The sequence below is a fragment of the Dermacentor andersoni genome, chromosome 9 (assembly GCF_023375885.2).
Source record: "Dermacentor andersoni chromosome 9, qqDerAnde1_hic_scaffold, whole genome shotgun sequence".
Classification (NCBI taxonomy): Eukaryota; Metazoa; Arthropoda; class Arachnida; order Ixodida; family Ixodidae; genus Dermacentor; species Dermacentor andersoni.
The window spans coordinates 87269173-87712500 of NC_092822.1; the positions used below are offsets into that span (position 1 = coordinate 87269173).

At 46.8% G+C, this 443328-nt stretch overlaps 3 protein-coding genes across 4 annotated transcripts; 2 read left to right on the forward strand and 1 right to left on the reverse strand.

Moving 5' to 3' along the window:
* Nucleotides 1-6701: 6701 nt before the first annotated feature.
* On the forward strand, nt 6702-37707 carry LOC129384131 (uncharacterized). Of its 2 annotated transcripts, XM_055069287.2 has the most exons (9): nt 6702-8056; nt 9697-9785; nt 15465-15533; nt 18280-18359; nt 20730-20750; nt 25513-25572; nt 30226-30288; nt 32479-32728; nt 37468-37707. In XM_055069287.2, the coding sequence occupies exons 1-9, from the start codon at nt 7865-7867 to the stop codon at nt 37565-37567; spliced, it is 924 nt and encodes a 307-aa protein (XP_054925262.1). In that variant the 5' UTR covers nt 6702-7864; the 3' UTR covers nt 37568-37707. The 2 variants fall into 2 exon arrangements, with proteins under 2 accessions (XP_054925262.1, XP_054925263.1); XM_055069288.2 differs by lacking the exon at nt 15465-15533.
* A 61854-nt stretch (nt 37708-99561) lies between these two features.
* Nucleotides 99562-436336, reverse strand: LOC126528372 (uncharacterized). The gene is made up of 9 exons (XM_050176266.2): nt 435118-436336; nt 142288-142433; nt 140937-141053; nt 138750-138896; nt 116006-116203; nt 114811-115194; nt 112522-112592; nt 109096-109169; nt 99562-106199 (listed from the first exon to the last, which is right to left on the reverse strand). The coding sequence occupies exons 1-9, from the start codon at nt 435230-435232 to the stop codon at nt 106084-106086; spliced, it is 1368 nt and encodes a 455-aa protein (XP_050032223.1). The 5' UTR covers nt 435233-436336; the 3' UTR covers nt 99562-106083.
* LOC129384132 (aminopeptidase Q-like) lies at nt 197696-234143 on the forward strand. Its single transcript, XM_055069289.1, has 12 exons — nt 197696-197976; nt 202523-202715; nt 208131-208291; nt 209435-209554; nt 210454-210737; nt 213311-213558; nt 214185-214291; nt 215372-215504; nt 220713-220856; nt 222502-222683; nt 231616-231885; nt 233689-234143. The coding sequence occupies exons 1-12, from the start codon at nt 197813-197815 to the stop codon at nt 233918-233920; spliced, it is 2238 nt and encodes a 745-aa protein (XP_054925264.1). The 5' UTR covers nt 197696-197812; the 3' UTR covers nt 233921-234143.
* Nucleotides 436337-443328: the final 6992 nt, after the last annotated feature.

Genomic DNA, 443328 nt, shown 5'->3' on the forward strand with positions numbered 1-443328 from the left:
CGCATGATTTTATTTAATTTCAATGTAAAGTTTAACTTATGTCTATGGTTAGCAGCAAAACGTGCATAAAGTGAGTATAGTATATAATAGGCATTTCAAATTATTCATTTCCAAATTAGAAGTGTGGTATAAAGGCGCGGCTCCATATTTAAAAGCGCATTTTTCGTGTGGTATTTGTCACATAAAAGAAAAAAAAAGACGTATAATGACGTCTTGCCGCGGCAATGATTTCACATCGGTAAAGCATGTGTTTCTATACTTCAGCTGTATCAATTCGTATGTTTCTGAATCTGCCCGAAGCAGCACAGCTACTATTCGAATACCTAAATGTAAATGTCAATTCTGACAGGTTTGCTTGTTCTGTTCCAGCACCCTGCGGGCTTGGAAGCAGGAGACCCTTGCAGATTTCGAAACAGACTGAGGTACTCCGCAAGGGGCATTCAAGATACAGTGTCGAATAAGGAAGACTATCTCAAAACTGAGGAGAAAGGAACGCAAAACGCAGGCAAATGTTCAACCTCACTATTATATCATGTACAATACCTGATGCGAAAAATCCGAACAAAAATAAATGTTATTGAATAAAACCACTGCCTCCAATTTTGTCGGTGGGAGGACAACAGCACAGTATACTTAGAAATGACAGCAGCAACACCTCTGATATATTTATTTTTTCTCCTAATGCATGAGCTGATTAAGCCTTGCGTAAGTAAGTGGCTTGAGCAGCTTTGCGCACGTCCAGTAAATTGGCTGCAATTTGTGATTTTAATGCAATTGTGAATGGCGCGTACAAACCTTAACGATAATATTAGGGAGCTTTCCATTAGGAGACACTCGAATTACCAGCCTACGCAGAAGAGTTCATTGTGAACCCAGAATACCAATTACGGCTGAAGAACAATTGCCAGTCCAAGCGTACTTGGCTACTGGACCTAATGTGCAGTGGTTAGTAGCGTACAATATAGACACGATCGATTTCCCAGCATGCATTTTGCAAATCCCTGACACACAGTGTGGTCTCAGTACGACGTTTCGGCCAAGGCAGGGTCCGCCTTATCGCGGTGCAAGTTCTCTCGTCTCTGCTCGATAGATATTACTCTCAAATGAGTACCGGTCAGTAGTTAGAAACTGCTAGCCCTGTTTTCGGCAAGGGCACTTACAAAAAAAAAAGATTTGCGGGGGATTTCCTTCTCACAGCGACTGTCGAAGGTAATGAGTTAGCACTGCACGATAAAGCGACACAACGTGTTGCCACCATTTAAACCAGCTATGTAGGAGGCATGTACTGCAGCGGGACACCTGTTTTGCACTTCCCTAAGAACACTCAGCGCCATCTAGGGCTGCCGCCGCGAAGCTTGCCTGTAGCCTTCAAATCGCGCGGTGCGCCCGTGCGTGCGAACGGTCCTTCCTGAACACGCTGCGCTATCTAGTGGAAGTGCCAGGAAGTCGACGCGTGGCCTTCGTGACTAAAAGTGTTGCGCTCCGGCGCCTGCGAACGCTGGGTATATTTCCGTCGCTTGCCGCACACTCAGTGGCCCATAACTCAGTGACATGAGTTGGAAAGAGGTTCATTGAAGATTGACAAATTCCTGGTGGCTTCATGGCGCAGCTCGCTGAAGCGTTGGCGTCAAATGCGTTCATTGAAAATCGGCACATATCCAGGGCATTTGTGGTGTAGCCTGCCAATGCGTCGAATTGCTGTCCTTGAGGAAACTTTGGAAGGCGGGTTTGACTCCACTCATTTGATGACCGTCGGAAGACCGACAAGACTTTGGTTGTGTCGTGCCTGCACAAGACTTCGCACAATCTCAAGGAGGTGGCCAACAGGCATGGGGTGTCCGTTGTTCTTTCGGCACCCAACAAGCTGGCACAGTTTTGCCCACGCATCTGCAACTGTAAAAAAGGAGGTTGTCAGGTAAAGCATGACAAGCCGTTCGTCAAGTGTTCCACATGAGTAGTCTACGCAATTCCCTCGAAGTGTGGAAGGGTTTATGTCGGCCAAATCGCCCGTTGCATTAATGAACGCTTGGGGGACCAGCCCGAAATGTAAGTGATTTAAAGGAGCAGCACGCACATTTGGTCGCGCGCGTAAATAAAGGCAGAGGTTGTGAGGCTGGATTGGGAGAGACAAAGACTCTTGGTAAGAGTGCTGAAACAACGGCGCGCATCAGTTTGGAGGCGTTCCACATAACGAAATATGGCAGCAAGTGCGTAAGCACCACCCTCTTTATCGCTATTTGCTGCAGAGCTTCAATCTTTAGAAGCGACCGCTTACTGATTTGATTGTCTGTTGGTATCCCTTGCCTTTTTCTAGTTTATTTTTATTTTCTAGGTCTGTTTCCGTTGATTACCGGCACGTACGTTCATCGATGCGCAATGTCAATTTTTTTTTTCGATTGCATCGCTCCCTTCCACTTCATTTCTGCCTATCGCCTTATGTAAGGTATCCGTCTTCCGTCAATAAAATTTAGTTGACAGTCAGCGCTTGCGTCTCTTCCTTGTTCCTTTGTTGGTGCATGTGTCAGCGCTGTTACAATTTTCAAATTAAGTATGCATCAACTCGCCCAGAAGGAAGTTTTAATGACTCCACTCAGCATCAGAGACATTAAGGGGATCTTTTTTTTTCATTGTAAAGTAGCAGAATATTCCCAGTGGCACAGACCTATTTATCTAAGCTTGTGTCAAACATGTCCTCTGAAGAGCGGCACATACCTATACTGGCACATACTGAGTGATCCAGGTTGGCATCAAAGAGGTTCGTTGGAGACCAGTACAGACCGAGTGGGCACATGCCTAATACTTAAGGTTGGCGTCAAAGCATTTGTTTGAACAGTGATACGTGTCCAGACCAGCGTCTACAGTGAACAATGGCGGCATGGAAAAGGTTCGTTGAAGAGCGGCGCGTACAGTCAATCGCAAAACTTTACGGGACGCAGGATCTACCAAAAGCTGAATTCTCGCGAAGCGTGGTCACACTGTCTCGAATTAAATGTTCCAGCATGTAGTAGCCTTCGCCACCTACACAGTGATTCTTTAAATACGAAGTGTCATGCTTTAACAGTGCAGGAATTCACATTTGAAGGGGAAACCGCATGCCGTAAACTTTTGCTGTTGACTGTACGTATAGAGAGAGACAGAGGAAAGAGGAAAGGCAGGGAGGTTAACTAGAGGGGAAGCTCCGGTTTTCTACCCTACGCTGGGGAGAGAGGGAGTATAGATTAGCACACAGGTAGTGACCCGAGTTCGTCCCGTGGTTTGTTTCGAACCTGGTGACCTCATCATACCAGCCCGATGCCCTACCATTTTTGGGACCAACTGGAAGGCCCGGACGTGGATCGTTCAGCTTGTGGAATATGGCTTGAATAAACCATGGTATGGTATAGTAAATTAATCTTTATTTTTAATAAAATATTTATTCACCGACACTAAACAACAAAGCAAGCTGAAGGACGCCTACCTTGTAATGGCTACACGGTGAGCGCTGACGTTGTCATAATTTTTTTTTGTTTTTTACAGCGAAGCGGTTAGGTTAGGCTAGGTCACCCACAACGCAGTACCGCAACCTAGTGGCCGCGGCCACCCAGGCAGACGTCAAAGGGGCGCTGGGAAAGGGGCTTTGTGTTTGAGTTTCCGCTAACAGAATTATGTTTTCTCGTGCATTGGAATTACAGTCCGGTGTTATCATGTGTGCAGGGTGTGTGTAAGTTGTACTTTGCCAATTTTCTATGCATTTTCTTTTTGAGAAATTCAATTGGTGCAATAACGCACTTGGGCTTGGCGGAGGGCCTATATGAATGAGGACTTATGCTGCACTTCCGCCCACGTGCGTGCGCGCGTGACGTATGTTGCTTGTGGTGCTGGTGGTGCTTGTGTAACGTTTTCTAACGCCTGAGGGTATGGTGGTACTTGTATAACGTCGGTTGTGCTTGCCTAACGTTAGCAACAGCTTCGATGTACCTCCACTTTCACAGGGTAGAAAGGGGGCAGATTATTTTTTTTATTACTTTAGCGATCATAGCTGCGGATTCAGACCTGCGGCGTGCTGTCTGAATGCTTACTTTTGAAGAATGCCACTTTTTATCTTTGAGGAATACTTCATTTTCTTTAACGTTAATATACAAACGCATGCTTTAAATTAGCGCGAAAGAAGCCCGGTAATGCACGCGGAGTAGCCGCGCGACTGGCCGCTCGGAGATATGCCCGAACAACAAAACTCACGAACCGTTGAATGGGTGAAGACAGTCCACAACACAAACGAGTCCTTCGAAAATTTATTTCGAAATAGATTTGCCCGACTTCCTGTCCCATTAGTCGATGTAATTCGGCAAGTATAGTTATACTCGACGTCAGCTGCCTGACCTTTAGACATGGATGACCACTACGGCGTATTGTAAAGAGATTCGATGAGATTTGTCGTCTTTGAGATGATCTTCTTTGATGCGTCCTTGGGTGCTCTTTGAGGTGATCGCCGCGTGCTGATTATATATTCTATATTTTGGCCCATACCCACAATGGGGAATGGTGATGGAGCGGCCGTTACTTAGAAAAACAAGATTAAAAGAAATATTACCCAACACAAGCGTTGTGTCTTTGTGTACCACGTGCGCGTGTGATAGTTACCCATGCGCCAAAGATCCAGGAACGAAGTGACAAACTCTTAGCATTTCATTAACCCCTTTGCGAAAGCTTTGCTTCACAGATTCCCAAAATGGGCATTTTAAATCTGCATAATTTTACAGCGGTGCTGTTATCCTCTCGTTGGTCGGCATTTTCCGTGTCGGTGTCCATGGGCAAAAAAATAAGGGCCGATCCCAGAAGTATTGCAATGCCGGGTTGATCCGTAACTTCACGCGGTATGTACCACGGGTGACCCCGGTACTACATGTACCACCGCAAAGTGCTACCATACCGCCATGCGTTTTTTACCAATGCGTTAGACAAAATCATTTTCGAGATCGGTTCACAAAAATGGTTATAACGTGAATTATGGTTAGTTATCAAAAAAAGCTAACGACTTTTTTATACTTCAGAAAAGGTTAATAGAACACTCGTTTGATGTTTCTCAGCTGAAATAGTTTGGAATGAATAGGGATATAAACAAAGTTGGAGTAATCATGGCAAAAACGTTGTAGCGTGAAGGAAACCTAAAAAAACACCAAACACATCCGTGTGGTTAAAGCCTAGAGCGGAACGGTATGTTTGGAAGACCATTTATTTGAACAATAAACCGTCAACATAAAAAAAACTTGTCTCGCCATCCCACCCCTGCGAAAGTGTGCCCAGCGTAGCTGTTGTAAACCACCCTTCGAACTGCTGAGGGGAGTGTCCAATGCTTCATTGCTTTAGAGTAGCGGCAATTTAGAGTAATGCTAACTTTGACAGCATGCCGGCGCTGGTCGTATTGTTATTTCTTTTTCGTTTGCCGCTCTTCATATTCACTCTGCGCCTCGGAAGTCCTAACTATACCTTGCTTACCCATAGCGGCGCTACAACAACAATGAAGGCAGTTGCTAGGCTAGTTCTTTTATATACGAAAGGCTACTGACGTAACTCCACATGTCGCAAGCTGTCGTCGCCGCAGAAGCTTGCGCAACATTGACCTTTACCGGATAACGTATGCGGGGAGCACTACGTGCTTAGCATTATTATCAGGAGCACCTCATTATAGTTATCACCAAATATGTGGTTCGGATGCTTGTTTTGTGCTCGTTCTTTATTGAAACGAAGGATGTTCCGTATGTTGCATGCCTGATTCCAAAAAAAAAAAAATGTATGCGCTGTTTGCTTCACTTTGCCGAGTGCTTGAACGCTGCTTCAACTCCGCCGCGGGTTGAACGCTACCACCGTGCCATGGTGCTGGCGGTATCGGTGGTACCGGTACACGGCGGGGTACCGCATGGTAGCACGGTGGTACGGGGAGCGCTCTCACATTCTTCTCTTGAGACCGCTAGCATTGTGAGACGCTGTCACTTGAAGCTGCGCCTCTGCTGGAAGAGAGAGACGCTGTCGTTTGAGACGCTGCGCCTCCAAAGGCGGTCGTAGGCGCTGTACGGGGCTTTGAACTGGTCCTTGAGAAAGTGGCGTTCGACGTACCGGTTGGTTCTCGCGTACGGGTACGTAATAAGACATGGAAGTAAGCGGAGCACCAACCATAACATATAGCGCAACATAGGGCCCCAAATAACCGCCTCCGCCTCCCTGAACATGATAAAGGAATTCTTGGACTGTTGCTGGAGTTGCCACTTTATAAAATTTACTCCCTTAATCTTGTCCGACTCCTAAATTACGCGTTATTGTGTTGTTTCCACTTTCGAATATTTCTAGTCCTCGATGAAGTGCTGTACTTGTAAATATCAAGGCGAAAGCCTTATATGCCTCATCACACGGTGGCTTCGAAAACGTGGCGTGCGGTACAGAAAGTCACGTGATCTCGCCTCGCGCATAGACGCGCTCGTGCCACTGCTCCCACGTTCGTCGTCGTTTTCTGCCACCGCTGGCTCCAATGGCGCTCGGCATGCCAAGAAAAGGCAAAGTTAACTAAGATAGACTTAATTGAGGCGCTAGAATCCACGACCTTCGATGGGAGTCAAACCCACAACCTTTTGTCCTAAAGCGCAGTTAACTAATACACAGTTAATTATTAGAGAGTTAGATAAGGCAGTGCAACCAACGACCTTTGGTAATAAGGCGAAGGTAATTAAGACAGTTATTAATACATAGCTAATTAAAATACTAGAATGCACGACCTTTTGTATTACGGTGAAGTTAATTAGGTCAAGTTAATATAGAGTTAATTAGGATGCTACAATGCATGACCTATGGTGTTAAGAGAAAGGTAATTAAGGTACAGTTAATTATTACAGTGTTATTTAGGCAGTAGGAATCATGACGTTATATGTTAATTAGGGTGAAGTTATGTAGGGCACAGCTAATTAAGTTAGTCTCAATTAAGGCACTCAAACTCGCGATCTTCTGTTGGAGAAAAAAAGAAGTAACATCGCATTCAAATGAGTAGATCAAGCAATTTAATGCATTTCTCTTGAGCGTGCTGGCTTTCGCATTCACCCTCTTTCGCCGTATGCTATAGGCACTTTCAATTTTTGTGCGTTCCCTATGTCCGCCCGATTCTCGGCCGATGCCCCTGTAGTTGAAACGTGCCACATTTGAGGCGAATCATTGTCATTTTAGAGGAAAATGAAGTTATGAGCTCCATCAGTGCAATTTACTTTACTTTATTCTTTTTTTTTCTTTTTAACAATCCTATCAACGCAAGGCTCACTATAGTATTTATCAATACTTTATCTCATGCATTCACACTTTATATTGCATCTTGGCTTATTTGTTTTCCTTTTTTTTCGTGTTTTATTTATTTATTAACCAATTTATTTTATTTTACTTATTGAATCATATTACTACCCGATTCGTGGCCTATCCCCCACAGTGGGTTTGTACCATTAACTGAGGCTTCATCATCATCATAATCATCACCGGCATAATGACGCTGCAATAAAAAACGTATTTGAAGTGATATTTCATTGTGTAAGTGAAACAAGGAGACTGTCACGTTAATTTCATTGTTTCACCTTCCGCGATATGAACACAAAAATATTAACTTAGAAATTAAAAATAATACAGCATGAAAATTGATAATAACGATTAGTGTTCATTTAATATCACTTTCTAAACTACAAAGTTCAATTTAAGTATTCTTCCCTTCTTACCTACTGCCGCACGATTCATTGCCGATCCCCTGTAGTGGGTTGAGCCATATCCGTAGGCACCACACCAAACCAAGCCGTCATCAGCTGCTACCGTTGTGAGGTCTAGTCATATAATCAGAACAGCAGTTCTTCAGACGTCCACAATGCAGTCGTCAACAGCGACTTCGTCTTTCGACGAATGCTCGACGTCATCGATGGAAATGATTACTGCTTCAGAAGGGGGTACAGCGACGGCATCAACAGCAATCTCGGCCCCAGAAGAAGGTGCCAGCGCCAGAGTGGGTTCTTCATATTGGCAGACGACGTCAACGTACGTCACGGCATCGACTGGCGAGGTAAACGCAATTATTTTTGTAGAACATGGGAGATATCTGCTGCAGTTTGTTAAGGGTTTCTATCTCGCGCTATCCGCGAGCAATTGCACACACACACACACACGCACACGCACACGCACACACACACGCACACACACACACGCACACGCACACGCACACGCACACACGCACACACACACACACACACACACGCACACACACGCACACACACGCACACACACACACACACACACACACACACCATAACAAAGAAAGCGACCAAGGACGACGTAGGGGAAATTAGTTGTACATAATAGTTAAAATAACGAAGTTATAAATTAATCGAAATGAAAATGGCTGATTAACTGGCCGTAGGTGGGCCACGAGCCCACGTGTTCGCATTACGCGAGCGATGCTCCTACCAATTCGCTCCGCGGTAACCCCGGCTCCATTTCGGAGCCGTAGAGAAACTGCTACGAGTGGGCTCGGCTGCGACGGAGAACAACGACGACACTACTGGCGCAGCCAATCGCGCACTTTCTATATTTTTTTTTCTTTCTCGCGCATGCGCATGGTGTTGCGCCGAAGGAGTTTATGGCGTGCGGGCGACAGACGGACGGACGGTCGAATCGGCTAGACATATACAGCTTCGCTGTAAAAAATCCTGCAGCCGGACATTTCTTGCGTTTTCATATACTTTGGACAAAAGAGGCGGAACTGATACTTGACGATAACTGGACATTTGTTTTTGGTTGCCTCCTTTGAAGATAGGACATACGCAAGCACTTTTCAACTTGTCTGGGAACAATGCCCGTAGTAAAAGATAGGCTGGTAATACGGGCGAGAGGGAGTTGATTATGCGTCGTATTCAGCAGTGTTGTCTGCAGTATTTGTGAATTTGCTGTGAACAGGCGTGATTTCTACAGGAAAGGGACGTTTCTCGCGATGCGCTAAGGAGTGACCATCATTAAATATATGCACGATGAGCCTGCTGTAAGGAAATCTATGGAAACTATCAAAAATAGGGCGCTCTTCTGCTGATGTCCATGCAAGTTCTGAAAAAAAAGAAAAAACTCGGTACCTATTGGAGTATTGTACAATGGTGGGAGACTCCGAATTTATTTTGACCACATGGGAATTTTGACAAGCACTTAATAGGAGCGTTTTTCACATTTTGCCACCATCGCAATGCAGAAGGAACGGTCGGCGTCGAACTCGCGAGCTCGGGCTAAGCAGCTCAACGCCGTATTCACTAAACTGCCGCGGTGAGTGTAAAAGGTATATATATATATGTGTATACAAATGACAGCCAACCAGAGGATAAGGAAGAGCGCAGAAAAACATTTAAATAAATATTCATGAGCTGCAAGATATACAAAATTCTAAGTACGTAATTCAGATTTCATCTCAATAAAGAAGTAATGAGAAGAACTATAGCAGAATGGGCTAGGTGGTCTTGCATATATTGGAATCAACTTATATTTACCACGGCAAAGCAACCGCGCAAGTTGCAGTGGGTGAAAGAAGAATCTACGATTCCCGTCCCTCGCGCCTCGTTGTGATCCCTACGCATACAATGCCCTATAGAACAAAGAAACGAGTTGTGCATGTACCTCGCTGCTTTCTAGCCACACGCAGTTGGTCGCAAAAACCGTTTGCAGGAAGACTCGAGAGTCCCGCCAAGCAGTTGTCCGAGTGGAGCGATCGGCAGGAAACTGAAGCCTGCGGTGCCGATAGACCCGTCCCAACCGTAAGTGCACTTGCTGTATTGTTAAATATGAAAGACAACAAAAGAGAAAAAAAAAATGTTGTACCTAACGTCTCTTGACCAGACCGCACCTTGTTTTATTCCTCAGAGACGAAATGAGATTAAAGTGAGGGAAGCCCGCATCATCAGGTGGATGGCAGGTTAAAACCAATAAAAAGTAGAACAATAGGGCTTGAGAAGCCATACCGCAAGTTTGTAGGATAAGCAAACTGAAAAAAAAGAAGAAAATACCCAGGACAATTGTGCGGCCGTGGTTATAAAATTAGGTGGATATTTTAAATGAGGAAATTAAAAAGGTATGGCGTAGCATGAGAACCCTCGTCTTCCGCTCCTCGGTGATTTTTAATAAATGTTGTAAAATCAAGAAAGAAAAATAATTATGAAAGGAAAGAAAAAAGAACTGGGGAATGTATAAAAAATTAAAATGGGAAACAGGAAAGAGAGAGAAAAAATGACAAAAGGTAAGAATTAGGCACAGTAAATAACACTAAAAGATAGGAAAAACACCAAGGAAATAAATAAATGCAAAATAATCACGGGAGTATTAGGCAGTTCAGGTCAAAAATGACAGTTTAGTGTCCACATAGAGCACCATCGGATGAAAGCGTGCCATGCATTTTCCGCGTGAATTGTTGGTTTGTTTCGACAAAACATAACGCCCAAGAAGAGCAAAAGTGCAAATGACCCTTGTCTGCCCACTTGCGGTGTACGAGGTGCGTCCGGTACTGAGGACAACGCCAAGCGAAGCCTAAAAGTGAGCTGGCTTGCTTGGTCACTTTTTCTTGCTCGTTTAAACACAATAGCGTGAACATGTCGCAGAAGATCTGGTGTCGTCTTCAACGTCGGCGGACTTGTCCGTGAGTGAAAATTTTCGTATATAATAAAGTGTACGTATACGCCACGCCTTGTTTAAAAATGCGGTCTATGCGCGCTATATTGCCACACCATTCTATCACCTAAGTTGGTCATTCCTTGTCTTAAATTCTTGACAATGTTGTTGCTCGGGATTTGAAGCATGACAGCCCAGAAACAAATGCCATGAGAGAAAACACCGACAGCGCATGCCCTTTATGTTAAATTTTCGGAGACTGAAATGTTAAAAGTGTGAAACAAAAATTGGAGGCCGCTTAAGCTTCGCCTTCAAGAGTGGAACGCGATAGTGTTATGGCACCCCGTTCGCACCGCCTACTCAAACGCGCTCCGCCAGCCAAACGTCGCGATCGGCACAGATAGCCGGGCCCCGACGCGCCATGAAGGCGGACGCGGTCATGGGGCGAGTGGCGCGCCACGTATCGGGGCAGCGCCGTACATTGCGAGGAGGGGGTCTTCTGTGTTGCCGCAAGATGGCTCTGCGTGTGCGCAGAGCGCAGAAGAAATGTAGCGGAAACGTACTTCGCTACTCATGAAACTGCGACTTCTGTAAGTTGCATGGTCATAATTACCGATATACACCGCAGCATAACTTTCTACGGCACGTTGCTAAGACAACACCGCATTCACTAGAGGCGATATTGTGCCGTTTTGAAGGAACGAACTCGTGGCTGAGTGGTAGCGTCTCCATCTCACACTCCGGAGACCCTGGTTGGATTCCCACCAGCCCATCTTGCAAGATGTTTTTTATTTATGAAGTGCTTTCTAGGATATATTGCTCACGGCCAACGTTGCTGGCGCCGACACCGACGCCGACGACACCGGCTTTTCTGCGACACGAGCTCCTTGACGCTGTCGCGTTAAGCGAAACCTGAAAATGATGCAAATCTTTTAGCGCGGCTGTACACTGCTTCCGGGTTCGGCCCACGCAAGAGGTCGCATTTCTACCAGAAAGCTCGCCTTCGTGCGTAGCGTTAGGCGCCAGCGCTTCTCGGTAAACATTAGTGCTACACAGGCTGCAGTTTTTGGGAGGTGCATGTGAGAAGCAGTCAGGGATCTTCAAATGCTATCGCGTTCCACTCTTAAAGGCGAAGCTTAAGCTTCTCCAACTTTTTAGTACTCCTGGATGATTTTTTGCAATACTCATTCGAAGAGAAAGGAAGACATTATTTCATGTCGACAAATCTCGATTCTTACTCCGTGATATCGACACAGAAGGCCACGTGCTGGGTTGGCACTGAGCAAAGGGACTGTCGTCACGGAACGTTAGCTTGCCAAGGCTGGCTGCGTGACGTAAGGCCCTCTGCTAACGTTTTCCGTGCTCCATGAAGAAGAGGCGCTATATTGTGCAACCCTTTAGGGAGCCCGGCTCAGCGCCACATGTGTGCGCGTGATTGCACCGGAGGCATAGACGCGAACGCACCGCACTGCGTCTGGGTGCGTTCAGCGTCGGGCACGGGGAATGCACCACGTGATGAAGCGCGTAGTGGCGTCGAGATAGCCCAACTACACGTTCGCGCGAGCGTCGAAGGGCGCTGGCCGGCGTTCACACAGGAGAGCTCGAGACACGACGCAACCTGTTTCCGCAGACGTCCGGCGAATGCTGCCGATGCCAAAGATGGCACGAATGCTCGAGGCACATACTAATGCTTATGTTTTTGTAGGCCGACGTGGCTTTTAACCACGAACCGTAGCAACGTAGCGGTACTTAGTGCCAACGCCTCCGAAAAGATGGCCCGCCGACCGTCTATTCACCAGTCAGTGGGATCAGCTAAGAGCCAAAATACTGCAGCAGTGTCGCTATTGCCACACCAGCTGTGCGCGTATATTTGCTCAGCCACGCTCAATATGGCACATTTTTCCGAAGTAGAAATTCACTGACTTCAGGCCACACCGGCCGTACAGTTTGAGCCGATGTCGTTCCCGTTCAGCCGAATTTAGGCCTAGCACAGCCGCCGAGTTTGTACGTCTACTTCCGGGGAACATAATCTGGAGCTTAAGTCATTAGGACGAAGAAAACTATTGTTATGATTCAGTTTTGACAATGGGGATTTGAGATCAACTATTGTTCGCTTCGTAAATCGCACCATCAAACGGGGCACTATCAACGTTTGTACGTTGCCGTTCTCGAAGGATGCCATTTGGACTCACGGGCTCTTCCTGGAATGAAATATAATTGTACACGCGTTCATCTAAATGCATTCTTACGCTGACACACTATAATTTTCGCAGTATGTTCTTTGCGTGCTTTCCCAACCGGGAATCATGTGGTGGTCCCTTCGATACAGCAGCGTAAACAATCTACTCGCTCAGTTGCCAATGGTACTAGTACATAGTATACTCGCATCGGCTTTTTTTGTCATGAAAGTACCTGTTCTCAATTGAAAAATCACATATGCGAATCCCCTAACCAATGTATACTTTACCGAACTCACGGATTTTGTGCATGAAAGCAGTACGAATTATAGATAGGCATTGACAGCGCATACACTACTGTTCCTGCTAGTCGTTTCGAGGGTGTCCCCGGCTGCTCATATACCAGTGCGATTCTGAGTTCCGTGACAGTGCCTACGCGCGCATATTCGTGTATTTAGATATGTTTTGACATATTTGATGTCACCGAGTTGCGGTTAGCATTATATTTCAAGCGCACGAGGAGCAGTTGCTGCACGTGTGATGTCTGACCTAATAGCTCTGCGGAAACCCGCAAGGTGGACAGAAGTAAATTATTAAGGGAAAATGAGACATCCACCTAATCGTAGGAATTGCTACAAAGGAAACCCATACGTGTTCCTCGAAAGAGAAGCCTCGAGGTTAAAGAAAAATTAGTCCTGGCCCGGGACTCGATCCCAGGACTCGATCCCGGGATCACCGCCTTTCCAGGTGAACAACTGCACCATGTGAGCTAACCAGGCGGATAGCAGAAGGCAAGATAGAAGATGGCAAACCAGCTGTACCGCGCACAGGCCGAAAAACCGGCAATTGTGGACGGCGGGGCGCTGCTGGAGGTTGTCATCACCTTGGTTTGCTGCCGTCCCGGATTCACCATGGCGCGCAGCGTTTGCGAAACGTTGCCGACGCGGACGAACAAAATTGGAGGACGCTTAAGCTTCGCCTTCAAGAGTGGAACGCGATAGCGTTATCGCACCCCATTCACATCACCCACTCATTCGCTCGGCATGCTCTTGAGTCACACAAAGATGAAACGTGCGCCAGAGCAAGCGGAACGAACCAAAGAACTCGGTGTCTCGGAGAGAGAAACGATCTACGCGAGCCAAACGTTGTGATCGGCACGGGTCCGCTTCATGGCCGCGATGCGCCATGAAGGCGGACGCGATCATGGGGCCGACGCCTCGATGGGATCGTCTTATATCTCGTTTGGGAGCACCACGAAGACGCATGACTCCTCGCCAGCAGCACGTCACACATCGCAGGGGACGCTTTCCCACCAGACGCCCTACGGCGCAGCGATCACGTCAGAGGCGTCCCGCATCGGACGCTGCCCCCAGGATCCGCGCTGTGAGCGGAAAGAGGAGCCGCGTCGCACGGGCGAGTGGCGCGCCACCTGTAGGGGCAGCGCCGTACATTGTGAGGAGGGGTCTTCTGCGTTTGCCGCAAGAGGGCACTGCGTGCGCGGCAAGCGCAGAAGAAATGTAGCGGAAACGTACTTCGCTACGCGTTTAACTGCGACTTCTGTAATTTACATGCTCATAATTACCGATATACGCCACAGTATATCTACGGCGCGTTTCTAAGGGAACACCGCATTCACTAGAGGCGCTTTTGTACCGCTTTGAAGCATCGAGCTCATAGCTGAGTTGTAGCGTCTCCCTCTCACACTCTGGAGACCCTGGTTTCCCATCTTGCAAGTTGTTTATGAATTGCCTTCCGGGATTTTTTCGCTCACGGCCAACGGCACCAACACCGACGCCGATGACACTGACTTTTCTGCGACACAAGCTCCTTAACGCTGTCACGTTAAAAGAAGCCTCGAGAGGCGATGTTCGCGAAGCGATGGTCGAGGCTTCTGGCGGCATGCAAGGTGCCGGTACCTTTGCGGCCTGGTAGCGCCTGGGGGGCTGTCAGAAGCTCATGCCTTGCCCGCCTGCTATCGCTGTCATTGCTTCGCCCTTCGAGGTAAATTGCAAATAAAATTGGCGAGAGACACTTGAAGGCCGATTTACACGTGCGAATGCGAAAGCGTTATAGTCCCTTTGGTGAAATGTTTATTTCCCTGCGTTCCTTGTACGCGCAAGTTCTCGCCTGCGTTCTAGCTGCGCCTCGGTAAGGTCGAATCAAATAGCGTCGAGCGTCTCAACGGGCTTGTTTGCCCGCGTGAGTCGTGGCGTGTGCAATGACGCACGCACTGGGCACACTTTAATCAACCGGAACCGCGGAGCCACCGTCGCGTCGGGGAAGCGTGCTAGTCCGTGGCGTTGGCTCGTCTCGCACCCGGAGGCACGGGTTCGATTCCCACCTAGAGCGAAATTTGCCAAATTTTCTTTTTCAAAGGTAACAATTTACTTTGCTCACAGGAACTTCCTTGGGAAATGGGACGTCAATCTGAACATGCTGTGACGTGTATGTGCTCTTTGCAACGTCAGCCGGGTTGGCACCATCTTTCGGACACGTCAACGAATTTTCGAGTAATGGGGCACAGAATGTTTTCGCATTAAAATGGAAGATAGTGCACAAGCTACTACTGCTTCTTAGAATAGAGGTTTCGTTTTCGTGTTATGACCAATTGCTCCGAAGGAAGGGTCAACCAAATTTTTTTCCCTATTGCTGCAGAACATTAGAGTTTCTTGGGCTCCGCCGCAGACCTGGCTTGCAGAACGATGGCTCTATAAGCCTGCCGAGGTACGCAACAATACCGTATTTACTCGAATGTAGGCCAGTACTTCATTTTAAAGAAATAATTTGTGAAAGTAGGGGGTTTGCTTAGGCTCAGGGATGTGGTTCGGCCGCAAGCGCCACACACTGCCGACTGCGGAAATATTAAGGCTACGATGCGCAAAAAGATTTCGCGGATTTTTGAGGACACAACTAGAAAGGGAAACTAGGTAACCATGGAGATAACGCGAGCGAAGGTTAAGGTCAAACTTCACCTATCTACAACGACACGCAATCAATCAATCAATCAATCAATCAATCAATCAATCAATCAATCAATCAATCAATCAATCAATCAATCAATCAATCAATCAATCAATCATTTCGCTAAGACAAATGTGGGGATGACGACATGCCTACTTTGTTTACGTAGTGAACTGTGCCGTGGCGGCATAGTATATCAAATTTCCGCCGGTTGAAAAGTGCGGGAATTCCGAAAGTGCAACAGCTCGATAACGCTGCTTCCTGTATTCACGGTCGAATGCCTTTCTGTTTTTCTGGTTCAGCTTGGGTTAGAGGAAACATTTACTTATTCATTTTAATGCGCTGGCACTCCAAGTGCCAGAGTAGAAAAAAGTGCATGTGTGTGAAGTGTGGTAAGCCGGCCACGCGCTGCATATGTATAGAAGAATGAGAGGCACGACTGCGTGATTTTTTTAGGGTAGTTTGCTAACAGTTTCGGTCGGAGGACCGATTGAAACTGTTTGACACACAAACCCCAGAAAACCAAGAATTTGTGCTTCTCATCCTTTTAAATACGTATGGCTCATTGAAGTATTCAGTCGCTATATATATATATATATATATATATATATATATATATATATATATATATATATATATATATATATATATATATATATATATATATATATATATATATATATAAACTAGTGTGTGTACGCAGTTGAAATCGCAGTTCCGGAACCTGAAAGAGATGTCACGTAAGGCTCTCACTCATTTCTCACGCATTTTCCGCTATATCACCACTGAATTTCTCACCTTCCGAATTTCGGGCGTTGGCCTAGAATCAAGACTTGCCTAGATTCGAATAAATACGGATACAATAAAAAACATATAGGGCAAGAGCAAAAGAAACAACTTTACGGCGGCACGCTACATTGCCACGTTGAACTCCTGAGCACCAACGCTTTTAGTAAAAATTGAGTTCGTACTATGGCGGCTCTATCGGAGTGCAAAGTTTCTGACAATTTCTTCTGGTTGCACCACAGTCTCTGCCGTGCAGACGACTGCCGGTGAGCTGGAATGCGCCGGCCTTCCTCTGCAACGTATGCTGTCATGTCGACGAGCACGCAGGTTTCAACCGACGCTAGCGTTACGCGTACTGGCTAATATATTGTACTCTGGGGTAGGATAGGGGAATGTGGGGAAGGGGGGGGGAAGACATTCCAGTGTTTGCCCCGATCGTGAACATGTTTTTATAGGTACAGCCGCCAGGTTACGACACAGTTTCTTCACGCGTTAAAAGCTTTGTCGGTACCATTCCAATGTGCACGCTCCGTAAAGCGGAATTGCGGCAGCGATTTTGCAGGCCGCCCATTAGAACGCAAAGCATAGCGTATGATACAAGTGCCTAATGATGCTTTCTTCTCGTTATGACGAACGGTAGAACGAATGGACGTTCAGGAGAGCCAAGTGTGTTGGTCTATGGACAGACCCGCGTTGCTCGTGTTAGTCTGCTTTCCTTTTTTTGTAAAAAAAAAAAATTGTTTGTTCCCTTCCATTGTTGTTTTATTTAATCCATATATTCCTCCGTTCCATGTTTCCCGCATATTTTTTTCTTATTTTCTTTGCTTACGTTTATGCGTACGCTTGCAGTGTTTAGAGCTTTTAGCTACAATAATGCTTCGATAGACAACGAAAGAAGCTTCACTTTCAATGGTTACATTGGCAACGGCGTCTCCAAAGCGACATAATTCCAAGTTTGCTATTGTTACGCACGCGGAACGTAATCTTGTGGCACTGGCGCCGTAAAATAAAACTTGGCTATTTGGCGGTTTTGCCAGAATAAATTGGCGTCATAAGATATTTTAATGTTCTCTTGGAACTTCCAACACATACATCCTTGCTTTCTAAGTGAGCCAACTTTCCGTTAAAGACATTTTGACGAACCTCTTAGGGACTCTAGAAGTAAACATGCAATTATGCTTGTCAGGTTGGTTGCACCTCAGGAATTGCTAATAGGTCAGTGTTACCTACGTCAACATCTACGTGCTTCGTAAAAAATGCATTAACGAAGGAAAGTGGCTGACGCTGTTTCAACCTTTCTTCACTAGCTTCCCGTCGTGCGATGTATGTCGCCAGTTGGCATTATCGGCAAAGTGCAAGTAGCAAGCTTTCGCAAGAAAGGAAACATTGCTTTGAAAAGTCAGCATATATCCAACCTGACATCTGCGGGCTTTTCTGTATAAAGGGGAACCCTGATCCATTTAATAGCTCGAAATTTGTGACATCACATTGACGTTACCGACACCCTCGTTTGGTCGCATCGTTTGAACATAGTCTTTCTTTCACTACGCCCAGTTATGATCGACTTCTCTTTGCCCAAAAGAGCAAGTATATAGTAGTTTGACAATGGTCGCGCAGTATGAGAGTGACTTCGTGCTTCACTAAAGCGTCCATTCTGATCCAGCGATGTTCCGCGTTTGTTATTTGTGTAACTATCTCTCTCTCTGCTTGTTTCAACTTGCAGCTCGTCGCCACGGTTGGTCGGTGTCCTGCTCACCATTATTGTGCTTCTCTGCGTGGTGCCCTACATATTCTCCCTGTTCCGTACGTTGAACTGTCCAAAAATCTGTATTTTTAGTTCCCGTCTGGCCATCACACGCACACACAAAATAAACAGGAGATCCACTGGTATTTAGTTTCTATAAACTACGTCAGACAGCTTTTTATTCTTGATAGCTAATTTCCTTTCCTGGTATCTAATTTTACAACTTTGCTATATCACCTTCGCTGCAGCTTGTGGATTTACATAGACAATGACAAAAGTTTAATGCTAATAAATAAGCACTAAGATCGCTTGTAGTGTAGCGTTCGCCATGCGTTGTATTTCTGTCAATATTCGAACCTTGTAGTTCTTTCCATTGAGGGCTGGCATATTTTACTTAAGTACGCTATTTGCTCAGAATGTGTGTTCAATCGAAAATTGTTCTTTATACGGCAAGGACTACAATATATGCTTATTGAGATACAGTTGCTGCAATGGACAAAAAATTATTCTTCGCAGAAACCTAGTCCAGACATTAGGTTATGGGAATAATTTCACTGCCTATAACCCGGAAATATACTCAATCCCTGCAATGGAAGCTTTAAACTTTTCTTTAGATCGAATAAATTTCATTAAAATCAGTTCGGCGCTTTTCTGCTTAAGAAGTTCTGCTGTACTCTGCGTTAAAGTATGGAAAGCTTCATCCTAACGTAATGACAAATGACTTACGCATAGCGTGTCAGTTTCTTCGCGTAGGTAGGACATGTTGAATGTGCTGCCTGTACTTGCGTAGGCCTGCCAGAGTTGGGTGACGGAATGGAGACGCCGGCCGCATCGCAATCCGCTTGTTTCATTGCACGGGATACGCCGGTAGTTGACTTGAATTCATTGAAAACATCTTCTCCGTGCCAATCGAGAAGCATCTGGCATATTACACAGCTCTGTTTCATGATTAGCAGGAAACTAAGGTAACGCGACCACGAAATTACGCATGTAATGCCCGGAGTCCACGGTACAGCTCTCCAAGAGGTTAATAACTTCACGGAAGCGTCGATCGACATAGATCGACACGGCTATCAGTGCCGTCTCGCGGAGCGCCACTACGAGATTAGCGATGGCAGGCGCATGCGCACAGAGCGCACTCTTGTCCGAGCATCATGTGTTAGGCAATCTCGGCAAGCTCCATATCGCCCCTACTGCTTATCCGCTTCTAACCCAAACATGAATGCGCACACGCGTTATTGCGCTCATATTGCTTTAACTAAATGGTAGTAAACAACAGATATGCTAATAGACAGCAGGGATTGCGCTGGATTCGTTGTAATAGTTCAGCAGACGATGCTCGGAGGCTAGGACGTTCCGCGAGCGTGCGCCTATATATCCTTGCTACTTCTGCAGGTGCACTCCGTAACGTGGAGGTTAACGACGTGCCGGTCGACGCAACCACAAGATTGAAAAAAAAAAATTTATTGGAAAGCTGTACATCGAATCATGATTATTACGCACGTCTTCATTTTAAAATGAGCAATGAAGCCCCTTCGTTAGGGGCTTGGGCAGCGCGCTGTTGGAAGGTGCGCAAATAATGTAGTCATTGCACTACGTTTGTGACTGGGGGCGCTTGTAGGGAAAACGTTAACACATGCAGGTCTTGTGTGTAGGCAACTTCTCTTTACAATGCGTCCCTACAGTGAGGTGTACGATTTTTGTACCGAACCTTTTCTTTTTAATTCTTCGCTCCGCGCTTCTAACACATGACGACAATGTTAAGTTTCGGAATGCGGGCTGTGTTTGATCTTACTTCTGCTCGCTCTCTGTTGCATGCCTTATGTATGAAATATGCCAAATACATTTAACGCAATTCATACATGCATAAAAGAGCGTGCAAGCCGGTGAGCCGTTGCGCGGTGATTCCCTGCGTAGTTCTCACGCGTGCGTGCGCCAACTGGCTTCTTCATTACGTACACGAGGCTTCCCTGCGCTGTATAATACGCATAATATATGCATCACGTACGTGACGCAGCCCTCCTATTCAATTCACATGAACGCAGTTTACATAGTCCTTGCCTGTCTATGTAAATTCGGCCACAAAATATAAGTAGTGTTTCATGTATATTGAGTTGACAATTTCTTTGTTCTTAACTTTTCTTGATGTCCTTGTCCGTACATTTAATTATGTCCTATGCTTGGTGCTTTCCAACTCTCACCAATAAACGTGTAGGTGGCGGGGCTCTTATAGGCACTCGAATCTGCCTTATGCCCCTTCACCCTAGACGATGCATACCTAAACAAAGAATAAATTACACGGCCCTATTCATGTGCATGAAACTGAAGGTATAGGGATGGATGGGGCTTCTCTTATGTATTTTTATTTGTGGGCTAAGCTTGCGAATGTCGTGAATTCACGTTTAACACAACCGAATTTTTTTTTGTAGCCTCCTCTTCTTCTCATCTGCGTAAGTATTTTTATTTTTAATTTCTTAAACTAAAGCTTTCTTTGAACACTTCCCTGAAGGTTGGCGTGCCATGGCTAGTTGTCTCGCTGAGTACATGTTGTCACTGAAAAAAAAAAGAGGAGTCACGTAATCGATGGCGTGTTCCGAAACCGGGCACCCAAGCACAGCAGCACGATATTCTTGTCATTAGGCTGCAGATGTATTTTGTTTTACAGCGAAGCGATACAGGACTATAGGATCTGAGGATTTTTTCGTCTCCGTCTCCAAAAACTCAGCCAATGACAGCGGAAGGTGGATGCCGCGTGCGCGGCTGGGTTCCTTGCAGCACCCAGAGATGGCGCTCGCCTCTGCGCATTCGCGGCAGCGGCGGCGCCGGCCGCGCGGGGGGACGGAAAACAAAAGAGCCAGAATGTTCGCCTCCGCGGATAGCGTTCGCCGCAAGCGTTTCCCGGTAGCGATTACGGTTTCACAACTGCAGTTGCCGGAAAGTGGCAGCTGTAGCATACGAAGCAGTGAGTGACGTCGCTACACTTTCATATGTAAAAGACCGCGCCTAGTATCTGATTTCATTTGTGTTGTCATAGCGGTATGGAAAGGCCGCGCACAGTTAGTACTCCCGAAGAGCAGCGGCAACACGATGAGCGGCGACAGGACGCAGCGGTACCTGCCCAAAGCAAGCCAAGAACAGTTAGGACGTCTGAGGAGTAGCGCGAATACGATGAGCAACGAGAGGAGCAGCAATGTCAATATGCACAAAGGCATCGTGCTCGGGCTCGGCAGGACCCAGTTAGAGGATACGTCACATTGGTCTATTGGATCAGGTGATACCGCAGCTTCCCTGAAAAACCACCTGTACCGCGTGGATTGGAGCGCGATTTTCCTTGTTTCCCGAAAACCACAGGTACACATGCGAGAGAGGAATCCGAGGACACCTAAGTACTTCTTATGAGTTGTGAATACGAAAGCATTAATGTCCAGTTAAACGCCGCTGAGCGGTCCTTCGAGTTATGAAATCCTTGTGAGCAAGCGAGCGCGTTGAGAGTTTGCGTGGTTAAGCAACGCGAGGATAATACAGGAATCCGAGAGAGAGAGAGCGAGGGTGACGTGGCGTCGCAATGATACCCTCTCTCCTCACGCAACACCTGGCGCGATAGCTCAGCAGCAGGTGTTCCCTCTCGCAAGCTCTGTTCCGTCGAGGCCGGAACCAGCAAGGGCGAGCCAACGTCACGAGCACGCGATTACAGAAGTGACAGCTCGCTCGCTGTTAGCTAACAATGAAAATAGTTTTACGTCTGAAGAAGAAGCCGAGGAACTCCCGCTGTCATTTATTCGCGATCATACTGGCGGAATTCCAATCATAAAGCTTAAGCGGGCACAGCTGATTGCGATGGGCACGCTATGTTTAGTGAACATTTCTAGTGGCGTTCCTGGTGTCGTAGTGATGGTGCTTTGTCGTGTATCGCTGCCAGGGCAGAGGATGGTCTTGCGAGAAGCGTTTGACTGGTTTAAATCTAGTCCGTTTCTTTTATTGTGATACACGTTGTCGTCTTGCCGGCTCACCAAAAAGTCGGATATGACGACTCCTACAGTGCGTGACATCTCCACATTGTTTGTTTTGTTTTAACGAATAATGGGGGAGATTGGAGAGTTACGTTAGTAAATTCACTTGCATGTGTTGCGCCATTACTTTCTTGGGACGAAACAAGCTTGTTTCTACACCTGACATTATTGAAATGGAATACACAAGAGGTTCATGTACTTAAGCCTACAGCCCAGGCGGAGAATTCATAAAGTTGTGTTTGGTTTATTACAATATACAGCGACAGCCGACGAAATTATTTCTTGTGAAGCCAACTAAGCCGAAGCTGTAGTATGAAGCGGTGTAGTATAATGGATTGCAGCAAGTAGAACCGTTGCGAAGTGGCTGTATCTCGCCAATGTGGTAAACTGTATCCCCTGAAGAAGAGTGGGTCGCAGTTGCTTCCAATTCAAGGTCACATTTTTTCCTACTTTGCACTACAATCATTAAAAAACAATGAATCGGTAGGCCACCCCACTTTGATGCTTTTTCCTTCGAGCTCATTCCACATGCTGCCTGAGATGTTACGGAAAGTTCGCTAACGACAGCGACAACCAAGACCTTTAGACGGCAATGCCCATGCGGTATTACACGCTAGGGCTCAAAAATGATCATGGAACTGCTCTAGAAATGTGTCTAATTACTATTGCCCTCTGCTGATACACATTTGTTCTTGCTATAGCGATAAACATTTTAGAAAGATTGCGCCAGTGATGCGTTCCGTATATATAAAGAGCAAGTCGAGATGTGTGACCTATTTCTACTACGTACCGACATAAAAAATGAAGAAGAAAAAAAAAAGAAAATATCTTCTGCGTAATTTGTTTCAATCGCAACCTGGAAAACTTGACCCCATCGCATTTTTTTCTCCTGGGAGCAAAATTGGGCGTGCGGCCACTTCATGTCGTCGCTGGCTCGATGCGTCTACTGCTAACTTGTGTGTCCTCTCTTTACAGCAATGCCTGTTTACAGCCATTTGCAAAATTGAAATAATTATAACGAAGCAACTTCAGGTTACTATCCACGAATGCGTTTAGCACGCTTTGAGAAGTGGGTATTTGTGACACAGTGTTGGGGATAATACGTGTTTTGGGCGGCGTGCCCGTTACCACCGTGCCTTACCTATACGCGGGGGCCAACCGGTACTTCGAGTGTCACTTCCTCAAGGGATCAGTTCATGGCTGCGCGTAGCGTATGCAACCAGAGACGCCGCGTCTCAAACGATACCGACTCAAAACTGTAGCTGTCACGAGGGAAGATTGCAAGAACACTCTCCTTAGCAAGGTGCCGCCGTGCGGTACCAGCAGTAAAATGGTACAATCGCACGGGGATAAAGTGGTACCATACCGCCATGTGGTTTTTTACCACTGTGCTAGACGGCTATGTCTTCAAGATCGGCGCTGCAAAACTGCTAGACAGTCACAAGAAACCACGGGGAGTTCTCAAAGCAAGCTAAACACAATAGACAGTTTTAGCAGAGCGTTTGCTTGCGCTCCGCTCCGCACACGTTTCACGCGCACCGGTGGCTTCACAGAATGCATTGATTTCGCTTATCTAACAAGAGCGTCTTCCAGAGATGCCACTGACGTGCTCTCAGCTTGGCGGTAAAACGATTACGAAAGCAACTACACGCTCCCTGACGCACCACTAAATCAGGTTCCTAGCGGAACGTGGTCAGCATCCCACGTTCCGCTGCCGCTATGTGTGCTGTGCGCACGCGCGTCAGTGTTCCCGGTAGCGTTTTGCTGAGCGGCTGCGTGCCAATTGTTGTGATAGGCCGGTCTGAGCGCAGCGGACCGTAAACGCTCTGCTAAAACTCTCTATTAAAAACAATATTTCAATTTGTCTGTAGGCCTCGTGCAGGGAATATAAATTACAAGCTAGAAAATGGCACCTATCACCTTCGTTAGTCACACGTTTCTTGAGGCAAGCCACGATCTAACCCACAAGAAAAAAGGTATCCGAGTCAGTGCACGAGGGATCGAGCAAAATATCAAGTTGTTTCATCACTTAAAACAAAGCAGTGTTTGGAAATCGACTGAATACTTGCGTTGTTAAATTGTCTTCGGAAAACTAAGAAAAATAATTGTGAAATTCCTTTTGTGGATACACGCGTACAGCTAAACATGTGCACAGTGATGAATCCTGCCCGGTTATAGCGAATTATATTGCATAGACCAGATATGTAAAATAAAATCAATTCAATTTTTATTCAACAGCTTATATTGATGTCCGTAGATTGTTTATGTGTCTTCTTCCGGTGACCGTTTTTCACCGACTTGCAAATGTTACAATGCTGTGGCTCGACGCATGACTCCGGAAATTTTCGCATGCTGTAGCCAATTCTATAGCGAAAGAATCATGTCTAACCAGACTACTTCCACAACACGAATAGTGGTGTATACATTTTGGAATGCACGCCAGCACCACCGATTCCGTTGTAATGTACGATCAGTCATATGTAAATAGCCGACGCACTCGATTCTAATACGGGGAATATTTGTAATATGGCGACTGTGACCTAGCACGGCGTAAGAGTTCGGCTTCAGTAACTTAATGTATGGAGAGGCTGGGACGTCATAAAATCAAATTTTGATTTTTTTTTTGCGAGCCATAACAATGATCAAATTATGATGCAGGACGTGTATCGTGCACCCACTGCAATACACACGAGTATTTTAGCATTTCGCCCGCATCGGAACGCGGCCACCTCTGCCGGGTTCGAACCCACGAACTCGAGCTGAGCACGCTCAGGTTGCTGGGAGCTCACAGCAGGCGTTCGCAGTTACGAGAGCCAAGGTCTCTCTGAAGTCAGGAGCTTGGCCAATGAGATCTTCAATGTCCCTGCGAGGAGCGAAAAATCGGTCAGACAGACTGTCCGGGTTTTCTGTTTCAAAAGTAACAGTAAGAGCGAAACAATGGGGCAACTACAGCGCTTTGAAAAGCAACTTCAAGGAAAGAAGTGTTCGAGCACTCATTATCAAATGTCGGCTAGAGCAGCATGTCGAAGCAAGGCACATTGTTTTCCTATAAATTTACCACGTCATTCTCTTTTTCATCGAACTCAATTACCTTTCATGATATATGATTCACCACATATTTTTCCAACTTTACAAATGAAGTGACTTCGCAAGTTCGGCTCGCAATTTAACAATTAATTCAATGTTCTCATAATTATCGCAGGAGCCAGATCCACAGGCGACACTGAAAAAGCGGATAAACTGCCGAGGAAGGAGACCACACGTAAGTTGCGTATTTCACGTTCAATAATTATGGAGAAATTTTGATGATAGTGGCGGTGCCTGGAAAACATATCTCTCTTTTGTTTTCTCCATAACTTAATAAGTCTGCATTTATTGACGCCTTACACTAAAACCTTTACCACTAATCCGCAACACATTGAACGGAAAGCGAAGTTTTGGAATTCTTATTGTCATGAATCGGAAGGCCGGTCCACCCCCTTAAGCATTAATTTAACATGCTGGCTGATCATATTAATTTTTGCGGAGTTCTTAAAAATCACCTGTGGCAGATGTCATAATACTTGTCATTGAGCTGGATTATTCGTAGAGAAGGACGTTACTAACGTAAGAAGTCTAGACACTCATTCACAATAATAAAAAAATGTCGCTAATTAACTGCATAAACAATTACTTTACGGCATATATTGTAATTTATTATTTGTAGTCGGTGAGCTTGCAAGACGCACCCACTTGAAATGAATTTCCCAGATGACACCAGTTTCGAGGTATTTCCCAAACTCTAAGACGAAATTCATGGGCGTTCTAGTTACTTTTGTCCTTCAATGCATAAAAGAGCGTTTTGTTAAAAGAGTAGCTAGAACAGGGCATTTTTGCGGTGAGTTTCATGGCGAATATCTCCAAGGTGGTGTCATTCTGGTAGTTTATTCTACAAATTCATTCCAAGTGTACACGCCTTGCAAACTCACCTGCTACAATTCGTAAATTGCCATATGTGCCATATAGTAATTAATTAAGAAGGTAATTAGTAATGTTTCGTTATTGAGCTGTATATGTGTTTCAATTTCTCGTGCAAGTAGTGTCAGCCTCTCTGAATAATCCATCTTAATGATTAGAATTATTTTATGTGCAATAGGAGATTTTCGAAAATAATTTAAACTTAAAAATGATCACCGCGAAATTGGTTTTGTTTTCCGCGAGCTTCGAGAAAGATTAAATAATCACACTTGGTGAATTTGAACGCGTTCTTTGTATATTACTTGATTGATGACAACGAATAGGTAGAGAAAAATCTACGAGTACATAAGAATTTTCGTCAGCAACCGAACGGCCACGACTAGGAATAAAAGTGCTGTGAATCGACACCTTTGACACACCCAACCAAGGAGTGCCATGAGCGTAATGTAACCAACCAAAGGAGTGTAATGTAACCAACTCGATTAAGCCTAGCAATACGCAAACTGCCAGAAAGGCTCACTGAGATCCCTGAGATCCCTGAGGTAAATCACTAAGTCTATGCCGACAACTTGGCCATATGAACCACGATAAGATCTGAAGGGGAAACACAAGATGCACTCCAACCGGGAACCTGACAGTATTGGCGACCAAGCCGGAGCTCTTGATACTCCAGAGAAACAGTCCTAGCAACAGGGAACCTAACTCAACCATACAAATCATACACATTGTAGACAATAACGTGCCCGTGACCGATAATGTACGCGTGCTAGGCCTAGCCATAAGGAAGGATGGCTGTGCCACGCATGCCATATATCACTTAACGATATCGATAGCGCATAATTCGGATTATTAACAGATTCACCAAGAGACACCACGGGCTGAGGCAGAAAGATGCGCAACGACTGGTTCAGGCAATAATCATCAGCCGGATCACGCACTTTATCCCGTATTGTACGATGAGACCATCGGAAATAGAGAAGAAACAACGTGCTGTCGCGAAGGGCGTAGAAAATAGCGCTGAATGCTGACGGACTCGTCCACAGGAAAACTGCATGCCGTTGGAGCCACCACCACATGCCAAATTCTCAAAGCTCACATATTTATCCAGCAACCGCTGCTGCTCAAGTCAGCCACAGGACTACGCCGGCTGCAAGAGCTAGGGTACTCATGGACATCGAACTGGAACAGCGCCGTGCAAGAATCACTACCGGTGACAATCGGTGAACAGAGTCGGTGAACAGAATCGGTACATTGCAGGTAGCACCGATATCGAAGAATAGAGACCCCGCACTTCATGAAGGAAGCTGGAAGGACAGGCCCAAAGCCCACGCCAGAATGTTCGCCAACCACTGGGCTGTCCGATACACGGACGCGGCAGAATACGAGTGACACGGGGCGTCGCCTGTCAGCGTCATATGTAAAGCGATGAATACCATCGTCACAGCATCGATAAGAACATCCAGTTCGGTAAAAGCAGAACAGAACAGTCTGCCATGGCCCTTGTTGCCATCCGCAGTGATCCAAACACTATCATAGTCACTGACTCCCAAGTGGCATGCCGTGCACAAAGGGCGAATGCGCACCACGGACGGCGCGCCGACTACTGACGACACATCGAGACAAACTGCATCAAGTCAGGGTAGTATGTACTCCGTGCAATGAGTCTGTGCCCGGTAATAAGCGAGCCCACGCTATAGCTGGAAGCACCGGTACATAGACGTCCGCACGCCAAGTTTCATCCTAGACGCCAGTGCTCGTTTCTCCCCTGGCGGAACGATTTCACCTCCGACGGGTGTAGGCTTCCGCCACCGTTTCCCTTCATGTCGCGACCGCGTTCAGTTCGCGCTGCACGCGAAACGTCTCTTGTTTGCGGCGGCGCCTCTTCGGATGACCAGAAATAATTATTGTGTTGTTAACAGTCGCGACAGCAATGTAAACACGACAGGTTTGATGCCACCAGTGAACTTCTGCCGATTCACAAGAAAATGGTACAAAAGAAAGCAGCCGAAAGACATGTATTACTGCGGTGCACCGAACGAAGTGAACAACTGGCAAACGAAGCCAGCTCGTTCATTGATCACTCGTGAGTGTATGACGTTTTTTATATGTAACCCACATGAATTTCATGATTACTCGGTATATAATCCTTTTATTCATATAAAAACTTTCAGTTGTTCGACCAGCGATTGTTCTGTCTTCTTTCTCGTGTTTCGTTTGTGTGTGCGCTGCCCAAGAATGGAAACCACTTCTGTTGTATGCGCTAGCAGTGGCCGAAGTTCACGCGTGCCGTGAAATTGAATATGTGCACGATGCATTGAACATGACCGGAGTTCATTCCTGCATCACCACTGCACCGATCGATCGAGAGTGGACGATACACGCCCGCGTCTTGGTCGCGCCGGTATTGCTGAAGCAGAAATGATTACTAATACTTTCAACTTCCGTCTCTTGAGCACTGTTAAAAAGCACTGCTATTTACATCGCTGCCTCTAATCTATACTGTAAGGGACGTACTAGTTAAAATTGTGTGCGCATGTCGTACTTGTGCTATGCGGCCATATATTTTATTTATTTCCGCACAGTGTCGATGGAAGTTCGTTGTCGTCATCAGAGACAACACGGATGTGCAGCAAACATATTGTGGGAAACTGCAAAAATGACTTGAGCTAACACGCATCGTATGTGCCGACGATTTTTTTGGCGGCACATGCGATGTCGTTTCCAATTACCCGCTAAGCGTCACTTACATGGCTAAGAAGACGCTGCCTTTTCGCCGCATTGCAGCCATAACAATAATCGTGAAGCGTACCGGTCTTCTTAAAGGCAAATAGAAGCGTGCACGTCGTCCTTCGAATAAAACGTCCACGCACACACACGTAGGCACACATCGCGCGCGGTACGAAACGTGCCCAAGTACGTGCAGTGCAACAGGCAATCAAGGCGGTGCGAATGAGATGGGAGAGGCGTACCACCCGCTAGTTGAATTTTGCCTCGCATGCGGCGCTCTCAACGCCGGCGCCGCAGCGCCGCTCGCGGTGCCGTTCTTGTCTATGGCACACAGGCTACGGAGATGAATACCTGCCACCTGCTTAAGCCATACGCAGAAATAACCCAATACTACCGATTAGGAGGAAAGGCTACCCCCTCACATAATAAGCTAACCATGAGAGGAGGCTCTCGTCTGGCGAGGACTACACACAGACACGTATACACACCTAAGCTTACTACACCAGTGGTAACTCACACAATGCCATAGTAAAACGTAAAAAAATAAAATAAATTGTGGGGTTTTATGTGCCAGAACAACGATACCATTATGAGGCATGTCGTTGGGAGGGACTCCGGAATAATTAGGATCCGCTGGGGTTCCTTAACTTGCACCCAAATCTAAATTCGCAGGTGTTTTCGCGATTTCACCCCCATCAAAATGCGGTGGCCGGGATTTGATCCCCTACCTCGTGCTTAGCAGCCCAGCACCATCTATAGCCGCTAGTCAACCACGGCGGGTAATAATACAATGTGCAAATACGTGGCGAATACGGTAAGTTATAGCTCCGTACACCTGGAGTTGTCGGGAAGATTCCGCGGTTCCCACCATCCCCGACCGCCGCCAGTCCCAATGGCTGGCCGTGCTGCTGACCTCTTGCCTGGACGACCAGTGACAGCTGGTGAATCAATGCCCACTCGGCAGCCAAAGCTACACGAACCCTGGACTAAGGGCCCCTCCTGCTGGTACAAGATGCACTTGAGTCTATGTTCATTACTTGGACTACGCTCATTACTACTACTACTACTACTACTACGACCGCCACCATCACCACAATGCTTATTCCACCTAACTCGGTTCGCTTTTGTAACATATCGTTCGCCACACTTTTTTTTCGAACCTTACAAGTGAAGTGACGATGTAATTGCGACTGCATGTTAAATTATTAATATATTCTTCTCCTTATTTTAGTGGACGTCAAAACCACAGCGGCTACTGAAAAGGTGGAGAAACTGCAAAAGGAGGAGACATCACGTAAGTTGCTTATATTCTGTCCGATTGTCATGGAGAAATATGGATGGCAATTGCAGTGCCTCTACACACTGTATTTTTCCTTAATAGCTGCATAAGCCTGCATTTAGTGGTGCCTTTCTCTAGAATACCTGAAATTAATCCGCAAAACGACGAATGGAAGATGAAGACTTGCATTTCTTAGTGTCATGGATTGCAAGGTCTGTCCGCTCCCTTCAGCATCAAGCAGTTGATTGTTGCTTCCTATGACATTTTAAAAAGGAATAAATAGTCATAGTTGTCATTCCATCGCGACGAGGACTTAAACACAGGGAAAGTAAAATACCAAACTGCCCCAATCTTCTATTGTGTACGTCTATTTAAGATTTCAATGATCTTATTCAATATGAATTAAGCTCGATCAATTCACCCGGTGCGCGTTTCGTGGGGTTTTGAATTTCTCTGTGGGATGTTTCATGACGGTAACACCCCATGATGTCAAATATGCAAGACAAAAATCTTGAAAATTACGCCGCCTACCGCCATTAAGTACTATATCTGTCCCAAATAGGATGGTAAAGTTCCCCAAAAATTAAATGCAGGGCACCACACGGTTGCTAGTGCACCGAGAAGCTGCACTGCTATCTGCGCTAAAGTATCTTTGAAATGAGATACGTTAATCTACAGGCAGCCAACGCGAGTTACAGCACCGGCGCAAACACGAAAATGCATACTGGGTTCCTAGCATCTTTTCATTGCCAAATTGTTAGGTTAATAGGTTTGTATACCTCCTAGTTCAAGCAGATTTTTTAATCATGCGTGACAGCACTCTTCCCATTTGTGGGTGCATTCCTGGAATAAGCTGAAATTGCCTGCATAAGAAATCAACGTGTTCAAGTAAAAATGGAAAAGATTCAGTAATTAAACTTTGAAAAGTTTACCCTAGGGCTCATGTTGCAATTGCAAAATTGAAACCGAACTGCAGTGGAGCAATGTTTGAATAGCGGAAATCGTAACACAAGCGCCACTTTGAAAATAAGTGGTCTTGAAGTTTGGTATGAAGTATTTTGGGGGTTTCAGTTAAATTTACAACATGCTGCGCATGAAAGAGCACGGGATGATTCTAAATGAAAGGTTCACGCATCTTTTGAAGGTTTTCGGAGCGGATGTTCCGAAAGGGGCACTATGGTTCTGCTATTTCTGCTAAGCATGAATTAGTTCCTAACCGCTGTACTTTAATTTCAAAATGCATGTGCCCTAAAGTGCTTAGAACTGCTTAGAACCACGATATGATTATGAGACACTGCATAGTGGGATATTCCAGAAATTTGTACCACCTCGGGTTGTTTAACGTGCACGCAAATCTAATTACACGGGTGTTTTCACATTTCGCCATCGAAATGCGGCCGCCGTGGCCGGGATTCGATGCCGCGACCTCGTGCCTAGCAGCCCAACACCATAGTCACTAAGGAACCGCGACGGGTTGCGCACCGTATGCTCTATGTGCGAGTGAAAGCGTGCGAGGGGAGTCGACGATCGTGGCTCAATCTCGCGCACGCAAGGAAGAAAAGCGGGGAGGCAGCGCGCCGTGTTCCATCGGGTGCGAGGCATTTGGAGGGAGGGAGCAGGGGGCAGCATTGTACACTGAGAGCAACTGTGTGTTGCGCGGCCGCGCGTGGTCACGTGATCAGTACCTCGAAAGCGATCTGCGTTGGGGACAGAGTCTAGGTGTGTCGAGGGCTCAGTCGAGTTCTCGCCGCTCAGTTTGCGCTGTAGCAGTGGACGGCACGAAGGTCACTTCGCTCGCTGCTGCTGCCACGCTCCCTCACGCCAGCTTAATTTTGACAGCGAGTGTCCGCTGTCATCGTGCGAGAAGCTTTCAGGTTTGCCTGTTAACGTTAACACTATGCTTGTTAATTAGTTTAGCGAAGCTTTACCAGGATTACACGGCCAATAAAACTACTATCGTTACTTTGTATGGCTGTCTACTAATTTGCTATCGCAATCGATGCTACGCCTTTCAGGCGAAACTGTGACTTATTTGGCAACGTTGTGATCTACGCTAAACTAGTAATTGTAGGAAGTTTCCTCAGTTGCGTATTACCCATTCCTCTACGTCAATAATCTTCCATCAGTGTTTTACTTGTCTCCACAGCCCCAGTTTCATTTATGTTTTCTGTACTGTGCCCAAAAACCTAAAGCCTCTATCTTCAGCCGCAGTGTCACCGGCTGCTGTTCCTCCGTCGCCTGGCTACGTGGGCGCGGAATGCAACGTGACCTCACCATGCTTGGGCAAAGCACAGTGCGAGGACGGCATTTGTCTCTGCGAGAAACCTAAGTACCGCGTTTCGTCCGGTGTGTGCGTCTCTCGTGGCCCCCGCAAGGTCTCTGGCAAGAAGAGGAAGCGTGTGAGACGCATGCGGTCGCGCTCGCACGGCTCGCACCGACGTGGCGTCCGCCATCGGTGAGCAGAGTCAGCCTGAAGAGAAACGCTTTCGGAATACGCTGGCCAGTGTCCTGACACATACCCGACAGTACTTAGTAGCTTTCTGTTCGAGGATATTCTCATACTGTCTTCTTCGGATTTTAGAAATTATCACGCGTAAGCGCAGAGTCTGCGATATCGGCGAGATTAAGTTTGAAGCCTCGAGGAACGCGAGGGCCGTAGAAGGAAAGTGCCTGCTTTCCGTTTGTGCTTCGATGCCGCGATTCTCTCTGTTTATACGGCAGAAAATAGCGCCTCTTCCTCTTCACAATCACACTCTCTCTCTGTGTATGTTCGCGGGATTCACACGCTTGCGCCTAACCTGCGTTTACGAAGTGAAACGTCACTGCAACCTTTCATAGGGTCGTTTCTTTTACACAAATTACAGTGAAAGCTTGATCCAGCGAAACCCGATTTTACGAAGTTCCCAATCTAATGAAGAAATTTCAATTTCCCGCCAACAGCCATAAGGGTCAATGTTGCCAACCCGAATTAGCGAAACTGCCCTGCATTACACCCAATTTAACGAAGCTTTTGCAGAAATATATCGGTAAAAGAAAGCTGTCATTTCTTTCTAATCTTGACGCAGGTGGGTTTTTCTTTGAGCGCACTCTCTAACGCCATCGCGTTAAAAGATAGAAGCACCCTAGTCACGGCCCTAGCTTCATTGTGACGAGGCTCCACGCCGCGCCTATGCACGGACAATGGACTCGGTAGGTGCTAGCGTTCTTCCGTACCGGATGGCGCTAGGGTCGGTGGTATTTGGCTCCCCTCGCGGACATTTTGCAGGCGCAGGCGTGGGTTAGCGGCGAATAAGATGCCGCGGTACTTTTCGGGTGACGCTACGTTACAATTTTAGATTTCGAAGGACCAAAACTCTTACTCGATTTTCCGAACTTGCCGATTTAACGAAATAATTCGAGCATAGTCATCACTTCGTTAAATCGAGTTCCAACTGTACCTCTTCTCAGACCCCATATTTAATATCTCACGTGAGAACACTAGGCGAGCCAGTTGCGGAAACTGAAATCGCGTATACGGTGAATGAATACTGGGACATCTTTGTCGCGATAAGTTGGGAACAATAATTGCTTTGTTTAGCGCAAGACAACGGACACAAGAAAGATGACAGGACAGGACAATTTAGGCACCTTGTCCTGTCGTCTTTCTAGTGTCCGTTGTTTTGCGCTAAACAAAGTAATTATGGATTCGCCCCAACTAGCCCGCCAACGCATTGAGCTGAACTTGGGAACACTACGCGTGCGAAAAGAAAGGCTCTAGAAGTTTTGATGTTGCATGTAAACGCTTCTACTAGTCCAATCAGATGCCACGACTCTTCCTCAGCAAGTCAATGCTTGTTAATTTAGGCGATTTGCTCGATCTTTAAGCAGATATAAGCGTCGTTGTGGTATATATGGCTTCCTGTATTCGACGAGATGCTAGCCACATAGTCTGTTGCTGAAAGCATATTTTACGTATTTCATCAATTTCATAAATGACGCTTACTCGATTGACTAGTTCATTGATTCATCGGTAAATGGACGGAATAAACGATTGATTGATGGTAGCCCTCTGTGTTCACAGAAAGGAAATCAAACCCCACGGTTTTTTACGGATGAAATGCTTTAAGCCCCGTTGTCGGCATCCTTCGTGTGTCCTTGAGACAGAAGCCCGAGCCGTTATTCGCGCACTTAAACAAGAACACAAGAGCAAGTTGCGTGAGCAAAACGAGAGCATCCGGGCAACCAGTTAAAATTTAAGAAAGAGCGGTCTCTGGCCCCCAACAGGACTACATTACATACGCTAGTTACTGCCCAGATAAGTTTAAAATATATTGCTCGTGAGTACTTCCAAATGCTTGTTCACAGTATCACTGAAGCTAAGCTGTAACTTCCAGTACGCTGAAATTTTATTTGTCATTTACAATAGCGGCGTTTAAAAGGCAGATGCAGGGCACCGTATACACTTCATTGTAATCTTTTGGCACTGAGACAGTTTTGCCTGCGCTCTTTTGAAGGCCAGCGGTCCGTGAGTTCCGGGGCAAGCGTATTGCGCCGCCTCGAGAGATGGTGGCACGCCTAGGGGCGAACTCCTTCCGGCGATTTTATTCTTTTAATTGGGCAATGCCCTCCTCTCCCTGACGTCTTTCTCTGCTTGTCGTGCCGCCTTCAGACGGTTTTCTTCTTCGAGCTGGGCAGCGTTAATAGGGATCAGTGCATAGCATGGCGTGGCGTGGTGCGGTATGGTGTGGTCGGGTGTGCCGCAGCGAACATGCACTAGTTCTACTAGCCACGACATACTAGCCACGATGGGTAGCTACACCCATCGTGGCTAGTATCATCTCCAACCAGTCTGCTTTGCCGGTTGCCATTTCATGCTTACATCTATACTCTCGCTTACGGTAGAGCCAGAAATTTTTTTCACTGAATTTGAGCTTCGCGTGCCCGAAGGACAACAATTCTCACTGCCTCCTACGGGCCTGAAGTTCCCGTTAGCAAGAGAAATAGGGGCGGTGATCAAGCCCATAATGGCCTGCGGCGTCCTCTGTCGAGTACTCGGTTCCTAAGATGTACGCAGGTGCCTCAGTAAGCGAACTGGCGGATGCTACGCTCGCACTCACTCCGACTTCGAAGGTGTTCGCTAATGTTGTGCGTAATGGCTCTCATGTGAAAAAACCCGAATAGGGCTTATTTTCTGCTTCTTTAGTGTAGGAGAGTGCACCCGTCAGCTATTTATGGCGAGAAAAAAGCGCGAGCAGCCAAATAATGTTTCGGGGAGAGGACACAGAGGTGACTACCAAATGGCGATTTATAATTGATGATGAAGTGCTTTTTTTGTTGCGCAAGCGGCAGATAAGGGTAGAAAAGGCGTCAAGCAAGGCTTCATTATTCGACATTGTATTTGGATATATTATTGCACTTTATATGAAGAAAAAAACAGCCAGGGAATTAAAGGAAAAAATTTCATTCCCATGAGCGTCCATGCCCCCGCTTTCAACCTTACAAATGTGAATTCCTTTTCGAGAATAAGAAGTACTGACACGCCTCCGCGTACACACTTAATGTGGCTAATTGCGAACGCCTCTCGAATCTCCCTTGATTGATGTTCTTGACGACTAGCAAAAGTACTCGAGAGGTTAAGAAAAGGGCAGTTATCCTTACGTGGTGCCATGCACTGCCACATTTATGTCTGTTCTAGATTTCTGCAAGACGGCGTACTCATGCAGGTGACCGTTTATGTAATGTCCTCATTGGTCAACGTATGACCGACGGCGGTATAAAGGCCCTTCATGCGTCCTACCGATTTTGCATTCTGAGAAGCATCGCCGCTGCTTTTCGTAGCAGGTGTCGCTTTGCACCGCCCCTCTACTGTGGCGCCGACGAAGGGGTAGTTAAACGCAGTAATTGTTGCATGTACGTACATGTCTAGGAAAAGCAATCTTCGCGAATTACTAGGCGCTTCCGGCGACTACCATCATAATTGCGCTTACTCCTTTCGATGTCTTCCGCACGGAAACTCAAGAACTTTTGTTGGCTTGTTTTTCTTTCTTAAACATGTGAGACAGTGCACTGTGACGGGAGAGTCCCCGAGTCTTTATTTCCCAAAGAATGCTGACAGTAATATAAATTACTTTCAGTTTGTTTTGCAGAGAAACTCGGCTACCGTTATGTTCCTATTTGCAGGATCTTTTTTTGGAACACGTGGTCTTTCCTCCGAAAGTAAATGTTTCCGTCACGCTATCAAGGAAGAAATGAAAGTTTCTTATCTCTGTGTCAAATTAATAATCGTAGCGCACTTCAAATGCAAATACACATTGATTTGCAGAGTTGACTTAATGTTTCCGGCCCGCTGCTACAGGAGAAAGGCTACTAACCTTTTTTTTTAGCTTGTAATGTATGATAAATGTAATTAATTATTTGAATTTGTTCTGAATTGTAACGGAATTAACGTACATTGTCGCAGTGCGAAAGTAATGACTAAATACCCAGGTTAGGCTGCAGGGCTTGCGGATTATGAGGGCTCCGATACAATTTATATTCTAAGAGCAATAGATGCTGCCTAAATAACTGTTAAAACTATCCATCCGGGAACCTATACACTACGTACGTTTCTCTCTTCAATATACTACGTATACGAGGAACTGCTCCAGAAATTAGACACGCAGTGCGTTGATATCGAACTGAGGACACGCATACTTACAGGCACATGTTGAACACGATGAAAAACTGAAAATACTACAAAAATTTGAACGCTTGCGCATGAAAAAGTAACGTCTTTTGTCTAGCGGGGAAATAGTGCAGACGTGGAAAGAAATTGCTTTTCTGGGCTAGCGTTAGCATCGTTCCTGGAATGCGATCACAAAAACATTTCCAATGCAATTACAAAGATAAACAAACGTCGGACGACAAACGATATGCCCTGGACCTGTGCGTGTTGCCCGTTAGGTGTTATCCTCGAGTAATTTGTATGGCTGACGACGGGCTGCCGTTTTATTAGCACATCGGGATCTTGGTTGGCTTGTTTCTCTGTAGCCGCTTGTAAGCCGCACCTTGTTACTGCCCAAAATTTGAAAACTCGTGGTTGTATAGATGCCCGGCCTCGTGTTTTTTGGCCGTACGGTAAAATACGAAATGTGTGAATTCTAACATAATATTGAATACATGAGAAAGCGAGTAAATATATAATTTGGAATGCGTTTTTTTTTATTTTACTTTCAGGCACGTCGTTAGACATGGCGGCCGCAATACGAAGAAACGACACGTTCGCGCAAGCACCCACCAGTCAACGCCATGGATCGTGTCAACGAAACCGACGTAGTTTGTTTTTTTCTTGATTTCAAGAAAGAACATTGCTCCATTGGAGGATGCACCCAAGATTTTTCTACAATCACGGTTTTTGATGACGCGCTGCTGAGCACACCATTAGTGACTCCTAATGAAATTTGAATATAATTATTCCGCTCATATGTGTTGAAATCTTTCAGAAGGAAGGGTGAAGCAGGCAATGTTTACCTTCCCGTCATTGCATGCTTTGGGCTAAGGGTCACGGAGAGCCCAAAAGACATCTGCATAGGCAACTTGGCGCTTAGGCTTGTTGTATACGTTCTTGTTTCGGCGCGTGGTTTAGAACTTTATAAAAAAGAACAGAGGAGAAGCAGTGAAGTGTCGCCCGCATCACTGTCGCTTCGTCGTCCTTGATGCCTCGCTATCATTTTTCACGTTCTAAACCACGCGCCGAAACAAGAATGTAGAGCAAGTCACGGAGAGTGCCGCGCCCTGTCGCGCACGTAAAACAACGAAAATCATGACCGTTAGGAACAAACCTCAGTATGAAACGCCCAACTTTGTAGTGCAAAGAAAAAAATATGCGCTGGTGCCAATGCGCATTCCTACGACAAGTCTGGTCACGAACGCTGTTTTAATCGGAACCTTTGACAAAGGCCGCGTTTGGCAGTTGCAAATTTTTTGTCCCTGTCTTCTTATTGACGATATACAATATTCATCCTAATTTTCTGTCCCACTGTATCACTATTGGAGGACTTAGAGCCGCCTGGTTTTTTCTCCTATCGGTAATGGCTCGATGCAGCAAGATGTGTACTGTGTGTGTCGCATACTGGATGGGGGCCTTTCAAATATGCTGCCAAGGATGCAAATGTTCTGACAGACAGTCGCCTGTGTTGAACATTTAGTTATACACGATTGTTAAACTGAGAAATCCAGCAGTTGAATTTGCAACATTGTTGATGTTAATCCAAAGGATGTGCGCGCAAGCGAAACGTGTGAGAACTACGTGGTACAAAGTTTACTTCATAGAACTGAAAGGATAATCTGATACATATATTATGCAGGCTAAGAGCTTGGAATGAATTTTTATTGCATTGGATTTCTCTCGCGCACCTTAGTTTTACACCAGTAAAATCCCTACTTTTTGTAAATAAATGCTTGTGAGACAATTTCGCCTTTGCATTGTGTTGCAACTCCTTTAATATATCTTTCCGTTTAGGGCACGGAGGCATTTTGATGAAAATTAACTCGGTCTTATAAGTACGAAAATGGCTATCCTGCAAGAATTTTACACTGGTGTGGCAGAAGATTCTAGCGAGGCTTTGGTACACGTTTCAGTGTACGAAGCTTCCAAGCAAACTGCTGACATAGAATTCACCAAAAGCGAAAACTTTAAACAAGGGTGTCCCAAAGCCTTTAGTCTCGTGGTTTTTCTTTTAATGCAAAGTATTTCATTTTACCTTGTAACAGGCACCTGCTCGTCCGAAGGTATGTAGGAAGGTTCTCTCTCGTCTCGTTTCGATAACTTTTCAAAAAAAAAAAAATTAACCGATGGTGAGATCGAATCCCGATGTCCAATGCAAAGGTCAGATGCTCAAACGATCAATCTTCTTGATAGCACCTATTTTTTATTTTTACGAAATGGAAAACACACGTGGACGTCAGTAAAACATTACAGGAACAGGCGCCTAATATTGGGGCAGACAAACATGCATCCCATGAAAACATCCACACTGGTGGCTACTCTGGAGCCGCTTGCACTCTACGTGAATACGCCTGATCAATTACGTAGTACACGTACTTATGGACAGCATTAAAGGGAAGCTGAAGAGTCTGTCGAATTCAATAAGACGCTCATATACGGATGCGGGAACCTTATAAACCATGTAGGTAAAATTTGGGGTTCTTTTTTTTCAATTAGGAGCGACGTAATCGTCGGTTGAAATTGCGCTGTAGCTCCGCCCCCCGTCGAATGCCGCGCGCTGCTGCTGACGCTGACGATGCGAGTGGAGACCGGAAACCGCGGTGTTGTGACGTCAACTCTAGTGTTTCGTTCCTTCGCAGCGTCCGCGACCGTGCCTGACCGCGCTTGTTTCTGCGTGCGTGCCATCGTAATCTGCTTCGATCGACCCTGCATTCCTTTGTTGGTGCGTCTGCGTGTATGTAGAGTGGTAGTCAACGTGCGTGGTAGTCAACGTGAGTGGTAATCAACGTGAGTGGTAGACAACGTGGTAGTCAGTCAACAGATGGTCACTACACGTACTGCATGAACCGGGAAGCTTTTCGCGCGTTTAAGCCGTCTTTGTAGATTGCCGGCAGCTTTGGACAGCGCACAAATGCCGACGATCGCATCCCCGCTTACGTTCCACGAGGAGGCATGCAGGAACACAACACTACAGTTGTTTGACCGGAAACGAGCTCACTAGATCGGCGAAAGATCGGCGAGATCACTAGATCGCTTTGCAAAAAATATACTCACCAAAGAGCATTTCCAACACGAGGAGATCCCAAGACTTTGCTTTCGTTCGCGTCGAAAGCATTGCTCGCACCAGCATCGTTTGCTTCTTCGAGAGGCCGGCTGTTCGCAATCGGCTCGTACGTGTAGGGAGTTACGCCGAACTCCTCAGAAAAACGCAGTCTCTCTAAATTTTCCATTACCGTCTCAGAAAAACAGCACCAAAATACCTGGCACCGCGCTTCATGTGTAGCGGCAGCGGTCGGTTACTAGTGTTGACGTCACGAGGCGCCCGACCAATCACAGGCGGAAACGAGACGCGCGAGCTGGGCGTGTCCGCTGCTGCACTTTTCGTCGAAATAAAATATATTTGCACTTTCTTTCGCTCAATTTCGATACGATATTCGAATTCGGAGGGTTGAATACCATTATGTACAGATGTTCACTCATTTTTTCTGGAAAACCTTTCAGCTTCCCTTTCAGGGAATGTCGCTGGAGCCACGGCTGACCCAACGACAGACCGACCCACTCACCCACCGACACTACTGACCTGACCGACCTGACCGACCCGACTGATTGCATCTGTTCTGTAACTATCTCCATATTTTACTCTTAATTTCGACTAGAATATTGGCTATCTGCTTTGCTCTCTGATCCACACCACTTTCTCCCTATCTCTCAACGTTATGCCTAACATTTCTCGTTTCATCACTCTTTCCGCAGTCTCTAATTTGTTCTCGGGCTTCTTTTTTAACCTCGAACTTTCCGTGACATATGTTAGCACCGGTAGGATGCAATGATTGTACATTTCTCTTCGAGGGCAGTGGTAAGCCCCCAGTCGAATTTGGTAACGCCTGCCGCGCGCACTCCAACCCCAATTTTATTGTTCTGTAAATTTCGTTTTCATGACGAGGGTGCTCTGTGAGTAATTGAGCTAGATAAACGTACTCCTGCACATACTCTAGAGGCTGACTGGCGCTCATAAATTCTTTTTCCCTTCCAAGCTTTTACACACCATCTTTGTCTCCTGCATATTGTTCTTCGACCGTACTCTGACTTTCTAGGTCAAGCTTCTAAACCATTTGTCACAATTTATCCCTAGTATAGCTGACCAGGACAACGTCATCTGGAAACTGAAGGTTATTGATATATTCGCCGTGATCCACACTCCTAAGGCTTCCCAGTCTAATAGCTTCAATCCTTCTAAGCATGCAGCGAATTGGAGAGATTGTGTATCCTTTACTGACTCCTTTCTTGATAGGTAAATTTCTACTTTTCCTGTGGAGAAGCAAGGTAGCATTGGAATATTTGTAAATACTTCACAAGATATTCACGTATGTCTTGTGTACTTCTTGCTTACGGAATGGCTCCATACTTGCTGGTATCTATACTGAATGAAATGCCTTTTCACAATTTATGAAAGTGATATAGCGAGGGTGAATGTATTCCGCCATTTCTCAAATACCTGATTTATGATATGAGCGGGATCTGCATTAGAATATACCCACCTCAAGCCAGCCTTGGGAAAGGGTATTTTGTAACTGTGTATCTGGTGGACATGTCTATTTCTTCTGCTGTTGAAGTGCTGATTTGTTGGTGGTGCTTGTGTCCTTCTGGAGCATACCTGCAAAATACTTTGCTTAACATCAGTTCGCACAGTGCGTGGGATATACGTAACGTTTTCTACTATTTCCACTTTGATATTAGCCAAGCAGGGAAGTAATCTCATTTCCTTCTTGTTCACCGGCTACCTAACAGAACGTATGTGCAGACAATAGTACGTCCATTTATTTTCTGCGCTTTCATTTTATCGGTTTTCTCCTGATAGTTACTAACAACATAAATTGAAGAACGCATTCCATATATGACTCAATATTCTAAGCCCAGATTTATGAAATATTCATATGAATAAGCGTTCGTTACTAAATGCTTCGCGAATATGTATAAGAAAGCCTGACTTTCGAGATGCCACGCATCAATGTAATCTCAAGACGTGCGACAAAATACAGCACCACGTTCCATCACGTAAAGAGGTGCCGTGCTTGTAGTGCAAACGGACATTTGTCATGCATAGCTACAATGCCGCCAATGATGTCGAAATTGTCAGCCCAACTTCTAGCCTATCGTCTGTGATTTCGGAGGCTGTGTGAAGCGAGCGTTCAAGTCCAGCGGTTACGGAAAGGTGGCGATACTCTGCAGAAACCGCGCTGTTCTCGCGCGAAATACAAATTGCCTATAGATGCGTTGGCAGGCATTTCTTTTCAAAGTGCCAGCTTGTGCACATGCGCAATGGAACCTTGTGCTTTTGTTACATAAATAGAAGAGCAAGAATAGATGCTAAAATGGTTAAGGTTGACAATATCCGTAACATTGCTATGAGGGTTCCTTTCGTATATGGCTAACTTGAATGAATGGAAATGGAAGGTCACTCTCCTATTCTGTTGAAACTAACTCGCCGAGCATGACAAGGTCGCCTTTGACAAAGATAGGTCCTCCTATCGAAACGTTCGGCAGGCTCTCTAAGGCAGTTTATCCCTCCTTAAAAAAGTTTACACCACGGTACTGCACACGCCAGCCCCCATCTCGACCATCTCGATTTTCTAAACCTACAAGTTTTTGTCCGGTATTCAATGATAGCGGTGAGCTGCTGGTCATCACTTGGTAACGCCTACCCTAGGCGCACCTGCCCAATATTATTTTTATGTGGATGTGTTTCTCATAGTACGGATTGCCAGTAAGTATTAACCTAGAAAACGCACTCTTGCGCAGATTCCAGAGGCTGACTGCCCATCACGAATTCTCGTTTCCTTGAGAGGCCATAACCTTAGTCTTCTGCAATCCTACAATCACCTTGTGAGATAAAGGCACTCAATCATTATTCAGTCATTATTTTTACGTAATCTCGCTCATTGCTCAACAGGCCAATGTCATCTGCAAAACGCAGGTTATTCAAACGTTCGCTGTTGATACTCATCCCAGTACACCTTAATCTAACAGATCAAATGCTTGCAAGCAGGCAGTGATTAGTAGTGAATAGATTGTGTTCCCATTCCTGAGCTCATTGTTAATCGGTATGTTCCCGCCTTTCCCATGAAGAAGTATGACCGCTATGTAATCTTTATAAATATTTCCCAAGGCATTTAAGTGCCCTTCCGGGTCACCTTGACTGTGCTATGGCTCCACTACTGCGGATATCTCTATTTATTGACGTACGGAGCACTTAAAGAAAATATGATGTTAAGCTATATCAGCATACTACAGTCCCAGAATGTCAATTAGATTGGCCTCACCGTGGTCAGATGCGCAGTAAACCAGACAAGAAGCGATGACAAAAGACTGGTGGGGACCATCTCTCCGAACTTCAGGCACGAGCGCCTCTTGGCGACATACCATTAGGCAATGTCTGCTCGACGCATGTCAATTTTTTTTAAGTATTACATTGCATCAGGAAGCAAGCATGTACTGAACTTGTGTTTTTAGGGAAGTTTTCGCATAAAATACGGCAGATGTTAGAAGTGCCATGAAATGTTGATCTGGCCATAACAGTACTCCTTTCTTCTTTCCCGTTCCCTTGCTCTGTTAACCATGAACTTTGAATTCATCAAGAAATATATGATGTTCAAATAATAATCTATCGACACAAACTATTTCATTGTTTCTCTTTTGTGTCCGTTGAACCATTTCACTGGCAGGCCAAAAATATCGTTGGCCTAACACAACATCTTCAAAAGCAGATAAAATTAAATATTAGGCTTATTATTAATATAAACATTAGTTTAAATATTGGCCTTATATGTTGACTTTTTGTCACGCATGCATTTATTCTGAGGAGGAGGAGGAATAAACTTTTATTGTAGAACCAGCACTTTATGATGGCCGGGCCCAAGCCTCCCACGAAGGGACGTCGAGGGCTTGCCTCGCCGCCGCCTCGCGGGCGTGCTGGGTCGTCCAGCTTTGGTCGTCGAGGGCGGAGCTCCGCAGAGCCTCATGCAACCTCGACGAGAGGGTCGTGAGGTTAGTCTGGGTGTACTGTGCTGGGCACTCCCATAGAATATGCGGAAGTGTAGCCGGGTGAATTCCACAGCGCCGGCAGTGGGGGGTAGTGTAGACGTCCGGAAATATAAGGTTGAGGCGGGCGGGAGAAGGGTACGTGTTTGTTTGTAGTAGACGCAGGGTGGTAGCCTGCGCCCGGCTGAACTTTGGGTGAGGCGGGGGGAAGATTCGGCGACTGAGGTAAAATGCCTTAACGAGATCGATATAAGTTGTCAGACTGTCCCTGGTGCCCAACTCATCTCCAGTGACTCCGGCGTGGTTGACTAGGCCTCGCGCAATGGAGTGGGTGACCTCGTTGAGATTGGGGAGGTGTGGGTGGACAGGGCCGGCATGGGCCGGGATCCATGTTAGGGAGATTATGCTGTCTTTAGAGTGTGGTGCCTGGCCGAGGATGCGAAGAGCTTGGGGAGAAATACGGCCTTTGCTGAAGTTAGTAACGGCTGAGCGAGAGTCACACACTATGGTGTGACAGGTGGGATCTAAAGTGGCCAGGGCGATGGCCACTTCTTCAGCCGTCTCCGCAGTGGGGGTAGTGACGCTGCAGGCGTGGTGTAGTACTCCATCGCGTGTGGTGACGGCCACAAATCGTGTGCCATGGGAGTATTGGGCTGCATCAACAAATGTGACGCCAGTTCAACCATCTTTTCCTGCTTTTTCCCCCATCCGAGTGTCACATAAAAACATTGTCGCTTCCCAAGTCACGCAAAACAGCACCTCAAACCACGTGAGGAGTTTCAGTGCTCTTGCTTTGCCGTGAATACTTTTGTTACACCTGCAGCTCAGTCGGCCGCGTACAGTGCCAAACAGAACAGAAAGCTAAACAGAGTTGTTTCGATCCTTTTGCAGGAGCAAGATGAGAACATGTAAAACGCCAGTAGTTTCCATCGGATATAGGGAACCTTTTCTTGCACAAAAGAAACAACATATAACGAATGTTACAACAGGGCTAATGCTATTTGAAGGTGCTTGAGTTCAACGTTTCTCTTTTGACGTGCCCAAGCACAGGGTCCACTGTGCCTCTTGAACCACTTGCGTACCTGGTTCGGAAAGGTATCGGCAATACGTTAGTGGTTCGTTTTCTGCTCCAAGATGGCGGTAAAATAATGTTTCGGTTCAAATACGATTCAGGTGAAAATAACGGTTGAGCTCCAGTTTTCGGTTTTGTTCCAGTTCAGTTCGACGCCCTGGTTCTGTGATTTGTTATCGAACATCGCAGTTCCCAACGAGTTGAAACACACTAATTTTCATGTAGCTACGCCTGCAAGCTGCATTACACCTACGTGTGCCTCGCTCGTGGAGGTTGAGTGACCAGTGAGGGTCTAACAGATTAAGACTCGGCAAAGACACAGGCCTACGTCACAGGCATTGCCCTTATAAAGGATCTTCTTTTGTGTACAGCCTGCAACCAAGCCTTCTACCGACGCGCCCATGGAAGTTCAGTTATTTCAAGGGACTTAAAATGAGACACTGTTACATGCTTTTTTGCCTAAGGGTCTGAACTAACACGCCTATCTAGAACACGCCTAGCTTTAGGACGCCTATTAGGTTGCCGGGTTTTGCGCGAGTTTGTAGTTTACTGTACAGTTGATGGAGTTTAATTCATTATGATCACGTGGCACAGCACCCAAAATTCAACTGCCGAGGTTGTGTTTCTTCTAGTTTGGTTGCAAAATCACATAAACCTACACCGATGGCCTATATAATATCCTTCTCCGCGCACCCATAGCGGGCAGAGCAAACTTACGCCACACAAAAAATAATTATTTCTTAGATTTTTAAATAAAAATGTTTCTTTGTTCATCACGTACGTAAATGGTCTAAGTTGAACGAGATCGTTTCCCTCTCCCTTTATTGCACTGTCAGGATCACAGCAAAAATTTTACGTCCCACGTCACGCCAAGCAGAATCGGAAAGAAGGTTAGCAGTTTCAAATCTACATATTTCTAGTGAATATAGTTAGATGACAGCGGTAGGTCAATCGAAAGCGTAGATCATTAAAACAGCAATGAAACTTGAATAGAATAGACTGACATAACGAACAGTTTTACACCACCTCTGCGGCATCCCTGCGCAATACATTCTTGTCCTAGTAGACTCCGTCGCCACCATTCCTTGCTTTGGGGCCTTCGTATGGATATTTCAGCTAGAAATCAAGCATTTTTTTTATCGAGTGAAACCACCTTCATTCATTCTCGACCATGTGTGGGTTTATTTGCTAAGGGCTAGCATACTTTAAATGGTTATGCTATATGCATGGTATGCTTGAGATTTTGTTGCAACTTTCTCAACTTTTTCTCATTGAACAATTATTTGCGCGTGCCCTAGTAATTCCATCTTTCATTATCCATCCTATAGTGTTTCCTTAATATATTGAGAATTCCTGTAGATATAGGCTTTTATATACGTCTGTCTTTGGGCTCAGGTCTAGGAACATCCAAGCCAATAAACTGAAAGCGCGATGACTGCCTACAGTATAACTGCCATATTGAACCAATAATGTTTTTTGTATATGCGATTACTTATACCTGTACCCACCCCTCCTGTAATGCCCCCCTATTGGTGGTCCTTAAGGTAATAAAGTGATGTGTGGTGATACAGTAATGCCTTAGCAGTGAATCAATATAACGACATAACGTATTACCACGATCGAATCAAGATATGTATGAGGCGTGAACTGCAGCGGCACTCCATTTTCGTGCTTCCTTAAGAACTCTCGGTGCCATCTAGGGGTGCCGCCACGAATCCTGCGCGTGGCCCCCGAAGTGCATGGCGCGCTGGTGTGCCCGAACGCTGAGGCTTGTTCCCTGGCTTGCCGCACATTCAGTGGCTCATATTCAGAGACCCAAGTTAGCGAGCTGTTCATTGAAGAGCGGCACATACCCACTGACTTCATGGTGCCACTCGCTGAAGCGCTGGCGCGAAAGACATCCTTTGAAAAGCGGCATATGGTGGCTCCATTTGTGGCGCAGTCTGCTAAAGCGTCATGTTGCTTTCCTTTGGGGAACCGTTGTGACGCGGCTTGGATTCCGCCCAGCATCGTAGAAATTGAATGTTTTTTGTCCTTGTGGAGCGGCACATTTCCAGTGGTACATACCTTGTCACCAAAGTTGCAGTCAAAGACGTTCATTGAAGAGCAGCACTCACCTGCTGGTGTATACACACTGATCGAAGTTCACATCAAAGAGGATCATTGACGACTCGCACAGACGCAGTGGCATATACTCAGTGCTCCAAGTCGGCGTCAAAGCGTTTCCGTGCCCAGTGGCACCTACGCAGTCCCGCATCTACGGTCACCGATGTCGGTGTGAAGAGTTTCGTTGAAGAGCGGCACATATGTACACATAGCCACATACTACGTGACGCAAATTTGCCCGACAGATGGCTTCCAACTCTATTCCCTCAGCACGGGAGCTTGATGTGCTCTCCATTCGACCATGCACTACCCAGTGACCCAGCTACACGAGAAATTGGTTGGAGACATGCGCACTTAGACAGTTAGCGTCTGGGAGTTGCATGAAGTGCCTCAAGAATGCGAACGCCTTAAATTACAGGCAGAACTCCTCTACGATGACTATTCAAGTATGAGAACAGCCGGAAAACCTCATGTGTGAAGCCTGTAGTGCAGCCTGGTTCCTCTCTTTCGCTCCCCTCTCGACAGGCTGCGTTTTCAGGCAGTGCCGCCGTGAAGTCCGCCCATACCTAGGGGCACGTACACAGGGACCCAAGTTGACGTGAAAGAGGAGTGGCACACTGAAGAGTGACACATACTAAGTGGCATATGCTTAATGGCCGCATGGACACATACGCAGTGAGACATACCCAAGTTAGAGTCAAAGAGATTCATTGAATAACGGCACATATCCAGTGATACATACCCATGCGAAAGGCCCGTATGTTTAGACTGCACTACATTCGTAATCGGCACACATTTTCCGACTTCTCTATCTTCGGGATAGGCACGCATATTTGTCGAGATAGTTAGATAGCCAAAAAGAAAAATTAGGCGGGTAGTAGACGAATAGCGAGATGAATAAAGTTGTCGAATTTCGCTACTTTCAAACCAAAAAACAACAGCGGAGGAATGAATTAAAAATATCAGCAGGGCCGCAATGAAGCACACAAGGTGCTTTGTTTTGGGCGTTTTCTTACTTGATTTGAAGTCGATACAACCAAACGTATTCATTAAAGCAATGTGTGGAGTGGTTATCACATCAGAGAAACAAAAAAAAAGGGCAAGGAGGCTTGTGGACGCCGCGTGCTGAAAGCTCGCAAGCACTAATCTTCATTTGGTGTGAGTGGGTCCCAGGTTGGCGAGCGTCTCCGTTTCTAGCGCGGCCGTTGTTGCCCAAGACTGTCAGCGTGGCCGAGCACATACGTAGCCCGCGCATCCATTTTTAGAAGTACAATCTGCCCCGTGTGCCAGAAGTGGGCGTCATCATGTGCGCTGTCTTGGCGCTACTTTAGTATTGCGCAATCTTGAGTTTTGGAGACACGTTGAAGCGAGAGGCAGACAAAGCATTCGCCCTCTTCTGCTGGCACTTTTCATGGTAGAGTCGTCCCACTGGGGGCGACATTATTAGCCGCGGGAGCGGACTGGACGCGAAAGCGTGGCTCGCTTGGCTGCGTACCGCCGATGTGGAGACATCGTCGAAAAGGCATGAAACAGTATTTCTTGTCGCCGACTGTCAAATTCAACGTAATTATTTTTTTACATCTTTCAAATTTCCTTTTGTTTCCGAATACCCCATAACTACGAAAGCTTGAGGACCCCTTCCGAGTAGGAAAATCAATCGGTGATTGTACTTATTGCATGAAAGGTCGAATTTCACCGTAACAAAATTTTGACATAGCCAAGGAAATTGCCGATTTGGCCGACTTCGTTATATCGCGGTATAACTGTGTCTATATAGATGACGTTGGTCCACTCCGGGCTACCGTCGGTTCGACTTCATCCCTCGAAGAGGCAGGAAACCATGTCGAGTCAGCTGTTGAACGACACTTTGCAAAGTGCTGTACGCGGTTTAAAGCTCGAATCCGGGAGCCCAAACAGCATCGACGTAATGTCTAATGCATCTCTGTCGCATCTACGGCTAAATCGCCGCGGAATCCTGGTTTCTGTACGTGCCGAACAAAAAAAGAATGTCGAGTACCTCGCTAAATAATTCAACTTTAAGCATGGGATTTTGATGCGGCATTGAGTAAGAACAGGGCAGCGCTGTGCAATAAGTGTTCCTTTAAAGTTACGAATAGAAATGGCTTGTCGCAATACATTTTATCGCGACGTTTTAATAAAGGCAAAGCTTTTGCAACAAAGCCGTGTTGTACTGACATGTAGAGTTCACGCTATAACATTTTTCTAATCTGACAGCGTGTGCATGTTTTAGAAGATTTTCTTGTCAAAAGAGCCAGACGTTTACGAAAGCGTGTCAGCCGACGTCGATACGACCAGAGGACTATTACCAAGATGGCGTCACATAACCTGGGGAAAACAGCCGCAAGGGCGTTATAGGGCAGGGGATATTAGCCTATTGTTCCTGCCCCTTCGCATCAGCAAGCTGCCTGAGAATTTGTTAAGCATCCGTATTTTTTATCGTATAAAGGTCAGCCTTGGCTGTGCAAAAATTCATGATACAATCAGTGTCAGAACTTAGTTGGGGATACTTGCTGGTGAGACTTTAGGCCTTTGTCCAACGTTTCCACTTTGATGTTGCCTAGCAAAGGTCAGAAGGGCCTTCTGTACCGTTTGTCGAACTGGTTCGAAAGTGTTCCTCGAATAATTTTCGGTTCGGGTTCTGTTCCAAGATGGTGGGGAAAGAATAGTTTGGTTCGGTTCTGGTTAAGCTGAAAATAATGGTTCACCTCCGTTTTCGGCTCAGTTTCGCCTCATATCGACACCTTGGTGCAGTGCATGTCCCTTTACAGCGCTGAGATCCCACTCGATGCTTGTGGCGGGTGTCCTAAAGGGCGCTAGACCTCAGCATACGAAGTGATATTACCTCTGCTTGTCAGTGTTCGCTTGGGTACGCAAAGGGTTCCTTGCATTTTTTCCCTAACTAATGTAGTGCCAGATTATTGCGCCCTAGTACTGTCAAATGATGCTGTAAACAGGAAAGGTCGGTTGGACGCGTCGGGACGAGAACTAGAAACATTCTTATGTTGCAATGTCATCTCCTCAAAACAAGGGGGAAAAAGATAAAGGTGCCTAGGGAACGTAGCTGCTGTCACGCTATGTAGCTGCTGTCACGTTTGTGCTGTCGAAAATAAACTGGGCAAAATCTGTCATCCTAATAAAAAATCCGCTTCTTTTTGATGACACGAATAAAAAAGATGTCGCGAAAGCGCGCCTGTTTCTATACGTATCTTGCAGCGCTCAGGCATACGTTGGTTCGTCTACGCTATCCATGTAAACCTCCGACGTAATGTGAGCATGGAGGCAGGCACAAATGAAATATAAAACCTGAGTCAGTGCTACTCGTGACAACGTTACCTATCCCCCGATGAAACTCGTTGTTTTAATTTAAATGGAAGACTACAACACCGACCAGCATTATCTGCAGCTTTATTTCTTGCTATCGTTCTGTGGCCACCATGTACATGCATCTCCGCAGGCGACAGCTTTTGTACTTTTTTTCAAAACTGAACCGAAAGTGATTTTCTTAAAGAGAAAAAAAATGAGGACAGGTCCAACTTCGCGCCTGTATATTGCATAATTCGCTGTGTTTTGAGCCATTCATCGGCGATTAAATCATTCCGTTGTTGCTACAAGTCTTTATGAAAACGGTAGTACTTTGTGTGACAGAATTGTGTGGTTGCCGATTACGATAAACGCATGTCGTGTACAGGGGTAATTGTGAATGCGCTTCTTTGCCAATTGAAGAATCAAGACAACGAAAAGTAACGCAGCCAACTTTACCCATGTGCTTGGGGTAACAAAATGAACTTCGTTTTATGCCTACAAAAATTGAGAGATGATCACTTTACGTACGTGCATGACGATGATTCCACGCGCATGTACACATGTCCCTCGAGTAAAGAATGGCTTTTTTTCATGTTTGTAAAAGGTCGCTTTGTAAGAATAAGCGAGTATGAAAGCTATTGAGCTCTCACGTGTTTCGTATTCTTCCAGGGGTTATGCTGCAATGCGGCTCGGAATTGTGTTCCAAGTCAAAATTGGCTCTTGAAATACTTTTTTTTTGCGCGTTATTGTCGATTAGCCTGCAGGAAAGGAAACAGTGCCCTGGATACAACTAAGCACGAAACAAATCAACGCAACGCATTCAGCCCGAGCTGTCGAACATTTCTTTGCAGCAGCCGACAGCCGCCGCGCCCTGCAGTGAAAGAAACGAAATACGTTCACGGCTGCAACAGCGCCAGAATCTCCCCAGTTTCGCGAGCGAAAACGTGCATGTACGCCGTCGATAACTGTATTCTCGCTACGCCCGAAGGAGCATATGTCAGGAACACAATAACCGGTCCATGAACAACAGTTCTATAGCCTTTTTTTTTCTTTTTTCACTGAAAACGTATGCCTGGCATTGACGAGGCATCGCGCTTGCCATGCGTCTCGTATTTCGCTTTCGGCGCTGGAAACAGTTTGCACCGCCGCTCCTGCGTCGTTACTAAAGTTAATTCTCGTTCTATCGTGCTCGCATTCCGCCGGCAAAGGATTGCTGAAGTGACACGCGTGCTCAGAAACAAGTCGCACCAATATGTTTCCATTCCTGCTTTCTGATTGTTGCCCTTCTGGTGCGTTATGCCTGCTTTGTATCTCCGAACTGTGTCCTCGGTTTGTCTGATGGCGTCACATTCGACACCGCGCCCTTTATTGCATGACACTTCACTGTGAAAAAATGAAAAAGGAAACTGAAAAAAGAGGCAGATCAGTGCGGAATGCGACATCGAATAGGACGGATTGTAAACGGCTTCGCCTGATCATACAAAGATAATAAACGACGTAAAAATGGTAGAAATACAAGGGAACAATGAAAGGAGAGTAAGCCTCTCGTTACTATTGGGGGGCACATCTAAATCTTTAGGACATATTGCTGCGAAAAGAGCGCACGCTCCAATTTCGCTAGAGTCTGCGTTGGTGAAGCATCATATTGAAAAATTTAGAATCGGCATATTGCACAGTGAGCGGCAGTGATTGTTCAGTTTAAGCTGGAGGAACTTCTCATTGCAAGAGTAGAGCTTCAGCTCATTATCACGTCAACAAAGCTCTCCTATAATTCTAAACCACGTGACTCGATTCTAGTTTTATAGTGTTCATACTCTATTTGTGTGTGCTCTTCTGTGATTACATGTTTTCCTTGCATTCTAATTCGCTTCTTTTCAAGCAGGCAGCTGCGGTGTTCTTTTCGGAAGACAAGCGCTATCTTGCCTTTCTTTCTCTCTGTGTTATAATTGTATGTTTTCATGTATCATCACGACAACAATAATGTTACGTGTAACTAAGGCACAAGGATCACTACAGAATATATTTAATCTTAGTCCGAACGTGACCAAGATGGGGAGTGACTAGCGATCCGCTCCACCTTTGTGGTTCTCGTCATCTTTACTGCAGTCACGCTGAGGGGATCATTATCTACAGCTGTTCGGTATCTTGATACCTGCGGCAGAAGCACCATCCCGGTGCATCATTTCCCCGTGAGTAGTCGAAAGAATGTGGTAGGGTTTGTGCTTGGTGACTTGAACGATGTCACAAGATGCTGACGACAACGCAGAGGAAGCAGTAAGGGCACTCTCATACAAGACATCAGACACTTGTGGCACCACGTGGTACGGACCGGTGTAACGACGTCACAGCAGCTTTTCGGAAAGCCCCAGGCGGCGTGTAGGTCACGAAAAGAGCACCACCGATCCGGAGAAAAGTGCGCGTCTTTATGCGGGCAATCATAGAAACGTCTCTGATTCTCCTGGCATGCATGCAGCCAAGTGCGTGCGAGTTGTCACCCATGGTCTGCGCGAGCAATGGCGTCATGCGCATACGCACTGACACGAGGCAGTCAGCGGAAGGAATGTGTCCAAAGGCAAGTGGAGTTCTCGGCCTCACAGGAAATAGAATGGTAAATAGCCGGCGGTGTGGTGGCGCGATGAATTTTACGCGAACGTCACGGCAATAATGACTTGTTGGCGGCACAATAAATCCTGATTAAATAAATAAAAATAATAATAAATAAATGGGGAATTGAAGATCCCAGTCGTGTGGTCGGCCGCAACGTAGTCCGAGAGCAGGACGGTGATAGTCCGTCTGAGGCGCTCCGTGAAGCCATTGGCCTGTGGAGTGGTAAGAAGTGGCGAACCTATGCTTTGTCCAGATATAGAGCGCACCATTATTCAAGATAATTTTTTTGGATGACACTATTTACGATATGTGCGCCGTCAAACTTGTAAAAATGCGCTGTATTTCCGCTTACTTTCTTCACGAAAGGTCATTGTAATGCATTGAAACACAAAAGTAACTGGAACGCCAATGCATTTCCTCGCAAAGCTCGAAAATTACTATGTCGAAACTGGCGTCGTCCTGAGAATTCGTTCCACGTGAATCCGCCTGGCGAATTTCCCGGCTAAAATCTGTAAATTGGGATATGTGCCTGAAGATAATTAGCAATAAACTTAATCACATATATTTTGGCACTTAGTACATTATGCATTTGAATTTTTTGCGGAAGTAATGTCCACCTCTTCCAGTAGAGCAGCTCACGGACTATAATTGTGTTATCTGCCACAGCCGATATAAAAAAAAATTTAAGCGTTCCCTGGAACTCCCGCTATAGAGCGCCTAGAGTCGCTTTTACTATTCCAGTCCGGCAACCTAACGATTCTACATCCTGCACTATGCTGTGGTCGACATACAGTATGAAATCTATTTCCTTTCTTGTTTCTTCAATAGGTGTTTTCCATGCCCAATTCCTGTTACTGCGCTTGCGGAAGAAGGTATTCCTTATTCGGAGTCAATTCCTTTCCGCGAATTCTACCAACATCTCTTCTCGGTTATGCCTGGAGTCGATGCCATAGTTGCTAACGGCCTGCGGCGAGATCGCGCGACCATCCCACTTTTCCAACCTTTGCTTGCGCTCTTGTGATTGGCCGAAGCCGCGTTTTTGACAGCGGTCGTTGGCACAGCCAAGCAAGAACAAAAATCGAACACCACTTAGTGACGTAGGAAGCAAAGTGAGCGTTAGAGAAGGGAGATGCTTACTGGATCTCGTCCCTGTTCCCAAGCTTGTTTTTGCCTCACATTCGCGATTAGTCACCCACGACTACTGGATACTGAGTTTGCACTTTTTCCATTGCTAATTCAACATCTCCATAAAACTGTCCTACTCTTCATCACCATGACTGGACATGGGAGCGCAGGCTTGTACTAATTTATTGTATATCTCGTAATCATAGGTTTTACCACGATTGCTACTTTTTCATTAATGCTGTAGAATTTGTGCGTGTGTCCCGCAATGTCCTTATGAATCAGAAATCCCATCCAATATTTTCTCTTATCTGGAAGACCTCTTTAACAAGGGGCGTGGCCGTTAGTCAGAAGATTGCAGGTTCAGTTTCCAGGTTAAGTCCTTAGTGGCAGCCTGTCGGGTTCCAGTGATACTCAGTACTCTCTGCCGCCTCGCAGTTATGACCACCGTCTTGGTCAGATGCTCTGCAGCCACTGGGAACTGAGGGCCAGAGGTTTATTTGGAGAGCCATGAGGGAAGTTGTGACGATACACTGCAGCAGGAATGGCAATTCTTGTTCGGGTGAGGGAGTGTCTTTGTTGTTATTGATCCTTAGTAAGCATGCCTGATTTGCTTGCACCCGGGCTAGTACAGCCCCACTGGCTCTCGGCAATCTTTTTCCAGTTCAGACGCCACTACAAGCCTAAAAAATGTAGTGGCATTGTTGAAGATTCGAACTTAAGACTTCGAGTATAGAAACCCGGTGTTTTACCTTTGTTGTGTGTCGCCAGAAGCATAAAATCAGTGAGAAGGAAACTTGGCATGGGCAAGCGCGATATGTATGCAGTGGAAAATGAGCAGGATAATGTCATCAGTGATTTTGATTATATCGTAAGGACAGCAGAGGGCTTCTACGCTAACCTGTACGATAGCCAGAACAGAAACGCAACCTTTATTGCAAGTAGTGACGAACGGGATACACAAGCCTGATATGTAACTAACAATGAGATTAGAAGTGCTTTCCAATACATGTCTCAGGGAAAAGCGGCAGTCGATTTAATGAAAGATGCACGGTACAATATACGTGAAAAGCTTGCGACTTTTTATACGCAATGACTGAAGCCTTCAATTGCTCCAAAGAGTTGGAAGACAGCCATCATTAGACGCATCCTTTTGAAGGGAGACGTTAAAGAACATAACTATTATAGGCCGTTTAGGGCAATGGTTTCAGCATTGTGCAATATATTCACCATGGTTCCTGAAAAATAAGGCCAACAGCTAAGTTCAATCAACCAAGAGAATAGGTTGACTTCAGGAAGGGGTTCTATACAACGTATCATATCCTTGTCATAAATCAGGTAATTGAGAAATCTGAGGAGTTCAGCCATCTCTTTGAAATTGAGTGTGTGACACAATTCAGGTTGGGTCAGAATGGAACACGTTGAAACGAAACACCGCCCACAAAAATTTAGTATGGTTTACGTTCCCGCTCCCAGACGGGAGCCTTGATGAAGGCTCCCATGGGAGAGCGGAAACGTTAGCCTTAATTAATCTTTCTTGCTAGGTGTTTCGTTTTATTTCGCCAATACCGCTATGCGGCTTTCCAAGATTAATTTCTCGACGCACTGCTGCTGGGCTACTCACGTTATTTTTTCAACTGGGTTTCTTTTGTTGCTCCTGCACAGACCGGCTGATCAGGTCTTCTAAAACCACAAACACACGCTGCCTACGACACTTACGATTTCTGTTCAATTCTCAGAAGGCATCCCATCATCTCCCCTACCTCCAACAACGTCCCCGTGCCGCCCTCTCCGTCCACTTCTTTTTTTGTTCCACCTCTCCACTCGCCCTCTCTTTTCCCCTCATCTTAGAAACAATGCCTAGGACCGTCAAATTACAGCGCTCATTTTCTTTGCAATCTCTTCCTTTACACGAAGCCACCGCCGATAACGACTGCACGTGACTTCACTATATTAACTGTGCAAGAGTAGCTTAGACTAGGTAAATTACTCACAGTGAACTCTGATCATAAGGAAATTCATAAAAGAATAACGACGGCTTGGAGCGCAAACGAAAGGCTTTACCAAGTCGTGAACGACAGCTTACCTATATCATTGAAAAGATTAGCACACAGGCATTGCAGTCTACTGATAATAACATATGGGGCAGAAACTTCGAGGTCAAGCAAAACGCTTCAAAACAAGGACCACGCAACGATCGGGCGATGGAACAAAAAAATGTTAAGCATAATGTTAGGAAACCGGAAGAGAGCGGTATGAATTATTGTGCAAAGTGGGTTAGCTGACATTCTAGTTTAAATTAAGAGGGGACAATGGAGTGGGGCAGGCCATATATGGCGTAGGGTACATAACCGGAGTTTTTTAGCGTTACATAAGGGAAAGGAAGAGCAGTTGAAGACGGCAGCAAATTATATGGTGTGATGAAGGTAGGAAATTTGCATGCACAGCCTAGAATCAGCTTGTAAGATAGGGGTAATTAGATATCGCTAGGAGAGGCCTTCGTCCTGCAGTGGACATAAGAGATGATGATGATGATTATGATTATGATAACGATGATGATGATGCTGAAACGGCTAATACGCTCACAAAAAGCATACGAGCTGGTCTTCAATCTGCATAAATTTTTTACCCCTCCTTGATCTGGATCCAACCACAGTGTATTTATATTTCTTACCACGTGTTCGCAATAGAAGCTAGTGATACGGGGGTGCCATATACGTACAGTAGAGGCCGGTGAGCATCGAAAGGTCAAAGGGCATTCCATCTTCATTATCTATTGCTAGATACCAGATATCCTGAGGGTCTAAAGAAAAATCTTTATTGTGCGCTGCCTAAACTTCTGACAAGTAAATTTCTTGTTAACAATGAATAAAAACCCGCCGTGGTTGCTTAGTGGCTATGATGTCGGGCTGCTAATCGCGAGGACGCGGGATTGAATCCCGGCCATGGCGGCAGCATCTCGACGGGAGCGAAATGCGAAAACCCCCGTGTACTTAGACTTAGGGACAGATTAAAGAACCCCTGGTGGTCCAGCGTATTCTGCAGTCCCCCACTAAGGCGTACCTCACAATCAAATTTTGCTTTTGGCACGTAAAACCCCATTACTTCATTTATTTAAAAATCATTGAAAACGTGACATATTGTTTCTGATTGTTCACGTACGATGCAGTGTGAACCCCACGTTATATAAAAACCCCGCCCCTCCAATTCGCGACTGAAAACATTCCTCTGTTAGGACACGATGGCACGCCTACTTATGCCCTGCCCACTCCAAGTAGCTAGCTTGTTTAGATGACTTGCACGTGCATCACGGCACATAGCACATGATATAAGACATGCACGCGCGCTGGTTTCGATTCCGTCACAGACCCATAACTCTGTCTCCCTTGCGTTACGACTGGCAGCATGTCAGTTACTTGCGTCATGGCAGCTAACACATTGAGACGGTGCGTTGCGCAGCACCCACCCTAGGGATTGGCTCACATTCCCCTGTTTCTTCCTCGCATCAAAACGCTGCAACCACACTGCGCGACATTGTGCCTCATTCCGATACGGGCCACGTCGTAACAGAACAGTCTGCAATCTTTCTTTCCGTAGTAAAAGTAATAATGAACAGAATTGGAGTAATTGTATCGTCGTCATGCTGTCGTCATCATGTTGCTTTTGTCGTCGCACACAGGCTCGCGCCAAACCTAATAACTGCTTGCTCTTAATAACCGCAGACTTCTCTGCAGTGGCACTAGATGGCGCGACGTGTCCAGAAAGAAGCGCGACAGAGGAGCCCGGTTACCGCATGATGCGTTTCTCAGCTTTCGACCACACGGGCGCGCCGTGGATTTCGGAGGCAACGCGCAGGCTTCGCGGCGGTGGCGCTAGACGGCGGCCAGTGTTCTTAAGGAAGCACGAAAGGGGAATCCCACTGCAGCAGGCGCATCATGCATAACTCCTTTCGATGGTGGCAGTACATTTCTTTGCTGTTTTGATTCAATTCTGAACGTATAACTCTCGACAGTCATCGTGAGATGGGTGCCGCCCAATTTTTTTTTACATTTTAACGGGCGAGGTTGCGGGATGTTTTATATGCATACACCTGCATTTAGTAGGAAACAGGCATTTATTATTTATTTTGTGTTGAACACATATACAAAATTATACACAATATACACAATTAACAGGAAAGGGAAAGCGAGGAGCAGGCTGGCAACTGCCACAGGAAGGGGCAGAACGCCTGCCTATTCTTCAGAAGGGAGGTGACAGTAACACAGAAATGGAAGATAGGAAGGAAGGGACAATAACGATAGGTTACACGCCCCGACTTCATGGACTCGTGAGCTGCTACGTGGAATAATTGCTGTTACTTCAGCGAGGTGCGCACTTACCACTGGTTTACAACCCGAATTACGCTTTTGTTCTTCCACCTAACGTTGCTTATTGGGACGGTAGAGATTACAGCTGGATTCATGATTTTTGCAGGCACCTACCTTCTTTCTGAACACGCGTAAATTACGCAGCGCAATATGAATTTCGTACGTATTTTAAAGCATAATTTCTTCGGGCAGTAGACACTGCATAGAGAGGGTAAATAAACGCTACTGTTCATGCTGGCAGAACATCCGTTACGCCATTAGGGAGGTTGGCAGGCCAGAGCAAACTTGCAAGCCAGCCTCAGGAGATCAATGAGTCACGCACACACACTCGTGATTTAGCCGCAGCCAATTAGAGGCTCTACAAAGGATTAGGGAATTGGTCCCCAGAAGTTTCTTCGAAGGCCAAGGAGAGCACGAAGAAAAAAAGAATGCAGCGTGCTAGGTCGACACTGGTCGCTCGGGGTGGCCAGTGGAATCCAGAACGAGCTCGCACTGTTCAAATATTTGCCCATTAGTGCGCCGAAGAGACGTAATCCCTCGGCTGTCGTAACTAGAAAGAGAATAGGATTATGGCTCGTTTCCAAACGGGGCTCGATGCACAATAGCCAATGACGCTTAGAGTTTAACTATGGGTTTAACGTTGCTAAGGTAGCACAATTTTTGTTTTTATTATTGCGGATTATTTTTGTCCTTCTGCTAATTCATTGAAACATGTGGTGAAACATGCAATGAAAAAAAGAAAGCACGCCTCAAGCTTAGGTAGAAAACCCAGCGCCCGGAGTTATAGAATATGCATGACTGAAAGAGAAACAAATGACACACTAGCTATAAATTACAGGACAAACAAGATAGAGCGAACCTTTTAATAAAAGGCGGAGATTTTAGCCGGCGTAGTGGCATCGCTGACAGAGAAGGAGAGAGGCGCCAGAAATTCGAATAAGTTAAAAGAAAGTTGGGCACTGAGTTTTCTGACTAGTGGACAGCGGTGTGCTATTGTAAAGTCCCTCAGTGTACGCACCGTCCTACAATGAGGTTATAGAATTCGCTGCGTGAAAGGTGCGTGACGATGGCAGAGTAGAACTAAAGCTTGTCGAGTTGACCAATGTTTTCTTAGCCCGTGAATAAAAAGTTCATCGCACGCCTCTGTTGTGTGAGGCAGGCTAACGGGCCTAAGACACAGTCAAACGACAAAGGTCTCTGTGTAAGCGTATGCATGCAATGTTCATAGAACACACGCTCGTCGGCATACGCTCGACACTCAAACAGAATATGGGGCCCAATAATGTAAAACTGTTCCAATTCGTTTTTATTCCAATCTCCTGACGTCAAATTTGCGTAACCGCCGACGTAAGCATCGGGCGGTCACCCACAGGGTTGTCTGAACAGACCAATTAAACGCTCTCCTCATATATAGCAGGTCATTTTTGTTTGCTTTAAAAACGAATAACATTGCCTACACTGAGCGGCTTGTCTTATCTAATTGGCTGATAAGAGGCGAGGAGCACGCTCAAGTGGAAAGAGGTTCGATGGGGCTGAGCCAGCGTAATGAAAATAGATAACCGAATGAGGAGGGTGGTGCCGGCGTCTGCGATTGGTCTGCTTTCCCTTATTATGCTTGAGGTGGCTGATTGAAAATTGCAGCGGCATGCAACTAAAGGTTAAAAATGCTACTAAAATATATCCTCAGCGAAATAAGCTGGCTGAGCGAGGTCGTTAACGTGCCGAAAGTGGTCGAAAACGTTACACGGCCACGCAAAAAGTTTTATTGTATGCGAATAAACCCATGCTTTCCCGCAGGTTCGAGTATCCAGGGCCCGAGCGATCGGCGGCAACCATCTTCTATTCCTTTCGGGAATGGGGCAGCCTGCTTTCGGGAATGGGGCAGCTAGCTTTCGTGGTTTTGTGACGTCGCGTGACAGGCAGGGAAGTGGGTGCAGCCCCAAAAACTTTTGACCAATAACCGACGGCTAACGGCGAAAAGGCATCGAATCAGAAATAAATATTTTTCTTATGTTCCGTTCAATCATGCAAATCAGTGTGTACGCGTCATATCAGACGGGGAGCTATCGCGGTTTACCTGACGTCGCGTGACAGACAGGCGAAGTGGGGGTGGTCCATAATCGCGGATGGTACCAATCGCGGATGGTTGATTGCAGAATTGGAATAGAAAAGTTTGGAATAGCTTTACGTTATAGGGCCCATGATCCACGGTTTCAATCGAGCCACATTTCTTGCAGTGCGGACTTGTCATTTGACCGAAGCTGTACCGTAAGCCGTTGTTCAGGTGAAGACGATGATATAGAGTTTCCAAATTGCGAGGAATGGTGGATGGGAGTCTGGATCTGAGATATTGGTCGATTGAGTAAAGGAAAGGGTAATATTGGGTAGGCAAGCTCCACAGCCGATCCTTTTCTTCAGAAGCAAATCTTTTAGCTAGTTCGGAAGCGCCAGACCTGGTGAAATAAATTCGTTTATAGATTTTGTTGAAGATCTTTTGGTGTCGCTTCATCTGCCTTTTGGTTGACCAGACCACCACAATGAGGCGGTATCCACTGAAATTTGATACCGTGGCCTGATGCAATGGCCAATTGATGTAATTACGCGATGTCGAAAGAAACAGGCTGATGACTGTTTTCTTAACAGACTGCACAATGTTTGTAGTGCTCCTTTAGAATCAATGAAAATCGCCCATTTTTCAGGCGCTCGGCGCAGTATATAGAGGACATCTTCTCTAATGCCCTGAAGCTCTGCTGTTGTTGAGGATATCCTCCGCTGCAGCCGATAAGAAAGCAATTGTCTTGTTGAGGGAACATAAAGACCACAGGAGCAAGTCTCCTGAGTGGTTGAGGCATCAGTTTAGATGCGTGTGTGTGTATGTGTGCTGAGTACATTTCTCGGCTAAGTAGAGAAGAGTGGTCTGCAACAGCGTGGTCTGTGGCATGCGACTCATTGTCCCATTTAGACCGTGTAAAAACGTTTATATCTAGAGGCGAAATTGTTCAGGGAGGAAAAGTCAGAGGCAGTAATTTCTGTGGCTGAATAATCGGAGGAAGGTGCAAGATTTGTACAGCTTGGCTAAAGCCAGACTTACGATGGGTTACGCGGACGCGTCACATGAAGTACTTCTTCCCTTGGAGCACATGGCGAAGATGGGTGCTCATTGTTTCTTGAGAAGCGATGACATCTAGCGGTAGACATCCTGCTTCTGCAGAGAGGACGTCCGCGCGGCTTCCATAGCCCTCTTGTTTGCCGGTGATAACCTCCGAAGCATCGGTTGTCAATAGTGCAACGTGCTTCTACTATAGGCTTCTATAGTAGTACCATTGAGCGGCAGTTGCAGACTCATCGTGTTACTGCCTTGAATTTGTAAAGATGCGATGCTGCAGGAATCCTCGCACATAGTTTTTTTTTTTTTTTTTTTACCGGAGGTGACCAAGAGATATTTCTGTTTATCACAATTCCAAGGAATCGCTGAGACCACACGCACGAGCGGACATATAAGGTCGTACACATTTCATGTTTCCTCTCCTTTGAATAAAAAGAAAGATGCATTATTAGTTTGTTTTGTCAATTCAACTTGATTTTTGTGGAATGGTGTGTGTAGAAAGAACGTAATGTTGTATTTGTTACATACCGTCACTGAATTCAACAGCGTTGAGACGAGCCGGCTTCAGTCGTTGAGCAAGTGGAGCCTGATCGCTACGCTTAATAAAAAATCGGGTCTAGGACGTTTTACAAATTTGTAAAGGTGTATCTACGCCACACGGCACTGGAGTATAAGCGCAAGATGATTGCCCTTGTGTGAAAAGCCCCATTTGTGTATAAACGTTCAATCACTGCTGTTCAAGGAGGAATGTACCTCCTTGAACAGACAATGTACCAGAAGTAAAAGACAATGTACCAGAAGGAATGTACCTTGCCAATCTATTCATCATTATATTTGCCTTCTACATATTCATCTTCAACCCCAACCTTGCACTCTCTTTCTGTTAAGGTCCTCAGTCATTTGTTGTGACTCGTCTCCTGTGTTGCTGAATAGGCCAATGCCATCTGGAAATCTCAGGTTGCTGACATATACACCGTTGATCTTTACTCCTAAGCCTTCCCAGTATGGAAGCTTGAATACTTCTTAGCGCGCAGTGAATAGCTTAAGTGCACTCTTGAAACCAAGTGTCATCATATCAAGTTCATACTTGAACGGTAGATTGGCTTATAACAACGACTTGGCAACCAGCAAGTGAAACCATAAGCAAATGTGCTCGAAGTTATGTCCTTAAAAAGCTTCTCATTCCTTCTTATAGTTCGCAACTAGTCTGATGGTGCGTAATGATGAGCGGCCATGCCTCCATCAATTTAATGGTCAACATTCCTTTGAAACAGTTATATCTTGCTGAAGACCGCTTGCCCAGGCGGCCATGAATCGGCGTTTTAAACGAACTGCAAGTTTTTCATTCTTCTGCAGTTCCTACAATGGTCTACCAAAACGCCCCTCAAGGCGACATTGTAATTATGTCAGTTGCTTCATTGCTCTAGTGACGTCAGAACTCTCGCAGTTCAATACATCTTGTTGTTCTAAGCTTATATGAATATTCGCGTATGTTCCTTTTCAACGCTCTTCGTCATTCGAACGCCACAATTCGTGAGAATAAAATTTTGAACAAACGAGGTATAATTCTTTTATTCTTGATCATAGAATCGAACTCTCAGTTAAGTGGCAATTGAGGTTTTCTTCTTTCCTTTGATAAAGATCTGTAAATCAGCAGAACCACCCAAAGAATTTGTTCACGGGGTAGTTGATACGCTGTTCTCGTCCTGTGTTACGCACGCATTCTGGGGTTTTACGTATCAAAACCACGATCTGATTATGAGGCACGCCGTAGCGTGGGATTCCGGATTTACTTTGGCCACCTGGGGGTTCTCTAACGTGTACCGAACGTAGACGGGGGTTTAGCATTTCGCCCCCACTAAAATGCGCCCGCCGCGGCCAATATTTCCTTACGCGACCTCGTGTTTAGGAGCGCGATGCCGTAGCCGCTAAGCAACCACGGTGGGTGTCCTGCGTTATTTTGTTAGCGCTTTCTGAACAATGGATCCACGCAAGCATGTCCTATTCGACATTTGTAAAACTGAGTTTGCATGGCGCGAGTAGATGCAACATTTGGGAACCCAACACAGGGGTACGTCGTTTTTTTTTTTGGACGCCCCGTCTATCCTGTAGGGGTCGAGAGCACAAAGCTGTGTTCATCTGGTCCAACGTGTAAATGACGGGCACCGTTTATTTCGAGAATACAACTCCGTGCAGTCTTTATCTTAATTATTGTTTTAAAGGAGAGATCCTGGCCTAACCGCTGCTGTTATCAATACCTTTGAAAGGTAACCATTTCGTGGCGTTCTGATAGTGTGTTATTTTGTAAGAGGCGATTGGAAGATTGGTGGAAGGAAAGTAAGGAAACAACAAACAACGGTGGCCTAGAAAAACAATGTTCCCAATAGGGGTTCCGAAAGCTTGGTGATGGGAATTCTTCATGGTTTTTTCTGCTTTTTTTTTGTAGATGGGGAGGTCATTAGGCAATACAATAACAAGGGCTTGGTGGCGCAACCCACCACCCTGTTCGAAAGGGGACGCTCATAGCATCCATCCATCCAGTACGGTATAAGGAAGATTAAGTAATGAATGCTGTGACACACCAGCAACGAGCAGAATTAGACCACGAAGAGTTAAGAAGAGGCGCGCGAAGGATCTATACAGAGACGGTACAAATTTGTTACATAAACATGGACAGTGGTCACAAGCAGGAACAGCGGCTGGAAATTGAAACGCAGCTGAATGACGAAGCTACTAGCGTGTACGCCTTGACCGAAACGCTTTTACGAGATTTGTAGCAGCCGCCTGTGTTATTGACAATTTTGTATGGGAGAGGTGCAACAGACTGACTTGGTCAAGGAAAAGCGGAGGCGAAGGCATGCTAAATAGACGAGGTATGAAGTGGCAAAATGTAAAAGAGACATGTAAAGAACAGTTATCCATTACCGGCACATGGGAAGGCGAAAAGGCACACTAAGCGTAGACAGCTGGGCTGGTTGCTTGTGAATAGCATTATGAAACATCGTCCCAGCGCACAGATAAACAGGGTCGAGGAGAGAAAGACAACAAGAATGCGGATTTCAACCGTATTTTATTCAACGGAAACAGGGTTTTATATACATAGGGAGGAGTTGCTGGTGTACTCGAACGGTCAAAGATATTTCTTGAGCCAGTCCACCATTATCAAAGGCGGCAAGATCCCAACGAAAGCAAAGGTTTCATGTCACTCACGTACAATTTTACACATCGTCCGGCCTACTTGGCTGACGCAACGAACAAAAGTTTACCCTCAGGTAATCAACTTCCTTTTTTCCAATTGGAACAGGAGGATCACTGACTCAGGAATCTTTTTCATTGGAGATATAAAAGGCTTCCAAATTTCCAGGTTTTTTCCAGGCTTACCTACGGACAGGTAGTGAAGGTAAAAATAAAAAAAATGATTGGTTGCAGTACAAGTCAGTAAAATGTCCAGATAGAAAATTTAGGCGGATATGCAGATTACAACGGTTATTTAGTGCTTAATCTGTGCAATAAACCCAGCCTTATAGTAGTTAACAGGGATAACAAGTGTCATGGACAGGTAACGTGGAAATGCGGAAACGGGCAGTTATATATCGACTATACCTTTGTCTAAAAAACGGTCTATGAATGACTAGACCAAATGATGATAGACGAACATGGAAAGAACAGCCTGGGGAGTGATCATAAATGTCATAAAAGTGATCATAAATTGGGAAAGAGACGCTAATGCAGAAAATGAATCGATAACACCGAAATTTCTAAAAAACTAATGAAAAACAAATAACAGAGATCGCAAGAAATGTAGAGTAGAGAAATGGTGGCGTTTCCAAGCATGGAAATACAAGGAACTGGTAGAAGTTGTGTAGCAGGAGAGAAGACAGACAAGGCAAGAAAATGGTTGGATTGGGAAGCGGAAGCCACGTTAGTGGCGGAACAAGGAAATAAAGCAAGGTGTAAAAGAGCGTAAGCATGCGTCAAGGGATCATCGAGAAGTTTAGAAGTTGGGCTTACACGAAGAAGAGATCGATACTCCTTAGATGCATCAAATACCGAGAAAAGGGAGGTGAGTGAGCTCGAGCAAGAGAAAGTTAAATGAAGTGAACGTTGGTTGTATATAACGTCCGCAAAAGAGACAACGGTGCACCAAAACAATTCCGAAACCATGTACGAGCACTCGGAGCTGCAACAAAAGCCTTTGCAAACGGCTATAAGGGATGAAGACGGTAACGTCATCGTAGGAGGCTATACGCTGCGGTATATCGGAGACGTTATTAGGGATATCTTCGGCACGAACGAAGGCGAAATAATGCCGAAGAATGCCAAAGAAGGCAGCAACAATAGAGAATCCTGAGATATAAAAATTTTCGCATAGGAAGCTTTCATAGGAAAAAATAAAGCAGAGGAAGATATCCCTAATAACACGACCGCTGAACCCGATAAAATCCCAATACAGTTAATCAAGAACCTCGATATAAAGAGCAAGGTACTCGTAACTATTGCTATAGAGCACGTGATCAGAAGGAATAAAATTATGGTTTGATAACATGAAAGCAAAACAAACCTAATTGTCAGCATGAAAGATGATAAGAATAAGACGAGCTCTTTCAGGCCAGTTTCAGTAACGTCGGCGATATACGAAATGACAATGCAAGTTATAAAATCAGAACTGTTGAAGTGGGTGAAAAAGAAAAATGATGTTCTGGCGGAACTACATAATATGTTCAGAGCAGCAGACGCTTAGACGATAGCATGTTTGCACTAACTAATAGTATAGAGATTTCAGTAGCTGAGAATAGACCTTTATGGATAGCATTACTAAGCATTAAAGGAGCCTACGACAACTCAGGCGGGTAATTATTATGGGATGTCTTCCAGCACGATGGCATATACCACGATTTAGTTGAGCTCCTGAGGAACGCATATACGGACAACCGGGTACAAATTTTGTGGGAAGATCGAAAATGTAATGAAGTGGGGAAAATTCACGAAGCACTGAAGCAAGGACGTCCTCTTTCACCACTGTTGTTCACGCCTCGTGTTAAGAGCATAGGAAGACGACTGAGCCACCATGGTTGCTTAGTGGCCATGGTGTTGGCCTTCGTTGGCCTGCTAAGTGCGTGGTCACGGGATCAAATTTCCGCCACGGCGGCCGCATTTCGATGGGGGGGTGAAATGTGAAAACACCTGCGTAATTAAACTTAGGTGCACGTTGATAAACGCAAGGTGTCCATATTATCCGGATTTCGCGACTGCGGTGTGCCTCATAGTGAGATCGTGGGTGTGGCGCATGAAAACTCATAATTTAATTAAACTAATTTAACGACTACTAGAAAACAGTGAATAAGAGTTTGCTTGATCCTGCTCCCGTTTCGGACCAATGGCCATGCGGATGTTCTCCGTACTGATGCATGCGGACGACATTTTCAAGAGATTTGTGAACTCTTCCGAATATCTGTGGCAACGCAGTTACAAATCTAGGCTTTAAGTATAGTATAAATAAATAGGGAATTATGATCTGTAATGAAGAGACCGGTAATTTCGTGGTATTAATTTCACACCAAGTCATATGCGCAGCTCAGGAATATCAGTACCTTGTCGCATACGTAAATGAAAGAGGTACTCACCGAAGTTCCGACCAAGATAATTTAAAAACCAAGTGGAAGCAGAATGCAGCAATAGTGAAACATAGATCAGTTTGGGGTGGTGCGTGGAATCTGGAAAGGAGTAATGGCACCAGCGCTAACGTTATCAGATGACATTCTGTGCCGCATTCTTCCCGATAACCAAATATCGGGAAGACGGTTGTCGTTGGGAGGCCACGATAAAACAGAAAGGAGCCAGTGTCACATAGGTACCGCGTACTTGAGGTCAGCGGAGCGCAGAGCAAAGTTAGATTGAAAGGAATACTCAGGAATATGGATGAAAATAAATGGGCGGCTAAAGTGCAGAAGTACCTGCACCCCAAAGCGTGGACACAGAATAGAGGAAGAGGTCAAGAAAGTTGGGAACCAAGTTCAAGGTAATTGAACTTTAAATAGACAACCGGGAGTCAACAGAAAGAAAGTGAGGGAAACAGAGACAGCGAATTGAGCGCAAAGAATGGAAAAAAAAATTTGCCGTTTCACCTGGAAGGCGAAGCATCAATTGCGATAGCAAACTTCTAGACCGGTATGCGAAGGGTGGTAGTTTTATCGGCCGTTTTAAACGTGAAAACACTTGCTTACTAACTAAATTAACATGCATGGCGTCACGCGCGCACAGTTAAAAATAAGCACGTCCCACTCGATCTGCGTGGACACTCGCTGTCAAAATGCTGGCGTCAGGAAGCGTGGCAGCGACAGCGAGCAAATTGACCTTCGTGCTGCCTCTCGCTTTAACGCGAACTAAGCGGCAAGGATACAGCGCGCACGAGGCTGACACCTCTCGTCACACCTAGACTCTGTCCCCATTGCAAATCGGTTTAAATCGAGATACCGCACGGCCACGCACGGCCGTGGCAGACGCAGCAGCCGCCGGAGTAGAACGCCTCCTCCTTGGCGCCTTGCACGTGACGCAAGACGGTGAGCCACCATCCTCGGCTCACACACGCATGCTTCCACTCGCACATGCCGCATATGGCACGCGACCACGATGTTATCGCCCTTGGACTTCAACGGAACATTACGGTGACGCCGACTAAACTGACGGCAGTCGTCATGAAATGACATCATTTTGTCTCGGGGCCAGCCAGGGCAGGACCGTGTGATTGAATACGGAAGTCGCTTGCTTTCTGCGGCCGAGCTGGACTATTCAATCGCCAAGTGGGATGGCTTTGCATATGTCTGCGCAGTCACAATATTTCGCCCTTACTTGTACGGTCGACCATGTACAGTCATTGCAGACCACCAGGCGGTGCGCTGGCTTTCTTATCTAAATGACCCGACAGGACGCCTCCGTCGCTGGGTGCTGTGACTTCAGGTATGGCCACACACTGTGACTTATGAGTCCGGCCGTTCAAATCGACTGCCTGTCGCCCTATCCTATCCACCCTCATGACATTTTTGCGACAGACGCTCCTGTTCTTGTTTTCTCCTTGTCTGCTTTCGCTGACCTCGCCACTGAGCAGCGCCACGACCCCTACATACGTTACGTCATAGACAAGATTGCGTCGGCGACATCTGCCCCCCTCGCTTCTAATGTTTCTCCTCCAGGACAGCACTTTGTATCGACGCAGCATGCACTATAGCGGTCCTGAGCTGATGTTTGTCGTTCCCTGCCCACCTGCGTGCCACCATTCTCTCTCACTTACACGATGTAGCCCTTTCTGGTCACTTTTGTACTTCTCGGAAGTAAACGAATGCCTCCGGCGGGACTTCTCTTGGCCCGGTCTATAGCGATCCGTCAGCCGCTACGTCGCTCCTTGCGAGTTATCTCAGCACCGCAAAAAGCCACCTCCGCTCTCTGCTGATCGCCTTCAATCTATCGACGTGCCTTCAGAACTTGAACCTTCTCTTACATCTGCTTCCGGTAACAAGTGAATTGCTGTCTCTAGCGACTACGCCATTCGGTATGCGATCACTGAAGCTCTTCCGATATCCTGCGCATCAAACATCGCCGAGTTCTTTTTGCACGACATCATCCATCATCACGGTCCTTCTCATCAACTTCTTACAGACTGCGGCCGGTATTACTGCTCCGGAGTTGTGGATGACGTACTCAATTCCTGCTCCACCAAACACAAGCTCACTATTGCCTACCATCAGCAGACGAATGGCCTTACTGAGAGCCTTAATCGCACCATCGCTGACATGATTTCAATGTTTGTTTCCCATGACCACCAAGGACAATGCTCTCCCCTCAGTCACATTTGCGTGTGGTTCGTCGCGCCACCATACAGCGGGTTGCTCACTATTTTAGCTATTGTACGACCACGATGTCATATTGCCTTTCGACACCATGCTGCCCATCGCTCATTATTCTGAGTCGAATTACGCACACGATTTCGTTGTCTGAGCCGAACAGTCACTTCAAGTTGCTCATCGTCACGTTACCACTTCTCAGAAAAAACAAAGTAGCGCCTGTAACACTCGCCACCATGACGACGTCCTTCCTGGGGACCCTGTCTTTCGATCGCCTCCGCCACGCCTCGCCGGCGTTTCGGAAAAGTTAATGTCATGCTAAGCCGTTCCTTACCGGGTCCCCCTCCAGTTGAGGGATGCAACCTACGAAAGCTCTCCGGTAACGACTCTTGCTGGCTATATACCCAACCTCCCCATTACGTTGTCCATGTTGACCGCCTTAAATGCTACCAGTCTTAGCCAATTTAAGACGCACCAGGACTGTGCTTCCACACCGGCGCGACATATCTCACAACGCGGAACGCAGGTTTCAAGAAGGAAAGTACGAGCTTAGGTCTTAGGATGACGACGTTAGGGACTTGCCTCCTCTGCCATTCTCTTGTACATAAGCAGTGAATATATCTTCCTGTTTCTTTAATCCTTCTGCCTCAAACTTTACACTGATGGCTCAGCAACTCCCGAGGTGTCGTCCAGAACTGTGGCTTCAGCTGTTCCAGACAGCACAGAAGAATCGCTACCGTTATCAAGGTCAGATGCTGCCAAAAACGTCTAGTGCTTTTTCGAAACATCGCACCCATATTATGGGACATTCCGAGTATTGAAAACCAAGAGAGAGAGAGAGAGAGAGGGGGAGAAGGAGAGAGAGAAAATAGGCCTCTTTATTACACAAATGAAGCAATTGCACCACCTGTACTCTGCGCAGGCTCTGATTAGGAGTGGACTTGACGAAGTCTATTGCTCTTTACACTTGAATGACTGATGACGCTTTGTGCGAAGAATACGGTCGCGAAGAGACCCTTCAACACGTTCTACGTGAATGTACTCGCTGCAGTAGACAAATACGATCGCTCGGAAGTTAGCTCGTCCGCTTTGATAATAAACCATGATCAGAGAAAGACATTTTACAATGCCAACTTTATAAACCATAACAGCAGAAGGCTACGAAGGCACTACTACACTTTTTAAGAACGAAGCGGCTGAACGGGTCTGGCCTGAATTTGTCTTCATTGTGCTCCATGTGATCCAGTGCTGCGATAGTGCGCGGTGATCCTGACCAGCGGTGGTCGCTTGTGTGTGCTTTCTCTCTCTCTCTCTCTCTTTGCTTTCGTATCTTTCACCTTGCCCTCACATCTTTCCTCTGCGTGTAGTGGCAAACCACATTTTCCATTCTAGTTAACTTCCCTGCCTTTGTCTTTTCGCTCGTTTTTCTTCCTCTCTCTCTCGACAATCACCTTTTATGATTTCAGACACATTTTTTTGTGTATGAAACCTTGAGGAACAGTCTTCAAATTATAAAAATAAATAACCGATGCAGCTCGCTTGCGCCTTTCGTATACGTTTCGAGGCTACCGGTACTGGACATTGCCTAGCCTTTTCAGCCAGTTTTGTCGGCACGCAAGCATGGCCATCTGTGCGTGGCACTAGAGCGCCACGTGCCTGCATTTGTCCAGTGCTCCGTAAAATTTCCCCCGATATTTTTTTTAAAGTGATGCTCGACTGGGTTTGGGAGAAGGGTACGTCCCTCAGAGAATACGGTATCACGCTCGCGCCATATAGTTTTCGTGGCGCTGCTCCAAACATACCGTTTCTCTTTGCTTCTCGATCGGCAGGAATTTACGGGCCTCTTTACAGTTGGCCAGCACGGCTGAAAATACGTCTCCGTGAAGAATATTGATTACACTTGCCATGCAGCTTTTTTTATCGGGAAACCTCGACGAAATTGTTGGAGGAAAGGCGGAAAGTCGCATCGATTCGCGTCGTCTTGCAATGGTAGGGTTCCGGTAATTCTTTTTTTTTAGCCTTTCCGCACACAATTTCAACAGTTCGGAAAGCAAGAAATGGCCAGCAAACAGGGTTCACATTGAAATGCGGCAGAAGTCATTTGCGTATGGCTGCCATGCATGGTATTGATCATGGTGCGTCGGCGTTCTTTGGCTGCTCTCCCAGAGAAACAGACTGGCCGCTTTGAAGTCGCAGCTCTGGCGACGGCTTTGCATCCGGCACAGTACGGGAGTTGAGTTATTTTCCTTTTCTTGTAGAACGAAATCTTTTCAATATCGCAGCGCCTACTTACTGAACCCAAAAGCAAAATTATTTCTTTACTATCCGTTAGAGAAATTGCTGCATTTGGATAGGCATTTCACTAGTAAATGAAAAATGAAAAGTAGCGTGCCACGTTACGGCTATCGACAAAGAATCCTCAAAACATTTCTTCATTTAAAGCACTGGAGCGTACGCTTGGTCTCAATTAATAGCACTAGACGGTTAAATATGCCGTCGAGACTGTAAGGTGTCCTGGATATGGTTGCGGATATGCTATAAAATCTCGCTAATGTCCGTTGTAAGACGTCAGGTGAGTTTTTTGTTTCTTTTGTGAAAAGCATAAACCATTTGGTTGCGAACCTGAGGTAGACGACCTGTTACGGTGGAAAAAGAACACAAAACTTAGCTGGTTCTGCCACCTGCTTGCAGAAAAAAAAAGAGCCCGTTCGCAGCGCCGTATTTCCCGTCAGGCGCAGATGAGTTTTAAAAAGCGCATGCTTAGGCAGGCTCGTGGCTACCGTGCAAACAACTAGATATTGTCATTTATAAGTACTTATGTCTGCTTACGCGATTAATAGTCCCGCGACAAGAACGCGTGGAAAAGACCTGATGAAATACTTCAGTTCGTTAAATATAAAATTGTAATGCCTCGTACAACATGGTCAACATGGTCAGTGCAGCAACGCGGTTCCCAGCTTTGGAACTATCACTGAGTGGGCGTGGCATGCCCCACATCTACGTGAAGAAAAATAAAACGAAATATTTTCAAGCTTTTTTTCTTGGCGTATAATCGTAACTTCAACATATAAAAACGCAACAAGAAGAGCCCCACAAGAAATGACCCCAAAGATATATTTAAAAAGAGTATGCAGATCCTACGCACTGTGGGAATCGGTGTAAGCAAAGCTTTCTGTGCTGTTTTCGTTCACTGACGGTATTTGGCTGTTATGTTGACGGTATACGACAGTCGTGATGCGATGTTAAATGTTACCTTGCCTGCGCCACTTGTCTTTGCCCACGTATTACACGGAACCCAGAGAGACGTGTCATTCATTCATTCATTCATTCATTTACTGAAGAGAGCCCAAATGAGCAATGCTTTCCGACGACGCATTTTGTTTTTCCAGTTTCATGTTAGTTTAACTGCCATGAGTGCGGAGGGTTCAGATTAATCACACATTTCTTGACTGCGTCGGTACGGCATCCTGCCTTCTCTCCCTCTATTCCTTCTCCAAAATTCTCCCTACCGCCTCCTTAGAGTGTCATTGCTTGTGAACTTGAGCAGGGAGGTTAGCGCAGTAGCTCCTGCAATACTTTTGGCTAATTATGGCGTCTAGAGGGCATTGTGCCATCCCCCAGGGCTCGGCACAATACCCTTATACCGAAACGTCGTTGACGTCACCTACCTCGTCTCTCGCAGCCCTGCCGCCCGCTCTCAAACACTCCCTGACGCGGCAGGCAATGCAGCAAGGGCAGCATCAAGGAACTGCAGCAAGGAACACCAGCAAGTAGCAAGCAGCAGCAACAGCAAGCAGCATCAACAATGAATAGGTGAAGCGCCAATAGTGATGGCACACAAGAAGGAATGCAGACAGGACAAGGCGCTACTTGCAATTGTTTATTGAAGTCACAGGTGGCTATCTATATAGCCATGAGGAGAGGGGAACGAAAAAAGAGGGACACTGAATATGTGAATGCGCATGTGCGAAAACACTGACGATATATATGAAGGCAATCACGCTTAATCTAAATCTAAAACTTATCTAAAAACATGCTTTCATTCGTGTATATATCCCGAGACGGGGTACTGCCACAATTGTCCCCTCTTTTGTTAATCTCGTTGGCCTCCAACAATTCACGCGCAGCAGAATCTTTACTTTTAAACATGATTGTCGTATGATGAAGCCTTGCTTGACATACTTGTTCGTTCTCATTCCCGCAGGCCTTGCAATGAAGCGGCAAGTTTGAACCATATCCATTTTTCAATGAAAGCTTATGTTCCCGCAGGCGTTCATTAATACATCGGCCAGTTTGGCCGATATACTCTTTTCCCCACTTCAGTGGTATGTGGTTTATGACCCCTTCTTCACACTTAACAAAAGGGTTCGTATGTTTAATAGAACACGCCACTTTCTTAGAGTCATCCGGACCAATCAGGCGGCACAAAGTAGCAAGTTTTCGCGGCGCAGAAAAAAGCCACAGGAATTTTGTATTTCACGGCGACGTGTTTAAGATTGTGCGCCACTTTATGAGAATATGGTATCACCACCGCTTTAGCTTTCTTTTCGACTTTTTCACCTTCTTCACTTCTTTTTCTTTCTTTCTTCAGCTTCTTAAATAACGCCTCCGAAAGTGCACTTAAAACCAAGCAAGGAAAGCCAGCCTTCCTCAAATTCAAAATCTGGTCGTCAAAGCTTGCTTTTGCCTTATGACAGCACAATTGTTTCAGCGCGGATTCGAGGCACATAGTGGCAATTGCTCGTTTAACAGTCTTGGAGTGTGTAGACTCCTCATGACTATATAATCAGCCACCTGTGACTTCAATAAACAGTTGCAAGTAGCGCCTTGCCCTGTCTGTATTCCTTCTTGTGTGCCGTCATTATTGGCGCTTCACTTATTGAAAGCTATGCACCAACTAGCCCCACAAGAGAGAGAGAGAATCAACTTTTGAACTGAGCGCTTAGTGGCGGTTGGTGCGCGCTGGCACCAGATGGGGTGGAACACAACGTGTTTTACAGCAACAGCAAGCAGCAGCCAGCAGCAGCAAGGTTAATCACACTTTTATTGACTGCTTCTTTACGGGGTCTGCTTGTATCCCTTCTGTTGCTCCACAGCAGCAGCACCCCCGCCAGCACTACCACAACCACCATGCAACAACATAAACTGCTCCTCAGGTGCACAGCTCAGGTGCTCAGCAACAGAAGAAGCAGCAGCAACACCACCACCATTCAGCAGCAGCAGCGGAATGTATAAGGAAGAGGGAATGAAAGCTTCGCTTTCAAACTTATCATAGTTTGAACTAGCAGATTCATTAACATTCGCTGAACATCCATATATGCGCGTGACAACTTTCCGGCAGGTATGCCTCTGTGGTACATAGTTTCACCATATCATGACGGACTCTTGAGCTCACTGCAGTGTACACCGCGTGTTTCTGCGACCCCTATACATGGCTTACCAGACACGCATGATCGCCCAGACCAGCATTAACACAGCGACAATTCTTTATAAGATGCAGACTTGCATTGTATAGGTTATTATTGCTTCGATAGAAAAAGCCCTCATGGTCATTATTTTCCCAATATATTTCTTTTTCATTTTTGAATTATTGCAGAGATCGCGCTGGCCCTGTTGGCAGCTCCTTCACACTGAAAACGCTACGACCCGGCAAAGACGGCGCTCCGATACTCTTTCACAGAATCAGTGACTAACCACACACGTTTTTCGCCACAAAATCAGTCGCTGATGCTGCAGATCGCCTCCAAACTGTTTGAGAGAACGAGCCTCAACTTGGAATGTGCACAAAATGAGAGAGAGAGAGAGAGAGAGAGAGAGACGCCGCCAGGCGAGGAGCGCCTTCAAGTTTTCATCGCTCCATTGCTCGCTATGGGAGCGTCAGATTTACCGCACAACTGCGGAATTCTCCGCCGAACAAGATGCCTATTAACTTATTCCCTTCCTTTCACACACGCACACCTGCTCCCGAGCTGCGTGGTATCGCCAATTGAACGTGCTACTCCACGCTTCTCTTGACCAGCCTCACTCTCTCTCGTTTACCTCCCCACGCTGAGCGGTACCGCTGTGCCTTGTTACTGTTGTAAAGGTAGAGGGCGACCACGCCCGCATGCCATGCTCAAGTCGGCATAACCAGCTGTCGCTAAGTCACTATACTTGAAGTAAACTTCACTATTATGTTCCCTATGCAAGCAGGCTTACCGTACAAAATAGCGACACGATTGAACCGACGTTAGGCTTCCAAACAGAGCGAGCATGTAGTAGCAAGGAAGAGATGGCGGCAAGAATGACGGCACCAGTTTGTGTGCTTCTACTGTATTGCCAAAATTATGGATACGTACGCCTTCATGGGGAGGTCAAACTAAGTGGCTGAAACGCGTTAGGAGGGTTTCGCATGCCTGCCATATACAATGCACAATGCTTGGTTACTTCATCCGCAAAGGCATGTAAAAGTGACGTGGCTATAATGTTGCCGAGGAGGCCGCTCCGATCCACAGCTACAGCTGCATACGAGCTAAGAAAAGAGGTGGATGTAAAATATGGGCGGAAACACCAATGACATGTAATGAATAAATTGGCAGGTGCCCTAGCGCAAGGCAGAAAATAAAACAAGCAAGTAGTTGACGAGGGAGCAAGCTGGCCTTGTCGTCTACCGCTGAGTCCCTCCCATTTTAATCATGCACGAACTGACCAGGCCCTTGACATTGTTGTTGGGTCTTTAATAAATGACTGAAGCGAAGGGATAAGCGTCCTTGGTATAGAACGTACGGCACATACTTCTGAAGACACCGATATAGCAGCCGAAATATTAAAATGCTCAGGAAAGAATAGAAAACGAGGACAATGATTTTCAAAAGAACCTTTCTTTGCCTCTTCCTCTTCCTGCTGCTGCTGCTGCGTCCCCGCGGCCGCTTTGGACCTTCGCATCGATGGTTCCCACAATGCCCTCTGGAGCTCGCTAGGTGTCGGCAGAATATCATCTCGACAGCTGTAGTAATAATCCTTGACCCCCGCAGAAGCATTGCAAATACAGCAGCGCTTGGCTTTCTACTGTCGTGCAACAATCCAGAGGAAAGGTAGGCAGAGGAGGCAGATAATTTGGAGAACCGACGCAGCCACGAAACGAGTTAATGACAGCTCTGCCACTCTTCGGTCGCAGTTCCCGGGGATATGGGCGAGGGCTGGAAAAAGAAAATGTTATCACTTGAGAAGGCGAGAAACCACTACTGCTAGAGACGACAGCGATTGCGGACAAACTGGATAGAAGTTCAAGTTACGCTGCCGCTCGTTTCTGCTATTCCTAAAGATAAACGCCATGCAACTATGTCAAGTGGACAACTGACCGCATGGCGTGCAGATACAAAGCCACAGCAACGTAGCGTCAAGTCGACACTACGGAAGCGGTCGCATGCCAAATCCACACTTCTGGGCCCACCGTGGAACCTTTGCGGCTATGGCATTGCTCGAGGTCGAACGCGGCAGACACATTTTGATGGGAGCGAAATACAAAAACCTTGGTGTACGAGGATTTAGGTGTTCGTTAATGTGCCCAGGGTGTCAAAATTAACCCGTATTCTGCCACTACGGCATTCCTCATAATCCGATTGTGATTTCGGCGCCTACAACCCAATAATTCAAATAATGTTTATCACTTCAGCCACGGTGCCATGTGCCGTGTGAGGCAATGACAATGCTAACCTTCTCGCTGGTTATGAAAAGTGGCAGACAACAACAACTCAAGTAAATAGGTCTCACTGTGTGTTCTATCTATTACGCAGACGAACAGCATAGGTGCATGTAAGGTAACCTTCGCCACCAACTCACCACTCTCGTAATGCACTAAACGCCTAAGAAATTAAACATTAACCGTCAACAGCACCGCTATTTGTCGCGAATCAAAGCAAACAGTACCCGCCGTGGTTGCTTAGTGGCTATGGTGTTCGGCTGCTGAGCACGAGATCGTGGGATCGAATCCCGGCCACTGCGGCCGCATTTCGATGGGGACGAAATACGAAAACACCCGTGTACTTAGATTTTAGGAGCACGTTAAAGAACCCCAGGTGGTCGAAATTTGCGGAGTCCTTCACTACGGCGTGCCTCATAATCAGAAAGTGGTTCTGGCACGTAAAACCCCATGATTCAATTTTTAAAGCGAACAGCACAGAAAGCTTCACTTACGTCGATTCCCGCAGTGCGTGGTACCAGCATATTTTTTCTTCTCAAAACCTACAGTAATTTTCGCGGAGTAAAATGTAAAACTGATACCTGTAGTGAGGTTTCTTGACGTACTATAGAAGGAGAGATGAAAAAGCCTCTTTAGACATAGTCTTCTCATACACATCAGCCGCGACTTGGGAGAAATCTACCACAACAGAACAAAAATTATTACAAATACAGTGTGATTGAAATAAGTAAACTTCCTACGTCATTTGAGATATCATACCTATTTACATCTGGAACATGTAATGCCCCAATAACGGAAAACCAGTACTGCACCATGGCTTGACCGTAACTTATTACCCTTCGCGGATGATAATCTTATTAGAGTTATAAACATCAGATGATAATGATAATGATGATTTATTGTCATCCCTTTTAAATGGAGCGGTGACAAATAGTTACATAGCCCGCATGAGCTACGCTTCATTTAATCAGGTATGCTATATGTTTTTCATTCTACCATTTTGCATCGACATAAACAGCTGTCGCTATACCGGAAGTAGGCTTCACCACACCATTATGTTCCTTACACAAGGTGGCTTACTGAACCCAATAACAACACAATTGAACCGAGGGTAGGCTTGCAAACAGAATGAGCATGTAGTAGTAACGATGAGATGGTGACAAAGAAGGCGGTACCAATTTTGGGCTTTTGCTCTAATGGAACATTTATGGCTTAATGTTAGAAGTGCATTTACTTAACTTCGCATACCTCCTATATTACAATGTATAATGCGTGGTTTTTTTCATCTACAAAGGCATGTAAAAGCTACATGGTTATAATGGAGCCAGTGAGGCCGCAGATCTTACAACTGCAGCTATACACGAGGGTAGAAAAAAGGGGAATAGGGTGATGATGATGATCATGTTTATTGGCATTGCCTTTGAAACAGGATGGGGACAAATAGTCACCTAGCCTGCTTGAGTTACTCAGGTTGCTATACATGCTTTTAATTCTAGCATTTTTGTAAACATTTCTTTAATTATTTATCTCTTCCTTAAAATTTCTCTGCCTTGTACCACTACCTATGCCTGTAATGTATCAGTTTGTACCAATATTTTCCCTGCTTTTTTTTGCACCAATACTCCAAACGTCTCTTGCTTATCTTGCAGTGATCGGTTGATACCTCCGTTCACTTTGATACCAAGCGCTTCTGAAAGATGTACACCTATAAGAAAAACTATAAGGACCACGGATTGCTCAATAAAACATCTTTTTTATCTGACTGTGAAAGCAAATTGAAATTAAAGAGTGCAGTCCAAAATTGGAATCACGAGGTTTCTAGTGCAGTCGTCATTTTCCGTTTATGTATGTTAATTACGAAGAAATTGCATTTTTTGGCAACCCTGTGGTCCGTACATTTTTGTTCACGGGTGTACAGTCACCCACACAAGTTTACGAGACGCGGGACTTGCGAAGGAGCCAGATTTCCGCGAAGCCTGTGCACGTATCCTCTAACTAAAAGCTGAAGGCCTTGCAAGACTCCATTCCATTCTCAAGAACAGACGCTGCAACGAAAATTCGTGTGCTTGCAAAGGGAGCCATCAAACTTTAATGGAACACACCAAGCTTGAAGCATACACGTCTACACCGACTGGACCATCCCTTCGACTTCGACCCCCATCTGGACTTACTCGACTCAAAACAGCAGTACTTTGCCGACTGTGGCTTGGTGTCGCCTACACAAGATCCTTCGCCTTCCGAGTCGGTATGGACGACAGCGCGGCTTGCAGACACTGCGGCGGCGAGGAGACTATCGAACGCGTGCTTTGCCACTGTCCTCAATACAGCGCGCACCGGCTGTCACTAGCGACTGCGTTGGCACGCCTTGACCACAGGCCACTTTCAGAACAGTCAGTTTTGGAATGCCGACGTGAACTGTCGTCGCAGCAAAAGTCGGTCAAGGCTTTGTTGACTTTTCTACATGACGGTGGACTATTAGAAAGGCTATAATGACCCCATTTCGTCCCTTTTCATATTTTTGTCACGCTCTTCTTTCCGTCTTTACTTCCCCTTTCCCTTCCCCTAGTGCAGGGTAGCAAACCGGATGTTTTAAGTCGGGTTAACCTCCCAGCCTTTCGCTCATTTGCATCTCTCTCTCTTGATCCTTAGCAATTCTTGCTAACTACAACGTGATCCATCAAATTATAAGCGCTATGCCTTAACAGAGCAGAAATCCGCATTTGTCGTGAAACCCGTGCCCCGTAATCTTTTCCTAGTGACTGTAAGTTGCATATGGTGCCCACTAGGTGAATTCCCCAGCAGCCACGTTGGTGGTGCCACCTGGTGACGAAGAGTTTAATCAAAGAGGGCGCCAAGCTATTATTGAGGTCACCAACCATATTCTACTTGCGGGCAAGTTTTTAAAGCTTGGCAGCAATGAAAAGTTAACTTCTGCCAACTATATATATATATATATATAAAGAACAGCTACGTAACGTGAAAGCGGGCTTTGAAAGCAGTGGTTGGACAAAGTGGTGTAAGAGCTCACTGCCAGCGCTTTCGCTGCGATGCACACGGCCCACATTTACGGCGACCAAGTGTGCTTTGACGTTTAATATATTTACAAGCAACCTAAATTTCTCTAACGAAATGCAACGTTTCACCGCGTCATGTACACACGACCGCATCCCGAGAAGTGAGGGGAAACGGTCGCGGCAGCCAAGAATGGCGCCGCGCAAAAGCTCCGACAGTCGAAGCGTCGGGAAAACGTTTCGAAACCAAAATTAAAGTCGACGGCTGAGCGTAAACAGCGGCGACAAGCTTTTCGATCGGGTCCCACAAGACCAAAGTCGTCGCACGGGTGCTCGCAGGTTTCTGGCGTGTCGTTTTGTGTCGTTGCTGCGTTCGCCGCGGCTTGGCTTGAAACTAGTCAGGCGTGCTTTTGTTGCGCGCGTCGCCTACACACTGACAGGGAGGACTTTTCCGGCAAGGTAAACACTGGGACCGGACACGAGCGTTGCGAGAACGTTGCCGGCCGTTTACCAATATTATTTTTTTTCTTTCCTTTCCTTTACGCGGGTTTCTTTCCCTTGCGTTTTGGTCCCAGCCGCATAAACATGCGAGTCGCCTGACTGTTGAAAAAAAAAAAAGATACACTGGGTCGCAGGAACTTTCTTCTGTCCCTGCGTTAACTGCTACGGCTTGCAAAACATTGAAGCCTTCAAAGCTCGCTTGCTGAAAAACTTTGGCGGTGGCATCGCCTAGTAACAATTCGCGAGGCCAGGGCAGCTTGCCCGGGAGGCATTTTACTAACAAAGCACTATGTGGAACTAAAATGAAGAAAAAAATAAACAGGGAGAACGCACCGTGGCCGGAGAAGTGCAAGACGCCCTTTAACGCTTACGTACTTGAAACTGTCTTCTTCGTGTTGTTTGCTTGCGGGTTTTACATGAAAGGAAACGCTTTCAGAGTGGTCCTTTTGTCTGCGCCCGAGGCGGAGAGGCTCTCCGTGCGCGCGGGATTACAGGGACCGCTGTTCCGAAGCGAAGATTGATGCCGCATATCGGGTTATCCCGACACTGAAGGAAGCGTTCGGAAAGCCTTCGCGTGTTAGGGCAAACTTTGTTATAATTCGTCGTTCGTCCTTGCCTGTTGTTCGCGCACGATATGCTCGCCGCTGGTGGAATAAAGTTCGACGTTACCGGAGAAAGTTCCCCAATGCATGCAAACAAGGGTTCCCCGAAGTTTGAACAGCTGCATTTCTTATTTTTTTTTTGTCTTCGCATTCCTTGTGGTTCGGGCATTTCCCAAGACGCTTTGAAAGGATTGAGATTGCAACAACATGTAAACGGTGCAACATGCCTACTGTTTTTTCGTACCTTATACGAAGTTCGTACTTCTTGCTCAGGCCATAAATAAAGAGTGTTTTATTCATTTGAAAAAACTAACGGTGAAACAAAGCATTGAAGCAATGAGCCCAGTTATCGCAGAACTGCTGCTTTTTTGGTAGACAAAACTTGCTTCTGCGCACTAAGGCCCCACTCGAAGATTTCTCATGTTGCCTGAAACGAGGTACAGAAGTGAGGTTTAAAGCACTTATGCCCGTCGTCTAGTCAGATCCTCACTATCAGTCCGCTCATCATCATCAGCGCCCGATGAAGTCGTTTCCTATATGTTTCCAATTACCACTCTCTAGCGGTAACCAATTCGATTGTGTGCTCTCAAATTTCCTCATGTCATCGTGTTGCTTAATCTGGTGCCATTACAGACTGTATTTTAAGTTAAACATGAACATTTATACACAGTTTAGTGAACTGCTGAGTGTCCATAAAGCAACCAGCACCTATATGCTGTGCAATATTTATTTATTTATTTATTTATTTATTTATTTATTTATTTTCAATATTGTGAGCCCTTTCGGGCTGTTACTTGGTGGGCAAATTCGCAACAACAACACTAAATATACAAAGAGCGTAGTACAAGCAGCACAATGCAAACTGAAAAAGAAAGTATAAGCAGCAGACAACAACCTTAAAAAACAGCAGCAAACGAACTGCGTAGTACATCTCTATACGGAAATAAAGGACATGAAAATTAAACATTGAAAGATTCTAGCTTTTTTTTCAAAACTCGCAAGCCAATTCGCCCCGTAAAATATTTCTGAGTTTAGTTCGTTCCACTCACCTATAGTTTTCACCAGAAACGAATGTTTGTAAACATCAACTCTGGGCACACAAGTTCTAACAACATGTGGGTGACCGGATGGAGGTAACCCTCTGCCTGCAGGCCGCAAGCAGAGTTCGGGATTTGTGTTTAACGTGCCATTGTACAGGTGAAAAAGAAATTTTAACCTGGCTATTTTCCTGCGTGAAGCTAGATTTAGAAGGTTTACCTTATCAATCAACGCAGTAACAGATTCAGTCGTTTCGTATTTAGAAAATATAATGTACCCAGCAAGGCGCTGTACTCGCTCGATCTGATTTGTTAGAGTTAGTCGGTACGGGTCCCATACGAAAGCTCGCGTACTCCAGGGTACGTCCAACAATCGTAGTGTAAGACTTCTGCCTTACGTCAGGAGACGCGTGTTTCAATTTCCTTCGAAGCGTTGCCACTTTTCAGTGTGCCGATCCCGAAATATTGGCAACGTGTTTGCTCGAGCTTAAGTTATGTGTGATGGTAACACCCAGATATTCGATCATCATTGTTCGTAGAATTTTCTTACGTCCAATGTTGTAAAAAAATTGCAATGGTGATTTTTGTTGTTGTAAGCATCATGCATGTATCATACTTGGCTACCACGGAAGCAGACGAGCTGATAGCAGCGCATCCTTCTTTCCTCTAACCACTTCTGCGCATGCGGCACCCTCTCACACGAAGATATAAAAGCAACCACAATAAAGAGACAGGCAGTTTGTTGATGCCCAAGCACTGCGTGTGTTGTCTTGCTCAGACGCGCATGATACATGGTGCCAGAAGTGGGGTACGAACCCACGCCCTCATTCGAGGCGTCCTCATTCGAGGCGATTAATCAAAGTAAATTTCCATGTATGCTGCACACCAATTGCAAATTATGTTTGGGAATCATTTAGCAAGGGTTGGTCATGGATGCTCCTCACTCTATAGATTAACAGATAGTTTTCCTCGAAAATGCTAACCTCAATCTTTGGGTTTACGTCTTTAGCAATATCGTTGATGGTCCCCATATCGTTGACGATCCGTTTAGGTCCTCTAATAGATCCTTGAGGAACGCCAGAGGTCACAGGCAAAGAAGTTGAGTACTCATCGGCTATTTCCACAAATTGCCGCCTTTTACTCAAGTACGCCTCAATCTATTTTACTACCATGAGACTTACGCCATAGGTTTTCAGTTCTTTAATAAATTTTACGTGGCAAACTTTATCAAAAGCTTTCACATATCCAGAGCAATTACGTCAACTTGCTCTTTCTAGTTTATAGTATATGCCAAATACTGAACTGCCTCAAAGAGTTGTGTAACGGTTGACAAGTGCCTGCGGAAACCGTGTTGCTTAGGGTAGAATTAATTGTTTTCCGCATACTGGACCAGATATTTGTCAATTGCACGTTCATGTAGTTTGCATACGGCGCATGTTATTGAGGTAGAACGGTAATTACTTACTTTTAACTTGTATCCAGCTTTGAGGATTGGAACCACGCGGCAACTAACCAGTGGTCCGATAAGGCACCCGTTTCGAGGGAAGCAGAGAATATTTCAGCTAAAAAATAAAAAAACCTAAGCGAAATGGTGGCTCGAATGGACATTCTTATTCAACGTCTCCAGCTGGGAGTTGCATTCTGCTAGTTATATGTACCGTATATTTCGTGTCTGAATTTTACATACTTCCGCCTGGAAAACTTCACCGTAAATACGATACTCCCTAACGCGAAATTTCAGCAGCTCTGTACGTGTTTTCGTTTCCCGATGTATTGGCTGGCGCGGACAATCTGTCTCGTGTGGCGCATCCTAAAGGAGCGAAGAGTGACGCGACTGCCTCGATAATCGGGTCATCACGAGAGGCGACGCGTGTGTGACGCATGGGTGCAATTCACAGCCGCCGCCGCGGACAGACTTGCGCTCATGCAGCGCTTTGTTTCCATATATGCTATCAGTCAAAGCACTCCCAGCCGCCATCGTTGAGAAGACAACGGCGCGTTACTCTCGCACCAACTCTCGCTACTCTCGCAGAAGCCGTGTTGCGTAGCACTACCCTTTTGTTCTCCCGTTTTCACCATACCATGCTCCTCCGCTTTCCGCTGCACCTTCCTCATCTGCTTTCCTCCTCACGCTCTCTTCGCTATCGGCGTCTTTCATCCCTCGCTGCGCTCCGCACTCGCTCTTTCATCATTCCCTGAGCTCGTTCGCTCGGTTATGCCGAGGGAGGACGCCGAGAGCCGACGCGAAACAAAGGAATGGGCGCGCAAGAGCTGCGCTCTAAAATGCAACACACGTTCTAACACGTTGTTGTCGATGCGTGTGACGGCGTCGTTTCATCAGGTCAGCAATGAATAAACTTGACCACAACCCTTTTTACAGGGTTACGTGACTTTGACTAAATGACTTTGCCGATCGCCGCTCATTGCTTGGCAAACTGCCGGTATTGATGTCTGCTTCCGCTGATCGCGATTGACGTATGTCGCTTAATGGCGACAGGTGGTTGCATGGTCATACAATTGCTAGAGTTCGTTCAAATAACTTTTGCGAGAACTGTTGTTTTCGGCGTCTATTCACACTGCAGCTTTCGGATTTTGCGAACTCGGAGTAATGCACGGAAAAAATAATTACGCGCTATGCAGTGTTATGACAGTGACTGTATGAATTTTTTTAGGATGCAATAGCATTTTCTTGCTCGAGGTGGTGTCTCTAATTCCATAATTAAAATATTGTTTAAAAAATAACTGACCATTGACCACCTAAATCAAGCACAAAAATTATCTACGCAGTGAAAGCAGAGTGGCCACCGAACACTTAATTTCATGATAGCAGGTTGGTTCACGAGAGAGAGAGGGATAATTTATTTGAAGGAAGGCAGAAATGTCGGCCTGAGCTAGCGTGCTCTAGCCTGCTACTCTGCACAGGGGGAGCGGGTGACTGGGATGTCAAGGCTGCATGAGTGGTGATGATGACATAGAAGAAGGATGCGCAGCGATGAAGGCTACTTCAGCATTGTCATAGATGTCAGCGAAGTCCAAAAAATCACTCAGAAATGTCATCAACCTTCCAGGCTTGAGTCACGAATCTAATTGAAACTTCACGAAAACGTACAACGAAGAAGCTTGTGCGTGGGATTCTCCTTCGTGAGTAGCAGCTGAGCCCAGAAAGGTCTTTAAATTGTGTAAAGAACAGCAACAAGCGGCTCCCGTACAGCGAGGACATGCTCGGCGCTTTTAGCGGCAGGAGCCTGGAGGTCACAGAGAATCACGTTCATTGATTGTCTTCAGCGATTGTTGTTCATTGATTCAACGTTTTCCTCGCCATAATTTTCGTCTTCTTGTTTGCCTGTAGGGTAGTTGGCTTTACTAGCCTTAGCACCCACTCCTTGACGTAGAGGAACACTACAGCATGGCACAGTGCCCAAGGTTCTACGGGACAGCAAAGGCCACTCCGTGTCTATGCCATCCAGGGGGGACGTATATTCACCCTGCGTTCTCAGCGACCCTGAATTTGCAGTAGGCGCGGTTAACGTCTTCAGAGTCGGCTCAGTTAGAGGTAGTCGTGGCCCCTGCAGCACCCCGCGATGCGGGTCTTCTGTAGTCAGTGGGTGGCTCTTCTTACGCGCGCACGGTATCTCTCGGCGAACCGATTGAGCGGCCTCTCTATGAGAAGATTCGTCTCTTGCCATTTTTTCGGGAAATACGAACTTCCTGTTGCATTTTAGGGCAATCTTTCGACGTTGCTTCGTGGGAGCCGGGGCATTTGGGACATGTCAGTGAACGTGCCTCAAAGTCGGTGGTATTATGCTGCCCATCGCAACGCTGGCAGGTCACGTGACTTCTGCCCACAGCGCTTACGTGGCCTGCCTTGAGACACTTCCGACACTGCAGAGGCCTCGGGAGAAATGGTCGGACGCGGTGTATCAAGTAACCTACTATGACAGAGGCTTGCAATGTCGACGAAGCAAATACGAGTTCCACGCACCGGGAGGCAGACATCAGGCAGACGATCAGGCAGGCGATCTATCTGGGAAATGCCCGCCCACGCTGCGTAAAAACAAACGTTTCCTTGCTTCCTTTTTTCTTTTCTTCATTTTTATTTTCTTGGTATGGCTCTTTTTCGCCTCTGCTGTTTTGTTTTCGAGTGAGCGTCGCTTTTTCTGCCGTGCGCCTTTGGCGTCCACGGGAGCTCAAGGTTTTAAGGCTGGTTACGCGGGGCGGGTGGCGCGGCTGGCGTCGCGTCCCCGCTACGCGTTTGCCCCGGTGGGTATTTGGCCTAAAGGCGGTAATTCAAAATTTTGCCATACGCTCTGATCGGGCCAGCCTAGGTTGGTGCGCTCGGGAGACGATACCTACAAGGCTTAATACTCAGTAGGGAGCCCGGAGTGACGGCGTCTCGGGCGTGTGGCAGTGTCGCGGATGTCCGCGGCGGCTTCGCCGGCCTCTCAGTAAATTGCGTCAAACGTACACAATACGATCAGCTCATTTGATCATCCCAAAGCCCACAGCAGGGACAATTTTTCACAGTCATATATCCTGGCTATATTAATAGTGTCTCACACATTTTTATTTCTTCGTACTATTCATTTGTTTTCTTTTTCTTTTCATACATTAAATATAACAGTCAACTAGCCGTAAGTCCTGCCTCTCCGCTTACAGGCGTGTGGAGGGGAGGTGACAACATGAAATATATAACCCAGTGGCCCATTCAGGACAAAAATTTTGTTAATGCTTATACATTGGAACAACAAAATTCTTGAGTTAAAGTCTCACGTGAATCAAAAACTATTGCTCAAATTCATTCCTGATACAACTTGTGTAAGTAATGACCACTAGTTTGGTTGCCTCGGCAGATTCTACTGGTCATTACCACTGAACTATTCTTCGTCAAAGTTTTCCAGTTTCTTTTCCCTGGACTTGCATTCAACCATTGCTGCTGTTGGAAATAACGCGACGATTCAGGCCATCAACTCATCGGGCACCTGTTTCATGATCCCTCTACAGCATCGTCAAACTTTTCATGTTATACCATTAAACGCTTTACGCGAGGCCTCTCTGTCCTCGCTGGAGGAGTCTTAGGACATGAGTAGTTACCGTGCCCACCATCTATTCTTCCAATTGGCTTTTATTTTAAATCACGCACTTTGGGATTCTCACCCCTCATTTTTGTATTTTTCATTGGCTTTAAACCCGTTATTGCTTTTAGTAGGTGCGGGTTTCTCCACTTTTCTTTAGTTTGTTTTTTATAATTTCGGGGAAAAGACGAAATCCGGGACACGCAGTCTAATCAAATTAGTTCAGTTTCATACAGGAGATTCCGTTTAAATATTTTCACTTGCGTCGAAAACAAACACATTGGCAGAAAGGAGCATATTAGTAATGTTTGAAAAACTTTAGTGAGAAGATCAATGTGTTAGACAACAATGCAGAGGCGGCGAGCTCATAAGAGCAGCTAACTGTACCGTCTTATACTCAGAATACGCTAACACCCAACAGTCAAGATCTGCGCGAAGTTACTTAACTATCCGGCCGGAAGCGAGCAGGAGAAGCCCTAATGAACACAGAACTTCCATTAGCGAACCCTAGGTGCTAAGTTATACTGCAGCTCAAAAAAAAAAAAAATGATTAGCTCCTCGCACCAAGCTTTAAAAGGAATGACCGTGACGCGTTCATCCCATTAAATTTCTTCGCTTTAATTACACCCAGAGTTAAGAGATTGGCAACAAACACTAAGCCATAATACGGAGTTCATCAATAAAGAATACATAATCAGAGTGAGCCGCCAAAGTTGGAAATAAATGATTTAGATATTCTACTTGAATTAATCTATGCACTATACGAAAGGAACTATTTTCAATATCTTTATTGCTTGAAGCTCACAAAACATTTCGATGCGCCATCTTTTGCTAGATATACCCTATGAAAGAGAGGCTAGTGCTCCTGCGTCTGCGCACGACATTTTCTTCCATTCTACTCGGTGAAATACACAGCTGATTCGAAGCTGATTCGAAATTGAGAGCACCTTTACCTTTGTGCACCAATGATGAAATTTAACCGCGTGAGGTAATTTGATCCCATCTTATCCGTGACTTTACGTGGCTTCACTGGTATAATAACTGAAAGGATGTGACAAGTTCCAATATAACAGACAATATTTAAGAACGTGCAAAACAGGAGTTGTCGCGCGTGCCTTTTACGTTTATTAGAAGTACTTGGAAATTGCAAGTTCCTTCGAAATAAAATATAGCGTAGTTCGGCATAGCCTGAGCGGAGCACTGCGTTTAATTCTTCCAGTTCGCGCTGCTTCTTACGAGATGTGTTCTGACAAAATGACTGGCCTACGCGTTCTTTAATTGGCACCACCTGAATAAATTAAGTAACGCAGCGTTATGGAGTGGCGTGAATGACCATGCTTTGGACTTCATCCACTTAAGACACTATACAGGGTGTCCCACGTAACTTGAGCCAAAGTTTAAAGATATGCTAATGCCAACTAGCTGGACAGAACCAAGGTGATGTTATTTGCCGTCGCTCGGAGATACTCAGACAATTTTTTTTGCATTTCGCCTAATTACATAATTAGTCATAATTAACTATCCAATTTCTAAATCGTTATAATTAGATAAAAAGTGTCAATTAGAAAATTGTAGATCAATAGGAAAAGCTCCCGATACAGCTTTCTGCTGCTCAATACGTGCTACATAAAAGTGTTTTTCCCGCGCATGAATGAAGCCCGCGAATACAGGCAAAGTGCCTTGTGCGGCCAGTCGCGTAAATATCTTGAGCTCTATGGTTCCCGGTGCATGTTGCAAAAAACTTTCCATAGCGGAAACGAAACACGGCAAGAAACGCGGACTCTAGATACATCGTCTGTAGCGAAGCTTTAACAAGTTGTCAACTGGTGACAGTGGCGGGAGCGCATTACGAGCCCAGCTGAAGGTATGAACAAATCACATTCACTCTGACGCAACAAATAATTTGGAAGTTTAGTCCTTAAATATTAGTGAACGAGCGAAATGTTTAAGGAGAACATTCCCGCGTGTTCAACAGCAAAATCGTAACACGAGAATGCCTAACCACGTGCTTCACGTGGTCCATGTAAGCGTTCCCAAGTACCGTGCAGCACTTTCGGTGTTTGCAATGCTCTGCAAAAACCACATCCGCTCACGCAAAATAAACGTCTTTACGAAATTTAGGCGCACGTCAGTATGTCTTATGAGAATACACAATCTATTACGTCAGCCCACCGCTGAAGTGCAAAACCCACGTACAGTGCTCAGCGATTGAAACGCGATATTCGGACCAAATTGAGGTCGGCGCCTTTTGCGTTATCGGTGAGCGCTGGGGGATTGCTGAGGAGTTGTATGGACCCCGCAGTGCATCGCAAACACTCTCGGTTTCGTTTGATTACAAAAGTGAAGCTGCTCGGGGTCACCAGTGCCCACCGGTGGCACGAAGAGTTCCAGGCAGCCACGAGCTCCGACTATCGTGTTTCAATAGCTGAGCACTGTACATGATGAGGTCCGTCTCTCTATGCGTGTAGTGCCGTATTTCGGCAATGTCACGCTTGAAGGCGCGACACCTACTGCAGGAAATTTCCCGCCCTTGCATGTTTTCAAGTGCGAAAAGAAAACGATTCGTAGCAGCGCACTTTCCAGTATAGTTGTTTCCTGTTACCTTTTACTCCCGCACAGTGTAGATAGCCGGTTTAAGACTGGCACACCTCCCCGTTTTTCTCTGTCGACTCCTCTTCCTTCCTATGTGTAACCCTGGGACTTAGATTGGGACCGCAAGTCCCTGTGGCATGGAAAATGTACTGCCTTTCTGCGCCCCTGCGGACCTGGATTAAACTCACCTAAATACCAATAAAGTATTTTTATTGGTACTGCTGGTGCATGTAAAAAAAAATGCAAGCTTAAAAGTGTATGTTGTTCAGGTGGGCAAAATAAGCTTTGTTTTGGCCGTAGCCAGTCAGTCTGTGTGAAAGATTAGAGTGGTAATTTTGATGTGGTTTTGAACAATGTGCCGAAGAGAGACTGTTAAGCGGAGAAGCGAAGTGGGTAACTTCTGGGCGCAGGCGGCGTGTCTTATTCGAGCTTCGCCCGAGAACTACAAGTATGATAAGAACACTTTCGCAAAGCCTTTGAACGCGTAACAGGCATGGTAAGATAGGTCTGCAGCAGAACGCCATAGCTGCTCTGTCACCTTGGCGGTATTATGAAAAAAAAAAATTCGGAAGGAGCAATTGGTAAGAATAGAGTGATCAGATAAATGAGATACAGCGGGTGAACCAGTAAAGTTCATGAGGATTGTCTCTGACAACAGGTTGAAATAGCAGAAGCTAGAACAAAATCCCATGAAAGAAGTGTTAAGAAGAGACGACAAGCTATACGTAAAGAAAGAGAACAGTAATGCATTCAGGTGAGCAAACAAAATTCACTAAGCGTCAGTCTTCAACATACTTGAAAAAGAATTTTGATCACATTAGAAAGACCACAATTACTTAGTTATTTAGTGTTCTAAATAATATATTTCTTATAAAACTCTGCTAAATGTGGTTGCAGCTTAGGCATATCAGGGGTAGCGAGGCTACGGAAACAGAAGATGGCGACAGGGCCAGAAATCGTGAAATCTTCCCTCAAACGTTTATACCAGACCAACGAGGCTTTTAATTTTTCGTGTTCTTTTAAGCACACTTGATGATCCCCAAAGTTTCCGCTCGACGCGATTGGCGATGTTTATAAAAAATGCGACTAAATGATAAACAAAATGGAGAGTCAGATAGCCCCCTGTTTAATCCGTATTCACAGCTCTTCAAATTTCACGCATGCGTTCCTGTTTTTCCACTTGTCCTTCTTTTGTATTATTGAATGAGGTAGACTTACACGGCGTCTCCTTTTTTTAACCACTGGAGCATGATTCCACATGCTTGTGAACTGTAGGGGAGCTACTTTCGTCGAGATCAGGTACAACTCGCCTTTGTGGGATGAAGTTCTGAATTGTGAACCTATCACTGACTATAGCAAACAGTATTATTTACACTACCGCGCCACGAATCAACCATAGCTGCATTTAGTCCATGTTTTAGGACGCCAGCATGTGTAAAAATACAACTTCAATTTCTCAAGAACGTGATTGTGTCAATGAAATAATGGCGATTTGCCGATATGGCGAAAGTGGCGATGTGATAACTCGGTTGTGAGTAGATTATTATACTGCTTAATATTACGATCATTAAAATATAATATACTCTAATTATTCATTTACATAGTTATAGTAGAAGGTATGAAGGAGCTTGTACGGCTGAATTTTATTCGACCTTTTTTCCTCTGCAATTGGTCTGCTTCTTCTAGTTTACCTATCGGTGACTGGCAGAAAATAGCGGTGGTGTGCAACGGAAGCGTAAAAATGCCGCTAAGAGGGATCCTCAGCGAACAAAAGTTTGCAGAGTGATGTCATGTACTTGCCCAAAGGGCTGGACAACGTTATACTGCAACGCAGAAATGTTTATTATGCGCAAATAAATCCATTCTCCCCGGAAGCTCCGAGCAGCCAGTGCCAGAGCGATCGGCAGGCAGCTGTCTTCTATTCATTCTGAAGGAAATCGGCTATTCAGAAAAAAAAAAGCTTTTTTCGCCGTATTAATGCGTCTTTAATGCGTACACGTTACTTTAACGCGGTGAGATTTTGTGACGTCGCGTGCCAGACAGTCGATGTGGGGGCCGCACGAAACCGTTTGACCAATTGCGTAGGGCTGATGGTGAGAACAGCGTAGAATCGAAAATAATAACCTTCTTTTCTTCGGGCTAATCACGCTACATCAGTGTGCACACGTCATATAAGATGAGGAGCTTTCGAAATTTTTCTTACTTCCTGTGACAGAAAAGCGCACTGGGGGTGTTCCCAAAAAGTTTTGACCCAATCATAGAAGCGCTATTGCATACTTGGAACGGAACAGTTTGGAAGAGCTTCACGTTATAGCACCCTTGATGATGACATGTAGTGTTTATTGGCGCAAGGGCCAAGTGTGGCCAAAGAGCGCCAATATAGCACCCTTGATGCAGTTACTTCTGACATTAGCGCTGGTACATGCGCTGGTACATGCGGCGCAGCCTGCTGGTGTCGCGCTACGCGACAGTCCAAACGAAGGAGCGGACGTCACAGGATTACTAAACCAAACACTAAATCAGTTTGGAGTGATAGAGTATAGTTTCAAACCGCGATTGGAGGTTGAGTGATTAGAAGTCGAATGTGGTCGTAGGAAATTTTCCCGTGACGCAACACTTTCATGGCGTTCGATGTTTAAAGTTATGCTGGCGTGCCTCGTTTTTCAATAAAGGCCCCAGCGCATCATCTTTCTGCACTGCGTATCTGCCTTCGGCCAGAATAAATGCAGCATACTTCTAAGTGCTAGTTTTTCTTAGAGCCCACGGCATCGCGTTTACGTGTTCTATTAAACTTTCCCGATTCTATGACGCCTGTATAAATCGGCACTCTGCATGGGCAGAGTGCCGCTTTCACTACCGACGTTGTGCGAAAACCAATGACATTTGAATAGAATCGTTGCATTGCTGTGGTCCTGAATGCCAGCAAGACCAATTGTAGTTAGCGCGGACTTCGTGGTGCAGATCATTGGTTTCATCTAAAACTTAACAACTGTTTACAAGTGGCAGCACACTAATTAGAAATAGGTGTAGCATCTTTGAAGACAGCCGCCAAGCTCAAGGCGCATGTGATTAGCGGCATGACAATACTTCATTGCCTATTAATCTATTTTCCATCGTACAGCGAGTGGCTACCTTTGGCTACCGGGCCATGTCTTTTCGGTAGCGGGCGACATTTCTGCGTGGATAGATTGAGAAAGGGACACAATTTCGCGGGAGAAGAATGAGCGCTCGCCGCACTCGGGCAACGCCTCCTTGATACCTCGAGGCCTGTGCGCTTCAATCTATGACGTCATCATACCTCGCCTGACTACTGCAGAATCTAATGGGGATGCTACTGAGTGAGCCGCTGTGATTTTGACGTCACCACTTTCGTCACACCGGGCGTGACAGTGGAAATTTCCATCCAAGTGTCATGACGTCATACAGCATGGCGCACAGGCCTGCTATATTTTAGTCGGATACAACTTTAGAAAAAAAGGGGGCGTTTACTCCTCCGAGGCGGAGGCAGACGAGCACCCACCAATGGGCGCGCACTCTGGACTTACGTCATCAGCCGGACGGCCGGTGAGCCCGCCAACGGAGAAGATGGCCACCCGCGCTTCGAACTGGGCGAGGTCACGTCAGCTGTGTGCTTCAGCCCCTCGTCAGAGTGAATTCCAGAACTGTTTGTGATGGTCTATCATGCCGAAAATATTACTACGAGCTTACGATGCGACATCTGTGCCGCGTGCGTTTATTCTGAGCCGCGATCCGGAGAAGGAAAATTGCATCGAGCACCGCTGGCGCTGCGCTACGCTTTGCCTGAAAACAGGATCCCGCGACGACGGCTACGAACACACATTCTGCGTGTTTGTTTCATGTTTTATTTCGCTCCCGAGTGACGTTACGACGAGAAAAGTTTTGCAAAGACTGGTGCCTACTGTTAGCGGCGGGTGTGTTCGTGTACTGTGCCGCTGCTTTTTTCGTCGGACGAGGTGAAGTGATTGAGCAACATCATCCTCAGGAGAAATCAAAAACGTGTGCGCGCATGAACCAAACCTACGAGTGTCTCAACAGAAAATATTTGCAGAAGAAGCCTTCAACGCAAAGATTTGCCGGCGTCAACTTAGCGTGAACAATCATTGTCAGCAGTGAGATAGCCGAGCGTCTAGCGACGGTGTTCGAGCGTTGTGTAGCACCGTCGATTGAGTGCTGCCCACCAGTGCTCACTGCACGCGCAAGCTGTAGAATGCGTGCTGTGAAATTGTGAAAACAGAAAACCAAAAAATATAAATTTTATGCAATTTAAAACCAAGAGTATTTATTTAAAACGATGAATGAAGCATTTTTGTACCTTCCTGCTTCGACCGTATTCTCGCCTTAGGTTTGTAATGGTTGCGATAAATGCATTGTTTTATATAAGTACTGTTTCAATAGCAACTGATTCATTTTAAGCTTGGAGAACGAGTAGTAGATACGCCGTGTACATGTAAACAAGCGCCAAAGCCATGCAGAGCTGCTCTTTCTACTTTTGTCACTTGCAATGAAGCTAAAGAGCAGACGACGGGCAGCGTTGTAGAAAGCACGGGGTTATTTTTCTGTCGCTATCCGGCATGTGCTGTAGCACATGAGAGCTCTACTAAACCAGTCATCAAAATACAGAAGTCCTTATTTATACCGAGAATTACGCGTTGCAGGAGCACGACTTTTCGAGCGGGACTATTTTGGTCGCGGAGGCAATCGGCTGTCGTGCTTCAGTCATCTGGGCGGGGCCTCCCCTTTTTTCTAAAGTTGTATCCGACTATAGGAGGCGTTGACTCGGGATAGGTCTCTCCGTCTACCCTCTTCGGCTCTAGCGGTGGCAGGAGAGGGCGTTGAAGGTGGGAAAGGAGGAGGGCAGTACATTTCTGGGCTCCCACTCGCACCGCTTAAGACAACGGGGATATAACTATAGGCTAATATAGCCACCTATGCTACTGCTCTATATGTCCTATTCAACGGCTCTGCTTTATAAAGGATTACGCAATGAAACAACTAACGCTACTGAAATATCCTCGTTGCAGCTACAATATTCTCCTATACTACTATGCAACTATACTATACACTGTTAAGCACATCATTTCTTTAAAGGGGCGCTGAAACAAGTTTGGGGATTTTCTACAAACGGAGTAAGTCGTTAGCGTAGGTCCTTGTCATCATTAAGAGACATATTTAAGCGCACTGTGTAAAGCAGAAATGAAATTTATTATAACTTTTTAAAAATGTGCATCGCTGCCAATCGCCGCGGCGCCAGTCCCCTGAGTTTTCAGTCGCCCCGTTACAGTGTACGTAGTTGGTGCGCCTGACGTCAGGTGGGCGAGCTTTCTGATTGGCTACCAAGGTAGCGTCATCGATAATTTTTCCAATATTATGGTGAACAAATGTTGGTAGTAATAGTTATATGTTGCTTAGTTTGTTACTATAAAAGAAGTTTAACAGATAGGGAACAGACAACGACAATTTATCACTACGTTCAAGCCGGATCTACGCGTTTGCGGCAGTCTCTTCACGCTGGAAGATCGCTACCACACTAAAGTTTTGACGTCTGCAGTATGGCGGTAAACGCAGGAAGACTGGGTGATTTACGGGATGGCCTGAGGCACGAACGTGAGTGGCCTGCAGCGTGCAGCCACCTGGTGGGACCGAGCTCAACTAGACAAACACAGAGCTGTGATTGACAAACAGCTCTGTCAAAAAGACAAACACAGAGGGTGGTAAATAATATTAATGTTAGAAACTGGTGCTCATTTTGAAATATGGGTGACAACAGCTTCGGTAAAGGCAGGTGGGCTTGTGATGGCTGCGATGGCGTGTGGAAGGCCGTCCCAGTCCCTTGCTGCTCGAACTTAAAAAAAAAATGATGCTTGTAAAGTGGTGGTCCGGGCATGTGCGCATGCAACTAGAAGCAGTTGACCGATGCGATGAGATATGTATGAAGGAGGCGTGCCGTACGGTGGGTGATTAAGGAAGCTGTAAAAAAATCATAAATGGAAGAGAGGGAGGGTTGCAACCTGTCCACGGAAAGAAGGCGTTGTCAAGCCAGATGCCGCTGTCAACAATGAAATGCGGATATCGTAGGAATATGGAGAGTGAATAAACCTAGTAGCACAATTTTGGTAGTGACTGGAGTGCACTTATGATCTAAGTTTGATGCGGGTTCCAGATGGGAGATGCACAGTCAAGTTTTGATCTTACAAGTGATTTATTAGCAGCTGAGATGATGTTAGTAGTGTACAAGCGCCAGGACAGATCACAAGGCAGAGTGACACTCATGTATCAGAATGATTGGACTGATTCTACTGGAACATTAGCAACGGTATAGGTAAATCTGAGTGTGTTACGGCAGCGAGTGAAAGATACAAGTTTATAGTTTGTTAGGATTTACCCTTATTATCCGGCCATTACATCATTCTTGTACAAGAGTATGGTCGTTCTGGATGAATGCGTGGACAAATGCGTTGGTAACTGTGCGGTAGACTATACAATTATCTGCAAACATACGAATGTTACATGATGCATGCGTTGGTAGATGGTTAATATAACTAAAAAATGCTCCTAAGAAGGATCCCTGCGAGACGCCTGCTAGAATAATGGTTATTGACGAAAATTGACTAAGAACGGTTAGTCAAAAATGCTTCTCTCTACATTACTGCACCGGGGTGTAAGTTTAATGGAGACAATTTCAGTAGGAAAAGTTTATGAGGAACTGTCTCAAATGCTTTTGCGAAATCCAGGAATATGGCATCAGTGACGAGGTTACTGTCAATTAACATGCAGGCCATGAAGGAAAATGGGTAACTGCGTTTCCCAAGAGAATCCTTTTCGAAATCCACGTTTACAAGAGTGAAAAAAGCAGATTGAATCCGGTTATAGACCACATTTTTATGACCTCGTAGCGTGAGTGCCGCACCGCTACCGATGATGATGATGATGATGGTGGTGGTGGTGGTGGTGGTGGCTTATTGGCGTCGCCTTTGAAAGGGGTGGTGAAAGATATTCACCTAGTCTGCTTCAGGTAATCAGGTATGCTATACATGCTTTTCATTCTAGCATTTTTATACATCTACTTTATGTCCTTTTGCTTTCTTCCTCAAGAGTTCTCTGTCAACCTTGCACCGCTTCCAATGCTTGTGAGGGATCCAGTCGTATCAATCTCTTCCCTTCTTTTTTTGCCAATACTCCAAACCTCTCTTGCTTATCTCGACTACCAACCGGTTGATGCTTTATTCCACTTTAAATCCAAGCTCTTCTGGAAGGTGTACATTATCTACGGGTCCAACTGGGTGTTCACCCACTAAGGCCCTCGAAACTGAGTGCTGCCTTCTGGTGAGGACGGCAGGTGGCTGCGGGGGACGGGAAAAAATGTCTGCACTTGTGCGTATTCAGCATATTTTGTTTTTAAACGTGTCCTTGCCGCATCGGCTGAGCAAGATGTACAATGTTTATTTGTCCGGGCGGTGCTGTGACGCCGTTTGCTGGACCAACAACCAACGAAAGAGGAAGGTGGTGATAGAAGACTCCTGCGATGGGCGTTCATGTAGTCACAAAAATAGTGTGTTTGTGTGGAATGTGCTCGCGGCACAGGTTTCATGCTGCACATGAGAAACGACACCATAGTATAGTGCCTTTAAATTGAAAATACTTTCTGCCTGGAAGGCTTTCTCGTGTGGGTATTCGTTTTGTTGTCGTGTTAGTGTGGGCGTCTTGCCTTCCCACGCTTATATTCTGGCCTGCGTAAACGACATAACGACGACGCATACGACCTTTTAGGGGCATTTATTTTGGTTCTGCTCGGCTCACTTTCCGGACGGTAAGAACACGGAGGTCAGCCCATGCCCAAACTTCGTGTTGGATATCAGAGACAGATGAACTGAAAATGGTACATTGCGCGTGTGAATTTCGTAATTGGCGCAGCAACTTTTCTGTTACGGCAAATAAACACGACTGCACTGACTTGACGGGTTTTATTGTCCCGTGTTTTTCATTCACACGAGGGAGCCACATTCAAGTGCTCTTGGCCGCGCAAAAAAAAAAAAAAAAAAACACAGCATACAACTAGCGTGCGCAGAAACAGGACTGCGCACGCGTCAATGCCTCACTGGACTTTCTTTCTCGCGATTTGTTGGTGTTTGAACTGCTATAATTGCGCGAAGCTCACACTCAGGCTAAACGAGTAGCACATTCTTTTTTTTTTCCTAACCGAGGTGGTGCCCACTCCTGCGGTGTTGTACATGGATACGCAAATTATTGCGTGTTCTTTATTAAGGATAAGGGGGAAAATAATAATGCCCCAGTAACTGGCTGCACACGCGATATGAAACGTCATGCTTGTATCTCGTGCACAATAGAATGACACAGTAATTGGTTATGTTGATTAATGTCTCCGTTGCCAGTGTTAAATGCTGCTCATAGTTGCTTCGCGTCAAATTCTTACACATACACGTAGGGGCTAGAGCTTTCCCTGCGGCTAGCGTGCCGCGTGCAGAAATATAGGAAATAGCTTTATTGTACTCTTATCGATAGTGGTACGCTTAGAACACACTAGATTACAAAACAGGGTAAAAACGCAACGCGATGCATGGTGGTAGCGTCTTTCGTTAAAAAAAGAAAAGCATAGCGTACTAGGTTTCTATTATCTTTCAGACAGAGCCTAGCCCCGATCTTTCGTCTGACGAGCTCAGGAAAAAAAAGCAAGGGTAGGGAGGAGGGCAACTTGCAGTCATCTGTAGTTTTTTGTTTAATATGAGACGCTTCACTTAAATTCTCGCGTGAATGTTTTACTGTAGCTGTATCATACGCGTCTATAAGATTTGTACAAATCGTTTCAGGGACCCTTTAATGAATTAAAAACGTTTGGGGGGTTTTAGGTGCCAAAACCACGATCTGATTATGAGGCGCGCCATACCGTTGAACTCCGGATTAATTTTGACCACCTGGTGTTGTTCAGTAATGTGCACCTAAATTTAAATACACGGATGCTTTCTCATTTCGTCTCCATTGAAATTCGGCCACCATGCCCGGGATTTGATCCCCCAACTTCGTCCTTAGCGGCGCAACACCAAAGTCACTAAGCAACAATGGCGTGTCCCTTTAATGAATCAAACAGGTTTCTAAAAGCTTCGCCTTTCGTCTTGCTGTTTGCATCGCCAGCTGTTTATCGTTTATATGAAAAAAGGTTCTGTGTGGTTCTAAAATTGATTTTATGACGTGTTCTAAACAGCGACCCAAGAGTTTCCTCACCAGAGAGATGGAAGAGCGAAGACGTGACACTGAGTGCGAACGTCGGCCTCCTCGTTCAGATATTTACTTTGATTGACAATCACCATCTATGTTTTCTTTTCAGACTGTCGCACCTCAGAGACAAATCTTGGACCAGGAAGTTCGAATGCAATGCATCGCAACATCAAAGAGCGCGCGGTGTTAGAAATGAGGTACTGGTTATAGAAGACACTGTCGACGGTGTTTTTTATGTAACGCTACCAAAATACAGAAAAGACAGTTTACCGCAGTAAGGGCTGTGCAATACATGTTTATTCGTAACTCCATACTGAATCCTATGAGAAAAAAAAAAAAAAACAGGGATTCATGCATTTCCATGAGTCATGTAGGCTGCGTGGCAAACAAGGTCGTTTATTTCGAAACAAGTTTCAACACGTGTGTTCACTAAAGTGAGGGCAAAGCATGAAGTGGGACTCGCCTTCCGGGTAAACACGCAGGCAGCCACAAGCGTCCGGGGGAGGAGGGGGGGGGGGGGCGTCTCATTCACGAAACAACAGAACGAGGTACCATTCACCAGAGCACAGACGGTCTGCACTACGCGGACAACTCGTGCTACAAAGGAACGTGTGGTGATATGTACAGGGCAGAAACAGGGTGCACAACAAGCACATTCGCAGTACGCGCACAAGACGTCAGCTAACTTTGGGCCCTGAATAACCAGCATCGTTCAAACAAACATTGAAATAAAATCAACGCGGCTCACGGAAGCATTTCATCATTTATTGATTGCACCGGGTTTATGTTCCCCAGGCAAGCGGGATACATCGGATACCACGATTCAGGAGTCCGAATCAAGTGTGATCGCCCTGCGGGTTATTTAGGACGCAACCGAAATTTAAGTGCAGGAGTCTTCGCATACCGCCGACATTAGAATTCGGCCTCGTCGGCGGGCCAATCAAACACGCGATATTTTACTTAACATAAATGCGCCATTGCCCCTGAGCCACATTGGTGGGTCACGAGAATGCCCTGCATTTCCTTTGTCCTGCGCGAAGACTAATTTGCTATCAATTTCCATAGTGACCTTCTTTATCAATTTGCATTGTATAAAAGCTGAAAACATAGATCATACAATGAAGCAGAACAGCTTAAAAAGATTAGACTCGAATACTTTCTTTTGAACTTAAAGCGCGGTGCAACTAACTGTTCGCATCGATTGGCCAGACCACTGGAATTTCCATACAATTTGTGTTCAAACGTGACACAAAAGAGAGCACAGTAGTTGCATAGCTCCAAGAAACACGCAGGGCATGGAACTTCAGAACGCATTCTGGTTTAAGGAGTGAAAGGCTACACAGCCTGTGCGTATATTCCCAACTCAGATGCAGCACAGTCGCTGTGCTACGAAAACACCTAAGTTGGAAAAATACGTAAGCAAAGAAAGAATGTTTGTATTTGAAGCGACTCTCTCAGAACAAGAATTCATACACAGCTCTCGACGAATCCTGCTCCAATTCTACGCTGCATGTAGTCTTTGGTGCACATAACTACAGAAATCTTGCTTGAGGCTGTTTCCTAATGCAAACTGTAGCACAGACTAAAAGAACAAAATGTAACAACAAGTTCTTGCCTGTTGTTCTGAGCTCGTATACAGGGAACATATTCTTATTCTATAAATGTTCGCAATAGCAACTGCCGACCATATGTGGTGATGGACATTCTAGTAGTAAAGCCAGCCGGCAAATGGCATGTAATACTTATGAACGAAAAGGCCAGTGAATTCAAATTTGTCACCTGTTTATTTCTACTGCTGCAAAAACAAACGGACTGAATGAATTAATTAAAAGCTTTCGCAGCACAGTGAAACGACAAATGTATTCACATTCTGAAGCAGTGTCACACCTATCAGGTCATATTTGTCGCGATTTGGGATTTACATCACATGTCCAATTGTATATTAGGCGAGGGTAATGCTAGCTTTGAGCACAAAGAGAAATGGAAATTTTGCAGTCGTCTTTTTTTTCAGTGGCATTTTTCATTACCTTCTTCTTAGAGATTTTCTTAGGTTGTGGAGCTCAAAAAGTGAGCATGCTTAAGAATGCCCTTGACATTTGTAATATAGAACACACAATAATGCCCAATGTGATGTGAATACAACGGCTCAAACATAATGTCCCCTTGTTCTGCACGAATCGCTTTGTGCAGCACTTCAGCACCCTATTCACATCGCTGGGTGCAAATCAGTTTCCCGAACATCCCAAGAAGAGGGAAGCAGTGCGTGAAATGACGCTTGGTGATAAGGTCCATATACACTCTTAAGCAAAATTACACCCTTTTGCCACACAACAATAATCGTCATCTGTCTTGTCTGCATTTCCTTCCTTTAACGTGGCGAGCTTGGTACTTTCCAGTAACGAAGGGCATGCACGTTATCAGCATGCATAGCATTTCCGACCGGAAAGTAGCGGGCGCAGCATTTTCAATAAAGGAAAGGCAAGCAAGGCAGATGAAGATTATTGTTGTGTGGCAGAGCTACACCCCAAAGGGTGTAACTTTGCCTAAGAGTGTAGTTATGAAAGCGGGCAAAATGTCTACATAATGATGCGAGTTATTTTTCAACACTCACAGCATTCAGGGTAAATGAATGGTAGGTTATATCTCAAAAAAGACCCCAGTCACTGTTTCTGCTTCCTCGCCTTTTGAGTTAACATCGTTGAAAAACTCAGACATTGAAACACGCCAATTTGATTGTAAAGGCAACAGCACCGTACAGAGCAACAACATCTATATACAGCCCAACTTCTTCTTCGAAGCCAAATGTTTCGAGAGATTGGCTGTTCTATAATCTGGCTTTCGAAGAGGCCCTTCTTGAGGTATTGAAAAAGTGCAACTCCCTACAGTGCACCTCCCTTAGTGAGCGCTCAACTCGAGTGTCTTCTCAACAACACAGTGTTGTTAAGCAAAGGGCACTGCTGCTAAGACAACGTTATGCGACCAGCATGGCTTCCTGTGAAAACATAGCAGGCAAAGAGAAAACTATCTATTGATCCTGTAAACTGTAGAGAATCCTAAAGGCCTTGAGGCTCACTACAAAGTGACATGTGGCAGTAAACAAAAATATCATACCTTCATAGCGAAAAGGAATACTTGTGTTGCAAAATACCAAAAAACATCAACAGTACATGGCACAAACAATTTACACATTCCATCTCTGTTCTTCCGGGAACATGCTCTTCACGCAATATCTAACAGTATATATTTAAGAAACTGTACGATCGCACAACGGCCAATTATGCCATTATAAATATTACAATGTCAGCTGCATTTCACAACATCTTCAAGGTAACAATAAAATTCAAATGCCACTTACTTGAAGCAATACAGAACAATATCTAAGCAAGAAGCTTTAGTGCCAATTTAGCAGTAAATGCGAGAGACATGTGTTAGCATTACTTATTTCAGGCCTCGGATCATCGATTTAAATCACGTTCACCACATTGAAAAGTGTTGTTCAGGAGCTCACTCTATACACGTCCTCCCTCTTCAAGGAGGGAACTACAAGTGATGGTGGTCTGGAGAAGACCACCATCATACTTTTCTACACTTTCATACTCCTAACGCTAATGCATTAATAAATTCATAATGAATGTAACGTACTGGAAAAACTTCCTCAGCGGACACTAGACGGATACAAAAAGCCTCACCGACCACAACGACACACAGCCTACATAGGTGTTCGATGATCTTGACACGAATGCTTTCACAATCCCAAATGTCATAATGCCGGTGCAAACGTGCAACAAATTAAACACACATAAAACTAATGTTTTAACACCCAAAGGGACTAGCATATTTGAAGACCACAAGAAAAACAAACAACTCAAGAAGCCAGCGTCACACTTTCACACTTCACACGGCGGCACGCTAGGCGTCCACAGTTTTTGCTCATAGGTTCAGCCAAAAAGATTTCTTTCTGCTCAGTTTGGCCGTTTAGCTTCTAAATGCATTTCACAAACCTAGGCAGTCTAGAGAGGAATGGCACAAATCGAACATTTTGTCAGATAATGCAACTGGTAAAGTTTTGACACCCACATTACATTATGTGTCCAAAAAAGTAAGGTAGTGATATGCTTCCTCGGTAAATGGGCTTATACAATGCACACATACTGGGCAAACAACCTTGTCTGCTAAACCAGGTGGCAGTCAATGGCCAAAGCAAATTATAGAAAAGAATACACTAAAAAGTCCTTAGAGGACTTCTTCCACAGAGGCCTGTGCTGTTACTTCTTGAATTTGAATTTTTTATGATGTGCACGGCTATACGTTGCAAGCTGGATGAGCAGTCGCTCGGATAAGCAAGTACTGCACAAGATACTATCTTATTGGACTGTATTCCTTGATTAGGATACCAGGTCGATGTCAACCAGCGAGATTGTCAGCATAAGCGACAACAAAGCTCATGTTGCTTATGAGTGTATCGTGTGAGCACAGTCAATAAGGAAAGGATCAACGAGAAGCTCCGTCAGCTTTTCCCGAGAGACTATATACTCACATAAAAAACTAAGACAAATTGATAACTGTAAATAAAAGGAAGAACCGAGAACTAGAGAAAAAGTACGAAATAACGCTGCAACTTCAGGCACAGAACTTCTAAATGAAAGAAAATGCTTGGGTTGCTGGCCAAGTCAAAATTCAGAGTGATGTTTTGTGGCCCTAATGTAAAAGTTTGAGGGAATGATCTAGGAACGCAACTGTGACTCCTCAGGGGGAAGAGTGCTTAAGGCTCTTGCCAGGCCATTTATTAAACAGTCACCATACAGAACATGGAGAGACAATCAAATCGAAGATACAAGTTGGACTAGCAGGTATCTGATTGATTAACTGTTCAAATTATCAAAATGTCTGCTATAATCTATAGGACAAACCAGAAAATGTGAGAACTGTGCATGCATGTGCACTGCATACCTTTGTTTTTCAAGAAACGATGACAGGTTCACGTTCGTCTCGTTGTGAACACTCACCGGTAAAGGCCACAAAATATCACTTTGAATTTTTACTTGGCCAGCAACCCCAACATTTTATGTTACTTAGAAGTTCATTGCCTGAAGTTGCAACGTTCATTCGTACTTTTTCTCTAGTTCTCGGTTTGCCTTAAGGGTAAGAATTCAGGTGGTGTATCTGTACTGCCAGTAATAATTCGTCATGCACCTGACTGTGCTATAAGTGCAAACAAATGTTATATTACTGCCTGCATTTGAAGTGCAGCTAAGCCTCAGGTTTTTCATAAGCAGCCTTACCAAAATGTTACGCTCGTGGTTGCCAGCTACACATTCAGCAAAGTAGGAACGTTGCGAACGCATTTTAGAAGTGGCAAATGCGGCAAGTAAGCAAGCATTTTCTCAGACTACTTTGTATATTTTTATTTTATATTTGCCTTACCTGGTACTTGAGACGTATAATGTGGTCATTGTCCTCAATTCCACACTAATAGCAGTTGTCAAACATATGTTGCACTAAGAACAATAGTTATCTGGAATCATGCTCCAACATCTAAGCTATAATTGTTAAAGCAGAGCATTTCATAACACACCTATCTCTCAACCTAAGTAATCCAGTGCAACCTTCTGCAAGAGTAACACAACACCGTGCATGTGGAAATCTTTTGATCATATTAATGCGCCGCCATGCCATGATTGTAGTTGTGTGGAATAAAAAGTACCATGATTTGGCATCACATCACGTACATACTACAATAAAAGACACACAATACAATTCGTATGAGGGAAAATAACATGAGAAGGGACGGAACCCTGTCAACTTTGGTATTGTATGTCTCATGTGTACAGACAAGAAATGCAGACTATCACACTAGGAATAGCAATTGTGAATCTAGCAGCCGAACAAATGACAACACATTGATGCTGCAGAAATGTTCAGCCATATTGCACCATCAATGAAATCAGACTGTAGATGACGTCAACACAAGAGACACGATTTTCACATTTGTGTATAGCTAGGTTCGTGTAAAAAAAGTGAGATTAAAAGGAGAAGTGATCAAAGGGGTGTTCCTAGAAGTGTACGAAACATCTTTTTTTCTGGCTGCAGTGTTTTTCACGGATACCAAGCACCAAGCATGGGGATATTTTGTCACAACATTGGAACATAGAGTTGCTCGGCAGTAGGTGTACAGCATGAGTTACTGATGTCTACTAGCTAAATGCCTGATGTAACGGTGGCATACCACTTTGGTTTAGTGGCAAAGCATGCAAACTGCCTGCAGTACTTAAAAAAGAAATGTGCTCGTTCTTCGGTATGCCTTCACGGCCACTTTGAGTTGACATAAACCCCAGCCTTAGATGAACGGCTGATACATATCTGCATGCAATACAACAGTCTGAAAACTGAGCGTTCTTCTGGTGCCAACACGACTGGCTTGCACGTCGATGCAGTATTTACAATAGCGAAGTGGTTGGTGGAAAAGGATCGTAGCACACGCTTGTGAACATGTGACACGCTGCTAGCAACACTGTTGTCAAGAGTTCAGAGTTCATCCAAAAGATTTTGTTCCGCCAGTAAAAGCAGTCAAGTAATGCTAACAATGCATGCGCTCTGAGGAACTCCAGTATGCACCACATTCTACCGCATTCTTGCAGAGTATTAAAATCTCTGCGGTAGACCTCTCATGAACAATGAAGAAAACACTCTGAATATGTACAATGTGTTAGCTTCGGCCTTGGCTGCACCACAAGGATGTCGCGCAGAGATCTACAGTATTGTGGTCACGCAGCCGCGGTTTTCCAAACCACGGCAGCTCAGAACCGTGATGGCAGTGGACCGTACGGCCGGTACAGTCTCCTCGTCATTGTCTGCGAAGGCTTCAGGCGTGCCGGCAGGTGACAGTGGGTCCGCAGTGGGGGTTCCGCCCACTCTGTGGAACGAAGCAAAGAGGAAACGGTTTGACAGTGCGTTAGAGACATCGAAAAGAAAGAAATGTGAAAGGGCGCCGGCAGCCACCGTGAAGTACACTCAAGCCTATGTTCATTCCTAAATGTATATTATTATTTGTCGCTGCTGCAATTCAGTGATCGTTGGTGATCTAGGATTATTTTTTCTTTTGAGACATGGATCTGCTTTCTAGTGAATCCACGTTATGACTGAGTACGTTCATATCATTAATGATTCAGGCTAAGTACAATCATGCCATTAATGAAATGTCACCACATACATAAGTGGTTAAATAATATTCAGCTGCCAGTTTTATGGTCGCTGGCTGCGAAACACTTTTTTGTTATCAGACATATATTTTTGCTATTATATCCACTTTCGTACTGTCATATGCCTAAGTAATGCTCACTCGGTCTGATAGTTATGCTGGTTGAAAAAACTGCACAGGAAAGAAGGCGTGTTATTTAGTTAAATGTTTACTTGTTCCTTGGGAGCGCTCTTTCTTTTGGGAATGAAAGGGAAGCTTAAATTAAGTGCTTACACAATTTCTGTTCAAAGTGATAGTGTACAGGATATAACTGCACTACTGCAAAGAAACATACTAATAAAAGCGGATTTCCACCTCAGCCACGCTGTTAACAGTAACTTCGCCAAAGCTTTAAAAAAAATGTAAAGGTCGCAATGTTGTGCCTCTTCTAGAAAATTCGCATGATCCCAAAGTTAGTTTCTCTGTTCACGTAACTACCAGGTGTCTTATTTTTTATGCAGAAGCGTAACTGGCCAGCTCGTGAAATTGGCGGTATTTGTCTGAAGCCGCAAAGCAAGCGAACGAGGAAGGCGCCTGGGCCTGCGTGCTGGCTTCCGTTAGTCTGCAAATTTCGTCTGCCCATTTACTAACACTATGGCCAACGACAACACAGAAATTTGAGGATACAAATAATTAAGTGTCCTTCATACTCTCCTAAACTAACACTTTGAACACAAAGTCTGACAGGCGTACGCCTGAAATTGTGCTGCTGAGATGTTTGGTATTAATGAATGACGAAAAATATTATGAAGAACCAACCCCGCTTGCTATTCATGTATACGTTGAGCATGCATTCGAAGATGGTTTTTTGGCCACTGCATTGCACTCTGTCATGGAGGGTGCTGCCCCTTACCACCATGCCATACCCGTAAGCGGAAGTCAACCGGTACTTCGAGCGCCACTTCCTCAAGCAACGCGTTCGCAACCCCATGCAGTGCCTGCCACCGCCTGTGATCGCAGACGCCGCGACAAGAGGCGCAGCGTCTCAACGAAAGCACTAGCTGTCACGAGGGAAGAATGCGAGAACGCCCCCCTCATCACCGTGACACCACGCGGGACTTAATGGTATTATCTTTAAGGGGTACCATCAGATTGTTCCAGGGCACGCTTGCGCGTGGTTGCGTGCGGTCGCGTGCTGTCACGCGGGATTTATTTTGAAAGCAATCTGCGTTAGCTACGCAATCTAGGTGGGCCGACGGCTCATAGCTGTGCTCTCACTGCTCAGCTTGCGCTCAAGCGACAGAGAGCACGAAGGTCACTTCACTCGCTTCAGCTGCCGTGATTCCTCACGCCGGCGTTTTGACAGCGAGTATCCGCGCTCATTGAATGTGAAGTGTTCCTATTTGCCTGCGAGCGCGGGCACCATGCTAGGTAATTTAGATAGCAAGCGAATGCTCACAACGGGGCCTCCTACTCCGGAGGCTGCTGCGTATGGCGTGGCCGCGCGAGCCTGTCTTGAACACGAGCTGCGATGCGGACAGTGCAGGAGTCTAGGCGCACCGAGGGCGGATAGCGTAATGTACGCTATCGCACCCATACGCTTGCGAATCACCCGCGTTCACGAAGTGAAACGTCACTGCAACTTTTTTTAGAATGGACAGAATGTTTAAGTCACCTGTGACATGTAGCACAGGTATTCTCCTTCAGCTACATTCCTCGCAGAGCCGGACATTACTTGCACAAGAAATCAAAATGCATAATTGACTATTTAACAAAATTTGTCTAATCAACAATTTTACCAAATACTTTAGACACATATTGCAACTTACGAATTGCGGCCACTGAGCTTAAAGCACATCCACTTGGAAGGTATTTTTAAATACTACCGTTTTTATGATGGACGCCGTAAAATATGCAATAAAAAACGACTTTGTATCACGTACTTTTTTTTTCTGAAGAAAACATCTTTCTCTGTATTGAATCAAAAGAGGAAAAGAGAAAGTAAGGGCAGGAAGGACGCCAAAAGGTCCCTCAGAAGAGCGTCCCGTTTGCTACCTTACACGGCATCAACGGAAACGGTCTCTATAAACAGGAGCATTTCTAGAGCACACTGGAGCATTTCGTCACGCATTTTGGGAACAAGTACGTCAAAATTGGTGTCATCCCCATAATTAATTCCAAGTGAATATGCATTTAAAAGTGGCCGGCTAAGATTAGCAAAATGCATTATTGTCGCAAATTAGGCACATAAAAATCATTCAGCAAAATATTGCTCACCAGTCAATTATGCAATGCGGTTTCTTGTGGAAATGATATCCGTCTTTTAGAGTAATCCAGGTCAAGCAGCATAGTTATGCTAGAAGCCACAGGTGATATCTAAAACACACACACACACACACACACACACACACACACACACACACACACACACACACACACACACACACACACACACACACACACACACACACACACACACACACACACACACACACACACACACACACACACACACACACACACACACACACACACACACGCACGCACACACACACACACACACACACACACACACACACACACACACACACACACACACACACACACACACACACACACACACAATATTTACCTGCGAAGTCTGCATCCGTGGCAAAACCGTTATTCTGCATCTCCTCCGCGTTTGGGCGGGGGAACCCTTGCTCCCTATGAAAAGGACGAATGGACAAGGTTACGGTGACCATTAGGGAGATTAATCAGGATAAATTGCTTTGCGATGCACCACATACGCGTGTGCCTGCAACACCATTACTCTGGATGCCATTAAAAACGCTGCATCCAGAGAGGCGGGCGATTGTTCTTACACGTGTTTTCTTCTACAACAAAAAGTTCCATGCAAAGAAGAATAATACAAACAATACAACAGGCATCTTGTCTAACTAATGAAACAAGTTTGAGACCCTGTTAAGATACGGCCATCGCCTTGTCTGTATTGTTCAATCCCAGCCAGATGCGGCCGATCCAACCGTTCACCACACCTGTCTTGTCGCCATGTCCTGCTCTACCCCGTCGGCTAGCGTTACGATCGTGGGGGAGAGTACCATCTGGGTGACGCCTCACGACGGATGTCGGAGGAAGATTGACAGGCGCGTGATAACCTGACAGACCATGGAGGAAGGAAGAATATAGGAGGGAGCATTACGTCACGCAGCCAGCTTTGACAAGCGAGCGCTCCATGAAGCTACAGTGATGACCCAGCACGTGACCTCTTGCGTCGAGATCACGGAGCAAGAATCGATTCGCTGGTACGTTTGGTTCCCAGTAACTATGTTAGTAGCTTTTATTTGGTGCGTGTTTGTTCGGCTGCCCTGACGTGGCTGTGCCTGCCTAGCGGGAACACATAAACCAACCGCGCACTTTGACGTGCGATCACTTGTTGGACCACTAGGTTGGCTTCAATCGCGTTGCGATATGATCACTCCTATTTTTTTCTTTCCCCCATGTGACAGTCGCAAAGACGGAGCGTCTACCGCTTCTCCACAGGAACGGCACCGGGGCGCGCTCAGACGCGCTCATGACACAAGCAGTCGTACCTAAAGCTCCTGAATAAAATCAAAAGTGGAGCCATCCTTTGAAGATTGCCGCCATCCTCCTCCTCTACGCTTGCGGTTGACGCTCGACCCGCCCAGTGACCGAAGGTCGTCACGTGCTCTCGCGCAGTTTTTTCTTGCTTGTTTTGACGCGATAGCGTTAGAAACCAGTGTCACAGAAAATCCGGCGTCCAGCGTGGCACATCACCTTTGTAAACGGAAATTTCGAGCGGAAGTTTGAACCACGCATACCCAACCACTTCCTTCTCTACCGCCAAAATTGCTCAGACCTTGTCTCTCATTCTTTACAACGTTATTCCTCGGGAGTTTAAGAGCAGCAGCCCACAAACAAATGTAATGGAAGAAAACACTGGCAGCGCATGTCCTTTATGTTAGCTTTTCTCAGACTGAAATGCTAAAAGTGCGAAAGCATAAGAGGAGATTGACCCACGCAAGAGGCCGCGTTTCTGCCAGAAAGCTCGTCTTCGTGCATAGCGTCCGCAGCCAGTGTTTTGCGGTAAATGTTACGGTTACATAAGCTGCATTTGCCGGGAAGCATGAAAATCAGTAAAAGTCTTTGAATACTATCGCCTTCCACTCTGAAAGCCGAAGCTTAAGCGTCCTCCAAATTTTTTGCTCCCGCCGCCATCGCGGTGCCAAACATTGCGAGCGGCGCGTTCAGTTACCACGTTTCGCGCCTCCTTCGTGCTTTTGTGGCCTAGTTCCATATTCGCGATGCCACGCTGCTGTAGCTTTGGGTGAAAGCACAAATGAAAGGGATGGCAAGCCGCTATTCCGTATGCCATCTGGCAAGTTAGAGGGGGCGCGGACGAAAGTCTGCGTTCAAAGAATCAGCCGGGCTGATTTACAGCCAACGCAATGGTCTCGGCTCTGTGAGGTAAGCGAGCGATTTTTCGCTCATCACTAATCTCATGTGCTGCCACTTGTTGTATGCGGCTTCGTTAGATTTTCGCTCTCCCAAGTGCCGCATGTTGGCGCTGCGTTTATTTGCAACTTTCGTGCCCGATTTCAATCAAGTCGTCATCAAACGCACGTGCTTTTTGTCGACTCGGTCATACATCCTGTGACGTTGCCTTTTTTTGTCCTGAATGTATTCGAACAGGACATTTTGAGTGTATCGCCGTACGTTACGAAGCGGTGACGGTACATAAGCAAACCGGTGCGCCGATGACGTTCCGATCAATATAAGCCGTTATCGCTCCTTAGCGCTTTATCCAACCGCGTCGAACCGTTAGGAACCATGACCAAACGTACTCGGGTGGCGGCACCGCCGCGTGGACCGTACCTGGAAAGCGATCTTCGATGCCGACAAAGAGTGTCGACTACTGATATAGCTTCACGCTCTGTGTTCTCGCAGCTAACTTAGCGTCCGACACGCGCGGAGAACGCGGAGAGCGACTTCGGAGAGCGTCTGCTCGTTAAGCACTTCGTAGGGGGCGCCAAAGTGAACGTCGGCACAGGAGGAGGAGAGAGGAGATGACACTACTTTAATTCATTTAGGAATTTTAGTCCTACCATCTGGGTAGCGTCGCATCGCGGCAACTCACTGAGCTAAGGAGCACCAACGGCTCCCATTAGGATGCGAGCGAGCGCGCTGCCATGAAAAACAGAGGAGGCGATGATACGGCTCAAAGTAAAGACAGCAAACTTGAAGACCTGGGTCTCTTGAACAGCGAACAGCGAAGAAACGCGACGCAACAAACGCGCCGCGTTTCTGTTGTGTCATATGACATGATCAGACCGAAATGAGTTGCACTTTAGAGCGAAGCTGCTGTTCTTGTATCGAGTGTCGACGTCCCCGGCGTAACCGAGAGAACGAGCGCCGCAGATGAAACAGTGAACGCGGAGCGCTCCGGGAGATCAGAAAAGCGGCGAGAGCGAAGAGAGCGCGCAGAGGAAAGTGGAGGAGGAGGTTGCAGGAGAAGCGTGAGGCGGGAAGAGGAGGAAGAGGGTACGGTGAAAGCGAGAGAAGAAAGGCGTAGTGCCGCGCAAGACGCGCACTCCGGTGACAATGGCTACGAGGTGGCGCCAGAGTAGCGCGCGTCGTCTTGGAGGTCTGTCTGCGGCTGTGAATCGCGCCGACGCGCCACTCACGCGCTGCTTGTCGCTATATCCTGATTAGCGAAGCAGTCGTGCCACACTTCGCTCCGTTTGGAACGTGCCGCACCAGACAGATTGTCCGCACCTGCCAATATATCGCGAAATAAAAACATGTGCAGAGCTGGGCAGAAATTTTACATTAGGGCTTATCGTAATCGCCGATTATTTTTTTTTTCAGCCTGTACGTAGTGTGCGTGACTGCCTGTGTGTCTCTCTGCGCGGGCGTTCGTTCGTGCGTGTGCGCCCATCTGTAGTTGTGTATGTGGCCGGGGGGGGGGGGGTTAGCACAGAGCATTTTGAAACCTAAAGTAAAACCATGTGCGCTGAATGCAAGTCGACACACTTACTCAATTGTAGTGAACGCTTGCTCGTAAACGCTGCCGTCGAAGTTGTTATCTGGATACTCGTCTCCGTAAAGCTGCAAAGATGAGGAAGAGAAGTCAACAGACAACGATATCAATATTATGAATCAGAAAGTTGTTCTCGGTGTGTAACCATGAGCAATTTAAATTTACCGTGCAAAACTCTGGCGTTATCTTGATCGAAGTCGCTAGAAAAGGTCACGAATGTGATTTCAGTCTGTCGAAAATCGTCACGTTTCCAGAAGATAAAAGCAACAATACCGACAACGGAAAATAAAACAATAACTAAAATAACATTTCGGCTACAGCTTAGTTCGCAAGATAACAACGACCACGTGAAAACAAAACAAAAGAATAGTGACATTATGACGAGGCTAAGGCTCCGCCACTGCCGCGATATCATTGCTTTAGTTATGAGTTTATTTGTGGTGGTCAGCATGGTTGCTTTTATCTCCAGCGATGTTTGATCTTGACCAGCTGGCCGCATGTCGAATCACGGTTTTCAAAAGCTGTACCTTCTAGTAAACACATAAGTAATAAAACTAAGAGAGATATTCCGACAAGGCGATTTATTGCGCTGTTCAGCAGTTGCCAAGAGAGGATTTTCTATTAAGTGTTTATTACCGCGAATGTTTTTGTGTTTGTGTGTGTGTGTGAAATGAAACAGCAAAAGTTCGGCAGCATGTTAAACTCCTGTAACACGTGAAAGCAAGAACCTGCTCCACACGTGGTAATACACTAAGTTATATGATAGGAAGTGTCAGATGTTTTGCAAGACATAACGAGCCGCAGTGTGAAGCAAACATATGGCACTGTAGGTCGACTTCCTCAACGATACATGCGAGCATCTAATGCACTACGTACAGGTTCTTTTGTTCTTTCTTTCTTTGTTGTTTCGTTCGTTCTTTTTTCCTTTCCTTCTTTTCTTTCATTCCTTGTTTCTTTCCTTTGTTCTTTCTTTCTGTCGTTTCTTCATTAACATTCAGCCATTACACCTTCGCTTGTTTACGGGGGTGTAAGCCACTTCCGATGGTGGTATTTTTTGCTTCACAGGACCAGACGCCGCTTTTTTTAGGTATGAGCCATTGCAACGAGCCAATTAAGGCTTGCGCCTTACTAAGTCGTTGCTTAGTACCTACGTGTCTCGCACTGCAAGTAAGCAATTAGCCTAATGTATTTCCGTTTCCGAAGCCACTGAAAGGGATGATAAAACCTTTCTAGTGAAGAGTTGCACGAAGACTTTTCTGTTTGTGTAGCGTTTTAGACAAAAGTACGAAGGCTTCTGCTTACTGAACAACTGAAAAGGGTAATAGACGTTTCGGAATCGACAAGGGTTTCTTGTTCACAACGCCTTGTACAGATATGTATATATGTTGAGTGTAAGCACTTTTAGTAGTGTTACTGAATGTGCGTCTTCCTAATGTGTTCCAGATGCGATTATAGTCGGTGACAACCTAAGAATTACGAACGGCCTCCCCCCACAAAACAGCAGCGCACCTGCTTTTCCCCTGTGAAAAACAGCCGAGCCGAGTGGAGTCCATTCATAGCTTAATGACTTTGCTTTGCTAGAGTAAAGGCTAGGCCAGCTGGAAATTAAAACTCGTTGTTTGGAACAAAAATTTTTCCTTTAGCTGAGCCATCATGTCGAGATGAGCCGCGAAATTTTCCAGTAAGCCAGGTTTCATTCTAAAAATAGTGACACAAAGACAGATCTATACAGAGACGACCCCCGCAATAAATGAACGAAACCACTTGAAGCCCCCGAAATAGGTGAACCGTGTTGGCTGGCTCATACGTACAATTTTGTGCGAGTTGGAGTTGCATGGCGTACATATACTTCTTTTTATTCTTAGGTTGCACTGCTTACGCTTTTGAGCTTGCGTTTGTGTAAAGAGCTGTTGCTGGCGAATGTGAAATGCTGTCACATTGTTCAAGGGGACGGGTCCTGTCAAGCACTTTTCCTATTTTCCTATTCCTAAAGTGTACCTGTACATCGCTTTCCCACATTTCCGTGGAGAAGGCAGCGGGAACTCGACACCCCGCTTGATTTCCGAAACGTCAATTAACGTTTCACTTTCTCAGCGGCGAGAAGCCTTTCTGAATTTTTTTGAAAACCTGTGTATCACTTGGACCTGGACCTAACTGAGAAGCTGGACTGAGGAGGCCGCCTACCTTTGGGTTAAAGAAGCCTGGTCTAGCAATAAAGTTTATTTCTCTCTCTCTCTCTCTCTATCAAAAACTGGATGCGGTCGCTGCCCACAGCTGAGGACTCACGAATTCGTCGGCGCAGTCGGCCGATATGAGCTCCACGGCCGCGCTGTGCCTCAGAGCTCCGACCGCGGCCGCACGGCCCAGCGTGAGAGCCGCGGCTCGCAGGGCTCCCTTCCGCGACAGGCGCACCGGAAGCATCCGGGAGCCGTGCAACAGGTAGGCGGCCTTGGCAGCGGCGGCGGACACGGCCGCAGTCGTGGTCGGAGGCGCGACGACGCCTCGGGCGAGTCCCGCCGCCGAGGAGGAGACCTGCAGTCCCGGCGGAAGCTGCGAGAGGCCGTCGGCCGTGAGCACCAGGCCGGCCACTCCGGGTCGCAGCGCCGGGTGTGTCGGAGGCGTTGGAGGCGAAGAGCGGCAGGCGGAAGACGCTTCCTGGTGCGCAGAAGCCTGCGATAAGTGATGAGCGGGAGAAGAGTGAGGCAAGATGAAAAAATGAACATCGAAAGAACAATCGAAAATGATTAAATAAGTTAAGCCGGGCCGGCCGTCCACAAGCCTGATTTGCTCTAGAGGATGCTCTCTTTCTTGTGGCATTCTGTGCACCGTATAGCCCAGGACCAAACTGCGCAATTACACTACAGACGCTAGGCGGACAGCGGCAAGATAAGTGGTTTGCGTTGGGAAGAGTTGTCATTGCCTTCTGCCAGCTGCTTTTCCCAACGAATAAACACTTGTCTCGTAGTAGTCCATCATCGATAGTGCGTGACGCCGGCACCCGGTTATACGACAGTGACGTCATTCACGGCAGAGGCAGTGGGGCGGGCCAACCGGCGAACGCTCTCTTCTCCGACCTACGGCGCTTTGGCGCTGCCCTTTTCCTCGGATTAGATACCCATGCACTGGCTTTAGGATTGTTTGACACAAACAGTGAGGGTGGCTTCCACATCACTATTCTTTAGACGGTGGAAAACCCAGAAACAAGTGGGTGCAAGTGGACGCTTATGTGCAAACACGTGGGTTTGTGTGAGTGCCTTTGTGTGCGTGCATGCGTTCCCGCGTCTGTGTCCTCGCGTCCGTGTGAATATTTACTTTCTTTCCTTCTAAATTCATTCAATATACACAAGTGACATAGCATGCCAACGTTGTAACTAGGGTAACATCTCCAGCGCACACTAATCACCCCGTCTCTCTGCCTGGTGCCATTTGCCCAACGCGCATTCTTCTCGCTTTTGGATTCGGGAACTAAGCTGTGACTCACGTTGCTGCCGGCGTTGACCACCACCAGTTCGTTCCCGCACGGCGGGGACGCAGTCCCAGGTGGCGCAGCGGCGAGCGGTGCCTGTGACAATGAGGACGTCGACTCGAGGGACCCCGCAGCCGCCGCCCCGTTCTTGCGGTCGTTCTTGAGAAGCGCCAATTCACGAAGCTGCGTCTGTCGAATCTCGTCGTAGTAGTCCTGCAGGTGGAGGGGACATTTATTTATTTATTTATTTATTTATTTATTTATTTATTTTACCCTCACGGCTTGTGGGAATCACATCATCATCATCATCATCATCAACCTATGTTATGTCCACTGCAGGACGAAGGCCTCCTGGGGTAATTGCGATATCCAATTACCCCAGTAAATTACAAGTAAGAGTGTATTTTTATGCAATGTAAATGAATATAAACCAGTCACTACAGCTATATTATGCAAACAATATCTTAATTAAAGAATGTCACTAAATTTCAAGAAACCTGTACTTACCTCGCGAGAAAATCAGCCGGAAGTCAGTTCTACTTCGGCGACAAACGAGGAAAAAGATGAATGAATGACAAAAAGGGGCCTTTTGTATTGCATTACATGATACTTGGTTTGCAATAATGACAGATGCAGTGGGATATGTGCTGTCGACGAAGGAGAATTTGGTCATGCTGAACACAGAGGCGATACAACTTGTGGGACAGTGTTAAGCGAGAAAACGTGCCGGAGAAATACGGACGGGCTAACACAACCGAAAGTGACCGTGGTCTAAAACTGTGGTTGAAAGCAGACCTTTTTTTTTTTGCACGTGATATGCTGCAGTAAAGCCCAGCTTGTTCTAGAAATACGTGCACGAACTCCTCCCTAACCGCGGTGCCTTGCGTCAGAGTCGGATATAAATTAGTGCGAAACAAATTGTGTGTGGTGAGGACTCCAGTGCCTATTAAAGAAGCTGTAAGCTACAGAAAATAAAATGTATAAATAGCGATATAAACTATAATAAGCAAACAAATATTTCAGGGTAAGTTTTTTAATCTTTATTATTATGATTACTGTTTAAGTTGATGATGATAATCCTGATGATGGTGACGCTGATGTAACATTGTTGTTATAAAAGTATCCGATAAACCATCGGACTTTGTTGATTTTTAGTTTTTGCACCAATTCAGTGCATTGTAGAGTTTGATACGCCACCACAGTTTGCTTGCTGGCTCACGGGAACACGTACATATGCGGCTTGACGCGCCCGTAACACGTGCCAAAAAACGCACAGTATGCTTTACTGTAAAGCGTGCTTTTCTGTGAAACGATCCCGCACTAAGAGAAGCCAACCTTAGAAATTCACGTTGCCGAAAAGTTTTTTATAGGACGCATCTCATCACGCTACGAATGGGAATGGGAACTGTATGACCAATTTTATGTGCCTTGCACAAAAAAAAAAAAAAAAAAAAACCTTAGCTCGCGTGCAGATGTTCCTGTCGTTTCACTGTTCTGGTCACGTAGCTTTATGTGCTCTTTGACAAACATGCGTAAGTTGAGCGAAAAGGTGCACGGGAGGAGATGACAAAAAAACAAGGAAAAGAAACTTCATGATGTAAAGATGGAAATGGAAGGGAATGTAATTTAGCTTGCGATTGGAAAGCACATTTTGGCTGTCGGATCGTATGGCAAGTGTGTGGGTTTCGTGTGCAGGATTGTAGATGTCTGAAATGACCTGCGTTTCAGCATCCATGGCAGTTGGTACGTTTGCATGAAAAGTTGAAGATGAATACCGGCAGCGTTGTTCCTGTTGTTTCCTTTCATGTCCGTGCAGGTTTATGCGATGCTATACCACGAACCTAATCTATCTCACCCGGTTCTATTATGTTAGCCTAGTCCACCTATGTCGCAAGAAGAATGAAGCTTGGGAAGCAATTGGGAGGGGACGTGAGGAGAAACGTGGTGGTTGCTGTTGGGGTAGAAGTGACGGTGGTGCAGTGGAGTGTGCGGTGAAGCCTCGGGATGCTAAACTTCACATTATGTCGTTACAAGGAAGGAACAGGCAGTCCCAGAATCCCTTAGCTCCTTCTTGTAAGAACTCCTGCGATTTTTCAATATTTAACGAAAACTAGAAAAAAAAGATATTGAACGGAAATAGCGCAAAGTGCGAGACACGACAACTGGTAGACAAGCACGCCGTGCGCTGACTTCCCACTTAATTTTTTACCGCCCCGTGATTCGTTTTGGAGCGTTCATGGACAATTGGCGAAGCCACTGCGCTTGCGTGGAATGCGATCTAGTGCTAAAGCCTTTCTTTTTATTATTTTCTTGTTCGCAGCCACTTATTAAGGACAGTAACCATAAGATTATTGACTGTGGCATATTTGACAAAGGGAAGGTTAGGTTAGGTTAGGCTAATCAGAAGCAACGAAACATTAAAACATGAATACAGAACCGAAACTGCGACAGAGCAACCCAACTAATTTTGCGCAACCTTGCTTTGCTCAACGAGAATTGAACTCTTGCTCAGCAGCCTTCGAGTTCTTAAAGGTACCGTTCCTGTAGCAGGCCGAGACGGCAAGGACACACAACAATGAAGCGATTACCGACACGTTATACTGCCACTGTGGAACAGCTCAGATAAAGAAGACAGGGCGGCGATTAAGCTCAATCTAAGTTTATGCCTAACAGGAGAGTTAAGAAATTAGACCGAATAAAATTTCGCCGTTCCTCAACGTTTTTCTCGCAGAGTAAACGAATTCAGTCTCAAAAATAGAAGTAGAGCTAGAAGAAAACCGGGTCACAATTCGCAGAAAGAACGGTTCGCGTTTTACGTTATGAATATCTTCTTTTTTTTTCGTGGAGGGTTCAGCAATTCTATTGCTGAAGACTAATCTTTTTATATGGGAACTTCGCTCCCTGCTAAGACGCACCATCGATCTCACACCGAGAACATTAGGGCATGCCGCCAAACTTAACGTGCGCGCTTTCAGTGTCTGCATATTTAAGAGCGTTTTTCCGAACTGCCAACAATAAGCACCCGTCTCTAATTAGACGTTCAGCGTGAAAAGCACCAAAAATAAAATAAACCCCGTTCATTATTCAGAAGTGCAGGACACTTGGGCGCTGTTCACTTCTCCTGCTCAGTGCACTTTCCGTGATAAAATCGTACTAAAAAAAAAAGAAATGCCAAGAACGCGGGTTTGTTGGCACGTCGATAGCGGCCGCCTCGTTGTCAAGCAAAATATTACGGACCTCGCACTGCATTGTCGGACTTTGGCGATCAATCAGCCGAAAAAAAAAAAAGAAACACCACCTAGCCGAAGTTTCCTTAAGAAAGCAGGCTTTTAAAGGACTGTTTTCTTTTATTCGTCAATATCGACCTCAGTAGACACAAACAAAGCTTTTAAAATCACAAAGTGAGCATAGTTGTCGGAATCCAGAAAGTGTGGTAGCGCGCAGTCGCCATTATTCACAAGAAATTGATTCTTCCAAACTGCGAAAGCGACAGGAAAAGAAAAAATTACCGACGATTACGTTACTTCCTAATGCGAAATTTGAGCGCAGCAAATAAGCTGTTTCACCTTTTCGATAGATTGAGGCAAAGAAATCGAGCAACACATGTATGCGCTATCACAGAATTTTTTTTTTTTGTCACACGTATTCCTTTAACAAAGACTCCACTAACAGTTCTTGACAGTCATGAAGGAAGCTTTGTGGTTGGAGAAATAGACTGATATATGTTCGACTTGGTACACCAATGCTTGATTCTCAAAGACGAGATCTATACAAGTGCCTCGCGAGGTTGTCACAGCCGTGGGACGCGTTACGAGCGAGAGGAACGGGATGTTCTCCCGCATAAGTGTTAGGAAATTGCTGTTTGTCTTTATGTCAACATTAAAGTCCCCCACTACTAACATCGGTGTGGATCGATGGACGGTTAATGCGAGTTGCAGGAAGTGCACGACGTCTTTCGTGAGTGCGGTAGCGGCGAAGTAGGCAGCTACTACCAGCAAGCCGTTGGGCAACTTTGCGGCGCACAGTTCGCCAACTTCATGTGACGTGCCAAACATTTCGACTGGTATTGCAGAGAGACCTGTGCGCAAGTAGATAGCGACTCCCGCCGCTCTGTTGTGGTCTCTGCGAGCACCACAGCAGTATAGTAAACTGTCGCCGGAAAACATTTGTTGCACCCTGACTGTTTGCGAGCCTTTGTTTGCGTTTGGCCTCGGCCTCGGCCGCGCGAACGGTAGAGTCTTCTCTGCGACGGCGATGAGCTTCTGCTTCAGCCTCGCTTACTGCTGGTTGCTCTCGACGGCGGCGATGAGCCTCCACTTCGGCGGTGCGAACGGCAGGGTCTTCTCGGCGGCGGCGATGAGCTTCTGCTTCAGCCTCGCTTACTGCTGGTTGCTCTCGACGGCGGCGATGAGCCTCCGCTTCGGCGGCGCGAACGGCAGGGTCTTCTCGGCGGCGGCGCTTAGCCTCTGCTTCGGCGACGCGTACTCCTGGATCATCTCGACGGCGGCGACGGTAAGCTTCTGCTTCGGCGGCACGCACCTCTGGATTCTGACGGCGACGGCGCTGGGCCTCTGCTCTGGCAGCTCGTTTAGCAGCAGCAGCAGCAGCACCAGCAGACGGAGGCCTTCCATCGGTCGTCTCGCTCATGGCTCAGAAAGTACTGGCAGATAATTTCGCAGTGGCGAACGGCAGCGGCAATTTCGGGTCGGGCGGTGCACATATACAGATCCGCCGCCACCGATCTGGCTCTCTGATTGCCACCGCACAGGGCGAACGGCAGCGGCAATTTCGGCTCGGGCGGTGCACATATACAGATCCGCCGCCACCGATCTGGCTCTCTGATTGCCACCGCACAGGGGTTGCATTGGAGGAGGAGCGAAGAAAGGAATTAAGTTCGAGCCGGCGCTTTGACAACCGGAGACTCGCAGGAAGAGGGGGGAGGGGGGCGGCGTGTACACCCAGCGGCAAACGATGGGGGCAGAAGCGCGCGCAGCAAGCGGACAACACGATAAAGGGAGGAGGGAAGAGATAGCAGCGACTGACTGATGCCGCTGACGCCGATAGTGAGTCAATCCCAGCTGCGGAGTTGGTTTCAGGGACAACGCCGCCGATGCCGACACAAACAATATGATACCCTCGCTTCCGCAGCGCTAAGAACCAGGTCTAGCCGTGGGAAGGTGGTCACGTATTCGTCGACGTGCCGGGGCCTACGTGAAATAACCGGCGCGTCGGCAACTGAAGAGCACCCTATCCGCCACACAAGAACGGGGGGGGGGGGGACCCTTTCCTCCTCTTTCTGCATGGCGGCGACGGTATTCTATGCAGTCACGTTATCTTGACTCTCTAGCGGCGTCAGCGGCATCCAGCGGTATCAGTCGGTCGCTGCTAGCGCTGGGGGGATGAAAGGGGGGCGGAGCTGGTTACGAGGCCGACGACAACGCCGACGACGACGCGAAACCCAGGAACGGACGCCAAAGAGCTGCGCTCTAAAAAAGATCGTGTTAGTCGAGCGAGAGGCCCAGGCAACGGTGACAACAAAAAACTCCGAGACCTTTCTGAAGTAGAAAAGCTGTGCAGAATGATGTGCTATGGATAAAAAAAAAAAGGCAATTTCGGGCTCTACAGGCTCGAAAGCAGAAATTATGTCTTCAATGTATGCCGAAATAATCCTGATTACTGCTAACGAGATCGTATTCAATATGCATGGAAATTATGATATTCAGATCACTGTGCAGGGAAGTTCCATTGAGAAGTCACTGCCTCGTCAACACCCGTTGAACGTCATGAAATTTCTTCTGCGGAATAGCATAATGCACTACAGTATACTTCCTCCGAGATATTGAATACCGCATTATCTTCACTGTATGGAAGGCAGCCTCTCAGCTGAAAGTAAACAGGAGATCATCTGCCGATCCATACGCCGGGACCATTAAAACTATTTACACTAGGTCGCTCATGTTGAAGAGGAGGAGGAGGAAAGGCAGGACGGACAACCAGTCGCAGGTGCGGTTGGCTACTCTACGCGGGGGAAAGAGGTTTAAGAGATGAAAAGATACATGGTTGACATGGAGGGAGCCACTAGCAGTAACACGTTCGGATGGCCATCACGCCTACAATAGGTCAGGGAGGTCTGTCGCTTCGATGTTATGCATACATATGCATACAAAAAAGGGCACTACGCTTGAGCTTGCAATATTGAGCACGAGCGCTAGCCATGATTTATATAAATGCAATATGTAAAGGCTCACTTTAGGCCGTCTTAATTTAGAAAAAAATTTACTCGCCATCCCGGCCCTGCAAAAGTGGATGTCCAGCGAGGCTGCCGCAAAACCGCCACTACAACTGCTGAGAAGGGTATGCAATGCTTTATTGACGGTTCGGATACTAGTTTTGAGCTTGTTCCTTATTGAAACGTAAGCTGTTCTGTGTGCTGTGTGGGCGATATAAATGAATGATTGCACTGTTAACTTCCCTTTGCTCAGCGCTTGTAGCCTCTGCCTTACGGTGGTGTGAGTGATTGCTTACGGGGCTGCTGATTGCTGCTGCGGATTGCTGCCATTGCTGCTGATGATAGATGCTTGCTCTGAGCTTGTTATTTATCGAAACGTACGCAGTTCTGCACGTGTTATGCGTGATTCCAATGAATGTATGCACTGTTCGCTTCACTTTGCTGCGTGATAGTAGCCTTTGCATCACGAGGGTGATGAGCCACTGCATTTTTTGCTTGCTTAGGCGGTGTGAGCCGTTACTGATGATGATAATTTTTGTTCACAGACGCACACGAAAAATGCCGACTACCAAGAGGCTACCAGCTTCGCTGTAAGAGCTCAGGCCATTGCAAAGCTTGTTAGTATTGCACCAAGAATGTTGGGCTCGCATTGTTTATTGATTGCATGTTACTCAGCATTCAACTATTCCACAGCGTGTTAACTGATAAAAACGTGCTAGTCAAGCTTCGAGTTAGAATGAGCTTCAAATACCCTTATTTCTTACAACACGACCATTCATATCAGTCAATACAGTGGAACTTCGACATTGCTGTATAAACAGCATGTACAGATGGCTGTTTGAGTACAGCGAGAAAGATGCGAGAAGACAAAACTTATTCTCCGGCTTTGGCATTTTGTGAAAGAAAACATTTCAAATTCGTTCGCCTGATTAGGTTGCATGTTTCGAGCAAACCTCAAACAAAGGAAATAATGACTACAGAAATCAAAGACAAAACCAATCCAATCACAGAGCAATGCTCTGCAGTCTGAAACTCTTTCGATCGTCTTTTTGTTGTTTTTTTCATCACATGGAGACATCCTAAGTTCTTTCCATGCTCGGTATTCAGGAAAAAATGACAGAGAGAAAGCTTCAGCCAGAAAAATAGAACACGTGGCTCCCACGTTGCTTTCTTTCTTTTGAAGCTGGAAACAGCAGCGAATGACGCCGTGACTGAAGAGATTTAGCAATTCTGAAATCATAAAAACGAGCAAGTTCCCTTTGCTCGTGCATCAACGCCAGCATTGCACCGAAGGCATGCAACTGAAAGAACAAGGAGTACCGAAAACGAAATATTGATTGGGCGAGCAGCAACAACACAAGCAAAAAATTGTTTAGAGGCTTTCCATGAAAACGAAGTGATACCGAAGAAAATAAATATTTTGAAGCAAGAAAAGAGCAGCAGCGCAAAGGGCGAGTCTGTGCGGCGTATGGACGTGTTTCAGTCAACAGCGTCGACTGCCTGGAGCACGGCACTCAAAAACTGGCTTCCATGAGAACAGGCATTCCATCCGTCAGAATATCTCGCAAAGCAGCCACGAGCGATGCGTTTCGAACAAGGTGCCCCATATAGGAACCAATATATAAACCCACACGCAGCGTCTCCTATAAGAACAAATAAACCGAGTGCGGAGATTGAACGAAGCCTCTTCGTCTCACCACCTCCATGCAGTGCAGAAAAAACCACCATCGTTCCTATTAGGCAATCGGAAACGATGACCAGCGAACTCCCCGAGAGATGGGAGGCAGGTTGAAATACTTGGCGCCGCTAATCCACACCGGATCCTTCCGATCGTCCTGGGTCGCGCACGGAATTACTAGCGCCGGAGAAATGAGGTGTCTTAATTCGATTTCTCTATACCGGTTACCTGACGAGGCTCGTCGACTTACGTCACGCTGCACGGAACACGTGAAACGAAGAAAATCGCTCGCCACAGCTGACGGCGCCATCTTGCGAGAGTGCCCTTAGATGGGAGACGAAGGCGAAGCATGCGTGTACTCTGCATCGATATTGGCGCCTTTGTTTCACCTCGCAACGCACGCCAGAAACAGAAACGCTAGAAGTGTAAACAAGTATACTCAGTGCGAAGCCGCACCAGGCGTACCGACGTCGAATACGTATGTCGTAACACTCCAGTCCTAGGCGACGGAGTTCTTGCGAGATACATGGATTATTCGGTTTCTCTACTTGTGCGGTCCGTTATTCTTCTAACAGTGGGAGGAAGAAAGCGCACTGTTTGTTTTACTTTTATTTTTGGACGTACACCCGTTCAAAGAGAGATAAAGGGTCACGTTGGGACTATGGCTTAGGCACGCTAAAATTTTACGTTTCACGAGCCGGGCATTATGTGTGTCAGATGGTTACATGTATTCATAGTAATTATTTGTCTTTGTTAACTGACATGCATCTTTGCGGATGATTCTGTTAAGGGGTTGTTTGAAAAGGCTTTAACTATTCGCGTTCCGGGAACCTCTAATAAAAATTCACAACCCGCCACTGCGACGTAGTCGCTATTTACTTAAACAATGATTTGTTTTTTTCGCGTCTTTGCTCGTTCAAGCTGAATTAATGGCAGTGAAGCGACTTAGTTCTAAACAATTTACGTAAAAATAAAATGACAGTGTCACTCGGAATCAACGAAAGCAGTTACGACTATTAAGCTTACCACGTGTAAAAGAATTTGCATGTTTCACATATAGGATAGTGCTTCTTTAAAAGTATCCGCCTTTTGGCATTCATAAAGAGCATAGTGGTGAGCAACTAAAATGGGAATTCCATTGCCACTTGACGGAGTCGGACGTCAAATGGAAGTTTAGAAATGAAGGCGAGAGGTACATATCCCTTTATCGCCGCCAGTGACACGCACGACGCACCTGGGACAACAATATGGAAGTTTTAAATCGAAATACTTAAGGTCTTGTTTTACGGCACGACCACTTCACTCAGCTTGGTAGGTACCTTGTCGGAGTCCTAGCAATGAAACGCGCTGGTTGCGTTCAGCTTGGCGGACGTAACAAGGCACTTCCGCAACTGGCGCGCGGCCGTAGAAAAAAAGAAAGAAAAAGAGAAGAAAACACTTAACAACCAGTTTTTACACCTCTAACCCCAAATGCATTTGTCCTGTCTGTGGGCAAAACCTCAACCAATCAGGATAGGAGGCGCGCGCCGCGTGCGCCACTGGGTTCCTTGGAATACCACCAGATGGCGTTCGTCTCCACGCATCCGCGCAGGAGAATGCGCGGAGGCTAACTCGTTTTCTTTTTTCTTTATTTTTAACATAGGCAGGACATTAGGCAATATAATAACAAGAGCTTCATGGCGCAACCCCCCCCCCCCCCCCCTGTTACAAAGGGGACGTCCACAGAAAGCATCCATCCATCCGTCCATCCATCCATTCCGCGGCAGTGGTGGCGCCGGCCTTGAGGGGGAAAGAAAACAAAAGATCCAGAAAGCTCGTCTTCGCGTATGTCGTTCGCAGCAAGCGTTTACCGGTAAAGACGACAGCTGCATAAGCTTCACTCGCCGGGAAGCGGCAGCTTCAGAAAACGGGGCACGGAGTGACGTAACTACATTTTCATACGTAGGAACCCATCTAGCAAGTGATTTCATTTGCGTTCGGATAGAGCTATGGAAAGGCCACGCACAGTTAAGACTCTCGAAGAGCAGCGTAAACACGGTGAAAAATAAAAAAAAATTAAATTATAGGGTTTTACGTGCCAAAACCACTTTCTGATTATGTGGCACGCCGTAGTGGAGGACTCCGGAAATTTCGACCACCTGGGGTTCTTTAACGTGCACCTAAATCTAAGTACACGGGTGTTTTCGCATTTCGCCCCCATCGAAATACGGCCGCCGTGACCGGGATTCGATCCCGCGACCTCGTGCTCAGCAGCCTAACACCATAGCCACTGAGCAACCACGGTGGGTTAAACACGGTGAGCTGCGACGGCAACAGCAACGTCAATATGCCGAACGGCGTCGTGCTCAGGCTAGATAGGACGGAGTGGTTCCTGCCCAAAGCAAGTAACGCACAGTTACAATGCCTGAAGAGCCGCGCGAATACGATGAGCGACGAAAGGAACAGCAACGTCAATATGCCCAACGCAGTCACGCTCACATTTGGCAGGACCCAGCTCAAGGCTACGTCACATTGGTTTATCGGATCAGGTTATACCACAGCTTCGCTGGCCATTCGCCTTCACAGCGTGCATTGGAGCCCATTTTTTGTTTTCGGTTCACGGGACACGCAGTGCCGAAGGCTGGAGAGCGGAAGCAATGCGTGCTTCCGGAAAGCAGGCAGCTTCCGGAAGAGTGCCTCGCTTCCCGTGTTGTCGGAATTGCCGACAAGTTTCGAGACGCTGAACACACTTCCAACTTTTTAGGTGATAGTGCTTTCGTCATATACAACATTTTTTTTTTATTCTCTGTGCGAAGAGACGCGAACGAAGCGAGGTTGGAAAGTAAGAACTGCCGGCAGGCAAGAAACCTGGAATTTATTCGACAGAGAGCTCTTCACCTTCACGTATCATCGAGTTCATTTCAAGAAAAGTTTCGCTGATCGAGAAAAATTCGTTCAGAGTTGTCCACCGTTCGTTAGGGAAGTTTCCGTTACGACAAAACACTGGGCTAGACAAAGTCGTGCCTGGTTTATCTTGGCAGAATTTCAAACTATGACAGTTCCTTTAAGTGAACACATATAAGTTATCTTTTAAAAAAGAGCCGAGGAGATTGTTAAGTCAAGCTAGACCGATACCCAATGCCTCTCCGGAGTCGCGATTAGGTCAGCTCTACGCAGCGACCATTGTTTTGCTACGGGAGATTGGTCTTCAAGGAGGGATACGTGCTACGGTGTAGCAGTGAAGTATCTGTCAACACGAAGTTATAAATATTTGCATTCCCATATCTAGGCCAGGTAATGTTTTTTTTTTCCTTCAAATCAGACCTTAATTTTTTTGTGCATTCAGAAACCTAAACAGACAATACACAGAAGAGGGCCCCAAAACCCAAACTTGTGCAGGGAATGAAGGACAGCTTGGTTGCATTTGCAAAGAAAGAAGAAAAAACAAGAAAAATGTAAATATATTTACAAATACAAATAAAACAATGCAGAAAGCAATGATGATAATTGTCAAAGTAAACGAATAGCTTTTTATGTGCGCTGAATTGATGATGAAATTCATGGTAACAACATTTCCTTGCAGTCCTCTAAAGTCATGGTCCCATAACTTCGCTTTTTAAAATTCTGTTGCATTTGTGGCGCAGTACTCGCAGCAGCATCCTGGGCTTCGCCAATCAACAAGGTCAGCCACCTTTTACATGACGTGAGCGCCTCCCTGAGCAACCACGGTGGTCTGGAGACATCCGCGCCTTTTTCCTCTGCCTAAACAGCTTACTTTCCGTCCGCTGGCTCCATCTTCAGGGGAACCCTTTCCCCATTATATCAGCAAAAAAAGTCCGGCCGCCGACGAAGAAAACGGGGGAAGCGGTGATTCTCATTAAAAAAATAAAACAGTCGCAGTTTCGCCCGAGCGGCCGAAGCACTCAAAGTGGTGGCAAAGTATTAGTTAACTACACGAAATAAGTTTTTAGTTTTATCCGCCCTATTGTTGTGCCATTACCACAAGCCCGGATTCCGAATCTGCAAGATGCAGAATTTATCCTGCGAGCGCCCTAATTCTCCCTTGACAAGTCAAGATGCTGAGCCGTCAGGCAGTGGTGTTCTGCGGAGAAGCCTCGGCGAGCAGCAGGTTCCAACGTGTCGCGAAGTGCCAGACAGCCCGGCGCCGTAGACATCCACTAGGTGACCTCCGGCCCTTGCCTGAAGGTCACCGCGCCCGCCACAATTGAACCAGGTGGCCAGCGCGGTCGCTGGTTGGACCTCTCGGACGACCGTCGAGTGCTCGCTTTGTATTGGGCCGTTTGGGTGACAATGGTTTTGGGGGCTTATAAGCGGAGGCGCGCCGCCTGAAAAACCGGATCCGCCGACCCACCGGGAGCGAGTGCCGCTCTCGACTGGAGCGAGATGTGTCACGCGTTTTCGCCGGACGTTGCCGTGCGGGAACAGTCGCGTTTGCTGTGAGCTCTCGGCCCCACTGCCGATCCCTTCATGTCCTGTATAATGACCTGTATATAGTGTATAAAGTCCCTTTTGTTATTCTCATCGACGCCTGGCTCGGAGTCTTCGCTACCAACGCTCTGTCACGAAACGGGTGACGAGCGCTACGGGACCACAAAGTCGTAATAGTGGTGCAGCGGTGCAAAGTCGTAACACTATAAATGGCAGTAGTCATTCGCTTACTAATCAACTAACAATCACGGCGTCACGCGCGCACCGGCAAACACGAAGAGATCTCACTCGATGACCACGAACACTCGCTGTCACAAAACTGGCGTGATGAAAAGCACCCGCGTTGAGAAGCGAGCGCGTTGGGTTGCCACTCGTGTCCGACACTTAAGATTGCGCGGCTATCAACACTAAGTGGGCAGCAAGAAAACGCACATGTAGCGACCAGCCATCTCGGCTCGGCCAACATTTGCACTTGCTCCAAGGTACGGCACGTGGCCCCCGTGTGCTATTGCCACGGCCTGCACCCCTCCCCCCCCGCCCCGCTCGCCTAGCGAGGGTTTGATCACGTGACCTCCAATATCGAGCCCATGGAAGAAAGGCACACATCAAGCCTCCATCTTTTCCTGCTCGCTCTCGCGTGCTTTACCTCTCACGCACAGCAAACTTAGCGTGAATCGCGTTCTTGTAGCACTTGGGCTTTATACGGAACTTCGCACCCACGCCGATGGTGAAAATTTGCCTTTAGTGTCCGTATAATTTTTATCGCAAAAAGCAATTTTCTTTCAACGCTGTTAGCTTTAAAAACACCCAAACAACTTGGGAGATCCTTTTGCAGTACATTTCCAGCCCGGAAATAACAAAGACATGCCCGAAAATTGCAGTACGCATTGCGCTAGAACTTTATCAGCACCGCATTTCCCATTCGAACCTGAAAAAGGAAAGCTTGGCTTACGTTTGCTGAGCTATGCGTCTTGAAAGGCAGGTCTATTAGTGTATTTAGATTTACCGCGCCTCTTCTTTCTGCCTTTAAATCTTGTGGACAGTATTATCTAAATCAATTTCTACACGAATAGAAGCCACATAATATATCTAATTTAGTTCAGTTGTGCTTCCGTATTTATTAATACCAATAAATTAGTAATAATCTCTAGTATTACAAATAGAAAAGTTAGTAATAAATTCGGATTATTTATCACCATTTTGCCAAGCAATTGCAAGGGCTTAATATTATGTTTGAAGAGAAAATTAGAGGTCTGACAGAGGCTACAGGTTTTCAAGTTAAACTTGTCCGCGAATTTCGTCATTCTATACATATATTCAGAATGCATGATCCAAATGGAAGAAAAGGAAAACACTATTACAACACACATTGTAATGTCCTTTGACATGTTTATCAAGCTTCCTTTATGATACCTATGACAATTATCGCCTCATACAGTGAATGAATCGCGTTTGCCATGCGAACAATAATGGAAAACGATATGATGTTAGTCTACTTGCACAGCGCTTGCTTCAGGACAAATTTATTGCAGCACGAAAAACCACCATAAATAACCTAACCACAAGTACAAAAACCGAGACGTGTCTATGAGTGTTTTCTTCGTGGGAGTGTGTGCGCACTACGCTTATGTCCATGAATGCTAGTGGATAGAGGTGAAGCCTTCACCACGCCTGAAGTGTAGGCAATGGTACAGTATAGTGATAGATGTTTTAAATACGAAAGCTAAGCTCGACAACACATAGGCAAAGGGCAAAATAGGGATATATGTAGTAAAACCTCAGTAAACCAACAGACTAGGGGACTATTTATTTCCACTCCGCTTCGAAGCCGACGTCAAAAATCATCAACATCATTATTATTATTATCATCATCATCATCATCATCATGTGCTAATTTTGCTGCGATGCGACGGTGGCATTTGGCGGCTTTTCTGTTTTGTTTTGTTCTGCTGCCTGTGCCAGGAATGATATTTGCTTTTGCTCTGATATTGGGCAGTTATAGGGAACTGCTTTTTTTTGCGGTTGAATAAGTTACAGCGGAAACTTGCCCATTGAGGCCAACACTGTACTCACTCTTCTTCTCAATCCATACACGGGCGTGTGTATTTGTCTATACACTCCATGTCTCCTGCTAATGTGCACCGCCCCCTTTGGGACGGGAATATTTTTACCATGTGTCCTTTACTTCCAGTTGCCCCCGGATACACCGCTACGTACTACCACCTCGGTTACCACGGCGCGAGCAGATCGTGTCGTACCGTTCATGGCCGGGCGACGCACTTTACAAACTCCTACGCTTCCTCATTGGAATGGCGGACGGCCCCACGTGCCACAGGCACAGCTGCGACGATTGCCCAGGCTATCCACCCTTGCGCATGTGACTTCTATCTCGGCATTGTTGCGTCAGCCGGCGCAACAATGCCGAGATAGAAGTCACATGCGCAAGTGTGGATAGCCTGGGCAATCGTACACTCTCGGAATAGAAAAAGTTAGAAGCCAAGTGTCCGCTAGCGCACTGAGCGCCGAAGTGAAACCTATTTGCCAAACTCAAGTTCCTGAAATCTACGGTCCTTCTGTAAACGCCAGCTGCTACCTATCTATACGGTAGGCGGCTCAGCTTGTTAGTGCGCTCCTCTATTTTAGGTAATGTCCCGTACGCTCTCTTTCTACGTTTATCATCTCACTTTCTCTCCCCAGTGGAGGGTATAGCCAACCAGAACGAAGTCTATACTTAACCTCTCGTTCTTTCAATGGATCCTTTCTCTCTCTCTTCTCAGTCCATACAAAGGCATGCACATTTGAGCTTAGCGCTGTCGGTCGGAAGCAGACGCCCACGTGCAAAGCGGCCCCGTCCGACTGTCAATTAACGACAGACCCGTTGCGTCGTACTAATCGTGTTCCACCGATCGATCCGGCCGCATTCAACCAGTGCCTGTGGCCAATTAGAGGCCTGCCATGGGCTGAATACTTTAACCGATGCGAAGCACAAAGCGACAGAGACTGCAGAAACTGACGCAAGCGACAGAGTACATTCGCTGAATTAGCAAAGGAAAAAGAAAAGAGGGGAGGGAAGGGAGGGGGTGAACCAAGGTGGATTTGATCGAAACGCGCGTATTTGTTCTTTGGCGCTGAAGGCGGGCTTAATACCCTAGGCGAGCTTCTTTATAGACAATCGGATTACGGGCCAATTAAAGGGGAGTAGGGCAACCACCGTGAAAACGAGAAAGGCCGCTAGCGACCGCCTTCCGTGATATGCTAAGGAGACCCTATAGCTATGTGCATTTTACATGCCACGACTCCGAAAAAAACTCGAACGGCGCGTTGCTTTGGACGGTGAAAAGTAAGCCAAGCGGGTAAGAGATATACTTTGTTTCCATATACCTCATTATCAAGAGAATTCAAACATTAAAAGTTCGCCCATTATTTATAGGTCTCATTTGTTTTACGCCCAGTTTTTTTCTAAATATGCTTTGCATTTTTCCTCTTCTGCATGACCTCCTCAGAAAAGACGGGAGCTGCACATCGAGAATTTGAACAGGTGAAGGAATCGATACCTAGAGTTTATTTAGAGCACGAGTGATTAGTGTTGATCTTCAATGCCTTTTCTCCATGCAAGCTCAAAAGAGCGTGTACACATTGCTGTAGACATTCGCTTACTAATAAAATAACAAGCACGGCATCACGCATGCACAGGCAACCACGAAGCGGTTTCACTCGATGACCACGAAGACTCGATGTCACAACGCTGGCGTGATGAACAGCAGATGAAGGAGCCAGAGAAATCATTTCATTGCGCAGCGCATGGCTTGGCGGAGTCCCTCACGCGATGCTACGCGAGCAACTTTCCTCAAACAGTAGATTACGTTTACGCGCAAGGAAGTTTACAATACAAGTTACATTTGCGTACTCGGTGTCCTTCCGTTCTAAGCAACGTAACCCCGCTGCTATCCCATCGTCACGTACATCGGCATAATTACGACGAATGATATTCTCATTATCATTAGTGGATTACGTTTACGCGCAAGGAAGTGTACGATACAAGTTACATTTGCGTACTCGGTGTCCTTGCGTTCTAAGCAACTTAACCTCGCTGCTATCCCGTCGTCACGCACATCGGCATAATTACGACGAATGATATTCTCAGCCAAAAGTCACCAGTCGCCCCTGTTGTACGTGAAAGCAATAGTTCATTTTTTTTTCTTTTACAGCCGCCACATTGTGCCGTAACTTGAAATTATGTGAAAACTATATCGACAAACTAAATTACTTTTTTAACCCGCAAGCGCTTATTGTACGCTTTATAGTTTTCATGTACCTTTATATTGTTGAGAAATTACAAGGAAGCGAAAGAGTGCATCTCATTATTGTGCTGCTGTGCTCTGGAGGAACGTCTGCTTAAGCTCGCAGTGTCGTGCGACCTTTCATGACGGGTAAATGAAACAAATGCAGCTTTTGTAACGTAAATTGTCTCTTTTTCGAAATAGTGGCGCCAGATTAAGGGCACATCTGCGCCGTATTCCGTTAAATGTTACCAATACAAAGTACTTCCCATGATAAGATCGTCAGGATTCCCGACGCACAGTGTCAGGGAACATATAGATAACCTAATCAGCTCTTCTAGGCTATTCGTTTTAGGAAGAACAACCCCAACGTATTCCTCTCCTCTTGTCCTTTGTGTTTTTGACTAGTTTTTTCGTTCAAGTATTCACTAAGTATACGTGAGGCTACGACTCCATCAGCTTCGAGAACTCTTGATCCATGGACTATAGTGCATCGAGTGCGCTTTTAGCACCTTCGAGACACTTGTCTCGAGTTGTTGGCGTTACTGAGGAGAACATGCAGGGACACGCGCACCCGAGGAGCATTGGAGATATTGCAGTTCACTGGGATTGGTTCAAACGAGGTACATAAGGTATGATCTGCATCCGGTAAACTGGAACAGCCTGCGGGCGCACTCTATCAGGGACTGACGCGCCGGTCACGGCGCACATGTGTGAAGATAGACGCGGCCACCCGATACTGCGACCACAAAGCGATGCGCACGTGCGGGGTGTGAGATCAAAAAAGAACGTCTGGTAGACAGTCAGTGCGAGAAGGAGAGCAGGTGGGGCCAGTACGAAGAGAGTCATCGTCTGGAGAAGACATGTGTAACCTTCCTTGAATATAGCCAAGGTTTCTTTTTACAATTAGTTAGTTTTGTCCCCGTCTGAGTTATTCGCTGTTATTCGAGCCCTAAGGTTTAAAGTTGTAGCATGGTAATTCAATTCGAAAACTACAACGAGGTCATTCATGTACAAAGGCAAAATTGTAGCAGCAGTCATCGCCTTCCATCTTTTCCACGCGCTTCGCCCTTTCCTTATTTCAAGCCGAATAAAAATGCCGCTTTCGCCTTTTCTTTTTCGTGACCTTAGACGCCTTATCGCTTCGGCAACGATCGGCCAGGAGCATGTAATAAGAGCCGCATGCCCAGATACGTACTCCAGGCATAACGCCCTGTCGCGGGCTTTATGTCGCCCTGTCTCACTGCTGCCCACCTTGTTCATCCATTGCACGCTTGAGAGCAGCGCAATAAGAGTGCGCCAGCGCCCCTTCACGTGGTATTTTTTTTTCACATTTCGCGGGCTTTCTTTGGAACGCGGGAAGAAGGACCACGTGAGATATGTCGTGTCGGAAACAATTTATTGAGAGGTTTCTCAAGATGCTCTACAACTTCGCCTATCACATTTGGGGGATGCAGCCAATACTTAAAAAGTTGATTAATTAAACATAAGTAATCCGCTAGTTAGCGGAAAAATAAAAATAGCCTGAGTAACTCTAGGCCAGTGCCAACATTATGTATTCGGTTCAACTCGCCTCCGGAGTGTCACTTCTAAAGCTTTGGGTCAAATTATCTCGGACAACGTCTATATTCTCGATTAATACGTTCAAGTCGGCGGATTGAATAAAGCCCCAGTGAAATACTGATTGTGAATCTTGCATTTGTGTTAGCCTAGGTGCGTAAATTGTCGTGGAGTTACACCATAGCTTGGATTCTGTGATAAGCTCATTTATGCCTTTATTTCCATAAACGTACAATTTATGGGGGAATTAAGGAAAAAGTTGCTCGCAGCAACTTGGCGGGCCTTAAACCCGGTCTGAGGGCAGCAGCAGAAGGCACGCAGAAGGCGCTCAAGTATTTCTCAGGTGAACACGAAGAAAAGTCTCTTACAATGGGTTTCTTTTCAAGAAAAGTCTTGCATTTACTGCGCCTGTCTTTGCTGCATAAGAGCCACAAAGCGGAACATTCGATAAGGCCTCCATGCAGGCGAAATATCTCGCAGAAACCAGTGGACGCTCTGAATAATGGATCGATTGGCAGGCGAAATAAGGAGAGAACCAAGCATTGCCTCTCAAAGCGCAAGTGAGCGACGACATACGATGCTACTGACATTGCGGTGAAACGACAAAAAACAACGAAACAAAACTACGATTTTTTTTACAGTGGAAAGGCATCAACCAGCGACTTCTCATGCAGCGCCGAGCTTGCATATTGATCCCTATGGCGGCGAGCAGGGCGCAAAACCGTTGTCGTAATATTGCCGTGCTATTGCCCCCCCCCCTCTTCTTCCTTGCCTCTCTTCCCCTCGTTCTTATTTCTCTTGACAATATCGCACAAAAAAAACGAGACACAGGAACGATAAATCTGGCCCTTCAAGGAAATGTTTTCGGAAAATGAAGTAACAAAGAAAAGAAATTCAAGGTAAAAAGAAAACTAGAAAAGTAAGCGCCACTAGCGTGCTTATATTCATCTGTTATTGTCATCTGTAACTTATCACAGCCTGCCAGCCCCTCTGGGTTGTATCGATCGCTATACGAAACTTCCATGATGGCGTTTTCTCAAAATGCTCAGAACACGCGAGCCCATTGTTCCCAACTGTGCACGAGTACCTAAATTATGCAATAAAGATGAAGAAAACGGGTTTCGATATTCAATGGTTAGATCCGATGACTCCATATGTGCCTGCATATCGAATTTCGAATCAAATACAAAATAAGTGAGACTGTCGTCTTCGATGACTGCTCAAATTACTGAATTCCGCTCAGGGAGGACGGATACGCATTAAAGTGCAATGTCACGATCAAAACAATGGACGATCGCAACGTGTAGGTAATAAGTGTGCAAAAAATTGAGACAGTTCTCCTTTAACATGATAAAATTCCCAAGCTTTACGAACAGGCAAGCATCACTGTTTAATTTTTAAATATTTCCCAGTTTTAACATCAGCCATGAAAATTGCAGGAAGCTGGGATTTGAGGTAAAATATATTGTTCTATCCGTATTGACGAAGCTTGCATCTTTCCCAAAGTTGCATTGTCGTACTCTCTTGTAAATTTGACACGCTGAAGAGGCACCGTCTGAAAGCTCAATATACTCTCGCAAGAAGCAAAAGTCGTACGTTGGTTGATATATTTGCGCAGCTGCAGTAAAGCACCATCACATATAGGCGCGTGTGATATGTGCACCGACGTTATGGCCGATATTAACAAATATTATACTAGTTTTTCATAAACCAAGTGATCTATTTTAATGCAAACAAATTTAAAAATAGAAATAGGACTTAGCCAACGCGATGACGCTTTCTTCCCTATTCATTTTTTTGAGCATGGCGGACACTAGATAGTCCAGTAGCCATCGCAGTCCCTCTTTTAATAAGCGAGTTTTTGAATAAGTTTACGTATTCCTTTTAACGACAACGTTGGAAATATAATGTTGGAGAAGGGCACCTCAGGAGGCAAGAACAATTTACGCATATTAAAAAACACTATCTGTCGTGGAGATGTTCGTCGACCAAATTTCCCGCTTCGATACCGACAGTGGACACTCGAAGGAATTACTGCCCACGTGATGCTTCCGGCCTCGTTTTAGTTTCTTTAATAAATGGGTTGACCACTGTGTGGGACTCTTATCCTATCTCCTGCAGATCATGGCTTTGTTCCAATATCGCCGTAGACAGCTGACTAGATGACTAAATGGAGAGCGGTCACCTTATGTCTCGTTCAAATTCTCACGAAGACGTCAAAGTAGGCGGCTTCGCAAAGACAGCATCAAAGTCAATAACGATGCAGGTTCCTTTCCTGTTCAAACAAGATGGCGGCTTAGAAGGACGCTTGGAAAGCCGATAGGAAGGCTGTCTGCGCACAAGAAAACGTAGACACGCGATACTATGCCCTTAATGTAAGCTATATCGTGTTTTTCATAGGTTTGCAGGCGCAAATACTTTAAAATACGGAAATAATAAGTGCTTTCCTCATTTTTTTCTAGTAGTTGGCGTCACGTTACAGAAGCGTCTTCCGTGCATATTCCAGACGGTTAGAAACGCGTTACATTAGATAGCCTCAAAGCTTTCTCGGCTGTCTCCTTAGCTGTCTACGTAGATAGTCTCCGATGCTGGCTATAATTGGAACACACCCCATGTCTTAGCGATCTACAGTCGCTCGCGGTACAAACACGTGACGACGGACAGGACGCCTCAGGAGGCCAGCGTAGCGAGTTTATTTACGTTATGAAAGCGTCGAAACTGATGTAAACGGTGCTTCCAGCTTTGTTTGCGTACCCTGTTTTGGTATTGGAGCGACAAAAATGCGAACTTTCCTCTACCAAGATCTCAAGAAATGATGGCGTTTTTTTTTTTTTAATCGCGTAAATTCCTTTTGCCTCCTGTGGCGTCCTCCCCTGATACTGCTATTGCAATGTAGGCGTTACACCCGGTAGTTAAACAGTTCATTAACAAATCTGCTAATAAGCGAAACCGACCACGACGGCTGCTGGACGATCTAGTGTCCGCTGTGCACAAAGAACAGAATGTGAAAAGAAACATTGTGGCATGGATTAAATCATATTTATCATCATCATCATCATCATCATCATCATCATCATCATCATCATCATCATCATCATCATCAGCCTAGTTACGCCCACGGCAGGGCAAAGGCCTCTCCCATACTTCTCCAACTGCCCCGGTCATGTACTAATTGTGGCCATGTTGTCCCTGCAAACTTTTTAATCTCATCCGCCCACCTAACTTTCTGCCGCCCACTGCTACGCTTCCCTTCCCTTGAAATCCAGTCCGTAACCCTTAATGACCATCGGTTATCTTCCCTCCTCATTACATGTCCTGCCCATGTCCATTTCTTTTTCTTGATTTGAACTAAGATATCATTAACTCGCTATTTTTATCATATCTACAGAAAATCTACGTAACCAGAAAACCACGTACGTAACCAGAAATATTTCCACACAAGCCAACTGCCATATTTTGCAACTACGGATCGCTAATTCTGTCGACGGAGCCTTGTTTCGTTTGAAGGATTCGAAACTCCAAACAGAGCAAATATTTGCTCTATGCAAGATAGAGCGCCACATCGAGTGTATCACACAATGTTGCAAGAGCACATCTGAAAGCTTCAGCGCCATCTTTCCTTAACGACTGCTGCGTTCGGAGTGCTTTGTCGTGGGTGTCGATGAGGCAAATATTAGCGCAGGCCGTCTCGCTTTCTGCAGCAGCTTACAGAGACGAAACACGTTATTATTTTAGTACAACTGGCTCTACTTGCAAAAATCATTAGAGCTAGGAAGCATACCGCGTCCCAAGTCTTCTTCTTCAAAGAAACTTAAAGCTTTTCATTTTGTTTTCTGACGCCTAGCCAGGTGACATTGTGTTTACTCACGCCTATTGTGGACCGAATAAAGTTGTTTCGTTCACTCACTCACTCTCATGCCTTCAAAACACTGGTTTAACTGACAAGCTCGACTATGCGTACGTCAACACCATCACCTTTGTCTCACCTGTTACATACCATGATCATATATTTGCTTGCTTTGTTTTTTATTTTCCCGTCATCCTCCTCCTAGGGTATTTTGGTCCGCGGTATCTCTTTTCCCCGCAATGTAACACGTAAGCGGCTACACACTCGTGTGCAGAATTCTGTCGAGTTCATTAAAGAGTTTTCGCTCTCTTTCAATAAACAGTCACAAGCCGAACACAAATGGAATACATCTCGCACTTGCACCAAGCGTATGTCTTAAGTGCACAATGCATGCATGAAAGACACCTGAGGAGGATGATCAATTTAGCGGCATGGAGAGAAATGTTCGCTTAAACATGTTAAGGCTTCAAACGCCCGTCATTCCAAGTACTACAGATTTCATTCGGAAAAACAGTCACGTAGTGCAACGTTCTTTTTTCATTAGCTCATGGATGTTAGCTTTTAGCAAAATCCGTTCATAGGCCTTGCATGATGAGCTTCTTTCACGACACTGAAAAAAGTAGACCCAAGAGAACCGATAGTTTCCTCTAATCAAAGTGAAGCCGCTGCTAGTCTGAAAAACAGTCAAGGGAAGAAAAAAGAAGAAACACGATCAACGTCCTCGCTGCCCTACTTACGGGCACAAGAAAGGGCTTGAGCTGAGTCAGGGCGAAGGCCATGCGTCTGTATGCTTCAGCCGGTGGTGCGAAGGCATTCACCTCGACGTGCAACTCCTCGTGAAGGTGCCAATACTTGGGGTCTTTCAGCTGCCGCAGGCCTTCCTCCTGGAAGAACACCAAAGAAGAAGCACGTGCGACACACCGATGCATGCGTGAGACAAGACCGAAAACATAAAGCTCAAGAAAATTGGAAGGAATGAACAAGACATTTACAGCTAATTCATGGGAGTGGCAGTAGACGCTTTCTCCAAATCCGCATTGACTAGCTCCTTATAAATCAGTTTAACCACATCGTCTATGGTTTTTCGCGTATCAACTTCACTATTTTCATCAAATTTTCACAACCTGCTGTTTCCTTTACGCTATTGCTCAGGCCTAGGACGCCAGCTAGAATGAGATGAAACGTCGATCGTTCGCGCAATACCCGTAAAACATAAACGTTCTCGATGACAACAGATGTCTAACAAAATTCAGGCACCAATGTTTCCATGAAATCGTCGAATATGTCATATGTCACGCACGCTATAAGATACATTGTGGTTTTAAGTCCACAACAAGCGATGTAATCCAATAAATGGGGCCAAGTATAACTCGGCACTTATATGAATGTCGCAGGCAAAACTAATTACCGAATGACACTTAGATGATGCGGAATTAAGAGTATGGTTCAAGAAAACTACCGAGACAAGTAATCTCGTTAACTTACTTATGTCACATTCAAACTTATGTAGAAATTCTGAGGTCTATGACTCCTACGTGATTTGTTTTCGAGACTACTTGAGCTTAAGAGTAAAAGATCATTTACTGTTACAGAAACAAGCAAGAGGTACTTCAAGGAGCTTCGGTTTGAAGTGCACAATATGAGCTTTAATAATAGGGAGACAAGCGAGAAGTCAGAGGGGAAAGGCAGGTAGGTTAACCAGGCGGAGCCCGGAGGCTAAGCTGCACTGGGGAAAGGACATTGAAAGATGAGAAGGAATAAGCAAGTTCACACTTTACATTGGCACACACACACATTCAAGCGTTCATCACTGAGTGAACCACAAGGGATCAAGTAGACTGGTGTATTACAAGAGACGCAGCAGCGCTTTTGTGGCTTTGTACATAGCAGACGCACGAGGCCATCATACGAAGACCTCTTCGGTGAAAGGTTTGCCTACCAATTGCTCTAAAGCTGTCCGGAGGGCAATCTTCCCAGTGTCGCGCAAGATATGCTTGATCGTTTCTTCAACACTACACGTGCTGCAGTCGGGGCTGTCCGCCATTCCAATTAGCAGTGAGTAGGCGCTCGTGACAGAAACTCCTAGTAACAGTCATCACAATAACGTTTCTTCACGTCGAGCAATGCCGGGTAAATGATGTAATATCATACGTGGATCTATGGCATATAAGCGCCGGTTGGCGAACTCTGGTGTATCCCATGTTTCTTAGAGTACTAATATGAGAAAAACCTCTGAGTTTCCGTGTTGCATCCGTTCTCGACAATGGTATCGAGGTGCTTTCGCATACTCCATGTGCCTCACCGGCCGCTTTGCGGGCACTTTCATTGCCAGTAATGTTGCAGTGCCCAGGTAGCTGCTGAAGCTCTATGTCATGGATTCTGTTCGCCGCTTGATGGTAGTGTAATTGTACACCGGTCACCAATTGTACGTATGGGCCGCGGCGCAGAGCTCACGAGAGTAATTGCAGAGCTGCCTTAAGTAATAGATACCTCTTCTGGGCGTCACATAAGTCAATGCACCTTTTCTTCAATAATTAGAGGAAAAAATATTGAACGCAAACTATAAATGATACTAATGAAGCATTAGTGGACGACCCTAAAGCTTCTGTATCACTCTGCAAGACGACGCGAGAAATGTTGTGATGAAGAATCACTTCGCAACGTAATCCTAGTCATCGGACTTTAAGACATTCTTTCTTCTTTCTTCTAACCAAGGTCAGCCAGTAGAAGTACAGCGGTGAGAAGAACCATGACAAAAAAATTGAAGGCTTCTTAGGCGCATTGGAATTACAATTTGGTGTCATGCTTATTTGGAGATGTACTGGGACCGTTAGGTTTAAAAAAACAATGGTATATAAGGCTTCAGTTGATAGGAACGTCGGCTGAGAGACAAGGTCACGTAAACAAAACGTGAGCGCACTTACTTTTGCTTTGTCTCTCATAGAGCCCCTGCCGAGTATAGCCATCTTAGTCTGCGTCTCTTCCTGAAGCCTTTTCAATGAGTTGCCCTTGGGTCCCAGCAGTTTGCCGACGAAGTTGAACTATATACGCAGAAAAGAGAAAAAAAAGAAATACAGCGACATTGAAATGACAAATCAGTTCTGCGGAAGCCCGCAAGGTGGAGGAAAGTACATAAACGACAAAAATTGGCATCCGCCCGAATTGTAGCACGGAGCTACAAAGGAAACCCATACAGGTTTCTCAGAAAGAAAACTTCGCAGTTGAAGAAAAATTCGTCCCGGTCCGAGGTTCGAACAAGGGACCAACGCCTTGACCGGGGCAGTCACTCTAATATTTTAGCTAACCAGGAGGCTAGCCAATCTCAGAGCTAGGGCGAATCAAACGACGTTATCCATTGATTCGCCCTCTAACCGAATTTTTCATCAACTGCGAGGTTTTTTTTTCTGAGAAGCCTGTACGGGCTTCGTTTGTAGCTTCGTGCTACAATTCGGGTTGACGCTAATTTTCTTTTCACAGCGACATTACGAGAAATGCGGCCATGAATAGAAGTAATAGTCAACCAAGTTATGCCACGGCACCAATTTCGTCGTCACTACGCATGTAGCGAGCCTAAACGGAACGGCAATTCTTAATTGAAAGGACAGCACAAGGAATTGTGCACATCCAACGCACATTTGGAATCTTTGTGAAGCGAATTTTTGATAGAGCGTTTCATCAAATGATATTTGCCCACTCTCATTCCTCCATCACTGACGTCAAGGAAACTGGCACGCACACATGCGCTCTCGCGCGCCAATGTTACGCAATGCGACGCACGCGGCGATCCTCTCAAAGTGCTAGATGACGATCGAAGTACACGTGAAATTGTAGCCTGGCGATTAGGGCATCAGGCTGCTATGCTGCGGGGCCAAGCTTCGGTGCCTGCGTCAGGGAGATAATTCATTTTCTTTTTTCAGCATAAGCTATCAGGCAAGGCAGCGGCTGCACCCAGCAGCATCGAGCCACTGTGATCAGGAAAGCTTCGCCCTAATAAGAGGTAACACATTGGTGTACAGCGGAGGCATCGATTATTTTGGGTCTGTCTAAATTCCTGACATATCGCACTATATTTAGCGCATAAAGCCGATCGGTTATAAGCAGGCTCGACTGTAACACTTAATCGTAGTGTAAATTAATGCTCTTCGATGGTTTCTTTCGTTTTCTCGTTTCTTAACGTAACCTGTGGTTGCTTTTCATGCAGTGCTCGTTTCTGCTGCGTAAAAAATCTGTCCATTATTTTTTATTTTATCTTTTGCTAAGACATGGTGCGCTTACGTTCGGGTGGTCTTTCACGGGCACTTGCACGCGGACCTGGAGTCGCACCGAGCGCCCCTTGTGGATGTCCATGAGAGGTCCCGGTGGCACCCAGGTGTGGGACGACCGGGCGCTGCTGCCGTTCTGGCTCTGTACACGCTGGATCTCTGCACAGGAAAATTCCGATAGGGAAATGTCAAATTCTGCCTTACCCCTTGACTGTTACATTTTGGCACGTGCTACATCTAGGAGACACTACATTATAATCTGATTAAAAGTAGCAACCGAAGCAACCGCCTGTTACAAGATTTGTGGTCATTCATATTAAAAGACAGCGCTGGAGCTCATGGCCAGTGATCCATGCGATGCTTCGCGCATTGCTAACGCATTGGGAGCTGTGACGGGACTGCGGAGAAAGTGACAGTCGTGTAGCATGTTTCTTTTTTATTATTATTGTGGCGAAGAAAAGTTTGCTCCCGCGCAGCTCTTGTCAGTCCACAAGTACTTCGTCAGCCCAGACGAAATGTAGCACATGGAGCCTCAAGAACGCCCGCGTACCTAAGATTCTTTCTTGACCGCACGGACACCAGAGCAGCATACAAGGAACCGAACAAGTTTCCGCCGTTCGAGAGGCGCGCCAGCTGGAATGGATGTTCACCTCGCCGTTTCGTACGCACGCCATTAAGGCGTGGTGCCACAACACGCGGATGAGTGAGCGACGCACTTGAATGCGGTGCTCAGTTAAGGTCGCCATATTGCGTTTGTGGGCTTAACAAGATGCAAGAGCTTCCGAGCGTACGGCCACATACAAACAAATAAATAAATGCTGCACTTCAACGCATTTTGAACATAAGTGTGTCATGGGGCTTAACTGACGCACATTCGCACTCGAGATTTACTTATCAGGCAAGAGGAACACGAGTTCTCACAACAGTCATACATCCTAAGCACCGAAATAAGGCGGCGATAGGAGCCTGTGTTCCCTTTCATAGCATAAACGCTGACTCGCTTGAAACGAGAAGAGAGAGTGCATGACGAAGCATGCTCAGTCACGAAACAAAATGAAAAAAGGAAAGGTAGATGAAGAGGGTGGTTGCGAAATCCCGTAAGCTTACAATGTAACTGAGGCGAGATATGGGCAGCTTTCTTTTTTTTTTTCAGCATGACTGCGAGAGCATCCTTGCAGGGCTTGCGTACGGCGAGACGGGACAACAATCAGCGGCAAAATTAAAGCACCGTTATCTGGCAATTTCAGCACCTCCATTACGCAATGTCAGCCTGCGGCCACGCGTGTTCCCCGAAGCCCCCAAATCACCCGATCCTTCGTTCTTTTTTTTCTCCGGAAGACGCGGAATATCGGCGCCGAGCACCTTTCATGCCGCACCCCGACACGCACCTCGTTAGCATATCATTACTGGCTCAATAGAGAGGCACAAGAGGCAGCGTGCCAAAATTTGCATTGTCTGTCGTTTGCTGCCGAACATCGCCAAAGAAGGTAAATGCTGCTACGGGGATAAGGCTCACTGTCGCTATCCGGTTTCTCCTTAAAGCGCACTTTGTATGCGCGAAGGGAAATGAAAAGCTAAAGAACAAAAGGTAGCATGGACGCGCGAAAGCGCGGGGAAATGCAAGAAACTAAATGTTTCAGAGGCAATCACGAGATCTATTTGCATAGAAAATCCCCTCGAAATCCGAAACCCGACTGAGTATTGATGCTATGCGAAACACGTTCTTTGTTAAAGAAAAAGACGCTAAGAAATTTTTTTAAACCCAGCGACAAAAAGTCCAGAGCGCGTAATTTATTACCTGTACATCTCCCTTTTGGTATATTTTTTTTTTCGAGCTGCTCGTTCCAAGCGTACTACTTGTTCCTCTAGGATCAAAGTGCCTGCGCACGGGGGATCGTTCCAGCGACGCGTTCCTGTCAAGCGACTGTTTCGCAGCCTTTTGTGTCCGCGTGGATTTAGTAAATGTCGACTACCGGCAAAGTAACCTTTTTTTTCAACAGGCCTTAACGCAGCTTTCCCCCTTTTGTTTTACGTTCCGTCTTCCGGCGAAAGGTCAGCTATTCTCGTCATTACATTGCTACTGAAAGAACGGTGGGTAGGCCATCGTGTAGCCGATTCTTTAAGGAACAACGCATAAAAACGTCCTAATTGGATCTAGCATCTAGGGGTAGAACTTGTTGCGTTTTGCCACTACCGAAGGTACTCCAAGAGCTGACAACATAAACGGGTTTTACAGCGTAGAATTGTACAGGTTCCCCGCCGTTCTAGAGCAGTGGCTACGACGTTTCGCTGACTGATCTCAAGGTCACGGGTTCGATCCTTGTCGCGGCGACCGCCATCCGCTGACGGCGTAATGTAAAAAAAAAAGCTCGCGGACCGTAAACTTCGGTGCACGTCAAAGAAACCCACGTAATCAAAATTACTCCGGAGTCATTCATGATGACATGCCTCATATTCATATTGTGGTTCTGGCACGTAACCTCCACTCATCCAACCACGTCCCCGCACCTTCGAGATAAATAAATTGACGGCATTGTTTAATTATTTCAGTTAACTGTATTTATTGTGTCAGTGCTGAAACTTTCCCGAAGTTATCGCACAAGCGTTCACCCATACACCACGAGCCCTATAGCGCAAAATTGTTGAAATCTGGTTTCATTCCAATCTTCTGACGTAAAACTTACGTAGCCGCCAACGCAGTGATCGGGCGGTGTCTCGCAGCGTTGTTTGAAGAGGCCAATGAAATGTACACCTCGTTTATAGGAGGTGGCTTTTGTTTGCTTGCAAAGCGAATAGCGTTGCCTTAATTGACAGGTTTTTCTTTTCTAATTGGCTCACTAGAGGCGAAGAAGTGGAGAGGGGATCGGTGGGGTGGAGCTCGCGCAGTGAAAGTAGGTACCCGGATGAGGAGGGTGTGTCGGCGTCGGTGATTGCACCACTTCTCCTTGCTTAGCTTTGGTGTCTGGTAGAAAATTTCGGCGTCGTCCAAAGGAATGATAAAAACGCCGTTAAAAAGGATTCTGAGCGACGAAAATTTGGCAGAGCGATGTTGTGTGCGTGCCGAAAGGGCTTGACAACGTTACTGCCACGCAAAAAAAAGGTTCATTACACGCAAATAAATTCATTCTCCCCGACATCGACAGTGTCTGAGCGATCGGCGGGCAGCCATTCTTCATTCATTTCGGAACGGGGCAGCCTCCGGCTATTCCGAAAAAAAATTATGTTTTTTTCGGCATATTAATGCATACTTAATGCGTACACGTCACTTTGAGGTGGCAAGTCTGTCGCTGTTTTGTGCCGTCGCCTGGCAGACAGGCGAAGTGGGCGCAGACCGAAAACTTTTGGCCACTTGCGGAGGGCTGACGTGAAAAAAGTTGAGCATCACAAACTGTAATAGTGCATTCTGAAAAAAAAAAAAAACTAATTTACCATCTTGACTTCAGCATAACTCGATGTACTTGGACGAAGCAGCTGCCGTAATCACTGTCCCCTTACCACTACGGGCTTTCTTCCGGACTCGCGTGGGAGTGCGTTGAACAATTAGTGCAAGAATCACAGCGCGAAACTGAATTTCAGCAAGAACTGAAACAAATGGGAACACCGGAAAGCAATAAAGTATCAATATTACAAGCGTATACACATTTCACAAACAAATCCACTGTCAAACAGTTCGCCGCAGCGTCAGGTAGGTAGTTACAAAAAAAGAATAATCAGTTTTGTCTTACACACGTTGTCGTAACAATACACCCAGGTGACGCGGCGCGAAGCAGGATGAGCGACAATTTATGATGCACCCGCTAGAACAGCGTTCTGGCAGAAACCAGGTGTGTCACAACGCTGGCGCGATAACCAAGAACGACAACCACGAAGTTACAGTATAGTAGCACGTCGATGGTACAGGAGACTATCGCAAAATGAAAAAAAAAAAAAAAGATTAGATATAGAGTCACCTGGACGCGCATACACTCCATTCCGCTGAGGCCAATGTATGCGCTACATTGCGATACGCACGCGGTCATGTGCGCAGAACGATGATGCCAGTAGCGGAAGCCAGAAGGCCGCCCTGGTTCCTGGCAGGGTGGTTTGAGAGGGGAGCGACGGTGCCTGCTCCATTTGGCTTCGTCGATTTTGCAACCAAATGAACTGCGCGTCTCTGGATGCCCTCCAACGCCCCACACGAGTGCACCGCGCGTGTCCAGTGGATCGAGATGTACAATTTCGTGAAATTTTGAGGCACGTGAAACAAAGAAAAACTGGTTTCTTTGATGTGTTATGTTTTTCAGAGAAATAAAAAAAATTGAAAAAAAGAAAGACGATTGCGCACAGAGCTATGAAAAACACATTTGTTGCTCCAACACTGAACATAATATAATTGTTACCTTACTGTAATACAAAGGTCGCAGCAGGGCTTCCGGGTTTAACATCTAGGCGCGATTTCACGCGAAGGCATTGATTTCGCACCGAAGCGCCATGACCGACATTTGTATCAATCTGCGTCCGATTCCTTTCCGCCTGACGAGTGAATGCCTCGCTGTGACGCGCGCGAAGCCCCTCGGACATTGAGGTTCGAGTGCGCGTACACAAGTTTTTGCACGTGATCCCTTGGGAGCCTATTGCGCAGCTTCGTGCGCACATCTCCAAACTCGGACCAGTTTCATTCACATGCCGCAGGAGAAAGGGGAAACTGCAATACGCGAAAGGCGAAGGGACTCAAGGGCTGGTTACAGCAAAGTCCACGCCACCACTTGGATGGATCCAGGTGCTTCGCAGAGCTAGTGGGCTCTAGTCTGCTACACTGTACAGGAGAATAGGGAAGAGGAGTGAAAGTGCTGGAACGGATGGTGATGAAAAGTGATGAGTGCTTATGCACAGTCTACCCTTTGTTTATCAGTACCGCGCGAACGTCGACTGGCCGGCCGGTCAGCGGCTTCTAAGCGCGCGAAGCGACGAGATCAGCAAGAGTAGCCCATGCGCGCGAAATTCACTGGAAGCGCAAGTTTCGTCTGCTACAGCTCTTTACACTTACACGACACAGCCCCTGCGCGATTAACTCGGGGCAAGCTCCCTGGCTTATCGGAGATAACGGCTTCTAGAGAACTTGGTGCGCCTGCGCTACTCTTGCTGATCTCGTCGCTTCGCGCGGTTGGAATACACTGACCGGGCGGCCAGCCACCGCTCGTGCGGTACTGCTAAAAATTGGTCAACCTTACATTTTATACAGTGGTCCTACTAGAGCAGCTCGTCTAGTTTCGTGTCATGCACAAACTTCCAGATCGCTTTGGTTGTCCGCATTGAAGTTGCAGTGTAGGGCCATGAGCCGATAATAGCGTCCTCCCACACTGGTTGCCTGCCAGCGCTGGCTAGGGAATTATCCAACGTAATTCGCTCCAGAATATACGCTGGGCAATCGCATAGTATGCGTTCTAGCATTTCAGGCCTCTCATAGTGTCCGCAATCATAGGTGTTTGACAGGCCGACGATGTCTGCGTAGCGGCGGGTGAAAGCAACAAATCTATGTCACAACAAGGCAAGAAGCGATAATTAAGATGAGTATGTAAAGTTAACCGTATAGGCCTAATTAGCGCCAGTATAACGCAGAATTAACCACACAGCACCACAGACTGCGCACGAACCACCTCTATGGCCTCTTGCAACCTCCTCCTACCCCCCCCCCCCCACCCCACCCCATTACAAAACAATGCAAATGCCACAGGCCCGCGCGGCACAAGCAGCAGAGTGACAGCGTAAGCTGAAGGAGCAGCTCCATAGGAGACCGTCGTAAGCGCACTCGATGGTCCTGGCGGTGGAGCTATCGGGCCGCATTTGCGTCACGCCAGCGCTTGCTAGCTGCTGCGGAAACACGCCCTATACAGGCGCTCAAGCGCGCTAGGAGTCACGCAATGTAAGATGCGCGCCGCGTAGCGTCGATACGTGCACACTTTGCATAGCATTTGCAAGTGCTTGCACCAGGTGGCGCGCCATGTGGCGGTTGCGCTACATGCACCTGCACGCACCTATAAAGCGAGATAAAAGAAGGAAGGAGAAGCATGTGCTTGCTGCAGTAAAGCTAGGGAAACGACGGAGCATGTTTTATTAGAATGTGAAGACGTCTACCCAGCTGTCGATTTAGCCACCACTGGCCTCCCTGAAGCCCTTGGGTTCAGCGGGAGCACTGGTAAAGCAAACATGTCCGCAATAGGCATTAGTAAGAGGCGATTGGAGAATTGGTGGAAGAAAAGTAGGGAAACGACAGGAGACGGAGACGTACGAAAGCACAGTTCGCAATAGGGGATCAGAAAATTTGGGCATGATAGTTCATAGTGTTTTTTCTTCTTTTTTCATTGTTAAACCTAGGAAGGACATTAGGCAGTATACTAGCAAGAGCTTGGTGGCGCAACCCACCGCCCCGTTTCCAAGGGGACGCTCATAACATCCATTCAGCGCATCGTGCCTTGCCACTTGTCACGCGATGTGAGATGTGCGCCGCGTAGCGTCTACACGTGGCAACTTTGCGTTGCGATTGCGTTGTATTCCACCAAGTGTCAGGGCACGCAGCAGTTGTATCGTATCGTGCCGCGTCTCGAGGCATGCGGCATGCGTGCCGCGTAGTCTCCATACCTTTGTCTGCTCTTCGGTGTGCGTTATGGCACCTCCTCGCAAGGTACGAACCATTGCTGAAGAAGCGAATCGTAGAGCTACGCGAGCGGCTGCAACAAGGAAACGTCTGGCTCAGCAGACCACTGTGCAGAAAGCAGAAGAAGCCACAGTTCGCCGTCGATACCGGGGCGGACAGTTCGTTCTCGTGAAAATGGCGCAAAGAGAGTTTGCCTCTAAGACCCTTAGTGCCTGATGCCGAAAGCTCGACACGAATAAAGAAAATATAGGGCAAAAAAGAGTCAAATAACGCAAGAAATATTATGCCATTATAGAACATTGCGTCATCTTTAATGCCACAGTTTGTACGTAGACGTTGTCATTATCGTCGACTTTGGTTGACACGCCTTTTCTTTTCTTAGAGGTTAGTACAAAAAGTTTTAGCGATAACTCTGGCTCAATGGGAGATACAACGATGGGAGAACTGTGGGAGATACAAGCACTGTGGTGCAGCCGGCATGGTACGACATGCAGTTTCCTAAACCACACGCTTCGGTCTTCAAATGGCTTCGTGACTTTGCAAATTATGCGACAATGTTAACAACATATTACGTTACAATAGCAAAAATTAACACTGATAGCCTAGGTACACAAATACTAGCTGTTTTGCGGCACTTAGAAAACAACTTGTGCTTTCAAATTTTTAAATGATAAAGCGTTATAAATAATGTCACAAGAATGTCTGAAGCCACAAAAGATAAGATGGGACCAAGTCGGTGTACTAACTGTCATTCCCACGGTAGGAAAACGATAACAGAACCAGAGTTCTGTCTATTTTTTTATTTTTACTTTTCTTGCTAGCAAACCTTTTTTGACACTTTGAGCATTCCAGGCCCGAGAAGATGTTTATCTTATCCCACACGCGCGTATCGAAAAACCACATTAACGCACCAACACAGTCCGGAGAACGATACTCCTGTAAACGGGATTCGTCATCTCAATTTCGAAGCTTCGGCACCTTCGCCAAACTATTCTGGGAATGAGGTGGTGGCAAACTCTATTGTGAACATTGTCATTTGCTGCCTCGGAATGGCGTCGGCCGGCGCGGATGGAAATCTGTCTTTCTAATAAGCCAGAAAAGCGGCTGTGACGGAGGGTGGTTGTAAAGAGATTTCTGATGCCACGTGCGGGCGCACAATCCGACAAGATTTTTCGAGTGCTTGAATTAAACAAAGCTTTAAATAAACAACCGTATATACCAACGAAGATCTGAAACGTAATTTTCACGAAGTGTTGTCAGTGTTCATCGTTCTCGCTCTAACAAGCGTGGCCTTAAACAATCATTGACAGAAAATGTAAAAAAAAGAAAGAAAGACGGAAGCGATAACGTAAGCCCACCGGCTTATTCAGCACAACTGGAAACATCGTTATTTTTTTTTCGCGGATTTTAACGCTCGCTGCTGGAATTAAGAAGAAAGATTCTGAAGATAGGAAAGTTATAAAACTATGTCGCAATAAAAGCAAAAATGTTAACCGAGCGAACGTTTCCCAGGAAATCCTTTTTGTCGTGCGGGGAAAAAGTCAACGTGTGCACTAGCGCTGTCGCACCTAATTTGGCGACGGGGACGAAGACCCCGATCCAATGAAAGCAGCCCCGCGAAATACGACGCCCCGGAAAAAAACCCATCTCTTTCGACCGCCAGGTGGGCTTGACTTGGCATCGGACATGTTTAGAGCTAGGGGCGCTGGATTCGCAAGCAATAATCTCTTCCTTAGGCGTGAAAGGGAGTTAGCTCTCATACGACTTATCGAAAAGCAGTTTCTTATTGCAGATCTGATTAAAACCGGTGACGCGATGAAACACAGTTATAAGCACATATTAACGGCGCTGACGTAAGCTTGCCGCCCGTCCGGTTATTAAGGCAGGTGTCCGTTCGATTTGACTATGTAGTGATACGTTAAGCTTAGGCTGCAGCAATCCTAGCCCGCAGTGTTGAGAAAATTTAAAACAGAAGTGTCATTGTCATTGCATGAAACAAAACAATACAAGACAAAAAACATATCTTAAAAAATTTATAAGGAAATATGACGCGCGGCTGCCAGCGTCGTCAGGCTAGCGTTCTGTAACGCTTCCCCCAACCATCTTGGTCCCGCTTGTTGGGTCCGTAAGCGCGCTGGCTCTTTAAACATTCCGCCTTACACATGGTTTTTTGAGGAATTCGAGGCATTATTTGGTAAGTGGTTGGCCTTAAGGAATCACACGTGACAGCTTCTCTCCTGAGGCACTCCTCAATGCGAGTGGCGTATCTAAGCTACACTCGCCCCACGCCGATACCTGTAAAATTTATAAGACAAGGCTTGGAAATTATCACGTGACGCACCCTGCCGGACATTCTCTTTGCTTCATAACGTTTGGCGTCTGCTGCGCTTTCCCGAACGCATCTCCACGCACAAAAAAAAAAGAAAGGAAGAAATAATGATGGTGGTGTTAAGCCAATAGTGGCAATCAGCAGCAATAAACTAGGAATATGCAGTATAATTTTCGCTTCAGTGGGCTGTATTAGCATCTGCACACAAACAATGTACAGCAGCACGCAAAAAAAAAATGCCTTAGAAATGTCTGGCCTTTAATTATGGATTCTTTAACTGCGAAAGCAAGCAGAAGCCAGAAGTTATATTAGTAAATGACAGTTTAATCACTTGAACACCCTAAAGGTTGCTGCAACGTCAGCGCGCAACTTGCGTCAGCTATCAAGAATAAGAAGCGACATGCTAATTTCTGAGCCAAAGTGGTCTCCAAGGCTTAACAACGAAATACCTACATTTCCCGGGCATACGTTTTCGTTTATTCAGTTGAACTGCCGTGAAAGCTCTCTAGTAAGCAACAAAACAACTTGGAGCTTTCCGGTTTTCTTGATCTCAATCCAAGCTACAGACTTCTTTGTACTCCATGTCTTGATTTAGAAGCGTAAGAAATTGATGCATTTACTGGAGAAAACGCCACTTGGAATGTTGCAGGTGATACATGACATTGCTTTAGCGTCTGCTGTCAGTTATCACAGTACTGAGCCGCTTCGCCGCACACCATAGTCGTCATCAGCTGTAAGCTTGTGCCACTACAAGCTGCTGCGCGGGGAGGCTTAAAATTCTCGCCGAGCGTGCCGCAACCCTCGTACCCTTACGATTTACGCCCTTGTGTGGTTGATTGGCTGGTCCTTACAGTCCAATACCTTACGCGGATGGTTGACTAGGTTGATAGTTAAGGTGTTCGGTCCAGGTGGCGTTAGCTCGGCAGTCTGGAAATGCACTTCCAGGACGCCCGCTTGCAGTATCGGACTGCAGAATTCCTCGATAGGGCTGAAATGCAAAAGTGCTCATGTGCCGTACACTTGGAGCACGTTAAAGAGCCCCAGGTGGTCAAAATTATTCCGGACTCCCCCTCACCCTCCCTCTCCTCCTCTTATACGGCGGGCTTCGTAATAAAATTGTGGTTTTGGCACGTAATATCCCAGAATTCGTTTTATTTACGCAATCCTCAAAATAAACATCTTATGTACGTTCGACTGGTTCCTACAGAGCTCCAACCAGGTTTGCAGCGATGCAGAGCCCTCAAGAAATAGCAGCCAGAAAAGACTTGCTCCAGCGGAATATGCTAGCAACTCCCAGAGCAATCGGAGTAGTCACGTGGTAAAGTTTCTGGCGTATCTCGGTGGCGCTTCCGCCTTTAAGGTTGGGAGCGATTCCGAGCGCTCTGAGCTGGAGCCCAGAGCTCCGAATAAACCGGGGCGCGTGTGTTCGGGTCCTCGATTTCAACCACGCGAATGTACACAGCACTATCAATAGCGCTCTAGAGCGCTCAAAGGACCACGAGTCAAACGCACCATTTATTTCGATGCCGTTAACATTTGAGAGAAAATATCTCACCTTTCTGTGACCTTCATTTACTTATGCGGTTTATTATAATGACGTTCGAAAGAGCCACACGGCTCATAACATTATACTTAACCTATGAAGCCCACCGGACCACATACGACATGTGTATTATCTGAGAACGTTTGACACGAAAGTTACAGAGAATGCGGTGCTTGTTAATAAAGGTAGCGGAGTCATCGCCTACATGTGCGGCAAAAAAAAAAATTTTACCTCGCAAGAAGAACCTTCCCCACCCCTCACCGCAAGTTAACATTAACTAACATTAACATAACATTATACTTAACCTATGAAGCCCACCGGACCACATACGACATGTGTATTATCTGAGAACGTTTGACACGAAAGTTAGAGAATGCGGTGCTTGCTAATAAAGGTAGCGGAGTCATCGCCTACATGTGCGGCAAAAAAAAAAAATTTTACCTCGCAAGAAGAACCTTCCCCACCCCTCACCGCAAGTTAAACAGGGCACAGGCAACCACCCTTCGCCTGCTACAGACGAATACATACCCCTCCCTCACACGCTATCACACTATATACCCCGACATCTACCCGAGCCAGACGTGCAAGGTCTGTAAAACTGAATCGGCAACACTCCCCCACATGCTATGGGAGTGCAAAGATCAATACCAAGAGCTTAATCCCGTGACCCTCTCGTCGAGATGGCACGCCGCCCTGCGCAGCTCCCATCTCGACGACCAACTCTGGGCGACCCAGCAGGCCTACGAAGCGGCGAAGAGGCAAGACCTCGACGTCCCATCGTGGGAGGCCTAGGCCCAGCCGACAGAACTGCTGGTGTTCATTAAAGTTTACTCTCTCTCTCTCTTGAATAGTGCGAGCTTTAAAATCTCAACAAGCGCCAATGGCGCAAGTCGGCTTCTCCACAAGGTGACTATTATTGTGGGTAAGAGAGTTTGGATAAAGAGTGCGCAGAGAAGTGAACATGCGTACGAAGCCGTGTTCGAAGTGGAGCTCCATATCTGTCACCTATGACAGCACCTCACTCGTACGACAGAACGCGCTAATTGCATTTACGACGCAAGTGCCGGGCATTCCTTTGTTATCTTTGCACTGGAGAGATGGCCTCGGCCTACGGCACGATTACGTTTCTTGATCTCTACGATTTTTTTTTTCCTTTTACTGAAGCGTACTCGTTAAACAAGCAAACTATATTCGATAAAAAAATAAGATCCCTAAAATGTTATAGCTGACAAAATTAGGTTTCGTGATTTCTGGCACATGTTGCAGTAGCGCGATTCAAGCCAGTAAGTGCTGATTTCGTGAAAAGTCTGATATTATTAACAGGCTGCGTTCTATATATCGACCCCTAAATCACACCAAGGACCACCCTGACGTTATTCCTAAAGTTATCCTACAGTACGTGAGGAATATTCAGGGAAGACCACGCTCCGAGCGGAATTTTTATCGTTATACATTTACATGTGAGACCTCGTGAAAGTTGTTGTTTGTTGACCTTTCGAGCAAGTCGAATCGGCCCCAATTGGAACGAAATCAACTTACTTAGCTCCATGGCATTATAATGCATCCTTTCAGCAAGTGGGCCGCCAGCTACTTTATTTCTCTCAAAAAATTGTTCGTGCGTTTCGTGGTGCCAGTCTGTAAGAATTTCAGCTAAATTATGATGGTTGCGTTATCTTGCGCAGGCAATTAATAAGAAAGATCCGGCACATGATCAAGAATTAAGACAGACTACTTTTATGCTCTTTGTTTACACCTTTTTGAACTCTCTGTTTAAGGGCCTTCCACAAGATGTTTGCTGTATACTGGGGCGACATCATCCTATACATCAAGTGCTCCGTACGCACGAAAATTATGACGCTAAACTAGAAGGCGCAAGTGCTTTCTTTAATGAATAAATTAATAAGGTTTTCCGTCATCTTCGCATTCAGTGCAAAGTTGGGGCCGTAATGTCCAAAAATGAACTTGAAATAAAAACACGCTACTACGCGCACCTTACCATTGAGAATCGAAATTATCGATCAGTTCCCGTATGTCATCTCGAGTCTGGCAAGCGCCGATATTACTCCTGTGAGACCTCACGTTCGAACAAAACACTCCAAACTAAAGCGAAAGACGCAACAGGCTAGAAAAATAAAGTGGCAGATTGGTGTGTGAAAAAAATATTAAACATAATGAATAAATAAAATGAACAAAGCAGATGACAGGCGCACCTTTCAGAAAGCGTTCGTACATTCCTCGTTATAAGCGGGAGCACATTGCTTCCAAGTTATGGTGAACTTGCAGTTCACATTCCTGACGCAACAAAAAGGAATAAGCGAAAGTTAGCTGAATAGGTTCGTTTTCTTTACAATTACGAGAGCAGCCATCCATAAACTGTAGCGAATGAAATCGAAACAAAAGAAATGCACTTCTCCCAAGACGTCAAGAGGGCTTTAGCGGGGAAGCGAGCGGATATTTCACGTTCACGGCCAAAGAGTTCATTTACGAGAAAAATAATCACTTGGGAATGTCAAATTAAACAAGAAGAGAGTACAAGTACGCGGAAAACCCGATTTACGAGCCACTTAAAATTACTCCGTTTAGAGGATATTGCTCGAGACGGCACTAAGGAACAGCGCTGCGATTTCTTCGACTTTCGTAGGATTTTACAAACGCCACGTTGTGTGTGCAGCCCTTAAGAAAACTGAAATGAACAGGTAAAAGTTGACAGAAAAAATAAAGTGAAGGCCCGAATTTTGAACTTCCGCTTCAGCGTGCACAAATTACATTTTGCCAGAAAGTATTCGAGAGAGAGAGAGAAGAGAGAGAGAGGAAAAAAATAAACGGGAGATGAAGAGAAGTTCTCCGTTCTTCATTATTTCTGCCTGAAGTTTTTCTACCACTGCTGGGCATTGGCTTTTCGGGAGCCGCCTTCTTGCGGAGAATTTCACGTCATGACTCCTGAAATCCTTTTCGCGAATGCTTTGCACCGTGACGATACTGTCATCATGCAAAGGAGGCTTGCTGCAGAGGAACTAAATCGTGGAGCATGATGACGTGAGATAGTGGCAATTGAATAAGTTATAACACGCATATGACGGTTCAACACTTCCACTGACACCACGCGAAGGGAACATGAGTTACGTCTCCTAGACTTTTCAAACATAGGAGCGAAAACTTGCTTTCTTCTTTTTCCTTACTGCTTAGGAAGAGTTTCGCTCCATGTGCCCTTATGGTCTGCGGTTGATAAAATAAACACTGTATTGTTTCATCAAGGAAAGCACAAAACAATGAAAATCATTGCAGCTTCCTACATAGCCATAGACGACTATTTCGTAAGCCAGCTGTCCCTTGCCTCATGCCACAAAAATAAACTGGCTACCTTTCGCGTGAGTGCAGCAACAGGCCACACAGGTGACCTGCCGTAAAATAAGATAGGTTGGCACTTAGCTTTTGAAGGGAACGAAACTTAAAAGCAAAATTCTACAACGCATCCATCTACACAACACACTTTATTCAATCAATACGCCGATTCATCGCCAGAGAGCATGACCGCGCAGTACCTGTTAGAATTCGCTTCCGGGGATGGCTGCTGGTCGTTTACGACACCCTGCGGTACGTCATCAGTGATGTCCAAGGCATCTGTTATGCAGCACCAGGCATCGGGAAATGATCGGCATGCATGAAACACCCAAGGTACACGTGCTGCCGGCCACTGCAGCCGACTGCAGGCATGCACGTGCGCGTGACTGCCTGCCATTCGCTCGTTTTGATGGCCGAGCTCCCGTCGATAAGAGCTTCAGGTTTTTCGCGCCCTGTTCGCAGGCTGCGTTGGCCGAATAGATGAAGTCGAGGGCTCGACGGAAGCCCGTCTGGTCGGGATGAAGCATGAAGCAATAAAACGACGGACACCGAACAATCGGTGTCCGTCGATCATTGCTTCATGGCCCAATAGAGATGTCTTGCGCACCGCAGATTTGTCTCGGCGTGCTCTCGGGCAAGGCGCTTCCGATTTGTTCCACTCGGACGTCTTCAAGTTCGGTACGAACTGAGCATAGCGGTCGCGGAACGAATTGTTTTCAGCGAAAGCTAACAGCTGCATAATTTAACTTTTCCCTTCGCGGAAACCAAAGCTCGCAGCGCCGCCATGCTCCTGTTCCCTTCCGCGTATTCCATCGCAATATTAAAATGCAGTACCGAAATTAAGACGAGCTAATTTTACAGTCCGAGACAGCAGTAAAGCAAGAGTGCGCATCTTTCGCGAAGTTCGCGCGTCTGCGACGGCAGCTGCGACAAGAACGGCGATATTCTCCTCGTTTTCGTTTTCCATTGCACATAGTGGCCAGACGAAAAGTGAAGTTGAGCCAAAGATTCTTATATAAGACGAGGGAAAGTTTTTCCAGTTATTTTCTGAAAAAGTTGACCCCGTATATTCCTGTTTTAATGATAGTTGGTAATTTAGTAGAAGGAAGCGTGCAAGAAGAGTGCGGCTGCCGCATGAAGCGCTTATCAGCGTTTACACTTCACCGGCGCGCCGCGCATTGCGGAGGCCACGCGCAGGCTTCACGGCGGCGGCGCTAGATGGCGCCGAGTGTTCTCGGGAAAGCACGAAAGTGGACTCCCGCTGCAATACACGTCTTATATAGTACTCGTTTCTGATGGTGGCAACACGTTGTGTCGTTGTATTGCCTTAGTGCTAACTCATTATCGCCGACAGTCGTCCTAAGAAGGGTTCTGTCACAATTCCTTACGTTCATTTAACCTAACTGTATTTTATTTAACATAGGAATATTTGCTTCTTCCTAATAGCTCAGCAAATCGCAACGCATGTGAAACGGCAATGCGAAGCCCACATAACGGAAATCGCAACTGCGAAATGTGCAGAGCACAATCGCTGCTCGAGAAACAGGCTTTCTTTTGGCTTTTACGAATTATGCAAGATCCGTTGGACTAATTACTTGTAGCAGGCCGCTGTGTGGTGACTGAAGAAACGAAAACTCTACGCGAGACAGGTATTTAGAAGCAGGGAAAGAGAAATTATGCAAAATTTTGCATTTAACAATGAGAAAGCTATTAAGACGCATCGGGTGATAATGCTTCTGGTATTCGTAGAAACTTCATAAGGATGAAAATACACAAGGCTGAAAGTCGGGTGGCTACGCTAGCCCGAACGTTTGAGAACTTGCTCCGTGTGACGTCATTCATTCTGACTGCATCTGATCTGGGAAGCCAAAGTGTTTACCAATAAAAAGTGATTCGCTGCATTTGAAAGTGCGAAAAAAGAAAGAAGATACGCGGGGTGGAAAAATATGTCATTTATTAAAATAAATAAACTGCCGACGTAGACGCAAATTCTATGAAATATGTGATGCCAAACAGGAGTTCTTGCCATATGTGGGCGAGAAATTGCGCAACCAAAAGATTTCTCTCGTTTTATCTGCTGCATAAATTTTTTTTTATTGTGCGCAGTAAAAGAAAAACGCCTTAGTATACAGTCTCTGGAGAAATATTTTACTGGTTTTAGCGAATTTTTGTGTCTCTCAGTATTGTCCCTCTAAAATTCTTATTTATGTTGATATTCCGTCATCTGCTTTCCCTCAGTGATATTGCGAAATCGTCTGGTCGCCAATTTCAAAGAACGTAGAAGCCGCATAAGGACCGCAGGCTGCCGCCTGCGCAAACCCTTCTTGAAAGCAGCGATTCTTAAACGTGGGTTGCGTCAGCGCGGAATGAAAGTTTTCGGCAACAACGTAGCCTTCATCTATCACTATCACACTGGGCATTTTATCAGCTTTATTTTCCCCGGCGTATACTGTCCAGTGTAACAAGTTGTGCTAGCGCCCTAACCTGACCGTGCTAAGTCCGTCGGATGGCGAACGCACACCCGAAGGAAGATTGCGTCACCAAGACGAAAACGTTGGGTGGCTGAGACTTTGAAAGGCGCGCGATTTCTAGGACTTTTAAGAGCTCAGACGCCGTAAACGTTTTTTCCCCCTGAACATTGAAACGTCAGGATAAGCACAAAACTCGATACAAAAATGGTTATACACTAAAGATTACCGATTTGAGAAATGGGACGTCGCCATGCATGCAGGTTGCTCGCAATGCATTTAGGCTTACGCAATGCCGCCGTTCTTTCTTAATCCATGTAACAGTTATGTTGCACGTGGCCCGCCGTTTATGGAAGTGTCTAAGGTGAACATGCACACAGTCTGGCGCAATAAGCACATGAAACGCCAGACTTCTTTGATTCCTATTTACTTCTTTTTAACTGCTTCAAAAATTAGGTAGGAAACCAATCACATCGCTATCTGCACACTGCTGACATACTCGGGGTCTGAGCGAACGCTTTCAAAATTTTTAAAGGTTGCCTATGGCAGCTTGCACAATTCTAGTTCACCAGCTGGTCTAGTCGAAGAGGCGGACATTACTTGCACGAAAAATGGGAATGTATAATCAACTAATTAACATAAATCCACTAATTAAGTTTAACTAATCACCTTATGGCCCATATCGCAATTAACAAATTCTATCCGTGGAGTTTGCAAGGGAGATACGCACGGAATGAATTCTCGAGATGACACAAGTTTCGAGACATTAATTTCCGAACTTTGCGGAGAAATGCACGGGCGTTCCAGTTACTTTCCTAACAAAACGTCGTTTTATGCATTGAAGCATGAAAGTAACTGGAACACCAGTGCATATCTCCGCGAAGTTCGGGAAAGTATGTTTCGAAACTGGTGTCATCTGCACAATTCTTTTCAAGTGGATCCACCTTGCGAAGTCCCCGGGGGAATTTGTAAATTGCAATATGTGCCATAAAGTAAGCTTTTTTTCGCCTCTCATGACAGGAATGAGTTCAAGAAAAAAGTATGGTGTTCAACCTAATGAAAGTCAACGGCAAAAACTTGGAGGACTACTGCAGCTTCACCAAAATTCTCAAGTACTAACACACAGCACGAGGAAAAGAGTGCCGACGTGACATATGGGCTGCAAGACAGCTGGAGGAACACGATCCTTGTTTTTATTCCAAAAGAAAAATACTGAGACTCAAAACACATTGCAATGGTTTCGTGGCTTTTTTTCTTTTTCTACGAGTGTGCGTGTGTGTATGCGTGTGGCGTACATATTTTTTTTTGCTTTTTTCTTAGAACACACTTCTGGTCTGTGCACATGTTCTTCGAGAGGTGTAACAGAGGGCGCCAGCGCTGGAGAAAAAAAAACGAAAACAGCGCAGGCCCGTTTATTTCGCAGGTGCTACAACTCGCGAAATATTTAAGCTCCGAAAGCCCACTTGGAACGGGGAGGTGGCATAAGCACGGAGAAAACCACTTGCGCTGAAGCGGCACGGAAGGAGGAACACAACGTGGACGCTGCCCGTACGGCACCAAGCAGCCGACCTGCGGAAATCCTAAAACACAAAAAAACAGAAAAAGCGCGAAAGAAAAGATACGAAAAAAAAAAAGCAAACGCGACGAAACCGAATATGTGGGGATCTATAGGAGTGTCGAGAAGCAGCCCTCGTTTTCTTTTTTTTTTTTCTCTACAGCGTTCCGCGGCCTCTGTCGTTGCTGAGGTAAGCTCCGGTTTGGAAGCGACGGCTTCCCAAGAAGAGCGTGCGCGGCGCGCAGATGTGGCAAGCCAGCGTCGGCGTTCCAAGATTGGCGTTATCTATTGGATTATACGACGGCGCCGAGAAGAGAGATCTTCGTTTCGCGAAAGTCCGTGAACTATTTCGTAAAACTCTGAAGCCAACCCACGTTGTAGAACATTTGACATAGTTTGCAGCTTGGGCACTAGACTATTCTGCACATATATAAATATATATATATATATATATATATATATATATATATATATAGAGAGAGAGAGAGAGAGAGAGAGAGAGAGAGAAAGGGTATACGCTCGTCGCTACAGCAGACACCCGGATCATAATCTGAGTATCTCTAATAATTATGGGCTCAGACTTCAGGACGATGTCTAACGCCCTGCAGATAGCTTTTTGAGCCCCTATTGGCGGCGAGGAGTTACGGAGTCGCCATCTGTCGGAAGCGCCTCCCTTGCGTAGTATGAGGGATCACGCGGCGCGCTCCCCATAGGTTTCGCATACGGCGCTCAATAAGAACACCACGCGGCAGCCCTCCTGGACATTTATGTAGGTACTCTGAAAACAAGGGAAGTTTTTTACTGTCGATATAATAATCTTGGGCAAACTGAAAGCACAGAATCGTTTACAGACTCTGTCTCTTTGCCGAATACATATGTACAGTGAGCGCCACTGCGCGCGGTCGCCACAATGGAGTCTGCCGAACCGGCTTCTTGCCTGAAAGGTAGGCAAACGCTGAGAGTGAACTATGTGAAATATGTTCTTATAGAGGGCTGTCTGTATAACCAAATGAGGCATAACAGAATGAAGCCTCAATCCAGCAAATATCGCACGGGTTCGCAGCGACCGACTGCGCGTCTGTATGCATGTCCGCGCACAATGTATTGCTTTCGCTGTGAGCGCGTTTTCGAACCACTCCGTGAGCTTTATGCCGCAGCAAATGAGCATTTGAGAGTACACTAGCAACCATTGGTGCGTGGACGCTATCACAACTCTTGAAAAATAATTCCGTTATAGAGACTTCGACGCCTAGCTACGGCTACTGTGATGTGCTTTCGCGACGATTTAATCTCTTTTTGTCTTCTAAGTTCTTGGACATTTGAATATTATTTCTAAAGATGCGTCGCACTTTATGTTTATCGGTCTTCTCGGCGTGCGATTCCCCTCTGCTTGTTTTTCGTAATCCAGTGCATTAATTCATAACACAACATGACCATATGCCGTGCCTTTCTTTAATGTGCGTCTTACCGCTCCCTTTCCGTTCCAGTTAACTTGCCAGTATCTATAGCATCAACAAGTTAGACCAAACCGTCATCGCATTAGCCGGGCAGCGTTTTAGTGCACGTTTTCTGCTACTCACAGACATCGCGCAATCCCGGCGCAGTAGCAAAAATGTTCCTCGCGTCTGTGCTTTGCTGCATACCAGAGTTGTAGCCGATGGCTGTCTGCCGGTTATAAGTTTCACCAGCCAAGCTTAACGCAGCTCCTTGCCCTGCGGCTACGTGTGAATAAGGCTGACAACGGGCTGCGTTGCGTACGCCCGGCACTGCGGCACCGAGCAGTAGCCTACCATGCTGCACGCCTCCAAAGGCAGTCACTACCTATTATAGTACTTTCAAATGTTGTCAAGCAGACACCCAAGGCGGTAAAGCCTCACCAATTAATCAGAACCGCGGCGCAAGTGGGACTTTAAACTTTAGTTTTCAGCTCGCTTCGGCGCTTCCGAAGCAGCCGACGCAGCCGCTGTGTCCACGTGATACCTCATGCCACGTCACGCCGACGGTGGCGCTAGCTTTTCCAGTGGTGGAGCTCGCCCCCAATACTCACAGAAAGTCTACGAGCTCTCTATTTCTTTCGGACGTCTGAGTCCATTCAGCAGGCTGTCTGAAAAAATCACACAGGATTGACCCCCTTCTTCCCTTTCCTTTCTTTTTCCAATTTCTCAAAGGCATTTGCGTGCACCCAAAGGAGCACTGACGGCCGATAAATGAGATACATATTTTGGTGCAGCTTGTCGTGCACCACCAGAGCAAGTGCAGCTGCACAAGGGCAGAGCGTGAATGATTATTTTTGGAACGCCATATCGTTATTTAACCAAATTAACTACAGATGACTGCCCTGTGACGCCATTTATTTCCTTTAATGTGGGACACCGCTACTGCATCTCGAGATTATCTTCGAGATCCGTAGCACCGGTGTCGTTCAATACTGTCAGACACGAAGCATTCGCGACAGTTTAACTGATCCTAATTATAGATACCACAGCCTAATTTTTGAAGAGCGACCCCCGCGCTGAGTGTTGCTGCGCCCAGAAAAAGAAGGCAATGAAAAGGACCGTGGTGTGTATATTTACTACACAACTCCGTTGTATTCAAACATCGGGAAGGATTAGGATAAAGTTAGGCCTTCGACAACAGAAAGAACTGTGCCAGATGTGTTCATTTGCCAGCCATCGCTAGCTTTCTTAAACAGCTCGGTTACTATTATTTTTTTGAAAACTATTTTATCAATCCCTTTGATGTGTTAAGTTGTCTGCGCGTTAGCAGTCGCTTTTTTGGTTGGGGTGCCTTTCTGTGTGGAAGTTTATTGGTTATAAAACCGACTTAAACACGTTTTGTTTTGAAATCAATTTGAATCTGGCGTCACTCCTCGTGAGGTTTTTTGCTTCGCGTTATTGCCAGTTTCGCGCTGTTTAGTTCATCGTGGAGGTCGCTGGGTCGAATCCCGACCAAGGCGACAGCATTTCAATGGGGGCAAAATGCGTAAACACCCGTGTACTTCGATTTGGGTAGACGTTAAAGAGCCCTAGGTGGTCGAAATTTCCGGAGTCCTCCACTACGGCGTGCCTCATAACCAGAAAGTGGTTTTGGCACGTAAAACCCCATAATATAATTTTCTTTTAGTTCATTGCGAAGACACAAAGAAGACAAGATTTAATATGGAACACGTACGTCACACGTTGTACGACCACTAAACCAGTAATGGTGGTCGTACAAACAACAACAAACATAGAGCGTTTACAAGTAGTCGCAAACATACGAGGGCTCATTCATCAAAAACAGACTCGCAACCAATTATGAGCCATGAAAACAATTTCATATACACGACAAATTTAAGATTGTGCGCCATGAACTATTTTTCGCGATCACACGCAAAAACCGCAACAATAGCAAGAACAGTAACGACAGAGATATATACATTCCGCACCAATAGGGGCAGGGCCGAGGCATTCCTTGGAACAAACTTTTCTTACAACAGTCCTCCCCATCCGTCACTACATATTGTTTGCGCATGCGTGCTCACGCACACGTCTTCTTCCCTTTTTTTTTTTTTTTTTGCAATCGCGAGAGACTGGCGAGCAAATGATATTCCCAGAGCTGAGACTACCGCTGTGTCGTTGCTCTCTCGCAGCGCTATCAGAAAACGATCCGTTCGGGCGACCACGTAACCGCATCCGCACGAGAACGGAAATCTTCGCTCGCCCCGGAGGCAAGACGAGACGGTGCTCGCAAACTACAGGGGTCTCCGGCAACGACAGACAAGGTGGGCTCGTCATCCCACCAATTCCCTAGAAGCGTGTCTCCCGCCTACGGTCGTCGTCATCCGTCATTCCAACTTTTCCAGCTCACCCCCCCCCCCCCCCCCTTCCAACTCGCTCCTCAGACTCCTGGAGGAGCAGTTGGTCGCACAGGCCATATACCTATTGCGCGTGGCCACCGTGTCTGCCCGATCTTGTGCAGGGAAAACTTCATCTTTGCCTATAATGTGCAGTGCGTAATATCTCGCCAACGCTGGCAGGAATGAGTTCCCTTCTTTTTGATGGCGTCTTCCGGTCTCTATCTACACGCGGACCGCCTTAATGGAGCAGCTGGGCCGACGGGCGCTGGAATAGCCGCAGCGTTCATTAATCACTGCCTCGGAAATCAATTCCTGCGTACGCCTGAAGCACTGGCGCTAACCAAAACGGGAGAGGTGTGCATAAGCAACGAAAGCGGCCACGTATCGCGCGCGATAAAAGTTAAGCGAGACTGGGTGAACATCCACCGCTTAAGCTCCGTAGGACTATATTGCACCCGAACATATTTGGTAGTGACGAAACTACTGAAGAAGTTCTAGAGTAAGAGGTTGTTTTAGACGTCTGGGTTTCCGTAATGACGGCGTTGTGGACATAGGATAATATGAGTGTCGGTGCAGATGGCTTTTCCAGAGGGGCACGATCGTACGCACTGCAATACTTGTCTACGAAACGCGTTTACTAGACGCGAAGTGTTCGGGAATATTGTGGCGTGAACTCATTATTGTGTTTTCGAAAGGCGTCTACGGGAACGCTAACTGACAGTTGGTGACGTTAGTTCTTACGATCGAGGCACACCTTACGCGCAAAATTACGCCAGTAAAGTAGATTTTCGCAAATACCTACAGGCCTGTACAGCGCACTAGTAAATTAAATTTCTACACATTAGTGCTCAGAGAATGGCCTAAAATAACTAGAAGTAAGATCTCCTTCCATCTCATCATCCCCACCAGCGTCACCACCATTATAACGAACCAATGTACTTTCTCTGCAGGACGGTGGCCTGCAGAGAAAGTAGTCTTCAACTGCGGGCAACTCAGCGTCAGCGGGCAACTGCTAATTTCATAACTTAATCACGCCGCCTAATTTACCCCCTGCGTCTGCATTCTGTAGACGCCCATTGTTTTACTCTAATAAACCATGATTTGTCTTGTCTGCAGAACCACTGCTAACAAGTTCCTCTAAGTTTGCGAACACAGTTTCCGAACAAATGTCAAAAGAAAAGGTCTGGGACATGGCAGGTACTGATGGCCAACTTGAACAGATATGTAGTAAGTGTGCTGTGAAACAGCACAAAGGCTTGTGAACAGGCGCAGTGGCAGGGGAACAATAGCATTCATCGCCTCCTTTGGGGAGGGGCGGAGAGGAAGGCGTTATTCTAGTGCCCACTCATGAGTTTCTAGGAAGAAACTCTGTGAGGCGTGCATCCACAGAGACTTAGTTGCAATATGGGATCAGAGTGAAAACGGTTATGGCTATTCTTGGTATTGTTACTGCTGAATGACTGTTATTGCTGCAGGAGCTGGGACAGCAGCCCCAAGTACACATAGAGGTGGACACTTCTTTTAATATCAAGGCTGATGGCGCTGACAAAGCAGCGAATTAGGTCTGCTAAAGAGACGTCTCGTAGAGGCCTTTCACTGAAACGAAAAAAAAACGCATAATGTACAGTTGTTTAAAACATAAAGGCGGACGGGGGAGTGGGGATATATGGCGCTGTAAGATAGTTAGACCCCTCAAACAGGAGGTGAGGGGGGTAGGAAGCTGTGGAAGTGCCACGCAGGCCTATGCCACAGAGCAATGTAGAATGAAGCGACAGAACGACCCAAATTCACCATAACTATCGCACGCGTCGCATACATTGCATACCCCCGTCGTCACTTTTCAAGCGCCTCTCTACTCTTAATCTGAGAACAAGCCCTGCAGACGGGAACAAGGAATCATTCCTCTTCTGCAGATCAACGAATGTTACCGCTTGGTGCACCAGGTGCGAGTAGCACTTATCATTCCAAAATTATGCTCGAGCTGAATGCAAGAGTTTGTGGACGCATGCGCGTCTGAAAGCGTACTCGCGGTGGTGTCTACTCAGTCCGCGTAACTGTCCGGCACGTGCGAGAAAGAATACGGCGACCGACACCTATCTGAAAACGCTCAAGCAAAAGCTGCGATTTTATCTTTAGCGCTCATTCGCGCTGGCGGCTGGCATCGCGCCTTGTCAATTAACCCTGTAATTTGCAGGGTATTATTATTTGCTAAAGTGCGCACTAGTTCACGCCTTTAAGGGCCTTTAAAAACGCAAACAAATCTTCAACAGAGACCCATAAAGCCCTAAGGGTGTAACGGTGGGAAATAGAAAAAAGAAAGGACCTCAAAGGTGTAAATCGGTTCGCATTGCACGCTGTTTTGATGCCTCGTGATTTTTATTTAAGTGAGGGAAATCTAAAGCTGCAAACCACTGATTCCTTCGGCCACGTTACGACTCCAACCATCAGAGGCTGACTGACAAAAAAAAAATACGGTCGAAACAATAACGATTAAACAACAATAAAACATAACTTTTCAGCTAATGCTGCCATTTCTCGCCGCATGTTCGAGACTAAGTTTGTCCCGTCACCCCTTTTTTCTAATTCTGCAATGCGGTTTTCAAGACCCGCACAAGAATGTGCAGGAATTCACACGGGTCTGTGCTGAGTTTCGGCAACGCAGCTTTAATTATTCGCCGGCAGCTATCTTTTGCAAGGCGAAAACTATAGGATGTCATGCGGGTGGCTAACTATAGAGTATGCCGACAACCTAAGCAATTATTTTTGCTCGTACTAATTACCATAGCTCTTTTCTAAAATTGCCTGCTGTCGTTCCACGTTTAAGATTATCGGTGCGAAATGTTTCAGCAATGTCCGAATTTCTATCGGTAGAAATTCTTTGAAATAGTTTAGACAGTTTTCGAGACTCAGTGAGCCTGTTTGCGCGGGACATACACAGGGGTGTGAAACGATATGGTGCAGGCGCGGCCGTGGTGCAGGGCTCATGCAAACATTTTACTTAGTAAAAACACTGACGATTATGTAAGGTTAAATGATTCTGGCATTAAAAACAGGTGCATGCAGCTATTTCATGACAAACCGTTGATTATTCGGGCACGATGGTCATGCTGCACAAGAAAAATAACACGAGGTTCTCATTGCATTCAGCACATTGTAAACCGATTTACACCCTTAAACATGTCTGCTGTCCATAACTCGCACCACTACGGGAGTATGAATATGCTATATAGACCGATTCCCGAGTTTAAGGACTCTTAAGGGTCATTAGTTTACAGTCTATGCTGGAAAATCAGCAAAAACGAAGTACAGTTGGCGACACCCAGACTAGCTAGTTTCCAGACTAGCTACCCATGACGTAATAGGTTTTTCGCAGCGTCTTGTATTGTATAGTTGGTAGTTTATCAACAAAAAAAAAGGAACCCATGACATTCGAAATGATCCAAGCACTCAACGTACTTGGCATTGTCTATAATATTTAGCTCTAAAGCAGCACAAGCAACAGCAAATATATTCAAGTACGCTTGAGCATGTTGGTGGGCTAGGTGTTGTTGAACCATGCTAAACGCCCAACGCCTTCAATACACGAAGGACAAGTTACGAAAGAAGGCGGTAAACAATGAGGTACCAGAATTGCGATGTGGACGCGAAATAAAAGAAAAAGAAGGCTGTCATTAATCTCCTGCGCTATTCGTCAATATGATTTTTCTTTTGCAGAAGAAATTAATATAGCGATTTGAAAAAAAAATACTTAACTAGCCTCAAGTAACCTAATGATTCTCTTTGTTTGCCTGTAAAAAAGCGCTTAGAAAAGACCAGTTTTACGAAAGAGACGGACCGAAAAATTGTTGCACGCACATAGAGAAGAAGCTATGATGAAAGAGCACTAGGGCCTATATTAGTTTTCGCATGCTCACGTAATGATAGGCGCATTTAATATACGGTTTATACAAATGAGCAACGTGAATTTCGTAACATACGGTCGTTATCATAATATAAGGGGGAAAGTTAAGACATCGTGTACGGTCGACGCGAACTTGGATAAAAGCTTCCGTTGCTGAGAAAAAGAAAAGACCATTGAAAAAAAAATCACCCTCGCTGGAATCGCCAGCAGAGCGTGGGGCTAGGGAATGTTTGTAGAGTACAACAGAATGCAGAGGCCAGCGCTACTACTTAGCGTTTATGTGCTTTCGCTATCTTGCCATATGAATGCACCAGTTTGCTAGTTGTGTAATTTCTAAGCGCCCGAAGTGCAAATAGAGTATAAATTGGTGAGCGCTATTAATTAGAGCCTGTGTACGGAGCTACTAGTATAAAGAACAACGCTTTCTTGCAAGATCCAATTTCACTGCTCCTTGGAGGGGAAGAAAAGAGAGAGAGAAAGGGGGGGGAGATGGGTCACGAGTAGAGAGCATGTTTGCTCGGTGTTCATTAAGGCCGGTTTTGTTAATTGGGGCCTTCTCGCACAAAGGTGCCCTTGCTCTTGAGTGTTGCGTACAATGATTTCGGGCGCCCCAATTTAAGGAGGCGGCGTACCGAAGGCGAGCTCTTATATCGTAGCGGTCTCCTCGCTTTCAGCATGCTAACGGTCGCCGAGGTAGGAGCGAATTCCTGCACTTTTCAGCCGATGCGAAGCATCGCGAGGTAGGCGCAGTCGAAAAATTACAAACGCAAGCGCGTTTCATTTCTTTCATATCCTCGCTCCCCGAATGCCGGAAGGCAAGAGACGAAGCAATGAATCTAGCCCCTACGGCTCACGCATTCCTAGTGCCCTTCAGGAGTATTGGATGCCCGTATTCAGTCGCTGTTGAAACCGACGCAGTGACCGAATGCACGGCCAGTGCAGAACTGTTGCTAGCTGCCCGTCAATCAAAGCCTTAAACAAATTCTTTAAAAATATGACTTTGTAGCGATTTCGGAGTGAAAAAATTTAGATTTCTTCATTTGCTCATTAATTTTCGGCGGTTCATTCATTCAGTCATTAGTCAGATCGTTCATTCATTCATACGTTCATTTCTTCCGTGGCTCGTTCACCGAATTATTCGTTGAGGAGAATATTTCTTCACGCTTTCTGGGGCGGCACTGCGGAGATGCGGCGATCATGTTGCGCCTCCCCGAAAAGCACGGTGGAATCTGAGATCCCAACGCACTTGCTTTGTGGGTAATAGCCGTGCTTTCCACGCGTAGTTTAATGTCTCGATTTCACAAGTCATGTGGGAGCTACATTTTAAAGAAACATTACGGCAGGAGGTGTCGGAGTTTAGAAAAAGAAAACTGGCAGAGGACCTCCTATAAATACATAAAAAAAGGCTAATTACACAAAGAAAGCAAGCAGCAATGACAAGTAGGGACATGTGAGCAATATGGGTAATAATAGTTAGGTAAATTGATTGTTTCTAGAGAAATAATTAGGTCCGTACGATAATAGTAACACTAATCAATGAAAGCACAAGCATAAGTAATTCTGCTTCGTGTAATATCTGATGTCCGCTTGCAGGTAAGGAACGCAGATTGTGTTCTCAAGTTTTATGTGCTGCGAATAAGGACACGTTTAGGCTGCGCGCCCATCGCGCAGCTATTTCACAAGAGATGCAAGCGCTAAGAACGCAACTGTTTTGTTGACACTCCTATCGCAATATGTAGAGTCTGGAGCGCAACATCTCGAGAAGACGTCATCGCATTTGTTTAGAGACCCACTGCATGTATACGTCTCATCCAGATACTACCGCTACAATGTGGCCATTATATATGAGCGCCACAGCATGGGTATTTCTGTTCTAATCATCGGACTTTCGGCATCCCTGTTTTAGAATAATGACTGGCCAGCAGAGACGGTGCGTGGGCTTCTTCTTCTGTGGCGTTTCACGTGGACGGGTTGCTTCGGACTTTACATTTGTCGTTGTGTGACCCCGGTGGCTGAGCAAAGGTCAAGCGTCCACTTGGTATCTTGACTCGCTCCGCATATTGTGCGTAACATAGACAATGAGAACGTCTAGCATGCGTTTACGATTGCAACGATACTTACGCCCACTTTAGCGAGTATTAGGAACACGTGGGCGTTCGAACCTTATGACCGTATAGTAAAGCGAAGCCCGTAGATGAGTCAAAGTTATAGATCGGCTTGTTAGAACGCATATCGCTGCCGTACGACGCTTTACAGCATGCTTTCTCTATCCCGAAAGCCCAATAAACATAACTTGTTTTCTTAAGGGCTTTGCGGCTACAGTTCCAAACGGCTAGAAGTTACAGGACACGCAAATGAACTATTTAAATATCTGCGAGGCCTCACGTGCCAAAGTCACGCTCACACTGTGACGTATACGAGGAGGGTCCTCTAGCCCACTCTTCAAAAGGCAAAAAAGAATGACTCGTCGATGACTATAGGATGATCTATCTGCAAGTCGTATATTTAGGCCGTTCAAATAATTATCGTGAAAACTGAATCGAGGAGGTGCAGCGTCACTAAAACCCTTTCGCACGCATGCGGTGTAAGTGTCCGCGCTGGGCGTGTTTTGTTTACGTTCTCCCTGTTGTCACGTGTCGAAAAGCATTCGTAATCATAATAAGACTCGACTTACAGTAGATTGCCGAACGTTACCCAAAGGTTCAATTCACCAAAGGTGCTCTGGCGAATTATAGACTTTACTGCAAGGGACAACTTTTCATGACTTCTATCAGAAGGGCTCGAACGTCCGTTTTTAATTGGTCCGATGGGTTTAGACCCGATATAAAACGTCGCAGTTAAGCCCGAAAGGCGAAACATCGTTTGCGATACCAATCAGTACACAGCTGTACCAAGTAAGCATAGTAGGTTTATAGGCCGTATGAGCTTGGAAAAACTCGCTTACTAACTGAATTAACAAGCATGGTGTCAGCGCGCACGAGCAAACATGAAGACGCCACACTCGATGAGCGCGGACACTCGCGGTCAGACCGCTGGTGTAAACAAGCGCGGCAGCAGCAGCGAGCGAAGTGACCTTCGTACGGTGTATCGCTTCAACGCAAGAAACGCAAGAGCGGCGAGAACACAGCGCGCACAAAGGTATGAGCCGTGCGCAGATTCCTCTCAAGATACGGCGCGCGCGACTGCGTGCGGCCGTGCAAAGTACGCACTTGTTGGCGGAGTCTAAGCCGCCCCCCCCCCCGCCACTCTCTCCCGTGCTGCCTCCCCGCTTTCCTCCATATAAGGAGCGTGAGATTGAGCCGAGATCGTCAGTTCCCGTTGTGCCCTGTCGCGAAATGCGCAGTTGCTGTCGGAGCACAGCGCGTCCCCGCTCCCTCCCCCTCCACCCATCTCCCACCGGCCTTTCGAGCGACGGAAGACGGCGCGTTTACTCTCCGCTTTCTTCCTTCGTGCGCGCCAAGTAGAGCTAAGATCGTCGGCTTCCCTCGCATGATTTCACTCGAACATGCAGCATAAGACTGCGGTGACTGCGTTACAGCCCTTGGACTTTATGCAGAACATCACGGCGATGGCGACGACAAAAATGCAACCGGAGTGCCCATATAATTGCTATCGCGATAAAACGGCTTTAGAACTGCATCCATGACAACGCGTACGCTGCACGCAGGCGCTTTGCGGAACGTCGTTGCGCGTGTCAAGACAGCATTTTTAGCAGTGCATGCGTATGTAATACAATTGCAAGCCACTAGATGTACGGTCCTATCGTGCTAACAATAGAACCAACTGTCGCGGTAGTGTCTATAGGAGCTGCAACCGTAGCACTTCGGTAACGATGGGCGTGACGGTTAGCCCGTAGATTTCACTTGGCATTCTGGCTTCAAACGGCTTTGTGTTTCCGCAAGTGCATCGTTTTAGCCAAGCTGTTGAATTATATATGCAGCATTAAAAAACATGAAGCTAGAATTGCTAGAAAATGTGCTATAATAACGCACACTAAATGCGCCCACACGAACGTCTGAAGCTAGAGGCACGCAAATTGGACGAATGCATGTAGTTCCCATTATTACAGTAACAGTTGAGGGATCATGGCGTCATAGTTCTCTTTCGGAATTCTGACACCACTCTACACCACTAGTCGCCTTCGAGGCCACCATTTTGTGAAAATCGTGTCTCACGCTTTGCAGAAAAAGACGATAACTGCGAAAGTGACACGAGACTATAGTTTCTGGTGCGCAAGAATAATCCCAACAGTGTACGTGACGACCCCGTACTCGCGACGTACCCTTCTTGTAGAGTTCTGCGCATCCGCACTGTGTGAAACGTAGCGTTCTCACGTATGCATCGACATTCTGTACGCAACGTACGCACTTTTAGGCCCTATTATTGTTGGCTTTTCCCAATCAGTTGGCAAAGAAAATATATTCCCTTCAATGTCTTCAACGTTAATCACGATACCGATTTATGTATGTACCATTGTACTGTATCATTATGTATGTATTTATGCGCCGTTGTAACACCCTCCCCTTATGTAATGCCCTCAGGCCTTTGAGGTAATATAAGTTAAATTAAATTGAGTACAATAAATAAATAAAGACTCGCAGAGTCCAGAATTTACCATTTCAGGCGTTATATATAAAAGAATACATTGAATAAACGCCTGTCCATCACAAAATGAAATCGTCACATGAGCACTGCAGCCGATGTCACTGTTATTAAATGCAAATAGCTTGCTGATAAATATGTTCCAGAACTCCTCCCTATTTGTTTGCTATTCCTTCGTCTTCTCTCGTCCCATTAAAAAATGTAATGGAATATGTGGTTACCGCCCGTGAACGGCTGCAAACATACGCATCCTCTCAACGAACTTTCACAGTAAAAAATTAATAATTTGACGCGCAGGTTTTGATTGCTCCCAGAAGCGAACCGCTGCCTGCATCGCAGTCGATATTTCGCGTGCGTTCACTCCGGCACTGCCACGCGGCATTTGTATTGCCACTATATCCCTGCAACAGAAAACAACTGCGCTCCTCACTTGTGTTTACTCCGGGACATCAACGCAACGGTCTCGCTCGACAAGCACCCGGCCCACTTTGTCCTCAAGCGTTATTGAGCAGAGAGAGTTCATCGCCCTCATTGGAGCTCGTTGAATGCGCGCCTCCAGGCGCGACAACGACCCCCCCGGGAATCGAGGCGGAATTGGAAGGGCCTCTGTGCGGAAGCCGCGGGTTTAGAGAAATCCCTCACCCAAGCCCCGCCACTCGTTCTATTACCGAGAAGAAAGCAGCAAGAACAAGTATACACATAGGAAAGAACACGGAGTATATGCGAGCACCGAAAGGAGGCATCCAATTCGAGGAGTTGGGAGACGAAAAAAAAAAAGGGGCGCTTTGGGAGCGCGCCGACCGAGTAGGTTATGAATGAGATTACTGGAGTGGAGTTGACATATTAAATGCGAATCTTGCGAATGTGCGGGTACGGTACGCTCCCTGAAAACTTGGCACATGAGGATGTTAAAATACTGCACGACAAACGCATGCGGCGATCGGCAGCGTTTATGTTAGATACGACGGGGTTCGACAGATTGCGAAGTATAAGCAGAATTCCGATTTGTCATACTATACTTGGGCGGGAGACAAATTGGGAACGTCGAGTGCTGATATTTTTCCGTTTTCAACGATACAGCCGCACCATGATGTCCAACATCGGGCAGCGCGCGCCGGCAAGACTTTAGATCCTTCAGGCCATGGTTACAGTGCACCTCATGAGCAACAGCGTCTACGGTGTCTGCAGCAGAAGACGCCGCCGCAGTCGCCGCTTGAAGTCAAATATACACCGTAGCCCGAACACTCAGCGCTCTCGTGAATGACTTGATGGCCGTGAAGACGGTATCAGGACGCGCGCAAACGACGTATCTAGTAGATGCTTGCATGCATGACCACGCAGCAACATTTACCAATTGCTCTATCTTGCGCATGAGGTAAGATCCTTCTGGTAATTTCCTGTCGAGTCATTCTACCATATTACAGCTATGGTCGTTCTGGCCTTCTACAATATTCCCAACTAAACAGTAAAACATTAAATTATGGGGTTTTCCGTGCTAAAACCGCCATTTGATTATGAGGCAGGCTGTATTGCGTCATTCCGGAAAATTTGGTCCACCTGAGGTTCTTTAAGGTGCACCTAAATCCAATTACACGGTTGTTTTCGCATTTCGCCCCCAATCGAAATACGGCCGCTGTGGTCGGGATCCGATCCCGCGACCTCGTGCTTAGCAGCCCAACACCATCAACCAAACAGTAAGTCGCGTAACCTGAAAATATTCACGCTGCACAGTGTACTACGGGCACTGGCATAGAACATGACGAATGGCGAACATGGCGAAGCTGCGAAGCGTTCATTGTGTTTAGACGCTTTAAACTAAGGGTTCCGTAATAAAAAGCAGATAATGGCGCCTACAAAGAAGTGTCACGCAATCTCCCATGCGTTGTCCGGAACCGGCTGTTGCTCTACCTATTGACGGCACTGAAATGCGACTTGCGGCCTAGAATGTTAAGTGTACGCACGCCTCAGCCGTCTACATGTTGGCTGTACTACCTGGTGTCTGTGAGCATTAAAGGCTTTTGACAGGCCATTCAACCCCGTTTTGATTGCCTCTCAATCGCGGTAATGGGAAACGCCTGAACTTCGAAGCCCTGATGTCTGCAACTAATGCAGATTCACTTTAACCCAGCTGTGTCACGCATTGTGGTCGATTTTGAAACTTTTACGCTTCTTATTTTTGCTTTCTTTACTTGCTAGTGGTGCTAGTGAGTGCTCGTTCTCCTTTTCTTCTGTTGCATGAAATGGGTCAATACATGTTCATGTTGTTTCACTGTTATTGTCTCTGCTTTGAAGATGATTTCAATATCGCACGTAGTTTACAAGAGTTATTTAAGGGCATGCTTTGTATTTGCTTGCACACCGTTGATCATGTGTCAACGTACTCGTTTGACAAATTAAAAAGCGCAGCATTAGATATTCGGACTCGGGACAGCTACAACAGGCGATACAACATGAGGTTAAATTCTGTATGTGGGTGCGAAGGTTGGTTCACGGGCCAACAAATGAAGCCATTAGCGGCCGGGGCGTTGTAATGAAAGCGCGATATTGGCGATGAGCTCCACTTCGTAGGCAAGCTTGTTGGTGCTCCTCTGCGGCAAACACTTGGCGCATAAGCAGACAATGTCGTCCCAGACTGCCGTGAAGTCGGACACATATCCACTATTGTGCTGTACAGCGCGATTTCCTTGCGCACACTGACAAAGCAGAAGTAACTATCTGGGACGCGCACAATCGGCAAATCGCACGCGCACACATCAGCCATGCCTACAGTGGAAGCAGGCGTCTCCAGCGCGAGGCCCGCCTGCGGTACCAGCAGCCGCCGCTACGCGGCTTTCAGTGGGGCCGCTATAGGCGCTGCGCATGGCACATTGTCAGACCGTTGTCGTAATGCCCTCGTGGTCATGCCACAATTTTCACTCCAGCTTCGTCATCCGACTCTCGTTGCGCCACCGTCGCCATAAAGCTTTCGTGATGCAGTTATAAACGTGACTTAAGGAACATGGTCTGTTGCTACATTTGATCGATTGCTGTTCGCATTAATGTCGACAGTCATCGTGAGATGAGTGCTGCCGTAATTTTTATTCGGTGTTATGTTATCCATGCACGCATACTTATCTTTAAGATATTTTACAAGGCCCTGCGTGGGACGTTGAGCAAGGGGAACATAGAACAAAGTACACACATAAATGTGGCAAACTCGCGACAATATCAAAGTAAAGGAAAGTCAGCACTAGCCAGGTCGACAGGCTAAAAATCGCGGAAACATAAACGACATGCAGCCGTGCATTGCATTAGAACTATAAAAACTATTCAATAAGATAGAAAATAATGTGGTATAGTACAACGCAAGAAAGTAAATGAAAACCAAACAGTGGGTAAGGTAGCATGGGTTAACAAGGGATAAGCGAGTTGAGCGAGTGCCTGAATTTTTAAGGGTCAGTTTCCACAACTATGTCATTGGGAAGGCTGTTCCAGAGACGAATGCAAACTAGTTGAATGCTTCAGTTTTACCGTCAATGCGCGTGAAGCTAAGATCATTGTGTAATCTCTGTGACCTGTGCGATAAAGGTTCGCGGAGGGGGCGGTTGTTAGTGCGGTGGACGTACTTATAGAATAATGACAAATGGTACTTAGCAGCCGAAGTGAAAGATGAAGTTTTATTTGAGAATGGTAGTCATAACGGTAAATGACACGTGCGGCTCTATTTTGGATCCATTCCAGCATTTTAATGAAGTAATTTTGGTGAGGAGAACAGACCCGAGCGGTGAACTCAAGCCGCGGAGGAACGAATACTTTAAATGCCAGTTTAGGAATGGGTAGGGGAGTTTCGAAGGTTGCCGCACAAGTAACCCAGTGACCGGGAAGCACTGGCACAGATGGTGGTAATGGGAGAAGTCCAGGAGAGGTTCGTTGAAAGATTTACGCCCAGCTATATGAGTGATGAGGTCCGAGATAATGGGACATTTTTGTTCCAGTAGGAATGGTTCGAGCTAGAGCGTTTGGGGATGAAGGATATCATTTTACATTTCGATGAGCTAATAGTCATTATCCAGGTGGAACACCACTTAATAGTTGGGTTAAGATGGTTTTGAAGGATCTGGCGGTCATCAGAGCTGTTACCGGGACCACAGACAAAGCGGTTGTCAGCGAATATATGCATGCATGATGAAGAATTATTGAGTAAACCATTAAATAAGATTAGAAAGATTAGGGGACCAAGAACGCTTCCTTGTGGTACACCGGAAGAAACATGGGAAAGGGGCGAAGAGAAACTGTTAGCGAAAGTAAACTGCTGCCTGTCTGAAAGCTAAATTTCGAATCTAGGATTCGTTAATCAAGTTTTAATGATGATAGTTTCAAAAATTGGCGACGATGGGCTACGCGGTCAAAAGCTTAAAAAAATAATGAAAGGTGCACTTCGTCTGAAGGTTTGAGCCCGTTAAAATGCAAATCTGTCGTAAATTCTAGCAATTTCGTTTCCCAAGGCGACCTTCTCCTGAGATCATGCTGATTATGAAAAATAGTTGTTTTATTCCAGGTGATGTTAAACATGAGATGCAATAATATGTTCCATCCTTTTGCAGCATATGCCCGTTAGCGCTATCAGTTGCTAGTTTTCAGCCAAGTTTTTTGTAATTGTCGTTGAAGATGGGTATGACCTTGGCGGTTTTCTAATCTTGGGGAAGCTGACCTATGAGTAAAGATTGACGGAATATATGGAATTAATACCTGCTAGATACTGAGACTATATTCTTTAGTGTTTCAGAATTTTTATTGTCAGTACCTGCTGAAGACGAAACTTTCTAATTATTAATAAATTGAGCAGCACTATCGATAGCAATGTCAATAGGTTCAATGTATCGCTAATCCAGGTCTCCAACAATGGACAAATTAGCGATACTTTCTTTCGTGAATAGGGATAAAAAGAAAATATTGAAAACTTCGGCCCACTCGCTGTTAGAAAAACGGGTATTGTTCTCAATGTATAACGGAATGTCATATTGTCTGGCGCAACTCTTGTTCACGTTATTCCCCGCCCTCCGTCTTTAATGTGTTGTGACTGTGTTACTTTTTGTACACTTGCGTGTTCATAACCACTCCTGCCCATAGGCTGTCGGTATTCTTCCAATAATTAAAAAGAAGGCAACATAAAAATAAGGCAATCTACACATTAGGTCCAACGTTCCGGAGAAACGGCCGGTGACGACAAAATGTAGCGCACGCGAGCGCAATCCCTTTAATCAATAACTTTGAAGACAAGAAACAGATGGAAAAGCGAAAAAAACATTAAATACACGACTTTTGGGAGACTTCCCTAACGCGCGTATACAGTCGAACGCTATATTTAGGTTTCCACCGCTGTCGCAGCAAGCTTTCATTCAGCCACGCCATATACTGCTAAATAGAAATCTGGATCTGTGCAAGTGGTCTCGCTTAAGAAATAACAGAGCATGTGCGTGCTACGTAGTTTCAATGAGGCCACAAACGCAGAAATAGAATGCGCGAATAACGGCCATCCTTAACGCTGCCCTTTACGCGTGCAGAGCCTGTTACGTATGTGACGTAGAATAAAAAAAAATTATGGGGTTTTACGTGTCGAAACCACTTTCTGATTATGAGGCACGCCGTATTGGGGGACTTCGGCAATTTGAACCACCTGAAGTTCTTTAATAGCATAGCAACAGTTACAAGAGGGAGAGACAGCTGCAGGGACAAGAGGGAGATATAAATAAACGGAAAGGCAGGGAAGTTAACCAAATGGGCACATTCGGTGTGCTACACATCACCGAGGAAGAAGGAAAATGCAAGGAGGACGGATAATGGAAGGAAGAAGGGGCGCCTAAAGGCTAGTGCACATATACGGCGGAAAATAAAAAAATACAGAGACGATTTAACGTCTAGTTGAAATAGATAAAAGAATATGTATTCCTTGACGACTTAGGGACTGAGAAGAAAGGGGGTTAACCGAGGGGCCCGATTTTTATTGTTGGTATCATAAGAAGCCCACAAACACTGAAACCAAGGACAACATAGAGGAAATTACTTGTGCTTAATAAATGAAATCAAGAAACGATAAATTAGTGGAAATAAAAGTGGATGAAAAAACAACTTGCCGCAGGTAGGGAAGGATCCTACATTCCATTCTTCTCGTTTATTACACAACGAGGGCCTCGAATACGGCAACATTGATGCCTTCAGGTGGAATGTGTCGGTTTATTGACCAGTTACCTTCACAAAAAACGATCACGTTCTCGTGACGCCTGCGGCAGAAAGGACGTCCCACGTCCGCCGCCAAGGTCTGTGAGTGGTGGCGCTGGCTAACACTCCCAGGGTTTTACTAGGAAACATAAATGCGCAAGAAAGTGGATGGGGAAATGTAGCCGCGGCAGTTGAATTGGTAGAGCATCCCACGCGAAATGCGAAGGTTGTACGATCATTCCCCACCTGCGGCAAGTTGTTTTTTCATCCACTTTCATTTCCATTAATTTGTCGTTTCCTTATTTCATTTATTAAGCACAAGTAATTTCCCCTATGTTGTCCTTGGTGGCGGTGATTTAGGGGTGAGAATGAACCATACGACTTATTGTGAGACACCAATGGACCAACGTCAACCAGTTGTTGAATCACTTCCAAATGTTTGTCATCAGTTATCGTCATATGAATATTTATCGTCATCATCATCATCATATAGCCAGTCGCCCATACCTAGTGTCATCGCATACCCAAAAACCACAGGGGCACATACCCTGTAGCACATACCTAGTGGGACCGCGAAATGCGAACGTTGTGGGATCGTTCCCCACCTGCGGAACGTTATTTTTTCATCCACTTTACTTTCCATTAATTTATCGTTTCTTTGTTTCATTTATTAAGCACAAGTAATTTCCTCTATGTTGTCCTTGGTGCCAGTATTTGTGGGCTTTCATGATATGAATAGTGGGACCAGTGGCACTAACATTTAGACTGCTCTACCTCCGGCATGGGCCCGCGAAAGTGGTAGGCCGCCAAGGAAGGCGTTGTCTTCAAAAAAAAAAAAAAAAAAAAAAGAACGCGCTGAAGTGCTCTAGTGGTTCTTACAGGTCCCCTGTCGAATGGAGCAGCACACCTTCTACTGTGTTGAGTCGCTTTTGTGATGCCATCCTCTGCCCACGAAAGGATATTAGCTCTTGGAGCGTTCCCATACTCGAGGGATTCCAGCACTGCGTTCACCGCATCGAGTACGTCCATAACACTTTGTGCCGACGCAGAATACTGTCTGTCCGGTGGAGGGACGCGAGCTGACTTTGTGCCCTCAGTGTAGCCGTCGTACGCATTGGGCGGGAATTGTTTCCTTTGTTAAAGGAGACGCGGGTTCCATATGCACCGTTCCTTTAGCATCCGCATAGGGCACACATTATCAAGCGTGTTAGATCCGTACATAACAATGCTGTCAGCTCCTGAACCTGTGTACTCCCGTCAATGGTCAATGCGTGTAAAGAAAAACAAGAAGTATTTCGTATTTCAGAACTTAATGCCCCAACGAAAACTCATCAATACTTCTTTTTCGTAGAGTTGGTTCATCGTGAAACATATGGGTAACAGTGTAAACAGACGACCAGAAGAAGGGAGACACGTACACACAAGCGCTGATCTAGTACGGTGTGACTCCGGGGTTTTTGGAGCAAACTTTCGCGGGCAGTCAACACCATCAAAGGGGCAGCGGTCCCGATTATTATCTTTTGTTTTAGCGACCACTTTTCGATTCATTCCAATGAGCTCATGCGCAGGAACATCAGCTTGGACCCCAAATTTAGCTCCTTTCTGAAGGAGACGCACAATCTTCCCAGGTATGTGTACGTCCTCAATGACACTGACATTGCTTCCATCTTGCGTCATTTTCATGTACTCCGCACACCAGAGCGACTCATTCAAGACACACCTCAACCTGCGCTCCACGAGCTGTACCGCTGGAAGCTTCAAAGATGCGAGCATCTTAATCGCGAGATAATCAGGATGGTCGTTAAAACACCGAAGACCCAACCAGTCGTGAAAAAGTCAGTTGTCGCCATAGTTCTGCGCAACTTATTCTGCAAAGTCTTTTCACATGCCCCCACGCTGGTTTCACAGGGCCAAAGAGGGCACTTCCTTCATTAGGGATGAGTCCTTTGCGAACGCAAAAGACGAAGCGTCTTGCCTGGCATGTTGCGTGGACGATGTAACTGAGTAGAAGCTCAATGGTGGAACAGGAAGGTGAAACACAGAAAGAAGAGCCCACTGTATAAGAAATGAACTTCATCAATACTTCTTTTTGGACGAGTTGGTTCATCTTGAAACGTATGGGTAACAGCGCAAAGAGACGAACACAACACGGGAGGCACGTACACACAAGCGCTTGTGTGTACGTGTCTCCCTTATTGTGGTCGTCTGTTTGCGCTGTTACCTATGTTTCAAGATGAACACTCGACACCTTGTAATTCTCCATTGTCCGCCATTCTCTCTACCGAATTATGTGTTTCAGTATTCGTCTGTACTAATACAGCCTCTCACTTGAGCCTTGCTTTTTCATATACAACATCCCTATATTCTGTTTGACATTTGCGTGAATTATCAGTCAACTACGCTCTCCTTCAGCGCCTGATATTGGAGAAGAAAACAAACTGAAACAAGGACAGCAACCAATCCACGTGTGTTCCAAGATATAGAAACCACGTGGAACGTGTGTCTAAGGTGCATTTTAGTGAAGCCGCGGTGCTGGTAAGTGTATTTAGAATGCGTCATCAGCACACCGCCTCTCCTTGCCGAAATCGGCAGTGGGTGCTTCAAAATTTAAACATGGATGGGGTTTAAAGGAAACGCACTGGGAATCCGCATTTCTCAGGAAATTCGTAAGCTTGCCTTTTTCTGCAATATCTGTTTTAACAATGTTGAGAAGTTATGCAGGATAATTTTCGTGATTGTTAAATATGCCGCCTGAAGTGCTAAAGCAATTCTGATTGATATGTGTAAAAATTGTCTTTTGTGCGTTATAAGCGAATGTGCCGTTAACTATTGCAGTTTGTTTACTGCTCCTGTGATAGGGTGCTAGGAGCTTACTCACGTGACTTACTGTTACCTTTTGCCGCGGCATCGTCACAGTGACGTATCGTCAAATCAACAAATACATGCAAAGTGGAAACTCAACGATACGGATTCATACTGTATAACGATCGCCGCCGTGATTCCCTCCGAAACTGATGAATTGACACCACACGGAATGTAGGTCGGCACAGTAAACCGTATGTGGCTGCACGACTCTTACGAGATGCCACTGACACTCCTCGTACGGTCGCCGCACTTCACGCTCCACTTTTGTTTCTTTGCGGGAAATGCAGTCTTATAACAACACAGTGGCATGCGCAAAAATAAGAAGAAATAATAAGAAATTAGAAGCTGAATACGTATCGCATGCCGCCAGCACAGTGAATACGTATGGGGCAGCAAATAGCAAATTATAAAGCTCGTATCCGACTTGAGGCGACCGCGAATGAGAGGACAGCAGAAACTTCGTTACGCCTTAATGGATGCAAGACGCACACGGTTAAGGACACGACACACACACTAAGGACTCGACCACACTGTAAGGACGCGCAAGCTTCACTCCTTGGCGACATGGCTCGGCACGTGTGGAATTACTCGAATGCACGGTCCACGGAGGAGCAGCGAACAAGCAAAACGCGAACACTTCCGGGGCGCAGCGGTTATCACATGGCGACGGCGCTGTTTACCGTCCGCATCCAGCGAACGAGGACGCGAGGTCGCATAAGTTAGGCGAATGAGGCGGAGCCTAATGCGACGCTTTCCGCAGCTAAGCCTCGCCCTGGGCCCGAGGATGATTCGGGGGGACGTGCCTCCGGCAGCTTTGAGCCTAACACAAGACGCGAGCGTCGGATGTACGCTACAACGCTTGGCAGGAGTGCGTTAAAATCATTTAATTTAAAAAGTAAACAGAAAAAAAAGCGCGCGCTGATCCCACTTGCTCATTGAGGTAAGAACATTTGCAAGGCTTACTTAATCTGCTGCGCAATAATTTGTACCTCCAAGTGCACAATGCAAGGGCGTCTGAGGGAACTTGGTATTATGCAGCCAAGTATATTACCCAGGGCTAAAAACGCCTCTCGGGTATTACTCTCCCTTCCACAAGAAAAAGCAAAGACAAGCAAAAAAGAAAAACAAAGAAGGAAATGTAAGGCGCCATCCAAATACATTCGGACGATGCTGTTATCCTGCTCTCCCTGTTATCTTTGTTTCCCCCTTCCCCATTCCCCCGGTGTAGGGTAGCCAACCGGACGTTATTCTGGTTAACCTCCCTGCCTTCTACTTATCCCTTTGCTTCCTTCCTTCACACACACATACACACACACACACACACACACACACACGCACATTATATATATATATATATTTGTTCCAATTACATGAGGCAGCATACTGAAGACATGTGTCCAACGTATAGCAGGAACATAATTCCGTACCACCTGGTCACAAGAACGTACGCACAATAACGAATAACAAGTGGTAATGGAAGAGGCCAAAAACATGTGCCTACCCCCCCCCCCCCCCCCCCCTGTAATTGCTCCACTGCGCTGCATGCCACGATGGGCAGCGTAGTCGGGCGTGTAGCGCTCGGGTTTGTTGGGCGTAACGTTTCTTGTGCGTGCGTTCCGCTCGTTGCCAAGGAAAGGAGCGTTTCTTTGTCTACCGAACCCCTTGCTGAACACTCCGTCTTAGCGCGTATTCGTCTACCCGGAGATCCTAGGCCGTCTGCAAATACTAGCCTTACATTTTTCGAGGAGAGGAGTAGATTGTAAGGAAGAGAAAGGAGGAGAGGTCGTCCTGGTACACCTTTTCGAAAAATGACCATACCTAAGAGCAGGCAATATTCAAGTATAGGCACGTTCTACAAATTGGAACAATCCCGACTGATAGAAAAAAAAAAAAGCAAGTTTGGCCATTATCCCTTTTCGTCTGCTATATAGCGATGAGAATGAAAAAAAGCGCTTCACTGATTTGAACCGGTATTTCTGCGTTCAAGGCTGTTAAGGCTATGCACTGCACCGTGTGTCTAAAGGTACAACCTCCTTGAAACAAGGCAGACTCTGCGATTCCCTAAAATAACTACGGTTTAAGGTTAACGGCGAGACGCAAGCCGCTGGGGAATCACTCTCTCCGTTCTCTTTTTTTTTTATTTCATATCGTTGTGTTTAGTTGTGAGGACGGAGTGACTGGCCAGGTTAACTACATAAACGAAGCCTACATTAATTACAGTCGGGAAGACGAACCTGGTTTATAAACGAGAAGAAAAAAAAGGGACTGCGAGGAAGCAAGCTTACTGGGGGACCTGTATATCGGCCAGGCAGAAACGACACGTGTAGCTGGCAAGCTTATGCCAGCAAAACGGGACCAATCTCGCTTCTGTATGAGAGGCAATCTCGGGTAAGAGCAGACGGGCCTTAGGCACAACGATATGGTATGAGTCTCAGGAAGATCGGGATAAATACGTGCACTGTCCTGAAGCGAAAGAAGCAGCCGCCGATCTGTGCATAGCCACTCCAACCCCGATTCTGCAGATTTACCTCAAGCAGTGTCGAGCTGGCTAGTGAAAGTGAAATGAGCTCAGCATCGAGGGTTCAAGAGCTTGTGCAGGGATGACGCATTTTTCTACTCCATATTGTTTCGAAGGTGCAAGCTCACCCTGCTATAGAATGGCTGATGCAAGGACTAGAGCGAGGCCCACCCGAAGCTCTAATTGAATGTCCTCGCAACATAGGATATTTCGTGTAGCCTTATTAGTACTGCACACGATTGACACAAACGTTGCTTCGAAGTTGAGAAGAGCCCGACGATAGCGCAACGGGAAGAATGAGACCAGACTGACATTTTCGGGGATTGGACGCTGGTAATCTGGAATCGTGCCAGTACCATGCTGCAGCATTTGAAAGTTTCGCAACGGCACGAAAGACCGCCGCCACAGAGAATTTTCCTTCATTAGAGAACTTTACTGCTGAAATAAATATATCAAAAACCTGACGTTATACTGTCTGGGGGAGCTTTGCCGTCTCAAGTATAGCCAGACGTACTGTAAGTAACAAAGAGGTATCGGTGACTCTTTCTTTTTTTTGTCGGGGTTCGATTTTTATTATTGTGCCCAATGTTGGAGTGAAACAGATTTGATAGAGATGAAACACGACTACGACAACCTATAAGTGAACGATCGAGAAAAAAAAAACCTATAGCCAGTATTCGCAGACCATTAACGGGAGTTTAATCAATGTGGTAGTGTATGAACCGACGCGACACTCTTCTTTACGTTGCGTTGCTTCAAGCCGACGTTAGCTTTGCCCTGGTACAGCGGAGTGGATGAAAGTCTTTTCTTTTAATGGACTCTCCACCCCCCGCGCCGGCTTCCGCAGATCTGAGTGTCCTTGCGCTCCGCTTTGCCGATTAATTCGGCCTCACTCTGTGATATACTAGCCTCCTGATTAGCTGAGATGCTAGAGTGCCCGCCTCGGCAAATCATTAGCTCACTGTTCGCTTCTCGGTCAGGGGCGAATTTTTATACAAACGCGAAGCTGTTTCTTTTTCTGCGAAAGCCTTACGGCTTTTCTCTGTAGCTTCGCACTGCGATCGGGTGAATGACAATTTTTGTTTCCTTCTACGTTGCTGAGACATGCACTTGTGGTCCACGGAATTCAGTAGCCGACAGGTCAACCGCTCTAAACTTCCTCTGGTCTCGTCTTGAAAATACCGCCTAGAAAGAGGGACAAGTTAAAACATAAATTCAAAGCCTTCTTGTCTGTCCAAAGCACGGCGCGAATTCACCGAGAGAGAGAGAGAGATAGCACTTTATTTACACCCGTCAGAGAGTATGGGTGATCGGGTGAGACGCAGCTCTCCCTATCACCGTCTACCTCCCCCCTAGACGTCGGCCGGAATCAGTTGGCTTCCGGCGGCGGCCTGGGCTTGACGGATGGCCTGTTTTTGGGCTTGCTCTTCCTGGCTATGGAACGAGGATTCCCATGACTCTCTGTTTCCATGTAGGCCGTTTAGTGCTGGGCAAGCCCAAAGCATGTGATTTAGCGTTGCTGTGCCTTCACAGTTTTTACATTTTGGAGAGTGCACCTCAGGATGCCATTTGTGCAGAATATACGGGTTTGGGAAGGTACCTGTCTGCAGTTTGCGCCATATTACCTCTTCCTGCTTTGTGAGAGATCTATGGGGGGGAGGCAGAGTTCTCCTCCCCATTCTGTAGTGTTCTAGAATTTCTCTGTATGTGGTTAACTCTCGCTTTTTGGACAGGAAGTAATCCGCCTGCGCTGGGGCCCGGTGTGTGAGTCCTCGGGCGACCTCATTGGCGATCTCGTTCCCTGTGAGTCCACTATGAGCGGGTGCCCATATTATCCTAATTAGGTCGTTAGGTACGTTCTCCTTGCCTGCTTGCAGGATTTTGCCGGCCTCTTTGGAAACCTTACCTTTGTCATAGGCTTTGATTGCAGTTTTAGAATCGGTGATGACTATTCTAGTTGATGGGTGTGTGATTGCCAGGGCAATCGCCGCCATCTCTGCCTCATCTGGTGAAGAGTGTCGTACGCTACAGCTAGAGACTAGCGCGCCTTTGTCGCTCACTACTACTGCAGCATAATGCCCCTCTGGGTATTCTGCCGCATCGGTGTACACTACCCCTTGTGTTTGGAGGAGGGAGCCTTGGAGTCTTTGGACCCTGCTTCTCCTGCGTTCCTTGTTGTGTATGGGGTGCATGTTTCTTGGGATAGGGGTTATTCTTAACTTGTTAGCAATTTCTTTGGGGATGACGGTTATCCTATCACGTGATTCTGGGTTTTGATAGCCCAGGTTTCTGAGGATGGATCGGCCCGTTTTGCTGCCAGTTAGTCTGATATATTGTGCCGTGAGTTTCGCCTCGCACATTTCCTCTAGGGTGTTCGACACTCCTAGGTTCAGAATCATCTCGGTTGATGTGCATGCTGGTAAACCTAGTGCTGTTTTGACACCTTTCCTGATGAGAATGTCTACCTTGTCTCTCTCTGCTTTAGTTGTTTTTAAGTACGGGATAGCGTAGGTGATTCTGCTAATGATGAAAGAATGAACGAGCCGAAGTAGGTTTGCCTCTTTCATCCCCGCGTTTTTGTTTGCTATCCTCCTGAGAAGCCTGCATGTTTGGTTGGTCGTGGCGGCTAGTCGGTTAATTGTTTCGGTGTTTTTCCCATTTTGTTGTATCCACATACCCAGTATCCTGATCTTGTCCACCCTTGGTACCGGGGTGTTGTTGACCAGGAGCTGGATATTGACCTGCTGCTTGCCCATGATGAGCATCTCCGATTTTTCCGGCGAGCATTTTAGCCCTATGGGTCTCAGATAGCATTCCGTTTCCCATATTGCCCTTTGTAGGGTGCCTTCTATTTGGCCATCGCTCCCCCCTCTGTCGACCCAAAGGGTGAGGTCGTCAGCATAGAGTGTGTGGCAGAGGCCTTCTATCTTTCTGAGTCGTGCTGGCAGCCCGATCATTGCAATATTGAACAAGGTAGGGGAGAGCACTGATCCCTGCGGTGTTCCCTTGTTGCCTAGCTTAATGTTTTTTCTTATTGTGCCCCCGATTTCTATGTTCACCGTTCGGTCCGTGAGGAAGCTTTTGATATAGTTGTATAGCTTGCTTCCAACATTTAGGTGACTGAGGTGTGACAGGATCGCTCTGTGTTTGACGTTGTCAAATGCTTTGCTGACGTCCAGTCCGACTATGACTCTCGAGTCGCTAGTCTTCCGTTCCAATACTTGTTCTTTGAGTTGTAGCATGACGTCAGTTGTGGACAGTTGTTGTCTGAAACCAATCATGCTGTCTGGGTAGAGTTCCTTACTTTCCAAGTAATCGTTGAGCCTAGTCTGTATGACGTGTTCCATGAGCTTGGCTACACAGGAGGTTAACGAGATTGGCCTAAGGTTCTCAAGTTTGAGTTCCTTTCCTGATTTGGGGATGAGGACTAGATTTGCTGTCTTCCACTCCCCGGGTATCTCCCCCCGTTCCCAACACTTTTGAAAGAATGCTGTCAGTTGCTGGAGGGAGTGGTCATCGAGGTTTCGAAGCATCTTATTGGTGACCCCATCTGGGCCAGCCGCGGTTTTTCCGCTGAGCCTGTTTAAGGCAGCTTGGACCTCTCTTAAGGTGATTGGTTGGTCCAGCTCTTCGTTGTTTTCGCCACTGTAGTCGGGCAATGTTTCGGTGTTTGTTTCTCCTATGTACCTGTCTTTGATCTGGTTTATCATATCCTCCTCCGACCCCTGGAAATTGTGGGTTAGTCGTTGCATTTGTCTCCTGGTCTCAGCTTTGGTGTTGTCTGGGTCTAAGAGGTGTCTCAATAGTTTCCAGGTGGTGACGGAGCTTAATTGACCGTCTAGTCTATCGCAGATGTCGTTCCAGTGTTGTCTATTTAGGGTTTGGGCATGGTTCTCAATTTCCTTGTTGAGAGCTGCTATTCTTCTTCTCAGGTTACGGTTGCCCCTTTTTTGGGCTAGCTCGGTTTCTGCTTCGTTTTTTTTCCGCCACAGCTGTCTCATGTGGCTATCAACCCAGTTTTGTTCCTCATCTAATTCTACTTCCTCCTCAGCCTCTTTGCACGCCCGCTTAATGCCATTGGTCCATTCAACTATGTCGGTGATCGCCCCACAATCCGCTCCATTGGTTCGGAAGGACTGCCAGTTGATAGATTTTAGGATTTTTCTCTCCCGTTTGATGTTTACTCCGTTTTGGACAACGATCTCTATGATTCTGTGGTCACTGCCCAGGTTCTCTCTCGTGTTGTGCCAAGTAGCCTCAACGTCCGCTCCGACCATGGCCAGGTCGGGGGAGGTGTCGAATGACACGCTGTTCCCCTGCCTTGTCGGTGCGAGTGGATCGTTGAGGAGTGTTAAATTGCATTTCACCATAGCGTCCCATAATTCCCTTCCCTTTATCTGGGAGTAGTGGTAGCCCCATGCTTGGTGGGGAGCATTAAAATCCCCTACGATTACGAGACGCTGCTTACCCCGTGCTAATGCTTGCGCTTTGGCAAAGAGCTCCCTGAAGCCACAGCCTTTCCTTAGCTTAGGAGAGCTGTAGACGTTTATGACTAGCAGGCTGCGTTCTTTCCGCCTCTGCGGTAGAATCTCCGTTAACACATAGTCAATCTGCGTGCATCCTACCTCATGCTGTATGACGGTGATATTTCTCTTCACCAGGGTAGCAGTCTGAGTGTTTGGCGACTGGCCTGGGTATGTTTTGTATCCGCTGAGTTTAGCGTTTTTCCCACACTCTTGCAGCGCGATGATGTCGGGACCATCGCATCCCGCAAGGTAGGCTTGGAGAACGTTTCTTTTTTTTATAAAGCCCCTACAGTTCCATTGCCATATTGTGGTTGCCCTAGTGTTGAGTCTGGCCATGGTTCAACCGCAGAAAGAGTTGGTTTTGCTGTTCTGCTAGTTGATCAAGGCGAGTTCCCATTGGGATGACTAGTTGGCTGAGCTGGGCTGAGAGTTGGTCTATCCTCTCCGCGTTACGCTGGGTAGCTATGGCCGCCTGCTGTACTACCTCTTTGAGTTGCTGCATGTCTACCTCAAGTTTTTCTGCCCTGCCCTCTGCGATTTCAAGGCCCGAAGCGGTATTTTTAACTCGCTTTTTCTTTGGTGGTGCAGATACCTCTTGCTCTGATTCGGACGACGTATCGGCCATGGCATCCTGACGCGCTGCCGGTTGTCTAATGAGTTGAGCCTTGAGCTCAGTGTTCTCCCTTTGCAACTCGATAACGTGATTACGGAGCTCCTGCATCTGAGCCACTGTTTGCTCCTGGTAAAGTTTCCATTGTTCCTGTTGCTGTTTCATCATTTCGTGTTGTTGTTGCATTTGCTCTTTGAGCTCCCTCACTATGTCAGAGTCATGGGAATTCCCCGCTTCCCAGCCTACCTTTTTGATGGTTGTTGTCCCTTGCTTCTTTGGCGGGGTGGGGGTGGCCTGCTGTGGTAGCCTCGGAAAGGATGCTGACCGGCGGCGCTCCTTGCTCGTGGCCCGCGTCTTGCTAGCGTCCCGCCGGCTGCGATGCTCTGGTAGTTTCTTCTCCGCCTCCTCCTGTTGCTGCAGCTTCTCCCATTGTCGTTTCTTAACGATGTATGGCGTTCTGAAGATCCCCTTGCAGATTCTGGCGCCAGTGGGGTGCGGTTGGCCGCACAGCTTGCAGGTGGGGTTGCAGTCGTGTCCCTCGCTTGGGTTGGGGATGCCGCAGCCTCTGCATTTCTCTTCCTTGCTCTCGCAAACGTCGGAACGATGTCCCAGGGCTCCGCACTTATAGCATACGTCGTACTTTTTTTTGTACAAATAACAGTTCAGGATGGCACCTAGACATTTGATTTTCCTCGGTACCTCCTTGGTGGCGAATGTGAGCATGATGGTCTTGCTCTGTCCTAGTCGCCTGATCGCCAGCACCTTGGGGTTCTCCTCATGTTCTGCTATCCCCTGCGTGATCTTTTGCAGTGAGGTCTGTAGTCCTATGCCGTGGATGACGCCTCTCGAGAAGTCGTCGGGTACTGCCAGGTGAACGGTGACTTCGTGCACTTTTCCTTCAATCTCCAGGTTTGTGAGGCGTAGGAGCTTGTCTCTTGCCTCCGTGCTGGGGGTGAAGAAGACCAAAATTCCTTGCTTCTCGTTCTTTACAAGCTGGCACGCCTTGTTCCATTCAATCTTCGCAGCTACATGTATGGCTTCGGTCAGGGTTGGTCCATCGTACTGTTTGACTACCATGCCTCCCTTGGGGCGGAAAATGATTCTCCATCCATTTTCGGGAAGCTTGACTTGGTTCGAGGCGATCGATTTCTCCGCGTGCTGTTTGCCGTCGCGCTTCGCTGATGGTGGTGGGGTGTCTTCTGAGACGCGCTTGGCGTTCCGTGCCCATTTCTCCTCGAGGTCCTTATATATGACGAAGCCAATGACGACGGAAAAGAAAGGCGGCTGACAATATAAAAAAATGTCAGAATGCACAGAAATGAAAGAAGGAGCACAGGGCAACTAGTTTATATAGGAGTGTTATTCAAAAGTAAAGATAATAATAAATGGACGGGATGCAGCTAACACAAGAACAATATAATATATTCTTTACCTCAGCCATTAGAGCGATGAGTTTACCTTTTATAGATTATAGACGGTCAAAGAACAGCTCTTAAGTTGCAGCCTCTCCAACGTGTGTGTTTCAATACATGTTACATTGAATCGCTGATATTCGTGACGGGAATGGAAATCACGCACACCAGAATGTGTCGAATTAAACCAGAACTCCTTACTGATAATGGCGACAGGCCCTCATAGGTGATGCCAATGAAGGCGCTGTGAAGGTGTGGCGCAAGATGCATAGTGGAGCTCATATATGATAGAGACGTACATTTGCTTTACTGATATGTTTTATGTGACTTCTTAGGTTGTTGTCGCTATTCTTGTTGTTTTTATTGTTATTGTGTGTTAAATTTGGTACGCACCTGGGTTACCTGTAGTAATAATACGGAACTACTTATCCCCTTTTTTGTCGATTTTTTTCCGTTTACATGGTTTATGAAAGGGGAGAGGACATCTTGCCGCAAATATCCAACGCCCACCGTTGCCGGGCCTTGCTTCATTTAGCTGATCTCAACGGGTGTTTTAAACACTGCTTCAAACCTGAAAACCTTTGGCACTCTTAAATTTAACTGCGCTGTGGCCGATTGCCTGATGACAAAGGGGCAGCATCGCAATATGACAAAACTATGGCATTCGATATTGGGGGCCACGTCGCTGCGGTCAAAGTGGAATGAATGATGGCATTGCGGAGGCATTGCGGAACTGTCGCGCACGCATAGCCCATCGCAGTGTTACGAAGTCGCAGTGCGCCAAACAACGAACAGAACCTCTCGATATCACTTCATCGCCTGCTTTATTACTACGAGGAAGACTTGGTGTCACGTGGAGCTGCCGCCCATATCTGGGAACTTTTCTCTTCGATGTTGCGTGCCGCTGGCTTTCATTATTACGAGGAGGGAGCCGTTGTTGTCGAAGCGCAGTTCGGACCAACGCTACTAGAACCAGCTCGTCCCAGTAACGCTGGTTTGGTCACCGCTCATTGTTGATGTTGACGCTAGTTCCTTGATACGTGGCGCGTACATATGTAATGAGCACACAAAAAGACAAATCGACATGGTTGGCTACAGATAGCAAATCTTACGGGGCAAATGGCCCAATGGTGAGAAAATAAATATATTTGATGGTAAATTTTACGTATTGTTATTAATAGGCAATCATTACAAACACGTAGAAGGTATCACGAAAAGGAAGAAGAGGAAAGCACCTCGCTCCAGCAGCGCGTTCTCCCGAGCGGCCGCGCCTCGGGCTCAGAAGGCGCGAGAGCCGGGCCCCAAGAAAGGACGAGCGCCATGTCTTCGGTGGACCGGGTGCTGACGCTGTTCGGCTACAAGCTGGATAGGAAGCTGGGCGACTTCAAGGCGCGCCTGCGCGAGGACCGCGGGCCCACGAACACGGGCGCCAACCCCTGGAACCCGGCCACCGTGGTGCTCGACTCGCTGCGGCGCCGCAAGTGCGGCTTCGGTCGGCTCGCCGCCAAGAACGGCAGCCCGTCGGGCTTGCGGAGACAGCGCTCCGGCTGCTAGGCCCAAGAGCGCGCTGCCCCATCCCCGACGCCCAGCCATCCTCATGCACCGCGGGCCCACCGAGGCTGCAGCGGGTCTTCGCCACGTCCAACCGTCCACCGACTAGGTCGCGCCGGGAGTCGCGATGGCGACGTTGCCTCAGTGAGGCTTCACGCTTGGCACAACGACGCCACTTGCAGCTGTGAGTAAGGCCAAGGGACTTCTCGCTGGGCCAACCAAGCTCTACTGCTCATCTGCTGACACGCATGCTCGTGGGTTGCGAGACATGACTGGCATCTCAGCGTGGGATGTTTAGAGTTGAACGCGCGGAACCGGGATCAGGGCTCAAAGCTTCAGCCATGTGAGCGACTCGTGTTCAGCGCCAGGAAACTTTATCGACGGGGAGGCAACGCGCCAAGACTGTGAGTAGTGGTGACGGCCAGCGAGACTTTTCGTGAAAAGACGTGGCAGCTCGATCGCTCGAACGGCGGTGAAAACGGAAGGTTGCGGCAGAGCCAAGGTGGCACTCGGGGACTAGCAGCGTCGTTTCTCCAGGCTAGGTGCTCAGCTTTTTAGACGTTTGAGCCATGTCATAAAAGATGTAACGCCATTTCTGAGTCACTAGCTTCTCGTGGTTGTCTTGCCGTGTAACGTGGGTTTCGGTGCACTGTTGAGTCGGGGAAAAGAGCAAAATAACGTGTTCAAAACTGTCGTGACCTGGACTGCTTGGAGCAGTCGAGCGTCATACTTCAATGAAATGAAATCGTGTCCTCAAAAACATGTGTCTGCGTCGTGTTCCTACGTAAAAGAATTGCTTATTTGGCTGCGGACAATGTCGCGCTACCGCGTGCATCTCGTATGAGGGAACCTTTAGCATGGTTAACCACTTGAACCATAGCCCTTGGCAATATCGGGAAGGGCAGCCGTGTTCTATAGTCCACAGGGTCTCGGCGAGCCATGGTACGTACGTTTCGTTTCATGACAACCGCGCATTGCGTTCATTTCATTCAAGCATACCCTTTGCCCTCAGGCTGTTACAGGAGTGGGTTACACGGGTGCAGACGGTGAATGTGCGTCGTTACGTTACAATTGATTGAAGCTGGGTGACTTTACTACGAACGCTGCGAAATTCGCTAATCGCGCTAAACATTTGTCATTAGTCTCTGAAATGAATAAGAACACCCGTGCTTTTATATACAGTGTTCGTAAAATACGTATTCCGATTCCGTCGGGCAAGCGAAAAGCGAAAGAATATAGTGTGAAGAGCTACTTTCAAGGTAAAAAGAAAATAAAAGAAACGAAGGAATGATCGCTCGCGCGCGGGTGGTCAAATCTTTTTTCAACTAATACCGACTGAAAGCTTGTGGGTATCGTACTATGCATACAATTTTATGATGGGTAGCTTCGTGAATACTCACGACCTGCAGGACTTCATTAAAGTTTTACCATACCATACCATATCACTCTCGCCATGTTGGACATCTTGATGATGCTGATACGTCTTTAAATATGGCGCATACGCACAATGGGGAATCGGCAAAGAATCGGGTAGTTACACGCGCACTTGTTTATTTAAAGAAAAGAAATGAACTCGACAAGGTAAAACCGCTAACGTCATTGCGAAGTCAGGCCAGATGATTGAAACATTAAATTTAAACGAACTAAAAAGGCGATTCATTGAATGCTTCAAAAGAGAAGGACTTTAAAGAAAACAGTAAAAGTAAGGAAGGAAGAAATTAGCCTGATATACGTTTTGTTGCTTAAAAGATCTAGTTTGGCTTTACTACTAAGCATACGAAAAACCGCCTGCTTCTTGGCCAATCCCCCATAGTGGGTATGCGCCATTGTCTGGGACACAAGACAAGACAAGACAAGAAATCCCTGATTGAGTGAGACACGTCCGTGTGGGGAAAATTCAAAACAGGGGCCATGAAGGACAGTAAATATTATTTTGGATACAGAGCGTAACTGCAGCTTTTCTTACTACGTGCGGTTTTCCGGCTGTTCTTTATTTGTGTGTCTATTTTTGGTTTCACTCACCACCGCTCTATAGAGTAGAACACTTCCCAGTAAATGGCGACTACTCTATCACCTTTGGACAACTCTAATCTCGTTTTTACATCATAAAGCAGCAAACAAGTAAAAATTCCATGTCCTAGTTTGCGTTCAGTCGCAGAAAGGTGCGAGATAACAAGCACAACCTTTTCCTAGTTAAGCTTCTTGACCAGTTCTTTATTTTGAGTTATTTTAGGCAACTTCAGCTGTGGAACATTTCCGTCAGGTGTTAGTAGATATCCGGCGAGCGCGGGAAGTGTTTTCCTTGCGTGATGCGAGACAGAAGAAGAAGAAGAAGAACGCCGTGGCCATACTGTGCAAGGTAAGGCGTTCGAGCTCCTGCTGTTCTTAAATACGCATTTCGTTATCTGAAAGGAAGCAACAATCTCATAACAGGCAACATCTATCACCCACTGTGCTTTTACTAACATCGGGCCTTCTCGCCACCTTCCACCAATGCAATGAGCCTTAACGCAATCTGAAGCCTTATCTTCCGCCGTCCATTTACTCTATCTTGTGACAGCTCCGCGCGAGACTTAAAATTAAATATGGCTCTCTTTAAACAAAATAATTACAAAGCTTTAGCGGCGCAACCTTAACTTTGAGCTAGTTTGACTGCTTCATCGTACACAGAAAATCCGGTTGCAATTTTCTTTTAGTCTGTAGGATTTGGATGATTCATGTACCGATATTTCTCTGGTGCTTTTAACTGTAACATACTATTTCAAATTTCTGTACGCTACAGTTAGCGTGCTGTCCATAGAGTACATGCTTTCATGTGCACTCTCCGCTGAAACTCCTGTTTATTCGGGTACTAGGCACAACGTCGTAAACAACAGCGAGACAAGGAAGCGCTAAGGAAACGACGCATTTGTGTATACATTGGTTTTTGGGTCCGAATTCACAAACCATTTTGTTAAGAAGTGCTGCTTTTCATTGGCTGATGGCCTTCGATAATAATATGTCCTACATCATTATTGGTTGGCACGAACGCTTTTAGCGTATGAATGTTTCGTAAATACGGGCCCTGGTCCTCATGTTCCGGGCAGTGCACATTGTTACTACAAATTGGCAAATTGTGCTTGCTTTTGCTCCAGCACTGTTCTTACTGCCGCTGGATAGAAAGGTATATGCTGTATCCACGTTCTTGTCTCAGATAGCCCGCACCGTTCTTATCGCGCGACGATGAAAATTTTTCCGCCCCTGCAGTGGTTCGTAGGAAGCCTTTGCGAACTCTGAATACGTAGTGGCAACGACTATTATAAGCTTCATCAAATAAGCAACAGAAGGACACGCCCTGACTGCGGTAAGACTACGATTGTTGCGCTGTTCGAGTGAGCGAAGACAGTGTTAAACAAATGGGTGGTCTGTCCTTTGCTTTTATTCATTTACTCGCAGTTTAGCCTGTACTTCGCAGTGCACTTCACTCCACGTATAGTCAGTTTTTCAAGAAAAAAAATTAAAAGAAAGCGCCGACACATTATGCAACGACGCTTTTGTGAACCTTGTTCACAAAAGTGGAGATGGGCAACGTTTGCAATACTGTCGGGGTGATCGAGCCAGAGCCGCATGCTTATAGATCCCTGAGAAATACTGAGACAGGGGAACTGAGATGTGTGTGAATTTTTTTATCTATATGGTCGACATCGCCTTTACCTTTCTAGCAACGATTTAGCCTAGCTACGAAAGATTCCGTACAACTCTTGAAATCCTAATCATTGAGCCTACGACATAGCTAGGACAATTGCAGACGGTTTATGTTCAAACTATAGAAACAGCAGCGCGCTCCTGAAAGTGCAGCCGATTTGTTATCACAGACCGGTTGCCATTGTACCAGAGAGTGCCTTCATGACCAAGTCTGGTGAGCTTGTAGGGTGAGCATTTAAGTTATTGCAGTAACGACCAGTGCCATGTGCTTAGTGGTGCCCATCACCAGTTGCGATGAAACGCCCGCGATGCAAACACTCTAGAAGCAACATGTCAATGTGGCTAGATACCAAACGCAGAACGCTATTATAAATGAAAATGGGAGTAAGTCAACTTCGGAAACTGACGCAACAAAACATAAAATCGGCGTCATATTAAAGCGATGAAAATAGCCGAGTGCTGCATAGAAGTAAACGCGGTGATAAAATTAATTAAGTAATTAGCAAGTTGAAGGATGGCTCTGTTAGCGAAAGAACGGAGCGAAGGCCTGTTTATTGTTTCTTGTTTTTTCGGTGAGTGTCGTCGGGGTTTCAAAGTTAGTACGGAATAACGGTTCAAATGCCGGGCCAGCACTGCCTATCAACGTTTTATTGCGATAGAAATTATATGGGCACTCCAGCTGCATTTCTGTTCTCGCCGTCGCCGTGAGGTTCCGTATAAGTGAAAGCGTCTAAGGTTGAGCCGGCGAACGCGGCTGTATCTCGCGTGCGCGAGCGAGGAACGCGGCCCATAGCGTGCGGATAGCAATAGGGGCTTGTCGGTACGGCATATCTTATTTTATTATAGCGCAAGCTTGACGAGGACAACAGAAGGCACATCTGACACACACAGCGCTTAGCGTGCCCTCGCCTGTGGCGCGCAAGACAAGGGCGTGAGGCGAGGGAGGAGGGGCGTTCTTCTCAGGCAGCTGCTACTGGGCCTCGATGTCCTCCTCACCCGCCGCTCCATACAGAGGAGAAAACGGCTGCGTTTACTGTGGCGTTGGCCACGCGAATCGCGGACGCCGCAATAGACGCCTTTGGCGGACGCGGTAGGGAGCGTTGCCGGCGCTAGTGTGTCCCGAAATCCGTCGGCGGCGTGGCTAAAGTGCGCGCCCGCGCAGGCGTCATCTTCAAAGCGATCTGCGATGTTTGCAGAGTGCGCGTAGTGGCAGTAGCTTCCTATGCGCGGTGTTTTCGACATTTCGTGGGCATTGAAGCGACAGATGCCCGGAGGTCAATTTGCTCGCGGCTGTTGCCGCGATTCCTAACTCCAGAGATTTCACAGACAGTTTCCGCTGTGATCGAGCGAAATGTGTGTGCGCGTAACATCGTGCTGGTTAATTTAGTTAAAGCACGTTGTCGGGCTAATTCATTTGAATCCATGATAGAAGGTGTAAGCGCGATTGAACAAGGATGTAGAGAGAAGCTAACAGGCAGACAGCACTGTCTCTGTGTGTCTGTTTCTTTCTACGTCGTCGTTAAGTTACGCTTGCGCATTCTATCATTGTTAATTTAGTTAGCGAATGTTGACAAGTTTATACGGCCGATAAAACTACTATCCTTACTTCGTACAGCTATCTACTAATTTGCTATCGCACTCGGTGCTTCGCCTTTCGGATTTCAACTTACAACTTTTCATAGACAAATAGATGCTGGCGATACACAGACAAATGGGTTAATTTCGTGCTAGTTTGCAAAGATAAATACTCTTAAAGCTAGTGGGAAACAACGGAACACATGCAATGTGCGCGGTGATCAGCAGAAAGTAATCAGTATGCCGGCCAGGAGAGCAGATTGTCGTGTGTGACTGGTTTGTGCTCGTGTGCCGAGAAACGTGGCAACGTACGCAGGGCTGAACGCTGCCGGCACCAGTCGTCATTTGCCTCAGGTTTCCAGGCACCAGGTTTGTGCGCTGCGGACGATGTACCGAATTAGGATCAAGGTCCAGACGCACCCGCTTAACACGCGCGTCACCCGAATGCTTCTGGCGGTAGCCTCCCTGTTTACGACTGTCATCGTCGGCTTCAAGCTGTACCGCATAGCGTTCCCGCACGGCGACCTAATGGAACGAGAGCTGTCCGGATGGTGAGTCCATGCTTCATTTCATGGCTGTGGCGTTCGGCTGCTTAGCACGAGGTCGCGGGATTGAATCTCGGCCACGGCCTGCCGCATTTTGATGGTGGTAAAATGCGAAAACAACCATGTCCTCAGACTTAAGTGCACGGTAAAGAATCCCAGGTGTCCTGAATTTCCGGAGCTCCCCCCCCCCCCACCCCCCCACGGCGCGCTTCATAATCAGGTCGTGGTTTTGGCATGTAAAATCCCATTATTTAGTTTTTAATAGCTCCTGCGTGCTTCTTGACCTCACCTGGAATGATAGTGGCTTTAGTCGACTACGTGGCTTAATTCTTGAAAGAAGAACTGCCCCGAGAAGAAAGCTGGGCGAACGAAGCTGGAACACATGGTGTGCGGATATCTTGATCACAAGCTGATTACAGGAGCGCTAAGCGTTGGAATTCCTGACTATTGCGATAAGTGCTCGGAGCTATCGCCGTCTGTGTTACTGTACTCTGGGCTCGAGCAGTGCTGCGTTTTCTTTTTCTTTGTATTTTATGGGTATGGGGCAAAGGTAGAGGGAGAGCTGACGTAAGAGTCGTATTTTTAGTGGCTATTTCCACAAGTCGCTGTTAACTCGTTACAATACATATGCGTTCACAATAAATGCTGATGACGCACCGCACCGTTCTGACCAAAATACAAGTAAATAATTTTAACTGCAGCGTGAGTTGGAAAGTGTGGCATTTCAAGCACGCAGCGAGAACACGTTGTCAGGTACCTAAAGCCACATGCACGAGGGACTTCGTAATCCGTGCTACTGAATTATGCATCGGCGGCAGCACAACCTTATTTTGCATTCCGAAAGGAAGAAGTGCAAATCATAAAAAAAGGAGGTGCGAAGTATGTATGCCCTGTGGCCCTCAAATATTTATTCATTTGCTACTGTAAATGTTCTATATTTATATTGACACGTGTAGTTATCTTTATCGGGCGACCACGTTTCGCCACCTAACAAATGTAATCGCACAGCGCGGGACGCGCCTGCATGTATCCGAAGTTTCTGGAAAGTTATCGATACTTCTACCCGGCTATCTGTTGTCGCTGAACGTTGTGTTATCTGATTTCATCGTGTGACGCGAATGATATAGAACTTTGTGGAAGGTACGCGGGTCCGAACGATTAGTCTGGAACATTCGACGACTGCTGTATAAAAGCCGACGCGCTTGACTCGCTGATCAGATTTCCGACGATCGCCGACCGTGTTCGCCGCTATCGTTGTGCTATAAGTGTAGCCTGTTTTTGTGGGCACAGGTTCGCCAAATAAAAGCTAGTTTTGTATTCCACCGTATTGCTGCTTTTCTTCACCGTCACTACCACGTGACAATATAATGATAAAAAAAGATACGACATTAAAAAATCATACTGGGGACAAAAAACTGGTCGAAATAACTTTTTTTTTAAAGCACGACTAGTTTGTGGCATCCCCAGTGCGTAGAAGAGCAGGAACAGAGGCTTCAGAATTCACTTTCAGTTCTTCAGCTCAAGATTGTCTGACCACGTTCATTCCAGTGTAGTCTGCGATTGATGTTACTTGCGTTAGTGAAAGGTAAATAACGTCTAACACGGAGCTTTAGTAGGCAAATAATGCGAGCACAGAGCATCGTCTATTTGTTGCTTATAAAATGAATTATGCAAACTGCGAGTCCTACACTACTTCCTCTCAAGATGGAGCCCTGCTTGTTTTAAATATACATTGGCAAGGAAAGGTGTAGGGCAGGAGAGTGGATAACCGTGCCCGTTGGTGTAGATTCACGGTTGACTGGAAGCGCAAACGCACACAACGAAAACGGAATGAGACGCAACGAGCGCAATGCAGGGTGCTCGTTCTGCCTCGTTCCTTCTTCATTGTGTGTGTTTGCGCTTCCAATCAGCCATGAAAGTGTAGGGTAATAAAGGAACCCTCACGCCTGTCTGCTTTCCCTACTTACCATCCTTTTGTTTGTTTGATTCGTGCTTTCTATCGGTCCACGCGACCATGTCATGAAGCGACAACACTGGAAAGCCGGCACCCCTGTGAAAATACGCCCGAATATTTCTTAGTTGCTGAAGCACAGTGCCTCGAACACATCCTGGTATTGCCTGTGGTGTTTATTTCCTCTGCAGGGGAAAAACTTTGTGTGTTTAAATTCATGAAGGGGTGCTTTAAATCACAATTTTAAAACAAAACTTCTAAAGCTTTTCTACCGTGGTTACTATTTTTTTCTCAACCGACTGCACTATTACTATACTGGTATTTTATAGGTTACAAATACCTAACGGATAACCTGGTCTGGTGACAGTTCTCCGCCATTAAAGCTACGACTTAACTGGGAAAAGTGAACAGCGGCGAAATTTCCGAATGTGACAACAAATCCGTGCATTGTTTTGCGCAGTCAATGACTATCGCATCTCACACAAACAGCCAAAGGGGTATCCGCATATGCGCGCTTACGGCTAGGTTCTTATTCCTCAGATGACAGGTGCGTCTACGCTTTATGTGGTTACGCACGCATTACTCGCTGCTATGTATGCGTGTGCTGCCACCTTGCGGAATGTTTCAAGCTAACCTATTTCCACGCCAGGACACTGCATTTATCGGTGCGCGCCGACGTGGCTAGGCGCTCCCTGTTCATCCCGCGCTGAACCATTAACTACATATAGCTGCGACATCGCCTCCGAGATTGCCCGCGCGGAAGGCATGCTGGACGTAAGACTCATAATCACGGAGCTTCTTACAATAGTCCACAGCGAAAAGTGGCGCTACGGTGCCTTTCTGTGGAAGGGAATGGTAGGAAGAGGGCGCTTCGGACCAGGGGCACCTTTCTTGTAAAGCCATGACGCCGTGAATGCGCGAAGCGAATAAGGCTTTCTGTGTCTGGCAATGGCCGAGTCTCTCCTAAAGCAACACGTAAACACACTACTTTCTGCATCATTACATACTTTAAAAAAAATTACCTGACGCTTGGTGTGAAAATATGTTAAACATGAACACTACCGACAAAGTGGGAGGGTAATAAGAAAGGCGACAAGCGCTGTGGTCCCCATGCGCCGCTTTACTCATGTGTTTCCGTTTTATTCGCTGACTTGTTAGGAGCTACTTTCACGCGATTAATCAGTAAAGGTTGCAGCTAATGAACTAACCGTGAAAATTATTATAGGAAACCATCACCAAAGATAGATAATGAGAGAACTGGAACTTCACCTAAGGAAGAGTTCAGTTTAAGAAAGTTTTATTTGTGCGGCCGTCACCATGTTTCAGGCCAAACACTTTTCAAGACAGGCCCCCGAACCACCCAGATTCCTGCATTCCTGTTAGGGCACCGCGCGCGTCAAAAAGAAAAAAAAAACGACAAAAGAACTCGCATAGGCAAAAGCTCTGCGCTTATCAACCCTCTTGTTGCCGCATTCAGGAGGTCTCGGAAGCCCAGACTGTTTACGCGCGGCCAAGCAGGGCTCCTGTAATGTAAAACTATTCCCGTCTGTTCTTTATTCGAAATCGGCCATTAGCTCTCCCTCATTGGTCAGAATGGTTCGCATCCAACCCATACGGGCGTGCGTCACACCCGTATGGGCTGGTCCCGAACCATTGAACCCAATCAGGGAGGGCTATGGCAAATTTGGAATAAATAACAAATTGGAATAGTTTTACTTTATACCGGCCCAGCGTTTTTTAGGTGTCACAGCGGCGCTATACCCTCGACACACACTTTGAGCTAGACTGAGGTCGAACGTAAAAGAGTTCAAGCCGCAGCGAGCCGCTATCGTCGCCGCAATTTTACTAGCAGTATTTCAAGGAATAAGAAAAAAAAAAAAAAAAGACGCCTCGCATCGACGACAGGCTTGCGAGATTTAGTCGTCTGCTACGCGTGTCAAACATGCACTTTAAAGACGACTGAAATCCAAACGCATTAAAATCAGCGAGCACCACCGCTTTCTTTCTGCGGGCTCCCAGAAAGAAGCTTATAAGATTTGCACGTCTGAACGGTCGTTAGCTTCAAATCGCTGGCGTGCAGAATTCTAAAAGCTTCCGAAGATACAAGGGGCAGGTGAAAGCATTATAAAAAAAAGGAAGGGTTAACCCTTAAAGCCGCCCCGTTGGCTATTCTACACAAGGGGAAGGACAAAAAAATATGTACAAAAGATAACTAAGAGAAACTGAGGGCTCAAATGAACGCACGGGATCACACGAAAAATAAAAGGCCGTGTGGTCACACAAATAATAATAATAATAATAATAATAATAATAATAATAATAATAATAATAATAATAATAATAATAATAATAATAATAATAATAATAATGATGATGATGATGATGATGATGATGATGATGATGATGATGATGATGATGATGATGATGATGATGATAATAATAATAATAATAATAATAATAATAATAATAATGGCTCCTGTGCACCTTTGAAAGGCGAGTCGCGCGTAGTAGAATTCATTTCGCAGGCAAAGGAAGGTGGTCGCAACCTTTCTTTCGCGACGTTTGCTGACCACGTGACTATACGCATGCGACCGGTCGTAGGTTTGATCGGGACGCCTTCGTGCCCGACAAGCTTCCGACGGACCTCGTGCCCGAAATGTACACCCTCTCGATCAAAGCCACCAACGTCACGTTCAGCGGGAACATCAGCATCAAGGTCATCTGTAGGAAGAACACCTCGTACCTCCTGCTGCACGCGGCCCCTAGTCTGCACATCAAGTCCGTCGCAGTCGAGGTCAGTGTCTCGTGGATTTCGCTAGGCGGCGCCATACTGTCTGACCAGTTTCAGGCAGACCGGCTAGCTCACTGGCTAATGAAAATGGAGCGACGATTCTGAGCCGGACAATTTCAAGCTTCTCTGTTGTTTGCCCTACTCTTTATGTGAATGTAACGTTGGTTCCGTATACCCGCAGTCGTGGCCGCGTCACTAGCTCGTTCGAACTTGGCCGTGGTGGCCGTGTCACGATGGAGTAAAATTTAAAACGCTGGTGCACTCAGCTTTAGAAGAACCCCAGATGGTCAAAATTAATCCGTAGTCCTCCACTAAGGCGCGCACGACAATCATATCGTGCAGTCAGTGCGTAGAACCACAGAACGATATCTAAAGTAAATTGAAACATAGTATTACCTGAAGTCCCATAAAAGTACGAGTAATAGCGGGTATTGCAGAAACATTCAGGCTTGTATCCAGCAAACTAACGTGCCACTAACTACAGCGTGTCTTTCGTATTAATTATTTTGCTCTGATAAGCCGCGTTAAAGGAAAGTACATTTGCTACTATTTACTACCATACGTTGCTGAGTCAACAGTGCGAGGCACTTCTCGCATAAATATTGAACAGCGCGCTGTGTTTTTGCCAAGGGTCATATTGCTTGATTGCATCTCGGTTGCTTTTCTGGTAGCATTACATAGTTAGCTTTGCTATCTGCAGCGTATACCTTAACTATATTTGGTTACTTTAAGGGGAAGGTTGCGGCAACATTTCTCGCTCGTTCACTTATGAAGCCGACAACGCTTTTCCAAGTATCAAGCACAAATGCGTCTGCGTTGCTCAAAAACCACTGCAGAGGTAATTTGCAGCGAATGCCTCTTGCAGTAAAAGCTGGCAAAGGCACCTTGTCCTCTAACTTTGCAATGTGCATAGCAAGTAACACCATTCTCTTTTACTCCACCTGGTCCGATTTGCTTTACAGTAAGGACTGACATCAAAAAGAAAACAAAAACATCAAGTCACACAACAAGAATATTGTTACGTGTGGAAAGACACAGACGAAAGATGCTATTTACACGCTATTTACACTGGAGCCAGGCAGCCAGGCTGACACTCGCTCATGCCAAGGGCACCGACCAACTTCGTCGTTCTCACGGCGGCTCGTCTCTTGAGCATCGCTCGATGATATCGTAATATTACCGCCCGTCGGCAAAAGCACCGTCACGGTGCTGTTAAATATCCAAGGTGCATGGAGAGTTGTAGGGCCTGAGTCGGGCGACGTGGACAATGTCACTGGTTGTTACAGCGGAGGACGTAGTGAGCGTGGCTAGAGCGATTTCATAGGTGAGATCGGTCACTTTGCGTATCACGCGATATGGGCCTGTGTAAGAGGAAAGCAGTTTTTCTCAAAGGCCGACTTTACGCGATGGTGACCAAAGCAACACGAGGGTGCCGGGCACAAAATGGACATCACGGTGACGGAGGTCGTAGCGTTGCTTTTGTTTGCCTTGAGAGACTTGTAGACGAGTGCGCACAAGTTGGCAAGCACGGTCAGCATGGGCGATAGCATCACGGGCAATAAGCGCTAGTTGAAGCTGTGGTGGGCGGAAGCGCAGTGTCCAGTGGTAGTGTCGGTTCACGGCTATACAAGAGGCAAAAAGGCGAAACGCCAGCAGTTTCGAGACGGGAAGAGTTATACGGAAATGTAATGTAAGGTGGAGCCTGATCCCAGCCACGGTGGTCGTCTGAAACGTATTTGGATAGCATGTCTGTAAGGGTGCGGTTCAAACGCTCAGTGGGAGGCCGTTCGTTTGAGGGTGGTAGCAGGTGGTAAATTTATGCTGTATTGAGCAGGCTCGCATGATGTCGTCAATGACTTTGGCTGAGAACGTACGGCCACGGTCTGTTAGCAATTGACGCGGAGCACCATGAATCGAAATGATATCATGCAGGAGGAAGTCCGCAGCATCAGTTGCGCAACTCGTCGGAAGAGCGCGGGTTACGGCGTAGCGGGTAACGTAGTCCGGCGCGACTGCAACCCACTTGTTTCCTGATGTAGATTCCGGAAATGGGCCGAGAAGGTCTAAGCCGACACGGTGGAAGGGCTCAGCAGGGATGTCGAGCGGCTGCAGGTAACCAGCGGGGGGCTGGGAAGGCTTCTTGCGTCGTTGGCAAAGTTCACAAGCGGCGACGTAACGTCGTACGGAACGGGCAAGGCCCGGCCAGAAAAAACGGCGACGTACACGGTCATAGGTTCGAGATACGCCGAGGTGTCCTGCCGTTGGTGCGTCGTGAAGCCCTTCTAGAACGGTTGAGCGGAGGTGTTTAGGTATGACAAGTAGGAACTGAGAGCCGTCCGGATGAAGGTTACGATGGTACAGAGTACCGTCGCGGAGGACGAAGAGGCGTAGAGTGGTGTCGGCCGGAGAGTGTTCAAAACGGTCGATGAGTGCTCTGATGTAGGCGTCACGACGTTGCTCGTCGGCGAAATGAAGCAGCTGCGACACAGAGAATACACAAGCAGCTCTGGTAATATTGGAGGAGTCAGTGTCGTCAACAGGGTAACGCGACAAGCTGTCAGCGTCTTGGTGCAGGCGACCAGACTTGTAGCCCACGGAATACTAAAATTCTTGTAGTCTCAAAGCCCATCGACCAAGCCGGCCTGTAGGATCTTTTAGCGATGAGACCCAGCAGAGAGCATGATGGTCAGTGACTACGGAAAAAGGGCGACCGTAAAGGTAAGGACGGAACATCGCAACCGCCCAGACAACACCAAGGCATTCGCGTTCCGTAATGGAATAGTTGCGCTCTGATGGTGCTAGGAGGCGGCTCGCATAAGCAATAACGCGATCCTTGCCACGCTGACGCTGGGCTAAGACGGCACCTACGCCATGACCGCTGGCATCGGTACGTAATTCTGTAGGGGCATCAGGGTCGAAGTGGGCGAGAATGGGTGGTGAGGTTAGGAGCGTGACGAGACGAGAGAAGGCGGCATCTTCTGCAGTACCCCACGTGAATTGTACGCCTTTCTTCAAAGGATTTGTTAGGGGCCTAGCAATTGTCGCAAAATCTGGAACAAAACGACGAAAGTACGAGCACAGCCCTACAAAACTTCGAACGTCTGCGGCTGTCTTCGGAAAAGGAAACTCTCGGACAGCGCGAGTTTTGTCGGGATCAGGCTGTACCCCGCACCTCCACCAGAAATGTTACGTGTGGAAAGACACAGACGAAAGACGCTATTTACACGCTATTTACACTGGAGCCAGGCAGCCAGGCTGACACTCGCTGATGCCAAGGGCACCGACCAACTTCTTCGTCGTTCTCGCGGCGGCTTGTCTCTTGAGCATCGCTCGATGATATCGTAATAATATATATCTAGCCGTTCGCGCCAATCTTGCGTTGAGAGGAGTCGTACTCAGGCTAGGCGGTACCAGTTAATATGCAAAGTAGAAGCGTGCGCGCGCTACTAGAGTGTGGCAGAGGTGCAATACACAGGATCGAGCAGGGGCAATCTTGACGGCAAGAAAAACACGAATTCTTATTAGGACCAAACCTAGTTTAGTGCATGTTGCGTAACGAATGGAAAGTACGGGTATAAGTGATTTCAGCTCCGCCGTCGATGACGAAAGTGCCGCATTTCTTGAGCACCCTACCGCGGAGATCGGCAACGCAAATGAAGTGAAAGTACGGTGCGGTGGATGTTTGTTTTTTTCTTTTTGTTTTGCCGAGAGGGAAGCACTTGCGTAAAGGCGCACAATCACGCGTACACAATTGCACAACCCGTTGCGCGACCTAACGGATTTCACAACGGGAAATTGCAAATCGCTTTTTTTTTTCTTATCCTGCAAGTACCGTTTCTTTATAGCGTTCGCAATACCTTTCGCTTATTTAGAAGCCGTGACATTGAGGCGTTCCTTGAAACTTACCGTGAAACCAAGGAGTTACAACTAAGTGGAACATTACGAATGAATGAGGTGAACTTTAGCGTTATAGTAAACCAGGGGCGCTATAAAATAAAGCTATTCCAAACTGTTTCTATTCCCTTTCTGCTATCAGCCCTCCACAATTGGTAAAACCTTTTCGAGCTACGCCCACTTCGCATGTCTGTCCCGCGACGTCACAAAAGCCGCGAGAACTTACGATATCATAGGACGCGTGCAGACTGCGCATGCATGATTAGATCGAACAAAACAAAAATAATTATTTCTGATTCCACATCTCTCTTGCCGACGGCCATCCGCTATTGGTCGATAGCTTTCGGGCTCCGCCCACTTCGCCTTTCTTTCAGGCAACGTCACAAAACTGCGAAAAACTCACCACGTCAAAGTGACGTGTACGTATTAAAAATTCACTAATATGCCGAGCGAAACTGACCTTATTTTTGGAATAGCAAGAGACATTGCAGGAATAGAAGACGTTCGCCTGCCTATCGCTCTGGTACTGGCTACCGAGAGCTGCCGGAAAGAAATGGAAAGAAATGATTTATGTATGTGTAATAACAATTTTTACGTGGCAGTGGAACGTTGTGGAGACATTTTGACACGTGTACAACATTGCTCTCGTAACTCTTCTTTGCTGAGGATGCGTTTCAGCGGCATTTTTTTAAACATTACGTTGCACCTCGCTGCGATTTTCGACCACCCACAGCAAGCTAAGTAAGGGGGAAGCGGACCAATCGCAAGCGCCGGCACCGATTCCCTCATCTGGCCATCTATAGTGGCTGCGCTAGCTTGGCCCCACTAAATCCCTTTCCACTTCTGCGGGCTCCTCGCCTCTTGTCCGCCAATTAGATAGTGAAAAAAAAAACTCTAAAGTAGGCAGTGCCATTCACTTTGGAATCAAACAGAAGCGACCCCCTACAAACGAGGAAAGCGTTTCATTAGGCGGTTCGAAGAAGACTGCGGGTCACCGCCCTATGCTTACCTGCACGGTTAGGTAAATTTAGTGTCACGAACATTGAAATAGTTTTACGCTATAGGGCTCCAGCCCCCGAACCTAAGAAACAACGATTCGACAAAAAGCAGAACCGGCTCAATCAAGACTTATTGCCGACCAAGCCTTAACATTTCTCATTTTTAATGAAAAACGGAGTTCAACAATGTGCTCACTGAAGTGAACCTTCTGAAGTATTGACAAGGGAATCTACGCAAAATTTTTTGCAGCCTTATGACGCACAGAACGATCTTTCAAAAGTGACACTTTAATTGAAGACTAACTAAAAGAGAATGAGAGTAAGAAAGCTTTTGCAAAGCTTTATTGAAAAGTACAGGTAAGAAAGGTCAGCCCTACGTACCATCAGCCCGATGGTACGCACTGAGGCACGAGGAAGGAAACAGACAGGTAAAGGAAAAGAGCCAGATATATATGTGTTGGAATTCGTGTCGTAAGATTACGCCTTTCATCAAAACCTTGTTCTTTTTTCACCTGTCTTCTTCCAGGATGTCACAGAGAAAAACTTCACGGTCAAGCTGTTCGAGCGGCTTCGCAGCAGTGGCATGCTGATCGTCAAGGCTACGGGCAGGCAATTCATACCACCGCGAACTTACATGGTGGCGATATCTTTCGAGGGAGAGACGCTGCGCTACCCCGAACATAAAACGTGCGCATGTGCTGCACTCTTACACTGTGAGAGTTGTGCAAAGTGTTGTTGCCTTTGGGCTTGCCATAACTACGTGGAAATTTTTAACGTCCTTTTCGTAGTGTAAGGCGTACAGCCAGCGCCGCAACGTGAAAATGCGCGCGAAATTTCAGCTAATGACGGGACACCAAAGGCCAATATTAAGTCAAGCCAAAGTGATGGATTAGTGCACTAGAATCTCCGAGGCCTCAATATTGTAGCGAACAGGGCCTTAGTAATCGAAAAATATAGGTAAATACAGCACACGATTAGAGACTCCCCCGGTGCATTCCATACTTGCCCGATGACGAAGGCACTCCTTATAAACTCTGTCACTGGTACTCAACCACTCGTTATAAAAAGATCATTGTACTGCATTATAAAACGTATTATATAAAGAAAAATGTCACTTGTCCAGTTATATTTCACTCGGAAGGTTTCGTTTTAGCTAGACTATGCATGACCCGGTCTTTCGCGTTTGAGTAGTTTCGTTATCGCGTAGGGCTGATCTGGTTTTGCTGGCTCGCGAACCTCGCACAAACTGCATGCCAGTGGCAGACAATTCAACTTCCACGTGATGTCGCGGGATGCCCGAACGGTCCGCGCCACTTGACCGAAAGCAGCTACAGCGGCGAATCCAAGACTGCCTTCGCTCGGATTCTCCGTGGCCGCACACGTTCGCGTTTTGCACAAAAAATACCACCGCCGTTTTGCGGGCGCCGTTTTGCTCACCGGTGAGAGCGGAGGGTGGCGATAGCCTATGCAACGCCACCACTCTACCGGTTGGGTGGCAGAGAGTTGAATTACGGTAAAGGTATTCGGATATTTTAGACGAAATTTTCTCGTAAGCTGAGTCATTTCATGGCACGAAACAAGCGTTGCGAGGTTTACGGAATATTATGTAAAGAGTCCACGTCGACCCAGTATGTTCATTTAGTGTCCCTTTAAGGAAGCGGGGTCATGCGCACTGAATAGCTTTTTCTTTTTTGTTTTTTCAAAACACGTTGTGGCTCATAAGCTACAAAGCCGCTGACTTTCAGGTCCGCAGCCTGATGTACAGCATCTATGCTGAACACTGGCGTTGTAGTGCAAGCACACTGTGACATTTCGTCGCGCATCTTGCAGTGGTCTGGTGTCGGTACAGCATCCTGGCGGTTACGAGAGCATCATGTTCCTCAACGAAGGTCGGGCTTCCCGCGGGGTGTTTCCTTCGTTCAACAGGCACAGCTCTCGGGCAGGCTTTAAGTAAGTCCGAGTGCGCCTTTTTCAGAATTCCCAAATTCTGTCAAAAATAAAGTCGAATTTTGGAGTCTTACGTGCGAATACAACAGTCTGAGTACGAAACACGCCGTAGTAGGAGAGTCCGGGTTAGATTAAACCACCCAGAGTTTGTTTAGCGTGCAACTTAATGTATATACAGGGGGCGTTCTTTGCATTTCGCCCCGATCGAAATGCGGTCGGCGCAGCCAGGATCGAACCAGCAACCTTGGGCTGAGCAGCGCAAAGGCCATAGCCACGGGGCTACCGCAACGGGAACTAATACTATCGGTTAATCGATGCATTCGTTCCTGTTTTGATGGATTTAATAATGTTAGTTCAGCAAACGATTCAATTACGCTGCATACCGTCACTGACAGGCTCAACCACTTATTCGCGACTCAGTAGAATACTTTGGTCAAGTGACAAGTGTGTTGCCAGAGTAGTGACAACTGGCCAGTCATTCCTCTAAAATTGAGCGGGAGAACTGGTTCGCTGCGGCTAGCTGCATTTTCGATAGTTGATTGCCTGAGTCAATGAAATCTTCTTATTTATCTAATTAATTTATTGTAACCATCATGTGGTTCACTGCAGCCGATTGCTATTGCTATATAGGGCCAACGCGTAATCTCGAAGGACATTATCATTAGTTTTTTGCCTGCAAAACACGATTCTATTTCTTCAACAAAATGGTAAGACTTCGTTGTTTTGTCTGCAGTAATCGACCATCACGCTACGTTGACTCACAAACTTATCCTGTAAGCAACGTTCGGTTCTGTGAATCTGTCGACTGAGCAACAATTACGTCAAGCGGGAGAAAATAGGACGATTTCCGTTTCAGCCCCTTTGGTTCTGCCTTCTTGTGACTACGTAGTAACCTCTCGCAGATTGGACGGCGTCGTGCGGCGTGGCATGGTGATATGCAGCAGCCAGCGTCCCATCGAAGACCAGGACGACGAGATGATCGAAGACAATGGCGGCCCAAGGGACTTGTTCCGCGTGCGATTCCGCACCATCGACGCCATCACGAGCGACCGGCTCAGCTGGTTCCAGACCAACCTCCACAACAGCGCTTTGGGCTCGGGCGTCGTCATGTGGAACACCGCGAAACGCTTGGGTTTGATGAAAGAACCGCTGGAACTGTTCAAGACCTCGCTGACAGCGGTGACCCGTGAGTGTGCGCCTCCGCCGTTTTTCCAGCGCTTGTTCGACCGAGGAATGGTTTAAACTGCGACTTACTGCGCCTCCATAACGGCGCGCTGACCTGCGGCGTGCTGTTGATGATCGCGGGTTCGACTCCCGAGAGAAGTGGCCTCATTTGTATCACGCTCGATTGAATAGACAAATGTGTACCGGGGGGCGTTCGGCGCTTGTTAAACAGTCCTCGTCGTTACCCTATCATCATTATCGATGCCACGTCCACTGCAGGACGGAAGTCTTGCCAGTCATCTCTATTTACCCGTGTCTTGCGTCAACTGACAGCATCCTATGCCCTCCTCCACTGGGCTTCGCTTGCCTTGGCACTCATTCTGAAACTTTAAACGAAATCCAACTATCTGCCTTACGCATTCTAGCCTGACGAGCAGCATTTTTTTTTCTTATCTTAATCTCAACTAGAATACTGGGCACCCCCGTTTGGCCACTATCATGTTTCGCTCCGTCGCTACTTCTTAGATTGTTAGCGTTGCAGAACACCACGCACAAATAATCAGAACTGATTGGAAAGAGATGTCTGTAACCAGGTATATTGTTAACGACATGACCGGGGTAGTTGGAGGAGTATGAGAGAGGCCTTTGCCCTACAGTGAGCGTAACCAGGCTGATTATTATTATTATTATTATTATTATTATCATTATTATTATTATTATTATTATTATTATTTATTATTATTAATTATTATTATTACCGAATATTAACCCACAGGTAGACTTTGGGCGGCTTAATCAAAGAAAAAGAAATAATGTCGAGGGATATCCACCGTTCAAGGAATGATGGAGAGAGAAACGATAGGCCTTACGGTAAAGGAGAAAGAGACAGTAGTACATAATACCCTACTTAATATTAGGAAGACGAAGTTAGGCTTAAGAAGTTGCATAAGTGCAGATGTGATAACCGGCTGTCTGTTAGGCTTATGCAACGGATATCAAGAAAAGAAAGCGCTGGGGCCTGGAAAATGGTGGTAGGTTTATATTTAAAAAACATTTCGCTATTGTATGGAAGTCAGAGCACCTGACACACAAAAGAGAGCGGAGCTATACGAAGGAAGCCCCTTACCCTCCGGAAGTCTTGGAAATCTGGTTTCTCACTGTCCTGAACGTTAGAACAAGTATTCATGATCTCCAACAGGTTGCAGTTCATTGCAAAAAAAAAAAAATGCAAGTAAGTGTGCCAGTGTTTATGGATGGCATAAGACATGGAGCATATAGCCAATGTAAAACGTTTGTTTTCATTATGAAATTTGTGCATTTCCACGTGTTTTAATGTTCAGTTAAATAAACGTGCAGGCTTCAGAGCAGCACTAAGAAAATTGGTGTATGACAAAGCCGTCAGTTTGATAAGAGTCTTTCGAATATGCTTCACAGAGAATAGCTGCTCATGCCGCGTTGTCTTCTGAGTTTTGCAAGTTCGCCACAAGTCTCAGCCGCTGGACAGTCAGGGCAAAATACAAAGAAAGCGATCGTGTGCTTGTGTTTAGGTGCGTGTTAAAGGATCCCCGGTGGGAAGAATGAATTATTATTCCTCAGCTATTGTGCAGTTTAGGAACCTTAAATCCAAGTGTTTAATTTTAAATTAGTTCTGCCCTTCCAAATGACAGAGTGACCGCCATATTCAAGAACGCAACTTAAATTGAAGCCCATGCTTGACTTGATCCGAGTGAGGTCTGGCGTGATCCTGCCCAGGACGCTCATGGCGTTTGCTCCGACGCGTTCACGACGGGCGTCATTTAAATCAAGCATGGGTTTGAACTCAAGTTGCGTGCTTGAATACGGCGGTTAAGTGACAACAGACGCGCAAACTGAGTGAAATCGACGCACTCCTTGCAAATGTAAGGTGAATCTTGCGAATGGTACGAAATTCAAATAAGTATAGCTGTATTCTCACGGTATCTATTACAGCTATCCTGAGAGAACCACCAGCTTCGCCATAATTTTCGGTTTTGCATGGTTGCGGGTCAGACGAACAACATGCACTGTGTGCATTGGTCGAATGCCCTTGATGTTGCTTTGGTTCCGCTGACGTGGTTAACGACGAGGTGGCGTTTCTTGCTTGCCTTTTATTTGTAGAAAAAAAAAAGGCAGAGTTGGGGTGGGGGGGGGGGGGGGAATTGCTGCAAGGCACGTGGGATAAAAAAAGTGCATAAGGAAAGAGGAATGTGTACAACCGAGAGAAACTTAACGTGTCCCATATACCTTACATCAGCCTACATTCAGGGAACACTCATCACGTGCTGTGGTGGTGCCCGCTACCCGCGATACTAAGGCCAAAATGCTGCGTGAGGCCACACTCGAGCCTATAGTGTTCCAGGGGAACACACCCCCTGCACTACGGACAACGAATGTGTAAACTTACACCTGCACCACCGGCACTACGGCGGGTGGCATCCTCTTAGCAGCGAGGACAGCCCCCATTACGCTGGCATTATATTTAGCTAGTACAGCAGGCCTCAGCAGCTTTGTGACGACCACCTTCACTATAGCGCTCCCGAGCCCGTCTTCCTATTGTGCACGTATTTATTCTTCCAGGCATCTACCCCTCCCTGACTATGCCCAAGCGCATTCACGTGGTCCACCTGCCGGATTTCAACAAGACAATGATTTGCTGGGGCATTATCTACTCGTCGCGCTTCGAAGCCAACACCGAACAGCTGGAGAGACGCGAGAGACAAGCGTGGAGGCATCGGTTCCAGTTCCAGGCCACCACAATGCTGGCCAGCTTCACCTTCGGCCACACCGTGACACCCCGCTGGGCCAACGACATATGGTTCTTTGCAGTACGTACTACACGCCGGCTTCTGTAGAAATTTATATCGCGCTATCATATTCTGACTCGTCATTAGAGACGCAGGTTCACTGCGTATCTTTTTTTTTTCGTTTGCAGCGGATAACTGCTTCATGAATAAATGATGTTAAAGACCGAGGAAATTATGCATTCACGCCTTCGATGCGTAACACTTGTTGATTGATTACATCTGAGATAATTAAGAGAGTCTTCCCGTACCCCCTTGACCAATACATGAAATTCGACAACAACATGGATTTGAAGACGTCGGAGTGCTCAAACACACACGTCTCGCGCATGCGTGTTCGGTGGGAATAATGCTCAACGGAAGAGCAAGATATCTTACTAGATGTTCACGTGTCTGGTTCCAAATCTCACGTCATGAGCAATCGTTGCTTAAAAAAGGGATCAGACGTTCCCTCTCATGTTTTTATCGCGGGAACATAAAGTTGACAGGAGAACGAATTGAAACTGATACGCAATGTAAATATTCCTCGGCAATGCACCAAACGAAGCCCGGCTGTCCGCTGCCGAAGATCCTACGTAGCGATGTGCAAGCATCCTGAATGCGAGTTATGTTGATGTATCTCGCTGATATTGCTTTCAATCTGCGTGCAGGGCTTGTCCGCGGCGGTAGCGTATGACTCTATGGAGGATCACAAGTCGTTCAGGAGTCACAAGCCTTGGCTGGTCAGCTACCGTCACCGAGCCTTCAGTTTCTGGGAGTACGTCAGACGTGTGCATATTACCACTGATCAGTTGAATGCTGCTCCTGAAACAAGTGCTTACTATAGCACTTTCATAAAGCAAGATTGCCTGTTCATTTCTCCACCACCTTAGCGCCAGGACAAAAAAGATTAAAAAGATAACAGAAAGAAAGAGCAAAGGGGAGAACAGCAAGTTAAAAAGCTGGGTAACGTACAAGAGGATGCATATACACCCACACACAATAAATGGACGGGGAAGGAAATGAAAGAACAAAATAAAGAAAAAGTACGGGAAAGATGAGCAAACAGAGTGCACCACGAATCCTATCGGGCACACGATGTTTTTGAAAAGGTAATAACACAAGGAGAAAGGTGAAATATTATCAATGAGTATTCAAAACACTCTGAGGTACGTTTCACGGTGTGTGTGCGCAGTGGTATTCATATTGTGAATTTGACTGTATTGATTTAACAGCAAATGGAGCCGTTGCCCCAACAGCTCTGCACAGCAGTTTAGCGCTGTAATTATGTATCGCAGTTCCCTTTCGGCCAACGAACGTAACTACTTCGTAGAAGGAGAGTGCGCGCTCTGTACAGGGTGTGCCACGTAACTTGAGCCAAATATGAAAAATATACACGCAATATGTCCGCGCGATTGGCCCCTCGAGGCGCTTTGCGTGTATTTGCGGGCTTCTTTCCCGCTGGGAAAAACACTTTTATGTAGCACGTATCGAGCAACAGGAAGCTGCATTGAGATAGTTTCGTGTTGCTCTACAATTTTCTCATTGACACTTTTCACCTAATTATAGTATTTGGGCAGTTGATTAATTATTTAAGACTCATCTAATTGGGCGGAATAAAATGAATAACCTGATCGTCTCCAAGCGACGGCAAACAGCATTACCTTGGTTGTGTCCAGCTACGTGACATTTGCATATTTTTGGTGGTTGGCTTAAGTTATGGGACACCCTTTATAAAATCTATTGCCTTTGTATCGGCGGCGAATGTCCCCCTTCCGACCACTGCGGTAGCAACCAACTTTTTAAAGTAAAAGGAACGAGTCGTTCATCGGGCTAACCGATCCGCCCGTTCCCGCAGCGCGCTGAACAGGCTCACTCCGGACACGTTCGACTTCACCGGAGGCAGGGACGCGGCAATGCTCTCCAGGGCGTTCCTGCTTTTCCTGCTCTACAAGGATTGCCTCCTCAGCAAGGACAAGTTCCGAGAAAAGGTAATGCGCAACGACAGGCGGCGGAAAGCCACGGAGTTTGCGGAAAGCAATTCTCTCGCTAAATCACGAGGAAAGCGGAGCGTTGTCATGAACAGTAAAATTAGAGCACGCGGTGATGCTGTGCGAAAGAAATTAGAAGTTTGTTGCTGCGGGTGAAGCTTCATTATTATTATTATTATTATTATTATTATTATTATTATTATTATTATTATTATTATTATTATTATTATTATTATTATTATTATTATTGGCATCTATTTTGAAACGGGGCAGCGAGAAATGCGTAGTCACCTAGCTTGTTTGCGCTAATCAAGTTTTTTTTGTAGATCTATTTCAGTCTAGCACTCTGTCTATCTCTACGTTACATTCTCTCTTCACGACAGCCTCTATGCCTATATTACGCATCTACGGTCACCCAAAGAGCCCGATGTCACGTCTTGATTCGTTTTTTTTTCTTGCTAATGGTGTAAACCTACTTTGGTTATATTGACTGCTTGAGCAGTTGCGCGCTCCGGTTAATGCACATCAACGCGAGTGTCATCTGGCGGGACAGTGAATGACGATGCTAACGTCATGGAGCTGACATGTTTGGTGTTTGCGCAGTCCGTATAGCAAATGAGCCACTGTTCTGTCTTTATCCTTCTTTGAACTTCATCAGCCTTATAAAGAGAACGAGGGCGCGTGGTGGCGACTAAAATAAATATTGCTCGACTGTTATAGACCGCCTTAATAATTACCTGTGCCGTCCAGCTGCACGGATCTAAAACGCTATACCTCTCATTGCAAAATCTGTGCTCAAACTTCTTCCCCGTTTCTTTCTTTCTCTCATTTTTTTTTTTTTTGTCGTGGCGTCTAACAACCGCTTAACGTGCACTGTATGTTCCTTCTTATTGGCCGTTATTAGTTAGCGTGCGGGGCCCTGTGATGGACAAATGGGACGGGCGGCGGGGAGTGCTTGTTAGCTGAACGCGCTACCCCAGCGCGGCTCTTGCAAAAGAACGCCAGTTTTGGAGCGCTTGCACTGCGCATAAATCGGGCATAGCTCACTCGGAGCTGCTGACAGCTCGCGCCAGGCGAGTTCTTCTTCTATGGAGACGGAGCCGACTCTGCGTTTTTAGCAACATTTTGGAGAAGCTGTCGGTATGTTCTGTGGCGCTTAATAATAAGGTGATTAGTACCCATTAATTTCAAGAAAATATTGAACATTTAGCTTTACAGCCAAATGGCCGATGCAAGGTTTGCAGAGGTCAATTGAATATATCACTTGCAGTTGTGTGATGGGCGTTACCGCTGCCGTGTAGTTCTTTTTATCGTGCTCGAAAGAAAGCCCGCGAAAATATTAAAAAGCTGCCGCGGGCAGTCGAGGGTATGCGCGGCATCACGGCTTTTTTTTAAGCACGGAGTACAGTCACTAGATTTATGCTTTTTGCTTTAATCGCAAGAAACATAAATAAAATTCGGCGCAGCGAATACCAAGCCAAACGATTTCTCCATTACCATTAGCTTCCTCTCAATAATATTCAAGCCACTGTCGAAACATATCGCATGAAGAAGAAAAGCTCCATCTACTCGAATGCATACTCAAGGGCCACTTTATGCAAATCTGCGACGCTTCGAAGAAAGATGTCCCTTCGAAGTAATCTTGCCCACGTTCTGGCACATAGTATAATTGCAGTTATATCTTCGCTCCTTGAGAAATATTCATGCATGTCTAGAAATGACGAAGAACCTTGAAGCGGAGTGGTTCCGGGGTTTGCAATTTTCCGCATCGCGACCCCCAAGCGATTGAGTCGGACGGTGGCTGCGCTCCGGTTTCGACCTCACGGTGGCATGGGCAGCGAGCGGTTCCGAATCGCCGGGGCGCTACTGGGGCCTCTGACCTTTGGAAGACATTATTGGTGCGCAAGTATTTAGACGGGAACGAACGACAAAATGAAGGTAGCACTGCGGCGTTTTGTCCTAATAAACAAGCATTGCGTGTTATTATTAAAGATCGGCTGCGGCGGATCGCAGAATTCGAGTCTTCGAGCTGGATTACTCGAAGAGGCGGACATTGTTCGCACGAGAAATCGAGACGCATAAATGGCTAATTATCATACTTTCAGTAATAGTAGTAGTAGTAGTAGTAGTAGTAGTAGTAGTAGTAGTAGTAGTAGTAGTAGTAGTAGTAGTAGCAGTAGTAAATGACTTTACTTGGGTCCTGAGGAGCTAGGCGGGGACCTGCTAGGTAGGTCCCTACCCAGCCGTTGGCTAGTCCCATGTCGGAGCAGAGAGGCCATGCCTCTCTGCTCGTTCACGGGCCCTCTGGACAGCCAGGAGCTGGGCGTCTTGTTTGGGGTCTGTGATGGCCTTCGTCCAGGTTTCTTCACGGTTAAAATCCTGTAACACAGGGCACTGCCAGAGTATGTGACTTAATGAGCTAAATTCAGTGCCACAATCTGGGCAGAGAGGATCAATGTCCGGGTGGAACATGTTCAGAAAGCCCCTAGAGGGGTAGGACCCCGTCTGGAGCATGCGGAGCGTGCTAGCTTGTGGCCCGTTGAGCTTATGATGGGGGAAAGGAAAGCTCTGCCTATTCCCTCTGTAATGAGGTGTGATCTCATGAAAAGTAACTAGAGGATCACGCTCTCCTGAACTCACCCGGGACACCATCCCGTCGCGGCATATAAAACCTCGCGCACGGTCGTGGGCTATCTCATTGGGGTTCAGGTGACCCGGTAATACGTCAGGTCCCATGTGAGCTGGGAACCAAACTATGTGGTGAACAATGTCAGAAGGGTGTTTGCCGTTCAGAATCCTGGCTGCTTCTTTGGCTATCAATCCCGATTCGAATGCTCTAACGGCTGCTCGGGTGTTCGTGTACACCGTAGTGCGTTTTGACTCCAGTAATGCGAGAGCTATAGCAGCCTGTTCCGCCACATTATCTGAGGAGGTCTTCAGCGAGGTTGCCGAGAGGAGTTCTCCCCTGTCATCGACTATGGCTACGGAGAACTTGTTGGAACTGTATGGCTAAGGAGAACCTGGACTTTGGCCAATTGGAAGGTATTTGCTGGCTAGTTTTCGTAATATGGAGGCTTCTGAGATACTTTCCATTTTTTCCTTATTAATTAATTGGCCTATGACTAGTCTCTGATTATATTTGGATTGCCCATCGTCTAAGAGATGTTTGAAGAGGGTTCATTTGCCTCCTTTGCACATTTTTCCATCCGCTGCCGAGCAGGCGTCTCTACATTGCTGTTTATTAAGTTCGGAGCAATGCTCCTCAATGTGTTTATTGAGCTCCGCGATCTTTTACCGTAGCCTGCGATTGAGTCTTCGTGTTTTCCATCTCTCGAGGAGAGAGCGCTTGGCTTCTAGGAGGTGCGCTAACCTCGCGTCCATCCCTGGGACATCAAAATCTGTAACAATTTCCTTGGTGGCCTTCTCGATATCCACCTCGATCTGTACAAGCAGTTCACTCAAGTTGTCGTATACTGCCTCATCTGCACCTCTTATTTTTCCAGTCTGTGTATTTATAGGTTTTGGGAGGAGTTGCTATTATATCCACCCTGAGTTCTATTATGTAGTGGTAGCTCCCCAAGTTCTTCTGTAAGTTGAACCATTTGGCCACCGCATTTCTAGTGAAGCAGAGATCAGGCGTCGTGTCTCTGGCGACCGAGTTTCTCAGCCTCGTGGGGAAACGTGGGTCCGAGACCAGAGTTAGGTTTAGGTCTGTACTCGCTGCAACTAGGTTGGCCCCTTTCATTGTTCGTGTTACATAACCCCAAGCCGGGTGGGGAACGTTGAAATCTCCTGCGATTATTAAGGGATGCGGTTTCGCAGTGGTTGCGACCCCATTTAGTAATGAGCGGAGATTAAGCTTATAAGCGGAAGGAGAGCTGTACAAGTTAAGAATTAAAATGTTACGTCGGATTCTTCCGTGGGGGATGATTTCAATTAACTGTGCCTCGAGACCGGATTTCTTATCCGAGTTACAAATTTTGGCTTCATGCTCCAGAAAAGAGGTGTCTTTGCTGACGAATGTGGCAATACCTCTGCCATTTTCTCCTTTTTGGCTAACCGAACGGTAGCCCGATAATTTCAGTAATTACGTTTTTAACTGAACACATTACGACACATATTGCAGCTTAGGAACTACAGTTCGCTCCTGAAAAGAGGTGTCTTTCCTGACAAATGTGGCAATACCTCTGCCATTTTCTCCGTTTTGGCTAACCTAGCGGTAGCCCGATCATTTCAGTAATTATGTTTTAGCTGAACACATTACGACACATATTGCAGCTTAGGAATTACAGTTCGCGAGTTGTCGAGACGTAATAAGCACTCCGAACAAATTGTCAGGATAACACCTGCTTATTTGCAGGTGCCAGGCTTACATTCAATATATAAATAAGGTATATGCAAGCATATTCACAAGATAATGGCAATATATACTTGCGTTATTGTGCCTTTAATAATTTTTGTACACTACAGACGTTCTAACAGATGCTGCTTAGGGAATAGGGATCCTTTCTTTCTAGGGAGTTGCAGACTCAAACTTGAATCTTCGATGTCCATGAAGGGTCCCTGCATTTTTTGAAGTATTGCGCAAGAAAAGTCGATAACATAAGTATGCTTGCTGTTGAAGGTCACTAGACATTCATCGTATAACTGTTGTCGAAATACAACAATACGTTCATAACGGTTAAGCATTTATGCCCTTGAAGGTATATGATAGAGTGTTCGACGTGAAATCTCTTCTTAACGCTTGATGATTTCAGTCGTGCTTTTCTTTTCACACTGTTTGAAGTGTTTGCCGTTCCTTCCAGTGAATCACAGACAACTTGTACCACCTTTGTTACGGACGATGTGAAGAGCAGTCAGCTGCTGGCAGCACGAAAAATGTCATGCCGCCGACATACAATGCGAACTGTTACACAGAGCCCCACAATCTTACAGTGCGCTGCGAGCAAATCATGAGTACCTAAACGGTAACCTAACTCGCGTTGATAGAAATCTCGACAAGAAAACGATCTCTTCCACCCACAGATTTCTCATAGAAAGACGGCAGAAGTTGCCCGTTAACGTCTTGAAACGCCCAACATGCATCGGGACTGTACTGTGCTCTTCAGTAGTAATGTCGTATGAATCAGCTATCATTGATGCTTGTTCGTTTGTTCCACATGTGTTCTGGCGCGAAAGTTTCTTTTTTTTTTTCGCGACCATGCACAGGTTCGTGACTTCATCAGCAAGTACAAGTTCACGACGACTAATTCGGACAGCGCCGTCAACATCCTGACCAGCACGTCCACGTACCAAAAGAGCTATTTCGACACCTGGGCCAACAAGCCTAGTCACCCGGTGCTCATTGCGCAGGTAACGGGACGTCAATAACTCTTCTCGTAATATATATATATATATATATATATATATATATATATATATATATATCTATATATATATATATATATATATGCGTCGGTACACGTGCTTTATGTTGATGGCAGACATCAGGGGACACCTATGCATTATGTTATGAGTCCGGTTAGAATAAAATATCTGGCGAAACAGCTCATCATCGATTATACTGTCGCCGTAAAGTAACGTCAAGTCAGGTCAGCCAAAATTTTTTTTCACGTAAAAACGTAGTTAACGAGAGTAACCTGTCAGACCGAACAAGACGCTCTGATTGTGGACTGAGCCCAGATTGTTTAGCTCCGTGTGATCTGGAATAGAACGGCCAGTTCGATCACTTGCGTTTGCGTCTAGAGGAATTGTTATACGCTCGAAGCTTCATAAGAGCTGTAGAGCGGCCGAAACTGTGACTGAAGAAGCCTGTGGTGCGGTTACGGCATTTGAATACAGTACAATTGACGGGCCAAGAGAGAAGACGATAATGGCATACGTAATTTCTTTATCAATCTGTGTTTCAGTGACCAATCTTCCCTGGCTAAGAACTGTTACAAGATTACCGCTTGGGGCAAAATGCGCCTACCCGCTTTAGAACACTTAACTACTTTAGAACAATAATTCGGCTTTAGAACACTTAACTGCTATCACTTTTAAGCGTTCGCTGCCAGCGATGTTTTATTGAGCATCAGTAGCAAGATTTGAGACACTAGAAGCCCAGCAAAATGCACGCTTTTACAACTAGAAACATTAAGCTTCAATAAACAGTAGAAGAGTGGAAGTACGAAGATTTAGTATTAATTTTGTAGCACTAAACAGTCGCACTTACTGCGCAGTGTTATATTGCGCATTCTGACCAGCTACCTTGCGGAGCAGAGAACTCGGCCGGTATACAACAGACATTTACCTAAATTATAGGGTCCCTATCGAATCTCATATTTAACAGTGACTTCCTTTAGGCCTGCCGCTCATAACGATTACGTTCACAACGTCCTACGCATTCGTGTCCCACGCAATTGTCCACAATGTCTGTCGCTTTAAGGTACCCTGTGGACTTAGTACATGGCAGTTCAATGTTGATACTCAGACGCACAGTGGTAGCGAAGGCGTCATTGCACGACTCCCGGGGTTCGACATCCTGCACAATTTATGTGCGCTTGAATGTGAATTTATGAGATAAGAAATTTGCCAATTTAAGCTAAGCTCTTGTACTTCCACAAGTTCCTGAATTAATATAACGCGTTACGACGCCTTTTCTTGAAAACGAAAAAAATAAGAGGCGACGCCACATGTAGTTTGTGTTCACTTTACATTATCACACCGGGAAAAAATGTAAATGAAATCAAAGCACCCTCAATTAAGGGGTTGCTCTGCCACTGTGCACTGACAAGACTTTTTTCTCTTTCGCGCTTGTCGGCGAAACAACAGATGAACGCCGATAAGAATAACGGCGGACAGGGGCGTAAAAGCATATACCGACGCCAGAACGCTATCCTCGGCACGATAGTTACTGACAATGGAAGAATTAGGAAAACTATCGGCGATAACCGATTCCGCATTAATAAAAGCTTTGTTTGCGTCCCTCACCCGCGTTCTTCTGGCGCATGCGCAGCTGGCGAATGGCGACACGGAGAAAAGTGAGGTGACAGTACGACAGGCGTACTTCAACACCAGTTTCGTGAGCGTCAACGACACCTGGGTGATCCCGCTCCTGCCAGTGTGGATACACCTCAACGGCACGGTCAAAGCGCTGAAGCGCCGAGTACTCTTCGGAGACTTCAACACCGTCATGAAGTACGTATAAAGAGGATCGAGAGCGCAACGCACCAGTAAACCCATGTATACTCTACCCCCCCCCCCCTTGCCCACGCACCGCATGCAAGGCGTCCTTCCTTTTTTTAAATCTTTTTTTATAAGGACACTTAACATTTTTGTGGAACCAACCGCGGTTTCTTGCAACTGCCTAACCGTTTGCATTACACGTTGCGTTTACAGCGGCAAAACCGCGCGTTCCTACCGGTCGAACGCTACCACGTTCTCATCAGTGGTACCAACAGTACCACCATGGGATGGTACCGGCGGTCGCTCGTAGCACTGGAACACTGCACCGCTGGTATACTCCCCTTATAAGGGGAGTTTTCTCGCGCTTCTTTCCTATACTCCGTTCCATACATAGCAGTCAACGCTGCGAAAGCTACGCAAGAAGTTCGGTCAAGAAAGGTTATCACTCCGCGCGTTCCGTCCAGGCTTCGCTGCGCGCCAAAAACGTTCGCGCGCGTTAGCATGCCCGTGAGGCTCCTCCGGACGGGTCGCCAATAAGAAACCCGAAAAGAACAACGAAAATAAAAAAATGATCTTAACGCATTAGCAGGCCTATACCCCGGTGCATTTGGTTCCAAGGATTAAAACTTGTTTCATTCAATACTGAGCCCACACAAAAGACACTTGCGCACAATTGCGGTCAAAAGAAACTGCTGGCTCTCCCGTAATCCAGCGCAGATATAAGCGTGAAATGGCAACCGGCAAAGCAGATTGGTTGGAGATGATGATAGCTGCAATCTTAAAAGTGGGTTAGATCATGTTCGCAAAGGCACGCCCCACCACACCACACCGCACCACGTCATACTGTGCACTGGCCCACATGCACGTTGCCCAGCTAGAAGAACAACAGGCTAAAGGAGGCACGACAGGCAGCGAAAAACGCAAGGGACACCAGGCGCACTGCCCAGCTAGAAGTGGCGGTAGTTCTTAAAACGTTTATTAATATAACCATAACAACTTTCCGCCCCCAGGAAGTGGATCCATCAGGGGGTCGGGGGAAGGGACGAAGGGGGAGGTCAGTTCAGATATTGTCGACCATTTTGGAGTCTTGTAGGTATCGGAGTAACGACTGGAATAGCAGGCGCCTGCTCACGGGGGGACCAGTGGGAAGGCGCCAGGCGTCCAAATCCTGAGGCCTCAGAGAGGGCGGCTGTCGCTCTTCTACGGTGCTTGGCAAGAACTGAGCAGCCCGAGAGTATATGTCGCTGATCCAGCAGCTGGTTACCTGGACAGGAATGGCAAGTGGCTGATTACCAGGTCTGGAGGCGCATCCTGGTACGGCGCGCTGGTGTCAGCGATGTCTCCGTGACGATGCGTCGCAGGCGTGTGGCTTCAGCACGGGTAAACTTACCCGGCAGAGGCGTATGATTTTCTGGGAGGATGTTCCGGAGCGCGGCCTTTCGAGCCGCCTTCGCCTCTGCCAGGACGAGTGAATGAGTCGTCAGGCGCTCGTGGCCGAGTCTCCGAGGGTATTCTTGCTCCGTGATCTCGACGTAAGAGGTGACGCGTTGGGCCGCCAATGAGCAAAGGGCTGGCTTCACGGAGCGTTCGCTTGCCAAGGACGGTTACGTGACGTAACGCTCTCGTCTAGCTTTTTCCTTCCTCCATGGAGGTAAAGCCGCGCATCAGACGCGTCCTGTGCCACGCCACGCAGCAGCTCGACGAGCGCAGTAGATCCGCAGCAAATTCCATTTCCCAGAATTGAAGCGTAAGGTGTCCTGTATCTGCCTTTTGAAAGTCGCTATAGGAAATGACAAAACTTCAGTGTACAAGAAGTTACAGCTTGAGTGACGTGAACAAAGATTAGGAAGAGCTCGGAAGCAGTATTTTTTGTAACTTGTTTGGGAGTAACTGGATTATGTCGCGCAGTCCGGTACAAAGGGTCGGTGGATTTCGTTTTGTTCTCGTAACTTGCCCGGATGTTCTCGTTTGAGTGCCCGGATAACGGCTCTGGATTTTGGCTCAAGGTCACTTGAAGGTCGCCGAGAGTGGGAGCTAAAATCATTTCATGCTTAAAATATCGAAACATATCCAAGTGCGAACGAAGCGACTGCAAGAGGTCTCGCTAGCCTCCACAGCGTTATCTTCTATGTATGGAACGGGGTATAGTGACAGCTGGCATTTTGAAACGCTGTCACAGATGCTGAGCGTCTGGTAGTGAACAGAGCCGATTGCAGACGCTACACGGGGTAACGAACTGGTCTTTAGGAAGTGGCGCTCGATGTACTAGTTAGCTACCGCGTACGGGTAAGTCACGCTTGTAAGGCGAACGCCACACATAACACAGTGCAACATAGTGCCACACATAACCACCTCCCAAATCATGCTAAACGCATTCTTGGGAACCAACCGCGGTTGGTTCTTAATAATTTTTTGTAGGGCGAAGCTTTCTATTTCTCACTGATTCGTCCGTGAGCGATGAAAACGCATTGCAGGAAAGGCAACTTACACATCTGCGTAGAACACTACAGCTTTCGTATGCAGTACCGCGCAGCGTTGACTGGTCGGCCGGTCAGTGCCTGACAACGGCGCGAAGCGACGAGCTCAGCAAGAATAGCCCATGCGTAGAAGGTTTACTGGAAGCGCAAGATGCGTCTGCTAGGCTTGAGACACTCCTGCCGCGATTAACTCAGCTTCCCTGCTTATCGGAGACAGCATGTGCGCGTAAACACGAGCTCGTCTTAGGATATGAAAAAAAAACTAAGCTTCTTTCTTAAAGAACTATGGTTGAACGTCACGCTACCCAGACGAACTGTATATATCTGCATTGCATTACGCACGTCACGCAATGCATTCCGGGCCGTCACCATGGGTAGGCCGCGAATGCGGCGCACCGTATGTGAGGATGCCGTACGCGAACGCAAGTGTACAGTCTTCCGTGAAAGTGTGTGCGTGTAATCAATGGCTACATGATCTAAAATAAAGGCTATGCAACTTAACGAAATGTGTCTTGATTCAACTTCAACGTTAAAAAAATACAATCCTAAGCAAGCAATCAAATGCACAGTATCGGGTCGCTCAGCATTTCGTGGGTTCGTTAGGTGCTCGTTGCCTTTGGATCTTTCTTCAGTATGTATAGGGGGAAAGCTTCACGTTCAACCATCTTTCTTTAAGAAAGGAGCTCTGATTTTCTTAGACTACGCAGAATATTCGACAGTATTAGTACTGGGTACGTTGCGTAGACAACGGCGTTGTGTACGTAAGATCGCTGCGTTCTGCAAAGTGCGCATGTGCAGAACGCCACACGAACGGTACGTGATGCGTACGCGTCCGCCACGTACGCACGCATCCGATTCTTGCGCGCGTACGTGGGGAGCCTCGCGTGCTGCTCGCTCGCTTCTCGTTTGTTCGGGAGAGCGCGAGACAAAAGAGTTTCGCAAAATGGCGGCGTCAAAGGCGACCAGCGGAATGCTCTACTTTTCAATGGCCGACGATTTGGCTTTGCTGCCTGAAGTGAACGCGCAGAACCCATTCCGGGATCCTGCATGCTGGGAATCCATAGCAAAATATATGAACCTTGTTTTTCAGAAAGTGTTCACTGTGATCTGTTTGCGCGAAGGGTTCGACGTCCTGTTGGCGCGGTTCGTCGCAAATGACCGTGCCGGCCTCAGAAACTGAGTTCTCAGTTTTTATTTTTCTACGCATTCATGTATTGCATCCGTATTAATTGTAGCGTCTTTTAAAGGCCCAAATACAGTCTAACGTAGCATGCACGCGCCCACACGTTACGTCACATTGGCGAGAACAACAGCGCCGATAGTTCGACCGATGGTTCGACGCACTGGTGGACGCGGCCAACGCGCTCCGACGCGCCCGGCGTCGAACTGCGCTCGCTCGCTTACGTACGTAGGCATTTTCCAGTACGAAAAATTGGCAGTGGCTTAGCTCTGCTATGCCAGGATATACGTAGCAAAAGCCAGGATATACGTAGCATGATTAGCCTTGGTTAATCTTGATTGCAAGTCCAGGTTAGTCCGGTTGTCTAGCTATGTTGCGGCGTTTAGGAAGTCGTTCGGGGCGGTGTTCGTCTGTTTCCTGGGCGATTCGTTTCCTCTTCATCTCGTTCCGATGTCGATTCCAGGCCTCCTCCTGCTTATCAGAATTGTCGCCGTCCATACTGCCGCCTCAACTGTGGTTGTGGCGCACGCGAGCTCTCCTTTTCAGTCCTCCGATATGTTATCAGGCATGCGACGCAGCTGGCGAAGCGAGTGGAGGCAAGCGCAACGACGAGGAACGCGGTGTGACGTCATACCAAACGGCGGCGGCGGTACACCTGTGGCTCCGTGCTACTAGTGGCGCATGCGCAGTAGTGACTAGGGTGCGAGAGAGAGAAATATTCGCGGCGAGGCACGCGTTGGTGACATCATGTGCCTCCTCGGAGCACCGCCACGGAGAAATCGCAAGCAAGCCCGTGACATTCGCATAGGGCCAATGGGGCCGATTTTCCCAGCCGACGCTAGCGCCGCCTGGATTCTAACGGTAGTTGCACTGATAATAGATAATGTTTTGAATATTATTCACTTACTATCTAAATTTAAAAGAGAAGGCGACGTTTGAATAATCTCTAGTTGCTTAGAAAGTTAATGTGTATCGAAAGCGCAATGACGCTTGTGAGGAGTACCGCACAGCAGACGACCGACGCCGGCGTCGTCTGCTTCTGATATTGCTGTTGCACTGCCTGCTTGCTTTGGCCAGGTATACCCCAATGTGTGCGTGCGTGCGTGCACGCGTGTGTGTGTGTGTGTGTTCTTATTTAGGACTCGGAATTAGCTGGTACATTTACCTTTGAAGGTTGGCACTGCTGCATAGGCCGAGCGAAATCACGACGCTACACACTAACTTGCTGCTAATAAACAGCTTTATTATAACATCATCGATGTTTACATGGAATAAAAAGCACGTGAACAGCGTTTCAGAAGATATACTGCTGCGTAACATGCATACTTGTTTATGTGCAAAAAGATACTACGTAGTCTCGCCACACATTTATGGTGAACAGAAGCTGTCCGCCGCTGAATGAAGAAATACATCCGACCACATAAAGCCGTCACACGCTAATATGTTGCTAAAGTTCCTCCACTTTTGTAGCTGAAGATGTCACGCCACTTCGTTCACAATATTCATAAACTGCAACTTGATTTGAGCCAGTGACTCCTGTTTGAGCAGAAACACGTAGCTTTCACAAGGGCGAATTATGTCGCGACTGTTCGTCTTCTGGTCCAGAATGCCTGCTCCTCTCTCTTGCAGTGAAGCATTCGAGAAGTAAGGTTATAAAAATTTTCAGCGTTTAAGCTGAATTTGCTTCGGAAAGTTCATAATTTCAGATGGAAATGTTTTTCTATGCGTGCTGGGGTTTGATGCGTTGCAAAGAAAGTTTGCATAATAAATGTTTAGCGGGCGTTTCGATTACCGCTGCCGGCGGTGTGCTGTCGTCGTAGCTCTCCTGACTGTAGCTCTCCAAGCCACCGACATTAACACTGAACCCCCCTTCCGATTCCGGTTTTGGGCCCGTGTGTTTTGAACGCTAGCTGGAAAGAGTTAAGCCGGCTGCGCTGATCGGAGCGGTATTTGTTTTGCTTCTTCCCCTCAACCGTGCACGGTTTTGGTGCGGAATCGTTTTATTATTAAGTAAAACTGTTTGCGAACGAAGTTTAGAAGCCTCCATCGAATATGCGCCACATGCAGTTTCATAAAGAAGACGCAAGACGCCTTGTGAAATGAGGAAATGTTTATTTTTCTCTAAATAAATGCTCGTTCCGTGCCTTTTTGTGCATTCATTGAACGTTGTGGCACTAGGTAAGCAGCAGTAGTTCCCGTACGAATCTCGATCCTACGGCATCAGATGAAAAAGCGTAAATTACAAGCATGTGTCATTTTGGTATCAACACTTTATAGAAATAACGCGCGTCTCTAGAGGCGAAAGGTGCGAAAGTGGTGAATGCCCGGCATTACAAATAAACAATTCGCCTTTAGATACATGGCACAGAAAATACCCGACTTATCCGAAATAATACCGTACATACAATATCACGAAAACAGCCGATTTCCAAGCATTCTCCAATTCCCGGGCCTTATTTCCTGCTAAGAGCACAAATACACGGACTGCGCGTTTCAAAAATGGCTTCAACCGACGAGATGTTACGCTATGTATACACAGAGGTGGTCACAACACAGGCTCTCAGTCAGACCATGCTGGACACTCGCAGAATTCGTTCTATTCGCACTCAAAACAAATGCGTGGGTACAAGCCTGCTTTCAGTCGTTCAGAAGAGAGAATTTTCGAGTTACGAGTTTCTGGTTTTTAAGTTCTTCTGCGTTATATTTTGTACATTCAGCCAGCGCAAGCAACACACTCCCGCGTTATCACTCTTGCTAATCGCTCGTGGCGTTTTCGACAAGCCTTACTACCGAAAGAACGCATATGTTGTTGCGGGGCCATAAAAAGTGTCACAAACTTGCCCCACTATGATTCAGTACACGCCAAACTTCATCACCATGGCCGAGCTGCTTTTCCTAAACTGCATCAAAACGCCAGGCGTGGTGAGCGTGCCTCAAAAGTATCCAAAAAAATAACAAAATTAAAATAGTGCTCGGGGTCAAAAAAGCGTCATGGTCTTGTGCAAGTAAAACTCTGTAGACGCGAAACTAACTGCATCACACGGCCGAGCACACAGAAAGCGTCGCAAACATCTCCCAGTACGAGTCATTAACTAAACTGTACTAGGACGGCTCAGCTGTTTTTCGCAACAAACTGCGTCACAAGTCTCGGTTCCGTGCAGCAAGCCTACATGCTTGAAACGCGTCGCATGCTGTCAAGCGAAATTTCTCACCTTGATGTAGTCCAATAGCAAAGTGGTGCCGTGTCAAAGTGCAGCAGAAACGCAATAACACGCCGGGAGCCCAACAAACCAGTCTAAATCCTAAAACAGAAAAACAGGCAGACGGGTCGCTGAACAGGCCGACGCACACATGCGCAGCCGGCCTCGCTGGCTTCGGCGACGTGTCTCACGAATGACGCAAGCATCTGGCGCGTCATTGGCTCGTCGCTAGGTAACGTAAGAAAAGTGAATCGTAAAGTATAACCTAATTTATATGCAGACATATTTAGTTTTGCCGGGAAATAATAAAAAAAAAATAAAGCAATGTCTGTTAACTTCATTTCACATTTCCTTTTTTTTCCGATGCTCTCGGCAGCAAACGGTCGACATTACTACTAGCGTGACGTATTTCATATTGCAGTTTTCGCCGAGTGGCACCTCTTGATGAATTTTTTTATGGCAGAGTCTAGGTACGTCGGCGGCTCGCAGCTTTGTGCGTGCTGGCTGTTCTCGGCGGTCACTTTCGTTGAAGCGATAAACAGCACGAATGTCACTTCACTCGCTGCTACTGCCGCATTTCCTTACGCCAGCGTTTTGACAGCGCGTTTCCACGGTCATCGAGTCCGATGTGTTCATACATGCTTGTGCGCACTTGGCACCATACTTGTTCAGTTAGTTAGTGCGCCTAGGTTTACAAGTTTATGCGGCTGATAAATCTACTATCACTACTTCGTATCACCGTCAGCAACAGCCTACCTTATGTCCAATTCAGGACGAAGGCTTCTTCCTGCGGTCTGCAAGTACCCTTGTCCTGCGGCAACCTATTCCAACTTGCGGCTGCGAATTTCCCGATTCCATCACCGTACCTATAGTTGTCCGCGAGTATAGTATTCGTATGTTTACAAGTTTATGCGGACGATAAATCTACTAACCTTACTTCGTATAGCTCTCCACTAATTTGCTATCGCAATTGATGCTTCGCCTTTTGGGCGAAGTTGCGACTTTCTTTCTATAGTTGAACATGAGTGGCGAAAAGCCTTCCAATAAACTTTAAGAATGGAAATTTTTTTTGTATACAATACTTCTCGGATAATAGGTGGCACCGCTCCCATTTTCTATTTTCGCCATTTCCTTGATTGCTAACGCGCTGTCCTCGCTATGAATGACGAATTTGTTACTAGAGAAGCCTGTTGTTTCAATGCAGTTCAACCTATTATTTTTTCTATATGAAGAATCATACTTCAATCATGCATCATATCAAAAAGCTTAACTGCGACACATCAATTGCACCATTTCCGCACCAAGCTTTCACGCGGTTTTGAACTTCTCATTGTTTTGTTTGTCGTATAAATCTTTGATATCGTACCTATGTAGCCTGTATAACGTAGTACCCACTCCCCAACAAAAGTTAAGTCGGGAGGCAGCGCTTGCGTTTGACTAGCGCCTTCTCTGTACTTTTTTTTTCTTGGCGCGGGACGTTCATCAAAGGAATAACAACCAGTCCGATACAAAGTTAGGACGTTAAGCGCAAGTAATCACTCAAGCTAATAAATGCTACCGGAACGGCAACCTACCAGCACAGAGCTATTCTGCGTTTGCTTATGCGGTCTGCTTACGTGTTACCATTTTGTAATCTGGCATCCTGCCGGCCCGTGCATTGTCTCGTTAAGCTGCCTATGCCCGCGACAATCTTACGACCGTCTCTCCCGTGGCTTTTTTTTTTTCACCATTACTCCGATAACATCTCCATCGCTTGATTAGCTAATGTTCCCACTAGCTCTGAAACCGAGGGCTTCTAGTAGCTGGACGCGCCCTACGGCTCTCGCTGGATGGAATGGTTTGCATTTTCTTGCAATGTGATGAGCCGTCTACATGTTTCTGAAGTAGCGCTGACAGGTTGCGAATATCTGGTTCCACGTGTCCTTGTGCTCAGCTTAGACTGAGAAGGAAGGTACTACCGTTCACGTTATCGAAAATCGTTTCTCTCCGGATTTCTCGCTTTTTTTTTTTTTTCGTGCTTGTCAATCACCACCACTGTCTCTCGTCAGCGCCCTCTTGAGCCTCTCGCCCTCGCCTGCTCTTTCCAGCCTTGGGTCTTTGCAGCAGGGCGCGCTGCTGCTCTTCCACGACGTGGCGTCGCTGTCTCGCACCCTCTACGACTCGCAACTGTGGGGCCTGCTGTTCGCGGTGCTCGACAGCCCCGAGTTCGCGGCTGTGCCCACGGTGAACCGCGCCTCGCTGCAGCAGGACTTGGGCGCCTTCCTCCGCAACGGTGACGTTGGGGTCACGCTCTACATCGCCGGCATCCGGTACATTTGGCGCGAGACCAGCCGCGCCGTGTGGAGGGCCTTCGCAAAGTGAGAAGTGTGAACGCTCAGCGCCCTCACGTTATTTTCCACCAAGATGTGCGGAATACATCGAGCGTCAGAATAATAAGCAAAAAAGATGAAATATTTTCGCAGAAACATTTCCAGTATCAGGGGACCATACCAGGTTGAAACTGAAGGCGAGATTCAGCCAAAGCAACCCATGGCTTCGTTTTGAATTTGTAGAGGCGGCTCTGATTATAAGTGAATGATACGTGTACATTGCATTTGCTTTAAATCATGCGTGCCACACCACTGCAGCCACACGCCGCGGTGGCTTAGCGGCTGTGTTGCTGCGATGCTAAGCACGAGGTCGCGGGATCAAGTCCTGGCTGCGGAGGCGGCATATCGACGGGGGCGAAATGCAAAAAAAAAAAAAACGCCCCTGTCCCGTGTATTAGGGGGACGTTAAACATGCCCTGGAGGTCAAAATTAATCCGCAGTCCACTGCTACGACGTGCCTCACTATCGAGTCATTGTTCTGGGGTGTAAAACCCCCGAACTCGTTCGTTCACCCCTGCAGCCGGAGATCTTGAATCGGCCCTCTCTTCCGAGGGGTTTTAGAAAGAAAGCGAGGCGCGTGTCAAACCTCGTCCTCCGTTCCTTATCAAAAACAACGAATGACGTTTGCTGACTGTCATTCAGTGTGGGCCGAAGACAATTAGCCAGAATCATCTACTAACTAGCCAGAAAATTTTCTTCTGATTTGTTACCTGCAGGAAACACTCGTCAATACGGGGTTAACAATTAGTGCTGCCCGGAATAAGAGGTAGCGGAACGTAGGCAGGGCTGCACATGACTTTAAGGCCGTGATCGTCCCATTCAGCGGTGCTACAGTGCCGCCGAACTAATGAAACCTGATTATTTGACTCTGCGGAAGGATATTTGACATAAGCCTAAATTAACAATGCTTATAGTAGAACCGACGATATAGCGAGTCTATATACATAAGTCTTAATCTAAGGTATGTGTAAGTCTGAAGTACGCCTATATAAATATCATCAATTTAATTACGTTCAGTGAATGCAACTGTACATTCTTCTTTTGTAGTGCGACCGAGTATTGTGCGTGTTGCCTGTATGTACCTTGTGCGCGTGTTGTGCGTGCGGTGCATATCCGCAGTCCTTGTATTTACTCATCCTACATTAGGCTTAGCTGAGCAGTATGTTTGCTGCATCGACCCGCAGTGTCATTTTACGCTTTGTACACTTTTACCCGCACCAAACCTAGCCTATTTTTCTTTTAGATCGCAGCTGTTAGGCGCCCGTTCCTGCACTCCCAAAAAAGTTTACACCCTTTTGGTTGTGTCTTGTCCGACAATGATTATCGTCATCTGATTGCCCGTGTTTCCTTTCTTTAAGGCTGCGAGCTCGGTACTTCCAAGTAACAAGCAGCTTGCGCGTTATCTGCAGCCTTCTCGATAGGAAAGTAGCTAGCGCTCAGTTTTCAAAGAAAAAAAAATAAATGAAACGCAAGCAAGGCACATGGCGATTACTGTTGCGGGACAAGACAAGCCCAAAGGGTGTCAACTTTTTTTAAGAGTGTGCATTAAGCGTGGGCGTCGGCGTAACCCAGCGAACGAGCACAGCGAATGATGAAGGAGAGAGCGCGGAGAACAGCGGGGGATGGAAGACGGCGAGAGCGAAGAGAGCGCGAGGAGAAAAGCGGAGAAGGAGAGTTTAGCGGAAGCGTGATGAGGAAAGCTGAGGAAGAGAGTACGGTGAAAGGGTGAGGAGCCTCAAAGACAACCCTCGTTGATTTCTTGCAATGCGCTGCATACGCGCCGTTACGCAGGGAATACCGGGAGATCAGGAAGATGGCCGCCAAAGTGCCGCTGGCGCAGCTGGACGAACTGGTCCACAACATCACTTCCTGGCACCAACCGGTGGACACGACTGCGGGTAACATAACCGATTTTGACCTGGACACTCGGCCCTTCGTCGAAGAGGTGATGTGCCTGGTGTCGGGGGCGCAGGTCTGCGAACAGCACGACACTGATTTGGACGAGTGGAGCTTCGACATATGAGCGTCGTCCTTTCAAGTGTTAGGAGCGCATGGGAAGGCTCGGCGACGGCCCCCTCGCGCTTGCCCAAAAAAGAATCATTATTCTTCCGAAACATTGAAAAAGCTGGACTATAGCGGCAACTTAATGCCCTGTATAGTATATTTATTGGTGTTTCTCACTAAAGATGTTACGCGTTCGGAGGCTGGTCGTTTTCTTTGCGCATTTATCATTTCAAATACATTCCTAATGTCGAAGGCAACGAATTAGTAATTTTGTGAGTTCGTGATTTATGGTACAGTAGCTGCTCAGCGCGAAATGAAGCAGTTGTTTACGTGCATTAACAAGCGCTCACACAGGACCGAACCCCGACGTTCGGAATAGCCATTCCGTTTTACGGACACACCAAAAGAAAATATTGGTCAGTGCTAGAGATTGAAATATACGGCTTCTGTAATAACATATCATCCTCGTTCGAAGCGAGAACAGAGCTCATGCGAGATAAATTACGAAAATAAAATAGAGCTGCGCCGGCTATTTCGGGCTGCGAAGCCTGTCATGCGAAGTCGGCACTGCCCGACAGAGAAAGCGACCCAGAGGAATTAAGTCACGTGGTGAATTACGTAAGCTTGTGCGTCTTGGCGCGGGCGATTTAGTTTTAGGAGGAACAGCAGCATGTTCAATGGCATTATTTTACGCAACAAATGCATTGGCGCGAAGAAACGCATTATATATTCATAGGCGATAACTTTCTTGCACTTACTCGGTTTTATATTTTCCTTTAGCGAACCTTGTTTTATGCATAGGCGAGAAGCAATATAAATAAATAAATGCATCGCAAATGGTTGCAAATATATTGTCAGGATAGTCCACTCCTTGAAGGCAGACCAAGACGGTTTTCGCGATGTTTTGCGGCCGCTGAGCGTTTTCAGTTGCCAGAAGAAGCGGCTAGGAAATCGATGTCTTGACTTCCCGTTGCCGAGTCAACTCGAACTAAATACAAAAAAAGCCAGTGCGTACTATTCAGGTTCTATAGTGTCGCAGTTAAAGTAAGGCAAGCTATTCAGCGGCAAAAAAAAAAATTACAAAACGTGGCGGAACCTGCGAACTTATGACTTAATTCCGGTATTTTGTCCTCAGAAGTATGATGACCGAACACCGCATTTCTTATCATCGTATCTCGCACCATGTTTTTAAACCTTTCTATATATTTCCTTTTTCGTTGAACAGATTGGTTGACGTCAGCTAGTATATACCGTAAATGGCTGCCTGATGCTGAGCGTTGCAAATACTTTCGCCTAGCCTAACCTAGGGCCAAACAATGAAATCTTCCTTACCGCAGTAAGGAAGCCTTCATTGCGGTGAGGCTACCTTATGTCACTCTGAAAGCTTCCTTACTGAGGGGACCTCGGTGAAGGCTTCCTTAGTGCTTCACTCTTAGGCAAAGTTACACCCTTTGGCTTGCCCCTTCTGCCACACAACAATAATCGTTATCTGCCTTCATGCGTTTCCTTTCTTTAACGCTGCGAGCCCTGTACTTTCCAGTAACGAATGGCACGCGCGTTATCAGCATAGAACAGTTTACACCCTTTGGAGTGCCGCTTCTGATAACGCGCGTGCCGTTCGCTACTGGAAAGTCCCTGGCTCGCAGCGTTAAAGAAAGGAAACGCATCAAGGCAGATAACGATTATTGTTGTGTGGCAGAAGGGGCAAGCCAAAGGGTGTAACTTTGCCTAAGAGTGTTCCGCAGCATAAGGTAGCTCCAAAACTACCTTCATGCGTCCATACGCCGCTCCTGGCCCTGAACGAGCGCTTCACCTCACTGCTAAAACACGTGACCTTTGCTTACGCATGCGCGCTGTCGCCCACCTGCGGAGAAGCGCGAGCATGGTACGTGTTGCCAGGCATGTTCGTTTCAGTCCCGCGTGCGGCATGAAAGCGTTGCTAGGCGTTGCTAGGCGTTGTACGACGCCGGCGTGCCAGCGTTGATGGAGCACATCAAGTTTTGCACTGTAATTCGCTACTTTTTTAAAGTTTAGTAAACAAAACTAGAAGAAAGCGTCCACGCTTCTCTATATTAGCTCTTCAATTTAAAGATTGTGCGACGATACAAATTTCTTTATTGAATAATGGTGTTTGCTTAAAGCTTTTAAGAGATAATCTCGAACCCAGGCATGCGGCAACAGCTCCTTACGTGAGGTCGAGTGAAAGGAGCTTTCAGAGTACGCTTGCTTCCTCCATCGGTCCTTCGCTGTAAGGAGGCCTCACGTAAGGTTAGGAAGCACTCGAAGGAAAGGAACGTTTCATTGTTTGGGCCCAAACCTCCATTCATAAAAGGACCTCGACTTAACCGAAGTATGCACACCCCGGCCCTCCATGCAAAGAAGAAGCCGCTTGTCTTCAACTAAAGGTGAATCGTACAGAGAGAAGTTCCTTAAAAACGCAGTCACTCGAGTGCCTTCCTTCAGGCATTCAAAGCACTTGGTAACAAAATTTGCGCTTAGAAATAACTTCCAAGTGATACTGAAGCGCAGTGACAAATCAGTCAAACTAACCAATCAATCGCTGCCTGAATAGCTGAGATGATTTTTCGAGTGGAGGAACTCTACCGCATACCGGGTCGAAACCACCAGATTATTTGAAAAGGAAATGGTGGCACTGAATGCTAGTGTCATGTGTAGTGAGATGAAGTTCCTTATGGTATTTAACCATCTGATAAATTTATGCTTTCTACCCTGCATGCAATATTAGCATACGCAGACCTTACGAAACTGTTTTGACAGCTTGTGCTTTCATTTTTCGCTGCCATCCTTGTAACTCCAAGGCGACTGCCTTGCAAGTTTTGTGTTCTGTTTATTGTACAGCATCACTGTACGAGTGCTTATCACTAGCCAAGCAAAGCTGTACGCGCTTCAGTCCCTGTGCCTTTGAATATTTTTGTAAATGTTTGAATAAACTACTACTATCTTCTATTATTGGTGGCCCTGCTAGCTGCAAAATCATTTCGTAAGCTGAACTGGATCCGTATACCTATAGCCGCAGTCATAGCCTATGTCTACGGCTATGCTGTAATCGGGCGAGTTACTGTGGGCGGTTTCTTCTTGACGCCGCAAGTGCATGCACCCGACTAGTGGAGTGAAAGCTGTCACAGAGGAAACAAACAGAGAGCTGTGAAGATGCACCTGCCTTTCCCGACCTTAGACTGATGTTCAGAAAAACTACTACTAAATAAGCGAGAAACAGCAACTCTCCGTGAGCTAAACTAACACTTGTCGAACGCGAGCCTCTCTAAGCTATACGCGACACCCAGCAACAAAGTTTCCGTGTGCGTTTCGAGCTAGGAAAAGCGACACTTCTGTTGCGGAATGAACAATGAATAAATATTTTCTGTCTTTCTTTTTTTACATGATGCACTGTCGCCCGAGCATCATCATTATTATCCTCATAGTTGACGATAACAGGCGTGCGGCAGAAGTGCTGCCGGGTTCTGAGACTGTGATGCTTTAGTTGCAAAACTTTGCTTCGTCTGGAGTGCGCCGGCGTCCTAGCCTGAATACGTTACTTTCCATCTCCAATGGGGAAACCCGTATCACCACGGCAGTAGTTGGTAGCAATTTAATAAACATAAATGTGTAAGCAGTTACATAACGGAGTCTTACGTGCCGAAAATACGATCCGATTGCGAGGCACGCCGTAGTGGGGCACTCCGGAATAATTTGGACCACTTGGAGTTCTGTAGCGAGCACCTAAAGCGAAGTACACAAGTGTGTTTCGCATTTCGCGCTCCATGGAAATGCGGTCGCCGTAGCTGCGATTTGATCCTGCGCTACCACGCGCTCCACAGCCCAATGCCATAGTCACTGAGAAACCATGGCGGGTGTTTATTAATTTCTTCACTTCGGTCGGCGTCATTTCTGTTTTGTTCATGTATTTTTTTCTGCTTCTTTTACTGAACTTTCGCAGTATCACCTCTTCAGAAAGTGGTGCGATTGAAAATGTTAAAATATTAAACCGAAGGCTTTTTTTTTTTTTTTGACAACCTGTCGGGACCCTTCTGGGAACGCTGTTTCGTGCTGCTACTTTGTTGCCTCAAAGCTCATAGTTAAACAAAACAAAAGGAAATTTATTACGTCTCCGGTGGTGGGATTGAACTTCGGTTCACCAGCACAGCAGCGCAATGCTTGGAATGTTAGGCCATAATCGCTGTTTTTTCTTTCTCTAATGGCACGTGTATCGTACTCTTGTCCTGCACACGCGAAATAGCTCGTTGACGTGATCGCCGAGCAGGTCACACTGCCCAGCATGCGCGCGTGAAAATGCATGCGGGCTCGCCAGCTTTCTTTACGCCAAAACCGCCGGAAACAAGCACGGGCGAACTGATAGCACTTTGATCAACCGTTTTACGGTAACTTCGTTTTGCATAGATTCCCAGATGTGTGTTGGATCTGTATCACTTAAAAAAAATACTATTTTACTGAATTCTTTTTTAACATACTCATGTTGTTTCAAATGCACTGCCACGATTGCTCTTGTTGTCTTGGCACGCCACTGACGTTGCTTTTCTTTTTCTTTTCTTCTTTTCTTACGAATGCTTCCACAGACTGCTCTCGCTAAACGTTCTACAAGTTTTGTTGTACGCCCGCCTGTTTGCTCGTCACACAAGCAGCGTACCTTAAGTAAATGAACAAGTAACCAAGTCAGCCACTAAATAAATGCACCTCGCAGTTGGTATTGCGGCTACCGCGGTCGCAACTCGACAGGACGCCGACGCTTCAGAGCTCTGCAAACAGGTGGGCGTCAGCCTGAGCCTTCCTGATAAAATCCAATACTGCGTGCGGGAACGAAGCGGGGGGGGGGGGGGGGGGGGATAAGCCTCGCGCGACAAGTGTACGACAGCGTAGCCCTCGCGTGTCGGCAGCCTCTGTGACACTCGTATCCCGAGGCGCACCACATTGTCGCTGTCGATGCGGCGCGATTAATTATTTTTGTCCGGGAGGAGCTGCCGCAGCTCTCCATCCTAGGGCACGCGGCGACTCCGCAGAAACGACAGGCAGCGGTCGATGGGAACCGCGCCACGCGGGCAGCGCAAAATAAAAAGCGGGTCACTCGCGGCCTTCGTGCCGGACGGTGCGGCGACGTCTCCGGAAGAGTGACGGCCGAGTGCCGCCCTGAGAGCTTTCGGTGCGGCTTTCTCTCGGTTTCGTAAGACCTCGGTCCCGTGGCGACAGAGTAGCCAGTCTCTCTGTTATTTCTGTCGTTGACAGAGGTATGAGGCCGAGGGTTAATGTCGTAGCGCCGAAAGGAATCCTCTCTGTTGACACCTGAACAACCGAGAAGCAATGCGGTCGAAGAGTCTGCCAACGGCCGAGTTGAAGATTTGTAACCGCCAAGTGTTGGCCGCACCGAAGCGGCCCTCAGTCGATCTATCCGACCAGCTGAGGAAATATCGGTGGGTTACAGCTAGTCGTACAGTATTGAAGCAAAGGCAGAGTACTCAACAAAATGCTTTCTGTATAGCCTAAGGTTAATGTGATGCAATTTAGAAAAAAAAAGACACCTTTAAGTAATTTCGCACAGAACTCTCGCAGTAATTTCGCGAACTTTAGTTGTCGAAAAGCAAGCAAAAGTTTCATACATGCGGGAACTGCAAAAGCTAAGTAACAACTTCCTACTGAAGGCGATACGAGTGCACGAAGCTGATCAGGTACTCCGCAGACAACAGACACAGGCTTAGAGTATATATGTATATATATATATATTGAGCTGACCCTCTTGGTTGGGTATATATGGGTATATATACGTTTCGTCTGACGTTCTTTTGCATCAATGCTTTCTTCCAGCCATTTCTCCATGTTGGCCAGTAACCGTGCGATTTTCTTCGTGCGGAACATGAATGGGGTCCGTAAATGCTAACTAAACTACAGCGCGAGTCTTCCCAAAGCTATAGGGACGCCACGCGATAAAACGTAACGGAGGTTGTGGTGCCGATCCTGACGAGGTCACATTTTGTGACGACCACAGGTGTTTACGTTCGTACCACCGCGTTTTGAAAACGTCCTATTGCGGTGAAGAATCTAACCTGCAATCTAGTGATCAGCAGCAGAACGCTACAAGCGCTAAGCTAATGCGGCTGGTTGCATTCTGGCTACTGACCTGTATCTGTATCTGCCTGCTCTTGACAGCGAAAGAACGTACAGGAATTGCGCTTTCGTTTTTTTTCTTTTTTGCGAACGTGTAGGTTCAAGCACATAACCCATAAAACTGATTTGTTTACGCCTTCGGTGATGAGCAAACTCTGTTCTACACATTACATTTTTCTGCAAAAAAAAAAAAAGTTGCATATTCAAGGCCTCATTCCCCAAAGCTTTTCGTGCGTAAGCTCTCTTTGCCAATGGTGGGCTGCCTTCGCTGATATGTCGAACGTCAGGATTGGCTCGCATTTGCTCTTACGAACAAATCTGCCGAAATAAGTTTTGTGAATGTGGGCACCCTTTCCTTTTCTTTTTTTTTTTTTCTTGAGCCCCAGCTGTTCCCTCCTTGCAGATTGGCTACGCTTTCAGTTCTCTTAAGGAAGAAAAAAAAAAGATTTAATTTGCGTAAGGATATCCCTAGTTTTCTGGCGCGTGCGTTAATGCTTGTCTTGACGCAGTGTCTACGTGACCCCCGCGAGAAAACGAAAGAGAGAGAGAGTAAAAAAAAAAAAGAAAAAGTGTCGGGCTGTCCAAAATTGACGACCGGCTCCCGCCAACAGACGCTAAGTGTCGCTGAGTGTAGAAAAGCCGTCACGCGACAAGTTAAAACATAAAACAAGAAAGAGAACGGAAGATATAGGGAAATTTCGGTCCTGTTGATCCTAAAGAACTCTCCGCGCGCACAGCGCCACGCACGTTCGGACTTGTTTACGCATCTCGCGCAATGCAGACCCCCCCCCCCCCCCCCCGAGCAATGTTTACAAAATGCTCTCCGTGCTAGAACCGGCGATGGCTTCTTCGCTAAGTGGCGGCGCCAGAGAAACACGAATATTTTATGTTCGCGGAATTGTCTATGGCGGTGCCGTTACGCACCCGAAAAAGATGGCGGGCAGAACACTTGCGTTGGTGCACGCGTGCAGCCGAGCAGGGCACACAGTACTGCCACGCAATTTCACTACGCTAATAACTGGATAACTAATTAAGTCTTGCCAAACATCGAGGAACACGCCCCAATCAGCTTCCAGGCCTTGTCGCGTGGCGCTACTTCGTTCTAGGCAAGCAGGCTTGCTCGACAACCTCTCGCTGGAAATTCGCGTTTCGAAGCTTGCTACGAGCGAAACAAAACGAAATACAAAGGAATAAAGCAAGGAACGCGCACGAAGCTACGCACACACGGACACACACACAAACGCGTGCACACACACACACACACACACACACACACACACACACACACACACACACACACACACACACACACACACACACACACACACACACACACACACACACACACACACACACACACACACACACACACACACACACACACACACACACACACACACACACACACACACACACACACACACACACACACACACACACACACACACACACACACACACACACACACACACACACACACACACACACACACACACACACTGGATTTGCGTTCGGTACATGAGCCTGCAACGTTCAGCAACGAGCTACGCTGCCCTGCCTAACGAACTCTTCCCTGCAAGCAGTCTCCTTTATTCTTTAGTTTCAAGATGCGAAGAGCTCCAATCAACTGTATTTGAGAACACCACGATATAACCCTATTTGGAGGAGACAGTTTAGCCAAGAAAGCAAAAAATAAAGGTCTCTGATTGCGGGACGCCGGTTGTTGTTGTTGTACAAGTGTGAATACCATTGTCTTGCTCACGTGCTACGACTATTGTACGTGTACACGTGTGTGTGTGTGTGTGTGTGTGTGTGTGTGTGTGTGTGTGTGTGTGTGCGTGTGCGTGTGCGTGTGCGTGTGCGTGTGCGTGCGTGCGTGCGTGCGTGCGTGCGCGTGCGCGTGCGCGTGTGTGTGTGTGTGTGTGTGTGTGTGTGTGTCTTTCGATATCATTCAATATCGAAACGCAAATAACTCATACGGACAAGGCAACGTTTGCTTACTCGTCAACGCTCGTGCCACCATTTTGCTTGTGCCTTAATTATCTGTGTGCTCATTGCGTCAGCACTGTTATCGAGAATAAATCATTACCAACCAGTTCAAATTAAAGCTCTTCTAACGGCAACCTCAGCTGCGAAAGACATCCAAATGGCAAATAAACATTATTCCCTTCGCTGATCCTACAGAATTGAGCTCTCTCGGTATCTGCCAAGAATGCCTTTCACCTTATCCCTTTTCGCATTCTATTAGCCCCGATAACCAACAAAAGGGGCGCTGCGAGCGCCAATCGCGTGACGTCAGGGCAGGGACTCGCGCCTGTCGTCTGCTGCTGTTCAGGCTTCAGTTCAGGCGATGTCCAGGCGCCTTCTGCAGTGTTTTCGTTTGTTCGCCCTCGTTACCTCTGCTTATATACTGGTGGTGGTCGGCTCAAATTTAGTTTTACGGCGTCTTCGTTCGCGAAAATTTGTTCAAAGTGCTTATCTCTTAGACGGCAATACATTTCTCAAAGACATGCAACGCTACGGTGCTAGCCGAAGGAGCGCAGGCTAGGCCATTGCGCATTTTGCATGCGCGGATAGACAACCGCAAAAATATAGCATATAAGAATCCAGTTATGATACTATACCTGCCGCGGTGCAACATGTGTGTCACAAACGCTGGCTAAGTATGACTTCTACAAAAGTTACCTTTATTTTAATCGGCTAAAACAGCTTTTCTCACGACGAGTAGTTCATCGTATAATATCGTATTTTCGCAATTCTTCACAGAAACGCTCGGCGGTAACACGAGGACTTAAGACTGCAGCTTATGTTCTACCAGCACCATTTGCTTCTTTAAATGCTTTTCAAAATTAGGCGGTTAAAAAAATTATGGAGTTTTACGTGCCAAAACCACTTTCTGATTATGAAGCACGGCGTAGTGGGGCACTCCGGAAATTTGGACCACTTTGAGTTCTTTAACGTGCACATAAATCTTAAGTACACGGGTGTTTTCGCATTTCGCCCCCATCAAAGTAGGGCCGCCGCGGTCGGGATTCGATCCCGCGAGCTCGTGCTTGGTAGCCCAACAACACCGTAGTAACCCAAGCAACCACGGCGGGTGAAATTAAGCTGTTCTTTACGTGTTTATATTAAGTGGCGGTAATTTTAAGCAAAATTATTTGAGGCTTACAGCTGTTTGCAGGGTACGAAAAAGAATGTACCAATACACAGGTATATTACCTTTTCTGTGGTACACGTTCAACTCACTTGAGGAATTTACTGGTGTTTGTTGCTTGAGGAACATACATGACGAATCTGTTTGGCGAACTGACAGAGGCTGCTCAGCCCACATTTTTTTAGTGAAATATGCCTTTTCGACCGTGCGGCTGCAGCTAGAAGGAAGCCGAAGCGTCATTCATTAGTAGTATGGGACATATTAAAGATATCACAATGCCCCCCGGTGGAGAGTCAAAAATAATGAGGCTTGTGGTGTCTTCCTTATGAAGGTTTTCGAAGTCCTCTTTTATGTACTGACGAAGCGAATAGTTTTACGTTTGTATAATCAAACAACGCTGAATTTAGACATGGTGAAGGCAGGAGGTGCTTTAATCTTGCTTTTATAGGCAGCCTAAGCTGCGCTGTAGTACCTCGAGTATACTTTCGGCATTGCATTTCGCGCTGTAAAAAACTGCTTCATGGTGTCAATTCGAAGTTGTAATGAACTGATGGATTTCGCGAACAATGCGTGCCTCGCCCTAACCACAGTCGTTGGCTTCCGTTGCGTGAGGAGTGGGCCATATTATCGATAAAGGCTATTGAGGGCGACCGTAACACATTTCATCGCTTTCATTTGATCGGCTCTCGATCTTATACACGAAACTTTTCTTTCGGGTGATTGCTACTATGGTAATCGTGAATTAACTGAGTAAATACTCTACATGACGCGCCGTCGTGTGAACAGCTATAAGCAAGTCGTTTTATGATGGCCTGTTTCAGATAGCGGTGAAAGTAGCAGCAAATGTTTCTTACGAAATGCGTGCCTATCTCCTACTTTTACGCATTAGTAAAGTGGCCATATTTGACTAGAACAACTCACCAAATTAAGACGAATCAGGAGGACAGCTTTGCTGGACAGTGTCTTTCTTACACGAATCACATGTTGACATCAAATAGCAATATTTTTCTTCCATGTAAAATGCAACGTCTCTCACATAGCTAAATACTAAGATGAAATTAAGCGTTTAGCCAAGCATCATACTCAACTCGCGAGTTGAATTTGCAGACATTCTTCTTACTCAAAATTTAGGCACACGGCGCATATATGCATTGTAAAACTAGTCGACCCCTTCAACGCTACATAGCTTGCGATATCCAAGCCGCAAGCATTCTCGACTCGCGCACTTTAGACGAAGGAACTGGGATTCAGGCATGGCAGCAGAAAGAAGCCGACATATCCATCGACAAGTACGGCTTGAATCAATCATATTCAAAAAATACACGAAGGGAACGAGCGCGCACGGCAGCTCAGCGAACCGGAGCGAGCGGCGTCCTGGCCGTGACGTCACTCGCGAGGGCTCGCCACTCCAAATTATCGCCGCTAATGCTAGTCTTTCACTTCAAGAGAACTGCTTCTTGGCCTAGTTGATGTTTCCTGAAAGGCATAATTACCGCAGATAAGATAAGAACAAAAAAGGGAGACACATAGGGGACCTCTGGTTGTCTCATGTGTGGCGGATTAGACTGCGCATGCGTGTATTTGCCTGTTTATTGTGGGTCCTGCAGCCTAAATAAATCAGTGGGGAGTGCCTTCCGTGTCGTTGTCTATGTCTCTCTCTATATTTTATGCTTGTCTTATTTGTGGTAATTGTTTGCGTCTTTCACTTGCACTGCTTCTATAGTTTTCCGGAAGAAGCAGGGGGGAGGGGTTACATAGAAGGAAAGGGCAAAGCGAGACACCTGTGTTGTATTGCTGGCTTCGCTTATTTCACACCGATCTACTACTGGCTCGTCCTTTATCGCGTCGGTCCGTCATCGTGAGAAAGTTCTTTGTAAAGCTTGACGCGCTTTCTAGTTGCGAACGCGACCGGAAAGCGCTATAGAAGAAGGTGAAGGTCATTTTCTTTGAAAAGGGACAAGAAAGAACATGTAGGGTCTCCGAACCTCTAAGAGCCTGTCTTGCTTGCAGTCCTACGAAGAGCATCTACTCCTTCCAAAAGGCATCTACGTTCTTGAATATGTATATTTAAAGAGGTGCCAGGTTCGGAAACACTTGCAATTATATATATATATATATATATATATATATATATATATATATATATATATATATATATATATATATATATATATATATATATATATATATATATATACATTAAGTTTTGACATATTCCGTTACTTTATTGTCGCAGTTACTCCGTAATGATTAACGGGCAGAAGGGAAACACGGAGGGTCAACTTCTTGTTAAGCACGACCATATATACTCAATGGGGAATGAAGCCATGGAAATCATAGGGCTAATTAGTTATGGTCGAAATTGAAATGTAGAAAATAACGAAGAGAAGCGAAATGAAAGTGCACGCAATGATAACTTGTCGTACTTGTCGTCTGTGTGGACAAGTGCGTGCGTGCATGCGTGCGTGCATGTGTGGGGGTGTGTCTTCCTTTCTCTTGTCTCCCTGCCTAAATGAGGCCTGTGTTTCATTAATCTATCTATTAAAGGGAATCAAACGTACCAATGAATTCATGCCAAGTAGTTACAGGGCACTCTGATAACTCTCCAGACGAGTACAAAAGAATTCGGTGTGTATGATGCAGATTCCTAAGTCATGACCGGCAGAATCACAATATCCTTGAAAAGTTTACAGTTAGTAAACTCGTCAGTACTTAACTAAGTAAGGGGCTGAAATTGAAGATAGGAAGTTTGAGACAAAGCTGAAGACGAAGCTGAAGACGTGTAAATGAGCGACGGGACGACAAAATAATTGACACGCCATCGACACACACACACACACACACACACACACACACACACACACACACACACACACACACACACACACACACACACATATATATATATATATATATATATCTATATATATATATATGAACGTCTCCCTATCTCTACGGTTATGCGTTTACCAAGCAAACCTTGCACAAAACTCTACCAGTTTATTCCGCTAAAGCCTTTCTTAGTTAAAGAAGCATTTCTTTCGTTCTTAATTTATTTTGTTTGCGTAGTAAAGGAACTTTAGTGTCGTATGTGGCATGGACTCTACCCCAGAATTATAGGCGCTGGTGGCGAAATAAGCTCCCGTAAATTATTTTTTCATTGGATAGAAGAAGCTGACAACAATGTCTTCTGCAAATGAAGAATATTGCAGAGCGTGGATGAGCGTTTCCGACAGAGGGAAAGCGAAATTAAAAAAAGAAAGAAAGAAAGATAGGGTGGGGGGGTAGCGCCAGCAACAGTTTCAGGCTTATTGCTAAGCGCAAGGAACTGGCTTTGTCGGAAGCTCGCACTTCGTTCAGCCGCAGGCGACGAAAAAAGAAAAGGAATCAAAAAAGGCCGCTCACAGGAACACACACACATAAAAGAAGGAATCGAACAAATGCGAAATAGAGGACCCAGCGAGTGGGTTTAAGGCCCGTCATGAGAGGTTAAATGAGCCGAAGAAGCGTAGGGAACGAGATGAGACAGCTCTGTCGCGTCGAAGGTTTGCAGGTAAAATATAAATATTTTTTTTTGCTTTTGTTTCATTATTGTCGTCGAACCGGAGCAAAGTACTTTTCATTTGAAAAAAGCTTAACCCGCCAATTTTCGTCTCATCCCTTTTCGCTCGCACGCTCGCAGACCCTAAAATAAGATTCAGAATTCGTTGCGAAACACGCGAGAAAGAAGTGTCGTAAGCATCATCAAAGTTCACCCCTCCGTAAAAGACAAACGAACGTTTGCAAAAGAAGAAAAAGAAAGAATTACGAAATTTCTAAGATGGGGCCGAGGTGAAAAGTTTAGTCGTTCGGTAAAGAAAGGAACCACTTTCAGCGATCGTTCTGGGCACATCGAGTACGGCTAAACACGCCTACCGCAAGACATTTGTCCTGATTTGAACGCTTTCGTCAAGAGTTGTCACAGGGGCAGTTTCAGTCAAGCGCGGTGCCGGACGATCCACCGCTTGGCGAGATGGGAGCCCCGTTCTTAGCGTCACCCGTTCGTCGTGCTTACGTAAGACGCCGGAGAGCAGCGTCGCAGAAGCGCTGTCATCACGAATCACGGCCGAGAGCTGTCATTAAAGTTCCATGCGGCAATTTTTTTTTTCTGGCGCCGCTTTTGTCTCGTGAAAGAGCGCGCGCGCGGCCGATTGAACGACGTACAAACAACACAGCTTTCCATATGAAAAGAAAAATGCAAGTGCGGGTACTAAGATCGTTTTTTTTAACGGACAACGTGCTTCACTGACATATCGACAAAAGTTTCACAGAATATACCCCAAAGCTTGTTGGCTTCACTAATCGTGATATATGAACTGCACCCTCTCCCGTCAAAATGCACCTGCTGCTTCTCACCACCGAAAAATGCGGATATTTATATGCGAATAAAAATAACGGAAATGGTAACTTTAGTCTTGGTGGCCGGAGCGGTCGAGGGTGGTTGCCTCCTTAGCGTTGGTAGACAGAAAGCTGTGAATCCTGTAGCTGAAGTCACAGATGAAAAGTACCATAGTCCACAGTAGGTGGCGCCACTCGGATTTTCAAATTTTTGTTTTCATTGTGTCATTGAGGAAAACTCCGCTTTTGCCACGAATGTGGGATTCGTTATTATAGATACCTAGTATTTCAATCTAACTCGACTTAATTATTATGAGAAAGAAACTTGTTGGGGGTTCATATTGTGAAACACTAGCCATATAGCACACACAATTTGTAGGCATTAGCGATTTCTCCTGCTCTGAAGGCATTTACCGCTAAAGTTAGACATTCTCACTGTTTACACCGCAATTTACTTCAAAAGCTGCTGCTTTTCGAAATGTGGGCACCGTCCGCTACCTGTGGTATTTGCCTGTTGTGGTCTCGGAAATACGCGAGCAGCCATCACCACTCTCTAGAGCATGCGTGAGGCGCGAAAGCACGCACAGATTCATCATCACCATGATCGTTATCGTGATCATCTTCGGTTATGTCCACTGCAGAACGCTAATCTCTCCCAGAGATCACAATTATCAGTGTTCAGCCATTACCAAGTACACGGGCTGCGCGATAGCACCTACTAGATATCGCGTGGATGAAAAATAATTTTATATTTAAAAGGAGAGAAACTTGCTGGTGTAGAGGTATTTGGCCTCATGTTATCTGTAAAGGAGCTAAGGAGCTAAGAAGGAAAGGCCCCGGAAGAAATGGGGCACATGAAAGCGGCGAAAAAAAAACCGAATTAACCCAACCTGATATTGCATGCACTTTATAGCACAGCTTCCACGCTTGGTATATTGATCAGTTTTTCATATATTAAAAAAAAAATATGCGCTATGGAGTGGTGGGTGCACCCACGTTCTAACTGAGTACTGCTCTAAGACCACGTGCTGGATTCCCGTCGGTCGTCGGCAAAGTTCTGTCGCTGGTGAAAGCGAGGATGAGTGGGCATCCTGACGTCGCGCTAACGGCCTCGATTTGATGATTGCGACGAGGACGGATGTCGGCGCAACTGAGAGGGAGGTCACGGCAGACCCAATTTGGAGCTCCCTCATATCTGCCGCCGCAAGTAGTCGCGAGAACTTATGCGCATCCGCTGATCCCATTAACGGCACCAGGGTTCCGTCTTTCGTTTCTGCATCAGAACTGCCGCTGGGAGACTGAGGTAGACAGCGCGTCTCTCGGATATGCCATTTCTCCGTGTCATGCAGCGGAAACAAAGGAATAAATAAATAATCAGAATCAAACTAACAACGACGCAACAAAGAGGTCTTTCTACATCTTACGTTGTGCGAACAGCGACGGTGCCATCTTAGCTGCCGCCGCGTGCAACAACTGGGAGAGTGGTCGTGTTCGCGTTACGGCCACCGTCTGAACTTGCCTGGAACTTGGAGCGATCAACTTTCTTGTCTTTACATGACGTGCGCCTTGTTACGTTTCGCCTACAACGCGCGGTAAAGCCGGCGCGGATGCAGCGGACGCCGGGGCTTCGTTCGGGGCGGCGGACATTTTGGCCCGTGCGACGCCGCCGCAGCGCCTCCCCGCCAAGCGTGTCCAGGCGTGTTTCAGTGCCACGTGTCTGTGTGTGTGCGTGTGTGTGTGTGTGCCCGCGCTTGTCAGGGCGCGGCAGCCGGGGAGCGGAGCTCCCCAAGTGAGGAGCCAGCAGGTTTGTCCGTCGGCGGGTTGGCGATGCGTCACTACACTCGGCTCACCATGTCTCTCGGCTCGACCGTGCGCGCCGTCGTGGGCTCATGCTCCGCCGTCGCGTGGGCTCATCCCGTGACCTTCCTTCTGACCCGCGACGCCGAGAGTATAAGAGCAGCTGCCCCCGGACGCCAGGAGAGAGGCTCCGATTTGTACTGTTGAGTTACGTGCTCTCCCGTCTCTCCACTTCGGTCGACCTGACCGGCCGCCCTTTTGCTATGTTAGAATAAACAAGTTGTTCTGTTACCAGTCTTCTCTTGCTTTGCCGGGACCTTCGGATGCTTCCAGTGCCCCAGGCCGCCAGGCCAACGCTACCCTTGGGGCTTGCGACCCATTGGCAATAACGGGCGTCAGCACCGAGACCCCAACAACTGGTTGCCAGCGGTGAGATCGCGACAACGGAGGCCAGCAGCGAAGAGATGCGGTTGACTGTATGCTGAGCAGCACAACGACCATCCGGGAGCAGTGCAACGAGCCCTGTGTGATGACTGGTTGCCTGCAGCGGAACGACTGCGCTGAAGTCTTGACTGCGAGGTTTGGTGAGTGCGGGACTTTCTTCTTCTGAGTTTTGCCAGGCTTTTGTTAGTGTTAGAAACAGAGCTGGTAATAGTGGTTGTCGTTGCTGCCGGGTTAGTTTGCGGCAAGACAATAGTAGGCAGTAGAGAAAGCAGCATTCAGAGCAGCCATGGATTTGAAGTCGTTGCGCAAACCGATATTGCTGGAGCTTGCAAGAGAGTTGGGTCTGGATGTCTCAGACAAACTCAGAAAACCAGAACTGCTAAGGGCTATTCTTGAGTTAGAAGCTGAGGATGACGAGCTGTCGGAATGCCTTGAGACCATTGAGGAGAGGGAGCGTGAACTTAAAGAACAGAAAGAGAAAGATGAGCGTGAACGAAAAGAACAGAAAGAAAAAGAAGAGCGCGAACACGCTTTGGAAATGAAGCGTCTCGAGGTAGAGATGGAACGCGCTCGTAATGGAAGTCAGGCACACGGTGCAGGAGAACGAGTATTGTTCAAAATGACTGACCCGATGCGGCCGTTTAAGCTTGGAGAGGACATTGGTTTGTTCCTGGTTAACTTTGAGCGAACGTGCGAGAAGCAGGGGTTCTCTCGGGAAACGTGGCCACAGCGCTTGCTCACTTTGCTACCCGGCGAGGCGGCCGACGTAGTCGCTCGCTTGGAGAGAGAGGAGGCAGAGGATTTCGACAAAGTGAAATCGAGTCTGCTAAAAAAGTACCGGCTGTCAGCGGAGGCGTTCCGTCGGAAGTTTCGGGAAAATGAGAAAGGCAAAAGTGAGTCATATACAGAGTTTGCCTACAGGCTTATGTCAAACATGCAGGAGTGGCTCAAAGAAGAGAAAGCGTTTGGTGACCACGAGAAAGTTCTGCAGTGTTTCGGGCTAGAACAGTTTTATAGTCGGTTACCTGAGAACGTGCGGTACTGGGTCTTGGATAGGCCAGACGTTAGTACGGTGGCTAGAGCCGCTGAGCTAGCCGAGGAGTTTGTGACGCGTCGGGCTCGCGGAGCTAAGGACGGTCAAAAGGGTGAATTTGGCTCCAAGTTTAAGAGGCCGAAGTTCACACCCATGAGAGCAAAGGGGGATACACGTAGTGCGGATGCGAGTGAAAGCAGTCCGACCGAACGTAAGGAGACGGCGGCAACCGAAGCCGAACGCAGAAAGCGGTTCGAGACGAGGCAAGCGCGCGTTTGTTATACGTGCCAGAAGCCGGGTCACTTTTCGGCGCAGTGTCCAGAAACAAAAACACAAGTCGTGTTTTTGTCTATATGCAGCACTGACGAGAACATGAAGCTTCTCGAGCCTTACATGCGAGACCTCCTCGTGAACGGGAAAGAGTGCCGAGTGCTTCGCGATTCCGCAGCTACAATGGATGTAGTTCACCCCTCTTACGTAGAACCCGATATGTTCACGGGCGAGTGCGCATGGATCAAGCAAGCAGTGGAAGCTCATAGCGTGTGTCTGCCGGTAGCAAAAGTGCTTATTGAAGGACCTTTCGGAGCACTTGAGACGGAGGCCGCAGTGTCATCTATGCTGCCCCCCCAGTACCCGTACTTATTTTCGAACAGGTCCGATCACCTCCTGCGCGAGAAGGGGCTTTTGTTTGGTGAGGCTAGCGTTCAGGCCTTAACCAGATCGAAGGTTCGGGAGCTCGCTGCAAAGGCGGTAGTTGCGGGGCCGACGTTGTTGAACGATGAGAAAGGGTCAGAGGCGCAGCAAGCTGGTATTCAGAGCACGCCCGAACTGAATAAAATTGAGCCTGTAGCGTTAAAGGCACCAGATACTGGAGAGGAAAATCCCGACACGGGAAAGTTAGAAGAGCTGTCTCCAGATTTGCTCATCGCGCCTACGTCAGACGGACTTAACAGGTTGCTAAAAGTCAGCCGGTCGGCTTTGATAGCCGAGCAAAAGAAGGATGGCAGTCTAGAAAACATACGCTGCATTATCAAGGAAGGTATCGCCAAGAAAAATGCTCGCTTTGTGGAAAGAGGTGGGGTCCTGTACCGGAAGTATCTAGACCGCAGGGGAGTGGAGTTCGATCAGCTGATCGTGCCTCAATGCTATCGTCAGGATCTGTTGCGCTTGTCGCATGGGGGTTCGTGGTCCGGACACCTAGGAGTTAAGAAAACTAAGGACCGTCTCTTGCAAGAGTACTATTGGCCAGGGTGTTTTCGGGACGCAGACCACTTTGTGAAGACATGCGACACCTGTCAGCGGGTGGGCAAGCCAGGGGACAAATCGAGGGCGCCGTTGAAGTTGGTACCTATCATTACGGAGCCTTTTAGACGGCTCGTTATTGATACAGTGGGACCTCTGCCGGTAACAGCCACGGGGTACCGACACATTTTGACTGTGATCTGCCCAGCGACAAAGTTCCCTGAAGCAGTGCCGCTTAAAGAACTCAGCTCAGTTGAGATAGTCAATGCACTACTGTCCATATTTGCGCGAGTTGGTTTTCCTGCAGAAATCCAGTCAGATCAGGGTACAGTGTTTACTAGCGCTTTGACGACAGCCTTTCTCGAAAGGTGCGGGGTAAGGCTGTTACACAGCTCAGTGCACCACCCCCAGTCGAATTCCGTTGAGAAGCTCCACTCCGTCATGAAGCGCGTGTTGAGAGCATTGTGTTTTGAACATCAAACTGACTGGGAGCTGTGTCTGCCTGGAGTGATGTTTGCATTAAGGACCGCGCCGCATGCGGCTACGGGGTTTTCGCCAGCTGAGCTGGTGTACGGTCGCTCGCTGCGATCTCCGCTTCGCATGCTTCGAGAATCATGGGAAGGCAGGGGCGACGACCCAGTCGTGGTAGAGTACGTGCTTAAGCTCCTGGAACGCTTAAGAAGGGCACAGGAGTTGTCAGGTGAAGCAATGGCAGAGGCCCAGCAGAGGGCCAAGGTTTATTATGATCGGACAGCCAGGGCCCGTCGTTTTGAGGTGGGCGATGAGGTCATGATATTGCGCAGATCGCTAAAGAACAAACTCGACGTGCAGTGGGAGGGCCCAGCACGGATTGTTCAAAAACTGTCGGACGTTAACTACGTGGTGAGTCTGCCAGGAAAGCGGAAAGCACAGCAAGTTTACCACTGTAATCTGCTCAAACCCTATAAGCAACGGGAAGCAGTGGTGTGCATGATGGTAAACGTGCCCGAAGAGCTTCCGGTCGAGCTTCCGGGACTAGGCTCAGTGACGAACAGGAAAGACACCGATCAAGTCATTAGTGACTTAATAAGTAAAGCATCGCTGTCGCCTGAGCAGAAAACCGAACTACACCAGCTCTTACAAGAGTTTCAAGGTCTGTTCTCTGAGAGGCCTGGTAGGACTTCTGTCCTTACTCATGACATAGAACTTACCTCCCCAGAGCCAGTACGATCCAAGGCGTACCGGGTGTCACCCCGCCAGAGCGATATTATGGAGGCTGAGGTAAAAGAAATGCTACAGCTCGGTGTTATTGACGCGGGTGAGAGTGATTATACCTCCCCTTTGATTTTAGTTGAGGTACCGGGCAAGGAACCTCGTCCTTGCGTCGACTACCGCAGGCTTAATTCCATCACTAAGGATCAAATTTATCCGATCCCTAACATCGAGGAGCGCCTTGAGAGAGTGAGTAGCGCTCAGTTTATTTCCACCCTAGATCTTGTCAGGGGTTATTGGCAGGTTCCACTTACAGAAGAGGCTAGTAGGTATGCGGCGTTCATTTCACCAATGGGGACATTCCGTCCTAAAGTTTTGAGTTTTGGTTTGAAGAACGCGCCATACTGCTTTTCAAGCCTCATGGATAAAGTGTTGCGGGGACAGCAAGAATTCGCTTTACCGTATCTAGACGACGTAGCGATATTCTCCGCATCCTGGCCTGAGCATATGGCGCACTTGCGGGCAGTGCTAACCCGCCTGCGCGATGCGGGCTTGACAGTCAAGGCTCCCAAGTGCCAGTTAGCACAGGCCGAGGTTGTCTACCTCGGACACGTGATTGGTCGGGGTCGTCGCCGCCCCTCTGAAATAAAGGTGGCCGCTGTGCGAGACTTCCCGCAACCGCGCACGAAGACCGATATTCGGTCGTTCTTAGGTGTCGCCGGCTGCTATCAGAGGTACATCCCCAGGTACTCTGATATCGCGGCTCCCCTAACGGATGCTCTAAGAAAGACAGAGCCGCAAACAGTCGTCTGGGATGAGACAAAGGAAAGAGCTTTTAGAGCCCTAAAGAGCGCCCTAACAAGCCAGCCTGTGCTACGATCGCCCGACTACACAAAAGGGTTCATTGTTCAGTGTGATGCTAGTGAGCGAGGCATGGGCGTTGTACTGTGCCAACGGGAAAATGGAGAAGTAGAACACCCCGTCCTGTATGCTAGTCGTAAGCTGACGAGTCGTGAGCAGGCGTATAGCGCCACCGAGAAAGAGTGTGCGTGTATCGTGTGGGCCGTTCAGAAATTGTCATGTTACCTAGCTGGCTCGAGGTTTATCATTGAGACGGATCACTGCCCTCTCCAATGGCTGCAGACCATCTCTCCCAAAAATGGCCGCCTCCTGCGCTGGAGCCTCGCTTTGCAACAATATTCCTTTGAGGTGCGTTACAAAAAGGGGAGTCTCAACGGTAACGCCGATGGCTTAAGTCGAAGCCCCTAACGTGGGAATCAGCCTCAAAATTGCTTGTTACTGATGTTTTTCTTCCTGAGGCAGGATTTTTTTTAACTTATTGCTTTTGTGTAGTGTTTCAAAGTGATGATGTGCTTTCTAGTGCAATTTTCCGATTTGTGGACGCGTTCTGAGTGCTGCTAAACTACTGTAAGGAACTAGGCAGCAGTAAAAAAGGGAAAAGAGCCTGGCAGGGCTTAGTGAGGGTTGTGCCGTGCTTGCTGACTGAGCGGTTGACTTTCGGCGTGGTTCTAACGCTTGCCGGAAACGAGAACAAAAATGTCAACTCTCCCGAAGACACTTTGCAGTATCCTGTGTGCACCTGAACGTGAGAACGAGGCCTTCTCTGTGCGCTGCGCTCAAGAAACGCCCAAGGACGCCCAACTTCGGTTATGAGCATCATCGAGCGACATCCCTCCGGACAGCGGATGCAGTCCCCTGACCATCGGAATCTCCTTCCCCCGGCGGGGCGGTCTGTTACGTTTCGCCTACAACGCGCGGTAAAGCCGGCGCGGATGCAGCGGACGCCGGGGCTTCGTTCGGGGCGGCGGACATTTTGGCCCGTGCGACGCCGCCGCAGCGCCTCCCCGCCAAGCGTGTCCAGGCGTGTTTCAGTGCCACGTGTCTGTGTGTGTGCGTGTGTGTGTGTGTGCCCACGCTTGTCAGGGCGCGGCAGCCGGGGAGCGGAGCTCCCCAAGTGAGGAGCCAGCAGGTTTGTCCGTCGGCGGGTTGGCGATGCGTCACTACACTCGGCTCACCATGTCTCTCGGCTCGACCGTGCGCGCCGTCGTGGGCTCATGCTCCGCCGTCGCGTGGGCCCATCCCGTGACCTTCCTTCTGACCCGCGACGCCGAGAGTATAAGAGCAGCTGCCCCCGGACGCCAGGAGAGAGGCTCCGATTTGTACTGTTGAGTTACGTGCTCTCCCGTCTCTCCACTTCGGTCGACCTGACCGGCCGCTCTTTTGCTATGTTAGAATAAACAAGTTGTTCTGTTACCAGTCTTCTCTTGCTTTGCCGGGACCTTCGGATGCTTCCAGTGCCCCAGGCCGCCAGGCCAACGCTACCCTTGGGGCTTGCGACCCATTGGCAATAACGGGCGTCAGCACCGAGACCCCAACAGTCTATATTTACTCCGAAGCGCTTCCACACCGCAAGTCAGGTCGGCCATTTTGGCCCCTGCAGACGTTAATACATTTTTTTTATTTAACCACACACTAGCCAGTTTTAGAACGGCGTTTGTCTCCATATATGTACGCTAAACGCAAGCAACCTTGCGGGATGTTACGGTGCACGTCCCTTCAAGACATGTAGTTTAACTTACGGTAACGCAAACGCAAAGAATACGTTAGAAGAGAGGGCGCCGTCTGGTGCCTCATGCCAAACGTATCCATGTCAAGGCAATCCATTAGCAACCGTCCTGTTGTTGCTATGCAGACGCGTCTCGTTTAGGCCTATATACGGACACCGGAATCGCCGAACAATCTCAAAAATTGGACTCGCTAAGCGCTCGTAACTAGCGTTTCAGGTGAGTTCAGAGGAAGTGATAGCTCCTCTCAACAGTTACTGGCGATGAACGAGAGTGAGAGCGTAGCGAACACGAGAATTCACGGTGAAGCGGGAGCCATGGGTGCCGCCATGTTCGACAGCGCTATTTCTTCACACCCGTAAGCATTACGAACGTTAAACCCGCCAAACAGCGTAAGTTATCATGCATAGCGCACGGAAACCGCAGAAACACGATAACGTTCGGAGCATGCGCAGTGAGGACGACGCTATTTGTTTACGTACGTAATGCGTTCACGTTCCGTTGCAAACGCTAAACTCAAACTGTCTAATTATTAAACTAAAAGTCTTGAATGGACACGCATCTTAACGTTCCGCAAAGGTGCTTCCGTTTAACGCACGTAAGGAGACAAACGCTATTCTAAAACTGTCTAATGAAAGACGCGTAAACACGGACGCGTAAGCGTAAACGCGCACATATCGGAAGAAGCAAACTTTGCAGCATCCGGCGCAGAACATTGGAGCCAGCGCGCGTGTGACAGATAAGCGCGGCGTCAGAGTGAAGTCGAAATTTCGCGGGCAAGTTACTTGCACTGGGGGAAGCAGCCAGTTTATAAAAATTGCTTACTCATGCTCACGTCGAGGCGACATACATGGGGGTTGCCGGCGCAGGCGCTGTAGGAATCGATCGGAAGGTGCAGGGAGATTAAATTATGGGGTTTTACGTGCCAAAACCACTTTCTGATTATGAGGCACGCCGTAGTGGAGGACTCCGGAAATTTCGACCACCTGGGGTTCTTTAACGTGCACCTAAATCTAAGTACATGGGTGTTTTCGCGTCTCGCCCCCATCGAAATGCGGCCGCCGTGGCCGGGATTCGATCCCGCGACCTCGTGCTCAGCAGCCCAACACCATAGCCACTTAGCAACCACGGCGGGTAGGTGCAGGGAGATATCTATAGGCGCGTTGAAAGCATGGATGATTCATCTAGCAAAGCTGTATTATTTCATTATGTTGAAATAGCGGTATTTTTTTCCTAGAATGTGTGTTAACGAGATGGCGATTCTTTATCAGCAGGCGAGAAAAAAAAAGGACTTCGAGTTCTTGTCAAATAACACAAATCGAAAACCATTAAAATGAAAAAAAAAAGGGCGCGAGGAGGCTTTTGCCTTTCTTTAACGTAAGATTAGCATTTAGGCAGAACGAGTCGCTAGACCGATCGATCGCTCAAAAGCAAGCGATTGTAGCAAATAGCAATGAAATAGAACACCTGATGCCCTGTTTGGCATAAATAGTTCATGGTTTATCTGACGGATACTACGGCTCGTGTTATTTCGCACCGTTTTCGCAATTCTGTTCTGCCGCTTTTTGGTGATTTCTATGCTTAAATTTTTCGTGTCATTTTGCCGCGCATCCCAAACCACGCTTCGTCATCGTTCGAGTGAGGCGTGTCTCTGGACCCAGCGTACAGTGCGCTAATATTCAGATTCGGCTGCCCCATACGCGGTTCGTGTGAATAAGCGAGATATATAGTACATTCCACACAGTGCGCCACGTCTGCATAAACTACAACGTCCTTTCGTTCGAGAAATGCTGACTGCTTCGGCGTGTAACTAGTGTTTCGCGCACTACCACTTACCATTATATCGAAACAAAGGAAATAAAGAAATGGCGCTGTAAGGCATTTTAGAGAGAGAATTCTCAATTCATACAAAGAGACAACGCCGGGCCATCGAAATTTCGTTTATCGCATAACAAACGACACCGCGTTTTCTTCGCAAGCCTTCGATATTTACGGGTTTCTTCATTGACCGCCTCAGCGATACGCATTCTCGCCGTGGCGCTTGGCTGCTTCCCATCGAGGTTGTAAGTTTACATCCTCGATTTCATTTTTCCTTCCGCACAGAGCACCGCTAATCGTCTCGTAAGTGCTCTTGCTTCTGACGGGCACACAACCTAGCCTTCCTTTTGTGTGCTCGGGGGTAATTTATGAGGGCGAGAAACCTTGATTAACACGTAATCACTGGGGCATCGGAACGGCCGTGCGGGGTTTCTCTAATGGTGGTGCTCGAGTCCCTAATTTCCATAGCTTCGCTCTCAGTAAAGCGTCTTTATTTACACGCCGCGCGTAGCTTCTACTTCCAGCGGGCCTCGTGGCGTGGGAGGCGGCTACACCAGCTGGGCGCAGCGGCCGTAATGAAGAGGAAAGATCGCGGCCAGAACAGCGCAGAGCTAGAACTCCGGGCTCAAGGGGCAGAGAGTAAAACGCGGCGCGGGCGAATTGTGCCGGCGTAACAAAAGAGCAGCGAAGCGATGGTGCAGGAGAAGGAGCTGCTGTGTGGAGACGTATAGAAATATTGTGCTCTTTGCTTCTCCCCGTGTACTGCAGGATTTCGCAACATCGTATGCTTCCATGCATACAGCGACATTGAATAACGGATGTTTTCTTCTAATATCGCGCTTTTTTTATATGACTTTTACGCAGATTAATGAATGGTGCCGGGCGCCGAGCTTGTGGGATAAGCGTGCCAAGATTATCGTTTTCTGTGTCTATATTATCGTTTTCTGTTTCCCCGAGGCGTACAAAGTACAAAGAAGAGAGCTTAGCAAGAGGGCGCTTACTGAGTTATTGTTTCGGGTTAACTAGATATTTGGACTTAACGCTGAATTGCACCTTACCATGACCACTTTATATCTACCGCGCAAGAAGCTTGGCCTTCATAATTGCTACTATATAGCATAAACATTAATAGTAAAGCCTCAGTGCCATCCACTTCGCGTCCTCCTGTCCTCCTCACTGTGCGCATTTTTAGGGCTAGGTTGGCGCGTTCATCTATTTTGCGAGAAAAAGGGAAGTGTACAGCTTTCCCATTCATTTACTTCATTTTTTAAAGGTTCATTCGATTCGCCTGCACTTCCTGAACTTATTCAGGAGGTTTTCACACCTCGCAATTCGTTTAACTAGTGTAACATAGCTTCCATTTGGATATTGCTCTTCGTTTCACTTGGTGCAGGGTTCATGCAGAACGAGTTGCCAGCATGTGCCCACTTGGTGGGAGATGTCGCAGAAAGGGGGGGGGGGGGCTATTTTGCAAGTATCCACGTAGTAGCGGACATGGCCATTTCGTCTGCTGCTGAAGTTCTGATTGGCGGGGCTGGGGTACGCGCCAGAAGGAGACAGTCACTCGCGGCCAATCAGCACTTCAGCAGCAGACGAAATATGCATGTCCATTAGGTGAGCACTTGCAGAATACTTCCCCCTCTCCCCCCCCTCCCCCCCCCCCCGGGGGGGTTTTGTGCAAGAGGCGTCGAGCCGGTTCTCCACGTACATGGAACTGTCCCTGAACCGCAATGAACCACTCGTTCGTGCAATGCGAAGGGAATCAACTGAGCCCGCGCAAACAACACGACCGGCACCGCGTCACGACGCTCACCGCCAGATGGAGCGAGCGTCCGCGCATGCGCACGGAGCGTCTGCCTGCCTGACCACCGTTAGTCAGGCTATTCCATTCAGCTCGACATGGAGCCCGCGGTTTACCTGCTGCTTATCAGCTTATCTACGCTCACGTTCTTTTTGAGCGACAGTCGTCGCTTTCGCCTGCCGAATTTCACGGTCGTTTAGTGCGTTTACACGAAAACAATAAACGTTATCGTAGTTAATGCTTCATTAGTATAGTAATCGTTTAATTACTTCTTGTTTTACTGAAGTATCCACAGCGCAAACTTTATTGCAGAATATAAAAAAGGCAATATGGACTCCGAATGAAGTTTGCCGCGCTTAGGTCACCCCTTGGGGGCATCAAACTAGGTGTAGCATACATGAGTGTATGATACGCTGGGCGTCACAGAGATAATGCCATTCATCGGATACAGAAATCACGGAGATAAAAGTCACTGTCAGTGGCGTCCCAACTTCTGCGTGCACGCACTGGGGATAACGTGTCTTCTGACTATTTTCTTTACTTATTTGGTTTTTGTCCTCGTATTATTTTCTTTTGGTGCAACAGAAGCTTTCCGGTGAAGGCATCTACTGAGTAAGGCACAGTTAAGAGCAGCTCACCCGCGATGCGGGCGACGCTAACTGTTCCCTTCCTCTCCTAATGACGCTAATTAATCTTGCCTGCCCATGCATCAACTTAACATCCATGCCACGCAATGAGTCCAGCATGTTGAAAGGCAAGCGAGGAGCCTCCCTTATGCGGGTGATTTACTTCCAGTTGCAAAAGGCAACGGAGCGTTAATTGAATCGAACAACGAAAATAAAGAGCGTTAATTGAATCGAACAAAGAAAAAAAAAACACGTCAGAAAGTGGTTGAATCTATGATGTATTGAAGACCAAAGTATGCCATCAGTGCCCGCGGATTTAAGAAAATATATACACAGCATGTTCGTTTAGGAGATGCACTTGTACACCTCTCCTTAGGTTATCGCGATCGATAACCCGATAAAATCGAGGCCCTGGAAGTATAGATACAAATATTTTCACATGATACTTCACGATTTACCGCAATTGTAAGATTACAGATCATCGTACGCTTGGTCTGTGCACTTCTCCTAATCGGGGCTAAATTATTCCGTACATGGCAAGCTTAACTGTTGATAAATTAATTATTCAATTCGGCTAAGTGATTAATTTCATTCTCTGTTGATGAACTCGAGCGTTCTTGAAAGCAAGAACACTGTCCTTAAGTGCTCGCCCACCTGATCTCTTAACTTTCTTGGTTAGTTAGCTGTAGTAAATAATGACTAATGATATCAATCAGGCTATTCAATTTCCTTGCGTCTTTTGTAGCACGCTTTGGTTCACTCATTCAACTGATTCACTCTTTCACATACCGAGCGTGGCCTTATAAGACGTGAACGTACAGCTTTTGTCGAAAGTCTACGGGCTGCTACTGCGCAGAACCGTCACCGTACATGTCTTTCGGCTGCGTGGTGCGGTTCTCGTGGCGCTTCTGACATCCGGACGTCTGGACACGTAGTACGAAATTTTTGTATTGGTTCTCTTCATCTTCATGGCAATCGAACATATGTCACACCACCAGAAATTTCTTAAAATTCCTGCAGCGAGCCTGGCGGTTGCATACAACGCAGCGCACATACTTTTCATAAAGAATGCTCTTGTTTATGCCGTATTCGCTTGAACGTCACCCGTAGGAACTTGGTGCACAAACTGCAGTTGACGTGTTCGCCACAGTGCAGTGAGTACAACACGAGCGATGACTTCGAGCCTGTTTTACGAATCTGCAAGCCCTATGCGCGGACTGAAGAACTGCTCTAAAATCTGCCCTAAATCTTTGTGGCAGTTCATTTGAGTTGCGCCATGTAGCATTTGGACATAGCAGTTCCGCTCCTACTGCTTCGAACACAACGAAGGCGCCCTTACCCCTGTATTCCCAAACGATCCTCGACTCGAAAGTTTTCCTACAGAGCACCAGAGTGCCCCGTCTCGATGGAAGAAGACGCTATAATTCTTAAGAATTGCCATGGAGTGCGAATGAAATACAGTGAGCACTTCTGCCGAAGAATGGCTCTGCAATTTTTTTTTTTGGTCGAGGTGAAGTGCTTAATTGAGGTCTATAATACTCGGTTTCGGCTTCCTCAACCATACACTGGAAGCTTGCTACCACGTGTGCTTCTGGTTGTTACTCGTGCACGCTGTCCGAATGTGTACTATGTATATATGAATGAGTCATTTCATATCACGGGTCCATTGTTTTGCTTTTTGAATGTGACCGTTTTTCATCGAATTGTTGCTATTATCGATTTACCCTTCCGCGCAGGAAGCGCGTACTCTATTCAACATTCAGACAATGATGTCGCCGATTGTATACCGAAAGCACATTGTCGAACCAGATTAAGCCCCCGATGGGAATAGTATTGTAGATTCTCGAATATGCTACACAAGCACCAACGATTAATCTGGAATATGCGGTGATACACGCGTGAATAGCAGACTGACTCGACTCGCTAGTTCAGATTCGACGACCGACGACGATGCTTCCGGCTTGTGATTTCAGTGTTGCTTGCTCTTCTTGGCAAAAGATCGCCAACTAGAGAGTTGAATTCTTAAGGCACAGTTCTGGCTCTGTGTAGTTCTTCCTGTTCACTGTATGGAACGTGACAATGCGTGACACTCGCTATCTGTGTCGTGGGAGACAACGTTTCTACGAGAGGGCCGGTCATCACCACGGCAGCACTTGCTGCCCCGAATAAGACAGGGGCCTAGAGGAAACGTCAGCTGTGGGGACATTCTTTGATCGACCACTGTTATTGTTCAAGACCCCATCTTCCCGTAAAGTTCCGTCTCGTTTGGAGACGTCAAAGGGAGTAACATGCCAGGCCGTATGGCTAGAAAAACATCGTCCGCATCCAAAGAGTGTTTCTCTCTTTCTCTCATACCTCTCAGCCTGAAACACTCTCCGCGATATCGACCATCCGAGGAAAGACAGCCAGTTGAGAAATCGACGCGAAGGGGTGGGGGGGGGGGGGGGGGGGGGGAGGGTTGCGAACGAGGAGCGAGAAAGAAAACACGCATAAAACGGTGGATGAACGAGCGACCGAGGTTTGGCTCACCGGGTGCCGGGGAACCCGATGCGCGCACAGGAGGTCCGGCCACCTGGGACGAAAAGCAGGCGTCGGCCTGGGTCCCGGCAGTGGACCGGATTACCCGCGGACGCGGTGGGAACGCTCGCGGAGCGGGTAATCGAATCCAGATGCACGCTGGCACCGGAGCCTATAGTGTGGAGCGCGTTCGTGGTCCCAGGGAGAGGCGCGTTCACATCGTCGCCCTTTGCTCCCTTTCCTTCTCTCTGCTAAAGAAGATTGAGAGCGTGCCAACGAGGGCAGCGCCGAACACTGCACAGCGCCAGAAGCAAAGGAGTTAACGGCCAACTGTAAGAAAATCGCAGCTGCGCTCAATTTACTTGAAAGCGGATCGAAGACACCAAAAAATTGTGGCAAATGCGTAAGCCTACAACAGTAGCGTTTTAATTGATAGGATTCTGGCGAGACTACAGACCGACTCTAGACAGTTTAGGTTGATAAGTATTCTTTTGATAATTCATGCATTTGGCGGAGAGAGCACGAGAGTGGGGATATAAGGAAGGCGCGATGTTAACCAGTCAAGAGTCTGCTTGGGCATCCTACGCTGGGGGAAGGGAGAAGGGGGAGAGAGAGAGACAGGGGGGGAGAGGGGTATAGTGACGTGCACGGACAGTACTAGAGTCAACGCCGCTCGTTCAAACTGGACGTTCTCAGAAAGCACAGAAGCGCCTTCACTGCCTTCTCAGCCGATGATCGGTGGGGACGGTGCCCTAGTACTGTCTGTTCGGTCAGAGGATGATCACCTAGTTTCCTCAATGCGTTGGACATAGATTGTCCTTGTGCTTCAAATTGAGGACGGTGTCACACTAAGTGGTCAATGTTCTCCTCGCATATGCAAATATCACATGCAGGACAATCAGCCATACGATTTAGTGTTGAATAAGCTTTCGTAAGGCAACTGCCAGCCACAACCGACATAGAAGAGACGCTTCGCGTCAGTGCAGTCCAGCCGGAAATCTGAGTTCCAGCGAAGTGTTTAGTCTGTGCAGTTTGGTGCGCTTTGTAGGTGCGGTATTCTACTCTGCTAAGGAGAGCGTGCGTGCTAGAATGTGAAGCTGTCTCGCAGCGTCGGTGAGAGAGGAATGTGGAACGCAGCCGTCTTCATTGTTTGACGTCCAAGCTGCCCTATCTGCGCCATCACTTCCAATGATGCCGCAATGGCCTGATATTCATTAAAAAGAGATATCATGGCCTTTTTCTCTCAAGTGATGGACAAGTTCTACGAATTTGTGCGTCAGCTGATCGTTACTTTCGTGTCGGAGAAAGAACTGTACACATTGTAAGGCCGGCCTTGAATCGCAGAAGACTCCCCATATTCGTGGACTTTCGGTATTTATCACATGAAGCGCGCCGCGGAAAGCCGTGAATTCTGCAGCTGTAGACGTAGTCATATGGGAAATCTTGAACCGCTTGGTTATTCCCATTGTTGGTATAATTACAGCGCCACCAGAACTGGTTGACGTAGTTGAGCCATCAGTGTAGACGTGTGTGGCGGAACACGGTTCATTGGTATTAACGAAGATGAAGGTCAAACATTCCTCACGTCAGTTTCGCTCAGCGCCGTAACATCAGTTTAACGTTATGGATTTCGAAAGAACAGGGGAAGATAATGAAACTTGTGAGTCTCAGTTTTGTGTTCCCATGAAAGGATTCGTAAGCTATAAACGAGCTATCACCGCAGACGAGGTGCTGTCACACTTCATAACATTAGGGCGGGCTGGTGCATATAGAGTCGTCGCCAGCCCTCTGTCCTGTTCGCGTCTGGTCTAATTCTCCAAGCCTCTTCACACAGCAAGATCGGCCACTCTGCTATTGCAAAAAGCATAATTTCTTTCAAGTTTTGCTCAATATATCTCTTTCAAGTTGCCCCATAGCAGGCTGCAGGCAGCCCTAGCGATGTACCGAGCAACTAGCTGATGACGCAGATATGGCGTCGATACCAAAATTAAACGTGGCGTGCTGAAGCTGTACCGGTTGGTTTCAATATGGAATACCGAGAAGCCGAAATGACTTCACATGGCTCTCTAATTATTGGCGCTATGCTTCACGCATCAGCCGTTATAACCGTTAATAAACTCAGTACCTACATCTACGGAGTAATTACCTTAAATTATCTTGTTATCCTTGGGCTCTTGGATGCATGATCTCATCAACTTGAAGGACCTTTACGAAGATTTTCATAGCTCCAATTCCTAAATTTCCGGACTGTCTCAGTGGCCTGAAATATATTGCTATTTGACATATATAATCTACAACTAAAATCTTTAGATATCACTTCTATTAATGATGTAAATTTAATCTGGGAATAAAATTTGAAATGTTAATAACTGCGCAACGTGCCTGTGAGCCGAAGGTAGTGGAGTTGACCAATCTAAGCATGCGTGGTATTTTACTATTTTTTATCAGGTCTAGAAGTCATCCTTATCGCTCGAGAAAAAAAAAACAGGATAAATGTAAATAAGTACGCCTGGTACAATGCGTCCGGCTCGACACGTTACCAGGCGCCTGGCACCGCAGTTACAAAATGATTCCGTAAATTTTATTCCAATCGTTGGTACCATTTGGAATGACGAAAAAAGATAAATAACCACAATAACCCAATCATTATCACTCTACAATTATTCAGGTTTATGAGAATGATTTCGGCGATAATGTAAATTTGTGTACCTCGACAAAGGTCAGCGTGATAAGAGCACAACCACGTGAACCAGGCGTTCACGCTGTTCACACTGTCTGCGAAGTCGACTACCACATGTCACAAAAATAAGGTTCCTAGTTCTAGGCGGAGATCGAAGAATTGGAAGAGAGACTATTGACGCGCGGTAAACCCCAGCACCGGAATTCTTATTAGAAGGTTCCACAACTTCCATGTACCCGATGTTCAATGCCGTATGTTATAATTGTGGGCGTTACGGGATGGTCAGTTTACGGCATTTACGTGTTTCTCAGTAGTTGCACATACCCTACAAAGAGGAGATCACTGGAAGTCATTAGGTGAGTGCTTGCGTGCGGTTGGTCTGAAACCACAGCAGCTGCGAGTTTTCTTCTTAGCTCACGTGCTGTTGTACGCGTATACTTGGAGGCTGCAACCGGATCATTTGCTTTCCGGGCATGCCCTTCAGCCGCTGACGTTGCCACTACGTCAACATTGTGGCGGCGTTGCAGGCCTGTTTTTCTATTTATTAACTTCTTTTTTCTCTACTATGTTCATGTCTGGTGTGATCTCTGACATACCGTGTTTACTTCGTGGTCTCTGGTATTTCGTGTTTACTTCAGTCGTTTGCTCTCAAGACTGTTCGTTCTCCGTTTGCTCCGTGGTCTCCCTTATACTAACTTTTCCGCCTCCTTAATGCTGGGTGCCTGTGATCCTCTTTCGCTTCCCCCTTCCCGTTTATCTGGTTGTGCAATTTCTTCATTTATTCCAGGAAAATAAACGATGAAATTTGATAACGTATGCGGCAGGAGTACCTGCGTCTTCCTAACCAACCTTGGTGTCCTTGTGCCGGAGGTGCGTGTAATAAGAGCTCCACGCCTTCGTGAGAAGATGATCTTTCTTCACGTGCTGCAATGAGTGCACTCTGTTGTACCTGGATGAAGGCTTTGCCTCCCTTTACTCGGCGGAAACGATAAACGCCTGTTTCTTATCGCACCGGGTGTAACACAAAAATGTTAAGATTGAATTTCTATCTACAGCCATGTCGAGAGTACGGCATCTTCGCGGAATCATTAGGGCTGGAAGATGGCACAGAACCGAAGTATGCCATTGCTATTGCAATTCGAGTAAAACTTGCACTTGCTTTCCTTACATACGTTACGTACGTACTTTACTTACTGCTTACATTCACCACTCAGCTACATTGCAACGGAGCCGCTAAAAGTTATTAATTTATTTTATTAGTCACGGGTGGACAGGAGGCGTTCTAAAGCATACAAGAATGCGTTCAGCCGCTGCTTTTTTTCTTTCAGATAATTTAGAGCTGACTCTGTTAGCCCACACGACGCCAGCGCGAAATGACTACTACCCCCGGTACATCCAAGGCAGCTCTTGCTCTCACTGCGTCCAGCGGTGCTACAAACGTTGCTGTATATACTGCGCGCGTTTTTCTTCCACGAAATTGTTAACGATGGCAGAAAACATAATTTTTTGTGCTGCATCTGCTAAGTGTCGATGGAATCGAACTCGTTCTCTGATTGACGATTGGCCGTCAGAACTTGCAACACTGATTATTTCTGCGCCAGGCCGGCGGAGCGAACAACTTGACAACTTTGTCCTATCCCGCCCAATACACGTTTGCTGATCAACTTGCTAAGTGACCTGAGTGAAAGCGACGTAAGTAGAATGAAAAAAAAAATACTCTTCCGGAATTTTTTGCGAAAGCTTTAAATTTCGTCATATGCAAAGGGTCGTGAATGTAGGCACTCGAGCTAACTTCGCCTCGTTCAGAATTGTGCCGAAAGCTTGCTTTATTAGCCGACTGTGTAAAGTTACCGAGAACACCGTTTTTAAACGTAACCGAGGACTCGGAGGAATTTTCACCACCAGATGGTGACACAGTACTAATTTTTTTTTCTCAACCGCTTCTCTTGTGTCTTTGCAACGAATAAGAAATGGACACATCCATTCACGGTGTATATTTATATTCACTGTATATGTTCTACCAATGTCTTCAGAAGTCATCTCTGCTTCTTTTGTCCACAACCCTCATTAGCTCCTGTGAGTCGCATTCTTTCGTTCTTTGTACTGCAAAGGATTAACGTATACAACATCTAATATTCTCATATGCGAACTTGTCGATCACGTATGAATTAACTTATTTGAACGCAACAGCCGAATTAACCGATACTGTGCACGGTTATGGCTGCTGCAAGCGTTTAGCATAAAAAAAGGCGCATACGCTTCTTGATGCCAAAACGAAGCAATCTTTCAAAGTAGCCTTTCCGCCCATCGTAATGCCACCAGAAACAAGGCACAGATGCTCAGTTTCTCTAGCAAGCTAAGAGGACAGGCACTGCGTTCGCTTGGCTTGCAGCTCTAGCTTTCGTATTGCATACCCTTCTTTATTCTTGCAGGTTTTTCACCATCACATGAGGCCTACAAGAAGAACCGTCCTTCCACTGCGCATGCGCAGAACCGTAAGCACGCGCGGGCATCACGTACTTAAGCATACAGACGCGAACATTAGGACGCACGGTTCGCTGGCGCCGAAGCATGGACACACGCATACTCGAGCAAACGGCGCATCCGGGATGGGATCCCTTCCCCGGCAAGAACATCCGGTAAACAGCCGCCGGTGTGGGATATAAGGAAGAAAGCACAGCGCAGAGGAAATGCTACACTTCTTGGGGATTCGCGGATAAGCAGAGTTCTAACATCGGGCAGGAAAGACAGATGATCCAGCCCCGACACACACACACACTGGTCTCATCATCATCATCATCATCAGCCTGATTACGCCCACTGCAGGGCAAAGGCCTCTCCCATACTTCTCCAACTACCCCGGTCATGTACTAATTGTGGCCATGTTGACCCTCCAAACTTCCTTATCTCATCTGCCCACCTAACTTTCTGTCGCCCCCTGCTACGCTTCCCTTCCCTCGGAATCCAGTCCGTAACCCTTAATGACCATCGGTTATCTTCCCTCCTCATTACATGTCCTGCCCATGCCCATTTCTTTTTCTTGATTTCAACTAAGATGTCATTAACGCGCGTTTGTTCCCTCACCCAATCTGCTCTTTTCTTATCCCTTAACGTTACACCTATCATTCTTCTTTCCATAGCTCGTTGCGTCGTCCTCAATTTAAGTAGAACCCTTTTCGTAAGCCTCCAGGTTTCTGCCCCGTACGTGAGTACTGGTAAGACACAGCTGTTATACACTTTTCTCTTGAGGGATAATGGCAACCTGCTGTTCATGATCTGCGAATGCCTGCCAAACGCACCCCAGCCCATTCTTATTCTTCTGATTATTTCACTCTCATGATCTGGATCAGCAGTCACTACCTGTCCTAAGTAGATGTATTCTCTTACCACTTCCAGTGCCTCGCTACCTATCGTAAACTGCTGTTCCCTTCCGAGACTGTTAAACATTACTTTAGTTTTCTGCAGATTCATTTTTAGTCCCACCCTTCTGCTCTGCCTCTCCAGATCAGTGAGCATACATTGCAGTTGGTCCCCTGAGTTACTAAGCAAGGCAATATCATCAGCGAAGCGCAAGTTACTAAGGTATTCTCCATTTACTCTTATCCCCAATTCTTCCCAATCCAGGTCTCTGAATACCTCCTGTAAACACGCTGTGAATAGCATTGGAGAGATCGTATCTCCCTGCCTGACGCCTTTCTTTATTGGGATTTTGTTGCTTTCTTTATGGAGGAGTACAGTGGCTGTGGAGCCGCTATAGATATCTTTCAGTATTTTTACATACGGCTCGTCTACACCCTGATTCCGCAATGCCTCCATGACTGCTGAGGTTTCGACTGAATCAAACGCTTTCTCGTAATCAATGAAAGCTATATATAATGGTTGGTTATATTCCGCACATTTCTCTATCACCTGATTGATAGTGTGAATATGATCTATTGTTGAGTAGCCTTTACGGAATCCTGCCTGGTCCTTTGGTTGACGGAACTCTAAGGTGTTCCGGATTCTATTTGCAATTACCTTAGTAAATACTTTGTAGGCAACGGACAGTAAGCTGATCGGTCTATAATTTTTCAAGTCTTTGGCGTCGCCTTTCTTATGAATTAGGATTATGTTAGCGTTCTTCCAAGATTCCGGTATGCTCGAGGTCTTGAGGCATTGTGTATACAGGGTGGCCAGTTTTTCTAGAACAATCTGCCCACCATCCTTCAGCAAATCTGCTGTTACCTGATCCTCCCCAGCTGCCTTCCCCCTTTGTATAGCTCCCAAGGCTTTCTTTACTTCTTCCGGCGTTACTTCTGGGATATCAAATTCCTCTAGATTATTATCTCTTCCATTATCATCGTGGGTGCCACTCGTACTGTATAAATCTCTATAGAACTCCTCAGCCACTTGAACTATCTCATCCATATTAGTAATGATATTGCCGGCTTTGTCTCTTAGCGCATACATCTGATTCTTGCCAATTCCTAGTTTCTTCTTCACTGCTTTTAGGCTTCCTCCGTTCCTGAGAGCTTGTTCAATTCTATCCATGTTATACTTCCTTATGTCAGCTGTCTTACGCTTGTTGATTAACTTCGAAAGTTCTGCCAGTTCTATTCTAGCTGTAGGGTTAGAGGCTTTCATACATTGGCGTTTCTTGATCAGATCTTTCGTCTCCTGCGATAGCTTACTGGTATCCTGTCTAACGGAGTTACCACCGACTTCTATTGCACACTCCTTAATGATGCCCACAAGATTGTCGTTCATTGCTTCAACACTAAGGTCCTCTTCGTGACTTAAAGCCGAATACCTGTTCTGTAGCTTGATCTGGAATTCCTCTATTTTCCCTCTTAGCGCTAACTCATTGATCGGCTTCTTATGTACCAGTTTCCTCCGTTCCCTCCTCAGGTCTAGGCTAATTCGAGTTCTTACCATCCTGTGGTCACTGCAGCGCACCTTACCGAGCACGTCCACATCTTGTATGATGCCAGGGTTAGCGCAGAGTATGAAATCTATTTCATTTCTAGTCTCGCCGTTCGGGCTCCTCCACGTCCATTTTCGGCTATCCCGCTTGCGGAAGAACGTATTCATTATCCGCATATTATTCTGTTCTGCAAACTCTACTAATAACTCTCCTCTGCTATTCCTAGAGCCTATGCCATATTCCCCCACTGACTTGTCTCCAGCATGCTTCTTGCCTACCTTGGCATTGAAATCGCCCATCAGTATGGTGTATTTTGTTTTCACTCTACCCATCGCCGATTCCACGTCTTCGTAGAAGCTTTCGACTTCCTGGTCATCATGACTGGATGTAGGGGCGTAGACCTGTACAACCTTCATTTTGTACCTCTTATTAAGTTTCACAACAAGACATGCCACCCTCTCGTTAATGCTATAGAATTCCTTTATGTTACCAGCTATATTCTTATTAATCAGGAATCCGACTCCTAGTTCTCGTCTCTCCGCTAAGCCCCGGTAGCACAGGACGTGCCCGCTCCTTAAGACTGTATATGCTTCTTTTGGCCTCCTAACTTCACTGAGCCCTATTATATCCCATTTACTGCCCTCTAATTCTTCCAATAGCACTGCTAGACTCGCCTCACTAGATAATGTTCTTGCGTTAAACGTTGCCAGGTTCATATTCCAATGGCGGCCTGTCCGGAGCCAGGGATTCTTAGCACCCTCTGCAGCGTCGCAGGTCTGACCGCCGCCGTGGTCAGTTGCTTCGCAGCTGCTGGGGACTGAGGGCCGGGGTTTGATTGTTGTGTTCATATAGGAGGTTGTGGCCAAGTACTGCACCAGGGTGGCCAATCCTGCTCTGGTGAGGGAGTGTGTTACCGGTTCTGGTCACCGGCATCAGGCCACACTCCAGGCCTGTTTATGCAATTTTATCAACACGCGGATTTTTTTTTTTTTTTTTAATCCGGTGGAAAATTGCGCGGCACAGGGATTCGAACCACGGACCTCTTGCACGCGAGGCGGGTGTTCTACCTCTACGCCACCGCTGCACTACACACTGGTCTATCGCGGGGCAAAAAGAAAATAAAAAGAAATGAAAGGCGCCTGGGACATCCGCGGCGTGTGCGCATGCGAACTGACAGCTGGAGGCGGTCGGCCGTTTGCTTTTGCAGCAATTCGCCTCGCGAAACGGAGCAACCGAAAACGGAGGAGCGGCTCCCGTACGTGCAAATCAGACGCATTCCTAGGCCGGACAAACAGCTCGGTGCTCTTCGTATTAGAGGCGATTTGCACTTTTCTCAGATGCGCGGCCGCAGACTTCTTTTTTACGGCGGCGCACAACGGGTCACGCAGGTGTCTGGCATGACGACGACTTGCGAGTAGCTCACTGAAACATGAACGCCACGGCACCGACACTTGGATACTCTAAACATGGCCAAACGCAGTGCCACGAAAACCTGCGTTTTCGGGCTAGCAACATGTTTAGCACACGAAAATGTTTGACAGAGCAAAATGTTCGTATGCTCTACCATATTCTGCTTCAATATTATCGTGATGTCGTTTGCGTGTCATCATTCATGTGCTAATCGTGCGTTGTCAAATCGTGCATTTTGTGCTCTCTTTTAGCGCTATTGGCAATGGCGTACCTGTTTGCAAAGAAAAAAAAGTGATTCGAGTTTGACAACGTCTGTCCTGCAAAACTTCTAAGAATCATGGAGGCTGGCGCAGTCTAGTTGCGTAGTGATGCAGCTTTCTTTTTTTGGCCTGGTTTCCTCTTCCGAGCTTTTTACATGGCTGTGCTTGTTTGCGAGAAATAGCCCAACTCAACTCAAAAGATACGTCATTACCGAGCGTTGATCACGCGGTTAGCGTCAAACTCACAATGCTTGGCACCAAACTGCGCGGGCAAGCTATCTCAAAAACTAGCATTTTGTGCCGCTTAACCGTTTTAAGGACATTTCCGAACGGAAGCGCCATGCTATATGTCAGACGTGAGATACCACATTACGTTCTACCAGTTCAAGACCTTTGCAGCAGTGGTTTGGAAGTCACTGCTGTACAAGTGTGACTGGGAAACCGAAGCCTCAGCGTGGGCTCCGTATATGTGAGCTGCCGCCTGAAGGTCTCGATGGGAGAAATTATGAGACCTCTGCTGCCGTTGCCCAGCTCCGAGGATTATATATGAGGACTTTAACGAGCACCATACTCTCTGGGGCGACAAGGCGATTGATGCACGTGGGAAGCAAATTGTTACTGCTTTAGACACCGAGGAACTCTGCGTGGCAAATGACAAACAGCCAACGTTTTTTCGACCACCGGCGTCTTACAGTGTCGTTGACTTGATATTACACTCAACGGACATCCTCGCATTGTCAACGACGAGTAAAGATAGAATGGGCAGCGACCATTTTCCTGTCTTAGTTAACATTGCTGGATATAAAACCAACGGCGGAAGATCCTGTCCTGTGACGCATTGGGACACGTACGCGGACGGCCTAAGCGAATCATCTGGAGACCTGTTCGCGGACATGCTACGTAGCAAGAGATTAGCTACCGTTGAGCTGAAGCTACCCGACCAGTTCCCCGCTCCGAATCTAAAGCTAAAAAATCTGTGCGCTGCCCGTAGAAGAGCGAAACGGAGGATGATGAGGACGAAGGGCGAGCCACCAATGAAGACTATATATAACAGGATTAACACAGTGATTCGACGTTACACAAGGAAACAAGAAGAGATGAATGGGCAACATTTTGTGCAAGCCTATCGGTGTTCACGCCAGTTCCAAGGATATGGTGGGTCGTTAATAACCTTGCTGGAATTTTTCGACCAAAGAAGTCATTTGAAGCCCTAGCATTGAAGTTAGGCAAGACGCTCGCTTGTCTTGCGAATGCCTTTGCTGAAGTATACTCTTCCGGCAAGTCAGCCGGCACAACCAACCCGCCTCCGCCGCTATCGTCGCCTCTAATCGATGCTCCTTTCACACTCAGAGAGTTGGAACCAGCTATGAACAGCCTCCGACGTCGCTGTGCGGTGGGGCCTGACCTTATCAGTAATCAGATGCTGACTAACCTACTGGTTTAAAGATGACGTGATTTGCTGGCATTTTTAACCAAGTGTGGGCCAGCGGGGATATGCCAGATTTATGGAACGTAGCATGGGTAGTACCGGTTCTGAAGCCTGGAAAGAATCCTGCAGCTCTGGACTCATGCAGACCGTTATCGCTGACCTCCTGTGCAGCGAAGCTAATGGAGAAGATGGCGTGCACAAAACTCACTTGGTATGTCGAGCAGGGTCGAAAACTACCATCGTGCATGACTGGGTTTCGGCAGCGTCTAAGCGCTCAAGACAATGTGCTAGACCTACTAAGCCACATAGAACATTACAGTGCGGATGGCCTGTCGACACTTGCTGTTTTCATCGATGTTTCCAAGGCTTACTACTACGTGTCTCAAACAGCCATCATCAGCTAATTACAAATTATAGGCGTCACGGGTCATCTCTTGCACTTCATACATACGTTCCTCAATGATCGTCGCATCAGAGTTCGTCTTGGCGACACTTTGAGCGATGAAATACGTATATTTCGCGGCGTGCCACAGGGGAGATTTTTATCTCACTCATTATTTAAAATCGCCATGACTAGCCTCCTAAGAGTACTCAATCATTGAACACCAGTGAATATATCTATATATGCCGATGATAGCTGCATATGGGTCTCCGGCTACCAGCACCGCCGCCTCGCACTAATAGCCCAGGGAGCAGTTAATGCCCTTCAGGGCCACTTGGCAACGATTGTATTATCACTATCAGCAGAGAAATCATCATTCGTACTATTTCCTGGAGTGAAAAGAAAATCTACACGCTTGACGCTGAATTTGGACGGATACCAGATTTGCAAGTCGCCAACGTCCGATTTCTTGGCGTTACCTTAGACCACAGGCTACCCTGGCGCCGCGGTGTTGACCACGTTGTGGCGTCATCGTCACCCAGGCGACATGTGCTCAAGCGAGTCGCTGGCATACACTGGGGCAACCACCCGACATCGATGCTACGGCTACATACAGCGTTGGTTACCAGTTGGGTCCTGTATCAGCTACCTCTGATGTCACCCTCAGATAGCCAATACGAGCGCTTAGAAGCCATCCACAGAAAAGGTATTTGACTTTGCCTTGGAGTCCCTCAGCCAGCATCAAACAAGAAAGTGCTCTATGAAGCTGAGTCACGCCCTCTGCAACTTTAGGCTTCCCAGGCTCTCATGATCCAGCTACTACGATTGAGTGAGTCTACGCCCGGTAAAGCCCTGTTACGACGTATAGGTAACAGGCCGCGCTCATAATTTTATGCAGCACTGAACACGCTTCGCGTCTTAGGATCGCGCTGCTCGAGACAGAAGGAAAGGATAGAACCACCCTGGACATTTAAGGTCATCACATGCAACTTAAGTTTACCACGATTGCAGCGAAAGAGCTGCATTTCATCTGCAGAAGCCAAGTCACTAGTCCTGGAACATTTGAACACGACTTACCCGAATCACCTACAAGTATACACAGATGGCTCTGTCAAAGCAGACGAAGACCGCTGCGTAGCTGCATTCTATATCCCTTCTCTAAATTATAAGTGGTCTGGCCGTCTGGACTGTATAGCCTCGTTGACAGTTGTGGAAGGCTTAGCAATAGCTTCTGCTCTGCGCAAACCAAAGACTTTGCCTCCGCAGAATGTGGTTGTCCTTACGGACTCAAAAGCCGCTTTACAACAACTATACCGTGATCTGCTATCGCTGAAGTTCCCACGCAAATCACTAGCCATCGTGAAAGAACTCCACAACAAAGGCTTTACAGTAAAGTTTCAGTGGATTACCTCTCACGTTGGTATTTCTGGCAATGAAAAAGCTGATGCGCTTGCATACGCAGCGCTCTATCATCCTCCCAAAGTCAGGGCTCAAAAAAGTAATGAGGTGAAAAAATCTGCCATTTGAAATCACTTTGGGTCGCTTTGGTTTCCACCGCATACGCCCTGCGTAACCAAGAGATTTCACCGAGAGGAAGCCTCACTTCTATATCGAATAAGGACAGGATCTGCTAGTACACCGGCCTGGTTATTTAAGACAGGGCGAATCATTTCTCCGAACTGTACGGCATGCAACGAGATAGAAGACATTGAGCACTTGTTGTGGTCCTGCCAGAAATTCCAAGGTGAAAGGACGCTCTCCTGAAGAATCTGCAAAAAAAAAAGGACCTTCCGCATGCGTGCCTGCGCCACCTCATATTTCCCGAGGGATCAGTTATAGCCCGCTAAGAAAGTTCACGTTTCCTTGTCGAATTCTTAAGAGAGACTGGTTTGATGGACATATGGTGAAACCCTTCAGCGGTATTGTAAGAGACGCTCGGGCGGAGCAATTGGCGGCCTTGATCGCCAGGCTAAACCCGCCTGTTGCTACAATTCACCACCACCACCACCACTACATCGTCTTAACGTAGAGCTACTATTGAAAACCAGCCGGAGGGTGGTTCCTCATCAGGTCCCAGACTTTTTAGGATGCGTAGGAGCATTCAATACGAGTCACGGTCTGCGCTTTACGCAATGCAACCACCCAGGGACACGTAAGGTTGTGGTCATGAACATTGCGGTTTATCGACAGTGTTCGTACTTTTCGCTAATGTAGGGACTGAAAAACTCTACTTCTAATATGGAATAGAACTTTCCGTGGACGCTTCCTTTCTTTTTCAGTAGCACGCAAGTAAGATGCTGCAGAGATGGTTCGAACTGCAAAGCATCAGCAATCAAAATATTTCTTAAGTCGGCCCTTTGCTCAGCTGCCGTCTCGACAGAGAAAGAGAAAATTGCCCTTAAGATGGCGGTGGAATTAGTGGACGTTGCATCAGGCGAAGTTAGCGCAGCGGCCTCACCCAGATACCTGTTCCGCTTGAGCAACTCTTGCGCTTTTAGTACGGGTGCTTCGCCAAACGTCCACCAATTCAGTGTCTCTGAGGAACGCAATCAACAGGCGTAGAGCTGTTTTCCTGATTACTCCCGGCCCTACAGGGAAGCCTGCAGCCTTACCAGAGGTCAGAACAAGCTTTCTTTTTTCTTTAGATCGACTAACTTACTTGCCGATGCAACGAATGATCAACTTACTTGAGACACTCACACTGACACATTGTGAAAAGATGAGAACTAAAGAATATGGTATCACGGCATTTTGAAATATGGAATATTACTTGAAATAATATTTGAATGGCTTTTTACGAGGAGAGGACAGAAAATGTCAAGAACGAAATGCATTCTGAATTCACAGCAGTCACACTCGTACATCCTTTGGAAATGTGCGGATGAACGCTCCAACGCATTGAGAAAGATATGCGTTGAATTCACTCTAGTTAAATTCACTTAAACATACGTAACCTTGTTGTGCGCATTTTTGGTTCCGTAACATGGCTGCCATCGAAGAAATATCGAGATTTGCATCTTGGGCATTAAATGTGGTTCGTTAAATAGGCTAAGGGGACTTTGGCAGCTCGCGCCGGTTTGATTTTTGTTACAACTGATGGTCGGTATAGAGTATACAATTATCTTCGAATACGCAACAACACAGCTTAAGAGTCTCAGATTAGGAATAACCACAACAGTTTACAAAAGCTCGAAACTACAACGACAGCGATTAACGAACCCAACAGATGCCGAATTATAACATAAAGAAGGATTATTAAATTCTTACTTTCGAGTTTTTTTGTTTGTTTACCTGCAAGAAAGAAAGACATGTAACATAAAAGTTGAAGTTATTACTACTTCAAATTATTAAAAAGTCTAAAGTATATTCACCATATGTACTTACACGACGCTATTACTAACTTTTTTTTCTGCAATCCATTCCAGAAAGAATGCACTTACCACAATAGCTGTCAAACGGTTGTTCTAGCAATGGCATCAAAATAGTAAGCTGCGCCCACGACCGCGAGGTACAATAAAACCTCTTCCGAGTCGACTCACCTGCAAAAGAACACAAAAAAATCAACATCAGCTTTCAATTTAAAACATCATGCTAGTGTCATGCCACATGTACGCATGCGCACAAAATTAAAGTGTATCATTTCTGGAGCACGTGATGCAGTTATGGATCGGCAGTGGTAGAACAAGGGTCAAGCTGGAGGCCACGTTTTGACATGGTGATTAGGCCAACTCAGGGTGCTAGTCGAAACGTTTCGACAAGGGGACTTAGTCTTCGTAGCCATGTGCCTTTGTAAAGCCAACTCCCCTTGTGGGAGCGCTGGCTGCCGACGGAGACACCAATTGTTCGCGCAATGTTGATAATATCAAGTCTCCATGTTCTTGTAAACCTCTACATTGCTTCGAAACAGTTAGGTGACAAAATTCGCAGCATCAAAATCTTTTACCTCTAGAAAGAAGGGCACGTTGCTCAAAGACACGGCAAAGAAAACACGGGAGCAATTAAAACGGCAATTGCTCTGCTGGTAACGGCACCAGATGTCGTAACAACCAACCTAATGCACACACAAAAAAAGCATGCACACTCATTCAGGCAAAAAATGAGTCAACGAAATGATAACGTACGCAAAAAAAGTGATATTCCTACGAAGGTGTCAACGAAGAAAACCTACTTTGTAGACTTAGACAAGTGTCATTCACTCAGATAAACCTTTATTTTTAATGTAGCATGACGCAATAAACAATGAACAAAATATATTTGGAGCAAAACACGGATACTATACTTTAGGATGTGTGCGTTTTAACTATGAATAATTAATGATCAAACAGCTAATTTGGCTTGTCATTTAACATCACTGGACACCTCGTGCTCCCATTCAAAATGGCTAAAGTGAAGACAATTTAACATTTTCGCATAGAAATATGTGAAATACAGCTAACCATAGCTATCATTAGCGAAGCTCTTAGATACGTTTTTTACTGAATACAGAAGTTTAGATAGAGCGGTAGACACTCGGTGCTCGAGCGGGAGTGCAGACAACCAATTCAATAGGTAAATATGGGAAGAGCAGCAACAAGAAGGACAGGCAGAAGGTAAAGGTGGAGTAAAATTAAAATAAGCTGACAGTATTAAGAAGACGTTAGACAATACAACGAAGCGGTAGTGTCATCATGATGATGATGATTAAATATTAACCTTTGAAGGCTCCGATTCTGATATTACGTAAATGAGGAGCATGAATAAAATAAAGCCAGAAACACACTCATGCGATGTGAAGCAATCAAAACACACAACGCAACTGGATGCAACTTTTAGAATTGGGTGAAACACAACCACGAAGATTACAACTACACCTGATTCAAACAGTCCGGTAATAAGATGAGCGTAGACGCATAACGGTCACAATTGTATCGAGTATAAGAGCATAACGGTCATAATTATAACGTATGCGAACTGAAGAAAATGCGCATGACTGCTGCGCTAGTCGCATTCTTGCGGGTCTTTGTAGGAGCCAGTTTCTGCTCACTGTACGCCGTAATGACCCCGGAGGGCAATTTGACTGTACTAGCACCTCAAGTGGAGCAGCCCTACGAATGTTATGTTTTCGCATAGGCAGAAAGGTTACTTAGCAGGGGCCTATGCATAGTCAGAAACAAGTGTCGGAACGGGCGCCACATCTCTATGGGTAAGTGCAGAGAAAAACTGTAGCAATATAAATGCGTTAGAAAAAAAGATGTGTCGGAAAGGACACAGCTGAAGACACCTATTGTGAAAGAAAGTATGGAGACCGGGCTCACTTTGCGGTTTCTACTGCAAAAGCAGTACCGCCACGTCTCCGTGCAGCCAAGTATTAAAAAAAAATACACACACACACAGAATGTCTTGTTGCACAATGCGGAACTGAAGTGGAAGCTGCGAGACGTCTCTGGATGCTCGAAACCGCGATGTAGGATAAGCAGACTACGACTTGACGCGGAGAGACGGATGGCGTGTGAAAACTGCGCGTTCCCCTTGATTGCGCTTCCTTTTGGCTCATGCTATAACTACATCTTACCGTTAGGGGCTACGCCATTGCGAAACTGAACCGACAAAAAAAAAATGAAAGAAAGTGGCCCACAGGGGCTGACGAGATTGTGCGCAGGCTGATGGCGCACCGGCCCAACAGTCGTAAGCATGCTATTTGTGAATAAAAAGAGGTGCATCGGGAATTCTCATTACGGTAAGTAAACGTGCTCTTTGAGCCTGAGTAAATTTGTTTTTATTTATTTGTTTCAAGTTAGCGTTGTCCTCAACGAAATAGTGCATTTCAACTCGGTATCACTAGCGGTCCTAGTTACTAACGTGCAGAACTTCTGCGCAGATACGGAGGCATTCGATCAATCGCAAAGGACCTGACGTGCGATGTGTGGCACTGTGAAATTTATTTGCCCGGGCAAAACTTTCAACATGCGCGTTGCCGTGATATTAGAATGTCGCAATCACAGAAGAAATTTGTTAGTGAATCAAGGTTTTCGTTCGGAAGTTGGCTATTGTAGCACTGCCTCGTTCCTACTTTCTCGAAATCGGTCAATAAAAAAGAGCAACTGCAATGAAACAGTGGCTTTCGAATGCTCGAAATGTGTTCGGTATGCGTTATGCGGTATGCGTGAACACAAGTTCACAATACGACACCGCTACTATTATTGCCTGGCGCCGTGTCCTTCCCTTATGAATTACTAAACGTTAATCCTAGCTCTGCAGAGTGCAGCGTATGTCTTGAGTTCTAACTCTCGAATATGCAGAGTTTCTAAAACTATATAACTCAAAGCATAATTCCTCAAGCCCTGATGATGGACCGCTATTTGTCGTTACGGCAGACGCCCAATACACCAAGGCGTGAACCAACTTTCTCATGTAGGCTTTACCTGACAGTTACAAAAGCTTCTCGGCCTAATGGCCAAGATCAAAGTGCCTCAAAAGGGAAAACAGCCTTTATGTTCAAGGGAGAATTTTCAGTCACGTCTTGACAAAAGTCGTGAGGATGACTTTAAGCGTCAAGTAATATTCAGAATACCCCCGTCCGCCCTCCTCACCCCTGTCGAGACATTGCGGCAGACCCGTAATTCGTGCGGCCCACATCATTTACTCGCTTGGGGGCATACTTTCCTCTTATCTCATTTTCTTTTTTTTTCGTCACCATAGCGCAAAGCAACCAACCCAAAGGATTCACTGGCTACCCTCCATTTCCTACCATTCTGTCATTCCTCTATACAACACCGTGGGGAATGGTAAGCTTACAAAACGCCATTCTCAATGTTTCTCCAATAAATACTCAACATTCTAGCGGACGCTAAACGTCTGACGGCAGGTGTGAAGGTCAAAATGAAAAAAAAAAAGTGTTTCGAAGTTCTGTCATTGCCGTTGGAGTTTCGCATTACCATTTCAAAAGATCGAAGACTATTATGCGTTAAAGCAGAGACCCCACTTCGATCGCTGCAGCTGGAGCAGCCATCCGTGAGGAAAAAGAAATCGATTTTGTAACTTCCAACGTCTCCCGATTCTGTGCGCACCACTTGGTCTTAGTCCTACTGTCAACGGAGTTCGGCGTCTCTTTTCATTTAAATTATTTTCGCGTTTCGACAACTTCGACGAAAAGAAGGAATAAAAGGTACGTAACAGCTGTTATGAAGCCGAAGGAATTATGCAAGGTTATTTATCTTGCGTGCATTATTCGTATTCTGGTAGACATGTCAAATACATCAACGTGCTTTAAACAATAGCGCTGTTCGCTTGCCGCTATCTATCTATCTATCTATCTATCTATCTATCTATCTATCTATCTATCTATCTATCTATCTATCTATCTATCTATCTATCTATCTATCTATCTATCTATCTATCTATCTATCTATCTATCTATCTATCTATCTATCTATCTATCTATCTATCTATCTATCTATCTATCTATCTATCTATCTATCTATCTATCTATCTATCTATCTATCTATCTATCTATCTATCTATCTATCTATCTATCTATCTATCTATCTATCTATCTATCTATCTATCTATCTATCTATCTATCTATCTATCTATCTATCTATCTATCTATCTATCTATCTATCTATCTATCTATCTATCTATCTATCTATTGATATATATATATTAGAAAGCTTCAAATTCGGTTAGTTGCTGAAGTTTCATGTTCGCGCTACAAAGACGAGGCAAAAAAAAAAAAAGAATACAAAGACAGACAGAAAGGAACGACACTGAAAACGTTAAGTGCCATTCGTATTCTACCTCGCTCGCTTATGCACTTCACCATCCAAGTTCTGGCGTCTCGCTACTGCAAGAAAAAATGAATGTATCGTCTATTTTGATCCACCTAATTTATGTCCATGATCAGGCCGCGAAAGAAGCTGCGAACCGGTGCAATTGGTGTACCATTCCAATGTTCAGCTTCGATGTGACCACCTCCTACGTCACGATGTCAGGATAAATACACCTTCTCAGAAAAGAAACAGAAACTGATTCGCAGGATAGCTAATAAAGTAAATTAGGCTTCACTCTCGGGCTTTCTGATATTTATTTTAGGGGAGGGGGGAGGCAGATTTTATGATCAAGATTTTGATTTAACACAAAAAAATGAAATGTTCAGAATCTCATGTCAGTACTCCACCATTACGGCACTCTTGTACAAGCTAGCGGCAACAATGGTAGCAAAATTATCTGACGGCTCGTGAAATAAACTCGAATTTGCGGCACTACGTTTTCAGCGCTTCAAGAATACGCATCCTTATATGTGGATTATACGCGAAGAAGGCAACCGAACATCTCTGGTGGCTGTCTTCAAAGCAATATCCCGCGAAACAATACGCTGTCGAATAACGCAGATCATAAAAAAATGCACGTAGAAAGACGGAAAGAATCGTGAAAAAAAAAGAAAACATAGAAGGATGAGATATATATATACTCGTTACGTCACTCCGCTTCGATATATGGTGATGGAAACGCACTACGCTAACACTTCCCTCGAGACCCTCGCCGTAAAAATGCCACTCGGTAATTGCGCGTCGCCGTGGGAACAATGCCGGCAGAATAAACGCTGCTCCCGGCGATAAATATGCCGCCGGCGATGTCGTCATTTCCGCGGAAAGGAGGGCGAAATTTTAACACAAAGAAAAACCCGAGCGTATACACAGAAAGGAACCACCGCGAGTGTTTAGAAAGGGCGCGAGTGTCCTTGCTTATCTTTACCGCGCCTCTGTCTTGCGTCAGGCGAGGGGATAGGAGAGTAAAGATGCGACAGCTATGGAGCGATGTCTTCTGCATGCGATGCCATGCGACTCCCTTAAGCGCTAGACACTTAAGGGAGTCCCACGAGCACCACAGCGGCGCCGTGAATTTAAATGCTACCACTGACTACGCCGCGCGGGCTACTTCACATTACAGATAATTTCTTCCATGTTTGCGTTCGCGGAGAAAGGTGCACGTAATAGCATCCGCATCCCCCTCAAGTCGTTTCCTTTATTTTCGTTTCATAAGGAATCAAGATACCGTCGCGAAGAGTGCTAGCCCAGCGTATTCCAACATGTGTGTTTTTCAGTGCTGGCGCGAATACTACCTTATCAAAAAGCGCAAGAACGTTAAAAAGGAAACGAACGCTTGCTTTTGTCGGGGGTACATCGCTGTGTTTATATCTATACGTGTATATATTTCCATGAGCGCTCTATGAAGATGGCGCGGTGTTACGCAACCCATTCCGGGCTGCACGCTCTCCAGTTTACATCACATGGCGTCCCGAAATTGAGCTTGCTATGATAACAGCACTCGTGAAATTCGGAGACATGCTCGAGTTGTCTTGCAGGCGTAATGCCCCAAACGAGCCTAGAAACTAATTTCGATCATTTTAAGAGAGTCTTCTCATTGCTGTTTTTTTTATTTTGTTTGACATATGGTAAAAGGATATGTTAGAGCCTTAACGAAACATAAGATTGTATTTGCCGTTAGGTATGTGGTTGTCAAGGCCACGGAAGGTAGACATATAGGGTATAGAAATGTGCGAGAGCACCCAAACAGGGCGCTACGCGAGCAACTAAGAACACATTGCCCTTGCATTAAAGAAGCGCTTATGAAAGTTACCTAAACCACCTATATCCCCCAGCTGTTATCGCAGTGCCTATATGGGACTTCGCTCGCTGTGTTTCGAAATCGTCGCTCACATCAGGCCCATTCGGACTACAAACGGACTGTGGTCACCGTAACCGCGGCTATTGCCTCATACCGACTTCGTTCCGCCAGGGATGCTTGGGCTTGCTTGCTCAAGCGCGCCTGGTCCGCGCTTTCGCTCGTCGCTGGACTGCCTTGTCTTTGCTACCTCGCTTTGCTGTTTCTCTGTTTCGTGGCCCCTTCCTTCGGCAAACGTGTTTGCGAAAGGGACCACACACACGGACGCGCGGAGGGCCGGACGCCTGGCTTGCCGTGGCGCGCCCTTGGCGAAGCTGTGGCGCAATGTTTGCCAGCAGGCCCGCAGAGACAGGTCGAAGTGTCCCGCCCCTGCATACGCGACACGTCGAAGGGCAGCTCTCTTCTCCATATTTTTTTTCTTTTCTTCTTCAAGTGCAAAGAAGAGTCTTTATCCCCGTCTATCACCCCGACGTCCCGTCTTCTCCCGCCAGCCTGTCCTTTGTCTCACATTCTCGCTCTCTCTCAATTTATTTGCTCCCTCCCGTCGAAACCCTAAGCACCTCGCTCGATCTTCACGTGGTGCTGTTGAGATATATACTCCCGGCTGGACGTTCTTACACGTGTTGCGCAATCTCTGTTTTCCTTCCCCAAAAATTCCTGCTAATGTTCCCGCGTCCATTCCCGCTTTTTTTTTTTAATTCTTTGTCGGTGTTCTTCCACCAAACAATTGCGGTGTCTCCTTTCTTTTTACACCTGTCTTCCGCTGCAAATTTACTTCTACTGCGCCTTTCTTCTTCTCACAGAGCTACGTAAATGGCTTAACCCAATAATTATTTTTGTTTGCGTTGTAAGATCGTGGCGGTGCGCCTGCTTCTACAAAAGTAACGATACTCAGACGGTGCTCGCCAAGTTCGCAAAAACAAACAAATTACCAAAAAAGAAGAAAGAAAACATGCGAGAACTTAAGTCAGTGAAATAGAGAGAGAGAAAGAGAGAGAGGAATATAGGAAGGCAGGGATGTTAACCAGTTAAGCGTCTGATTGGCTACCCTACGTTGGGGAAGGGAAGAGGGGAAGAAGAGAAGGGAGAGAAGGTGTAGAGACGTGTACGGGCACTAGATGAGTTACAGCCGCTCGCGCAAACCAGATGTTCTGAGGAAGCACAAAAGTGCCTTCACTGCCTTCTGAGCCAACGATCGATGGGGACGGTGCTCTAGTAGTGTCTGCTCGCTCAGAGGACGATCATCTAATTTCCTCAATGTGTTGGACAAAGATTGCCTTTGTGCTTGAAATCGATGGACAATGAATGGCAGCGAAATGAAAAATGAAAGACGCGGCGCAACATGACAGAGATCGAACCGCAACACGGAGTAGTACATGTAAGTTGTAACACCAATATGATAAGAGTACTCGCATGTTCAGTTACGCATATTACTATGAAGTTGTTCGCGGAACTTGCCAAATAGTTCACTAGCGATAGCGCGCAGCTTTCTTCATTACATGGTGCCATGCTCATTAAACCCCCACATTGGTTGAGCCGAAATGTGCGCGAATTTATCTGTGTGGTCGCGTGTCCTTGGCTCGCCTTTCACTTCCAGTTCTAGTTCTCGACCTGGTGGAGCATTGTCATCTTTTTTCGCCGATTCTCGCTGTTTTTTTTTTATTTATGCTCCGCCTCATCAACGCTGTGTAGTGCAGGGAAGGCAAAAGCCCCGTTCCGACAGGCGTCATACATACCCTCCCGTTACCGTCACGGCACCGTATGACTTCGCTACCGCGCGCTAGCTTTTCCTCGCCAGTTTCTCCTGAAACAACAACAAATACGACAGAAAAAAAAAAAAAAAACATCAACGATGCCGACTTCTCGTTTTTTGAAGAATATGCTTGGCGAGGAAACGTTTTTTCCTAAAGGACTCCGGTGCCACCGCGCTAACGGGACAGGGTATACGACGCCTGTGTGAATCAGGCCTAAAGCTCACGTCACCCGCTAACGTTAGCCGGTCGCGTGGCCCAGAGAAGGGAGGATGGCTCGGCCGTTGTCGGCCAATCATTTCTCCGATAAAACTTCCATTCTGTCGACGTCGCACGCAAGGCGATCAAAGGCGGACAATAAGGAACAATTCTGATGGTACAATAATTCTGGTACTGTTATTCTGGTACTATTCTTCTGGTAGTGGTTGTCGGAAAACCGACGTGACCGCCAAAGTTATCGCTTCACCGAACGTATTTGTGGTGGGATTGTTGATAGTGTCGCGCTCCTTTCGACAGTTTTCGGTCGCGTACTGGACTCCCGAAGCCGTGTGTTGCTGTAGGTTGACGCTGAGCTTCGGAAAGCAAGCGTTTAGCCATCTCTATGATTCACCTAGGAGGAATGAGCTGGAAAATTTGGAAAGGATACACTTTCGTGAGTGAGTGAACTGATACAGGACGCTGTGAGCAATGCGTATTGGAGGGCGTCTCGCAATAGGTACAGGCCCGAAAGTATCTCTAACCATAGTTGCCACCAGTAAAAACGAACTGCTGCTTCTAGGCGCGATGGACGGAAAGTTAAAAAATAAGATTAGAACAAAATACCGGCATGGTTGCAAAATTGAGGCAAATTGAAACAAAGCCATTCATGCATTCAGCCATTTTAGTTTGGCAGACCATAGAGTGCCAGCCACTCTTTGTAGACAACATGAATTGAATTTCGGGCAGCGACACGCATGTAAGTGGACGGTACCGATGTAGAATGCCAGAAAGAGTTTTCAAGCCATCATTTGCCAACAACATTATTTTGTTTCTGTTTTGGTTTTGGTTACAGAGAAGAGAGCAAAGAAGGAAGACCACGAAAAAGGCCCCTGTGACCATTACGGTTATTGCACGGGCATCGTTTGCAAAGAAAATAAACACACGAGGACGATTTCGACGCGGTACACCGAAATAAAGCGAGCGTACATAATATGCAATGTTCGCTCTCTCCTTTCCTGGACTTTCTCGACCCTTTTCCTTTCTCTCTTTCTTTTTTTTCTGCAGCTGCGCCGAGAAACGCGCTTTCCATTCGCTTGACCTCGGCGTGTCTCCTTGCACCACGCTAGCCGGATGCAGCCCCCATAAATATTTGATGCGACATAATGCACCCGACCTGGACTTATTATGCCTGAGCGCATCACCGGAGGAACGGTCGGAAGCTCTTGGCGGTAAAGGACAAGAAACCACCACAACACTTCGCGGGTGGATGCAGGTAAAGTACAGCTCGGTAAAGGTAAAAGAGCCCGAGGCTTCACCCGAGACCGCGCGTATTTTTCCAACGGCAACTGCCGTCTGATTCTTTCGTTCCCTCTTCTTACATTTACTTACTCTCCGAAACAGTCAAAATGTGCGAGGTACTTCTGAGCATAGCAGGCTTCACCTTTTCCCTCAGTAGCGGCCGGTACGGTTGCAGAGTATTCTGGACGGAGATAACAAGACGAAGGAGTTCGCTGAAGCAACTGAATTTGCGAAGTACAAGCCACGCTTAGGAATACGTCCACGTAAAGCTCAAACATAGCCATGCTCCTGTGAACGAACTTATCGAAAGAGCGTGAAATCGATTGGTTAAGAGTAGGCAAGTTTGAAGAGCAGTGCGACTTTCCCTTTGTTTGTTCATCACCCTACCAGTCGGCTCTTAGAGAAACTGTCGGCACAGTGGGACCCAAAACAGGATCTGAAAAATCTAGACAAGCGGATTTGAAACCCCAGATAGGTGGTAAAATTGAAAACAAAAACAAAAAGAAAAGCTCTTCGCAAAGGATGGCTTGAAAACTCTTTCTGGCATTCTACGTCAGTGCCGTCCACTTACATGCGTGCCGCTGCCCGAATTTCCATTCATTTTGTGTACAAAGTGTGGCTGGCACTCCATGATCTGGCGAACTAAAGTACTTTCAGCTCAACGAATCAAATGAAGGTGAAGAAAGGCGAAAGGAAAGTTGAATTTGCCCCAATAATGCAGAACAGTGAAACGATAGCTGTCGCAATATCATAAACCGTGACGGTTGCTTCGAGCTGTAGCAATCCCTCTTCGAAAAAAAAAAATGTCATTGATGCCTTTAGTCTGAGTCTCCTTCTTTTCTGGAACTGGCGGCCCAGGTGGTGGAGCAGCGGCGAAGCCCGACTCTCTCTCTCTTTGTTATTTGCTATCTTGCTTTTCGCATCTTACCATTGGTTTCGTTTTCACGTCCCCCTTTGCTGATACTGGCGGCTGCTTCCTTCTGTCTTACCGATTATACAACTTGGGCCAATTAGACGGTGCCCGAATGGGCAACTTGGGTCGGTGGCACGAAGGGAGCTTGCGCTTGGGCGATATTTATGCTAGAAACACGGCCTCTTGTGTGGGCCGATCTCAGAGGTCATGCACAGCCACGCAAAAAAAATGCATAATTTTGAGGTTCTTGTTATTCTTTCGCCCTCTTAATACTTAAGTCCGAGAAGATTTAACAAAAAATGTAAACGCTGTCGGTGTTTTGTTTCGTGACGTTTGTTTGTGGGCTGTCGTTCTCATATTTCCGACGGATAACTTTGCGAAGAATGTAAGACAAGGTATATGAGCAACTTTAGTGGTGGAATAGTGTGGCAGTATAACCCGCATATACCGCATGTCATACAGAAATGCGTGGCATGTACATATACCTAAATATATGCGGAAATTTTCTCTCACGGACAACTCCACCGACGCCGACACCGGATTTTCTGTGACACGGTGCCCTCAACGCCTTCGGGTTAAAGTGGCCTGGTAGGTTTACTTTCATCGTTTTGCAGCGTTGAGGCAGGCATAGTGAGAAACCAAATTAGTGGAGAACAAGGAACACACAAGTGAAGCGCAAGAACCCTTCAAAAAGCAAGTTACACTCGATCGCTGATATGCGTAGGAACCATCTACCTTTTTCCTTTATAATGTTAATGCAAAGTTCACTGGTATTTCAGCGATCAACACCAGCGGACATGAAAAACCATCACGGGAATGTCTCTATAAAAGATATCGCTGTGAAAGCCCTTACCTACAAATTGGTCAATGTGTTTCATTGAGCTTGACTGCAAGGCTTCTCTAGAAAATTTCGCTGCGCCGTCTTTGCGATCCCGGCATCATCTTTGTGTGCATGCACTGGCGTTTGAGCTTCGGCAACGCGACCGAGGTAACACAGCGGAAGGCGCCACCTCTCGCTACACATGAGTAGAGTGCTGACAAGAACTTGGCACCAACGAGCAATTAAGATTAACCCCATGAGTAAAAGATATTATACAAATGCCGAAAAAGACACGCACGACTGGTGAAAGCTTCGTTCGTCGGATAGCGCCGGAGGCGCGCAGAGGCCTTCCCTAGAACTCCGGTAGACACGCACAGTATGTAGATACTTGGCGCAAGTAGATAGGTACATGTATGAACGCGTCACGGAACGAAGAGGTTTTCAGGGAGCTTTTATATTTGTCGCTGATTTTATAGTGTTTCTGGACTGTCCTAGTGAGAGCTTCCAAGAAAAATGTGCTGATGTCCTTGCGATCTTTCGCGAGTGTAAGAGACCATTTGACGGGACTTTTGAAGCGCCTGTCGATAATGCGCTTCGGTTTCTTGACCGTCAGTTTCCCTCAAGTGATAGTAGGACTTGCTGGGCTTTGAGTTCACGAGCTAGCAAACCTCTTCTCCAGTTTAATTCAGACCAATCTAAGTCGATGAATATTGGCATAACTAACGCGTGCTTTTCCAAAGCCCCTTTTAGAAATCATGCCCGCATCTAATGAAAGCCAGTTTTCAGCAAGAGACTGCGCGTCTCAAGGAGGCTGGGTGTCCTAACCATGTGTTGGTGTCGGTGGCGGCAATGCTACACAAACGGGAATGATCGAGAAAATTCCCCCATGAGAATTCGAGAGCTAGCGGCCGTAACCTAGTGAAAACCGCCGTTATTCCGTGTATATATGTATATATATATATATATATATATATATATATATATGTGTGTGTGTGTGTGTGTGTGTGTGTGTGTGTGTGTGTGTGTGTGTGTGTGTGTGTGTGTGTGTGTGTGTGTGTGTGTGTGTGTGTGTGTGTGTGTGTGTGTGTACAGTAGCTATCGCATATATTGACAAAGATAGGAAGCCGAAGAAACGTGTGGGGTATTTTCCTCGTCCAAACATGCTACGTACTCTGCGTGAAGCGACTAACCCTATGAGGACAGAAAGAAAGAAAAAAATGGTCTGTGACGAGAAGCAATAATATCAGTTCGTCGTATGCGTCGTACGGGTGGTCTGCCTACCGCATTCCAATGTCATGCGGTAAAGGCTGGATAGGTCAAACTAGAAGATGCATCAATGAAAGCTTGACAGAGCACAGAAACAACGTGCAGAGTGTATCAACTGACGGTTGTCTGGCTTTTCAGTGCAAAACGTGTAAATGTCATCCTCTTCATAGACAGGAATAAACATGAGCCTGTCAGATTAATAATGGAAACTGAGCACATCCTCTAGGCCACTGTCCAATGTGTAAGCAAACCTTCACTGTCATTGTCCGCTAAAGAAATTGATTACTTGAGCATGTCTTGACTGCTAAATTCATCCTAAATGTATCATTTAAGTTTTCTTGGTGTTTTTGCCATGTATGCGTTTTAAGGTTTTCACGCCGTCGTGTACCTCAGGGTTGATATCACTGTGCACGCAGTTTTGCGTGCGTATAAGCATGACCGACCCCAGAACAAAAGTTTTGTTGCTCATAGTTAGTGCTTGTGACCGTCTGTATACTTTCTCCTTGCGTCCCTGTTTTGCTGCGCTACAGCAGATACCATCCCATGGCTTCCCGAGAGACTCGTCACATCTGAAAGCACTCCTGCTCCACGAATGAGTACAGTTCGGTCGTCACAAGGAGGTTTAAAGAAAAACCTCTATGGGATGTCGCGGCTCGTGCAGCCGGAGAAAAGCACCACGTGAGCGCCGCCCTGTTTGCCGATGCACGTGCAGGGAGAAAGAATGAGCGAGGGCTCGCCACATTGTAACGCAGTTTGCATCGCGCGTGTCTGGCCTACGCGACGCCACCAATTACGCGTGCGGAACGCTCTCAAGCGTTAGCTTTGGAAAGGCGCGCCGTGCATGTCAACATTGTTTCAGTAATACAAAACAATGAAAAAAATAAGCGTTTTACTTGACGTTCGGGTGCGTCTAGAGCGCGGCGGTTAGCTGCTGTTGAACAGCACAAACTATAGGAGCGATCAATGTCCAAGGAATGCGAAAAACCACGGACAAATTAAAGAAAGTGACACGCGAGCTACCTTCTTTAACTTGTCGGGATAGTATTAGCTACTCCGTGGTCGATATCACCCGGGACAACCTTGCATCGTCCTAACATTCCATAATATAGGAAAAGTTATGTGACGGGACTTTGTGTTTTCATGATTTGGAGTTGACTTTTAGTTTTAGTGTGCAATTAGTGTACATGTGTGACTGCACTTCATGCTATCATGATTCGGCACTTTTACTTTTCGTGTGTTTAAATCAATTATTATTTTTGAATATCTATGTGAAAAGGAGTAGCCTGTGCCATTTAAAGTTGACAACATCTCCTAAGTACAATATAACAATAAGAAAGAGAAGCAGAACTGCGAGAACTTTCTTCGCCTGGTCGAATAAGGTTCATTGAATCGCGGAAGAGATGCAGTGCTTTACAAACAACTGCACACGCTCACTACGCAATTGAAAGCTTCCACCAACTTCACGTGAATGCGCGCGGACGCAATAAACAATATACCCCTCCGAGCACATTACTTACGCCCCACAGTGCATCTATACAGTTGTAAAAACTACTCTTTGCCCTGTGATGACGAGCAGAGCAAGTGCTAAACCCTACCATGGTTACCGAGTTACGGGAACAGAGGATGTGTACGGACCCAAAGCGATATTTCGTTTTATTGATGTTTATCGGTGACGCATTTTCTTCCTATATTGCAGCGGTGCAGATGAATACAGGTGCGGGTTCCTCCCAGTAACCTAATTTAATATAATTGCCAGTTAGTATACTCCTGCCAAAACCCCGACACAATTACCATGTGCGCCGTTGTGGGGAACTCCCGAATAATTTTGACCGCCTGTGGTTCTTTGACGTGCACCTAAATCTATGTATACTGGAGCTTTTGCATCATCATCATCAGCCCCAATGAAATTCGGCCACCGCAGCTGGGGTCGAACGCACGACCTCGCCCTCAGCAACGCAATGCCATAGCCACTGGGTTGAGTTCCAGTAAATCATGCTCTCCATACTGTCGTTTCTCTAGCTATCTCTTCTTTAAATTTTTTGTTGTTGTTAAATTAAGTTGAAGTGTATGCACGATCATGCGGCACTCGCTACTCTGTCTTGTAATCACAATACCTCATGCAATCATACGAACATATAATACGGAGTTTTCGCCTGGTAACAACTATTCATAATGAACGTGTACGAATACCACGTAACAGTATATTGCGACCACGTGACCCCATCAGTAGGACACCACGAGTGTAGGACTCCACGCCAATTGTCAGTGGAAATAAAATAAAGTATGGCATTTTGCATGCCATTATGATTCACGCCATAGTTAGGGACTCCGTTTTATTTTTCACTCATGCGTTTCTTTAGCCTGCATCTTGGATTCTCTATAACGCGTGGATTCGGAGGGAAAAATGAGACGCCCAGTATAGACTGTACTAGCTCGAGCTTGCCCAAATGGCACGGGGCATGGCTGCATAAATCACTGCGGCTCCTCTAGAACTACGCATCGCCCCACTTTGGCATTGGCTTACAATGTTCTGTAAGAGCGCGCAATTAGCACAGAGGGAAAAAAAGCCTACCGAAGTACCAAAGACAAAAGAGGAAAAAAAGGGACATGAAAGGCAAGAGCAGCAAATCAGGCTCACCGCGCGCGTGTCGTCGGTATTATTGCAAATCTTGGGGCTTCAGCGAAGAGCAAAGCCTCGCCCCGGGGCTGGGGCGCTGAGAGGGCGCAGGCGCGGATAAAGTAAGGCCGACAGGAAAAGGCACTCACTGGGCCATTGTCTGCCCGGCGACCCATTCGTGCAAGGCGGGCCAGCGCGCTCAGACGAACCGCGTCTAGAAATAAGGAACGTATCCGAGCAAAGCCCGATGAGCCTGTGGCCGCGAGTCCCTTTCCTCAGAGCCATCTTGCCTATGACCTCCTTCCATTTGGCGGAGTCTCTCTCTCTGTCTCGCTTCGTTTTCTTATCGCGGATTTCATCTCCTCTGGGCTTTGGCTCCCGTGCAAAAGCACTGCGGCTAGTATTCACTCACTCTCTAATGGTCCGACTGACTCATTAGCATGTGCGTCACATTGCGCATAGTGTATATATTTTTTTCTTAATCTGTTCTGCAGCGAGCCATTGATACTATGTTCGCCCTTTTTTTTTCTCTCTCTCTGTTGTTTTGGTGGCGAGGCTGTGGAGGCCTCCCGTTAATTTTGACCATCTGGGGTTCCTTAAAGGGGCCCTCGGTCACTTTTCAAGCCACCGTTTGTCGGGCGTGGTTGCGTGGATTGATGGCTGGAGAGGCAAATGCAACAATGGCCGCGATAGGAGTACGCAGTCCGAAGTTATTCAGCCGAGAAATTTCAATTTCTAACATTAAAGATGCATACCTGGCGGAAGTTCGCACTCCATGATTAACTACAATACATGTCCTATGTTCTCGGACTCTGGTTAGTTCGGTGTGCTGATGGCGGCGTTACCACGGTAAAGGACTACACTTGCGCAATCTAGCACATTTGACGTTTGCTACTGCAGAGCTAGCAACCTGGAAGTTCGAAACAACAATTTTTTCTTCGGTTCAGCTACAGTTCAGCACAGCCCTCCGAATAACAAGAAACAGTTTCCACAACAACGACGCACCGAGGTGAGGAAGCTGTACCACGTGAACAACGTCCACGACAGTATTGCATGTGCAAAACGAGGCAAAGAGGCGCCAAGGCTGCTCGCGAGTGTACACAAGCGAGAAGAGAAGCTTTTGCGCTCAGTCGCCAGAGCGAAAGAAAAGCCAGCGCTACAACGTCTAGTAGTTGTAGGTACTTTTTATTTGTTTGGCGCTTGCGTCTAGTTGCGTTAGTACAAAAAGTACAGTAAGCACAATAGAATAAAATCTTAATTTATCACGCTTTCTGTTTCAGTGAAGTGATTATCTACAACTTCATTTTTGCCCAATCACGGGGGATCTAGTGGTGGCATCGATTGTTGTTCTGGTGAGCGCCACTGTGCGTTGATGCGGTCGACAGCGATGTAACGGTCCCTTTACGATATCAAAAACAATAAATATTTTGATATCGATGTCTAGACTTACGCTGAAGACATGCGGAACCACCATTCTACGCAACCTGCAACAGGAAGACGGTGGCGTGAAAAAGACAAAAAGTGTTCGGGGACCCCTATAACGTACTCCCGAAGGAACAGAACGAGCGCCTTCTGGCATTCCACTCCCACCGAATGTGACCAGCAGGGCAGGAAAACTGTACCCACTATCTTAAGCTCATCAGCGCAACGGCGAAGCCACAAAGCTAACGCGGCAGGCTGCCAGAAAAGTACACAGCCAAGTCACGGAGGCAATAGCCAGGAAGTGGTAGTGCAACTATGCGCCCAGGGTCGGTGTGTTGGAACTTGTCGCCATCGTGCACAAATATGCTTGGCCTGGTGCCTAATCTTGGTAAGCACTTACGTGACGACGCTTCTGACCATCACGCAAATAATTGCACACCTTCCGCGGTGGTTCAGAGGCTACGGTCTTTTACTGATGAACACGTGGTCGCGGGTTCGGTTGGTGGCCACGGCGGCCGCGTTGAGATGGGGGCAAAAAGCTAAAAAAAATGTTCGTGTACCGTGTATAGTTTACATGCAGTTCTAAAAAAAAAAAAACCCGAGGGGGTGAAAAATAATCCGGGTTCCCTCCTACGCAACGGCATTCCTCGTAACCCGGTGAGCCGTTTCGAGACATCAATTCCAGGATTTAAAAAAAAAAATGTTCTTCCCCGTAAAAACATTTTCTGCGTAATAATATAACTAGAAACGCCTTGTTCGTCGTGCGACCAGTGAACCTTAATGAAGATGCATTGTTTTCCACCGTAATGTGAATAACTACTGTTGTCACCATCACTAGTTTTGATGGTCCTTTTTCTTCTTTTTCTTTTTTCCTTTGCAGCACAAAATACTTATGGTATCGACATAGTACTAGCATCTTTACCTGAGATAGAAAGTTCGTGATGTCTGTTGCCTGAGGCAGGCCTGTAGTGCGCCAGATGGGCCTCCGAGGTGACTAGTCACGTAAAATTTTTACTTCGGAAGTCGAGTAACTGTTAGTGTCCGAAGTGAACTTGTATGAAGCGTCTGGTTCGTGAAAATTCCGATCATGCAAAAAGTAGAGGAAAAAGCAAAAACGAACAGAAGGAAAAGAAAGAAGGTGGCAGTACGGGAACGTGTGCCCAAAATTATCGGACGCGACAGTTGTCAATGGTACGCTTCCTCCTAAATGGCACCAAGGTATCACGCCACATCGAAAAGAGGGGTTTCGACAAGGCATGCGTTGAGCCGCACGTCGCTAATGGACCTCCGTCGACTTACATCTGAAGCGCCACTTCATGAGCAGGTGACTGATGTCAATGGTACATTGGGCAAAAGCTACTTGATCTATTGGCAGTCTTTCCAGTGGCCATATTACGCAAAGTACTTAAAGCATATTTTTTTTGCTTCTTGATCGGAACATTAGCACTTAGCTTTCTACTCCAATTCTCCGGAACAATAAATTTCGCACTGGCTCACTCATCGACTAGCTTCTTGAGTGCTTCATCTACGCCTGGTAAATTTGTCGACCAATGAATGTGCGCTTGCTTTCTAATCGTTACAGTATTAATACATATGACGTTTTTAAGCAACGAAGACAATTTCTAGCATTTACGTATGTTTAGTTGGTACTAGAATTTTGCCAGCAACTCTTCGTTCTATAAAACAAATGTCTGAAGCAAGCTTGAAACAAGAAAATGGTGTGCACATAAATGGACATAACAAAACTGCTACAGCGCAACGTAGAAAGGAAGAAACAAGTCGAGCCGGCTATATAAAAGAACAGAGCGTTGACTTCCAACTTCTTCCTTTTTACGTTGCGCTGTAGCAGTTTTAGAATGCAATACGAAATTTCCCAATCCTCAACCCTAAGGGACATAACTACATTTATACTTATGCTAACAAAATAAGGAAGTTTCGAGTTGCTCACGCAAGCACGCCATCCAAGAATCATCTTTTATACGACACAATGCGAACGAAATTTCCGCACGACCAAACTGCCACGCCTCCGAAATCGCGAGGAAGTGACAAACCATTGCACACGGGACCTCGCCAAATACCGCGAAGCGACCTTGTCACTTCAGAGTTGAATGAAGGCAGGAACTTTCCCTAACACCGCAGTATCCCGCTCCTTCTTCTTTTGGGGACGCGCGATTTCTTCCGAAAACAGGGCGCAATATGTGCCCTGCGCACATCGATCTCTCGAGGAAAAATGAAACAAAGCGAACACCGTAAAACCCCCGCGCATGTGGTTGAAGAAGTCGAGGCGACGATGGGAAACGAAGCGACGGAGCGCCAAAGAAGATTCGTTTCGACGTTTATATAAGGCTTCCGAGAAGCCGCGCTTCGCCAGTGTTTGCTACCGGGATTTCGCTCCCCCCTCGCAGGATGCGTCGCTCCACTATGGGCGATCATTTCGTCCCTGTCAAGCCTGTCACACCCGTGTCCCATCGGCAAGGGGGGGGGGGAGGGGGCTTTTATAGCATCATACGCGACGCAGGGTTTGAACGCGGCGCCCGTGGATAGAACGGCGCCAGTCGGAAGAAAGACGAGGAACGTAAGCGCGACGCTAGATCCACGTTACGGAGAGCTCTTGGCTTTGAAAGGGAAAAAGGGTGGAGAGGGTTGCAACAGTGCAGCGATAGCGCGTGTGGGATCGGCGAGAACCCGGCTGTTTGCGCACGGCTCGAAGGGCTCTGTCGCACAGTACCGCTGCTCCGCAAACGTTATAAAACGAGGCGGCATACAGCGGCGGGCTTTCAGGTGATATACGTCCTTTTTTCGAAGGCCGCGCACTGAAAGGAGGGACGTGACAAAACAGCTCGCACGAGAGCGTCGGCTCGTCCTGGGTGTCCGCAGAGGCACGCTCTTGTGCGTGCCGTCGGCTCGTCGCGTGTGGTAGAGTTGGGCAACCGAGGCGCGACTACGCGAAATTCGAGCCACCCCAATGTCGTGGAATTTACACAAGTCACTGCGTTCGGGTATAAGCGGCGAACGCGAGTGCTGGGGAGAGGCCGTGTTTGAACAAGTATAAGAGTGTCGCCGCATGACGTTGCGATGTGCCGTCACGAGTCGGGCATTCCACGATCGGTCAGCGCAATACGAAAACATCGGGTTAGGGGGTCGGATGGATCATACGGATTGCCCATTACGGCGCGTCTGTCTCCGCGCGACTCGCATAACTGCGTTGCCTGCTTTCTCTCAAGCTTGACTCGGCGGGAGGCGACACATTCTGTCCGGATTGTGCTCAGACGGGGATCGAGTGTTCTTTGGTTCAGCGTGCAAACATATAATATAGACTCATGTCGCGCCTACAGTGTAACCTGCCAGAACGGTCGAGGGCTGTGTACCGATTTCGACAGACTTAGAGGGATACTGAACAAAGATACGAAAAAAAAAAAATGAGAGTGGCATAGAAATTCGAGTCAAAATACCCGACTGTTCCGATACGCACTGCTTATTTCATATAATTTTCAACGCATGGACGTATTTTTGGAGGATTGTGAGCGGCCGGCGCCTGCACGCCGGTACGCGCGGGGCTGCGCGCCGATCGCTGTGACGTAATGTGTCCCGGCTTGCAGCAGCAGCTGCAGGAGGAGGAGGAGGCGTTCTCGTAACAAGGCGTTGAAGTTGTTTCAAAATTGTTCGTGGTTAAGTGTCTGAACGCTGTACAGAAGCAGGGCGGCGATTTGCAAGTTGTGTCGACAATGTTCACACGCCGATACAGGCAGCCGCACAACACGACTGCGGCGTCCCTTTGGCGTCTGCTCCAGTCCGCCTTCTACTTGCGCCAGCGCTGTGGTGCCTCCACTGCGTGCGCTATATGAAGCTCTCCCATAGCGTTACGCGGAACTTTAATGAAATGTTGAAGGACCCTTCCACTATGATGTCACAGCGTCCTTTTGCTGACATGGCGCAGCTCTGCGAGCAAATCAGGGCTCGTCTGACAGTCACCGTCCTCGAAGTGTTCGGAGCACTGAAAGTCACGCTTTGAACATGCTTCGATCCTGCCTATGTTGGCTGCGATGGGCGCGCAGAGCTAATCCACATCCTTCGCTACTTCGGCTTTGACGGGACACGGCTTGTCTCGCCCGACGATACTTATTCTCACGCCCTTGCGCGAGGCAGCGTAGAGGTATTCAGCTGCGTCTTGCCAGGGGCCTTACTGATCCCATCACAAAACAGCACACAACACAAACGGCGACATTGAAGAGTTCGGCACAAGCTGCGCTTGCGGAAACAAGTATGCGGCAGTGAGCAACTGCGCAGTTCAGGCGCCGTCCATGCGGGTGGACAGACGCGGACAATGGTTGGCACGCCGGCATGCGGTACAGATAACGTCACAGACGCGTCACTTCCTCTAGGTAACGGCGCGGCCTCTATAAACGCGGTGATTCGCCAAAAAAATGCGTTAAATTCATTATTTTCCGCTAGTTTCTGTCCGAAAACAAGGTTGTATCAGCTACTTTCAGCATCCGAGCTTTTATTTGGCCTAAAAATCTCGGCGACCAAAGATTTGTTCAGTAACCCTTTTGCGCGTATACTTCGCTCTTAGAAGCATACGGCTGCAGTGCATTCGCCTCTATGGACGAAGGCATTACAAAGGTTCAAGGGCCTTTCTCCAGCTGTTGTCTTCGGACGGTTTGCACAGCACGATTTTTTGTTTTTGCGAGATGGTTCGCTAACGCTTGCTCCCGCAGAGTTTAAATTCATGTTCTCTGTGGCCCTCGGTATATATATATATATAGCTCGCAGCGTCTTGAACAACCCCCATCGGGGCACCCTGTAAAATTTCACGCACAATTCACTTTCTTTTTCTCTACGTAACCCACTGAGAAGCTCGCTCTATTGAAAATCCGAGGGGGGAAAAAGAAGTAGGGAAGAGAACGTCCAGTAAGCCGCGGCGATTATTTTTCTTTGTTTACCTGGCCATCGTTAGAAACCGCAGAGCGGCTCGCAGTCAGTCACAGGTAAGGGCGAAGGCAGAGGCTCTTTCAGCTAATGGCGAAAGGCGAAAAAAGGAAAAGTTTCGAGAGAAAAATTTTGGACGGAATCCACGCATCGGGCTGCCTTGGGTTGCATAAGGCTGCGCCAGCTGACGACATGAGTTTCTCTGGCGACGTCCGCGCATTGTTCGGCGTCGATTGAGCCAGTGTCACGAGAGGGTGCGTTCTCAGGACAGATCCACTGTGCGCTTTCCGGTCTGACTCAAGCGCCTCTGTCGCATCCCCTTTAAACGAGAGCCGGCTGGCTGTGGTTGTACGTTTTAGTCGTGTAGCCGAAAAACAAAAGTCAAGAGAAAAGGCATGGAGGAAAACCGCCTTTGAGTATCAACATAGCGTGCTGCCTAGTGCGACTTAAGAGGAAGCTTTAGCTGGGATGCTCCTATCTAAATACGCGTAAAAGGAGAGTTCGCTTTCCTCGGCAATCACTGCACAAAATTTGACGAAGTTTGTTGCATTTAAAAGAGAAACTTAAAATCTAGTGAATGTTTGTTTCGACCTTGCGATTTAGGTTGTGAGTTTTTTATTAAAAATTGGATAAAAATTTTCAGAAAATGAATCTACCAAGTTTACAACTCTGTAACTCAGCAATGAAAAATGATATCAGGATTATGAGAATTGCATCTAATAGCACATCTAAAGCGGATAAAATTTATATGCTACACATGAATATAAAGAAATTTAATAATATTGAAATAAAGCTTTTCCAGAACCCTTGTACACAACGTAAAGAAATTCACGTAAGATATAATGTGGCAAATTGAATTGGTCCACTTTGAATGATCTAATGGATGTCATTTAAATAACGACGATATCTCTTCATGATGTATATCTTTGTATATATATATATATATATATATATATATATATATATATATATATATATATATATATATATATATATATATATATATATATATATATATATATATATATATAATTTGTAAACTGGAACTTCCTAATTTTGAAAATTCTTTTAGCAAAACTCGGGCTCTAAATAGAAATTCCGCTTCCAACAGTCACGAGAACTTACCTTTCTCTCTCAAATGCAACACATTTCATTAAAATCGGTCCAGGAGTTATCTCAGAAAAGCGTTCCTGCGTTTTACATGTATTTGAATAACCGTCTCGGAGATGGGCCCGAGCTAAAGCTTCCTCTTAAAAGGCTCTAGTCTTCCGTATCACAGCTTTCTCGAATGCCGACTGCAATATTGTGTCGTGAGTTGCTTTTTTTTACAACACAGCAAAATATTTCTGCCCTTCGCATAGTACAAAAGCGCGAAGTACGTCTTATTTATTGCTTAGATAGATATTACAACGTTTTAGTTTAGCGTTTGCAACCGAACGCAAAAGCATTACGTACGTAAAGAAATAGCGTCGTCCTCACTGCGCATGCTGAGAACGTTATTGGGTTTGTGCAGTTTACGCGGTCTATGATAACGTACGTTATTTGGCGAGTTTAACGTCCGTAATGTTTACGGACGCTAAGAAATAGCGTTGTCGAGCATGGCGGCACACCTATAGCTCCCGCTTCAGCGTGAATTCTCGTGATGGCTCCGCTCTCACTCAGGTTGATTGCCAGTAACTATTGTAATGAGCCTTCGCTTTCTCTAAACTCACCTGAAAGGTTAGTTAGGAGCGCATAGCACGTACACTTTCTGAGATCGTTTTCTGTGATTCTGGCGCCCGTACGACTAACGAGACGCGTCCACATAGCAACAGCAAGATGGTTGCTCCCACAGAGCACCAGTACCGAAAGGCTGTTGGAGCTAGGTGTCCACAACACCTTTGAAGAGATAGTCGAGGCGCAACAGATGGCACAAGTTGCAAGACTGGCTTGCACGGAAGCCGGCAGACACCTACTAGCGCATATCGGTCAAGGTTCGTGCATCACCAAACAGAGGGAGTGCGCGCTTCCCGTCAAAGTCAGAGAAATGTATTCAGTATCCCAGATACCTAGAAATATGCACCCTCAGCACAATTACGGCAGACGTAAAGCGAGGGCCAGGGCCCTTCTTAGCCTAGCGGCTAAGATTGAGGACAACGTCGCCTTCGTCGACGCTGCGCAATACGCTGCTTCCAATCATTTTGTTTCGGTGGCTACATCGCTGCGGGGGGAGCTGCTGACGTCGCTTACGCATCAAAATGTAAACGCCGACAAAGCCGAACAGGTGGCTGTAGCCATCGCCATGGCCACCACGAACCGTTCCACTATCTTCTCAGACTCGCGAGCTGCCGTTAGAGCATTCATGAAAGGCTCGGTATGCAAGGAAGCCGCTCGCGTTCTCTCTGCAGCATCTTGGACAGGCAAAAAGCACTTAACCTGGTTCCCCGGTCACATGGGCAGCGATGCTCATGAAGCCGTCCCCAACGCCAACGAACTTGCTCACTCCCAGGCGCGAGATCTCACCCGCCGCGCCGGAAGTGGGCAATCGGAGGCTGGGGAATGGCAATGGCACAGGGACCCTCTCCTTACTTTTAACGAGGTCTGCAAGCACTATCAACTAGGGCGTCGGAAGTTTCCACTTCCACACCCACACCTAAACAGACCACAGGCAATCACCCTGCGAATGCTGCAGACGGAGACGTATCCGTCTCCATTTATTTGCTCAAAGTTCCTAGGCGGCATCAACCCGGGCTGTCCGCGCTGTGGACATCCCAGATGCACTCTTAAGCACATGCTCTGGCAGTGCCTCGACTTGTGCGGGGGCTCAGGGTCTCCCTCTTCGGAGGAAGACTGGCTCCGGCTCGTCACCAGCTCCGCCAAGGAAGAGCAACTCAGGGCTGTCCAGAGAGCCCGCGATATTGCCGAGAGTCTCAACCTCCCGGCTCCGTCGTGGGTGCGGCTAGAGTCACTGGAAAAAATTTCAGAGTACCGCATTCGTTTTCCCCGCGCCGCCGGCGCGTTCATTGGCCCAACCGTGCCACGTGACCTCTGGGGCGCCATACACCTTCCAAGCGCCGGGCGGGCCGGCTGAGTTTAGAGCGCAGGTAGCGCAGGTTTCCTACGTTTTTTTGTGTTCCGATTGTCGCGCTCGCATTTGGGTGCAAGGAAATCGTGCCTGGCTGCTGCGCCTTCGGTGTGCAGCAACCGAACTGAGTCTGGAAAGACTTTTTTTTCTAGATTCCGGCCGGGAAAAATGACCGAGAGCGTCGTTCTGCGTGTTGACACAGAACCGACCGGGAGAATTTCAAGCCTACAACAAACACCCGCGTGTGCGAGGTATAAGTATACCTTGCTTGTGCTTTTCGGCACTGTTTTAGAAGATACTTAAGCGAAGTGCTCGCGGTGTTAGCGATGCTACGAAAACAGGAGTTCATTGTAGGGATCGTTCGCGTATTGCACGCTTGACGCGGGTACACGTGTACGCGTTTGTTGCTCAACACACGCGGTTATTCCGTGCTCGTGGCACGCGAAGGCACACTTGTCGCACGAGAATTCCACGTCCTCACGTGCACCAGGTACTCGCATGATTTCTCCGCGCGCTCTCGCCTCGAGTCACTCGACCCATATCGCACTTGTTTTTCGCAGATCGTGACGATCGCAGTCAATAAAAAACCTGGTCAATACGAGGCCCATGATACTTCCTTTTTCCACTTATCCTTTGCTCATTTATACATACGCATTTCGAGCTTGAGACCAATGGCCAGGTGGTATTCACAACACATGCTTCAAATTTTGGGCTTGTAAGCCGAGCACATGCAATAACTGAAGTCAGCATACATATTATGTTTTATGTTGAAATGCTACGGTACATACCCAAATACTGTTGTGCTTGATGCATAACAAGAAATACAAAACAACAGAACACCCAGTAGCTTTAGTTTCACTCTGTCACTATGCATGTTACATAAACCGCTCGGAAAGCACAAGAATTTTATACATCGCCTATGTAATTTAGAAAGAAAAAGTGCTGCGTCACCAGCCGGCGTTCTTGCTTTTTTTTTACACAGGCAGCATATCTTAACAGTCTAAGAAAACAGCCATAAATAAGTTAAGAGTAGCCGCTCATGGACGCACTAGACAGCCGCGTTCATAAATTGCAATGTAGCAAAATCTCGGGCATTATCAGTGTACAGAAGTACATATACGTTGCTATAATAACGCAAATGGCTCATATTGGCCTTCCACAAGATTTAGTGCGCAAAATGGTAATCGAAGTTGGTTTTTACGCCTGCTGTGCACAGATCATCTTACGATCACGGCCAAACACCGGTCCGCACACGGCAGTCGCAGTGCGTCGTGCGTATACGGCGGACGAAGTCGCCGTGCAGAGTCGAGAACGCGCGGTATCCGATTACAAACTAAATAAATGTATCCGATTTAGCTTGTGAAATTATACAATGAACGTACGTGCCGATGACACTGTCAGGTGTTAGTTTCGTCCTGCTTGGAAACATTCAAAAGAAGCCGACGGTGGTCCACGATGTTCATGCCCAAAAGCACAAGCTTGCCTCATTCCGGCTCGAAGTGACGAAATGTTTCCTACGTAGCTCGCTCCGCGGAAGCAAAACAAAAAAAAAAACGCGTGCATAAACTCCCGATAGCAGCGCTAAGCTGCTGCCCACAATCGTAGCACAGTTCCAGCAGTAAACACGATCGGAGTGCAAAACAACCGCCGGCTGCATTACTTCGCACAAAATAACGTTTTCTTTTCGTTCTTAGCAACCATTATCTCCGGGCACAAAGTATTTGTACTTCATTAAACACTCCACCCGATGTGTCACTGAATATCAAGCTCTTCCAACACGGCGGCCTCCACGCGACGCAGTCGGCTTGGAAGGTATATGGCGGTGGCCGCTCAGTGTTGCCAGTCAAATCCCGACCTTTGCGGTACTCTGAAATTTTTTCCAGTGACTCTAGGTGCGGCCCGCAGACGCTGCCCCCTAACGGGGACACTCATCGTCTTCTCAGGACCAAAATAAAAGTTCTTTGTCTGTCTGTCTGTCTGTCTGTCTGTCTGCTAATGGACCGTCTTGGCTTGGATACGTTTGGCACGAGGCACCAGAAGGCGCCCTGTTTTATAACGTCTTCTTTACGTTTGTGTTTCCGTAAGTTAAGCTAGAAGACTTGAAAGGGCATGCGCCGTAACGTCCCGCAAATGTGCTTACGTTTAACGTATACGTAAGGCGACAAACACTATTCTAAAACTGTGTATTAACATTCTATTCCCTATTTTATACATTCGAAGATTCTTCCTTTTGAACACTTAATACAGGTTAGGATTTCTGTGCTTCTTTTCAGTAAAATTCGTAATCACCTTGATGTAGTTGTGCAGAAGATATGTGAAATATAGTATACCTACAATTTCAGGGAGACACAGTTTGTTGTACAGCGCAGTGGAAGTAACTGAAGTTTTGGACTACTTGAACATGCCATGGGAACGTTTCTTGATCGTTTTCGCTTTGTATGCGCTGTTTCGAAGGACATAAAGTTCCATTAAGCTATTTCAGTTTTACTTTATTATTTTTTACATACCGTGAATGCCTTGGAGGAAATATACAGACGAGATTTAGGCGTATAATTACCTCATACTTGTTACCTTGCTTGTAATATAAATTGTTCTCACAATCTGCCAATCAACTATAATTTGTACTTATGCCGTTTGCCAATAATGCTGTAACTGATTCAGCTGCCACACATTGGCATGCGTGGTATTTGTATTGTTTATGCTGATTGCACGAGGGCGTCGCAGGGTCCCGAGATCTCGTGAGGCAAAGCTGTATACCTTCAGTCCAAGTGCCACAGAATAATCTTGTAAATTTCTAATATACTAGCCACTGTTTCATTCTAGAAAAAGAAATTCATTCACTTCATTCAATTCATTCTATTAACATTCATGCGAGGTGAGGAGGAAAAATGGGGAATTAAAGGGCCACTAAAGAGAAACAATGAATCATGTTTAAATTGATGATGTGTACTTTCCTAGCTATAGTTACCCTAATTTCTCAGTAAGAGATTCACTATTACCAGAGTAAATGGATGTCAACGCTCTATTTTTCTTTAATTTCGCGCTCATACCTCTTCGTCTCTACGTCAGCGTGACGTCACAGATTTCAAAACAATTTTATCGTACAGGGGACGTAGTAAGTGAGTGAAAGTTCTTCGAGCTTGCGAAGTTTTGTGTTTGGCGCTTATGGAATATAATTTCGTACGCTTTTACCAATAACGAGCTAACCATAAGCTCGCGCGCACGTCGTAAATATTGATGATGTCACTGAGCGCTGGTGCGAGAATTATATGGCGGTGTCGCCACTGGTATTTCGCTTTTTCTTGCTTTTTTTCCAGCTTATGAGGCCGCATCTCACAAAAAGAACAGCTTTTTAGGTATTGTAGAAAGGTATACTTTATTAATACAGCTCGGCTTAATTATTCGCTTTGATGTTCTTTTCAGGTAGCGTAGCCAGCACTGTCTGCTTTCTGTTACCAGCGGCTTGCCATTTATTCTCTGTTGTTCTCCGGTATATTATTTAAGGTAAACACGCTGCTCGTAATAAAAGAAAGCATACATTCTTACTTACGTCAGTGCAAATTGCAGGCCATCAAGAGCGTCAAGGAACTGCAAGACTGAGTCTGACACATAGCAGGCAAGCACTATAATTGTAATAAATAATGTTCACCATAAATTAAGATGTAACAATACAGCCGTCAAAAAAGAAAAGAAAATAAATAAAGCAGAAATCCAGAGCAAACAACTAAGTCCATCATGAGACTTCCAAAATGTCATCCCACTTATCTTGTCCTCGGCTCTGTGAACTGACGTAACACGCCAGATTAGTTTTCTTGAACGAGACTCGGTAAAGAAATGGAGGTGGAGGAGGGGGGGGGGGGTGATTAAAGAAGAGGACGGGAGGAGAGATTTTGAGTATTTATTGTGATCGTGTATACAAAGTCTTTAGGCGGACCACCTGCGCCTCTCTGTCCGGATTAAGGAAATGGGGGAGGTCAAGAAATATGGAGAAAGTTTGGACTTAGCAACGCGCACACTATCGCAAAAGTGGAAGTTCTGTAATCCACGTAAGGCTTGACAACCAGCGAGCTTTCTCGGGGTTACGCAACCTGCTGCTCCACGCTTCCGACGAAGTGCATTTTGGAGGGAGAAACTTGCAGGCCTTATGCTACACGTGACCAAAAAGTGACGTCGTAACGTCCCTCTAAGGTGCGTTGAAGCTGTACCGGAGACCCAGTGCTTGTCGAGTGACGTATCGGCAAAGGAGAACGTGCAGTTTCGTGGCTGTTAGAGCGTTGTAGACGAGCTGAATATTTCTACGAGGTAGGGACAAACGGGCCAGGCAAGAAAGTTAAATCTTGGTGCCAAGGTAGCGAGGGTTTAAAGACGAAATTCGGGCATTAATGAAGCCTGAAAGCGGATTCCATGACGTTGTTTCCTGCTCTCAAGGTTTGCCATGAAGGATATGCCGCATGCGCTGAAATACCAGCGAAGTATGGATACAATATAGCAGAGTGAGAACCGCCATCTTGCAGGACAGCGCAAATATATGAAACAGTGTTTGGCTTGACACAGAAGCACTAATGCTTTATTCTGGTGCGGAACAGCCGGATGGAAAGGCGAGCCTTGGTGGCGACACCTGCCGACGATGTTTTCAATGACAAGCATTAACCACAACAAGGAAAAAGGAAGGACTTGTGCAATGAGTGAAAGTTCTTCAGAAGCAATTTGTGTGCAGGCAGAGACATAGCTCTCACAAACGTATTCCGTTGGTCTCTTCTTCATTAAGACCACAGTTAACACACGCTGTCTCTAAAAATTTTCGGTTCAAAGACAGCGGGACAAGTGTAGCCAGCAGCACCATCCTTCTTGCGCAAGCCCGCATTATATCTGGCTGAACTATTAACGTAAAGAAAACGTCGTACCAGGAAAAACTATCGCCCATGCATCACCCGATTGTGTAAAGTAGTCAAATCACTGCATTGTGTACATTCCGCTGAAGATCTCTATGGGGAGTTTCAGAAATAGGGTCATATAGGACATTTAATATGAAATATTTCCACAAATTCAACACATAACTTTCAGGAGAGAAGCTATAAGTTAGACACGTAGTTAAGTTGCTCATTAAATAAGCAACGTTTCGTGCATGCGCATAATTTCTTACGTGGCCTAGGCGCTTGAAATTTTTTCCTCGCGGTAAGTGTCGCAGAAGAGTGTCCCTACGTGAGAAACGGAAAATCACAGCCACAGCAGGCACACTGGCCAGTACTAAAGCTATCCTTGTCCGGCACTTGATTCTCTAAAGCTGCAATGACGAGAGAAGACGTTCGCTGCTTCCCCATTGCAGTGAAAAAAAAAAACACACATTTAAACATACGATTTAGTTAATATAAGAGGGAAACAAAAGAAAGCATTCGTGTAAGCTTCGCATTAAGATTTGTGTAGGCAATAAAAGTCATAAGACTTATATGGATGGGAAGGTGGACATTACCATTCTACTCGACAGTCTAAGACAATTAAAGGCAGTGCGGCGCAATCCAGTCTCATGCAGCCGCCGTAACAGCCGCTTTTTATTCATAATGGGAAGAGGACCGACCATTCGCAAAAGAGAAACCAACAAAATTTAACATTACAAACGGAAAACGAGGAATTAAGAACACCAGGGTGTCATTAAACGCCCTGTAATAGCAGACTACGTAAACTTAGCGCGTGCTTTTCTCGGGGATACTTAGTTTTTTATTCAGACTGGCGCGAAAGAACCTCGGCTGTATAATGGGCCCGGCTATTTATTAGCGGCGTCCTTTCGAAACCGTCCAGCCTTCTTCTACCGCTCGCCTCGGTCTCACGCGAGCGTCCGCGCCATACATACAGCCGAGCAGACGCGCGGACCGGGAGAGGGAGAAAGTCGAGCGTTTAAAAACCGAGGTTTCTGCCATAAGCTGTCTCCGGGGAGCCACGGACCGAGGGGCCGGAGGCTCGCGCCCGATCGCACGCGCCGGAAATTCGCGCTGGGCAGTTTTATGCGACGGCCATTAGCCCTGGTCGTTCCTCAAACCGTTAGTTTCCATCGCCTGGGAACAGTTTCTTCTCACTGCGAGTTCTTGTGTCTAGTTAATCTTTTTCCTTCTCTCTCTCTCTCCGTGTTTATGGCTTCGGTCGCCCGCGCCTGTGCCGGCCGAGCGTGAATGAATTTCTACTGGTCGCTGCGCCCTACTACAGCCGTCTATTTCACAACTCACGCGTGCCGTTAACTCGACATCCGATGAGGCTGGTATGGACGCGGCGGAGTTTCTCTCTGTGCGCCCTTGCCTGACTGTTTCGTTGCGTCGTTGGCGGGAGAAGGGAAGCACATGTACGCGGGTCGATGAACCGTTTCTTGGTAAAAGAGAGGTGGTAAACCACGAAAAACAATTGAAGATCGCCATAATTTTCTACGGATTGCGCATAATGTAAAAAAAAAAAAAAGAATAATAGGATTTTATACGTGCCAAAACCACTTTCTGATTGTGAGGCACGCCGTAGTGGAGGACTCCGGAAATTTTGACCACCTGGGGTTCTTTAACGTGCACCTAAATCTAAGCACCACGGGTGTTTTCGCATTTCACCCCCATCGAAATGCGGCCACCGTTGCCGGGATTCGATCCCGCGACCTCGTGCTCAGCAGCCTAACACCATAGCCACCGAGCAACCACGGCGGGTCTACCGTGAAGGGTGTGCCTTAAAAAAAGAGGACTGAGTGAGGCATACAGGCACAGGCGGGAGCGCTTAAGCAACTTATACGTTTATTGAAATTTTGTGGGTTCACATGCAAGTACTCGATCTCGTAGACACGTGACGCACGATATATCTATATCTTTCTGCCGAGCTTAATAGGCACATTGCTTTTCGTGACGACAAAATTGGTGGCGCACTAACACGCACCTGAAACATTCGTTGACAATGGATTACGGTTGTATAATATCGCCCGTATGCCTATTCAACGTCATCGGAGCCGATTGTGCTTCACTTTGACATAAGCGGAAAACAATCGCACTATTTTCTACGTGCTGACAACTGCCCGTCAGTGTAATGCGTAAGGTTTTGCCTGTGCTCTCTTAGCCGACGACGGAAGGCGCTTTAAATCACGGATCCAGGACCCCAAAGTGGTGCGACGTAATCCTAACGCGTTTCTCTCGCAGTTACCGCTAAATCGCCAATGAACTTACTTGCTAACGTGAGTTTTCGGTAGCGCTGAAACGTTTCTCGCAGTTGTTTTATGAAATGTCCATCTTATTACTCTAACGGGTTAATTTTTAGTACCGAATTTTGTCTTTTCTTGGAACACGCATGTAGCTGCAGGATTCGCCCAACAGTGTATTGTATACTGTTGAATGGTTGTCGCTTGTAATGCTGATTTTTAAGGAATGAACATTCTCTACAATTTTTTAAATCTTTCTTCAGTAGCGTTGAATGTAGCACAAGATAGCCTGTTTGCATTTGCTTCTTTGATGCACAAAAGTATTTGGGTTTCTGCCATTCCCCTAATGTAATTCAGCCTTTTTCATTTCTAATCTAAAATAGAAACGTGAATAAACAACTAAGTAAACAGATTATTGTTCCTACGTATGTACTGTATTGTTATTTTACTTGTATGCCATAGTACAGAGCGGAAATCCGCACGCTAGAGGCTGCGCTCCACAGCTGCAGAGACATTTAGCGCCTTGTCAGATTCCGCAGGCCGTAAATTTGGGCGCAGTAGTGAACACGCACGGTTGCGGCGAGGTGTCAGAAGCGGGAGCATATACTTAAGCACGCAAGCTTTGCTCGCGAGCTATTTCTGTCGACGATGCTTCGAGAGCAAAAGCATAAAACAATTTCGCCCCGCCATCTGTCGCCCTCCAAGCCAGTCACTATTTTAATATTGTTTTCCTTCCAAAGCAACCGCTAACGAGCATCCTGTTCTAGAGTAGGTCTCTACACAACCGGAGGGCGGGGGGGGGGGGGGGGGGGGAGAGGGGGGCAAACAATGAACGCCATCCTTCGGTTTGGCAACAGCCGCTAACGAGGGAATTGCGCACTCGTGCCCCGTATGGCCTTGTTTTATTTACATATTCTTTTTCTGGTGCTTGCTTTGCATGCAGCAGTAGAGCGAAGATATTGGCTGGGAAAGGCGTCAGCGATTCCGTAATAGGAGTAAGGAACTGCCGGCGTTCCTAGTTCTCGCGAAAGCGAGGGTAATGCATTTCTATAGGCCCTTGTGCATTTCGCGCAGTTGCTCCTGCTTCAATATAAGCTAGAACGGCTCAATATAAGCTAGAACGGCTCAATTTAAGCACGGAAAACGAGAAAAACACGCACCCCGGGGCGAACGCTGTTTCTCTTTGCGTCCTCGTTCATTTCGCGCTGTCTCCTCTCACAGTGAAAATGAACCAAGTAGCCCTCGGCAACTTATTTCCACTGCAGCGAGCGTTGATTGTTCTTTGTTCAGTTAATACTAGGAACCCCCACGGCATTTTGTTCCCATAAGAATAGCGTTGCTCTATATTTTGTTCACTTACCTAGGCTAAGGAAGTTGTGGTGACTGCAAAACGAAGTTTTACGCATAGCAGCCAAATTCGTTTTTCCTGCAGAAATGCGGGCGAAAAGCAGAAATTCTCTCATCAGAAAACCGCTCAACCAATGTCAACTAAGTTATTGCGTTGAAAGACAGAGTTGAATTCTACGTCACAGTAAGACGCAGAATTTAGGTTTACGATCTCAATAAAAAAAAGAAGAAAACAATTGCCAAATATCCGTAACCTAATAAAAAAAGCATCTCTAGCCTATCGTTTATGAAGCCGTAACTGTGGCATCAAAAACATCATAATTCTCTAGAAGACACCTGTTAAATGATTGGAACCTGATAAAGGTGACACTTAAGATAATGAATTACACCAATTTTTTTTTATTATTGTTACGAGAGCTTACCTGATTCGTACTCGCAAATCAGTCGTATAAATTTAGAGCTCAGGCATCGCGTCAAAATCGCCGACCTTGTCAGCCACGCCCTCTGCAAATCAAACAGCAACTTCGTCTAACATCTCAGCCTTCGCCCCTAACACACCAGTCATCCCAGCGAACTTCATAGTCAGCTCCTCAACGATCTGCTCCAATCCCAGATAGAGCTTCAGCATCCTTTGGTGATTACGCGTTTATACTTGTGGCCTAAATGATCTTGCCCATGCTATTCACAGCTCTGCGTGAAATTCTCAGTGCCATTCCACAAGCAAACAACCCGCCAGAGGTAAAAGTACTGTTTTCTATGCAGTGATTGGTGCTTCCACAGCCACCAACACCTCCACGGCAGGCTTACAATGAATAATTGTTGCAACAATGACTTTTTTTTTATATTTCAATGGAATGCTCATAGCCTTCGTAATAAGTCATTGTATTTTTGCAAATTACTAGCTCAACACCACTTTCCTGTTTTTGGGTATACAGGAGGCAGGCGTACGATATGAGTTTCGTCATTCAAACTATGTGATATACAAACCATCGCGCATTGCAGCAAATGGCAGAACGATGTTATGCTTCAGCAACGACCTGCCTTCCTATTTAATATAGTCGATACAGTACAGATATACAGGGGTTCATAGCATGCAAGATATGTTTTAGAAATACGTGCGTAACAGTGATGAGTCTTCATCTATAAGGTTTTAGCAAAATATCCGTAGACAGCTTGGTGAATATGTTTGATATCGCAAACTTACACGTGCTACTTTGTGGGGACTTAAACGGGCATTAACGTCATCTGTGGCGGTGAACACATCATTCCCGCGGAAACGTCATAAAGTGCGTAAAAGAAAAAAGGAATTTGTCTGTGGTAAATGATAGCTCTGCAATGTTTTTGCGGGGGTTTGGCTACTCCAGCTGTATAGATGTTGCGCTCTGGTCACATAGCCTTCTTGACGGCGTTGAATGGTCAACGGACATAGAAACGCACAGTAGTGATCATTTTCCGGCTCTGGTAAAACATCGTCTCATACGGAGTGAAGGGACCCGGCGCTACTTAAAATATACTAATTGGCAAAATGTTCGTCGCTATTTAAGTAACTCATTGGGTGAAAGTTTGACTTTCCATAGTTTTCCAGATATATTGTGCGAGTCTTACAATATCTACAGTAAGCAAGCCATTGTCCGAAATGAATGCGCTGCAGTTGACGGGAATATGATTGTCTAAGATCAATTAGAAGAAGAGCAGAACTTTACTGTCGCAGCAGAAAACTGGATGACTACAAGATGGCACCGAATGCTAAGACAACTTCGCGCAGACGCTTACAAAAATTGGGTACGAGACGATGGCGAGATTACTGCGCGTCGTTGTCTACTTTCACTCCAGTTCCCACAATATGATCAGTTGTCCGATGTTGTCGCGGTCCACTTACCCAGAACCATTCTTTCCGAGCCCTTGTCGTAGCTCGAAACGCTCCGCAAACATATGTTTCTGACGAATTCTGTGAACTTATGTTCAGACCAGGAATTACGTTTAGTTGGAAATTGGCAAGTTCCACAGCACTAGCTGAACAGAAGGTTCGCGCGTGCTTTATCTCATAACACCATCAACTTGACTCTTAGTTTAGTTTAGGTGAACCCATACAAAGACAACTGCAGGCCCTGACAGCGTTACGTATGTGATGTTAAAGAACCTGGGTCCAGGAATATAATCGCTCTTCTGGAGATATTTAATGATATCTAGATAAGAGAGACACTTCGCGATTCGTGGAAATTAGCTCGGGTAATTCCAGCACTGAAACCAGCAAATTCTCCCCTCTGTCTTGAATCCCACCGACCTGTCAGTCTCACAAGCTGTTTTTTCAATCTAATTGAGAAGGTGGTAGACAGTCGACTGCAATGGTAGTGTGAACACACAAATGTGTTTTCCAACTACATGACCGGTTCTCAACAAAATCGGTGTACAATGGTTGCAGTATTAGACATTGTCACATGCGTCGAACATGAACGAATGTGTGTAAATGTGACAACAGCAGTATTCTTACACAATAATAGAGCATTAGACACTGTGAATTACAAATGTCCTTGCTGGCATGTTAGAGCGTGGCCTAACCGAACACTGCGATGGATATCAACTTTCTTAAGCGAAAAAAAAATATTTATAGAGAGAATTGAAGGAGAGAGTAAACATCGCATCATCAGCCAGGGCGTTCCGCAGGGCAGCTTTCTCAGTCCGTTCTTTATTTAACTGTGTCATGGCAGCCTTAACACGAAAACTACCGCCCAGTCTGCAGTATTCTCTATACGCAGATGAAATCTGCATATGGGCCTCTGGTTCTCGTATACAAGACATTCAAACAACGCTGCAAGAGGGTCTTGATATTATAGACACGTTTTTAAAAGAAAGAGGCACGAGTCTCTCATACGCAAATACAGCCGTATTTCCCTTCACCACACGACAGGTCAACAATTTCCAACTTACGCTTGAAGGGAAAACTTTCATGTTCGTGAAAGAGCATAAATTTCTTGGCGTTATTCGTGAACGCCAGTTGACTTGGGCATCACGCATCCACGCAATCTTAGAGCAGATCAATACTGTAATAAACATACTTCGGCGACTCGCCGGCACAACGTGGGGGGGGCATCAGTCTCTTCATTATTACAAGTTCGTAAAGCACTCATAAAACAAGAAGAACTGCTTATTGGGCACTTATTCTCCGTACTTTATCGCAAACTCCCGAGGAACGTCTTGAACGTTTACTGACAAGGGGACTGGGAGTGTATCTTGGGGTTCCGCAGACAGCCTCGAGTTCTCGACTAATTGCTGAAGCTCGTCACCCACCATTTTAAATTAAACGAACGGTTGAACAATGACGACATGTTTATCACATCTTAACTCAAGCCGAGAAGCATCCATTAAACCTCGCGCTTAGTGAAGAAAACAAAAGCAAGGTTTACAATGTTGTTCAAGAGCATAAAGCATTATTTCTAAGATATGAATATATGAATTATGCAAAGTAGATGATAGCCATCCTCCTTGGGTGTTAACAAGTCCAATAATATAGTTATCAGTCAAGGGGTTTATATCTGAGTAAGTTCATGGTAGCCGCACAGCAACTGGCACTTTTCCAATTTTACTCATTATATCCCCGGTATATCTACGTGTATACAGGCGGTTCATGTCATAAAAGTTCCTCGGCTTCAGATTTCGTCATTCCACATTCGGAGCTAGAGCAAACATTTAAGTTATCCCGAAAGACATCTTTCACCGTGGTAGAACTGTTTGCAATGCTGTGTGTTTTGAGTTTCGTAATATTAATAAAAATTGCGCAAGAGTGGGTAATTATTTAGCGATTAGGAAGCCGCTCTCACATTACTACAAAGGAATAAGAAAAACACTTTGAATACTTTACTATTCTGTGAGGCGCTCAAAGATCGCACAAACGCGAGCGTAATGAATCACGTAATCGCATACCCGGACACTGCAATACTCCTGGTTTTAATGCAGCGGACACAGCTGCGAATTGGGCACATGATTACGCAGCGACAATCAATCTTCTTCTTTCGCTTAGTGATGTCCTGCTCCTGAGACAGATATCCTGTAGTCTCGGCAAAACTACCTGGTTTGATCAGCAGTGTAAGAACTCGGTGTCATACTTTATAGACCCATGTATAAACCTATCAATTCCGTCAAATCTGAGAGAAAACAGAAAATTCGAAACATTTGTGCACCGCCTGCGGCTTGGTACTGTATTTACGAGACCTTTTTTATGCAGGATAAAACGTGCCTCTAGTCCACAGTGTTCTTGCTGTCATCCAGAAGAAGATGTGCATCATCTCCTCCTCGAGCGCACTAAATACGACCCACAACGAAGGGTACTGCAAGCAAATTTGTTGGCTTTAGACGGAAGACCATTCGCTCTAAAAAAATACTTGGTCCATTGCCAACTGCTGGCCTTCAGAAAAGACCACTTCTTGCTATGAAGAAGTTTTTCGAGGACACCAACATATTGGGGAAATATTAAATTTCCGTTTATTCTAATAAGCTAAATGAGCTATATAAATGTTGTTTTGGGTTCGAAACTGATTTATGCGGTGACCGTAATTTTTACGATACGTGTATTTACTTGTGTTCTGTGCTTGCAGTGTAAAAACATGTGTTCTGTGTTTTGGGTATTTAAAATATTTGATTTTATATATGCGTATGTGCACTGAACTCATCCACAATAGATTGGGATTCATACTCTGTTGGACTGAACAGTTTTTCTTCATCTGATGCTCTACTGAGCGCCCTATTTCGTGACATTATTCTCCGTTTTTGTGCACATTTGTTTCCTTCGCTAAGTAACAAGGAGTAGCCGGTGCCACCATACAGGCAGCAACCTCTCCTATTATTCATTTCAATAACAAAAATGAAGAGAGGTGCCCAATCCAGTACCTTGATTTGCTTGTGATGACGTCCTTATTTTTCATTTGTTCTTTTCAAGAATGGCACGACCCCAACCATGTGGATAGAGCCACAAATCGTGCTGTATTGCAATAAACGAAAATATAGAAAGGAACTTTGGGCTTGAGAGGCTCTTGCACCATCCGTTACCTGGACTTCGGGATCGACAAAAATCGACCAAGGGATGCCTTCCTAATTCTCAGTTCATGTGGCATCACCAGAAGCTCTTCTGATGCCCTGGAACGCACTTTTGTGTGAAACAATGAGTTTGCAGAGGCATTGTGGCAGTTCCTGCAGGATGTAGAGTTACAAGCTTTCACTTGATATTTTTTTGTGTGTTCCATATACCTTGCAGTGTAACCTCCCGAAAAACAAATCAAGTAAACAGCTCGTTTATTCACAAATGCCGTCTTTATAGCACTGATGATTGCGTTCCTCGTCCTGTAGACCCGTGAGCACAATGCCTGAAAAAGAAGTTCACACCTCTCGCAGAAGCCCTAAGGACAGATCGCATTCTTGTGATGAGTTCAGTAAATATCTCTTTTAAAGCATCAAGGAAATATTGACATGCGTAAATAAGAAAGATCTGAGCAAACATTATGTCGCAGTCAGGTGTCTTCCTATGAATGCAAAATATGCTGAATTGAAAGTTAATAAAATGTCATATATTTGTACATCAGAAATAAATCTTATTCACTAGTATTAGTGACAACGTTCAAGCGAAGACCAAATGCCCCTCAGCTAACACGCTCTATAAGTTAGGTACATGAGTGACCTTTAGAATATGCTTCACACGTTCGCACCGCGATAGAAGGCTCATAGCCGTCACTATAGAGAGACGAAGGAAATGCACAGGATACGGGGCTGGATGGCTGGCTGGACAAAACTTACGAATGATGCACCGCTGAGCGGTATACAGCCTATTGATTATTGTGAAGCAGAAGAAAGAAAGCTAACAAGCAAAAGCCTATGCAGTTGTAAAAGGAGAGAGAAAAGAGAAATACGACAGGCTACAGGAGGGAGAAAGCTCTAGAAGGACGCATCCGGTTGCGTGAAGAAAGCGTGAGCTCGATAAGAAACTAAACACGAATAATTTTATATAGTTAGCGTCGGACCCCCACCGAAACCCGTTCCACCATTTTCCCGTCTCGCACCGCAGGACGCCTTCTTTCCCACGGCAAGCCACTCGACCCCCCCCCCCCCCGCCCCTTAACATGCCCTGCTGCATTTCGGACTTTCGACTCTATATACAGTCGGCGCGATAGCGAAGAGCCGGCGGGGGAGGTCTCGCGTGACGTTCGCGGGATTCGACGCGAGCACGGTAGAAGGCAGGGAAGATAAACAACACAATGAAGAAGAAGCAGAAGGATATACGCAAACCGATGTGAAGAGCGGCCCCGGAGAAAGTCGGCGCAGTACGTGCTAGAAGGAACTACGCGTTGTCCGTCCGAGGCACCGCATCCGGGATGCCAGCGAAACGCTGGCCCGCCGCCAGCCCGGTCACTTCCCTCCTTCTCCCCCCCGTTCGGAGCAGGCATAAATAAAGACACCTCATGCCCATACGCGCCGACGCCAATGTACACACACGCATGCACGCACACACACACACACACAAACGCCAGCACTCACGTATACACAAAGGCAAGGACGCGGGAAGGTGAGGGGTCAGACAGGCTCAATTCCCACTTTCTCTCGGCCACTAACGCTGGTTGTTGGTCGTCTCCTTTCCCTTTTCGAGCTCGCTCGCCGATCGCTTGTTCTTCATTCTCTCTCACTACTCTCTCGCGCTCGACTTCTTCCTCCTCTCAGCTCTCTTGGTGTCGCCGCAGAGCAAACGACGCAAAGCGTGGTGCGAAACAAAAGCCGCGTAGACAAAGAAGAGAAGCGGTAGGAGGGAGCGCCGCAGGAGGCGTCGGAGCGGTGTGGTCGGCAGCCCAGCGGAGCCAATTTGCAATTCCGATACCACCCCCCACAGAGCCCACCATTTCTGTTGCTGCCTTTATCCTAATCTTGCCATATTTATTTGCCTTTTTCATTCATCCCGTCCTCCGCGAAAGGCGCGTAACCATGGTACTGTGCCACAGGCCCCCCGCGAAATTTGCAAAAGAAAGTGCATCGAAGCGTTTCACTCTGGGAAAATGCTAAATGCAAGAAGGTCGCAAGGAGCCCGCAAAGACGCACCCGATCTAAATCTCACATTTCATTTGGCGTGATTCGATAGCTGCGTCCGCCAAAATTCGCTTTACTAGCCAGTTACGTACCCTGTGAGTTGCCCTTGGATTCCAATGCTGACATCACGGATCGCGTGTGTCAGTTGTTAGATGGCGAAGTGATGCACATCTCGTATGCTGTTTTGCTCCCGAGCGCAACATTCATGTGGCTGATGCGACATTGCGCTTTTCAGCAGATGGAATAAGGATATTTTAATATAGGGAATGTTTATAAATGGAATCAACGTAAAAATGATGTAGTAATGCCTGTATCAATCACACCACAGTGAAGCAATCGAAGAGATCACTCACTGTAACAAGGCGAAGATGAAAGAATAAGACGGTACTGCCTGCGAAAGCAGGCTAATGCTCTTTACTCTTACAAACAACCAGACCAATTTTGCAAGATAATTCATTATTTTAATATTATGATTATTGAAGCCATTCTCTTTTTGAAGCATATTTTTATATTTCATCATCTTGTGGTAGCGTAAGGCAACAATTAGGACAAGGAAGAACACAGAACAACGGCAGAGAGCAAGTGAACATCAAACTATGAATTGACGTTTGTCTGAAAACTCGTGGCGAAAAAAAAAAAAATATGGAAACGACGCAAACGCAGTCATAAAAGCGGGTCGCGCGACTTTGTCCTCAACTTCGACTGCTTTTCCATCGTTTCGCTTTTCTTCTTCCATGCGTTTTCAGATCACCGCCCCTCAACAATTTCCGGTTCGCCTGTTCTGCCATGATCCTCTGTGTGCGTCTTTCTACGAGCTGTTTCCTTGCACTAGCGCAGTAAGACGTAACATAACATGTTATTTTCCTGAAAAATAGTTTTCTTATGCGGCGCATGTTACCAATTCAAAACAGTAGATTTATAGATCGACACAGAAGGCTCGAGAGTGTGTGCTTCTTTGGCGTGTTGAGCACGCGAGATTTTTTTTTTCATCCGTCTCTCTCTCTCTCTCTTTCTCTCTCTTTCACCCTCTTTGCGAAAGAAGGCTTGACACCGAGAGCGCCGATGAGCGCTTCGATCGGCTGTTGGTATGGATCGACAACGCGTGAACACCCAGCGTGTGGATAACTCCGGTGAAATTTTTTTTTGCATTTTCTTGCTTGTTTCATGAGAACCACGGCTTTCCTGGAGATTCCGCCAAGAAAAATGTAAAGAAGCAAAACATAAGAACAAATGAGAAGCAAGAAATGGGCGAAGCTATATAAGAAACAGACACTTACACAATTATTCAGGAGAAATATTTTGTGGCCGGGCCCAGGCGCTCGACAGCGCTTTTGTAAGATCACGCGCTGGCAGACTAGGAGACGCAAGATGTCTACACGTGATATCTACACCTGATTGCCAGGCATAAATGTGACACTCACGGTTCATTTTAAAGACGACGAAACGTCTAAACACTACAAGAAACACAGGCACAACGGAGAAAGGAGACTAACTGCCCCTCAGGGACAAACTTAAAGCCCAAACACAGAATAATTCGTTCTATATGTAACTTTCGAGCTTAAGAGTTTTTATTCCTCCAAGAAGAATGTTCAGAATTGCACAAAAGCAACGTCTTCACCAATGAAATTGTGCTTTTCCGGCACTGTACCAGAGAAACTGAACACACAGAAACCGCAATAAATGGACGTGTGCCTTTTTGATTAACAACACCACCTTTCTTTCTTAAATTAGCAGTCAGCAACATCTGCTGATCCTGCGGCTATGCCTAAGTCATGCCGCAGCAAAACATGTGAGGAGGAGCGCCACGAAGGCAACATAAGATCAATGAATGTCGCCATACGGAGAATGACCGGTGAACGGCAGTCCATGCACGCTTTGCGGGGCGTCGCTGCAATGTACACTGGTGACGCTGACAAAATCCCACATATTGTTTGCAACAACACATGGTGTCACATGGCAGCGGGCAGACGATGTTCAAGGCAAGTACTCAATGTACAGTGCCAACGCTCCTTGAGCCGAAAGCGCCAAGATAACTTGTGAATTTCGGAGTTCAGACTTACCGACTCGTCTGCCACATTACGACAGGAACAGCCATACAGAGTGCATCACTGACACAGACATATGCCTCAGGAAAGCATGCCATTTCTCGGTCTCCTCTCCGCCATTTGCAGCAACGAAGGAGCCAATTCCTCAATACTGTTTCATGCCTTAACCAAATAGAAAACTATTTTTGAAGAATAGTTGAGCCGACCTAGATTCCTGAACACTCGCTCGCTCGAATCTATGCTTCAGCACATTTCCGTATTGTGATAATGGCGGGCAAAACCAAATTCGCGTATTTTTCTGCGCAGGTTAGCATCCGTCTTAGTAATGCAGTTGACTCGGACTCGGTACTTAGGCGTGTGCAGCGGCACGCGACGATTATGTTCTGCGAGCCGAAATAGCTGTGGCCCACTACATGCATGCTAGAATAACGCGCCGTCCGTCCGTCGCCGCGTTCTCCCTCCACGGAGGGGCGATGTCGGCTGGGCGCGCGCAATACCAAATTACGGATCGTTGAGAACTGGGTGGGGCCGGAGCCACCCCTAGTCAGGAGGAGGTCGGGGCAACGGCATCGCTCGGTGCGTGTTGGTGTGCGTGGCATCAACGCGCCATTATAGCGCGCCCTGTTCCGTCCGAGATCGCTTACATGCGTGGCCCGCTTACCCAGAGTTGCGGGTCAGTCAGAGCATAAGTCACCGAACCCGCACGCTCACGCCTACGTGTACAGGGAGCCTACAAATGGGATCTGCATCAGCCCCCGCACCTCCCGTCCCGACTCGTTCCACACACTTGCAGCACGCCCTACACGTCTCATACAACGCGCCTGTGACACCCCGCTGCGTCCTGCAGCGGTCGGAAAAGAAGAAAACACCGGAAAGGCCCGGCTACGGTGGAGTTACGATCGGTAAAACGCTGCAGGCTACGACAGTACGGGGAGCCCAAGGCGGTCCTAAAAATTTGAAAGAGCACTTCATGCGGCGATACACAGACCGACGACAGAGTAGGCGCTGCGACTATCGTTATTATTTTAAAAAGCCACCAAAGAAGTCGGTTGAGCGCTATTACGCGAATAATTGGAGCGAGTCACTTGAAAAACTGATCAACTCGCACGTGCTCTTCCTCGATGGTGCTCTGCTCGCACGCATATATCTGTGCCTCAAAAGTATAAATTTTTGTGTATGAAACATAGTACTATGGACAATGCAACAGGCTTCTTATCTGAAGTGCAAGGTAACATTGTTGAATAGGCTGTACGAGAAAACTAGACGTGTAATTGGTCTAATTACTATTTGCAACTTTGTTCAGTACCTTCCCATTAACTCCAGAAAAATGTGTATACCAAAAGCGTACCCACCATGAAAGGCAGCCTTTTCGACTCGCAAAAAATAAATATATAGATGATTGCAGTACTCGCAAAATCGATCACAAGAAGTAAGCAAAGAGAGACCAAAAAAAAAAAAAAACACGTCAGATCTGCACGTACACTTACACATAGATGCGATATCGACATCTATATCCATTGCCGACTCTTCCTTGGTGATGCTGGGAAAGTGAGCCCACCTCTGCAAAACTAATAATGTATGATTGGACAACTCTTCATCGACAGCGAACAGGTCTCAGAAAACATTTAGAAAAATGTGCAATGTTGGGCATACTATTGGAAGATTTTGCTGCACAAAAGACAAAACGCATATCTTAGAAATCTCTGCTTTGTTAGTCGGTATTGAACTACGGTGAAATGCGCCTTGTGAGCCGAGCTAGTATCGTAAATCCTTGGCATCACGACGTGATGGAAGAACGAGGATAGCAGACGCCGACGTACAAACAGCCAGACGCAATGCCAGAACAGCCCGCATAGACGGAAAATGTCCCCTTGCTGTTGCATAACAACCGAGGTGCCTTCACATTGCCACATCCCTTATTGAATAGTTACCCGAACGTCTGTAAATAAGACTTGTGACAAATATTTTGGCGAATGTTCAAAGCACCTGCACGAAGCATACGAGTTGTCTCGTACACTCGGACACGCCACAAGAGAAAACTGAACTCAGTCGCAAGATTTGTATTTACTTGTTATGCTGTGGCGATGATAGATAGTCACAGCAGCTCCTGGGTAACCTTGAAGCTTTACTCTCTCTCATTTATCGTCGTGCCAGTGATGGCGTAATTTCTGTCGAATGATCCTTATTAGACGTTTGCGAACACTCGTTATAGAATAGTACTGCGTCTAAAGGAATCTTGAATCTTGTGCAACACAACCAATGAGGGAAAATAAGAAGACGTTTTATAATGAAGCAATCTGTTACAGAAATCTGTATGAATCCTATACCGAGGGCCCAATTACAATAGTCAGAAAAACAAAGAGCGCAAGCGGGTTTAAGCACCGTACACTCTCCTGTTCAAGCGCTTTCGCAGCCTCGTGAAAAAATCCGCGCCTGTTGAACTTTTGCTATTCATTCCTGCCTCACTGTCGCTGCATGATGGCTATATGTCCAGGCGGATTAGTGAATAACGACGTGAAAGCGTATAGAGACTTGCCTTCGTTTGATTACACGTGATTTTAGATGCTAAGTTGAGTAGCAGAACAAGGCTTACTTTTTCTATCCTGTCCAGTTGCAGCTCGTTCAAGCGGACCTGGTCGGTGAAGTCTAACATCTCAACTCAGACGCTGCGCTTTCAGACATCCCCATTTTATTAAGAGGTCGCCGAAATAATTTCGAGCACTTGGCGCCAATAAAGCCCACCTAAACCTAAGCACGCAAACACTTGGCCCTCTCTGCAATGTGGCCGCCGCGTTTTGGTATTCGAACCCTTGACCTCGTGATCGGCGGCAAAGCGCCAGGGCTACATAGGCAACACAGCGGGCAGTTGCCTAATCCGAATACGCAAGGATGAACGCGTCCACGAGAACTTGCAAGCCGGTGTGCGCGCGGCATCTCTGGGAAGATACCGAGAGTCAACGTATTTGATTTCTTTACTCGCACGCAATCCTCCTCAAGTCACGCTCGCAACTCTCCACCGCAGCGCGGTCCGAAACCAGTTTTTTTTCGCACCGCCCAAGACCGCGTATGCTGTTGCGTATTTGCTTTTGCTCCATGCGCCCCACGACGCCGGAACATAAACCACGGCGGCGGACAGCGAACGCGAAAAAGAAAAGAAAAGAGGAGAAAGGCTATCTGCACGTTCTCGGTGCATAGAGAGACAGCCCCGTAAGAGCGTCCGTAGCTTTCGCTTAAGGAGTGTGCGTGCGACTTGGAGCGAAATAAATAATCATCACAAACTTGGTCCAAGCACGAATTTCGACCGCTCGTGCTGTGCTCAGCCTCGCACATCCAGACTGGAGAGGCTCCGAAATCGTGGAGACGTGACTCGCGTTAACTTGGGGTTCGCTTGAGGCTAGCGTACATCCGTACGCCACGGGCCCGTACGGCGGCAAAGGAAGTGCGCCAGGTGCAGCTACACGGAACGATGCGAAAGGTTGTTTGCGCCTGTGCATATAATACTGATACAAAAGTCGTGCGTTCGATCTTCGATCGCCTTTGGTAGAATGCTCGCGAAAGAAAAACGAAGATTAAGAAGTACGTCACGCCCCGGCGTCGAGATTTTACGGAAGCACGCTCATCATAAGAGAAGCCGTTCCAGTATACCGCTTAAATGAATTGCAGAACAATTGCGTTGGACACGCGCTAGATGGTCCTATTTCACGTTCGAAAATATTCAGTACATGAGAGGTAGGAGGGAGCCACCCACGGTCTCAAAAATTTTTCAAGATGGATCACGACCAACTATAGCCCCGCCTTCACAGCGTTTTCGGTGTGCTTTTCTGTCGTGTCGGGCTCTCTTGTGGTTAAAAAAGCTTTGAAGACGAGCACACGTGGGGTTAATTTTGCAGCGTTAATCTATTATTTAGTCGTCCTTATTTAGCCGCCCAAACAGTGATGACAGGACAAGCAAGCGCAGCACCCTGCCACACGAATTTGACCGACCCTTAGTCCTTCAAGATGACGTTGAGGTGCACGTTAACGGAATGTATAATTTTATTAATTAGCATTCATATTTTCTTACAATCAGGAAAGACTGACGTTTGAAACGCTTTTATATTTTTCATCAATTAACTAAAAGCATGTTTCATATGCCAAAGAATGACTGAAAGGTGGGCAGGTATATACGGGGTGGTTCACGTAATTTGAACCAAGAATTAAAAAAAAAAAGGTTAACCACAACAGAACTAACGACATATGGTTTGCACTCATGTGGCGCTCCTTAGAGTATTTTTAATATTGTCCATAATTAGTTAACAAACATTAATGATGTGAAATTTTTAATTTTAATTTTATACCAAGTGCGTTTTGTTACGTTGTAGAGGGGATTCAGAAAAGAGCGAGCCAATTTCTTGTTGCAACGTACATACTGCGTGGTGATTTCTTGCGGCGTTTGAAGAAAGCCCAAGAAATTAGAAATAAAGCCAAACCCGCCGTGGTTGCTCAGTGGCTATGGTGTTGGGCTGCTTAGCATGAGGTCGCGGGATCGAATCCCGGCCCCGGCGGCCGCATTTTGATGGGGGCGAAATGCGAAAACACCCGTGTACTTAGATTTAGGTGCACGTTGAAGATCCCCAGCTGGTCCAAATTTCCGGGGTCCTCCTCTACAGCGTGCCTCTTAATCAGAAAGTGGTTTTGGCAAGTAAAACCCCGTGATTTAGTTTTTAAAAATAAAACAACTTCTCTGGGCTCGTGCACTATGTTATTGCAGCGCTCTGAACCATGGTTCAAGTGAAATAACCGTGCGCGCGGACCGTGGCGAAGTGAGCGACCGCGGTTCTATTGTTGTCGTGATGACATAGCCGGCGCGAGAGTAGAGAGTAGCCCGGTCTCACAGCTAGACATCGGCTTCACAGTGCGTCAGCACTTCCCACGGCGGCAAGCGGAAAAGGTGGGTCGCCGTCTTTGATAAGCGTACGCCCCGCGCGGGCGGTTCTTTCGCTCGAAGCACGGTTGAGAGCGCTGAAATACGATAGCGCATAAGTGCAGTCACGTGGTTTTATTTCATATTTTGCGGGCTTTCGTTAAACGCCGAAAAAAAAAAAAACTGACCACGCAGCGTTTACGTTACCATAAAACATCGGTTCGGTCGTGTTTTGAATCGCCTCTACAACGTAACGAAACGCAGCTGGTCCTAAAGTGAATACTAAAGAGTGTTTGCAATTTATTTTAGTCAATTAACTAATTATGCCGAATATCAAAAATACCCTAAGGTGCGCCACATAATAGCAAACCATATGTGGTTCGCTTTATGGAGCTGCGATCACCCCTGTTTTTTTTTTTTTAATTATTGATTCAAGCTACAAGAAACGCCTTGTATATGTGCAGATTCGCTGCAATGCCTGGGTAGCGTATAACGTATCACTGACAGAAGAGGGATGAAGCAAATACACAGGACAAGCGAATAATTTAAAATGAATTTTTTTACTGAAATGAGTCGCTCAAGGTATATGCGGCTAGAAACAACAGATCATGAAAAAGTGACGTCATTCACGAAAGCCTATTCACAAAGCGATGACGATATACATGGGCTTAATATAGGACAACCACGTAGTGCTTTTCACGACGTCATCAACCGATCATCGTCATCCGTCTTCAACCGATAGGTTGGGCAAGCTTATCCGACCAGTTTCGCGAGCTTCCAATTCAAAAGACCCCATGAGCTAGTTAATTGTTATATTATGTCGCAAAATCAACCGAGGCTACCAGCTCCCACGCATAATTTACGCTTGAAGTGGATTTGTAACAAAAGCCTCCCAAAAGTAGACGTTTTTCGTGGAGGCACTGAGAAGAAATTGAAAAAAAAAAAAAAAAGAAGGCAGGACCATCACTCCTCGCCGGAAGTGACTCTTGTCTTAGAACGCGTGACTCTTGCGCATTCGGTGATCGGGCCCCACACGGCCAGCGGCTGGCGACTCGGCGCGACCTAGGCCAATCGCCGTGAGGCGAAACTGAACGCGCGTTTCGAACAACAATCCCCGATCGCGCCCCAGTTTGCCTCTTCGCTAACTGCACTCGCCAATAATTTCAATAATTTGTTCGCTGCCTCTAACGAAGTGATGCATACTACATAAGGACTCCTTGGCGTAATAGTTCTGAGGAAACCCGCAAGGTGGACGTAATTAATAAAGGGAAAATGAGACAACCACCCAATCGTAGTAGCAATTGCTACAAAGGAAACCCGTGTGGGTTCCTCGAAGGAAAAGCCTCGCAGTTGAAAAAAAGAAAAATTCGTGCTGGTCCGGTGGATGTCTCATGTTCCCTTTATTAGTAAGGACTGCTTCATCAATGCGCCCTCAAAATATTACTCTGATTTAAAAAAAATTCGAGCAATGCGCGCGGCGCAGCGCCAGGTCGGAAAGCGTGTCGCTGCACGGCGTTTAAACTTCACCTTAAAACCCCGCCAACCTACTCATCCGCGTTTTCCTTCTTTCCGAAAAACCTGCCAAACCTTTACCTCACTTGCTCATTCCGGAAGTCTGGCGAGAAGCTCATCATACTTTACGACACCCATGCTAACCTTGCAGCCAATGGAGGCGCCGAAACCTCTGCGCTTCAAGCAGACAGCCTCTGTGCCTCTCTTGGTAATTTAGGCGCAACAACGCTCGTCGAACAAAGGCAGAAAGAAAAGAGAGGAAAACCAAATGAACCTGATAAAGCAAGCGCTGGCCACCGCTAAGCTGCCAACACAAACTTTTGCCCCCGGTGACCTGCGCGCGCGCTATTTGAGCAACGCCCGCGCGAACATACGAGAAGGAGCGGGCTTCCTAGTCCTGTGTACGCCGCCGGCACGGTACAGATGAAATCCAATGACAGACGCTCGACGGCGGAAGGGGTTGCGTCACTTGCTAGGATAGACAGCCGCGGCCGGCGTCTGCCACGCGCTGAGCCATCGAGTCAATCCGGATGCGACGTGGGCTGGGGACGCTTCGGTAAACTTCGGGACGCCGGCCAGGGAGTCGAAGGCGAGGGTGGTCTATTAGGCACACCTTGAGAAACACACTTTTTTTTTCTGTTATTCACGTTTGCTCGCTCGCCGAGGTGCTTTTCACGGGGCGCGTCGTCGTCTGCATCAGCGTTACGCTTGGGTTGACTTCGCGCCGCTTCGGTGCTAAATCACGCCTCGCATACGCATGCAGGTGCCGTAGTAGGAAACCATAGTATAAAAGAAGAGTTAAAAAAAAATTAGGTGATAACCAAGACTGAGAGAAGCCATTTCACTACATGCTTCCCTACACGTCACTTGTTAAATACACGGATGATGCAAATAACCATGCCTGATTTGCATAGCTGCTTCTTTTCCCCTTTTTGCCGTCTTAGACACACTAGCATTATAACAGCAGCTGCAGAAAGTCCACAATATTGGCATTGGAACTTCTTGTGACTACGCGTCGGGAGTAGGCATATCAGCTACCGCAATCTTTACTTCCAGGGGTTGGGGAGAGGATGGACTTCAGCAATACACGTAGACGCGCAGGCGGCCTTTCGCAACCACACGGCGCGTCAAAGATCCTTACTTGTAGCAGTCGCTGCTGTGACCAAACGTCTACTTTCCTCAAACCCAAAGCGAAGGACGTTGCGTCAGGTACGTTCATGCGCGGCGGCTGTGGCGCACTTCACGCCTCAGTTGAGTTCTCCTAAGCTACAGACCAGAGCTGTGATTTCATCGATCTTTTCAAGAGATGCATAAGGCATTGGTCCAAAACCAATACTATCGCGCACGAAAAAAAAAGAACGATAGGTCGAAGCATAGGGCTATCATCGTATATCGCGTGCGGCCCGCGATAGAGGTGCCCATCTCGTGGTCGCAACTTTATGTGACATTCTTCTTCTAGCAGCATCATTAAATCCGGACGAAACAACCAACTACGCATACCAACCCACTATAAGCTGATTTTCCAACCGACGACAGTGATTATCCAGTGCTCTTCCACACGAATGCCCGTAAAGCTTAAAGGGACACTATAGCGAAACATTAAGTTTAACCTAACGAACTATTATTTCAACCCTCTACTCTCATTGCTCTCGCAGTAATAGTTCTGTTAGTAAAAGATGAAGTGAACGTCAAATTTCTGCTCGAATTTCGCACTGAAAAGCCAGTGCTGGTACGTCAGTGTGACGTCACAGATCTCAAGGCTATTTTTCGCATTTAGGCCATTGAGGGAGATCAGTAAGTGTTCTCGAAATTTCCAAGTTTAGTCTAATTTTTTCCGAATGCCATTCATTTGATCTTTACTGATAAGACAAAAAAGAAATTGGCTGGGCCGCAGCAGAGCCCGTCAATATTTATGTCGCCACGATGGGCTGATGCGGCAACTGCAAGGTGGCGCCGCTACCCGTCTTGTCTGACTTGCCAAGCATTTTCTCGCGGTAGGACTGAATTTTTTTCGGTGTCGTATAAGGGTCAGATGCTAATGCAGTTCCAATATAAACTTTCTATTTAGTGTATCCTTGAGAAAAGGGCGCTATCCGGTTTCAGTTGGTGCTACATTCTTCGTAGAGACGTCAACGCAAGGCAGTTGAATAATTAAAAAAAAAAACATCAAAGACGTTTCGTTCGGTACGTGACTGTTTCACTTATTGCCACTTGTTCCCTTCGTTTCACGATGCTCCAGCAGGTATATGTAAGTTTCAACTGTTCCACGAACTGAGCAATCGACTTCTTGACCAGTCGAGACCTGGGGTTATTTATTGTTAGCGACGGTTCAGTGATGGGGGAGGGGGGGTGGCGGGGAGGCGAAGCCATTACGCATATTTGCGAGCCAGTGAGCGAGCCAGCCAGCCGGCCAGTCATAATGCCCGAGGGCTTGAACTGTGCGTCGGCTTCGCCCGCGCCCGTCGCGCCACCGTGAGGCGGGCACACAAGCCACTTTCCCGAGTCCGGCACTGCCAAATCCCGGCGATTAACCGAACAAAACAGAAGGCAAGCCGCGGGGCAGCTTGAACCGACTGCGGCCCCGTTTCCGCTGTGCGCGCCCTTCTATATAACGGCGCAACTCAAGCCACGCTAATCCCGAGAGAAGCCGGAGCGGTTGCGAAACCCGCGCCAGACTGCGAAGGCGCGCGGACCCGCCAAGTCGGAACTGTCCGCTCGACATCCATTGCAGCCGGGCTGACAGGGATAATCCCTGTCCGTAAAGGATTAAGGGGGCACCGGAAAAAAGAAACTGGCCTGGCGGTTACGGGTAAGAGGAAGATGGAATTTTAAGCGCGACAACAGGGGCCCTGTTGTTTGTTCTCGGAAATAAAGCGCCGCCGCGATATGTCACCGCATACGACAAACCATGACCTTTTTTCGTGGTAAGCGCATATTGCTTATTTCTCTTATGCGCGCCAGCTTTCTACATTTGTCACTATATTCTTTTAAATGTTATATTCACCCGAGTTAATCCTGTCAGTGCTGATAAAACTTGACCGAGCCTAAACTTTTCAGCTGCCTGTCATCATTCTTTTTCCTAGCGCTTATAACGCGCAGAAGTTCCGCATGTATGTGCAGTGTTGCTAGGTGACTAATATTTTTTTCATTGTGCGGGTTTCGTCAGTTAATATAACCACATTGTTAGTTGTTTCCCTCTTTACTTTGTATTCAACTATATATAACGGAACTGATGCCACGGCATTCGCTCGCGCTTATAGAATTGTAAATGCACCAGGCATCGGAACCTTTAAAGCAGTAAGACTGAGAATATCATTAGAAATGTAAAACATCAGGAATATATATACACACTAAGTGGTACAATTTCATCAGCATTGTTCAGGCCTCTCCCATCAGGCTTTTTTATTCACCATTACGAATTTTGTCCGAGTCATTTTTATTGCAGGTATGTCGCGCTTCATATCACAAACGCTGGCAACGCGAAAATCAGACCGCACATGTTCAAATATTTGTGCTCTAAGTTACTTTTGTGCCGTTTGTTTCACGTAACTAACTCTAAAATCCAATTTAAAAGATGGAGTGACATATCTTGAAGTGAGATTCACGGCATATTCTTCGGGGCCGTCATTAGTTAGGCAAAACGTTCTTTTTTTATTTAAGTGTGATTAGTCAGTAAATTGGTTACGTTGATTTAAGCAAAATTCTTAGTATTTAATGTAGGACACAGGCTACATTAGATTACCTTTAGAGGGTACTCGGAAACACCGAATGAACGAACGCGATTGTTCCCATGTCGTGTATTTCTACGCTGACATTTTTTTTTCATTTTACCCAGCTCTGGAGAAAGCCCAAGAAATTTGACAGAACGGTGCCTCTAGTGTTTCTTCTTTTGCGACAAGATTTCCGCGCTATCACTCGTATTTCTAAAGAAGAAAGCCCGCGTACTTATCGCAAACGAACGAAGCGATTGGCCATGGTGTCTAGTGCCCATCAGTACCTTGAATGTGAATATCAAAATCGGCGATGGTCCTAAATGCTTAAGATATGGACCGGCGCCCAACAGGGGAGCAAGGAGACTGTCGACTTTCAACGCTCATGCGGGATTTGTTCTTTAGAAACACGACTGAGAGCACTGAAATCCAGACGCGCAAGCCCGCAGCGAAAGTGATTTTAATGTGACTCCTCCTACTGCAGCCACATGTTTTGCAAGCGGGAGAGCGGGCGAGCGGGTCGTGTATCTCGGCGTTTAGGTGGGCCGATCCTTGTGATTGTGCAGTCTAAAATGTGCCACTGTCGGTACTGTCCCCTGGGTGTATGCACGAGGTGCCACGTAGACTCGTGTAAGGGCCGCACCCATGTAAGGCGCGCACCCCGAACTTAGCAGCCTTAAATTTGGCAAACAACAATTTCTAACGGAGAAGCGATCACGTTCGTGCCCCGATACCGCGCGCGCGCATCGGCGAATTTTCACGCGGTACGTACTTCCGCGTGCGGCTATGGCATCTACTCGTAATATCTAGAGCCATCTTCTAGAGTCCCTTACACACGACCGAACCGAAGGTTCGGTGTCGTTTAAGGGCTGCACCTCGTCAAAGTCGCCAAAAAGAGTGCGGCCCTTACACGAGTCTATACGGTACCACCGTGTATTGGCCCCGAGGTATGGGGACAGGGCGCTGAGGTACGTCATTGAGGCGACTAGGTCTTACTAGACGCCTGGCACCACAGGGTATTGCGCCGTTTAAGGAGACTGATTCCGGTTATAGTACAGCCTAAAATTATGCGCCAAAGCGGAGACCTTGTTGGTGGCGCTGGGGCGAGTATATGCAAGGGGGCCACAATGCATGTGCCCGTGGCGCCACTGGATATGTACCCCAGCGTAGGTGCCACTGAGCATTAATTTGCTTTCCATCTAATACCTTGCCATTGCAAATTTCCTGTATTATTTAATATAAGCACTAAAGTATATACTCTCTACATAGCTATTCGTTACGCAACGTTTACGTTATTCATACAACCTTTCTCTAAAAACCATGAACGCTTTGCATTACGCAGGCGTACAATAAAGTTGAATCAAATTTTTTTTTTCATATTCCTCGACATTTCTGGAAAGCTCGCAAAAAAAAACTCGCGTAATAGTTAGCTACCTGGAAACAACTTGATTAGGTGTTTTTGAACTGAGCAGTACCTGCAACTTCTCTAATAGTACTTATGCATTACGACGGAGGTTTAAAGCTGCGCATAATTAAGCGTAACAAATGAACGAACCACAGTTCAAAATACCGAAGAAAATGTACGTAGCGTTGAGGATTGGAACGCTTGACCGCAGTGAGGTAGGCAAAGACTTTACCTCATCGCCACCGCATGAAATTCCCAAGTGGTTCTTTCGGTTGTTAACCACTGCCTCAAACTTGTTAGTCTTTACTGCAATATTTTTGTTGATTTCGGCGTTTCGGCGGCCCATTTCTCCACAATGTACGTACATGTTACTCTAACTTGTTATAACGTATTTAACGCATACAGCCTATTAGCGCCTCTTTCGGTAGAATAACCAGCCCTCCGCCACGCTAGCACGAATTACCGTCGAAATTCGCTATGCCACGTACTCCTCCCTCTCATTTGTAAAGGTTCCTAGGCTGTACATGGGATGATGGGAAGGTATACATGTATGTTAAACTTCGCTGTATGTATTTTACCAACTTTGTTGTGAGGCAGTGCGAAGCTTCAATGAACGTCGTTGTGGAAGAGCGTTCTCTGGCGGATCCGCTTTTACGCCGTATCTTTAGGGCCCCAAACTAAAAGCTCTAGAGGGCATTGTGGCGACGTGAATTGAAAGGTCCATACGAGTTTCTCGCGTCACCTTTCATTTCTGCCGTGCTCCTTCCATGTATACATACGCTCATAATTGCCCCCCTCCACCTTTCGTCGATGTGGGGTGCCAGACAGCAGCAACAGTGGAAAAGTCGAAGGAAGACGCAAGGACATTAATGAGCCATTCCACTCTGTGAAGGTGGATGGTCGACCAGCGATGCTGCTTAGCACCCGAAACAGAGATGACACAAAATTTTCAACAAAGGTTCGTCCTTCTTTCACACAATTATTCTCCTGATCGGTGGTCATCGTGACGATAGGTAGGCACACACATTCTTGTATCATACCTCTGTAATTAAATGCGCAAGCATTTCTATGCCTACTCAACGAGAAATTTGTCTGTCCTGTAAGACAATGAATGGCTTCTACCCCCTTAAGCAATGACTCATACCCCCCCCCCCTGTAAGCATGCAAAGAAGTATGCAAAGAGAATGTTTCTCTGAAAGTCTACTGACCTAAACAATGGTCCCTGTTGATAACTTATCTACTAAATATGTATATCGAAGTGATGAGACGAATGAGCTTTTATACAGAATGAAGTGATTTTGCATCAAATTCGGGAGCTGCGTTTTTGCACACACAAATTCGCCGCCAATTACGATGCTCCTTAATGCGAAATTTGAGGGCAGCTCTCAATGTGTTTTCATTTCACGTGTAAATATCTTGTACAATGATTATATAGGCATGCAGTTTATATCAGCTAGAGAACGCTATGAGTATCGTGGCTGGCACGGCCGATTTGTCTCGTGCGGCACGTTACAACCGGAGCGAGGTGTGGCACGACTGCCTCGCTAATAGGGTGATCGCGAGAGGCAGCGCGTGGGTGAGGCGCATGAGCGGTTCAAAGCAACCGCCGCAGACAGACCTCCGCTGATGCAGCGCTTTGTTTCCATACGTCTGACGCACGTTGCTCTGGCGCTATCTCGCAGCCATCGTTGCCGCAGAGCCTGTCTTGCGCAGCACTACTTCTCACGCTTTTGCCATACCCTCCTCCTTCGCTTTCCTCCTCGCGATATCTAGACTATCGCCGTCTTTCATCACTCGCTGCGCTGCTCGTTCGCTCTTACATCATTCGCTGAGCTAGTTCGCTCGGTTATTTGGGGCGCCGAGGTACAACGGCACTCAGCGTAGGAACGGGCGCCTAAGAGCTGCATTCTAGAACAGTCTGAGCAATTCATGATTACTACGAGAAGGTGCCGCTGGTCTCACCTATGTAACACGTACCACTATATTTCTTATGTTTGGTTCTAAATACGCGAAACGCATTGTGCATAATTCAAGGCTTGTGTAAATATTTCACAGCATATGGACATAAACATATTGGTCAGTGACAATGCATTCTGCCTGAAGCGATTTCTGTCTTATTAATTGTTTTAACCCTGACTTCATAGCTAATTGTAACAGCTGAGCTAGGTCACTTTGTTTTCTATTCTTCTTATCTTTCTTCTTTTGTTTTTCATATTTCTGCCTGCATTTTTAAAACAACGTTGCCGTTCTCTTAAGCCGATAAAGACCGCATTTTCCTCAGCAAATCATGGCTTTTTCCCCACTTCGCCTCTGAAAAAAAAATTATGTGCAAGACGTGTTTTAATCCGCGCCTCACTTTAATAAAAAAACAGTAAGCAGCGAAAACAGAAAAGGAAATGAGAAGAACTTGAAATGAAGTACTGCAACGTGCTTCCGTACCAATTTTTCATATCCTCCACTTCCTGGGGAACAAAACCACGCCATACATTATTGCGGGCTCGCGCTTCCCTTGCCACCGTCGCTATACTGCGGTGCAGCCGGTGGCCTCGTGTGTCTCGTCCCGAGCGACGCGAGGGAAAACAAATATTCTGTGGGGAAAAAATAACGCGAGAAGATGGAATGGAGACTACCAAAGGAAACAGGGGCATCCTTTTCGCACTGCGCGAGCGTAGTGTTGCCATACTCTTTCTGAGAGCTTTTTCCCTCAAGAATCCTCCTGTTATACAAACGTAGGGAGTTCGTTATTCTCTAGGAGGAGAGTTTGCCGAGTGCAGAAAGGAAAACAGAGCGTGCAACACTTCCCCAAGTTCGCGGTAAGGGGGAAGGAAACCTAGAAGCATTCGCTTCTAGGTAACGATGGGGCGTAACGCGTTTCCCTCAATAGTGCCGCGAGCGAAGGCGGTGAGCAATTTCGGAAGTGGTATACGCAAACCGGACGTGATGCTGCGATGCCCGCTCTTTGCCGTCGAGAACGAATACGAACGCGCACATCGACAATTTCTTCACTTGAACGGGCGAAGTAGTTAGACTGTACGCGCAGGCGCGGCTAGCGGGGCCCGGCTAACACTTGTGGCAGCAATTCTACAACAGCCAGGTAGGTACGTTTTATCGCTGCTGAATAATTGGGTAGAGCTGTACAGCGATACTTCGACCTTCATTTTGTCGTATAATAATCAAACCATTATATTGAAATGACTGCCAGTAGTGTTCTCAAACAATGCTTTATTAGTCTAAACTGATTTGTTGTTTCGCTTTAGTTTCCCTTTAATTCTGTTATGACTGCAGTAGACAACAAGGTGTTTGAGAAGCAGCGGACAAGACCGGTTGACAGTAAAAGACATCCTCTCCCATTCTCACGGCCAGACTCTTTCTTCGACATTGCGCCCGATGAAACTTAAGCGAGGGGGGGGAGAGGGGGGGAGTCCGATCTTCCGTCTGCGACATTGCTGTATGAGCTTCTTGATCGGCTGTCGTCCTGGTGGATGATGACCTGTGTGTGATTGGCTACCACCAGGAGGAAGTGTTTGAACAGAGGCGTTATAATTACGGTGCGGAGGGAAAACGAGCTGCTCTGGACCATGGAAACGAGTGTCATCCAGTTGCTCGTTGCTAAACACTTTACATTTTTCTGTTTTTCTTATTCAACGACGTAAATATGTTTTGTTAAAGTGCGAGTAAACCTGTTGGTTATCGTTTTGAGAACTTCCGAGTTTCTGATTTCTACAACCCGAAGCCTCCCCCACGCTGCCGTATGGGAGCCGGGTTCGAGACATTACCTGTTGCGGCAACAATGCGAATAGCTTTCCGTGAACTGTCACACAAGTTCTCTTTCCGGCTATCGGGCTACATAGCTTTCACACCAAAAAATGTGAGCCCATTCCAAACATAGCGCAGCCTAAGACGCAGGACGGATCTCGAAGGTATTGCAGTCTAAATATGTGGGCCATTCGCAAATGTAAGCCCTACTGGGCATGTTCAGCAGGGTATGTGCTGCTCTCCAATGAGCCTCCTTGTTGGCAACTTCGGTCACTCTGTATGTGCCACTGGGTATGGAGGAACGTTATGGCGGCGCCACCAGAAGGCGCAACGTGTCCAGGGGGATGCGCGACGGAAGAGTCCGACTGCTATTAGATTCGTCGGACGGTCCTACCGCTGTCGACCAGATGTAGGAGTCGTCGGACTATCTCGCCCTGCCACCATTTGAAGGAGATTAAGATCGTAGACAGGAACTCGGTGAACAGGATTTATTTACAGGATTTACATTTAAAAAGAGGACATACATTGGATGTCTAGCGCGACTCCCATAAGGAGCCCGCAAGACTAACATACAGCAAACAGATTACGAGCACACAGCTCACTAGTACATTTCTACTATGACAGAGCACTCAGCTCCCGACAACGATCACGACACGAGCACCCCTAGCAGCCGGCAAACGCTGCTTATAAGCCCTTGCTCGACGTCATAGTTCGACGTCATTCAAGATGACCCGTCTTTTTGGAGGATGAGGTGGGTCGGAGCAGGAATGGTCGGGAAGGTTCGTCCAAGCATTGTAAACTTGCCGCCGCCCCGCACTATCGTTTACGCCCACACACACGCAAACACACAGGTGCGAACCCATACACACAAAGGCTCCGGAGTCGACGACCGAGGGATTCGTAGAACCGTGCTCCGTCTCGGGTGGTGCGGCCAAGTACCAATTTCCTGAGTTGATCGCGCGCCACGTGGCTGCCGGTCATCCGCAGTTCTCGGTACCGCCCAGCTTTCAGTGCCGACGTCAGAGGGCTTCGTAGAACTGCTCCGTCTCGGGTGGTGCGGCCAAGTACCAATTTCCGGAGTTGATCGCGCGCCACGTGGCTGCCTGCCGACCGCAGCTCTCGGAAGGGCGCTTCGACTGGTGGGCTTGGAACACGTGCAGCGGGCTGAAAGCTGGCACGTTGCCACCCCGTATGGCCATTCTTAACAGCTCCTCCATGGCCCGGAAAATCTCGCCTGGCCAGTGCAGGCAACCGCTGGGCAGGAAGAGAATGGCTGGCGAGCAAGACGATGGCTTTGCTCTCTGCAACCCCTGCGTACTTGGAATGCCTTCAACCATCTTACAACAACTGGCACAGAAGAGTCGACCCGGCAACACAATACCGCTCAGCGTTCAAACGCCCGGAATGAGCTGCTAACCCACCAGGCCTCCTATCACAGTTTCCATGCAAGTCACTCAGCTGGGAATCCCAAATTCTGCCCCAAAATTTCGTGCCGCCAAAGCGAGCGTTCACGTTCCTCCTGAGTTCGACCAAACCCGACCGTCGCGCTGCACAAGAGCAAAGGTTTACGCAGAATTAAACCGAAGCCTTTCAAACACCAATACTCAAACATAACTTCAGCAGCCTAACTTCGCGAACAGCCTGTTCCTACCCTATCACAGTGGCGTACTTATCTCATGTACTGCTGCCACTGAACCGGCTGGCCAACTCCACAGGTACGTCATCACAGACGAGCTAAGTTTGAGGTCCCTATTCCAAACAAGTGCTTGCATCATACAAAGTTTTCCTCACGCTGACTCACATTTGTTCCTTTAGTCCACACAGGACACGTTCCTTAAATAAACAACCAAATTTGCGTAACTTACGCAACATAGAGGAACGTTCGAACAAATGTGTCTTCTAATAACTAGCTCTATGCACGCGTACTAGAGAAGTCAGAATACGGCTGCCCTCGACACACACGAGCAACCCAGTCATAAACGTTCTGCTTCCTTCTGTCCACACAGGACACGCGCTAATGGACCTAAGAGCTCTTCTCAGTGCAAATCACGCACTTACTGAAAATTCACGCGCTTAACCTTAGAAAATTCAAAAAACACTTAAAAAAAAAGAAGGTTAAATAACACACACGCGCGTTACGATAGGCCTCTCAACGATAACCTTGACCTTCAGGTTACTCACGCACACACAAAAAAAGAAAGCCTATGTACTCATTATTGAACATCTCGCGAGACTACATGTTTACATAAAGCGCATCTTTCAAATCTCGGAGCTTCCCAAACAAAAACACAAACAAAGCTCAAACCTTACACATTGAAAGAAATCCCAGTCTCAATTCGCGAAAATTCTCCGATGCTCAAAAAATCAAACAAAACAACATGTTTCTACGAAAGGGCTCTTGGCCTCCCTTTCCAAACGCTTTCGTCTAACTCATACTTTGAGTCGGACCCCAGGTGGCCGCGGTTTGAAAGCTACTCTGGCTGCCGAGGAACAACAAAAGGGCTGACTAACTATCAGCTCCCCCAAGACGTTACGGTCTCCTGCCAATTTGCGTCCTCGCGCCCCGCTTTCAACATGACCTCGACTGACCGCGTCGCTACTCCCCACCTGGTCTCGTCTTGCCACCTTGCGCTTCTTTGTACTGCACGCTGAGCTTCGAAGAGAACGACGGAACGACGAGGAATTTGACTGCCCCGTGCCCTTTGTCCGCGTCCGTGCAGAAGCTTCTCGGTCCCTCTTTGACCGGTGGCTCGAACGTTTCCGATGCGTCAACATCGTCAGTGACGACCGCACCTTTTTCCTCGCGCCCTGCCCTTTTGGGTTTCTCGCCATCTTTGGCGGCGCTACATTAGTTACCGTCTTTCGGTCTTTACCGCGCTTCTTATTTCGGCGCTTTCTCTTTGCACTCGCTTTCATGTCGCCTTCTCGTGCCTCGTGCTGGCCGGTACACATTTCGTCGGCCCGGATCGGTCTCTTACCCGCACAGCCTGAGTGATTTACATTTAAATCTACTCTCACTTTGCCTCGACTGGCGGACAGCTCAACCGACTCTGGAACAATGCAGCAGGCTTTACTCGAGTTAGACAACTCGCACTCTTGCGAACTGCCCTCTACTACATTGCCCAGCTCACGCTGTGCATCTGCACACAGCCCGTCGGTATCGATCGCTGTCTCACGCGCACAGTCCGAATGATTAACAACTGAATCATCCCTATCTAGGCTATCTAGATTGGCGGAGAGCCGCACCGATCCTTGAACAATGCAGTTGTTCTCTCGTGAGCTACGGAGCTCGCCACCCCGAGAACTATTCTCAACTGCATCGTCCAGTTCGCACTTCACTTCTGCACGCAGATCTGACTCGACATGGGTGCTCGCGTCTGTCAAGTCCGTAGTATTCTGTACCTCGCTAACGACCTCGCTACCATGAGATGCGACGCACACGCGCGGTAACTGTGCCAATTTGTTCGCAGCTGGCCTAGCTGTCTCTATAGTCATCTGTTGGCACAGCACCTCGTCGCTCTCACTCTGGCCTTTAACGGCCTCTGCTGCCACTAAGGCTTCGTTAGCTGCTAGCACTTCGAATTCACTTGTGAACGTGCTGCTACTCTCACAGGTACTACTACTTTCCTCGGCTTTTGAACAAAATCTGCTATTTACTTCCTGCCACTTTCGCTGCGTCCAGCCTACAGATTTCTTAAGCCGCTGTTGTCTCTGTGCCAATAACTGATCACAATACTGTATCTCTTTGATCAGTGCTGCCTTCTTTCTCTCATACTTTTGCTCCCGCTCACGCTTACGTTCCTGATACTCACGTTCGCGTTCATTCTCACGTTCGTGACGCTCACACTTAAGAGTAAGTTCTTGAAGCTCACGCTTCCGTTCATTCTCGCGTTCTTCACGCTTACGCTCACTCTTACGTTCACGACGCTCACGCACCAGTGGTTCCTGTCTTTTACTTAGAATTCGTTTGCCCATTTCTTCTATGAATTTCAAATCATTGTTACTTTCTAGAATGGTTTTACGAATCTCTGATTCCTTCAAGTCCTCATCTACGTTTACCTCGATCTCCTCACACAACCACAACAGGTCAGCTCTCGTCAAACACATTAGGACCATGGTCACTACTTTAAGCTTTGGCTCTGCTGTCACACAATACTTGTTGCGATACCCACGCAAATCAAAATACAAGTAAAAGATCCCAGCGAATCAAATCCAAAAACACAGTGAAATTGAAGCCTGGTAAATCTTACAGCCAAAACCAAACGCTTACCCACTGAAGCAGCACCATATCACCAGTCCTTCCCCGCCGTATCCAGTCAGTTGCAAGAGGTGGTCAATCTCAAGTCGCCTCCAACTTGATCAGGATGCCGGTCGGTCACCATGTGCCAACGTCCGTCAGCTGCCTTTGCTGTCTCCGAGTCGAAAGGCCGATCTAGAAGCCGTAGTCGGATCTCACCGCTGCCATTCAGTTGTAGGATTTGACAGATGTAGCTGAAGAGATGAACTTGGGGCGACAGGACTAGGCGAGCAGGCTTTAATTGCATGATTTACATTTAAAAACAGGACATACATTGGCTGTCTAGCGTGACTCCCATATGGAGCCCGCAAGACTAACATACAGCAAACAGATTACGAGCACACAGCTCACTAGTACATTTCTAGTATGACAGAGCACTCAGCTCCCGACAACGATCACGACACGAGCACCCCTAGCAGCCGGCAAACGCTGCTTATAAGCCCTTGCTCGACGTCATAGTTCGACGTCATTCAAGATGACCCGCCTTTTTGGAGGATGAGGTGGGTCGGAGCAGGAATGGTCGGGAAGGTTCGTCCAAGCATTGTAAACTAGCCGCCGCCCCGCACTATCGTTTACGCCCACACACACGCAAACACACAGGTGCGAACCCATACACACAAAGGCTCCGGAGTCGACGACCGAGGGCTTCGTAGAACCGTGCTCCGTCTCGGGTGGTGCGGCCAAGTACCAATTTCCTGAGTTGATCGCGCGCCACGTGGCTGCCGGTCATCCGCAGTTCTCGGTACCGCCCAGCTTTCAGTGCCGACGTCAGAGGGCTTCGTAGAACTGCTCCGTCTCGGGTGGTGCGGCCAAGTACCAATTTCCGGAGTTGATCGCGCGCCACGTGGCTGCCTGCCGACCGCAGCTCTCGGAAGGGCGCTTCGACTGGTGGGCTTGGAACACGCGCAGCGGGCTGAAAGCTGGCACGTTGCCACCCCGTATGGCCATTCTTAACACTGCGCGTACACGCCTCACACAAGACGTGTTTCGGCTATTCGCGTACTTGGATACTCATCGTAGGGCGAGTTGGGTCCAAAAACTATCAGCACACCTTGGTAGACATGATTCAGCTGTAACTCATGTACATTACGCATGAAAATAAGGCGCTAAAGTATTTGACAGAAGAACTGATACGAAATGACGTGCTGTTTTCCCAGGTGTTCGCGCTGTTCCTCCTGCACGAAGATGAACCGGAAATTACAGAATACAGCTTTGAACTTGCCGAGCAGAAATTATCTCCGCTATGAGTCAGTTCAGGCGGGAGACCTTATAAACTGCTAAATCGGTGCTTGCTACCACCGTCAGCACAATGCAGGTTCAGGAGATGAGATGAAGCTGGAAACTCATTCCACAAGAGCCAACGCCGCTGCAAACAACTCTCCAGAAAAAGCCGGTCAGGTGTTGCCAACAAACAACCAGTGACGCCTGACTGCAGTGGTGGTCTTTACAAACAGTGGGCTAACTAAAAAAATCTACACGAAGTATACAAAGAGCAGGAACTTGTGCACCAGACTTGTTCTACACCTTACGCACTAAAATAAAAAAATATGATGTTTATCTTGCACTTGGCGTATTCCTTACATTTCTTTGAGACAACCGCTGCAATTTGTTCTGGCCTGCTTTCTGCGTCGAAACAAACAGAACGAAATGCGGCACGAAAATCGCCACGTAGGGGCTCTTGTTCCTAGAAGAGCTCACGCCCGAGCCGAGAGAAAAAGCAGGCCAGTCGAAAATGGCGTCGCGCCAGCGCTACATTTCTTGTCCGCGCGAACAATGCGAAAAAAGACAGACTGCACCCCATTATTCCCGTGGAAGCTCGCAGATGCCTTTTGTTCCCCCGCCCCTATTTCCCCCTCGCCACAGAAGAAAATAGGAACGCGGGACAGATGAACAGAACAAACACGACGAACAGATCAACAGAGCATTTCTTTCTACTGTTTCTTCTCGTAAAGTTGAAGCGTTGAGGACGCCCGGACCCATTCTTTACCCCATCTCTCTCTCTCTCTCTTTTTTTTGCGTTTTACTGCTACAGTATATCCACGGCCGAAACACGAAGGCTTCCGTCCCTTTGTGCAGTCATCACGGGAAAGTACTGAAAGGAAGGCTTGGTGACATTGCAGCTGGAATGAAATGGGCTTCCCAACCAGAATTAGCCCGGTCTTTTCCATATCATTTTTAGAGATACAAGGTTCTCTCCCTCTCTCTCTTTCTCTCTCTCTCCGTCTTTCAGCAGTCACAACGCTGCAAAGGAAATTACATTTTCGAAACGACAGTCAGTGCCGTAGGTCATTCAGACGTAGCTGCAGGGGAAATGTAACGGCACCACGTTCTCGGTAATGTATCCCCTATCACCTTATTCAATAATTGTACAACAGTCTGAGCGAGCTTTAAAAAAAGAGATGGCCGTCTGTCGTTTCCAATCGTCGGAAAGAGAAGCAGGAACGAAGGTATCTTGCGCAGTTGTGCGATTCGAAGTCAGGTCGCCTTTGTTCGGAAGCCAATCACTGGAACACGTATCGTTTTCGTTAAAAACAAACCTTTGTAACCGAAAATTTGCATGCGAGTCTTCCATCCTTGTTAAAGCGTACGTCTTTGCAGAACGTATAGTAAAATACTCATTACTTATGTCAAGTCCATGGTATATTACTTTGATTGTGTAAGTACTAATATTATTTCGTTGCTGTCACAGTTTTTTCCACAGCAAAATCGGTGCATTCCAGTGGCATACGAAGGCTGTGTACGATGCACTGACCCCCGTCAAGACTTTCTCAACGCTAAAATTAGTTCTGATCACTGAATTTTGCTACAGCGTGAGGCGGAAGCCATATGAAAAAATGACAGAGATATTTCTGAACATAAGCAGCGATAGATCGTAGATAGGATAGAAGAGTTACAAACAGAATTTATATGAAAAATATGTCCAGGTCCAGCGCAACTGTTGGAGTACATATGAAGCGAAGCTTAAGTTGGTGTGCATGCTTTTAAAAGGAGTGCACGAGTTCTCCTAGTCATTTGTTTGTTACACTTAGGTAATTACAAACAGAGTCTTATAATTCACCTGCACAAATAAAGGAATGGTATGACATTGCAGACATGAATATTATATGCAAAGCATGCAAAAAGGAAATATGCACGCTTGAACATATGCTCTAGGAGTGTGGGTCGCTCGGCCCTGGCATTTCCCGGAATCGGTTTTTAGGAATGATCAGATCTCCAGATCATATCCCTCAAGTCCTGGCTGTCCAGTACGCCCGTGATAGGGCTAGGAGGCCTGGCGGTCCCAACATGGGACTAGCCAGGCGGGTGGCAACACCTTGTACAGGACAAGAATAAAGTTTTTTCCTCCTCCTCCTCCTCCTCCTCCTCCTCCTCCTCCTCCTCCTCCTCATTTGTTTGTGTTTCCGAGCGACCGCAGCGCCGTTTTCCCATGCGCTTTCTGGGGACTTTATGTTTATCTGCAAGAACTAACCCTGGGGAGTGTCAGTCAACTAGCGTTGGCACGATAAATGTATACGTGTGATTGTGTAATGGTTAGAACATCGAGCTTCTGTGCTGGCGGACCGAGGTTCGATCCCAACATCGGGTCCGTAACCCTTAAGGCCACAGGGAAGCATCTCATTGAGCTTTTTTTTAAAAAAAAAAAAAAAACTTGCGTTAATCAAATCGCATTGGGGTTCATATATTCATAGTCCAAGCAAGAGCCGACAACGAATCGACGGTATATGATAACAACAGGACATCAACGAGGACGTTAAAAACTTGCACAAAGCCTCAAAGAATAAAGAATTGCCGGAATTCTCTTCAGAAAGTATTCTAGAGACGGTGTATTCTAGAGAAAGTATTCTAGAGAAGCCTGGTAAAGAAAGAACTACCAAATGATGCGGAATTTTTTTTTCTGAATCGTGACTAAGGTCGAATTTTGCGGAACTCTGAGTTGGCATCGAGCCTGATCGACTGTCAGTAGTGTAGAGCATTCCCGGAATATCGACTAGTTGAGTGCAGTGAGGCCCACACACAGCCTCAATTCTCACGGTGGCTTCACAGCAAGAACTGTGCCCGCACACCAATCAGAAGGCCCATCTACCCGTCTTCGTAAGCCCGCGCTTTAATTGGGCTTTGATTAGAATCGGAATTAGGCCCGGCACGGTGATTGCGTGCAGAATACTACCCGTCTGTAGCCTAATCGACTATTACCGTGTCAAAGTTCTGAGGCTACCGAAAAGCTCGTCTCGTACAGTTTGTTCTCTCATGCTACGGTGTCGGTAGCGCTAATACTTGGAGGCTTTATTGCAGGCAGCCCAAGCAATACTTTCTTCCAGTGGGCTCACAATAAAAAGTGTTTGAAGGGAGGTTTTGCCTACCCAGTTTACCTCGGCAACGAACTTGCTCAGCGCGATTAGTTGACCCTACCAGCTGCACCTAGCAAAACTTCTGCTTCTTTCGCCAGTGCCGTTGCAGGCCAGGGGAATGACGAAGTTAACACCGATGCTTCTGCGCCTGAATCAGTACTTTAGCAAGCGTTGATTGGCAATCGACAGGTGCCGATGCAGCAAGTTGACCGACACCTGTACGTAAAGCTCGTTTCCCTTCGCATCAACAATGCGTATTAAGATCTCTTTGGTTTCTATCCGGACCGCATAAACGCGTACCATTTTCTGCGAGGATGATGTGCCTTTCTCGAGACACACTTCCATTAAATATGGTTAGTTACCGCAGTAGTGGCGCTTGGAAGGTATGGCCGGGCAACTCGACCTTGAGTGGACGTCGCCTTTACAGTACCGGACCTTTCCTCTAGAGGTCAGCCTGGCCTCCTGCTATGCTATACAGCTATGGACCGCAACAGCGTTGTGGTTGCGTCAGTATGCCCACAGCGCCCACCCTGGCGCCCCCTGCCTTTGTCTCCCTGGACACTCTGCTATCGCAAGTAAACTTTTTTTTTAAAGCGGGCGTTCTAAAGCTCTGGGCGCGGCTCCGGCATTCAGTGTGTACCCTTGTCTGTGTTATTGTTATGGGTTTTTGTGTGTGTGTGTGTGTGTAAACTGGCACTTTACCCCTCAAATAATTGTGCACCAAGTCGCCGAACAAGTCCCCTTTCGTGACCCCAAAATTGTTTATTGTTGTCTAGGTTGTGCATGGTGTAGATAATTAACTTCGTGCAATGCCACGTGAACAGCACCACTACCGTCCTTCCGCGTCATTCCTAGAGCAAGTGCGTGCTTGGGTCTTTCCCGGTTAATTGTGGCGATGAAACGTGCCACCCAAGCGTGGCAATTTCACCCTTCGGGACGGTCTTTCCGCCAATTATAACGTACATGAGGTAGCAAGGGCGTTATGAAACGTGGCCAAGATAATGTTTCTATATTCATTTCTTTTCCCCTTTACGCATGCATCGAAGTCATCCTGAAAAATATCGAGCTCTGTACTTTCCTTCCCTTCCTATTTGCCCGAACGATCTGTCGGCGTTTCTTCCTTTTTTTTCTTTTCAAATACAAGCCGAACCATAGAGAGGGCATCTGGAGCTAGGCTGGCCAGTTGCCATCTCAGCTCAGAAATCGTGACTAGTTGTAAGGGTGAAACATTTCAGTCTGCGACTCCCCAAGGCTTTTCACGTTAAACTAAAACTAATATCTATATTTCCTCACAATACCTTATGCATATTCGGTTTCTGCTTGTGTCAAAGATGTGCACACATTTGTTGATTTGTGTCCCGCTTGTAGCTAGCTCTCGGTGGGTATCCTTGCCAAAAAAGAAGGAACGCCAGACTCAACAACATCCAGAACTTCTATTCGTCCTTCTCCGTGAATTGCTAGCATCGATCGTAGGAAATAAATAAAACGCGAGGAAAATATGAGAGGTTCTAGTTTCTTAGGTTGTGAGAAAAAGAAAAAAAAAAGAGTGATGAAACTCGTCTGCAGCTTCTCACGGATGCAAATGCGCGTGAGTGCCGCTCAACGTGTTTTAAATAGAAGAAATTCTTCGAACGAATACCTCTCTGGTGCGCTGAGGAAATGATTCGAGGAATGAAGCTGGCTACAGCGGTTGAAAGCAAATCGATGCTTTCTTTGCCCCGGGCTCGAAATTCTGCCCGGAAGCAAGAACCGTTCGCCGTCAAAGTTCTCACAGAATCGAAACTTTTCTGAAAACGAAAGCGCAAGTGTAAGGCTCACAGGCTCGCATGTGAGAGGTTCCTGAAACGCGAAGTATTCTGGTTTCGTTAACTGCAGGATAACGTGATTGCACGAGTTTGATCGTAGCAAGATTTGAGTCATAGCCAACTTCGTTTGTGTGTGCGTGTTCACGATTATTCTCAATTTCGGTCCAGGGACGCTGGCTATAGTGGCAACCAAACTAGGTGTTATTCGTTAGCGCCTTTCCGTTTCCCCTTCCCCAAGTGAAGGGTAGCAAACCAGAATGTCTTTCGGGGAAAGTACCTGCCCTCTCCCACCCCATGTCACTCTTGTTCTCCCATTTCGCCCGAGGAAGCCTTGTACAATGTTACATTTCATATCGATTGTGAAGGACATCTCCGGAAAACGAATGTTCTGTGGGGGCCGAAGTTAGCTTTATTTGAGCACACACATCATCAAGATAGTCGAAATCACATGCCAAGCCACGCCAAATGCTGCATCGTATTGAATTCCGTAGCGTAGAGGCCGGGCAGAGCTTCAAAAGAGCGAGTTCTGGCAGAACGAGTGGCAGTCGTATTTCTTCTGAATGAAGTAACAGAAAGTTTCCAATTCACGCGATAGCTAAATGGCCTCCCTGTTTCCTAATTCAAAGCCACAGTCAACCGAAGCCAACTGCCAGGTGTCCTAAATTTGGATGTACAGCAGTGGACCAGCTGAAAGTTGTGGCACAACGCGTGTTCGTTGCACGTATGTACACACACACACACGCACACACACACACACACACACACACACACACACACACACACACACACACATATATATATATATATATATATATACCAAGCAACGTAATCAAAATTGGCAGTGCAAGAAATTAATGCGCGACTATCTTATCGTTCCTAATCAAGATTCCTTGACCCAACAAGCATGATACTTACCGACTACGACTGACGGAAGAAGGTCCTATGCCGATTACCTCATTACCATTTATTATTTCCGTGTGGGAACATCGTTCAAATTACACAGTATTTTTTTTTTTTTTTTGCTGACGAGTGTACTCGAAATGCTATCGCTAATAGAGCTAGACAAAACATGCACGGACCCAAAAGTGCCGTGCACGCCTCCGATGACGGGAATGCGGAGCTTCGATTCAGAGAGAGGAGCAAATAGAAAGAGCGTATGGAGGACACCAGGGGATACTTGATAAAGAAAAATGAAACGCCAGCGCGCAGGTCGTCCACCGGACGGAGGGCTCGATATTGCGCAGGTGACACATTTCCCTTCCAGGGGAAGAGATACCTCTCCAGGCGCATGGCCGTAGATCCCGCTTTCTGAGGGTGCGAGCCACCGGGAGGACTGCGCGACGGGAAGACTCCCGGGACCTGCGCGACTGTAGGGACAAGATTGAAGATGGGAGAGGGGGGGGGGGGAGGCAAAGCGGCGCAAGATATTCCAGACGCTACGGCACCGGAGAGATCGATCAGGACCTGTCTTCCCCCTTCTCCCGTGATCGCATATTGAGCACAAGGTGGCGTTCTGCCCTTAGGCTGTCTACTTTGTTCTCTTTCGCGCCGAAGGCCCCCTGATTCTATTGGGAACGGACGAGGTATATTGGTGACCTCCCACTGTGCTCTCCCACTTACGGCCATCACCCTTTCTCAAACAGCTCTCTTGGGACTGCGAATTGTGGAGATCGCGGTGAAAATCGTTTTGCCGGCTGTTTGGCAAAAGAGCTAAGGCAGACCTAAGATCTAAGTGATTACCGACACGTTCAGGAAAAGTGATAGGCTCTCAGATTCACTCGTCGATAGTAGAATTCTTGCCTGTACGTAGGGCCATAGCGGTGACAGCGTGGCGCATGTGTTAATAAGCTCGTGGATTTCCTTCCAAGCGTTATATGGGTTGGGCTTAGCTTTCGTGCAGCTATACGAGGAGGAGAATTATTCATCAATTAACAGAGCTAGTCAGCCACCCAGGGCACGATTCCAGGCCGGCACAACGACCCGAACGAGTTTGCTCGACGTTACCAGTCACACGCTGCGTCCACATCACCTAATTTCAGGAGAATGCAAAATGCTTCCCTTGTGTGTCCTCCAGAAATTACCATAAGGTACACATTAGGATATGGAGCGCCTCGACGCTGGATTACTTAAACCAAAACACTGCACTCTCTAGTGAGTCTAGGACAGTCCGACTAATTGTGCTGAACGTTACTGCAAGTCATATCCTATAGTGATAATTGGTAGTGTAGCCCACGCGGAAAGCCAAATGTCTATGTGTGCCTCAAAATGTGAAGTACAACAGCGATTGTGTTGCACATGCAGAGATTAATATAGTAGACTATCCGCCAATTCATATTAGTACATTTTTTTTTTCATTTATTCATTTGTCAGCCCAACTTTGGGCTATTACAGGAGTGGTAGGTCCCAATACAAGCGAAAATATATTTACACGATAAAGAAAATAAAGTACATTTTGGGGAATGCACTTATAGTAGCACCATGGCAAATACAGCATGTAATACAATACCCAGGTGTACAGTGTAACCATTTGGCCGAGTTATGGTACGCGTACACATGTGCTTTTGATATTTTCAAGAAAGTCGCGTAAAGATGACGACGTCCTTACTATTGAGTCTGACAATAGATTCCATTGTTTTATTGCTCTCGGAAAGAAGCTGTATTTAAAACAATCATTGCGAGTAGTAGGAGGAGGGATATACAGACTGTGGTATTGACGAAAATAGTTACTAGGAGAGAAGTGAAAATAGTCATCTTTATCAATTTAACTTGGCCATGAAAAACAAGAAAAAGAAACTTCAAACGGTCATATTCAGTTCTAGACTATAGAGAAGGAAGTTCAGCAAGTTCACTTAACTGGGTAGGAGAGTGGGAACGACGATATTTGTTAAAAATAAACCGTGCAGCAAGTCGCTGAATTTTATCCAGCTTAGACTGATTAGATTAAGTGTGTGGGTTCCACACAATTTTGGCGTACTCCATAACTGGTCGAATCAAAGTTTTATATGCCAGGCATTTTACTTCAGGCGTAGCATTATACAGATTTCTTCTAAGCGACCACAAGGCTTTCTGGGCCTTGGTAGATACGTAATCAACGTGTTCATTCCAACGCAAATCCGAGGTAAGCTTTAAACCCAAGTATTTAAATGTTGACACTCTTTTTAACGCGACACCTTCAATGGAATAAGCGAAATCAATAATACTTCGTTTTTCTAGTGATATAAATTTAAACCGTTTTGCCAGAGTTCAAAACCATTTGCCAGCTGTCACACCAATTTTGTACCTTTTGCAAATTTGAATATAAATTCCCCTGATCGGCAGGTGATTCGATACGGTTATATAATACGCAGTCATCTGCGAAGAGTCTGATGGGAACTGCAATGTCGTGCGGCATGTCATTGATAAATAATAAAAATAACAGGGGGCCTAATACAATTCCCTGGGGTACTCCAGAATCGACAGGAGAAAAGGAAGACCGGTATCCCTCGCATGCGACAAATTGGTCTCTATGGCTTAGGTAGGACGAAAACCATTCAGATAAGCGAAGGTTTTTTAATATAGCTTTAATTTTTATTAGCAACTTTGCGTGCGACACCTTATCGAAAGCCTTGGCCAGATCTAAGAATATTATGACTGTTTGGCCTCGGTTATTTATTGTATATGTGAGATCGTGAACAGTCTCTATTAGTTGAGTCACTGTAGAGAGTCCCTGATGGAAACCGTGTTGGCATTTCTTTAGGATGTGGTAGTTGTCAAGGTCGACCAATAGTTGCTTAGGTATGACATGTTCAAGTAGAACTTGTTGCTGGGCGAGTTGGTTGGGATCTAAAGAATACATTGTTGCGCCAAAAAAGGAAAATAAAGACTTGGGAAGAGTCGTTTCGTACTCTTCCTTCCCAAGTCTTTATTTTCCTTTTTTGGCGCAACAATGTATTCTTTATGTTCAAGTAGTTTCGAACAAGTGCTAGTGAGGGAGATCGGCCTATAATTTTTAACGTCTGATTTGCTGCCACTTTTATGAATTGGGATAACTTTAGCACACTTCCATGCGCTGGGAAAGGAACATTGGTTAATAGATGCTTGAAAAATTAGTTAGAAATTTAGAAACCCACTATGCGTATCCTTGTAAAAATTCATTAGGAATTCCGTCAGGCCCCGTACTTTTTTTAGTGTTCATGTGGAGTAAGAGGTTAAATACACCCTGTTCGTCAATTTTTATATCTTGAAAAGGCGGCCTTTCAAATTCATCTGTAAAATCGGGCAGGAGGCCGTTATCGCGTGTGAAGACTGACGAGAAGAAAGAGTTGAAATCCTGTGCCTTTTTTAGAGTGCTATCTCCAGTTTCATGCAAACGAGAAGCAGCTGGGGGGTTAATATATCGCCAAAATTTTCCGGGGGGCGTTTTTCAGAAAAAATTGTAATGCGACATTATAGAATTTATTTTTAGATTCTTTGATTAGCCCTTTTAATTCGCGACTCATACTAGAAATGCAGCTTTTGTCAATTGGCCGGCAGTTATTTGGAGATGCCGTTCGCTTCCGTTTCAGCTTTCTTTTTGCATGAATTATCTCTCTAGTTATTCACGGACTCTTTCGTTTAGTTGTTTTTAAACGTTTTGGGCAAAGCTTTCCGCACAGTGCTCGACCATGTTTGAAAACGAATTCCACAGCTCGTACACGCTTGCACCAGAGTGGACAAGACCTAGGAACTTATCTAACGAGACTTCGAGGTAATCTAAAATAGATACATCATCGGCTAATGTAAAATTCAAGAACGGTATTTTTCATGCATGGAAGAGTTTGCGCACAGACAAATTTAAAGATATCACTACCATTTTATGGTCCGAAATACGATCCTCGATGTCACAGCTCATAATAAAAGAACATGGGCGATTTGAAACGAAAACAATTATGTGCTCAGTAATGTGACAGTTGCAGTTTGTTTTTCAATTTTACAGAGAGTACTCTTCCAAGGCTTCCGCGCGTCCGTGAAACGGCGAGTAGGGATTACAAGGAACGGCCGGAGGATATATTGTTCATCAAGAAGTTTTGCTCGCACTAAAAACTTGCAGCCTCGAGGACGTCGTGCCTCACGCATTTAATAAACAGCAAAATAGCTAAGTAGTCTAAGCAGTCTTAAGAATAAGCATTGGCAAGGATGCCGCGTCACCTCCCAAGTAATCTAGGGCGAAGTAATTAGGCAAAACAATTGCTGACGTCGCAGACGGCCTGATATCAGAACTCAAGAACTTTCGACGGACCTACTGACAGCATAGGCGACTATTTGTACCCAGACAAGCCCATTCGAAAGCATTCGAGACGAGCCCAGCACACTTCTATGGTGACTAGGAAACAGTTAGTGATGAGAACGCGCCAGTCCTGGTACGCAAACAAAACGCGATGACAACTTTCTTATGGAGGCACTCTATGTACAATATACGAATAACATTACGCGACAATACCTGCGAGTTCTTTATTTTCGTAATCAGCACCACTTAGCATAAATTATTTTACCAGAGGCTGCACATATAGCTTCGACTAGCCTGAATCCCCAATTTGCGCATTTGAACAGCTCACTGAACGGCTGTGAATGGGAAACAGGTTTCGGGGGCCAAGCTCTCGAGCATGAAAAACAGCACGCTGCCTAAGAGCGTCGCAATCTACTTCGACTGCTAATTGCAGTCTCGAGATTTTTTCCTTGAGGAGGGACGAAACAGTGGAGTGAGTCACCTGGCAATAACGACCACACATACTGATTTAAATATATTGTGGAAGCGGTGCACAATGGCGGCAGGCGGTGTTAGTTTAGCAGGTCAAGTCGGCAATGGCTCCGCGCGGTGGCGTCTTTCGAAATGTCGGTGAAGGAGTTAGCACACGTCCAACAAACCAGCCTTGACTCTTTGAAATTCCAACAAAAGAGGCAGCATCCTTATGAGCACTAATGGACCCTTCTGGAAACGCAAAGTCGTGCTGACACGACTGTACAATTGTTTCTCCTGTAGATTCCCAATGAGACCATCCCTTTCAGCGTGACAGCGTAGGCACGATCACGCAGTGTGTTCGATGTCTCCTGCCTCGCTGCATCCTGTAGATGCCTTAGACACTATAGCCGTTTGATGCTCCTAATTACTTGCTAGGTTATTGCCGTTTGCTCCTTTGCAGTTGCATTGCTTGCAATAATGCGTCAATTACTTCATTAGTCATATCATAAGAAGCCAACAAACACTGACACCAAAGACAATATCGGGGAAATTACTTGTGCCTAATAAATGAAATAAAGAAACGATAAATTAATGGAAATGAAAGTGGATGAAAAAACTTGCCGCAGGTGGGAACGATCCCACAACCACAGCGAAATGCGAAGGTTGCATATAACGGTGGTTACGCTGAAAGGTGCATTGCATTGCAGAGTTCTTCGTACGGGGCGTCGCTGAGCCAAATGAGAAGGTGCGCGTGAATGGCTCGTGTAAGTTTCGTCGTATTTAGACTCGATAGGGCACGTTGGATCTGTTGCATTTTGTCTGTAGCCAAAGTGCCCATTCCCTGGTAGTTCCGCGCTAAACGCAGGCATGCTTTGGTTCAATTGATTTGTAGATATTGCAGTGACCTTTGCTACGCACACTGAGTGACCACTATAGGTTTACATGAACAATATATGATATTCATGTATCTATGCATAATAGCGTATTCAACTGGAGCTTTCCGCCTACTTTCCCGGGTTTAGTATTGGGTCAGTAGGTTTAGTCCCAGTATTGGATCAACAACGTCTTTGTTGGGCCAGTAGCTTTCTTTCCGGATATATATGTAAATACAAACACAAACACATAAAGCATGCGCGATGTGGCTTATATATTTTTTGCACGCTGAACAAGTATGCGCAGCTTCGTTCTGCGTAGCAAAAAGTAGTTTCCTGCACCCTGAACATTTAGTGTCAGCTTATACATATCTTTAAAGAACACCGATCTGTTAATGAAATTAGGAACTATACGTAACAAATTTCTTGATATACATTATTTTCTCTGACTTAGCCTCTCAGAATACGACAGTGTGTGGGTGCCCGTTTTTGACTAATGCTCCAAAATAGGCATGTCGCACCAAGATTCCTACATAATACTCAGCAAATCAAACCCATACACGGCAGTATTAGTATACCATCAAGTAGGCATGCATCATCAATCACCAAAGCTTCGCTTCGGTGGATTCCAACATACGCACTGAATCAGCATATTTTTTTTTATTTCATGCTGGTAGGAACTGAAATTTAACGCGTGTGCATATGAGGACACTTCTGATTAACTATATATTTTGTTTTGTTAAAGTTTTTTTTTTTTTTTTGATTATGTTCCTGTAAACTGTGTATGCGTGCTGTATAGGGAAAGTGGTAGCTTCAATTTCTTAAACGTGCACTGGGATATCCGGCTCTGTTGCAGTCCACCTGGTCATTTTCCTACAGTTAAGCAACAACAACTTTTTTAAACAGGTTGAGATTTTCCTTTTTGTTATTGGTGTCCTTGTAATTTTCTTACAGCGAGTGATCGCTAAGCAGAAACATCCTTATTCACAAACATCAGTGAAAGCTTCGCTTGAACCGATTCCAGCAATCCGCGCCACGCCAAAAATTTTTTATCTCTGTGAGCCTGCCATAAGGTCTTTGCGAAATAAATGCTTGCAGTGCACCAGTGTACATTATGTCAGGTTTTATGGGCGGATATATAAAAACTGCGGGCCCTCGAATGCTCTCGTGCTATGACTCCAATTTCCTCTAACCTCTGCAGTTCCAATGCGTGCCCCGAGTTTTAGTCAATTTCAATTTTAAGCACATAATTGCCGACATTACAGGCGGAAAAAGTGCGTCGCTGGAAAGTGACGTTTTAAGAACGATGTCTTTTCTTTAATACGTAATAAACGACAAACGGTCCCAATGCGAATGGCGTTTATTAGGGAGACGGTAATGGAAGAAGAATAACATACGAACTAGCTCGGCTTGCAAAACGTGGTCATCAGCCATCTCAACCGACACATCAAATGTAAACAACTGAAAGCTAAAGAGGACAATATCTGCAAAAAAAATTGCAAAAAAAGAAAACATGCATGTGACAATGAGGAGCCATAAAAGAACCACGTTTGTAAAACTTGTTCTGAATCTACACCAGCGCTTTTGATCACATCAGAGCACTACCGAACGAGCAGGCTTCGCAGCGATTTCTCGGTAGTTTCCGGATTTGCTGTTACGGACTGAAAGCCAATAGCTGGAACTTAAAAATAAAACTACCGCCACGTTCAACTCACGCGCTATAGCAGATTCTTGTAGAAAATCTTGCTTCCTCTGCGAAAAAAATTACTTCAAATATACTTTAATACTACGCCATCCCTCACGTCCATTATTCATGTAACTTTAGAACAAGGTGACTACGTCACCTGAGAACAACAGGCCGCGTATTCACGAAGTGCGGCTAAGGGGTGCACATTTTATTTTCGTTTAGACATTTCCGTCGCGCGCGTGTTCAGTTACCCGCGAAGAGCGGCGCTCTCTCACAAAGTGTCTCCCATCACTTGCATTTCCCGTCTACAGAGTTTCTAGTTGTCGACTTGCACAATTTCTTGATTTGGCCCCGTAAAAACAAATACCGTAGCTTTCTCAGCACCCTTGGTCGATTACGCAGCAGAATTCTACTTCCTAGTAAACACTACGCGTTCGACAATCCAAACACACAGCCTGAAGGTGAAACAGAAACCGCTGAAGGTTCTAGGATAACCGATACTATTCCACCTAATCGTACTGCTTAAACACTGCAGGTATAGTTCAAAGTTCACTTGTTCACTGATTTCATGAAGCAATGCGAAACATATAGTGGAGAACTGATAACTTGTTCCGAAGGGTTGTGGTCCTTTTAATGTAGACACAGAAGCCTGACAAACGAGCACCCGCCGTGGTGGCTTAGTGGCCATGGTGGAGCGCTGCTAAGCAGCAGAGATCTCCAGATCTAAACCCGGCTGCGGCGGCCGCATTTCGGTGGGGGCGAAATGCAAGAACGTCGAAGTCCCGTGCATTGGGGGCACGTTGAAGATACCCCGGCGGTCAAAATTAAAGCGGAGTCCCCCACTACGGCGTGACTCATAATCAAATCGTGGTTTTGGAACGTAAAAAGAAAGACCCATAATTAATTCATGCGAACAAACCAGACTCCATGAAAATGCGACCGCCGATGCCATGAATACAACCTATATAGTGCCCAGCACCATAACGTCGTCACCGAGGTGCCGAGGCCGGTAATACTTTGTAGCCTGTACATACCATTTCTGTTCGGATTAGTCCAAGCGCAAGTTCCGCCTCTACACCGCTTCTGCGTTCGTATAATGTACTTTCAATCGTGGAAAACCAGCGCAGGCCGCACGTTCGCGAAGAGCACGCACTAACAGGGCTGCCTACAAGGTGCAGCGTCAGGAGCATTAGCTTCCTGCGCACTCGTCCCATCCTGCGGCGTACTATAAGTACACTGAATATGGCGTTCTGGGTGGCTCATCACACACGCCGTCTCTGCCCTGCCGCATATGATTTTTCTTTACTTTTGTCTCTGCTTCAGCGGCGAGAGTTTTAATTAAGAGAAGAGGACTCATTACTGCGCGACGGCAGCTTTGAGGAAGGGGCACGTGGTGAAGGCGACTGCGGTTTTTCTGCTGCAACACCGCAAAGTACGCATATGCCAGGCGGCAGCCGATTGGTCCAGTGTACACGGAAGAGCCGATATTACGATGCCCTGTGAAAAGCTTGGTCTTCATTAACATGGTTCAACCTTCTTTCTGCGTGATACATTATACAGACTCCTCCCTCAAAAAAAGAAAAAGGAAGGTAATGAGATTTTGAGTAGCTGACAGCAAAAGAAGGCTCGTGATGAAGTATATATGCTCTAAGTAAAGAAACTTATTGGGCCTTAATTAGGAAACTCGGCTGGCCAAAATTGTTCCCCAGCTTTCTAATAGGGCAACGGTCGCAACATTTGCAACAAAACTGGCGCATACTAACTGGACTACGAAGAGCCTCGCTAGATTTTGTTGTTTCTGTTCTGACTACCACACATGCAACAACAAGCCTAACAGCAAACTAACTCACAGGATATCTGCTGCTTCGTGGTGTTAGAACCCTAGCGTCACCGAATCACTTTTTAATGCGTAAGCATTCTTTGGCGAGTATCACAATCTCGTCACCCGAAAAGTGTAATGCCTTGTATCTTCACAAAAATGCGTAATTTGCAAAGACATTTATTCGTTATACTGGTGTAAATGTCGAAGGTTCGTAGATTTATGTTATAAGGAACAATTTAAACAAAAAGAATATATAAAGACAATACCCATAGAGATACATAGGGCTCCTAGAAAATTCAGGGATGCTTATAGTAAGGGTGGGCCAACTTAAATTTGGGGGTGGGCCAACTTCATAATTGGGGATGGGCCAACTTGAAATTTGAACGTGGCCAACTTAAGTTTTGGGCTGGGCCAAGTTAAATTTGGCGGTGAGCCTAGTCAAATTTGGGGGTTGGCCAACTTGAAATTTGGGGGTGGGCCAACTGAAATTTTGGATTATGCTCACGCATAGTTTCACAACTCCAAGTGAGTTTCTGCATTACTTTTCATTTTCTTCATGCACTGTCAGATCTATCATCTTTGTCTATGACATAACACGCCAACTTATCCAAAAAGACAGGCTCGACGTATCAGATATACAGGGCGTTCAAAGTTAATGCGAAGTAATTTTAATAAAAACGCGATGCTAGCTACGCACAGTGGGCTTCCGTAGACGGTTTAGGTGCTTTGCGGACACAAATTTTCCAAACTAGTGTCATCAAAGGCGTAATTAAAAGACTCTTCAGTAACTTCTTCTGTTATCCTGATAGTATAAATGTGTTTTTGAGGCGTCAAGACAATCGTTTGAAGGCAACTCCACTTTGACTCCGCTGGAGCGCTTCTGTTCCAAGATATGCATAATCAAGTTTGACACTAAGTCAGCTAAATTTTCAATGAGGAGAGTGGATCTCTGCGAAAAGTCAACCTGTGAGGGAACGTCAATGAGAGGAAAGAGAAAAAGAAATAAGTCGTTGTTTAGTTTTCTCCAGCCGATAGCAAGAGCGCAGTTGTCATCAGCTTCGACCAGCTTTGCGAGCGATCTGCAAGGACGCAGCAAGCTAAGTCATAATGGGGGCTTGACGATGTGTCGAGGGCCATGACCCTGAATGAGAATTGGGCGAATGAGAGTCAAATGGATGATGAATATCGCGAACCAGAAGCATTCCGAGGATAATCAAAGTGATGTCTTCAAATACGATTGTTTTAAGGTTTCTAATGTAGACATGTACCACATAACGATACCAAAAACGCATTAATTAAGAAGTATTTCTTAACTGTGTGATTGGTGACTCATTTGTATTGAAAAATTGGTCTGCCTATCCACACAAACCAGTGTGCAAGCAGTTTTTTGCGTAGTTGGCATACCGCTGTTATTAAAATTACTACTATATTAACTTTGAAAACTTTGTATACGATTGCTATTATGTTACTTCTAGAGGGATGAGCCTGCCATTATCCAATGTGAGCGATAAAGTACAGGACGCGCTTTAGCATTCTCACGTCATAATGGCCAACAGCAGACGCTAGACCCCTCTACCATCTATGACGTTTAGCAGTTGTTTCGACGGCCCAGCTGCACTTCATTTTGTACGCACAAGTAGGCCCAATACCCTGTTCACACTGAAGGAAGCAATTCTATGCTGAGTGCCGGCTTGACAGTTCAACACGACAGTGAATATTGATGTCACGTAGGATTAAATGAATCGGTCTGCATTCACAAATGCAGATTGCTACGTTGATGCTGAAAGATATACCACAATCGGCAATATTTACATGCAAAGAAAAATATGTGTTGAACGTTCCTTGAAGTACGCCATTTTTGAAGCACTGTAGCTCTTTAATGTACACTGCACCATGCTGTTATATGTTATCTTAAGTATTATATGATCGACAATGTAATAGTATCCTGTGCTCAAAAATGTTCTGCTGTGCTTTGTATGATAGCGTATTCCCCGTCGCAAAAATGCGCTTTTGGTTAAGGTCTCGCGCGGCACGGCAAGTACTGCTGTCCAGTTGCGGAATTCTTCATAAAGAACTACAAAAGACCGCGAAAGCACTTTTCCATTTTTTCTCATTTCCTTCCGAGCTGCAACGAAAAACCGGCGTTCCGACCTACACGCATCTACTTTGTGAAGCGAGTACCGGGCCCAATACCGGGCCCAATATTTGCAGAAACAAAAATGTCTCCGTCTGCAAAAGCGTTCCCAGTACAAATAGTCATAGTACATATCACGGCAGTAGCCAATCGAGAATTTCATTTCCTGTTCTGCACAGCGGAAAGGCATCGCGTTTATATGAGGTCCTTCGAAATTTTCCCATCCCATAAGATGTACGTGAACTGTTTGAAGCGAAAGAAAAATGGTGAGAGAAAAGAGGGAGAAGACGGGAGCCACGTATAAAAAGTCCGAGCGCGAGTCACCGAACACGGCGAAACCACAGCTCAATGTCCACCCTCTGCAGGCTATGCGTTATGAGCGTGCGCCCGTATATTTGCTCGCGCGGCATTCGGCATCGCGTTCGTATGGGCGCGCGTGAGGACACACGTCTTCGCCGAAGCCTCAGAGATTCGTGAAGCTGCGCAACGTTTCGATATTGAACGGAAGACGGCCGACTCGATCCTATCCGCCCGCTCTTCAAGGTGAAGTGAAGTGAACATCGTGCTCAGCGTTTTTTGTGGGCAACACTGACTCAAGCCCGAGCGCGCACAGCGCCGCGAATGCTACTGAAGTAAATAAAAGGAGCGACAAGAACGAGTGCCTCTGCCCCTCCCCTCCCCCCTCCCACGCAAGACAGACACAGCGGAGAACGGGTAACGAAGCGTTAAGATGAGGTTTGAGGCAATTGAAAGCTTAACACGAGCGCACGTGCGAGAAAGCGCGCCGTGCTATTTCACGCTCGGCTGCACAAGGTCCCGCGAACCGGTGAACCGCAGCGACGCATTTGTCCTCTTCTGCTGCCCCGCCCACGTGCAGGTCGCAGTTACTCGAGGACCTGTCTTCCAATTCCGGCTTCCAACCCAAATAGCAGTCGGAATAATTAAAATGATGTTAATTTGAAAAGTCGCAAACCCGCACATGCAAAAAATGAACAAAAATACAGCGAATGGGGAAGGACAAAAAGATAATTTATTTCGCAGGGCTGAGAGCTAAACATGGGCCAGTAGTAGCAACAAGAGGGCGTAAGGGTGTCCCCTTAATCTCCAACTTAAGGAAAGCTTAGAGACAGGGACGGTTTACTAATAGGGGGGCATTACATAGGAAGCTCTCCGAATAGTAACGCAAGATTATTTTCAAAATTTTGAGCTTCACCTTAAAAAATGTATTTCCGCTTACAAATCCCGCAGGGCCACGCGCGGTGGTTTAGACGCTATGGTGTTGTGCTGCTAAGCACGAGGTCGTGGGATCGCTACAATTCATTGGAGGCCAAATGAAAAATGCCGTGTTCCTTGCATTGGGGGCAGATTAAAGATGCGCTAGCGATCGAAATTAATACGTAGCGCCCTCTACGGCGTGCCCTATACTGAAATCGTGGTTATGGCACGTAAAACCGCATATTTCAACAAACTCCGCAAAAAAAGAAAACTGCCCTATTAAACTAGACCTAATATTACCTGTAACACTAAAATTTACGGGGGTATACGCGCTGCAGTTTAATTACGGAATTTAAAATAAAACTCAATTTCCTGATTGTGTGAGGAGTGTGGAGTGATAAGCTAGCTTAGGAGTTTGAAAATAGCCAGTCCTTACATTCAATGCAGTATGGAAACATTTAAGGCGAGTGACATGACTGTGCGATAATTTGGGGGTCCTGAATCCACTGGGAGCGAAGGCCACATCAGCCGGCACGAAGTCTGAATCTCTGCTCCATGATTGGACACGACGAGCCGCTCGCCACTCTACACTGCTGCTTCTGACCTTGCGAAGACTGCAAACATCCATCGACTAAAGGAGGTAAGTGTTGCTTCTGCGTGAGAAGCCAAAACAGTAGGGGATAGGCAGCGCTAGCCTTATCCAACGGAACAGAAACAATTACGTTTAGCTCGCAAACGCGAAAGTTACATCTAGAATAATTCAACCGCCACCGAGGCGAGAAACAGTGCATAGTCGCTGTATGTGGGTGATACCATTTGATCGCTTTATCGAATGTTTGCTCATCTATCTATCTATCTATCTATCTATCTATCTATCTATCTATCTATCTATCTATCTATCTATCTATCTATCTATCTATCTATCTATCTATCTATCTATCTATCTATCTATCTATCTATCTATCTATCTATCTATCTATCTATCTATCTATCTATCTATCTATCTATCTATCTATCTATCTATCTATCTATCTATCTATCTATCTATCTATCTATCTATCTATCTATCTATCTATCTATCTATCTATCTATCTATCTATCTATCTATCTATCTATCTATCTATCTATCTATCTATCTATCTATCTATCTATCTATCTATCTATCTATCTATCTATCTATCTATCTATCTATCTATCTATCTATCTATCTATCTATCTATCTATCTATCTATCTATCTATCTATCTATCTATCTATCTATCTATCTATCTATCTATCTATCTATCTATCTATCTATCTATCTATCTATCTATCTATCTATCTATCTATCTATCTATCTATCTATCTATCTATCTATCTATCTATCTATCTATCTATCTATCTATCTATCTATCTATCTATCTATCTATCTATCTATCTATCTATCTATCTATCTATCTATCTATCTATCTATCTATCTATCTATCTATCTATCTATCTATCTATCTATCTATCTATCTACTAGCAAGCTAGCCAGCCAGCCAGATAATTAGCTAGCCAGCCTCGTACAACGTGATATCATCGTGGTCATTTCGGGATGCAGAAAGTGCACGACGTTACAGAGTTTTATCGCTTGATAAAAAAAGATATCAATGACATTACACGAATGCGTAACCAGAGGGTGGAACACCGGGAACATGCCCCCCCCCCCCCCCCCCCAACCACACACACAAAAAAAGAAATATGTACCAGTATGGGAAGTGGTCAGTCTCCCTCGGAGAACTATAGGGAATAATTTTTTTTGTTATTGTGGAGCGGCACATTGCCAGTGACACATACCAAGTTCCCCAAGTTGACGAACAAGATGTTCATTGAAGAACGGAACACACCTGCTGGCACATACGCAACGAGCCGAGTTCGCATCAAAGTGGTTCATTGCAGAACAGCACAGAGCGAGTGACACGTACCCATTGCTCCAAGACGGCGTCACGAAGTTCCTTCGAAAGGAAGCCCTTACCCAGTTCCGCGTCTACAGGGACCCATGTCGACGTGAAATAAGTACGCTGAAGAGCGGCAGCTGTGTTCCCAGTGCTACATGCTGTTAAGAACGGCCCGCTGAGATGCAAGTTTTGCCAGCCAGTTGCGACAGTGGCGGCAACCTTTTCTTGGAACGCCACCGTTACGCTCTAGCCTCGTCGCCATTGTGACTAAACGCGCTCGGCGGACCAACTATTGCAACTGAGCCCGTCACCGCCAACCTGGTCTGCCGCGAGCGGGGAGTGCCCGCGGGAACGTCTACTGAGGCCTCTTCCCACGCGCCGTTCGAGACGCAAGACAATGGGCTACCGGCCGCGCTGCGGGGGTGAGCTCGGGGAATAAGAGGCACCTTTCCTGACACAAGCCTCGAGTTCTGCGAAGTCTGGCTGACCTCGGTGGGGGACCGTGAACCTCGCGCAAGGAAGTGTGTGTGTGTAAACCATCCCGCAGAGAGGCGACTTGTTTACGATGACTGGACGGACGTTTCCGTCCCCTGGGTATCGGGGGAGGACCATGTGTTTATAAACCGCTGTTGTGCGGCTGCTCAGTGTACTCTTTCTCAAGTAGTCATGTTAGACTGATGCACTTTCCCAAGCAGTCATGTTAGACTGATGTACTTTCTCTCGCAGTCATGCTAGACTGATGTGGATACTGTAAATAAACCCATATTTCTCGTTCTCGATTAGAAGCAGGCCTTCCCTTCATCAACGTCCTCAGCGTGGATAAGTTGGACGACGGCATGGGCCAGCTACCTTCTAATTCATGCCGGACTCCAATCTTGACAACGGGTTACGAGCGATGGGATTGAGCCACCAATCCTAACAATACTCAGTGACCCAAGTTCGTCCGATGCTCGGTTTCGAACCCTGTTACCTTAGTAAAGTAGCTTCCCGAAGCGTTACCCCTTCGATCACTCTCTACCCAGTGAACTAGGTTGGTGGGAAAACGGAAAGATACAATCATACATCTAAAATAAAGAAATCGCGCCCCGAAAAGTGCGCGAAGTACCCAAAAAATGCTAACGCGTTAAAAAATAGAATTACGTGCGCGACTATAGGATCGAACCTCGGCCCCCAAACAGAGAAGCCCAATGCTCCAACCATTAGTTCACAATCACTTGTATGCTTCTATCCTGTCAGCGCCCACTAGCTCTTTGAGAAGATGGCCGCGGGCCATGCATATTAAACGCTTCTATGGCCGCGAAAGTCACCTTGCGCATTACGCGCCAAGTTCCTTTACGCCAGAGGCACATGAACGAAACGGGCGAATTATAGCATTCGATTAACGATTTGACGTTAGCTTCGCTTCACATTAGCTTCCTAAATGCGCGTTGGATCTGCATATTTATTTTGTTTATAACGTTGCAGACAGACTGTCGAAATTTTATTTCGAGGTACGATATGGCAGGCTTCTCTGCTATTTCCTAAAAAATACACCCCGTGCAAAATCTGTACGTGCGGACAACTGAAGCACGGCATGCAGGCGCAAATCCGCCCAAAAGAAACACAGCCTCACGACGACAACATGCAAGCGGCTGCCCAGCCACACTAACAATTCGGCCACGATGTGATGCGCCCGTGTGAGAGAATGACAGTGCAAACTTTTTCGCAGGCTACGAGCAACGGTGTACAACAGCGGCGCGAGCAAACACGTCTCGCTTTGTTTTGTGTTATGTGCACTACGTAGGCAAACACGAGTGGTGCACGCGAGGTAACATTTCGCATCCCATCACGACTGTAGTGGACCATCAAAAGAACACCACCAAATTTCCTCAATGAACGCAAACAGCACAGAAAGATTCGCTTACGTCGATTTTCACTGTGCGTGGGATCTGCATAATCTTTATGTATTAATTTTTGCTTACGATCGCGTCAGTCAAACGTTAGCACACCTAAGGCAGTCATTTGCAACACTGTAATGTCCAGCGTCTCATATGTTCGATATACCCTCAGTGTGATACAAAATTCTAATTTAGCCACGGGTAAAGGCGTAGCCTAAATTAGAGAGTTTTTGAAAGGCTGGCGAGGGCATTCAGGTCGTGGATAATTAGTAAATCAATTGCCAATACTCGATTACTGTACTAATTAGGATTTAGCACATTTCAATGCGTGTTTTTTTTTTCTTTTGCAGAAATGTAGTTCTCATGGCCGGAAATAAAGATGAACAGATTCGTACCACTTTCCACACATCTTGATATACATACCGAACAGAACAATTACTTCACAGATACTTTCACTTAAGCCTCCGGAGTCTCACTTTGAATAAAAAAGGAAACAGAAAAAATCCAAGTATTATACTGCTGCTCCTGAATAACTCGTGCACCCCACTGTGTTCATGGGTGCATCATACATGCAGAGTATTGATCTCGAACACGTCTTCATGCCTTTATAGTTTCACTTTCGATTAGAAGTCTACTAATTAATGGAGTGGTTTCGAAGCTTTTGACTGAAGGTGGGATACAAGCTGGCTCCTACCTAAATAAAAATACACACAGAAAAGAGTTACGCCCAGTATCTGCCCCATATAACATTCCTATATTATCATTTGGAGCATGCGGCATTCAAGAATGAGAATATCGAATGGGATGATTGCATACGAGGATTATGGTAAATGTGGATTTCTTTTGTGAGTAAGGTATAGTACAAGCTCCGTTAACGAATCGTCAGTCTTGTGTCACGCCAGCGGGCTCCAGTCCACACTGAAGCGAGAACCTGTTGTGTTCAATTAGCGCTGAATTGGCGCAGAATTACCGGCTACGTGCGCGTGGCGTAATTCTGCCGGCTGATATACTTAGAAACCAGTGAGCGAGGAGGTTAAGCAACCGCTTCATGCGAGACATTGGTGAAATTCCGCACACACAATTTCTTCTAGCGCAATCACGGGTGCTGAGAATGCGCCCAAATGACCAGACGTTCGCCAAAGAACTCCCGACTGTCCCTTTATCCACATCTTCTTTTCTTTTTTCAATTGGCACATACATTTAATGGTAATTAGATCACCTTAATGAGTGAGGCCCATCTCGCCTAATTGCTGCATCTATGGCATTCGCTTTTCGGGTGTGAATCTTCATTAATTTATTCATTAAAGGGATACAGACAATTAGCACGGCGATGGCATCACGTCTCCACCAGGCCGCCAGGATTCCAGGCGACGCTGGCAGTTCAAAAGTTAAAGAAAAGCAACTGGCTCCTTTAGAGACTCGTAATTAGAAGCGGCAAATACCAGCCTTGCTTCAGGAAGGAAACACCTTTTAGAGCGACATTTTTTTTTCAGCATCGGATGCCTGCCCTGCGTCTTGGTGTCCAAGGCCTCAAGGCAATGGGGAGAAGATTGGTAAGGCAATTATGGCACCTCACAACTTCGAGCCCAGGCACGCAAATGTGACCAGGTAGTTAGTCCTCTGTGGTACAGCATGTCACTTAGCTTTATCTTGTTTATCCGTGTCGGAGTAGAGCAGGAATCCCGCAACCCGCATTAAGATGAGGAAAGTAAGGTAAATGAGTTGTGCTAATAGTTTTTCGTCTCATTAGGCACCAGTAAGTAGAACTAGACACCATGTTGAAAAGAAACACGAACTTGAGTTAAGAACTAACGAATACGTCGGTCCGGGATACTATATTTTGTGCAATGTGCAGGGATAGAAAACTTTCTGGAAATCACATGGAAAAAATAAATTTAACAGACACACTTTTTTTTACTATCATTTGTTTACTTTTACTCTCACAGGAAACGCAAGATTTCGAAAACTTCTTAGCTTTCGGAAACGCAAGCACCGCTGGAACAGTGGGTTCCTCAAAAATAGATAAGCTTTTTTGAAAGAGGCATAATAGAAGCAACAGCAGATTGTAACGATAGCAAGGGAGAAACGAACAAAAGAAAGCCCTTGAACGCGTTCAACAGTAATGTGTTCTTTGTCTTTCTTTTTCTTTTTCAGGTGTACGTTGAGGTTAGAGAAGAGATTCGGAGAAATGTTTCGGAATCTGGCTGAATGCTCAGAAGAGTTGAAAGAAAAGAAGGCGATGAACTCACCAGAAATTTTCGGCATGAAATTTAAAACCACAGGTTTGTGGGCGCGTCCACTCGTTTACGGAAACAAAATTGCAAAATCGTTCGAATCGAGGCTCCCCGTAGAAAATTAAAGCCACATACGTTTCGTATTGAACATGAAGGTTCAGAAAAATGAAAGTACGGCACCCATCCAATTTAGATCGCGGGAAACGGTCTGTTTTTAATCAGCTCCAGCGAACCTGGCAACTTCGCTTCGCTTCCGCGAAAGCGACGGCGAAGGCCAGTGGTTTGCTTCTCTCGGTGCCTTCGCTAAGGAAGCATTGGCATCAAGCGTAAGGAAAAGGAGCACACCCGGCTGTGCTTGGATTTATTTTACTATATACATAGCGAAAATAACTCGCGGCGCCATTATTTCTGTCCGACGGCCGCAAAGTCATAGAGCTGGCAGAATGGAGGTCAAAGGTGAAGTGGCGTTTTCATCAAGGCTTCATAGTGAGTTCATGTGGAAGCGTTCTTGCTCATTCTGCGACGCGTTCTACTGCACCGAAACGTATTTCTTACGAGGGTAGTTAAGCGGAAAGAAAGAATAAGCTAGCTCGAATTAGAAAAGCTTGCCATTGTGGTAAGCAAGTATGATACTTTCCTCATTAATTCCTGGGAGCCCTTAAATAGAGAGCTAAGGGGTAAGCTGACCGTGAGAAGCACTGGTTAAGACGACGGTGCTTTCTGGGGACAAGGCACACGGCAGTCATACGTTAGGCGTTGCGAATGGCCAGACATTGCGTACTACGAGTCTGCCGCCACAAGCGATGTGCAACTGCCCTGATTTGTTTGTATTTATCTTTCGCCGTTATGACGTAAGACACGTCATCACCTCGCCTTCATCCGCAGGCTGAAAAGGTAACCATCGTTCTCCTACCTTCAGTTCGCTACAATTTCAAGTAAACCATTTACTCTTTCCGTTTGCTTAGTTTAGAAATATGATTACCTGCCATGCAATAGGCCTCTTCCGGTCTACATCGCGACGAGTCGGTCACGTGATCTTGCGGCACACGCGGGAGTGTTTGCTGGGCAAAAAAAAAAAACACGCTGCGGGAGCGTTGGCACGCGCTGACAGTTTGGGGTATCGCGGGTGTTCTTGCTTTTGTGGTATGCGCTTCCGTCGGGCCGGTTCACCATGCGGGCGAGTTGCTGCGCGGTCGGGTGCCTGAAACGCATAAAAAAAGGGGGGGCGGTGGGATCGGCTTTTTTTTTTTTTTCATTTCTCAAGAGACGGAGAAGCCACGACAAACGTGGGTGCTAGCAATGCGCCGCAACAAATGGAAGTTGTCCGTCGCCGACATATAATTTGAGGAGTTCACTTATGCTTTTCTCGCAAACACGAAGTAAACAGCCGGTGTCTTGGCAGTGCCCTGCTGCTTGCATGCTGCAGAATGATGGCAAAAGAATAGTAAGAGAATAGTAAGAATATCAGTGAGAACAGTAAGAGGCAATTGGAAGGTTGGTGGAAGTATAGGAAGACGACAAAACACGGAGACGCACAAAAAGAATGTTGACAATAGCGGGTCCGTAAATTTGGTTATGGGAATTCATCATGTGTTCTTTTTTCCCCTTTCTTTTCTTTTTTTAACCTTGGTTGGACATTAGGCAGTATAATAGCAAGACCTTGGTGGCGCAACCTACCGCCCCGTTCCGAAGGGGACGCTCATAACATTCATACATCCATTCATCCATCGCGGCTGGCATCACCACGGACCGGGACGCGTAGTTTGTGCGTATGACGCGTGCCGTGCTTGCTTTCCTATGCGACGAAAATGCAAGTGCTCGGCTGTGGAGGTCGCGAGCTGGGCTGTGATAGCGTAAACATTACAATCATTCATAGCCTGAAGAAAGCGCTTGGAGCTGCCGTCGCAACAGCATTTTGGTCACGTGCGTAGAAGGAGCACGTAATGATGCGCCCGAGAGAGAGAGTAAAACATCTTTATTAATAATACTTGAAAGGCGAGAGCAGTGTGGGAGGAACCCTCAGTCCAGGGTCCCTAAGATGATTCCGGCGATGTTTCGAGCCCGTTGTATCACAGCTCGGAGGACCTCGGGAGGTCCGTCGCGGAGGGCATCGCCCCACAGCCCTTTGCTGCGTAGGGGGTAAAGGAAAGTTGGCAAGGGAGCAAAGAGGATTGCAGTGCACTGTTACGTTTCGCCTACAACGCGCGGTAATGCCGGCGCGGATGCAACGGACGCCGGGGCTTTGTTCAAAGCGGCGGACATTTTGGCCCGTCCGACGCCGCCGCAACGCCTACCCGCCAAGCGTGCCCAGGCGTGTTTCAGTGCCACGTGTCTTCGTGTGTGCGTGTGTGTGTGTGTGCCCTCGCTTGTCAAAGCGCGGCAGCCGGGGAGCGGAGTTCCCCGAATGAGGAGCCTGGAGGTCTCTCGGCTCAACTGTTCGCGCCGTCGTGTGGGTGAGGGTTGGCGATGCGTCACTACACTCGGTTCAGCAGGTCTCTCGGCCCGACAGTTCGCGCCGTCGTGGGCTCCTGCTGCGCCGTCCCGTGACCTTCATCCCGTGACCTTCCCTCCTTCCCTTTTGGACCGCGACGCCGGGAGTATAAGAGCAGCTGCCCCCGGACGCCAAGGGAGAGGCTCCGATTTGTACTGTTGAGTTACGTGCTCTCCCGTCTCTCCACTCCGGTCGAACTGACCGGCCGCTCTTTTGCTAAGTTAGAATAAACAAGTTGTTCTGTTACCAGTCTTCTCATGCTTTGCCGGGACCTTCGGATGCTTCCAGTGCCCCAGGCCGCCAGGCCAACGCTACCCTTGGGGCTTGCGACCCATTGGCAATAACGGGCGTCAGCACCGAGACCCCAACAACTCGGGCCAGCGGTGCGATTCCAACATCTGGTTGCCAGCGGTGAGATCGCGACAACGGAGGCCAGCAGCGAAGAGATGCGGTTGACTGTATGCTGAGCAGCACAACGACCATCCGGGAGCAGTGCAACGAGCCCTGTGTGATGACTGGTTGCCTGCAGCGGAACGACTGCGCTGAAGTCTTGGCTGCAAGGTTTGGTGAGTGCGGGACTTTCTTCTTCTGAGTTTTGCCAGGCTTTTGTTAGTGTTAGAAACAGAGCTGGTAATTGTGGTTGTCGTTGCTACCGGGTTAGTTTGCGGCAAGACAATAGTAGGCAGTAGAGAAAGCAGCATTCAGAGCAGCCATGGATTTGAAGTCGTTGCGCAAACCGATATTGCTGGAGCTTGCAAGAGAGTTGGGTCTGGATGTCTCAGACAAACTCAGAAAACCAGAACTGCTAAGGGCTATTCTTGAGTTAGAAGCTGAGGATGACGAGCTGTCGGAATGCCTTGAGACCATTGAGGAGAGGGAGCGTGAACTTAAAGAACAGAAAGAGAAAGATGAGCGTGAACTTAAAGAACAGAAAGAGAGAGATGAGCGTGAACGAAAAGAACAGAAAGAAAAAGAAGAGCGTGAACACGCTTTGGAAATGAAGCGTCTCGAGGTAGAGATGGAACGCGCTCGTAATGGAAGTCAGGCACACGGTGCAGGAGAACGAGTATTGTTCAAAATGACTGACCTGATGCGGCCGTTTAAGCTTGGAGAGGACATTGGTTTGTTCCTGGTTAACTTTGAGCGAACGTGCGAGAAGCAGGGGTTCTCTCGGGAAACGTGGCCACAGCGCTTGCTCACTTTGCTACCCGGCGAGGCGGCCGACGTAGTCGCTCGCTTGGAGAGAGAGGAGGCAGAGGATTTCGAGAAAGTGAAATCGAGTCTGCTAAAAAAGTACCGGCTGTCAGCGGAGGCGTTCCGTCGGAAGTTTCGGGAAAATGAGAAAGGCAGAAGTGAGTCATATACAGAGTTTGCGTACAGGCTTATGTCAAACATGCAGGAGTGGCTCAAAGAAGAGAAAGCGTTTGGTGACCACGAGAAAGTTCTGCAGTGTTTCGGGCTAGAACAGTTTTATAGTCGGTTACCTGAGAACGTGCGGTACTGGGTCTTGGATAGGCCAGACGTTAGTACGGTGGCTAGAGCCGCTGAGCTAGCCGAGGAGTTTGTGACGCGTCGGGCTCGCGGAGCTAAGGACGGTCAAAAGGGTGAATTTGGCTCCAAGTTGGAGAGGCCGAAGTTCACACCCATGAGAGCAAAGGGGGATACACGTAGTGCGGATGCGAGTGAAAGCAGTCCGACCGAACGTACGGAGACGGCGGCAACCGAAGCCGAACACAGAAAGCGGTTCGAGATGAGGCAAGCGCGCGTTTGTTATACGTGCCAGAAGCCGGGTCACTTTTCGGCGCAGTGTCCGACCGAACGTAAGGAGACGGCGGCAACCGAAGCCGAACGCAGAAAGCGGTTCGAGACGAGGCAAGCGCGCCTGTGTTATACGTGCCAGAAGCCGGGTCACTTTTCGGCGCAGTGCCCAGAAACAAAACCAAAAGTCGTGTTTTTTTCATTAGGCAGCACTGACGAGAACATCAAGCTTCTCGAGCCTTACATGCGAGACCTCCTCGTGAACGGGAAAGAGTGCCGAGTGCTTCGCGATACCGCAGCTACGATGGATGTCGTTCACCCCTCTTACGTAGAACCCGATATGTTCACGGGCGAGTGCGCATGGATCAAGCAAGCAGTGGAAGCTCATAGCGTGTGTCTGCCGGTAGCAAAAGTGCTTATTGAAGGACCTTTCGGAGCACTTGAGACGGAGGCCGCAGTGTCATCTATGCTGCCCCCCCAGTACCCGTACCTATTTTCGAACAGGTCCGATCACCTCCTGCGCGAGAAGGGGCTTTTGTTTGGTGAGGCTAGCGTTCAGGCCTTAACCAGATCGAAGGTTCGGGAGCTCGCTGCAAAGGCGGTAGTTGCGGGGCCGACGTTGTTGAACGATGAGAAAGGGTCAGAGGCGCAGCAAGCTAGTATTCAGAGCACGCCCGAACGGGATAAAATTGAGCCTGTAGCGTTAAAGGCACCAGATACTGGAGAGGAAATTCCCGATGCGGGAAAGTTAGAAGAGCTTCCGGGACTAGGCTCAGTGACGAACAGGAAAGACACCGATCAAGTCATTAGTGACTTAATAAGTAAAGCATCGCTGTCGCCTGAGCAGAAAACCGAACTACACCAGCTCTTACAAGAGTTTCAAGGTCTGTTCTCTGAGAGGCCTGGTAGGACTTCTGTCCTTACTCATGACATAGAACTTACCTCCCCAGAGCCAGTACGATCCAAGGCGTACCGGGTGTCACCCCGCCAGAACGATATTATGGAGGCTGAGGTAAAGAAAATGCTACAGCTCGGTGTTATTGAAGCGGGTGAGAGTGATTATACCTCCCCTTTGATTTTGGTTGAGGTACCGGGCAAGGAACCTCGTCCTTGCGTCGACTACCGCAGGCTTAATTCCATCACTAAGGATCAAATTTATCCGATCCCTAACATCGAGGAGCGCCTTGAGAGAGTGAGTAGCGCTCAGTTTATTTCCACCCTAGATCTTGTCAGGGGTTATTGGCAGGTTCCACTTACAGAAGAGGCTAGTAGGTATGCGGCGTTCATTTCACCAATGGGGACATTCCGTCCTAAAGTTTTGAGTTTTGGTTTGAAGAACGCGCCATACTGCTTTTCAAGCCTCATGGATAAAGTGTTGCGGGGACAGCAAGAATTCGCTTTACCGTATCTAGACGACGTAGCGATATTCTCCGCATCCTGGCCTGAGCATATGGCGCACTTGCGGGCAGTGCTAACCCGCCTGCGCGATGCGGGCTTGACAGTCAAGGCTCCCAAGTGCCAGTTAGCACAGGCCGAGGTTGTCTACCTCGGACACGTGATTGGTCGGGGTCGTCGCCGCCCCTCTGAAATAAAGGTGGCCGCTGTGCGAGACTTCCCGCAACCGCGCACGAAGACCGATATTCGGTCGTTCTTAGGTGTCGCCGGCTACTATCAGAGGTACATCCCCAGGTACTCTGATATCGCGGCTCCCTTGACGGATGCTCTGAGAAAGACAGAGCCGCAAACAGTCGTCTGGGATGAGACGAAGGAAAGAGCTTTTAGCGCCCTAAAGAGCGCCCTAACAAGCCAGCCTGTGCTACGATCGCCCGACTACACAAAAGGGTTCGTTGTTCAGTGTGATGCTAGTGAGCGAGGCATGGGCGTTGTACTGTGCCAACGGGAAAATGGAGAAGTAGAACACGCCGTCCTGTATGCTAGTCGTAAGCTGACCAGTCGTGAGCAGGCGTATAGCGCCACCGAGAAAGAGTGTGCGTGTATCGTGTGGGCCGTTCAGAAATTGTCATGTTACCTAGCCGGCTCGAGGTTTATCATTGAAACGGATCACTGTCCTCTCCAATGGCTGCAGACCATCTCTCCCAAAAATGGCCGCCTCCTGCGCTGGAGCCTCGCTTTGCAACAATATTCCTTTGAGGTGCGTTACAAAAAGGGAAGTCTCAACGGTAACGCCGATGGCTTAAGTCGAAGCCCCTAACGTGGGAATCAGCCTCAAAATTGCTTGTTACTGATGTTTTTCTTCCTGAGGCAGGATTTTTTTTAACTTATTGCTTTTGTGTAGTGTTTCAAAGTGATGATGTGCTTTTTAGTGCAATTTTTCCGATTTGTGGACGCGTTCTGAGTGCTGCTAAACTACTGTAAGGAACTAGGCAGCAGTATAAAAGGGGAAAGAGCCTGGCAGGGCTTAGTGAGGGTTGTGCCGTGCTTGCTGACTGAGCGGTTGACTTTCAGGCGTGGTTCTAACGCTTGCCGGAAACGAGAACAAAAATGTCAACTCTCCCGAAGTCACTTTGCAGTGTCCTGTGTGCACCTGAACGTGAGAACGAGGGCTTCTCTGTGCGCTGCGCTCAAGAAACGCCAAAGGACGCCCGACTTCGGTTATGAGCATCATCGAGCGACATCCCTCCGGACAGCGGATGCAGTCCCCTGACCATCGGGATCTCCTTCCCCCGGCGGGGCGGTCTGTTACGTTTCGCCTACAACGCGCGGTAATGCCGGCGCGGATGCAACGGACGCCGGGGCTTTGTTCAAAGCGGCGGACATTTTGGCCCGTCTGACGCCGCCGCAACGCCTACCCGCCAAGCGTGCCCAGGCGTGTTTCAGTGCCACGTGTCTTCGTGTGTGCGTGTGTGTGTGTGTGCCCTCGCTTGTCAAAGCGCGGCAGCCGGGGAGCGGAGTTCCCCGAATGAGGAGCCTGGAAGTCTCTCGGCTCAACTGTTCGCGCCGTCGTGTGGGTGAGGGTTGGCGATGCGTCACTACACTCGGTTCAGCAGGTCTCTCGGCCCGACAGTTCGCGCCGTCGTGGGCTCCTGCTGCGCCGTCCCGTGACCTTCATCCCGTGACCTTCCCTCCTTCCCTTTTGGACCGCGACGCCGGGAGTATAAGAGCAGCTGCCCCCGGACGCCAAGGGAGAGGCTCCGATTTGTACTGTTGAGTTACGTGCTCTCCCGTCTCTCCACTCCGGTCGAACTGACCGGCCGCTCTTTTGCTAAGTTAGAATAAACAAGTTGTTCTGTTACCAGTCTTCTCATGCTTTGCCGGGACCTTCGGATGCTTCCAGTGCCCCAGGCCGCCAGGCCAACGTTACCCTTGGGGCTTGCGACCCATTGGCAATAACGGGCGTCAGCACCGAGACCCCAACAACTCGGGCCAGCGGTGCGATTCCAACAGCACTCAATCGTGACGTGGAAGCTTGTGGGCGAGCTGCCACAGCCAGGGCAACGATCTGCATAACAGTGTGGGTAGAACTTATTGAGAGGGACAAAATTTGGAAAAGTTGCGGTTTGTAACTGGCCTAATGCCACTGCTTCCTCCCGCGAGAAGGACAGCTCCAAAGCGTGCACTCGGTGTCGAGGACACCCAGGCCTCGAAAGGAGCGTCGCCCGGAACAGGAGTGTATTCGCTACGCTGCGAAATGTGGTGCAGATGGCGAATGTATGTGCACAATGAATACATACAATTTTATAATAATTAATATAATTACGTACAGCCCCGTAATTCAATTAAAGTTTAACACTTCTGCCACGATGGGATGTGCCATGTGAAAATAGTAATGCTCAACTCTCACGAATTATGGACAATGACGCACAAGAATGCCTGAAGCAGACACGTCTGTCTCCCTGTGTGTTCTGTGGACTACGGAGACAAACAGCAGTGGTGCACGCAAGGTAGCGTTTAACAACTCACTACTCTCGTATTGGACTAAACGCTGAATAAGTTACACATTTGCCGCAAACATCACCGCTTATCATCGTCAATCGAAGCAATCAGCATACAAAGCTTCGCTTACATCGCTTCCTACACTGCATGGGATCCGCAATTTTTTTTTTTTACTTCGCAATACGCGTAGAATAAACCGCAAAAGTCTGATAAAATACGAACTCAAAATTTTAAGCAATAAGTATGCGGTACTAATTAAAAGCCGATTGACGTACAGTAATCTCATGAACTACAACCGAAGTACAAAGTCTGCACAGTCAGGCCGTGCCATCTACTGGTTTCTGAGACTTTCGTTGCCAATTTAAAATTATATTTCCTACTTAAATCGCGAAGAGCGTGCTGGATTCTTATCACTACAAATCATGGCCATCTCGTTTCCTTCAACGCCTCACAAGAGACTCTAGGCAGCTGTCGGTCCCTTTAGGCGTGCCTCGTTTCGCGAGCAGCGTCCCACTACGCGACTAACGCGTGGCGGTGCGAAACATTTTTGCATTCGAGTCTATTGCATGGCTGCCTGCCGGGGCGGCATGTTCTGCAAGCAGGCGCAGGTGGGCGTGGCCTCCGAGATCTCCCCGGCGCAATCTCGGGGCTCGCGCTCAAGCCTGCGCGAGTAGCCCCATGTTCAAAGAGGTTATATACTTAAACCTCTGGAGCGGAGGTGGCTCTCCAAAAGTGAAGCCGGTCCCCGCCATCTTGCTACAGGCAAGAAGCCCGAATAGCCGTAGCGACTGCTGCACAGCACATAGTATGTTCGTCGTGTTTATCGGCTGTGCGCTCCTGCAACAGCGTTTAACTGATTGTGGCATGTTTGCACAACGCAGTGCAATGCCTCAGTAGGTAACGTTTCACTTGTAATATGAGCTCGCGTCGTCTACTCAGGACTGTCGTATAGGAATGTCGTCAGCTGACAACGGCTGGGACTGCCACACTCTGCCTCAAACCTGACATGCGACGCGATGATACGACATTCCTCTACACAAAGCATAAGGCTGCACTGTACAATATAGCTCAGAAAGTATGCCTAGGCTTCTGCGAATTCGCGCTTGCTTTTTGTCGATAATATCTGTTTGACATGCTTGCATTGGGCACGAGTACAATTGAGCAATCTCTTTCAGATCCCTAGAGCTTAGGAATACAAATGCCACTCGTAGAGCCGCTAACGCCAGCTCTGGAAACGTTTGCTAGAGGCCACATTCACACTGGCACACAGCTTCCAAGACTGCTGTGTCACACAGGTCGAGACATAGAATCGCTAGGTAAGAGCCATCGTATGAGTAGTTACAGTAGATTAGGATTTCTGTGTCGCAGCAGCCATGACAGCTGTAAATGTGATCATTGTCTGAACATCGGATGCATTGCAGAATGCAATCATGAATGTGAAACCAGGAAGAATCATCGTCCAGCAGTCAAGCGCCGACGACCTTGTGACAAGGGGACTTGCCTTTGTAAGTGAAGAAATTTCCCTTTGTAGAAGCTTTGGCTGAAAGCTGAGCCTATCAACGTTCGCCACATGTTGGTCACTTTTACTCCGTCCTCATGTGTGCCCTTTGTACCGTGGAAGGATAGACATTTGGGAAAGTTGGTACCGGTTGAACATCTTGAAGGGGAGCGCAATAGGACAAAGACGCTGGCCTGTGTCTTTCCTACTTTTTGTTTATGTCGTCTAGTGCTACTCGTTCAAGGCGTCCCCTTTTCTTGTAAGCACGCGCTTTTTTCAGCGCTTCTCGAGTTTATTCTGTATGTGCAATAGTGAACCGTGTCACATAACAACACATCTTGTTACATTTAGCGCAGCTTCCTAAATTCAGACACAGCTCGCAGTTCTGGTTTGGTAGCGCAGGCCCCCGACTTTGCACATCTGATCTGTTCCGATGGATCTTGCGAGGATACGCTATCTTCCGCGCAAAATTCTCCATCACCTTCCGTCATTAATTCGCTCATTGCATTCCGAGGGAAATGCGGGAATGGTAGTCACATGAGTTATTAGACGGTGGTGACCCCTGCGCTCCCGTGGCACTGGAGAGGGAGAAAGCGAGGGAAGAAATTGACGTCTCGTGCTCGGCTCGGAATAAGAATGTCGCGGCGCCGCTGTGTCCGCGGGAACGATCATAAAGTGGGGGAGGGTGGGAGGGGGGGGGGGGTCGCCGTCAACCCCGGGAGAGTAGAGCACCCAGATGGACAACGCCGCATGCCGCAAGCATGGTCGGCGCCCGGGCAATCGTGGGATTGCAGCCCACCCTTCATTCCAGACATACAAATGTGGGTTTCTCCAATCACCGCTGGCCCTTCGCGCAATCTAGACACTCGCCCGCCTACCGAGCTCCGTAATTGAACACTGTGCATGGCGAAGTAAAATTGACCTGCTGACAAACAACAAAGCACTGCATTCGCATTGATTTCTGAGAACCTTGAAGAAAGTTCGGGACCCTGATATTCAGCGTGGCATACGCCGCGGAATTATCTGCAAGCTAAAGCAATGACCGACGTTCGAAACTTGCTGTTGGCCGGGATGGTCGTTCTCTGACGCGTAATATTTTTGCGAAGGACACCTCCGGCATTTTGATAAAACGGTCTTTTGTTTTCTGTCTGTACCTTATGGACATTATTCCTTACTGATATTCTTAAAGGAACTCGCATACAAGTTTAACAATAACCGTTTTTTTTATTGCAAACGGAAAGCTTTCCGGTCTGATTGTAAAATCACGCAGTGACAGCGCGGGAAACACCATGTAACTTACTTTGTCAGAATCTTTCGATGTGAATTTTCGATGTAGATATGCTCAGTAAACACGAATCATGTGCGAAACTTCAGCGCGAAGGCGATATTATGCGCCGGCATTGGACGGAAGCAGACGACAAGTGAACCTGTAGCTGTAGAAGTGTAAGATTTTTTCATGAAACCAAAGTTCCTGGTGATCGATATTTCCTAACGTGTTAAATTAATTATACGCTAACAGACGGGGTCCAAATCTACGCCACAGCGATGGCTCAATCCAAGTAACAGAAACGAAGCTCGAAGGCCATGGTTTTGCTCACTGAATGAGCCAGGCTTCTTTTTCGCAAAGGCTAGCATTGTAGTACTGGAGCCCCCTTCACGTCCCAATTAGTCCGCGGCATTTTGAATCTCGCAAGGAGTTCACATAACTCAAGGTACTTACTTACTCGCTAACTTGCGCTGATACCAAAGCAGTCATGTGTGCCTCCATACAATGAGGATTGCGATGTCCTTGCCGCTCCACCAGCCCTACTCTATGCCGCGAACGCAGCGCCGCATGTTAGCGTGGACTTTTATTTTTTAGCTTGTAAAACGCATGTGATCAAGCGCAAACTCCTATTCAACACAAGCACTACGATTGTACGCAACAAGCGAGCGACACTTATTAACTGTCGACTTAGGTACAGTAACTTCATTCACTATACATTTGAAGTACCAAGGCTTCACCGCCATTTCTCAGCACTCGCTGTATTTTACGACTTTTGGTGACAACGTAAAATTGCAATTCGCAAGTAAATTGCTAAAGGAATGCTTGATTCGCTCAACATCAGTCAGGGTCCTTTCATTTCGACCAACATCTAGTGACACATTCTCGGCCGTTGTGAGTACCTTTAGGATAAATTTCTAGGTTATTTTCATAAAAACCTCTGCGCATATAGCGACCACGCAGATTCACGGTATGAACCTACTTTATCCCTATGAAGTAAGCCTTCCATCCCTAGGTATATGGCGGTTTGCCGTGTATGTTCACTTCTTCAGGCAATCCACCAGAACAGGCCAGAAATGCGTTTTGTCCTCTGTTTGATGTTTACTAGGTTTGTTCTAAATAAACAACAAAGTGAGAAATACCCGAAATAGTATGAAGATCCCGTGAAGGCGCTCCACACTTGTGGTTTATATATGAGTTTCGATTAGCCAATGCTTGCACAGATCCTATGTTATATTTTCAGGCAACGTATGCAAAACCGCCTGTATAACCATCAGGGCCATCATAACGTCATAACGTCATTAAAACGTCATCATAACGTCATAACGTCATCATAACCATTATAACGTTGACAGCCTACATCAGGATCTTAAACGTTCAAGAAAAACTGTAGATTAGTCTCCCGTCTTTCTTGCGCTACGGATTCTCCCACACGTTGATCACAGCTCTGCCACCCGCCACACGCCCACGAGACAATTCTAAACGTTGGTGTAATAGAAAGACTTTGGGACGCAGCAAATTTCTTTTTACAGCGACAGCTGTATATTTATTTATTTATTTATTTATGTATTTATTTATTTATTTATTTATTTATTTTTTTATTTATTTATTCATTTATTTATTTATTACTATACCCTCAGGGCCATCAGCGACGTTACAGAGGGGGTGGGTGGACAAACAAAATAAACAACAACAACAAAAAAGTACATCAAAAAGTAAAATTCACAATGAGGATGCCTGTTCAATGATATGCTTGGTGATGGCTGTCTTGAAGGATGGCGTGTCTTCAATGCAGGCAATAAGAGGCGGAAAGTGGTTCCACTTTGCACTAGTCTTAGGTAAGAAAGAATTAAAAATACTTACTGATGTACTGATAATACCTGATATACTGATACTAACTGATAATACTGATATGACTAACCTTCCGTAGTTTCGTCGGTATCCGGCAACAGAAACGGACTTAGCGATTTCTAACAAAACCAGGCACTATGGGTTTCCTTGTTTGCTTTGTGTGTGATCACGTACGGGTGCAGTGCGGCGGCGCAGATGTCACAATGCAGAACAGATTAGAACGCTCGCCGTGAACAATAGCGTGACGACAAGGGGTTCGCAGTATACAAACAAGAGAGGTATCGGCGCTAAAGACAGCTGCGTTATCGATGGGGTGGACACATATTTCGTACACCCGAAGAACAACCTGCGTACGAGGAGCGCCTGAGGGAACAGCAACGAGAATGTAAACGGCGCCTGCGCGAAACGACCACCGACGAAGAACGTTCCCGCAATGCTGAAGGATAACGACAATCGCGAGCCCGTGCAACCATTCCGCTCTGTGAATCTAGAATGGCAGCGAAAGCAGTTTGCTTTTCGTTTGAGAGCTTTGACTGTCGTCACCGTTCGCTGCCCTTCCATCTTCGCAGAGTGGAATGGTTGTCTTTTGGCCGTTGTAGTTGTAGAAGTAAAGCACGCTTTTCCATTGAGCTTTTTTCTCTTTTTTCTTCCTCGTCACACGACTCCCGGTAAACAACAGAATCACGAACAGGGATGCGGTTGCGAAGATTAGAGTGCTAGGCCTGCGACCTCGCTGCTGAAGCCTTAGAAACCGGATCAAATAATGGAATAGCTAGAATATAAACGAAAGCCCCTGGAAACTTGGCCATGAGGCTTTGATTGGGAAGGAAAGGAGATTTCCAGCGAGGCAAACACGATCGCATAACCTGTCCCGGAAACCGAAAACATATTCCCGCTTCCTTCAAACTCCTGTTTCCTTTACCCACTTGCGTCTCCCGACACTTTTTCCCAGCTAGCAGCCTTGTGGCCCCGCAACCGTCGGTTCCCCTTCTTTACGTGTTCCCTGGTGCTTCGCATTTCGAGCTTGGTTCGACAGGATCCAAAACTGCTCCCTGTTGTGCTTGTTTGAGCCGTGCGGCGGCTCTTCGCTCGGCTTACATGATTTGCGCGTCTCGCCACCTGCTTGGGTGCGCTTGCGGAATCTGTTCCTTTTGCCCCAGCGCGTTCCTCCGTATAACTTGAAAGCAAACAAGTTCAAATAATATCAATCATTCGCCTTATCTCTGATACCATTTCTTTCTCGCTTTCCGATAGCTTCTCTGGCTTCTTTTTTTTTTATGTCCTCACCCGACATTTTATTCCCGGTTTAGATTTCTTCTGGCGAATGTTGTTTGCGAGATTCAGCGTGCGTGTTTAACTTTTCAATCGCCTCTGGTGCCCTGCCACCATCCACAATATCTGGGCGTTAGGTTAGGTTAGGTTATGTTTTGTATGGTTCGCGGTCTCAATCAATCAACAACAAAGGCTCACGCCGAGTGGACACAACCACGTGCTCCATTTCAATCGACTCTGCGGCAAGAAAGGGCGCCGTCCTGCCTCCCACTGCTGGCATGCGTGCTTGGCATGCCAACACCATGGGCTTCCTTATGTGCATACCACACCATGTGGCGTAGAGTAGTTCGAGCAGAAAGGACACCGTACTACAATCCACAAGCCCTACAAGTGCTGAAGGTTTCCCTTCGGTATCGTCTCGTGCACCATTGAGGGGCGACGCCTGCAACGCTGGTGACGGCGCTCCTGATGAGGCCAGCATCGTGAGACGCCTGTTAGCTGCCTGGGCGCTGTCTGCTGCGCAGAGCCAGTTTTCTCGTGGGCCAGAAAAATAGAGAGCATCAAGGCGCATAAAAAAGAAAAGTCACTTGTTCATTTTCAAAGCGTTACTGAACGCTAGATGATGTACGTGCCTTCACCTTTTACAGTGTGGAATGCTTCAACTATTTCACGACTGCAGTGATCGCAACGCCTCAAGACCCACCGTTGTTGCTTAGTGGCTGTGGCGTTGGGCTGCTAAGCACAAGCTCGTGGGATCGAATCCCGGACAAGGCGGCCGCATTTCGATGGGGGCGCTATGCAGAAACACCCGCGTACTCCGATTTAGGCGCAAGTTGAAGTATCCCAGCTGGTCCAAATTATTGCGGAGTCCCTCACTAGGGCGTGATAATCAGATCGTGGTTTCGGCCCGTAAGAACCCATTCTTTAATTAATAGTTGCCTCAACCAAGGTATTTTTATTTGTTAGTTGCAAGTTTATTATTGACCGTTAGTATGTTTTCATGAATAACTCCATAAAGCCCAAGCGCCACTCTCACATGAAGGAAAAATAAAACAACTTCTTCACCATATTATTGCCCATATTGAGTACGTTCATACCAAGCAAGGACGAAATATTCTTGGGTCATAATGACGTCCTTTATTAGTGTGTTAAATAAGTCTGGTTATACACTATCAGACTCGGAAATACATTAACCACACTCGTGTACCTAGACTCAGGTGGATGTTAAAGAACACTATAGTGGTCAAAATTGTTCCTGGGCCTCTCGGTGTGCTGCACATTCAGATAGTGGCCTTGGCACATAAAACCCTAAATTTAAATTAAATTATTGTACACTTATCAGCTTAACAAATATTGTAGATCGGTTGTCAAAGCAATCTAGAATTGAACCTTCGCTCCATGCAGCCTATCCCAAACGGTTCTCTATGGCACTTCCGTTAAACTTCCGGCGCATGAGTCAAACTTGGTAATTGAACAACATAATACGTTTTCTTTTTAGTTGATAAACCTTCGCATGACAAACAGCGCTCATCCTGTGCTCTCCGTAACACTTCATTCATGAGTCTACGCGCGAGGCTGTAACCAGGCAACCTCGGCCTCAGCAGACCGCTGTGCAGAGAGCGGCACAAACCGCAGATCGCCGTCGATGCCGGGCGGACCATTCAGATCGTTCTCGTGAAAACGACGCGAAGAGACTTCCCCGCGAAGGCCCTGTAGTGCGTGCCGCCGAAAGTGGAGCCGCTGTGTAGCCGCTCCACCAGCTTACGCTGCGACTGCTGCGTGCGCCACGCAGGCCTTTGAGCCCCCCCCCCCCGCCCCCCCCCTTTTTTTATTTTTTGTTGCATAGCTCCACAACGTCCTCGAAGAAAACGTTTCTATGTCAGCGTAGCCGAATGTCCGTTCTAAATGTAAATTAGTTTAACCTGTATCGCTGTGACAAATTAAATATGAAAAAAGTTCAAACGCAATAAACTATCCCGTACCTGCTGCCTCTCCCTTTACATAGTATACAGTGATATGAACTCTTACTGCATCTTAGTAGTCTGTGAAGTGATAATTCCTAAAGTGGATGTCTAGGCAAACTCTCTTGGACGTTGCTTACCGCGGATGTGGCTGCCTTTGGTGCTCCAGTCTTGCATGACAGCTCAGGAGCAGGACCGCACTCATGTAAGGAACCTGCTTAATGTAGCCCCATCTGTACTACGCCTACATATGTCGCGGTAGACAGATCTCTTATCTACATAATCGCTCAGTGAATGGACAAACGATATACCTAATATTCTCAGTACTAGAAATGTACGCCTTAGCAGAATATCTTTGTGAAAACGAAGATTTCTGTGCCTGCTTTCATGGGGTTCAGCGAGTCCACTTGATCGGATTCTCGCAGAGTAAGGTCCACCAGTCATGGAGATGGTGCAATAGCAAATTGGGCTGATATAGGAGTTGACGTGATTAAATGTGGGCCGATTTCGGAGGCGATGTGTAATACCTGGTTGCGCGAATTGCGCAGGCCGCGTTGTGGCGGTCTCCGCGCCTTGTTGATTTGCCTACGAGTCGAGTAATCGTCATGCTGGAAAACGCTGGAAAAGCGAGCACTTCACGAAGGAATAGCAACATACAAATTCCAGAATGCGCGTTGCATATCCATATTTTTCTTTATTTAAACAGAACAGATAAAGCTTTCTGCTGCTCACAGGCTCTTTAAGGCAGTTCCAGTGGTATTCCAACTGTGGCGTCATCCTGAGAAAGGCTGTATCTGATGCTTGTTATCCTGGAAGACTGAACGTCGCGGCCCTAGGCTGCCATCTCAGAGAACTATATATATATATATATTCTTTTGCAACAATTTAGGAAGATGTAATCAGATTCGCGTTGACACGACCAGACATTGGCTGTTTTAACCGAATAGTTTTATTCGCGAGCATGCCACTGTTGCCACCTCATCTGGCTTCTTTTTTTTCCCCTTTTTCTTTCACTCACTTACCTTCGACTCCATATGCTGCTTACTCCCATATGCTTCGTCGAAAGTGCAGCTTCGCTAAACTATATTCGAGTCACTCTAGCTAAACACTGCCGGAGGAGAGAGAGTTGGGGGGAGGGGGGCACAAACACGTGCGAGCACGCACGCTCACCGTGCATGCGTGGCCACTCGCGGCTCGTTAGAACTGCGTCCCTGCTCCAGACGAGACCCTACGACGTGTGCGCTAACTGGTTGGCAGCCAAGAATATCTCGGTCCTCGGCACTCTATGGCGGCTCTCTCAGCGTTCAAAGGAAACATTTCCACACCCGTAAACAGGTGATATATATGTTGGAACGATCGCGTAAATAAAGAGAAGCCACGGAGAGAAAACGCTCCACCGCGCCACTCCTCATCCCAGATAAACACAATAAATGAATCAAAATAAAAAAATAAGATCACGCGGCAGATTTTACAAAAAATAAATTCCACGCATCAACGGAAAAATTACATTCTAAATTACATCAGTAAGGGAAGCGACGCTGCAGTCAACTCAGTTAAGATGCAGACGGTGGGATCCCTCGTTTTCTCTTTTTTTTTTTGGCAGTTTGTGCAGTTTTTGTAACGTCCTGTCTGCATATACAGTTAACTTCTATTCCTGAACGGTAGGGAAGCCCTTGTTCTTGTTCCCGAAATAGCACAACCCACTCTGGGGGATCGGCCTTGAATAGGGTGGTGAAAAAAACTTATCGATTTTTTTTACGTGGTGTCTACACTTGTTTATCATTTCCGAGTCAATCTTCATCACTGTCATTTAAACCGTAGACATTGTGAATGAGAGAAAATGGAGAAAGAGGTATAGCTGAGCGGGGATTCTGATGCTGCTGGCTAAAACGTGCTGTGTATCATGAGCGCCTTTGAACAAAAGGGGGGGGGGGGGGGAGGCGGCGGGGAAGGGGGTTGAGCGTACTGCAACACATGGCTGAAATGCTGATTTGTACGAGAATTGGTGACGTGCCCATGTTGCTCTGCAGGCGAATGAGGAACGGTTGGGCGCAGAAATTGCCAGCGTATAGGTTGCCGTATCAAATGAGTCTACTGATATCACGCTACCGCTACCACGAGAACGAGAATAATATGCGTACAACTGAATGACGTGGTCTAATGCACAATCAGACCAGTAGATTTTGTTGTTGTGAATCGTCTTTTGCATACTGTTCGTGCCTTGTGGCTCTCTTCATGGCACTATCGTGTTTCTCTTTTTCCTGTAAGGGTTACTTTACTCAGTGTTTAGAAAGTGGCGATGACCACTACTCCACCCGCTAGCCCACAGAATAAATCGATTAGTTCTCAATAGAAGATAACGACATTGCAGGAAGGTTGCCGCTCACGAAATAGTTGTGCCACATTCGATCTGTCAGTTTATTGCACTCTGGAACGACCTTAAAATTTAATTATGGGCCTTCTAGTGTGACATGCTGGATTGTATCTGCCAGGTTGTAGCATAAGCGAGCGTTGGCAGGTAACGAAGAGAAGAACGCGAAAGTTAGTATAACTTATTTAGCCTACGAGCCTGTAGCTCTTACTCCCTGTCTTCCGTAAGCGACCCTAGGTTTTCTTTCCTTCTTTTTTTATTTGCCAGCGCAGTTTTCAGGATCGATATACAACGCAGTTCGCCATCTAGATTCGCAAATAGACATGGCTACTATGTTATAGCTGTGATTACCGCCTATACGAGTGCGACGGATGTCCCTTTCGTCGCAGCGGTCTCTTCACGCGATGCAGGCGTCACGACATTCGAACTGACGTGGTCAGTACGCTGCTCACGACATCGGCTAAGTGACCCGAGAGCACTTAGTAAACTCAGTCGCTTGATGCGCCAAAGCCAGGTCACCCGGAGTTAGGAAATAAAAAGTGTCGGTGACAGCCAACACCCAGGCGCAAATCTGCCGCAACATGTCGATCGCATCGCCAGAGTACGCGCAGAGGTCCGAATGTAAGCGGCCGGGAAATGGGCTTTCGGTGATGACGGTGGGTCACGCCAGGGATCAGAGTGAAAGCCAGCCGCACGCTATCGGCCACGGCGCACAGTCCCCTGCGTGGGTGTTTATTTGAGTTCTGCACACGGAATGGCCTTAAGGCAACGAACTCATCCCCGCATCCGCGTCGGTCGTCAGAAAGCCTCAAAGCTCTTGCATGCGGTCCGCGCGAACCTGTCCAGCTTTATGAAGTCGAATGCGGCGACAAAAGAAAACAACATTGGTACCGGAGTTCTCATCGAGCCCGTATCAACACACCTGTATTTATATATGTATATCGTTAAACGGCTCGGTTGTCATGACCGCGTAAGTGAAAAGGCGATGCCCAAGCTGATTGAATTATACTTCGAACGATGTGATTCATTAATCAGAGAGTACAAAGTTTTGGGTTTATGCTTTCTAGTTACGAAAAAGGCTGGCCAGGTACCTGGTGTACGTTGAGAGTCATCGGACCCCTCGCGGGAAGTGAGGAGGATAGCGGCGAAACGTCGGTTCCCGGTGGCGTCCGCGGCCTGTGATGCGTAAATAGATGGATGGATGGATGGTATGATAGTCCCCTTTGAAACGGAGTGGTTGGTTGCGCGACCGAGCTCGTTTTCGTATTCTTCCTAATGTCCCTGGAAAAATATTGCTCTTACTGAAACTTCATGGAACACCCCGTTTTTCTGAAACTGTCGTTTGACCTGATAGGATCCTACAGCGAAGTTGCAGATTCCACCGCACTTCTCCCGCCGTGATGCAACATTACTGCACCGCATTTGGTTGGAGGTGGATTTTATGAAAGCCTACTCATTCCTTATTGGAATCTCCGACTTGCCTATCTGTGACTCACGCAGCTGTGAAGAGACGATCGAGCACGTGTTGTGTTTTTGTAATCTCTATGACATCGAACGCGACGTCCTTCGGATGGTATAAAACCGATTAGACAGCAGACCATCGGCTGAGAAAAAAGATTCTTGGAACATGGCAACATGCTTCGCAGGCTAACAGCGCAACGCGATCATTGCTACGATTCATGCAATCGACTGGCCTCAGGGATCGGTTGTAGGCGTAGCGGATAACCGCACGTATTCACACTAATATTACCTTCTTCCCTCACTCTCCTGTCTTTCCTTTCTTTCATTAATTCCTTTCCCCCGCGCAGGCTAGCAAACGTGCTTCTGGTTGAACTCCCTACCTTTCCTTCCATCTTTTCCTCCTTCTCCTTTCCTAATGTCTCACCTTACTTACGTTTTTTATTGTTTTCTTTTACAGATAAATAACTCCCAGCATCAAACTTATAGTCGGAACTCTGTTCACGTGGTCTCCGTACTTTTCTGCCACCAAACGCCAAACCTTTACCAATCTTTGTTGCGAGCACGTTTGCTTTCCTCTTGTTATCCCTGAACCCAAGCGCTTCCGGGAGGCCAGCGGAGTCTAAACCGACAGCCGGGTGGATATCTTCACATTCTAACAAAACACGTGTTATCGTTTGCCTAACTTTACCGCAGCAAGAACATGCTTCTTCTTTCTTGTTGTACCTTGCTTCATAACTATGCGTTTTAAGGCATTAAGATCTCGCTTTGAAAATAAAAGACCTTCCCTTGAAGTCATCATAAATTGTTTCTTTCCTGATTTCTTTTTTACCCCTTGAGTGGTTACACATAGCCGGCTTCTTTTCCATTGCTACCACTCACATAAATGTCCCAGCCTCTGTGACTGTGCGTTCAACGTTTTTCTTTTTTTATGGCCAAGTTGTGTACTGTACCGGTTGCATACTTCCTGGTAAGCTTCCTAGTTCTTTTCGTCCACTGGGAGTCAATATTTTTCCCGTACCAATAATTAAACACTCTCGCAGCCCATTTACTTTCTTTCATTTGGCTCTGTCGTTCATCAAAGGCAATTTTACGCTGAGCTTATTCGCTTATAAACTTGTGCAGCCAAATCACCCTGTACGGCTTCGTTCGTAGTTTTCCCGCGAGCGCCCAACGCGGGGCATCTCACTGACCGTTGGTTGCCATCCAGTCCTGATTGCGCCACTGACGTCAATCGAACAATCAGATTTCCATATGTAAGTCCTGGAACAATTGCGCCTTTCCACATACCCGGGCGCGCATCGTACCAAGCCTACTGCTCACGCTAGAGTGGCAATACGCAGAAACTACAGAAGCCGAGCCAACGACACCTCGACGGTCGGACATAAACTCCGTTGGCCTTATGGGGACGTTTCCGCTGCTTCTAAAGGCAGACTATTCGAAGCAGCCACCTCTCAAAGTTGACATCAGGACGACGTGCATCAGGAACGAAGAAGACAAGCGGACGCCCCATCACGTTCGTCTCAATCGGTTCAGCAGTGGCGCCAGGGCAACGTTCTACTACTCCCCACTGCTGACATGGTCACTGCGTGTGTTCCTATGCGATACCGTGCCCGGTGCGTTAGGGTAGCGTACCCCTCGTACACTAGGATGAGCGGACAGGTAATCGTCAAGCTAACGCTATCTAATCCTTAGGCGCGGGTGGCTTCCACTGTGTCTCGTTTCGGACACAATTCGGGGAGAACGCCTGCGATCGCCGCTGCGAGCGTTCCTCATCGCGCCAGTGTTCTGCCATGCCTGGTCTCTCGCATGCGACTGGGCTTCTTCGATTTGCTTTTGTGGCTTTTACGAAAGCCTACTTATTCCTTATTGGAATGCCGAGACACCGATCTGTGACTCATGCAACTGTGAAGAGACGATCGAGCACGTGTTGTGTTTTTGTAATCTGTATGACATCGAACACGACGATCTTCTGGGGTGTTAAACCGATTAGACAGTAGACCATTTTCACAGACTGAACCCCGTATTCATAAATACATCCTAATTTGAAGCACACGCTTGACTTGATTTAAATGACACCTGTCGAGAACGCGCTGAAGGAAGCGCAACGAGCGTCTCGGGCGCGTTCACGCCAGGCGTCATTTAGATCAAGTGTTGGGTGCTCTGTACGCCACGTTATTTACGCTGTTACTTTGTTAGTCGTCAACGAGATGATGTTACAGTGCTCTTTCATATGACTTATTTATGCTCGTGTAATTCGTCAGTCATGGTATTCATACTAAAACCTGTAATTCTTCCATTCTTTACGATTTCTTGAAGCAGCTGTAATTTGTGTTTTATTACGTTCTGTTTGTCAAGGAGGTCCAATTGCAGTCTTTGAGTTCGGGACCTCCTTCTGTACATTAACTTGTAATCTTTCTCCCTCGCGTAGGGTAGCAAACCGGTTAAGCTAAACTGGTTAACCTCCCTGCCTTTCCTTCTCCACTTTTTCCTTCCTTCCTTCTTTGTAATCATCAAAATAAAAACGATTCTGATTCTGAAGTTAAGCGCGGGCTTCAAGCTAAGATGCCTTTCTGAATACGGGAGTATCATACGCGCGAATGAAGCGCCAGAGAGGCACCAAAAACGTTGCCCGTGCGCACAAGGCGCCGTACTACGCGGCAAGCAACTGCAGCGCATTCTACTTCGCTCATGCGCTTTATACTGACATTTCTTATGTCTCTTGGTAAAGGACTTTTACAAGTAACATTAATGTCCCCAGAACACAGTGATGTTTATTTATTTATCTGAGTACCCTAAAGGAGAGGGGGGCGGGGGGGGGGGGGTAATTGTAGTCATATTATATATATAACCTAGCAAATTAGTTGAACAATAAAGCCTTCATGTACTGTGGTGCGATATTTAAAACCATAATGATTGCGAATGAAGAACTCTGAAGAACCACATCTGACTTACAACACATTGGGATTTTGAGTTCTCTAAAAAAACCTTCGACTCACTGCCAGCATTTATAGTGAGAATTTCTTTCTTTATTCTTCCCACGCTTTTGTAGTTCAGGTTCCCGCAATGTACAGTATTCATTTACCCTCCCCCCCCCCCCCTCAAAAAAAAAAAAAAGAGAAACAAAAACTCCAACCAGAAGAGGTGAAGAGGTAAGCGTAACTTTACTACGCGCTCTCTGTTTTGGCTTATTTAGGGTGCTGCCGAATAACTGTGCAAATAGCTTCCTATTGTACAAGAACAAGCAGGAACAGCCAGCCGCAGTGTATTTTGATCGATATAAGGCTACCTTGCGAATCATTAACGGAATTGTGCGTCACCAAACAAAGCAATATGTGCGGTGCTTTTCATATGCGCTACCCCGTCTTCGTACCGCTTCGCTCGTCTTATTAATCTTGTTTGAATTTTTTTTTTCAACAAAAAAGGAGTAATTTAAGTGTGTCGCGGCTAATAAGCGGTGATTTTATGCTATAGCCTGGTAATTCCACCGCTTCATCGCCGCTCGCTTCCGTACCGACAGTTTAGTACATGCTTAAGAATGCCAGAATTTTCTTACGGAAACATCTACCCAATCACTATAGCGCGGAAATACGGGCTTATTGATTGTTTAAGATAATCTTAACCCAGTGTTGGCAACGAGGAACGAACATGCACGAGGCGTACACATTGCCGTGTATCTCTGTCAAGGCTGTCTTTGTTCGCAGGTGTTCATTGCTCATTTTACGAGCTGTTACTAGGTGATCATACCCAACATTTAATACCTGAGTACATTTCCTCATGCCTTGACTGCGTGTAAATAATGGGTTTAATAAGATGCAAAAGCGATTCTTTTAGGATGTTCTTCATCCTTGGAACCATTCAGGACTGGAATACGCTGTCGCAAGCCGTTGTCAGTATAGCCTCAAATAATGCTTCTTTCTTCATTGTTTTTTTTTTTCATCTCTGTGACTACCTTACGTATTTGTTGTTTTGAGTGCATATGTTTTTCCTATGAAAGCATGCAATTTGAATGGTTGCAAATTCGCAAACGATGTTTATATGTTTTTTTGTCGTGTGTTGCACTTGTAACCTGTACTTGTTTTTCCTCTATGAAGTTACCTCCCCCCCCCCCCCCTCCCCGGTAATGCCTACGGACGCTGTGAGTCATGTAATAAGTAAATAAATAAATAAAGATGAATCACTGACATAAGGCGGCGGCACGTCCATACAATACAGTCATACAAGAATTCCCGAATATTTAAAGAAATGTTACTTCCGTTATCACTCCACATTGCGCTTCACGGTCGGTTGGCGTCCAAGATACGGTGCTTGGAAAAGAAGGTACCTTAAGTTCAAGTAACAACCAATGCTATGCACGGTACTCCTCCCAAATGAGGTCTAGAATTTCTCGAGCATCGTCTGGAGAGATGATGGCTTACGGCATCAAGAGAGACACCGCAATTCCATTCCTACACCACTGCATCTGAGAGTCGCGTCTTTTTTTTTTTTTTCGTCCTCTGCCCGCCGCTCGAATTCCCCGGTTACAAAGCCAAGTTCCTCGCAATATCCGTCCCCGCAATACGCGACCACTTCCCGTCTTTGTCCGTCGCAGCTGCCGCGAAGCTCGTCTTAGTCCAAGAGAGGTCGCCTCTACAGCCAACTATCCATCAAGTCGATCTTAAGCTTCATTTCTTTCTACATACTTTCGACGGTATCAAGAAGAAAGGAGAAAGAAATCGGAAAGAAATAAAGCCGTACAGACAGACCCACGGAATGCAAGTGAGATTGGGGACAGAAGGCGCGAAATAAAAGAAAGAAGTTCAGTAAGAACGGCGAATGAAAGAGAGAGAGAGAGAGGAAGCGGAACCACGTAAAGAGCTGGGCGTATTTCGTGTCCACACAGGGAAGTACGAAGTCGTAGTTCCCAAGAAGATATCTTTTCTCGCGTCCGGAGGAAAGGTCAAACGAAGTGAGTTCGTGAAACAGCCGGTGCTCAGAAGTATACCATCGTCGACGGGGTCATCTCCTGGCCGCAGCTTGTCCCTGCGGCTGTTTCCTATGAAGCGGCGTACGCCTTTGTGAAAAGCTAGACACTCTGCTCCGTTAAAACCGGACCCAGAAATTGTAATGGAGGAGTCCTTTACGTAAAAAATAGTCTGCTGCAATAGTTGTATGTGCATCGCCTTTCTCGCGACTACGAAGCCCCTCTTTCTGATTGTAAACATTAATATTTTCTTGCCATTATTACAATAAAGTCAGAGGAAATCGATTGTTACTTGTGAGGACACTCGACGAAACTGGTCTAACAAAAGCGCGTCTTTTCCCTATATATTTTTGTACACTTTTCCCCCGTACTTGGACCATGTAATGCAAAAAAAGTTTGCTTGGTCCTTAAGCTTAAGTTCCAGAGCAAGTGCTTATTGTTGTTTTATTACACATGTGGGTAGTAGCACAGTTTGGCCGAATATGGCGCGGGCTGCTGCTTACTTAGTCAAACATCAAACGAATAAGTTTGGTTTACCGAAATAACCACGAAGGCAGGAGATTATATATAAATATATATGTATATCAGGAAACTGCTACAATTTTACCTATCCTCTCGACGGGAATGTGGGAAGAAAATTGCGTTTCTGTTTCCTGTCACCTTCCAACAACACCAGTGGAAATCAAACAATTGTCGCATTTTGGTTTCTTGCAAAAAGACCAAAGGTGGGCATGGAGCACTGTGAAAAACGTGTGTCTGTCTACTTTCTTCTGTATGTTAATTCTGGTCATTCCTACCACATGACAAACGCCCGAGAGTGTTGCTTCACATCCACGCAAAGTCCTAGCTTGACTTGATGTGTAATTACTGCAAACTTGTAGCACTGTAAAGAAAAAAGTCCTCGTAGGCCTGCGTAGTGCGAAAGGCTACGTGCATATTTCGGATAACCTCAAGCGGCCCGCGTTACTAAATTAAGATGTAAGTTATCCGCACGCTGCTTGCTGAATTCCGCTGCCTTTGTCAGCTAGCCAGGTGAGATTGAAAGAAAACACCGTGCAATGCAGAAAATAATATATATATATATGACATACGGGAGATCTCACTGTCAAATTTATTATCAGTTGAATCTGTACTTTCGCTTTCATTGCTTGATGCGCGGGCGAGACAAAAATTGGCTGTGTTTTTAGCGGCAGTTAGTGGTTTGGTTCACGGTTAGCTGGTTTCACAGGGCTCACAGATAAAGACGCCTTCAGATTTTAATCACCCTACAATATCGATGGCTGTCAAGACTGTCACCATCTAGCCAGTTGAAGCTCCTAACACACACAGGATGTTGCACAACCACGACTGTCATAATGTGTGAAAACTATTCAATTTCTTTCTCTTTTTCACGCTTTTTAAATGGTTTGAACGGCGCACTTCGCCTACATTATCGGCGTAATAGGTGGGTCATGAGCGGGGTGTGATAAGGAACGAACACAATCAAGCAAGCGGGATCTTAATACATACTACGGGCCCAGCATAACTAATGCATTTAGAAATTCGCAGCGTGATAAAGTGCCACAATACTGTCAGTACAGCTCTCTCTTTAAATGTTGTGCTCGAACAAGGTTCATGCACCGGAAAGTCACTTTGGCGAGTCAACGGCCCCTCTGAGCTTCTCAGAACGTAAGCTTCCAGAGTAAAGCGGCGCTTCGAATAGGTCTAGCGTGTTTATGTTTCTTTATTTTTACTTCCAACACTTCTTTTTTTTTTTTTCCAGACAGAATCTTGCCTAAATTACGCCATTACCGAAATATTATCCGCCCTATAGGGCGGGCACCATTTGCGAGAAAAACCTAAGCATTAACTTATTAACCTAATTTAATCAGTTAACCTTGAGCGCATGTTTACTGGAGAGTTGAAGGGAGTCGTAATAAAAGTCTAGTGATGGTGCCTGTTCATTTCAAAATGATCATGTAGACCGAAATACCTGGCGTCAAAATATTCGTCAAATTGACGAGATTACAAAAGGACAGCTTGGTGGGCTAGTTTATATGGTAATTATTTACGCAGTAGCGCAGAAGCACAGGGACGACGAAAGAAAAAGAAAAAAGACGGGACACAGCGCGGTCATCATCATCATCATCAGCCTATGTTATGTCCACTGCAGGACGAAGGCCTCTCCATGCGATCTCCAATGACCCCTGTCCTGCGCAACCAATTCCCCACTACCACCGGCAAATATCCTAATTTCGCCGCACCACCTATAGTCTTCTGCCGTCCTCTACTGGGCTTCCCTTCTGCTGGTACCCATCTTGTCACCCTAATGGTCCAACGGTTATCTAATCTGCGCATTAAACGTCCGGCCCGGCGCCATTTTTTTCTCTTAATGTCTATTAGAATATCGTATATACCCGTTTGCTCTCTGATCCCAACCGCTGTCTTTTTGTCTGCTAAAGTTGTGCCTAGCATTATTCGTTCCATCGCTCTTTGCGTGGTCCTTAACTTGTTCTCAAGCGTCTTTGTCAGTCTCCAAGTCTCTGCCCTATATGTCCGCACAAGTAAAATGAACTGGTTGTATACCTTCCTTTCCAATGATAACGGTAAGCCTCCAGTCATGAGCTCACGATGTCTGCCGTATGTGATCTAAATCATTTTTATCCTTCTGTGAATTTCCTTCTCATGTTCAGGATTCCCTGTGATTAGTTGACCTAGGTAAACATACTCCTTCACAGACTCTAGAGGCTGACTTGCGACCTTGAACTCTTGTTTCCTTGTCCGGTTGTTCATCATTACCTTTGTCTTCTGCCATATTAATCTTCAGCCCCACTCTTACACCCTCCCTGTTAAGGTCCTCAATCATTTGTTGTAACTCGTCTGCAGTGTTGCTGAATAGAACAATGTCATCGGCAAACCGAAGGTTGCTGAGATATTCGCCGTCGATCCTTACTTCTAAACCTTCCCAGGTTAATAGCTTGAATACTTTTCCGAAGCACGCAGTAAATAGCATTAGATACGTTGTCTCCTTGTCTGACCGCTTTCTTTATATGTACGTTCCTACCTTTCTTGTGTGGAATTAAGGTGGCTGTGGAATCTTTGTAGATATTTTCCAGGGTATTTACGTAAGCGGTCTGTACTCCTTGATTACGCAATACCTCTATGACTGCTGGAATCTCTACAGAATCAAATGGTTTTTCGTAATCTATGAAAGCCATATAGAGAAGATCATTGTACTCTGCGGATTTTTCGATAACCTGATTATGACATGGATGTGATCCATTGTAGAGTACCCCTCCCTGAAGCCAGCCTGTTCCCTTGGTTGACTAAAGTTCAGTGTTGTCCTTATTCTATTGGAGATTATTTTGGTAAATATTTTATATCATACTGGGAGTAAGCTACTGGGCCTATTTTTCAGTTCTTTAACGTCGCCCTTTTTGTGGATTAGTATAATGTTCGCATTCTTCTAGTTTTCTGGGACCCTTGCAGTCGACAGACACTTTGTATAGAGAGCCGCCAGTTTTTTGAGCATTATGTCTCCTCCGTCTTTGATTAAATCGACTGTTATTCCATCTTCTCCTGCCACTTTCCCCCGTTTCATGTCTTGCAAGGCCCTTCTGACCTCATATCTAGTTATAGAAGGAGCTTCTGTATCCTGTTCACTATTCTTTCGAATGGAGTACTCCCGAGTCTTCTGGGTACTGCACACGTCAGTATAGAATTATTCCGCTGCTTTTATTATACCTTCGATATTGCTGATGATATTACCCTGTTTATCTTTCTGTGCATAAATCTTGGTGTGTCCTATTACAAGTTTCCTTCCTACTGATTTCTGGCTGCGTCCATTTTTTACGGCTTCTTCAGTCTTTCTCACGTTATAATTACGAGTATCACTTATTTTCGCCTTGTTGATCAGTTTTGACAGTTTCGCGATTTATATCTTATCTCTTGAGTTTGACACTTTCATTCTCTGTCGTTTCTTTATTAGGTCCTTTGTTATTTGGGAGAGCTTGCCTACTGGTTGCCTTGGTGTCTTGCCTCACACTTCAGTTGGTGCCTCTGAAGCCAGCCTCGATAAGGTTTCGTTCATTGGGTCTATGTCATTATCATCATCTCTCTGTTCTAAGGCTGCAAACTTGTTTGTAAGTACGAGCCTAAATTTGTCTGCTTTTACCTTTACTGCCTCTTAAGTTGATCGACTTGTTTCTTCTTGACCAATTTTACTCTTTCTTTGTTGAAACTGAGGTGAATTCTAGTCCTCACTAACCTATGATCACTGCACTTTACCCTACCTTTCACTTCTACACCCTGCACTATATATGCTGGGATGGGCAGAAAGTAGGAAATCAATTTAATTTATTGTTTCACCATTTGGGCTTTTCGAGGTCCACTTTCTTTTGCTACATTTCCTGAAGAAGGAGTTGATTATTCTCAGCTTATTCCTTTCTGCGAATTCTAGCAGAATCTCTCCTCTAGCGTTTCTAGAATCGACGCCGCAGTTGCCAATTGCTTGTTCACCCACGTGCCATTTCCCACGTTTGCATTGAAGTCGCCCATTACTAATGATGTTACTTACGATACTTACTTACGATACCGAGTTTGCACTTTTCTCATCGCTAATTCAACATATTCATCAAACTGATCGACTTCCTCATCGTCGTGACTGGATGTTGGAGCGTAGGCTTGCACTCCCTTTAATCTATACCTCTTATTAAATTTTATTACGACTACTGCTACCCTCTCATTAATGCTGTAGAATTCGTCAATGTTGCCCGCTCTGTCCTTATGAATTAGGAATACTACCCCGCATTGTTTGTTATCAGGGAGACCTGTATAGCAGAGGACATGGCCGTTATTTAGGAATATATAAGCCTCACCAGTTCTTCTTATCTCACTAAGGCCGATAATATTCCAAACAACGTCTGATAATTCTTCAAGGAGTCCTGGTAAGCTAGCCTCACTCGACAGAATTCGGCTGTTAAAGGTTGACAGGGTCAGTTTCCATTGGCGACCTGTCCGGATCCAGAGATTCTTAACCGCCTCGGCTGCGTTACAGGTCTGACCACCGCCTTGGTCAGGTGCTCCGCAGCTGCTGGGGACTGAGGGTCATTGGTTAATTCTAGATATCATCCGGAAGGTGTAGCGTCTATCTCGAAAGAGATAGACGGTACGTCTGTCTCTTTCGTCGTTCACATGCTTCTGCGCTATACTCTGTCAATAATACGTGATTACGCACGCAGCAGCCCTATTGAGGCGCATTAGGGCGGTGCAAAATAAAGGTTTGCCATAGCGCGTGATAAAGCATTGTGTTTCGCCTGTGGCTTTTGAAGTGACGGTGCATCCAATTAGGACTTTCGCAGAGTGTCAATCGCAATCAGCTCGAAGGAAGAAGGAAGTACGGTGGCAGCTTCATTTGAGACCACACTTTCAGTTCACGCGTGTGGTTGGACAGAGAGCCGCACCTCGCGATGTCGCACGCGTAATGAGGTTAATTGATCGAATAGCTTGACGCTGGTTATTTCGGTCTAGATAGGCACTGTGAAATGTAGAAACCCGTAAGTTGACATTTTATCACAATTTCCTTCAGCTTTGCGATATAAACATACGCCCACACGTTTCTAGGAAGTTACGTAAGGCAGTTAGTTTAGTTAGTGAAATGAATGCTTTGCTTTTACTTCGCAAATGATGTTGGCCCGGTAGTTATTTCTTCTGCAATGACGGGATTCCAGTAAATTGTATTGCAGCGTTTCGTTAAGCGCTCATAAGAAAAGAAAAAAAAAAGAAAAGAAACAGAAAGAAAGAACCTTATGTTATGTTACGCATACACTATCGGCGTAATGCACCCCTAAAATGAATTTCATTCAAACAGCTGCTTTAGTGCATCGCAGGCTTCATTACGAACCAGCGTACTCGTGCGAGTTTAAAAAAAAAAGCAGTAACTTCTCCTAAGTAATATTTCAATGCACGTTGATGAAACATGCAAAGCGAGCGGGGATCTCCCGTGCCTAACATCATACCCGACGCACGCCTTCGAGTCGCACGAATCGATCAAGTAAGAACTGTCGCCCATTGGCTGACTTCCCTCTCCACACAACGCTCTAAATACGCAAAAAATGCACTTTGCATTCGCTCAACGGTACGAAGATACCTAATGCGAGCTCGGGCATGACAATCAGCTATTGGCCGCTAATGGGCATGCCCTGCGGATTCTATAGAAGCCATATACAGGGCGGTCTTCCGAAAGCCGCTTCCCAAAGAGAGAGGCTTTTCAACTATGCCGCACTTATTACGAAGCCCTTTTACTGCCACGGAGCAGCTTCTTTGGTACGTGTGCTCGGCGATGAACATGAAGGACACTGGCTGTTTGGAAATGCACGACCCACCAGTCCCCAGTTCTCCCGCGTACATATTCCATTTACTGCACAAGCACTGAACAATATTAGCGGTCTCCTCGTCGTTGCACATGGCCCATTATGATCCTCTATTTTTCTTTTTTTTTCTTTTTGTCCTTTTCCGTTCTTCTGAAAATTTTTAGTCGCGCCGAGGCAAGCGTGAAGAGTTGAGTAAGTCGAGTAAGATTTTCTTGCACACAAACGACCGAATTTTCCGATTTTTCGAAGGCATCGCGAACCGTGTTCAAAAGAGAGCTCTTGCGCGAGAACTGTTTGCTAAAAAAAGAAGAGAAATTCTAGGCTTTTACGTGCCAAAATCACGTTTTGATTATGAGGCACGCCGTAGTAGGCAACTACCGATTAATCTGGACCACCTGGAGTTCTTTAACGTGCACCCAAAGCACGGTACATGGGCGTTTCTGCATTTCGCGCCCATCGAATTCTATACGTAAGAGAAGATCTCAAATAATCGGGACGGTTGACACATAGCGACGGCGGCTGGGCGGCGGTGAAGAGTATTTACGCAAAAGCTTGATGAATTCATCCCAGCGTTTTCTTACATCGTAAGTCGAGGCGAAATAAGGTAGCGACACGCAGACAAGCAGCCATTCGACAAGCTAGCCTTGATGTAACGTGTGGAAAGTGGGCATGCCTCTCAGAAGCACAATGTATAGATGGGAACGCCATTTGTAAAAAAGAACGTTGATGCTGATAGTATGGCTATGCTGCAGAAGGAAAATAAAGAAATACGAGTTGAGACAAACGTAGGAAAGAGGCAGGAGTAGCACTGAAATGGAATTGACAATTTTCCTTTCTTTTATATTGTAGTAGAACAACTAGCGACCGACCCAAAATATGCTCCATTTGTAATACAACCTGCGGTGTATAGTATCCAACGCTGCCATTTAGTCAGGAAAGAATAAAGCATGTATCTGTATTCCTTGACTTCACTTCTTTTTTTTTTTTTCACTTTCATGTTTGTTAACTAGATATTCCACTACTCAGTTTCCTTGACTTCTGCACCTATCAAGATTGCAGCGTCCCAGATGTTGACGTCAAAGGCCACTAGCCTTGTATTACTACATCTTCTAATCCCGGCGAGTTATATGAAGGAAGAACCGTCGGCAAAGTGGTTCGTCATATGGTATTTTGAGCCGCCTATTCACAGCGTGGTGTCATCCCAACCTCACGCAATTTACGACCAGCTATAGTAGGGCAGAACTTAAGAAAACAGCTGTTGGCAAGCAGTGTCCACGGACCATGCGGGGTTCTTACGCCGCCAGCCAATCGCAGAGGCAAACAAAATAGTCGTCATGCGATAACTTTAAAATGGCGTCTTACTTGACACCTCCGGAGCGTCTGCTGTTCATCGAGAGTCCTTTCATCGGCGGAAGCGATAAGGTGTGCAACAGACATGGGCAAAGTATGTGGATTCTGAGCATTTCACTCGTCAAAAGTCCGCGGTACAGTTCATTTCACTGCTGACCCAGTTTTACTCATAAAACTTCACTGCCAACTGAAGTGAAACTTTACATAATAGTTGCCGCCAAGCAGGCGTTTTATTTCAGTTCAGTAAAGAATTAGGCTTTCGTCGTTCCAATGTAATAGACGAATGAAAACCTACAAGATTACGCGCTTATAATTTTATTTTTGTCTTTACCGCCTTATTTAGTCAACAGGGAAAGTTTAAAGTACGAACTATTTGCAGCTTCGTGGAGGAGCAGTGGCTGCCTGTTATGAGGGCATGGGCGGGGCTTCACTGCGGACTTGAGTTGTATCCCACTATAGTAACCGACATTCTGAGTATTCTCCATATTTTTCTGACTAGCGCGGCAGCAACGCTTTTCAGCAGCAGCAGCAGCAGTTTCAATTGGTGGCACCGTCTTGGCTGAAAGGGACTCCTTGTATACGCCCACGACTGAATCCAGATAGTTTGAACGTATCTGACAGACCGGTCGCTGCAAGGGACCGGTGTCTGCTTGGCGCTGTGAGTCAAGCCTTCTGCGGCTCTAGTAGGCCCAATCTGGTATTTTTATGTCTTATCGTCAATAAAGGTGCTATTATTATTATTATGAGTGTAATGAAAATTCTTCCTTTTTCTCGAGCCCTCTTTCCAACTCCACTGCTCTCCTAGCTGACTTCTCATAGTTTCTCTCTCCTTCTCTAATCCTCTCTGCATCTGCTACATTGTTTTTCATAGGTCGACGAAAGGCAAGAGCGCAAGCCCTGGCTCGCCTATTTGGCGATGACAAACCAAACACTCCAGTCCTATACACCGACGTGGCCCGCTACCCACAGAAACGTGCCCTATGTCTAGTCGTACTAGATAGTGCATACATTCTGAGAGCTTCGGCCACGCTCAACACTGTGGACAGTGGCACGGCGGAAGAGGCTGCTATTGCCCTAGCCATCGTACACGCTTCAACCATGCCGGCGCCGGATGGACCTATCACAGTGGTCACTGATTCTCAGACCGCCTGCAGGACTTTGGCACAAGGGAGGGTGACAACCTACACACACCGCATCCTTACATCATTACACCCCACAGCGTTACACAGGGTGCGTATCGTCTGGACACCTGGACACGCCTCTCTCCATGGTAATGAACGCGCTAATGCGGTAGCCCGAGAGCTCGCTAACCGGGCGCCATTGGAAGAGCTGTCCAACCCAGACGACGCACCGACAGAACCACTGAACTACACTGAAACTTTACAATATTACAGAGATACCAGGAGACACTTCCCTCCACCACATGATTCACTTAATCGAGAAGATGCCGTCACGTGGCGACAGCTTCAAACTAATTCATTTCCCTGCCTCTTTTATCTTCACCTCTTCCACCCCACACAATATCCCTCATACTGTCCCTATTGTGGAGCAAAGCCCACATTATATCGTTGCACCTGGGAGTGCCCACACCCTCCGGGCTACTCCCCTATTCCTTCACCTTCCCCTTCCTACTGGGAGACTGCGCTGACCAGCTCAGACCCGCAAGAGCAGCGACGGCTGATCTGGCGGACACGCGGAGTGGCGCGAGCTAATGGGCCCTGAACTAAGGGCTCCACCCTGCGAGGAAGTCGCCCAAACTCATGATATATAAATGTTTTCTCTCTCTCTCTCTCTCTCTCTCTCATTCTGTAGATTTTATTCCAATTCTTCTCTTTTTTGTTTTGCCTTCCCATTCTATATTTTTTTATTCCGTATACCTTAGCCGTAGTTGTTTCACGTTTTTACCTTCTTCTCTTTTCTGTGCACCAGCACCCAGACTCCAGTGTCGTTCCTGAGCACATTATCTGATTTAGTGAGTGAGTAGGTGAGTGATTTTTATCACCATATCTCCCCGTGCAGGTTATGAAACAACGTTCGCGCAGTTGACTTCCCCTCCATTATTGCTCTTGATTTAACTCCATCAGTCCCAGGACAGCCTAAAGATGTATATATGTACAGTAGAGTATGTTTTATCGCCAAGAGAACGAATCCATGAAATCAGCATGATACGCATGGTGATTACCGATGCACATGCTGTATGGAGAGGCGTCGCATTGGAGATTTCCTTCTGAAGTGTTTTTTACTTGTCTGTGATGGCCCATAGCGAGCAAGGAGAAGGACAACACAGAACAACATATGGACCACTCTCACGCTACAGCAGCTCAACATTATGCACGAGCGAATTTCTCATTAAGGAAGTCCCGAAATGCACTTGCCACTGAAATCTTGCGAGGTAGAAGGCTCAGGAGCTCGCGAAACAATTTTTTTTTCTCAGTACTGGAAAGAACGGTTCCTGCGCTGTCACTGTCGGCGCTGAAAGCCACAACGTCTGAAGTCAATTAGTGAAATAATTGATGCGAGGTACCGGCCTGACAGGTTCAAGATGGCGTCGTTGTGCAGCTTAGCCGCCCATAGAAAATTAATTGACTTTCCGAGAAATTTTGGCGGTAATCCGATGAAGCCAGCGCGGAACTGATGAAGAACGTCTTGAAGGCCTTCCTTATCGTATTAAAATATTTATAGTGGTGATGCTCTATATAAAGAGTCGTGAAGCTTTTACTTGGCACAAAGATATTCTTTCAGAAGCAGAGACCCGCCATATTGTTTGAAAGGGATATATGAAGGTACAATCATGGCAGGTAAAACAGCTATATTGGCAACGGGGTGAACTGTGCTCATTTATGCTGCTGTTGCTTTAAACATTGTATACCATCATAACGTTCTTTAACAGGAGTTCCCGATACGGTCTTCGACTATGGCACATCCTTATTTATACTATACACATGTAATATCTCTGCATTTTTGGCAATAAATAAATTCTGAAAGAAAAACAGAAAGGCAAGCCGAGTTTAACAGTGGTCATTGCGCAGGTAAGGGGACGTCAAAAACTCTGCGCGTGCGTGCGTATGTGCGTGCGTGTGTATATGTGTGCGCGTGCCGCAGTTGTTCTTATTCGGCTTATTCATAATACAGACTGCGTATTAAGGTCAGGCCGCTCATCGATAATGGGTGTGCCCCCTATAATGCGATTACGTATAGAATAGCTTTAGTTGATTGTAAAGAAATCTTCAATAACAAAGTTGAATACCGTGATGACACGACAATAGCGCACTTACTTACAATGGCGACACGCTCGTGTATCTCCATAATCAGTGAAATGTTGTCCCGTGCGTGCACCGAGCAGCTAATATTTCACATTACACAGACATTACACCATATATGTGATGTAGGCCATGAAATAACCTTCTAATGGCTTCCACGTCACTGCGGGATTATCGGCAATGAACGGGCCGATCAAGCTGCCCTCTCAGCCCATATTGAAGAGCACCACGTACCAATTCCACTCTCTAGAACTGACGCAGCACGGAAGCTCCGCCTGCTTGCTCGGCAGTGCAGCATGTCGCAGTGGAATGAGCCGCATTTAAGAAATACTTGACTGTAGTCTCTTGAGCCGACATTAAGTCTCCGAGCTCCATCACAGCTTCGCCGAGGAGACGCCCCGCTCTTGTATCGACTGTGGTTGGGTGCTACCTTTATCAAAGCCTATAACCGACACCGCAACCTGTGACCACTGCGGCCATGAAGAATAAATTGAACATAATTTGTGCGCTTGCCTGCAGTACAGTCCACAGAGGGAATGCCTTCGCCACGAAGTTGACCAACTCGACGGTCAACCGCTATTGGCAAAAAGAATTATACACCACCGAAGGGACCTAACGTCACAGAAGAAGGCTGTGCAAGCGCTATTGCTCTTTTTGCGATCTACCGGCCTTCGCGAACGTCTTTAACTGGAACGCCTTTTGTGTGTGTGTCTCCATGTGTGCGTGCTTTTTTTTTTGTCTTTTTTTTGCGTTTTCCTCTATGTCATCTTTCTAACCCCCATTTCCCATCACCAATGCAGGGTAGCAAACCCGAGACTGATATCTGGTTAACCTCCCTGCCTCTCTTCTTCGACTCTCTTTCTCTCTCTCTCTCTCTCTCTCTCCCCTGCGTGCGCGCACTTTTGTGTCATTTACCAACAACTGCAGAAAATGTAAAGCTAGCGGCTCCCTTTTTTCGGGCTGGCAATGTTAAATTTAAGTGTTAGTGGTACATGCAGTGTTGCCGTCGTATATATGCGGCGTGAAGAGGACTGAGCTGCGCAGATGCCGGGACTCGTGCAGAGGGAGGGCGTAGCATACTAGGAAAAGGAGTACAGAAGTTCTCCCAAGATTGGCTATGAATAGAACTTTATGGCTACGCCTATAATGTTTCTTGTGAAGCTGTCCGTAGTCCTGAAGAAGCGCTTTCTAGCAGCTCTAAGTGGCGAACATAAAGATTTCTACACAAATGACTCATCAAAATATAATTAGCTAACAAGCTTTTCACGCCACATGCTAGTGCTCTTAGAATGCAATGATTGTGCATTTTTATTTTCGATGATAACGGTAAGCTGCTGGTGACCTCTCCGTAATGTCTGTCATATGTGCTCCAGCTTATTTTTATTCTTTTGTGAACTTCCTTCTCAAGGTCAGGTTACCACCTGTGAGTAATAGGCTCCGATACCATACACTTGCACAGTTTCTAGTGACTGATTGCATGCCAATCATGAATACTCGGTTCAGCTAGCTATCGCAAGAAGAGACCTTCGTCCTGCAATGGACTCAAATGGGCTGGTGCTTATTAAGTAGATTAGTTATAATTTTGCGATTCCACCACACAATTTCTTCTATCGTACGCTTCCAATGGAACTTAACGCTTCTATGCTATCGGCTGAACTATTTCTGATACGTTTCTCGTGAAGGCTGACTCTTTCGTTATGCCAACCCGTTATACTTGAAGGATGTTCACCCTTTTCATGTATACGTTTCGCAAAGTGATTATGATTTAGCGTGAAAGAATCGTCTAGCAACGGTTTATTTCAATGCAATTTATGGCTGCTTGTTTTATGCCTCAGTTTTATTGAAAATAACTAAGCTGCATACTACAGGAGAAGTTAAGATTCGTTACACCTATAATATGCACAAGTACGGGGTAGAATAAATTAAGACACCCAACCCCTTACAGTTTCGACAAATGGAGTTCTCGAGGTAGCTTTGGCTCCTGTCCCTACACAGCAACCCAGTAATGGTAGCTAGAAATACCTAGTCTGAAATACCCAGCTAAAATTTGAAGTGCGAAGACCGCTGACAGCTTTTTTTCTTTAGTTTTTATTGGTTATCCCGGAAGAAATGCCGTCAGCTCAGCAGAAGGAGAGGGAAGCTGAAATGGCAAACTGCAGACCTCCACTTCGCGCGATCGACAAAAGGCTCCAGAATAGAAACCAGATACCGTATTTAAACGCATACGCGCAATATCGAACGCATAAAAGAAAGATAACAAAAAAAAAGAAAAAGAAACGATAATTCGCTCAACACAGCTCGCACACGAAAGCCATCATCATCGTGTTCAGGGCTTGCGCAGCAGACCATGCAGGAGGCCTGGTGCGTCTGTGCACACAAGCGCAGCTTGGCTGCACAGGCACGACCCATGCCTGCCGGACGACAGAGCGCTGCGGTTTTGTACGGGAAACGCCATGCGCTCTCCCTTGGCCAACTGACCATTAAGCCCATCATCATCATCGTAGTCCGCCTTTGCGGAGAGCCCTTAAACACAAGCGCATCTCGCCGCCACCGTGCTTTTCAAAGTGCGTACTTTCGCTTTTCCGTGTAATGGTCGTTCCCCGCAGCGCCCCGCCCACCCCGCACGCCTACCGCCCTCTCCTCTGCGGCCCGACAAATGGAACGAACGCCTTCCCTCGCTTTGAGCGTCTTTCCGGCCTCTGTCCGTCTTGACCGATCTCTCGCTCTTTCTTATGCCGACCTCCGACCCCGTTCTTCACTCGCCCTCTTCCCCTTCCTCACCTGAGCGGGTGCCCCTTCCCTTTGCCTAGCACGTTCTTCAGATCGGACGTCCCAAACGCGGTAAGGAACGCCGCACGGACCTGCATGCCGCCGGCATCTCTCGGTATGTCGGTTGCTTAGTCAGTCGGCCGCGGCGGCCGGGTCAGTACACGCAGGCTTCTACCGTGAGTATCGGTTGGCAGCCAGCGAGCGTCGTCGGAAACGATGCGAGCCTTTGCTGTGCATACAGTTGCGTTACGGATTGACGGGCCAGACTCGCAATAGCTTTGTGCATCCACAGTCGACCGATTCTTTAACAGCACCGCGCGGGCGTCGACTGGCCGGCCGGTCAGCGCCTTCTAACTGCTGCGAAGCGACGAGATCAGCAAGAGTAGCGCATGCGCACCAAGTTCACTGGAAGCGCAAGTTTCGTCTGCTCGGCTCTTTCCACTTGCAGGGAACAGCCCCTGGCACGAATAACTCGGGGCAAGCTCCCCGGCTTATAGGAGACAACGACTTCCAGTGAACTTCGTGCGCTACTCGCGCGGACTGGTCGCTTCGTGTGGTTAGAAGCACTGACTGGCCGGACAGTCGACGCTCGTGCGTCGCTTTTAAAGAATCGGGCGACTGCACGTCTCGCAATTTGCCGCGGCTCCAGCATTACCATCACTAAACAACCACGATAAGTATCGGGGCAGAAGAAACCGATATAGTTCCGTGCAACAAAATCTACAGGCGCCTGCACAATAGGACCTGCGCAGCATGGGCTACAGTGCAAAGCGACCCCCTGAACCTAGACGCCGGATGCATGGGCCTCCGCACCGACTGCTCCTTGGCTTTATCCGGAGGGCAGGCTTCCACGTTTTCATTAAGCTTATATTATAAGGCACACTGACCCCGTGGCTCCCTTTCCCCCCGCCCCTCAGCAAAAAAAAAAAAAAAAAAAAAAAAAAAGAAAAGAAAAGAAAAAGAAATAAAGAAAAGCCCATACGACACCGAGAGGAGATAGAGCAGAGTTTATTGATAGAAAACCCAAGCCTGGCCTATTAACCCCGTGAGTTCGCTTGAGTGACATGTATATATTATGTTGGGGTTAAAAGAAAAATGTAAACCAAATTACGCCAGCCCGTGCTACTAAGTATAACAAGCTTGACAGCATTCAATCGACAGAGCAAACTAATCACGAGTACATATGACGCCACGCGTTTCAGACGAGCTGGGAGCTATTTCAGCTTATGCCTCCATATAGACTAAACGCGGTAAAACATGATCCAGCGAGAGGGCCGCCACATTTTAGCAGCTTTCAAAACCCTGCGAGATTTCGCATACATTACCGTATGCAAACGTTCTTTTTTTTGCTTTTTTTTATAATGTGGATCGTCCTCAAAAGGCACCATTGCGAGCTGTCATGAGAAACCACAGCAGTTGTGAATACCTTGGCAGAGACACGGCTGCCCTTCCTGCACGGAGCAGTTACAATAACCCAATTCAATTTCTTTTATCCCCCACATGGGCCTTGGGGCAAATCCTCCCTAAATCACTAAAACAAGTTTTGGACAAGACTCCTGTTAACATAATTTCAGTTCATCGGACCGAAAAAATATCGGCATATCTCAGCCCCACTGTTCGGTAAAGAAAAAGAAAGTATTAAATAAGAAAAAGAGATGACTTGCAAATATTTGTCGGTCTGACTGGGCTATATATGCACCAGTGTTGTAGTTATATGGCAGTGTAAAGCAACCACGCATGCCAGAATACACATGCTCACTTGGAAATTTTGTTGGAAGTATATGTTTTCTGTGTTTTTCACTGTGGTAAACTCTGCCTCCTGGAAGCTGCAAGCCTTCATCGTCATTAAACGCCGAAGCGCCTTTACCAATAGATTAAAAGGGCAACACAGCCATGCACGACAAATGTTCAATATCAAGTTCAGTCAGTGGGTCACCGCTTCCCTTTGAGAACGCACGGTTTAAGCTGTACTTCGTCATAAATCCACGAAGGAGTGAGAGCATTCGCTAACTGCGCGAAATCACTGCAAGCCTATACCGTCGACGGACCACATACGATCGCCTGTAGTAAAGCGCGAGTGCATGCGGTAGTACACCACGTGATGCGCTGCCCAGCTCAACCGGCCGCGATCGCTTTTCACTTGCTTTCCAACCGCGCCGCAGTCAAGGCCTCAGCGATCACGCCGCCGGCCTCGCCCCCCCCACCCCCCCTCCTGCCTCCCCTCTGCACCTCTGCGTTCTGTTCTATCAATTTGTTTCTTTTTTTTTTCCTATACCACCGACCAAACCTTCCGCCAGTTGCACCCCCTCCGCTCTCGCGTTATTTCGCCTTTTGGGAAGTCATTATTTCGCCTTTCTCTATCGGCGATCCACGCCCGACTGCCGGCACGCCATCCTCCCGCAGCTCGGTCCGGCAGTCTCCTCCGCGTTTACACACGCACGATCACGCGCCTTGTATTCTCTTCCCTACCTGCGCCTCGCTGCGCCACATTTCCTTCTCTCCCACATCGTTTCTGGATTCGCCCTCAGCAAGCGTGCGCTGAAGACGTTCCGCGGCCTGTACGCCGAGCGTCTCTCGCTCTTGGGTTTTCGGCTCGCGCATCGAAAGACGGCGTGCTCTGCACGAATCGCACGGCACCCGAAGAGCGCGAGCGCGTTATGCACGCTGCGGGATGAGATGCGGTTCACATCGTGACCCGCGGGCAACAGCGAGGATGAGTGAAAACGGGGGACTATACTGCGCGAGAAAGGGGAAGTCTGCAGGAGTTTTGCCCATGCTGGAGCATGGGAGCGAAGGGGCCAACCGCGGAGGGTCATTGCTTCGAACTTTCGTGGGTCCCAGCACGGGTGCGCTTTTTTTTCTTCTTCATATTCCGCCAATGCCTTTTTTTTTTTTCTGTATGCCGTTCATGTTTATTACTGATCGACGAGCGAAAGAAGAGAATCGAAAAAATCACGCGCTTCCTAAGTGACCCATACACAAACAAAGTCTATGACATCGCTGGAAAAATAAAGATGGGTGGGGGGAGGGGCACACGTGGGTACACGGATATGTAGGATTTAAGAAATACTAAAAAAGCGCATCTACAAGTGCAACCTTCCACCTCAATGAAAAAAGCGATTTAACAACTTAGAGATATTCTTCGTGGTTCAAAAGACTGCGCTGATTCGCGCGCAATATTGCAATTTTCCTGATCGATGGACAACCAAGATTTCTCTTATACGAAAATATTCGCCATTCAGTCTAGAGCATGTAACTTCACCGAAATGCTCTCATGATGCGCATAATATATATATATATATTTTTTTTGCAGCGTAACAAATCATATTGTACATTTTCATGAGCCTCTTCACAAGAGCACAGAGCACCAGCAGTTATACCCATATTATGCAATAATAATTTATTATAGGCTACGAGAATCCGAAGTGCATATGAACTGCTGCTGCCAACTCGTGCCCGACTTGCAGGATTCTGGTCGTCCAAGTTTAGCGGCACCGCCGGCTAGAAGAGTGAGGGACAGGCACTCTATTTAACGTTAATGGTTGATGGGGGGGGGGGGGGGGGAGCCCGTAGTGCCCATTTACTCCCCCAATCCCGAATAAAATCACACGCTCATTTCCATCTTTATCTTTACAAGACCACTGAGTGCCATGCCATGGGCCATAGTACTTGATTTAATCGCAGAGTTAATGTTTCTGTCAGAGGGCTATCCTGAGGGACACGAGTGCTTCTAATCAAGCCAAGCGCAGGGGAGGCCATGACCGACGACGTCATCGCGTTACGGCGGTGGCGACGATAATGCAGTGGCTCCGACCGACCGCAATATTAAAATGACATGCGTAGGCTACGGAGGTAACGCCATGTGTTTACGATACCGTGTGGAATTTGAAGGACTTAAGAGATAACAGCAAAAATACCTGTCTAAAGAGATTACTTCAGTTAAGGACTCGGTACCACCAGGTGCAAATACTACGAAGCTTTGCTTCTGAAGCTCACATAGTGAGCTTCACTTAGCTGCCAGCCCCTTACCCTGTTATGGGCTGGCGCATAGTGTCCTCGTTTCAATATATATCGTTCTCCCACTCTCCCAGCCTTCCGGGGGAACATCAGGTGCTTTGCACAGTCATTCGCTAAGGCCTACGGACCTCGAGGTCCGACAAATAGCTGAATGCCTCGCAAACCGCCGAACTCTGCCACATATTAAGATTGCCAGCCGGTACTTTATTATATGAGAACACCGCAGCGTTGTGCAATTTCACTCAGAAAAGTCGCAGTCTACTCGGAAATTGAAAGTTTCTCGCATCCCGCGGTTCATAAACCCTTGCTGTTGGCCCCGTGCATTTTGTTTCCCGCGTTAACCCACAGTGTGGGTGCTCGCGGTATATGTTCGCGGTTTTTCTTCTTAGCAGCTTGCGAAATTGTGGACGGCTCCCAGGCGCAGCCCATAGCCGTGCATTGTGTATGCATACTTGACTCGTGGTTGCAAACAAAACGAAGCGCGAACACAAGGGACGAAAAAGGAAGTGCATGACACGAGCATTCGTGTCGGGAACTTCTTTTTGTCGTCCCTTGTGTTAGCGCCAAGTTTTGTTTTTAAACATGAATCCAATCCAACTGGCCCAATTACCAGTTCTGGTATACTTGACTCGATTGGTGTTAGCGCCTTGCCCAATATAGACCGTACATCTCCAAATGACAAAGAAAGCAAACCAAAAAAATCACAAGGTATAGAGAGCTATCCGCTGGGAGTTGGATACCATTTATATTCTAAAAAGTATGGCGCTCTTTGGTTCAGATGGCCACGCATGCGTGAAAGCTTTCGAGAGAAATTCCGTCACGTTGCTGTGGGTACACGCATAGCTTTCGCGAGACCTTGGCCACGACCTCGGCGCCCCAGGAAGCGAGATCTCGGGGGCCGCATTTAGCGGGGAAAGCACAGGCCGCATGGAAACAAGCCCCAGAGAGAGAGAGAGAGAAAGATAAACCATTTGGGCATTCTCAGTGCTCTGTGTTTCGCGTCGTGCCCGTAGCCTCGCCGCTCGTCATCCAATCGCGCACACACACAGAACACAATGCTGCGAGCGATGTATCGCAACCCGAAACGACCCGTGACATGCCAGCAGCCACCTCCCTTCTCCTCTCCCAACCCCCCCATCTCCTCCCGCGCAAACGAGAGAGGACGGCCCCGAGCATTCCGGGACGAGCACCACGCACAGACACACCGTGTACCGTTTGTCGAGCGCCACCGATCGGCTGACTGGCAGCGCACAATGGGAACCGACCTGCGGGCACGCCGGTTGGGATACGCGGTTGCGCAGGCCTTGCAGTGGGATCGAACAATGAGACGCGCCGGCCGCACCCGTCGATGGAACAACGGGGGCCGGATGGTGTTCTTTGTTGGGACGCCGTCGCGGTTGCGGATCTCTGCCACTTGTCTTCTACGTGACTCGCTGTGCTGTCGGCGCCGCCTTGGCGTGCGCCTGCGGTGAAACCTTACGCTAGCGTTTGTTCTCGCGGGATCTGATTCCTCAAAGAATGAGATCTCGCGTACCACATTCCATATGCCACGTAAGAAGGGGAAAAAAATGCAGGAGGCTTTGTTCGGAACCGAGCAGAACTCCCGGACGTAACACGGCGGCCGTGTTTGTGGTTCGGTCCGGGACCACTATGTGGAAACTGCGTCCCGAACTTTTCGAAACCGCTGCATCGTTAGTCGATTTTGGCACTGTGCTTTGGCTTGTACGTTTTGTCGTAATGTCTTTCTCGCTTTATGTCACCGTGCCAGACCGACTAACCCCTGCTGAAGAAAAAAAAAAAAAAGGCTCACCGCGTTTCGTTGGCGCTAGCCGCAAATGTTAAGCAGTGAGAACTTTAGTTTGATGTGAATTGTGCTTTATATAAGTAGCATGTAGCGTATATACGAAAACAACTTGAATTGACTTGCGGCAAGGTTTCGGCAAGGTTGATCTATCTATCTATCTATCTATCTATCTATCTATCTATCTATCTATCTATCTATCTATCTATCTATCTATCTATCTATCTATCTATCTATCTATCTATCTATCTATCTATCTATCTATCTATCTATCTATCTATCTATCTATCTATCTGTCTATCTGTCTGTCTGTCTGTCTGTCTGTCTGTCTGTCTGTCTGTCTGTCTGTCTGTCTGTCTGTCTGTCTGTCTGTCTGTCTGTCTGTCTGTCTGTCTGTCTGTCTGTCTGTCTGTCTGTCTGTCTGTCTGTCTGTCTGTCTGTCTGTCTGTCTGTCTGTCTGTCTGTCTGTCTGTCTGTCTGTCTGTCTGTCTGTCTGTCTGTCTGTCTGTCTGTCTGTCTGTCTGTCTGTCTGTCTGTCTGTCTGTCTGTCTGTCTGTCTGTCTGTCTGTCTGTCTGTCTGTCTGTCTGTCTGTCTGTCTGTCTGTCTGTCTGTCTGTCTGTCTGTCTGTCTGTCTGTCTGTCTGTCTGTCTGTCTGTCTGTCTGTCTGTCTGTCTGTCTGTCTGTCTGTCTGTCTGTCTGTCTGTCTGTCTGTCTGTCTGTCTGTCTGTCTGTCTGTCTGTCTGTCTGTCTGTCTGTCTGTCTGTCTGTCTGTCTGTCTGTCTGTCTGTCTGTCTGTCTGTCTGTCTGTCTGTCTGTCTGTCTGTCTGTCTGTCTGTCTGTCTGTCTGTCTGTCTGTCTGTCTGTCTGTCTGTCTGTCTGTCTGTCTGTCTGTCTGTCTGTCTGTCTGTCTGTCTGTCTGTCTGTCTGTCTGTCTGTCTGTCTGTCTGTCTGTCTGTCTGTCTGTCTGTCTGTCTGTCTGTCTGTCTGTCTGTCTGTCTGTCTGTCTGTCTGTCTGTCTGTCTGTCTGTCTGTCTGTCTGTCTGTCTGTCTGTCTGTCTGTCTGTCTGTCTGTCTGTCTGTCTGTCTGTCTGTCTGTCTGTCTGTCTGTCTGTCTGTCTGTCTGTCTGTCTGTCTGTCTGTCTGTCTGTCTGTCTGTCTGTCTGTCTGTCTGTCTGTCTGTCTGTCTGTCTGTCTGTCTGTCTGTCTGTCTGTCTGTCTGTCTGTCTGTCTGTCTGTCTGTCTGTCTGTCTGTCTGTCTGTCTGTCTGTCTGTCTGTTGTAGCGTACTCCAGGGTAGCGTATCGTACTGCTCCCGAGTTGTAGCGACGCCTGCCTACCGAAGCTTGACCGACGTTACTTATCGGGTAGCGTGGCGTTGTCGGCGGGCTGCAGGCATCCGGTAGACCATGGCAACCAAGCAAGGGCGAGACGATTTCTAGTGCGAAACTGCATGGTTTATTCAAAGGTAGATGAAAGAAAATGAGAAGAGCATGAAGTGTTCAAAAGTACATTTCGGAGCCCCTTACATAGGCTCTCTACAACCGTGGGCGGGATCTTGGTTCCGTCGACGTCACGTGACCGGCAGAGAAAGAGGGCCCCTCCTCCTCTGGTTATACCGAGCCTGCTTGAAGAAAGAGGTCGTCCCGTCTCCTGGAATTGTAGATACCTGTCCGCCTCTTCTGCGCGTTGCGGGTTCGTGGAATGTCTCCTCTAGGTCCAATTCGAGAAAAGGGTCTGTCTAAACTCGCACACCCACACACACATAGACACACAAAAGAGGCCTGTACACTGCGGGGCTTCCGGCAGACAGGCAGACACTCGAAATGGTCATGGCGAATTAGAAATTCACGCTTCATTTCGACGAGGTCTGGTGGAAGAAGGCCGCGTGAGGGAAAGTTCTTTCTGCACGTGGCTCGGGACGCCAACAATAGCAGGCGAAGTCACGCCTCATTACGACGAGGCAGGGTGAGATGGTCGGTTGAAAATCCTTTCAACACGTGGTGCCAGACGCCAGCCCTGTCTGTCCGTCCGTCCGTCCGTCTGTCTGTCTGTCTGTCTGTCTGTCTGTCTGTCTGTCTGTCTGTCTGTCTGTCTGTCTGTCTGTCTGTCTGTCTGTCTGTCTGTCTGTCTGTCCGTCCGTCTGTTTGTCTGTCTGTCTGTCTGTCCGTTTGTCCGTCCGTACGTCCGTCCGCCTGTCTGTCTGTCTGTTTATCAATCTATCTATATGGGAGGTGTGACAATCATGATCGCAATAAATGCTGCAGCCCTTTTCGTGTCAAAGGGATTGTGAATACCGGGTAAAATCATTAGACGCCGTTATGCTGATAAGACTTGCGCAAATATGGCAAAATGGACGCAGATTCGAACTACAGGGACAAGCGCTGGGTTTATGTATCACTAATACCGTGGCGCATTTCGTTCTCCGTTGTAGTAATCGGACCGCTGGCACGAGTTGTTGGGGTCTCGGTGCTGACGCCCGTTATTGCCAATGGGTCGCAAGCCCCAAGGGTAGCGTTGGCCTGGCGGCCTGGGGCACTGGAAGCATCCGAAGGTCCCGGCAAAGCAAGAGAAGACTGGTAACAGAACAACTTGTTTATTCTAACATAGCAAAAGAGCGGCCGGTCAGTTCGACCGAAGTGGAGAGACGGGAGAGCACGTAACTCAACAGTACAAATCGGAGACTCTCTCCTGGCGTCCGGGGGCAGCTGCTCTTATACTCTCGGCGTCGCGGTCCAAAAGGGAAGGTCACGGGAAGAGCCCACGCGACGGCGGAGCATGAGCCCACGACGGCGCGCACGGTCGAGCCGAGAGACATGTTGAGCCGAGAGACATGGTGAACCGAGTGCAGTGACGCATCGCCAACCCGCCCACACGACGGCGCGCACGGTCGAGCCGAGAGACCTCCTGGCTCCTCATTTGGGGAACTCCGCTCCCCGGCTGCCGCGCTTTGACAAGCGAGGGCACACACACACACACGCACACACGAAGACACGTGGCACTGAAACACGCCTGGACACGCTTGGCGGGGAAGCGTTGCGGCGGCGTCGCACGGGCCAAAATGTCCGCCGCTTTGAACAAAGCCCCGGCGTCCGTTGCATCCGCGCCGGCATTACCGCGCGTTGTAGGCGAAACGTAACAGACCGCCCCGCCGGGGGAAGGAGATCCCGATGGTCAGGGGACTGCATCCGCTGTCCGGAGGGATGTCGCTCGATGATGCTCATAACCGAAGTCGGGCGTCCTTTGGCGTTTCTTGAGCGCAGCGCACAGAGAAGCCCTCGTTCTCACGTTCAGGTGCACACAGGACACTGCAAAGTGACTTCGGGAGAGTTGACATTTTTGTTCTCGTTTCCGGCAAGCGTTAGAACCACGCCTGAAAGTCAACCGCTCAGTCAGCAAGCACGGCACAACCCTCACTAAGCCCTGCCAGGCTCTTTCCCCTTTTATACTGCTGCCTAGTCCCTTACAGTAGTTTAGCAGCACTCAGAACGCGTCCACAAATCGGAAAATTGCACTAGAAAGCACATCATCACTTTGAAACACTACACAAAAGCAATAAGTTAAAAAAAATCCTGCCTCAGGAAGAAAAACATCAGTAACAAGCAATTTTGAGGCTAATTCCCACGTTAGGGGCTTCGACTTAAGCCATCGGCGTTACCGTTGAGACTCCCCTTTTTGTAACGCACCTCAAAGGAATATTGTTGCAAAGCGAGGCTCCAGCGCAGGAGGCGGCCATTTTTGGGAGAGATGGTCTGCAGCCATTGGAGAGGGCAGTGATCCGTTTCAATGATAAACCTCGAGCCGGCTAGGTAACATGACAATTTCTGAACGGCCCACACGATACACGCACACTCTTTCTCGGTGGCGCTATACGCCTGCTCACGACTGGTCAGCTTACGACTAGCATACAGGACGGGGTGTTCTACTTCTCCATTTTCCCGTTGGCACAGTACAACGCCCATGCCTCGCTCACTAGCATCACACTGAACAACGAACCCTTTTGTGTAGTCGGGCGATCGTAGCACAGGCTGGCTTGTTAGGGCGCTCTTTAGGGCGCTAAAAGCTCTTTCCTTCGTCTCATCCCAGACGACTGTTTGCGGCTCTGTCTTTCTTAGAGCATCCGTCAAGGGAGCCGCGATATCAGAGTACCTGGGGATGTACCTCTGATAGTAGCCGGCGACACCTAAGAACGACCGAATATCGGTCTTCGTGCGCGGTTGCGGGAAGTCTCGCACAGCGGCCACCTTTATTTTAGAGGGGCGGCGTCGACCCCGACCAATCACGTGTCCGAGGTAGACAACCTCGGCCTGTGCTAACTGGCACTTGGGAGCCTTGACTGTCAAGCCCGCATCGCGCAGGCGGGTTAGCACTGCCCGCAAGTGCGCCATATGCTCAGGCCAGGATGCGGAGAATATCGCTACGTCGTCTAGATACGGTAAAGCGAATTCTTGCTGTCCCCGCAACACTTTATCCATGAGGCTTGAAAAGCAGTATGGCGCGTTCTTCAAACCAAACTCAAAACTTTAGGACGGAATGTCCCCATTGGTGAAATGAACGCCGCATACCTACTAGCCTCTTCTGTAAGTAGAACCTGCCAATAACCCCTGACAAGATCTAGGGTGGAAATAAACTGAGCGCTACTCACTCTCTCAAGGCGCTCCTCGATGTTAGGGATCGGATAAATTTGATCCTTAGTGATGGAATTAAGCCTGCGGTAGTCGACGCAAGGACGAGGTTCCTTGCCCGGTACCTCAACTAAAATCAAAGGGGAGGTATAATCACTCTCACCCGCTTCAATAACACCGAGCTGTAGCATTTTCTTTACCTCAGCCTCCATAATATCGCTCTGGCGAGGTGACACCCGGTACGCCTTGGATCGTACTGGCTCTGGGGAGGTAAGTTCTATGTCATGAGTAAGGACAGAAGTCCTACCAGGCCTCTCAGAGAACAGACCTTGAAACTCTTGTAAGAGCTGGTGTAGTTCTGTTTTCTGGTCAGGCGACAGCGATGCTTTACTTATTAAGTCACTAATGACTTGATCGGTGTCTTTCCTGTTCGTCACTGAGCCTAGTCCCGGAAGCTCGACCGGAAGCTCTTCTAACTTTCCCGCATCGGGAATTTCCTCTCCAGTATCTGGTGCCTTTAACGCTACAGGCTCAATTTTATCCCGTTCGGGCGTGCTCTGAATACCAGCTTGCTGCGCCTCTGACCCTTTCTCATCGTTCAACAACGTCGGCCCCGCAACTACCGCCTTTGCAGCGAGCTCCCGAACCTTCGATCTGGTTAAGGCCTGAACGCTAGCCTCACCAAACAAAAGCCCCTTCTCGCGCAGGAGGTGATCGGACCTGTTCGAAAATAGGTACGGGTACTGGGGGGGCAGCATAGATGACACTGCGGCCTCCGTCTCAAGTGCTCCGAAAGGTCCTTCAATAAGCACTTTTGCTACCGGCAGACACACGCTATGAGCTTCCACTGCTTGCTTGATCCATGCGCACTCGCCCGTGAACATATCGGGTTCTACGTAAGAGGGGTGAACTACATCCATTGTAGCTGCGGAATCGCGAAGCACTCGGCACTCTTTCCCGTTCACGAGGAGGTCTCGCAGGTAAGGCTCGAGAAGCTTCATGTTCTCGTCAGTGCTGCATATAGACAAAAACACGACTTGTGTTTTTGTTTCTGGACACTGCGCCGAAAAGTGACCCGGCTTCTGGCACGTATAACAAACGCGCGCTTGCCTCGTCTCGAACCGCTTTCTGCGTTCGGCTTCGGTTGCCGCCGTCTCCTTACGTTCGGTCGGACTGCTTTCACTTGCATCCGAACTACGTGTGTCCCCCTTTTCTCTCATGGGCGTGAACTTTGGCCTCTCAAACTTGGAGCCAAATTCACCCTTTTGACCGTCCTTAGCTCCACGAGCCCGACGCGTCACAAACTCCTCGGCTAACTCAGCGGCTTTAGCCACTGTACTAACGTCTGGCCTATCCAAGACCCAGTACCGCACGTTCTCAGGTAACCGACTATAAAACTGTTCTAGCCCGAAACACTGCAGAACTTTCTCGTGGTCACCAAACGCTTTCTCTTCTTTGAGCCACTCCTGCATGTTTGACATAAGCCTGTACGCAAACTCTGTATATGACTCACTTCTGCCTTTCTCATTTTCCCGAAACTTCCGACGGAACGCCTCCGCTGACAGCCGGTACTTTTTTAGCAGACTCGATTTCACTTTGTCGAAATCCTCTGCCTCCTCTCTCTCCAAGCGAGCGACTACGTCGGCCGCCTCGCCGGGTAGCAAAGTGAGCAAGCGCTGTGGCCACGTTTCCCGAGAGAACCCCTGCTTCTCGCACGTTCGCTCAAAGTTAACCAGGAACAAACCAATGTCCTCTCCAAGCTTAAACGGCCGCATCAGGTCAGTCATTTTGAACAATACTCGTTCTCCTGCACCGTGTGCCTGACTTCCATTACGAGCGCGTTCCATCTCTAACTCGAGACGCTTCATTTCCAAAGCGTGTTGACGGTCGCGCTCTTCTTTTTCTTTCTCTTTTTGTTCTTTAAGTTCACGCTCTTGTTTCTCTTTCTGTTCTTTAAGTTCACGCTCCCTCTCCTCAATGGTCTCAAGGCATTCCGACAGCTCGTCATCCTCAGCTTCTAACTCAAGAATAGCCCTTAGCAGTTCTGGTTTTCTGAGTTTGTCTGAGACATCCAGACCCAACTCTCTTGCAAGCTCCAGCAATTTCGGTTTGCGCAACGACTTCAAATCCATGGCTGCTCTGAATGCTGCTTTCTCTACTGCCTACTATTGTCTTGCCGCAAACTAACCCGGCAGCAACGACAACCACAATTACCAGCTCTGTTTCTAACACTAACAAAAGCCTGGCAAAACTCAGAAGAAGAAAGTCCCGCACTCACCAAACCTCGCAGCCAAGACTTCAGCGCAGTCGTTCCGCTGCAGGCAACCAGTCGTCACACAGGGCTCGTTGCACTGCTCCCGGATGGTCGTTGTGCTGCTCAGCATACAGTCAACCGCATCTCTTCGCTGCTGGCCTCCGTTGTCGCGATCTCACCGCTGGCAACCAGTTGTTGTAATCGGACCGCTGGCACGAGTTGTTGGGGTCTCGGTGCTGACGCCCGTTATTGCCAATGGGTCGCAAGCCCCAAGGGTAGCGTTGGCCTGGCGGCCTGGGGCACTGGAAGCATCCGAAGGTCCCGGCAAAGCAAGAGAAGACTGGTAACAGAACAACTTGTTTATTCTAACATAGCAAAAGAGCGGCCGGTCAGTTCGACCGAAGTGGAGAGACGGGAGAGCACGTAACTCAACAGTACAAATCGGAGCCTCTCTCCTGGCGTCCGGGGGCAGCTGCTCTTATACTCTCGGCGTCGCGGTCCAAAAGGGAAGGTCACGGGAAGAGCCCACGCGACGGCGGAGCATGAGCCCACGACGGCGCGCACGGTCGAGCCGAGAGACATGTTGAGCCGAGAGACATGGTGAACCGAGTGCAGTGACGCATCGCCAACCCGCCCACACGACGGCGCGCACGGTCGAGCCGAGAGACCTCCTGGCTCCTCATTTGGGGAACTCCGCTCCCCGGCTGCCGCGCTTTGACAAGCGAGGGCACACACACACACACGCACACACGAAGACACGTGGCACTGAAACACGCCTGGACACGCTTGGCGGGGAAGCGTTGCGGCGGCGTCGCACGGGCCAAAATGTCCGCCGCTTTGAACAAAGCCCCGGCGTCCGTTGCATCCGCGCCGGCATTACCGCGCGTTGTAGGCGAAACTTAACACCGTGTGTAGGTCTAAGCAACGCAACAATCTTTACTTATATTTCGCAGATTACCCTCACGTCTACTTATGGGGCACATTAGTTATTCCTATGTACTCGACACTGAATTTTACGGCCCTGTTCTGCTGACTCCGCCCCCCCCCCCCCCCCGTATGGCTCGTGGGGTTCATTTCCCAGTCTTATTGATGTAGGAATCAGTGTTAACCAAGTTCTATTCCACCGAGCGCAAAAGGAAAATTAAATTTTTTGTCGTTTAAAGGATGTATCACATACCCTGCCACACGTCTCATTGCACATACTAAGTGATGAAGGTTGTGTCCATTCGGGCATAGGCCCATGTGGCACATGACAAGTGGGGCCTATGATTGGGCCCAAATTTCAACGTGCAAGACGGGGGTTCACCATACCCCAATGCGAGTAAAGTTCTGAAAGAGTGCTGATCACATTAAAACCTAAAGAAAAACTGCAAGAGAAATTCTGGTGCGTAAACAGACTTGTTTCGTAAAGTGCAACTGTAGCGACCAGCCATGGCACAACATTTCCCGCTAGAAGTACGAGTAGACGGGTCGCAAGCAGGTCGCAAAAGTAGGCACTACTGACACCGAAACGCAAAAAAGAAAAAAGAAAACGCCTTCATTACCACTGTCCTGAAAGACGCAGAACACGGAACGTTGACAACAAACGCGGTTTCTGGCCACGACCTGTCAGATGGACCATGCCAGCTGCGCGCTGAACGTCTCAGAGGTCATGTTGAGAGAACTGCGTCATATTCCTAAATCGCCAGAGACGAATGTTGGTTGCACGAAAAAAAGTTGTACAATTTCGAGCCCGGCAGCTTCGTGAATATTGCTTCTATATTATACGCTACTGATTTACAAGCAGTTAAAGACGAGCTGAAATTTATTTGCAGGGCATCTTGAATGGGGCCTCAACAACTTTATGGCATTAACTTGGCCAGTGTGGAAAGTGTGTTATTTCTTTACATTAAACATGGCAATGAGTTCACATGCATTATCCAGCAGGGCTATACACCCGACGCAGGCCATTCGGCGAGTATTGAATATAGTTTTCCTTGAACTGCTTTCGTGCAGCGATCGCGGCCCTCACGTCGAAGGATGTTCCATGCGCCTATACTGAAGGGCGATGTGCCCGTTCGTGCATCGGGGCTCGATGCGGGCGCTGAGACGTCAAGCCGAGCTATGCCGGTCTAAGCGATTGCAAGCGCACGGCTGCTGACGTTGCAGGGAAGCGTCTTTGTGGAAACATACACACGATCGCCAAAGAGTACAGTCACGACAGGATGTTCTGACCCGGTAAATAAATAAATAAATAAATAAATAAATAAATAAATAAATAAATAAATGATATATCAGTGCTCGGCGATCAAAATGAAAAACGCAAACAAAATGGCACACGCACGTTTGCTGGAAACTAGCGAAGCGCTGACTCCTGCATTCCGCGTTTTCCTTCACGGGAATTTCAGCGAATGGATACTTTGTGTAACCCGTTTAGCACGAAAATTGGGAAGTCGGGAACACAGCGTGAGCTATACGAACAGAAACACACGTTACTGCGTTGGATTAAAATTAAGTGATAAACCCTTAACTACCGAGAACAGGGTTCCAACCGAAGCTAGTGATCCGCGGCTCTTCGTTGGCGGGACGCCTCGGCTTCGCGCTCCCTGATGGCGAGGTCGGCACGCCGACGACCAGCCCTTTCTGGAGCGACTTCCCGGCGGCATTCATGAAACGCCGCTTGTTCATCGGCCGAACACACGACGCGCGGCCCGCTGCCGTTCCTTCTACGCAGCCTGCTCTTCGGCCCACGGGCCTAAACAGGCGGGAAGCGGCAGGCGCGAGGCGAGCGAACACGCGATCACACCCTTTCCTCCTGCGGAGGGAAGGGACGTCTGTGACTGGCTTGCGTCTACTTGTTCACGCATATAAAACCCCGCCTCAAAGAGCGCGCATGAGGAACCGGCAATTGCTGAATCGGTTCGCGTGGTGGTCTCGCAACCCGGAGGTCGGCAGGCCGAATCCGCAGCCCGACAAGTAATTTTTATTTTCGTGCGGCTTCAGTTTTTTCGTACGGCAACACGGACGCCGACACGAGCTTCGCTTGAATACCATTCGTCTGGGTAGGGTGGCGTTTTCACATTGGTCGAGAGCATGAAATTGTTCCTGTTGTTCTTATCGGCAGAACTGCGAATATAAACTGCAGTGTTCTACGCAGATGCCTAAGTTGGCTTTCCTGCAGGGCACCTTCGTGAGACATAGGAAGCTTGGCCTCCCAGAGAGAGAGAGCTGAGGCTCTCGCCGATAAGCACGCGCTCTCTGCTGAATCCGAAAAAGTTTCGTACTTTCGTCTCCTGGTGCCAGCTCTCGCCCGTGCTTGTTTGGTTGTCTCGGCTTGGTCTCGTTCGCGCTGGTTTCGATTGTCATGGTTCCCGATTGCATTAGAGCGCCGCCATAGAGGCGCCGCTCCAAGGCACCCGTTCCTGCGGCGAGCGTCGGCGGCATGACCGAGCGAACGAACAAGCGAAGAGGGGAGGGTGCAGCGACGACGGATACGAGATGCATGGCGCCACAGTCGCGAACGTCGCCTGAGAGTAAGTTTGTCGGAGGCGACAGCTGCGAATCGCGCCCACGCGCTGGGCTCTCGCGATCTCCAGATAAGCGAGGCAGTCGCGGCGCACTTCGCTCCGCTTGCGGCGTGCCGCACGAGACAGATTGCCCGCGCCAGCCAATATGTTGCGAAATGAAAACACGCTTACAGCTGCGCTCAAATTTCGCCGTACGGAGTATGGCAATCGCGAGTGATTTTTTTACAGCGAAGCTGTCTGTGGCTAGTATCCGAGCGTAGACCAACAATTTTTCATACGTGGCCGATCCCCAAGATAGTGCAATAGCGGGCCGACCCGCGGCGGAGGTGCAGCTCGCCATTTAGGGGCCCACATACACAGGTTCGTGGTCATCCTTGTTCACACAGTGGAAGGGCACTGAATTTTTCTTTTTCTCAAGTTTTGAAATGAACACTATATATAGAAGTGAGCTCAAAATAAGTGTGTGCTTGTGTGTCGCGGATCAAGCTACAGGAATGTACGCGTTTAACCACACTACCTCTCGCCATTGTCTGCGTGTACAATGCCATGTCCTCCTCGTGCCCCCTTTCTCCCTCTGTTTCTCTTGTTCCTTCTTTCTCTTTCTTTCCCGTTAGCAATTATTTTTCTATACGTTTCGCTTTCTCTCGCTCTCTCCATAAAATTCCCGCGCGCGTTTTCTCGCACCGCTACGGCAGGAAGCTGCAGCGCTTCCCTGATTGCATATTGCACTCTTTCTAATGCTGTACTGCCGGAACACTGCCAAATGCTTCGCATTTAAAAAGCGATGACGTAACGTCAAGTGCATGCCGGGCCACTCGTCATCACGGGCACTGATATCAGCAGCGGATAAGCAACCGCTGCCTATAGAAAGCGTGTCCACAAAAATAAACGCGGATTTCTTGTTCTGCACCGGCCACTGTCGTTTTCTTGAGTACAGCTTCTCGGTTGCCGCACGCTACGACAGTTTCCTTGTTTCTTTTTTTCATTGATCACGGCGCCTGTCCGAGCTCCGATTCCGCAGTGCGAATTCATGTAAAATGAGTTCGTGTTCAACGCAATTGTACCCAATTTGGCGTAATAGAGATTTATCTTGTTTCGGCAGTCATCCTTTTTTGTAGCTTCCATTTTTCCCTCGACGGATTCCTCTATACCGCGGCGCTAAAGAGCTCGTGAGGGTACTGTCCCCTGAGGACAACGTCATTGCTTCTGTTTCAAGGAAATTCGCAGTTTCGATAGAGCGATGTGGTTGTGGAGGCCGGGCTTTATGCAATGTGGGTGGTTATGCTGGAGGACCAGAGCCGGCTAAACCAAAGCCGTTTCTCTCTCGCAAATCTTGGTCCACCTCGTGGGATTTTCAAGCAACTTGCTTCGCTTACCAGATTCGTGAAATCGAGTTTCAGAGTTACGTTCGTCCGACGACATCAAACGGGCCTGGTTCACGTTGCTCGAGGTTCACTGTTTCTAAAACATGTAGAGTGACTTCATGGCTCTTGTAAAGAGCAGCCTTGCATGCACAGTTGATACCAAACACAACCAAGATATCATAATTCTTAATCTCGAAAAGCTCAGTTGCGCGGGGTAATCTCAAGAACCATAGCAGCGTTTCTTACACACTGAAACAGTGTTTCACATGCAGACAACTCAACAAAATAACAAATAATAAATACTTAGTCGTTTAATTGTCTTATTTTTTTTATTCCACTCACCATGGCCAGAAATAAAGGCAATCAAGTTGTTTTAATTTTCATTGATGTATGGCGGTGTTCACTTTCTGGGGTAATAGAATTAGAGATTAGAACATGCCAGGTGTGAAAATCACGTTCAGTGGAAAACGTCCATTTGAACTATTACTTCTTATATTACTAGCGGAGCCTGCATTCGATTTGCTAGAATAAGCCGGAATTTTTCACTGTCGCCGCTGAACCCTGTAGTTGTTACGATTGGAATCGGGCAAAAGTGGGAAAAGAATTCGACCCTCATCAACTACCACGTTAAGATTCTTGACGCCTCTCTGAGACTTACTTTCATGCGTGGCATTTGACGCTCTTTGAGCAGCGGTTGCCTCGATCGCTATTGTAATTGCTAGTCTGGCTGTCATTTATTTCAGCGTTTATCATTTGCCCAACTGTAAACATTATTATAATTATCAACCGTTATCAGTTTGACACAAGGTGTAAAATGAAAATTACGCATCAACAGCTTCACTGTACAGACCACACGCTTCCATCGATTCTTTATGCACTTCCACCTCAACTACGACCGTTGAAAAATGTCACGAGGCGTTATCTTTTGACAGTTATTCACCGTGATTTGTCGGCGCGCCCAATTGGATCTTTTTTTAATGGTGCGTTCAAATTTAATACGAAATGTCACAAGACGTGCTCTGCTAAAACAAACTCTTTCCTCACTAGATCAGTCAATTCGGCGGTACTGCTTCTGGAACACCAAGGAAAAAAGAAAGAAAACTGAGTTTGATTATCAAATGACTGACGTCCATCGAGAGCTGTACAGCGTAAGCTTATTCCCTTGCAAACAGTGCTGATGTTTTGCGCAAGCGTGCTCGGTCCCCAGAATGGCAACCATAGAGTGCGCAACGTTCGTTCGAGGAAAACCACGTTCCTGAGAAAACCTATTCCTGAAGCAAATAGACAGATAAAATCCGTTACGACGCCACCATAACGATCAGAAATGCCGGAAATAAGATCACAATGGATGGACGTTAATAAGCAGAGAGACGCGCAGGCCAGAAGATGGCGAAGGCACGCACCTGATGAAGCGAATAAAAAGAAAAAAGTAAAAAGAAAATGAAAACCACTTCTTTTCCGCATCGACTGCGATGACTGCCGAGGAACGGAAGCGGAGAGAGAGGGCAAAAACAAAGAGTCGACGGTTGCTTCGAAGCAGTTCTACCCGTCTTGGAGCTGACGTTCAATTTTCGAACGCACCCCTCCCCCCTCTCCCGCCCTCTTATAAGCTATTCGAGTTATCGATGAAAAAGGAAAATAAGTACGTCGATTTGGATCAGAACGCGAAGCAATTTTTACTTATTTTCTTAAATGATTTCTTTCGCCTCTAGCGATCGCAGTTTCCGGTCCAGAAATGAAAACGTGAGATTACACACGCGAGAGTTGTTATAACCCCACAAAGTAAGCGATATCCTCGTAAAGCAAACGTTAGCGATAAGAAGGCGTTGCTACCACCGATCTCTTTTAGGAATCCGCGGCTAGAAATATTTGGCGAAGGAGCAAAGCAAAAATATTCGGGTATACGTGAAGGGACGGACACGCCATCCATGTCCCTGCATATACATGTTCATCCGGCGCCCCTAATCAATACGAGCGAGACCGCGTGTTCCTCGTGTCGGGCTGCGCATATCAGTTCCCAAGTTCACAAGCAAGTCGACTCGTTCTACCCACGGGGAAGGCAGAAACCATTGTTAGAACGTCGGTTACAGCCGGTACCGCCCGACGGACGCAGAAAACTGAGTCTCCGCGTATCGAAACGCATGACAGCTCAGGGCTTTGAAAGTTAATGAGGCAGCACCGCAGTGCGAAGTATTTAACTTGCTGTCATATATATATAATAATTGCAACAGTGCTAGTCTAGCCCATTAAGAAAGAACAAAAAAGGAAGGGCAACAAAAAAACACAGAATTAATGGTTTTCTGATTGAGTTGTACATAGGAACGAGACTTGATGCCTGCAGCAGTGGCTGAGTGGCTATTGCATTACGCTGGTGAGAAAGAGGTCGCAGGTTTGGTTACCGACCTCCGCGGCCGCATTCCAACAGCCGGATAGAGAACGCAGGAAAAAGGGAAGGGTGAAAATAAAAGAAAATTAGCGCTCGTGGAGAAATTGTTGCGTGCATTTCAAAAAGCCGCATTCGGTTAAAACTTATTCTAGCCCCTTCAATACGCCGTGCCTAATGTGTCCTCACATTGGTTTAGGGAGATTGAACGGACCCTAAAGGAAAATAATAAGTCGAGCTAAAGTGATAGATTAGTGCTCGAGAACGTCTACGGTGTCAATATGATTATAAACAGAGCTTTTGTAATGAAGAAATTGAGGTAAATGCAGGGCACGATTAGAGACTTCCCCAAGAGATTCAAGTACTGGCCCGATAACGAAGGCATTCCTGATTAAAATTCTCCCACTAGTACTCAACCACTCGTAATAAAAAGATCATTTCCTTCCAGTATAAGACGAAAGAATATTGTGCTTGTCCAATTCTATTTGATTTTCAGAAAAAGAACTCACTGACGTTACCCTTGACAACGACGCGGGTGGTCGCAAGGCTCCATTCTCACCACCCTGCGCCGACCTTGCTTTCGGGTTTCGTTATCGTGTAGTTTCGTGTAGTAGTTTCGTTATCGTGTAGTGCTGCGCTTGCTATGCTGGCTCACGAAACTAACACAAACTGCAAGTAGCAAAGAATGCCACGTGCATGCGATGTCCTGGGATTCCCGAACGGTCCACGCCACTTGACCAAGAGCAGTTGCAGCGGCTAATCCAACGCTCTGTCTTAGCTCAGTTTATCTATGGCTGCACCGTTTGCGTTTTACGCACCAACGGAGCAACCGCAGTAAAGGACGGTGATGGCGTATGCAACGTCACCGCTCCCCAATCAGAAGGGGGGGGGGGGGGAGGGATTTGAATTGCGCTAAAGGTATGCGCCCCGTTTCGAAGAGATTTTCTCGTAAAATAAGGTTTTTCTTGGCATAAAATAGCGCTGGTACGTTTCCGGAATCTCATTTTAACATACCGTGCCGACCTTTAGCGTTCCTTTAAAGCCCCGAAGTCAATTGGCAATTGTCAAACCAAAGAAGATTCATTAATCAAAGACATTCTTTAATAGACTTTTGCGTATAGTGACAATATAAGAACGAACCCAATGGTATTCTTTTGAATGAATTTGTACTCGATCAGAGAACTAATGTTGAAAGTTGCTGAGCGTTCCTTTACTGGCCGTTATGTATTGGATACAAGCACTTACTAGAAGACAAGATAATGCTCAGGTGGCGGCTTTAGGGTAGCTGTCTGACATACCTCACGTTCATTTGGACGGCCTTTGTTACGAAGGATTCTGACGCACGAGGTGCTCATCCCTCGAATGTGCACTGAGAACTGAACGAGCGCATGAATCGGGAAATTTTTTAGCATTATTTAATTAAAGTTCAAGTCGTTCTAAATCTGTCTGCAAATTTATCGCCCTCTATTTATTGACAAAATTATTTTCATTTTTCACCGTGTCTGCACCCGGTACGCAATTTGTGCAGGCGTGTCCAATACCCAAGGCTCATTTTCGTAGGTCGGAGACGACTATCATAACGACGAAAACCATTCAAAGCGCCACTCGCCGTCACAGACGCGGATATACCGGGTGTTTCAGAGAACATTTTCGAAAAATTTTTTCAAACATTTCTTGTGGCAGATAGAACAATTGTAGTGCATGGGCTTGTCTACTCGAAGAGGTGGACATCACTTTTAGAGAAATGCGAAATGCATAACCGACTAAGTAACAAAAATTCATTTAGTTTTGAACCAATTACATTTAAGGCACATATTGCAATTTACAAATTCTAGTCGGGGACTTCGCAAGGTGGATCCACTCGGAAAGAATTGTGTGAATGACACCAGTTTCCAGATATTAATTCCAGAACTTTGCGGAGAAATGCATTAGCGTTCAAGTTAGTTTTCTGCTTCAAAGCATAAAACGCCGTTTTGTTGAGAAAGTAAGTGGAACAACAGTGCGTTTTTACCGCTAGCATGGCGGTGCATATCTCGCAAATGGTGTCTTCCACACAATTATTTTCGAGTGGATATGCCTTGCAGCCTCACCCGCTAGAATTTGCAAATCGAAATATGTGTCATCAGATAATCAGTTCAAAGCTTAATTAGTGAATTTGTTAATTAATCGATTCGGTATTTAAGATTTTTGTGCAAGTAATATGCGCCTCTTCGAGTGGACTAGCGCATGGAATAGAACTGTGCTATCTACCGCAGGCAATTATTCAAACAAACTTGAAAGTGTTCGCTGTAGCACCCGGTTTACGTGCCGTTTGCAAGCCGATTGGATTGAAATGGCTGCCACCTTAAGTGACTGTGACAATTTAAGAGGATATTCGTCCACGGTGCTGGCGACTTCTATCAGTCGCATCTTTTGCAGAGATACTATATCAGTACTACCAGTTATCGCCTTTGCTCCACGGTCGCACAAGAAGCGCTACGTGTTGCGTCTGTTGCGTCGAATGTTCTTTAAGTGCCTCATTACGAGCCGAACTCATTGATGAAGTAACAAACGCATAAGGAGTCGAACCGAATTAATGAAAGCCAACGGCGCTTCCCTACTTAATACGAGTCGAAAACATTTGAGGGCCAAGTTCCTCTCTCTGCTCCTTAACGAGAAGCCGTTACTTTCACCCTTAATATGCGGTCACCAGACAGTGGTGCTATTGCTTGCCTACTATATATTTTCCGATGAACGATTCTAAGCATTCTTACCTTACGCTCATGGTATTCGATTGGAGCGTAATTAAACCGGGCACCATCTTAGTCTACCAATTCCATTGGCACCAATTCCACTGGCATTCCATATGTCATACATGTGTTAGTGCAACCCTGTTATTAGATTAATCAAGAATCAAATTCCATTGTTACTCTTTTGTTTTTAAAGGGAATATTGCGAATCCTGCCTCCGTTTAGCGATCATGGCTGCTGGCTGCCGTTGGGTGCTGCTGCCCTGCCGGAAGGGCTCATTAAAAAACTGAATTCCGCGCCGGATGCTGAAATCGAGCCTTAGTTCGCGCGCTGCAGTGACCCGATGCTCTAACCATTACGCCGCAGTCACAAGTGCACTCTTTTACGCACTAATTAAAGTGCACTAATTATCGTCACGTGTGTCACACTGCGTGTCATGGGCACGAGAGGAGCACATGGCCGCGCGCCCGAGCAAACGCGAATAGGCTGTGTATAAAGCGCACACACCTTATACACATAATCAGCGCATGGCCTTGCACTGATTAGTGCAACGACGCAGACACTAGCACACGTTTCAGCACTCTCTGTGCATATGCACAAAACTTCACTTTAGGTAAATTTCAACACAGTGCGTTGGATCTGCTTCGATTTCTATGTCTGTAACTTTGACTCAACCCCGATCCACCTGACCAACCCCGCAGCTTGAACCCAAGTGGCCGTAGCATGTAATAAGTAAGTAAATATGTAAATAAATAAATAAATAAATAAATAAATAAATAAATAAATAAATAAATACACTCGCGATCCCAGCCTTGCGAAAGGGGACGTCTAGCGAGCTGTAAAAACACCCGCGTACTAAAACGTCACTGAGTGCACTTAAACATAAACCCGAGTAATCCTACAAAAAAATATATATACCGTTCAACCAGCCCGCCACGCTGTCACTGCCTGTGCTCACTCCCAAACGCACGAAGCGTGCCTCCCCCATGCTCCCTCAAGATCAGGTTGCCAACACCTTTCCTGCAGACGCAAGAGAGCGCACGCAATCGGATGCCCTTGAACACAATCGAGCCATAATGCTGCCTTCAACACCGAAGACAGGTGCGGCGGCTTGACGTGGTGTGTAAATCTGTTTCCCGTCTCGGCGTCATCGCCCATACGCTGCACTGATGCCGGCTCACAAGTCAACTTGGTTTGCCTACCACTGTCATTCGAAGAATTCATAAACGTCTTTCACAAACTCCATACAATTTTCCTCATGCGGTAGCTGCCCCGGGAGCCGCTGTGGCTTCGGCAGGCCTGCCCTTGTAGTTTGACGAAGCATTGAAACAAGTAATTATAAATACTGCAGGGAAAAATGTTGAAACGCACTACACAGGTTACGCGCCGTGGTAGCCCAGTGGCTATGACGTAGCACCGCCAATTTTGGCGTCACGGGTTCAAACTCGGCAGCGGCCACCGCGTTCATATGGGGGCGAAATGCAAATTGCTCGTGTACTTAGATTTAGGTGCACCCTGAAGAAGACCGTGGCGGTCAGAACTATTCCGGAGTCCCCCCCTACGGCCTACTCCACGTAATCAGGTCGTGGTTGCGGCACGTAAAAGCAAAGAATTTAATTTTTAACCACACAGGTTCACTGACTGCGCCTTGGGCTCCTACAGTTTTCTCTAACTCATACAGTTTTCATTAGCGCCGTCATCCCCATAGCATATGCGCAGGGTGAAAGGTTGTATCACGTCCACCGAGAAATACTCCATAACTTATTGTTTGCACGCCTGTCACGAATCATAAATCTCAGCGAGTTAAAAGCCCGCCCCAGCGTGAAATGTAGAGTGAAGTCTCAATACGGGTAAGCAAATTAAGTGCCGGGCACAGTTATGCCCCGGCTGCTCTCAATTTTAATTACTGTCCACTGTTACCCTGACAATACTGACTCACGTTTTCATTTAGTTTTGCCTCATTTGTTTTCTTCAGAATATTTTGTTCAATTTTCTTGTTTAATTCCCATGCCCTCCGATCACCACTTCAGAAGCCATAAGCAAATTAATGGAAGCGCAATGTAGACTGTAGTGCCCCCTAATTTACTTAAAGATCCCAGATCTGTCCCGCGTATTGATTAGCGCTTCACTTTTACTTATTTTTTTACCGTTCACATCAGCCTATCAAGATTACTAAGCACTTTTCTGGCGCCGTCACAGAGGACATCTTCGGAAGGGGTGCTTGTCCGTTTCCGATTTCACCGTTTCTTTTATTTACGGCGCCGATCTTTCCCGTTCGTAATCGATTCGAAGGAACCTTTCTTTCACCGTGCGGGCCGACGATGCCGGCTCGCGCTGACGCACCCGCAACAAATTATGGGGTGCGGTTTTCGCGTCGAGCGGCTTCCCGACTCGGCTCGCGCCCCTCGACGCTGCCGAAGTGTGCGATCAGGGGGCGGCTTTAATTACGAGGTGTCGCGTGTCGCGCGCGCGCGAGACGCCGACTCCGCCTTCTATAGGCGGGCGGCCCCTTCACCGCGATTCAGAGCGTAAATGACGAAGACAAAGCACAGTCGGGAATAATTAACGGCACCAAATGGGAATTTGGGAAGGCTCCCTAACTCGGAATCGGAACGCGTGGAGCGATGAAAAACAAAAGAAACAATCAAGCTTCAATGAATACAACACACAAGTTCTGGAAGTGCATGGGAATGAAAGGCTAAATCAAAGAGCCCATAAAGGAAAATTGATCGAACATCTAAACTCCAGGAGGGGGGGGGGGGGGCGGGGGGCAAGGAGAGGTGTTCTGTAAGTGCCCACCTAACGGACATGTTCATATGGTTTGCTGCTGAAGTTCTGATTGGCTGAGCTGAGGCACGAGTCAGTAGGAGACCGGCCCTCCCAGCTAGTCAGCGCTGCAACAGCAACCGAAATAAACATGTAACCCCCCCCCCCAGGCACAGAGAGACCATCTCGTAGGCACCAACAGTACCACTTCCATATGATGCTAACCAATTCTTTAAAATATTACTGCTGAAATTTAGGAGAGATAGAAAGAAGGAGAAGTAAAGGCCGGGATGCCAACCAGGCGCAGGTCTGATTTGCTTCCCTACGCATAGGGAAATGGTTAAAGGCAGACAAGAAAGAAGAGAAAACACCGAACAGGCACGCGATAGACGTATCCCTGTTACCTTGACAAGCTTGAATTTCTTCCCTGAGCACCTAAATCGAAATATCACAGCTTTTTGTTTTGTATTCCGCCCCTATCGAAACGAGTCTGCCGAGACCGCAACTCATACAGGCAACTTTTTTTTGCTGGGTAGGAAAATGATCTGGGCGCTAAACTACCTCGCTTGGGAGCAACCTATTCCCTATTTGCCTGGGCGAAGTTGCGACGATTCCCGCACATTTTAAGGGAGACGTTTCTCTCGATTCGATACAGCACGGCAGTGCAGAATCCGGGTGGGGCCGTTAGCGGCTACGCTCCTGCTCTCAGCCGGCCTACATAAGACCGGCATAATCGCTTCGCCCTCAATCGGTTGCGTCACGCGGATGGTTCGCCTTTGAGTCAAGACTCCCGTCTTTGATAGCGGAACTAGCGTACTGAGCGCAAAGTTTGATGACGAATACTTCGGGCCACAGCCTCTTTACACGCTTCAAAAAAAACGCATTGCTTTTGAAGATGACTACATTTGATATAAATCTATGGCGTACTCAACAAATTTAAAGTATGTAATGAACGAATATTTTTTTAATTGCTTACCTGCTTACTCCATTCGTTCGCAAAAATTGTGTCCTTCAAAAACCAGCTGTGCCAACACCAGTTTCAAAGCTAGTATATATTTAAAAAAAATAGAAAACATTACTGAGACTTCATGCTTGAGGAGCTTCTGTAGTCCACCTGTCTCAGGGAATGTCAGTCAATGAACAGTCTTTATACTTCGTAATGTGCGTCACAGATTGCAAATGACAAACGAACAGAGCGATCAACCTGCGCTGACGCAGTCAGCAGCAGGTGTACCAAAATATTACGACTCCAGCGTCCACGGAACCACCATCAAAGCTTCGTGCGCATGCCTTTCTTTTTTTACTGAAATGAAAATAAAAGAAAGATGTCACCTTATAATGGTGATGGCTACTCCTCTTCGCATAGCGAATCATCCTGTCAGTGCTTGGGTTAAAGAGCAAGAAAACAATTCCCGTGTCAGTGCTGACGTAGTCTTGTGAACAATGACACTTATATGTACAGTACAAGCTTGACCATTACCGCAGCTAGAATTTTTTGTCTATGAGGCGGGTGCCGAAAACTTAGCACAATATCGCAAGGGGCAGGAAGCCGTTTTCAGCTTGGACTTATATATAATGTGCGTGTATGTATATAAAGTCTGAGCTGGAAATGCCTTCCTTCCCCTTAACCTTACACCACAATCCCGGCTGACGCAGGATTGACTCGCCATATTATACCTGCGCCACACTGCAGAACCGCAAATATTTTTTTGTCATTCTGAGACAAACACCCTACAAGATTTATATAATTCTCATATTCACTTTTCGCTAATGTTTAGGCACGACCGTTTAGTTAAGCTGACCTGATAACGTCAATAGAAGCTTCTGTGGCTACCTTTTGCGCGGTTAACCCCAGGTTGTCAGTTCTGGGAAAGCGGGGTAAGCGGTAGGGTAACAAACCCCACCCCCTCCCTACCTGCCGATTTGTCATTGAGCCTCACTATCACATTTTCAATAATTGCCTGTGTTAAACGCGCGTCACCTGCCAATGGCACGTTTATTTTGTGTGTTAGTATTACCATCTGTTAGTATTACAGCCATCGGACTTTAGCTGTAACCACTGAAATGACTTCTTTACGGGCCGCTTTTCTATACGTTATTTGCCAGAGAACTCCGTATTCGGTCAGATTCTCAAAGGCCCTGCTGCCTCTGAGATAGCCACGTATAAAAAAGAGCAGCTCCTCAAGGACATCACGTGCCTGTGCGCTAAAACATAAGAGCTGCATCGAAACAGTGTGCTGTAGTGCTCACATGCGCCCCCATGATATAAGAGGCATCATTCAGACTGACCGCGCTGCCAGAGCTGCACACAACACTTCGGCAGAATTGGCCCAGACACCGCCGGCTGGACAATTGCGTCCACGGTGGCTCGGCGTTCGTAGCGATGTTCTCACTGGTGTGACGCAAGCCATCATGGACGGACTCCTATATAAAATGGATGCGTCTTGTGACTTTCATATGCCGCGAGGCTTCAGTAGACTATAGATAGAGCGTCGCATCAGGCTTAACATGGCTCACTCGAAGTGCCTTAAGTGCAAGATTGCGTTGACAAACTCGCCAATGTGCTCCATCTGTGTAATGGTGCTCCCGAGAAATTGCGACATGGTGTATTGCGACGGCTGTGGTTACTTGTCAGACTTTATGAAGGACATACTGCAGTTGCATCAAGTGCGCCTTGCATGCTACGAAAGCGCCACGAACCTTTTATAACGTTAACAGGCCTTAGAAAATGACTGAAATATATTTCGAGTGCATGTGCGTGCCTGTTTGTGTATGTGCCCTGTGTCTCTTTACGTAATGAGTGTTTCAGCAATAACTTAGTTTCAATACCCTGAATAGCATGCCAGGCGATCAGCCATGCAAGCATTTCCAGCTTCTCGTTGAAGACAGCTTCGTATTTGTATTATAACCGTCGAGTGTGTCTCCGTAACATTCCCCTCCAAGAAGATTGCACGGACGCATACCACGAGGCTTGAGTCCAGGTAGATAAGAAAGGTACAAAAAGAAGTGTGCTTACACGTTAGGAAGAATGGCCTAGGCGTAAGTGCAAACCAGTTAGCCGAGCTTGTCAAGTGGATAAACTTATAGGTCTCTATAGGTCTCTTATAGGTCCGTGGAAAGTTCTAAGAACAAGCGTACAAACTCATGCGCGCCTTTCTTTCTTTTTTTCTCGTGTGCGTCATGTTTCTGAAGTACGTTCTTTTGGCATATCATTGTTGTCTTGCTTTTTGCGGATTCTTGTCATGGTGAACAAACTGTACAAGGAATCAGCATTTCTCTCCTCGTTCTCTTTGCGTCGAGGAGAGAATGCAGTACCTGGAAACGGCACAGTCGCTGAGCTTTCAAAATGCAGGATTGACTTCATAAACCTTTGTATCTTCAAGGCAGTATTTTTTCTTTATATGCGAGGGCTACCAACGTATTACGAATATGTAGACTGGTAATATAGACCTTTACGAACGCGTCAACTCGGTGTGCACAGTTAAATTAATTCACGGAAACTAGATTTTCAGGCTCACTTTTTAGAGCACGGGCTTTTTGAATCCGCACAGTTGAGGGCAAGAAGGACGAGACAGCCCGCACACACAAGCAAAGAAACGTTCAGTGTAGTCACAGAAGGTTCTGAAGCCTCGGTTCTCCTATGAAGCGCAGTAGCGAATTAGTGGCCTTGTGCGTGCAAGTGTGCCTTGGTCAAGCTCCAGGATTTGTTATTATGATTATTATTTTGGGACGATATGTCGTATGGCATGCAAAAGACGTCCTTGACCGGCGAAGGCAGTGCATTGGCATAGAAGGTTCTCCATATTCCATCACATCCAACAAGAATTGCATGATGTGCTATTGGCCATGCTTGTTACGAATAAATAAACGTTTGTAAATGCGACACTTGAATGATATTTATATAACAAAGGAGTGGAATGTGCTAACTACAGTCAAAACTCTGAATTATGAAATGTTAGGACGGGCCTAAAATGTTTCCGAAATTGATGAAGTTCACCAGCGGTGAAACGTTCATAATTAATCATCAACAATTACCACCGTTATTACATGGACCAATTTATAATGCTGGCCGATACTTTCGGCCAACAGAATATTTCGCATGTTTGAACGAGAAGTGAGAACCACTGCGAGAAATCCTTCGTTGGCTTACAGCCTGTAAACACCATTTTGCTGTAATTGTTTGTAACACCTAAACGATATTGCAATAACGAGTACGCGCGTTTCGGCGGTTAGCTTTTAATCTGTATTGTCTGCAGGAGACGCCATGTGGACACTTGTCTGAAAGCGCACAAGAAACATTTTAAGATCGTTCGCGAACTCTGTTGGAAACAACGCAGTAAAACCTGAATGGCCCGAAGAATTGCGTCTGGACGGGAGCACCACAGGGCCGGAAGCGATTGATGCCATTTAGCCGTACTGATATCAATAACGACAGCCGGAATGTCACACGAATGCTTTCCGTTGTTAAAAACAAAATCCGGCTTATTGACACCGCTTGTTTTTCGACGCCGCATTGCTAGGCTCTCTCTCTCCATCACAACTTTTTTTACAGCTCGCTCAGTCACCCGTATTACATCATGCCACCTTCTTCACGCATTTGACAGCACACCGGGCATCAACTGCAAGTGGCTCGTCGTGGCACACGAACAGTTGCATCCTAAGCCTCATTATTCTTTTTTCGTCGGGGCAGCTAAATGCTGGAACGACCTCCCCTGCAGTGTCGCCACCATCACGTGCCGTCCAGAATTTTCGGAAACTGTTTCGCCTTGCAGTTCACCGCAGTCACCTGCTTTTATCTATGCACATCCACGCAATCTTCTATATATTATCGCACGAGCGTCGACCGCACCGCGCGCCAGCTTGTAGGGGCGAGGATCGGCGAGGACCAGAAATAGCCATGTGGCGCCTGCGCATTACTGTGCCTGATCCCGCCGATCCTCGCCTCTACAAGCTGGCGCATGCTGCGGTCGACGCTCGGCGGGATCAGCGACAGTAATGCGCGGGCGCACAAGGCGACTTCTCATTGGCAAGTGTTATGACGCGTCGTCGGCTCCAGGAGTGTTCCTCGCCGCTAAAAGGCCGCTGACACGACATGCGGTCGACGCTCGCGCGTTATTACTGACATATTGCAGAGATGTACACGTAAACACCCATTATGTAATACCCCAAACGGAGTCCTTAAGGTAATGAACTGAAGAAGAGGGGTGCCAGTAGAGTACAACATAGCCTAAATAGCAGCTACTCAATATTACGACACTCCGCCTAAATAAAAGGGTGCTCTAGTTGCACCTGGCCTTTTAAGCAAGCTTTATTGGACAATTGTCTGTACCTAAAGTTTAAAGTAGAATACCAGGGTTGGTTGGAGAGCTGCTGCTTGCACCTATGATCGTGTTATACATGACGGCTGCAGCTGAACGTATGCTTCATGTTTGCCGCCATTCTGCGGAAAGTTTTTGCTAACCAAGGCTATACTTTGTACGTACGCACAAATGCCCTAAAATGTGGACCGAAAAGCAGCCACCACTGTAGTTGAAGTGGATGAACAACGCTCGCGTGGTCCAAAGGTTGTAAGTTGTTCTCTCCCTGGAGGCAAATTGTCTCTTCTTTCTGTTGATTTGGCATGAGTATCGCAATGACAGAGTCTTGAGCTTCCAGTCTCCGGATGCTTGGATTTTTTCAAAGTTATTTTGTCTTGTCACTAAAACGCTGCCAAGAGCCCACATCATTCCAGTTTTCACACTGTTTTGCATTTTGTCTTCGCATCTCTACAACAGGCCAGCAAATTTTTGCCTTCGAGAGGAAGTTGGTATAAAAATCATTCGTCTTCAATTTATGCGAAGTACGAACGCGAGACTTAATGTCATCACGCCCAGTTATATTGGACAGACCACGTCTTGAGAACGCTCAGCAATTCGGCAGTGTCAAGCATATCATCATGGATTTAAATGTGTTCATTTTTTTATTCCACCTCCACAGAAACATATATCTTTATGCTCAAGGTATATGATAAAACACAAATGGCCACGGATGTGCCGCCTTCGAAGTATCGAAAAATGAAACTTTCAGTAGATTCTTTAGGCCGGTTCATGACAGAATGAAACATCAGTACCTGACTCGATCATTTAAAAAACGGAAATCGCGAAGGCTTCAGAGAATAATGAAAATTTTAAATGATAAACACTGCGCGAATCAGGAAACCCTGAACCTGAAGCCAAAGCGATGGAAAGGCGAATCGTTGTTGCATTTCCCTTCCTGGCCCATTGTTAAAATAATAATAAAAAACTACCTCAATATCGTGGCCCGATACGTTACCAGACTTCCCATACTTATGAAGCACATTCACATTGGGCAAGAAGTTTTTTGATAGCGCGTTTGAGGCTACTTCCGTATGAACCTGCTAGAATATAAGTAACATTCCCATAACAACATTATTCTCCGAAAACCAGAGGTAATTGTTTCTAGTGTCTTCCTAGTATTCTTTGCACATTCCACAGTGGGGTCGCGCACTGTCTGTAGGCACTTCGTTCGGTTCGTGCGGGAACAATTTTTTTTTTTTTCTAAGTGCCAGTGTGACTGGAGAGCAATGTAGTGCGCGGAACATCGTCATCTCAAGAGGTAGATAACTTCCAAGGGTTACGATGCTCGAGGAAAAAGGGGCCATCCACAACATCTTATCGCACATTTCTTTTCGGCTTCTTTTTCCTGTCAAGCCGGCTTCATGAAACTGCGCTTACCTTGGTCTACGAGCCTAGCGGCGTGTCCAGACAGCTTCTCTCGTTCACCCATTAGCTCGGCGAGGTATGTCCTGCTATCCATTGTCTGCTGCATTTTTCCAAAACCCGCTGCCATGACAGGTGGTCGCCAAGGGAGATCACCAACACACTTTCAATATTCAACAGGCGAGGAACCACTGGAGTTCAGCGTACGCTCCTGCAAACACGGTCACTCCCACACTGATCCCGCCGCGTAATCCTTCCGCAGAAACCGGCGAATTACAAGGTGCACGAGGAGTAAGCGCGCAGGGAAGGAAGTGCGCGATGCACAAATCGTCACGCACTCCAGGAGGCGTGTTTTGTGGACGAGTGCGAGATAAGATAGGAAATCCGCTCAGCGAGCGACGTGGTTGTCAAAAGACGCCGCCGCGTCCGAGGAACGAACGTAACAGCTCCGTCGGGCAGCCAGCCGCTGCTTGCCGACAGCGGGGATCGGGCGCCCACACAGAGGAATAGCAGACGACGCTCTGTGAACGCGCCGAGGCGAAAACGAGCGGACGATCCGCGCGAGAAACATCGGGCGGTGGCGTGGAGAGGCGGAAAGCGACCGCAGCGCCCGTCGGAAAGGGGAGCGGGAAATCGCGGAAGCTCATCGCCTTTGGCGCGGAGTTCCGAAATGACCGGCTCCGTGCGAGTTAGCGGGCGTTTATCATTGCATATGCTCATTGCGCACGGTCCATGTATCGTGCATGCTGAAGCAGTAAAAAAGTGCAAAACGCATTGGATGCAATGGTCATTGGTTTTCGAATGGCCGTCTTCCGAGTTCCAGTACTACCGGTCACCCCGCGGTTGAATGTTGCACGTCCACTACCATGGTCGTGAATGGTGCAGGATAACACTCCCAGGGCCCTAACTATGGCACACATAGAAAAATACTAAAAAAAAAATGTCGACGTGGTGATCGCTGCCGTGGTAGCCCAATAGCAGGCGTTGGATGCCTTTTTATTATTTCTTGAAGGCAAAAAAAAAAAAAGAAAAGTTAGTCATTTCGCGCACTACTTTCCCTGGAGGCATTGCCTTTTTGCTTCCTTTGGCTGCAACTGAGCAAACATTTCTCAGGTGCGATAAGAACGACTCCCAGCATCTTCGATGTAAGTATCCGTCCCTGCATTCTTAAAAATCTTTACACTCTTTCGGTCGTATCTTCTCCCACAACTATAATTGTCATCTGTCTTGCCCGCATTTCTTTCCTTTAACGCTTCAAGCCCGCTACTTGAAAGTCACGAACAGCTTGCGCGTTATCAACGTGATTTAGCATTCCCGAAAGGAAAGTAGCGAGCGCTGTTTTCAAGAGAGGAAACACAAGCAAGGCACATGACGATTATTGCTGCGGGACAAGCCACAAAGAGGGTAAACTTTTTTAAGAAAGTATGCTCCAGCACTGAAAGACAAAAATACTTGTCTGGATTAAGAACACATTTGAAAGGGTTAGGCCATGGCATGGCAGAAAAAGCTCTTTCGCTCAGGCAGATTTATATAAACGCTAAGTAGCATCGCTAAGTTAGTCAAGGCTCAATGGAACTGAAAATTGGTTGAGTTCGTGTCGATACAAGGCAGTGGGACCGACGAGGACACCAAACAATAGGTCACAGGATGGGGATTCACCATAAGCATAGTCTTTCGTTGGTCGTTCGAACTGCCTGCAACCACGAATTAGTCAAGACTGGTGGATTAATTTCGCAATGATATAACAGCATATCTCTCCTGAAACAAAGATAATCTCGGGCCAATTAATAGTTACGCAGGCACAGTAAAAAATGAACGCGGCAAAAATACAACCTTCTACCAAATGCAGTTCCGAGCGATTCAAGATGCTTGCAGGCAATGAAACATTCGCTTCATTCTGCTGATGCTTTTCACACGGAAGTGGTTGGATACCTCCACTGCTGGCCAGGAACCTGCCAATAGAAATTAAAAAAAAAAAATGGTGGGAGGGCAAGATGTTCACTTCCCCCCCCCCCTCCCACAATTTAGAAAAAAGAAGACGAGAAACAAAACGAACAAAACTTGATTTAATGAGCGAAAAAAAATTACTGACTTGTTGCCTGAAATGTAATAACCAATGAAATGGTGTTTTGTGCAATAATAACTACTAAAAACAGGAAATATAATAAATAAAGCGCTGAATATGTATCGGGTGCCCTCCCCAAAGTGAATAACTGAATTGCAAATAAGGCAGAAAATGACCATTCTTTCTGACCTGTGTATGTAACAGACCAGCTACAGTCGCTGAGACGGTATTGAATATTACTGCGAATAGAAATACTAATAATGTTCCATGAGAAACACAGAAACCAAAATTTTACAGCTCACCTAAATGAAGGTTGCACATCCATCACGCTATCTCATCTCGATGCCAAACACAATTTCATACACAGTGTAGATTTTAAGAAGGGTTCGCCGACATGCAGCCCGTAACAGTAACAACGGTTGTATGTAGCCCGTAAGAACATGAAAACTGTCAAAAGAACAGGAATGTAACACAAACATTTCACTCATATTACCCTATGATAAGCTGACCATGCGTTACTTTACGATAAGTCGTAAACAAAAAAGAATATTGAATCTCTTGCCTGAATAAAAAAGAGAAGACGCAGCAATTACTGCTCGTTCTTTCCGAAATGTTCTGTCCGAAAGAGCTGCCTTCAAACCTCCCAGCAGCGCTCATGAAAAAAACAAGCAGTTTTCTTCGAGCTCCTCTGAGGATCTAGGTACGCCACTTTCATCGCATAGTATTTTCGGTGACCTGCATCACTCGAAAACGTTGAAGAGTCATCTAGATAAGTCACAAAAGCAACAAACATTGTAGCACACGCACTAAGCCTACACAACCAGACCCAACTTGGGAAGTATGGGGCTGCAGATTCTGCGAGCACGGAAAGACTGAGCATTTAAATGCAGATATAGATCGATAAGCCGCGAAAGAGATCAGGCAATATGAGAAGGAGGCACACCGGGGTGTTGGATGGGAGCAATTATGCGACTGCACGGTGCTCCGTCAACCGGCGCATATGAAGGACCAGCCCTCAACTACGTTGGCGCTTCACGCAGTTTTTTCCCCTTTCATTTCGCGGAGTTGCAGCGCCGATTTCAGCAACTTCTCGCATTGACACTTAACTTTCGTTGGAAGAACTGAACCTATAGTGTGCAAGTAACCGGAAGCTTTTCAAGTGCGTATGTGTGCCCGCTCAGCCGGAAAAAGCGGATTGCACTCGACTGGCGATGAATGTGCGCCTCTCGAACGATGTCTTGCTCCACCGATCACCCGAAAAATTTTTGCGACAAATGTTCGTAGGAGTGTTTCTCAGTGATGCGTACCACAGTCGGTGAGCCCTACAGCGTGGTGTGATCCGCACAGAGCGACACTTCCGTGGGCGTTTTGTGTCACAGTATGCGTCCTATGGTAAACGAGAGCGCAGCGTTTTTATTATATCGTCAATATTGAAAAAAAGTTGCTGAGGATGGTGTTTTTTTGTGTGTGTGTTTTGACGTATTTCCTCTTACCCAAGAAACATAGAAACATTTTCATTTGCCAAACGGGCCAATCGCAGTAACAAACGAATTTTGCTGTCGCTCACTGCAGAGCAAATTTGAGCTGCCTGAGAACTGTGGAGCAGAGATGCGCGTGCCAGGGAGTTCTTGCAGTAAATGCTCTGTTACCCTTTCTCCACTGTCACAAAAGAAAAGAAAAAGAGCAAACACGCTTGGTGTACAATAGGAGCTGCGGTTATCCAACCACGATACATTTAGCTTTATTGGGTACGAGCTTCTCCTTGTGTGGGGTAAGAAGTTGGACGCGCGTCCGGTTTGGTCGATGCCTTTCCGTTTCTCTTCTCTATCAGTATCTCCTGATGCTGCTGAAAATTGGAGCACACGCGCACTGTTTACAATATGACGAGACGAATGGAAACCCGTTCCAATGATTTTCGGTGTCAAATCGTGCTCATGTCATCCCTCATTTATATACGCCACCTTGACTCACCGATGTACACACGTCAGCGCGTGAACCGGACCTGGTGCACCACACAAGCCAGAGACACAATCTACATAATTGATCACCGTATTTCCTACATTTCCTTTTCCTTGTCGATCCTCTTGAACGTGCCAGAAAGCTCGCGGGGGAGTGGGGGGCGCACCCGCCGTGGTTGTTTAGGTGCCATGGTGTTGGACTGCTAAGCACGTGGTCGTGAGACCGAATCTAGGCCACCGCGGCTGCATTTCGATGGGAGCAAAATGCGAAAACACCCGCGTACTTAGATTTAGGTGCATGTTAAAGAACGCCAGGTGGTCCGAATTTCCGGAATCCCCCACTACGGCGTGCCTCATAATCACATGATGGTTTCGGCAAGTACATCCCCATAATTCACTTAATTAATTTAGCGTGGGCGCGTGACGAAACTACTGGAACTTTGCATTATTTGGCACCATATTAAAGTTGCAGGCCAACTAGTGCGTGCATGGCACCACCTGAGGTTTAACTTTATTCTTACCTGGACTAAACTGGTCTTATCGCACTCCATTCGTTGCCTCAAGGTTCCAGCGAATAACTGTATTTTAATAGCTAAACGAGCCGCAGGTGAAAGTCTTGCTCCATCATATGGACACACGATCTTTTCAACGCAGCCTCCAAACAAAGTGCAACAATGGCGCGTTTTGCGATCTTCGAGTGAGATGATTCAGTTGGGGAAAAAAGCTTTGTTTCCCACAGGAGAGTACACCGAGATAAATTCCGTACATGTGAAGCAATGGTTATTATCTAAAATTTACGCATGACAGCCATCTTGAAGCTCGTGAGCGAACATCAGGGCAGTTCTATCTCCCCTTTCCTTTTGCTTTCTTGATTCCATGCGCTACAAAGATAATATCGTATAGCAAATGCCAACTCGCCCAAGAAGTTTTTTTCAACGCCATAGCCACAACGCAAAGGACAAACACAAACACGAGAAGACGCGAGACGCGAGTTATGTAGGAGCGTCACCTCTATGTATTCGTCACACGGTGCCCATTCCCGACACGACGGCCAGGCAACCACGTGATGTGCTGCCAGTTGAGGTCAAACTGCGTGATAACAAGCACTCATTTTTCACGGTGCCTGCGTGGGAACAAAGTGTGAATTGCTAAAAAAATTCACGGTCTAAAGTACCTAACTGCGTAGTGGGTTCCCGGGGACGCCGCAACTATGGAGAACTCCGAATTAATTGTCACCACCTGAGCGTTTCGACGTGAACCGAAGGCACAGTACTCAAGCTTTACCTTATTAATTTATTCGTTTAGGTTCGCATTTTACTTTTACATATTTTGGAATGCGTTCGCCACGGCCAGAAGTTGTTCAGTGACCTGTAGCGCTGTAGCCCAACGGCATAGCCACTAAGCCACCACGGCAGATAACTTTACAGTGAGTAGCAGTAGGGATGCACAGTGAAAAAGACCAAAAGACAAATGCGCTGCGCCTGATAAAGTTACTCCGCCTTTCTGTTGCGTAGAAACGAACGCCACGTTTACATACAGATCGAGAAAACTTGCGTCAATCGGTTACATCTGCCTCATCGCCGCATATTTGCATGAACACTGCAATGGCATTATTATAGCGTAACATATCGGAAAAATTTAGAAGAAAGCGCCTAACACCGATTCCCACATATGCATGCATGAGGTACGATGATTCTTTTTTTTTTTTGCGATCTTTCTACACCACTACCACAGTGACCAGAGACCCACTGCACAAAGACCTGAATCCAAAGACAGAATTTCACGGGCATCCTTTGCAAACCGGCACATGCAATAGAGTGAAAGAGCAATTATTTAAGTTGCGGTAAAAAGCTATAGCTAAGCACTGAATTTAATCAGCAATGCACGGAGAGCAAGAAATCTTGTATGTCAGTCATATAAGGTAAAAATATGTCTTGAAAGGATGTCGTCCTAACAGACTACATCATTGGCAGCACGCACTTCAGAACAAGTGCTTCATATTTATAGAGAGAAAAAAAGGAAACCGCTGCTTCAGACAGTTCTCTTTCTTTCTTTCTTTCTTTCTTTCTTTCTTTCTTTCTTTCTTTCTTTTCATTGAGAAAAATGCGCTGCTGGAGATCGCGGACGACGGGCACACTCGAGGTTTTCGTTTCAAAGGTTTCCGTTTCAAACTCAGTCCCCATCTGCATTTACCAACTGCTGTAGAGCCGAGATGAAGCCCTCGATTTGCCGCATAAATCAAAATGAACGTTGTAGTCACCGCGCGCTCACAAAATATGGTGTCTTTAGGAACTTCATTTTTTTTCTTTGCCATAGCCTCGGGAACGTCGCCTACACGGATATATTTTGTGGGTTATTTGACAATCAAAAGGGAAACGTAGGCCGTATGACAAATGGTTTTAGTTATCAGGACCGTATCAGTTTCACGTGGTTAAGATTTTGATCCTTTGTTTTTCTCAACAATATCAAGTGAGGGAAAACGTGACCCTTTATTGTGTCGTAAATAGTTGGTGCATTAAAACGCAAGTTTAAGTGTAGTACGTGCCCGTATGCATGCGTCTCCCTTTCGACGAGCCAATTTTTTATATGACGCCATTGAAAACTCCAAAAAATGCTTTCTGACATGTGGAAGCTCAGGATAGTTATCTGGTCTAGCATGCTAGCTGGTGCAAAAATAATGTGTTTTGCGTGATTATGCCTCATGATAGACGGTATAACGTGAGAAAATGTTCGCAGGAGTAGGAAAAATTTTGCTGAGAAGCAGTTTTTCCGGCCAGTACGACAAACAGTTTTGTCGGGTAATGCCTGTGTTTCTCAGCGGACCCAGAATTGACGCGCATTGTTTTCACTTTTTCTAAAGGTCACGCTAAAATTGTCCTTGAAATCAACAATAGATGCTAAATATCAAAACCTGCAAGAATAAATGAAATGTATAAGCAGCAATAAAAAAGTCCTGAAAACAATGTTAAAAGGAATTCACACGTTAGGAGAACACTAATACCTGCAGAGTTGTACGAAGAGTATTTAGCAGAGGCAGTAACAGATGCCGCTGTTTCTTTTGTAAGAACTCGTCTAAAAGAACTATATAAATAATTTTTGCTTTGCGAAATAATTTACGTGTGAGTCAAAGACACCTTGAAAGAACATCATTCGAAATAGGCTAAAGATGGGCTAGACATTAAAACCGGAGTCTTATCCTTATACCAAATTTAAATCCGACAACATTGGGCGTGAATTTTCTAAAGTTACAACAGAGTATTGACACACAATGCAGTGCATACACTATTTATGCTTCTTTTCTTCAGTGATAATTTTTGACCGGATAATCCAAGCTATCAAATTATAGCCCCCCGGCACTGGACTCACGTACTCTGTCCTGAACTTCCTCTAAGGCTGTCGTGAAATGCGTAGTGAACTGTCTTGTTTAGTCAGATAGCGCGCACAACGCTTGAGTGTTACGCAATTATCGAATGTAGACCAGCACGGGCTATTACGCTCTGAAGTCCATCGACGGTTGGACTTCATCGGTGAAAAATGGGTGTGGCGAATGACAACTGCGCTCAACGCTACACTGTTGTCGTGATTCATTTGAGCGACGGTTTTCCACGAACAGGCAGGATGCGGGTCGAGTTAGCTCCTGAACCAGATGTTGCGATGTGGCGAACGCGGTTGAAATCGTGCGCGCCGGACCTCGAAGTGGCATGACGTAATTGTAAGGCATTTCTCTCGCATCTATGCCGCACAATCGCCACTAGGTTTTTATAAGCTTAATACACGGCTTGATAACGCGTTCCTGCAGATTGAAGCATGGAGTGCAAAAGCTTGAGAAGTCATTCAGCAGTACGTGGATACGATAGACAGGCCACACGGGAAGGACAGGTGTGAATCTACTGTTGGATTTAGATCTTGTGGGCTCATTGTACGTCTCCGCGCACGGCGTCGCCAAGTGGCCCCCGAGAAGTGGGGCCTCACGACGCAGCACGACGGCGCACGGCGATAGACCCACCGCAGGTTCGAGCACCGAGCCGAAAGGCCTGGCCGGCTCCGGCCGCACGCATGGGCGCTCTCCCACGAACACAAGGCGTCCAGGACAGTTAAGGCGTTTATTGATCACAAATGGCCAACACGTACCAGACTGCAACCAAACACACGGAGTACACTCGGCGCCCGCGGTTCCCGATGGCGAGGAAGGCGGGTTACACG

Bases quoted from the DNA above. Each gene is read 5' to 3' on its own strand.
- LOC129384132 (XM_055069289.1), top strand. From the start codon at position 197,813: ATGTACCGAATTAGGATCAAGGTCCAGACGCACCCGCTTAACACGCGC. The intron at 210,738-213,310 runs GTGAGTGTGCGC...TTATTCTTCCAG, and splicing joins CTCGCTGACAGCGGTGACCC to GCATCTACCCCTCCCTGACT. The intron at 231,886-233,688 runs GTGAGAAGTGTG...GCCGTTACGCAG, and splicing joins GTGTGGAGGGCCTTCGCAAA to GGAATACCGGGAGATCAGGA.
- LOC129384131 (XM_055069287.2), top strand. From the start codon at position 7,865: ATGCAGTCGTCAACAGCGACTTCGTCTTTCGACGAATGCTCGACGTCA. The intron at 8,057-9,696 runs GTAAACGCAATT...AACCGTTTGCAG, and splicing joins TCACGGCATCGACTGGCGAG to GAAGACTCGAGAGTCCCGCC. The intron at 18,360-20,729 runs GTACGTTGAACT...TTTTTTTTGTAG, and splicing joins CTACATATTCTCCCTGTTCC to CCTCCTCTTCTTCTCATCTG.
- LOC126528372 (XM_050176266.2), bottom strand. From the start codon at position 435,232: ATGGCAGCGGGTTTTGGAAAAATGCAGCAGACAATGGATAGCAGGACA. The intron at 115,195-116,005 runs GTGAGTCACAGC...CACTTATCGCAG, and splicing joins TGGTCAACGCCGGCAGCAAC to GCTTCTGCGCACCAGGAAGC. The intron at 106,200-109,095 runs GTAAATATTGTG...TTCGTTCCACAG, and splicing joins CACGGATGCAGACTTCGCAG to AGTGGGCGGAACCCCCACTG.